The sequence below is a fragment of the Mastacembelus armatus genome, chromosome 24 (assembly GCF_900324485.2).
Source record: "Mastacembelus armatus chromosome 24, fMasArm1.2, whole genome shotgun sequence".
NCBI classification, from domain to species: Eukaryota; Metazoa; Chordata; class Actinopteri; order Synbranchiformes; family Mastacembelidae; genus Mastacembelus; species Mastacembelus armatus.
The window spans coordinates 17857203-18422694 of record NC_046656.1 but is presented as its reverse complement, the minus strand read 5'-3'; the positions used below and the strand labels follow the sequence as shown (position 1 = coordinate 18422694).

At 40.3% G+C, this 565492-nt stretch overlaps 46 protein-coding genes and 1 non-coding gene across 78 annotated transcripts; 29 read left to right on the top strand and 18 right to left on the bottom strand.

Moving 5' to 3' along the window:
• Positions 1–4132: 4132 nt before the first annotated feature.
• Positions 4133–4769, bottom strand: ripply2 (ripply transcriptional repressor 2). Its single transcript, XM_026319476.1, has 3 exons — positions 4553–4769; positions 4389–4459; positions 4133–4292 (listed from the first exon to the last, which is right to left on the bottom strand). Exons 1-3 carry the CDS (start codon positions 4661–4663, stop codon positions 4133–4135), a joined length of 342 nt encoding a protein of 113 aa, XP_026175261.1. The 5' UTR covers positions 4664–4769.
• Positions 4770–13825: 9056 nt separating this feature from the next.
• On the top strand, positions 13826–15553 carry LOC113137655 (melanocortin-2 receptor accessory protein 2A-like). Its single transcript, XM_026319475.1, has 3 exons — positions 13826–13943; positions 14378–14477; positions 15064–15553. Exons 1-3 carry the CDS (start codon positions 13826–13828, stop codon positions 15551–15553), a joined length of 708 nt encoding a protein of 235 aa, XP_026175260.1.
• Positions 15554–20182: 4629 nt separating this feature from the next.
• On the top strand, positions 20183–42002 carry LOC113137652 (beta/gamma crystallin domain-containing protein 1-like). Of its 2 annotated transcripts, XM_026319467.2 has the most exons (23): positions 22315–22520; positions 22701–22772; positions 23052–24463; positions 24788–28199; positions 28416–28595; positions 29262–29300; positions 29852–29970; positions 30525–30681; positions 30943–31082; positions 32330–32456; positions 32939–32974; positions 33459–33610; positions 33791–33914; positions 34328–34473; positions 35604–35730; positions 36430–36459; positions 36587–36699; positions 37105–37237; positions 38063–38202; positions 39903–40026; positions 40464–40622; positions 41029–41185; positions 41565–42002. In XM_026319467.2, the coding sequence occupies exons 2-23, from the start codon at positions 22725–22727 to the stop codon at positions 41651–41653; spliced, it is 7164 nt and encodes a 2387-aa protein (XP_026175252.1). In that variant the 5' UTR covers positions 22315–22520; positions 22701–22724; the 3' UTR covers positions 41654–42002. The 2 variants fall into 2 exon arrangements, with proteins under 2 accessions (XP_026175253.1, XP_026175252.1); XM_026319468.1 differs by lacking the exons at positions 22315–22520; positions 22701–22772 and adding an exon at positions 20183–20455 and having other exon boundaries at positions 41565–41653.
• Positions 42003–42377: 375 nt separating this feature from the next.
• On the bottom strand, positions 42378–49434 carry LOC113137654 (reticulon-4-interacting protein 1 homolog, mitochondrial-like). 2 transcript variants are annotated; one of them, XM_026319473.2, is made up of 9 exons: positions 48874–49434; positions 48610–48761; positions 47414–47482; positions 46973–47097; positions 46417–46465; positions 46130–46266; positions 45335–45518; positions 43803–43898; positions 42378–42833 (listed from the first exon to the last, which is right to left on the bottom strand). In XM_026319473.2, the coding sequence occupies exons 1-9, from the start codon at positions 49151–49153 to the stop codon at positions 42630–42632; spliced, it is 1296 nt and encodes a 431-aa protein (XP_026175258.1). In that variant the 5' UTR covers positions 49154–49434; the 3' UTR covers positions 42378–42629. The 2 variants fall into 2 exon arrangements, with proteins under 2 accessions (XP_026175258.1, XP_026175259.1); XM_026319474.2 differs by lacking the exons at positions 42378–42833; positions 43803–43898 and adding an exon at positions 44008–44569.
• Positions 49435–65060: 15626 nt separating this feature from the next.
• LOC113137145 (sine oculis-binding protein homolog) lies at positions 65061–77560 on the top strand. Of its 5 annotated transcripts, none has more exons than XR_004463044.1 (7): positions 65061–65383; positions 67962–68091; positions 68394–68588; positions 69533–69684; positions 70866–70961; positions 71097–73476; positions 75190–77560. XR_004463044.1 is itself a non-coding variant. In XM_026318597.1 (7 exons), exons 1-6 carry the CDS (start codon positions 65291–65293, stop codon positions 73026–73028), a joined length of 2598 nt encoding a protein of 865 aa, XP_026174382.1. In that variant the 5' UTR covers positions 65061–65290; the 3' UTR covers positions 73029–73034; positions 75190–77560. The 5 variants fall into 5 exon arrangements, 4 of the variants coding, with proteins under 4 accessions (XP_026174382.1, XP_026174383.1, XP_026174384.1 ...); XM_026318597.1 differs by having other exon boundaries at positions 71097–73034; XM_026318598.1 differs by having other exon boundaries at positions 71097–73038.
• A 1045-nt stretch (positions 77561–78605) lies between these two features.
• LOC113137142 (rho-associated protein kinase 2-like) lies at positions 78606–104666 on the top strand. 5 transcript variants are annotated; one of them, XR_003296345.2, is made up of 34 exons: positions 78606–79078; positions 82338–82419; positions 83006–83106; positions 83759–83896; positions 85073–85333; positions 86003–86147; positions 86436–86574; positions 88248–88339; positions 90766–90925; positions 91789–91885; positions 91987–92066; positions 92211–92259; positions 92348–92483; positions 92786–92877; positions 93179–93425; positions 94578–94684; positions 94816–94975; positions 95149–95309; positions 95577–95761; positions 95946–96015; positions 96280–96383; positions 96864–97050; positions 97553–97646; positions 97919–98013; positions 98151–98339; positions 99050–99218; positions 99435–99650; positions 100163–100230; positions 100348–100436; positions 101077–101155; positions 101322–101589; positions 101986–102274; positions 103023–103107; positions 104139–104666. XR_003296345.2 is itself a non-coding variant. In XM_026318590.2 (34 exons), the coding sequence occupies exons 1-33, from the start codon at positions 78983–78985 to the stop codon at positions 103372–103374; spliced, it is 4542 nt and encodes a 1513-aa protein (XP_026174375.1). In that variant the 5' UTR covers positions 78606–78982; the 3' UTR covers positions 103375–103399; positions 104139–104666. The 5 variants fall into 5 exon arrangements, 3 of the variants coding, with proteins under 3 accessions (XP_026174375.1, XP_026174378.1, XP_026174377.1); XR_003296346.2 differs by lacking the exon at positions 104139–104666 and adding an exon at positions 103278–103364; XM_026318590.2 differs by lacking the exon at positions 103023–103107 and adding an exon at positions 103278–103399.
• Positions 104667–105716: 1050 nt separating this feature from the next.
• Positions 105717–107571, top strand: LOC113137143 (leucine-rich alpha-2-glycoprotein-like). Its single transcript, XM_026318594.1, has 2 exons — positions 105717–106298; positions 106467–107571. Exon 2 carries the CDS (start codon positions 106469–106471, stop codon positions 107465–107467), a length of 999 nt encoding a protein of 332 aa, XP_026174379.1. The 5' UTR covers positions 105717–106298; positions 106467–106468; the 3' UTR covers positions 107468–107571.
• A 539-nt stretch (positions 107572–108110) lies between these two features.
• Positions 108111–109358, top strand: LOC113137344 (phospholipase A2 inhibitor-like). The gene is made up of 2 exons (XM_026318925.1): positions 108111–108143; positions 108224–109358. Exons 1-2 carry the CDS (start codon positions 108120–108122, stop codon positions 109256–109258), a joined length of 1059 nt encoding a protein of 352 aa, XP_026174710.1. The 5' UTR covers positions 108111–108119; the 3' UTR covers positions 109259–109358.
• A 9842-nt stretch (positions 109359–119200) lies between these two features.
• Positions 119201–121972, bottom strand: LOC113136864 (potassium voltage-gated channel subfamily F member 1-like). Its single transcript, XM_026317959.1, has one exon. It carries the CDS (start codon positions 121744–121746, stop codon positions 120247–120249), a length of 1500 nt encoding a protein of 499 aa, XP_026173744.1. The 5' UTR covers positions 121747–121972; the 3' UTR covers positions 119201–120246.
• A 2260-nt stretch (positions 121973–124232) lies between these two features.
• pdia6 (protein disulfide isomerase family A, member 6) lies at positions 124233–130038 on the top strand. Of its 2 annotated transcripts, none has more exons than XM_026317961.1 (13): positions 124233–124376; positions 124665–124806; positions 125290–125347; positions 125703–125829; positions 126059–126165; positions 126254–126381; positions 126843–126957; positions 127449–127589; positions 127680–127764; positions 127896–127968; positions 128065–128223; positions 128326–128422; positions 129352–130038. In XM_026317961.1, exons 1-13 carry the CDS (start codon positions 124358–124360, stop codon positions 129421–129423), a joined length of 1323 nt encoding a protein of 440 aa, XP_026173746.1. In that variant the 5' UTR covers positions 124233–124357; the 3' UTR covers positions 129424–130038. The 2 variants fall into 2 exon arrangements, with proteins under 2 accessions (XP_026173746.1, XP_026173745.1); XM_026317960.1 differs by having other exon boundaries at positions 126251–126381.
• On the bottom strand, positions 129954–139195 carry hpcal1 (hippocalcin-like 1). The gene is made up of 4 exons (XM_026317963.1): positions 138903–139195; positions 133529–134001; positions 132187–132292; positions 129954–130651 (listed from the first exon to the last, which is right to left on the bottom strand). The coding sequence occupies exons 2-4, from the start codon at positions 133904–133906 to the stop codon at positions 130560–130562; spliced, it is 576 nt and encodes a 191-aa protein (XP_026173748.1). The 5' UTR covers positions 133907–134001; positions 138903–139195; the 3' UTR covers positions 129954–130559.
• A 5050-nt stretch (positions 139196–144245) lies between these two features.
• Positions 144246–160284, top strand: apobb.1 (apolipoprotein Bb, tandem duplicate 1). Its single transcript, XM_026317964.1, has 29 exons — positions 144246–144278; positions 144786–144997; positions 145283–145315; positions 145431–145543; positions 145638–145783; positions 145899–146046; positions 146164–146316; positions 146524–146648; positions 146768–146853; positions 146953–147397; positions 147538–147649; positions 147894–148040; positions 148129–148340; positions 148705–148900; positions 148991–149170; positions 149297–149491; positions 149590–149757; positions 149853–150058; positions 150352–150534; positions 150626–150756; positions 150854–151064; positions 151154–151326; positions 151660–151820; positions 151896–152005; positions 152088–152461; positions 152651–158446; positions 158533–158644; positions 158871–159051; positions 159149–160284. The coding sequence occupies exons 2-29, from the start codon at positions 144943–144945 to the stop codon at positions 160124–160126; spliced, it is 11130 nt and encodes a 3709-aa protein (XP_026173749.1). The 5' UTR covers positions 144246–144278; positions 144786–144942; the 3' UTR covers positions 160127–160284.
• A 2825-nt stretch (positions 160285–163109) lies between these two features.
• On the top strand, positions 163110–177188 carry LOC113137138 (apolipoprotein B-100-like). The gene is made up of 26 exons (XM_026318584.1): positions 163110–163197; positions 163495–163539; positions 163750–163862; positions 163961–164106; positions 164291–164438; positions 164866–165018; positions 165136–165260; positions 165530–165615; positions 165709–166159; positions 166279–166393; positions 166482–166628; positions 166737–166948; positions 167057–167276; positions 167422–167595; positions 167684–167887; positions 167977–168144; positions 168307–168512; positions 168724–168861; positions 169122–169252; positions 169371–169572; positions 169705–169877; positions 169990–170165; positions 170258–170373; positions 170531–170904; positions 171022–175709; positions 175830–177188. Exons 1-26 carry the CDS (start codon positions 163143–163145, stop codon positions 176937–176939), a joined length of 9876 nt encoding a protein of 3291 aa, XP_026174369.1. The 5' UTR covers positions 163110–163142; the 3' UTR covers positions 176940–177188.
• LOC113137136 (rho-related GTP-binding protein RhoB) lies at positions 169366–181951 on the bottom strand. Of its 2 annotated transcripts, XM_026318583.2 has the most exons (3): positions 181137–181951; positions 169979–170160; positions 169366–169582 (listed from the first exon to the last, which is right to left on the bottom strand). In XM_026318583.2, the coding sequence occupies exon 1, from the start codon at positions 181790–181792 to the stop codon at positions 181202–181204; it is 591 nt and encodes a 196-aa protein (XP_026174368.1). In that variant the 5' UTR covers positions 181793–181951; the 3' UTR covers positions 169366–169582; positions 169979–170160; positions 181137–181201. The 2 variants fall into 2 exon arrangements, with proteins under 2 accessions (XP_026174368.1, XP_026174367.1); XM_026318582.2 differs by lacking the exons at positions 169366–169582; positions 169979–170160 and adding an exon at positions 178947–180211.
• A 437-nt stretch (positions 181952–182388) lies between these two features.
• pum2 (pumilio RNA-binding family member 2) lies at positions 182389–196126 on the top strand. 6 transcript variants are annotated; one of them, XM_026318578.2, is made up of 23 exons: positions 182390–182624; positions 184041–184404; positions 185402–185470; positions 186066–186171; positions 186347–186531; positions 186650–186822; positions 186928–187216; positions 187307–187400; positions 187549–187656; positions 187906–188051; positions 188366–188486; positions 188791–188931; positions 189162–189458; positions 189555–189782; positions 189878–190145; positions 190267–190396; positions 190492–190626; positions 190755–190892; positions 191193–191318; positions 191587–191658; positions 192557–192678; positions 192945–193137; positions 193569–196126. In XM_026318578.2, the coding sequence occupies exons 2-23, from the start codon at positions 184054–184056 to the stop codon at positions 193698–193700; spliced, it is 3624 nt and encodes a 1207-aa protein (XP_026174363.1). In that variant the 5' UTR covers positions 182390–182624; positions 184041–184053; the 3' UTR covers positions 193701–196126. The 6 variants fall into 6 exon arrangements, with proteins under 6 accessions (XP_026174366.1, XP_026174363.1, XP_026174364.1 ...); XM_026318579.2 differs by having other exon boundaries at positions 189159–189458; positions 190492–190620; XM_026318576.2 differs by having other exon boundaries at positions 182390–182688; positions 189159–189458; positions 193569–193700.
• A 658-nt stretch (positions 196127–196784) lies between these two features.
• Positions 196785–199706, top strand: LOC113137295 (syndecan-2-like). Its single transcript, XM_026318842.1, has 4 exons — positions 196785–196917; positions 198339–198423; positions 198529–198666; positions 198758–199706. Exons 1-4 carry the CDS (start codon positions 196852–196854, stop codon positions 198892–198894), a joined length of 426 nt encoding a protein of 141 aa, XP_026174627.1. The 5' UTR covers positions 196785–196851; the 3' UTR covers positions 198895–199706.
• A 409-nt stretch (positions 199707–200115) lies between these two features.
• Positions 200116–207319, top strand: laptm4a (lysosomal protein transmembrane 4 alpha). Its single transcript, XM_026319068.2, has 7 exons — positions 200116–200315; positions 201707–201827; positions 203682–203758; positions 205078–205200; positions 205420–205515; positions 205673–205771; positions 206425–207319. The coding sequence occupies exons 1-7, from the start codon at positions 200121–200123 to the stop codon at positions 206497–206499; spliced, it is 786 nt and encodes a 261-aa protein (XP_026174853.1). The 5' UTR covers positions 200116–200120; the 3' UTR covers positions 206500–207319.
• Positions 207320–208124: 805 nt separating this feature from the next.
• On the top strand, positions 208125–212957 carry matn3a (matrilin 3a). 2 transcript variants are annotated; one of them, XM_026318994.1, is made up of 5 exons: positions 208125–208290; positions 210568–211143; positions 212201–212326; positions 212625–212723; positions 212902–212957. In XM_026318994.1, exons 1-5 carry the CDS (start codon positions 208125–208127, stop codon positions 212955–212957), a joined length of 1023 nt encoding a protein of 340 aa, XP_026174779.1. The 2 variants fall into 2 exon arrangements, with proteins under 2 accessions (XP_026174779.1, XP_026174780.1); XM_026318995.1 differs by lacking the exon at positions 212201–212326.
• A 4045-nt stretch (positions 212958–217002) lies between these two features.
• Positions 217003–219495, top strand: ttc32 (tetratricopeptide repeat domain 32). Its single transcript, XM_026318660.1, has 3 exons — positions 217003–217166; positions 217342–217508; positions 218241–219495. The coding sequence occupies exons 1-3, from the start codon at positions 217051–217053 to the stop codon at positions 218366–218368; spliced, it is 411 nt and encodes a 136-aa protein (XP_026174445.1). The 5' UTR covers positions 217003–217050; the 3' UTR covers positions 218369–219495.
• A 473-nt stretch (positions 219496–219968) lies between these two features.
• LOC113137574 (uncharacterized) lies at positions 219969–224708 on the top strand. The gene is made up of 21 exons (XM_026319309.1): positions 219969–220082; positions 220165–220235; positions 220316–220411; positions 220496–220620; positions 220905–221048; positions 221127–221210; positions 221311–221475; positions 221548–221644; positions 221726–221943; positions 222025–222181; positions 222276–222484; positions 222560–222677; positions 222788–222987; positions 223058–223172; positions 223252–223421; positions 223493–223584; positions 223654–223784; positions 223868–224057; positions 224165–224306; positions 224389–224500; positions 224695–224708. Exons 1-21 carry the CDS (start codon positions 220063–220065, stop codon positions 224706–224708), a joined length of 2670 nt encoding a protein of 889 aa, XP_026175094.1. The 5' UTR covers positions 219969–220062.
• Positions 224709–228289: 3581 nt separating this feature from the next.
• On the bottom strand, positions 228290–232129 carry LOC113137211 (uncharacterized). Its single transcript, XM_026318711.2, has 12 exons — positions 231901–232129; positions 231462–231564; positions 230999–231219; positions 230708–230864; positions 230397–230608; positions 230198–230315; positions 229881–230074; positions 229638–229752; positions 229379–229548; positions 229200–229294; positions 228941–229071; positions 228290–228596 (listed from the first exon to the last, which is right to left on the bottom strand). Exons 1-12 carry the CDS (start codon positions 232039–232041, stop codon positions 228403–228405), a joined length of 1851 nt encoding a protein of 616 aa, XP_026174496.1. The 5' UTR covers positions 232042–232129; the 3' UTR covers positions 228290–228402.
• A 1891-nt stretch (positions 232130–234020) lies between these two features.
• Positions 234021–238315, top strand: LOC113137203 (potassium voltage-gated channel subfamily S member 3-like). Its single transcript, XM_026318693.1, has 2 exons — positions 234021–234272; positions 234836–238315. Exon 2 carries the CDS (start codon positions 234840–234842, stop codon positions 236337–236339), a length of 1500 nt encoding a protein of 499 aa, XP_026174478.1. The 5' UTR covers positions 234021–234272; positions 234836–234839; the 3' UTR covers positions 236340–238315.
• Positions 238316–250330: 12015 nt separating this feature from the next.
• Positions 250331–259886, bottom strand: mideasa (mitotic deacetylase associated SANT domain protein a). The gene is made up of 13 exons (XM_026318517.2): positions 259392–259886; positions 257207–258951; positions 255720–255935; positions 255012–255354; positions 254839–254905; positions 254586–254728; positions 254388–254491; positions 254004–254079; positions 253771–253859; positions 253066–253209; positions 252754–252882; positions 252168–252334; positions 250331–251536 (listed from the first exon to the last, which is right to left on the bottom strand). The coding sequence occupies exons 2-13, from the start codon at positions 258695–258697 to the stop codon at positions 251266–251268; spliced, it is 3240 nt and encodes a 1079-aa protein (XP_026174302.1). The 5' UTR covers positions 258698–258951; positions 259392–259886; the 3' UTR covers positions 250331–251265.
• Positions 259887–261018: 1132 nt separating this feature from the next.
• Positions 261019–268601, top strand: ttbk2b (tau tubulin kinase 2b). The gene is made up of 15 exons (XM_026319388.2): positions 261019–261399; positions 261729–261851; positions 261960–262107; positions 262274–262347; positions 262452–262592; positions 262758–262862; positions 263208–263273; positions 263369–263461; positions 263564–263689; positions 263778–263935; positions 264192–264381; positions 264821–265035; positions 265130–265595; positions 265811–266511; positions 267350–268601. The coding sequence occupies exons 2-15, from the start codon at positions 261783–261785 to the stop codon at positions 267696–267698; spliced, it is 2901 nt and encodes a 966-aa protein (XP_026175173.1). The 5' UTR covers positions 261019–261399; positions 261729–261782; the 3' UTR covers positions 267699–268601.
• An 873-nt stretch (positions 268602–269474) lies between these two features.
• Positions 269475–271140, bottom strand: churc1 (churchill domain containing 1). Its single transcript, XM_026318084.1, has 4 exons — positions 270980–271140; positions 270612–270747; positions 269972–270042; positions 269475–269825 (listed from the first exon to the last, which is right to left on the bottom strand). The coding sequence occupies exons 1-4, from the start codon at positions 271016–271018 to the stop codon at positions 269733–269735; spliced, it is 339 nt and encodes a 112-aa protein (XP_026173869.1). The 5' UTR covers positions 271019–271140; the 3' UTR covers positions 269475–269732.
• Positions 271141–271241: 101 nt separating this feature from the next.
• Positions 271242–280081, top strand: znf106b (zinc finger protein 106b). Of its 3 annotated transcripts, none has more exons than XM_026318076.2 (20): positions 271242–271310; positions 271678–271826; positions 271925–271986; positions 272396–272599; positions 272730–274032; positions 274112–274163; positions 274325–274479; positions 274577–274637; positions 274718–275525; positions 275620–275669; positions 275767–275900; positions 276131–276265; positions 276378–276494; positions 276602–276793; positions 277204–277266; positions 277508–277627; positions 278030–278101; positions 278223–278294; positions 278539–278685; positions 278862–280081. In XM_026318076.2, exons 2-20 carry the CDS (start codon positions 271680–271682, stop codon positions 278916–278918), a joined length of 3951 nt encoding a protein of 1316 aa, XP_026173861.1. In that variant the 5' UTR covers positions 271242–271310; positions 271678–271679; the 3' UTR covers positions 278919–280081. The 3 variants fall into 3 exon arrangements, with proteins under 3 accessions (XP_026173861.1, XP_026173862.1, XP_026173860.1); XM_026318077.2 differs by having other exon boundaries at positions 271252–271405; positions 274721–275525; XM_026318075.2 differs by having other exon boundaries at positions 271252–271405.
• On the bottom strand, positions 277914–290618 carry capn3b (calpain 3b). 2 transcript variants are annotated; one of them, XM_026318079.2, is made up of 23 exons: positions 289895–290615; positions 287967–288036; positions 287317–287435; positions 286759–286892; positions 286154–286322; positions 285933–286016; positions 285747–285838; positions 285441–285518; positions 285026–285186; positions 284704–284873; positions 284590–284601; positions 284199–284407; positions 284015–284072; positions 283615–283638; positions 283314–283400; positions 282181–282258; positions 282039–282096; positions 281891–281958; positions 281651–281719; positions 281493–281571; positions 281176–281292; positions 280958–281016; positions 277914–280596 (listed from the first exon to the last, which is right to left on the bottom strand). In XM_026318079.2, the coding sequence occupies exons 1-23, from the start codon at positions 290210–290212 to the stop codon at positions 280570–280572; spliced, it is 2340 nt and encodes a 779-aa protein (XP_026173864.1). In that variant the 5' UTR covers positions 290213–290615; the 3' UTR covers positions 277914–280569. The 2 variants fall into 2 exon arrangements, with proteins under 2 accessions (XP_026173864.1, XP_026173863.1); XM_026318078.2 differs by lacking the exon at positions 277914–280596 and having other exon boundaries at positions 280609–281016; positions 289895–290618.
• Positions 290619–293343: 2725 nt separating this feature from the next.
• nrbp1 (nuclear receptor binding protein 1) lies at positions 293344–298919 on the top strand. The gene is made up of 17 exons (XM_026318081.1): positions 293344–293574; positions 293805–293927; positions 294757–294858; positions 294960–295049; positions 295222–295262; positions 295489–295583; positions 295890–295973; positions 296067–296125; positions 296361–296459; positions 296550–296682; positions 297108–297198; positions 297424–297474; positions 297707–297842; positions 298291–298344; positions 298432–298495; positions 298657–298712; positions 298824–298919. Exons 1-17 carry the CDS (start codon positions 293344–293346, stop codon positions 298917–298919), a joined length of 1605 nt encoding a protein of 534 aa, XP_026173866.1.
• Positions 298920–300671: 1752 nt separating this feature from the next.
• Positions 300672–310481, bottom strand: LOC113136925 (macoilin). The gene is made up of 11 exons (XM_026318085.2): positions 310269–310481; positions 308884–309025; positions 308648–308774; positions 308422–308545; positions 307910–308088; positions 306889–307357; positions 306632–306790; positions 305386–305556; positions 304642–304768; positions 303811–303985; positions 300672–303132 (listed from the first exon to the last, which is right to left on the bottom strand). The coding sequence occupies exons 1-11, from the start codon at positions 310343–310345 to the stop codon at positions 302942–302944; spliced, it is 1941 nt and encodes a 646-aa protein (XP_026173870.1). The 5' UTR covers positions 310346–310481; the 3' UTR covers positions 300672–302941.
• A 1010-nt stretch (positions 310482–311491) lies between these two features.
• Positions 311492–314530, top strand: LOC113136923 (cysteine-rich venom protein TEL1-like). Its single transcript, XM_026318083.1, has 8 exons — positions 311492–311894; positions 312053–312056; positions 312171–312271; positions 312517–312607; positions 312826–312968; positions 313053–313147; positions 313325–313407; positions 314193–314530. Exons 1-8 carry the CDS (start codon positions 311826–311828, stop codon positions 314318–314320), a joined length of 714 nt encoding a protein of 237 aa, XP_026173868.1. The 5' UTR covers positions 311492–311825; the 3' UTR covers positions 314321–314530.
• Positions 314531–327710: 13180 nt separating this feature from the next.
• rhag (Rh associated glycoprotein) lies at positions 327711–334700 on the top strand. The gene is made up of 10 exons (XM_026318082.2): positions 327711–327981; positions 330889–331072; positions 331322–331472; positions 331577–331724; positions 332005–332171; positions 332272–332409; positions 332573–332694; positions 332776–332849; positions 332983–333056; positions 333308–334700. The coding sequence occupies exons 1-10, from the start codon at positions 327804–327806 to the stop codon at positions 333380–333382; spliced, it is 1311 nt and encodes a 436-aa protein (XP_026173867.1). The 5' UTR covers positions 327711–327803; the 3' UTR covers positions 333383–334700.
• Positions 334701–335924: 1224 nt separating this feature from the next.
• LOC113137548 (protein FAM133) lies at positions 335925–340934 on the top strand. 3 transcript variants are annotated; one of them, XM_026319274.2, is made up of 7 exons: positions 335925–336091; positions 336242–336314; positions 336633–336776; positions 336925–336986; positions 337078–337164; positions 337559–337648; positions 338754–340934. In XM_026319274.2, exons 1-7 carry the CDS (start codon positions 336089–336091, stop codon positions 338781–338783), a joined length of 489 nt encoding a protein of 162 aa, XP_026175059.1. In that variant the 5' UTR covers positions 335925–336088; the 3' UTR covers positions 338784–340934. The 3 variants fall into 3 exon arrangements, with proteins under 3 accessions (XP_026175059.1, XP_026175058.1, XP_026175057.1); XM_026319273.2 differs by having other exon boundaries at positions 338749–340934; XM_026319272.2 differs by lacking the exon at positions 338754–340934 and adding an exon at positions 337757–338673 and having other exon boundaries at positions 335926–336091.
• Positions 339271–342569, bottom strand: rd3 (retinal degeneration 3, GUCY2D regulator). 4 transcript variants are annotated; one of them, XM_026319269.2, is made up of 4 exons: positions 342463–342569; positions 341930–341997; positions 340920–341233; positions 339271–339736 (listed from the first exon to the last, which is right to left on the bottom strand). In XM_026319269.2, the coding sequence occupies exons 3-4, from the start codon at positions 341207–341209 to the stop codon at positions 339373–339375; spliced, it is 654 nt and encodes a 217-aa protein (XP_026175054.1). In that variant the 5' UTR covers positions 341210–341233; positions 341930–341997; positions 342463–342569; the 3' UTR covers positions 339271–339372. The 4 variants fall into 4 exon arrangements, with proteins under 4 accessions (XP_026175054.1, XP_026175055.1, XP_026175056.1 ...); XM_026319270.2 differs by having other exon boundaries at positions 341930–341994; XM_026319271.2 differs by lacking the exon at positions 341930–341997 and having other exon boundaries at positions 342463–342561.
• A 10849-nt stretch (positions 342570–353418) lies between these two features.
• slc30a1a (solute carrier family 30 member 1a) lies at positions 353419–358783 on the bottom strand. Of its 2 annotated transcripts, none has more exons than XM_026319026.2 (2): positions 357864–358783; positions 353419–355914 (listed from the first exon to the last, which is right to left on the bottom strand). In XM_026319026.2, exons 1-2 carry the CDS (start codon positions 358417–358419, stop codon positions 355025–355027), a joined length of 1446 nt encoding a protein of 481 aa, XP_026174811.1. In that variant the 5' UTR covers positions 358420–358783; the 3' UTR covers positions 353419–355024. The 2 variants fall into 2 exon arrangements, with proteins under 2 accessions (XP_026174811.1, XP_026174810.1); XM_026319025.2 differs by having other exon boundaries at positions 357843–358782.
• A 757-nt stretch (positions 358784–359540) lies between these two features.
• On the bottom strand, positions 359541–363854 carry nek2 (NIMA-related kinase 2). The gene is made up of 9 exons (XM_026318629.1): positions 363509–363854; positions 362786–363003; positions 362359–362599; positions 362142–362224; positions 361935–362061; positions 361589–361823; positions 361174–361228; positions 361010–361086; positions 359541–360727 (listed from the first exon to the last, which is right to left on the bottom strand). The coding sequence occupies exons 1-9, from the start codon at positions 363602–363604 to the stop codon at positions 360522–360524; spliced, it is 1338 nt and encodes a 445-aa protein (XP_026174414.1). The 5' UTR covers positions 363605–363854; the 3' UTR covers positions 359541–360521.
• A 3773-nt stretch (positions 363855–367627) lies between these two features.
• lpgat1 (lysophosphatidylglycerol acyltransferase 1) lies at positions 367628–401986 on the bottom strand. Of its 3 annotated transcripts, none has more exons than XM_026318332.2 (8): positions 401364–401986; positions 400477–400729; positions 389698–389816; positions 387975–388070; positions 385840–386119; positions 380504–380630; positions 371188–371294; positions 367628–370533 (listed from the first exon to the last, which is right to left on the bottom strand). In XM_026318332.2, exons 2-8 carry the CDS (start codon positions 400712–400714, stop codon positions 370382–370384), a joined length of 1119 nt encoding a protein of 372 aa, XP_026174117.1. In that variant the 5' UTR covers positions 400715–400729; positions 401364–401986; the 3' UTR covers positions 367628–370381. The 3 variants fall into 3 exon arrangements, with proteins under 3 accessions (XP_026174117.1, XP_026174118.1, XP_026174119.1); XM_026318333.2 differs by lacking the exon at positions 401364–401986 and adding an exon at positions 401252–401324; XM_026318334.2 differs by lacking the exon at positions 401364–401986 and adding an exon at positions 400893–400960.
• Positions 401987–403776: 1790 nt separating this feature from the next.
• Positions 403777–411547, bottom strand: ints7 (integrator complex subunit 7). 2 transcript variants are annotated; one of them, XM_026319340.1, is made up of 21 exons: positions 411339–411547; positions 411069–411198; positions 410611–410757; positions 410294–410431; positions 410134–410180; positions 409657–409856; positions 409400–409522; positions 409192–409309; positions 408969–409103; positions 408732–408829; positions 407830–408069; positions 407582–407719; positions 407068–407274; positions 406616–406810; positions 406113–406216; positions 405929–405997; positions 405543–405675; positions 405424–405453; positions 405230–405328; positions 404499–404684; positions 403777–404176 (listed from the first exon to the last, which is right to left on the bottom strand). In XM_026319340.1, exons 1-21 carry the CDS (start codon positions 411430–411432, stop codon positions 403895–403897), a joined length of 2913 nt encoding a protein of 970 aa, XP_026175125.1. In that variant the 5' UTR covers positions 411433–411547; the 3' UTR covers positions 403777–403894. The 2 variants fall into 2 exon arrangements, with proteins under 2 accessions (XP_026175125.1, XP_026175126.1); XM_026319341.1 differs by lacking the exon at positions 405424–405453.
• Positions 411548–411821: 274 nt separating this feature from the next.
• dtl (denticleless E3 ubiquitin protein ligase homolog (Drosophila)) lies at positions 411822–418073 on the top strand. Its single transcript, XM_026318664.1, has 15 exons — positions 411822–412017; positions 412528–412665; positions 412757–412849; positions 412930–412991; positions 413201–413321; positions 413647–413712; positions 413870–413985; positions 414093–414166; positions 414263–414369; positions 414463–414567; positions 415007–415119; positions 415226–415315; positions 415529–415652; positions 415940–416586; positions 417431–418073. Exons 1-15 carry the CDS (start codon positions 411966–411968, stop codon positions 417494–417496), a joined length of 1974 nt encoding a protein of 657 aa, XP_026174449.1. The 5' UTR covers positions 411822–411965; the 3' UTR covers positions 417497–418073.
• Positions 418074–418644: 571 nt separating this feature from the next.
• On the top strand, positions 418645–443663 carry ppp2r5a (protein phosphatase 2, regulatory subunit B', alpha isoform). The gene is made up of 13 exons (XM_026318549.1): positions 418645–419696; positions 429973–430169; positions 435850–435951; positions 436054–436146; positions 438294–438424; positions 439422–439481; positions 439944–440052; positions 440462–440515; positions 440680–440730; positions 440831–440950; positions 441281–441408; positions 441574–441675; positions 441879–443663. The coding sequence occupies exons 1-13, from the start codon at positions 419549–419551 to the stop codon at positions 442141–442143; spliced, it is 1560 nt and encodes a 519-aa protein (XP_026174334.1). The 5' UTR covers positions 418645–419548; the 3' UTR covers positions 442144–443663.
• Positions 443664–444775: 1112 nt separating this feature from the next.
• On the top strand, positions 444776–448966 carry opn8c (opsin 8, group member c). The gene is made up of 4 exons (XM_026319308.1): positions 444776–444878; positions 446284–446577; positions 447261–447592; positions 448469–448966. The coding sequence occupies exons 1-4, from the start codon at positions 444776–444778 to the stop codon at positions 448964–448966; spliced, it is 1227 nt and encodes a 408-aa protein (XP_026175093.1).
• Positions 448967–455564: 6598 nt separating this feature from the next.
• Positions 455565–464590, top strand: tagapb (T cell activation RhoGTPase activating protein b). Of its 2 annotated transcripts, XM_026319100.1 has the most exons (12): positions 455565–455770; positions 457835–457999; positions 459241–459282; positions 459626–459710; positions 459823–459876; positions 460350–460407; positions 460696–460844; positions 461091–461252; positions 461580–461689; positions 461974–462160; positions 462462–462543; positions 462751–464590. In XM_026319100.1, the coding sequence occupies exons 1-12, from the start codon at positions 455580–455582 to the stop codon at positions 463908–463910; spliced, it is 2445 nt and encodes an 814-aa protein (XP_026174885.1). In that variant the 5' UTR covers positions 455565–455579; the 3' UTR covers positions 463911–464590. The 2 variants fall into 2 exon arrangements, with proteins under 2 accessions (XP_026174885.1, XP_026174886.1); XM_026319101.2 differs by lacking the exons at positions 455565–455770; positions 457835–457999 and having other exon boundaries at positions 459138–459282; positions 459676–459710.
• A 3813-nt stretch (positions 464591–468403) lies between these two features.
• Positions 468404–471524, top strand: rsph3 (radial spoke head 3). Its single transcript, XM_026318917.1, has 8 exons — positions 468404–468600; positions 469048–469129; positions 469228–469369; positions 469449–469594; positions 469820–470023; positions 470447–470609; positions 470832–470918; positions 471390–471524. Exons 1-8 carry the CDS (start codon positions 468491–468493, stop codon positions 471464–471466), a joined length of 1011 nt encoding a protein of 336 aa, XP_026174702.1. The 5' UTR covers positions 468404–468490; the 3' UTR covers positions 471467–471524.
• A 2008-nt stretch (positions 471525–473532) lies between these two features.
• ezrb (ezrin b) lies at positions 473533–502162 on the top strand. The gene is made up of 14 exons (XM_026318960.2): positions 473533–473635; positions 476864–476972; positions 482824–482907; positions 489081–489176; positions 490719–490993; positions 491327–491410; positions 491554–491700; positions 495311–495407; positions 495738–495901; positions 497371–497501; positions 497949–498109; positions 499341–499433; positions 499681–499920; positions 500638–502162. The coding sequence occupies exons 2-14, from the start codon at positions 476961–476963 to the stop codon at positions 500800–500802; spliced, it is 1749 nt and encodes a 582-aa protein (XP_026174745.1). The 5' UTR covers positions 473533–473635; positions 476864–476960; the 3' UTR covers positions 500803–502162.
• LOC113137706 (U2 spliceosomal RNA) lies at positions 475566–475756 on the bottom strand. The gene has a single exon (XR_003296383.1). It is a non-coding gene; the product is annotated as a U2 spliceosomal RNA (small nuclear RNA).
• Positions 502150–511226, bottom strand: sytl3 (synaptotagmin-like 3). The gene is made up of 13 exons (XM_026318961.2): positions 509058–511226; positions 508219–508434; positions 507442–507509; positions 507025–507076; positions 506863–506929; positions 506702–506774; positions 506287–506399; positions 505976–506098; positions 505582–505751; positions 505356–505452; positions 505097–505267; positions 504855–504921; positions 502150–504125 (listed from the first exon to the last, which is right to left on the bottom strand). Exons 1-13 carry the CDS (start codon positions 509153–509155, stop codon positions 504118–504120), a joined length of 1323 nt encoding a protein of 440 aa, XP_026174746.1. The 5' UTR covers positions 509156–511226; the 3' UTR covers positions 502150–504117.
• Positions 511227–511857: 631 nt separating this feature from the next.
• On the bottom strand, positions 511858–530372 carry enpp1 (ectonucleotide pyrophosphatase/phosphodiesterase 1). The gene is made up of 23 exons (XM_026318959.1): positions 529919–530372; positions 526654–526723; positions 523234–523294; positions 522152–522249; positions 521997–522076; positions 521705–521824; positions 520785–520894; positions 520638–520703; positions 520490–520562; positions 520233–520341; positions 519892–520023; positions 519746–519777; positions 519479–519606; positions 518816–518885; positions 517852–517939; positions 517102–517286; positions 516798–516837; positions 516553–516713; positions 515545–515680; positions 514839–514913; positions 513906–514038; positions 513426–513570; positions 511858–513266 (listed from the first exon to the last, which is right to left on the bottom strand). Exons 1-23 carry the CDS (start codon positions 530039–530041, stop codon positions 513114–513116), a joined length of 2388 nt encoding a protein of 795 aa, XP_026174744.1. The 5' UTR covers positions 530042–530372; the 3' UTR covers positions 511858–513113.
• Positions 530373–530747: 375 nt separating this feature from the next.
• On the top strand, positions 530748–564585 carry kcnk3a (potassium channel, subfamily K, member 3a). Its single transcript, XM_026318631.1, has 3 exons — positions 530748–531022; positions 540488–540858; positions 562203–564585. Exons 2-3 carry the CDS (start codon positions 540576–540578, stop codon positions 563120–563122), a joined length of 1203 nt encoding a protein of 400 aa, XP_026174416.1. The 5' UTR covers positions 530748–531022; positions 540488–540575; the 3' UTR covers positions 563123–564585.
• Positions 564586–565492: the final 907 nt, after the last annotated feature.

The window sequence follows — 565492 nt, the reverse complement described above, 5'->3', positions numbered from 1 at the left end:
TAAAATAAATAGAAACTATGTTATATTTGTCATACATAAATAAAATGGGAATTTAAAAAAATAATTTCATGACACCATTTTATTTAATTCAAATTAATTTATTTAATTGTTATTGTGGATGCTGAAGCAATTAAAGTGTAACATTAAGGCCCTCTGTGAAAGATCTTTCTTTGTTAGCTAAAAAAACATTTTAAAAGGCAATTACTATTAAAATCTATTTAAAATTTAAACTGAATTAATTCCTGGTAATAAATCTTCCTTATTTTATGGATGATTTATTTTGTTTAAAACTTATAAATATTCATATCTCATTTACAATCAAATGTAAAGGTTAATAACTTAAGGGCTTTTTTTCTGTAAACAAACAAATTCACAAAACAATCTGCCCATTATTTTGTGTTCAGAGTATTTTAAATATAAGTAAATATATTTGATGCTATCTAATATTAAATGCTTTCCCTGATCTAAAAGTAACATGCAGAACCTTGTGAAAATCTCTGCTCTTTAATATACAGTATATGAGTTTACATTTTCAACATCTCTTAACTACCAATCACTCATGTCAGCACAGGTGCAACACAGCCCCCAGGTGGAAGTTTTGCAAAACTGCACCACAGACACCAAAACCAGCTGAATATTGACTTTTGGCTATCTTGCCCCATCTGTTGGTCAAATACACTCATTGTGTTTGTCATAGCTGTAAGCAAAGCAAAAGGAAACACTGGAAGAGTATTTGAGCTCAGTCAGGATTCAGGATGCAAAAAACAGAGTTAGCCGACAACATTGCACACACTCCAAACTCAACCAAAGAAGGTGTGTGTTTTTGGCAGATACCCACACCAGGGACATTATAACACTAAATGTTTAAAATAATACAGAAAATAAAACATTTCAAAAGCAACAAAAAAAGAAAAAAAGCAGTGCTTACTGTTTCATCATCATCCATCTGTCCGTGGAAACTCACTTTTTTAAAATCACATTATTTGACTTGCAACACATTCCAGCAACACCAAAGACAGAGCCGGTATGTGCATATGTCATATGAGCCTCACAAAGCACCACTTCCTGTCCATTTTGAACACAAGCAAAAGTACAGTGCCCCCTTTTGGCTCACAGTTGAACTATGTTTGACAAACATAAACGTGTAACCAGCAGCCAGTAAACTAACCACTATCCAAACTATTCTGACTTGGTGCAACTCAAACAACAAGCCCTCTGTTCCCAGTGATAAGCAGAGGTGCGACTGTGGGAAGGCGCTCGATGGGCTTCAGTCTCAGCACGGCTCAGTCACACTTTGCCACCTATTTTGGTGTCTGTGATCACACCAAGAGCTCAGACAACATTCACAGGGTCATGCCAGGAGTCACACTCTCCAAATGAACTTTCATTAGAAAACGACTCATAATATAAAAAGTAACATGTTCAGTGACGAGATGAATTCATAATAAGGAATAATCAAATTAAGTATCATCGAATTAAGACTTAATTTAGGACTACTGCATGGAAAATAATATCCTTGCAGAGGCTCTAATTATGATCTACAAAGGCAGCGCTTAAATAAATGTGAGACTGAACAAGGGATGGACTGATTCTCTTGTTATATTTATTTTATAAACAGCCTATTCTTAGAAGCTTGTGTAAGATGTTTGGAAGTAGAGACAGTAGCCAATACGGCACATGTGACCACAGGGGTCAAACTGGGGACTGAACACTTTTCATCCGTTTAGGTGTGTATACATCACACCCAAATTCACACCAGGTCCTGGGAAAGGGCAGCACGTGTCCGAAAAGTTCAAACTATGCAAAGTTCACCAGAGTTCACAATGTCATGCAGGTAATGACCGAAATCTGAAAATGCCTTTCAAAATCTTCACATTTGCTGTGTTAGCCTGATATCATGTTTCCCTACGTGCATTCTCACACACACACACACACACACACACACACACACACACACACACACATTGAATCTTCCAGTCACACACACCTGCATGAGAAGCTTGTGTACAAAGGCAATCTAATTTAAAACACACTGCACAGACATTGCAGGCATATACACAGTATAAATAAACCCAGTAAGAAATATTAGATTTATGCTTCACTTGACCCAGACTTTGTTCAATAAAGGTTATAAGTTAATCAGACTGGGCATCAGTCCCTGGTTTTATATTTAACTTGAGAGGTGAGCAAATTTCACACCCAAGTAAGTGACATTTCTGCAGCTCTGACCCCAAACCCTGGGAAAGTCCAGGCCAGGGTTGAGGAGATTTGTCAGGGCCTTGATCAAGTCAACACAACTAGTATTAATGTCTTCCTGTGAGCATTAAATTGTATTTTGATGTGCAGAAGCCACACGTGTGATCACGTCCTGTTTTGTTGTCATCTTACATCTGTGCAGCTGAATGTGTCAGCTCTACTCCTCTGAGACCTTTGAATTAATTTGAGTTAAATAATAAAAGTTGAGTGAATGAGTGAGTGGGTGAGTGAGTGAGTGAGTGAGTGAGTGAGTCAGTCAGTTGTCAGCTTATTAAATTTGTATAATTTGAAATCTGTCCAGTGCAGGTCACTAGTTCAGTGGCAGTGCACTGGCCTTGATGCAGAGGCCACCATGTCTCTCATTAAGAAGGTGTGTAAACTTTGCACCCTGCTAAACACCTAAGGGTGATCCAAAGGGTTCCCACGGATTGACTCAGAAGACTGGCACCAGTGTAAGGTGAGGAGTTCAAGTTATTAATTCAGAAACAAGCAGGATCTATTCTCACTGCACACAGCAAGAAGATTAAAGTCCAGGTCTCTGTATACAGATGTATGGATGCATACAGGTTTTAAAATTTGAGTAATTGTGTACTTCTTCATATCTACATTACAATTCATACTGCAGCATTGTATAATTGTTAACTACAATTGGTTTGTTGTCATTTAAATTGGTTTTATATGTCTTCTCCACATTTTGCAGCACAATACCAACTGAAATGCTAATGTTTGCTTTGCTTTATCTGAGCTTCTGCACAGGGGTCCTAACAGTCCTTAGATAATGCAACATGTTTCAATTACGCTTGTTATTTTAATTATCTAAAATGAACTAGTTGACATCTGAATGTTGCACACAGGCCTATTAAGCTGTCTGCTCAGTGCATGAACTGGTTTGTTTTGTCATGTATGTTGAGATTTGTGAACACTGGAGTTATCAGAGGTTGAATTATTATATCCAGTAGAGGTCACAGGTCACATGTATTGTTACACAACCACTCATCCATACATTCATTTACTTAAAGAAATGTTTTTTACAGTATGTTGTGCAGCTGTGATATCAGATCCAGTAGTATCTAATTAATGTATTTAATGTAACAACATCATGGAATGATGATTATCTGATGCTGTGCTGTCAGTGATCAGTAGCCTAAACTCACTGGAGAGGCACAAACGTTTTCCATTTGACTATTACAGTCGAGATATTTATGTGGTCCAGTTGACACCTTCCACATGTCACACAGTTTCCGCACTTCAGGCGTCACTGCGCAGGAAATGGTGCGTTTACCACCTTGCACTCACCCTTGGGAAAAGAGCAGTTCAGCCGCAGGCAGGAGGATACAAAACACTGCAGACTGTTTTAATAAGAAGTCTGTTATCCGCAAGTATAAACTGTGAGGGAAACTGCATTAGCGCTTACTCAGTAGAATAATAGTAAAGCAGATTAAAAACACCCACAGAGAGAACCCCAGTGAGAAGCTGGTGCACTTATCTAACCCGAGGTCTGATGTCAGTCTGTTCAGCAGGAGAACACTTTTCCTCTTCTCTCAAAACCTTTATGTCCTCTGGGTCAGTGAGCACCAGCAGCAGTTTGAAGCTTTAGTCACGCTTTTCTCTTCTGATTAGATTTCGACAGTAAAATAACCCGACAGGCACGAATAAGCCCCAGGCAGTCACATTGATTTCATGTATTTTATTGCAGTTCTCAATAAAATACAACAGAGGTAGGATTGTAAAAGGAATAACTTAAGCATGTACATTCTGTTTTGGTATCAAAATGAAATAAAATCTATTTACATCTATTTACAGGAATAAATTAAGAGAGGTATATATTATCACATTATGCAACGGTTTGTCTTCAAATGTCTCAAAATGGTGACGTTTAGTTCAGCTCCTTTTCCACCTCCTCCTCATCATCACTGTCTTCATCGCTGCTGGAGTCTTCATACGGGCAGATGGTGGCTTGGACCGGGTAGTTGCGCAGGAGCGTTTCTGCCTCCCGGTACAAATAATCGAAACATCTCGATTTTGGCCAAAATAACCTTCCCAAAGAAAAGAATGAATGAATGAATAACATGCACTTAATAGCGGAAAATAAATAAAGATTAGGCTGAACTGATTAACAAAACACCACTTACTTCACTGGGTGAACGAACTGAGGAGGTTTGGGGTTCTTTGCATCAGAAATGTCTCTGTGCGTAGAGTGAGCCTGAAAGGTAAACAGAGAGAATTAGACCTTTATCCAATAAATGAAGCAGTCAGTCCAAACAACCCAACCAGTCTGTAAGTTAATGAAACTCACCGTTTGTGCGTCACTTGTCTCTTTTCCAGTCCATGGTCTCCACAAATTGGACTGCTGGGTAACATTGTCTCCAAAATTAGAAGTTAATCCACTGGTGGTCAAAGTCTCCATGGTTCCTTCCTTGTAATGATCAGTAGTAAAGTCCTCCGAGAATGTGAGTCTGGAAGCAGGAGCGTCCTATTTATCAGGGTCCTGGAGACTGGTGCCAAATTGCGCTTTGACGCGTCCCCAAGTGTTTCCATGCGCCACGGTGTGGAGGTGCGAAGTCACACTTTAGCAAACTCCGACCATATGGTCACTTTCTTCATTTTAAATGTAGAATAAAATGTTTATCTTAAGAGGGATTGGCATATTTGAAAAAAACATTTCCAACAGTGCTGTATGTTTGATTGGATGTCAAACGGTGAGTTAATTATGTCTATCAGCTACATGCATCTCATTCTTATTTGTTTAGGAGTGTAAGTACATTATCGCCACAGTCTTAAACCCCCACCAGGTAGTTTAATTAGGTTTCAAATCGATTAGGGTTTCAGTTGGACCTGTTCAATTAAGGGGATGAACTCTTTTGCCTTTCAGTATATTTGTCTGCAGCCATTTGGGTCTGAGGTGTGAAGAAACACGTGCCCTACTGTCACCGCCCGCTGCGTGAGTTGATGGAAGAAGGCTCGTGTGCTTGCAGGAGGTGTTGACACGCGCCAGCCTTTTGTGTACAGCATCAGGACAACAGCTACACCTCAGCAGATGCAAAGATTGAAAGCATCACGCTCGCCTAAACAAACCCTAATAATCCTGCTGTGTAATTTCTAATAAAGGCTTAACGTCTGTGCTATTTATTAGAAATCCCTTCTAATCTGTTCAATCTACTGATGTAATTAGGCCTATTCATACATTTGGCTGCGTTTCCTTCCAGAGTGACAGTAGGGGGCAGTGTGGGAATACATGCTGAGATGTAATGATAGTCAGATGAGTGTAATATTTGATACCTTAGTTTTATAAACATCTGTCCAAAAGGCAACACAAGAATCTGTCTCATTGCTGGGTGGACACTGGCATGTGTGTGTTAGTGTTTTATGTGGGTGCCACATTTATCAGAAATGCCTGTTAAAATGCCGAAGGCATGGTGAGGATGTCTGCGTTCAAAGATGAATTGTACCCGATTCATTTGCTCCATCCAACAACCTGCTTTAAGGAACATGCAGCCAGTGCTAATACAATACACACATACACACATGCACATGCACACACACACACACACACACACACACACACACACACACACACACACACCCCTTTTCTTTCTCTCCCGGTTGATTCCCTGAAGCTAACACACCATGCCCTAGTTTCTTTTATGTTTTTGTGTGTACTAGTTTGCTTTGCTTCTACCTATAATGGCAAAAATATCTTCCATATATATTGCATCCATTAAGATACAGCACAGAGAGCAGTGCATGCATGGTATGTCTAAAAGTAAATAAAAAAATGAAGCAGGAACAACAAATATGATGTCTCATATATGAAGAAGCAACATTTTAACTGGCTATCAAAACCACAGAAACACACACACAAATTGCATTTCTATCTTTTTTGAGGACACTACTAGACACACTAAAATGCATTCCCTACACCCTTACCCTAAGCATCACAACCAAACACCTAACCTCAACCATAAAGCCAAGTCTTCACCCTCAAACAGGAGTGTTAAAAAAAGTGAGGACTGGAAAATGTCTTCACTTTGATAGAAATATGCTCAAAATGGCCCCGACAAAGATAGAAGTACAAGTACATACATACACACACACACACACACACACACACATACAAAAGAAGGAACAAAATATTAAGAATAGTCATGGAGAACATTGTAATCCAGGAAAAAAAACATGATCTCATATTGGTTTAATCACAGATCAGTGCTGATTCTGCTTCTCTTTATCTGCTTCTCAGATAAAGAGAAGCAGACGGGCTAAAGAGAAGCGGCAGCTCTACATCAGAGAGGTCTGTAATATTTAAAGTGACTAAAAGCCCAAATCTGCCTGACTGAAATGTTTACTTGGTATTTGGCAAGAGCCATTTTTACAGACTGTCTTCGTATATATATCTCTTTGTTTTTCTCTCACTTCTTTCATTCTGGCTTTTATTCATATGCCACATTCCCTTTTCTGGCAAAGTCATTTACACTTATAAAGACAAAATTTCTCTAAAATAAAAAAAAAAAGTCCTCTCCATGGCAACAGTCAACTACAGGATTATTTTGTGGCAGTTCATTTAGTAAAATCATATATTTTTATTTGGGTTTCTGGCCAAATTAATGCATGTTCATACTTTACCCATTAGCTGAAGTGAAACGCTACAGTCATAAAGTATGTAATTACTGTGTTTAAGTGGCTTCATCTATTATTTTTATGCTCAGCTCCTGTTATGAATATTTTGATTAGTGTTTTAGTTGAGAAGCTGATAATGCAGCTTCTCTGTGATGCTCCAATGGTAGCTGTATTTTTAGGGTTAGCTGAAGGTGATATTTTCGTTGGACTTCAGGGGACAGCAGGCTGGTACATGCTGTGTGCTAATAAAAAGCACTTAGTGATGTGAAATGTATCTGCTGTTTTCCTGGAAGTGATTGTTAGTATATTAGGAGGTGTTATACATATTAGGAGGTGCAATAACTAAGAGAGGTTGAAATGTGCATGCTCGTCTCTTCTCCGTAGTTTGCTCCAGGTCCAAATGGAGAACACCTCCCCTTCACTGACAACATACTTTATCCTCATTTCACAGAACCTGGAGGATGTACTAAAACAACATGGGGGCAGTTTCAATAGTCACATACATTTGGAAAGATATAAAATTTATATTAGCTTAAAAAATTTTTTAAATATATACTCTGCCTTTTGAGACTGAGCAGGCTCAAGGATACCTCATAGTCACTGGCCATGAAGTGAAGTTTAGCAACAATATCTCTAATTACAATCAAACAGAGGGAAATACAAATGATTGGAGTCAAAGCAGCAAATAAACAAACAGACATTACTGACATCAGTCTGAAAGCAGAGCTTTGTCAGTCTGGATTTAGTCATGCTAGTGATTTTTCTTTTACATAGACACAATATTTCAAAATGCTGAGCTCTATTAGTCCTACAACTAACAGGGTATTGTTATCATCATGAAGTAATAACACAAAAAAGAAGTATAAATCTACTTAAGGCCTATGCTTAGATTCTCCATAGACTAACAAAGATACTGTATGTATTATACAGTAAACACAGGCCGACTAGTCACACAAAGATATCTATTCCAAAGCGCTGCAGCATTGACCTGTGCTCACCCTGAGCCTGAGCATTGCTTGTTAGAGCTCAAGGTGAGTTCAGGCTTCAGACAGAAAACATTCCTTCATGTGACAACAGGAGGGAGGAGGTGCCAAGCTCCAGTTTTCAAATCAAACCTTCCTGCTTGTGACGTGGGTGGAAACTGTGTTTCTCAGAGGTGCGCCACCATCTAATCAACAAGTCACTGTTTGTCTTATAATTAGTACCTAGTTCTGTTTTTGAAAATCCAATTCGTGTGATTAATACGGTGACGTAAATCCTGCCCTCCCCCAGAAAAACATCATGATCTCTCACAAGAGGTGATTAGATGTAGATTACACGTAACTCATTTTGCACATCCCTCAGCATCCACTGAGAAGTAGATCACAAAGTATAGCTCCCACCCCTTTCACAGTACTGAAGGTACCGGCGGGGCTCCATTTAATATTCTGAAGAGGACATTTCCTTGTTTGAATTACCCATACAGAATATGAAATGATGAATGACCAGCAAAAGCACGAGTCTTAGAGGTAGTTAATAACAGCGGACGTAGAAAAGGTTGTGCATTATTCATCTATCAGGTGTCCTGTGGCAGTTTAATCAACCCTACTGGGAATCCAAAGGCTCAGCACTGCAATTCCCAATAATCTCATGGTACATAATCAAATTCTGCCTCAAATACAACATTTTTAGCTGATGTTAAGTGTTGACGTGATGAATTCATAAATGAGCATCCCAGCTTATGTACACTAGGTTTCTGTGAGCACTGAGTTGTGTTCGAAGAATGACCATGCAGTGGGTCAGACTGATTCAGATCCTGGCTTAATTGAAGTGTTCCCTTGGAAACCACCTGACATGGTAGAAGCAGGCAGGGTTCACAGAAAAATATGAGAAAACACTGTAAATTCGTTTGTGAACCATAGAGCATGAAACAGTGAATCAATGACTCTGAAACAAAGAGGCCAAACCATAATAAACAGCATCTGGCAATAATCTTATGGCTTCTATTTGGAGGAACATTGGTCTATGATATTGCAGCACTTAAGGTGGTATGACGGTAAGTTGTGCAGAATTTGCTGTTTATTAACAGTAGCTGTTGTTTAATTAATGAAATTCTTATTGAATTTAGAAGAGTCTTAAAATCTCTTGTGGCATCCTCCATCTTTCATTAAATCATGCATAATTCAATGAGCTACAGTGTCTCTGTGGTACTGCCTCTCTGTTTCTTCCTTACAGATTGTTATGATTTTATCTGAAAGACTTAAATCTTGAAGCAAAGGGTCACGTTGACATGTACCCTGTGTTTCACTTCCAATCTTCGCTGGGATTACATTGATGGACTGCTGGATACACAGCACAGTTTTGGGCTTACAATGTCAAAAAAAAAAGAAAAGGTTTGGAAGCCTCATCTATTAGACCCAATGCACTGAAAAATACCAGTTGTGGTTGATGACAGGAAAAATACATCTTTGAGACTGATGTTTCAGAGTGAAAGAAGAGAAATGACTATCTTCTGAATGAAAGGTGATGAATTTTGGCGTGACAAGACTGAAATAGTTGTTCACTGGAGGCTGAAATTGCTATTAAGTGTATTATGATGCAATAAGTGTTTAAGTGAAGACAGAAGGACAGCAAATGACATGCTGGGACAAGAGTCAAATAAAGACAGCTCAACTGACAGACCTGACTTCACTGCTAATGAGAAATCTAGGAATTTATCTCTGCAGCATCAGTGTTATTCATTCCCCATAGCAGCAATGCTGATGTCGGCCCTATGAATATTTCATATTTTCTATTTTGGATTCTTAAATGTTTTTATGTCCAGTACACACATGGATCGATTCAGAGCAGTGAGAGCAGTGGGTGGTAGTAGCTTTACAACGAGAGCTGATTTATGACCCTAATTTTATTGGGCAAAATGAGAAAAAAAAAAACAACTGTTAAGAAGAACAAAAATGTACTGACCTATACAGCAGCAGAACTATCATACACAGCGTTAGCGACTGAGTTTAAAGTAGATTGCGAATAAAATGCACACACTAGGCTATATTTTATCTTGCTTTGACAAGTTGAAGCTACAACCTGGTGTCACAGCTGGTATTTGGATGGGGAGGAAGTCTGAGGGAATCTGCTGGACAGCTGGAAATTGCCAGTGACTGCAGGGCTTGATTGAAAAGAAAGTGTGTTTGAAGAGAATAGAATGGGCAAAATTAACAGGACCAGGACTCCAATTGTGAAGGTTTGACTCTTTTTGTTTCTTTTCTTTATCTGTGGTCAGGAATTTTCTGGATTTGATAGTTGGATATAACATTTTAATGATGCTCAAACTCAGTCACAATATTTCGGGATTCTTACAGCTGCAATGGTGAGTCAGCGTGCATCAGGGTGTTTTTTAAATGCATCAGAGAACTGCAGGCTCTTTGGCAGACGTCTGAGTCTCAGCCCACATCAATTTTAACTCTGCTTCAAAAAAGCCCAGTGAACTTAATATACTGATAATGGAAGAGAAGATTACAATGAGTTTTATCACAGAGACTTAATCAAATCATCAGTGTATTTGTCAAAAATGTATGTACAAACCTGCAAGAACTGAATCTATGCAAGTCCTCTCAACCATAGCAGGCAGTGTGTGTAAACTGTTAATAACAACTCGTCCTAATATGATGAAATAGACAGCTGCTGTAGAACTCGAGCTTTGACTCTCAGGGCATAATAAGCTGCCTGTCACCCACTAATACACGCATAACATCTTAAATGGAAAATTCCATTACTATTACATGGAAACTATCAACTATAATTGTCAATTAGAAATGTATTTGTCCATTATGGGGAAAGATGTTTTCAGCTTCATCACACACAGAACAAATGAGAATCAAAGCACACGGCCCAAAGCCACAAAAACAGCATTAAAAGACAATGGGAACACTTGCTATCAGACTCTACTGGGTATAATTTAAAGCTATAATCCACTTACCTTGAAATCCAGTAATGTTAAGAATTTGAAAACTGACAATGCTAAAGCTAATCTGCACATGTCAATACTAAGCTAATATAATGATTTCAGAAGGGCCTGTACTAATAGATGTTGTATTTTGGTACAAACCCTTTAAAAACCAGTCATCTTAGCTCTTCTTATGGTGATATTCTATTTCCTATACCATCCAATGATATATTTATCTCTTTAACTGGAGAAGCACTGCAAAATGAGGAGGAGCTATATTTATTAGGAAATACTCATCTAGGTCCTTGAAAACCTTACAGTTACAGAAGGCACATAGGAAAAACATCTAATTACAGTCGGCACATATCAGTCAGGTTGAAAGAGTTTTCACTCCTCACTAACAAGTACTTGGACAATCTAGCTTCCCACTAAGAAGACATCGCTTTTGATCAAAGCCTTCGCAACACTCACACTGAAAAAAGCACATCTTATAATCTCAGCATGGCCACTGTGGCTGAAAAGAAGAACAAAGCAATGGCCCAAAGGAAAGTCAATGGAACAGCTCTGGGTTATCATTCAAATATGCCTTATTCTGCATATTAATATGAGATAAAATACTTCAGACAAAAAGCTTTGATGTAGATTTTTCCAACCCTTTCCAGCTTTTAATAAAGTAAGTGAATTTAGTTGACATTGGCCTGTTATTTCTGAAGTATTACACATCTTCATTTGAAGTTGTAGCAAAAAGCCAATAACAAAGAGATGCCAAAAAGAAGGACTCAATGAAAACAACCATAGTGATTTTACTGTGGTGAAGGCACAGTGTACACACACTGTCTGCTTCAGAGCTGTGAGCAGACCTAACTCATTCAAAATGAATCATTTAGATATATATACCCAACGTGAGGGATTTTCTAGTACTGTACTATCTTTTATTGCTCGTATTTGAAGTATATAGACTTTTTATATTTTCAGCAGGTTTATTTTGTGTTCCCAGGTCAGCTCTCAGAGGGGATTATTGCAGCACGCAATGCAGTTTGGCCAATCACTGCAGGCATTGTGTTCTTATCAGACACCAGAAGTAGTGTGTCCTTACGATCCACACTGGGAAACAAATGGCACAGATGGCAGATAAGCTTTTGGTGCATTCAGCCTTCATGTGGGCTGGAGTGTGTTTTATTTTTTAACCATAAAATAGTATTTCTCTAACCTTATCCAATCGTATTTGCTGACTAAACGTCATAACAGTTTATTTTCCACAACAGTCCTTTCCTGGCTGCAGATACTTTAAGAAATCAGTTTGAAACTGTGGGATGCTAAAAATAAAACATAAAATAAAACCCTGGGCTTTTCAGAATAGGTTTGTACTCTTACAATGCTGCTGTTGATACAACTGTAATAAGAATAGTTCACGTCCTGACCAGGGAGCTTAATGAATCTCCTGCAAATTCACAAAAGGGATACACATCATTCACATTTGAGATTTACACTCAGATGATACCAGCACAGAAAAGTACACAAAGTGCACTAAGAGCACCGGGGCTTGAATGTATCATTCTGGTGAATATATGTTTTTTAATGTGGAAAAACTAATTTTGGCTGGAGCAGCCTTGAAAGAATGGATGCCTTAAATGGTTCCACATGAAAAGGTACTTTATAAATTAAAGTAATGCAGAACTGTTATTGAAGGTTGTGGCTTAAGTAAAGATTTTTCAAAGGATGGAAATAGGTCTATTAATAATGGGATGATGTTTAGTCTTAATAAGTGTTTCCTGCCTCATGGAGACCTGCCCTCACAAACACTCCTTAGTGCATGTAATTTTAAAGTCATTAGTTGAGGTTGCTTTCAAACAAACCCTCACCCTGTCAAATGGTCAAACCATTAACTGTAAATGCACTTTCTCATACTTGGGGGTTTAAGCACAAAACATCACTAAAATCAGTGGCATAATTTAGATGTTGCCTCTGAAAAGCTGAAAACAGATCTGGGCTTTTGCTCAGCAGCAATTGTCATTTGAACATTTGACTAAAGATGTACTTTGGATTGTTACAGTGGCTTGTATCTCCTCCAGATGTAAAAATATTATCCTGACTCAAAGTTAGTTAGTGTGTTTTTGGGAGATAAAAATCAACATTTTCAATAATTTCTTTTTTAAGCCAGTGTTTGTTTTAAATGATGAAACTGGCAGTGCAGTTTAAATACAGCATTTGATTAATGTCCGCTGGGACAGACCCAAACATCTGGTAGATTGAATTATTGCCTAACTGTCAAAATAGTCCTTTTAGTGCTCAGCATGCAGAGGAGCACTTTACAGTAATATACATTCCTGAGGAAAGAGATGAACAAATCAGGAAACTGACTGAATTAATTACAAGATCTGATCATTTACTGCAAAAAATAACAAGCCTGTGTTTACAACGTGCCTACAAAAAATACTCTCAGTAACAGAAACACGTGAACTCGTCTCAACTGCGTTTCTTACGAACCCTGTTTACTGTTCCAGTTTAGTCTAATATAATAATACGTTGCAAATCCAGACCCTCTGACAGGTGACATGCAAACAATCCAAGCATCAGCAAAAAAAAAAAAAAAAAAAACTCCTAAACATCAAGTCAAAGAACTCAGTCAGAAAGATGAGCATTTTTTGCAGTGTAATATCAGTGTCGAGGGAGCGAGTGTGCCACCAACATAAAAGGATGCTGGACATGGGTGATGCGCACTGAGAGCTGCTCGCCAAAACACTACAGTGCTGTGCTCTCGGGGGCTAATGTGAGGATGGATGGAGTTTTTGCGATGGACTTCCCTGTTCCTCTTCGCCTTTTTGAATTCCAGAGCATCATGTCCGAGGAGTTTGCGGAATTCTCCGATTAACAGACTGCAGACCGGATTTCAGTAGGAAGAAAGAAGCTTCACATCCCTGAGACTGAGGTGTGTAAACTTTAGGTCTATAGTAACATTATCCATTGACACAGCCCCTTGCTGGGTTGATTTCATCTGCTTTCTGTTGTCAGGGGATTTAACAACGCTTGGAAATGTCTGACTTCCACAACCGGAGCCAAACCAGCGCACGACGCAGCGACTATGTGTGGCAGTATGAATATTATGACGACGAGGAGCCCGTGTCTTTTGAAGGACTCAAAGCGCACAGATGTAAGCTGAATACTGTAGGCTGTGCCTCCCAAAGACAACCTCCCTTCGCCCTGACTGCTTTTACTTTGTGTCCTCACCTTTAACTGTTAATGAATAGTGAGCGGGACTTCGCTCCATCTATTATCTATAGCGTCAAGTGAAGGGCGACACACCTGCTTCTCAATACACAGATTATCTGGCAGCAGCGTTTTCTGCAGCACCTGCTGGTGTTTCCCACTTCACTGGTAATGAGACAAAATAGTGACCATGATCTAACATGAGTATGTCAGCTGCAAACTTCTAAACGAATTTTAGAAAATCTGAATGTTCACTTCAGCTGATTAGTTGAGGATCTCTGAGATCAGTCAAAGTCACATGTTCAGGTGGAGGAACAGACAGTTGGGAATAACTACTAGAACAATGTGATATAATAAGATTATTCTCTGACATTTCAGACTCCATCGTTATCGGCTTCTGGGTCGGACTTGCTGTGTTTGTCATATTCATGTTCTTTGTTCTCATGCTGCTCACAAAGACTGGAGCGCCACATCAAGAGTGAGTATAATGGCAGCCTCCAATCCATGTTTCCTTTCACATCTGGCCCTGCAGGGATCACTTCAGCACTAAGGAGAGCTCAAGCAATTCAGCACTCACGAGCTCATGATGGGTGCAGCAGCACAAAAAGCCTGGACTAATGAGTTCCACTGATGCATTTGCTATTCTGACAGTAGATTAGGTTGTAAGGGTTTTTAATTTGGGTGACCAGTGATGGTTCTCATGAGCATGACTGTGCTCTCATGAAAATTGGATATTTGACTTGGATGTGACCTTCATGTGGCCAAAAACCAGGCGATGATCAGCTGTGGAAATTTGAGAGAAATCACTGAGGTTAAGACAAGATTAAACAGAGAATCTCCAGGCTGACTGCATGGCTGTATGTCACTACCCTGGGCTCTTTTGGTTTCTCACAGAAATGCTTGGGGAGTTTGAAATTGTATTGCCAGTCGAGCACAATAATAGTTTAAAAATTGGCAAGAGATCTTCAATAGTTTTAAGTATTCAGCTGCAGGACACTACTTCACATTTTTTCAAAGCCCTATTCTACTGCTCTCTCACTCTGAATCACTATGTTTCATAACAGAAATCCAGACTCTGCTGAAAAGCGCCATCGACCAGGGAACTGTCTCGCAGACACTGATGGGCCCCAGGATGAAAATGACAAAGCCTTCTCTCGTCCATTGCTGGGCGAATCCCGCTCATATTTCCATTTCTACATCAGCGAGGAGGATCAGGGTCAAGGGAAGCAAAAAACAGAAGACAAGAGATTTGGAAAGCGCCCAGGGCCCCGAGCCCAGCAAGACACCTGCAGCCGGCCCAGAGCTATCGGCTCATCAGAAATGGATGATATGGAAGAGGACGCTGAAGAAGGATGGGGACACCAGCCTCTCAAAGGATTAATAGAGGAGAGTGAGACAGACAGAGAGTGTGCCTTTATGCCCCACTTCAGTATTCCTAACTTTGTGAACTTGGAGCACAGTTCAACACATGGAGAGGATGATCTGCTGTATGAGCCGACCGCCATACTGGAGCACCAGTCTCACTCTGAGCGTACTCACTGTGACATTCACTAAGGTTGTTCCTATAAAGAGGTGACAGCTGTGGATATAATATTATTGTAGAAATAGTATTTGCTTTTTTTTTTTTGTGACCTGACTGTGGGAACCTGTAAACTCTCCTGTACCTATTTTCTTATAAAGAAGTGTTTCTTCAGCATTTTAAGCTTTTTCCACAGGCATGTACTGAGATAACCATACAAGACACAAAGGACAGCCAGCAATTCACAGTTAAAACATATTTCATCCTGAAGATAAAATGGTCTCAGTGTTTTTTTTTACTGACCCAGACCGGATGATGTTCCAGTTGAGAACAGATCAGATAAAAGAGGTGGCAGCAAAGTCACCAGGGACTGATGCTTTGTAGAATTCATTCTGCTTTTATTCACGATTTGTTCCCTTGTCAGTCCTGCACAATAGACATATTCCCTCCAATGGTACACACATGCCACTAGGTCTGCCAATAATATAAGAATGGAGCTCAATTATTTCGGTTCGAAACTCAAACAACCTCCATTAGAAAAGATGCTGTCTACTTTGTGTAATTAGTTTCACAAAATCAAACATATCATTGCTCTTTTATGGCGTTGCTAACTTTACACCTGACATGATAATGTGAAACAATATTTTGTAGTCCATATTCTGCTTAAAAACGCTAAGTACTGATTGTCCAAATAAAGCCTAGATGGGTTTGAAATCAATTCAACACTGATGTGGTCCAAGGATTTGTTTCTGTTACACATGGGTACTCACTGAGATCACGATCAGGTTTACATGATTTTAAGTTTTGTCACAGGTATTAATCAAAAACAAGAACTTAAAGCTGCACTATTTAACATTTTTATATTGACACTGTATCAAATGAATGTGTGTGATTTGAAATCTGTGGCTTGTAATGGCAACCCCACAGAGAACTCTCACTTGGCTCTATGAAGTGGTTTAGCCTTTTCATATTTCCACCTGAAGTTGGTGAAATTTTCCTTCTCTCTAGTACATCAGTACAGTGTAGCTGAACGCTTAGCAAAATGAAATTAAAGATGCCACTGAAATTGGTATGAAGATGTGTTGGTTCAATGTCATCGGAGATTTAGTGAAGAAGTAAGAAACGGCTGTGCTGAGCAGTGCTGCGCTCCCGTCTGTCTTTATTCATGTAGACATCTCCTTCCCATGTCAAAACAAATGAAAATGACTTCGAGCAATATCAAGAAGTGATTATGCAAAAGAACATTGCTGGTCATCATTGTCACTTACTGGCAAATGCACGAGTTAAGTACATTTAGCTCGCAGTGTGCTGAGAATGATAGCGAATCTATCAACTTTAACCCTGACACTGACTCTTCCAAATTATCCTTTCAGATTTTGACAAACAGCCAGTTCATTATTTTTCTTTTTTCTGTCCAAAGTTCATGTAGCAAGTTAAGGATTTTTTTTTAATTATTTTAGCACATTATCACATTAGCAGCAAATAATTATTTTCTGGCCAATTAAATATGATGGCAGCTGTCATGGTGAAAGTGTTAAATAAGCCATGTCTCATTTTTGTTCTTCTCTTCCTTTTTCACTCTTTTCTCTTCCTAAAGTGCAGAAAACCTTGAACACCACACCTTTCCTTGCACATAAGCGCTATTATACATTAAACCATTACTTTACCAGCACAGCTGAGTGGGTAATGCTCAGAAGTGCTGTTCACATCCACTTGGGACGCAGGTGAAGGAGTGTAAAAACCGCCTCAGAGTTTAGAGCTCAGGATGCAGTTGGCGCTGAATTAGGGGCAACCGAGTTCAGACAGAGTTGAGGAGGCAGACAGTAGCGCAGTGCCAACAAATGCTGAGGTTCATTATCAAGTAAAGCTTCTGACCAAAACACACACAGACATGGTTCTGTCTGCAGGATTGCCTTCTCTGGTGAGTAAATCACCTTCAAAACAAGCTGAAAGACACGTGCGAAGTGAGAGGCGGCCTGTGGGGAGCTCTCCACAAAAGACACATGAACATTTGCTGCCACCATATGAAATTTTTCATTACATTCTTATTTCTGAATGGAAACTTTAGAATAGAGTCATTTACACCTCACTGGAGATGGTTGCTGTGGAGATGTAGGACTGAATGGCTTGGAGAGGAGGGAGAGAGGAGCCAGTGAATATATCTTCAGACTGAGGGGGTGTTCAGTCAAACTGTGCCCACAGTGCAACCCCAAACACAACAAAGCTCACAGGCCATTTGTACTGAAAACAAATCCTAAAGAAAACTGAACATACATCTCCATCTAATTTTTCATACACAATGCAGGTAAAACCTGCTGGTGACCTAACTGCCTATTTCATTTAATCACACCCATTCAAATCCTGATGTGCCTTTGGCATCAGACATGCACAAATAATTTGCTATAGACTGCAGGCTCTACGTGCCTCAGCTTTCCCAGTTCTACTTGTGACTGTGGGGGCTGGCCTCCAAAGGTGCAGTGAGCATCAACAACCAGTGGGTGGGGCAATGGAGTTTACATCAATTCCGCACATTAAGTCTGCCATTTGCTCTTTCTCCTCCAGTGGCCCAAGGCAGCGTGTCTATGCACTGTGGCTCACAGCTGGAGTGTTGCAGTGACGCTTCAACAAATGAGCAGCAGTAGGGGAGTGAGTCAGAGGGCGAGGCAGGCGGGGGAGAAAGGAAAACACTGGCATTTTGTTTACATATCAAATTATTAGGGATTTGGTGGCTGCTAAAAAGAAATGCCAAGTCAAGTGTGTCATGTATGTAGGTCTGATTTGACAGATGTACAATGTAAATATAGCCTGATGGCTGCTGATGACTCACTGCACCAACACATATGTCCAAGGCTTAAAGTCAGTCTCTTTTATTTGTGCGCTGTAGGAGAGTGGGCTCATTCATTTCATAGAAAATGATTAATTTTTAAAATAATCATGAGGCTGACTCTTAAGGATGTTTGACCCTTTTTATTTGTGTAGCCATAACAGCAGCTCTTAATGTTTTATATTAGATCTTTATTTTTACATTGCTGCTCTGAAGACCATTTATATGTCTTACATATTAAACATGTATTATTACCCTTATATTGGATTACTCTTCTACTTGTACAGTATCTAACTCATTAAAAGAAGGAGCTAACACCAGTCACACTTAATAGTTTTAGAGCATTTAGCCATATTTATTATCCTGTAGTGTTGTCTCCTCTAAACAATTGGTCTAAATTGGGCAGCTATGAATTAAACCCTGTACTTCACAGATGCAAATCTATTTGAAAAGATAATAACCAGGAGGCAAATTTTCAAAACTGCACTTAAGCAGCTTCCTATGCACAAATAAAGCCTAAAACTTCTTCTTATTCTAGCTTCGAAAATGTTTCTCTCTAGCCCTAGGAGCCTGGCAATTCAAAAATCCTGCCAAGCAAGCTAACTCTGGGTGGATACAGAGAATGAATGACTCAACAACAACAAAGCAGATGTTTACACATGCCTCGTGTGGAGCTGCTCGCTGCAACAAAAATATATCACTTTCGGTACCTTGTTAGGTGCACATCTCTAACTATGTGAGCACGTTGCAGGCCAGTGCTGGAATTGATTTTAGCATATACTGTAAACCTGCTTTCTGCCTTACAGAAGTATGGGACTGCAAACCACAGCCGGCCAAACTGAAACAGAATGTATTACTCATGCCCCACACATTTTCATTGTTAGTGTATTACAAGCTCTTGAGCTAATCCTCACAATTCCAGTGAATTAGAGAAGCTAGAAGAGGTGAAGAGACATTCAAATGAGCATGTTTTTAAACATCTCTGTTTTTTTCCACTATGTGGATCTTTAATTAATTCTAAACCAGTAAAACCAGACTTCCACTCCTGTGTCATAATTGGCATCATTTTGATGTACTGCCTCCAAGCACTTGCACTTGAGAGCACACAGCACAGCTTAGCTGCCTGTTATCTCTGGAATAAAAAAAAAACAAACAAAAAAACAAAACATTGAGCAATTTTGTTCCTTTTCAGCAAAAGTGGCACGTTTGATAAAACACTGGCTGACTATTAGCCTTACATGAGGTTCCCCATGTGTTTGTGTCAGTAAGATAAAAATGTGAAAGGCATGTGAATTTTTTATACGTTGCAGAATGAGACAGGTCTCAGCTTCTGTGGCACATTAATAAGTCATGGGGAAAAAAAGGAGACAGCAGGAGGATGTATTTGCATGTGTTTGTGAATGTGATGCATGTTTGTTGTGTGTTACATAATGTTTGTGTGTGTGTGAACAAAAGAGCTTTGAGATATAAGAAAAGCCTTTCCCATTGGTTTAAAAGGTGGGGTCTGAGGTCAGAAAGGCCAGCAGCAAAAATAAGAATAGATTCTTACAATACCATTTACAGCACACCTGCCATGATTGTGTTCCCCGATCAACCCAACAGAAACAAACAAACTAGCATATCTTTTTCTTAGAAAGGAATCCATGGGCTAAAGTGCGTTTATCTGACAACATCCAGGACTAGTAAAGGCAGAATCCACAGTCTGTACCTGCTCTGTGCTGATTTGGGGCCCCGAGTTGCACAATAACCCGCCATAGCTGGCTGCTGTGTCATGGTGCTCAAAGCCTAGGGGTGTGTTACCTGGCCCGGGCAGATTCCACCAGTACTGAGCCTTCTTTGCTATGGGAAAAATATCACTTCAAAAGCATCCATACACAATGCCATCCAGCTGGCATACTGCAACAATTGCCTTTGACATTTTCTGCTTTTATAGCGCAGTAAATATTAATTAGGCAGCGCAGGCTCCCCTGTCTGCCTGAGGAGGGACAGGTTACCTCACACTGAGGCGGTGGCACTGAAAGGCTTTATTCTTCTGTGGGCTTCTGCAGCGGGCTGCATTTGACCGACTTCTTCCCGGGACAGCCGAGAAGGCAGGATCAAGCCTGTGATCATGGTAAGAGTTTGCGCTTTGTCTCTGTTGACCTGCTTGTACAGAAATGAACTCAGGGACTCCGGGGCTTTGGGCTGAGGACTAGACTGTGTGATAACACTGTAAAGCTGCAGGGTCACGGGTGGTTTGGTTTTATAAAGCTGCAGTCCGTCTAGAAACCTGTTGGTCCTTCAGCATTAATCCCATGTGCAGTAAAACTAAAATAGATTAGTGCGCGAATTTACTATGTAAGTGTTTAATGTCATATGCAGATATACTTCAGGCTACTTCCAAACATGAAGGAAAACAGTCGCCACATAAACATTAACAGAAACAATAACACCCAAGAAGATATGAATTTTTAATCCACTAATTAAAAGAACCACTCCCACCCCTACAGGCAGGGTGGACTGTGAGGTGAACTGAAAAGTTAGAAAGTCCTTAATTAAAACGGATCATGACATGATCTTGATTTACTTCTATGATTTACTTAAAACAACATCCAAACAGTGACCCAGAGGGAGGCAGTTAAAGGGTTAAATGGTTCGGCTCGCTGCATGGAAAGACTGAGTTGAGCTGCCCGCCAAATGAAACACGGGCACGCAGCTTTGGAAACCAAAAACTGAATTCAACAAGCTCTGAAAGCGAGACCATAAACGCGTCATTTCCCCTGGAAAACTTTGTTTAGACACGGCTTCTTGCGGCCTTCAACTGCTAAAATAAATGTAGGAATTTCAATTAGTTCAAACATCGGCAACCTGTTAAGGTGATTCAGCAAAGACAGTATCAATAAGCAGAGTCCTCACACCTGGTTTCAGACTGAAATGCTCAGTTTAATCAGTGTGTCTGCTGGACGCTGTGAACTGAAGTTTCTTTTTGCTTTGGGAGGAACATTTATCCTGAATTCTGACTTGGCTGCTATTAAAACATATGGAAAAACTACACAAACTAATTTTGAATATACACTTTGACATGCTGTCAACACTTGAGTGTCACTTTCTGTTGTTCACAGTTAATATTTAGTGCAGCTGCATAATTTAATGATGGTTATGTCAGACCCTTTATTTGCAGTGAGGCTCTGCCTTACAAGATTATTTATGTGTAATATTAAATATGTATAAGGCATAAACTGCATGAATAGACATGTACTGTCAATACGTGACGCACATACACACACACACATACATCGTCTTTAAAATAACACTACAGTAATTCATAGGAATATACAGTCAGTATTACATTTACTTACTTTATTTCCACATTCTGCTACTTCATACTACAGCTTTACTATATTTCAGAGACAAATCTTATACTTTATCTGATAACTTTAGCTCCTTTTCAGAATAAGACGAATAAAACAAAGTACAATCATAAAACTTTACTGATCCCTGATGGCAAATTCACCAGGCATTAGCTCAACCTTTACTAGCTGCAAAATTAAAGTGATAAACACAATAATGCATCAATAATTATGACCAAACGCTATAACAGATTCATGTGAGATGTGCTCTTCCGCATGATAATTTTACTTTTGGCCATTTATACTTTTACTTATTTGATTGTATGTGGAACTTTTACTTGTAATTGTTGTATTAGTACTTTTATTTAATTAAAAGGTCCTGAGTCCCTCATCTAAATCTACATAAAGCTTCAGTTGTTGGAAGATGTTTTTTTTTTATGTGTGTGATTTAGCTTTTAAACTGTTAGAAATATTCACAGTTATTGCTGATAGCAGCCAGTACACTGTAATTAAAGAATCAAAGTTGGCTGATGTTGGGAAGTCGCTTGCTGACTACCTGGCTCAATAGTGGCGCTCGTGTCATGAGGTTTACGAGCAGCACTTGAAAGCATCATTTTATTACCGGGCTGTCTGCGCTGTGCGCTCGGCTGGAGGGGTAAAACTTCAACAGCACGCATGCCTTTGCCACATTCATTTTACTCGCGCAGTTGTGGATGTTGTACTGGATGCATGGACGAATAAGAAGTCCATCAGCCGGACATGAGTCTAAGTGCAGAGCTGATGCTGCACAAACTCAGCGCTTTATAAGTTGGACGGTTGTGTAAAGTTTCCTTCTTCGTCTAATTAAGGGTGAGTTGATGTTTTTTTTTTTTTTATTAGAGCCGACCGTATTCCTCTCATGCGCAGAGTTATGGATGGAGCCATCATTTTGCTGAAGCAGAGTATCTTTTTATACATATTTTTCTGCTTTTTCACACTGCTTCTGTTTATCCTGGTGGAATGATTTTGTTTTTGTTTTATGCTCTGTAGGAGTTTTTGTTCTAAGCCAAAATCATGTTCACAACCTACATAAAGAGTCTGAATGATATGGTATTTTCTACGGTAAGAGTACAGGTTATCAGCACTCCTGCATGTCTTTGCGATGCTGAGAGATGCATGGCTGTACTAAAAGCGTCTGAACAAAAATCCACTTATATTTACTTTGGATCCCAGGTCTGCACTCCCTTCCTTTGTTCATAGATAATTTATGATAATTGCATAACCACGTCTAACTACTGTCAGTTTATCTTTTGCACATATTTAATTGAAATATGCATGTTTATTAAATGTAAGGGTGCATGCAAGCAGATATTTATGTGTCATTTCTCTGTCTTGATTTAGTCTGACAGCCCTGAGGAGGAGTCAAATACAGGGGTTTTGGGTCGTATTGGGAGCTGGTTGTCTCCATGGAAGGGAAAGGGTCCGAAGAGCCCTACGGAAAATGCCTGCCCAGCCAGTGATCAGACTCTTAAGTCAGAGAAAGGCGAGGAGAGTGATGAGTCTGTGAGACCCCAGGCAAGGCAACAACAGCGGGAGGAGGAGGAGGAGGAGAGCCAGAGTTCCAATCCCAATCCACTTGGTCTCTCTAGAGACATTTTCCTGTGTGAAGGGGAGGACGCCACACAGTCTGCCCACAGACACAGCTCCGCTGCGAGCAGCACTGAGACAGGAGTAGGAGGTCCAAAAGAGGAGGAGTTTGTGGAGAGCAGGAAGAAGAGAATAGGGCAGGGCAAAAAGAAGGAGGGCAGCAGCAACGGGACTTCAGCGAGCGGGAATCTGGAGAAGAATGCCAGTCATCTGACACATCTCTCTTCCCAGGGAGTGGTATGGGACTCTGACCAGGGCCACACCCAGCCTCGAGCCCAAAGAAAAACACAGGCCCAGACAGGCAAGAGGCTCCACGTGTACCTGGAGGAGACCAGTGTGATTCAGTGTGGCCAAAACACCTGTGCTGGACAGGAAGTTGTCCGCACCAAAATCACAAAAAACCTACAGGTCCTCCCCAAGACAAAGTCATCCCCAAGTTCTGACTCATCAAAGATCTCAGTTTCAGATAGTGCAGAAAACAAAAGGACTAATGTTAGGCCTGGTGCTGGGGCACAGAGTTATTACAGTGCTCTAGCGGGATTGCCACTGAAATCACAGAAAGATTCACAATTACGGTCTGAACCTGATAAAGAGCAAACAGTGGCAGACAGCATGGGACGTAAAAACACAGCCAAAAGGAAACACAGGAAGAACTCCCAAGGAGACGGTGGGAACAGCCCCAAGGAAAAAATGCCTCCTAGCCCTCAACCTGCCCCAGAGGGATCCCCTTCATCCGATAACCCAGTGACCAGTCCTCGGGTAAAAAGTCCAAAGACTCAAGTAGGAGAATCACCTATTAACTCCTCCTCCAGACACAACTCCACCTCTCAGGCTTCACCTGAAGGAGGGGGAAGTAAAACTTTGTGCCCTGATACGGTCGAGGAGTTGGACAACTTCCAGGATTCAAAGTCAGTCACTTCAGCCACTCCTGTATGTGTGGGTGATGAGGGCGCAGACATGGAGGACGATGATAGCTTTTACAAAGTAGAGAGAAAAACAGAGACACCGGAGTCCAAACGTCTGAGTATGAAAATTTCTCGAAGTGAAGTGAAGCTTTTTACAAAAAATGTGCCCTTTAATCCTAAACAAAGTAAAGCAGCAGACAATCGGTCGGCGTTAAAGTTTACCAAAGAGGAAGAAAACACCAAAGGGGAAGCTGATCCAAGGTAAGTTAAGTTTTCTACCTAAAATACCCAGGTTGTTGGAGTAAATGTTTAATTGTACAACTAGAGCACCTCCAGCATTAGCAGATGTTACTGTTAAAACAGATTTGTATGTGTTAACTGATGTGGGTGGAATATGACAGGTATAACCAGAGCGGTGAGAGTCATAACACACAGTATAGCTGCTTTAAGATTAGCACTGCACAGTACACATCAGACTAAAATATAGGTCAGTTTAAACTGAGTCACCCAAAAATTAAACTGACCTTTGCTTTGGCAGACAACATATTGAAAAAAAATCATATCTTTACCTTTTATTATACACAGACTACATGAGCTGAAGAAAAGTGAGGAGCATAAATCAAATGTTGGCCGGATTGCAGACAAAATCAGCCTTTTTGAGCAGCAGCAGGTGATGGGGGGTCAGAAGCAGACCTCCCAGACCCCGAGGAGTGCTGATGTCTCTCCAATCAGAAAGGACACTGAGAGGCCTAAAGCAGATATCATGTTGTCAGACCAGAGGTCGAGATCAGCTGAATGTTATGGCACAGCCAGATCCACCTCTTCATCACCCGTCAGGGAGAAACCCGTGTCAATCAAGGAGAGAGCAGTGAACTTTACAGAGGCATCTATATCAGTGGCTAAACCAGCAAAGCCTGCCCTGATGCGAAAGCCTCAAAAGTCCACTTCGTCCTTGGCCGTTGCTGTTTCAGAATCAACAAAACTGGACAGTCAGGGTGAACTGGATACTAAAGTGCAGACAAAGGCAGCAGCAGTGTTGGAGATAACATCAAAACCAGATGGACAAGATGTGTCTGCTGAGGGCGTAAAGATGTCCGTTCACAAAGAACAACCAACAGACTCCAAAACAACAAACGCAGAGGCCTCAGAAACAGCAGATCAGGACTCAAAATCAGGTGATTCTTCAGATGTGGCCAGTAACATCAGTCCACAGCCCAAAGGTCCGAGCAGAATAGGATCCCACTCTAAAAAAAAGAAAAGTAAAGAGCCTACCAGTCCCCTGAGCCCCAACAGTGAAAATCCACTCACAAGTAAACCAGAGATCACTGCTTTCAAACAGGAACAAGTGGTTACCACACAGAAGGTTTCATTAACTTCTGATGAATCACCTAAAATCACATCAGACAAACACTCACTGTCTGAAACTGAACAGAAAACATTTCCAAAGGAATTGGACACATCAGACAAACAGAACAAACAGCCTGACCCTTCATTTAAAAAGGACAATATTGATAAACCAGTCAGCAGACAGGAAGCATTGCCTGTCAACAAAGATGAACCTGATACTGCTGCTCCTAACAGTGGAACAAAGAAGTCTATTGACAAGGGCCCTGTCATGTTACCCAAAAAGGAGGAAGAGGCAGGGGGACACAGCCTTGTATTGTCACAGGAGAAAGACAGGACCTCCAAGAAGAGCACAGAAACTGCAGCCTCCCCCCCCTCACCTGCAGTTGAGCCTACTCAGAAGCCTCCTCCAGTGCAGCAGGCGTCATCTGTTAAAAATCCCAAATTACAGAAAGAATTGCCAATGCAACCTGAATCAAAAAGTAAAGAAAAAGTAAGGCAGCCCAGCAAGGCAGCCACAGGAGAAACACTGCAACCCCAAAATAAGGACACAGAGCCAATAAATCCAGCTGAGAACAAAGATGTGGAGAAATTAGTTAAAGTAACGAGTGAAAAAACAAATCAGACTGAGAAGAAAATCGAAGAAACACAACAGCTCCTGTGTCTGCACAAAAATACCACACAGGGCAATGATTCAGACAGTGGACAATGCATCTCAGGCCCAGAGGAGAGAGTCACTCACTATGATGAAAGGAAAAATGTTGAAACAAAAGAGGACACTGAGCCCATTAAAGACACAACAAAACCAATAGCCAGCCAGCCAGAACCAGCCCCTCAGTTGTCAAAGACCAGTGGTTCATCAGACCTCTCTGCGAAAACCCAACATGTTGTTCAGACAGCAGCTACACATCCAGAAACAGCCGCAACAAGTGTCATCACCCAGACTAATGAGGCTGTCAGCAAGGGCAGGAATGAGAGAAAACTTTTAAAGGCAGAAACTGCAACAAATGTGCCTGTTGAGGTGAAAACAAAGTCTCGAGAAAGCACTGGAGCGGAAACAGTGCCAGCAGTGAATGCAGCAGAACCACAGTCTAAATCTGCATCAGTGGAAAAAATGGAGAATTCACCCGATGACTCATGTACACATGGAGCTAATGATGCCGAGCTCTCAGGCTCGCAGCCTAAAACCAGCCCAACTGCAGCAGTTAAGGAAGTGGCTGTAAAAGCTGCTAATGACACTCCAGTGCTAGTAGCTCCACAGGCTGACAATATGGCAGAGAGAGAACTGTCTGTTAAAGAGCCCGCTCCTGTTTCTCTCTCTAAACCTGTAAACAGAAAACAAGCAGGGCAGGATGGTGGGAATAAAAGTTCAACTGTCAAATCAGTGCCCTCTGAAGACAAAACTGAAGATGTAATAAAATTAACTTCTAGCCATCCACCACATGAGGAATCAAAACAAACAAGGACAAGTGACTCCACTTCACTTAAGGGTACAGGAGAGAGTCCTACTGACAGCAGTGCTTCTAAACCCACAGTTAAAGCTGAGAAAACACTCAGTGTGGCGGTGAAGGAGCTCCCACCTGTTGCTAATGGCGATATCTCCCTGCATACGCAGCTGCTCACAACCAAAAAGGAAGCGGTCAGTAGTAAGCCGAGTCCAACTCCAACAGCACCCACTTTCCCAGAGCCTGGTAAACTGAATCCAGACTCAGTCCAGCGTCCATCCATGAAGAAGCTACATCTGCAACGAGGACTAATCAAAGATGATTCTGCCAAACAACAAGATGCCCCCTCTAGCTGGCTGGATGTGGACTTCCCCAAGAGGAAACTTAAATTCTCAGCACCTAAGCTGAGCTCCTCTGGAAGTGAGAGCAATCTTCTAGATGCTTCTGGTGAGCTAGACGATGATGACTTCATTGAGAAAATCAAGAATCTTTGCGCCCCCTTCTCCCTCCCACCACGAAAACACAATCCCATTCGGCCACCTCAGCCCCCCTTTGCCATGCCGGCCATCAAGGAGGACCACTTTGAGAAAACATTTGACCCTGAGGAGTTTAAGTTTGGTTTGAGCAAGAAGAAGTTCACTTTAGACACAGGCCCCAGCCTCTTAGCCAATCTTCAGAATGCAGAGAGTAAATCTGGCTTAAAGCCTGCGAGGGCTAGTCTAGCAGACAGAAGCATGCTGCTCAGTGGCCGGCTCAGGGATAAAACTACCGTCAAGGGTGAGGAGGATGTAAAGGAGGAGAAAGATGATACAATCAAGGTGAAGTCTCGCTTAGAGGGTAGCTGCGTCCTCAGCAGCCTCACCTCCTCTAGCTTCAGAGGGAAGAGGAATGGAGCCCAGGCAGAAGGCACCAGCTCTGGGGATGTGTCACCTAGTGAAACCCCCCAGCTAACCCCACCACCTTTACCCCAGCCAGCCCATCCAAGCCTGACTGCCACAGCTCCAGTCAAAGACATGCTGGCCAATAAGAGCCCTGCCCTGAGTGACAGAGAGGAAGCCCAGACTGTGGAGGCTGTGGTCACTGACTCAGGCCCTCCACTTCCTTCCTTTAACGACATCAAGCTGCCGGACTATTTAGAGAAGTATCTCCCCCGAGAAGCGGCAAAACCAGTGCAGAGCATACAAGGACAGGATCAAGCCATAAAAGAGGTTTGTTTTTTGTTACTTTCACCAACTAAAGATTATGCTAATGCCAATACAGCTTCCTGAAAACACAGACTTCAGACACCCCTCTTTGAAGTAAACAAGTCGACTGACAAATTAGAGCAACAATCAGAGAGAGACCTTGTCTAACAAAGAGAACACAGTGCTCTGTTCACAGTGAACAAATTGAACAGTTACCTGATGGCTTTCTGTTTATGTTAGGTTACTGGAAAAATGACAACCCTGGTCCCTGGAGGAGAATCAGAGCTGACTGTAAAACCAGGTCCTTTACTTCCTAATGCTGTACCTCCATGTTTTCCTGGGATTCCTGCAACCACACACCCTACACTCCCTGAGCTGAAGCAGCCTCCGGCACAGCCACAGGGCAGAGTTAGTAAGGCTGTAAGTGTGCTGCATACATATGACTAAACAATAACTAATAGTTCAGTACCACAAATTAAAGCTGTACACCTCTGAATTACATGTGTATGACGTTAGACAGGCAGGTGAGCTGGAAATAATTAGAACCTACATTCCCATTAAAGCTGCAGCTCCAAGCAAACATTGACTCAGTAGCAATTTATCATCAGAACGTTTAGTTCAGCGTACAGGTTGAGTTTACTGCGTGTTGACAACATTTCACTTTTCTGCACTTCTGAATGATTTCTGAATTTCTCATATGGACGAGAAGTGAAAATGTGTTAAACATGTTAAATAGTGAAAAATGCTGATTACAGTTTCCTAAAGCTGAAGTTTTTCAGTCACTATCAAACAAGACTGGAGAAAATAAATCTAGCAGATACTCTCAAACTAGGGCAAGTAAATTTTTGGCATGTTTGTCTAGGTATTTTGTTGACATGTGCAGCAGCACTGTGGTGCTTGTGTATAAATAAAAAGCAGACTGGTCTTCATGGACTCAATGTGTCCGTGAAAATAAACTCAAAGGTCAAAACATTCAGAAACGGCACAGCTGCACAAACAAGCTCAGATTAGCCACTAGTCTTTCTAGATGTTTTCCCTGCTCTGCATTTCTTGTCTCAATCACACTTTTGTGCTTTTGCATTCCAGATAAGAGCTGTCAAGGGATTTCACAAACGCCCTGGAAAGGTACAGTAGGCAAAGATTTGCCCACATACTGTAGAATAGAAACAAGATGGAGAAAGGAATCTGGGCAGACAACTCTCTGCTCTGTAAAAACCATCTGTTTTTCATATTGTGTTCTTTGGGGGGTAAACAATGTATTGCAAACACTCAGCTTGATGTGATTATAACCATAGAATCCAACACAGTGCAAAGACTGGTTCTCTAATTACTGCAGAACTTCATTAGTCGGCTGGTAGTTGCAGCATTTCAGACATAGTTTTAATTCAGCGTATCTCCAGCTGCAGCTGTGCAGTGATGCCCTGGATGTAACACAGATCTGTTGGCCTATAAACACTATAAACTTTTCAATTCAGATTTTATAGGTGAAACACTACACTAAAGTAAGTGCCTGTCTGTTTGGGTTTACATAAGGAAAGAGCAATGCTATTATGTCCTTCTCCACACTCACTGAACCATGAATGGGATAGAGTAGGCCTATAATGCACATATTTCTTTTAATGGCTAATGCATTTTTTTTTTTTTTTTTTTTTACACTGCCCCTCGTCTTTTCACAGATGGTGTTGTTTGAGAAATCTCAGTTCAGTGGCCAAGCACATGAGATTTACAGGGATGTAGCAGATGCTACGTCTCTGCACCTTTCACCCCTCATATCCGTGAAGGTTGTTAGAGGGTGGTAAGTAGCAGAAACTTCTAAATGATAGAAAATGTTTTAACATTTAAGCAGTTTGAATCCAATGAATAACTTTAAATGGCACAAAGCAAAGTGGAAAAATGCCAGAGGTTAAAAAAAGTCATTAAAGGCTAAAACTGAATTCTGGGTATTGGGTTACTTGCAAGTTAAAGCTTGAAAACTGACACAAAATGTGATGTCCCAGTGTCCCATAGAGCTTTCTTCTATTACTCACCAAAACAAGTTGCATGGATCCTTGAGGCCTAGTATATGTGTTGAATCCATTTTGTATTTGAACCCTATAATCTCATGTACCTCCATGTTTTTTTTTTGTTTTTTTTTAGCTAGCAATCTTCTTCTTCTCTACCTTTGCTGGAGCTTTTCAACCTTTTGGGCACATTACTGCCACCTGTAGCTCGGTAAAATATTGTGAAGCCATTGGCAGGAATGTGTCTTGTCACCCATAGCAGATACATTTATTTTAACCCCTCGACGTTTTTAACATGTCACCCTGTATTTCTGTCACATAATTGTATACATTTGTGTTTTCATTCCAGCTGGATTCTGTACGAGAAGCCTGACTTTCAGGGACGCTGCATCGCCTTGGAGGAGGGGGGCACTGAATTGACAAATGTGTGGGCAGAGCCTGGTCTGGAGACAGAAGCCGACAACACCCCACCAATGCTGATAGGCTCCATTCGACTTGCTGTCTGTGTGAGTGTATTGGTTAAATGCTTTATCTGCAATACCTCATCTGGCCCTCAGTATCTCAGTGTCTACATCAGCATCACCTACATCACCTTCATAAACGTAACTAATCTGTGATATCACTTTATTGGTATTCAGCTCACACTCCCCCACAGGAAAAAAGAATAAGACTCAGCTAATTAGGATCTTTCTGGGTTTTATTGCAAGGAATTATTTAAGGATGAGCTACAGCTGAAAATTGCTGTGTTTGTTTCTCCCTTTCTGCAGGATTACACCATCCCCCATATTGATCTGTTTACTGAACCAGAGGGCCACGGGAGAATAACACCTTACCATGATGATACAATAGAGACTTGCTCATTTGGCATCCCACTGAGCACCGCTTCCATCCAGGTGCACTCTGGGGTGTAAGTATATAGTATATTTCAGCAAACCAATCATTCATATCTTTGCAAATGACCTTGAGCAAAGCATCTAATAACCTGCCAAACTTTTGTTCTGCTCATGACAATCTGACCCACCAGAACAGTCGTCTTTGGAAATCTAGCCCAGGGTGCTCAGTGTACAGCTGTCTTCCTCAGTGAGATAAAAATCATTACTTTGTTCCTCATCGTTATCTTTGATTTTGCTTTCACTCTAACTCGTTTGCCTGCTCAGGAATGTCTGTCCTGCTGTTGCTTGTTAGACAACAGAGAGAGTGGGCGTGGGGATACTTGGAAAATGTGGAGGTGGAGACTAGATGAAGAGTGAGAAACAGACAAAGGTGTAGAGGAAATGTTCTTCCATGTGAGCAGTGCAGGCATTCAGGACATTTTCTGCCCTGCCCTTGAACAAGTTCATGTCAGTTGCCCGTTTACCAGTTATTTTTGAACGTTTACTTTGGCACCGGTGGTAGAAACCTAACATTTTAGAGATTGTTTCAGTATTTCCTGGCAACTCAACAAAGATTCCAGCAAACTGCTGTCAGACAGCAGCTCTTCCAGGTTAAGTTACAAATAATACTAGACACTGATCAAAGCTAGTGGAAGAAAAACCTGCTTCAGGATGAACATAACCTGAGACTGGGGGTGGCCGATCCTCTTTCAGCACGACAGTGGCCCAAAACACGCAGACAAGACAACACTGGATTGTTGTGAGGACGAGCGTTTGGCCGTCCAGGTGTGCAATGCCTGCAGGGACTTGACTATAAAGACTCTAAGCTGTAATTGCTGAATTAAGAGTGTGAATACTTTTGTAATTGGGTGATTCCAGTATTTGATTTTTAATACATTTGTAAAAAGAAAAATCAAATTGCGTTTTTAGTTTGTTATTAACTGAGTGTAGATTTTAAAAAATACCAGTTGTATTAAATGAAGGGGTGTGAATATGGTGAATATAAGGTTAGTAGCACTTCCTCCTATCACTTCCTCAAACTGTCTGAGCTGGGTTTGATGTTTTTTTGACAGAGGCACGTATGTGATGAATGGTATGACGTAGGTCACAGTTCCAACGAAGGCAGAACATGACAAAAATAAATTGAGAAAAACAGTTTGAAGCGATGCATGCAGATGTATTATCATATAACAAATAGATTTTGTTTCCAGCTCCAGTAGAAAAATCATAATGGGGAGGAATCTTAATGAATATATGATGTGGGTGCTTCTCCCTCCTTCAGGTGGCTGGTGTTCAGTGACCCAGGGTTCCAGGGAATGCTAGCTGTGCTAGAAAAAGGAGAGTACCCTTTTCCTGAGACCTGGGGCTTCCCATCACCCTTCGTGGGATCTCTTAGACCACTTAAAATGGTGTGTGTTGCTGCGGAACATCTCATGTAAACTGCTGTGTGTTGAATTCATTTACTATTTTCAGCCACGGCTGTGATGTGCTTCTGTGGCACTGTTGATTGTTCCACCCTCTTGATCCTGGCTAAAATCTCAACAACTGTTGGACGAATTGTCAGATTTCATACAGATATACAGAGTGTTATCAGTAATGGTGGGCGTATAATAGCATGCTAAAGTAAGCATCTAAAGTCAGTGTAGCTTTAGACTATTGTTTCTATTCTGCTCTTCCCTTTGCATATTCTGTTCTGTTCTATTTAATTATATTCTGTTCTGTTCTGTTCTATTGAAATATATTCTGTTCTTTCAGCAGTGTTCTATCACATTTATTTGCTGCCATCATTTCCATGTAAACAGAACTATTAGTGTAACTGGTGAATGCCTCACCTTTTACCGTGTGTATTTCATTAGTGAAGAAAATAGTTTTGATAATGTCTCTGTTTCAGGGTGGTTTCAAAGTGGAGAATCCCAGTGAGGTCAAGGTATGTTTAATGTTCTTCATCCCTAAGAGTTCAGGTTTATGCTGCTTCACTTGAGTTTGTTACTGATGTTAATGTCAAATTGATATTATAAAGTAATGAAAAGAAACGTTTTATTGGAGGCCTGCTGCTGTTTGCAGTCTTTGGCCCATTTCGTTCTGTTTAGTGTTTGTTTATCTTATTTGAAGCTAAAAATACATTGATGTCAAGGAATTTCCGGTGACACTGCAGCATGTTTTAGCAGCTGGCAAAGATGAGGAACCTTTTTTTTTTAACTTATTGCAGTCACTGTACTTTCATTCACCAATTGTACAAAGTGTAAAATAAATGAATAATGTCCTCACAGCTGTTTCACAAATGACGTAATCTTTTTTTTCCAACATAGTCTATATTCATCAAGAAAATTATTGATCCAGCTGACTATCAGGTTCTACAGGCTTCATTCAACAGTGCCAGGTTTAATAAAAGCTCTGTCCCCTCATTACAGGCTGTGGTGTACGAGGAGCCTTGCTTTGAGGGCTCCTGTTTGGAAATCGATAGTGACATTTTCAGCTTTGGTGAGGATGAAGCCCCAGATGGAGCAAACGGTGACTCAAAGAAACTGAAGTCTGTGGGTTCTTTAAAGATCATCGGAGGATTGTGAGTCTTCATTCTTCTATCGCACCTTATTTCATGCACTTTACCTGCACAGAATTAAGTGAGGTGGTAATCTACATTTTTCTGCAGGTCCTTTGTGCTAGATTGTGAATTTGAAGCTATTGGTATGTAATGCAGTCAAAATACAAATATAGCTTCGACCAGCATTGTCTCTTGTTGCAGCTGGGTGGGCTACAGTGAGCCTGGGTTTGAGGGTCAGCAGCACATCCTGGAGGAAGGAGAGTACCTGGACTGCGGAGACTGGGGAGGCTCAGGGCAGCTCCTGTCCCTGCGACCAATACTGGCTGTGAGTACTGAACTGTGCTAACCCACCGGTAACAGAATGTGATGAATATTAACTGTGATATGATGTTTTGATTATAGTTTGACCACTCAGGAAAACACTTGTAGGGCTAACAAACAGGGATTCATCCAGTCTAACACAGATTTTATTGGAGAACTGTCAAATAAATACGTCGTTCAAACACAATACATTATTGTTTTCATGAAGCTGTGGAGAGGAAATAAACTTACATATTAGCGGTGGGCATTGCTGACTTTGGGATGGCCCAGTCCTTCACTAAAAATCAATATCAATATGGTGGAGAAACTGATTTACTTTCAAACATAGGGCCGGCTTTTTTTTTAATCCACTCAGCCATTTATTTGTTTTTCATGAAGCCTGGTATGTAGCTGATCAAATTTTCATCCCTGTTACAGGATTTTATGACTCCACACCTGAAAATGTTCAACGACAGAAATTTTGGCAAGCTGGGCGTCAACATTGACCTCACTGTGCCTGTGATTAACATGGACGACACAGGCTATGGCATGAAGACGCAGTCTATTGACGTCATCAGTGGAGTGTAAGTGAAAAGCATCAGACGTCCCAGTGTAACTTTCAATTGGAAAATTGGAAAATGACAGATAGTTCACAGCATTATTTCTACTGCTAGAGTAATGTGGCTCAGCTGCAGCACTTAAGGTACAGTATGCTTGATTCTTTGCATGCCCAGCTACTACTGAGTAATGACAACTTACAGCGAAGTACATGCTTTAAGATGCATTCCTGTGGTTCAACTTAATAGTTCAGGCTACAGTTCCTGTGAAGCCTAGTGTTAAGAGTTTATTGCCATTGTTTGTAGCTCTGGTGCGTAACGGTAAAGCTGCCGCACCCATGCTGACAGGTCAAGACACATTACCTAGTTCACTAATGTTTGGTCTGCCACACCTCACTGGCTGTCAGTGTAAATTGGTTTTGGAGCACGCTGCCTCACACCCTTTGGCACTAGGACTGAGTGAGAAGAAGTGTTGGATATGGAGGTGGAGCTCCAACAGGAGGAGGAGGAGGAGGAGCTCCTGTTTCACCTTATCGTCTTTAATATTACATACTGCAGAAGATGCAGATAGCATCTGTGTTCCCTAAACAAAACCAGAAAGAAACCATAATAATGCCAAGGAAGAGGCTAATAAAATGGTGAATAATAGACAGTGGAACATGTTCATGTTTAGGAGACATATAACATTTAAAGGTTATTCTTGCTGTGCTGCTAGCCTGTCATTACATTGCACAACCTCGCCCATGTCATGCTGCTGAGCTTCTGATTGGCTCAGTGTGTTGGTTTCACATTGGGCAGAGAGTCTTTTCTCTCAGCTTACACATTAGGACAAAAACAAGCCCACAAAAGCAAACAAGGCTCTGCCTGTGTGAGGAGCAGAAATACCCAAACCATTACCAACAGCAGACACTCACTCTGCCACCCAAGACTTGCCACATTTGCTAAAAGAGTAAATACAGTACATAACTTCTGAGATACCATCATGTGGGAGGCCATTATCAGCTTGGAGTCAGACCAAAAATTGTTGACATGCATGACTTTTTGTTTCCAAATATTGATGCATCAAAGACTGTTTCTCTACTAAGTGAAATAAAACGAAAGAAAATGTCAGAGCAAAATTAAAGGGCCATTACTCTCCTGCTCCGTTGTTCTTTCAGTTGGGTAGTGTTTGAAGAGCCGGGCTTCTGTGGTGAGTCCTACATCCTGGAGAAAGGCCTGTATGGAAGCCCAGAGGACTGGGGGGCGCTACAGCCCAGAGTCGCTGCAGCAATGCCCATCCTGCTGGTAAGAACAATGACTCAGTGAAAGTGATGAAATCATGCTATGCTGCTCTGGTGGAAAATAACCAGTTATGAGAGAGGTGGTGCAGCAACTGTGATATTATATTGTCAATCACTGTTGCAGTCAGTGTCTTTGCTTGAGCAACACATAAACATGTTCATTGTAATTTTAGCATTTCATGCCCATGTGCTGTCATTGCATGTGACCAGTCACAATATTTAAGCTTGTGACCAAATCAAAATTTAGGACTGAGAGGAGAAGTCTCCAGGGAAACAGGCAAATCTTTGACCACAACATGTGGTAGCGGCAAAACAAGAGTAAATCGCTGCGCTCAGTGTAAGAGAGGAACATACTTGTCATAAGATGGGAAGTGGAAACATCTTTGATCACAGATGAGTCATCGTGAAGCTGCTTTAGTTTCGAAGCTGATGATGACAAACAGACATGGATTTCATGCAAAGTCTACTAGCAGCTACGCTTTCAAGAAACAAATACATAAAATAATAAATAAAAGAAGCAAACTAACCAATAATTACATCTGGCTTCAGTTATAAAACAAACAAATAATGATAATATTTGTCATTGTTTTTCCCAACTAAGCTCATTAACCACTACTGAAGAGTTTAGAAAAGACAGAGAGATATGCATTTTCATTATTCCCTATTGCTAAATGAGTTTCATGAACCTGTTGTTTCATTTCAGGATGATTTTGAGAATGCAGCCAAATTTAAGGTAGGCGAATAAAGAGGGTGAAAGAACACCTCTAATCTTTCAGAGATATATTCATCTTATTTGCTGAAGTATGTGAGGAGAACAGAGCGGATGACTCAGACTTATTATCTTGCTGTGTGTGCCTCAGGTGCAGCTTTTCTCAGATACAGGTTTTCAAGGCTCTGTCCTCACACTGGATGGCAATGTGGCCTCCCTGCCAGAGGACTTCTCTGTGGCCTCATGTAGGGTTCTAGCTGGAAAGTGAGTAATACTGCAGTACTGCCAAACACAAAATCTCCCACTGTGGTTATTGGGAATTTTGATATACATTGAATCATAGATATTTTCAAACAAAATGCATCATCCTCCAACCATGTTGGTCCTTTTGGATTTCCCAGTGGTGACCTAAAATAATTGCTGTTACAAATTGTTCAAATTATCTGCAGGGTTCAGAATCCATCCCAGTTATTAAAAAATGCCCCCTATGGCAGCAGCTGATGATATACTGTATGTCTCACATGCTCTTTGTGCAGCATCCATACTAATTTGATACATGACTTGTTATGTATATATTAAAACTGGAAACCTAGATTATGCAAGAACATGAGTCTGACTTTTGTGCTCATCTCTTCTGTGTGTTTGTGTGTCTATGCAAATGATTGTCAGCTGGTTGGCATTCGAGGGCCAGGACTTCGCTGGCAGGATGTATGTGTTAGATGTGGGCAGCTATCCAGACCTGAGAGCCATGGGTTGCGTTAATGCCAGCTCCTCCATCCTGTCACTACAGACTGTTGGCTTTGTAAGTTGTTTAATTCTTCTGACCGTTTAACACCCGCTCCCATTTTCCCAAGTCTTAAAGAATTTAGTACACTGTTGGACTGCCAGAGTGTTTCAAATGTAGAGAGACAATATATTCAAAGCTGCTACAGCCAGTGCTTTTATCACGATTGATGACTCTGTATAATGTGGAAGGTGTCACAGAAAATGATCACCCAACTCTGCAGTTCCCCTCAGACACTTTTGTCTTAGCAGACTGATTCCAATTCACCCAAGTGACCAAAAATTCTTATGCAGGGATGGTCTCTTAGAAAATAACCACAGTGGCTGAAAATACTAAATTTGTTTAGTACATTTTGATCTAATTTATGGAAACTTATATTATATGTTATATTAACGAATACTGCATTTCAAAGCACTAGGTATCTGTGAAACATCTACATAGTGCTCACAACCCACAACTTTATCCAACCAGGATGGATTCTCAGTGCTTTACATACATCTGAACCTTAAAGGTGATTCTGGCTGAAGTCGCATAAACATCATGAAAACATTAAACAAGAAAAAATAGCACAACATGAAGGTACATAACCTGCGAATTCTCTGTCACTGTTCTCTCCATAAAAACAACCATCTGGCATAAAAGCTATCACTGCTGCTGGCCTACATGGCTGGAGACTTAGAAAGCAACCCATTACAGTTTACAAAGGGCAAAAATGCCAGGGAGCACAAAGGTGGGAGCTTGGTCTGTTTCCAGGGAAACCTCAAAATACCCATTCATTTTAGCCTGTACGACTCGCAGCTCTCCACCCACTGCATGACTTTCTTTCTATTCCTCCCTTGGCAGGAGTTCTCCCTGCCATCCATCACTCTTTTTGAGCGCTGTGGTCTGCGGGGAAAGAGGGTGGTTCTATCTGATGGGTCAGTCAACCTTCAGCTGGCTGGGGGCTGTAGCAGGGTCCAGTCTGTGTTAGTGGAAGGAGGCATGTGAGTACATTACAACAAGATCTCCCCTTAGTGTGAGTTTATGCAGAACAGCCCCTGTGTGTGTGTGTGTGTGTGTGTGTGTGTGTGTGTGTGTGTGTGTGTGTGTGTGTGTGTGTTTCTACTGGGGACTGAACCCACAATGTGGTCAAAGCTATTTTTTCTACCAGGAACATGTGAAAAACAGTACGATCCTAAAACTTTCACACACATCGGCGGCCTGGGCTGGTTCTGAGCAGCTCCACATCTAAATCCCTATTGTCTTTTAATCTCTTTTGAAATCAAACATTACCATCAACCAACAGGCAGACAAAGCAGGTACTTGAAATTAAAGATGAATCATTAAGAGATAATAAAACAAGCTAAATCGAACTTGTGTGTCCAATTAAGTATTGTGCTGTTCTTTTAATTAGCTGTAGCGAAAATGGCTTTTTAGAGGTATTGTTGTTAAAAACTGTGCATGTGAAAGCATTTGGACCAGCATGCTCTGCCATGATGTTTCAAAGATTCTAATTTGTTGAATGCACAGCACAGGATCAGCACATATTATTAACTATACTGCAGTCTGACAGGGCTAAGTGATGATGGAAACCTGCTGCTGATGTGTGAGATTCAGACTGTCGGTGTAAGTCCATGCTGAGGAAATAAAGTGCTCACAGTGAGCTAGGGCTGTCTCTGGAGTGGCACATTAATAGTCCAGGAGAGACGGGCACTCGGCCTACGACCAGAGCCCCCGACAAGTTAAAAGCAACATTTGATGCCTCACTGAAATTGGACAAGCTCAAAAATGGAACCACTGTATAAGTTAAAAAAAAAAAAAATGTTGGTCTTAGCAGCACGAGAGGCTAAACAGCCTGAGCGTATAATGTCAGAACAATTAAATTTAGGTTTTACAGTGAGTTGCATGAATTTTAATTGACAAGAATGCTTTTAGAAATCTCATTATTATATAGCAGCATTCATTTAGAAGAACCAAAGCTACATGAGGCAGAAGAAAATAAAAGACAAACAATTATGAGGCATCTAGAGGTTGAGTCATGGCAACTGGACTTCCAGTTTTTAGGTCAAAATGTGTCACCACCCATCCGAGTAGCGAGAAAGAGAAAGCTGTTATGGAACCTCCAGTTTATCTTCCAGGTTGGTTTCACTCCACCCCTAGTCCCATAAGCTCATTAGGTGAGTTATGTAAATCAGGTGAGAGTCATTAGACCCACACACCTGAGTTGGTTTCACTTCACACCTGGTCTGAATAGGCTCATTAGGTGAACAATAGAAGTGAGCTCAGGTAGGGGTCGTCAGGATCTGATGGTGGACTCGTGACCCCTCTGATTTGATTTGGTCCATAATTTACTGGGAATAGATGAAAGGGCAGTGTTCCTAGCAAATTAAGAAACAAATCAAAAGTCTTCCAGGGAGGACACACTCTTGGTGAATCAGAGGTTTAAATTGGAGGTTCCATACCAGGTTTCTCTCAGACTGATGAAGCTACTAGAAGTCCTGCTGCCATGACTCAACCTCTAGAAAACCTCACCTGGACGACTGAGAATCTCCACAGACAAATCATGAGGCATTTATGAATGCCATATATGAATTAAACAAACTGTATATGAATGCAAACCAAACCTACACATTATAAACATCACAGTTGTATTGCTGTTTAACCTTCACATAGTGAAGTGTTTGTGACTTTTCTTTACTACCAGGTGGGTACTGTATGAGGGAATCAACTATCGGGGTGCTCAGATTTTGCTGCAACCTGGTGACATTCCAGACTGGCACAAGTTCAGCAGCTGGCAGAAAATTGGGTCCCTCCGCCCTCTAATACAGGTATATACTGACTCCCTCCACTTTGGTCACAATGCAAACAGTTTCTCACACAAAACATCTGCACAAGGCAAAGGTGGAAACATGCATAAGCATTTGATTTGTTTTTTTTTTTTTCATCTTAAATATTTGAACTGTACAAAACTTACCTTAATCTACTATCAGTTCCTGCAGTTGCTCCATCATGGTGACGCATCTGGAAACAAGCAAAAAAATCACAAATTAAACAGAAATGGATTTTAAAACACATTTTTACGGATGTGTCTGAAAACTACACAGCACAACCTCAAAGACCTCTGCATCAGCTAAGACTGTAATCATTGATGTATAATCAGAATGTAATTATATGGTAAAGGGCTGTGAGAAGCTTTGATTAAATGTTATGGTCACGCTGTACTAAGCACCTTTCTTCATCACTGTTTTGACATTTGTGTTTGTAGAAGCAAGTGCACTTCCGTTTAAGGAACAGACAGTCGGGGCTCATGATGTCTGTGACCGGCAGTCTGGATGATGTTAAATTGCTGCGGATCCAGGAAACAGAGGAGATTGAAGGACTGGAGCAGATCTGGTTCTACAAGAATGGACACCTCCACTGCAAGGTGCCAACACAGTACAATCATACACCTACTATGAGAATTCAGGGACTTTTTTCCGTGAATTGTTCTATGAATGAGTAATAATGGAGCTGTATATCAGGCCCTTTTAATCCAATCAAGACCAGGACCAAAGCAGGTCACACAAAGGGTAAGACTAACTTTAAGGACTTAAAATGAATTTTAATACCATTGAACTACATGCATCACCTCGGTTGATCTTCTATTCCCAAAGTTCAAATGCTCCTATTTTTTAAGCAAAAAAACCTCCATATCATTATAAACTGAGATCCATTCATCAAGTATAAACTCTATGTCTATGTGAAGGCATCATTAGACAGTGCCCAGTCCCACTCTACAAATATTAAATGTAACCGAGGAAATGATCAACCTCCTTGGCTTGTGTTTCCAGTTGTTGGAGGAGTGCTGCCTGAGCCCCAGTGGTAGCGTGATGATGGCAGGAAGCCGTGTCGGCCTCACCCCAGAGCCAGGCCTCCACCTCTGGAGCATCACCCCTGAGGGCTTCATCCGCTACACCCCCACCTCTGATCTGGTCCTGGAAGTAAAAGGTCAAACTGCAGCCCTGCACTTACAATGCAACGTGCAATATAGAATAAGAAAGAATATTCACCTGTTGTAGGAGTTTACATCCAGGGAGTTAAGTGTTCATCACTGTCAATTACTGACACCTTGTGGACTAAATACTGTAATGTGTACTTAGACGCACAGTATTCTAGATAGAATTGAAATATACTAACATATAATCAGACCCTACACAACAAACAGGATGTTTGTAATTCTCCTATTATCTGTAGCTATATATGCATGTAATAAATCTCTAATAATACACAGCAAACATTAACTCATGCGACCTGCATTAAAAAAGGCTTTAGATATTGAGAAAATTAATAAAAAAAATATTAACTGGAAAACATCTCTCTCTTTCAGGGGGGCATCACTACGACAAAAACCAAGTGATTCTGAACTCACTTGATCCAAATAAACTCCAACAAAGGTGGAACGTGGAGATTATCTGAAAACACACTTGCTGCTGAACTGGATTCCTAATGAAAGAGGTACAGCTCTACAAGAGGCTTTGTTACAAAGTAGTAAGACAAGTGCTCAAGGGTGAATTGTGTCATTGAAAATGCTCAATGCTCCTTCAAGAGGATCTTAAAAATATCAGCACGACATCTGTGGATAAACCTTTAAGAATGTATGACTACCCACAGAACATACTGTACAAACAGTGTGTCTGAACTTGAAATGCTTCATATTTTACATTTATAGTAAAATATACAAATTTATATTTTATCTTTTCATTGCATGTACCTTTTTACCTGGATGAACTTAAACAGTATTAACAATTAAACTTTTTTTATTCAATGTCATGATATAAAGTTTATGTCCCAGCTGCATGCAACATGAGGAAACACTTTTTTTTCTTTTCGTTTAAACAAAATAACAACTTTTGTTGTTAATAAATAAATAAATAAATGTTATTGACAAAATAAATGTTTTGTCAATAAATTTCTTAAATACACTGTACAGAGAAACGAGCTGCACATCTACAAAGGTTTCAAATAAAATCTTTCCCCTAAGGATGAACTGATATTGTCATGTTTAGCAACTGCATCCTGCAGCCACATAACGTGAGATGCACAGACTGAGCCCGTGCATCTTTTGTCATGAGACGTGTCTTGTTGTGCAGCTTTCAGCTTCACCTTGACATGAACAGATCTACTGATAAGTGTTTCCTGCTCACCATTGATTGTAACAGACTTTATTACTCCTTGTTGGATATATTATAGCAATCACAGAAAAACTGAAAACTTTCAGTCAGTACAGGAAGATGTAAGTTTCAACAAGAACAGCCAGAGCTGTCATCAAAAGCTCAGGTCACACTTGTAGTCTGCTAAACAGCAGCACCTCTGGTCTGGTTAGATCTGCTCTTGGAAAAGTGGCTTTATAAAAGCACAGAAGCTTAATTATCTTGGTACTCAGTTACTGTCTCTAGTTTTGCTTGGCTGTTTCTAGCACTTCCTGCTGTGACTCTGCAGCCTTTGTGCAAATATTCTGCATCAGCTCGTCGGCCTGTCTGTCGTCCTCTTCAGCCACCCTGACCACTGTCTTCCCTCTGGCATGGCCCTGCTCCAACTTCTGAAAAGCCTGGGGCACTTGGGTAAATGGAAACTGAGCCTCCACAACTGGCAGGATCTACAATGAACCAGGAAAACAGATCAGGAATATCAGCTTAAAAAACAGCCATCAGGAAATAATTAAGAGATCAAATATAATCCTTCACCATATCCGACTGGGCATAAATAGTATTTTTCATTAGCTTTTTAATGGGCTGGGGGAGTGGATAAGTGAACTCCTCTGTAAGACAGTATAATTAGTTCTGACAGCTTTTCCATATATTTTATGACAATTCATAAATTGTGCCGATGGGGTAAACACCATGCACAAACTGCTCCAAACCAAATTAATATATATTGAGGCTATAAACTAGACATTTTTTCCAACACAAGGCAATTAATCATGTTATTTCTCAACTGGTAAATACCCTCAACCTGCTAATGCTTCATCATCTCTGTTTTCATAGCCCCAAATGTGAAACGTGAGGGAGGGGTTCAAAATGTGATGAGGCTGGACAATCCTGTGCTTGGCCCACAGCACGAGCAGACAGCCGTGTTATTTTGGTCAGCATCTCTTGTTATTAACAATGAATGGGTAGCACAGTCACGTCAAACTGGAAAGTGAGAATAGGGCATGAAGGGAGTGTGTGTGTGTTTTGTGGGGGGGGCTGTGTGTCCACAGCTTCCCACCAGTAGTCTGAGTGTGCCGCTTGCTGTAAGCCCTGGGACAAAAGGACAGAGCTCCACACGCTTTTCGGAATAGCTGCTCAGCACTGTTTAAAAAACCATTCACATCTCCTGGCGCCTAACTCAATCGCCCAGCAGCCAACCATGTACACTAACAACCACCCAACCAACCAACAGTGCGGCATGTAGGGAATCCACAGTATGTTCATATTCACTGGACTATATGATTTGCATCCATGCATGAAGTTCACTCTGTGACTGATACTTTACTGAGAGAATTAGCATTTTTCCATTCTGTCAGTGTTATCAGCTCTAAATGACCATATTATATGGCGGGTAACAAAGCTAGCGAACAAAGTACCTTCCCTGCATCCACCAGCTTGCTTATTTCATCCAGAGCAGGCCCATCCGGAGCAAAAAATCCCCATCGGTAGAAGATTCCTCTTGATATTATGTTCTAGGAGGCAAACAGAGTGGGGGCAATAATTAGACACCAGGCAGCTTTGAAACTCAGTGGGTATAAAAGATACTCAAAGTGATTATCAGGGTATAAAATGATAAGGTAGTTTAGGAGTCCTAATTTCAGGTCTAGGTTTTAATAAATGTTTTAATAAACCTTACTACTATGTCCTACTAACTACTAAACTGTGGTTGGCCATAAAAGGCAAATCAACTCAGTTTTGTATTAATATCCCTAAAAAACTCAAATTTAGATAAACATGACTACTATGATCTTTTAACATTTTTGTTAAAATTGCCTTAAACTGAAAGTGATCAAGCGAAAACTAATATTTTGTTTTGTCAATTATTTTACAAGGAAAAACTGACACACAGTACCATGTAATGATCTTGAAATACAACACTGATATTAAAATATTGCTTGGCTTCACTTTGCCACACTATTTAGGCTTGGGGAAAATCCATCTCTGCTTGTGTGAAAACCAACAGACTTTTCCTGATCATTCAGAGCTACTAAGATGATTAACACTAGAGGGCTCAGTTGCTCTGTGATCTCCCGGATGAAAAACAGGTACTGTCCATAAGCCAGGCGATGAGGGTGTGACTGCTGCAGCTGAACCCCGCCAAACTGACCAGCTGGCTACTCTCGCAGACAAAGGGGCCCAGAGGCTTGGCAAGAAACACGCAAACACTGGTATTGGTCAGGGGGAGACAGTTGGCTACAATCTGCACAAATACCAAATACTGCTGGTTCAGCAGCAAACACATGCATACACACCCACACACACCACACCTACACTAATGCCCGCCCACCCACACACCCACACACAGTCTCATCCACACAACTCTAACACTGCCCATCAAGCTGTCCCAGACAACTTGACTCAGTCCCTGGAGCAGCTCCATCCTGTCCTTGCCCCACCCCATGACACATGCACCCCACTAACAGAGCAGCAATAGAGTCAGTCATATAGGCTACACATGTTGGAACTCAAACTCTTAATGCTTAAATTCCCTCTTCACCTTCACACAGTCAGACTTATTACACCCTACAGAATATAATTTTACAAATCAAGCAAAAACCACTGCTAAGGGAGTTATAAAATAATTCTACCCTATTTCAATTGAAATACAATCCACCTGATTAAATTAATTGAAATAAAACATAGCAAAAACTTCTACTGGCCAAAACAGGCCCTCCACTACACAATGTTGTCTTTCTGTGCTATTGATTTCAACTACGTGTTCCATTACAGTTTGAGAGCACCCATGGGTAAAGAAAAACCCATGATAATGGAAGCAAGACAAAAGCCAGGCTCAAAGACTTTAGTAAGAATCAACAGGATAGTAAGGGCTTTGCAAACACTATACAGTTTCACCCCAATTATGTAAGATTCACTGTTGAAATGAGAAACTTGTTAGGTTGGTGTCTACCTGCATGGCCTTGGTCTGCAGGGTAAATCCAGTGTGAAATGTCCCATCCAACAGGCCCATGGAATCAGTGTTAAGAAGCAAAGGTGTTACCAGTGTGACGTACTTTGACCCAGACCAGGGCTTCAGCAAGCCAATAGCCCACTGCTCTGTATCGCCACCAACGCTGTCCAAAATCACATCAAACCTAAGTGTGCAAACACAGACTGTCAAATCCAGAGGAATCCCAGTGGAGGGAGGTTTTAAATACTGAGGAACATGCACACACTTGATAGGAGACCAGTGGTTGTAAATGCACTGCATGTTTTATCATCTCAGGCCAGTTCTCTATACACTGATTTTAAAGCATAGTTTAGAAAAAAGATCAGTTTTGTCATCATGCTAAAGCCAAGGTTGTCCAATTTTGTTTTCAGGGCAGAAGAGGGATGAACTGGTATCCACTTAGTCCTTAAGCCCTCGTATCCATGGAAACTAGAAAGTGAGTCAGCGAGCAGGTGTGCCAGTCTGACAGGAAGATGTTTACCGCATTTTGAGTCGTTTAAAGGGGGAGAAGCACAGACAATTTTAGTAGTGCAGAAAGATTCCTTTTCATTAGCACCTTTATTGAACTGCCACTGACTCTAGTGATATTTCATTATCCTGGGGACTAGTGTAGAACATTGTGTTCTGATCTGTTTTAAAAAAAAAAAAAAAAACAAAAAAAAAAAAACAGTGTCACCATTTACACATAATCTTCTGTACGGCATGACAGTCTGGTTCCTTCTAAAAACACAAACTTGCCATGAGAACAACACATACCTCTCCATTACTCCCAGTTGTTCAGCTGCATTTCCTGCTGTGTAGTCCACCACCTCATCCGCCCCCAGCCCTCGAACAAGGCCTTCAGCGTTCGGGGAGCAGGTAACTGTTACATGGGCACCCCAGGCCTTCAATAACTGACAGCACAGAGGAAGAAAATGAGAATATATACACAGGCACAGCCAGTGGCCTTATTTTCACAGCAAGTGGCCCTATTTTCATGCAGAGATTAAAAAAGTCAAATATATTTGACAGCACAAGTGGAGAGATACACCACTTTGGCTTACTTGAATAGAGAATGTTCCAACACCTCCTGAACCGCCGGTGATCAAAACTCTAGGAGAAACCCCAGCAACCAGAAGGTCAATTAATTACTATATGACTCATTTAACCAAAGCTACTAAAACTAGCAGAAGCCTTGAGGAGTAAACAAGGTTTTACAGGATTGGGAACTATTGCATTAGAGGAAGAGTGAAAGCACCATTACATTACACATCAGGTTGAGTTTGTACAGCCTGTGGATTAAAAGGCAGGATTTTAAAACCCTTCTGATACCAATTAAAAGGAAACAGAAGACCAGTTTCACCAGTGAAATTAATCTGACAAAAACTGTGTTTTTTAGAGTAAAAGTCTAATGGTATTGATTTCCTCAACAGGAAAAGAGCACATTAAGAAAGTCTAAGACCAAAGAACACATTCACAGTTGATAAGAGTTTCTAATAGTATTCAGGGACTTCTTGCTTTTCTATATACTGTGATTCACACTTGTAGTGTTCTGTTCATAAATGGTGAGGGGGTAGAGGCTTTCGATGCAACGTTATCCATGTTCAGGTTGACGCTTGCCTTTTATTTGAAGTGCTGTCTCTGCAAAGACCACCAGTATTGACAAGTGCAGACAGAGCAGTGCTGGCTACATAGGGGATTGATGCTGCCTCTGTGTGACTCAAGACTTTTGGCTTATGAGAAACCTGAAAAACAGCATTTTGACAGGATCAACATTTAACCAATCTTTTTTATGTATAACTTAAAAGTTTAATTACTTGAGCTCCTGTGAAGCTGCTGAATTAATAAAGTATGATGCAGCTAGAAAACATAGAGCAATTTATGTGTCTCTAATTGCTGTCACAGTGGCTCCTGTAACCAAACAAACCTAATCCTAATTACTTCTTCCAAAATAATTACTTAGTAGCTCTCAATGATCTCTTCACTAAAGATACTATCTATTCAGGCTTCTGATAGATGACCAAAAGACACAGTCATGTAACTAGTGACTTTAGAGCTTACCTCATATTCTGTAAGAGTCACAAACTCTGCCAAACTGCCTTGTTTCCATGGGGGAACAGCAGCCCACACCTGTAACACAAATATGATATTTTATATGCTGAGAACAACTCCATTTAACCACCTACTCGTAGTCTTTGTATCTACTTACCTGGCTATTAACCTTTTAGTAAGTTGCTGTAATCATTCATTGTTTCCAAAGGTACTTTTTAATGATGGAACATGATTATTACATTAATATATGTGAGCATTGTCCTGCTGCATTGCTCTATTATTTAATCACATTCACATTTGCATAATTGCATTTTTGTCTGCAGAAAGACACTAATGTGATATGTGGGAGTCAGCAAAATAGATGTCTCAAATTATTATGACGCACATTGGTGATAGCCAAGGAGAAATAACTTTGTTTATTAAATAAGTGCCTCTGAAAGACCTGACTATGAAGCTGCATTAGGGTAATAATATAATATATACAGTAAAATAACATATATAATATTTACATATAATACATATATATTGTATACAAGCAGCAATTTTTTCCTCAGTGTTTGAACTATGGTAACTATTGCTTGAACATCTTTCAATGTGTTAAACCAGTGGTTCCCATCCTTTTTAACTTGTTTAATTAATGAGCATATTTAATTTTATTCCTGACCTATTCATCATTATGATTAGGACGTCTGACTGGTATTCAACACTGTCGGAATTGATTTTCTAGATGACCTGCTACATTATACTATAACGTCCCAGGCCATTTTATTAGGCACATTTATATTTAATAAGATAAGAAAGATAAACTTTATTAACTCTAGGGGGAACATTTGGGATTTAATTTAATTATTAACAATAACAATACAATGTAATACAACTGATCTGACAGAAAGTCCTCATTTAGGTAGATTATACTGTCCAGGTTTTGGTTTTTTTTGTTCGTTTGTTTGTTTTCTTTATTCTCTGGAATGTGTTTCTAATATTTTCCTTCCTTATGTTTGTAAATAGATTAGGAATGCACACTACAGCGCCGGTAATAAACATAAAAACACCAATTTACCAACATACTTGCTAACAAAGCTGATTCTGAATAACAATAATAATAATGCATTCACCCTCTGCAACATGACATGTATAGTAATACAGAGTTTCACCCATATCACACACATAGCCATACATGTTGTCCATGACATTGGAGCTCTTACCTCATCTCCTGGAGCAAAATGGGTAACCTCAGACCCACAGTTCACCACTACACCAGACACATCTCGACCCAAGATCAGAGGAAACTCACTATCATTGTCCATCACAGACAATGGATCTCTTCTTAATTTAAGCAATTTAGCTCCATAACCACCTGTAAATGGAAAAAGTGAGGATGTATGTTTTGAACACTTACACTACAAAGCAATCAATCATGTGTTTATGTTGCCTGAAATGTCTGTGCTGTCTATTTCTCCACCACTTACCCCTCATAGATACATCAAGAGGGTTGAGACTGGCTGCATGGACTTTAATCATCACCTCAGTAGCAGAGCTGACAGCCGGGATGGCGAATTCTTCTGTGAACCTCAAAACCCCATTAGTGCCATACTGATCCATGACCCAGGCTGCCATGCAGCTCTGCAGCCTTGAAGGTGAACTGCAGACACTCCTCCTGAAGCACACATTGCACCCTACCCTGGCTAATGTTTTGGTCGAGCCTGCTGCTTTGGCGTTGAACAAACTCAGCAGCCTGGTTGATGCCATAGCTCTGACAAAACCCGTTTCAAACAATTCTCACAAAGTTCGCTAGCTGGCTAGGTTGGTAGCCATTGAGCTAACGTTAGCATAACCAGGTTGTCAGCGCTCAAAGTAAAGACAAAACTCTACAGAACAGGTCACATAAATAAGCGACAAGGTCTTGGTGCACATACGTATATTACCGAGTGTCACATTAAGCTGAAGTAGGAACCACTGTTACAAAACATACAGCTGATAGCACACCATTCTTTGGCTAAGTGGCTACATGACAGGCTAACCTTTGAACTCACAGCGTTAACCAATCAAATTCTACGCATAAATACTCTGGCCAATAGAGTGAGAGAACGAGTCTGACGTGCCTTCCGACGTTGTCAGGTAAAAAGTATTTAAAGTTATAGTGAAGGTTGGGATAGTTTTACCAGACTTTAAATCTTCAATACAATTTATGAGACCCATTGAAGCAGAAATATCTTATTATTGCCTCTATTGTTGTAATATGTATGTGCTTAGTGTTGAAAAGTATAATGTACTATTTAACGAGTCAGGTAATATACAAAGACATAATATAATAATATAACACAATTTATCTTTTAAAGAAACACTAGAGTATCAAACCAAAAACATCAATAAACCTAAACCCTGATAGAGGAGAAGGAATTGAATTACAGTGGCTCCATTGAGTCTTAAACACAAAAAAACAGTTATGTGAAAATATTCGTCTACTCTCATAAAAATACAAATGTACATGAAGAAATTATAACCCAATAAACTGGAGAGATCCACTCAACAGTGAAGCAACTGCTGACTGCTCCAGAAACTGGAGACAAAAGGATGGAATGCATGCATCTATAGATATTGTAGAGATGAGCAAAGAAAACTCAAATGGGCCGACAATATTATATCTATAATATCTGAGCAATACACAGGGGGTTACTCTGGGTGTGTTTTAATATTTACCCAATGCTTTAGAGCTTCTCATTGAATAATAAATACTTAAAGAGTAATTTGGGGGTTGTGGTCACAGTCTATCACTGTTGGCCTTTTAATTTTTAAAATTAATAGTTAGTCCACTTTAATCTGGAATCCATGCAAATAGCTCCCCTGCTGCCGACCACTGAGACACATCAGTGCTGGAACGGTTGCTGCTGCAAAAGTGACATGGTTTCCTATCAGGAGATCTCATCAGTTATATCAGTCATCAGTTAAAATAAATGAAGAAGCATCACAGTCACCTTATGTTATGATAATTATAAACTGTTAAAATAAATAAATACAATAGATTGTACTGGTTTCATGCCAATGGCTAATCTGCAAGCAGAATTTATGTTCTTACTTTCCAGCGAACAAAGAGAGGGAGGTGAGAAAAGGCAGAGGACCTGTGGCTGTGTGATCATGATTAAGCATGAATCCAAGCAACAAACAAAACTGTCATTATGCTCTTATCTCCCATAGGAAAGAGGACACACTGGAAATTGGGTCTATGCTGGTTTATTACAGTGGGTCTGTCTAATGAATTATATCACTGGCTGCTGCTCAGAAAAACCTCAGCTCGATGTTCCTGAGAGTAGAGGGTGTCATCTCTCAGGCAGCACACTGACAAAGATAGCCACTATTAAAATTAGTGCTTGTGGGCCAGCTGACCAGGATAAGACTGGTTTGGACAAGCAACATCCATCTTAAATTGGTGTTTTTCAGGAGGGACTTTCTTTCCTAGAAACACCATGTTTGCTTTTTTAGTCCTTCTTTTCATCTTGGGACCTGTGGCCCAAATCACATGGTTGCTGTAAAAAAGACAACTTTGATCTCATTTCTTTTAGTGAAAGGAAAGTCAGTATCTGACTAAGGAGAACTTAACCCTCCTTCAAATCACTTATTTCTCCTGCACCAGAAATACATCAAATATCTCACAGCAGTGTGAGAGCATAGCATTCTCATCTGTTGTTCCATGCGTTCATTTACTTTTAGGTTCATCCCACACTGAAACAAAGCAATTAGCAGACAAATCTCCTGTTGCTTGGCACAGCACTGCTAAACAGTGAGCTTGGGCATGAAGGACTCCTCGCTGCTTGGATAATGATCACCCAAGCCTTATTATGTGAGCCTTGTTTATCATGTTGATACTCCTTCTGAGACTCAACAGCAAGAACGAACAGAGGAGGGTGCTCCAACATCTCACTAGCTGGACTCTGAGATTATATTTTTAGAATGAACGATCGGCTCCTCTCCTTGATAACTGCCCCATTTTGCCTTGAACAGGTCAGACACCAGGACAGTGTATACTGCCTGTGATGTAAAGTAAGCTAAAGGAAACCCAAGGGCTTCTGTCTGCGTATTCATTCCTCTCATTTTTATATGGATGATAGATGTGAAATTAAATGACTTTTCATTGCCTGAGATAAACTCATTCTTGTTTTGTAACAGCAGAATTTGTGTTTAATGAGGCAGACCTGCAGGCCACCCACAGGTTCCAGAAATAACACATTTCTGGTCACTATAACAGTCATGTTATGTCCATCTTATGTCTGGTTTTGTGTGTTTACACAATGGCTGCACAGGAGTGCAAGTGCCTAATAGCGTCTGCTTTTGGAAGCTAAGCGGGGCCATGCCTGGTTAGGACTTGGATGGGAGATCAACTTGAAAGACCAGGGGCAGTTATCCTCAGACACTGAAGTTGCGTCAGGAAGGGCATCCAGTGTAAAACGTGTGTCAAATCCACAATGCAGATCAATTGATCTGCTGTGGTGATCCCAAATGGGAGTAAGCCGAAAGGGAAAGAAGACACAACTCTCGAGGATGCATCAGTAAACACGTATTCACTGTGGGGGTCAGACAACAAACAGGACAAACTCACTCAAGTATAACCATACACCATGTTTCGTATGAATTAGTTTTCATTTTTAAAATAATTCTAGTTCATAACTTTAGCATTTCAATGTGCAGCGAGATTAAACAAGATCTTACTGGGTCCGTGTTATTTGTTTTTCACCACATTTTACATGAAGCTCAGGTAGCCTACTATAAATACAGAGTCATGCAAATACAAAAACAAGTTTCCACACACAGGGACTTTCTCACTTCTATTTTATTGCCTGCACATTAATGTACAGGCTGCATATAATTGATGATTTTTTATTATTTACTCTCTTTCTCAATAGATAGAATGTTATTAAATACCACTATGACCTTATCAGGTCACATGCTCTTGTAAAAGAAAGAAATTCCAGTGCAATGTATTATTTTGCCATTGATATATTCACATGGGCACACAGACACACACACACACACACACACACATACACACACAGCATGGCTGGCAGTGACACAGAAAACACACTGTGTTCTGCTTTTCATGTCACAGATTGTATCTTATCTACAGACTTCCTCGACACTGCAATTACGGCAGTGGAAATAAAATGAACAGATTTTCCTAGAGTTTAGCAGCAACTAAACTGTATATGCTGATGCCAGAGTTAGTGCTATCAGTTTAACACTGTGGCTTACACACTGTCCTTCAACACATTGACATTATGTCCAACTCATAGAAACAGTCTGAAAAAGTCATGGCAGAATGTTTTAGGACACTATTAATCAGCTCGTAGTCTCTCTGTGTCCTCTTTAATATTTACAAGTGTCACATTTAGTTGTCATAAGGCATGTAGCCTTACAATTGATGACATCTGACTACAGGAACAAAAAGTGAAATGTAATCCAACTTAAATGTTTACACCAAAGATCAGTTCATGTCGGAGCTCACAGTGACTCATGCTCTTACAAGGATCCTGCAACTTGAAAATTTCTCTGCACTGGTTCAACATCCTAGTAGAGAACACATATACAGTTGTGATAAGGATTCTCGTTTGTTTATGTAGGTCTCAAGGTGTATTGACACACACACACATAAGCACACAGACACACCTTAGTTTACATGCACAAACACACACTTGTACTACTGCAGGAAATGTAACAATAATCATACAGTCACAGCTCGTCACATCACCTGCCATCTGCACACCCCCACCCTGTTTTTAGGAGATCAACACAAATGGTCTGTGTTCATGCGACAGTTCTTTCAGGTTATAGGTCAGGTGAACATCCTGCTTCTCTGGCATTACTCTGCAAAAATAACATATAGACCATTAAAGGAATACTCTGACACTTCTGGAAATATACTTATTCACTTTCTTGTTGAGTGTAAGATGAGAAGAATGAGACCACTCTCATGTCTGCACAATATGTAAAATATGAAGCTAGCAGTCAGTTAACACACACATGGTTTACAGACTGGTTTCATGTGAAGGTACCAAAACTGAATTCATACAAAAACGACAGTGTAGAGATTAACAGAGTTTTTTTTTTTAACCTAAGAACATTGCATTTACACAAGTACAACTAAACCTTCTCTCTAGTGTCGCTGGACACATTTGCTTTACAAGGAAACAGTGAGTGAGACATGCGGCTCCATACGTCTACACTATAACAAAGCTGAACAACTTTGTGACTGTAGCTTTCTTGGCAAAATGCTTTTCTGCACAACATCATTTATATTTGGCATTGAAGCATAGCAGAGAGTAGGAAAGAAAAGATTAAAGATTCCTTTAAACCTATAAAACATGACAGTGGATTTGAAAGGTTGAATAGTTCAAAAACACTCTGAGAGTAAAGTCTTGATCAGGCTGTAGGTTAAATTGGTTTTGGAAAATGATCCACTGAAGTATAAATTCCTTGGCACATAAACACTTTCCAGTGGTTTGAGAGTCAGAAGTCATGTGCCTATCAAACTTTCATCTGGCAAGTTACAATGCATCAGAATGAAACCACACAAGGATATATGAGTTACTCGTATATTGCCACTTGATTGGAGGCTGGATTTAATTGTTCTTTGGGACCTTAAGATTTAAAACGAACATGAGTCAACTTACTGAACAAGCGTTTCAAATTCCAGTGCAAATTGGCAGCTGGCCTTGTAAAAAAAATGGGAAAAATGTTTCTAGATGTCAAATATCAAATGAAAAAGGGTTTTAGGAAACAAAAGTCATCACTTCATCCAACAGCAGCAAAGTCAGCAGTTCTTTTAACAGGATTTCCAGCTGGTCTCTGCTTTGATGTTGCAGGTATAGAATTGATTCTTTTTTGCTTCCTGCACAAAGGACATGACTTACATGTTAGTTGCCTGCAGACACCCAGTGGTGAAGCACTTTGTAAAATTACCAATCACTTGGTTTTTAAATCCATCTTGGTTAATTGGATAACAAGTGGACTAAATAATAAGTATAAACAACCACGAACACAAATATTGATTGTATCATGGAGGTAGCCTGGGACCTTATTTGACCACAAAGACTATATTTTGTACAATCAATAACTATATTAACTATAATTCTATAATACTAAACTATAGATTATATAATACTGTAATTCAAAGTTACAGAATTTACACTGATGCAACCTTGGAGTTTTTCTCAGCTGCACAACAACTGAAATACAAAGTACTATCTGTTAAATTAGACAAATCCTGAGTTTTAGGTGAGTTAAATGAGATCCCTGCGGTGAGTCTTGGCAGGAGAACCAATTTTAAGTGTGTGAAATTTTTGCATGCAGCTTTCAAGTTGCCACATGTTTCTGACAGGTGAGTGTATCTTGAAGAAAAAGCGTTGATTTTCTCTTGCCTCACAAACCAGATGGTTCTGAGACACACACACACACTCTCTCTCTCACACACAATAGTAGAGACTGTGAGATCAGGTTTTCTTATGAAAGGATCCAGTGATGGAAGAAAAACCACTAAATTAAAATATGCCTGTTTTTACCCGTTTGTACTGCTGAAAAGAAGAAATACAATTAAATACAATGCAAGTTAAACCAGTAAATAGAAGTTATCTTTCTTATTGATGTTAAATCCATGTTTTAGTTGGCACCTTTTACTGTGTCGACTCAGTTACATGGTTGTTTATTTAATACAGTAACAACTTTAGTTGTGGACTATAATATGAACCAATGCTTTGATACAGCTTTTCTTCACAAACTATTGGAATACAATCATCACACAGTCTGTAACTGAATAGAGTAAATAACACTCAGACTATAACATCACAAAATTACTTCTGTGTGGCTGTGTCTACTCCATGTATTGGTTTACAAATCACTATCGTTAATTTATCAGCCTGAGTCAAAAGTCTGAGGCTGGTTTTTAGTCACAGTCATCAACGTATTCAACAATCGTGTGGGATTAGTTCATATACACTGTAGGTTTCTAGCAGCTGCTTCTCATATTTCGTTTGACACACAGTGGGTGGAGGCTGTTCCCAGCAAGCAGGTGCCATCATGTGGCATCAGATGTCCTTTCAAAAGGTTAGACAGAGACAGGGAGATGGCTTGTCCTAGATACAGTATGTAGTTAGTTGGATCAGAACTGCTCTCGGAGGACACTGAGAGACACCGACAACAGGGACAGCGGTGCTGTGAAACTGGGATACAACCTGATTTGCTTATAAAATCAGGTTAGCTCTATGTGCTGTCACTCCCGTCGGTTTAAACAGGACACACTGTGCTCACAAAGGGATGAGGCTTTGAATGGCAGCAGAGCAAACATCTGACAGTTTTTCAGGATCGGTGTCGTACAGCTTTTTATTGTTTGGTTTCCATGGCTACCGCGTTCTGCTTCCATTTATGGTCCTAATTGATACATGTGATTAATGAAAATGAGAGAAATCAACCAGCTAAATAGATGTCTGCCTCTATCTATGCAAACTAATCTGCATTATATGTCTGTTAAGACAGAAAAAGGAAGTGTCATTGTGTCTAAAAGGCCATAGGCTTGGAGAAAGCAAAACAATAAGAACAGCTGACCATCTGGCAGCAGGGACCTTTAAGCTGATTTACAGGCTTTTGTCCACTTTCCCCTTTTATTTCCTCTATTTCAAGTCATTAGGGACATAATGCTGATGAAATGTTCCTCTACCTCTTCTTACCTTTCATTCACACTGATTGATTTAATGTTACACATTGCAGAACAGTAATGGTCAGTAATATTTTCTGTGCTTCAGTTTTTGGCATATTGGGCAGGTATGGTTTAATTAGCATTAATCTAATGACGTCATCAACCAGTAGACATAAAAACAGGTTTGAGAATGGTAAATTCAAACTGCTTTAATAAGATTATTGGAAATTTTGGGGAAAAAAAATCTAGAATATTATAACTTGTGGGTGTTATTCAAATGAGAAATCATTTTATTGTAAAAAAGGGATGACCTTGTTTCATTCCAGTTTTATTGAACATCTTTTATTTTGTTTTTGGTGGAGTCTTGTTTGGCAGCTCACTCAAAAATAAAATTGCAGACTTTATTGAAATGAGCTTTTTAGTTTCTGTGAGAAACAGTAGATGTTTTACCAGAGGTGGTAAAAAAGGCAACACCAGTTGTGAAAGCCCTGGCCACAATGGCCTGTTGATGTCATAACATCAAGAGTAAAAGATTGCTTCAGCATGAGCTGTGTATCTTGCAGTGATATGAGAACTTCTGTTGCTCTTACTTGAGCAATTAAATCTTTGTTCTTTCAGTTAATCTTGAATCATAATGTTGTGGGAATTATTTTGTGTTGCATAGCACTTTTCTCTAAACGATGTTTTATCTGTAGGTTTTGCAGTGAAATGTTTCAACCTAAAAACTGTTGGACTAAAAAAGTCCAGCTGCCATGACTCAACCTGTAGTTACTATGATGTCACATGTGCGGGTAAACTGGCGACACTGTAACACTAGACACGTTTGGCTCAGGAAAATGTCACAACAGACAAGAACAAACTGAGTTATGGTTGATGAGAGTCAAATGCTGTCAAAGGTGATTTGCATGAACAGAAAAAAACAAGTGCCAAACTGAAAAGGGATCAGAAAAATTCAACCATCATCACTCCAACTTTTACAGCACACGGATTTTGATTAGATGCACACTAATGTGATTATAAATGTGTTAATGTAAGACACAATAAGCTTAAAACATGCAGCCATGTCTTCCACAGTCATAATCATTAGTATGCATTTGCTTTTGAAGTATGCTTTATATAAAACAATTGCAGAAGACAAGACTATTAAAACAGATACTACTTTTGAACAAGTAGCCTATTTCACAGTAAATGTGATGAACAGATGATGTTTATGAACTTTACCCTATTTAAGTACATATTCAATTCAAATCTGAGGCAAAGGGTTTGCAAAAATGTAAATTTGTGTAAATTGTCTTAGTCCTCAAGTCAACACCTAAACCCAGAAAGTCCTTTCTTTTGCTTGTGACAAGACTCTTGGTTGCTAACAAATTTGGTTCTCCAGCTGCAGGATCGCTGTGATTTGAATGACTTTGGGTTTTTTAAAAACACACATGTCAAAGCTTTGTGTGCACCTCATCTCCGTGGGTTCTTGTGTGCAGGTTTTGAGCTACAGTTTTACCAAATCATTCACATACTCTTAGACAGCAGGAAGTCATTTTATAGCAGCAACTAGCCACTCAAATGGTATTTTTGTATGTATCCCAAGCTAAATGTAATGCAGTCTAATACAGCAACACTGCAATAAGTCTTCTCTTCACAAAGGTGATAATGTCCAGTTTGACAAAATCTGACAGTGGAAAGCAACAATTCGATTTACACCCCTGACTGGAGGATTTTACAATCAAATGAGCCAAATAAATTCAAATTCCTACAGTTAAACCTGGTTTGGTTAAGGATTATATAGCATAGACACCACTTTGAAATAAATCACCTTTTAAAATATTTAGAAGCTTTAGCAAGTACCTTTAGTGTTGGTTGGTAGATTATCTATGAATGCTGAGCAGTGAGGAGTTTCTGTAGCTGATTTGATGATTTACAAACTCAGAGTATTAAATAATTTTACCTCAGTCATTTTCCAGAATGAAACTTTTACAGAATGTTTTGGGCCCCAGGCAACAAGCTCAGGGCTAGACAGCTGTGACACTGAGCTGCACATCTGTGTGAGGTGCAAACTGGGTTATTCATGACACCAGAGGAAATTCCAGGTTTGAGTGAAAGCGAAACTCTCCAGACTTTGACTTTCATTTGTTGAACAAAACTGGATTAATTTATATCTATAAAATACAAAGACTTATTCTTAGACAAGCTGTTTTGTTGCTCCTATAGCAGGCCTGTAGTGAAACGTAGTCGTTGTATCTAGTATCAGTTACATTATTACCACACAAACACACACAAATGTTTTTGTATTCACAAAGCAATAGTGAATTTGGGCGCACAAACACCTGTCTACTATTTCACAGAACATAATGCCTTGGTTATAACAGAGATCGCACCAACACAATAAAGAAGAGGCAGTGTCTGTGAAACAGAGTAATTCATATAGACAATCGGTGATTAAAGGGCTGTTGGGTGGCACGCCTCACACCAGAGGACACTGTCTGTACGTCATTCAGGAGACTGGGGATGTTGAAGTGAGCTGTCAGGAAATAGGTTCCATTTGATGACTTCTTATTTGACTGTTGTAGTTGGTGCAAGAGATATAGCAGCAGTTTTATCATGAAAAAGTCACACAGCTGCTGCTGCTGCTGCTAACACACTAGGCACACAGGATGAACAGACAAGGACGAGGCCTATCGGAAAAATGCATTAACTCTTTGACTATTTGTGGTCATGACTAATAAACCAAGAATACCGTGGACCACTACAGTCTCCATTCAAAAGGCCAGTTCAAAGTAAATACTTCTCATTTTAGCTCAGAAAACCAAAGGGAGGAACAGAGCAGAGATGGAGGAAAGCTAAAGACACTTGAGAACCTTCTTAGAAAATGACTCAGCCATGTCATACGAGATGAGATTACAGGAGAATCAGGAAGATGGAAACAGATTGATTGAGTCACATTTTTATGATGCTGGACATTGTGCAAGTAAATCACATCAAATTATGACCAAAAATGTTATATAAGAAACTGATTTATTAAAAAAGCTCTTTTTATACTGTTCGTTGCAAAATAACTGGTCAACAGAAGGTTGGCTCTGCTGGCCTTTTATTGCGACAAGCAACCACTTATGAAAGTCTTTCTCATTTAAACTGTTTATTTGATAGTAGTTTAAAAAAAGGAGATTTAGATGTTTTTTTTTTTTACTAGATCACTGAGTTTAAGCAACATTTTGTGTGGAACATTTTATATACTGACCATTTTAATTAATATTAATTAATCAGATTAATATTATATTACTTTATTTAAAGAATAATTGTTTGTAGTTCCTGGCAGAGAACAGTGAATGGAGAGAAAAAGAGGTGTTAAAAAGGAGGGGACATGTAGCTGTGCAGGGAGAGGGGATTGAAGGACAATGGGCTGGATTTACTGGCGCTGAGGCATTTCCGAACTGCATGCAACTCACTTTGTCAACACAGGATTCACTCACTTAGAGGTGTTTTCTATTATTTTACTATTATTAGTAGTATTTATTTCTCTGCCTGCCAGACCAGCAGTAAAAAAAAAAACTACAATTTAAAGCAACTACAAAAGAGACACAGAGAATGTATAATTAGTATAAACTGGATGAATAAAGGTCACGCCCTCGTAATTCAAAATAAAACTGAATAATTAACTCCTGACTTAAATCCTGGCAAAGCATCACATAAAGCCAAGTGTTTCTGGTTTACTAAAGACTTTAACATGGTTTCTCTCCCCTTTCAGAGTCAAAATGAAGAATTGTAATGATCTAATTCTGCACAAGCTTGTTTGTGAGTTTGTGAGTATTGTAAACACATATGAACAATGTGATCTGGGAGAAAGAGCAACTTCCAGGTGCCACAAACAGACCTGAGCCACACAACCTCCCCTCCAGACAAACACCTGGAAGGAGGGCAAACTATCTAAGCACATTGTCCACACATGAAAGAGAAAGGTACAAACTCAGAAAAGGGATTTACAAAAGGACAATAAAAACTTTAGAAGCGAGAGGTGGAGACAAAGAAGAGTCTTTGATTCCTGGAGGACGAAGCTCCTGATAGGAACTGGCCCTTTATACTTTGTTTTAACTCAAAGACTTTTACTATTAGCACATGGTAGATAAAAATTAAATAGTGGAATAATTCTATCTAGATGACACGAAAGAATAAATTAGGTTCTCTGCATCTGCCACAGAGGGTGAAGATGACATATTAGTTGGGGAAAAGATGCAGTCTGTGGTATCTTTAATGTGGAGATCAAATGATCTGAGTATAGACTCAACTACCTTCAGGAAATCACACAGGGATAAGTGAATGAGTGTCTACGTCAAGCTGGGCCAGAGATCTGTATCTCAGTTTTATCGCTGGTAAAAGACAAAACAAGAATCAAAGAAACAATTACAGTTGTCACTTTTTATAATTTATTGTACATTGTCATTTCTTCCATTATTTATACCCAAACCAATAAACAGGACAAGATTTCCATTTATACAAAATATAAACTATAAGGGAGAAATATAAATCTAACATTAACCTTCTCCTAAAGTTATACATACAGTTATTCTTGGGTGATGGATGAAGCAGAGGAAAGTGTCAATCAAACCCTAAATGGAAAAGATCATAAATCTATAAATCACAAGGCAAAACTGACATATTCATTTTTTACAGACGTTTCTAATATGAAGACTGAAGAGTCAAATAATAATAAACCCAACTGAAAATGTCAAGTGGCTTCATTTTTTTATAATCTCCCAGTATATGTGCCAAATTTCACTTTAACAGACATCATTTAACAGATATCACTCTGATATTGATGGCCAGATCAAATTAAAAGCACAAAAGGAATCGCTGGACACTCGTGGTTCACATTTCAGTCAAGACATGGGACATGACAACCACAGCCCTGAGCATGTCCAAAATGTGATGACATGACCACTGAAACGAAACTAATCCTTTTGATTCCATGCAAAGAACCGATGGGTGGGGGTTGGTGATGATCTCCAGCTGAAGATGAAACCCCCTTCATTAGGGGAAATGCCTTAAAAATATACTTAGCTATCATTTAAGGAGGAGGATGAAGATTTTCAATTCAATCCTATTTGCATTTGTCTTGTGTTTTCTGTGACAGATAAGTGAGACTGTCCTGGGTGGGAAGATGAGACGGGAGGTGAGGAGACGTGCTGAGGCACAGAAAGGGGGGCTGTGGTGTCCTGACTTCAACAGTAGCGCTGCAGGAAAGTGGCAGCCATGATGAAGGGGATCAGGAAGGAGAAGGTGCCTGCCTGCAGCGAGACGCCTGCTCCAGTAGAGGTGGTGTTGCCTGGACTGCTGGAGTTGTTCACAGCGGGGTTAGCTGTGGTGGTGGCTTTGGTTGTGGAGCTTCCCGCCTGGTTGTTTTGGCTGCTCTGGGAGACCACCTGTTGGTGGGAGCAGAAGCGGAGAGCAGGGTTTAGTACATGTTGAGACATTCTACAACAAAGCTTCTTCTTGGGTAATGGTGAGGAAATAAAAGTACAAATCAAGACACTTTTCACAAACTGCAATATCAACAAAGCGGAGCAAAGGCTGTGTGAGGTTTCATTTGGCACAAAGCACCGAAAAGAAACTTTAGAGTCTCTTCACACAGGTGTGTTGTCTACACACAGGGACTGTACCTGAATCATTAATTTACTAGACTGTCCCCTAAGCGACATGGAAACAGAAACGTGGACATAATAGTATAACTGGGAATGAAGCAGCAACACAACAGTTTAAGAATGACTTCTTCTGACAGTGAATGGATTTTAATTTCCCAGAGAGCTTAAAGTCTAACCTGCTGTAATCCAGACGGCCACATCATCTGATTATTAGAACTTAAACTCTCTCTGGGAAATATTAATAAAAGCCAAATAACCCATCACCACACAGTTCATTTCCATCTATAATAAATACAGGTAATCCCCTTGCTCCATCAAGAAATACGCACCACTGCCCAAAGTATAACGTCAATTTAAAGCTAAAAAAAAACAATAGAAATGTCATTTTACCTGGGTTGATAAACATACGACGACAAGAATCACTCCAAGCTGGACGATCGTCATTTTGGACATTTTTTCTTCCTCTGTTTTCAGGAATGTGACCAGGTGCAGGAGGATGCCCACAGATGCTGCTTCTCTCTAACGTGGACGCTAAAGCACGCGGAGCTTTTATACCAGCTGCAGGTCAGTGACGCATCTCACAGTCATGGTACATGGTGCAGAGAAGGCTTCTGCAGAAAAGTAATACAGTGGTGGAGGGCGGTTCGTAGGCAAATCCATTGTGGAAACAACGACACTCTTTAGGTTTATTGTACAGGCTATAAATATGTTGGGGGGTGGGCAGGTCCGCCCAGTCCAGAGTTTTTCATTTCTGACAATAACGAAGTGTCTTTACCGTAAAGGTCAGAAATCTATGTTTCCATGTAGGCTGCTTGGTTTAGGCAATAACTGGATTTATAGTTAGTTAGAAGAGAGAGAGAGAGAGAGAGAGAGAGAGAGAGAGAGAGAGAGAGACTTGTCTTCACATTAACAAAGAGGATGAAAAAAATGACAAACTAAAAAGTTAATACAACCTGTGGAGCAGTCTGCAGGCTGTATAGACTGGCAACAGCACAGCAACAGCTACCCCTAGTGTTCAATAGGAAAATGTAGTTTTTATTAATGTGCATCGAGAACACCTTGTACACTTTGGCACAGCAGGCTACAGTTATAATGTGCTGCTGTAATAATCTCTGATCCCTCTTTCGGGATCCACGGTCTGCGAGGATAAATTATAAATGTGTGAAATACAAAAATGGAAGTTGCTGTGTGGAATAATGTCTTGTTAAAAGTGACAATTCAACTTTTATATCTATATACAGGATTATCCATTAAAGAAATATAGAAATAAACAACAGTAACACACAACTAGGGAGTGTGTGCAACTCCAGGAGCCGTCATCAACACGATTAAACATTATTTAATCAGAATGTGATTAGATTAGGTGAAATAGTTTAAGTACATTTAGAGCATGTTGAACACATGTTGGAGTGAAAACCTAAATATTGTTGTTGTTTTGGCTCCAATAAATACAGGTAATATCCTTAAAATCCTCGAGACATTCTGTCATGTAACATCCAGCTTCCTCATTTGTTTACTTTGGTACTTTGCATCTAAAGATCGAAACTAGTGGACGGACATCGCCCCCTGATGGTGACGCACACACTGTAAACCCACATATTTCAATCACCTTCTAAAGTGACGGCTGTGTTTACGGTAAATATGAGTCCGTGGGCAATAATGAAAGTAATGACACACAGAGTAACCATCTTTCTGATTGTCCAGATGTTTGGATTGAAACTTTAGAGCCATGCATGGGATCCTCTTCTCCTCAGTCATTTATATAAGTGGATTGCTGAGGCAACAGTGAGACGGTATCCCCGCCTACACCCCCCAGAGGAACCTAAAGGGACAGCGCTCCCTGCAGAGGCACCAGATGTGCGCTGTTATGGACAGCCGGGGAGAGAGGCCTTTTGTGAGGCATCAGATAAGCCCTGTTCCCAAAGCCGGGCCGGATCGGGTGTCATCAGCGGATCTACGAGGGGGCGAAACCCAAGCCCTGCGCACTGGATCAGGTTTCTGTTTACACGAGCATGGTCCCTGGATTCCTCCAACCAGAGCAGACCAAGGAAGGCTGGAGACAGTGAGGAGAAGGGATCTGAAACAACACGCCTGTCCTGCCTGCCCGTATACCTGTCTGTTTCTGGACGTTCTGTTGAGTTGAGCCACCTAAACTCTACTCTCTTACATGTTGGTAATGACCAACTTCAGCTCATTAACTGGGCGTCAAATTGTGGTAAAAATACTAATGCAGGAGCCGTCCAACGAGTCCTAAGTGACACTGGTGTTTGTTTATATTTTTGACTGCAACTTGATCATCCCTGTATTTTCATCAGCAGCAGGGAAACATGATATTGTAATAGATCATTTGGCCTTTACCATCATGAACCATGGGGCAAATGTTTATGTTCCAAGATCTTGTTTGCGCACAGACACAACACACACCTCTCTCTGTAAATGTAAGCCCGGCCCTCAAACATGTGGTACTTTTCCTCTGACAAGTGTGGCTCAGGGGCCAAATGTGGACATTTCAGGTGTTTTGTTCAATGTCACACACACACACACACACACACACACACACACACAGGCAGTGATCAAACAGATGCCATTTGAGAAAGCCCCAAACATTCTGCCATGGTATCGTTTAACTCACAGCGCTCTTTTCATCTCTTTATTTTAAGACAAGAGTATACAGACAGAGTTTGTACTGTGTCCCCTCAGATAAAACACAGTCTTTGCATTCCTTATGAAATGTATCTGTTGAGATTTGGGAGGGGTGGGCGCCAGGTGTTGGGTTACATCAAATCAGTGGGCCCTCCCTTCCCTATCTGGAGAGGGTCAAGCTACACAGAGAGCGCACGACTCAGACCGGTAGCCGGATCATTTAGTTTTTAATACCAGAACGACGGTGCACAGCGAAGACTTTACTCTGATAGTCAAATTATGGAGCTAAGATCCAAGATATGCAGAATTACAATATTATCTTAGGTACTTATGGATAATACCACATTGTTTTACCAATAACTAGGTATTATTTTTATATGGCTAAGTGCATCGTGTTGTCTTTGCTCAGATATGCTGTGGTTTAATTTTGATAAACTCTCTCTGGAAAACATTTCATTTTAATTCAGCATTTATTAGTGCAGCGTTAAAATGATGTAAACCTGAGTGAGACATACAGAGAAGCTCGTTTCACACTGGTTTGTCAAAAAAGAAATTTCACCAGGTTTGTGCTTGGCAGCCATTTTTTTTAATACCAACACAAAAGTTCCTTAATTCAGTTGTTTTTTTCGTTTTCCTTAAAGTAGTTATACTTTATTTTGAAGCCACACCGGAAAACGAATCGCGTGTACCGGCAGAAACTTGACAGCGGTGGAGAAGAGAGTGGGGATTGTTCGGTGGCGGAACCTCCAGCCCCGGAGCGCACACATGTTCAGCGGACTCTTACGGTGTGAAGCTCCAGATGAGGGACTCAAACGTCTGGGAATGACAGCCGCTGTCACCGGGAGTGACACCTTTCACTCTAACCTATTTCGCTAAAGCTACTTCAGCAGACACCCAACACTGATCCGGATCGGATCCAGCCAGGCCAGTACTATGCCAGAGATGGAGAAAGGGAGACCACCGGAAAATAAACGCAGCAGGAAACCCGCGCACCCCGTAAAGAGGGAAATTAACCAGGAGATGAAGGTGAGAGTGAGTTTGTGGTGCGTTCGTATCCGAGCGATAACTTTTTTACGCACACATCGTCTTTGTAGCGGGGCCAACGAGAGTCAACTGCGCAAACATAAATTCTGGGAACAGACACATACTATGTTTGTTGTCAATGAATGTTCTTCATGTGTCGTTATGCCACATATTAAGACTTTTTTGTTGAAGGTTTTAATGACAGCGGGGCCATACGCAGAGTTGACCAGAACGCAAAATGCTAATTCTAATAAATATTTCTTGTCTATCAAAACTCAAAAGGTCACGCACGAACACCCTGCGAGAATGTGAGGTTTTAATTATAGATTCTAGCAGTGAAGAAGAGAGGATTGTTCTGTGCCTTCTAGTGACGCCATGTCAGGCCAGCTGTGGCCGGAGGCGCTCTCTGTAATGTCCAGCGGAGATCCAGATGTGCGTCACTTCTTCCCCGCGCCTGTGGTGCGCACACTTGCTGTGCCACAGAGGTTTGCACTCATGCCTTCCAGAAGACAGAGGACATTTATATCCTTTAAATAGTGTCCTCTGCACAGTGGGATAAGACTGATGTTCTATAACACAATATTTAAAGGAGACAAACCTCACACATGAATAAGCTCCTGTCAGGGTACAACTGTTATGCCCTTTAAGAATCTCTCCTCCTTGCTTGCTTTGAAGGACTGTCAGTGCACAGGGAAAAAATAAATAAAATCATAGTAACAGATACTCTCCCACCATTATGAGCCTATTACTTCATGGAAACTAATCCATGGATTGTCTGCTTTGTTTGGGTTTGGACTTTGGCTATTTGAGACTGTGGACTGTGGGTGTAAGGGATATCCAGGGCTCCATCAGGCAGGAGAGATCTAAAAAGATGAGAGGTTTTTTGGGGGGATTTTGGCTTTCCGTGAGAGAGGAAGTGTGTTCTTTTTGTGTAAGTGGTTTGGATTGTAGCGTTTGATATCCAGGGGAGGTGTAGTGTTACAACTTAACTAATTTTAATCAAAACATGTGAAACGCTATCCTAGCTTGATGTAAGCCTGCCCGGGCTGAATCTCAGGGTCGGCCCCGGTTTGTTTCTTTTGGCTGCAACTCTCTTTGTGGTTTGGGATATGGCTTGTCACTCTCACAAAGCAGATGTTTGTCTGAACTGCCAAAAAGAAACAAAAACAACATTGTGGGAAATGGAGTGCTGGGTGAAGAGAAAAACTGCCCGTCTTTCGTTAACAGGAAAACAGAAAGACCAAGTGACACCAAACTGTATGCACACAGGACAGTTGCCATCAGTGTGGCCCTTATGGAAAACACCACAGTGCCCAAATTAGGCATGATGGGAAAAACTTTAATTATAGAGTAATATTCTAGGGATGTGCACCTTTTAAATGAGCCAAATGATGAAAGGGCAAAAGGAAAGACAGACAGGAAGGCAAGCAGGCAGGAAAACTGATTTCTTGCTCAGCTGAGGTCCAGCCCAGTGTTGTTTCTGTAATACATCTGTTTCAACACCACATTCGGACCTACTCCCTCCACGTCAGACCCAAGCGCAGCACCAGACACTGGATACTCTTAACTTTAATCAACGTTAGGCATATTTAGCTGGACATGATACCACTGCTTTCACTCACCCACACACTCTCCCAGACACACACACACACACACACACACACACAGCAGACAGCAGAAAGTGAGCAAGCAAGGGAGAGATCCATTTCTTTGAGGCCCTTGTGCAGAGTAGAGGTCGGAGTGAGGAAAGCAGGGGAAAGAATGTGCAGTCAGTACTACAGCACTACAACACCACCGCAGCAGACTGGCTGTGCTGGAAAAGGGTGAAACCTGAGAAGCAGTGCTGTGTCGGGTGTCAGGGCTGGAAGGTGCTGGGTAGATGGGAGGATGGTGAAGATGGGAGGGGGGGCAGAGGAGAGAAAGAGAGGCTAGGGGAGGGACAGGGAAAACTGGAGAAAGAGAGAGTGGTGGACATTGGAGAGAGAAGAAGAGAGAGGAGTGGGGCATTTCCGAGAACCGTGGGACCTCGCTGTGGTGTAGAGTGTCCCGCTCTGATTTCTGCCCGTTCCGGATCAGATTTCTCCTCCAATCCGGTTCTCCCAAAGCCACAGAGAGAGGTGGGTGGATAAAGAGAGAGACCTTTGTGTTTTGTTTTTTTTTCATCTGGTCGTAATAAAAAAGGGACCACACAACCCATCTGCAGGGAACAGTTTTCTTTTCTCCCTCTTTTTTCCAATTAAAAGAGATAAACAAAGGATGATTCATAGATTTCACACTGGTGTTAGGTTTTAAACCTTTCCGTCTCAGATTTAGTAAGAGTAAACAACTTGAATACATCATGGAAAAAGTGTCATACTGTACTCCACTGTGTCCGTATTCATTTCCCCAGCAGGGCTGGGGCTGAGAAAGAATCCCTTGCTTAGATTCGGAGTAGGAAGGTCTGATTATGTTTAACATAGGATCAAAAATTCCACTAACAATCCTAAAATGTTTGCTCACAATTTCCCATTTGCAGGCAAGCCTTTTATGCCTTTACACAGCATGTGAATCAGCGACTTCTTTGCTTCTTTTTCTCATGCAGACATTTGCAGAAAGCACCATGAATGAGCTCCTAGGATGGTACGGATACGACAAGGTGGACCTCAGAGACTCAGAGGCCAACGAGATCAGAAATTACAGAGAGCGGCGTCAGCATGTGTCTGTGCTAAAAGGTGAGCGGAGATGTCGAGCCTTCACTATTAGAGCACCCAGCACTTAAATTTCCACTATCTAACAGGTTCAGCAGGTTTTAGAACAGACGTCGAGTCACCGTTCAGATTTGCCAGATGTACTCTCCTGTTGTAACCTCTCAAGTTTCATTCATTCAGATGCATCTATTGTTTCTCAACCATTGCAGAGAACTGTTACAGGTGAAGAGGATATTACAATATCATCTTAGTCATAATGTGGATGTATGCTATTGTATTACATGGCAAATCCACCCACAGTATCATATTATGCTTATGTCTTCCAGAAAACTCATTGCCAAAACCCAAGAGCCTGGACACCAAAGTCAGTCACTCAGTTCTGGCCATGAAGAGCTGTGAGAGAGAGTCGTCCAGCGTCCCTTCCTCTTCACCATCCTCTTCCTCAACAAGTTCATCTCTGACAACTCCTAAGGAGCACAAGAACGCCCCGGTCATTGTCCCGCTTATAAAACCATCAGCAGGTAGTGAATTATAGGACACACACTTGGAAATATTTTGATCACTGCCAGTTTGTATGCAAAAATATGATTTTGGTTTATAACGCAGCTTCTCTCAGATGCACACATAATCCATGATTAGTATTATTATGATATGTATGTGCTGAGACAACAGAGTGTATAGAAACCCTGTAAACCATAAAGATGCTTTGCATTAGCTGACATGTCTGTCCACCCTCCAGTTAGGTGCCATCATTTTTGTCCTTTTGGAAATTCTTATATTCACTGACTGTGAAAGATACAGGAAGCCACTTTAGTAAGAAACAGTACTCTGAGCTAACAGAGTTAAATTGATTTGGAAATGATGTTGTTGTCACATTGCAAGATTTTACACATCACAGCTTAAGAGTTCAGACAGTTAATGAGTAACTCTATAACCTTACCGAGGTCAAAACTAGAAAAACATGTCACTGTCCATGTACTTACAAACCACAGAGTAAGTACACAAATCAGACAACAAAGCATGACAGGGGATAGAATATAGCCTGAGTCTCCTTCAATTAATTTATTATAAGCAGCATTCTGCTGGACATCTGGAGTCCTTCCAGCTGTGGCTTATGATCCTATGATTCTCTAACATCCTGATGTTATTCAAACAAATACTTGATCAGATTATTGAATAAATGGTCAGTTCCTGAGCAGAAATAGCAAAGCTGACTCATGTCTCTTGAATCCTGGAACACAGTGAGTCAAATGAAAAGTGCCTATCTATAGCTGTTCAGAAGTAATTGAAGATAACGATTGCTAATATGAATGTTGAAATCCTTCATGATCAAGATGAATTTGACTCTCAGATCTTCTAAAGCCCACAGCCACCGATGCTTCTTTAGAGCTGAGCTGTTTTATCAAAGCTGTGCATTAATACCTTTGCAAATTCTATTCCTCTTCTCCTCTGCTTTTCCCTGCAGTGGAAGATGTACAGAATGTGCAGATAGTTTGTGTATGGTGCCAGAAGGAAGGTGTAAAACGCTACTCTCTATGTATGGGCTCAGAGCTCAAGAGCTTCTGCAGTGAGAAGTGTTTTGCTGCCTGCAGACGGGCCTACTTCAAACGCAATAAGGTAAGGAGATGTTGGAAATATATATATATATATATACAGTATATATGGTGATGAATGGTTTGTAGATTTACTTTTATATGTCACACATGCAGACATAAACTGGCGCAATATATATGGAGAGAGTTTGTGCCAGTTGTGTAACTGTCCATACACAGGACTCCAGGCATCAGTTGCTTTCTGGCAGGAAAACAGACCTTCAGAGAGAGAAACTTTTGATCTTGTGAGGTCATAACTAATAGAATAATTTACAGGAATGTAATAGCGATCTCTTTGAGAACACACATTTGAGTTAAAAGGTAGGGGCCGGTATAGGAATGTGGTGAAGGTTTGTAGAGGACACTTAGTATCTGTTTCGCATTAATGGAGAAGTGGCCAGCCACTAAATGACTTTGTTCTGGAGGACAGGAAAGCTGCAACTATGGAGAACTGCTCTGATGCACATTGCTATGATTTTTCACATTTGATTTTGACTTGGACATACCCTCTTCGGAGGTGCGGAGTGATGAGTAACACTATCACCTTTCAACCTTGCTGTTGTTTATACTGTGGCAGATTTCTTCACACGACAACAGAGAGAAAAGGAGGGCTGAACAGACTGTGCGCAACAAGCCCTCTAGTTTTTCAAAGGCGAGAGGAAAGCATTGCCGTTGGCTTGCTGCTGCTTGTCTGAGAGGAAGGCCAGGAGGCCTGGGGCGAGGTGTCCACTTTCAGTGCATACCTTACCTTCAGCTGCCTCATGTTTCGTAACTCAACACGGCCCAATGGGTCACAGAGATGGGGGAGCACTCAGATCTATAACAGATCAGCTTACATAAATCAAGAGGAATTTCCCATATTAATATGAGCCAGACCAATAATAATACGACAATACATCACCTGCATTATCTCTCTACGCAAATGTAGAATCATATCTGCTTCTCTACTGTTCTGACCTTTAGGGTCTGGTACTATGCGTGAAGTTCTTACTACTTCTGACCTTGATCCCAGAGGGAGTTCATTAGAAGCTATTTTACTTGTTATGTAGGAAACTCAAATTATCTTTAAGGAACACAGAACGATCCCACTAGAGCTTTATGATTTAAAGAAAGTGCAGCTTCATCATCATAAATGATCTATCAAAAACAGGGTCTGACAATCTGCTTCACAGTGATTCATGTCATACTATGATTTTCCCCTGTCAGGCCAGAGATGAAGACCTCCACAGTGAGAGATCTCCCCAGCACCCCCCTACAGAGGACTCACCCAGACTGGTTTTAAAGATAAACAGCAATGTCAGAGTAAGCGTACTGTATGAATTTATCTTCGGTTACACTATGTAATTAAAAGCTTAAAACAGCTTTCAACACATGTAGCTTGCATTCTAACCTTAAGATTTTGGGCTTGGGATCTACCTTATCAATGACCCCCTACAGTCTCTCTCCCCTGTGCCACAGGTATGCGATTGGTGCAAGCATGTCCGTCACACTAAAGAATACCTGGACTTCGGCTCTGGCGAGGAACGACTCCAGTTCTGCAGTACCAAGTGTCTGAATCAATACAAGATGGATGTTTTCTATCGAGAAGCCCGTGCAGCTCTCACCAGCTCCAGCCCAAGTAGAACCAGTCAGGAGGCAAGGGCGGACAGTAATATAGCCGGGCAAAAGCTTCTCACGCCTGAGTCTTGGAACAACAGTACAGGGGAAGCCCGTCATAGAAACCTCTCCCCTAAAGGGACTACACTAATCCATGGATCAGCAGAATCCACCTGTATTCCATCCTCAGAGGCATCTTCTTCTTCTTCCAAGGTCCCTGTCTCTGGGCTAAGGACCCTCGAAAGACCCATACAACCTCCTCTACCTCCCCCTGCTGTGGAGGTGTCATCTCACCCTGCACCCCTTCCTCCCCCACCTCCTCCCCGCCATCCTCTGGAACATCAGCCAGTGCCCCAAATACCCATACCCTTCATCAGACCTCCACTTCATGCTCAAGGCCTGAAAAGCCCCCTTGCCAACACTCCCAGACACCCAGCCCCCCCTTCCAGTCCTATTCACAGACCTCCTCACTCTCCTCACCTGCAGCCCCCCACCTCCTCTTCCATTAATCCCCCTGGACTGATGCATCCCTTTCCAGGAGCCTACTTCCCTGGCTTGCACTCCCCTCCTCTGAACATAATGCCAAGAGGTCCTGTCCCAATGCCCCCCATAATGAACTTTGGTATTCCTTCCTTTAGCCCTCTTCTGCCACACCCTACTGTCCTGGTGCCTTATCCCATCATTGTTCCTCTACCTGTCCCCATACCAATTCCAATCCCCATTCCAGTGCACTCTAAGACAACCCTAGAAACTCCAAGTCACAGTGGAGTTATCCAGCCTGTGCCAGAGGGTGCAGATAGGGGTAGATCCAGGGCTACCAGACTACCATCTCCAGGGATCCCTGCAGAGGACAGCAGATTGGTAGCCAATAAACTGGGTGGAAACTTGACTCAAGGTCTCCCTTCACAAAGTGACAACAACATGAGGGGCACAGACTGGGTTAAATCAGAGAGGCCATTCCCATCTCCAACATCCACACCCCATAGTGGAACATCCTCCCCCAAAGCACAGTACAATGAATCTCCCTGCTCAGTCCCAGGCTTGGAGGGGCTGACAGATTATAAGCAGCAGCAGTCGGAGAGACAAGTCATACAAAGGGTTCTTCAGAGAACTCAAGTCAAACTGGAACCCAATGCCAATGGCGTGGTGGACCTGTCAGGGCTGGGGGAGTCGGGAACTGGGCAGGTTAGCAGATCAGGGCTTCATGACATCATCAGACCCACCCCACCTCTGCCACAGTCGCCGTCACATGACACTGTCTACCACCATCAGGACTCTCACAGTTCACCTTCACACACCTCACCCAGTCCCACAAGAAGTAGCCATTCATATGATACTACATCCTCTGTCCTGAAATCACAGGACCATGGTTTAAATGGGATGTCCTCCTCATCCACACCCGCCAGTCCGGACTCCTCACTACCCCAGAGAGTACCAGCACCAGCCCCTGACCTTGCACTCAATGAGTTGGAGTCTATTAAAGAAAATAAGTGCTCTGTTGTTGGCCCAGTGCGGATCGAGGGGGCAGTCAGTCAATCAGAAGAGCCTTTAGCAGTAGTCGGGGATGTAGGAGAGGACCCCCATGTTCCTGACGAGGACCATGCCTATGCCCTGCCCACAGCACCAAAGACCGGTGGGACCACCACACCGCTGCTCTTGCCCAAACTCAGGGACAAGGGTAGCCTGCGGAGCCCTGCTAATATGCCCAGTGCTGGTGACATGGAGCCAGCTCTAAAGCGGCGATGCCTGCGAATCCGAGATCAGAATAAGTAGGGGATGGTAGGTGAGAGACTCTGTTACAGACAGCATTGCTTTCACCAGCTGATATTGTATCTGGTATTACTGAGTTTCAGAACACGCCACCACAAAAAGCCCATGGGTTGAATTTACTTTATCAGAACATTTTCAAGGAGGTACTGAGTGTACCACACTGACTGTAACTCTATTCACAGAAGTTCTCTATTCCAAACCCCACCTACACGGTATTCCACATTGGTTAAATTAAAACCAGCAATTATTTTTAAACACCATTTAACCAGGGATTGGAAAATGCGCCCATACAGATCACAATCTTAATCACAGGTCTCACCGTTTGCGCGTGGTCACTAAACATCATGGCGCCAATAAGAGAGAATCCCGGTAACCTGGCACTCCTCCGTGCTCTAAGGTTACAACGGGGAAAGGAGGTGGAGGGCAATGGAAGTGAGAGTCACTTTGAAAGGTGATCACTCCGCCACAACCTGACAGTCACAATGCCTTGTTTGCATGGCAGTCTATCTTTCGCCAAGATATGTATGTGTGTGTATGTTTAAGAGGGACACAGTGATTCCTGTATTTTAGCTTATTAGCTGAGATTCCAATCAAAAGTAATTTTAGTGTGTCAGAAGCTGGTAGGTTCACTGTCTTAGACAAGGACAGATATCTGTTATTAAATCAAAGCTGTGACCTTGAGGTTATGGATAGCCTATCTAAAGTGACACTTGGAAAGTGAAGTTGGCTAAATGTGACACCAAAGTCAAACAGTATCTTGCAGACATCAGTGTAGAGACAGAGGTAATTGTCAGGCAGACTACAAGGCGCTGTGAATATGAGAGCCAGCCCTCAACTGTGATCGAGCTTTGGGGCTTCATTAGAAAACACATGGGCAGAACCAGACCGATCCGATTACACATGTCATAATGACACCCTGTTCTGACTTCAGCTTGTCTCTCTCCCATGTTTGAGCTGTGCACTCGCCTCTCTCCTTTCAAGCCTTCTTTTTCTCCTCACTCACCACCTCTGGCCCCTGCCAACCAGATGTGGTTTGAATCGGTTAGAATGCAGCAGAAAAGCCTCCTTATTTTGGCCCAGTCAAATGCCCTCTTGATTTCACTTGCCTGATTGGAAGTCCAAATGGCTGTAACACCACCCTTCACCCTCACCCATTGGTTTCTTGCCATAAGAAGATCATGTTTCCATTTTACTGTATGCCCTGAGATTAATCCGCTGATATTACGGAGATGGGTTAGATTTCAGCTGGCCTTCTTTTCCCTCCGTGTTCTGCTCCAAGTCTCCAAAGGCCAGAGGTCACCTTAATAATTGGGTTTTAAGATGATGGCTGTTGATAGAGTTAGCACAACATAAAACCTTATCTTATATTCCAGATGTTTTGTGTCTAAGCATTACAAGACTGCCTTTCAGTAAATGAGTTCCCACGTTACTCTGTCATTTGTTGTGGTTTCATGCATCCCCTTAGTAACCAGTACATATGAAATCACAGTGTGCTAGTTATGTTGGGCTGATGCATTCATGGCCCTGCGTTGTATGTAATGGGAGCTGGCTGCCGTATGTGGATAACTTTAGTTAGCCATCTCTGTGCTCTGAGCAGAACATTGCTGTCTTGTTCTATTGTCTCTACTGCTAAAAGTCTTTTATAAAAATCTCCCACTCTGACAGAATCAGCAGCCAACTGGAGGACTTCACCTCAGGAAACAGCCCGGTTTTCGTCTCAGTTTTCCTTGCCTTTATTTGGGATATTTTATAGCCCATGTAATCTGATCCCACCACATGGGTATTTGCTGAGCGTTTGAAACTAAAACGCAATGGGACAGAGGGAGTACAGAACCCTGGTTTGGCCCTTACATGTGTGTGTGTGCGTGTCTGTTTACATTTAATATGTGTGTTTGAATGAAAGTCTGTGTAAGTGTGAGAGAGAAAGAAGCCAGATGTTCTTGGTTTGATTGTGCCCTGTGCGACAGTTATCTGCGTGTTGACACGACTAAAAGCTTCATTCCCAGTGTTTATTATGTAGAATGGGTAGATTAAGGGATGAGAGTCCATAACAGGAGGAATTGATGTAAATATGGTAGAAATGGAAATTAAAAAGAATCAGCCCAGTCTATAACATCTCACCGCTCTGTCTCCTTCTTTTTACTCTCCCTCTCCTAATGAACAGAATCCCTGTTTAACACTGTACGGCAGTGCCAGATTCAGTGCCACTCCCTCTTGTGGACAACACCAGTGCTAACACCCTCGAGCCTGTCCCTCAGCCCACCAGTGTTGCTCTGCCTGTAGACCAGCAGGGTGCCAACCCAGGAAGCAGTCCAGATGGCCATATGAAGACACCGTGGGAGAAGACCACAACACAATCACACATTCTGCCTTGGACCAAAGAGTATTGCGGGCTCATGTGTTATGTTGTGTTCAGCGAGCGCTTGATATGGAGCATCTCAGATCTTCGCCCTGTCTGACAGTGTCCTGAAGTGTGTCTGTGAGTATGTGTACGAGTTGGTGTGTGGCTGCCCAGATGCGCTCCTCCTCCTCTCCTCACTCCACACAGCAGACAGAGCTCTGATCAACCTTGTGTGGTCTTCTCAGATGGAGCCTGAACATGATCTCTTTCCAGGGGAAATGGTTTGTTTTCTCTGCCCAGCTTGCACAAAGAGCCACATTGTTCCTCTCCCCATATCCCACGCTGACTCCCCACTCCAGGTTTTGGGTTACCTGGCCGACGGGAGCTCAGACTTCAGGAGCTTTTTTATTTTTTTGACCGACAGCCAGGATTATAGTATACCCTCCTCCCCTCCACCTCTCCACCCAATCTAAATACAGTACACACTACACAGACTTGTTCTGAGGGTTGTTTCCTCACAACCGATTGCCTGCGATTCCTTACTCTGCTCACTTCTTTCAAGGGAGGAGATGAAGACTTTTTCCTACGGCCGGGCTGTTAAAACAGACAATGGAGCAATAAACTACCATCTCTGAGAACAGAGGATGCTCCCTGTGCTCCTCTAAAACTATATAACAACTGCATCGCGTGTATAAGGGGACGCCTGCTGATATACAGTAGCTGAGACCGTCTGTGAACACTTGAGTCGTCCTGATGACGCTAGTACATAAAAGTGATTCACAGACCCTCCCTCACGATTCACCTGATCTGCCAAAGCTTTGACAGCAAATCAGAATTTGAGTCACGTTTAGCTCAAAGCGCCATGCATATTCACGGGAAGATAAAATCTTGAACATTCATGGCACATTACGGCTTAACGGACACGGATTCTGCTTTTTTCTTATGTTACTGGCAAGGATCAAATGATTCTTAAAAAACAGGCTTCTAATGTTACCAAATGTGGTATTATACTCAACCGTCACATGCTGTAGTATGCAGCGAACAGTATTACAGTTCCCACTGCGGGGGATACCTAAGGAGATTTGATCCAGCTAGATCACTTAGAAGCTTTGTCAACACTTGTCCCATTATAATGTTTCAGTTTTTCTGATTGAACTTTACACAGATACTATTTGATGATATATTAACTTATGGATGATACATCTGTAGATTTTCACAAAAAGTGCTTTATTTCTTCATTTGTTTCTTCTTTGACGATTGTATTTTGTGATGCCAAAGCCCTTAAATGCCCCTTGTCTTCAGGTTCATATACTGTTTTCCCACTAGAGAGCAGTGTTTGCCTTTGTGACTTTGCACCTGCCCTTCTCTGAGTAGGAAGCACCACGAGGCTGAGTGCTTTCTGCCGCAACCTGTAAAAATGACTCAAAACACAACCCCGCACTCAGTGCCAACTGACTAAAATCCAATGCCAAGCAGATACCTGCTCCTCTTTATTTTATGTTGAAATTTGAATAGCTTTCCATTACAGCAGTGTCATAAAGGATGCATCCAGCTGCCTTTCACAGCCCATTCTTAATGAAGCATTCAGCCGTCCCCCTGGGATGAGTGGGCACCATGACCTCCTCCTAGAATAACTCAAAATGTGGCCCGCCCCGCCATCATTCCAAAACTACATGCCTATCAGTTTGTGTGTCTGTTTGTGTTCCTATAGGAGCAACCAATTTGACTGTCTCCCCACTCATTCCAGCCTACATCCTCACCACAGGTCATGTCATTACGTCAGTGTCATCCTTGGCTGGCAAGGGGACTTTGTCAACAGCTTGTGTGAGTCAGTGATGACACCCCCCCATGCAAATAGCTGCAGTGTCAACAAGTGGTCCTCTACTCTGACGCCAGAGGCCAAAGAAAGACATCCAGAACTGCCATTTTTGGTGTTATTGCACATTTTAATCATTGCCATTTCTGAGCTGATACAGTTTGAGTGTTAATCCAAAGCTTGGATAAAAACACTTGTGTCAGAGATTTTGTTCCTTTGGTTCTGAATAGGCTCCGTATTTCAGACCTGCCCTGTCAAACATTTAACCCACTGTCTGAATAGACTGTTCACAGATTGTTTGCATTTGAATATAGATTCAGTAACCAAGAGCTTTGGAGGAGACCTCTTTGTAAAGTAAAATAAATAAAAGTTATTATGAGCAACAACACGTCTGGTGTGGCCTGTTTTTTCTTCCAGATGTTTAGATTCTACAGGTATTTTGATACTTTGTAGTGTTGAGTATTATTCATCATTTCTTACCTGAGACTGATGTTTTCTCACGCTGTTGTCACACATCAGAGTTGTCCAGATAATTTACTACGGTCCCTGTAAATTTCTATTTTTAGTGGCAGCATGTGTGCAAGGCAGCACATCAGCATTCCTAAAATACTGGAAGTTGGTCAAGGCCCTTTAGTGTGACGGTAAGTCTGATGAATGAGATAAGAGAGCAGGAATTCCGGCCTGGTAAAGTCTTGCTGGGGCAGTAATTGGAGCTTTTAGGGCAGCGGAGGTATTCCTGCCCGGGGCAACTTTCCATAGTCAAGAAACTGAGTGAAACTGCTGAAACCGAGACAAATCACATATTGGTAAACACAACAAGACGCAACATACGTGAGATTTATTTTTTAAGTTACCGAAACTCTGAAGCTTGTAACCGGATATGTAGGTTACCATTGGCTTCAAAATAAAAGCCTTAATCAACGTTATACACCATTTTATGGCAGCATGATCTTTGTTATTAGTTTTTCTTTGTTTGATCTTTAACATTTTTAAGTTTATGGTAGCCTATTAACAAAAGAAGAGTGCATGAAGCAACTGACTGTGCAACAAATTATCCCAAAATGATGCAAAGATGCAAAAATTGTATAATTACTAGGAGAAAACAAATAATATGTGGACACGACTCAAATAAACAGTAAAAATGAAAGTAAATATTTCACTTATTTTCTACTTTTAATTTTAGAAACAGCAGTTTGGTCAAACTTGAGGTGATCTCGTATTAAAAAAATATACTAATAATATTTACCACATATTTTATTTATTTATCTATTTACCAGATTCTGAATACTCTCAGCCTTTGATCAGCCTCATTTTTAATTGCGATTCTGACTGACAACGTATTTCCACAGATTTTTTTCACTGATGAAATTGGAGCCCAGTTTTAATTTGCTGGTTTAAAGCGGAAGTCGTAGTGTTTCGTTGTGTCTACCCTGACCCTGCTCTGTCCTACAGGTTGAGCACATTGCGGTCGGATCAGGTTTTGGTTTGTAGCTACCTGGAGCGCACCTGAAAGTGAAGCGCGCCTTCATTCGGCTCCAAAAGGTCTGACCGGTTTCTGCCTTTCTGTGGAGACATTAAGGGGAAAAACAGAGACACAAGGTGCTGCGGCAGTGGATAGTTTACTAATAATTCACCGACAACTCAAGCCGCAGTTTACTGAAGAGCAGAAATGAGGATCTGAGCCAAACAGTAGCGGAGGGCGCATACCACCGGCTGTGTCGTAAGACAAAAAATAAGGCCTACAGGTGTTTTTCTATTGTTGTTTCATGTCCTTTGACCTGGATCCACTTTACTGGGATCATGCTTGGAGCCGAGAGCAGACTGGAAAGCCGGCTGAAGAAGCTGGAGTCCCTCATGAAGAATCCAGAGTCGGCGCTGAACTTGGAAAGTCTGCTGGTGAGTTTGCGTTTATCCTGCGGGGGTGATAGAGGGACAGTAGGTGTCATAGCTCAGACTGAGGCTAAAAAAGAAACTAAATAGTCTGAGCAATTCTTCTGATGTGATGAGCGTTTACCTGAAGAGACATGTCTCAGAAAATAAAATGAACAACCAGCGACACACGGGGAGAAAAGAAGAAAATACAAAGTGAATGCAAAACTAAAATATGTGCGTGTGAAATGCTCTGGTTGTCATTAAGCCGTAACAGAGGGAAACTCCACCTAATCCCAGCGTGTAGCCACCTTTTCCTGTGTTGAATACGGGTTTCTGACCTTCTTGAGGGGATGTATAAATATATATTTAATCAAATATGATTCACTTTTAAAGAGGGCAAGTCAAAAAACAATCAACTCAAAGTGAGTCATTGATCATTTCCAACCACTCCATCTCTTGCTCTGATAACCTGCTGGTTCTTTTAGGTGCGGCCTGTTGTTCACATGCTTGACTTTATGAACCAGCCTTGATAACATTTCTGCCTCTGTGGCTCAGCCTCCAACAACAAATACACATGTTTGAGCTGATATGGATCAGGCCTCTGTCCTGACAGGAACTAACAACAGGCCACAGCCTAAAACTCCATGTTCTTCATATGGTTCCTCTCTAAATAAAGTCCCCCCCCTAACAGTGTGGTAAATTCCTTCTGAGCAATTCAGAGACACCTTTGAGGAAATGTCAAGACTGGATTAACATGTTTCTCAACATGGATTGGGGAATTCGGGGGATTTTTCATGCTTTGGGTTCATTGTTGAGATGAATAAATTGGACTGATAAATAGCTGAGACACTTTTCATACTGGCCAGTCACTACGTTCCTCTCTGCTATAGTTTCTGCTGGATGTCTATTCTGAGTGCTGATGAGTCAGAAGTAAAATCCAGCGTAAGACGACCCCCCGTCTGATGCCACACTGTGACGTGATCACACAACAAAATCAAATGAATCATTTTCTTATGCTAAACCTCAGCACTCATGATTTTCAGTTTTCTCACTACAGTCAGATGCATGTGGTTCCAGGACGCACAGTAACAATGGGCAACATGCTGCCTATGCAGGGAGCTACCACACAGGACGCTGAAGTCACTTCCTGGAATTGAGATGGAGATAAACCCCCCCACTGTGATTTTACGTCACTATTTCCTGTTTGTCCACAATTATTTTTGTTGTAAACGCATAAAAGATGTTTTTTAATCAGTCGATTGAAGGACTTGGATCTTATTTGACTCTGATTTTAAGGCAAAAACCTCATGTTTGTAGTTTTATTTTTTCTGATCTGATGTTTTTATATATCTCTACTTTTTCAGACAAATTTTAAGACGGCCATTTCATTTCCTTCATGAGAGTCTCTGATATTATACGCTCTAAAATAATAATACAGTGGATCAGTAAATCTGTTCAGTGTGTAGCAGCTGTTACTGCTTTAAGCCTTGAGAGCTGTGAGTTCATCTGCAAAATCCTTTTTATCACTTAGATCTCAGATTATTAAAATGACTGTCACTACAGCTGAAACTCATTAAAACACAACAGGCATTTTTCACGTTTTGATATGACACAGTAGGAAAAGTCTATAGTATAAATAAGGAACTTAATGACGCTGAATTCCGTTTTCCTGTTTCGGTTTCCGGATCTTGACGTTGTTCATGCTGCCTCACTGTCACTGTTCTGCTTAGTGATTCGAACAGAACCATTGTTGGTGTTTTCAGTAACGCTACTGCACAGTGAAAGGAGGAGGTGCATTATTAGTGTGCAGGTCTGGGTATGAAGGCACAAATACAGCGTTCATGAATTCACATTGTAGAAACATGTGGGCAGGCACTTTAACAAATGTGGAAATGATCAAAAACAAACTTTTTTTTTTTTTTTTTTGAAGTTTTCACAAGGGACTGGAAAGGCTTTGGATTTCATAAGTAGGCTCGATTCAGATTTAATAAAAAGCTGTCAAAACCTGTTGAAATTTTAAATATAGGTTCTTAAAGGCTTCACGTGGAGAACCAGCCTCACTGGAGAAGTGACAATGTGCAAATGAAAGTGTTATAGAAAAATAGGTAATAAATTTAACTAAGGAAATATAATATTCCAGGTACAGAGATGTTATGTTAGGTTGGATGCAGCAGCCCAAACAGGTTTTAGTCACACACTCACAAAGACAAACAGTTGATTTGAATCTGGTGAGATGTTTTATTATATTTTCATATGATTTAAATGTTACAGAAAACACCACAGCTCACAGACTGTTGAAAACAGAGGTCCCAGTGTATTCTACTAACCACACACACACACACACACACTGTGTAAAATGATCATAGATTCTCGAGTGCTCAGCCTGGATCCAGACTCATAAGCTGTTTGTCCCACAATAGCTTCTGAGCCTTTAGGTCTATTTCCACCCATCTGCAGTTGGGGGAGATCTCTCTGTGCTGCTGCTATTTAAAGGTGCAGAATTGTTCCACATGCTGCTGCCCACCCACTCACATGTCCCTGAACAAACAGACCGACGCATGCTCCTATGGCTCAGTCCATTCACATATACATGCTGGATGACTCCAGTTGACCCCTGTTTTCAGGGAACAGAGGGTCATACTACACCCCACCCACCAACCCCCACCCCCACCTGCTGGACAGCCCTGCCCTGCCGGGCTCATGCGTTTGGATCAGAGACATTTTGGTTCTACATGAAACACAACACCGCTGATTTAAGCAGTGATGGCACGACTGAGGCCCTCGGCTTTTAGTCTGATGCTGCCCCTGTCCCTCCATGTAGGGAGCTGGTTGTTGGGGGGGGGGGGCGGCTCTTACAGCTACATGTGCTTAGTTTTTGTGGTTATGTGACTTGTTTTTATGTCCAACTCCATTGGCAGCCCCATTTTCTCCACCATGCGTGTTGCATTTAGGAACACACAGCAACAGAAAAGAAATTCATTTGTTCTGTTTTGTCCTTTTGCAGCAACCAGCAGAAAGTCTGTATTTCCTAACTTATCAGATAATAATAATAATAATAATAATCTGGTATCATAAAAATCATAAAACCTATTCCATGATTCTCAGTTTAGAAATGAGAATATGGCCAAACCCAAGCCATAATATTTCCAAAGTAAAAGAATCTGTTTTTAAAACACAGTGCTTACTTTGAGAGCAGGAGTGTTATTAAACAAGGCTTTTATTACATCCATACTTTTTCTGTTTGTTTACAGTGTGATTGTTTTTTGTCTTTTTTGTCTTTCAGGATTCCATGAATGCACTGGCTCATGATCTGAACTATCCTGCCCTGCGGAAAAACAAAAACATAGAGGCGTTTCTGAGCAGATGTAAGAGCTCCAGTGTGTTGTGCATGTGGACAAGGTCACGACTCTTGTGACTGGTTTGAAAATGCGAGTTATTAAATCCAAACCATAGCACTCTGGTCATGAAGCACTGAGTATACTACATCTTTGTTAATGCACACACATAAGTTCTGATATTCAAATGAACTTGCACTGAAATTATCACTGAAGTTTGTGTCACATTGGACAAACCACCTTCTTTTCCTAATAAATCCTTTGCAATATGAAGTCAGCATGTTAACCTTTGGCTAAAATATGTGTGGTGCATATAAGTAAATGCATAGCCTGCAGTATAGGGGCACATCTTCTAAAATGTAAACCATCCTTCGTTCTACTTAACTGCCCTTATCTGAAGATCTCCTGTGGCTTTAATAAATCAGGTTAGATTTATTCACTGTCACTGGGTTCAGCTGATGGTACTTTCTCATTCCGCACATCATTTTTACCTACAACCACCACTGACCACTCCCTGATCCAGCAGTCAGCAGCTGACCCCACTCTCTCCTTTGACCCCACGTGCTTGCAGCTTGACTTTTGCGTTGCTGTGATAACACATATGTCTGTCCTGCAGATGAAAAGGTGGTGAATCAACTACGAGAGCTGCAGGTGAAGCTCGAAGACTTTGAGAAAGTGAAGCTGATTGGGAGAGGAGCCTATGGAGAAGTGCAGCTGGTGAGATGTCTCTCTCTCTTAAGGGTTAACAGATGAGTGTGTGACTGTTTCCTGGCACTTTCTGATGACACATTATATGTGCACTTTGATTTAATGGCACAGGTGAATTTCTACTGAGCAGGTTGCAGAAAAATACCAGAAATGTCTGCCACTAGATGGAGCACCCAACTGTGAATCTACAAAAACAGAAAATATTTAAGATCTGCAGCATGTTTTTAGCATTTTATATATATATTTAGCGTCTTTCCCTAAATCATGATGAAGTTGATCGACTGATGTGAAAGAAAATGATTAAGAAAAGCAGAAATTCCTTGTAAGCTTCTAGTTTTTCCAGATGTCTGTCTTGTGTTGGTGGAGGCTTGAATCTGGTCTGTGCCGAGTCTCATGGCGGAAACGAGTCTGGACAGGCTCAGAGTGTAGGAGAGCAGCGTGACGTCTGGTGTGGGGGTGTAGAGGGGGCCTCGGTGTCTTTGTGTGTGAAATCTTGTGTAAGCATGTCTTTTATGGGTGTGTCCTGCAATTATGGGTTTCCCTCTCTGTCTTTGGTCTCGTGTTATCTTGGTCATTGTGACATTCTTACTCTCATGTCCTTGCAGTCTAATCACTGTGTGTAGCCAACGTCTCCTCTTTGCCTTGCACTCCTCTGCTACAGGTCCGTCACAAGACCTCTCAGAAGGTTTACGCCATGAAGCAGCTTAACAAGTTTGAGATGATCAAGCGGTCAGACTCGGCCTTCTTCTGGGAGGAGAGGCACATCATGGCCTTTTCTAGCAGCCCCTGGATAGTCCAGGTCAGACCCAGCGTCGTTTGAATCTACACGTTCTTCCCCTTTTGGACACATTTGAAATTGTTATCATCCTGAATGGACCAGATATCATTATAAGCTCTCTAGCGCTAAATCTGGTCCCTTCTTCCTGTTTGAATTATGCTTTGGATTAAATATATAGTTGGACCAGAAAGTTTAAACTTTTAGAAAGTTAAATTGTAGCTTGTAGAAAAATAACTCTACATCAGCATGTTGGGAAGTGGAATATTTCATACATTCAGGTTAATGCACTGCAGTGTGTGTATGCAATGTTAGGTGTGGACAATATGGATTAAATCTTTTCATATAATACTATAATTTTTATCTTGTAGTAGTAAATACTTTGAAGTTTACCTCATTAAACAGTTTATAGGTAAAATAACCTAGTGATGAACTGCAAAACATATTTAACATACAGCATATTACAAAATCCCAAGCATATGGGACAATGGAGACATATCTTATATTTTTATATCAGTGTAGAATATGTTGTAATGATTTAGTTTCATTGTGTGCCTGCAATCGAACTACATAATACGTAGTGACAAAAGGACCAGTCACAGTTATTCTTTCTTTCTTTATCCTTTATTGAAGCAGGTATTGTCATTGAGGCCATGATCTTTTTTTAAAGACATGATTCATATAAACCTATACGGTTTAAGTGGCATAGACAAAACGTTTCCTCACACAAATAACAATTTCACATTATGTTTGTATAATGACATATACTTAAGTATAATCTTCTCAAATCCTTGATTGAATTGAGTGATGTCAGTTTAAAGGTTTTCTGTTACTTGATAAATGATCAACCCATAGTCTGGCAAACCAGTTTTTCCACGCTCAGATTAAACCTGTGGGATGGCCAATGTTAAAATATCTTGTGGCTTCACACTGTGACTTCTGTGTTTGTAAGTGAACATTATAGATATACAACAATATACAATTCAATTCCCTTCTTTTGGATAAGGACCATCCCACCTTTTCATATAAAACACAATAGTGGTGAAGAATCTAGCATGTACACAGCCTCACTATAATCAAGTAGCAGATGGTCCATGAAATGTGAGAGAACAGTGTAGTTGTCTTTCATTCTGTGATGAAGTAATGCCTCTTGAGTAGGGCTTTAAATCACATTAAGTGACTCACTTTACTGTTTTCTAGTTGTGCTGTGCTTTCCAAGATGACCGAAACCTGTACATGGTGATGGAGTTCATGCCCGGAGGCGATTTGGTCACACTCACCATGAACTATGACATACCTGAAAAGTGGGCTTGCTTCTACACTGCTGAAGTCGTGCTGGCGCTGGACGCCATCCACTCCATGGGCTTCATCCACCGAGACGTTAAACCTGACAACATGCTGCTGGACCAACAGGGACACCTCAAACTGGCCGACTTTGGCACGTGCATGAAGATGGATTCTGTAAGTTACATTTAATGTTGTGGTTTTTGTTTTCAGGTGGCTCTAGGAACCATTTATGTTGAAGTGAAGTCTCCTGTTTTCTTGGCCCCACTGCACCACCAAGTGTTGAAACTGTGAAGTGAGGCTCAGTGCAGTGCAGCTGTTGCATCAGGTTGTTTTGAAAGGCCCCAGAAGTTATTCTGCTAAACAACCAAACAACAAAGGTCCCGCCTCTGCTGTGGGTCAGGAAGTGTTTTTCCACCTTTTGTTTTTACCACAGCGATTTCGTAATAGCTGGTTCTCAAGTGGAGCCACGCATTTAGGCTCTGTAAAAAAAATCTACCAGACTGTGTCACATAATTTCTTTCTTTTGTACACAAACATGCTCAGAACAGACCAGCAGAGTTGGAGCTTTTTTCCTAACTGATTGTATAGTGTCCATAAATCAGAGTTACTGAAATGCCACCTCAGAATGTCAAGACTATGAAACAACTTGTTTTACACAGGAGAAGCTGACAAGCAGGGAGTTTACAGACAAACAAACATGCCACAATGTGCTTTAATGTGTTTTCCTCATACACCTATTTCATAAATATGGCCTCTGTTGTTTGTTTGTTTTTTTTTCTGCTTCATCCCCAAACATTTTCCCGTCACCGTTTCCTCAGTGTAATATATGTTGTGTGTTTGCAGACAGGCATGGTGCACTGTGAGACAGCTGTCGGCACACCAGACTACATCTCTCCTGAGGTGCTGCAGTCCCAGGGTGGTGATGGTTACTATGGCCGGGAGTGTGACTGGTGGTCTGTAGGAGTGTTTATCTATGAGTTGCTAGTGGGTGAGTGACCTTCTGTACTGTTTATTCATCCAGGTTTTTTACTGACTTACACATATTATGATGGAGCACATGAAATACTGCATGTTCTACCCTGTGTTGGATGGTAGAGTGAAGATATAGGACTTCAATCAATAGACTGATCAGTAACAAACACTATATGTTATGTTCATTTTTTTGCCATATGGTTTAAAAACAAGCACATTCATATATATGTCAAAAAGGCTTTTTTTTCCTGTTCCTGTTCGGTGTTTTGAAGGTCTGGTAACAGATCTCTCACCTTCCTCATAGGTGAAACTCCCTTTTATGCTGAGTCCTTAGTGGGAACATATGGGAAGATCATGAACCATAAGAACTCCCTCGCCTTCCCAGATGATGTCGAGATGTCTCCGGAAGCCAAAGACCTCATCTGTGCCTTTCTTACCGACAGGTTCGACTATAAATCACAAAACCTAAGCTTGTGTTTTGTGCTTCAGCAATTAAAGTATTTCCCAATTTCAGGTTGTCTTGCCTGCACAGTCAGTTGGATACACGCTCAATTTTTCCTTTTCTGCTTTGTTATTCGTCTAAAGATTATATTTGTAACCCACCTCTGAACCCCATTTGAGAAGAGCAAAATCTTAAACAAACACAATTTTTATTGTGATTTGACAAAGTTGGTTGAATCATTTTTGTTCAGTGGAGCTAGAATAATTAACTACCAGGTCAGCAGCAGTTCAACAAAAGAGAAATAACTGGATAGTTTAGAACAAGTGTGACAGTGTATGTTTATTATTGTTCATTATAATAACTGAGGGCAGTGGTGTGTTTCATTCATTTGTTTTTAGTGGTTGTTGGTCAATAGTGGAGATCTATGTCGAGCTACATCACTGACATTGTTTGTTTTGGTGTTTTCATGGGACGGGTTGGCAAAAAGAAAAATATAGAATATTACTGGACTTACAGATTTTCTGGGCTCAGCTGCCATCTGAATATGAACAGTTTTTATTTCTGAAATAACATTTTTCACTTTAAAGGTAGAAGCTACTTGAATTGACGTGTGGGTTTGGATCATGTACTTAGTCAGTGGCCGCTCCCTTGGAAGAAACCACTTCCTGTTTACATTAGTAACCCCGCCCCCAGGAAAGCTCAAACACAGGCTCTTTCTGCTTCAGTACAGAGTAGCTTTTCACTTTGCCACACACAGTTTATTTACCTTCTCACTCGCTATTCTCCCACTGCGGATAGAATCTCGTGTGTGTGGCTGCACAGCCAAACAAACATACACACACACACACACACACACACACACACACACACACACACCAATGACTACATTCAGCACGTAACCCACATGCTCTGTCACTGTCGCTCTGTCTTCCTGAATTATTCCTATAAGCACCACTACCCTGTTCTTACATTCTCCTCTGAAAGTTTTTCATCACATTAAATTTGTAATTTTCTTCTTCCACCTTTTCTTGGTGCCACTTTCCATTGCTCCATCCTCATTTTCTCTGCTGTAACTTTCTCTTTTTGCCCCTTGCAGTTTTCCAGACACTGACGAATGGTCTGTTGTCACCCTGGCTTGTTGTTTGCATGTCAAATTCTTTTTGCTTTTTTCGGGGGTTTTAGAAACTACTTTCTTCCTCCCGCTCCTGCCCTGTCTTCTTCTTGGCTGGGTTTGGAATGTCCCACACGTGGCAGGGCCAAACTGCCGCACCCCTCCAGCCCTGTACCCAATGCTGGAGGAGGGAGAAAAGGGGGGACAAGGTGAAAAGGAGTGTGTGTAGAGACCTAGAGAGAGAAAAGAGGAGCAGCTCTAGCAGTTGGTTGAGTTAGTCAGGGTTGCTGATGTTGCTGAACCCACTGTCTTCAATCCATCTCTCATTGTGGATTCATATTGTCTCTGGTCTGATTGGTTAGAGCAGGTTATCAGGAGTATCCAGTGTCCACCAGTTATCATGTGGCTCTCCATGCTGGTCAGTGCCGAATGGTTGCTTCCACTAAGCTGTGTGTTTGGGATGACATGTTGGTGATGATGGTGGGTGGAGGGGCGGAGAGGGGTGTGTTTAGTGTTCAGGCTGAGGACTCTGCTCACAGTCTCGGTCCTCTTGCTGTGTGCAGGCAGGTTCGTCTAGGCCGCACCGGAGTGGATGAGATCAAATGCCACCCCTTCTTCAAGAATGACCAGTGGACCTTTGACAACATCAGAGAAAGTAAGTGAATGCATGTCTTTCAGTCTTCTTTATTTTTATTTTTAAACCAACCCAAAGTTGGAATTACATCTTTCCCATCTCTGGTAATGTGTTACTTTTAATACATGTTGCTATTGCTCTGCTTCTTATCATATCTAGCACCTTTCTCTGCAGATCTGGTTTCTTTCAGCTTTAGTTCATGGTTTATTTCCATCTCCTGGGCCGTTAGGCCTGCATATATATGGCACATGTGCTTTCCATATGCTTCTTGCTCACATTATATAATTGGATTGTGCAGAGTATGATGTACAAAGTCTGCAGGATAAGCAGCATATGGATTTCACTCCAGGAGAATAGAAAAAAGACATTTTCTCGATGGAATAATACAGTGTGTCTTGACAGTGCTAACCAGATCACAGGTCTATTTTTATTACATCTTATATTTGCAAATCAAGTGCAGACAGTTTAAAATAAAAACTTGTAATGGCCTCCAGCCATCAATAAACATGCAGCCCTTCACAATCCATGGTAGCATTGCACACACTTATGAAACAAAGGGCAATTGAATCAAACCAGGAGTATTTCAGGAAGCAGAGTAAAAAGCTTTTCCTGGTTTAAAACCTTGTCCAAACCTTAGAAAATGACAAATTTCCTGGTGCCATGCAGTCAATTTGATCAAGTAAAATTAGAATTGTATCTAGCATTTGGGATTTATTGTTGATTATTGATGGCTAATTTCATCACTTGAGGAATCAAAAGTGAAATATTAGGTAATAATTGCTGTTAACTGCAAGAATATGAGTTCTTGTGGGTTCTGACAGTATTTATGAACAAAACAGGATTTGAGAATAATACTGGATTTTCTTCATGGTTTCCTTCCTTTTACAATTTGATACAACATCTAGTCAGTGATGATTTGAAATCATCAATACAAACTCATTATTTATACTCAGCAATATGAAGCACTTAAAACACTAAACTCCCTTTCTACAGTTTCATCAATCAGACTTAATTTAGTCAGGAAGGAAAGAAGGAAAGGGGATGTATTAGGAATATGAACAGGAGCTCAGTGTCTGTATATAATTAGGTCTACACACTGGTTCTTTTCCTGCTTCTGCTTCACCTGGTTCTGATTAGAACAACAGACAGAACTTCTGATCACAGTCTGGAACATGAAACCACTACTGTGCCACTGCTGTGCTGCGCTTCTCTCTCTTTGTGGTTGCACATGCATGTGCTGCCTCACACACACACACACACACACACACACACACACACACACACACACACACACACACACACACACACACACACACACTCCAAATTTGACCCCAGTCCTGTTCATTCCTGCAGAGCTGCTTGTACCTACCAGCCGTCTGTGTCTGACATTACTTGTTTGCTGTGTGTGACTATGACCGAGGAGGGATTTTCTTTTCCATTTTTGGGTTCAATCAAAGATGCTGTTCTCGTATTTATTAAGTTTATAAGTGCTGGAATAGTTCAGGGCAAGAAAGCAAGTGCCATGGTCAGATAGATGGGTAAACGAGAGGCCGCCCCCCGTAGCAGCAGGCGGGGCAGGCTGTGCGGCTGTACGCACTGGTCTAATGAGAGGGGTATCCCAGTTTGGACGATTACTCCCGCTCTCTCACTCTCACTGTGGCCATGACTGCCTGTTATTACGCGCCCGCTATCAGAGAGCATTCTGGGAAGTCATGCCACAATGGCCTCCATGGAGCGGCCTGTGTCTCTTTCTGTCTCACCACATTTTGGTTTTTTTTTTCTGCCTCTTCTTTTTTATTTCCCCCTCATTTGTTTCATTCCTGAGCTTGATCTCTCCCTGTATTTTCTCCACTGTCTTTGAGTCACATTTGTCACGCTGAGGGTTGTGTCCCGACCTGACAGTAATGAGCTCTTTGCTCAGAGCCAGAATTGCACTGGTCAATCCATAATGGCTGCTTTTTTTTTCTTAATTAGGAACTATTTATAGGGTAAAGGACTAGCTTAGTTTTATCTGATTGGCCCTTTGTCACATTTTTGTCTGCCTGTTGTGCAGACTCTTAAAGTACGCCAGCTTCTGTGAGAGGAGAGCAGAAGGAGAGTTTTCTCCTGGTGTGTTTAGGCTTCGTTTGTGAAAGGCGCTGTGTGTCGGGCACAAAGCGATCACTGTGCGTGAAAAGGAGCCTCATGTCAGCCTCATGCCAACCTGCAGAAAACTCAGAAAGCTCCTACTACACACACTCCCAAAGTTGGCATAGAGCTTACTCAGAAACAGGTATGCACTATTAAGAAAACACTGAAGTACTTTAACTTTAAATACCTGTTGCACTAGGTCTTAAGCATCAATAGTTGGTGTTTGCATGAACTATCACCTTTCTCTTTCCTCTACCCCTTCTGGTTTGCACCTCCTCCTTTCACTCCATGACTTTCTTTCTATTTCTGACCTACAGCTGTGGCCCCAGTTGTGCCAGAGCTGAGCAGTGACATTGACACCAGTAACTTTGACATCATTGAGGATGATAAAGGAGCTGCTGAGACCTTTCCTCCACCCAAAGCCTTTGTGGGCAACCAGCTACCATTTGTTGGCTTCACTTACTTCAAGGAAAACCAGTAAGTGGTTTATTCTGTTATTTGATTTGAGTATATTTAATATGAATATTTCAATGTCATTATACTTTTATCTGGATTCATGTTTGCTGAGCTTTTTTAAATTAAACTAAATGGTCTACAGTAGGAAACTGGCTTGAAAACAGCAGTGCACCTTTAATGCAGTCTTAAAGCAGTCAGACACTGTATGCCTGTTCAAGCTCCACACTGCTGCCTTGTTCTCACAGCCTCTTTAACTGCCCTCTCTTATGAGGCTTATGATGAAGTCTAGTTTTTAACTCCGCTTTAAAGGAGAAATAGCAGAAAACATCAGCTGTGTATTGGAGGGTTTGTGCTCTAACCTTCAGGGATTGTTTTTACTGTTCTGACTTGTATTAATCATAAATCTGGTGCCAGGTCAGAGATCTGTTTAGACAAGTTGTGGACTAAATAACTACATTTCTGCCAAGATATGAACATTGGGCAGCTAATGAAAGTCTGTGTGCAGTCAAACCTTTGCCTTCAGACCGGCCTTTCTTGAATTTTAGATACATTCCATCTTTAATTATTAAATTGGGGATATAAGCTTTCCAAACCCTCTGGGTGCAGACATGAAAGAAGTATAAATACCACACAGGAACTGTTTATGCTAAAGGGCACAACTGGTCTTAAAACGATTGTAAAATGGATTCAGATTGTTTGGTCATTATGCAGCCATGTGGCAGAGACATGCAATGATTACCATGACTGCTCACCAGACTGTGGGTTGGAGAAGTCCTCGAAAGGTGAAGGTAAAAGAGTTGGATGTTATCAAGGCTGGAAAACCACCTGAGGTAAAGCTTAGTACCAAAAATTCATGGCTCTCTCCTGTCTCCTTTCTCACTCAGACTGTTGAAGGGAAATAACAGCTGCTTTGTGGAGGATTTAGAGAGCTGTAAGGAAAAGTCTGACGAAAAGGATATTTGCTCAAGCAGTAAAAAAGAGGTAGATTTTAATGTTACAGTGGAAGCTATGAAAGATATAAAGATGGAAATGACCATTAGATAATATATGTTTTATTTTATGCTCCTCTGTCGTCTGAGTAGCTGCAAGAGAAGCTTCATCAGCTGGAGGAGCAGCTGGACCATGAGATGCAGGCCAAAGACGAGCTGGAACACAAGTACAAGTATGAAGCTTCAGATAAAACACACAAACACACAGAGCTGACCACCACTCAGGTTTTACTGAAGCAACAACTCACCATGTATCTGTACGTAATTATCCAGGTTTATCCTTTTAAAGGTTTTGTACAACTTGTCTTTCCCCTCAGAAATGCCACAAAACGTTTAGACAAGCTGGTCAAAGAATTAGATAATGAGGTAAGCGTGGAAGGAGGGATGCACCTGGTAGGAAAAGTAGCTCTGAGTTCGTCCCATTCACGCCGTTTGTGATTTCCTCTGTGATCAGATGAACAGCAGACAGAGAGTCGAGGCCTCGCTGAGGCAGCTGGAGAGAGAGCGAGCCCTGCTGCAGCACCAAAGTGCCGAGAACCTGCGTAAAGTGGAGCTTGAGACTGACAGAAAGCGCAGCCTGGAGAATGAATGTAAGCATGTGGGAGAATCCCTGCATACGCTCAGATGAGCTGATGTCTGTTGTGATTTTTCTGTCCATGGTGATTTTGTTTTTGTTGTTGGTCTCATTTTGTTTTTCATTTGTAAAATTGATCACATCAGTCTACTAAACCTATTAAACATTTTAATATTATTATAAGCTTTACTTCAGTTCCAACTGTTTCTATTCATACAATGTGGTAAAATGTGTGTACATCCTGGTTATAATTGGGTGGATTATGGTTCTTCCAGGACACTACCTTAACCCTCTTACTCGTCTCTGTTTACCCATCAGTGAACAACCTGAGAGATCAGCTGGAAGATCTGAAGAAGAAGAACCAGAATTCCCAGATCTCCAATGAGAAAAACATCCAACTGCAGAAACAGGTGAATGGGAGCTTTTTCATACCTTCATACCATTATTTATATATATATATATATATATATATATATATATATATATATACATATGCTCTGTTGTTCTGCTGCTGATATTTTACTGTTATTGTTGGTGCTTATGCAAAATCAAATATGCTAATATATTATTCCATATTCAAGCAACGATCCATGGCTGTGGTTTTCATTATTATTCTGCTTTTCCCTCATTAAATTGCTCTGATTTTACTGCTGCACTGACTCAGTTTTGCCTTCAGGGAAACAAGTTTCATCTTGTTTGTTTCTCGTGTAGCTCGATGAGGCCAACGGTTTACTTCAGGCTGAGCAGGAGGTAGCAGAGAGGCTGAAGAAGAGTCAAGGAGAGGTGCAGAAACAGGCTCAGAGCCTGGAGATCAGCCTCAGGGAGATGCAGGAAAAATGTCTCCAGCTGGAAAACGGCAAGATGGAGCTGGAGAAGCAGGTGATGGGGCTGCAGGCCGAGCTGGAGGAGGAGAGAAGTGACCGCAGCCTTGGGACAGAAACCATTACTGACCTGCAGGGTGAGGTGTAATTCGCTGCTACACATTCTTGCATTAATGAGTATTGAATTTCACTGAATCAGAATTCACAGGTGGCTTTAAAATGATGCTTTGTGAGAGAAACAATAACTCATTGTTCATGTTACAAATGAAATCTTCCAAACAGAAAACTTCTTACAGTCAGAGGTTTTTCTGCTACGACTTTTCTGGCAAAGCACTGAGGTAATACTCCTTTGGTTTGACCTTTTGCAGTACTATTACAAAAGCTGAGCATTTAAGCATAGAGTGATCAGAGTTCCACAGTCAGTAGTCATAGCCTATAGTTAACGCAGCCTGCACACAGGGTTGGAAAGTAACAATACGCAGAAATAAAAAGCTGTTAGAATGCAGCTGTTAAATTTTACAACAGTCACTAACGAGCCAGCCAAGTTTTTAATATCTCAGAACTTTTAAAATGCCATACAGTTAATGTTAGAATTCCCCAAAGAAAATTGAATTCATTGCAATAACTGCAGATAATCATGCTGATACTTACGGGCTCAGTCAAAGCCACTGCACTAAACATCCTCAGGAACAGGAAAAAGGCCTTACACAACATGAAGCTGGACACCGTGAAGGGTATTAGATCAATTTTTGGATCCGACCTTGGGAAATTTTTGATCATAGGTGGAAACATCTGCTGAAAATCTGCGAGTGAAGCAAGAGGCTGTAAAAGGCCAAAGGCTGACCAGAGCCAGCAGCTTTTGTGGGACACTGTTTGGAAACTTCAACATGTTCAGCCTGTGCAGAGAAGAAAGTCACTGAGGTCATAGGGGCCATAATGAAACAATGGTGTTGCCTGTTTGCTGCGATGCCTCATGCTTTTTCCTCTCCTGGTAAAAGTCTCCATGTAGGTGGAGATATTTAAAGAGAAAATAAACACTAAGTGCAGTGTTTTCATGTATCTGAGGCAAAATGTGTGCAGGAGTATTATGTAATGTCTCCGAGATCTATTTGGACCTGAATAGTTCAGGTGCATTTCCATTAAGTTTTTGCATTCACTTCAAGTTACGTCATATATATTTCTTAATCCTGGCCGGGAACAACATGATAAATCTTACAAGTTCTCCTCTTTTCTTTCTTTAATTGGTTTGTTCCTGCTGTGTTCTCTCTTTTCATTTTCTCCCACTTCAGGACGCATTTCGGGCCTTGAAGAGGAGTTAAAAGAGGTGAAGTTATCTCTCTCTAAGGTCCAGACGGAGAAGAAGGAGCTACAAGAGAAACTCAATGACCTTGAGAAGGTTTTTTCTTTTTGTTGTTGTTGTTAATTTGACAGTTCTAGTTTTCATATTGTGAATGTTCCCATGCAACAATTTCAACAGAAGAATAATGATAGTTCCTGGAAGACTAATACTCCATTTTGACTCTGTAGGAAAAGAGCAACCAAGAGATCGACCTGACGTTCAAGCTGAAGTCACTGCAGCAGAGTCTGGAGCAAGAGGAGGCAGAACACAAGGCCACCAAGGCCAAGCTCGCAGATAAGAACAAGATCTACCAGTCCATCGAGGAGGCCACATCTGAGGCCTTAAAGGGTGAGCCAGTGGGAGAACAAAAACATGACTGTAGGCTGGAGAAAAGCCTCAGCCAAAAGTTTAAACTGTATTTTACCTGCATGACCTACTCAGATATTGGCACATGACCATAGTGTGGTGTACAAGGGAGATTAGCCTCCTGATGTTTTTCTTTGTCATTTCTTTTGGTCCAGAGATGAAGTGCACCCTGCAGGAGGAGCACAGCTTGAAGCTGCAGTTAGAGGGAAAGCTGCTGCAGCTTGAGAAGGATCACTCCATGCTGGACTGTGATTACAAGCAGGCACAGCACAAACTGGAAGAGCTACAGGCACAAAAGGAGAAACTTTCTGAAGAGGTTTGTCTGTTTTTTTATTAAAGAAAAGATTGCTTTCAAGCTAATACCTCACATTCAGCACTTGCCCAAAACCTCTACAGTAAAGAGATGGAATATCACACCTCTATCTGTTTATTTTGCTCTGACACCGAGCAGTGTGGCCTTGTTTCAGACATTAGAAAGTGTGACAGACTAATCAGGATTGAAGAAAATAACGAGAGTTTGCAGCTCTACAGCTTAAGTTGTTCCCTATCGCTCTGTCTAACACTATGTTATGTGTTTGTGCAGGTGAAGAACCTGAGCTTGCGTGTGGAGCAGGAGATCCACAAGCGGACTCTGAGCCAGAATGACCTTAAGCTGCAGAACCAACAAATGTCTGTTCTCCGCTCCTCGGAGAAACAGCTCAAACAGGAACTCAACCACCTGCTGGATATGAAGCAGATCCTGGAGAAACAGAACCAGGAGCTACACAGGTCAAACACACACAGTAATGGGCAAAATGCACACTGTAAATATACACACAGAGCAATAGCATTTAATAGTGTAATATTGTTGGCAAACTGTGGAGAATCACATTCATCGTGCTGTTTTGAGGAAAGTGTTTTGGCTGGTGTTCTGTTGACCCAGAGGAGTGACAGATTTTTGGTGCTATTCCAGGGAGAAGCAGGAGGCTGACGGCCAGCTGAAGGAACTGAAGGACCAACTGGAGGCAGAGCAGTATTTCACAGTAACCAAAATGATTTTTTATTTTTATTGTGCAACCTGTCTGCGAAAAGCAGTGACAGACAAATATTTGAAACTCTGCATAGCTGAATTTGAATTAATTTGTCAACCTAGCAAAATTTTAATGGAGCTTATAGGAGCAGTTATTCTTCTCGAGTGTATTTCGCCATCCGGTCTTAACTCTTCACATATATCTGTTGTCTAAATGAAAGTAATTAAAAAAAAAAACATAAGAAATGAATTCAACTTCTTACTGTCTTCCTCACAGACCCTTTATAAGACACAGATCCGTGAGCTGAAGGATGAGCGTGATGAGAAGAATAAGCTTTACATGGAGGCGCAGCAGCAGCTGGCAGAATATTATGAGGAGAGGTGAGTGTGGGCTGCTGTGCAGTGACAACCTGCTGAATCCATTTCCTATTGGGATTATTCTCAACTATTATTTCCATGGAATATGGACCAACTGTTGTGCATAAAATCAAAAGAATAACACAGAATAAAAATAGTAAACTCTCATCTATGTTAAGGTTTCAAATGTCAGCAGTAGCAGCCATGATATATGGATGTATATAAGTGCTATTTCTAGTCTGTGCATTCACCTCACAGCTAAAAAGCAGAATATGACCTTGAGTGAGTGAAGTTTAACCAGATTGTGCTCTGATTCCATTTATCTCTAGGTTGGTGGATGCTTTAAGGCTGTGCACTGACAAAATGTCATTAAATATTCATGTAAATCCACAGTACGGACAGTTTGTTTGTAACTGGCATGATAACTGCAGGGATTCAAAGGTTTAGCCAGTTCTGGTAATTCAATAAGACTATAATAACACCCTTCTCTTCTCCCGTCCACAGGGACTCACTGACAGCTCAGCTGGAAACCAGTTTGACAAAGGCAGACTCTGAGCAGCTGGCTCGCTCCATCGCTGAGGAGCAGTACTCCGATCTTGAGAAGGAGAAGATCATGAAGGAGCTGGAGATTAAAGACATGATGGCGAGACACAGACAAGAGCTCAGCGATAAGGAGGGCACCATCAGCTCGGTGAGATCAGAGTCGGGGCTGAGGCTTTTTTCAGCTGGATGGATCCAGGAAACATTAAAAATCCATTATAAAAACACTTCAGCTACAGGATTATTTGGTTTTTGTTTTTCAGTTTTGCCAGTTTCTTAAAGATACTCTATGGAGTGAATGAATATGTTTACATCGAGTGGTAAAAAGCCAATGGCAGTTTTTTTTCCAGTCCTAACAAATGTCCTTCTTCATAAAACAACACTCAAAAAGCCAACTGTTAATGTATTTTACATCTGGCCCTTGCCTGTCCTTTGTTGGCGGCAAGCTTTTGGCATGTTATTGTACCATCCCCACCTGTCAGTCAGTTTTATAGCCTAAAACTGGCAGCACATAAAGAACATTTTTCTTCTTCTGTTCATCCTTCCTGCAAATGAAATGTTGAAATGTGCTACATAAACACAGCTTGCTTGCTTTCCTGCTGCTGTTTGCATGGATGAGGCTTGTCTCACCTCTGCCCCGTCACCTTCTCCAGCTGGAAGAGTCCAATCGCACTCTGACGGTGGATGTAGCCAATCTGGCCAGTGAGAAGGAGGAGCTGAACAACCAGCTGAAGGAAATGCAGCAACGTGAGTGTCGTTTTGAGTTAATGAGCACCACAAAGAGAGGATTACTGCGAAATGACTTTCACCTCAGTGCTGCATAATCTGTTAAAAAGCTGCCTCGCATATCTAGGTGGTTTATGGAGATAAGGCTGTGAAGCTGTCATAAACATTATCCATTAACGTCTTCATCAGGGAACCGAGTGTCTGTAGAATTGCAGAATACTGATCTTCAGGCCTGCACTATAAGTTATGTATACAAGCCCTGATTTTGAAGAACATCTCTGCTCTTCCTACAGAGCTCCACAAAGCCAAAGACGAGGAGAAGCAGATGAACTCGCTCAAACTGTCCTTTGAAAAGCAGCTGCAAAATGAAAGGACACTAAAAATTCAGGTATGTGCCTGGACACCTACGCAGGTCTTGAAGTTTTTCTATAGTTTCATACTTATACGTTTTTTTTAAACAGATGACTGTTATGTCACATCAATAACAGATTTCAGTAAAGCTGCATACTGCTGTTGTGCTCTCAGGCTATCAACAAGCTGGCTGAAGTGATGAACAGGAGGGAGACGCTGCGGGGAGGTCACCGAAACATCGACACCGAGGTGCACAGGAAGGAGAAAGAGAACAGGAAGCTGCAGCTGGAGCTGAGAACAGAGAAGGAGAAACTCAACAGCACCATCATCAAATACCAGAAAGAGCTGACAGAGATGCAGGCGGTCAGTACGCCCACACTGCCAGCGTACTAACAAATGGCACAATGTGAATATATTCAGACACAGATTTAACCAAAAGCATGTGTTTCTGAGAGATACCAGAGAAGGCTGCATTTTTCTCGCTAATTAAAATCCTGATTATGTAGTCTGATGTAGATGGCAGTTGGGTACAAATGGGTGGAAAATCAAAAGTGTGTCTGCTTGGAATCAATAAGCTGATTAATCAATACCTGTAGTCAACAAGTAATAAATCCCTTTTTCATGATTTAAGATCGCTTGGAAAGTTGCTCCAAAAGTGTAGGAGGAGCAGTTCAGCTAGTGGTGACTGCAGAGGCCAAAGAATATGCATCTTTTATCACAGAAACAACAAACATAGCGTCCAACATGAAGATTGTTTCTCTGCACAGTATGCTTCTGTTAAAAACCCAGACTCATGTGAATGTCATTATTATTTCTGGGCTACTTGAGATAAAAATAGATTTAGATAATAAGCCTGAATGTCTGGTTTTGGAAAATCCAGCAACAGGCTCAGCTTCTCTCCATGCACTGCTGTTCCCTGTGCACATTACCTGAGCCCACATGAAACTTCAAGCTTTGTTAAAATTGGGTGTAAAATGTTCAAATGCTTTAAGTTATATGCAGATATCAACATTTCTCTGCTTATTTTCTGAGACCTTGAACTCTAGTTAAACCTGCTGATGTCTGTTGTTCAGCTGATAGCAGAAGAGAACCAGGTGCGTCAGGAACTTCAGATGGTGTTGGCCAGTAAAGACAGCGACATCGAGCAGCTTCGTTGCCAGCTCACCTCCCTCAGTGTTCACTCTCTGGACTCCACCAGCATCAGCAGTGGCAACGACTTGGATACGGGTGATGGATATCCAGGTAGACAATGTCATCGTCACATTGGCATCAACATCTGCGTCTGTACTTCCTGCATTCCTCTTTCTACAGCCTTTGTTCCTTTGCTGTTTCCTGTGTCTTCACTTTGAGTCTTTTTGTCTTCCAGGCCAAGTATTTTTTTTAACCTTTTCCTCTTTATGTTTCTTCCTATTTCCCCTCTCGTTTCACTTCACTTTCCCTCCTCGGCGTCCGGCGCAGTGCGCATTACTCACTCGCACACCTCCGAATCAATGTCCTTCACCTACCAGCGCACACACAAATCTGTCTGCATCGACACCCGGCCTAACCTGCACTCGGTTCGTCCTCTCTTTGACTCTGACTCTGAGGATGAAGAAGATGATGACGGTCAGGTGGAGCAGGGCCACCGTCCCCTTGCCCTGACCTACGAACAGCCCTCTGAGCCTGAACCTGCAGGTGATCCTGCATGGTGGTTCAAAGTTGGAAGGGGGTTGAAAGTTAAAACTGCAACTGACCAGTTTATAACATAGCTATTGAAATATTTAGCTTCACCCTGTTTTAACTCGCTCAGTTTAGAGAGAAATAATCCCAACCCTATTTCAGCTCTGTCTCTGTGCTTTAATCCTCTTTCATTTTCACTGCATGTGAATGCTTCCAGTTAGATACTGCCCTGCTTGTGGACAGTGAAGTTTGTAAGATTTTTTTTTTTTTTTTTTTAAACTAAAAATAAAACTTACAAACTATGTGTTGTACAGGTGAGTCCTTTTAATCCTTGTAGTCTGCTAACATTAATCCTGTTAAAAGCAGCACCTTGCTCTTTGGCCTTTGCCCTCAGTTTAAGTGAGAAAACCATTTTCTCTGTGAGTGATGAGACTCTGCTTAATGGAAATGCCATCAAGGTCTTCCTTTAAGTACTTTACATGATAACAGGCTGTTCTTTTCCTGTTTTATTTCCCTCTTCAAACTAGACTCCAGGCTGGAGGGTTGGATTTCGCTTCCTACCAAGAACTCAAAGCGGTTTGGCTGGGACAAAAAAGTAACTTTCCCCGATTATTTGTTGTATCTACAGATTTGTTTTTGCAGTAATTACCATTTCTATTGAGTCATTTCCACTTCTAACCAATTTGGCTCTTGTTTTCCTTTTCCGTTACAGTACGTGGTGGTGAGCAGTAAAAAGATCCTGTTCTACAACAGTGAGCTGGACAGAGAACAGGCCAACCCTTTCATGACCCTGGACATCGAGTGAGTCAAAGCAGGGTTCTTACTAATATACAGTAATACCCAAAGTTAGTATTTTTGAGTCATGAGCAGAGCTTTGAGCTAAATGGTAATGGTGTAATGCCTGTAGCAAATGTTAAGCAGTGTTTACATTTTCATTTTAGCATTTTCACAGTGGTTCTTCTACCACAGGCAAATGTCAGAGCTGTAATGTTTCTAGCTTGCAGATGTGTTTTCATGCAAACACAAAGTGCAGGAGATGCTGATGGAGAAGGCAAAAATTGCTTTTCTGACAGGATGATGGGCAGTAAACATTATTACAGCTCACCCTGAGGGAAATGCGGATGTCAGCAGTAGAATTTCATGGCAATCAATCCAGCGGTTAAGATATTTGCATCGAAGTGTTGTATCGACGTAGGGGCTGACATTGCTGTCCCAAGCTACACCACGAGCATGTCAACTGAGAGAGACGCCACCACGAAAACTGTCACAAAGATCAAGTAGAATTAACTGAAGTCAAAGTGAGGAATGTACCGGACGAATGACTGTGTTTCGAAAGACTGTTACAAACATGTTTACTGTCAGTATCATTCGAGTTATGTTCCACTAATTTGATAAATCGGCTTCAACTCTTCTTCTTCTTCAACTCCTCTCCCTGCATCAGTAAGCTGTTTCATGTCCGACCTGTCACTCACACTGACGTGTATCGAGCAGATGCCAGAGAAATTCCACGGATATTCCAGGTAATGAGACAGAACCGTCCTTTATTTTATGTTCCCTCGTCCTCCTTTCACATGCTGCCAGTGGAAATGATGCATGATTTTTTCATTTCGCCCATCCTCCGCAGTAAGTCTTCAATAAAATGATTTCTGCCTCAATAAAGCTTCAATGAAATATTTATTTCTCCAGATCCTGTATGCTAATGAAGGCGAGAGCAAACGTGAGCAGGAGGTTGTAATGGAGCCCGTGCTGTACGGCGAGCGGCCCTCCTACATCAGCCACAAGGGCCACGAGTTCATCCCCACTCTATATCACTTCCCCACCAGTTGTGAGGCCTGCACTCGGCCCCTGTGGCAGGTCTTCAAGCCGCCACCTGCACTCGAGTGCCGCCGCTGCCACACCAAGTGCCACAAAGACCACATGGACAGGAAGGAGGACGTTATTGTGCCCTGCAGGGGTCAGTGTGGTTTATATTTGTACCGTAGAACCAGATATATCTACAGATTTAATTTGCAGTGTTGTATATGTATTTGTGTGCATGTAACAAAATTACAAAATAAAAACACCACCATCATTTGGCTTCTCAGCTGCTGCCATTTGCTTTGGAGCAAAAGCGTATTGAATTACAATTCTATTAAGGCCTGTAGTCAGCAATTACTGTCGTTATCAATGAATCGATCAATTATCTTTTAGTCACTTAGACTGTAAAATGTCATAACATCCCAAATTGCACATTTTATTCAACTAAAAGTCAAAACCCAAATATATTTAATTGGCAATAATAAAATATGATTTCTGTAAAGCTGCTTATTGTTTCCATGTTAATCCTTTTGTTTCTAATGTTCTTTCACAGTGAACTATGACATGTCCACTGCCAAAGACCTGCTCCTGCTGACCAACTCTCAGGAGGAGCAGCAGCGCTGGGTCAGTCACCTCCTCAAACGCATCCCGAGGAAACCCCCAACGAGTCCTCCCTCCGCGGCACAGAACAACCTTTCTGACTCGTCATGTTCCTCTCCACGGATTTCACCACGACCTTCACCCAAAGGTTCGCCTCATTTGTCACCCCATCGTGGAGCCATTAAGATCCAGCCCAGCAGACAGCAGCCATCATCATCATCATCATCATCAGGGAAGACCAGGTGAGAATGGGGAAAACACAGAAATGCAGAAAATACAAAAAAAACTACAGTTGGTTTTACTTTTTCACTTGACTGTAAAATAGCTATTTTACATAATATATTCACTAAGTGATGCTTCTTACATCTGATCTATAATGCTAGAATGGTTTTTATTAAAGCAGTGCATTCATATCCCATAAAAAGGAAATTTTGCGCAGTAAATGCTCAGTAAACCCTTTTGGGAACATCTATTCCGAGTACAGGGGCCCTTTTCTTTACAGACCTTTGTTTATTATTGTTGTTTTGCGTACTAAAAATGCTTTTTAATTATATATAGGAAGGAACATTTTTAAAATATTGCGTCGTGATTTAATATGCACTATATTTTATGTTTTCTACTCATTTTGCCTTCCTGTCCTTTTATCTGAAGCATTATCTGAGCACTGTGTCACAAGAGAACCTCTAAACCTAAAACTGTGCCCAGGCAACATGATGTTTGGAGACATGGGTACAGAAAACTGTCTTATAATCCAAAAAAATTAGGTTTCGAAATGCTCAGCCAGGATTCAGAACAGGCCTAACTGATCTCTCGTTTGTGCCGATGGGTCTTAGTCCTGTGGCACAAGATGTTGCTTTAATGAGGCTTCCTGAGTCATTTGCACCTGCGTCGCTCTGTCTGCATTTCACATGCGTCATGTTTTCTGTGACTAAGATGCACAGTTATCAGTTTGTCCTCTCAACCACAACCTAACTGGCTCTTATCCCGCAGCACTGGCCCCATGCTCCGTATCATCCTCCACTGACCTCTCCACCTCTGACCCCAACCCTTCTAGTGTCTCTCATGTTGGGAGACTGTAAGTAGCAGAGCTTGGTGTGCTTCTCCATAATGCTGCACTGCTGAGCTTATTAACCTTCTCACCATAACACGCAGCATTTACTAACTCATGAACTGCTCTATAGTGCCCCCTGCTGAATGTGGTAAAGGCTTTTGACCCCTTGGTGAAACTCATACTTACTGTTTCAGATTGCTTGATTTTGGCCTAAAAGACTGGAGTTGGTCGTTGGATGATGTCGCTAATGATGATGATGATGATGATGATGATGATGATATTTTCTTCTGAGGAAGTGAAAGAGGGGTGACAGAGGGTAACTGGACCTCTGCATGGATTTTGTGTGTTTTTAGTTTTGTAGGCGGTGTAAATATAGCCAGAAGCATGTTTTTGTGTGATTTTACAAATATAGAGCTTAGTGCAAATGTGTGAACTTCACTGTTACAAAAATAATTTCATCTTTTTTTGGAGGTACATTTGCTGCATATGTTTACTGCAGAGAAAGCAGACTGATTTTTGGAATAGTCTCAATCTAGATGTTTGCAAAGTAAAACAGTAACGTAATATTTAGACATTCTGGAAATTAAGCTTGTTTGTTTTCTTGGTGAGAGCTAAGATGAGAGGATCAGTGCCACTCTCAGCCCTGTTTGTTAAAATAAAGCTATAACAAGTCATTAGTTAGCTTAGCACAAACACTAATATCTGGATCTGTTCAGGTCTTTGTGCTAACTGGCTCCTCCCTGTAGCTTTACATTTACTGTACAGACACACAGATGGGCTCTAGCTTCCCTGCACATTCCTGGCAGTCAAGCAAATTTCCCACATTGTCAAATCATTGATTTAATATTTTATTTCTTGCAAACAAGCAGACAAAAATTGTCCCCGTATCTGTCTGCTCTTTATGCACATTTACTGGTGCATTCTGTTGCTACTGGATAGCTTCCTTGTTTAATATGTGTGGATTTTGTGTGGGCGTGCCTCTGAAGTCCTGCCATTCTGCTGGTAGCATCCAAGGTTTTCACTTTTTTTTTTTTTTTCTTTGTCTCTCTTCACAGTTAACCCTGGCTGACTAAAGATTTGTTCATCTTTGTGGATTAATGCCCACGGTCTGGACACAGTGCCTACATGTGTTATTTTTTTCAGGGAACTAGACTGAAAATTAAAAGAAAATTTAATCATGGACTTCATCCAAAGAAAATGTGTTTTAAAAAACTCAGTGCCTGGTCAATAAAATTGCTTATTTTCTGATCATCAGAATGACAAAAACATGGACGTTTTATTCTGTCAGATGCAGTGACTCATAGATTTATATTTGTGAAGTGATAGGCATGTGTGTGAACATTTGTATATAGGATTACAAGGTCTGTCTGTGTATTGTACCAGAAAGTGTAGCTCATAGTATCTGTTTTATTTTTATGGATATAACACACCAAGCACATTATACAGCACATGAATACATCATTATGAGACGTATGTCATTAGACAAAGTACATCTGTTACAACATATGACAAAATAATGTGAACTGAAACAAACAATATTTTCTTCCAGTCATTCATGACAAATTAAAATAAATTTCAAATAATGAATAATTCATTTTGATGTCTGTTGAAAGTCCAGTGTGTAGACTTCCAGAAATGCGAACAGTGGCTCTAGTGATTTTCTTTCTGCCTAATTTGAAAGCTTTCAGGCTTGATTTCACACAATGTTCCCCCCTGGATAACGTAGAAATGGCATCACGAGCAGTGGACTGTATGAAATATACAGACGGAGTAAGTTCATTGTAATGTTTTGGGGTGTGGACACAGGAAACGCTGGGGAAAACTGGGATTTATACACAGGTGGCACTTTACCTAAATAATCAGTGCACAGTCACAGATTCACACAACGGTCCTTTTGGGAAATACGTTTATTTTCTTGTCTTGATGATTCATAACTAGATTGTTGAAAGAATACGTCCCAATGACATTATCTAAGTCCTTATTGCGTAACACTAAAACATGCAAACGTAGGAATACTGTAGTGCTCCTTCAGAGGTGTAATATCTGCCTACAGTACATTTTAGGAGACGATTTGAACCATACCAGAATAGGTCCATCTCTATCTTGCAAGTGCATGTGGAGTGAGTGGGCTTGACTGAAATAAATCTTTCAGAACAGCCTAAAGCCAACTGGCACTCATCATCCATAATGAAATGGTTAATCATAATGCCCATCTGCTAAAATCATATTTCATGTTTCAGGTCTAATTCATTCTTTCTATCAGCTGTGACTGTATGTTCTGGTTACATTATCATGAAACCTGCTGTAGCGACCGCTGTGCCCCGAGGTGGCATTCGGCCTCCTCCTGTGCTCTTTCTCCTGCTCTTTCTCCTGCTCATCTTGCAGGTACATGGATCCTTTTCGTTTACATGTCAGACAGGTGTGTCCTCCTTGCAGAGATTACATGTAACTTCAAAGTGCATTTATTCATATACATGTGAGGAGCTTGTTCTTTACCTTACCTTTACCTTTTGTAAGTAAAATTATGAATGCTGGACATATAACAGAATATTTAAGCAGTTGTGTGCATTCACTAAATACTGACTACTCCTTCCATCGCTGCATGTCAGTATATTTCTACTTTGCTCCAATACAAATCACACAGAAAAGCATGCTGACATGGACACATTTTCCTGTTCAAATACGGTAAGAACCTTTTTATTTAGGCACAGAGGGATCCCTGACCCAAATTTAAATTGTTTGCATTTACAATGCTTCTCTGCTTATTCCAAGCAAAACTCTTGTGTTTTGAAATAGTTGGCTTTTCTGATAACAAAATTATTTATAATCATGCATTTATGTCTTTCTAACATGTTCTCGCCTTCCTTTTTGTGTCCCATATAAGACCCATAAAATAATGTGGACACCACGTTTTTCTCTGAGACTAACTTTATGTGCTCTTATTAAAACAGAGTTTTATATTTCAGAATCAGCAGGTCTTAAGTTAAAATATTTTGTTCAATACACCAACATTTTGTACTTCCCCTGCAGGTTAGAGTCAGTCTGTTGCAACCGTCTGTCCTTGACAGATGACTGTGCAGTTACAGGTACTTGTTTACTCACTAAGTAATGATTAGTTTGGGGGAATCTGCTCCCCAGATGACTCAGTGATTTACCAATGAGCACTGCAGAAACTCTGTAAGGAGCAGCCTGGCTGATACTCACCTAGAAAACAAGTAAGTTTTATTTTGTGATTCATGTAACTGAACGCCATGTGTGTGAAATACATAGAATTTCTTATTTGTGGTCAGATGTTTTGCAGTGGTGCAATATTTAAGTGTTTATTTATTCTGTTGTCTTTTCTTGCTCATATTTAAAAGTGTTCTCCCTTTTTTCTGTCCCAGTAATGCATAACTGGCGTGTCCATACTTTGTTCTGGTTGGCATATTTCTGTCAGGGAACTCTCTCCTGCCCAGCTCTTTGCAAATGCTACCCCAGAAGTGGCGAGGTGGTGTGCAATGAGGTTCCCCTGACAGAGTACCCCACTGAGGGGCTCCCAAAGAACACCACCATGCTCACGATCCAGTTCACAAACATCACCTCACTCTCTGAGAAGCATCTAAACGCCACACCCCTGCTGCAAGAGCTCCACCTGAACAGCAACCACCTGCAGAATCTTTCCTCTCACCTTCTCAGAGGTGTTCCTCACCTCAACACTTTGGATCTCACAGGAAACAAACTGACAGACCAGCCAGCAAATGTCTTCAGCCATGCCCCGCTCCGCAGCTTGATTCTGAAGAATAATCTGATTGAAAAAGCCGATGCAGAGTGGCTTCCAGATAACAGCAGCCTCACCTGGTTGGACTTATCTGGAAACCGTCTGACAAAGTTCCCAACTGCTCTTCTCCAGAAGCTTCCCCATCTGGAGATTCTAGACCTTTCCAACAACCAACTGGAGAAGATCTCTGCCAATTCTCTGGACACACTGACCAAACTTCAAAGGCTGAACCTTGAGAACAACAAGCTACACACACTAGATGCATCTGTGCTGCAGAGCACCCGTAACCTCACTTATCTGTTCCTCTCTCAGAATAAGCTCAACAGTCTCCCCCAAAACCTTTTTCAGCAGCTCACTCAGCTCAAAGTTCTGGCTCTGGATGACAACCAACTGACCCACATCCCTCCAGGTTTACTGGACCAGCTGGACTCCCTGGGACAGCTGTCTCTAGCCCTGACTATCAACCCTTGGCAGTGTGATGAGAAGGTGCAGTACCTCTGGAGGTGGATTCAGAAGAACAGGGAGAAGGTCTACCTTGGAGATCTCATCCTATGTGCTAAACCTGAGGCACTAGCTGGATGCTCATTAGTTTCACTGACAGAAAGTGAACTAAACCATGAAGCTTAACATTTTCTTACTGATTAGTATCTGACCTGAAAATGTACCTGCTTCAACCTGTCACAGCTGTCTTGCTTCCAAATTGGTATATAAATAAACATTATGTGAACAAAGACAAAGAGGGTGTTAAAATATTTTCTTTACTTGCACTTTAATTGCAGATAAACTACATTTGTTGGAAAAGAAAGTTTGATAACTGGATTCGGTTTTTGCACAAATTAAAAACAAGATATGTGAATTCGTGAGCTTTAGAGATGCTTGTAGGTGGATTTTGTTATATTTGGACAGACCAGTGGTTTCCTCACTCTAATCTAACTCAAATACCATTTGTCAATTGTATGTTCTTAGAGAGGAGAATGCAAATGAAAAAGATGTGATCCTAAAACCAGATCCAAGGAGCACCTCATTATTTGTTCACTTTTTGAAAGGAAGATTTTACATTGCATATGACACATGCTTGTAGGAATGAACAAAGAAAGTATTGATTTATGTGTAGCAACATCTTTACTTTTAGAAATTACAGAAAAAAGTATCCACTCACCAGCTGATGATCACGCTTGTTTTGCTCGGTTTTGTTTGCCTCTTGCAAAATTCTGTCCTGACTTACTGACGGGAACAAATATACTCAACATTGTATAAACCAAGTCCAGATCCAAAACCGATGAAGCTCTACTTCATCTCTCAGGTAAAGTTGTGTATTTATAATGACTTAAATACTTACCTCTTACACTGGTACTTACAAGACATTGTGTTTTCTCTGTGCAGTGTTTAAAGATGAACTTGTGGCTGCTCCTGACTGTCACTGCTCTGGCCGAATGCTGTTTCCAAAAAAGAGGCACCAGCTCCTGCCCAGATCTGTGCTCCTGTTCCTTTGAGCCTTCAGGTGCAGAGGTGGTGTGCAGCCAAAGCTCCCTTACACACTTCCCTGTGGATGGTTTGCCTGCCAACACCACTCACCTGTCCATCCAGTCCACCAACCTCAGCAGCATTACAGCTAGGCATTTAGGTCTTGTGCCCCTTTTAAACAACCTCCAGCTGTATCACAACAACCTGACAATCCTGCCCTCAGACCTGCTGAGTGTCGTTCCTCACCTGGACACGCTGGACCTCACAGGGAATCAGCTGGAGCATCTGCCAGCAAATGTCTTCAGTCATGTCTCAATTCGTGGTCTGGTGCTGAAGAATAATCTGATAGCAAAAGCAGATGCTGAGTGGTTTTGTGACAACAGCAGCCTCACCTGGCTGGACCTGTCTGGGAATCGTTTAACCAGTGTCCCAGCAGGTCTGTTTCAGAAGCTGCCTCATTTGGAGAATCTAGACTTGAGCCATAACAGCCTGCAAGAGCTACAACCAGATGTCCTGAAAAACCTGCACCAGTTGAAGTCACTAAACCTTGCTGGGAACAAGCTAAGCTCCCTCAAACCTACAACTTTTACCTATAACCTGAAACTATCTCAGCTTTTTCTGCAGGAGAATCAGCTCCAGGATCTGCCTGCCACCCTCCTCCAGGAGCTCCAACACCTTGAGCTGCTGCTGCTCAATCACAATCAGCTGCAGCATCTCCTCCCAGGGCTGCTGCATGAGAGAAAATCCTCGTTTCAGGTGATCTTATCAGAAAACCCCTGGGTGTGTGACGAGAAGATGGAGTATCTGTGGAAGTGGCTTTCTGTCCATCCTAAAAATGTCACGTTTTTGGAGGAGGTGACATGTACAGGCCCTGAAGCTCTCAAACATCGACAAGTGGTCTCTTTAACTGGCAGTGAGCTTGGCCTTATAAGGTCAGCCAAGAATGAAAATTAGTGAAACAAGATGTAACTATTTTGTTAGATTATAAATGCATTCTACTAAAATTGTTTGTCCAATTAAAATCGACCACTGTTCCAAATCCTGAAATAAAAGTTTATAGTACATTTTTTCATCCAACACTGCTTTCTTATGGTTTCTTCTTGATCTCTCCAGTATCTGGATATTGTCCAGCCCACTGGGTGGCGTGAGACACTACATAAATTTTCAAAGCGACACGGTGAAAAGACAGTGTTTAAATGAGCTGTGCTTAAAAGAGCTGCGCAGTGTGGGTCATTTAAAATCTAATTTAGTCAGCAGATCTCAGCCAAAATGTCTTAAAGCAAATGTGGATGCTAATATATTCTGATTAATTCACATGATCGCATGGTAAATTAGCATAATTCAAAGTAAGCAGAAACTACATGTTTAATCTCTCAAGTAATGGATAATAATTTCTAATGCTTATAATACTGTAAAAGAAGCTGTAGTTAAGAATCATAAGAATTGAAAGTCCTCCATCTTCCACCTTCTTTGTGTTTTGAGATTCTCGTGGTGAATCCACCTGATTCTCTGGTTGTCAGATTGCAGCATTGTTTCAGTCATGCCCTTTTGTTTTTAATGATGTTGAGCATGTGGGAGTGTGTGGGCAGTGCAATCCAGGAGTCTTCCAGCAGACTACTTCTGGATGTGTTTAAATATCTCTCTTACTCTTTTCTTAGGTCTTTGCAAATGCTACCCCCAGAAGAGGTGAGGTGGTGCGGAGTGATGTGGGTGTCTATGGTTTGCTTGTTTACACGCCCCTGTCCTCAAGCCCTGATCACAGTGAGTGCACCCAAATATAATTTATTACTCTGATAAATATAAAGCAGTGCTTCCTCTAGAGGCTGTTACTTATGAAAATTAAACCTGGTTTGTAAAAGCTCCCGAGAGAGCAGAAGGAAAACTTTAATGGTTAGATGTATGTGTTTTCATTCTTCTTCCCTAAATTTATCCTGGGGGTTAATTCTCTTTTATGAGAATTCCCCATGGACCGAAAAACATCTGTTCCGGGGAAAGTGAACAAGCGCACTCTCACTGCTGCTGCTCTCTGGGCCAGACTTTTAATCTCCATGTGCTCGTGCAAACACCCCAGAACCTGGTGTTTCTAAGTTTGTAATAGTTCCTTAGCTAAATGAAGATGAGTATGATAAGTGATTAGTATGGGGGCTGAAGCTTACTCTCTGATGTGCTGCTGTACTGTCCACTGATGATGACAAACCGGCAGTGAAATTTAAAAGGTCGGAGGCAAAGTTTTCACACACGTAAAATGACTTTGACCTTTCTGACATGATGTTGTGATAATGAAGACACAGTCAGCTTTGATAGATGCTCATTAGCACATAACAGCACATAACATTTCTAATCATAGTCAGCTAGAATCTCTGAGTTGATGTTTTTGGGTAATAACCTCAGTATAGTTTGCTTTTATTCTTTATACTTCACCGTAGCTGTTGCTTTTCATGATCATTTAATTCTACAATTTTATTTCTCTTCATCAGAATGAACTCGTGAAAATATTTTTTTCTTTCAGGCATAAACAGACCAAAACAGCTTGTCCATAATCAACATTTCAATCTTATAACAATAATAATCCCTGTGATATAATATCATCCTTAAAGTAACCATTCTGTGAATGCTGTTTTATGATTTGATCTTATATAGTTGCAAAATTTGTACTAATGTACTGCTTCATTAAGGCCTGACATCTGAATGCTTCTACCAATGAGTTGTTACTCAGCAGTCCGACCATGTTTCACAATAAATGATTTTTCAGGCAATCCCCCAAAGCCACAGCAGCATTTGCACAAGTATTACTCCAGGATAGTCAAAGCAAAGACTGCAGGCTGCAGTGTAATTCATCTCAAAGAAAGAAAACCCCAAGACAAAGTTTCTAACAAGACACGTCCACCAATAGACACATTTGTTCTTTATCTGCCCTGCAGCCGTGCAGCCTTTCTTCTTCAACCTCAACATTTCACAGCTCACACTCACTTTTTCATTTTACACGTTTGATCTTTGGCTTTTCACTGCAGGATTTTGTTTAGGCCTATAACATGTGCATGTTCAGCATGTATGTCAGTTTAAATCTAACATGCTTTATGAATTTACCATATACAGTTTAAGGAAGTGAAAGAGAAAAAGAGCATGCCTTAATCCGCATCTTTTTTTATCCTAGTCCTGCATGCATTTTTCATTTCATACCTCTGCTTAGAAATGATCACTCAATTTGACAAAATAAGTATAAGGGAAATAATTTGCTGTTGTCTCTGTGCATTACCTCATTATTGGCAAAGAAGACTAAGCTCCCCTATGATTTGTTGTTGTAAATGACCTCCTGTGCCCTTGGTGGAAATGTGCTATTAGGAGGCTCCTCCTAGTGTTTAACGCTCTGCCACAAATGCAAATGTAGGAATAAAGGCTTTGATGGAGCCTCCCTTGATATCTCAGTGCAGCCACTGGAAAACATGTTAACCTGCTATAACCTGAAATATAACAGCCATCTATCCAACTTTAACTTTGTCTACAAAAATCCAGACAGATTTCTAAGTTATCAGTATTCTCCACCTGTGTTCCAATCAAAAGGAGATGAATGGGATTATATTTCTGATGCAAACATATTTAAAAAGGTTACACTCATTTTTCTTTCAGAATAAGAGCTGTGGTACACTTGACACAAAGTAGTCTGTTTTTTAACATGCAGTAATTGTTCAAGTGGTGATAATTATATATATATATATATATATATATATATATATATATATATATATATATATATATATATAATATATTTGAACAGAATACCAAAGTTTGTACATAGCAAAAAGTGACAGAAGTGGTTGTGTGATGAGTGTAGAAACAGAGCTGTTCAGATCCTGCCTACTTTATCGCCTCCACACACCTGGCTGATTGCATCAGGGAGTAGGCATGCCTTTCAGAAAGTTACAAAAATCGCTGGACGCATCCACAGCCCACAGACGACACCATCAACAGCTCAAGCTGCTTTCTAATGAACAAACAGTCAACAATAGTTCACAGTGTGTTCTGTGCATTAACTCATGTACTGATGACACTATGTACTGTGAACCTTTCATTTTTTTAATGTTATTTTTCCATGCTGCAAGCACCACAAATTAGATTTCAGATGGAGGCAGACATCACAGCCACAGATAATATCAAATCTGTATGGATAGATACAGAACAGCTTTTGCAATTTGGGTGATCTGACCCTTTCAAGACCATGTTGAAAGTAAGACTGTAACTTTTGCCAAATGGTGACAGATATGGGATTAAATACTTAAATGTAGAATAACAGTAACATGAGGTAGAAAACAGTCATAGCTGACTCAATGTTTGTTATACAGAAAGGAACAAGCGGCTGTATGCTCCCTCATGCACACAGCCTTCTTAAAACTGTTTCTGACTCTGACTACTCCTCCCCCAGCTTCTGCCTTTCCTCTCAGACCGTCCACATCCACTCTCTGTAATGACTATGTACTGTAAATATTCCTCTGCAGCGGTGCACGGTGTACAATTCCTGCAGCTTTAATTTGAGGCTGCTGTACGACGACACATCTTTCTCAGAGATACCCCTGTCACCGCTATTTCTTTTGTCTCTTACTCTATACTTTTTCCTTCACAGGATGGCAGATTGATCTCCACATTGCCATCCATCTGTAATCACCCACAGTGACCCGCACAGGCAACACATGGGGCAAAGGGAGTTTAATTACCTCTGAGCACAAAAGACAAGGACACAGCATTTCATCCCAGTTTGAAGCCTAAATCTTCTCTGTCTGGCTCCTAACATTCCCTGCTATAGGATTTTATTTCAGCTCAGTCATATTCTTTCACACTGAGCTCATATGGATTATCATCTGGCTCCATTTGTCCTGTGGCCTTTAATGCAGAGCATATAATAGACCTTTCACCTGTTCTCAGGCTGGTCGGCATGGAGCCATGCAGAGGTGCCAGCATTCATAGAAACTTACTCACAGCACGTAGAAACAAAGACGATCATGTGCCACAAATGGACACAGACAGGGGGCCAGATTGATCGTCTCTGAGGGTGGACTAAGTTAAAGTAGCTACAAAAACAGCTGAAGCATTCATTTAGGAATTTGTTGATAAGCTTTTGCAAAGATCTCTGATGTAGCAATTAGCTATTCAGGAATGTCTGTAGCCTGGAGCCAGATGCCAATTAGCTTAGCTTAGCATAAAAGCTGCTAGACTGTCGATGTCCAGGCTGTAAAAATACACCCGCGAGCAAAAGATGGGTATCGCATCTTTGAAGAAATTGTCGAGTGGTTATTGCCTTGGGCCTCTACGTTACAGACATTCCAATAATGCAGAGCTGTCACACTTTGACATATTGAAAATGCATGTTTGAGTGATTTCATGACGGAGATGAATCTTCTGTCCTAGTGGAGGTATAATTCTGATGACGCCCTCACTAAATATCGTTTTTATGACCTGCGTTAAATTAATTGTAGCAAGCCACTGCAGGACAAGGATGTTTCCCACCATAAAACATCATCATCACTGGATGAGATAATCAGCAGTGGCAGGTGCATCAGCTAGGACGTCAGATCTATCACTGCTGCTTTGGTCTCTCAAGGCCAATTTCTTTTTATTTAGACGTCCATACATTAATCAGCAGAGATGACACATGGTCACCAGAACATGGCTGGTGCAGTGAAACGTGCCCTTTGCAAGCCACTTTTTAAAGCTGGGTCCATCGGCGAAGGGCATGAAGTAGAAGAGAAAAAAGAAAGAATATGTGCCTCACAATAAGCAAACCCAGTCATAGCTCTTTATTATGCAAGGAGTGTGGTACACAGGAGAGCCATTTCCTTCTTTTATGTGTTGCTGTTTATAACCTTCTAATTAAATTCATTTGCTAAAAAAAAAAACCCCCATGCAGCGGGTGGATTGATTTTTAAATAAACTGAGGCTGCTTTAACAATCTTCTGCTTTGAATGGCTCCTTATGTAAAGCCATCAGTGGACAAAGCTCGTGGAGCCGAGGTTCATACGAAGGCTGTGCTTCACAGAAATGTAAAGAAAGCAACAGTAACTCACCCAAAACACACTGCACCGCCAAAAAGTGACAGTTCAATCCATCAGGGTATAACAATATGAAAAAAATCCATGTAGTGAAGGGATTTCAGTTAAATATGATATGAATATATGTATTCAGAGCTGGGTCAGTTTTATTCAATGTCATATTCTCATGAGTACTTTTTATAAGCACTGTAGTCTATAATGAAACTCCAATGTAAAAATGAACAAACATATTCATAACCACTGAGCTCTAATAGCAAGCATTTGAGTTGCTTGTTGTGCTAAGGCCTACTATGCAGTAATTATAATTCTAAAAACCAGTTTATTATAAGCTCATTGCATTCAGCATTTAGTTTGGTTTAACTGAATGCTAGGTGGATCTAAGCAGACAGGTTTTTTTTTTTTTTTTTTAGAAAACTATCTGATCTAACTCTCCTCTGAGCCTTTACACACAGACGCTCTGCAGCAGAGGACTAGCTGAGGGCAAGGCTGTTCATCAAGCATATTGTGCAAGAGCCATTACAGATGTTTTCACTGATTTAAGGCCACATCACCTCCTTGAGGCTCTGAATTGACTGTGATGTTCTCTATTTCACATAAAAGGAAGCAGAGCGAAAACCCCTCAGAAAACAACCTGAAGAAATTAGGCCATAAGTTGCTTATCAAATCACAAGACACTGAGCTTACACTGAGTCTCCAAGCTGCTCTGAACTCCACAACACACGGTCTCTTTTCATCTCTTGCTTTTCTTTGCAAGTGAACAGTTTGGAAACTGGAATATTTAAAAGTTTTATTATGTCCACTGAGGCTGTATTTTGAGAAGATCTATCACAGTTTCATTTGCACTCAGAATTCTCCAAGCATAACTCTTTCTTTTCATCAGAATAAAAGATAAAAGTTAATGGACCTCGAGTCCAGTAGGATACTCATAGCTAATTTATATAAATGTTGAGTTCACTCTATACACACCACCTCAGTGTCAGTACATCCATAACTATCACAGTATTCTTTTGCAGTTGTCTTCAAAAATGACTGTTTCTCGACCTTCGATCATTTTGCTGCAGGAGCAAAATCAAAAAGAAAATTGCTCCCCAGTCTTTTCCAGGTAAATCACTTTTCTAATATTCCATTTGCAGTTATATTTTCCTTTCTGCTTTTAGGAATCCAGAGTAATGTACCAGCAGCAAACTATGAAAGGCTGCATTTCATTTTCCCTGGTCAGTGTTTAGGTTGCAAAAGCTTATAACTGATTTTATTGTTTAACAATTTACTATGACATCTTGAAAGGTTCTGGCATAGTCCGCTGCAGTGCCATTTAGTAATGCATTTGCAACAATAAATAGACTGGGCATAGGTTATTTGAGAGTCCAAATGAAAGCACATTATCTCCGGCAGTTTCAATAAAATTTCCCAGCTATTTCTGATTTGTGGTTTTATAAACTAGCGCTGATGTGATGAGTTTGCGAGAGAATATTCTGCAAGATAAAACATTTGGAAGAGGCAAAGGAAGATATGGAAATCATTTCTGCAAATGGACTGAGCAGGTTCAGTGCCACATCCAATTTGGCTGTTTTGTAAAAGGTCATATTTAATCTTTGCAATTATTGTCTTGCAATTTTAAGCAGCTCTCCACCTGAGCTCCAGGGTGCACCTACGCAGTGTTTTAGACGTTCCTGGTGAAAAGATGAAACTCATTCAGCGCGCATTAATGCTCCTGCAAACATGTGCCTCTTCTTCTGAATCTGACATCATGGAGATTACCTTTTCCCTCTCCTGCAGCTGAAAATATCCCTCGAATATAGGGGTGAGCTGTTAAGACATAGCATTATGCACACACCTTCTTATTCAAATGAATGTGTTTGACCATGATCTGCAGGGTATGAAGACAGTAAAAAAAAATGTCACTGGATTCCACAGGATTTGAGGTTTGACATCAGCTGCTATGGACTTGAAAGCAGTATTTTATTCATGATGTGTTTTTGATGCTTCACATTTATTTTATTTTCTCCATTTGGTTTCTCCTCTATTTATTTCTTCATCTCTTTTTTGTTTCTTTCTTTTCTTTTCTTTGGTCCATAAGTGGATTCAGATGTCTTAGCCTTTACCCTGTCAAACATATCTGATTTATCTGGCTGTAGATTTGCTTAATACGAATAGGAACATGTGAAACTCACAGATGTGGAAATTTGACACTGAAAGATTAACATACAACTCTCTTTTCTCTTTCCAACCATTTTACAAGAGCTGGGAACCAGTGAGATATACAGTAAACAGCTGTGTTGTTTGTTTTGAATTTCTATTTGTATGCAGGATATACCACAGTGAGGACACATTAGCAGAAGAAGATCCCTGTCCTAAAGGTCAGATGAGAGAGGGAATGGGAGAGGTAAGTGAAGCCTCTGTGTGCTGTCGTCAAAATGGCTGGGTGTAATTTAACATAAAATATGTCAGCACCAGAAAACAATCAGAGCTGGGAGTCAGCTGAGTGGGACACGTGAGTGTCTGGATTCACACTAACTGTCTGAAACACACCAGGTTCTACTGGTGAACTCACTAGTTAGTGCACTGGAATTGGGAACAGCATCGTATATCATATCATATAGAGCAGTATGATAATGCAGTGCTCTACATGCTCTAGGCTTTACATTGTTGTCTCCGCTGTCACTGCACACTGGCCGAGGTGTGGAATGAAAGGTCAGCAATAAAATGTAAACACCATGAAGAATAAATGACAAGACATTTAATTATTAGCTGGACAATTACAACAACTTTCTTTAAGCACACACCCACAAAGTCTGTGTTCCTTTTAGTCTGTTCAGAGGCTTTAGAAGAATCTGTGTTGCACATGCACAGGCATAACTCTATATTCAACATTTAACTACATTGGTTTGTCCGTCATATCAACCAGGTCATATCAGCTATAGACATCCAGAAAAATATACTGATTTCATAACAATTGTAAGCAGGCTGGAAATTCTCACAATAATCTATTTTGCTTAAGGTATAATGAACATATTTTTGTATCTGCTCAGAAATGGCTCTTATCTTAAACACCCACTGATTGTCACAGATGACCAACATGTGGGTGTAAAAAGTAGTGATTAGCCTGTGGGTCACTGTCAAGTAGATCACACATGGCTGTGGGTTTTAGGGTGAAGGAGTGTGTGTGTGTGTGTGCAGTTACTTGTATGCACTTGCCGGCGAGTGGTGGAAAGTAGGGGGATGTTTGTATATGCCAGAGTGCTGGTAAATCTAAATTTGAACGTGAAAGTGCATGTGTATCTGTCGGGGGAGCATTGTTCTGTTACACAATACACGCCTTTGACATTCCAGCTCCACCTGTCAGTGTGTACAAAGGCCTTTCTCTTAAGCTTTGACATGTGTATCTGCTGCTGGCCAGCAGAGATAGCACAGTCCTGTACTGGCCATGTGTGGGTGGACAGTATGCAGAATCCTGCCTGACCTCCTGCATGAGCTTCCTGTCAGGCTGTGTAACTTACACTGGAGCTCAGTGGAAAACCCACTGAGGAGATAGCCTAATACTGCCCTCTGTCTCATCAAACAGACCGACCTCTGTCGCACTGATTGATGCAGATACTCTGTCAGTAAAGCAGCAGTAAGATGTATCACCCTTCTTCAAGCTTCTAATGTGACAGATGACAGCAAGCAGCATAGTACTTCATGTTTAATATGTTTGACCTTTACTTGTGGCTCCTCCATTGGGTCAAAATTCTGCCACATCGAAACGAGCCCAACCTAAAGTAAAATTACATTCTCGGATTTCAGTAAATGAAAACTTCCTGAGGTTACAGTTAAGTTCTGAGTGATTTGTACTCTACAGCAGCGATTCCTATTTTTGGATATTTTTGCAATAAGCCAGCTATATAGATATATGCATTTTCACACCTGAACACTGTTGCAATAGAGTGCAAGAAAAGAACAGCCTCAACAGTTAAACAGCTATTAACAGCTGTAATTGCTAAACACTTGAAATTTAGTCATTTCTTTCTCATTACTTTCCTCTAAGTGAGTCACTGTAACTTCTAGAATCAGTGGTGTAAAATAACACCTAGTATATAATTTGGAACATGATGGGTGGTGCCACTGAAGTTGAATTCATTTGGGTTGTGGAGTCAAATAAATCAAATAAAAAATGATGGTGAGGCAAAGGCCTTAACCACAAGTATGGCTTTGGTTAAAATGTTACCCACACCTGTGTTGGACATTGATCCCCAATTAGGCCCAATGCAGTATCTCCACACATCAGCTACCAAACCTGGCTGCACTGTATCACTGTATTTCAGACGATCTGCTTCTATTAATGCCCTCCTCTTTGTCTTTTTGTGGTTGGATACCTGTCCCCCTTGTTTTTTTACATTCAAGTCATTATGTTTTTCACAAATAAGACTGGGCACAAGAATATAATCTTGGCATAAATCAGCCCTGCAGCTTGCCACAAAATAAAACCGGTGACATCTGAGACATGACATTTCAATGAAAAATTTTAGATTATAATTATAGCTCCCCCACTGCGCTAACCAATGTTATATCTAAGAATTGCTCCATTTGTGAAGCAAGTTTCATGTCACTTAGACAAACTGCGTAGGAGTTGACACCTTTCAAACTGTGAAAATGTAACATTTAAATATAGCACCCATTAGGCTAATTTAGAATTCAAAACATGGGACATTGTGTGAAAAACATCATCCCTTCAAGTTTCATCAAAGTAAGAGCGGTGATGCATTAAGACATATTTGACAGGCAGACACAGCTCATTAATATTTTTATGCCTTCTGTGTTAGGTTGATAACCTGCTGGCTTCATAATGCTTGTCATTTCGATTAATTCATGACAAATGTTCTTATTATTTATTTATTATTATTCTTTTCTTTCTTTGCGACTTAACTTTTCTAATTAATTACCCTTCACTCAGAATAAATCGATCTGAAGTTTAATCATTCAGCCTTTGGGGTTAGTTTGTGTAACTTCCAACCTGTTGCTCCTTTCCTTTCTCTTTGTTTCCCTGAACCTCCGGGGAGCAGCGTGGTGACGGCTGCTGCACATTTTAAACCCGTTATGGAAACATATCCTGCAGCCAAAGAAGCTTCTGAGGTCCTAGTGTGAGCAACATGATCATATCTAGACCTAACCCCAGCACAGGGGGGGTTTATAAGTGATATATTACCTCACAAACATCCAGTATCAGTTACATAAATTACACTGATGCCAAGGAGATCACAGGCAGAATTAGACAGCCCAGATGACATGTTGCTTTTATATTCTCTGTCATACACACCGTCTTTCTCTGGTGTACATTTAAAGTGTCTGTGGTGACCACTAGAGACTTTAGATTGAAATTTATAGCATTATAATTCTCCCTTCACTTTTAAGCATCTCCATTTTTCTTTCAGTTTTGCTGTGATGTCAGTACACCCTTTATAAACCTACCTCTTAAAGGCTACCTATCTTCACCATTTTAAAACACATTCATTGTGACATATATACAGTACAGTGGAAAAGGCTACGATGTGGTCTACAGTATGAGTCTGAGGTCTGAGGAGGGGGGTTATGTAAGAAGTCTACATGGTGGAGTCAGTGTACTGGTTGTTCGGAAAGAACCCCTCAGCCTACAGGGACTCACTGCGCAAAGCCACAGCCCATCAAGACAATATCTCACACATGTCCCTTCAATAGGCACAACTCCTCAAAATACATGAAATGTCCTTTGAGACTACTAGAGACTATTATGTGGTCCTGTTCTACAAGACTATTTACAAACTTAAGTCATCATTTTATCATTAACCCAGAATTGCGGGATTAAGTCTGAATAAGTCAGTCGTGAATTCTTGATGTGATGTTTATTTTTTTTTGCAGTTCTGTCAAATGATGCATGGTCTTCGGCGCTCAGGAGACTACATATTCTGGGGCCTCAACTGTGCTCTCAAAGCTTGTGTCCACGCTGGGGGTCTGGATGCCTGCCGCGCCCCTGGGCTCTTTCAGTAAGGAGATATATGTGTCGCTGTGGCAGGAGCGCATAGCGTTGTTCCACACCCCTGCACCGCAAACATGTTTGTGGGCGCCTCGTGCAGCCCTCATCTCGTGGTTCCCGGAGCGCAGCGCCATCAGTTCAATCTCATGCTTGGCCGCAGTCTCCAGCACCTGTTGCTTGTTGTAAAACATGACAAAATTGTTGATGATGGGGTGTATAGGCAGCGCGATGGCGATCACCCCGCACAGAAAGCTGATGGCCGCGTTACACCTGCCTAAAGTGGTCTTGGGGTATACGTCTCCATATCCCACTGTGGTCATGGTGATCACAGCCCACCAGAACGACTGTGGGATGCTGGTGAACAAGGTGTCCGGGTGGTTCTGTTCCATGGTGTAGCCCAGTGCAGAGAAAAGGAAGACCCCCACGCCCATGTACATGAGAAGCAGACCGAGCTCTTTGAAGCTGCTCTTCAGGGCAGATGTAAGGGTCTGGAGTCCGGCGGAATGGCGTGCCAGCTTGAAAATGCGCGCAATGCGCATTATGCGTAAAGCCTGCACAGCCTGCTGCACGTTAGCCAGCTCCATTACTCCCGCGCCGAAAGAGGTCAGAATCAGCACCACGAAGAAGGGCATGATCGCCAGGAAGTCGATTATGTTCATGAAAGACAGGACGAATTTTATTTTGTTAGGGGAGGAGATCAGACGCAGGACATATTCAATAGTGAACCAGCCGATGCACACGGTCTCAATGACCTCCAGAGTGGGGTTGTCCGTGAGGTTCCCCTCCGAGTCCTCCACCTGCAGGTCGGGAATGGTCCCGACGCACATGACCACGGAGGAGACGAGGATGAAAATGAAAGAAACTATAGCGATTATGTGCGCAGGCAGGGAGGACTCTGGCTTTTCCATCAGCCTCCAAAGGCAAATCTGGAAGCGCTGCCAGCCTCCTGCTGACGGATCCCCCTCTCTGTCCACCAGGATAGTTTTCACTTTCTCTGCAATCTCTGCAAGTTCATCTTCCACCTCCTTCAGGTGGCTTTTACAACATTCATCCAGAAAATCTGAGCCGATCTTCCAGAACTCCATTTCCTTCATGAAACAAATTGGACAGATGCCTCGTTTCATGTGAATCTCCCCATAATAATACAGCTCAATTATGCACTTAAATGCTTCTGGGTCTCTGTCAAAATAAAATTCTCTAGTGTCAGGGTCGTAGTCGTCACATAGTGAAGATATTTCTCCCGAAGACTTAACTGAACAGTCCACCAATTCTGCCAACCGGGTGTCCGGGTAGCGACTCAGCACGTCCTCATAGAGCACCTGTTTCACCCCGCCGATGTTCACAACTATCTCTGTCTCTTCACTGGCTTCAGAGCCGTTGCAGTCTGCGTACCGCATCCTATGGATCCCCCACATTATGCTGACAACAGGTCCGCCAACAAAACAGCTCAAGTGCTCGAGATTTTCACAGAGCTGTTTTTCTGATAAAGTAAACGCAAGTAACTCGACGCTCTGGCACTGCGCGTAAAATCTTAAATCCCAAATCTTAACAATTTTTGTGTTTTAGTTTAGAAACGCATATGCATGATGAGAGGTGACTGCAGCGTGAAGTCTCCTCAGTTCTATGCTGCCGTGTGTGACTGTGGTGAACGGTGCGACTGTGCGCTCGGAGAAAGTTGACATTGACGTGCGCGTAATGTCAAACGTCCACATTTAAACCACACCACCTCCGGCCATACCTTTCAAAACAAAACACAGATGGTGTAATTATTTTTGAAGGAACATTTACACCTACAGTGAAATTTGTGCTTCCTCGTCCTATCAGAAAGAGGTTATTTAGCAGGGTACGATGCTACTTAAAGTTACAATAGTTTTAGTAGAAATCAACGCATGTAAAAGCTTAATCTGCACAGTAATAGTAGCTTTCTGATGAATGAAGAGTGCAGTTATATCTTTTAGTGGGAAAAGGGACTAATTTCTCTTTTCCTGTTGCACTGTGCCAGTATAAGCTATAATTGTTAAGACTATGAGTCACGTTTATTATGCAATATCCATATATTCACAGTAATTTATTTTAGTTTTGTCATGAATTTTTTTACACTTTATATTTATGAATTTAAGGGCAATCCATGCAATGCTTTATAGTTGCCAAAAATATTATCTCACATGTGTCTCTCAGGTGACAATTCAAGTCAGCCAGTCTTTTATTTTTGAGGCTGGCTGCGTGTCTTCCGGCCGTGCTGTGTGGCTGTAGTGGTTTTGATGCAGCACAGAGCAGCCAGGCCATAAATCTCTGCGCCTTGGAATAAATTGTGAAGTAGCAGCTAACAGGGAAATCAGAGACACACACTCTGCTTGGTGTTTCTGGCAGCTCGGAGAGCAATAAATAGTTAAAGGATATCGATGAACAGGCAGCACTGCACTAGTAACCACTCACCCTTATTTCCAATAGTCTATACAATCTTTTTCGTTACTCCACACCAATAGACATTATCCATCATCACCAATATAGGCTCTATCAACATTATATATAATATTATATATTATAATATATAATGATAATGATGTGACTCTTTAGTGACGCTGACATTGGCCAGTGATGGCGTTGGGATTAGGCCCAACAGGTAAAGGTGTACAGCTCTAGCTGACAGGTATTTTTTGAATAACATGTGCGCAATAACATTTCTCAGAACTTGTCCTCAGTTCTGCGGTAAACTACACTGATATTTGTGATTGACAGACAGACTCATCATACCGCATCTCTTCAGTGCGTTGCTTTGTTGTTTGTCGCCACCTAGTGACAGCAAAGTAGATTAAAGTCTAATTTCTCTGCTTGTAAACAATGGTGCAAACCACTGAGGATAGGAATCCATTGATAACTGGTTGCTGTCGATTCCTAAGGCAACACCTGAAACAGTGGAGTCTAGTCAAACTGTGGTGAAATGGCTTTATACTGTTTTAGCTCTCCTTCAAAAATGCAATAGAAAAACAACTCAGTTGGGCTGTCATTGGTGGAGTTACACAGGGCTAAATCATTTTAGGACATTAATGTAACGAAGCAACAAATCGTGGACTTGAGTTGAATGTGTGTAGTATTCTTCTATAACATTTTGTTCATTCACATCTTCATGTTCATTTTTAAGCATTTAACTACAATTTTGATGCAGTTTATTCTGCTGCATTTCAGTGGTAAATATTAGACATAATACTTCTTAAAACTGTTCAACTGCTGAACTTATTTACAGATAGATTTCAGTTTGTAAATTATGAATCTTCAACCACATTCAATGTTAAACTAAAGCAGTATTACATATTAAAAATACTCTTGGCTAATATTAATATAACAATGACACCTGCCATTTTCTGAAATAGAATTAGCCTTACTTTGGGTATTTTGAACACATTTATATATAAATAATTGGTTTAAACCATTTTGAAATTTTCATGCTATGTTTAATATAATCTAACTTTACTGCCACTTCTTTATAGGAACATTACATCTAGACCGAGAGTACTGCAGACCCCCACAGACAACATAGTTGCATTTTTCTTGCAGTTATTTTGCATCTCTTTATGTGTAAGTTGTTTCGTCTTTGTGGTGACTGTGTGTAGTTTTGTCTGCTTCCTAGCTGCTTTGCATTTTAAGAAATATTTGCAGTTACTTCAAAGAACACAGGATAGACCCATCCAGAACCCCGGACCGGACCTGAGTCCGAATATGGACGTGCAACACCTCAGTATTACAAGAGGCAGACTGGTGCTGTTAGACTGAGTCAGCCTTGGTTGCATCTCTTGGTGCAGTCACATGCAGCCGCCTCTCGCCTCGAGCCCCGCCCCCTTTTCGTCTTCTGTGCACTGCTTCCGTTCAACTACACGGCGCACGCTGATTGGCTGAGGCGCACCGTCGTCACCAGCGGACCAATCAGCGTGGGCCACGGTAAGATTTTCTTCCCGTTGTACTTCGGTGGGAGACGTAGCGGCAGCAGTGTTGTTGTTAACAGGAGGCGAGCAAACAGTAGCTGAAACCATGAGACCGCTTTTACTTGGTGAGTGACTGTAACCACAGAATCTTTTTTTACTTCTATAAACATCTAACAGTTTGTTATTGGTAAATGTGTTTGACTGCGTTTGTTGCTATTGTGGCTAGCGCGACTAGCTTAAGTTGAGGTGCCAGGCCCGCAGTGTCGTTTTATCAATGAATTAGCTAACAAGCGTCTGTTTCGCCTGCTGTTGTATAAATGTGCAGTAATTCTGGATATAAATCCAATATATCTACACCTGTGGCTGTTTTAGACTTTGAGGGTCAATCTTTGTGTGTCCATGCTGTCCTCCAGGGGTGTTGGGCTGCTCTTTGGTCCTGTCTGTCCAAGCCTTGTACTCGGCCAGTGATGATGTGGTTGATCTCACCTCGTCCAACTTCAACAGGGAGGTGATCCAGAGTGACAGTCTGTGGCTGGTTGAGTTTTATGCTCCCTGGTAAGTGCTCAGCAGCTGTGGTGGCCAATGTTCAATGCAAACAAGAGCACAGTTTCAATTCAAGCATCTCCCCCTGACTGATGTTTGGTTCTCTGTAACTAGTCAACCCTAGATATGAAAAGAAGAGACTCTAGAGACTTGTATGCAAAGTTTGCACTTCCTGCTTGGTTTGAGTAGTAGTCACACAGTGCAGGTTCATTTGTAGGACACGATATCAGGCAAAAGCTATTTAAATTAGTTTACAGAGCGATACAGTTTGTGGCTTGGTCTGGAACATCTGTCACGTCAATAAATCTGAATCATGGGAGTTATATATTCATTTTGTAGACCATCAGGCTGTTTATAGGCTAGGGACAGCGAACACACATCCAGTGGATTTTGCACACATAGAGTATGTAAATGAAAGGTGTTAAATATTCACTCGAGGTGTTAATATTACGTCATTGGATTCAGTCTGTATGTTCCCTCTGTTTGTCTCCACAGGTGTGGCCACTGTCAAAATCTAGCTCCAGACTGGAAGAAGGCAGCAACAGCCCTCAAGGTAAACGGAACTTCTCTGGTCAACTTGGCAACTATTTCCAGTTGGGAAAGAGTGAAAAAGTTTGTTCAGACATATCGATTTCATTTCAAGACTCTAGCAAAATATTAATAATAGTTTGTTTTGGGTTTTTTTTTTTTTTGCACTGAAAAACAAGATATTTCTGCACATATTTATCACTTCTAATAATACTTACCTGAACTACATGGTTTGTACATAAGTAACACTGGGGGCATGCAGAGCTCTGAGCACACAGATATTATGTGAGGAAATGTATTAAATGGATTAACAGGCTTGCTCTGTGTTGTAAGTAGAAGTTGAGAGTGAAAATAATCTTGTTTGTTCTGTGCCTCTTCAGGGTATTGTCAAGGTTGGTGCTGTAGATGCAGACCAACACAAGTCACTGGGTAGTCAGTATGGTGTCAGAGGTTTCCCCACCATCAAGATCTTTGGTGCTAATAAGAACAAGCCAGAGGAATACCAAGGTACAGCAGAGAGCATTGTAAATGTAAAATATTTTTTCTATAGGTCCTATTGAATTGAATAATTTCTAAGTATTTTAGAGGAAGGATGCAAAACATTTGAATTTAATCCCTTCTCAGTAAATCACTGGTTTGCTTTCAAGGCCTTGTTGGAATGTCACTGAATGTTTGTGAAGACACTTAGATTTTCTAATGCTGCAATAATACAAATCTGCACGTCCTTCACCCTCAGGTGGACGCAGTAGCCAGGCCATCGTGGATGGAGCCATGAATGCTCTGCGTGCTCTGGTGAAAGAGAGGTTGAGTGGCAAGTCTGGCAGCTCTGGCTACAACAAACAGGTAGAGAAACTAGTGAACCTGTAGCTTTTTATTTGACATTGGAAAGATGAAACATTGAAGTAAACATGGTTAACTAACACTCCAGCAGAGTGGCAGTGGCAATGGCAAGAAGGACGTGGTTGAGCTCACCGATGACAACTTTGATAAAATGGTGCTGGAGAGTGATGATGTGTGGCTGGTGGAGTTCTTCGCACCCTGGTGTGGACACTGCAAGAAGTAAGTGTGGTAGACAAGATATGTCTGAGATTCCTGCCATCACAATATAAGAGAAATTGTGTGTTACTCAAAACATTCAAAACTGATGTTTGAAAGAATAAACCATCTAAATCTGGATAAACCAAGACCTCAGTAAAAATACTGAGACTATCTCTTGAATAGGAAAAGTTTAGTGAAGTTTGAGATTCTTGATTCTTTAACCATTTGAATCCAGTTTAAACATCTTTGCATTTGTAGCTGGTATATTTTGTCCATCTAATGTATTTCTCAGCAACACAAATGGTTTCATTGGTAGAACATATTTCTTTATTTATTAAGATGATAAATTTGTTTAATTCCAATGATATTTGTTTTATTTAACAATGCTACACCTATGTTTTATGAGTAAATTATAAGTTCCTGTCTGGAATACAGTATCATGGCCAGTTTTCTTAATCATCACTCTCTTCTGTCGTCAACAGCCTGGAGCCTGAGTGGGCAGCTGCAGCCACAGCTGTTAAGGAGCAGACCAAGGGCAAAGTTCACCTTGGAGCCGTGGATGCAACTGTACAACAGGTTCTGTCAAGCCGCTATGGGGTAAGTAAAAATTGATAAATTACATGTTACATTGGAGTACAGTTCTGTATTATTATATCCAAGCGCCTATGATGTAACCACAGCTTTGCAGTTGTGGTTCTGACATTGTGTGAAACATCAAATTATTATTTTTCAATATGTCTTTATCAGTGTTGGAATCAAGCACCGTCAGATTTTAAATAGTGTCTATTAATAATCCAAGCTACTGTGTGGTGTGAGAGTACTAATCAGATCATACTGACTTCAGATGAGGAAACCAGCTTCTTTGAGTCTTTATTTCTTGCTCTATTTCATGCTGCTACAGCTTTTCTTTCACTGTGAATGTAGCTTTCTTTCTTTGCAGTAAAGAGTCTAAGACTCTCAGTACAGTCACATAAGAGAATCTCAGTTTAAAGTCTTTCCACATCATTAGTTAAATATCAATATGGAACTAAATCAAATGAATTGTTAGTTCCCTTGACTAGAACTGAAGGAACAAATTTTGCGTGCAGATCCGTGGATTTCCCACCATCAAGATTTTCCGCAAAGGTGAGGAGCCAGAGGACTACCAGGGAGGCCGCTCCCGTGGTGACATCATTGAGAAGGCTTTGGATCTGTTCTCTGATCATGCCCCTGCTCCTGAGGTCCTGGAGGTCAGTACAATAGTGTTTTTGTATTTTGAATGCATGTATGAAGGGTTATAGTGCTGCTGTTTGCGTGAACTGTAAACGTTTCTCTCTCAGATCCTTGGTGAAGACATCTTGAAGAAGACCTGTGAGGACAGTCAGCTGTGTATAATTGCTGTTCTGCCACACATCCTGGACACAGGTGAGACCAGAAACATCTCTGAACATTTATGCTGCACAAAAGGCAAAAGCACTTGGGTGAGTTAACATCAGATGCCGTATCCTTTCTCATTCCTGGATCACTCACCATCCATGGTCCTTATATCTGAACAGGTGCATCTGGGAGAAACGGCTATCTGGATGTGATGATGAAGATGGCTGAGAAGTACAAGAAGAAGATGTGGGGGTAAGGATGAGACAGGCCAGGGATCATTATGGGTTATTTTTCCATTTGATATTTTAAAGTATAGCTGTGACTAATGGATCGTGGTCCCTTTATCAGCTGGCTGTGGACTGAGGCAGGAACACAGATGGAGCTGGAGTCCTCACTGGGTATTGGTGGATTTGGCTACCCTGCCATGGCTGCCATCAACACACGCAAGATGAAATTTGCTCTGCTGAGGGGCTCCTTCAGCGAGACTGGCATTCATGAGTTCCTCAGGTAGGGGGTGCTGGTATCTGCTCTTGTTTAACACAGTCCCAGGAATAAAACAGTTCAGGCTAGGCTGACATGTAGAGCTCACTTGGTTGATTTTCTCTTCAGGGCGCTTTCTGTGGGCCGTGGCTCGACTGCCACGTTGGGAGGTGGGACCATGCCCAAGATTCACACTGTTGAACCCTGGGATGGCAAAGATGGGCAGGTGAGTGGGGCAATCCCAGTGTAGTCAGATTTCCTATTGTGTGTTTGGATAATAGGTTTGAAGCCTTCAGTTAACGTTAAGCTGAACAGATGCTGTATGTTTTCATTCATTTTAGACGTGACGGTAACCAACAGTACGCATTTTAATGGTTTAACTGGGCTTTCCAGCCAAAACTTTAAGGTGCGATCGACCAGATTAAAAACCCCAGTTGATTTTGTCTGACTGTACCACTGCAAAAAGAGGGCAGCAGAAATTTCTGACATGGCAGGCATTAAACTGTAAACTCCAATAGCAAGATCAAATCAGTACAGTGTCTGGCTGCCTTACAGGGTATGGGTGGTCATTCTCTGTATTAGCAGTATTTAACACTCCCAATATAGAGGCTAATAAACATGAACTGCCTCTACTCTGACCTTGTGGTGCAAAAACTATTCAGCCCTGCGGTTTTGTAATGAAGAAACATGTCTCCTAGTGCAGCAGTATGTGACCCTGATGTCTTTTTATTTGTTTTTGAACGGTGGTTTACACAAGCCAATCCAGGTTGGAGACTGACAGATATTAACTGTAGGTAAAGGCAATTCAAAGTTGTTGTACTCTGTGGGGAGTAATGAAAATACAGTCAATATAGGAAATGACTTGCTCTAATGCAGTAAATTTCTATCTGCTTCCTGCAGCCTCTGTACTACAAATAAGCTCTATGGAAAATGTCAAACACTTACATAACACACAGTTGAAGAGTTCCCAAAAATAAACACAAGGTTTCTTTTCTCAACAAGTGCAAGGCAGGGCGGTAGTTATTTGGCTGAATTTAGGAATGATCCTACAGGCCAAAAGCCTGAAGTTTTTAAGTTAAATAGGTCTAAACATTTGGCCTTCAGACTGACACTTCATGCTTACCTCCATTTTTGTGCACTCCTTGTCACCCTAAGCTTCCTGTGGAGGACGAGTACGACCTCAGTGACGTAGACCTGGATGATGACTTTGAGAAGGATGAGTTATGAGCCCAACTGGGGCAGGATCGGATCCAGACTGGCTTGGTTGCATCTGGTTTGGTCTGGTCCTGCATGACCCGCCTCCCCTCTCCTGTGGACGAATGGGAGGCCCGGTCACCCTGTTACTGAAACACTCTAGAAAAGACACACGAGAGACATCTGCAGTGTCTCACATCATCTTTGTCAGTCACACAGGAACATGAGCGAGTGTGTGTGTTTGTCTGTCGTGTCCCTGGAGTGAACCCACCTGCTGAACGTTAGAAGTTGCATATTTATAGCCAGCTGAGGGGAGGAGGGAGGAGGTTCTGAATGTGGCGTTCAGTTGTTCATCCAAGTCTTTTTCAAACATTGTCCCCTCTCCCCTCTTCAGGCCTCCCCAGCACCTATTTTATGATGTGGACTTGCCAGAGTAACACTTCATCCAACCTGGTGTTACTAAAGATCTATTTTTTTCCTCTTTTTAAACTAGTGAATAAGAATCTTGTTGGATTTGCATCATGTCTGTCCAGGTCGAGGGGATACTGTGGGGACTTCCTGTGTAGATTTTTCTTACACAACTTTATTTCAATTGTGTGAAAACAAAATGACATTTTTTGTTACAAAAATAAAAAGGGATAAAAACAATCACGGCCTCCTTATTCACGTAAACTTTTGCAATATCAGAAAACGCATGTCACCAAGCGCATGCAATACCAAAGGCATAAAGAGCTTATTCAAAATTGCAACTGAAACTACTGACATTTTGAAAAACAATAAGCCACTTAAACACATTTAAATCCAATCAAATTATACCAAATGATATAATTAGTTTATCCTTATTGTAACAACTGTGGGTTGTAATACTTACAAGCATATGATCCAGTCAGTATAAATATGATATGGCACGTCACTTATGGAGAACAAGTAAAAACTTAGAGGTTTGAAGAAGCATGAACAGAGTATACCTCAAGTGAAAAGCATGTCATAGTCCACAGAGAAGGAGCCACGTTGACAAGAGACAAATATGTATTCATGTAAACATCGAGACATTTTTACACTGAAAGGATCTGATGATGACTGAGCCTCTATCAAGTGTAGGGATGCGAGTGGGTGTGTGTTTTAGTGCATGTGCTTTAGAGAGTGCGGATCGGTCACTGTCCTCAGAACTAACGAGAGGCTCCCTGGTCCGATTGCAGCAGTCTGACAATGGACGGGTCGCTCTTGGCACCTTTAATGAACTCCTCCAGAGACAGTCTACCTGTGGAGCAGAGACCAAAAAATAGAAACTCCATCACTGCTGCCCTAAAACCACAGCATTTATAATAAGCTGTAATACGTTTAGCCTGGAAAGATTTGTAGATTGACAGTTTCTCAGTCACATCAACCACTAGGGGATGCTGTTGTGCTGTTTTCATCTAATTCAGGACTAGCTTAGAGAAAATTTAAGTACGGTTAGCACTAACATTAGCACTGACATTTTGAATTGGATGCTATGAGTATTTTGTGTAGTGATGCTAATTAGTGATGCCAGCACTGCAAATTCTTTAAGAATGATGCAATGACTAAGGCTTTCAAGTTCATAAATGAACTGAGCTACATGAAATAATATTTTATATCTTAATAACTATATTAATATTCAATAAAAAATACAAAACAATTCAATGTTAAAATTAACCATCAATAAAATAACTATCCAATTAAAGAATAATAATTTGTATTTAAATTGAAAATACATGAAAGTGCATTTTAAAAACTGCAAAAGTATTAAAACTGTTTTATATTGAACAAAATGAGCATCAACTGAACTACTATCTACTATCATCCAGATATGCACTATGCCCTTAGCGTTCTTTATCTAACAGATTTTTACCCAGCATGGATTATACAGTAAAGGTTAGATTTCTAAGCAAATAACAGTAAGAACCACAAAATAACCCTGGCAGCAAATAATTCTGTGCCTTTATTTAACTTTAGACTCATCCTGAGGCAAAATAAAGCAGTCGAGCATCATTTGTATAGAGTAACTTGAACTTCCTGTCAAGCAGCATCTGTACAATCTGAAATGTGAAGAAGGGTTAACTGTGTTTTGATGGATTTACAGCTGCAGCCGTGGGCTTTGACTGTGGCATGTGATGTTCTAAAAGTTTGACCTTCTGACTTTCTGCACCTTCTGCTTAAAAACAAGTCGAGCTGCTCTGCTGCCTCATGCAATAAATATCTTGCTGAGATGTGACATGTCAAATGCATTCACAACAGGAAATGCTGAAGTGCATATCAAATGGAGGTCATGTGACCTTTTCACAGTAAGTGTTAACTGTTGACACTGAGGTGACTCAGGGTAAGATGCAAACCATGCAGACTGTTAATGATCTTGTGGGTTATGTTCATGTTATGTCATGTTGTTAGATCACTACTTACTTTTCCCGGTACCTCTAAAATGTTCCGTCTTTCTTGTATCTTTCCAAGCTGTGCTGAGACACTCCCAAGTCACGCCAAGGGCTGTTATCTAACTACTCCTCCATGCATCCATCCATTTATCATCTACCACTTATCCTGCTGCATCCAATGTTGTGGGGGTGCAGGGCTGAAGCCAAACTTCGATGACCCACTTTGAGTCTAATGTTGTTTTGATTGTCTGGACTACAGGTGTTTAAGTATCTCCTAATAGTCTGCAACAATCTTATATACATATTTCCCCGGTACAGGAAGAAGTGATCACACTTGGTTTTACTATTGATAGTTCCAGGTGGTCTTGATAGTTCTCTATGTGCACGCACGGTAAATAAATCTTACCATCATTGTCAGTGTCCATCTGTCTGAAGATTTTATCTGTCCTTTTCTCAGGTGTTGATTCATCCTCAGGCATCTTCATGACTGACGACACCATCTTGTAAATGGCCTTCAAAGAAAGGTATTTGTGATTATTAATTTTCTTAATGAAAAATGACTGTTCCCACCTGACACCTTTGCTTCATGTATTGTCTGAATGCTTTGACCTCCTTTCTGTTGCTACCTGGTAATGATGGTTCTCTGGCAACTGAAGCTGATTGTGTTGTTGCATTCACTGTATGCCACTCTGAGCACACGAGTTAGATGCATGGCTAAACGTTGTGCACATTTTAGATCATCTAAAGGTCTTTGGCTTTGATGAAAGACAAAAAAAAAAAGCATCCTATGTTAACAAAAGCACTGAGGCATACAGTGTTTTTTCCCATTCATTTGTATCTACAAACACAACTGGCTGAGCCAGGACTGATATGGCCCTGCAGGGTGCTCAGCTCACCACATTAGAAGAGTAAATAGTGTGATAAGAAAAAACAGAGAGGGCAGCCTGTACGCATGATGTGAATCCTGAACTGCAAATGCATATTAAGCCTAAAACTAGTTATTAGGCAGTAAGCTAACATTTATATATTTTGCATCGCATTGCATTGAGGATTTGATCTTTTTTATTGCCTTATGTGTTAGTAAACTCAGCATCATCAGGTTTTGGACTGTTGATCTGACAAAACAAAAAACACAGAGTTGCACCTTGGGTTTAAAGGTACATTAACAAATTTCTTTCCAGAACTAGGGGGCAAAACAAACTCACGCATTAACCCCTTCTTACTGCTTTTTTCCCCACTCATCATGTCCTGTTTCCTAGCAACGTGAGCTACAGATGCCAGATTGGTACAAACTGTACAAACTGACTGCTTTCGAACTTGTTTTCAACAAAGCTACCATGTAGTCATAATACCCAAACTGAGCTTTTGAACGTCTTTCACAAACAACCTGGACTCCCCCACTGCCGCCATGACTTTCAAAATCTGAAGCTCATGTTGGTGCCAACCAATCACCGGAGTGAAACGACTGACGTCAGCACACAGCAATTACGTCGTGGTATCAAAGAACAGTTTTTGTTTTAGTGAAATTAATCATTTTATTTATAAAACTAGAAAAAAAGTTGAACAGTACATGTTTTTGTTTTGGTACAGTTCACAGTGGTACAGTACAGTTTTGTTAGGGCTAGGGGTTAAGGTTAGAACGTTAGTTAGAGTTAAGGTTTCTGAAAGGATGCGGACTATGGAAGACCCTGACAAACTGGAACACATATATCTGTGAAGATCCTCTATCGTGCAGCATCAGTCCTTACCTGAACTATTTCCAGCATCTCAGCCCGGCTGATGTATCCGTTCCCATCCAGGTCATACATGCTGAAGGCCCAGCGCAGCTTCTGCTCCAGCCCTCCACGAGACGTCACACTCAGGGCAATGATAAACTCCCTGAAATCAATGGTGGCGTCACCATTGGTGTCAAATGTGCGAAACACGTGCTCAGCAAACTTTGAGGCATCTCCATAGGGGAAGAAGTTGGCGTAGATCTTCTTGAACTCCTCCACAGTCAGGTGGCCAGTGGGACAGTCCTTGAGGAAACCGCGGTACCATTCCTGCAGCTCGTGGTCGGTGAACTCAGTGTTTTCTCTCAGGTCATTCAGGACCTCAGGCCGCAGTTTGCTGTTCTGTTTCCCCATGACACAGCACTCTCTGGGCTGCTGTTTCTACACTCTACTTTCAATTCTTGTTGCTTTCGCTCTGGTCGTCAGTGGCTGCTTGGCTTCCTCTGCTCCTACAGGAGATCAACAAATCTCATTAATATCCTTGTGTGAATATCATGAATGATGCATGGGTTCAATAAATCCTCAATTTGCAGCGGCTTTTAAATTATGAAACATGCTGAAAATGCTTCTGATCCCAACTAAATGTGCATAGATTGGATAAGAATAGGATTAAAACTCTAATGTCATTAGGGCAAGTATGTGTAGTGGTCTAGTCTCCGTAGATACAGTTTTAGGCCTTTGGCACGGTGATAATTTATCGACCCTTCGCTGCATGATGGGGGGACAAATACCCTGGGGATTTGTAATTCTTAGCAAAGCCACTTTCTAAAAGGTCAGACTGATGCTGACTGTTACTGAGAAGGCCAGACATTCACCTCGACAATAATCCTCGCCTTTAAGTGAAAATGGATATTCTAATTGATTTTAGGCAGGTGGAGTTCGTGTACCGATTAAAGAGAAACACAAAAGAGGGTTAAAACATACCAGTGCAAGGACAATGAAGCATTTGACCACCTGGGTCTATTCACCTTTGGTTTCTGTTTCCATGGTTATAGTCTACAAAATCTGTTTATTCATGTACGCAGGGGTATTCATGCCTGGGGATATGAGGCTGCATAAACACAACACATCCAGCATAAATTCATAACAGCATAATAAGTACACTGACACTTTCATCTCACTGATCAAGCAGAGGTAGATATGGATGAATAGTAAGCAAAGGCATTGTAAAAATATCTCCCATAACTTCTGTCAACAAAGAAAACTGGTATGAACATGAAAGTATTAGAAATTTACCCCTAAACAAATTAAATGTGTGTTTCCTCCTAAATAATATATTTGGTTTTGCCAACACAACATAAATACATAGTTAAACCCAAATCACCACAACTTTTCTGGAAATCTAAGGAAGAAAATGAGCAAAACCTGAGTTTATCTTTTACAACATATATCTGGTAAAAGTGTGAGTGGGAGGGACAGAGAGAGAGAGATGTGTGGGGGCAGGGAGGTAGAAAGAATGGAAAAAGTATGACACAGAAAGAAAAACTATTTCCAGCTATACGATGGGAGATGCTTGGCAATAGCAGTGGTTCAATTACATAATAATCCCTCTGAATAACACCTCCACTCCTGAGTGTTACCTATAATGAATTTGTAGCCGAGAGCGATTATTATCCCTATAATCTCTCTGTTTTAATTATTTAAATCTCATTGCTCATGAGTTACTGGCACCAGAACAATTCAGGTGTAGAACAAATGAGAGCACTGTGAATTTGCATAAGCTCTTTTCTGCACCCAGACGCTGTTATTTCTAATAATTGTCACACAGGTGTAATTTCCTCCAGTTTTATCTGTCGAAGTCACAGAGAGAGACATGAGAGACAGCCAGTGACACAAACTCTCAACAGCGTTGCTCAATGGCACCAGGAGCAAAATACATTTACTCAGTTCATCTCTCATCCCAGTTTTCTTCTTCATGTGCATTAGCCCAAACTATCAGCAAAGTCGTCACTGCTCAACAACAGTAGAAATTGTGATGAGGATAAACATGTTTTCAACCTATAAGTACCAACGTATATGATGCTAAAATCAGCGTGCTACTATGTGCTCAATGCTGACAGCATGGCTAAAAATGACATGGCACAAATTATACGAACTTCAAACACAGAAGGATCCTTTTACTTTGCCATATTATATGATTCCAGATGCTTTATCCAACTGTATAGAGAAATTATGAGTCACAGACTGACCCACTTAAATAAAAGTGATGCTTACTTGAAGATAGCGTTATCTGCTTACTATGGACTACAGTACAAAGGCCTGGAGTCCTGACTGTAGTCCTTCCACTCCACATAGAACAGGATGAGGAAGCAGCAGGGCCTCCTTTAGGTCACATGGACTTTTCCAGGACAGCTCAGTGTGAAGGCTGAGCTGGAGCAGACATAAATATGGGCGTTGCTCTTTACTCCCTCACACACACACAAAGCCACAAGGAACCTAGAAGGTTCCACGCTGAAAGACTGAAAGCTGCTGCCCTGAAGTTTCAAAAAGCTCTGAGGCTAAATTAAGAGTTTAGTTCCATGAAGAAAACAGCGTAGAGTCTTGTAAAAACATTAGTTAACATTGTACAAACACACATATCAAGTACTGTGGATTGCAAAACAGTTCCAGTGACCAGTGGAATTTCCAGTGAAATATGCTCATTAAAACCTAAAACTAAACTAGAATTCCCAGTAAAATATAGCCAATATTTCACTGTAATTAAGGCTCAGTCTAAATCCTTTTAGTGGCTTTCTGTTTGGAATAACAGAGAGAAGGTAGGATGATCTTCAGGCATTTGATCAAGCAAATTTCTGGGTGAGTCTAAAGTGTAAACAGTTTCCTTATGAGAAAATGCTGCAAGAAAACTAGATTTTTTCTCTGGCCTCTGTGGGATAATTAATTACCTTCTGCAGGGACTGAAGCTCACCTTCTCAGACTTGGCAAATAGAAATCATGTTAATTCATAAGATCTCAGTTATATATATATATATATATATATATATATATATATATATATATATATATATGTATGCACCCAAGGTTGTCCCAAGGTTTTCAGTGTTGGGACAACTCTGGTGTCTTTTTTTTCTTTTAAGCTGCTACTTGCTGCACTGGAATATGTTTTGAAATGTGTTTTTATATCCCAACAAGCTCTTTACAACAAGAATCACATTCTTTATGGTTTGACAGTTGCAGATTAAGGTGTAAGCTGAAGGCTTGATGCACAACATCCATCCATCCATTATCTACACCTGCTTATTCCACAGAGATCTGCTGGAGCCTATCCCAGCTCTCTTTGGGTGGAAGGCCACATAGAGACAAACAACCTCACACACTCACACTCACTCCTATGGGCAATTTAGAGTCACCAATCAACCTGACATACATGTTTTTGGACTGTGGGAGGAAACCAGAAACTCCACACAAAAAGGCCGGGTTGGGAACCCAGGACCTTCTTGCTGTGAGGCAACAGTGCTAACCACTCAGCCACCATGCTGCCCTGATGCAAAACAGACCCTCCACATTGCCATTCCACATTCAGTATTGCAATTCCCCTTGATTACACAGCAACAGGCTCTCTTCTTGTCCCCAACCCCCATACCCATCCGTGGTCTGTATGGTCCACTTTTTCCGGTGGGTTCCCTGCCTAATGAGACTGTTTCACACAGCCTGTACTGCAGCATGTATCACCCTCCTCATGTTGGAGATCCTAAAAAAACCTATGACCAGGCCAGTTTCACTGTTGTTTGCCCACCTCATTTCCTCTGTAATGGCTTGTCATAATAAAGAAAGACTTTATTATTTTAATTGATTATCATTTCTTAATATATAGCACAGCAAAAAGTCCAAAGGTGTGTGTCTACATATAAACAAGCACACAGATGTACAAGGAGGCAGCCTGACAGCCCCAGCAGTGCAATCCACAGAGCATGATACATAGATGATGGAGCTCATTATGGTTCTGACAGCACATCAGTCGTAAATGGGTACAGGAAAGTGAGTGGTATCAAATCTTAGTTCGAAATTGCAAAAAAGCAGTATGCCAGTAACTAAAAACACATCAGGCCAGTGAGGAGTTAGTCGAGTGTAAAAGGAAGAAAGGCAGAAAAATAGCTCCCCACTTATCGTTGCTTTCAATGCTGGGTCACGTTAGTCTCTCTGAACTAAAGAGTCAGAGAAAATCATGCACTGGATCAGGATGAAGTCCCTGGACACAGCAGTGCTCAAGGCAGCAGTGCAAAGCTTATGAGAGGGGAGCGGTGGTGTAACGATCAATCTGGGGCACACATAGGGCAGGAGATATACTGAGACTCGAGATACAAGCTTATTTTTTCTTTGTGCATGTGTGGGTATTTTAAATGCAGTTCAGCTAGAAACATCCACAGTATCATTCTCATTGCTTTGTATTGTGCAGTGCATAAACCGATGCATTGTCTAAGTGTGACTGTTTTATAAGAGCAAATGTTCACAACTGCAAAATCATTATGTTTGTTTTTGCTTTAGCAGTGAGTGTGTGAGAATGGTTTTCAGTTATTCCACTGGTGAGTGGGCTCATTTCAGTTTGGATGCACGTTCTTCATGTGTTGGCTTTGGTCCTGCTGTTAAAGTGTGGGATAAAAAGGAAAATAACACTAATAGTGTGGCATAGTAGCTCCTCAGTCAGTGGATTTGTAAGCACAATTATGGCAAACAAACAAACACATTCTCCTCTGAATCTTCACATTAATAGTAGTTATTTTTCAGTAACTATATAACTGTTTACTGATTCATCAGGATCATGTTGTGATAAGATGTCATTAATATGACTGTAAAAATATTGTTAAACCATAGTAATTTCTTATTTGCAAGTGATGTTTAAAATTTGAGAAAATGTCTTAGTTCCTTAATTTATTCCTTTAGGGAGATGTGACTTGTCTATGTTACACACATAATCCCAACAAATCAGATTCATCCCAGTTCATTATTATCAGAACCAGTTATTTAAGTATTAGCTTTAGACATAGAAGCGTTTGCTTTAACAGCACAGCACAGATCAATATCCTCATAGACCTAAACCTAATCATGATTTCAGCTCTAGTGGATGTTGCCGAGTCCCATTTGCCTTCAACTACAAATCTACATGAATATTAATGACCATCTATTCGTTTGGACCTACTTGTAGTACCAGTATTGATTAAAATGCATTAGGAGTCTGCCCAGGGCTGGATTATGTCCTGCTTTCTAACAGCTGCTGTAGGTGTAGGCTCGTCTTTTATGGGTGTAGCCCTTCAAACACCGTCCTGTCTTGGGGAAACTGTACAGATGTTCAGGGCAGACCCCACCGCTGGAGCAGACTCATGCATTTTTAAACAACGTCATATAAACTTACCTCTTTTAGGTCAGGCGGTTGTTTCTAAGTCCTCTTGTTAAAAAGTCCACTTTCCCACTTTGTGCCGCAAAGTTAGAGCAGTCCGACCTGAACCCGCAGAATATTTTAGGCTGGTCTGACACTTGGTGAGAGACAAAGATCTGAAGTTTGACCAGAATAGCCTAAAGTGGTTTTGTTGTTGTTGTTTTAATTTGTATTACTATTATTATTATTATTATTATTATTATTATTATTATTATTACCAGGATGTTATTTATTCAGCTCTGCCTCCAGCTCCCTGTGCAGCAGCTTTATCATTCAGAGGAAGATGTGGCACAGAGCTCGGTTTTCATCCGACTCGCCCAAATAACTAGTGAAGGGTCTTCTTCTGTCTTTGAAGAGCTCAAACTGACTCGGCCTGGATGTTAGAGACGTGAGCACAACAAACCACCACCCAGACTGAGAATTAGTGTGAAAAGTAAATGTAGCTGTTATTTAAAGGAGGTTTTGTCAAGTTTTTCAGACTCGTAGTTTATTGTGTTGTAGTTAAAACTCCCCCATACACTGAATGGACCCGTCCACACTCGCCGCTTCCATCGTAGAGAGAGTCGCAGCAGCGTCCTGTGGAAAATTGTCACAGAGACTATTATTAGCACAATATCTAAAATAAACTGTTCACATTCGAGGGGAAATCACGATGTTAGCAGAAGCATTCAGCAGCTGCACCAGACTTTCTCGTTAAAATGCAGAAATCAATTTAAAAAACAGCAAATCTCTAATGCAGTTTGGATAACAAAGCATCTGCAGCATACATCATGACATCCTAAAACCAGGAAATGGATTTTTATTGGCAAACCTCTGTTATAAGACGCCAGAAACACAGACTGAAAACACAGGCAGCTCCTTAAAGGCCTGGAGGAATATTCACAGGAGCAAATCATTTTTTATTTTAACCCCCAAAACCCCCTGAAAATGTAATTCATCACACTAATCTTTCTAACAACGTGGGACAAGCTCCAGTGACATTACATAATAAAGTAATAATCTATTTTGATCTTTACCCAGTATCACTACTGAAGACACACACTCATCCATCAGCACAGTAACTTCTGTTGTGTAGGCTAAAGTGACACTGAAGGCAGGTTGGTGTGTCAGCATTTCACTGCATGGATAAATAATTAACTGTGTGTGTGTGTATGTGTGTGTGTGTGTTCCTGAAGCCTGACACCTGTTTCTATACACACATGGAGTGTTTATCTCTAACAGTGAGCACATAACAGATGAGGAGGGGGTCCGAGGCAGTGATAAAGTAATCTCAGGGTGCTTTTGTTGCCATTGGCAATTTGCAACTTAATACTGTTGCTGCTGCACTAAAAGCAGGTTAAAAACACTGCTGAGCCCTCCTTAGAAAACAGCTACAGTATACGGTTAATGAGTTACGTCCACTATAGAGTACTGTAGAGTTCATGGTTTAATCAGGGAACCACATCTAAACCCCTAATTGATTTAAAGAAAGCTTTTCCAGAGCTGGAGTTAATGAGACGCATTTGAAATCTCTGGAAAAAGCTAGAAATGGACCATGAAGTTTATTAATCCCCATATTTAGAGTGATGACGTACATGATGACAGCTAATGATGTTTCAACTCACTGACTGCAGACGTTGGTTATGGTTATCCACAATCGGGGCTCAAAGTAAACTACATATATGTTAAGTCAAATATCATAAATAACCCAAATAACATTTGACATCTCATACATTTACAGTTTAGGCATCAAGCTGATGAGCTAATCTGGAACATAAATTAAAACTGAGGGAGACATTAATCAAGTCTCACTGAAGAACAACACGACATTAGACACAAAGTGACTGGGTTGTGTTTTCCTGCAGGAATGTAAGATTCCACTAGATGCCACTAGCATCCCTTCAGTCTGCGGCGGTGTTGCTATGGTTCTGTCCAAAAACCTGAACTCAGCTGATGGGTGGGCTTTATGGGATCACACAGGCCTGTTTATTTGTGCTAGGGGGGTTCACGGGCACAGTCCCTTTCCAGCCAATTACTAAAGAGAGCTCTGTATTTGGATGTAGTGGTGCCATATTGTGTCATTTGTTCTCACTGCTCATACACAAATGACTCAACATGTACAGTATAAAACACACACACCATTCTCATCTGTATCAGAAATGAACCATGTTTCTTTGCTAATAATTTGATTTGTTACAATTAAAGCACAACCTAAATTATTTTATACCCCTTACATGCCAATGACAGGAAGTAAAATGCAATAGTTATATGTTACAATAAAAAATATGTCCTGGAACCTAAACCGAATTACATTTCTTCATAAAGACGTATCGGCTCTCTGTCCTTCCTCCATGTCTCACGTACCTTTAAATTTCTGCATGATTAGGAATAACTAGTCACTGCAGCTGTTAATGCAGGACACACTCCTCAAATATTGATCTGTCTGTCTTTACATTAAACAGAGTAGGTGGCAAAGCCCCTTTATAGCCCTCTGTCAATATTTAGGGAGCACAGCAATGAAATCAAGGTTTAACTTGATTGAGGTAGAACATGCCTATAAACAACTGAAAACCCAACAGAAGTCTTAAACTATAAAGCGTTTAACACGTGTACACAGTCACAATCCAGGGTCATGTAATGTTTTTTTTGTTTACCCATTAACATCCATCCATCCATCCATTATCTATACCTGCTTATTCCTTAACCAGGGTCCCAGGGATCTGCTGGAGCCTATCCCAGCTCTCTCTGGGTGAAAGGCAGGGGTCCACCCTGGACAGGTCCCCAGTCCATCACAGGGCCACATAGAGACAAACAACCTCACACACTCACACTCATTCCTATGGGCAATTTAGAGTCACCAATCAACCTGACATACATGTTTTTGGACTGTGGGAGGAAACCAGAGTACCTGGAGAAAACCCACACAAGCACAGGGAGAACATGCAGACTCCACTCAGAAAGGCTGGGTTGTGAACCCAGGACCCCAAAAATACTGCTCACTGAGCTACATTAATATATTTTGATATAATTACCATAAAACATTACAAGTGTATAAATGACAGTGTCTATCTAGCGCCAGTATGGCTGCCAGTCTTTGTTTTTTATTATTTACACTTTGTTTTTTTCCATTAGCACTGCAGCTTCCTGTTGTTCTAACATGTTTAGATAAAAACAAGGTCCTGAAATAAACCCAGTGCGAGTGGCTCAACATTAGTCACTTCCCCTGGTTTCACAGCTCTATTAATGTATCTTCCATGCTGCTCTGCTTTTTCTTTTTATAGCATCATTGCTCTCTATCTACTAGATGTGTAAATAATAATTCTGTGTTACCAGTTTACAAACCGATGATATGACAGTATTGTGTTTCTGGCTTGTTTCTACTGCTCACAAATGACAAATGGCAAAAATCACTGTTGACCAAGAAATACAAGTAACTCCATTATATAGGTTCTTGCAGTATTTGGGAAATTATGCAGAAATTAAAAGCTTCCTACACATGTGGATCGTTTCCATATGTACAGTGCGTATACTGTGCTGAACATGATAAACTTTGACCTAGTTTCAGTGAAGTTTTAGTAGGTTTAAAGTGCTACCTGTGAGTTCCTGATAAGGCTGAAGAACAGTATGACTTGGAGCTCGCATGGGGATTTATGACACAGCAATAATCAGTGCATGACTTCATTGTGTCTGGACTTTCAGCAAATGTTTGTCCAAGCAGATTTAATAAGAGGCCAGTAAACTGTTAGAAATTCAATTACAAAATTTTATGTAGTCATTAGTATCACAGGTTAATGTTGTTCTGTGGGAATATGATCCAAACTACAGTTTTGAGTATAGGACTGCACTTTAAGCATGTTAACCTATACACACCCAGAGGAGAGCGGACTCTGTTTTATTGTGTTACCTGAAATACTAAATCACTGTGGAAATACTGTGCAGCAATTTAAATGGATTTATTCCAATTGTGATATGAAAGACTACAATATTTTGTGTTTACAATAATCATGTCAACAGATGGTCTCTCTCAAAGTTAAATCGTCTTGTGTAAAGTAGCAGCACCACAACACTCAATCTATACTGCAGGGCTGGAGAGTGTGATTGACAAGTCTGCACATAACCATGGATGACACTGAGCAAACCATATAGCTGATAATAACTGTACTGTGCTCTTTCATGCGGACATTATCATGCAGTTGGATCATGCACCATCGGGCTGCATGTACGTTTTAGACTACATTTTAACAATGGGAAATAAATAATTCAGTTGAACAGCTCTTATAAAACAGGTTCAGTGGTCTCAGTGGATTAAACGGTTGACCTTTATGCTAAATGATTGATTGGGCAAGAGTGCCCTGAGCTGCCCTGCCGGGAGACTGCACGTCTGTCTCCTGTGATGTGGTCACAGAGTTTAAAATCACTGTCAAGGGTCCAATCTATGTGCCGTTCTTTCATTTCTTTTGACTGAAAATAACAAGACGAAAATGCATTTGATCATCACATTGTTTCTCTTTTCATTCTGACTCGTTCTCTGACTCTTTCTTCTGATTATATTTTCATCTGCATATATTTAACCTGATTCACCAACCTGATTTGAGTTAGAATAAAACATGTTAAAGACGTAAGCTTATGATTCAAATACCTGCATATAAAAACAGCTGTTTTTAGACGTTTGCTCTCGTATCCTTTAGGCTCTCTAATGTGAGAGCATGCAGAAGCACTACAGAACATGCTGCTCAATGAAGCTTGAAGGGATAAACCTTACACTGGCATTGAAGCAGGCTCTGTACATAACACTTGTATTACTGTGTATGAAATTTAGAAATTTACATAACATGTTACTATATAATTATATAAAGCGTATGGATAATGGCATAGAAATGAAAGGTTCAGAGGCTTAAGGCCCCTTTGGACTCTATCTGTGTACATGTCTATCAGTGCAAACACTGTCAGTATCTGACAGCCCTCTAAAAGGTTGCTGATGGGTTTTTTTTTTTTTTGCAACAGGCCATTACACAATGCTCGGATGTAGTTATGTGATCGATATACCAGAAAATGAATATTTTCCCCTTTTTAACTGTACATTCAAACTTTTTATGGCAATATAAATATTTAGAATAAAAGCTCATAAAATAAAATTCTGTTTCCATTACGAGACTATTGCTGTTTCTTTATTTGGTGCATGCTCTGTCCATGGTACAACCTGCACTGAAGCCCCAAAATGAACAGCAAATCAAACTCTGCATGAACCTTTGAATCTTTGTAGATCAAAGTTCATTATCTAACCCAAATCAAAGTTTGGTAAATGTTTGCACAGTTTTCATTTGGTTTTGTAGCAGTGGAAGAAGAACAACAATCATCTAGCTCTATTACAAGGTATTGTACTATAAATACTATGACTATTTTAATTGAAAGATTATCCACATTTGCATTTAAAACACTGACTATAGTATATAGCATTGTGTTTAATGGCAGCAGCAGATCTAGTCAGGTGTGTATTTGCAGTGACTTTATGCAGATTAAATAAACCAGTAAATAAAATAACCAAACCAACACTAAAGGATTAATCCATCAATTGTCCAACAGGAAAAGTTGCTTTCAGGTGTTTTTTGTCAGGATCATCACTGGACAAAGCAGCTGTTCAAAATCATAATCAATATAATATAATACGCAGGATTGTGTTACTTTAATTGGTAAAGCCCAGATATAATTAGACGTAAGGAAGTTTTATAAAACTGCTAATATCTCACTAACCTTTAAAGTGCTTTAATCAATCAAAATATCGTATTCAGTCCTACATGCAGTTAACGTGCCATAAAAAACAACTTAATGCTGTTTGAAGAGGAGCTACAAGTGCTATTTTGCCTTTGTCCATCCACACAGGTAGGTGGGCTGGACTTTGAGCGTTCAAAGCACTGCACTGCCTAGTGTCCACTGACAGGGGCCAGCTGAGGCTTTAAAAGCCCTGAGCTGAAGCTGAGAAATCAGTCCCTTCGGTGTACTCCCCAACCCCAGAGGAGAGAGCTTTAACGAACCCGTCATGGGGGACTCAAAGCTCTGCCTTTTGCTGCTCCTCAGCACATCTGCCTTGGCTTGTGAGTAGTTTTAGACAACATTTCTTTGAACATTGCGAAGTTGCACGATGTATTTTGTAAATTGAGCCCTCATCATCAAGTTGTATTGTGTTCTTTTTACAAACTTTTTAAAGTATATTATTCTAAACCTGTTGCAAAATAAATGTAAGAATTAGTCAGAAAAGTCAAACGTTACCCTACAGATAAAGACGGGCTACAATAATAAATGTACATTTTTATATGAAACAGCTGTTTTCAGATGCATTACAATTACTAAAAACTAAATTCTGTCTTTTTTATAAACAGTTGCCCAAGATGAAGATCAGCCAACCTGCCTGTGTAAGTTGGACCAAACCTCATTAAACATAAAGTTCAGTTTTTGTGTCTGCACAGTGAATTGCTTTAACATAAAGGCAAAACAAAATCTCATCTTAACACTGACTTTCTGCTTCAGTGGCCAAAAGGTACAAGACCTTACACAAGTATGAATACCGATATGAAGCTGAATCTTTGAACGCCATCAACGGAGCCTCATTGGTCAAGAATGGGCCCAAGGCTTCATGCACAGTATGAGAAACATGTTTTACAATCATCTACAGTCATCTGGTTTTTCTCAGAGAATGAGATCACTAATCCATCAAGGAATTACCTTCTCTCATAGGTGGAAATTGAAGTTCCTCAGACTTGTAGTTTCATTGTCCGCACCACTGGCTGCAGCCTGAGTGAGGTTGTCGACACAGACGCAGAGGGAAACCCTGTGTTTGGACCTGCACCCACGTCTGATGCCTTTGCTGCTGAAATGGAGAAGTATGTTACTCCACAAAAATCCCTGATGTCAAAGATAATCTTCTCTGAAACTTTTATCATCAATATGGTATTTTGCACTGATAAATACACTTAAATATCCTACAATTTTTTTTAGATATCCTCTGAAAGTAGTGGTTGAGGATGTGTACAATGTGCAACTCTACCCTGAGGAGGGTGAGACAACGACAATCCTGAACATCAAAAGGGGTATTATCTCTGCCCTGGCTGTGCCTCTGCTGGAAGAAGACAAGAACAAGAACATGGTAGAAAATTCTTATTAAATGAAGCAACATACTGTGAAAGTAAACCATACTTTATCTCCAAAAAAGTTTAAAAAGGGATTTTTATTCTCCACTAATCCAGTCTAAACTTCCTTCTAGCCCACTGTCCACGGCAAGTGCAGGACCTATTACAAAGTCAATGCTAGAGAGGACATTGTAACTGACATCAGCTTAAACAGGGATCTGTCCAGATGTGACAACTTTGTCCCAATGAGAGATTACTCCAGCCCCCTGGCACTTATCTCTGGCATGGTAAGACACAAGCATTAACAGACAACCTTCAACTTTTAGACAAATCATCAGACTTGGTTTTAAAAATATATTTACTGTACTGGATGAAACTGGTCAAATCAAAAATCTACTGGTACACAAGAGTACTTGTATATTTGAGAGAATGAATTTGAAATAATAATGAAAAAACTTACCTGTCACAAATTTACATCATTTGTCTATTTTCAGCACTACCCTCTTGCTCAGCTGGTCAGAAGCTCCCAGACCTGCAACTATAAGTTTGACAATGAGAAGAAACACATGACCTCTGGGTCTTGTACTGAGAACCACCTCCTCATTCCTTTCTCACACAAGTAAGTCAAGCTGTATACTAGACTCTATAAAATTCTGTTATGTACGTCTACACACTGATGTGTCTTGTACAACAAACCTACAACAAACCCGTTTTTAATATCCTGTTTTCTTTCCACAGAGGGGAATATGGAGTCACTAATGTGGGGAAGCAAGAAATAACTCTGGTTCAGGTTTCTCCTCACAATGACAGGGTCTTTGACCCCGGTAAGCCTTTTGCTGAATTTGTAACATTTTGATTTACAGTCAGTTATTTTAAAATGCCCACTATGGGTGATATTCACTGATTGTATCTGTGCTTGCTAGGTAATATCGTCAGGGATCTTCACATGGAGACTGTCGAGGACAAGAGTGCTGTGCAGGATAAAGATGCAGCTGTGAACCTCCTGAGAGAACTGGCCACTCTGCCCGAGACCGAGGGTGAGAGGAGGGCCCACCTCTTCCACAAGCTTGTTACCATGGTCCGTGGAATGAAGACTGAGACTCTGACTCATGCTATTCCCGAGGCTCTTGCCGTGTCCCCTGTCCTGACCTACCAGGTCCTGGCCCAGTGTGGAACCCCTGAGTGCAGCAGTAGCATCATGCAGATCCTCAGGACTTTTGACAGCTCTTCTTTCAAGGTGGATGCCACTGTATTTGCAATGGGACTCGTGTCCAATCCCTCCGCCCTGCTAATCAATGACATGCTTGAGATGGCCAAATACAAACCAAGCAAACCCATCATGTATGCCCTGAGCAATGTTGTCAAGAGGCAAGTGAAGTTAACCACCATTTATTCCAGTTGTAAAACAAAAAGTATAACTGAATAATATTTTAACTAATCTTTATTCATGTGTTTAAAATAAGACACTTGTGCATTAAATCTCAGTTTTTCTGTTTTCTCTTCAACAGGTTTTACAAAGCTGAAGAAAAACTGATTCCTGAGATTGACTCTGTGGCTGAGTTCATGGCTGCTCATTTGGGTGATTGTTCTAATGACAAGGCCACTTTCATGACCCTGAGGGTAGGTACCTCACATAGTAGCTCCAAATGAAAATGAATGACAGGATAGATAAGCAGAAGCACTGGCCTATACTTAAAATGCAGGGAAACTATACAAATTACATGATCCCTTTTCTATTTTCTGTGAAAGTGTTAATTTTATAGGCTCCAACATAGCAAAGTACTGCAATTTCTCAGAAACTGGGCCTCCTCTGCATGTGTGGATCAGCCAAAATAAAGACAATGACTCTTTATTTTGATCTTAGGTTATTGGAAACATGGCTCCAGCTGTCATCCCTGCTAGTCCTGCACTAAGAGCTGCTGTGATACAATGTGTGAACCAACCTGCAGCTTCTGCGGCTGTGCAGCAAGCTGCCATTCAAGTGTACAGGCTGACACCAGTTCCTGAGGAGGCATGTTGAGTTATTTCATTGGTCTGACAGATTGTTGAAATTAGTATTTCTACAACTTGCTAATTTTATTTATCTCTTTTGATCACAGAACAGAAAGGTTCTCATGCAGGTGTTTTTGGACAGTGCCAGCCCCATGCAAAAACGTATTGCTGCATATCTTGTACTTATAAAGGACCCACGGCCAAATGAATTGGTCCAGCTGGCTGATGTCTTGACCAGTGAGCAAAACATACAAGTCAAGAGCTTTGTGATGTCCCACATTGTCAACATTTTGTCCTCAACTGATCCTGAGACCAAAGAGTAAGTGAAAAACAGCTTCATGTATAAACATGTATGTCAGGTTGATTGGTGACTCTAAATTGCCCATAGGAGTGAGTGTGAGTGTGTGAGGTTGTTTGTCTCTATGTGGCCCTGTGATGGACTGGTGACCTGTCCAGGGTGGACCCCTGCCTTTCACCCAAAGAGAGCTGGGATAGACTCCAGCTGATCCCTGTGACCCTGGTTATACCCAGGAATAAGCGGGTATAGATAATGAATAATTGTGTGTGTGTGTGTGTGTGTGTGTGTGTGTGTGTGTGTGTGTGTGTGTGTGTGTGTGTGTGTGTGTGTGTGTGTGTCTGTTGTTTCTTGTGCCTTGCTAAATGCTTATTTTTCATTCCTGTAGACTGAGACAAAGGATCCGTAATGCCATGCAGGACAACAGTATTGAGTCTATTATGGACCCCACCAAGTTGTCTCGTAACTACAAGATTGGATCTGTGGAGGGCAACATGATCTTTGAGGGTACCAGCTACTTGCCCAGGGAGGTCATGCTTGATATGACACTGAAGGCATTTGGCTTTGAATTTGACATGATGGAGGTAACGATTTTCAGCAATTCAATCCAAGTATGTTTTGAGATTGTTTTTCACACAGTTAAGTATTGATTCAAAGGTCTGTCACCTGTACAGGTTGGTATGGAGGGCAAAGGATTTGAGCCAACTGTTGACGCCTTGTTTGGGGAGAATGGCTTCTTCCCCGACACTGCCTTGAAGGCAATGTACTTTGTCTCTGACAATGTGCCGCAACACGTCAACGAGATCCTACAGAACATACTGCCTGTTCTGAAGAAGGACAGGAGGAAAAGACAGGTATTCAGAGTAATCTGTTTGGCTTATATAAAATTAATTTAAAACCACTCTAGTCTTGATTAACAATTTTTGCCTTAAGGGAAATCTTTGTAACAGATTGTGGACATTTATGTTTTGGCCTCACAGAACCTCATGAGCGAGATTGGACAGAACCTCGACAAATTGCTGAAGGAACTGAAGGCTGCACAGTCTCCTGAAGCAATGGTTTATCTTAGACTTCTGGGAAATGAGTTGGGATATCTGAACACCAATGAAATAGAAGAGATGGCCTACTCTGCCGCCATGATGATTGACAGCATGTTTAAGATGTTCCCAACTGATGTAAGAAAAAGTTCATTAGTCTTTAAAGAGCATAGCTGATAAACAATTTCCTGTTCAGGATTTAAACATCACATACTGTATATTTTTATTTGCTATAGCTGATAAAAGCCATGATGACTAGAACTGACAACACATTCTTTGCCCACTACATCTTCATGGACAATGAATTCTTCCTGCCTACTGTCACTGGTTTCCCTCTGAGGATTGGACTGTCTGGGACTTTCACCCCAGGTGTAAAGGGTGGCCTTAAAATTGCTCATGACATGGTAATTATCCGCAAATGTGATTAAATCCAGCATCATTTTGTCCTTTGCAGAGCATCAACACAACTTATTCATGTTTCTCCAACATTTCCACACAGAGTGAAATCACCTTCATGCCCTCTGTTGGCATCGAGTTTGTAACTCAGGTTGGTTGTCACATCCCTGAATATGTCAACTCTGGATTAGAGATGCACACCAGCATTTTCCATGAGCGTGGCCTCAATGTCCAGATCTCCATGGGACATGACCAAATAAAGCTGACCATCCCTGCACCAATGAGTCCCACTAAGCTCATCAAAATCACGTAAGTCTATGCAGAATTTTAAAGTACTGTGTAATATACACAGACAACAGCATCACTATGAGAAAGCAATGTGCACAAGCTGCTTTCAACTACTGGTCATAATGTAACTGTTAACCTAATTTATCTGAAATATAAAAAGGAAAATATTACTTGTCAAAGGAAAGTTAAACACAGCTGTTCATGTGTAGATAAAGTGCAACCCTTTTTTTCCGTGTGATCAAGTTTCCTACATTTACGTAAAGAAACAACTTTAGAGAAAGACAACTTTTTATGTTGCCATTTTAAAAATCTAGAAACAGCCTAGTGGCAGTGACTGGATCAGAGATGAGGACCATCCCCTCTGTGGTGACGGACAAGGTAGATGTTAATGAGTGCAATCCGGTCTTCGCTGGAATGAAATATTGCACCGCTCTGCAGTACACTGATGCTTTCTCTCACGAGACAGCCCCTTACTTCCCCTTCACTGGAGACAGCAAGTGAGCAAACTTCTCTGAACCGTCAACCAATAACAGCTTCATGAATCAAATCATTTAACTTACATTTAAATGATTAATTCATTTTTAAAAGATTTGCAGTAGAGCTCCATCCTACTGGTGAAGTCACTGAGTACACAGCCACTGTTGCCTATGAGCTCCTCAAGGTGGGCGAAGAGGGCCGGCAGAAGGTTGACACTTTGAAGGTGATTCTGAGGGCTGAAGGTAATGGACAAAGTGGACAATAAGGTACAGTCTTTCAGTGGCTCAGAAAGCTTTTAGTGCAGTTTTAGGATTGTATGTATTGTATGGCCAACTACAGGTACAGCGCCAACTGAAGCCAGAGCAATTATGAAATACAACAGAAAGAAGAATGTCGTCACAGCTGACATCGAGATCCCTGACTATGATGTGGAGGCTGGAGTCAGGCTGGGTGTTGTTGATGGAAAAACCAAGGGCAAAGGAACTCACTCAATTTCTCTGGACTTTATTAACAAGAATATCCCCCAGCTCTCCCTGGTCGGCCGCGCAAAGTAAGAAATCGACCATAAATGGTAACGAAATAACATTTATATCACCCTTCTATCATTGACTAACGCTGACTAATTGGAACATCTTTCAGCCTGAAAGCCATGAAAGAAGGTATGCTGCAAGCCCAACTTCTTGTCCCGTCAATCAATGCTGAAGCCTCTGTTACAGCTAACATGCAACGTGATGAAGAACTGGAATTAAAACTTGAAACTGACATCAAGTTCATGGATGCCATGTCTAGGCAGAAAATCACAATAAAATATGGTAAATAAAGGAAGGAAAAATTCCTTTTCCAGAATGTTGCATAACATTTAATTTGATAATTACTTCCTATGCACATTTGGACTGGTGTTAAATCCTAAACATAGCGATATCTAGCACTGTTAGAACTGTGTTTGCAATTTGGGACCACAAATTTGGCACCATTGGTTTTTTCAAAGTGATTCAGTTTGGTGGGACAATTAATGGGACAGAATGTTTTTTTTATTTCTTTTAATAAAGTACTTTAGTTTTATACCTGCCATAATGTCTTATTTGGCCTTTAGAGAAATAGTCCCTCATGCTTCACGATTCATTTATTGATATCTACTATTGCAGATGCCAGCAAGGTTGAGGTTGAAGTCAAGTCTGATGTCAACACTAAGACCACCATGTTAATGCTAGCTGATGTATATGAGACGTATGGCAACCAACTTCTTGACACACAGGTGGGGCAGACTGACATGAAAGTTCGTCACATCTTCAAGAAGTTTGCAGAGGTATGAGTCTTGGATATAACAGTTATTCAGGTAAAAATGTGAAATATTAATAAAACACTACTTTTCTCTTTATAGGCAGCAAACAACTACAAAGACAAATATGGTGCAGATATCCCTTACATTCAGAACTTCAAACTACCTGACATGCCTGAGATTTCACTGCCAGAGAAACTATACCTGAACACGTGAGTTTGAACATGGCAAATGTTTAAATTATTATTTCTTTCTCCAAAACATTAATTCATTTTACTCTTGTCTTTTTAACAGTGAGGCAAAGACTGTCTACTACTTCAGCAATGAGCATATCACTGTTGCGGTCCCAATCCTTTTTGGAGGAAAGTCCAGAGATGACCTTAAGTTCCCACCAGCTTTGATCACACCACCTGTGCTCCTACCCGAGTTTGGACTGGAGATCGCCTCCAAGCAGATCCCCATCCCAGATTTTGTTGTCCCTAAGCACCTTAATCTGACTATTCCTCTATTTGGCAAAGCTGAGTTTTCAACTGTGATGAGGAGCAACCTGTACAATGTGGAAGCCACAGTGGCTGCTGGCAAAGATGTGGTGGAAACACCAAGCTACTCAGCTATGTTTGATGTGAAAGGAACCTCCCCATTTGACATCCTCTCAATAAAGACTGAAGGTATTTTAATTTAGCCTTTATAAAAAACTCACAGTTTTCAGTTACACTTTTTTACTTCCACTGAAATACTGTGACTTCCTTTTAGATGGAAGGTTACACTGATAAAATACACATAACTAGTAGATTGTATGTACTGTTAAATCAACAAAAAGTAATCACATTATGCATTTTCTTCTTTTATTTATTTAGGCTCAGCTATGGTGGCAATCACAGATTCCATTAGGACCCATTTAAAAAGCTCTTTTGCTCATGAATTACTTGAAGCAAGTATTAGTATTCACGAAGATATAAGCGCCACAGACAAACTCAATTTGAAATCAAGCAGCAAGATTGAAGCCAAAAGTCCACTTGGTCTCAGTTTTGCACTAGACTACACTAGTATGACTGGAATCAACAAAGAAGAAATCTCAGCTGATAACAACTTTGTGGGAATGTTCAATGCTGGACCTATGTATGGCAAGACCACTTTGACTCAGTCTTTTACCATCTTCCCATTCAGGCCAGAAGCAAAGATTGATTCCACTTTTCAGTGTGACTCCACAATTGTTAAGGCCCAGAACACAATTGCTGCAACCCTTGCCAATGGAGAATTGTCAGTTGTGTCTAACACCCATGCCTTTGAAGATATCTTGACTCATGTGTTTGAGCTTACCTTTAAAGACAACAAGCTGTCCCTGAAATGTGATGCAAATGCCCTTGGTGTGAAGACCCATCACCTGGCAGAAGCCTCTACAGGCCCCGATGAATTTGTCATGAGGCTGGAGACAAATGCAGACCTCTCTGAAAACCGTGTTTACACTCTACTCCAGGCCTCTGTCAGTGTTAATGCTGTGGGTGTAAGCAGTGATGCCACCGTGAAGCTTTTTGAGAATGAGGCTGTTCACAAAGCTACTTTGAAAATAAACAAGGACGGTTTAACCACAAGTGGAACAACCACCCTGAATAGCCCCCTATCCCTGGAGAACACCTTCAATGCTGGGCTTGATTCTTCCAGTGCTACTTTAGCCATTACCAACAAGGCTGCTGTGTTTAACACAAAGATTAACAATGCCAACACCCTATCCGTTACTCTCTCTAGCCTTGACTTCAATTCAAGAGCTGAAATCGCTGCAAGCGAGGACGCCTCTTACACTCATGCTATCAATGTTGATCTGAAACCCTATTCTGCTTCTGCCATTGTTAATAACAACGTGAAACTTCTGGCTGCCATCATCGCTAATGAAGCTCAGCTGAAAGCAGAACCTTACAAGATGGACCTGACTGGCATCCTAAAAGCCAACTATGGCCAAGAAGAGATCAAGCATACGTATCAGGTAAACTATGCTGATATGACTGCTAATGCAAAATGCAGCACCACTGGAAAACTCTTTGGAACTCATATGAACCACAACACTGAGCTTGAAATTGTCGGTCTTGCTGCCAGGCTTACCAACAGTGCCATTTTCAACTCACAACTAATGCGCTTTGACCACTCAATGCATAGCAGTTTAATTCCTTTTGATTTCAACGTTGATGCCATATTCAATGTTGATGGAGACATCACCATGCATGGAAAGCACAGTGCCCAACTCTATGGCAAGTACATCCTTAAAGCACAACCCCTGGCTTTTGCTAGCTCACTTGACAGCCGATCATCAGTAACGCAGAAGCTAGATAATGGTTTTTCCCTTGAGACCACATTTGACAACAAGATTGAGACTGTTCTATCAATCCAAGAGCAGAAGACCAATTTTAGAATTAGATCTAAAATGAATGAGCATGCCTTTAATCAGGAAATGAGTGTTTACAACACTCCTGACAGAGCTGGAATTGAGGTTTCTGGCACCATCCTCACAGACATCCTCAACACAGAATCCACAGAGAATCAGGAATTTACCATCTCTGGCTTCCTCAAGTATGACAAGAACACAGATTGTCATATAATTCTATTCCCTCTAAGTGAACATCTGCCTGCCTTCTTAGAGCACATCAAGCACTGTGTTGTTATTATTGCGGAGGCACTACGAGACTACATTAACAATGAGGAGGTAAGAGCTAAACTTGAGGCTTTTCCCCAGCATGTAATTAACTTTGTTTCAAAGCTAAATGTAGAAAGCAAGATCATTCGTTTAAAGAAGTATTTTGATGATATTACTCAAAGAAATGTCATCTACTTTGAGGATTTCCACATGTTTTTGAGTAACCTAATGTTTACTTTAAAGAACATACTAACTGATCTCACTGTTTATATTGAACACTTTGCTGGTATGATCAAGCAGATCATTCAAAGTTGTAACCTGCATCAACACCTTATTGAGAAAATCCATCAAGAGCTGATTGCCCTTGATGAGAAGTATGACATTAAGAACGTAGTTGTATATGTGATTGGTACCCTAAGAGAGATTCTGCAGGAGATGGACCTGGAAGAACTGAAGGGCAGTAGCATCGAATTCCTGCGTGATATTGATGCCAAGTATGAAATCAAGGCCAAACTAGAGAATATCATGTTAATTATAAAAGAAATAATTGAGAGATTTGACATGCAGGAATCTGCTGCCAAGCTGAAGAGGAAAATTGAGGAACTAGTGGATCAGATTTCTACAGATACTGTCCGTCATATAATACATGTTACTATGGACATGATTCGGGACCTTGACATCATAGGTATGACCAACACATTTTATAACATACTGAGAGAACTGATCATAAAGTTTGAGGCTGAGAAAAAGGTTCAGGCTATCTTGGAAAAGGCTGTGGAACTCATCAAGCAGCTCAGAACAGAAGAAACCGTCAAGGCTATAGTGGGGATAGTCAAAGGCACAAAGATTGAGTTCATGCGAGGCTTCGAGAATATTATCATTTACTTAAAATCAACTGAGGTTAAGGATATAATTCAACATCTGAATGTCTACATTGAAGAAACTGTGGAAAACCTAAACTCTTTGAATTATAAGGACACTGTGGACTTTGTCAATGTCATTATTCGTTTGGACACTGCTTACCTGAATGAACTGATCAGGACTCTTGAAATCCCACAGAAACTTGAGGCAACAAGAGATTTTATCAATGTGGTCATATCCTCTGTTAGAGGTTTTATGGAGCACGCGAGAGAAGTCAGAATTGCAGAGTTTATTAAAGCTGGAAAGGCTGTCATTGTAGGGGTTCCATTTGAGATCCTTGAGAGAGTTTTTAAATTTGCAGACCGAACGTTTATAAAATTGGGCATCAAAGATGAGATTTTAGCTTTCCAAAACTTTGTGATCAGCTGCATGTTTGAGGTCACACACACCATCAAGAATGCACAGACCATTATGTATGAGATGATTCAAAAGGTAGTACCCGAGCAAATAATCATTAAAACTGAGGAAATTGTTAATTCCTTTGCATCAGAGACAGTTGGTAGAATCCTTTACTATTATGTGTTTCAATTTAATTTCAATACACTCGTTGATGAGCTGTTTGGAGACCTGAAAATTAATTTCCTTCCTTCCATGCCTGAAATAACAATCCCAGAAATCTCTCTTACTGAGATCTCATTCCCTACCATCCCAAAAATTCCTGTAGAAAAGCTTGTTAAGTCTCTTGCTGTTCCTGAGATGAAGCTGCCAACCATTCCAAATGAGATCATGGTCCCATGTTTTGGTAAACTCTATGGGGAAATCAATTTCGTCACACCCATCTATACCATCAAGACATCTGCTGAGTTCCACAACTCTACTGAGAATACAATGACACCGCAGTTCACTGGATTCATCACCTCCCAGGCCGAATCTACAAGCTTTGAAATTCTTAATTACAAACTTGATTCAACTGCTCGTATTGTAATGCCCAAAAGGATTCGTGTTGTTTTATCAGAGACTCTAAAGTTTAACCATCTTGCCCTTGGAGTTGAACATCAGGCATCTCTAAGTATCTATGGCCTATCAGCCCAGGCTCAGTCTAAGACGAATGTTAAGGTTACCACTACACCTTACACTGCTAACATTGAAAACCTAGCTTTTATTGCTGTGGAAGAAGGTATGTCTGGCTCTCTCCATACCAGTTACTCTCATATAGTGGACCTTCCAGCTCTTAATGTCAGAAGTGAAACTAAAGTAGACCAGAAATCAACTGCTCTGCAAGATGGCCTCACCCTCCTTCTAAAGTTTGAAAATATGGGCACTGTCAAGTTTAATGGTGATTATGGCAAACACATAAGTGACATGCAATTGTCACTCACCCCAAATGCTGTCAAGCTAAGTTTCTCCGGGAACACAGACTCTACCATCTTAAAGATGAAACAAGAGATTGCTGCTGAATTTGGAACCCTTACCTTCTTTAAATTTAACATCCGCAATGAAGCAGAGTCACCAGTGGTTAAGAACAGTCTTCTTGTGGCATCTGGACATGGCAGTCTTCATGATATGAAGGCTGAGCTGAAAGCAAACCATCACACAGAACTCTATGGTGGAGTCACTGGAACTGTAACCAATGGACTTACCTTTGTAATCCATCCTAATGAACTTGTCTTTGAATTTCAAAACAAAGGAAATGCCAAGGTCAACATTGTTAAAAGTCTGATAGCTAAGCTAGAACTGCAGAATGATTACTCAGCCATCTTCAAACCTGATAGCCAGCAGATGAACACAGTAGCTCTTGTTCGCCTTAATCAGTACAAAATGTTTTACAATGTCACTGTTGACAGTAATGAAAATGAGGCTGGCATCTTTGTTGCCATGGAAAATGGGGCTAATCTGGACTTCCTGACATATCCCATCAGCATTCCAGAATTGGCTCTCCCTTTTGTTGATTTCCATAGTCCAGCTATCAATGATCTGAACTTGTATGAGCACACTGGATTGCAGAACATTTTGATTACTACCGAGCAGACAGTTGATGTGGATGCTAAAATTGTTTATCAGAAAAAACAGGCTGCCCCATTTTTTCATATAGTAGATCTGATCCCAGTTCCTCGTATGGGCAACCTGATCTCCGAACTGTCTTTCAAATCTGCCATCATCAATCTGAATGTCAATACTGGACTGTATGCTGAGGATGATTTTGTGTTCCGTCTGGGAGCCTATACTACTTCTGTGTTTGAAGGTTTAAAGGCAAAACTTCATGGCACCACCAGTCTGACTACACAAAGAGGAATCAAGTTAGCCAATTCCCTGTCCCTCGAAAATCGTCACATTGAAGGCACCCAGGACATCACCATCAGTATGAGTACTGAGACTTCTGAAACTGCTGTCTCCATGAATACTGTTGCAAAGATTTCCCTACCTATTCTCGAGTTGGAAGCAAACCAAAATCTGGCTGTAACCACCATGACCAAAACAAATGCTGTCGCCACCTTGATGATCAAGGCTGATTTCAACATCCCTGTCATCAAGGCTGTAGGAAATGCCAAGGCAGGCCACAGTCTGAAGCTGGATGGAACCTCTGAGTATATTTCCATGGAGACAGCTACTAAAGCAAACATGGATGGTAGCGTGTTTGAAGACTATCAGGTTTTGGGACTCTTGGATAATGAGGTTAATTTATACCTGAATCATGATGGTCTACGATCCACCTCCAAGATTACTGCTGATGCCAGTCTTAACCATGGCGTCACCAAAATTATTGGCATAGATGTAAATGAGGGTCTTGAAGTTGAAGCCTCATTGGGTCGTGTGTATGCAGTGATGAAATACACTGGCAACAATGAGGCAAACCTGTTCAATTTCAACACCAACGGGAAACACATAGCCCAGGCTACCATTAATCTTGCTCCAGCCTCTTCCTTGAATGCTGATGTTGAGATTGATATCACTCAGCCAAGCAGCCTGGGTGAGCTTACCATCTTTGAGAAAACTGTTGCTGAAGTGACACCTGAAAAGCAGAAGATCTCTATTAATGCCAAGTTTGTCAGCCCACTCTACACCACAAACTTAGCAAGTGAAGTAGAAGGCAATGATCTTGTCTTCAAAATTACCTTAAAATCCTCTGCCACCTCTCCCATTCTGCTCTTGGAATATGATATGGATGGTGAGTTCATGAAATTCTCTAAAGATATTAATCTGTTTTCCTTTGCAAGCATTGTTGAGCTCAGAATTTTTTTTTTATTTCAATAGCTTCTACTATTGCAAACGTTGAGAATGAAGCTCTGAACATGATTAGCAAGGTTGTCCTAAAACATGCTGACCTGAACATGGATGTCAACCATGTCATTACCCAAGCCTTGAGGTAACATCCTTTGTTTTATTAGATATGTTAAACAGTTGCTTCTGATATTGAAGATTTAAACTTCTAACTTTCCTTTACATTTTAGGAGAAAGCGCCGGGCCGATGACAGGTATTTTGACCGAATCAAATTTCTGCATGTTGAATTTCAAGTTAAAATTTTTAACCTGAAAGTTCTCTGTTGTTTTTTATTTGAATTTCATTTTGAAATGTTTTCTTTCTCTTTTAGTATGTCTCAGCACACCTTGAAACTGGACATCACCAGTCCTATTTTTACTGATGTGAACTTTCGTTACGATGCTCACACTGACGGTGTCAGTGCCTCAGTATCTACCCCATCCAGTGGCTTCCTGGGCTTTCAGCTGAATGTCCAATCTCTGATGAGGGCAAGAGTCTATGGTCGTTATCCTGTGAGTGTGTCATCAACATGACCTCTTTGACATGGTAGAAATTTAAATAAAATCAAATAATAGCTAAAATAATATTTTACTTTTTTCTATTCAACAGTCTGCCCCTGAGGTTGACATTGACATCTTGATCATCCAATTAGCTTCTGTGGATGCTGATAAAACAAACATGCAAATTGTCTACAACATGGAGGCACCTAAAATGTTTATCTCTGAGCTCAAGATGAAACTCCCTTCTATAATTTCTACAGTCACACTGCTAGCTGACAAATACCAGATCACAAAGCCTGTCGAGGAGTTAAAGAACTTTTTTGTTAACCGCATCAATGAGGTCTATGATGCTGCAGTCAACTATGATAATCAAATGAGCCAGCTGTCAATCTTCTTTAGTAACATTATTGTTGGGTATCAGAAGACTGTCCAGGGCTTCCTGGATGCTGTGATCAAGGTTTTGAGGGAGACCCAGTTCAAACTGCCTGGGTCACATGAGATGACAACTCTCCCTGAGGTCCTGAAGAAGGTGGTTGACAGCATTGCTGTCACACTAGATATGGTCATGCAGGTTATCTATAACAACATCGAGGTCTACTATGACTCCATCAGGAATATAGAGTTTGACACAGGAGATGGTGGTGTCATCACTGTAGACCAGATCTTAAATGGGGTCAAAATGGATGTCCAGGATACCTTTGAGGAACTGATAGACTTTGTGAAAAATATGGAGAGTCTTGACACAGTTTTAGTGGAGCTGGGTGAGACCCTGGAGGCTATTGTTGAGAAATCCCAGGAATTTGTTGACTCTATCAAGTCTGACTATTTAGATGCAGTGTTTATCGACATCAATGCCTACTATGAAAACCTTATCATAGACATCAAGAATGTTGTTGACAAGATCCTAAATATGGAACAGCTCAAAAATTATTTTGAGTACATTATGGACATGTTAATCTATGTAGTGGACCAGTTCAATAACGTTGTTTATGATGTCCTGCAGCAAAGTTCAGATAAGGCTGAAGCCTATTTGAAAGTTAATAATGGAAGGCTCGAGATTGAGCTTCCTTTTCCCCTCAAACAGTGAAGAGTTTTCACAAAATGAGGTCTATGGACAAGAATCCCTTTAGCCATATTTATGAGTGTAACAGAAAGACCTGTTGTGTCATTTTAAATTAGATGGTTTATCCTGTACAAACACTGAATATGTAACATTTTACTGAAACACACCTTTCCTCAAAACCTGAAAAGTATTAATAAAAATACATTAATGCCATCTGTAAATGTCTGATTTTATGTTTTTTTTAAAAATTATAGCCAAGCTTAACATTAACGAAAAGAAACGTTAACTCAAGCAACAAAACAAAACACAGATTGCGTGAACCACATTGAGCTTATCTGATATGATTAGTCAAGAATGATTGGTGTATTTTAGATGAAGAGAACACAACACTGACTAATTAGCTGAGAGGGAAGACATTTCTTATATACAGTAGGTCATGCAAACAATTTATCATATCTGCAGATGTACCACTAATTTATTCCAATTTACAAAAAAAACATCCACTACACAATAAACACTACACCGTAAAAGCAAAAGTTTAAGTCATTCCAACATTAATATAACAACACAAATTCATACAAAGAGAAGACAGTGTATGAAAACAAGCATAAGCAGCCACAGCTATGCACCACTTACAGGGCAAACACATACAAATAAACATTCATGCAAGTAGAATGTATAGGTAGCTCTTTCACCCTTTACCACCTGGTCTAACAACCCTATATCTTATACGTGCACAGGTCAGTGCTTACAGTCTGATATTTACACTTATTTTCTCTGAATAGACAGTTTCAGGATTGATCATGTACAGTTTGATCACTGATTATTGCTTTAATGCCATCTAGTGTTGTTGTAAAACCATGTCACATTACATATGAACCCATATCACAAACCAATTCAATGTGATATGATGAGCCTGCATAGATGGAATATTGCTATTACTAATCAGATATTTGAGCCCCAGTTAGCTTCTTGATGAGAGTGTTTGAGCACAGTTTTCACAGTGAAAATCAGTTTGTTGCTCTCAATGAGAGGCAGTGAAATTATTATAAACTAGGAGTATGAGTCTTAAGCCACTAAAAAACTAAATTCACATGTGAGAATATTCTCTATAAAAATATCCGTGGCTAAATAGGAAATATTCCGAGTTAAAGGTAGTACAAATACTGGGCTTGTGCTGCAGTACCTTCATACTGTCACACCAGGCCACAGTTTCAACGTATGTCAAGTTCTGGTTATTTGTTCCACACAGACCCATTAAGATGTTCGCTACATACTGTAATTACTGTCCTCAGTGCCGTTTTTACGTAATGTTCATTTGTCTGCTTCTCTCTGTCTTCCTCTGAGTTCACTTCTGATGTAATCATGATCAACAGCTGTTACAGACTTAGGAGGTGAAAGGTTAACCATGAATGTTAGTGTTGAGACACCATTTTTTTAATCTACAGAGTTGACAAAGGAGCTGTTTGTCTGATTTCAACAAATGTAAGGTCCACAAAATCGACTGAGGGAGGGCATTGGCTTGTTGTGCCTGTGTTAAATAGTAAATCTAACACTGTGGGCAGTGTCTTAGATACAGTTAGTTATTAAGCCAAACATATTAGAGGCCTATTATAATTTATTGTGTATATTATCAATACTTGTGCAGATGTGTAAAATGTAAGAAAATAGTTATACTCATCACAACACACATTCGAGAAGCTTTACTGTGAAAATATTTAGTATTCTTATAATTATATTACAGTTAATCAGTGTGTGTTGTAATTAACAAATGAAAATAATAATTAATTTACTTATTGTTTAGACTCTTTAGCATAGACTCTTTATGTACCAATATTCAGATGTAGTGGAGTAATAGTATATTTTTTCTCGTGTGGTATAGGTAAAGGTATCCCATTATTAGACCATTTGGTTTGCTATAGGAAGAAAGGCTGAACATTAATGTTGACTTTGTTCCATTCAGTTTTTCCAGTAAGTCATACCAGTTAGACACAATGCACAGTGAGCAAGAAACTGGGACACCTACATGGAAGTCCCTTATTAATGTTATCTAATCTCTTAACATCTGTGCTTCGAATGCTGTAATAAAAAATGATCACAATGCACAATATTTAAAATCTGATCATCAATTTCTTGTGCAGATTAATGATTTAACATTATTATTTTAGCATTATTATAAATCTGTGTTAATGCTGTAATTTTTTTTATTTAGGTAACAACAGCAGCAGATGATTCGGGTTTTGATTCAGCCTCAATATAATTTACATGATCAAACAATCCTGAGGCAAAGGTTTACTTAGAGTTTTCTAACTTTTTTTGTTGATGTTTAAAGCCTGTGTGCCAAAACCTTTCATTAATTACCAGAGTATTTGCTTTGAATTAAATTAAATTAAAATAAACTTCCTTAAAGTTACCTCTTTCCACCAGAAATGAGTATAAATTAGCCAAAACTATAACAATCACATGATTTGAAGACAATCATTTTGAAATATTTAAAATGAAAAACAAAATATCCCACACAGCCAAATTTTCAAGGCACATCCCCTTACATTGCTGATACTGCCAAGCTACTTTGAACCCTATGAGTGCTACAAACAAGCAATCAAAGTTAGTGATTGAGGACATAGCTATTATATGACTTTGATCTGATTAGAAATTGTTTTTTGAGATAAAGATGCGTGATGTTTTTCATGAATAAATTCATGTTTATATTAAAAACGACCTTAGGAGCAGCATAATGTCTCAAGAACGCAACCTCAACTAATAAAACAAGAGCTGAGGAAGTCAATTAACATGATCACACAGACCACCCACACCCAGTGCTGACAGTCTTAGTTTGTGAAATGTTTTTACCTTTGGCCTGCCACAAGGACTGCTCAGACTTTGGAACGAGGGCAACACATTTGCAAGTCCCAATAATCACACAGCCTAAGACTGGAGAACTATAAAAGCCAAAAGCCAAAAGCAGAAGGATTAGTCTTCAGTGAAAGAGGAGGACTCTCCTTAACTTAAGCCTTCCTGGAGCTTTACAAAGCCCATCATGGGGGGTACAAAGCTCTGCCTTTTGCTGCTGCTGGGCACATACACATTAGCCCGTGAGTATTATGCTTTTATTGTCAAGCTAATTGATAGGATTCATTTTTAATAGTCTATAGATAAGAGAAAAATAAGTGGAAATTTAAATTTTATAGCTTAATATGTTAAAAAGCTGATTATTTACTTTAAGCTTCAAGCTGGTACTTAGACATTTAGTTTGTAAAAGTAGTTGTGTTGGTTGAAATATTGAAATAGAGATTCATTTTTAATTTTTTTATAAAAACACAGTTATGTAATTTGGATATGGGTTGTGGCCTTTAAAACTGTCAAGCACATGTATTTTTCATCTCTTACAGAGCAAAATGTTGGAAGTGTTGAGGAACAATCTCCAGTTTGTTATTGTGAGTTGTTTGTTTGCTGTCAGAATTGGGTCTTCTCTATAAATAACTGTTTTCATTAAATATGGTTTAAGTTGAAGTATTTAACAAAACGTAACTATGAAGTTTGCTTTGATCGATTTAAAGTCTTTGAATCCCTATGATGCCTGTTATAGTTTAGATTAGTGTAGAATTTGATCTGAAAGTCTAACTGACGTTTCAAATCCTCTTCAGTGGCCAAAAGATTCAGGAACTTCAGGCAATATGTGTACGACTATGAAACTGAGACCCTTAATGGTGTGAACAGACCCACAGACAATAAGAGTGGCCCCAAAGTCTCCTGCAAAGTACGTTTTACAGCACGATCAATACTGCAAACACAAAGGTCTCGTGACCATGAATAGAAATCAGTAGTACTAACAAAAATGTTTAATCTGCTGCCCAGGTTGAGGTTGATGTGCCCCAGACCTGTAGCTTCATCCTCCGCACAACAGAGTGCTCTCTGAGTGAGGTTTCTGGTGTGGATGCAGAGGGGACCCCAGTGTACCATCCTGCTGAAGGAGCTGAGGCTTTTACAGCTGCCATGGCCAAGTAAGGCACCTTGTCTTCTTTAAGAAAAGATATATTAGTCACCATGTTTTAAAACTGGGGAAATAAAGCACTGATATGCTCAGGTGTGTCTGAACTGCCTGAATATAAAGAAGGAAGTAAAAGGAGAGGATGAGCTGAGTGGCAACTGATGGTAGTGGTAAATAATAATCTGCCACGTCAACAGGAACCCATTGAAGATCACAGTTGAAGGGCAGGTTGATGTCAAACTCTACCCTGAGGATAATGAGCCTGTGAATATCCTGAACATCAAGAGGGGAATTGTCTCTGCTCTCCTCGTGCCTGTGATGGAGGAGGAGATGAACAAACAAATGGTAGCTGCCCTGCATGTTTTTTGCCTTATTTTTATTTTGTTCTTACATGGTTACTGATTCATTGAGGCCAAGTAGAGCTTGATTTTGTTTTCTGAAAAACAGTCGTGCAAAGATAAACTAGTTGCACAATGAGTAGATAAGCTGCCCTAGTCATAGGTGATAAATGCCCTCCTGCAACATCATGTTCTAACAATGACAATGTTCAGCAGCAGGTCAAAGTCTCTCTGTAGATAAAGTTTATCTCGCTAATGCTATCACCTGCTCTCATAACGGGAGGGAGGGAATCTTTCTGATCAATTAATAATCAGATTTAGGGAGATAGCTAAAGAACGAAGAACACGTTCACCATTCCAGCTCTTACAGTCATGTTGTTTTTTAGCTGTCTTCCACTTCCCTGGTATTTCTGATAGCATCTCATCATTTTCAGGCTACTGTGCATGGAGTCTGCAACACCGACTTCACCGTCAACACCAGAGAGGACATTGCTACTGATGTAACTGTCAGCAGGGATCTTTCCAAATGCGACTGGTTCCGTGCCCACAGGCAAAGCACCAGCCCCCTGGCCCTCATCTCTGGCATGGTATGAGCTTAGGCAAAAACCTTATCATCACTACCCAAAGTTAGATTGTGTAGAGAAGACAGAAGTTTAAATGATCAGCACTCAGTCTTTGCTCTGTGTTTTCTTGTCAACCATCAGAACTATCCACTTTCCAAGCTGATTAGCAGCACCCAGACCTGCAACTACAAGTTTGACAAACAGAAAAAGCACATGACCAGTGGAAGCTGCACAGAGAAACACGTCTTCCTGCCCCTCTCATACCTGTAAGTTTTACCAGTCCCTAACTGATGCATTTCTATACCGGGTAGAGGCTCAGAAATGTCTATTCTTTAAGGGATTTCTCTAAGCCATTAATAACCATGTAAGCTGAATGACTTTGTGACTTTGTGCTGGGTATGAATGTTTAATTGCTGAAATTTCACTCTCTTAGTGTGTCTGTATATCAACATAGTTAGACAAATGTCGATTGGTTATATAAAGTGAAATTATTTCTTATTATGACTAATTTATTGAAATTGTTTTCTGTAAACAGGAATGAATATGCAATGTCTGCTGTGGTGAAGCAGACTGTGACTCTGAGGGAGACTGCAAAGATCAATGACAGAATCTTTGGCATCAGTGAGTGCTTCAGATTTTTAAAAAAGATGTAAAGAGTCCAAATATGCTCAGTGTATAAAATGTGCCAAAAAAAACCAATATCATTTTCTTCAGATGAGGACAGCCTCAGGTACTTGCCCATGGATGTTGCTGACGACAAGTCCCCTGTGCAGACTAAGGATGCTGCCATTGCCACAATGCAGCAGCTGAACAAGCTGGCACAGGCGGCTCAGGGAGAGGAGCGTGCCAGTCTCTTTCACAAACTGGTGTCTGAGCTGCGTGGCCTGAAGGCTGATGTCCTTGGACCTGCTACTTCTGAGATGATGGTCCTGTCAAGCTCTCTGGCATGGCAGGCTCTGGTTCAGTGTGGTACCCCAGAATGCACCAGCGCCATTCTGCAGGTTCTCAGGACCTTTGACGAAGGTGCTCTTGAGGTTGATGCTGTGGTCTATGCCCTGGGACTGCTGCCTGACCCCTCCCGCCTCATGGTGAAGGACCTGCTGGAAATGGCTCAGTACAAGCAGAGCAAACCCATCATGTATGCCCTGAGCAATGCAGTCAGAAAGTAAGTAAGCCTACATCGTTTAGTGTTTTTTTTTTATTTGAATAAAGTCTTTCTTTGCACTGTAGCTGTGAATGGTGATTTCTGTTTGTCTTACCACTGATGTCTGACTTTGACTCTAGACTGCACAAAGCTGAGGGAGTCACCCCTGAGATCATTGCTGTCTCTGAGTTCATGGCTTCTCTTCTGGGCACAGACTGTGCTGGGGAGAAAGAGATGACCTTCCTGACCTTGAGGGTACCTAACCAGCTTTTACCAGTTGTCTTATAATGTTTTATGGCCACCGCCACATATTATTTCTAACTTTCTATGATATTCTATTCAGGTTGTTGGTAATATGGGAGAGGCAATGGAGGCTGCTGACCCTGCTATAAAGACCACCCTGCTGAAGTGCATGAGACAGCCTGCAACAACACTGTCTGTGCAGCTGGCTGCCATTCAGGCTTTCAGGCGCATGTCTGTGACAGATGAGGTTAGTAGCATCCCCATCCACAGATAAACAGTGTTCCAATTTTCCACTTTTATAGTATGGACTTTCTCTAAATACAGTGATAAAAGTTACTGTTTCCCTTCTATCCAGGTTCGCTCTAACCTCCAGAGGGTCAGTCAGTACCCCAAGGGTGCTGTACAGAAGCGCTTGGCAGCTTATTTGATTCTGATGAGGAATCCCCAGGACAGTGACATTGAGATGGTGAAGAAGCTGCTCAAGCAGGAGCAGAATATGCAGATCAAGGCCTTTGTAACCTCCCATGTCTACAATATCATTTCCTCCGCTGATTCAGAGACCCAGACGTAAGACTGGAGCACATTTTCACTGACAGCACGACTTCTGCTTTACTTCATAGAGATATGGTGTTGATTTAAAAACTGCTGGTATAATTTACATTTATTTTACATCAGGATTGGTAGGAAGATAATGGATGCCCTGCAAGACACTGATGTCACCACACACAGTGACTACACCACAATGTCTCGCAATTACAAGCTGGATGTGGCACATGACACCATGCAGGCCGCCATCCAGGGCAACGTTGTCTTTGATCCCACTAGTCAGTTGCCCAGAGAGGTCTTGCTGGAAACTACGTTAAAAGTTTTTGGTTACAACATGGACATCTGGGAGGTATGTAATACCATATCTCATAAAGATTTACTAATTTACTCCAGTTTCACATTAGCAGAAAAAACTTTAATAACAGTATAAATAAATAAGTTCAAGTTGCATGTGACCCACTGTTTTTAGTCTAATTGTGTTGTTTTGCCGGTAGGTTGGCATGGAAGGAAAAGGCTTTGAGCCGAGCATTGATGCTTTGTTTGGAAAGAATGGGTTTTTTCCTGACACAGTGTCCAAGGCTCTGTACTGGGCTGGAGACAAGATGCCACCAAAGATCAAAGAAGTTCTGGAGAACTGGGTTGCCCCGCTGAAATCAGAAGGACAGGAGGTATATCTTGTGTGTAATTATTTTTGTTAAACACCCGTAGTTTGAGTTATTTTACACCACAGCTAATACTATGGAACTCTTTCTTAAGGTCCCCAAAAATCTTATGAAAGAAATTGTTCAAAATGTCAACAAGCTCATGAAAGATCTGCAGAGTCAGGAGTCCCCAGAGGCAATGGCCTACCTGAGGCTCATGGGAGCTGAACTTGGCTACATCAAGGGCAATGAATTGAAATCTATTGCTGAAAACGCAATGATGTATGCAGAGATTTTAAAGAAGCTCATTCCTACAGAGGTACTGTTTTATATTCCTGTTATCCAGCAAATTACATCTTTCCCACAGCAAAACAGCATTTGTTTTGACTTTTGACCCTCTTTTATCAGGTTATGGCTAAACTGATATCCAGCACTGACAATGAGATTTTTGCCCATTACATTTTCATGGACAACAAATTCATCATGCCAACAGCATCTGGCTTGCCCCTGAAATTTGCTCTGTCTGGTACTGTTGCTCCTGGTGCAAAAGGAGGCCTTCACATCTCTCCAACCATGGTACATTTTCTATTTTTTCAATATATCCTTTGTGCTCCTTAGAAATTGTGTGATCAATAACCTTCCTTTCAAATATAATGTGAAGTCTATTGTAATAATTGCAATGATATGTTTTTTTTTCATGTCTGCAGTTTATTTCATGTGATGTGTTTTTGCTTACAGAACGAGCTGCTGTTCATGCCCTCAGTAGGAGTTGAGTTTGTGACTCAGATGGGAGTTCATGTCCCTGACTTTGTTGTGTCCAGTGTTGAGATGCACACCAACATGTACCATGAAAGTGCCTTTAATGCCAAGGTCACCATGGAGCAGAACCAGGTCAGGCTTTCCATTCCTGCCCCAAAAGGCACCACAAGGCTTTTCACTATCAGGTAACAAATTAAATAAAACACATTCTTATATTCAATATAATAAATGTTCTGATTTGTTTTGTTATGTTTCTGATTTTGTAGAGCTGCAGTTGATTATATGCAAATGTGCTCAAAAATTATTTCTGCAACTCCCAGAGCCACTGGCATGGTGTTTCTGGATACAGTGACACCAAGAAATAGAAACTGATTTTGTTGTTCTTTGTTGAAACAGCAATAAAGTGCTGATTGTGGGTGCTGATCATGAAACAACGATCCCACAGAGAGAGGACCAATCAGACTGCAGGCGTCTCTTTCCTGGAGTCTCGTCCTGCACTGCTGTTGCTTACAACCCCCTCAATGGTGATACTATGTAAGTTGCCCTTTGAAGAAGCTGTGAAAAATACATGGGTTGAATGAAGGAATGAATAGTCAAAACAGCACCAACTGCCAATATATGTCACTAAAAAATACTAAATTTAATATGGTAAAACATAGAAAGTACAAAGAAGGGAACATTTTTGAAAATTGAAAGTGTTATTTTTAGTTGTATTTGTATTTGTGCCATTCACATTCTAGTTTTCTAAGAAATATTTATATGAAAACTCATCAGAGAGTTGTGTTTCATGTTAGGTTTGCAGTAGACATCAAGCCTAATGAAGAGGTGTCTGAGTACACAGCCACCATCGCCTACAAGCTTCTCAGTGAAGGAAAGGATGGCCGCCAGAAGGTTGATTCTTTGAAGATGACCCTGAGAGCAGAAGGTATGTTCAACATAAATATCAACCTATGTTTTTCTATGAGCCGTGGACTTCTTTTTCACTTTATAGGGTTTCATGCATTAGTCATCATGTTCTACTTTTTCTAATGCTCTGACCTTAGGTGCTCCGCCTACCGAGGCTTCTGCCACCATGAAATACAACAGGAACAAAAATACCTTGACCACCCAGATCCAGATACCAGACTTGGATGTTGAGGCCGGTGTTAAGCTTGGCTTGACTGATAGCAGTGCCAAAGGCAAATCCATCGTCCTGGAGTTCTTCAACAAGAATGTGACTCAGCTCTCTCTGATTGGTCGTGCCAAGTGAGTAATCCTGGAAACAAACTTTGTTTAAACACATTCTTCTTAAACGTATCTTACTCTAAGCTAGGTTCTCATTCTTAAAATGCAGATCTTTGATACATTTGACAGCATCATGTTTTTTAATTATTTCAGACTTCAGGCAATGAGTGATGGCATGCTGCAGGTTCAGCTTTTAGTCCCCTCACTCAAAACTGATGCCTCCATCACTGCTACCATAAGCAAAGCTGATGGACTCACAATGGAGATCAGAAGTGATGTCAAGCTCCCAGAGACCAATTCCATTCAGGCAGTTACAATCAAATATGGTCAGTCATATATAAAAAAATAGGTCTTATGGACCTAAACGCTGGTTCATTCCAGGCATTTTTCTAACACTGTCTCAAACCTAATGTTAAATCCTTCATACCTGTATCTCAGGTGAAGAACAGGCCCAGGTCCAGCTGATATCCAACATGAATGCTAATACTAAGATCCTGGTGCCTTACACTGCCGCCCTTCAGGCCTGGCTCAGGCAGTTTGTAGAGGATGTCATGGATCAGCAGGTTGTCCAGACAGACATGACACTGCGCCACATCTTCAACAAGGCAGCTGAGGTGAAAAGAATATAATAACAATTTTACAAAAACTTGACTTTCTTCTGGTCTTACCCAACTGAGTCATGAGACATTTGGTGCTTTTTCTGCAGGCCAGCAATATCTGGATCAGCAAGATCACAACAGATGTTCCATATGTGGAGACTCTGAGGAGCAGTATAGCAGAAGTGGAAATGCCTTCCATGCCTGAACAACTGTTTATGAACCTGTAAGTGCACCACACAATCCATAAACTGAGTTAGAATCTACTGAAAAAGGATAGTTGCTTTATCTTGATTAAATCATAAATAAGTATAGTAACATTCATTCTCCAGGTAAATGTCTGTTTTAGGTTTAATAAATATTCTGTTTAATCTTTTCCCAAGTGAAAGTACATTCAGATACCAGTTCAATCAGGACAGTTGGACCATAACTATCCCTATGCCCCTGGGAGGCAAATCCTCTGCAGAACTAAGGATACCTCCAATGGTCACCTCCCCACGAATCTCTGTGCCTCAGGTCGGCATGGACTTTGCCCCACAGGAGATCCAAATACCCACTTTTACCATCCCTTCTGAATATGAGCTCACCTTGCCTCTGATGGGAATGCTGGAAGTGTCTGCCAAGCTCAATAGCAATTATTATAAATGGGAGGGGACAGCTTCTGCTGGCAACAACACTGCTCAGTCTCCTACCTACCAGGCCAAGTTCAGTGTCAAGGCTGACAGTCCAATCAATGTCCTCTCCTTTTCAGCTGAGGGTAATTTAATCTTTATTTATCATATTTATCTTTATTCATTTAATTCAACAGAAACACACTGTACTAATACAGTACTACTGTACTAATTAATATTTTACTTATTTGTTTGTTTTAAAGGAGCTACCAAAATGACTCCAGAGAAAACTATGAAATTCACAGCTGATGGTTCTATAAAGCACATGCTGCTGAACACAGGTTTTAATCTGCTGGAAACCATTGCTCTCACAGATAAGGTCCTATCAACAGGAAGCTACAAAATCTATGCTTTTGCCCCTCTGGGTCTGGACACATCGCTGACTATTACCACCCAGGTCAGCCTAGACACAAACATGCTCTCTGGAGATCTCAGTGCAGATGGAAGTGTTTCTGTTGGACCCATGACTGCAAGCACTAGCTATCTTCATACCTTCTCTGTTGAACCAGCAAAGAAAGAAGCAAGTCTGGAGAGTACTCTGAGAATGAACTCTGAAATCCTGAAGGTTGTGAACAAAGTGAAAGCATCATATGCAAATGAGGAACTTCTGATTGAGTCTAATGCCAACCTGAACAGTGAACCCATCAAGCACACCACAAAAATGAGCCTCAGCTACAAAGATGTGAAGCTTACTATCCAGTCTGACTCTGTGACCAAGGCTGATGAGAGAATCCTTCGTAGCCAGATGGGGTTCTCTGCTTCTGGAGGACAGGCCAGCCTCAGGATAGAGAATCAAGCTGAAGATACAGAGAACCGTGTCTACACTTTGCTCACTGGGTCCATGAATCCCTCTGGCCTTGAGATCAACACCGATGCTTCCGTGAACATCTTTTCAAGCGTCGCCTCTCACAAGACAACCTTATCTCTGAACATGAATGGCCTGAGCACCAGCTGTACAACAACTGCTCAGCACAGCCCAATGACTTTTGAGAATGTTTTCCATGGTGGAGTTGACGCTTCTGGTGCCACCATGTCTCTCACCACCAAGGCAGCCATTAAGGACAACAAAGCTGAGCTCAGTGTTGAAGGAAAGATTGCAAGCACAGAAATCTATCTCAATGGCATCTTTGAGGGTCACCTCTTTGACCTCAACACCAGAAACAGAGTGAACCTCAGAGTGAATGAAGATGGCTTGATCCTATCCAACAACATGGTTGGATCTTTCAATGAGATCAGGACCGAAAATACCCATTCGCTTTCTCTAACACTGAGATCTTTTACTCTTCACTCCAAGACTGACAATGTCCTTGACAAGAGGAACGCCTACATGCATGACATCACAGTTAAGATCAACCATTTTGCTGCCTCAGTCATTGTGAAAAATGACCTGAAGATAATGGAGATTAACTTTGTAAATGATGCCCATTTCAAGGCAGAGCCCTACAACATGGAGCTGACTGGAACAATGATGGGAGTGTTCTCAGAAGAAGAGCTCAGGCACACTTATGAAATCAAATTTGTTGACATGGTCCTGTCTGCGAAGTGCAATACCAATGGTAAACTCTTAGGATCTCACATGACACATACCACTGACATGGAGGTTGCTGGCCTGACAATGAAGTTCAAAAATGTGGCCAACTTCAATTCACCATCTCTTCGCCTGGAAAGCACAGTCAAAACTGTTGCTGCGCCCTTCACTCTGAACATTGATGCCATTTTCAACTCAGATGGTGGAGTGTATATCTATGGACAGCAGAGTGGTGAATTTTATAGCAAATTCTTCCTGAAGGCAGAACCCCTGTTGTTCACCCATTCATTTGAGTACAGAGCCTCAACCACTCATGAACTGGAAGGCAGACCCACTATCAAGACCAACATGGAGAACAAGTTTAACAGCATGCTGAGTCTTCAAGAGCAAAGGGTCACACTGAAAGTGACATCCAAAGTAAATGAGCACACATTTGATCAAGAAATGAGTGCCTATAACAACGCAGAGAGAATGGGTATTGAGATGGCAGGAGCAGTCTCATCTCCTATTTTCAATGAGGCCAGTCAAGATTATGCCATCTCTGGATTTGTGAAATATGACAAGAATCATGACAGCCACTTCATCCAGATCCCATTCATTGAGCATCTGCCTGAAGTCACTGAAAATGTAAAAACTACAATGGTGAGACTGATGGATCACAGCATTGAGATGCTGAAAGACATCTACAACAAGTATGAGATCAGTACCAAGTTTCAGAACAAAATGTCAGATCTGAAGGAGGTCATTGACAACTTTGACTTCAGCCTCTTTGTCCAAGACATCAGAAAGTTTATCAGTTCAGTAGAGAATTTCATGTCCAACCTAACAGCCAAGCTCCCAGCTGACAAAATTATGAATTTCCTAAAATCTATCATGGACACTGTAATGACTTGGATTAAGAAGTATAACATTACCAATAATGTCAGTGTTATTTATGCCAAAATAGAAGAGATCCTCTCCAGCTATGAAGTTGAGAAAATGATTGGGGCCATCATGGATGAGGTTGTTAAAATTATGAAGCAGTATCAGGTGAGGGAAAAAATCCAGGCTGCATTTGCCACCCTCAGGTCAATTGATATCGAGCCTTTGGTCAAAAAAGCTATGGTACCTGTTCAGGACCTTGTGAATGAACTTCATTCCTTTGACTTCAAACAGTTGATTGATAACATGAGTGACTATTTCATGAGAATGATTCAGATAATCCAATCTTTTGATTATGACACATTCACTTCAGAGCTTAAAGAGAAAGTGGCAGATATGAGCAAGATTCCCTGTTTTGGAAAACTCTATGGAGAGTTCAGAGTAACATCTCCTCATTACAACCTCAGGACCACTGCCGACCTGGAGAACACAACAACTACATCTGTCAGTCCAGAGTTTAAAATGAATCTTAACTCACGGGCTACATCTACTTTGGAAGTCCTTGCCTTCACTGCAGATGCCAGTGCACATTTTGCTGCACCACAGATGAGTCATCTGTCAATCACTGACAGCATTAAAGTTGACCAATCATATTTTACCCTTGACCACAAAGGAACAGTGACTCTCTATGGTCTGTCAGGTCAAGCTTCAGGTGAAACTACTGCAAGGGTCACAACTGAGCTCTATGCTGCAGAACTTGTCAACAATGCAGTCCTTGCTATGGTTGATGAAGTTTCTAGCACTATAGAAACTGGCTACAAACATAATTTCAACATGCCATTACTCAACATCTTCAGTGAATTATCAGCGAATCAAAAGACAGTTCTTGTACTGGAGGCTGGCACTGCTCGTCTGACCTTTAACAATCAGGCGAAAGAAAAAATAGCAGTTCAGGATTTCTCAGATGAGGCAAGCCACAAGAGTGACATGGAAGTGGTCATGGATCTCCACACAGTCAAAGTAACTTTCACTGATAAAACTGCCTGCAACCACTTCAAAATGAATCAAGATGTGGTTGTTGATATGTGCATCTTCCGCCATGTAATTGTTGATGTCAAAGTTGAGACAGAATCACCTTTCATGAAGGGGAGTGTCGCACAGATGAAATTCCAGGCTAAGGCTGAAGACATGAAAATTGATTTCACTGCCTCTCACACTGCAGAGTTGGTTGGACAGATTGAGGGAGCTCTGTCAAATACCGCCGTTGGTTTGGTCTCACTTAATGAGATTATGTTTGACACCAAAAACAAAGTAAACACCAAAGTTGCCCTTCCCTTCAAGCTGTCAGGAAAGGTTGATCTCCAGAATGACATTGCTCTGACCCTTAACTCTGAAGTTCAACAAGCTAGCTGGAGAGGCCTGGCTAGATTTAACCAATACAAATATTCCCATTACTTCAATATGGATAATGGCGAGAGAGAAATTAACATATTTTCCCAGATTAATGGAGAAGCTAATCTCGATGTTCTAAAGGAACCTATCACCATTCCTGATATAACTGTGCCATTTTTTCATATGAGGATACCAAGAGTGGAACACTTCTCACTGTGGGAAGATACTGGCCTGGGCAACCTCCTACTCACAACTCAGCAGACATTTGACATGAACTCTAAACTTAAGTACACAAAGAATCCCGAGGTGATCTCTATTGGCATTTATATGGATCCAGTCATTGACATCATTAATACCAACATCAAGACTCTGCATGAGAAAGTGCTCATCAGCAAAGATAGGGCTGCTGCCATCGTCTCTACATCTTTCAACAAAGCAAAGGCAGAGTATGAAAAATATAGCATTGAGTTGCCAAAAACCATTACAGTGCCTGCCTACAAAGTTCCAGTGATGAATGTTGAGATGTCTACATTCACCATACCCCTGCCCGACTTCAGTGTCATCACCATGCCTGCCATTCATGTTCCATCCACCCTCAGCAAGGTGACTCTTCCAAAAATTACTCTGCCCAAAGTTCAGATCGAGATCCCACGAATGGGTGATCTGATCTATGAGTTCTCCTTGAAAATGGCAATGATCACACTCAGAACTAATGCTAGCATCCTCAATGAAGACAATATCATGATGAAACTTGATGCTTACTCAGTTTCTGAATTTGAGATTCTGACTGGAAAGATTGAGGGCAAAACCAACCTGAACACAGTTGGTGGATTCAAAATGGCCTCTGTCCTGGCTGTAAAACATGCAATGGTGCAGGGAAACCATGACAGCACCATCATCTTAAGTCGTGAAAATGTGGATACCGCCATCACCAATTCAGCCAGAGTCAATCTACCTGACCTGAAAATGGAAATGTACCAGGAGATTACTGGAAATCCAGAAGAAGGCCTTGTTGTCTCTATGTCCACTCCATCTGCAGGACTCATTGCAGTTCAAATGCAAACTAAACACCCAGCACAAGTGAAAGCCAGGCTTTATGGTCGCTACCCGGTAAGAAAACTGTTGCTTGCTTAACTAAGAATGTGACTTTAATGCAAATGGTGTATTTTTTATTGTAATAATTGATTTGTGTATTTATTCATTTTTGTTTGATACTTACTTTTCCCACAGTCTGAGCCAACAACTGACATTGATATCTTGGGTCTGAAGATGTCTGTGGTGAACTCTGAGAAACTGAACATTCAGACAACCTGGAATATGGAGATGCCATATGAAGTGATGCTGGGATTGAAGAAACATGTGCCCACAGTTTTGGAAATGGTGTCTGAGCCTGCTGTTAGGACCTACCATGGATTCCAAAGACAAGCTAGTCACGTCAGAGTTTCCATTGAACAGGCTAGAAAGCAGGGTACAGTAATGTTCAAGAGCGCTGTTGACCACCTTGCAGCAGTAAATCCTCCAGAGGTTATTGCATTTGTCACAGATAACACCATTGTGATCCTCAAAGACTACCAGAAGAAAGTTGAAATTGTGCTTGAGGCAATTGTTAAATTTCTAAAAGAGACCAAGTTCCAGATCCCTGGGTATGACCAGAGGATGTCTGGGCTTGAGGTGTACCAGAAATTTAGTGCTTTTGTTGTTGATGTATCTGAGGAGGCTGTTCAAAAGATTCCAGAGTACTTTGCCTCCATGTATGGTCTAGTCCTTGATTACGTCCAAGCCATTGAAATCACCCTTCCTGGATCTACCTACACTGTAAGTGGAAAAGAAATTCTTGAAGATTTGTTTGTAGCTCTGAGAAAAATCCAGGACCAAATGATTGTCACTGTAAGGAAAGTCAGAGCTATGCAGCTGGAAGATGTCATTAAGAAATTCTCAGCGTTCATGCAGTTTACCATTCAACAAAGTCAGAAGGTTCTCCAAACCCTGAAATCTCAGAATGTAGATCTGTCCACCATTGTGACAGATGTGTACAATGATATTATCAGCTCTCCTATCCTGGCTGATGTTTTCAAGCAGGTTAAAGAGGCTCAAAGAATTATTATGGAGTATTTAAACGCTGTGAGAGCTAAACTGCAGAATATTTTAGCTGACATGTCTACAGAACAGCTTCAAGATGACATCCAGTCCTGGATTGACACACTCATAAAATCTTGTAATGCATTTCACAATAATACCATTAAGACCCTTAAGGAGAAAAGCAAAAATGTTGAAAACTTTGTGAAAGTAAGCGACAGGCAGATGGAGGTTGATATTCCTTTACCATTTGTAGCCAATTGAATGACCGTGGTTATGAAAAGATACAATATAATATTTGTATGGACTATATCTGCTGTGTTACCATCAAGACAACAGTGAAAAATACATAACTGCATCCTTACACATGTTGTCTGTACCCAAGTCTTATTAATTGTGTTTATTATTTCATAGTAGACTCTCAGTTGTTGTGAAGCTTCTGTGCTTCATTTGTGTCTTGTACTATTTAAAAGAAAATACGTTGGGCTCAATAAAGACCATTTGTACTGCTTGCATCTCTTACACATAATTTACCAAATCTCTAAAAACCTTGTTTATTGGAAAGCTTGTAAACATATGTGCTATGCTATTATTTTCACACTCGTAATTTTTTTCAACAATATTATTATTATGATGTGTACATTGGCATTTTAAACATTTTTGATGTGAGATTTCTTTAGTGAAATAAGAAAATTGGGCCACCAGTCAAACTTCTTAAAATAAGTCTGGGAGTCCAGCTACCAGCTTCTCAAAATCCATTTACTTCTAAAATAAATGAATGCATTATGATATTGTAATGTATGACAATATTTATGCTATTCTTCCTAAATCTATTTAAATAACCTTTTACACAACTAATATTTGTATAGATTGTTGTCCAAACATATCGAACTGGCAGACTTCAAACTGGGAGATGTGTGCTAATCACTGAGTCACCATGCCAGATGATTAGGCCTGTTGGTGCTGTGTCTTTAACTACAACAACATCAGCCAGTCTGTTCTCTACTTAATGGTCCAGATCAAAATATTTTATCAGATGTTAGACTGCCATGAAATTTAGTACAGACATAATGTTCCCCAAATTATATCTCTGACCACTGACTTCAGTGATGCCATGGTTTTTCCTCTAGTAAGGTTAATTAGGAAAAAAGATAAACCTCCTAATTAATACAAAGCAAGTCAGCACTAGACGATGCGTTACAGACTCAATAAAAGTCAGACTACATTTAAAATCTAAAAAAGATTATCTCTCGTACTTAAGACACTGAATTTTAATCATGTGGTAGCTTATTTAAAAAAATAACACACCAAACAGTCATATGATTTGTGACTGATTCATCAATATGGTATAATTTATACATCCCTGTCTCCTGCCCATTAGTCACTTGTACCTTCAGGTCTAAATTTAGCACAGACACAAACACTTTTTGTGACACATGTATACAGAGTCAGTTTGTCTGTTGTTAACAACAGCAATAAAAAGACACCCTAAATTTAGTTCCTCCTTTAGACAGCATTGTCTCATTTTTCAGATGTGTGATCTAAGCAGTGGTGAAAATAATATTCAGATTGTTTAAAGTAGAATAACATAAAAATATTCCATTAGCACTCCTGCATTTATAATCGAACATAAATACAACGATGAAATGTTATTGACAAAATATACTTAAAGGTATCAAAAGTAAATACTCATGATACAGGAAACGTCCCAACCTTTGTTGTGTTATAATGTATTTCATATTATTGGATTATAATTATTGATCCATCCCAAGCTGTTTTTAATGTTCTAGATCCCCGGGTGAGCTTTTGAACTACTTTATACTGTTTACTACTGGGTAGCTAATTCTGTGGTAGAACATATTTTATAAACTCGTCATATATTTTGTATTTATTCATCAGAAAGTGTCTGCGAATTATAGATACCAAATTAACTTTGTGGAGTAAACAGTACAATATAAAATATAAAGTTAAAATACTTAAGTACCTGTACCTCCAAACTATATGCACCTTTTACCTTCCCACCACTGATTATAAGGCTTTTCCAGTGCTGTGTCTTTAACTACATCAGCCAGTCTGTCCACTACCTTAGTCCAGATTAAAATATTTTATCAGCTGTTAAACTGCCATGAAATTGTAAGGGATGGTGGAATTCGCAAAAAATATACCAAATTAATATATTTGAATGCCATTTTATGTTCAAGCATAATCAAAGTAATTGTAGCTGCAACAGCTACAACAATTGGTCAAGGAGGCAACAGAAGGAAAAAGAATAGGGTGACACACTTTTTATTGACCTTCCCACAACAGCATCACATGTTCCCTTACATTGTGTTGTTTTTCCTCACAAAATCCACTGTTGCCAATCTACCATCAGCTCAAGTATTATGTAATCACATTAATGTGGTCATAATTTAATAAACTCTTAGAAACAGATCAGCTTGGCATATTTTTTGGCATTTTTCTCTTGCGTGATCCCATTGTTGTAGTGAAATAACAAAGAAGGTGAAAATTTCAGTCTGATCAATGAATAGTAACCTAACAACACTGGAAATCAGAGGCACATGAGAGGGCCTCTGGGAAAGTTAACTAGTCTAGCACAATGCATTCCTGTCCTGTAAGTCAGCGAAATGCCCAGCAACAGAAGGCAGACAGGAATGTGACTTTTATACCATCATAAAAAAAACTCTCTTAAACAGTGGTTTATTTGATTTCATACTGAACCACAGTTTACTACATTATCAAACCCAAATTAAGCCTTTTGTCTTTAGTACCTCACATCTACAAGGCTGTACCCCAAATGTCCAGTGTAGCAAGTCTCTGTAATTGACGATTATAGCTGATATTTGAACAAGCACTTCCAAAAAGACATCTATACAACACTTGTGTACAGTTCAAACATGAGCTGAATGTTTTCACAATAGAAAATTAGCTCAAATACATTAATTTTTGTTTCTAACTTGAAAACTTCAACAGTGCTTTTGACCAAATGAATCTGAAGTACATTCACATTATTTTTTGCTTGTTAGTTGCTCAACCAGTCATAATTAAGTTTTACTACCAAACATTTTACAGCTTCAGAGAAAATAAAACGTACAACTTGTCATTAGTTTTAGTCTGATGTTTTAGTCAAAGGGATACCCTTTTATTTAATGTGTCATTATTATGATTGTGGTTATCATAATATAACAAATGTTCCATTTCCATTGAAATTTTTAAATGCCATCAGATGGCTTAATCCTTTACGACAGAGTACGACCGGCTCATAGAGCTCCGATGTATCTCACTCATCTTTTATGGCACTTTCTAAGAAAATGTGTTTCACTGTACGAAGCAGGTACATGCTGAAACACCTCACAAGCTCAATGTTCTCTAAGAAATATCCTCCACATGACTTTAAATGAAGCTGTAGCTAAACTGGCAACCAGGTCTTCAATGTCTTGGATGAAGTCTTGGCCTGTGAAATAACTAGACCTGAATTTCAGAGGTCAGAAACATGGTGAGATACTGTATGGTCTGGTTGATTTGGTTCAAGTGAGCTGCAAGAAAAAAAACAAACTATTATCCCCTTTTGCTGTTTACAGGTGAAATTTCCCATCAGTTTCATTTCATCTTCCCAAAAGGAGCCACTGCTTGTCCTTAATTCAGAGTAGAAGCATGCTTAGCAAGGCTTTAAAAAGAATATTTTTGGCAACACAAGAATGTCCACTCAACTATAACAAAACATCTGCTCGAAAACTGCACCAGACATTAGGCTTAGCCCTTTTTAAGGCCGGCCAACATGTAGTCTCCTGGACCTGTGATGAAATCTGGCTCCTTGCATAAGTTATTAATACTGTGGAGTCAAAACCATACTTTTAGACGTCGTTCCAACTAACAAACCTGAGACAACTGATTTCCTTAACTGTAAACTCAATCTATGCCTTTATTTTTAAAAAAACATCAAAAGAAAACATACAGAACAACACGGGCATCGTTGCACTGATCTGCACATTTTTATAAAACTTTCTGAGTTACTGTAGTGTCCAGGTGCTGTGCAATTTCCCAAACGCATTACTGTCATTTTACAATATTAAACAGACAAAAGTAATGAGTGCAAATGTTACTGTTTTGCTTATTACAAGGTAAAAACAGTAAGGCAGTGGCCTATGCAAACGCAGAAACACAAGAAAGTGAGCAGTTGAAATCTTGGCTCTAACGCAGGCCTTTGTCCACAGCAGAGGGGGGTTAATGTGTCCACCGAGATGGGGCGGATTGTGGATTCTCCTTTATACCCCTCCACCAAGCAGACTGGGACCATGTGACCCACAAAGAACAAGCTGAAACCAGTTGCTCTCACACACCCCGAAATCAGATGATTGTCGAGTGTGTTCAAAACAAGTCATTCGTTTAGTCATTGGCTTTGGTTCAACCAAGGTCGTCTGATTACAAAGCAGTACCCAAACCACGAGTCACTGCACTTACATGTTTAGGCCAGGATCCCAGCGGTGGAAACGCCTGCGCGTCGCGGTTCAACAGAAAGTGTGGATTCACATCAAAACACAGCATTTCAGACAACCACTTGGTGGTGTGGTTCGTTTTTGTAAGGCTGCTCGTGTTGCAGTTTCGAAGACTTCCCAGATCCCCTCCTTGGTTTTGGCAGAGCACTCCAAATAGTCATATGCGCCAATGCGCATGGCCATGGCCCGACCATCCTCTGTTTTCACTGGCTCCAGCTTCAACCGGGACAGCTCGGTCCTTACGTTCTCGTCATTGCGCAGATCCTTTTTGTTGGCCACTAATATAATGGGTACATTCGGACAAAAGTGTTTGACTTCGGGGACCCACTTTTCGGGGATGTTTTCCAACGAATCCGGGCTATCCACGGAGAAACACATCAAAATCACGTCAGTGTCCGGATAGGAGAGAGGGCGCAGCCGGTCATAGTCCTCCTGCCCAGCGGTGTCCCACAATGCGAGCTGGACTTGCTTGTTGTCTACTTCTATGTCCGCCACATATGTCTCAAACACAGTTGGCACATAGACCTCGGGAAACTCGTCTTTGCTGAACACAATGAGTAGACATGTTTTCCCACATGCGCCGTCCCCCACCACGACAAGTTTCTTGCGTATGTCTGCCATGGCTGCCTTCTTCCTACCTCTGGCTCAATGAAGCATCCAAAACTCAGATGTGTCCGCCGTATCCGCTCCCACTGCTTTTATATAGGAAATAGGCTGGTCAGACTGGTGCCCTTAACTATTCCCGTCTCCGGAACATGTACCAGTTCCCACTGCGATCTCTTTATAAAGCACGGGGTGGGTTCCTAAATATAGCAACCCAATCGGAAATAGGGACATGAGATCACCGTTTGTAATGTCAGACCTGATTGGATCTAATCCGTTTTCTAATAAAGAGGAGGGTCACGGAGCACGAGGACCCATCCGATCCAGGATCAGCCAAAACCCACCAAATGTGACAGCATGACGATATATTGCGCGACGTTTCTTTGTAATCTCCATTCAAAGCGACTTCACTGATAAATCCCATTTAAAAACACACGCACCGGAATCAAATGTGTTTTATTTACTCGTTCATTTTTTTTTTATTTTATCATTTGTTACAGAGTCAATCTTGTACACAACATTGAATCAGCCAGTATCCAACAAAAACGCACCCAAACAACTTATATTTCGCGGAGCAGCATGTATGAGCGCTGTTTGTGCGTTGAGGATCAGTGTTGGATCCGTGAGTTGTGATAATGTGTCTCAGGAGGTAAATGTGCATTGACATTGTTATACGCATGTCTGCGTAGTTCACGCTATTTACAGGGAGGGGGCACCAGCGCAGGCAAACTCTGAGCCCTGACTATCAAGCCTCGCTAAATCACCGCTCTCTCCAAGGAAACAAAACAATATAGAATCGGGTTGACGGCGAGCAACAACAAGCTAAGACCCTCTGTCGACACGACGACGCGTGAGTGGCTCCTCTTTATTTGTTCACGTCGAAAGCAAAGGCTGTTTGAAGCGACCATCGTAGTGTGAGTGTTTCCCCTTTTGTTTAGCGGTTAAGGCCCCTCTGTTTGGAACTTGAAGGGGGGCCATGTTGTTTGGCCACGGACTGTTTGGTTGATGTTTTAGCTCAACACCGACTTAGCCTGTGCTAGCACCGTGCTAGCTATTCATGTGCGCCCGTTGTTGCGTACGAACATTGTTGTGTTTTGAGGCAGGAGGTGATGTTGTTTTGTGTACAGGAAGCTAGTTTGACCGTTTAACGAGTAACAAAAATTTAACTCTGATGTGTAGCATAGCCAGCCAATAATAAACACCGGGCCCGCTGGGGTTAGCCGCTTTGCTAAGGAGGATGCTAACGCTCACGCTAGGCAAGAAGAATTATAAGTTAACCACTAAATACGCTTGATTTCCCTTTGTGCTAATAAATTGACTGACATAATCAATTAGCTTTATAAGCAACTGTTGGTGATTAACATTTTTAAGCCAAGATTTGGGTAAATACCCAATCAATGTGGCTGAGTTAGCTTGCTTATTATCAGTGGGTTTGCTTGCTAGGTTAGCTTAGCTAGCTGGCTGAAAGGCTTTTGTTTTTTGCCTTTGAATATGAAGTTGTAACTAGTTGGATCATTTTAAAGCCGCCTAGAATCTAAAATTACTCTTTAACGATTTCATGTTTCCCTAGTCAAATGTCAATAATGTTCAATTAGCTAGCGATAGCTGCGTTAGCCTTTTGGTCACCAGCTAACACTAGGCTAACGACAACGTTATCTTCCTAGCATTCTTGGTAACGCAAACCATCCATGTCCTTGTCAGCCTGTTGTCTTGTTCTTGCCTTGATCATGCAATGATCAGCAAACTGCAAGATTTGATTTCCCATGTAACGTTATTGCCATATTGTTTAGTAAGTAATGTTACTGCTACATTTGGACATACCGGGTAAAAATTAACTAAGGTTACTGTCTTAAACTGGGGGAAGACGAGGCATTTAATTAGCAACGCAGGAATTAGTCGTGTCCTAGTGAAGGGAATCAAGCTGTCAATTTAATATTCTTTTAGTACCATTTTTTAATGATGTTTACCTCAGATGTTCGTTAGGAAATAGGCTCACAGAGTAGGCATTTAGGAAAGTTGTATATTTATAGTTTCTGCTAATCTGCTAATTATAAATTTAAATTTAAATCAAATGTTTTGTGTTTGTATTGTATTGGTATTTGTGTCACACTGACAATCATATTACTCAGAACAACACAAAAGCCTTTGTCCTTTTTAATAAGGCTAAATATTGATGTCAGTGTAATATCTATAGTTGCATCTCTAAGCATGATATAGGTTAATTTGAAAGAAGACTCAGTTTGTTGTCATCTTATGTTTTGTGTAGGCTTTCCCGTGGAATGAGCGTTCCATGCAGCATCCTAGGTATGAATGACGTGGCTTGGCAGGAGACGAGAGGTGGGATGCTGCATGCAAATGGTGCTCCTGAGACTGGAGGTGTTAGAGTTCATGGTGGAGGGCCCCTAGCCACAGTTGGAGGAGGTGGACAGGCTCCCGGAGTCCCACATTTACAGGGTATGGACAGGGGACCAAACCCTACTCCAGGCACCCCGCAACCTCCGCTGAGTGGAAGATCTCAAGATGATGCCACAGTTGGATACTTCTTTCAGAGGCAGCCAGGAGAGCAACTCGGTGGGTGCACACCCAGTAAGCATCGCTGGCCGACTGGAGATGCCAATCACATTGACCAGGTAAAAAGCCTTTATCTAGAGTGGTTCCCATCACAGGTCCTCAAGGAACACTGATCTAGAGACCATTAATAGCAGTGTCATTCTTGTATGGGCTAAAAGAGGTAAATGAAAGTATAAGAGCCCATAATCATCAGTGACAGGTCATGTATTCCACATGCTCAGTTAACCCATGATAACCCTGACAGGTGTCAGCCATTCATCAGTTACATTAAATTCCAAAGCTTTACACTTCATTTCAATTGATGAAGTTATTGTACATCAAAAATATAGGTGGTGGTTGTTAATGCAGTGAGATGAAGCAATACAAGGATTTAATGAGTGTCAACAATTACAGCAACATTAATTCACTGAGCAGCACTCCAGTTTATGATGAACACAATGTGCAGAAATAATGTACTAACTACACTGAAAAAATAGAAATGTCACAGTATTCCCCCCCCCCCCCCTTGCTGTCCAGTGGTTGATCTGCTGTGAAATTACACCCCCATATAGGGCAAACAATTGAATTGAAGTCAGGAAGTTGATATTTCGATATGTAACTTGTGTAATTTGGTTTGTTTTTGTGGTGGAAAAGGTATTCTGTTTCACTGGAACCTGATTTATGTGGGTGTACGTTATAAAAAATGTGTCTTTACAGAATGCAGTAATGTAAGTGGATAGGCACCCCCAGGAAGCCTGATAAGGGCTGGGAAAAGATACTAGTAAAAAAGGTGTAAGAGATTTAAGAGTTGCAGGGAGAAAAAAAAAAAAAAACTTGTTGAATGGGCCTATATTGAGTAATAGTCTTGTCAGCTGAAAAGTCTCTTAAAACATTTGGCATTCTGAGAATGCAAATGAGAATATAGATTTATCTTTTCTGCACTGCAGTCAACATTTTTTTTTTTTTTTTACTTTCTCTGATTTGTGGTATTCCATCTGTTTACAGTTACATTAAATTTATTGATTTTAAGACTTTAGCCCCATTTGGTCAAAACCCCTTTTCTTCCCTATGTCTCAGGTCCGTGCTGTGGATGAAATGAACTATGACTTTCAAGCCCTTGCTTTGGAGTCGAGGGGCATGGGAGAGGTAAGGGGGTTTTGGCCCTACCTTTCAACCATTTCTCTGTTATATAATACAGCAGTCAATCAAAAAGAACATCCATCTGAAACACTCACCCTGTGTAAGGTTGAAAAAGTAGATATATAATACTCAGAATTTGCTACTTTACAGTGAATAGCTTAGCACATTTATTGGGACCAGTGAAGAAACAGAAGATGGGCACCATAACAGACCCAAACCTAAAATAACGCTTAACTTTGAAAAAATTTGGGTGTTTGGGAAAGTTGTATATGCATGTACACTGGAGAAATAAATTATAATCCAGGGGTTAGTGATTTGGAAATTTAAATTTATATGCACTGTATTGGTTATCATGAAAGTTACAAATGAAGTAAAATGTCTTCATGAAGGAGAAAGCTACTCTCTCTATGGCCACCTTCAAATCTGGAACTATGGGTGTTCACACTCAAAATTAAATTATGGAGTATAAAAGTGTGTTAACTGTAAAAATGTATATTTAAACTATAAATAGATTTTGAAGAAGCCATGGCTGCTAATAATGTTGGTATTATTATGGGGATCTTAACTGATGTATAGAAAATGTGTACAATTTGTTTTATAGCTTTTGCCAGCAAAAAAGCTCTGGGATTCTGATGAGTTGGCAAAAGATGGAAGGAAAGGGATGCTTCTTGGAGAGGAGTGGAGGGACAATGCCTGGGGATCATCTCGTGAGTAACTTTGTTGTTTTCATGCAGCTGTTCTTTCTTATAGATGAATCATCCTTAGCATTGTGTGTCGTCTGTTGACAATGGTTTGCAGTGTTGCCTTTGACTGGGCTTTCTTAATAAGCTGTAACCTTCTTTTCACAACAGTTTAGATATTTGACCACAACTTTTCATTCAGATCATTCAGTGTCTCAGCCAATCATGGTGCAGCAGCGACCAGGCCAGAGTTTCCATGGGAATGGTGATGCCAATACTGTGCTTTCACCTCGCTCAGAAGGAGGCCTGGGGGTGAGCATAGTGGAATATGTCCTGAGCTCCTCTCCTGGTGACAAGATGGACGGTCGCTACAGGAATGGAGGCTATGTAAGTGAAGTTTCGCTCTCATTTCTAACTCAGACTTCTTAGGGGCACTCAGACTGCTTATTCTAACCTTACTCCCAAGTTTGGCATAGAGACTTACCTGATCTGTTTATGAATATAGGGTGGAGGAGATGCAGACCAAGATGGGAGAGAAAAGGGTGATGCCCAGGAGAAAGTGTCACCCTTTGAAGAGGACAAGAGCCCGGAGATGAAGGTGGGAGAAGAGAATGATCCATCTAAAGTCAATGGAAGAGGTCTGCTGAATGGCATGGACAGGGACTGCAAAGACTTCAAGTAGGTTTTCCTAAGGCTTTTAGGTTTGTTGCAATTCCCTGTCTAGGGCAAAGTTTTGTGCTAATTTGGCATGTGCACTGAAGTTCAACTGCTTTGCTTTCCCAGTCCAACCCCTGGAAGCCGTCAAGCTTCACCCACAGAGGCTGTGGAGAGAATGGGACCCAGTCAGACAGGTTTGGAGATGATGGGACATCACCCCCATGTCCTTCAACATAACCCCACCCAAAACAAGGTCACAGCTGACGATTTCCAGAACCAGGAGGCTCAGAATATGGGAGGGATGGAGCAGCCAGCCGGTGTGGAGTCCCTTCAGTTTGACTATGCTGGGAACCAGATTCAGGTGGACTCTTCTGGGACTCCAGTAGGATTGTTTGACTACAACTCTCAGCAGCAGGTTTGTTGAAGCATAAAACATATTTACGAAGAGATCTAACTGTAAGTTTGCTCAACATCTTGTGTGATCCCTTTTTTGTTTTTTTGACAGTTGTTCCAGAGATCTAATCCCCTGACTGTACAACAGCTCAATGCAGCTCAGCAACAACAATATGCCCTGGCTGCAGCCCAACAGCAGCATCTTGGTAAGGCTGGGTGTTCATCTTGTGTGCCGTACATTGTATCATATAATAGTTGAAGTATTTTGTATTTCAAGTTGTTGAGAGATATGTTTTTACAGTAATTTGAATAAGATTTGAAATGGAAACATTAATTACTCCTCATATTATCCAGCTGGCCTTGCTCCTGCGTTTGTGCCAAACCCTTACATCATTAATGCTGCCCCACCTGGAGCCGACCCTTACACTGCAGCTGGGCTGGCAGCAGCAGCTACACTTGCAGGTAATTACACAGCAGTTTGTTTTTTTTTCCCCCAGATACTTCCCACAGATTCCTCCAAACCCTGGGATATTGTATCCACCTAACTATATGTCTGTTTGTGAAACTGGAACCAGCAAGTTATTTTTCAGCAAATGATCAAACAATCAAGTAGTTATGAAAACAACAGATGACGTACTCTCTGTTAACTAATCATTTCACCTTGAGAAGCTTTGTAAGATGTGTATGTGACATCAAAAATGTTTCTCTCAGGGCCCACAGTGGTTCCACCACAGTACTACGGTGTTCCTTGGGGTGTGTACCCGGCCAATCTTTTCCAGCAACAGGCCGCATCTACTGCCAATCACTCAGCTAATCAGCAAGCTTCCAATCAGGGACCAGGGCCAGGCCAACCACAGGTAGAAATTGTTTATATATTCTAGTCTGACTGTTGTTTGGGTTCAAAAGTGATTCCATATTTCAATAGCTCTATATGGTTGTTGTGCAAAAATATGCTTTTCCAGTAAATTGTCTGTAATGTATATGAAAGCCATGTTCTCATGAACAAGATGCTTTGATTGAATTTGATATAAATTAAATTGTGATGACAGATGTGGGGTTGTTTTGTTTCTAGGCAACTGTATTTCAAATCCAGTCAAACCAAACCCACACATTTCTGATGAAACAAATTTGCAAAAGCTTGTGAGTGTGATGTCTTTACCTTCTCCTGCAGGTCATGCGAACTGGAACCAACCAGCGACCTTTAACACCGGGCCAAGGCCAACAAAGTCAGCAAGAATCTCTGGCTGCAGCAGCTGCTGCAAATCCTGCACTGGCATACACAGGAATGCCTGGTTAGTACACTACTAACACTAACTGTACACATTTACCATCACTATCATTGATTTGGGGATGTTATAACATCTGCAACAGTTATCCTACATTGAAAAAGGGCTCGATTCAATGTATTCTGTAGTAATGTACTTCATTTAGTCATTGTTCAACTCCATAATTATCATTGATTTGGGTTCTTTCTAGTTGTGATCCTTTCTAGGATCATTTAAGGACACAAAAAACAACATTGTTTTGTGTATTGTTTTTAATTGTTTAGGGGTATAGCAATCTAATTGTTCATTCATTTTATGTTTATCTCCCCAGGCTATCAAGTCTTGGCCCCTGCAGCCTACTACGACCAGACTGGAGCCCTGGTAATGGGCCCTGGTGCCCGAACTGGTCTAGGTGGTCCAGTTCGTCTAGTTCAGACCCCTCTCCTCATCAACCCTGCAGCAGCACAGGCTGGTAGGTCCTAGGCCATTTTGTTATTACAATTTTTAATGTTGATGCAGGGTCAAGTATTCACGTATTAGGTAAATATATATTTGAGACCAAGGTTAAGGAGGTTAAGGAACTGCTGTTTTATTCAATAGAGATGTACATAATTGGTACTAGTCTGAACTGTTCCGACTGTCTGTTCTGTTCTTTCCTGTCCTTGTCTTTTTGCTCCTCAAACTGTCTCTCTATACCAGCAGCTGCAGTGTCTGCATCAGGCTCTGGCAACAACATGTCTGGTCCTCCAGCTAACGGGCTATATCGCTCCATGCCTCAGCCTCAGCCTCAGCAGCAACAGGCTCCCCCACCCAGCAGTGGTCTCCCCTCCAGTTCGTTCTATGGCTCTGGCTCAGTCCCCAGCACTTCTCAGAGCAGCTCCCTTTTCTCACACACCTCTGCCGCTCCCCCACCACCAAGCTCCTCCCTGGGCTTCAGCAGCACCGGGGGCTCTCTTGGTGTGGGCTTGGGCTCTGCACTTGGTGGCTTTGGCTCTTCTGGTCAGTAACTTGGCCACAAACTACATGAAACTGTTTTTAGAGTTTTTTTTTTTTTTTTTTTTTTCCCCCCTTACTTGATTTATTTTTTTCTTACAGTGTCCAGCTCAACCAGCAGCAGTGTATCTCGCAGGGACTCCCTGTTGGCAAGTTCTGACCTGTACAAACGTGGTGGCAGCAGTTTAACCCCCATTGGCCAGCCCTTCTACAACAGCCTGGGTTACTCCTCTTCACCCAGCCCCATTGGCCTCACACCAGGTCACTCCCCACTTACTCCTCCACCTTCTCTGCCATCTTCTCACGGTTCTTCTTCCAGCCTTCACCTAGGTAAGCCTATTGTGAAAGTAGTCATTGATTTTCCATCACATTTCGTATCAACACAACTATGTCTGCACGTAATTATAATTGCTGTGTAATCCTAGGTGGCTTGACGAATGGCAGTGGGCGTTACATTTCTGCAGCTCCTGGTGCTGAGGCAAAGTACCGGAGTACCGGTGGAGCATCCAGTTTGTTCAATTCCAGCAGCCAGCTGTTCCCTCCATCTCGGCCACGTTACAGCCGTTCTGATGTCATGCCATCTGGACGCAGCCGCCTCCTGGAAGACTTCAGGAACAACCGCTTCCCAAACCTTCAACTTCGTGACCTCCCAGGACACATGGTGGAGTTCTCTCAAGACCAGCATGGATCAAGGTTATTAATACCTCTGCTGTATTTGGGCATTTTTACTGAAACAATAAAATAGGGTGTTATGTTGGTGTTATGATGTAAGACAAATTTCATTATTTTCCATCTTTACTCATTGTCTATTCAGATTTATCCAACAGAAGCTAGAAAGGGCCACTCCTGCTGAGAGGCAGATGGTGTTTGGAGAAATTCTGCAAGCAGCATACCAGCTGATGACTGATGTGTTTGGGAACTATGTTATCCAAAAGTTCTTTGAGGTTTGGACTGTTAACTCTCATCCTTGTCGTTTCTGTAACCTCACAATAGCACACAAAGACTCGAGCAAACAGCTTTTGTGTCTTGTGTTGTGCAGTTTGGAAGTGCAGACCAGAAGCTGGCTTTGGCAACACGTATCCGTGGGCATGTCCTCCCCCTGGCTTTGCAGATGTATGGATGCAGAGTTATACAGAAAGCCCTGGAGTCTATTTCCTCAGACCAGCAGGTAATTGTAAGTGAGATTTCACTTCTTTTAAACAAATGTTTTGCTTTTATTTATTTTAAAATCAATCCAGAGTATTGCATTCTTTCAACAGTGACATCCATTAAATCTATTTGTCTGTTATTTTCTTATTTCAGAGCGACATAGTCCGTGAGCTGGATGGCCATGTGTTGAAGTGTGTGAAGGATCAGAATGGGAACCATGTGGTGCAGAAGTGCATTGAGTGTGTCCAGCCTCAGGCCCTACAGTTCATTATCGATGCCTTTCAAGGACAGGTGGGTTTATTAATGAGAAATAACTCAAAGTACATTTTCTGTGGGGTTTTACAATTAACTGTACAAAATTTAAGATAATTTCCTTTCTCAAAATGATATGAAGGAACAGGATTAAATTAGCTGTTTAATAGACCTGTGCACATTAGAGTAACATGTAAAGGAAGAAATCTACTGTCCAGAAACAGTTATCGCAAGCTTCCCTTTTTAATCCAACTAAATGCAACTCCTGTTTAGTGGTTATGATCTAATATTTGTCTAACTGCACACGCTGCTTTCCTCTCGCTTTACTTCCTTGTTCAGGTGTTTGTGCTTTCCACACACCCTTATGGCTGCAGAGTGATCCAAAGGATTTTGGAGCACTGCACTCAGGAGCAAACTCTACCCATCCTGGAAGAGCTGCATCAACACTCTGAACAGCTGGGCCAGGTGAGCACATCTGTTTCCATTCTGCTTCATTTCTAAGCTCACATTACACACAGATTTAAAGTTTTGCGTTTTCTAGATGTGATTGATCACTGTTGAAATGTGTGCTTGTCTTGTGTATTTGCATGTCTCCTTTATGTTTGAACATTTCATATTGTTATTGTTCCTGTGTAGTTGTTCTGCTAAACATAAAGTGTAAGGATGAATGTAACTGTATTGTTAGCTGTCATTACATCTGACATCCACCCTGCCCCCCACTTATTCCATCTAGAAATATCAAGGCGTTTCATTGGAGATGACACCCAAAACATATTATACAGTGTCCCGCGATGCACTGTTCAAGGTCAGAGCAATTTGCCTCTCTCTCGCGGATGTCCCTGTGCTCCCTTCCTCTTTCCCTTTTTATCTTTTCTGTTGTATATGATCAGATTTAACATTTAGGTAGATTTCTCCATCTCCAAACTTTTACAGGCCTCCTCCTAACCAACTGAACCACCTTTTTCTTACCTTTCCCCCTATCTTGCTTTATGCTGAGGATTCACAAGGAACATGCTTCCCTGTTGTCTCATCCCTCTCTGTTGCCTACAACATCTCCAAATCAATCTGTTTTTTCATTTCACCTTCTTGATTTCTTTGTAATTGTTTAATAGCACCAGTTTGAAACACTTGGGCCATCAAATGTGATCGCATGTGGTGCTCAAACTTTGTAACTTCACCTTTACCACTTGCGTTAAAGTCAAGTTCTTGCTAAACAGATTGAAAGGAAATGGATTTGAAGGCAAATATTTCCAAATTAAAGGTGGAGATCACATTACCTACCCAACAAATTACTACTTTAACAAGATCATTACAAGTGTGGTGTTTTTTTGTTGCTTGGTCAGGTGAGTTCTTGTCTCCATCTTGTCACACTAAAATTACACCCATAACTGTCTATCACCCATTTCTGAAGGGGCAAAGATGCTTTTGGTTGTGTTGCCTGGTTGGCAGCACTCCACACCAGCAGCATCTCTTTTGTCTGACCTTCCGCAGTGATGACGTAAGGGTATTTATAAGACTACAGATGGGGGTGTCACTCATTCATCTACCTGTAGAGCTGCATGATTTATCTCACACCAGTTAAGATCAATGGTGAAACTTAGTGCATGAGTATCAATCAGTGAAAACGGTGTCACACTGAATCTTTGTGATTAATGAATATTTAAATGTTTAACTTGAGCTTACACCTCCACTGCCTCCTGCAGGATCAGTATGGTAACTACGTCATTCAGCATGTTTTGGAGCATGGCAGACCGGAAGACAAAAGCAAAATAGTGGCAGAGGTTCGTGGAAAGGTTCTTGTCCTGAGCCAACACAAATTTGCAAGGTAAGCGATGCTGCATGTCAGTGTTGCATGATGTTACAGAACATTGCGTTTGAAAAGGTCTGTTGAATGATCTGCTGAAAGATCATGTAATGAATATCCTGAACTATATAAACAATATTTCACTCATGCTTGCACATGCTTGAATCTTGCCTGTAGTGATCCTCAAAAGAAAATGAAAACGTGATAACTATTAAACAGGCTCAGGACTGGTCATCACTTTGATGTCATCAGGTCAGTTTTTAATAAGGTTTCTCTGTTTTCCTCAGCAATGTTGTTGAGAAGTGTGTGATCCACTCTTCACGTGCGGAGAGAGCTCTGCTAATAGATGAAGTGTGCTGCCAGAAAGACGGGCCCCACAGCGCCCTGTACACCATGATGAAGGACCAGTACGCCAACTACGTTGTCCAAAGAATGATTGACATGGCAGAACCTGCTCAGCGTAAAATCATCATGCACAAGGTGGGTCAACTACTAAATGTGTACATGAAGAGAAAAGGGTTAATGTGCACACTGAGTTAACTCTCTCAAGATAACAGGTGCAACACGGCTTACCTGTTGGTCAGAAAATACTGATGACTCAACAGGTGTTAAAGGCATTAAAGCAACACAAAAGGCTGTGTTGCTGTTACTCCAACTACCTTTGACACATAAAATGCAATCCAGACCGACCGGTTTGAGGGCTTATCAGACATCAACAAGCTGCGTGGTGGTTTGTAGTACACAGTGGAAATAATTTTATCTTTGTAACAGTTGTGAAGTGCATAAAAAGTGGAAACGCGGTGTTTACGTAAAAGTAATCTACTAATCTAATTTTGGCTTACTACCAAGTAAACTGTACTACTTAGACATTGAAAAAGGTTTAGTCAAATAGTTTCTCTCTTCTTTCTTAGATCCGGCCTCACATTGCCACTTTGCGTAAATACACCTATGGGAAGCACATTCTAGCCAAGCTAGAGAAGTACTACATGAAAAGTGGATCTGAACTAGGCCCCATCGGTGGCCCAACAAATGGCCTCATGTAGGTTTATTGACATCCTGGGTCCCCTGAAGAGGAGTAGGAGCCTCAAACTCCCTGTTCTGAAAGACACACTCTTTAGCCATAGGGGTTAGCCTTTGACACCCTCTCACATCCCATTTTTGGGGGAATTACCAAAAAAGAAAAGACAAGTCAACTTCACCTAAGAATGCTGTGACAACTGACCCCTGCAACTCTGCCACCCCTGGTGCAGGTCCCCAGTGTGGCCCCCGGGGGATGCACATTCAACAGGCTGATTTTGTTTTTGCTTTTTGTTTTGTTTTTTGATTTTATTTTTATTTTCCTGGGTAAAGCACAAGCCCATTGTTAATGATGTAATTGATGTATTTGACTGGTTTTCATATTATCTTGTACATTTAGTTTTTTACCTTGTAAATTCTCTGTAGGAAAAAACTTATTACACATTTGCTGAAATTTACAATTCTTACAATTAACACCAGCAAGTGACTTTATAAGGCTAAACTGGGCGATCCTTTTAAAAAACAATTCCATTTGTTTTTGTAACCAGATTTGTCAGCTGTTCTAATGAAATTTAGGCAATTGATATTATTATATTTGTATATGATCCCATGCATAGTAAAAATGTTTTCCCATGCCAAAGCAGCTGATGGATTACTTTTGAAATAGCACTACTTTAATGGATGGATATAACCCCCCCCCCCCCCCCCCACCACCTATCCCCCGACCAACCTACCCACCTCCGTCCACAGATGAGTGCTGTGCATCAGTTGCCACAGTCAGCCAGATGTCTTCAAGACCAGTTTGCAAACTTGGCCTTAGGGATTGGTGCTTTAGTCTAGGGTAGTGTTTTCCATTGGTGGTTTTTTTTTTTCCTCTTTTTCCAGGCTAAGAGGGGGCGCGTGTTTATCCCAGCAGCTTATAGTCTGCCTGATGTTTCGGTACTGAATATTAGAGGTTGACGAACCTGAGCTGCTGCATCCACTGAGTCCCATTTGAGCCGTCTTACTTTCCCTCATCCAGGTGATCACTCGGGGTTTATGCAAGATAAATGCTACCGTTAACTTATAGAAGCAGAGCATGAGGTTTGGTTGTACAGCAGGAGTATAACCTGGTGTAATCTAGTGGGGGGGCTTTCTGTGGGGAAAAGGGTGTGGGAGTATGGGGTATGCGTTGGCATGCTGTGACAGGTTTTAATCCTTGGAATGATTTTTTTTTTTTTTTTTTTTTTTTTTTTCTTATGTTTTGTGTAACATCTTATCTGTCTTGTAGTTTGAGATGAACACTGCCCTAGAAAACAGTATCTTTATGTACTGAATAATCATCTCTTGCGTAGAAGTAGTTTAGCGATGTATAGCATCTTTATGTATGAGTAAATTGTTGCTTTTGGGTAGGGGGCTTGCAGCAATGATGGAACCCCCACCGCCTGAAGGTCAGAGTAGTCCAAAAAGTGATATGTTATGGAGCTCATCCCAGCATTGTACATTTGAGGTGACATGAACTAGTGGGACATGGTTGAAGAAAGGGACGTTGAAAGAACCTTTTTTTTTAATGGTTCTTTTTTTTTTTTTTTTTGTTTTTAAAATAATTTCATTAGTTTGGGAATGCAAGTGCATCGGTGGAGGCGGATGGGGCCATCAAAGGCTATACAAATCACCTGTAATGCTTGTAGTGATGGCTTCTTTGCTTCTTATGAATAATTGTAGAATACATGTAGTATATGTGCAGTTAATAAGTGTAAGAATATTAGTTTAATTAAAAAAAAAATGTCTAGTCGTGGTGTTTGACAGGCCTTGCTCTAAATTTGTAGTGATGCTTTTATTTCATTTGTACAGTTGTACATTTGTAAACGTTTAATGCTGTAAATGGGATGTCTTTTACACTTTTTGGGGAGAAAAAAGGCAAAAATGTGCATTTTGATGTGTGTATATTCATCACTCCTTTCCCCTTGAATATAATGTATACAGTTTTATTTGATCAAGTGTTATTTTAAAGAAAAACTTTATGGCTTCATAATCTGGCATGGTTTTTGTTTTTAATCTGTGATGGGAAAGGCCAGCCTCTATTTGTACTGGAGCTGTAACATCCACTGTTGATAGTCTTTATGATGTGTGACAGTTTAAAGAAAAAGAAAAAAAAAGAAAAAACACTGTACTAAAACTGAGGCTGCATTTAGTCCTCTGCTACCATGGAAACTTCACAGGAAATGACAAGAATTATTTTTGTACAGAAGAGTGCTGTATTTTGGAACAGCTACTACCTTGTAAGCAAAAGCAATGTAAAATATTGTCAATTATATAAATATGAACATATGAGTTTTGTCACACTGTCAAAGTCATGTACATTTTCAGGTGGCCTTATGTACATTTCCAGATGTTAGATGAAGAAAACAAACTCATTTTTGGAAGCAGAATTGTGACTATGTATGATTAAAACTGTTCTTCTAACATTTTATCTGCATTGTTGTGGTCTTTCTCCCTGTTGGACTATTGGTGTACAAAATACATTTAACCAAATGATCTATAAATCTTACTGTCAGCTGTCTGTTGTCCCCGTGAATCAGGACACAAAAACAACCTGATCAGCTTGGTGAAAAGCCCATGTGAGGGAATAAGTGTTTTTAAGTAGAAGATATTAAATATTGAACCTTTTTACTATATTGTTGTTATATTTTTTACACAGAAAAATGTATGAATATGTTAAAGATAATTATTACTGTAAGTATAACATTTTGTTTTAATTAGCACCATCTTGACCTATACAACAGTAAAAAAACAAAAAAAAAGATTTCTCAATAATATCATTACAATAATATACAGTATAAGAAAACCTTTATTTATCCCACAATGGGGAAATTGCATTGGGTACAGCAATAGGCCTCAGTGAATGGAAGATTTATGGCGCCGGCTGTTTTAAACTGGAATCGTTCACATATTCTACTGAAATTGTTCATTAGGATTTATGGGCCAATTAGATCATATGCAGGGAGAGAACAAATGACTTGTGGTTTCCTGATACCTGTCAGTGAACAGGTGCACGTTAACACCTGGATTGAACGGTATGTTCTGCTTTTATTGGTGGGCGGGGCTTTGCAGTCCGGTAGGAGGCTCGAGTTTCAATCAAAACACCTTCGGAGGTCCACCGGCACCGAGGACACTGAGCTTCCTCTCAGCTGAAACATGGATGTATGTTTGACAGTGTCTTTAATCCTGGTTTGGGGATTGATACAACCAGGCAGTTCGTCGGTAAGTCTTGGTCAGTCTCTTTAATTCCGGGTAGGTTACATGATTGTTTGTTTTAATTAGGTGTCATGTTCATATTTGTAACTTCCTGATGTTAGCCACGGGTCATGGTCCTGTACCTTTCAACCAAGAAATAAATCTGATGGTTGAAAGGAGTTTGTTGTTTACTGGGGTTGAGTTTTCTTTAAAGTTTGAGCCTTAATTAGTTGTAGAAACATTTACCTGCCACGTTTTCTTATGATTCGCTTTAACAAATATGTTTTCCCGATCAGCTCGAGGTAAAATATTGTAGGCAGAGGGGAAAAACTTCACACTTCTCATTTTGTGGTTTTTGTACACCTCAAACTGAAATCACCTGATGTCGTTTTGAGACTTTGGTGCGTAGGCTATTATCTCAGGGGGAAAAACTAACTCTACATCTTTTTTTTTTTATTTCCACCATGACCTATATTTCATTTTAGCCCTATAGGCAGTGGTGGAATACTCAGACTCTACTGAGGTCCAAGTCGTAACCACCACCAATATGAAACATTCATGACATTAAGAAAAACATAATTCCTGCGATCAAAAACCTTGGAATTTATTCAACTGTATTCTAATATTATGTCATTATGTTGTTTATTTATCATCACTGGTGAATTAACATAGAAAAAGTGTTTATTTTATTTTGTTGTGTTTCATCAAGTTTGAGATAATCTGTTACTCCTTCATGTAGCTGTTGCAAAGTGTATGACAATGCATCATATCTCCCTCAGACATGTAGTGGAATCTAAGCACAAAGCAGCATAAAATGGGAATACTGAAGTCACAGTTTGACTTTTATGGCTACAAACTGGAAGAAACAAGCCAGAGACATTTGTCAGACTAGTTACAGTTATAGGTCCGATTGTTGCAAGTTAAACACAAGGTTTACTGCTGCCCATTATTACAGCCTGACAATATTTCTAGCAGTAAACATTATTATAGTAGGCAGCACTGGAACTGGGCAGCACATACAGTAAGGCACGTTTTATTTTCTGGCAGGGTTCAGATGCACTGAGCTGTTAGAGTTGCTGTATATCTTCCAAGTGTGATTCCTAGAGGGTCTGGGTTTGTTTCCCATTTGCTTTGCTAAATGGATGGAGTGACATTTACCATTTCATTTCAGCTATACTCTACTCATGACTTTTTATTGGTGATATAAATGTGATCACTTACGTCATCAAGGGTTTGTCAGCCACAGTGTGCTTTGGAAACCTGTGTTACTTCAAATGGACCTTGTATCCAGGACATGATTCATTTACTTATTGCTCAATTAAGAAAGGAGCTTTCTTCACCTCTTTTCTGTTTTTGACAGTAAGGCAGACAACAGCATTGGGCTGCTGTTCTACAACAGTCATTGTTCATTTTTAATATCCTTATTTATTTTTCTCCAATAAAATTAGGTTTCTAAACTTCCTGAAGACACGGAGGGATCAGGGTATGACTTTGACAGTTCTGGTTCAGGTTCAGGGGATTGGTCAGAACAAGGTAATTCTTGGCACCAAGTTCAGTGATTATAAAGTGGTTCCATGCTTCACTTTGAATAATATATATCACAATATGATTGATGCCCACTGTTGGCTGTCTCACCAGGTGAAACTACAAAAATCTCACTTCGCTCCAACGGCAGAGACCTAACCTTTGGCAGTACACACTGGCCTGCAGAAGATTCAGAGCTTGTTTTTATGGCAAACAGCAAGAGCTTCTTGGAGAACAAACAAATCGTTGCTGGTACATTGCAGTTACACTAATTCTTACAGTTCTACACACTGTGAATTTGTATTCTTATACATTACTGAGTGATGTATGTTCACATTCACAGGTGTTATTGCAGGAGGAGTAACAGGACTGATACTGGCTGCAACACTGATGGCTTTATTAATCTACAAATGGCAGAATAAAGATGATGGAGGATACATTATGGGCCAAAAGACCCACAGGGATGAAGTTGATGTTTAACTGACTTTTGAAACATGTCTGTAAATTTATTCTTTCCTCACATTTTTTGGAGCAGGATGGGGCTGCTGTGGGATTTCCCGTTATTCTTGTATATAGGGCAAATGTATTTGTTGTTGTTTATTAATAATTTATTTATTGATATGATAAAATATGAATGATTGTATTAATTTGATGACTAATCCATTGTATAACTTTTAAGAACCTTGAAAATTGCTCTGTTTTTACCGAAGGTCATAGTGCTATGGGACATTAAGGCTATTTTCTCTGAGCTTTAGTCAATGTGACATTTTAAATTTTTGCCAGAGGCAAAATGCTGGGAACAGTTTGCCAGGGTAATCGATAACTGCACTGAAATTTTAATTTGGCCTTTATTCTTTGGCTCTATTGTGTCAGATCCTAAGGAGATTGTTGCTTTATTGGATTTTTGATAGTGTTGAAAAATTACATCCAATGCATTATTTGATCAACTAGTGTATATATAGTGTACTTTCTCAGTGATTTTTTTTTTTCACGGAAGTTATCTTTACATGCCCCACTCAACGACTCTAAGCAATGAAATACCAGTATTTCCCCCAATTAGACTAAGCTAATCAAAATAAATATGTGATTTAGGTATTTGCAATAAGAATCTGGAGCAGCTCATTCAGCGAAGGAAGAATCAAATGTTAATGACAATGATTAGTAAATGATGACCAGCTGCTATGATGTACCTCATATATCTAACATACAGAATGTATGTGTCATAAAATGATATAAATTTACTATTTTTATATTGTACTATTAATAAATTGGCTTTAGCGTTTATACCAACACTTTAATTCTGCGTCGATGTATTAACCTAATGTTTAGTACAGTCGTTTGGTGTCTCATCTCCATAACTGATTTATGTCCCTTTGTGGTCAGTGTACACCTGGTGGAAATCTGCATCCCCTGAGGTTGCATTGCATCTGTCTCTAGCCATTTTACATTTATGTAGCTGTTGTATGTCCTGTGGTTGTGTTGCATCTCTTTATAGTCGTCGTGCATTTTCCAAATGAGAGCCTCTGAGCCCTTGGATACAGTAGGTCTATTTAATCCATGTGTGAGTGAAGTTTCGGGAATTTCAAATAGAGGAAAGCTCAAACCTGGCTGTAGCTTGCAGATGTTTCACACCCATTGGCTCAGACTCCTGTCAGTCAAAGTGAAGCCTGGTCCCGCCCACTTCCTCCCAACACGGCGTTGTTTGTATGTGCGGGGCCGCGGTGGGCGTTCCTCTGCGTTTGCTGTTTTCCTCCATACAAGCAGCTCTCCCGATGTTTCTCCCTACACTCGTGGAGGACATGCATTATTTTAAGCCCAGCCGAGACAGACTGTACACCACCAGGTGTTGTGGATGTTGCCATGTCCGGACGGGGACCATCATCCTGGGAACATGGTACATGGTACGTAAAATGGTTGAAGGGGCTTAGCAAGCTAATGTTAGCTAGTACCTGCTATCAAATGTTTTAAGTTCACCAAAGTAGCAGGTAACACGGAGAGCGCTGACAAGACGCCGTCAGTGGTGTCTGAGACTATGTGAGTGTTGTTAGCAAGTCCAGCGTTAGCTAACTTGCATGTTGCCTTTAAATTACAGGTATTTTACAAACCGTGCTAAAGGCTAACGTCTCAGAGCGCTAGCATTAGCATTAGCCTGTTGTGATGCGCGTTTGGTTTAGCGAACAACCTTGAAAAATGATAACACGCAACTTCCAGCAGGTCCCTGTTAGTTACCGATACATTTGGCAGTCAGCTTAAATAATTTCTATTGTGTGTTGTTTAGATTGGGTCAGGTATGAAGTTACGGTTTAGTCCACTTCTATCTAATTCCCCCTCATCACTTAACAGACGATTCTGGTTTTTGTTCGGTTTTCTGCATCCCCGTCTGAGGTTCTGCCAGCTGGGGAATATTGTTATATATGACACGTATAAAACGAAAACACAGGACACTTCCTAAAACAATATTTGTAATAGATTCGTTAGGAGATAATAGCCTGCTGATGCAGCCCTGATGGATTTATGGTTGTAGCACTGTCGCCTCACTGCAAGAAGGTTCTGTGTTCGAACCCAGTTCGTACCTGGGGTCTTTTGCTGTGGAGTTTGCATGTTCTCCGTGTGTCTGCTCCGATTTCCCCCAACAGTCCAAAGAAATGCCCTTTGAAGTTAAACTAATTGGTGGCTCTAAATTGTATGTGAGTGCTAGTCTCTATGTGTCAGCCAGGTAATAGAAAAGTGATCGGCTCCAGCACAGTCCAGCCCAGATTAGGTCTAAGTGGTACTGAGGAAGGATGGATGGTCTCTTGTTTGAAGGCAGGAGAAGGAACAATGATGATAAATCCTGTTTCACCAATGACACCTTTAACACTTTAAGTATTCCTTTAAGTATATTTAAGTATAAGCATTTTAAGTTTTATTGGGTAACGGTAACTTTCAGTTTTAGTTCATACCAGCTTGACGTAAGGTTTATTTACAGTATGTGTAATTGCCTGTTTGTTGTGTGCATTTTGAATTGTTCAACAACATTGTGTGTCCTGTGAATGCTGTTTCTTTGAGCTTGAATTCTGAGAGTCCTTGAATGGTTCATGCTTATGACTGCAATCCCACATCATGATATAGTAACCCTTGACAAAAACACTGTAATGTTGTCTGTGAAACCAGTGGCTTCCAGGAAAGTAGGAATCCAATCTCAAACACATTCTAACAATGGTTGGTTATGTGAATGTATCCACTAATTATATGTTTTAGGACTGTTGGTAAAGACCTTTGTAAAATCCTTGTTTCCCCTTACTCTCCACAGGTAGTCAATCTATTGATGGGCATCCTCCTGACTGTGGCTGTGACCCATCCAGAGAACGTGCCCACTATTGACTTGCAATATGAGGTGATCGACCATTACTTTGCGTCCGACAGGATGTCTGGTAAGCAGTGAAACTGCATAAAAATTACCGTAATGGCTAAAAAATTGCATTTATAAAATAAATGAGTAAAAATGTATTTAAAATTTAGGAATAAAAATAGCATTTTATTCACTTTGTCAAGCACCTATATTAGAGTTACAGCAATTACTCGATCAACAAAACATTAATTTCCAGTTACTTTGAAAACTGACTTATCAGCCAGGTTTAAGAAAAAATCCTCTGGATGCAGCTTCTCCAATGTGAGCATTTGCTGCTTTTGCTCTACTTATGTAATTGAATATATGTTTTCTTTATTGGCTTGAGCAGTGAAAAGCTGTTTTTTTCTGTTTAGGGGCTTTCACTACCTCATGAGCTGCTACTGTGCTGAGGTTTAACGTGATTCGTCTTTCACAGGGACCACAGTAACTCCCCACTGACTGCTAAACAAAACAGCTCATGACGACAACAGAACGCTGCAGTGTTGTTTACTTGCTGTATGAAAAAGTTGTTTCTGGTTATGCCACTGATGTTATGCCTCACTCAAGGATTTAAGTCCATCCTACGTGTTTGTGTTTGTATGTGCCAGGGCAGGGCTGGCAGGATTATGAGGACTTATATTTCTTGCTAGCTGGTGGTTGTTTTGTTGGTTGGCTTGGTGAAGGCCTCCTCATTTTTCTCACAGTGACTCAGCAGGGAAAGGAGGGGACACAACAGTGATGGGTTGACCTTCCCACAGCAGGCTCATGCCAGCACTCAGGGCGATGGTAGTTGCCCATAGTCTGCACAGACAATGTTAGCATTCAGGCTGGTTCAGCTGTCGTTACCCCTGACTATTAGTTCCGCTTCATCAGGCTGCAGTGTTCCTGCAGTTATTCCACAATCCAGGCCATGTTTAAAAGTCATCTAACGAATCTAACATGAAAATGGTCTTTAGTGTGTACTTTTGATTAAGCCTAGTATTTGGTTTGACGTTAAGTTACCTATAGAATACTAATATGGTCTGGTTGCAAGTTTTCTATAGTGAAGGTTTTCTGCTTTAATTTGTATTATGTGATTGTAAACAGTTTGGACTGTTGAATCAGGCAAAATCTCAAGACATATGGACTGTAAAGAAGTGATTTTCCACCATTTTAGACATTTTTTTTTAGGCGATTCATCAGTTAATCAAAATAATTGGCAGATTATTCAACAAATGATCGTTGTTAGCTGTAGATCTACTCATACATAATTAGTTTTGTATGAGCAGAAAATGTTGTATTTTTTGTCTTTGAACATTTGGAATAAACAACATTTCACAGTTGGTGATGTACAGGCTGGTTTTCATATTCATAATTTGATGAATATCAGAGGAAAAAAACAATGAAAATTGTTTACAGGAACCCAAAAAAAGAGTTTCAGGCAGTCCAGTGACATTTTTACTCACTGACGTTCGTCTTGAGACACTGAATAACAGGCTGTTGTGTCTGAACCGCATTGCTGCAGCAGCTCTCTCGCATGCATCATGTCTCCGATGCAACAGGCAGAGCAGTTTCAGGAAGTGGGAGAGTGAGTCACGGATAGATAAGAGGTTATGAAAGGCAGGGCTTTTAATTACCCCAGACTGCCTTTCATTGTGTCTTTACCAACACTTCACAGTGAGAGAGAGAGGCTTTAATGCTCCCTAGAGCCGGCCTTTCAGACTGAGTTGTCAGGAAAGAGAAAAGCCCTGGAGGCTGTTCACTTATACTACATGCTAATAACTGCTGTGTCAATGAGCGCAGGCAAATATCCATCCATCCACATTCACTATGCATTTACAGTGCAGCTGAAGCAAAGTAGTAATAAATCGTCGCCTGTCTTTCTTTGGTGTTTTTATTCTCATTTTGTCTCATACAGAGAATGCCTGTGTTGGATTTGCCATCTCTCTCCTGATGCTCACTATCAGTGCCATGATGGTGTATGGAGCCATTACTGTAAGTGTTGCATTGTGGGTGCGCCTTTCTTAATTCTGTACTGACAGCCTGCACCTAATTTTAGGGACATTATGCAAATATGTAATCCCAAAATGTGCATGCATAAAGGAACATAGCCTTCAAGTTGCATAATAACAGCTGAGGTTAGCAAGACGTACCAGAAAATACCAAAGCATCCTCTCCTGACTTTTTTTTTTTAACCAGACAAGATTTTGACTGGATGTTCAGAACAATCGAGCAGTGGGAGTGTAGCATACAATGCTGTGTTCTCACCGCCTGTCATCTTTACCTCACAGGCTTGCCTCAAGGCATCAGGAATAGCAGGTTTGATGACCTTTGGACCTGTACAAAGCTCCTAGTTAGCATGAGTGCACAGTTAAAGTATGACACACATCTGCAAGCTGGGCACACTGTGCATGCCAGCAGTGTGTGCAAGAGTTACATTTTAGCTGTGCAAACAACTGTGGTAGATACAGTGGCTTCAGAAAGTATACAGACCTCTTCACTTTTTGCATATTTTATTGTTTTGTATATTTATTTTGAAATGGGTAAAATTCCCAGTCTACACTCAGTAAGTTTTTAGAATTTTTTTGTTTGCAAATTTATTAAACATCAAAGATGTAACTCATTTATACACCACTTGTTCCTACATTGTGGGAAGGTCAATTTGCAAAAAATTCTAAAAGCATGTTTTACTCTATACAAAAAGTGTAAGAGTCTGAATATTTTCGGAAGCTGCTGGAACGTTTTTGATATAGTGTGGTGGTCGAGCTGCTGTTGCTGTGGTGTCCCAATGAAATACCACTTAATTAACCATGAACCTAATGTACCAAAGATATTCAATACTTGCAGCATAATGTAGAAATCAGTAGACTTGTATATAAGCCAGAGAATACTGTGCTTTTGATAGAAAAGAATGCCAGTAGGGTAACAGTAAAAGACCACTTTGCTGATTTCAACCATCTCTATATATTAGTTCATGTTGGCTAGTATACACAGTTAGTGTCAGCACTTCTTGTTTCTCTCTCTTCACTCTCTCTTATTTAGCCTCCAGCCACATCTTGTGTATTATCAGTCAGGAAAACTCCAGTTGCACATTTAAACCATGAAAACCAAGATTAGAATTCAAACTTGATCCGTTAACTTAACATTTCTTGCAGCTTGTCCAGATTTTAAGTAGAACCTACCCACATGATAGTCTGTCAATCTGGAACAAACACGTGGAGATGAAGTTGAAAAGATGCAGTGTGGTTCTTCTTTTGTTTGTTTTTCATTTGCAGTTGAGTGATTTTACTAAACCTGTCACTGATTCTGTTTAGCATCGTGATGGCTGGCTCATCCCGTTCTTCTGCTACCAGCTGTTTGACTTTGCTCTAAGCTGCCTGGTGGCCATCAGTTCTCTCACCTACCTGCCCAGGATCAAGGACTATCTGGACCAGCTGGTCAGTCCCATTGTTCACCTTAACTCAAGTCACACTACTAGAGAGTCCTACATACATTACATTACTGAACATATATTCAGAAACTTGGTCCTGTGAACATAAAATCATCAAGTTTAGGTTTTTCTTCCTATTGATGACGTGACAGCACTGAAGGTGATGAAAGCTGAATAAATGGAAAAAAGGTTTTATTGATTATCTGCTCATTCTTTTTGTCCTTAGCCGGACTTTCCATACAAGGATAACCTCCTGTCTCTGGACTCCAGCTGCCTGCTGCTTTTTGTGCTGGTCTTCTTTGCCTTCCTCATCATCCTTAAGGTGAGATTATCTTCACAGTTAAATTTGTTTATTCTGAAGCAAACTAATAGTGAATTGGTAAGTTGAGACAGTTGATGTTTCTATCCTGCCTGTGGATTTATGAAGAGGTGGAAGCAGTTTGTAAAGTTACAAATATAATCTTCTCTGTGCTTTCCAGGCTTACTTGATCAACTGTGTGTGGAACTGCTACAAGTACATCAACAACAGGAACATGCCAGAGATTGCTGTCTACCCTGCCTTTGAGACCCCTCCTCAGGTATGCAAAATACAGGAACAATGGTTGACCGTGAGGAGAGAGGAGTATCTACTAACACAAAAAACACACATTTTTACTGCTTACATAAACCAGGTTACACAAGTAATTATGGTTATCATATGCTGTAGAAACTTTTTCACTGATCAGTGTGCTGCCACTGTGCTGGTTCTGAGGTCCTGACTTGGTGTTAGTTTATGCTTCAGTCTGACTTTGGATATAATTAGCTGGGTATTCAGGTCCTCTCTAATCCTTCGCCATTGTTACAGAGATGTAATGCTCAAGTAGAGCCTGCAGATGGCATGTCCTCCCTACATTTACAAGTTCAAGACTCAGCACATTTGATCTGTGATCATGATGGTTTACAATGTTAAGAAATAACAGAAATAGATTATCATACAGTAAAGTGTATGTTGGAAAGGGAGGAGTAAAGAAAAATATGGTAAAGCACAGATAAGCCACTGATGATCCTGCACAACAGTTATCACTTCTTCTAAACCTAAACTAATTTGTGCACATTAGCATAGAGCAGTTCTACCTATATGATGGAGTGGATGTGGGTTCCTGCTCTGTGTGCCATTATATGGGTCATGTGCTTGGGGCTTTTCTGCTCAGTCTTTAAACAGACGTTTTTTTTTTCTTTCTTTCTTTTCTAGTATATCCTGCCCACTTATGAGATGGCAATGAAGATGCCAGAGAAGGAGCCACCTCCCCCCTACATGCCTGCTTAAACACCAGTCCTGTTGCCAAAACGCACATGCACACACAACCATTACTGCATTCCTACATTCTCTCACTAACCCTTTCTGAGCGCCCTTACACCTTTATCCCCTCTCCTGACCTACTGTGGATGCGAAGGCCTGACAATGTTTTTTCCACCCTGTCCACTGTATTTCTAAACAGTGTCTAGAGGTGTGAGAGGAGAATGGTGGGAAAGATTGAAATCTGTGTGGAATGAATGAATGTGATATTTGAAAAGCAATGGAAGCTACCAGCCCCTTTCCCTCCTGCTTTTTTATGTCTTAGTAAAAGGGATATATGTGAAAATTAAATGGCTTGAAATGCTCTCATCAATCCAGCACCATCCTATCTATAGATTGATATATGTGTAAAAAAAACAGTTATGACAATCCACTTATTATAGCTCTTATTGTTGAACTGTGTTACTTTTTCTCTAATTATTAAGATTTAGCCTCTTCCCTCTCAGTCTTGAATTGAGTCTGAAGCACTTTTTTTGTCTGTTATTTATTTAGCTTTGCTGTGGTTCAGTTCACCACCACCTGTGACATTTTCATCACTCTGCCGCCCTGATGTGTTAGCAAAGCTAGTGAATAGTTTTCCAGCTGAGACTGAAAGAGAAAGAACAGAGGGCAGTGACGATCGAGCATTTTCTCTGCTTCTTTTTCACCCAACACCTGGAAGAACCAGCTAGTCTTGTGAACATTAGTAGCTGCATGCTTATGAGCCCCCCACTCTGCATTATTTTACCGGTACTATGATTTTATCCTAGTGGAAATATATTTGACTTCAATAAAGGTTTCAGAACATTTATGCCTTTGCTTTTGTTCATGTGTAAATGTCAAGAAGGCTGAATATGAAAAATCTCAATATTTGCTGTGTTGTTTCCTTTGATCTCAGCTTGTTTTGATGTTCACTAACAGATTAAATTTTCACAGTTGTCATGAAAATAGACGTTTAGTTTTTTCTGGCAGTTTAAAAACGTCATCCATGTTAACTGCACACTGATTGTTTGTTCTGCTAAATTTGTTAAATTGACTTTGAGCTAAAATTATTGTTACCTGCTGTTTCTGAGGTCCAGAATAAAATGAGAAAAACCTAAAACCTTATACTGTTGCTCAGAAATCAGGATAAAAACTGTAAAACAGTCGACTGACCAACACTTTCACAGTAGTAACATATGTTAAGACAGCTGTGAACAGGGTTTTAAAACAAGACACGTCTGTCCGATTTAGTGGTAATACTACTGTTGTATCAGGCTAGTGAATTACAGCCTGTTCAGTATTTGAAGTCAACTTGCTCAGTTACAGTACATCTGTCCTTCAGTATTTGGAATTACAGTTGGGACATAGACACCATAAAATTTGGATTAGCCTGATATGAAACTATACAGATTAGAACAGATTATTTGAGTCACTTTACAGCTTCACTTTCATCCACGTTGTTTACTGGGACCTGAGGATTGTGTCCCACCTCTGGATTGGGCTGACAGTTTGACGTGTTGGAGAGAGCTCCTATATGTGGAGGCAGTCAGACCCCCGCTGAGCTGAGCTGAGCAGAGCTGAGCAGAGGAAACACAGGACAGGCAGACCACTTCAAGCCTCTACATGCTGATATGATGAGGTCTTTACTCTGGAGCCTCTGGTCTTGTGCTGCACTGCTGCTGTCTGATGTTCTGGCCACATATCACCTCAGGGCAGGAGATCCTCAGCTAATAGCTGCACAAAGCTACGCACAAACCAGAAATAATGGCCGGCCACCAGCCAGGAACCTGAATCCATCAAGTAAGTTTAAAGTCTTTTTCTGGAAGACAGTTTCTTTATACACCAGTGTTGGACAGTGCCTAGACTGACTCTAGTACTTGGAATTATTCTGTCTTGCTTATTTCTCCTGCTCATTTGAGAGAGAACTATTGTACTTTATTATATATTACACTGATTTGATTTGTCAGCTGTTCCTTTTCAAATTGAGATGTTATATTAATAAGTATATTGTACCATAACCTTAAAAATCACCATGCACTGCATTGCAAGCAGGATCTAGTTCACGCCCCATGTCAAGTTTCAGATATTCATGACCTCTTAGTGATTGTTAGCGGTTGTATCAGATTTGAATTACTATAATACCTTTTAAGATGTAAATTTATCCAGTATTTCTTAAATGCCCTAAATGCTTAGGGACTGAAGTGATATCAGCTTATTAAACAGTACTCATTGTGTTCCCTGTCAGGAGTAACTATTTTATCTTGTCTGTATAATATGTAAGCACCACTTTAATCATGTGCTTTGTCAAGGTGGAGCTCACTTATATGTCCTTATATACTGACGGTTAATGTAACTTATAGTAATAGATCATGTTTCATGACCACATCATTGTTTTTGTGTAAAATGCACCTTTGCAAAATTCACCGCAGCTGTCAAATAAATGTAGTGTAGTAAAAAGTACAATAGTTCCCTCTTAAATAAAGTGAGGCATTACTATTTCTAGTCCTGTTATATGTTGTACAATATTCTTAGATAAAAGAAATGCCATGTTTTGTAATGTAAGATAATCATACGCTTTTAGACAGTTACTCATGTAAGGTACAAAGAGAGTATAACAACAGATTTTATATTTTTCTTAAACACAACATGCATGAATCAATATTGTTGACTGGGTGTTTCACAAGCACCAGTATAATCCCAGCTTGTTTGAAACAGCCCATCTGGCTGACCAGACTCTCACGCTTCAACTAATGATTCATCTGTGTTCCTAAGAAAAGCAAAAGTTGTCGGATATTTCACCACAACTTACTACACAATGTCAACTTACACAACCTTCCTGTTTGTCTACTTTCAACCTACTAATGTTCTCTATCACATTTCCTTTCTGGTGGCCCTGTAGTTCACAGAAGTGATTACACGTATAGAGGAGGGTATCACTACCACTACCAGCCACCAAGGATCCCTCCACCGGTAGGGTATCGACCTTTTCCTCTATCTCCTCCAGTGACTTATCACAGACCCTCCCTCCACGTGCCCCCCCATCACCACAGGTTCACAGGGCCAGCACCACCACATAGACACCACATATACAAAGGTCTATCTCCACCAGTAGCTCACCACCCACATCAAAGGGTCAAAGGCCCCATTCCTTACAAATTAAAAGGTCCATGCCCAACAAGGTCAGACCCCACAGTACCAACAACACCTGTGGCACTCCTCCCTACCATCCTACCAACACTACCAAAGCCGACAATGCCAGCAACTACTGTGGCACCGCTGACAAGCTCTGTGCCAGTGGTGGCGACCACTGTGCTGCCAGTGGAGACCACCGCTCCTGTGACGCTACCGGTCAGTACCCAAAGTGGCTTCATCACCACCGTCAGTCCTGTGGAGACAGGTAGAATATTACCAGTCAGGTCTGATTTCCAACTCAAACAATGCTGCTCAGTGTTTTCCAGGACACATCATTTTGTTTTGCTTTGACTAATGACATAGATTTCTGCAAAGGCTACTTACACTACATGTGATTTTATTAAAGGAATAGTTTGGTATTTTGGAAAAGACTCTTACTGTCTTTAAGTCAAAGCACAAGATTGACATCACACGTCACAGCAGGGGTGAACCTAGCTTAGTATACACTGATATCATTGGTTTCCATAAAAGCAGTGTTTTTTACGAGCAGAGGATCTGACACTAAGCCTCAGATACTGTGTTTAGTTTTCTATAGGGCTCCTAACGGTCTCTATCTGTGTCACTTTTATATATGGACATCCAGAATCCTTTTCATTCAGGGAAACGAGATGAAAGGATAAGAACTACAAGATGGACATTGAAATGATGCATACTATGTCATATGGCATACTATATCATTTCACCACAACCTCAACAATGTATTTTACCACTGCAATGATGCACAGCAGTTTCTTCTGTTACCATGGGAACATCTACTGTGCATCCCAAAGATTTCTGTTTTTTATTCTTGATTATTAACTCTTCAACCAACCAGCTTTAATGTTTCTGTGTGAATCTTTGAGTGTGTATTGGACTCATTACTGCCATGGTTTGGTTGATCACCAGAGACAGACTCTCAGTGCAGGAGCCGTCCCATGGACCTGGTCTTCATCATCGACAGCTCTCGCAGCGTGCGTCCTGGTGAGTTTGAGAAGGTCAAGACGTTCCTGGCTCACATGGTAGACACTCTGGATGTGGGGTCAGAGGGCACCAGAGTGGCTGTGGTCAACTACGCCAGCACAGTCAAGATTGAGTTCCTGCTCAAACACCACTTCAACAAACCCGACCTGAAGAAAGCCATCTCCCGCATTGAGCCCTTGGCAGCTGGAACAATGACCGGCCTCGCCATCAAGACTGCAATGAACGAAGCCTTCACCGAGCAGTCTGGAGCCCGACCTCGCTCCAAAAACATCTCCAAAGTGGCCATCATTGTGACGGATGGGAGACCTCAAGACCAGGTAGAGGAAGTGTCTGCTGCAGCCCGGGCCTCAGGCATCGAGATCTACGCTGTCGGGGTAGACCGTGCTGACATGCGCTCCCTGCAGCAGATGGCCAGCATCCCTCTGGAGGATCATGTCTTCTACGTAGAGACCTACGGCGTTATTGAGAAGCTCACCGCCAAGTTCAGGGAGACCCTGTGTGGTAGGACAAAGAAGGGCCTGCAGGATGTTTCCCACCCATTAACCCAGGTTCTAGTTCCACAGTAAGGGACACCTTCAGTCTACAGGGGGTGTTGTTGCAGAATGTGGTCAGACTGTGAAATATTTGAAATCATGAGGAAAATTACAAAGGCAGATGCTCTCAACCCCCCACATGGGCTGCAGATGTTTGCACTAGAACCTGCTTGTAGTTACCAAGTTAAACCTGTTTAAAGTCTTAGGGCCCCACAGCCCTAAAGTTTCAGCTGTTTTTCAAAAGCAAAAAAAATGTACAAGGTGATTAATAATGATTTGTTCTGTAAACAGAGCAACCTCATAGAAACAGCTTCAATTGTTGTCCTTTTTATCTGAAATGATTTAACTGTACAGTCGAATCTCACTATATCAAACCAGTGTGTCCAGATTTACTCAATAAACAGTGAATATGGGCAGATGCACAGACTTCACTTATCATGGTTTGAGTTTGTTTTGTTATTAAACAGTGAACTTACGAAACACTTCATGCATATAGATTCCAAAAAGCACTTGTTTGAAACGTCTGTGCAGCTCAGTAATCTGAAGAACTTTTTTCCATAATGTGGTTTGAACAAATGAGATTCTGCTGTGTGTGCAGTTTTCCTGCCTGGTCTTGGTCTTGTCCCTCTGTTTTATGAAATCATTTGCTCACCTGTCATTAGTGTTGTACTTCAAGCTTTTTAGATTTTTCCTGTGTTGTCCAACACACAGTGAAGCACTTCACAAGTGAGCTCGGCTGAAACGTGCTGAGGGTGTATGAATGGACCAGATTTCCCACCACAGGCCGCGTGGTCAAGTAGAGATGTAGCAACAATCATTTTATCCTTTTTTAACTTAAACACAGAACAGACCACAAACTGAATCAAGAATATCTGCAGCAGTAAAAGTACTTTGTTTTATTTAGTTTGGTCAGCATAGATCATCTATTAGAAACAGAAGCAGGTGACCATTGACCAGTTTAGTTGTTTTTTCCATCTGCAGAACAATAACTTAAAGTACAATCCCTAAAACCCGGTTTGTTCCAGGTCTGGACCCCTGTGCCATGGGACATGACTGTGATCACATCTGTGTCAACAGCAACGTCTCCTTTTACTGCAAGTGCCGGAATGGCTATGTCCTTAATGCGGACAGGAAGACATGTTCCCTGAAACGTAAGAACACACTGTAAAATGTATGTGTCATGTTTTAAAAGTATCCACACAACCAAATAATCCCTGATTCTACGATTCACTGTTTCATTTGTGGGGCAATTATCGACTAATATTATAAAATAACTGCATCATTGTTGTGTCTACATGGAAATGGTGAATGAATATTTTAGATTGTTCTGGACAGTGTATCTTGGTTTGTTCTTGAAAAGCTGTCTGGTTAGTGAGTGTTTTGTGTGTGATTTTTCACCCTCTAAATGATCTGTTATACTGATGTGAAATTTTCTTTCTCCCTGTGAAGAGGCGAAGGCCGAGTTAGTGGAGGATCCCTGCAAATGTGAAGCCAGACTGGCATTTCAGAAGCAGACGCAGGTGGCCCTCCAGCAGCTCACAGCCAAGCATATCCTTCCTGCTGTCTCAGATGGAAGACATTTCATTATAAACAGTCTCTGCAGTGTCTTTCATCGAGCTGGTCATTTGTACCTGCTGGGGTTGTTATTGGAAAATAGTGTGTCCACTATTCTTCACTCTATTTTCATTATTTAGCTCTGCCTGTAAATGTCCTTGACTGACGTTACTTGCCGATGTGTCTGGGAGAATAGAGCGATTGGAGAACATGGTGGGCCGTGTGTAGAGATGGACACAGGGGTAAGTATTCCCAGTTTTTCTCTGGGGTGAATGATAGTAAAAGCCACCCCCCACCTCACACTTTGACCCCCTGTTTATTTGTTTTCCGCAGAAGCAGCTAACAAGTTTCCTGTCAGATCCACGGACTACTGCAACATAGACATCCACTTCCTATTCATCCACCTCCCCGTAACTACTGTATGCATTTCAAACACAAATGAAGTGAAGCTGTGATTCAAAAACCAATATCTGTCAGGTTACAGGCTGCTGTGGACCGTTATCTGCAGCTGATCTGGGATTTTAGGATCATTAAATGCAATGTTTTGAAAGTGCCGTGAAAGACACTTATATTATCTTAAATAATCAACAAAAGTACGTATTATTTGCAGTTTCTCCTGTACTGTAGTAAATAGTTTTGTGTCCTGTTTGTGCACAGTTGCATGGTGTATATATAGAAGGAAAACTGTGTGAATTCTTTGGAATTACCTGGTTTTCTAAATTAGTTTTTTATAAAGTGGGATCTGATCTTCATGAGTCACAAATCTAGACAAACACAATGTGCTTAAGCACCGTTACAACCTTACTTACCTTACTAAACCGTTACAGTGCTAGTAGAAAATGCTTCTAGTAGCTGTGGGACGGTTCAGCACAACTTTGAGGAGGAGTTTTAGATCATTATCCTGACAGGTCCACTTCAGCTCAGCCGTGTTCTTTGGCTATGTGGTGTGAGAGGCCCTCTGACTTCATTCCACAGCGTCTCTATTGGGTTAAAGTCTGGGCTCTGACTGCTTTCTTTGTTTTAAGATATTTTACAGTAGGTTTGTTTTGATGTTTAGGGTCATTTTCAGCTACATCACCGAGCTTCTGAGCTTCATCTGGCAAACAGCCACACTGACATTATCCTGTAAGAAATCTTGAAAGCTTTGGGAATCAATTTTCCTCTTGATAATGGCAGCTGTCCAGGCCCCGATGTAGCAAAGTAGCTTCAACTCATGGTGTTATTTCTACTGTACTTTATCATGTTGGTGCTCAGTGCAACCATGCACCACAAAGCAGCTCCAATATTTGCTTCCAGTGTTTAGTTAGAGAGCAGCTAAAGTACTACTTCATTTGCATTTGAAGACAGTTTGTTTTTATGAGTCAGAGAAGCTCGAACCCACATATCTAATCTGGTTTAATTGATTGCACTCCAAGTTTGGTCATTCTTGACTCCTCATGCTTCAGTTATAATCAGCTGAAATAGAAAGTTTGAATATATTGTGTTTGTTCTTTAATATAGCATCGATAAAGCTCTAACCTCAAATTAAGATAAATTAATACATAAATCCTAAAGGTTTCACTGCTTTTTGTTGCCAGTATATTTGTGACAATAATGGGATTTACTTTTAAAAGATAAATGACTTTCTACATTTTTAAAAAATATTTTCTTTATTATATACTATCTGTTACAAACATTATATCATCTTATGTATACATATATATCACATATATAAATATGTAAAATACAAATTAGACAATAAAATAATCATGAAGGAGTTTTCTGTGCATTTATCTTAAATCTCTTAACTAGAGAGCAAAACTCACAATATTATATGTAATGTCACACTTTCTACCTAACTCTGGGTGTCATACAAACATAATTTCCCATGAATCCATTGTGCATGTGAAAGCAATTTGAATCCAATTTGAACTCCACCAAATACTGTATATGCAATACATAGTTATTGCTTAACAATGTCAACTGGTAATAGTATTAACAGCATTACGTGATTTTATGGTAATTTAGGGGATTTTACCTTTAAACCCTTAATGTAAGTATATGCTAGTTGCTTTTTAGAGACTTAAATGTAAAAGATCAACTTTCACTTGAAATGTTTTTATATTTCTGTAGCTACAAAAGAGTCTCTCTTATATAACTGTACATTTCTGTGCAATGTATGTATTTCTGTGTCAATATAGAAAGGTAAATATGACCATATAGCTCTGACATTTCTATTAATAATGTGCTATAATTCACTCTGGCCCCACAAAAACAAACTGCTCATATATCTGAGGTCAGGGTTGTACTGAAAAAAAAAACACACTTCAGTGTATGTCAGTGGACATAAAAAATAAAACTGGGTAACTGTTTAAAATGTTCCCAGCTCTGGGTTAACACGTTCACTTGGTATGCAATTATTTTAACAGCTGTGCTAAACTCTCATCTGTTTTTGTGCTGTTAACTTTTTTACACCTCCACTGTTGCCATAAAAACAAAAGCCACGGGTCACCGTGTTACGTCCGGTAAGTGCTGGCTTATTTGTCTGAACAGCACTGACAACAGAGTTTCCCTGTGAGGCAGAGAGTCAACATGCCAACGTTTACGTCTAGTCTGGTTTGGATCCTCTGCCTCCTTCCCTTAACCACACAGCTGTTTTAAGTTTGTTTGCTGTTACACTGGCTTTCATGGTTACCACACATACAGGTGGTCATAGAGGTGAGCCCACCAGTGCTACAGTGAAAGAGGAGGAATGGGACTCACACAACTCAAAGAACAGAAAAAGACATAAAGGTTTGGTGCAGTGTTTCCCTGTTGAAGACGTTTAATTACTATAATTTCATATATAACTGCACTCAGGTTTTCTTAAAGTGAATGATTAATGTCCATTGTCAAGACACTCAGATGTCACCTGACAGTTTCAGGTTAAACTGAACAATAAGAAGCACGGACACATTTCAACAGCAGTGTGACAGGTGATCTGCAGTGATTACTGCAGTAATTTTGGTCTGGAAGTGAAGAGGATCAACAGGTGTGTTTCTGCTAGCCCAAAGTGGACTTTCATACTTTCTGTTAACATTTAAACAATGAGAGGAGGCACTGGCTTCAAGGCTACTGCCAAAATAAACCTTTCAAGATTTTTGCAAACACTTAAACAACTATAAGTGATAAGGAGTTTTACATTTCTCCAACAAAAACTGTGATGTTTAAATAACACAATAGAAACAGGTGACTGGGCATCAACATCTTGTGATCTTATGAATCCTTTACTCCTTTTTTTATATAGTTTGTGATTCTCTGGATGACTGGAGATGCAGAAAAACCTTGATTCATGTGATGTAGTTCACCTACATTTCTGCTGGTTGTTAATGTAATTTTCTCAACCGTGTCTACAGCCGATGATATCGTCTTCATCCAGGTCTAACTGGTCTGTTCCATCTCGTCCACACAACGTGGAAATAAATGGGCCACTGAAGGAAAGTACTCTGCTCCTGGGTGACCTCTGCTTCTTTAAGGTGTCAGATGGTCTAAGAATTTCTTCACAGTTTGCCTATAGATTGCCTCTATGTTGTGTACTTACTACAGTGAGTGTCTTCACTGTCCAGAGTTGTGTGACATATGTGTGAATACGATGGTCACAGCTTCATATACTCCTCCATCTTTAATTTATCAAGTTAATATTCCAACAGTAACTGACCACTGACTAGACCTTATGTTAAAATGTTATGCTTATATTGAATGTATATGTTTATTTCACTGCAAAATCACATTCAGTAACTTGTTTTAATGAGATCTGATTCAATTCTGCCACCTGCTGTTAAAAATATAGTTTACACACCCTCTAAGCTGATATAAATGTCCATCTAATTGATAGTCAAAAAATTCTAATATTTTTACTTTACTCATCATGAAGAAAATAGTGTCCCATACACTTGGTGAAATAAACATAAATATATAAATAATGCATATTTTATTCATACATAAAAAAATAAAAAAATATATTAAAATAAAAAATGTGAAAAGAATATATGTACACAAATGACAAAAGGAGCTGAAACAACATATTAATAAATGTGCAGCCATGTGGTTACTATAATGAAAAAACTAGTGAAAGGGGAATTAAATGGGCTCATACTACAGTGCAAGTAGGAATAATCTAATTTATAAGTAAGAGATGGAAAATTAAAAGGCATCGTGTTGTTAGATTAGATTTTAGTCACTGTTAATAGCTGTTTACGCGCAACCTCGATAAGACACGCCCACTGTGACGCGATTCGACGTGCCTGTACGTCACATCCGCATTTGAAATCCACGGTAAACAAACCTCCACAGAAACATCGAAATGGAGGAAGATGTTTCCCAAATACTGGAACATGCAAACTCTGAGTTTGAAAAGCAGAATTTTAAAGAGGCAGAGGAACTGTACACGATGTTTATATCCTCTTGTTTTCAGTCCAGGTAGTACTTTGGGGTTTTTGAGGCACTGAAATTACCCGACAATGTTACGCTGTTTTCTGTAACCGTTGTGATTATGTGCCCGGGTATTTGCTAACCGTTAGCTGAAGTGACTTCAGTTTCTCTCACATTTAAAGCCATTTAACTACATTTATTGCAATAAAACTGTGTCATACAGGGAGTGTGGAGCTCGCAGTTTGGCCACTGCTTACAACAACCGTGGACAGATAAAGTACCTCCGGGTGGATTTTTATGAAGCAATGGACGATTGCACCTCCGCCATCCAGGCTGACAGTCAGTTTGAAATCCCTTTCTACAATAGGGGGCTCATCCACTACAGACTCGGTGAGAACTAGAACTTTTAGCAAATCTAAACGATAATATAGTTTTTTCTTTCTATTTGGCTCTAATTAATACAAGTCCCAAATGAAAACAAAAACATAACATAACATTTGTACCAGCTACCCTGCAGATTGGAAAGGAAAACTAGTAATAAATAAGTTTGGTTTCTTCTAATTAATCTTTATTTATTTCCCGAAGGGGACAGTTCAGAGACACAATGTTAGAAGAAATAAACTGTGAAGACACTTGCTAAAAGAACTTCAAAATGTGTAATATAGTAATAAGATTGTAGTGGAAATAAATGAAGTAAGGCTCCAGGAGATCCTCATGGCCGTAGTTAGGAATAAACAGGTATAGGTAATAGATGGATGGATGGATAAATGAAGTAGCTTTTACTGTTTATAGTGCATGGTGACACTATTTCTAGGAAACTCCTAAAATCTTCCCTTTGACAGTGATATTAATTGTCTTTTTACACATGCCACTGAGATTAGTAGTGAAAAAAAGAAGTGGTGGTATGTCAGTTTGGTGTTACAGGTAAATGGATGTTTATGGTGTGTGTGTGTGCGTGTGTGTTTTTCCCTGAGAACACTAGATGGAGCCATACTTTTGTTGATTGATTGTGCTCCTGCTACCTAGGACATAAAACTGCTGACCTTTTAGTAAATTAGGCTGGCAGAATATTACACACCATAAATTTAAATTGCTTATGTACATTTTTTTATTATCTTGCAGGTTTTTTTGATGATGCCAAAAATGACTTAGAGCAAGCATTAAAGCTTAACCCAGATTTTGAAGATGCCAAATTGAGCCTGCAACAGACACTTCAGGACCAGCAGCAGAAGATAAAAAGAGGATATTGACAACCGCATAAACTACAGAGCTCATTATACACTGCTCAAAAAAATATTAATTATCACAATATAACACCAAGCCAGGGATCAGGGATGTCAAAATGTCCAGTTAGGAAGCACAAGTGATTGCGAATCAATTTCAACTACTTTTGTGCAAATTATTGTGACAACAGGTGCAATGGAACGGTTTTGCATTGCATTTGGTTTTTCCTTATCCTTCTAGTCATATCCTTGGAGGGTCTCACAGACCTCCATGTGATAACTAATGGTTCCCTGACCACTGCGAGGTCAAGCCTTAAACCGGTACAATGGGCCCTAGGTTTCTCCTCATTCAGGACAGGACAGCATCATGTGGCTTGGTGCATCCAACACCAAAACGTACCACCACAGAGGGTCTGTGTGGAGCTCCCCCAGGAAACCATTCACCAACTCATCAGGAACGTGGCCAGACATTGCCGGACATGGAGCCAAGCAAACGTCTGAGTCACATTATGAGCTCTAATGACACAACTTGGATGAGCATGTGATTTTAATTTTTCACTCTGAATTTATTATTTGATTTATGTCATTTTGTTCAGAATAAATTATACAATTTAGTTTGGTAAAGATATTCAACTTGAGCAGTTTATATTTTCCTTAAATCTGGATGTACCTACATAAATGTCCCTATTTTGCTACAGAGCAAATTAAAATGTGTAGTTAATATGAATGTCGACAGTTTGGTTATATTGTAATTTGCACAAACAAATCTGTAGCTGAAAGTGAGGTGAATGCAAAATGTGAAATTATTTGCTCTTTGATCTTATTAGAGGAAGTAAAGAACAAATAACTTAACACTAATATGGATTTTAAGTGTTGCAGAGTATTAACAATTCCTTTTCTGGATAAGACTCTTTCAGTAATAAAAAAATGTAATGTGTGCACAAATGAAATTTTATCATTGTCTGCATCTGTGTTTGACCCAGGTGCACTAAGTAAAATGATAAGCCTGGGTTTTTACAGACCATAAATGCACCATAATCAATTGTCTGTTTATTGTAATAATGATGAGTTTCTCTGCTGAACAAGAAAAATATATTATGTGCTTTTGGAGCTCTCAAGTGCCTATACAAGTAGAATTGTGGTTTCTAATAGAAGTAATCCACTATACTCATGTAAAATATAAATGTATATATCACTGAAATCAATCTACAATAAATCATGGTTATAGCGCACTGGTTCCCCTGGGTTTCTGTGTTTCAATCTACTTTTACGGTACATCGTTCACTTCTTAGATACTCTACACCTTTGCCTTTACATTTTGGCCCTCTGTTTATGTATTGCTGTTATTGCTGTTTTAATGCACTCTATGTATTTCATGCTGTATGCTGTATGCTTTCTTTTTTCTCTCTGTAAGGTGACCTTGAGACTTTGAAAGACGCCATGAAATAACATTTATTATTATTATTATTATTATCACTGTGCATTCATTTGAATATATCCAATTTTCCCAGTCTTCACAAGAAGCGAGTGTCAGGTGAAGGATCAGTAATGAGCGTCACCTGTGCACTGTGATTAGCTGACCTTAAAACAGCTGCTAGTAGCTGAGTGAAGCAGTCAGACACCTTCCTTTAGAGGTTGTTTGTATGTGGGGCTTCAGGGCTTCCAAGCTCTGAAAGTGACTGTTCCTGTAGCTTTTTGTTTGGCTGTGTTTTGACTGGAATATGCAGAGGCTTGGGAAGCTGTAAGTGTCTTTTTTGTGTTTCTTGTTTAATTGCTAATAGCTGTCTGTTTCACTGTCTTTAAATTATGTTTATTTGTTTAAGTTTGTTATGGAACTTGATGGCTGCAGTAATCGTCTTGAGTCAAACAAGGCCAGCGCTCAGCTTGCAGCCAAGTAAGTTTGTCATGTTAATTCAGAGTTTCTTACTTAAAGTGTGTTTGCATTCTTACTTATCAGCCTTTTTGTTTTAACAGGCAGTGGTTTAAGGTCAGACTGTGCTGGTAATCTGATGAGGCTGTTTTTGGACAAGGCTCTAGCAGTGGGCAACCAGCTTGAAGTGGAAGCCATCAGTGAGTATAAGTTATTTGTGAGCAGGCTTGGTTTTATAACTTGCAGGGGAGATGCTCACTGTCATATCTGGCCCTTTTCTCAAGATGGCACCCAGCACATTGTGCTAACACCCAGCCTGGCTGCTCAGTGTGGCTACAGCATGGAGTCTGACCCATGGGGTAACACCAGAATCTACACATCTCTGATGGGCTGCTATGTGGACAACAAAGTATGTAGATCTGAAGCTTTTTGTTTTCCCCACAGAAAATGTATGAGTCATGGCACATTTTATTTTATTTTCAGTTTATAAAATGTCCAAAGTAAATTTCAATTTTTTTTTTCCTCTCTCTCAATGGCCAAAAGTGTAAAACTGATATCACAAACAGGAACCATGTAGTTTTTGCTAAAAGTGATGTAAGATTGAAAATGGCCTCTACTGATCTAATGCTGTGAACATACTGATACTAAACTGTTGACACATTTCCTGTTATGCTTTTCTGTCTTCATTTGTAGGAAGATACAACCTTTAATGTTGATTTAAGACTCCTAATGTATGGCCAGAGCCCATCAAACGTCGTGACTCATCACGTGACACAAACGTGCCACTTTTCTCGGTGGGCCTCCAGAGAGATCCTCTGTGATAGGAACTACATGGAAGTAGGTCACTTATCAATGACAGCTATCGAGGCTTGAGTGTCACTGAAAGGATTAATCTGGTATCAATCCTGTTTTTAGGTGTCAAGCTACATAGCCATGCCAGATGCTGAAGCTAAGGGGCAGACTCAGGATGTTAATGACAAGCTCAACACCATTTCTGGTGTATGTTGATTACAATATTTCTCCATTTTGGCAATCTCATCCAATAGGAGGGATGCAAATGAAAGTGCCCAGTCTGAAAAGGACATCTCTTTCCTTACAGGCCTTGGGGGCAAAACAGGGTATTTGGAAAATGACTTTTCACACTCCAGAACCAGTAATGATGGTACTAAAGGAGGCTGAACAAGCTGGCTATGGTGCCATGATGACTTCAAGCCGTCTGGTTGTGCGAAGCCCGTACAATGCACCAGAGACTTATTATGAGGATGTAAGCAACACTCCTTCAACTCCAGTGTTTTTTCTGCTCTGTCCTTGTAAATGACATTGAGCATCTCTTTAGGTGGCTGGAATCCCTGTGGAAGTTCTCCGGGTGAGCGCTTACTACAAAACACAAACTGGCTTGAGTGTCATGAACATGGCAGCTGCTTGTCCCACAGGTATAGTTGAGCAGTCTGTCATTGACGTTAAACTTGACTTGTAACTTGCTGCACAGTGACTTATTTATTTATCGTTCACAGGTGGAGTCCTTTTCACTGACGATGTAATCTCCTGGCATGTACCTCGCCGTGTGACACCTCTGATAGATGGTAGCATTGAAATCCTAGAAATGTACATGGGCATCAATGGGCAGAGGCTAGATAAATCTCAGATGGCTGCACGGGGGTACACACTATCTGCCACAGATTTTCACTTTGTCATCGAGATTCCAATTGGCTCTCCTGATGGTTACTACAAGGTTGGCGACTGTAAATTGATATCCAACTTTCTTTTACTAGTAAATTTGCATGTTTTAATAGAAAGATGTGACTAACTGCAGAGCCATGCTCCAGACTACCAGTACCACATCACATATACTATAGAGTCCATGCTTGAGGTCCTGTGGAGAGCAGATATAACCCAAGAGGATACCAGATACAAGGTTCTGTTCCCCATTACGACACCTCTGATGCCTCAACCTCTCCAAGTCCAAAACAGTTAAGTTTCATATTCTGATAGAAATTTTTTTTTTTTTTTTTTTAATTCACTTTTGGGTATGAATAGACATTAACCTCCAACTTTGTTCCTCAGATACAGTCCCAGAAGACAGACTGTTCCAGGTTCACCTGGGGACCTTTCTTTATGATGTGGCACTCAGGAACATCACATTTTCAACTGGTGTTCTCAGTGTTGAGGCATGCATTGGACAAGGCTTCATCATCCAGGAGTACAGCTTTCCCAACAAAACAAAGAGCTTCTCTCTACAAGTTCCATTTGATGCTTATGTTGTTCTGAAGCATGTATGTGATGAGATTTCACTTTTTGTTTTTAAAAAAAAAAGTTTCTACCAACTGACATGTTTAATTTACCTGCAGAATCCAGAACCCTTGGTTACAGTCTACTTCCTCTCTCTGGTCTTTGGATTTGTCACCCTCCCTGAGGAAGCTCCATTTGCCTTCCCAGTTGAGTTGGAGACCCCTCTGCAGGATGTAGGTGAGGTGACCTTGATTTTGGTTCTTTACTTGCTGTCTTGTCCAAAATGGCTGCCCTTTCCTGAAATTAGGGGAAACAATACAGCTAAATATCTTTTTCTTTGCCTTTAGTCCTACCCACCATTACTGGCACTTGTGATCAGAGCCTGTTTTACGTTACTGTGACATATGGAAGTCAAGGCCCCAACTTCCGGGCAGTGGTTGGGTCTCAGCAGTTAACCCATGACCTGTCAGAAGTCTACAGCTTCCAAGAAAATGGCACACACTTTAGCTTTGTGTTGCCATACACAGCCAAGGATACAGTGTTTGAGGTAGGTCAAGTAACAAACTTGCAAACCAACTTCAAAATCTGCACTGGCTTAACTTCATTTTGTTTTGCAGCTGATTATGTCTGACTCAGTCAGAGCCAGAATTGATGTGGTACTGTGGGATTTAAACAAGAACTGGGTGCTTGCTGATTTCTATCTGGCCTGTAACTTCCCCTTGATAACAACTGGTAAGATGTTTTTAAACAAAGCTTATTTCCACTGCTTAACTATAAAACATGATCACATTGTCTCACTTCCTTTCCCCAGAGTGCTATGCCAATGGCACAATGACAGCTCTTGCTGTGAAAGTGGAATCGGTGCCTGATCTTGTTCCAAGCAGACTAACTTTGAAGGACCAGTCCTGCAAACCAGTTCTCAGCAATGATCGCTTTGCTTATTTTGCATTCAGTGTTGGTTCCTGTGGGACAACTAGAACAGTAAGTTTATGGTCACCTTAACTATATTAAAGTGCCTTTTTATTAAATGCTGTAAATACTTTCTCTCTAAGTTCTTTGACCACTACATGCTGTATCAAAATGAGATTGGCCTGTCTTCCAAGAAAAGTCCAGCCTACAAATCACCAGTTGCTCCTGAGTACAGGTAGGGAAAGACTTCCACTTTTTTATTTTTGGGGTTAATGTCACCTAATTAATGTTTTCCTTTTTGCAGGCAAACTATTTCCTGCTACTATATAGTCAACCAGACTCAAACTATTGCATTTAACTACAAACCAAGAAACACTGACCCTGCAGCAGAAATTGGGTCTGGCCAATTTCTGGTGCAAATGAGGCTTGCCCATGGTAATTTTTTTTTTTTTTTTTTTTTCCTTCCTTCCCTACCCCACCTCTTTTGTGTGAAAATTAAACTGATGCTTCTTCTCCAGATTCATCATTTGATCTCTTCTACCAAGAAGAGGATTATCCAGTAGTGAAGTACCTGAGGCAGCCTCTGTATTTTGAGGTGGGACTGATGCATTCTACTGACCCTCAGTTGGAGCTCATCTTGGAGAACTGCTGGGCTACTCTTTATGAAGACCGGACATCTCAGCCGAGCTGGGACATCATTGTGAACAGGTAATGCACATAGTTGGATTTTCAGAAACTCAATGTAGAAATTGAGTAAAAGGTTTAAGACCACTACAATGCACTTGTAAATACTAATTTTAAATTCTTTTCACTAGCTGTGAGAATAGTGATGACAGCTATGTGACAGTTTTCCATCCAGTTGTGAGGGATGCCAGTATTAACATCCCATCCCACATCAAACGCTTTTCTATGAAGATGTTCACCTTCACTACAGATGATGAAGTTCTTAAGGATGAGGTAAGACTCATCACTCCAAATGAGGCATTTTTCTAGCTTCTGCATGTATTTCTGGACACTAAAGCCTCCTGTTTTTCCACAGGTCTATGTCCACTGTGATGTAGTGATTTGTGACACAACCAGTCAAGCAGATGGTTCCTGCAGGAGTCGGTGCATGCAGTCTGGACAGCAAGACACAAAAGGAGTGAAGAGGGGTAAGATGGATAACTATGGACTAAAACTTTAAGAAAGTCAAGTGACTGACAACTGACTCTTTTGTTTCCAGGGCAAAGAAGTATTGACCCAAGCCATCAAAAACACATCTCCTCTGGACCTATTCAATTAGTCAGTTAAAGCTTTAAATAAATGGTTTCTTATAACTTTTTGGTCAGTTCTTTTTATTTTGAAGGTGCACCTGTTTAAGCCTTGAATTAATTTCAGGCCTGCTGTACAGCCACTCACTACACTTAACATGTACTTCTGACAGACTGCTCTACCTTTTCTTGTTTGACATGAACATTGGGTGACTTTTGAATACAAATGCATTAAAAGCTGCGAGTGTTTCAGAAGTCATTTGAGGGTTACTGTAATGTTTCCATGATCTAGATTCCCCACCAAAGTAGTGCACTTGCAAACAAACTTGTGGTTTAACCTCATGCATTTCCTTTGTGCCTAATGTCCCATTGGTCTGACTTCTTAAACTCTGTCAAGTGAGATCTGTTAAGATGTAACTTCAGGCCAGTTATGGACCTACAGCTTTAAAGGCAGTGGATAATTTTCATGTACCCACTGAGTTGGGATTGACTCATTCCCCCACTAGCCCTCTACATTAGTAAAACTAATGGATAATTCTCACTTACCCCAGTGCTGTCTAACTATGCTAGGTGGTTGTTGCCAGGTTTTCTGTCTTCACCCACATTATGGATAAACTTGTTTCATTTGTTGTACTCAGAAATAAATCCAGGCCCTGCTTGGATTTCTTATTCTTTACAGCTGTTTCACTAGAAAGTCCCTATGTAATTTAATGTCAAGGTGTGTTTCTACATAAGCTTCCCTTGTTAGTTACAGAATGTTTCACCTAAAAATGCAACCACAATCCAGTGTCTTCATGCACCAGTCCCAAGTCTGTGTAAATGCAGAGGGTTGTGTCAGGAAGGACCTCTGACATAAAATTTAAGCCAAACATGTGATTCACAAATACAACTTCCATATCAATCATGGCCCAGGTTAACTACTGCTGGTGACCTATAGGGTGCCAGTGGAATTTGGACTACTGTTGGTCAAAGGACAGGAGGAAGGCATGTTTGTAGGCAAAGAGAGGAGGAAGGGTGGAAGTGTAGGACTTGGAGTAGGGACTTTGTCAGGGAAAACTAGAGAGTTGGCTAATATGAAGGGAAGTGTCAGCAAGAATGAAAGGAAAGGTGGACAAGACAGTGGTGAGACCAGCAATGTTGTCTGGTCTAGAGACAGTGGCACTGAGAAAAAGACAGGAGGCAGAGCTGGAGGTAGCAGAGCTGAAGATGTTGAGGTTCTCTCTGGGAGGGATGAGGATGGATAGGATCAGGAATGAGGACATCAGAGGGATAGCTCATGTTAGATGTTTTGGAGAAAAAGCCAGGGAAGCCAGATTGAGATGGTTTGGACATGTTCAGAGGAGGGACAGTGAATACATTGGTAAAAGGATGCTGAGGTTAGAGCTGCCAGGAAGGAGGCCTAGAGGAAGACCAAAGAGGAGGTTCTTGGATGTAGTGAAGGAGGACATGAGGATAGTTGGTGTGGGTGAGGAGGATACAGAGGATAGGGTTAAATGGAGGCAGATGATTTGCTGTGGTGACCCCTGAAGGGAGAAGCCCAAAGGAGGAGAAGATGTAATTTCACCTAAAGGTATTGTCAGTGATTCACTTAAGACTCAGTGTATCCAGGAAGTATTCAGACCCTTCACTTTTGGTGCAGCCTGATACAATTTTTCTCGAGCTAGTCAGTAGCACATGACTGTGGAAAAAAAAACATGTGGTCAAAGTAACTGCTGCAGAGCTCAGAGACAGGATTGTTGATAGACTTGGAGCTGGGGAAGACTACAAAACAGTTTCTGCTGCACTAATGGTTCCCAGGAGCACAGTGGCCTCCACAATATTCAAATGGAAGACACAACCAGGACTCTTCCAAGAACTGGTAGGCCAAACTGAGCAATTGTGGGAGAAGGGCCTTAGTGATTAACCTGATGATCACTTATGTAAATGTGATGTTTATATATATATATATTGCTTTTTAAATAAATGTAGACATTTTTAAAGTTCTGTTTTCACTGTGGTACTGAGTGTAGACTGGGGGATTAATTTAAACAATTCCATCAGGATGCAACAAAATTGAAAAGAGAATGGGGTCTGAAAACTTCCTGAATGCACTGTCAGATTTCTTGACTTATCAGTTTTCCCACAATTTCTATTGGGAAATAAGCTCCATTTATGGCAAAGATCTTCACAAAGTCGTACAGTCCCATAAGTATTTTATTAGTCCAAGGCTCTCAATTTAAAATTGGAATAACATGTCTTCATATAGATTATAATTTCCTTCTGTTCTTCCACTGAAGTAAAATTTCAGTAAAAAGGCGAGCTGGTGTATAAACAAGCTTTTTTTATTTCAGCTTATATATAAATAATCTAAGCATGAGTCCTCAAGCTTAGTTCAAATTAGATGTTTGTCATATTAGCATAAGGGGAGAAAACATTGCAGCATAATACACCAGATTTCAGGTACCAGGTGATATTGTAGACCTGTTCCTAATAGATGGACAATCTGTGCTGGTGAAAATTAGAATTCAAGCATCATACACTGAAGAAAGCATAGCTGAAACACCTGCAGCCCCACAACCCACTCCACCCCAAGTGGAACAAAAAGACCATAGGCAGACATGTCTGATCCAAGTATCCCTGCCTTGTCTACTACTGATTACCTGGATCAGGTGTGTTTAGCCAATCAGAGGCTGGAAAGCCAGAGGGGAGTTGTAAAACAAGCAGAGCATCAGCTCTCAAGGCTGTAGGAGCAGGGGGAGGTAGTGGTAAAGTTAAATTTCAATCAGCTGGACACTAACTCCATATGGCAGGCAGTCAGGACAGCAGAGCACACACCCTGAAGGGCAACTTACATGTTCAGGCTCTTTTTGCATCACACTTCTGAAGATTTTGACTATTTGCTCAAGATTAATCTTTGATTACACTTAATTTAACAAAACCTTTTAAAAACAAAAAATATTTCAATTTATACACTTCTACCTTGAGGTCTATGAAAAAAACACCAAGAAATGGTTCTTGTTTAAAAATATTTATTAGGCTCATTTTAAATCATCACTATGAGTCCTGATGACACATGTTTGAAACTGTTCACGTGTGAAACAGCACGTCTTTGACCTGTGGGGGGAGAGAGGAAAAAAAAAAGAAAAAAAAAAATCCCATTTATTTGTTAGCTAATCATTTCCACACCTTTGAGTAAAACCACAACCAGAGCCAGGGAGTCTTGTGGTTAGTCAAGACACAGGCCTAAATACATGACATGTAATATACCTTTTGTCTTGTTTTTCTGTGACGAACACTGCCCGCTACAGACACCACCCAGAGGATTCATATTATCACAGATTACCACATCACAATGAACAAACAGCTGCAAGACATGAACAGAAAATCATGATCAGTATTATGTCTTTATACACACTTTCATCTGAACCATTTAAGATCAGAGTACCTGATGATGATCAAAGTTATTGTCATCTTCAGGAAAAGTGAACATCTGGACTTCAAAGCGCTTGAAGCGAGAGGGATACTGAACTCTAGCATCAACCCAGACAGGATGGAAGATCACCTGGTATGGATTCAATGGGTTTGCACAGCTGGAACAAAAGGACACGTTAAAACAAAGTAGGCAAATTAAGCACAATGCTACTGTTGGTTTAACTGCTGATCATTTTCTTTGCCCTTTATCTACCAAATTGAGATTTTTTTTTAAACAACTTCCCCAATCATCTTGTTGGACAGCAGATAATACCCAGTTTCACCATCTTCTGCTTCAATTTGGCATTGGTTAAATTATGGGGAAAACATCTCAACAGACCAGGATCAGAAAGTTACCCATCAATGATGAGGTTCAATCTGGGATGTGACCTCCTGTCTTCATTGAGGGTTGCCCAGCAGTTCTCCAGCTCCAGTGATACTGAAGGATTTGTAGCTGCAATCAACTCTACTTCAAAATACAGCGGCTGCTTTAGGTACTTTGATACAGGATAGTCCTCAAGTTTGTAAAATGTGCTGTAAGAGTTATCTAGGTGAAGAGAGAGAATGTGTTAACCTTTATTAGGGATTCAGACAGAAGAACATAGATGTCCTGAATGTTTATATATAAAAGACAGACATTAATTTAACCTAAAAGAACAGTTATCAAAGTTCATGGCAGATGTTCAATTACTTAAACACCACAATCAGCTCAGGATCAATTTGACTGCCCTCTGACTTTACGGGATGCTATGAAATTAAAGCATCCAGTTGCCGTTTTGACAATTGTACAATTCTCCTAAAGAGTACAAACCAAATTAGAAAGTGATTCATGTCTGAGGTTATCTGGACCTTTCTGGGTGTTGTATATGATGCACCCAGATCTTCCCTTACCCAAAGCAAGTCTCATTTCAACTTGCAGCTCCCCTTTTCCACTTTTAGCACGAGGTTCAATTTTGCTGGGGCTGGTGTAGAAGGCCACAGTGCTGGTTGAGTTGACATCATAGTAACAAGAAATCTTCAACCTAAAAGGAAAAACAGCCTATAAGAAACTGAATTTCACATGACAAAAACATTTTGAGTGGAGGAGGGGGGGAGGGAGTTAATGTTCTGAGAAGTGACTGATCATTTCAGTCTGTTTTAAGATACTTACTCATAGTGAGGCTCATCATTTTCTGGTTGACTTTCTGTTTCAGTCTCTTCTGGCAGAGAAATTTCATTTTCATAGAGCATCACATTGGCCAGAAACTGAAAAGGAAGCACAGCGTGAATTTCTTGGGTCGGCCATTGCAAACAGTCTGCACTTGGAAATTATTTGTCGTCATAACCAACCTTTCTGGTGGTGCCACAGGAGTTCCCACTGAAGATGAAGTAAGCATAGCGGTCATCACTGAAAGAAGGTCTGCACATGGGGTCTCTGAGGGTGAGCTGACTGGGGTTCAGACTGGGAACCGAATTCAGTTTCACAGCTAGAGCTGTGATGGTGCCATTAGGGAAACACTCTGAAAGAAGAGGATCACCAAGCTATATGTAGTGTAGTGTGTTGTGCCAATAAACAAAAAGTTGTCTTTCTAATAATATAAATACAAACCAATCAGCGTTGAGTGGAATTTACAGGACATAGAAAACTCTTTCATGATATTTTTGGTTTTCTGATTCATCAGAACCACATCCAGTCTGCTTCTGATGGATGACGACTCAATAGCCTGGCAAGTTGGTACAAACAAAAACGTGAATACTATACATTATGGAGGACAGTAATCTATAGCAGTGCCATTAGGATAATTCTCTGCACTGTTATATACTTAGCTCAGGAAATTAAGTCTGTTCTTACCTCAAACTTAGTATCAGGGGATGAAAAGGGCACTACAATACTAAAATGTGTTCCATTGTCTATAAAGTTGTACTGCTCAGCCAAAGTCGGGGTCAATATTTGTTTTCCTATTATGGTTTGAAAGCCATGGGTCTCATATTTCACAAGAACATAGAAGTTCTGATGATCACAACCACCAATGATTTGCGGAGGAACTGTAGAGGGGGGGAAAAAAAAAAAAATCTGCTGGTTAAGATGAACTGAAGTTGCCTTTTATGTACCAATTAAATTAAGATGGATGTCTTCTTTACAAGTCCATTATTTCAAAGAGTACAGACCCATATTTTTTAATTTAGCTTCCAGATAAACAGTGTGAGAAAACTGAGTAAACTCTGGGACAACCAACAAGCCAAAGGTCAAGTGAAGTGAGTAGACCGTGAACCCAGGTCCTCTCTTCTAGGAGAATATAGAGAAAGATTAGCAGCTGAAATTTATGAAACGCTGTAGTTCATGTCCCAAACTGAAATGAAAACCTACTGTTTGATGTACAACAGGGTCTGTGAAGGGCACCACAAGACTGAAGACCTTCAAGCTGCTGTTAGGAGACGTGTGCTCCATGATGTTAAAGCCTCTGATATTGCAGTCTGCCACAGACAAAACCTCCGAGGGGAAGGTAATGTTGATTAGCACCACATCAGAGCCGAGAGGCCCAAGCAACACCTTAAATATCTGCTCCTCAGGAACAGTGTCTGAGGTAGAAAGGGAGAAAAAAAAAAAAAAATATATATATATATATATATATCAGCTTGCAATATATTTAATAACCAGAGAACCAAGATCAGACTCACCATCAGTAACCTGAGGAGGCTGATACTGTAACGGTGTTGTGATGGGAAGGAAAACTTTATATCTGGTGTCCTCATTAGCAGCTTCTTCGATCCAGAGCAACTCAAGCATCGGCTCAATCGTGTAGTAGATGAAGTACTGACCATCCTGAACCTGACTCTGTAAAACAGAATCAACCTTTCCTGAATTTGACATACCAACTATAAGGAGTGGTGTGCATAATAAAGTAATTTGTTCACAAACAGTCTGACAACTTTTAATATTTTATAGGTATAATTCATGGTGCCACCAACCTTAAAGTAGCCACCGACAGCCCCAACAGGAATTTCGACAATGATGTACATGTCATTGGCAGACATGGAGTACTGCCTGGCAGCCATCTCAGTAGCGTTAAGTCTCTGGCCATCTATGCCCATGTACACCTCTAAAAGTTTAAACTGGTCAGAAGAAATCAGTGGGTCGATGTGCCAGGGCAGGTACCACGTCACTGTGTTTGGAGTGACGTAAACACTACCTGTACACAAAGGCATCAGTTAGGAAGGGGAAAAAATATATATAAAAAATCCAACACTGGCAGATTTTAAGACTTATGGTGTTAAGTTTCGCCTTAAGTAGTCAATATGAACTTTAGAAATGGTGGACTCGGCACATAAAAACCCACATTGTGCATATTTAGTTTTGCCAAATTTCAAGTGAAGTACTGGGTATGTGACCTCAGTGTTGTCAGTGGTAGCTACAGACAGACATTTTTATTACCCTCTAGCATTGGACAAGCAGCCGTTACATCAATTTGAGTGGCCAGCCACTTCTGTTCAAAGATTGCAGACATTTTGAGTACAGTCATTGGGACCCCTGCCACCTGTGAAGTGAAGGTAGAATTTCTATACAAATGCTTTTCAGTCCAGAAATAGTTTAACGCTTTGACAAAATGTGCTATATTAAACATTTAAATTTAATGATATGAGTATTTCAGTATAATCGAGATAGACAAAGTACCATCTTAGGGAAATGTATTGTGCCAACAGGACTGGGGCAAAGTAATCAGTTTAAGGGTTGTTTGATTACATTATATGGTCCAGTTAGTTACTGGCTGCAAGTGTAACCAAGTAGTGAGTTATATAAAGGGCTGCACATAGTTTCAACAGAGCCTGCCTGAGGAGAAAGATGAAAATGTAGTGAACTGGAGTCAACTCACACTCTGGGTGTATGTTTCAGGTGTAGTCTTTGGACTTCGCACGACCAGCCTTGAAGGAGTGTTGACTATCCCGTAACCACTGTTCTGGGCCTTGGCCACCGTCATAACCTTCTCTTCAGGTGTGAAGAACACAAGAGTCATGATTCTCGATCCTGTGTCTATGGGCCATTTCTGTGGGGCAGATGTGACCTCGGCAGCTTGTGGTGGAACATTAAAGCCTTCGTTAACGCCTCGACGGAAATGATTAGCCAGGGTATATTTATCAGCAGCTGTCCTTTTCACAGACACCTAGAAATGAGGCCACATGGTAAGTGACAATCCTCCCCCCCCCCCTCACGTCAACAGTGACTTAAAATGAACTAGCCTTGATGTTCACACATTCATCATATAGATTGAAACATGAATCCTGAGAACCCTTCTGCATTCACTTGCCTCCATATAGTTGCTGTTGCAGAGAATTTCCCTAGAGGCCCATGCAATGTAGTGGCAAGTTTCAGTCACCTGGTACGCCTCGGTTTTAGCCATCCTACTTCCATAGAGTCTAATATTTAATGTTGTTGTGAATGCTGTATCTTTCTGCAAACATAAAGTAGCAAGTACAAGTAAGCACATTAAGACACACATTTGGTGATGCTCTACAAAATGCCATCTTAAAGACCAGTTACTACATTTTGAGCAAAACAGTTGTGAAGAGATGCAAAAATCATGACATTCCCCAGCTGGTCGAGCTTCATGCTGAAGCCACACTGAGACGCTAAGCTCTCTGTGAGAACGACGGCCGAGTTATCTGAAGAGTAGAGGGGAGGGGGACAAGAGGATAGTCACAGGAAAGTGTAAGAGTATTAAAATAAATAAAGTCACATACACACACTTTACAAAATGTTAATTCAGAAATGTCAGTCTACTTATGACAGCAGAAACTTCCAGACGTTTCCCTCCAACAGAACCAACATCCACTCGCATAATGTTCCCCAGACATTTTGATTGGATATCTGGGAATCCAAATTTACATTAGAAAACAACAAACAGAGTTAATTAAAAAGTTGCAGTGCTATTTGTGACCCTGTTTGATAAAACAACATGACAAATCAGGAAAAAAAACATACTTCTGGAGGGTTTCCTTTGAGCCTCTATACATAGACTCATTACAACACCTATAAAGAGAACAAGCCACCTGAAAGAGATTCAATTATTGTTTTAAGAAAAATGTTACTTTAAACAATGGCACACAGATAAAAAAATTAAATAAATAAAAATACTACAAACCCCAATCCAACTAAATGACCCATGACACAAGGGGTGGAAAACTAGTGACTTCTTAGTCCCTGATGTTGTAGTCTTTAATAGACTGTGGTGGAAATAAAAGGTTCAGGCAGGAAGCTCCTGCTCAGCAAATCCTGCCACACACAGGTGGGTCCTATCACAGCCTGATGGGGATAATTGTGTGGACAGGCACTGTAGAGAGTTTGAGCTTGTTCTACTCAAATTAGTTGTATACACTGTGATTAACCATATCTCCTCGACATGCAGATGAGCAAAAATAAGTCAGAACATTTCTGAACTACTCTTAAGAAGAATAAACTAAAATGCAGGATAAAATGTGCAATCTAATTTCTATGTTTTTTAAGTAACATCACTGTTTTGGGACATTTTTATTTTATTTCACAGTACAAAAGTGTGTAATGACATGACATGTAAAACCAAAACAGGAAGTCTCAGTATATATTTAAACCATCTGAAATGAAAAGTAAAAGCTACGTTCACAGAATTTAAAACTGTATCCAGAAAATGTTTGGCATGTTTGCACAACATCCTGTATCTTTTTGTTGCTTTTGAGGAGGAACCAGTTCTATCAGCAGCCCATCTGTGAGATATTTGGGATGTTTTATGAGCCTAATAAAAAAAAAATGGAAAGATGCCGAATAGTTCACACATAGAGGATGGAAAAGGTTGTTAAATTACTTTAGAGATATATTCCCTACCAAACTTAAATAATGAAAATCCTGTTTATTTTAAATATATCAAAGAAGTTAAATATAAATCAATCATAAGACTGTAGCTCCCTTTGAGAAGATTATCAGTTTATAGAACTAGCATAAAATGACTATATTACAGTAGGTTGTTCCCACATCTGTGCAGGCTCTCCCTCCCCTCTGCTCTCCTCCTCTCTTGCCCCTCCCTGTTCCCTGTAAAAGGGAAGAAACTGCTGCTGTGCTGCTGTCCCGCCTCCAGCTCTTCTTGTCCCATCCGTGAAGCAGCAGCACCACACTCGCTCTACTGACCTGCTGTTTGCAGCATTTCAGAAGAAGAAAGTAAAAACTATAGCGTCCAGATCAAAAACATTTTCATGGAAAGAAAGACTCAAAGTGCAGGTACGTCGCAACTTTACATTTTACATTCAGTCTTAGTGAAATTTGAATTTATTTGCAAATAGGGTTTGGTGAAGGGCTTCATGCAAAAGTGTGTGTATGCAAATCAGCACTTTGATCCAAATGGCTAGAAGAGAATATATTAGACAGAACAATATAAAAATGTACACATGCTGGTTCTTGGAATGATGTGTGGGCTCAGTTTCAACTTGTTGCCTCTCATTTCCTCTGAGTTAGTCTAGTCTGGTCTGTAATTTGATTCTTCTGGTGATAATCCTGCACTTGAGCCCTCCAAGAAGTGACAGTACCTCACGCCCCTTCACTCACTCCAGCACAAGCCATTTCCTGTGTGTGCTGTATTGATTTTTTCCCCTTCAGAGGACTAATGTGTTCTACAAACAGTCAAATATGCCTTGATAGACATCCATACAAATAAATGAACCACTAACAGTCCTGTTTGTATCTGGGTATGTGTGCTTTTGTGGTGCTTCATGTCATAAAAAAATCTATAAAGCTGACAGATATTATTTCTCATCTCAACACAATGCCTCTGTGTGTTTCATCAGGACCATGGGATATGGACAAATCCTCCACCAGCGTGGGAATGAGGAGGACCAGGTCCATCTCAATGTGGGAGGTGTACGGCACAAAGTGGATCCTGACACACTGCTCCGCTTCCCTCACACACGCCTGGCTCGTCTGCTGCACTGCCAAAGTGAGGCGGCGATCCTGGAGCTGTGTGATGACTACAGTCCAGCTGAGAAGGAGTACTACTTTGACAGGAATCCCAGAGTTTTCCTTTGTGTACTGAACTTTTACTACACAGGACGCATCCACATGATGGAGGAGCTGTGTGTCTTCTCCTTCTGCCAGGAGATCGAGTACTGGGGCATCCAGGAGCTCCACCTGAGCCCCTGCTGCAGCAACTGGTACCACGAGAGGAAGGAGTACATTGAGGACAGAGACTGGGACATCAGGAGCGATGACCAACAGCAGCCCAGCTTTGACTCTTCCTTTGAAGAGCTGTCTGCTCTTGATAAAGACCTGGCCAAGTTCAAAGGTGCCTGGTGTGCTCAGGTGAGAAGTTACGTTTGGCTCAGGCTTGAGGATCCAGCTCACTCCAGAGCCTCAAAGATCATCGCCGTGGCCTCGCTCAGCGTGGTGTTGACCTCTATTGTTGCCATGTGTGTCCACAGCATGCCTGAGTTTCAGCAGGTGGATGACAATGACAGGCCCATCGAGGACCCTGTCCTCACCATCTTGGAGGAGATCTGCATTGCGTGTTTCTCTGCAGAGTTCATCATCAGGCTGATTGTTGCGCCCTCTTGCAGAAAGTTCCTTGGAAATCCTTTAAACATCATTGATGTTGCTTCCATTTTACCATTTTATGCCACATTAGCTCTGGAGACAGCCGATGAAGAAGGCGCTGAGGAAAACCAGGACATTGAGAATGTGGGGAAGGTGGTGCAGGTTCTGCGCCTCATGAGAGTTCTTAGAATCCTCAAACTGGCTCGTCACTCCATCGGGCTGAGAGCACTGGGTGCCACCGTCCGTCACAGCTACCATGAGGTGGGTCTGCTTCTTCTCTTCCTCTCTGTAGGGATCTCCATCTTTTCTGCCCTCATCTACTTTGCAGAGAAGGAGGAGAAGGAAACCGATTTGGTGACCATTCCTTTAGGCTGGTGGTGGGCCACAATCACCATGACCACAGTCGGTTATGGTGACATCTGTCCAGTGACACTGGCAGGGAAGATCGTGGCCACAATATGTATTGTCTGTGGCCTGTTAGTGGTGGCTCTGCCCATCACCATAATATTTAATAAGTTTTCAAAGTACTATCAAAGAAACAAAGCCATGGAGCGCCAATGTATCAGCAAGCCTGAAAGGCAAGACCCTGAACTGCCTTATTATAACATCACAGACTTACTTGCAGAGAGTGCATATCCCTTCATAGGAGGTTTCGCCTACAGGAACAGTAAGAACAGTGCAGGGGATGACACAGATGCGTCCAGTCTCCAGGACATAGAAATGTATGATAATAACACTTGTGAAAATGGTGTAGCAAAATGAGATCCCTGTCATTTCTCCAAGTGTCGCTCCTATGATGGCAAGCCACTCTGCCAGAGCTCCGGGCAGAGTGCTCCATCACCGCCCCTGCTTTCCTGTACAGTCCTTCTGCAATTTCACAGAGAAATACCCTGGCTATGATTTTTTTTCTATAAGGGAATGATTTGTGGGATATACATCATTCCTAAAGCCAGGAAATTTAAAGGAAACCCTCTGAACTTTGCTTAGAGATTTGAAAGCCCATTTTCTGCTTGAGAAACCCGCAATGATGCATGTAGGAGGTCATAATGTTAATCTTTTTCACAGCAATGTCTTGTATTGATTTGTCTGCTTGCTGAAAGTTCAGACTGAGAGTTTGGAAAATGCAGAAGTCTAGAATGACAAGAACACTGTTTGATGTTTATAAATGGCATTGCAGATCTCTAAGTTGTCTGACATTACACAGCCTGCATGAACAAGCATAAATGTAATTTGAGAGAGTAATATAAATAGCTGTGAGGAAATGTGCAATTATTGATGCAAATTAAGGGAGGCAAGGTGTCTCTCAGAGCACTGTGGAAAGCACTAACATGCCAGGTTAGTGTTTTTAACATTTTGTTTGTGGACAGTTGTGTTGGCATGCTGGATGACTGCTGAATGACTGGTGAGGCGTAACTCATGTGGACATGAAATAAAGCTCAGTGAATCAGAAGCTAAATCCTCTCATTTGTGACAGGACGTACAGAAGGCTGTATGACTTATTCAGATAAGGTTTTTACTTCAGGTTCTCCGCACCACATATCTGGCGACGTGCAGGATTCCACACTGATTCCAACATTTCCTGACTGAAATGACTCGAAAATCTTAATAGAAATCATTGACCATGCCTTTTCTTCAATAGTGAAATGCACTGAAGATGTAGAGGAAACTTCTTCACCTATTCAGTCTCTTCTCTTCCAGAAGGCATTGATTTCCTGCCTGGTGTTATCTTATCCGAATGGATGAGCTTGCGCCCTACTAGAGCCAGAAATGTAAAAAATCTTTTCTCTGTGGGGGTCTCAAATGTGCAGTTGACCATAAGCAGCTTCTCTCAGCATTCCTAAATGTTTCTTACTTATTTACTTCCTGATTGTATTTACATTTCAGAGAACTTATTGGATGAAGTTTGGGGTAGTTGAGTGAATGAAACTAGTTTAAATGGTAGTAAATTTGTGAGGAGTTGGGGTTGGTTTATGTACAGATGCATAATTCTTACTTCACAGCAGCATGTGTAATGACTAACTGCAGCCCAATCTGAACAGATAAGCACATTACTTTCTGATTATTTGTTGATAGCAGTAAATGAGTTTCGATTATTGGGCTTCCAGTATCAAGTGTGCATCAATAGAAGATTAGCATATTGCTTTACCCACACTTTTTGTTTTTTAGTTTTGCCAGCTGCCAATTCTTGCAATGACGCAGAATTGGTTTTTAGAAAGAAGTGCGCTTGTTAATACATACAGATGCAGAGCTTGGCTGATGCCATTCATTGCAAGACAGTGGCATCTTTAAAATTCTGAACCAAAGAAAATGAATAAATATCTATAAAATGCAAGGGGTGAAATGTGTTAATACACTTCAGATGCAATGTGTGAAGTGAATACAGGAAAAGTTGTGTTGGTGGAAAGCGTCAAATTATTTCCACTCAGATGTAAATTATTATAAAGACTCTATAATCTTAATTCAATGTAAAAGCTCTCTTTCATATAACATAGTTCTTCGTCAAATTTAGCTAAAGTCAAATGTGCCAATAAAATATTGTGCAAGTCATTTTACTCATGAAATTGTCAACAGACCATGGCAATTCCATTGAAATTAATTGATACTGTTGTGAAATTTTACAGCTTTTAATACTGGTTGGTTTCCTTGGGCAAGATGTGGCAAAATATGCTTTCATTTGCAGTCTACATTATGAGCCGCACCTGATGGGAATTTAAAGGCAAGAAGATATATACATCTGCATTGAGAGGAGGAGGGACGGGGTTTCAGTGGGGACCGGGCAGATCCTTTATGTCTCAGTCCTCCTACATGGTTAATCTGGCCCTGCATTAAACTATTGTGAGACATTGTTTCACTGTTTATGTTTTCCCACTTGCTTATTCAGATATTTTCTTTCATTTCTCTTCTAAACTTAACTCAAGTGTTAATTATTTTAAATTCTTGTAATAAATAATTATATTTACTGGTGTTGTCTTGGCATTGTTTGTTCTTGTTTGGATTATAGATCAGCTCTTTGTTATGTACAGAATATGAAGGGCATTGATCAGCGTGTTGTTATTGTAAAATATAAAACGTCTATTGGTCAGAGTGAGTGTGTCAGCACAAATGCCACTGTTGCAGAAATGACTCGACAAGCTGTCTTTCTAACTTCCCCTTTAAGCTTTGTTTCCTTAAATGCAACAAAAACCTTCATTACATTAAGGCTGAGGCAATGTTGCTTACAGTACTTCTGTTGGGTAAAATCTTCATCCAAGCTAATTAGATGGAGGCTAGTGAAGCATTAAACTACTGGAATAAAATTTGTCACTGAACAATTGAATTCCTGTCAGAAACACTACGCTAGCTTTAATGAGTGGGAAATAAAAACAATAAAACTCATTTAGGCTCATTTTTCTCTCTTTGACATTTATATTTGTAATTGCTGGCCACTTCTCTGATGCTGATTTGAAGTGAGTTGTTTGTGCACAGTATGGAGACAGTGATGTCTCTCAGCTTGTCAGGAGGGTAAAATCTGCTGAACATTAAGGTTAAACAAAAGTCACTGCAGAGAATAGAGAGAGCCAAAACATTGCAGGCTTTCACACAGGCTTTCCTGCTTTTGAAGAGAAAACATAAATCTTTCCTTGAAAAATGTGACATTATTTTGCAGGTAAGAGTGTGAAGTTATATATTACACACATAACGCCTCGGGGTCTGTAAAGCCATTTGTTCCTGAACCTCGCACAAAAAGAAAAGGTCATTGCATTCAGTGATTAATGTACAAAAGGCAGTTTTGTCAAATTCTGCTTGAGCTCATTGCACCAGCTATTTGGAAATTCAAACTTAGCTTGGTTGTATTACACTGAGTTTGGGTTGCACCACACATATAGATAGAGGTTAGTTGTCATTAAATATTTGCAAACAACCAGGTGTAACTGTTGTGTAGCCACCAGAAATAACTGTCAAAACTAATTTTAGCTTAACTGCACATGATCCGTTTAGATGGGGGAATAAAAAATCTGTTTAAATAAATGTGTTTGACATTTCTGACCTGGCACTTGATCAAAATGAAACCATCTTGACATAAAATGGGATGATTTCAATTGACATTTCACAAACATAAAACATTACACTAATTAGGTCTGTTACATAAATATTTGTTGTTCCTATAATCAGCTGTTTCCCACTCATATAAATGCAGTAATATAATACTCGGCCTCTCTAAAACTTATTTTTGGAACTTCTGTGAGCACTTGTTTCTTCTAGTCAGATTTATGTCTTCACAAAAATATTTCTAAAGTTTTGTCTGTGTGTGCAACTTTGCACACAGACCAGGTAATAGCTGGTCACAACCAACAGACAGAGTTTATCAAAAAATCAATGACCAATTAAGTGTACTATTGTCTGTGCAAAAGGTGCTGGTGGTATAGCAGGATGCGTCAACGTCTGTCAATATAATGACTCAACTCTAAAAAGAACACTCTTGTTTCTACATTTATAAAATGTTAATGAGCTGGAACATTATTCTGTGACCCTGTCTGGACAAAAGATGAGTGTAGGTGTTTTTGTTTTTCCTGAAGTTAATTAAAGACTGTACAAACTCCATCTGGGATAAATGGTTTTAATATTTCCAATAGGGTTTCTCTTTAAGCTGATTTGTAATGTTTTGATCTTATTACATGGTGCATCAACTTTCACTCAGCCACTGCCAGCTGCTGTGTGGTTTCAGCTCAGGCTTAGCTCTAATGAAGAAACCACTTCATTTGGATCCTGCTATATTTATTATTATTTTTTGTCAGGCAAGCTTTTTACACTGATCCTTGATGGACATCATTATTGTGCAGGTCCATAACCATTCATTAAGCTGACACAGATCAAGTTCTTGGCTGGGCAACACATATCTCTCCTGTATTTCACTCAGCCATATAAACCTTCTATATTTATCTTCTTACTAGCCCTGGATTACTGTAACTGCCAGCATTTCAGATTGAGAAAGATGTTATTTTCTATCACAAACCAACAGAAATCTGTCTCTGTCACTGCATTTTTTTAATGGGTAAAAACATAGAGGATTTATTGATTTAATGCTTCTTTAAGCAGGCACCACTTATAGCCTGAACTACTGCAGTGCCAGTCAGTAGATACTTCCTGGTGCAGTAGGTACTTATATAAGTATGGAAAAGACTTAAAAACATTGGCAAAAAACATTAATATGATTTTTAAAAATGCCATGAAAATTGACTACTTTGCTGATTTGTCTTTTAAACCCTGGTGTAAGTGACTAAGACTCTTTCTAGTCTTCAAACATTTCTGTAAGAGGAAGGTTTTATTTTGACTAGTCAAAATGTAATTGCATATATCTGGAATTCACATTGGTGATAGTTGTAGATAAAGTAGTTTTCCCATTCAAGTCAATGAAAAATTTTTACTAGACAAAATGTCATTGCAGAAATTACAGTTTTGACTACTCATACATACATTACATTCCTGCCCACCTACGTAATTGGTTGTTAGTTCCATTGGTTCTGTTTTTTACGAGCCTCTTTAAAACCTGTTAACGCAGCATGAGTCTACAGACTACCGTGATTACAAACAGGCAACAAGCTGCGCCAACTTGAAGACGGGACGGACAGCAGATATTGTAACCTTTGGCTATAAGGACTTTAAAACCATCGAGAAAAGCTGCCTCGGGTAAAGAATTGTAAGAATAACACCGGTCCAACCTGAAAACTCTCCCAGACAGGTCAGTGTTTTAGCTAGTTAACTAGCTAGCTAGACTGTAAGCTAGCGTTAGCTTACCGTTACCGTTAACGGCCACATGTTTAATTTTATTAAACCCTCTAAATGTTTGACAAACCCAGATTTCTGGCACATATGCGAAACTGAAAGCCTGTTTATATGATGCAAGGTTAGTGATGGTACGGCTTTACACGTAAAGCTATGAAGTTTGTGGTATATTAGTTAGGTAAGTTAACTTAACACCAAGCTAAAGCTAATGCAGGCTAATACAGCTGCCCTGGTAGCTAACGTTAATGTTCAGTTTTGGTTGAAAGAGAAATGTTGGTTCAACTACATGAGAAATTTTGTTTGGACATTGTGATTTGTGCTGCTACATTATAATTCTATAAAGACTTTTATGTTATTTAGCCCATCTACTAAAATAATCATGTAGCTAAGTAAACACCTCTCTAAAATAGTTAAAAGAAAAAGTGAATATTTAGCACTTTTATCAAGAAGAATAAACTATATAATGAACTGTAAAGAGAGTATTGTGTGATATAGGCTTGATGAAATATAAAGATATGTTATTTATATATATATATATATATATATATATATAGCTATATAGCTATATATATATGTGTGTGTGTTTGTCTTGGAAATAAAATATCTGTAAATAGGTTTAGCTAGTTTCCATATTCACCTGCAGGTTTACAGAATTTTAAGGGTGAAGTTTGATGGGCTGTGCCAGCATTAATAAAAGTTTAACCCTCTAATAAAACATTGTACCACCCATGGGACACTTTGCCTCCAAAGTGTTTTCCCTTCTACAGGGCTTATGTTCTAGGTAAAAGTAAACAAAAGCAACGAACTTTAAATTTGTGCGATGTTTGAGCCTTTCTAACCTTGGTCTAGTTTTGTTTTAAAATGAGACCAGAATCACCAGTGTAGTTGAAGGGTCAAGAGTCTGGTGAAGTGCTTTGCTTAGCTTGTTCTGTAAGCACTACACCAAAAAAAGTTAAAATTTATTTCTGACATGGGCTGACACCTGGAAGAAAAGTGTCATTTTATAGTTTCAAGGGTTGCAAGGACAAAGATAAAATAAAAGCATAGAGTAAAAATTTCAGTGCAAGAGTGAGTATGAAGAATGTGAAGTGGATTTAATAATTTAATAATAAAAAGGTAATGATTCACATTTGGAGTGATTATGTCTGATGAAAAATGACTTCCTAAGGCCAAACTCTCCTTCACCTCACCTTGATCACTACAGTGTGATATTCATCCCATTAACAACAAGGGTAGGGTGGATCATTTCAATTAGCCTCTATGGCCATGCTTATTACACTCATGCCCAGGAAACCCTTAGCAATTATGAAGGCAAAGAGAAGCACATAATCCGCTGTCCCATGTGTAGGTTGGTATCCATCTTACTGTGAGGTGGGTTTGGGCTTTTACACAGCCTGACCTCAGTTCTTGGCTCTTAACACTCCTCACCACTCACAGCAGTATCAGCTCCACTGGGACCTGTGGTATCTGCCTTTGCAGATTGATTCAGTTCCCGGCTGTTTGGACAGGTTACGTGAGGTTGCAGTCTAAACACTGTGCACAAGTTTGTTGCAGAGCTTCCTCCCAGGACACATGCAGTAGGACCACACTGTATAGGTTAAAATTGCAAAAGCACTTGTCATTTGAAATTGTAGACATACATATTAATGTTCTGTATTGTCATGTCTCTTTGTAGGTTTTGTGCATCATTTAGACATATTTGTTAACTTTAAAAAATGCTGTGATTTTCACTAGAATTTAAAGTAAAGTTTTGAACATTGTTAGCCTGTACAGCATAAGTTTGTAATGATTGCCCTACTGCACCATCAGGCTGCAACTGCATGAGTCACAATATGCACCTATAACCAAAAATCACTGTCAGCAAACTTCATCTGATTGGATCTGTCTCCTATATTAGACCAGTGGTGAAAGATAATGGTAAACAATGTTTTTGCTGTACATAAAATCATTGAGACTTCAACATCCTCTGCAAGGATTATTTTCTTGCTTTTTGTTTTACATTTTATTTGCAAGTTTGGATTTGTTTCTTTGCACAGGAATCTCTTTGCACAATTTGTCTGAACTGCTACTGTTTTAGATGTGGTCCCATGTATTACTTACTCTAATACAGTATGTATTGTTGGTTTTCACCTCCAATAGTTGCAAGGAAAGCAGACATGATATACTCAAAGGGTTTCAGACATTCTGTATTTTACATATTGTAAATTGCAGGCTGACAAGCAATATATGAATTGAATTTACATTTCACTGTGTTTTAGAATGACAGAGAACTGAGCCGAGTCAGGCTCGGCCAAAGGTAAGATGAGATAAAATGAGTACAATCAAAAATGTCAAGTACGTTGCAGCAGCTCTTGCTGGTCTCAGCTCTGCTGATGAACTGAAGCACTTGCTATCCATGGAGAGTTGCAACAGAGAGACCAAGAATTTAATGGAGGCAGTAAAAGATGGCAGGAGGGCTTCATGTCCTACTAATAAAACGAGGAAAGAGAGCAGGACTGAAGGAAAGATGGGCCACTGTCATGGCCACTGTCATACACATGGATGCTAAAATTTAGGCACCAAAGATGCACATATTTCCCCATGAGGTGACAGAGAGCAAAACAGCAAAAACGAAAGACTAGGCTGGATTTCATTAGGTGGTGATAATAACATACATGAATGTTTACATGAAATCCATCAGAGCCTGAAAGTTATTCCAGCATTCATTTTTTGTAATCAATATTGTTAGTGCAGTGCGTACATGTATACACAATACATGCTGTCACTCTGTCTACACAGGCTTTGAACATTAGAGAAATCAATGAGAATCTATAGCATTATTGAATTCTGTTGAACTGTACTTTAGTTAGATTTATTGCAAAAGCAATCAGCTATTTGATTTGAGATCTTGTGCATTTGTCTTTATTGCAGTGTAATGAATGCTTATTTTCTGGCAGTTGTAATGGAGACGTGCATGTAATTAAACAAATGGATAGGACATTTATCTAATAAACTTAATATGGATGAGGTTGGTATTAACACTGCCCTCAGCCCTCTGAGGTGCTTTAAAATGGGACAAGGAAAACACATTAAATATAATTTTTGAACGAGTGCGGTTCCAATATCTATCTATGTAAGGAAAGAGGCATGAAAATAGAAACGAAATCTGTAGGAAAAGCCACAGCTGTCAATGACTCATAAATACAATGCTACAAAGTCAAACTGCAAATCACACAGTAACAGTGTAAAAGTGAACAAATCCTCACTAACCACGATAATAATGGTGAAGATAGGAAAAGCTTTCTCCATTCCCTCCAAAGACATCCAAAAAACGTTTCTTTCCAAGTCTGGGGCAGGTTGGTCTCAGCATCAAAGGGTCATGTCTGTGTAATTTGTTGTCTTGTTTTTACACTGATTAATATGACACAGTATGCTCTCAGGGTTGCATTGCCCATACCAGATTTCAGTGTGTCAGTATCAGTTACAAGCAGCACTGCTGTGTGTTTTCGATTTGACATTAAAATGGAAATCGACTTTGGTGTGCTGTGAGACCAAAAGCACTTAACAAAGCTCTGAAGACATTATTTGGTGAATAATTGGCTGCTCCATTGCTAAGTGTTATTGTGCTCCAGTGATTGCTTTGATTGGCCTCAGATGACCTTGTGTATAATTGATTCATAAATTTTCTCTCTTATTTTTTTAATGCTCATTTTTGTGAACTTGATTCTCCTTTTAATTTCCCTTATCTTTTAACAGAAGATCAGGGAAAGCGGAATATTAATTTAAAATAAAGCACAAACATCGTGTGCAGCTGCTCTGGTCTGATGAACCATAAAATTATTTCTGGGGAACTTGGCAAAGATTTCAGAGGATATAGGTTAATCTAGAGGATACTGTGAATCTTGAACATACTGTCATACTCAGACTTGAACAAAGTCAGAAATGAGTCCTCTGATTTTTCTACAGTCTTAATTATATACTGGTGTAAATGTCATACATTTATTTTAGGAATATTTTTCAGGATTCTTTGCTTGTACCAACTAACCTAGTGCTGCTTATTATCATTCATTATACAATATATTGTATAAATGTACAATATAATTCATTCATTATATTGTACATTTAATCAGCAAGAGAATGCAATTGAAGATGGTGTTAGAACAGTTGCTACTTCATCTTCTTGACATTAATAATGTATTGCATAACATGTTTCCAAAATACATACCCTTTTACAAACACCAAATCTTTGCAGCTCCTGAGAATGAGCGTGAGTGTTTATGTTGGAGTCCAGATATGGACATTATTAGAGTTATCAGTTCCATTTAAATAAAAGCCCAAAGAACTGAACAAGAGTCTCTCTGTATAATGGACAGCGACAGTCTGTTTACCTGAATATGTAAACAGAGAAACCACTCTTGGACAGAGCAATTGTCTTGTCTAATAACACACAGGGTGCAAAGTGTAGCCACTGAGCAGAGACTGAAATAACAGCTTTCTGTGTGGTCATTAGGAGGCAATAAGTCTGATTTAGATTGTTCCTGGGCACCAGAGAAAATGTTCCTATTGATCGAATGTACAATAAACTGTAAGTAAAAGAAGATTTATGTGCTGCTGTCTTCATTTCTGCATGCAAATGTGTCTAAACAAAGAAATGTAGTGTTTATAGGGAAGATTTTTGTCTGGCAGTAAATCACTGTTGTCAAAATAAAGTTGAAAACTAATGTATAAAATTCTGTTTTGATTTTTAGTTCAGTGCAGCTGTTTGTGCATATGCTTTACAGAGACAGGCATGAAAGTGCTGAGACCAAAAGTTGTTCTGTAAAGTTGTTTTTCTTGAAGTACTGAAGTGATGGAGGGATAAATACAAATGTTGAAGTAAGGTGAGAAATTTTCAGTCTGGAGCTCAGAGACAGGATCATGTTGTTCTGTGAAGGAAGAGCATCGTCTTTTGTATTGAGCCACCTCCAGTTACAACAAAGATGTAGTCTGATACAGGAAACCTTCAGAGAAACAGGAAGGCGTCGTACTGTAAAGAAAAGACTTCTCAGTGTTTTTAGAAGTAGAAAAAAAAAGCCCATTGGTTGATTTAAAGAACCATGCTAGAGTGTTGGAGCCCATGGCCTTTTAAATTGTTATGCTTAAGTTCAGAAGAGAAAACCTAGGTTTAATAAAAGTATGAAAACCACCATGCAAGACATGAAAGTTGCTTTGTATATAGACAGTGCCTCCCATGGAGCATGTACTCACCTTTATATTTTAGTCAGTTATTATTTCTGCCTATTAACGCAGCTGTAAGCATGGACGGTCTTTTTAGTGGTGTTTAGGGACAATTCTTGTGGAACGTGATATATAGAGTAATCAGTAAAAAGCATAGAACAATTAAGCATTAGTAAAGCGTTGTGACTGTGACGTTCAAATTTTTGGTGTTTAAATTTGTCATAGATTGAGTTGATTTTATTTTGGCCTTGACGGAGCAATCTAGTGTGTAAACAAATTCTTTCGACTGAAGATTAAAATCTGTTTTGAAGGGGCAATAGTAAAACCTTGAGACAAGCTGCCTCCTGTATAACCAGTCTTGAATTTTAAAGTACTGTTGATTCTGTTGTAAACGGAGTATTTCAACTGTTATTTTGGACTAATGTGCACTTTTTTTTTTTTTTCTACCACTTATTGAAAATTAGGTAAAATACTCCACTAATAGATTAGAATAGAGAATAGTATATATAAATATGACTTAATGCTTGAAATGTTTCTTTTATTGTAATGAATGATGGCTAAGCAATTTAAGGCAAATTGAGGAAAGCCCCTGTGAGAAACAGCTGTCTTCACTGCAGACCCATCATGCAGCTCTCAGTGCAGCTTGTTCACTAATGGATCTCTGGCTGCATGCCTAGATCGATCACAAGACCATAATGCTGAAGAATTCCTGATTTCAACAAATCAGAGCTCGTCCTCCAGTTTACATCCTGGCTGATGTAGGCTGACAGTCCATCACGTCTGGATGTATGTGGGCTGCTTAATCATGGTTTGGGTTTTGGAGTGGGGGGTGGGATGAACAGTGAATCACAGAGATAAATCGGAGCATCCCAAACCACTACATCACCTCTGCTCCAAGAGGTGAAGGCTGAATCTTAATGACTTTATGACAGATAACTGATTCAGTAGCCATCAGATCTGCTGATGGATCGCAGCAAGATTGAACGGGATATTGGCCAGCCTTAAAACTGTCGGCTCAGGGATTTGAGGGAAACATCCTCATGCAGAAAGAAAACATGCTGATGTGGTTTATGGCTATCAAATATGGGTTCAGTGGAGCGTCGGTATGTTTTGCATTATTTATCATATTTCAACTCAACAAATATCTTTAAAATTACAACCTGATTTATGAGGACAAGACAGAGATGCGGTGGATACTAAACCCACCTAAACTCTGCAAAACCAACACTTGTAATCAAATCCAAAAATGAAAACCACATAATTTGTTTTGGTGTCTTTCTCATATCTAGTGATGCAAGTATGATTTAGTGCAGTGTAAGCAGTAAATACTGTCCTTGTGTGTATATATATATATATATATATATATATATGTATCGTCTTTGTTAAAGTGTTGACTCAATGAGGATAGGCCAGAAGCTCATGGGAAGATTGGCAGAAGTCAGGAAATGAGGATTAAATTGAGAGCACTTACAGCAAATGAGTGCATTTGGCAGGGTTACAGCCACCACCTCTTTCACTCACGAGTCATTTTAAATTTCAACAAGGTGGCCACCCAAGCTGCTTCTTTTGCAGAGTCATAACTAAGGAAGAGTGAACTATAATGAACAGGGAGTGACTTTATTGTAGAGTATAAGGGAGCAAAGAACAGCTTTCCTGATACTTCCCTGAATTAAATCCTGTGTTTAAACATGTCCCATCATTCAGACTTGATTAAATTCTCACCCCACATCCCCCTCAGTGTGATTGTTATTATGTGATTGAACTGTCCAATAGCCCTTTCCACATCACAGCACAGTAACTCTGCACGTCACATTTAAAGAATGGGGGCAGTAATAGTTGCAAAACAAGCAGGGCAGTGGCTCTCGAGGAACAGAGGTTGCCTATCCCAAATCTAGATGTTTCGTCTTTATGCTAAGCTAAGCTAACCAGCTGCTGATGTGACAATTCATTTACCAAACAGACATCAGAATCTGATATCAAATCTTCTTGTCTAACTCCTGTTTGGAAAGAATGTGAATACACATATTTACAAAACTATTGATCTATTCTAATTAGCAGCTCAAACTGAATATTTCAGTGAGACCTTGGTGGAACTGGTGTCCGGGACATAGTAAAATGTATTTTTGTTGTAGCTGACAGGAGAGAAAAAAAAGCCTCTTCATTCACTGGCAGTGACAACATTTAATAATGTAGCTTGAGGGCACCATCTATGCCTCATTAATATGAGAAGCACAAACTGACCTCACAGTACATGCCAGTGTGAGTCATAAGCACTTCAGATGTCTGAGGCGTTGCAACCCTGCTCCACTGGCGATGAAAGGACTGGTGGAGGGCCGTTTGCATAACATGAGAGTAACACAGCTGACACCAGCTAAAACACTGATAGATAGGTTTAATTCCATTAAGTGAGCAACTGTGTGAAGCTAGAAGAGCGGCTGATCTCCAACAGAATATGTTGACCCCATAGACCTGACTGTAACATGCCAGAGGGCTGTGGGTTAGGGTGACAGATAACCAATCAAAGCAAGAGGTGCCACAGGCCAAGAGGTCAGCTGGTCCCAATGACACACCTCAAGGTCTGTGACCACACATTGAAATTGAGCTGAGTGGTTTGTGAATTATATGGCTGCTATAGTCATTATGTGAAGTGATTTTGGTTCAGCGTCAAGGACAACTGGAAATAAGCAGTGCTGGAGAGATAGTGTCCAGCAAAGAAAACTAAAGAGAAGCAGCTTCTTTGTTCATATATGTTTGGACAAAGGTCAGAAAGTAATTTGTAATTTTAATTAACCTTTTCTACTGTATCCCTGCACTGTAATGTTAGTCAATTTTGTGGCTTCTTTAAATAATCTCAGCAAACAAAAGATTTGAAAATATTCCTAAATTTAATGATTGATTGGTTTATTTCCTTGCTGTTTTCAACCCCACAAATGCAACAAGAACCCTGACTAAACATTGGCATTTCTATATGAATATGATAATGTCGGCTCTGATCTTTCCATTTCTGCAGGACTGACATTGATCTGCAGGCTCAAAGGTCATGCTCAGAAAATGATCAAAACTGGCTGAACATAAATATTGTTAATATGCATTTCTGCTTTTCATCAGATTTAACCTCGGCCATGCTGCTGAAGATCCATCGATCTTTTCATTTGTCTTCCAGACGTTTAGTGACATTGATCCAGCATTTTGCCCTTGTCTCCGTTGCTCTACATCAGTCTGCCTTCTAATGTCTTCATCCTCTCTTCTCTCCCTAACCTATTTTACTGTATGCGTGTAGCTGGGGTTTCTAATGGGACGTTATTAGTAGGCCCAGTGCTTATGGAAGATATTTGATTCTCAATGTGAACCTCTAAAAACAAAACCCACTGAAGACATCACATTGTAAACTGCATTTAACTGTTAATACCAGATCCATAATATGGACAAAAGGGTAGTAATGAAAACCATATATTTAAAAAAATATAAAATTAATTATTAAATTCTTAATTTCAGCCTTCCCTAAGAACAACTCAGAAAGGTACTATCATTTTTGGAAGATTTGAAAAAGTTGATGAATATTTTTTTTTTCCAAGGGTAGTATGATTGTTGACTGTTCATGCTTTGGGACACGAAATGTTTAACATACAGTGTGTATAACTCCTGAGCTAATTTCTGCATTTCTTAGAAATTGGGAGACAGAAACAGCCACCCTGTCCTCTGCCATCTCATCTCCTGAGGTCAACAAGCATGCTCCTTAAAAAGCCAAACAATGCCTGTGGAACCTGCCTTGCACATTCAATCAAACCTGTGAGTGCTGTGCTGGGAATTATATTTTATTATTGTGATTTTTTTTTTTTCCTTGTTTAGTATATATACAGTAGATGTCAGTCAACGAACAGCAAAGGACAGTATTGTAGTCAGCAAGATTTTAGATTTTATGATTTAAGGAGATACCATAACAAATGGATTTTCACATAATCCGCAAACAATTTCAGCCAAGTTTACCTATAAACATTGGCTGGCATGGCATAATTTCCATTTATGTACACACAAACATGAGGAAAATATTGAACAACATACTGAACCTCTGGCTCCACCTTTTGGTTCAACAATGTCTTACAATCATACACTGTCTATGTAACTGAACAGTGGAGACTTTCCATTTTACAAATGTTATTGCATCTAATTAGTTTTAATATGACCAAAAACATTGGAAAATGCAGTATCATAAATATATGGCAATCTCATATATACCTTTTTGTACATATTCATTTCTAAGGTCCCTTACTTGTAAAAGTGTATGACCAACCTAAAAATCTGATGTTTGCTTTTAAAGAGACATCCCGTTTTTCTTATGAAATACCAAATAACCTTTAAGTCCACTCAATGAAAATGTATATTTGGACATATAGTCAATTAAATAAAGGATATAAAAAGGCAATATTGGCAAAAGCTGAAGCATACAGTATAAGTGCATTTACAAAAAATAAATCTCCTCTGAATGTTTAAAAGTTACAAATGTGAAAATGTGGAGTGTGCCTGCCTGGCTGACTGGTATAAAGCTGAATAACAGTCAAACAGAGAGTTTCAGCCAAGACAGGAGTGTGAAGTTTAAGAGGAAGATCTGAAAAGCTCTTCTTGCGTTTATTCTTCCCTCACGGGGCAGTACAGCATTTTTTCATTTCTCCTCTGATTTGATTGCCATCTCTACCCTCTGTCTACCCATCAATCCATCTCATTATGGCTCTCAGTGCCAGTCTTCATCATCATCATCCTCTCCTTCAGATGAGTCATCCTGGCTGCTGACATCTGCCTGATCTGTCAGTCCATCCCCTTTTCCTCCCAGATGAGCCGCTGCTGCTGCCGCTGCCGCCGCCGCCGCAACCGCCACTTTTCTGGCTCGTGCCTCAGCTGCTGCCTGCTCCTCCTGTTCTTTCTGACGTAGCGCTGCAGCCTTCTTCTCCTGCTCAGCATGACTCTTCATGTGGGCACTTCGACTCTTCACTTTATAAAACACCCTAGAATCGGGTCAGAAAGGTATGTAGCAATACACACAATAGCAGCTGTTTGAAATTATGCAACACGACATGGAAATGATAACGATGACCTAAGGAGTACGATGAGTGTTAAGTGGTGCTCATAAACACGTAAATAATGAATCATGTCTTTGACTAATGAAACTCCATTTCCAGCCTCTTCCTAGCATGCGTGACATGTGCCACTAATTCATTTTTGCACACTCGCTCTAAACTATAGCCTGACCAATGTAAAATTTTAATGCCAAGGAATAATTGGTTAAATTTACATAAACACAAACTTTTTACAAGCATCCCTGACCAAATCAAGTTCCAATTTAAAGTCCATTAAAATGAAACAGATGTCCACATAACTGTCAGCGAGGGTCAAAACTATAGTTATTATTGAGCTGAGATGTTTTGTAAAAAATAGTGAATGATTTCTTATTTCACAATATGTATATGGTGAGAACCACATTAAGTACTGTAACGGCACCATACAAACATAATAATAACTGCAGCAAATAGCAGCAGTGAGACAGCAACACTGAGTGAGCCGGTATCATTCAACAAATCAAGACAACAAATAGCTTAAGTGAAAACACAGTAAATCTCTATGGTGGTTTGGCCATACCTGCCACATTTCTTGCATGGAAATATTGCATCAGGATCCTGTGGGGCCTTCACTGGTGTTTTGCTTTTCTTCACTGCAGGTTCAGCCCGTGGCCTGTGAGGTGCCGACAGAGTATGAGCCTCCTTATTGACGGTGTCTGGCTCCTTGATCACGAGCACTGTTCCTGCCTGGACCAGCCAGAAATAAGTAGGTGTTAAGTTTAATATCAGCGCTCCATACAACTTTAATCAGACTTTGTTTATTAAACCTGTGTGAACAGAAAATGTAGCCTGATGGGTTTTTAGAATTGATCAAAGAATTGATTTTCGAATAGTTCATCAAAATTTGAGATTCATCTTCTCAGTTGTGAATATTTCCTGCTTTTTTTTTTTTTTTTTTTTTTTAAACAGTAAATTGAATACGTTTGGACAAAATAAGACATCTGAAGACACCTTGAGCTCTGGGAAGGTTTCTAACATTTCATTGACCATATATCTCATTGATTAACTGAGAAAAGAACTAACAGATTTATCTCTAATAATTAAAATCATCATTGGTTACAGCCCTCATAAGTAGTTGAAAAAAAAAAACAAAAAAACAAACTTACATAGTCATGGGCCTGTAGAGACTGAGCGACTCTTGCCTGCTGGCTGCTCTCATGGCTCTGGTCATAAGAACCATCCTTCTTGTCATCCCCATCTGCTTCCCCTTGTGTCACTTTTGACTGCTGTGAACTCTGTCATGAATCACACAAAAATTCAGATTTTAACTCTTAAGACTTAAAAATTGGTTTTACTTTTTTTTTTTTTTTTTTTTTTAAGAACGGATCATAACTTTCTTGTAACGTGATTAGTTTAAACATTAATGGAATAATAGTAATATTGAACCATAAATTTGAGCCAAGTCAACCTCTCTCTACCTTAATATCCACCATGGCCTCTGCGTGCTTCTCCACTGGTGAATCTGGGGGGCCAAAGGTTAAAATCCCGTTGCGACTGATCTTCACCTGTTTCTTGTATGTGTAGTAGAACTCTACACACTGAGCCACAGTCTTGGTCCTCACCTTTATATTGGCCCAGCAAATAAGCACATGTAGATTCATATTAGTATTGATTAAAATGTTTCATGAATAGCCAGCTTTAAAGGTGCATATGCAGCATTTTCTGATTTCCATACATTTCTGTTCACAGGATTATAGTAAATGAGAACATTGACAAGTTTTTCTCATGCCATTTGTTACTGTTAATGTTTCACATTAAGACCCCATTCCCATAAATTCAGTTACTTCCTGTCATAAAGAGGATGTGGCTTTTCAGTTTAATTTTCTTCTGTTTTGCATGTTTTTATATTGTAGCTCTGTTTGTGTTGAAAGACAATCGACCTCTTCCTGTTTGCAATCAAGCACGTTTTCCATTTCATATGAATCTGCCATCATATACTATATAAGACACAATATAAATCATCTTTTTGATGTTTATTCAAAGAAACTATACTAATGGTTCACTAGAGGTGCTGTGACCATGTAGTGATGCCACACAGAACATTTAATGGTTAATATATAGTTGTGGATTTATTCACACTGATTCACAAATATTTATACTGCAGGATAAATGAGCAAGCCTACCAGATTCTGCACCAGGAAGAAGTCCTTCCTATAGGCAGAAATTCCCTTGTTGAAGTAGCGCTTTTCTTCTGCAGTCCAGCTGTCGGAACCTGTAAGGAAATCAAAATTTCAAATGTTCTTGCGAGACTAAGGAGACATTTAGAGAGAAATAGAAAACTTCAAACAGCATTAGAAAAAGAGAATCTATGTGTTGATTAAAGTGATTTACATTAAACAGATTTTTAAGTGCTCACCTGAGTAGTGATAACCTGCAAGTTGATGGCCTTTGGGGAAAACTGGGTCCTGAAGCATCAATCGTCCCAGTGTTTCCTGAAAACACAGTGAGTAAATCAATTTTCAAGAAACCGGTTGTTTTTCATCTGAATGCATCAAGTAGTAACACTTCTCAGAATACCAAGAACATTGTTACAGTAGGATTGCTCAGATATTGTAATAATAGATGTTAACAAATGCATTTTAAGTTGTTTTTTTTTTTTTTTTTTTTAATTATGTTGGCGTGATTCTCTGGAAATTTATTAATATTGATTTTGTCAAACCACATTTGTGAACTGAATTTCAGTAAGTTAACAAATGAGTCCAGTGAGTATACCAATGAATATATGAGTCACTATACTCACAAGGAAATCTCCTCTACATTCATGTAAACAGTGCAAAACCAGCTCCTGATTGGTTCCTCCACCTCTGAGCACACTGGAGCAAGCCATGTTCATCAAATCATCCACTAGGGAGAGAAAGTGGGGAGGAGATGGTGATAAAATGGCCACCTAAAACTGGTGGTATAAGTCAATGGATGACATGTAAGTTGAGATACTAACAGCGCTCATGGTCACCAATCTTAGAATGGGAATTATCCACAGGGCACCAAACCAAGTCAGCCTTGTGGTGATCAAACTGGGAGGAAAGTTGCTCTTGCAAATCAGGAATTTCTGCCTGGTAATGCTGTCCAATGTTGATACGCCTGGATGATTAAACAAAACAGGACGTAGACGAATAATATTGTGTTATGCAAATGTATTCTGAATACTGAAATCTTCAGAAGCCAGTTTAGATAACTGAAGCATTGCTTACGGTTCGAGGCTAACAGGTGTGGCATCAGCGATCAGAGGCAGGACAGGAGGGGTAATTTCTGAACTTGCTAAAAAATCCAAATGGAAAACCTCTTACACATCATCAGAGAAAGCTTCATTGGAAGAATTGATGTATCACCATAAATAAAGTCAAAAGCATAAACCGAGACTTACTGGAGCGCAACAGGCTGCGTGCTGCAGACTTGGGTGTAGCCGGCGGTGGCAGGATTTGGTTGCTCACAGCTATGTTTGTCAGGAAAGTAGAGAAGTAGAGTCCTGTGCCCTCCCGCACAGGAGACAGGATGGGTGGAGGTGTATAGGGGGGAAGGGTGAGGGGGTTGTCTGGAAGGCGCACTGGAGAGCGCAGGTTGCTCTGATAGGAAGTGATGCTGGAGTAGATGGAAGGAGCGATGAAGGTGGAAGGTTTAGGGGGAGGGATGATAAGAGGCTCTGGGCGAGGTCGGCGCTTAAATTTGGATTTTCCATCCTCATCTAGTCCAGGATTATTTTCTCCATCCTGGGTACAAAATGAATTGAGGTGCATTTTAGCATTTCATCACAGCTTTAGTTTGTTTTTTGTCATTCAAGCTAATATAAAAGTTGTTCGGGACTCCTCAGTCAATGTTTACTGGGGAAACTCTCTTTGGGCTTCAGCCTGTACTCATGAGAAGCTGTTGTGTATCTAGGTAGGATTACATTGTCATTGCCAGTTGTGTATATTAATGAATCTCAAAGTATTTACATAATGAAATGACATCTACAAACATTACTTTTTGTAAATGTAGCATGTGACATCTACAAACCATATTGTTCCTCTAAATGACAACAGTAATAAACAAACAATGTGTGATCACAGCAAGCAAATCTCAGCACTGAACTAACCTGAACAAAAGTCTCAGTCATGGGGTTTCTAAGTGATCTGCGGCGAGCAACAATGACAGACGGTTTGTGGTTGGTTTGTCCTGCAGGCCGCTCAGTCTGGCTGAGTCGCCCCTGAGTCCAGCTTCCCTGACCATCTGTTGAACCCTTCTGTACTGGTACAGACACAGGGATAACCAGGGGGACCATGTTAGCCTGCTTGCCTGAGGGACCGTCTTCCTGTTGAGGCACAAAAGCAAGCAGCAGGATGAGGAGAGACAGAAAAGAGAAAGTAACAAGGAAATTGAAGAAGTAGAAGGGAAAATGGAAAAGAGATTCAAGAAATACAAAAAGAGGAAGATGGTGTGAGTGCACATCTACATATAAGGGGTTATGTGTAAAACATTTATGTTCTCTTTCTCACATTTAAGAGTCTTTAACCAGCAAGAATTTGTCATTTTTAGATGATTAAAAGATTTATATTTTTGAAGTATTTAGAGGTGTGCATGTTGTCCTGGTATTTCTGATCAAGCTGATAAAATATTCAGCAACGCTAAATTCTACTATGAAACCCATATATCAGTTTTACAATTTATAATTCAATTAAAGTTAAGACGTGAACCTCATCTTGTAACACATTAAAGTGCAGCTAACCAACCATTATATAACAGCTCTGGGTTGTGAATCACAATATTAAACCTGTTTGGTTTGTGTTGGGGAGTATAGGAGTGTAGTTGTGCAGGTTGACAGCTCGGCCCCTCCCTAGCTCTGCTGAATGACAGGGAAAGGGCCTGAGGAATGTGGAGGTGTGCAGACATGCAGCTGCTCCGATAGTACATCGGTGCACATTTGTGCACACACTGCACAAAAACCTCCAACAAGCCTGGTAACCCCTGAGGGTACAGCACTAAACATCCCTGAGCTGAGAAAAGACTGAGAAAGACTCAATTTAACTAATTTTTGTGTTTACCGGGTATTTAAAAAGCTGCTAAAGAGAAAATGGAAGAAGAACCCAGTTCCAGTGTGTGTCACTTACAATGTAAACATGATAAATCCTGAATAACAAGGTTAAGGCTATCATCTTTCTTAAAATGTTGAAATGAGAGCAATCTTTCATATCCAAAGGAGGAATCTTCAATAATAGCTGTTTTTCAGGTTATACCAGTATCTGGTGTTTGAAAATGTACTGTCTAGTATGACTGTGCATAATGGCAGGCGCCTGCTTTAGTTGAGACTCAACAGCTGTACAAGCCACATAAACAGACCCAAGAAAAAGATTTTGTAAACCATAGGGAAGTTCGACATAGAAACAGGGTTCTTCCTCTTTGTACAGCTGCCTGCGAACTTTGCCACAAGAAGATTTGATCTCACTCGCCCAGATTAGCCTTGCCATTTTTTCTTAAGTGGATTCAGCCTAATTCAAGTGTATAAATTGTTGTTTTGGTATAAAACTGCCATAAAAATGGGTAAATAAAAAGTAAAATCAACCACTGTGCTAGCGTTTTTTCAACCTTGACAGTTTTAGCAGGCAGAGACTCCATTTCTGACGCCTTCTGGGCCAGTGTCTCCAAATTGATTTCCTTAGATGCCCTCCTTCTCCTGCGGGTGATCTGGATGACCCCTCCTGTTGTCACTTGGCTTTCCCCTCCTCTCTGTACGCCTGATACTCCATTCTGGGATGGTGGAGGCTCTTTGGTGGCTTGAGACCAGATGTTGGTCGAAGCGGGACCCAATGGAGACTGTCCATCTCTGGAAAGGCGCCGGGAGCGCCTAGGAGCTGTTGACTGTGCATCTGACGTTTCTCCAGGATTTGTGGCGACCTTTTCAGGACACAGATTAGGTACAGCTGACACATTACAGGTTTGTGACTCTGGTTCCAGCTGTGGCTCCACTGATTGGACATCTTCCCTTTTAGACACACCATCAGGTGTACAAGGTTCAGGAGACTGATAGGCTGCAAAGTTTTGGGTCTGTTGCTGTTTTGGTTGCACCTGTACTTGTGTTGTTTCTTGCTGTGGCACATTTTGTTGCTGCAGCTGCTGCATTTGCTGGATTTGTTGCTGTCGCTCCTGGATTTGTTGCTGGTGATACTGATGTTGCATTTGCTGCATTTGTTGTTGTTGTTGCTGCTGCTGCATTTGATGCTGTTGGATTTGCTGCTGCTGTTGCTGCAAATGCTGCTGCTGCTGCTGCAGCTGGAGATGGTGCTGTTGATGCAACTGTTGTTGTTGCTGGTGACGATGGTGCATTTGTTGCTGCTGCTGCTGCTGCTGCATCTGGTGCAGCAGCTGTTGCTGAGTTTTAGGTTGCTCACTGTATGCCAGGCTTGGCATTGCCTTGTTTCCCGGAAAAGCGGAGTAAAAACCAGATGAGAACTGTTGTTTGCTGGGTCGAAAGGTTGTCTGGAAAGGCTGCAGCATCGACCCCTGCAAACTGTGAGATGGCGCATGAGACTGACCTTGGAGCTCTACACCTTTGTGGCCATGTTGATAGGCTTGCAGCTGTGCTTGATGCATTGCAGCCGCAGCATGCTGCTCCCACTCATGACCCCTCCCTTGAGCTTGGGCCTGGGAGGTATCTCTGTAAACCTCAACAGGTCCTGGCAGTTGATTTTCTCCCCCCATCGGCAGAACTACACCTTCATGGCCTCCTTTGTGGAATGCCATCTGACCCCTGACATTCACTCCACCCATGTAAGGGGGAGTGAATGTCAGGTTCTGCCCCCAGGCTGGCACAGGAGCTTCCTGAGACCAGCCAGGGGCCTGTAAGGAGTCCTGGTGCATCCACTTTACTGGAGCAGCCTGTTGATAGTGTGGCAGACTCTGGGGCCCTTTCTCTGGGTTATAAACAGCAGAGCTGCTAGTAGAGTCAGTGTGGCTTGACTCTAAAGCCGGTGGCCCCATACCATAATAAACTTCCCCTGGATGTTGCACAGGCTCTTTCATGGCTGCAGCCCGATGCTTGCCACTTTTGTCAGTATTAACTTGGGGAGGAAGACTCATAGTTATATAATAAGGTTTGAAAATGTTCAAGCTCTCAGTCTTGATGTGTGTGTGCGCAAAGAGTTGTTGCCTCTGTAGTGTGTTTTTACTGCCTGTGGTTGAGAAATTCTTTGTTTAATTGTGTATACAGAGGTATTTGGGAGGAAATAAAAATCCCAAAGGAAAGTGCTAGGTGGGGAGCAATGCAACCCTCCTTCCAGAATCAGATCTGAGGTTTGCTGTCCATTCTTCTCATCCTCTTTAGGGTGCCAGACCTTATGAGAGAAAGTAGGGGTTAGAGATTTGCTTTTTCTTTTGAAGACAGTGAATAAAGTTTCAGTTGTCTTTCACTTGTTTGCAGCAAAGAGGAAACTGAGGCCTACACCAGCAAACAGCCCAGTCAGTAAAGTGAAAATTAGTAAGAGAGCATGCCTGTGGAAGAAAGGACAGACAGAGAGTAACCTATATGCCGATATTTGCATGCAGAGGACGTTATAAGCCGAAGTTATGAAGCGGCAGCCAACAACAAGAAGGCGCTTACAGTGTAGCTGCCATTTGGCATAACAAGAAATACAGGAAACGAAGGGGTTCGTGCAATCACCCGAGCGATAGCCAGTGATGTTATGTCAAAAACCAGCAATAAGGAAGCGTCTGACGGGCCGAGCGCTGTTAGGCGACACAGCAGATTAGTGAGCACCAGTTAAACTGTTTATACCTTATCAATGGTGCACAGAGCTTTCCATGGCCACCTCCATGGAGTCACTTTGGTTTCGATCATGCAGCTCCATGAAGAGATTGTGCGCAGCAAATGTCATAACTCTGACAACTTTCTCTCGAGTTTCACTGCGCACAATATGGCGAACAGGCGACTCTACAACCCCTCGAAAAAAAGACTCCAAAGTCCGGACAGGCTGGAAAACCCCATTAACAGTGCAGTTACGCGGTTGCACACTGAATCTGTAAAACCGTGCACTTCCAGGAAAACATGTCCACAACTTTCTCCCCACATCAACGAGTAAACCACACATGCGACGGTGAAAACATGAAAACGTCGCCGTGCAGCGGCCTGCGCTGGTATTTCCGCTGATTTCAACGCGCTGCGGCCAAACCTGCCGACGTGAAGTGGCTGTTTCCGTCTATCCAGAGTATGTGAAGCACCGTGAAACTGCGCAAACACGCAGAAAGTTATGCACCTCCAGACGCACCGCCTCACCCCAAAACAGCTCAACGGACATCCTGTTATCCAATCCGATTGTCTGGCTACGCCCACTCAGTATCCGTGTACGATTGATTTGCTGCAATGGCTGCCCCGGAAAGCGGGGTCTAGCTCATCCCTGGGAAACAGTTTGTTCTGTGTTAAAACCAGGGCCGTAAGGCTAATAATACAAACAGCATCTCCACCCAATGCTAATTAAAACTCCACCATAAAACTTTACTTTAGTGATCTATATTTTTCCTTGTATCAAGTCAATTCTTTCATAAACCTCTATATTTCTTCATACTAAAATATTTGTTTTTCTACAAACCTGCATGTTCTTTACTTCGCAAGACATTGTTTCTGGTATAATTCTTGTATAATTTGTATTTTAATTGTTCTTTTCCTTTAAAGGACTCTAAGTCTTTAAAACCCACTAATTTCAAAAAATATAATATGCCCTTCAGCTCTTCCATATTCCCAGAACAACAACACACTGCACCCATGACTGACATATTAGATTACCTGGGATTACCTTTGCCATAATGATTCCGAGCACTACTCTGAAAAGAATTGTAAAATATAATCTTTCACATTTGAATACTGTTTACACATCCACCCAGTGCCAGCAGGCAGGGTAGAACAGAAAAAACCCCTTTGCCTGCCATGGGAGAGTCCCTGCATGATGCCAGGGTAATTAGGCCTATTGCTAAGTGTGTAATCACGTCAGTTAGGCAACCTATTGTAGACACAAACAATGTCTTGTGGAATAAGATATATTTATTGCATTAGTGTTTCTTACTTTTGTACTTTTACCATTTTCAATCATTCTGCCAACAGTTTGTCTACATGAGATTATTGGAGTCAGAGGTCTGTCAAAAGGTTGTCAATACTCTATCAGAGACAGCAGAACTCCCCACGCCTCTTAATTAATTCATGTTTAATTCAACTTTATTACAGACTCAAGGTCCAAGACAACAGAAGCAAACACACAAAAATAAAAGACCATCCATTACTGGACCATTGAAGAAAAATAAAATGTTAATAATAGTAATAATGATGCTGATTATGATGATAACATAATAATAATGCTTTATTTTTCGCCAAACATAATAATGATTGATCAGTCTGAATTGATCAGCGGTGATGCAGTGTTCCGCACTGACTGTGCTGCTCAGATCCCATTTAGCCTCCTCTCTGCCACAGCTTCTGCTGTGCGCGGAGGATTTGCTCCACGCAGTTTCTCGGGGGATGCGGGATCTTGCGGATGAACCACGGGGAGACCAGTCCTGCTGTGACGTCACCGCCAGAGCCAGACCCGGAGCGCGGGGGCACGGTCCTCTCCATCCGTTAGCATGCTAGCCGGCTAATCCTAGCTAACGTCCGCTATGGTCCACCACCATCGTGGGGTTTCTAAAATAAACAGCCGCTTGGAATGACCTGGGCAGCCGAGAACACAACAGTGTGAGCATGGGAACTGTTCGGATTTTACGCACTAACCGGGATCGCAGTGGTGCAGCGAAGAAAGGTAGGAGGTCATCATTAGTAAACATGCTAGTTAGCTTGTTTACAAGACCACTGGAGCTGCCGCATTGAGCATCGTCAGCTTCCCAGTGCCTAACCCTCTCCATCGACCGGTTTATCGCAAATTATGACCCGCAATCTTATCTGCGCTAGTTATAGTCACGTTATAGATGATGCTAACGCTAACTGCTTTCCATAGAGACGCGTTAGCATCGGGGACTCATCTTTGTAGTCGTTTAGATGGATGATGCCACATGTCAGGCACCACAGGACGTAATCAGTTAGCATCCTTTGTGTGTGAAAGGCAAAATAAAATCCAGTTTGTGTTTCCAGTGAGGGGCTTGCGTCGCTGATGCCAGGTGCAGACTGTGGCTGAGAGCACTGAGGATGAGTGGGGTTGGAGAGCACACAGACATCCTGTCAGTGGCAGACCTAGTCAGAGACAGATGGAAAGTGGTAAGTGAAAAGAAATCACAAAGCCGTGCAGTTCCACTATAATACTGGTTATGAGTTCAAGAGTATGTGTATGGTTTGGGTGGAGAATGAGTCGTTATTTATTTTCAGGTGAGGAAGATAGGTGGAGGTGGATTTGGGGAGATCTATGAGGTTTTGGATCAGCTGAGTCAGGCCACTGTCGCCTTAAAGGTGGAGTCTGCTCAACAACCTAAGCAGGTGCTGAAGATGGAGGTGGCTGTGCTGAAGAAGCTTCAGGGTGAGTATTACTAGTCACCCTGTCTGAGGTGGTAGCCTCCAGGATCATGATGTGTATTAGCAGATAATGCCGTTGCAAATATGTCTTTAAATGGCATTAAGCACCTTAAAATTCACTAACATCACTGATCAGGTTATTGATATTTAGATTTCTGCTTCTTCGGCAGGCAAAGACCATGTGTGTCGCTTTGTGGGTTGTGGTCGAAATGATCGGTTCAATTACGTAGTGATGGAACTCCAGGTGAGATCTTTACCAGTCAATATTAGTCAGGTTTTCAACTTGCTTCTGATGGCATGTTACTCAGAATCATGATGTGACATACACCAATGGTTTCCTGTCTAAAGGGGAGGAATCTGGCAGATTTGCGTAGAACCATGACCCGCGGCACCTTTTCTGTCTCCACAACTTTGAGACTTGGCAAGCAGATTTTAGAAGCCATTGAGAGCATCCATTCTGTAGGGTTCCTGCACCGAGACATTAAACCTGTAAGTTGGTCTCTATGCTATATGGCTTGTAATTTTGTTGGTTCTTATGTCTGTGTATCTGTGCTAAGTTCTTCTTTTTTAACCACTCAGCAGAATCAAATTTAAAAAGCACATTATATTATGTAATGAACTGGTTTCTGTTTATGCCTGTTGTTAAAATTGCAGTCTAACTTTGCAATGGGAAGACTTGCCAGTACCTGCAGATGCTGCTATATGCTTGATTTTGGTTTGGCCCGTCAGTTTACCAACTCAAGCCAGGAAGTCCGTCCAGTAAGTACTGTATGCCAACTTCCATACAGCACTGTTTTAGCTTCTTTAATTCAAGCCGATTCAGGTGCAAGGCTGTCACCAGGCGGTAGGATATCTTTAAATGCAAATGAAAAGGCAATAAATTCAAATAAAAACTATGGTATGATTACTGTTACAACTCGTGTGACCTCAGTGTCTTTCATTTGACATCAGTGTGTGGACGTCCCTAACATGCATAAATGCTTTGGACGAAAACAGTAAATACAATTGTCTTTGACAAAGTGCTTATAGATGTAAACCTTGTATTAAGTGGCCTGTAAATCTGAAGTCTGAGTCACTCTTTTACACTCTGACTGTATCTTTCAGCCTCGCCCTGTGGCAGGCTTTAGAGGAACCGTGCGATATGCGTCAATCAATGCTCATAAGAATAAAGTGAGTATGGACCAAATACCTATTGTAATAGTAGTTTTATTTTCAACCATTTTAAAATCACTTGCTTCCTCTCACTTATGTATCTTAATCTGTAGGAAATGGGTCGTCATGATGACCTATGGTCCCTCTTCTACATGCTTGTTGAATTCATGGTTGGTCAGCTACCCTGGAGAAAAATTAAAGACAAAGTATGTTGTTCCATGACTTCCACAGTATAAAGGAGATTATAAATGAACAGTGTGTGTACGTGTGTGTGAGCATTCAAACTTTTTTCCCCTTTCTACTCCCAGGAACAAGTAGGAAACCTGAAAGAAACATATGACCATCGACTCATGCTGAAGCACCTTCCCTCAGAGTTTAGTACTCTCCTGGATCATATCTTGACCTTGGACTACTACACTAAGCCTGACTATGAGGTTGGCCATCTCTTGCTTGGCATTTTGCACACGATGTTTATTCCAACCCAGCTACCAGACACTGATGCCTGTGGTTTGTCTCTCACAGCTCCTGATGTCAGTGTTTGACAATGCTATGAAGAGCCACAGCGTGCTGGAGAATGACCCTTATGACTGGGAGAAAAGTGATTCAGAGGATATGCTGACCATCACTGCCGCAGCAACCACTGCTCAGCAGCTCACTCGCCTCACACCAGCATACTTAGGGTACATACATCTAAAGAGAGCTCCGTTGCTTTTGATATATAGGCATTTATTTTAAGAATTGCTTTAGCAGTTTAAGCCGTACTATCCAAATTTCCTTCATGCTCTGTTGGACATGTGATCAAATATATAGCTGCAGCTTTTTTTAGACTAGCAATCTGCACAGTCAGCGATCCCTGAGAAATCACCACTATAAATTTTGCTGTGGAAATAAGAAGCACTTATTGAGCTGCAGAGTGACCTTCCCTCTCCTCCACAGCATGGCCAATGCTTCAGTGCTGCCAGGCGAGCTGCAGCGGGAAAACACTGAGGATGTCCTGCAAGGAGAGCGCCTCAGTGATGCTGACAACTGCCCCCCGATTCCCACTCCAACCACCCCTGGTGGAGATGTATGGGAAGAGATGGACCGAAACCAAAACCATAAACAAGCCCAGCCGATGATCAGGAAGGTTGTGGCTATGTAGTTTTATGTTGTTAATGCTGTACTAATATTGTCATGTAACTGCTTGTCTTTACATGCAGTGGGATGTATAGTTAACCTGCAGTGCAGTGGATTTTAATTATGCTCAAAACCAACCATAAGTTACAAATACATCACAATGGATTTTTTTTTTTACATAGATCTTAATATAAGGGTACATTCACTTTGCCTAGATATATGGTAATGCCTAAGATCCTCCTCACTTACTGTATCTATTTCTCCTCACCTTCGTTTTAAACTTTGTACTAAACTATTATCACCTGCTGTCTTTCTGATAATTTGCTAAAGAACAAACTGGACTTCATACTTTAAAATATTTAAAGAAATGTATGTTTTGCTTCCACTTTCTAGGGATACAAATGCAGTGTTTCAGTTTTTGAGCTTTTCTTATGACTTATTTTGCTCAGGTGGTCAGTGAGGATGAACACAGTCAGAACCAGGGGAACCAGAGTCCCAACACTGGCTCCATGCAGAGTTCCCCTAGACGGGTGCGATCAGAAACCATGTTCATGGAACGGGCTGCACCGCTGCTTCGGAGATTGAGGCACAGTCAGAGCTTGGCATTTGAAAAGAGACTTGCGCCAGAACCCAAGCCCACCATTGAACGTTTTCTTGAGGCCTAGTTAGTGCTCAGTACATGTCACATAACAAAAAGCAGAAGTTACCTTTTTTATAAAAACAGAAAAATCCTTGATGCTTTCAATTTCTTGTTTCAGCCTGGGCAAACAACGTCCTGTCCTTTCTCATGTTGGAGAGAAATCCATTCCTGAGAGGGGACACAGGCAGCAAACACCTTCCTGTAATGAGGAGCATTTCAGAACAGCAACCCCTGACCCAGAGGAGGGTGCAGCGAACAGTGGCTTTGTCGCTGTAAATCTCAGTTCTGTGCCACAGGAGGGGGACTCCCAGGAGTGGGTGATGCTGGAAATGGAACAAGGCAGTGGTTCTGGAGAAGGCAAGCCTACAGCAGAGGCACGCCATGAGGACAAACCAGGTACACATAGACCTGCAGAATCTGAGAACTGCTCCTCTGAGCCACAGGACAGCCAGTCTGCAGTGCCGAGCAGCCCCGTCCTGTCACAGATGGCCATGCCTGGCACATGGTTACTGGGCCATAGGAGGCTGCCAGGGATGCTGGGACAAATGCCCTCAGTCATCATGGGAAGACCCCAGATGGACCAGGTGACCAAGCATTTTGTCTCACATTTAACTGTGCAAAAGAACCCTTTAAAATTTTGACAAAACACTCTCAAGGTCCAGCACTATTTAACATGTGGTTAATTTTAAGTTTGAGAAAGTTTTAGATAAAAATTTGATTTAGCTGGATACCACATGCATAATATTAAAAAAAATTGCATGCTATTGATAAACTGTATTAACTGGTAAACTCTTCTCAGTCTTCGAGTGGTCCACCACAGTCCCCTATACAGGAGAAGGGTGATGTAATACCTTTAGAGGCCCCATCTGGTAAATCTGATGACCTCGCAGAGGAAATTTCAAAAGACAGAGGAAGGTTGGAGTTGACTCCAGTGCCAAGCCCAGCCAAAGGCCCCACCACTCATTTAACCAACGATCGAGACCCAGAGAGTGATTCTGGTCTGCCTGATCGCTCCTCGGAGCCAAATCAGCAGCCCCAGGCCGACACGATAGGGGGCGCTATGGAGAGCACTGTCACGGTGTCCTGCTCTCCACCTCCAGCTCTACTCAGGCGAAGAGATTCTCCCTCATCACCAAGATTGAGCCGAATTCCCGTACGAGACCCCAGCTCCCCCCGGGACTCTCCGGGCAGAGACCTCAACATGGAGCGGCGATATCGCTGGAGCAGCCCAGTCCCTGGCTCCCCCACCCATTCACCTTCTCCATCTCTGTCCTGTGAAAACCTGCCCTGTGTTCTGCCAAGAGACAGGCTCACCTCAGAGCGAGGCTCCAGATCTGACTGTGCAGGAGAAGACCCTCTCTCTCTATCCTCCTCATCTGGTAGTAAAAGTAAGATCCCACGACCTGTGAGTGCCACTTTTGTACCCGAGCAGCTCACAAGTAGGTTTCTGCCTCGACCACCACCTGGGAAGCCACCTATCCGTCCATGTGTGGACAACAGGTATGAGCTACATATAATCAAGCCATTATGAAATAATTAAGACCTGTGAGATATTTGTAATAGTTTGTAATTGATGTTCTGTAGTAATTCTTTAGATGTCACCACTTGTGGCAGCACCAGGTGCAGTTAAATACTACAGCAAACACTTCAGTAGTTACTTTGCCAGAAATATAACCAACTGGTGTTTCAGTTTACCATGCAGCCAAACACATTTGTGTTTTAACAAAGGAGGCAGCCCATTATGCAGTCATTGTGACAGGAAGGTGCTGTAACAGGAGCTGCTGAGAAGTCAAAGATATGCAGCCTGTCAACTTAAACTCTTCACCTAACAGCTCACTGTGGTTGGTCCTTCTTGTAAAAAAAAAAAAAAATCACTTTGATCTTCTTTTGTAGAGTTTTTATTTGATGGTCACAGTCAGCCCTAACTTCTAACAAATAGGTTATATTTCCGGTGACAACTTCACAGTAATTGTGATGCAGCAGGGAGGGAGTGTTTGGTTTGCATTAGCACTAAGAGAATACAGCTCTGATACACCTACAGGAGAGTGAACAGTAAACAGTGAGACTTACATCGACAAGATAATATTACAGTGAGCTGTTTGATTACACACATGCATTGTTTCCAATGAATCCCTTGTGCAAAGAAAGGCATTTATTCCAGCACAGGAACTGGAGGCACCACCTCTTAACAATGAAAATGTAAACACTTTTGCTGGAAGAATTCTGGCTGTAATTAATATCAAAACAGGGTTTGATCACAGGAGAATCTCCGTAAAAGGCATAGTAACATATCGATTGTATTGTCTCTGTTTTGTTTTGTTGTTTTTTTTTTATGTAGGCGAAGGCGGCTAAGAGTGCGTGCCAGTAGCACTAGTGATGCTGACTTCCTGGCCAGTCTGACCCAGCTGATGCAGGACCGCAGCGGGCTGCTCTTCAGCCCTCCCCCTCGCCCTCGCAGCTCCTCTTCCCTGCAGCGCTCGCTAAGCTCCTCCCCGTCGCGCCAGGAGCTTCGCGAGACCGGGGCATTGCAGGGACGTAGCCGCTCTCCGTCTAGCTTCTCTGGCTCCCCTCCTCCTCAGCACGCTCAACCGCAAGACAGGCCTCCTGGGCAAGGTCAGTGGGGCCACAGCTTCAGGGGAAGAAGCCTGATCCACGAGGGAAAAGGCTCTGGGAAAGTGACTCGATGACTGTATTCAACAGGTACGACTGATCAGATGGTGCAACTGTGAGAGGCTGTCTCACAGTCTGAGCATGTCTCAAGTCTCACTGTCTCTGAGCATGTGTAAATATGGTATTTACTCAAGGGAATGTACTGTATGTAAAGTAAAATGTACGATAAATTGTATTTATTTATTTATTCATTTGTTAGATGTGTCTCTCAAAATACTTGACAATGTGGAATGATACCTGCAGTTGAAACAAAATGGTTGAGGAAACTTTGATTGCCAACTTTTACCTCTCATTTCACTCTGAACACTCCATGTAGGCCTAACATGAGACCAAAAAGGTGTTTAATACTTGAGGGATGTAAAATTGATGCTAACTGTAAATATGTACCATTAGGAAAATGGTATTCACTAATACAAACCACGTACTCACATTAAGTACACTATTAATAAGTAACATTACAAGCACTATACCAACATCAACATTCATGTACACGGCAGGGCATGCAGTCCTGTATTGACCTCATTCCTGTACAACTGCTAGATTAATGATAGTATGTAACAGTGAATTGCTTTTGGGACATCATGTTGTAGTTGTGCACTTTTACTTTGCTAGAAAATATTTGTCATGCATCAAGATATTAGAATGTACATGTAAGTGCACCCACAGTTCAGTATTCGAAAAGTGCATGAGTTAGTTGCTAATGTTTTTTTATTCATTTGTACAATCAGCTAAAACCCCTGTATTTTTATTGAACTGCTTACATTATAATGTAGACTAATGATATGCATTTTTATTTCTCATGAAAGAGGCAAGGGACATATGGTGATTTTAAAAAGAACAAATACTTTCATCATGTCTGATAGTTGCCTTTTGTTTTTATCACAGCTTTAAAACATATTTGAATAAGTGCATTAAATAAACACCGGATCTCAAAAATATTTCTTGGATACACATGTAGTTGTCCTTGTGATTTAACAATCAGTTTACCTAAACTTCCTGCTTCCTCACTCATCTACAGCAGTATCCAGACCATAGGAATTTGGACAGTTACACATTTTCTTCAGGCTCTGTACAGCAGCACATTCAATTTGAAACAATAGTGGTCACTGCATTAAAATGCCAATTCTCAGCTTTAGTAATTCTAAATTAATATTGAAGGGCCAGTGGGGGAGATATATCCTTTTTAACATATGTCCAAAGTTTAGTGAATTCTAAAGTAAGTTCAACTAAATCTGATGACCCTAACTTTATGCAACTGAAGTCTCACCAACTCAGACTGTGCCATTTCCTTGGAGAACAGTCACTTGTCAAATTGTGTTGAAGCAGCTGCTTTCAGTGACAGACTTCTATGTAAGCACTAGAAATACTTGATGAGCTGGTGACTGAATTGGGAGGGGTGGGGTCCCCAACAGTCACACTGAAGTGATGGCTCCAACATGCATTTAAACAGATTTAAAATGTGGAGGACAACAATCTGTGGTTTGCTAAACCGGCTCCAGTAACTCTTTTTCTAGGTTTATCAAAGTTTGAATATGATTAGCTTGCTTTAGATGCTCAAATTTTCATTTTTCTGAACACCTTAGGTACTTCGACTACTCCACATTGGCTGAGGTTGATGTTAAAGGTTTATTCTTGGCCTTGTAGAAAAATAGTTTTTGTTAACTTATAATTCCAACTTTCATTCTCAATGATATTCATGTTTTCACAAATTGGTTCTTAATTGCGAACTGTGGGTTATGTCACATCTGATATTATGTGTAAAGGAGCAACAGAAATACAGACAGTAATAAAAATTCTTAGTAGTAAAAAAATGTTTATTTCCTATACATAAACATTTCAAAAAACAATTTATTATTAACAGTAATTAAAAGTTACACTTCCTGCTCAACTGCTATTACTATACAGTACTTTATGACAGGACTTCATGAATAAGACTAAAATTGTGAATGGATGATTTAAAAGGATCAGAACGTTGAAGTGAACAGAGAGCAGAAGCACATCCATGGTGGAGACAGTCGATCCAAAACTGCAGGTTTGATGTCTGTTGAGGGTTAGAACAGAGGAGCAGATTGTCTGGGGTCATCTGGTAACACACTGATGGAGTCCTCTGCCTTTCCACACAGCAGACAGAGCATAGTGTACTCCTGGATAACATGAAACAGACTCAGACTGGGAAGACACATAACCATGACTAATGCTGGTTTACAAAACAAGTGTGATCCTCTTCAGATCTTTATTGGTGTCCTCACATAACAATCAACTTAGTTATGATAAATAAACTACTACTCACCTGATATTCATCAACAACAGAGAAGGTATATTCATGCCTGGCGATGACATGATCACAATTCTTACAAACATCTGGGAAGAAAGACAGAAATTTGTGGATTATTCTTAAACATGCCGTTGGTGGGGTTTTGACAGTACTACCACCACACATCTTGACAGAAAAGCAAATACACTACATGGCCAAAAGTTTGTGGACTCCTTACACACATATGTGGTTGTTGCACACCTCATTTCACAACTGTTGCCTCCCATGCTTCTTTAAATTTGTTCCACAAGAGAAATAACCTGGCTGCTTGGATTTGCTCCTGTTCATCTACCAGAAATGTATTGACACTGCCAGATCAGAAATGGTGTGTACTCAGTGTTGCAGTTCAATTGGGTTTGTGCTCTGTGCATGCCAGTTGAAGTTCCCACACTGAAGAAACCATTTAAGGACTCACTCTGGTATGAAATTATGAAGCTAAAACAGGAAAGTAGTATTTTTTTATTACTTATTGACACAATGACTCAATTAACTATGATGCAGGACAGTGGATATCTTATTTAAATGTGTTTCTTTATACTGAGGATTATTAGTAGAGAAAATAATAAGGTTAAGCAGATTAATGATGCTGAAGCACAGCACAACATGAGTGTCTCACGGTCATATGTGACGATCTCCTCTCCATCATCATCCTCGGTGGCTTTATTGCTGATCAGCACAAAGTCCCTCTGGTGGCAACTGGCACAGCCCAGGTAGTTCATCAGGTAAGAGCCATTCTCCAGACAGGTGTTGCCCTGAGCAGAAAACCAACGAAAGCCATCACATTTAACTTTGTTCTTTCCAAGAAGCATCACTGTTTGGGTTGGTTAAACTAATTCTATATCATTTAAAGTTAGTTGGCTAAAACTACAAGCCTGCTAAAACATTAGCAAAGTGCACTTAGGCTAGGCTAACGTTAGCCCGAGTAGCTAATCGAGTTTATAGAGTCAAACCATGTAGTAATGTGGTTCATTAGCCTCGACTTACCCGGTCTGGGTATTCTTTCTGCACACACTCGTTGCACATTTTAACGAAAATGTACTTTTAAGCCGATAAACGCCGCAAACAGCTAAATGTGTTTTTGTTTTTTTTACTCCTTTTCCGCCCGGAACAGCGTCACTGCATCTCATTAAAGCTGTAAAACACCGTCATCAGCGGCCTCGTTGTTCGATCCCTAAACCGCGCTCATCCAATGTTTTGTAGATCTACGATAACCGCCACCGTCAAACGACAGACGACGTAAAGTTGACGTACGTTACGTACGCAAACATGGCGGCTTAGCATCAGTGTGGTCTTATTGCCATGTGAAATTTGTCCGGTAATTGTGTTGTAGCTGTGGTTTAGACCGAGTATTTAGTTTAGTGTGATCTGTTAAGGTGTCGCCTAAACGCTGTTAGTTTGGATCATTTGTTTGTGAGTCAAACTCAGACGTGTTAACTTTCAGTGTGCTCAGGCTAAGTCAGTTCTGACCTGATAGTTTTGCAGTTTTGCAGCTTTTGTATTTGTATGTGCTGCGTTATATTAGTTTTAACTTGTGTCCAGCATTCACCGATATGTGGATATAAGGGAAATGCAATCGCTAATCTAGACCTGCTGGACATGGTGTTTGTTCTGCCATGTCATTTTATTGGGGCGCTACACTTGGGCTTTATTTATCTTATATTTCTTATTTTTTATCTCTTTAGAAATGGCAAAGTATCGAAGCCCAAAGGGGAAGGTGGGTAAAGCACCTGTGAAGAGCCACCACCACCACCACCACCACCAGCAGCCACAGTCTTCCCAGCAGGCCAAAAAGATCTACTGCATTTTGTGCCGCCTTTGGTATTTAAAACATGTAAGTATACATGAGGGTTAGGGGTGAATCATAGATGACTTCTAGACATGCATCACTGAGGAAAGCTTTATATTCTTCATTATATCTTTTCAATACAGGCAGCTCAAGAGCATGTGCATAGTATGTTGCATCACCGAGAGCTTGAGAACTTGCTGGGCGCGTGAGTAAAACAAATGTTTTAGTTTTATTTACTGTTTGTTATGAGACATGTGAACATTATTATTTATTATTTTTATTGCTGTCAAAACAAATAATATGTAAGTCATTTTTACCTGATAAAGCAGTAAAGGCACAATAAGATCTGGTGACACCTTAATTATTTATCAGTAAAAATCGCAGTGATGCTTTTTGGAGCTTTGTAAATTCAAAAGAAAAATCATTCCTGCTCTTTTGCACTTGCTCTTTATCAGTGACAGTTTCAGTCACAGATCTGCCAGCTGCTGTTCAGTGTATTTGATAGAAGCAAAGTTTGTGTGGGACTGTCAGTGTTTCATTTTTAGTGATGTGACTTTTCTTGCTAAGCAAAATGGGTTTTTGCAAAATCTGTTTTTGTGTTCTTCCATGAACAGAGGTTCATATCATGAATGCCAGGCATGTAAGATGTTCATCATGGGTTTGAATGCATACGCCGACCACATTTCCACCTCTCAACACAAAGCCAAATTGACGAGCTTGATATCTAAGAATGTAAAGCCTCACCCTCTGATTAAGACTTTGAGCGCAGGGGCTATTGAACGAATCCTGGAGAGAAACAAGACTCTAAAGAAAGAAGAGTAAGATTTTTAACCTTTTATATGTCATTTAGTCAAAATTATAATTGATTATTGATTAGGATTTTGTATCTTATACCCACTATCATGTAATATGTTGTTTTGGGTTTTAATGTGTCTGTTTCCACCACAGGAAGAAAGCATATAGAAAGATAAAGAAGAAGCAGAAGCAGGTAGCTGGGAAGGAGCGTGCACAAATGCTACAGGAAGGAACTACAAACAACACAGTGGCATCTAAAGTATTGAATGTGGGAACAGACAAACAAGTCATTGCAAGGACACACAAAGAAATGTTGGAATACTATCAGAAAGGAGGTAATAATGCTGTGGTTCAAAACAAGGAGAACAAAGGGTCTGGTTGGCAAGGACAGCTTCATCCAAGAGGACTGAGTGTACAGGATCAAAGTGGGGGACCTGCTGGATTGGTAGGACAGTCTGCAGGTAGAACTCAGCATCAACCAAATGATTGGGACAACTACTCAACTCACCACAGTTTTTCTGTTAACAGTCAGCATTTCAATTTCAGCTTCCATAAAGACAGATTTGTTAACGGCCCACAAATCCCCCAAGAAAATGCCACTGTTACATCAAAACAATCAACAGGGCCTGCCACCAGCCCCGGGGACTATTACAACAGACAGTACAGTAGTGCAACAGAAAAAGATTTCACCAGTGATCAACTGCCTGAGTTTGGAGCCATCATATTTGATCACTGCCAGAATGTGAGGACAGGACAAGAACGTTCACAACAAGAACATTCACATTGTTCCACTTGCCCCGCTTCAGCAAACGGATCCATCAGCACAGCTCCCACGCCTCAGCAGCAAGCTGCGGACATCGGTGTGATGCTGAGGCAAATCAGAAGAGCTCTGGGTGTGAGGGAGCCATGTAGAGCAGACCGTGAAGCCAGACGGCAGAGCAGTAAGGCAGGTGTCCAGGTGGCTGAAGTGGAGAAACAACAGTCCCGTTCTGGCATTTGTTCATCCAGTGCTACTCTGGCTAAGCCAAAGCAGGCAACTTTCAAAATGACAGAAGAAAGACCTAAGAGTAGGTTGAGCTGGAGAGAGATGTACCAGGAGATGAAAAGGAAGAAGAACAACCATCTGACTGAGCAAGAAAGCACAACACAACCACAGGACCAGGACTTGTCTCTTTCTGAAGGCTTCCACTGGGAGTCGTTTCCAGAGAGTCCTTCAGCTCCAAACTTGAATGTACCTCCTCCACCTCAGCACACAGCAGATTTTGACACTTGCACAGAGAGAGAGCCAGATTATCGGATGCAGGAGCCTTTGGAACAGCCTGGTACAGCACACCAGAGTGGGAGCAGTCACTCAGTAAAGGCAGCCTGTGTGAAAGTGGAATCAAACTTGGAGGGAGTGAAAGGAGGCTTGAGAGACAGCAGCAGTGTCAACAAGAGGAATCACAACACAGTAACAGTGAGTAGGACAGAGGGTGTTACTGAAACCCCCAGTTTGATGATATATGAAATCTAACTACTGCTGTGTGCCCTTGTAGGATGATAGGAATGAACCAGCTGGAAAAAAGAAGAAAACAAAGACAAACAAAGGTAAGTCCAGTATTATATTTGTTTACAGAGGAGACTCTGCCTTTAAACAGACAACCAATGGCTCAGCTAACAACTGAATAAACTCAAATCTGGCCTGTGTTAAATTACCTAAGTAAAAAAAAATGACCCTTTTCACACTGTGCTGTCATTTTCACCTGTAGACCAGGGTCAAATGGACCAGCTGTTGGCAGTGTCTCTGAGGGAGGACGAGCTGAGCCGCTCGTTGCAGGATTTGGACCAATCTCTGGTCCAGGCTCGCAACGCACTGCAAGCTGCCTACACAGAAGTGCAAAGACTCCTGCTACTGAGACAGCAGGTACCACCGGTCATGAAGAGTGTCACTGTGTTCTTTCAGCCTTTTGCTCAAAATCTTTTCATTGTTTTGCCTTAAACTGTCCTCTGTGTTGTTTTAGTTTACTGCTGAGGTCAACAGTCTGAGAGCCAAGCGCATTGAGATCCTGCAGGGGATGCAAGGTACCAGAGATTGAGCCTTTGCTTTAAATTTCTTGTTATACTACAAATAGGTTACCTTTCCCTTACTTCATCTCTCTCAGAAGGGTACTCAGGAGCATCTTGTGCAGCAGAGAAAGCCACCACCTCCTCAGCAGGGGTTGCTTCTGTGCAACCCAGACGTTCTCCCCTTCCTTCCTCCACTGCCTTGACGACCTGCGCCAGCCAGCACCCACCACCATCATCTGTCAGCCATCCTCATCCAACCCACCTTGCTCTGTCAGCCATGTCAGTAAAGCAAGAAATCCATCATGCACCCGCAGCTGGACAGCCCAGTCACTTTGCCAACACAGTCTCATCCAATACTGATGCACCACAGTTACCTCTGAACCAACCTGTGCCCTTGTTTTCCTCTAATCTGCTGCTACAACCATCACAATTAACTGCTCCCACAATTGCTGCTGCCTCCACGTCAGTGAATGCACCCACCTCTTCTCAAACATCTGCCAGGCAGCAGGAGGTGGACACAAATGACAGGTTAGAGGACTGTGCAAAAACAGTGAGGGTATCAAAGGGAGAAGCACGGCCAACTGAAAATGATTCTATGGGACAAACCGGGGGAAATCTTGGGAAAGAACAAGTTAAAAGAAAAAAGTCAGCGGCAGAGAAATCTGTTCCTGCAAGAGCAAAAAATCAGTCGTCTGCAGCTCAAAGCGATGGGAACGAAAGCGATGACTCTGTCAAAATGATGCCCTCCAACCTGATGGTCATTAACATTGATGAATCAGACAATGAGGGTTCACATGAGACCATCACAAATATTCCAGTCCACGCAGACCCTCATCCGAAGCCTGAGAGTGTGGAGCTGAGTTCTGCAAGCACACAGACGTGTCAACAAAGCAGTGATGAAAGGTGAGATTTATTCTTGAACATTTCAGTGCTGCACTGTCTGCAGAGTGAGATCAGCAAGAGAAAAATGTGAAAACCTCTTCTCTTGACTCCTTAGAAAAGTTGAGCCTTCACCCATAGCAGTGACAGATGCAAGTTTAACTCCAGGTGAGTTGCACATTTTCTGCTTGGACTACATGATGTGATGCAAAGTCAGGACTGTGTGAGACAAATGTTAAAATGACCACGATTATTGCTTTTTCAGAGTCTGTTGAGGTTGGGGAGCCATCCCTGGGAGTGTTTGTGAAGCACATGGGTCCTGTCCATGGCCTCCAAGTACATGACGGCATGTTGTACACATGCTCAGGGGACAACACAGCACGGGCCTACTGTCTGGTTGTAAGTTGTACACACAATTTAAAACTACATATACAGTTTGTAGGTGCTGCTGCTGTTTCTACAGATTATCACTGATGTTTCTTTATGCTTTTATACTTTTGCTCATGTAGGTGTCAAAATGAAACACATGCACAGGGCTCCACACACGTTCATAGAACACACACAGATATGCATAAACACATACGCACACAAACAAGTGATAAGACTGTGTCGTTTGTGTCTATATCCAGAGCAGGGAGTGCAGAGCAGTGTTTGAGGGTCACACGAACAAAGTCAACTGTCTGCTGGTGTCGTCTCCTCCAAACATGCTGCCGCGCCTTTACACCGGATCTAGTGACCAGACCATCCGCTGTTACAGCATAAAGGTAGAAAGTGTCAGTGTGTACAGCTATAACACACACTTCTATAAGCCTAGTAATGCTTTTTTTGTTTTCATTTCTTCTAATTTGGTGATTTCTTTCACTTTCCAACCTCTAGTCAAAGAAGTGTGTTGAGCAGATCTCTCTACCAGACAGAGTTTTGTGTTTGCACATAGCCTGGAACACTTTGTATGCTGGACTCGCTGATGGATCTGTTGCCAGCTACGATTTAAGTGTGAGTAAAAAAGGTTTATTTTAAAGCAGGGAATACAAGTCACACTTAAAGGATCATGAGTTATTTGGTACTAATATCTTCAACCTCACACTGATTTTTCCAATCAGACTATGAAGCAGCTGAATGTGTTCGAGTGCCATGGCCCACGTGGGGTGAGCTGTCTGGGTACAGCACAGGAGGGCGCCCGCCGGGTGCTGTTGGTCGGCTCCTACGACAGCACCATCAGTGTGCGAGACGCCAAGAGTGGCCTGCTGCTGCGCTCGCTGGAGGGTCACACCAAAACTGTGCTCTGTATGAAGGTGAGGGCAATAAGCCAGTTCCTCACATTTTAACTGTTAAAAGAAGTTTTGTGACAGGAGGTTTGCGTTGTGAGACACTTTAAGTCTGATTTGAGCCTTGAAATAAAACTTGGGTACCACCCAGCCATGTACTTCAGAGGAGAATTAAATATATTTACTGCTTATTCTGTTTTAAAAAGAACATAGATCTGTATTCATGCCAGGAATAATGTTCAGACATTGACACTTAAACAGTGAGTAAAAGACATTTACAAAATGTTAAGGCTGTAAATGCTTTGCTCTTTTTAAATGCTGCACTAAGTTGTACTTGGTTTAAAAAGGTCACTTCCTGTGTTTATTGCAGATAAAAACCAGATCATTAAATAAAATATAAACGATGTACTGAGTTATCTTTCCCTTGTTGTGTTCAGGTGGTGAATGACCTGGTTTTCAGCGGCTCCAGTGACACATCTGTTCATGCCCACAACATCCATGTAAGTTGGACCAGATTCAAGTCAACTAGTAGGCATTTGGTAAAGGGAGTTTGTTTTGATGTGAGCAGTTCAGCACAAATTTAGTTTGTGAAGTGACAAACATGATGGTTGAGACTTCATCTTAAAATGAATTTTAGTTCATTCGTTCCAGCATCTCTCTGGGTTTGTTTTGGTTTGTTTCTATTGTTAATACTCCCTGTTTGTGCTGTCACCGTCATTTTTTGCTGTTCATTATTTGTAGACAGGAGAGTTGGTTCGTATCTACAAGGGTCATGGTCATGCCGTCACATCCATTGTCATCCTGGGGAAAGTGATGGTAACGGCTTGTTTGGATAAACTGATCAGAGTTTATGAGCTACAGGTATTTATGGCTCAGCTTTAAAATATGTATATATATATATATGTATAGTTTTTTTTTTTTATATATAAACATGGATTCCTAAAAATTGAGACAATGAAGACAATATTTTAATGTGAAACTCTTTAATTCAGGTCATACTGTTTCCTCAGCCAGTGCAAAATACACTGAGCAACAAACAAATCTTTTTTCTATACTAAATTACATTAGACATCTTATAGCTTCCATTTGTACTATCAGAAATTGTTTTTTTAATTATATGCTTTTATTTCCTTTTTTATTGGAATCAACATTTAGACAGGTGTTAAATTTCACTTTCTGAAACCTGTGCATAGATGATCTTTGTTTATATCTTATTTATTTTTATATATGAACTGGGTTTTTTTGTTTTGTTTTTTTTCCTAGTCCCATGACCGTCTGCAGGTGTATGGGGGTCACAGTGATATGGTGATGTGCATGGCTGTGCATAAGAGTGTGGTAAGTGCTCTAATGTTGGTTTCATCATATTTGTTTGAATCTAAACCTGCGTGACCTAAGACAGCTGAGTTCCTCTGCTCATTTTAACAGCATTATATCTTATTTGTTTTGTCTTGCTCAGATCTACACAGGCTGCTATGATGGCAGTGTTCAATCTGTGAAGCTCAACTTAATGAAGAACTACCGCTGCTGGGTGAGGACTTAGCTTCATTACACACAGATTCATCTTAAAGGAGAAGCCTGACATTTTTAGTCAAATGAGTAGATTAATATGATTTATCACTTTTTAGACTACAAACTTAAATCCACACATTTATTTTCAGGGCCATCTCTCCAGTGCAGTTACAAGAAATATATCTAGCATCTTGGAAGATATTTCATGTTTAAAAGAGGTGTTGGATTTTCTGATTCTGCCCTAACGTTCATCTATTGTTCAGTGGCAGAGCTGCTCTCTGATCTTCGGCATAGCAGAGCACCTGGTGCAGCACCTATTGAGAGATCACAGTAGTCCGAATATGCAGTTTGTCAAGTGTCGCTGGAGAAGCTGCGACACCTTTTTTACCCCACAACACTCAGTTAAGCAGGTAAAGTGTGTTGTCTAGTCTCAGTTGATTTTACCATGTAGAGACTTTCTAATTGTGAGGGACACGGTGCCTTCACATCAAGCATGTGTCCCTTTTTAACTTGTGCAGTAGATTTGAACATCACAGCGAAACCTGCTGCTACAGTTTTTCAGTTTTGTCTGGGGCTTTTCCTGCAGGAGCTGCCTGAACACATGCAGAGCCACGTGGAGAAAGACAGTAAGGTGGAGCCTTGACCGGAGCGGAGGTGAAGTGATGCAGCACAAGAGACTGGAGTTTGATCCTCTTCAACACAGGTTTTTTTGTTTCCACAATTTCAGGGTCAGTGTTGCCAGGTTGGGTGGTTTTCTGTCTCATTTTTGTTTTGCGCTATTCTTTAATTACTCAGGCAAACAATGTTGTAATTTGGACTACTGTTGCAGTTTCACCAATGTAGGGTTGGACTGTATTAAAATGCTTTAAACTGTATGGGATGTGTGTAAGGCAAAGATATTGTGAGGTGACAGGTGCATGCACGATGTTATTATGGTTTGCAGTTTGGCTGCTCTTTAACATGATCAGCAGTTTCTGTGGTAATTAAGGTGTAAGCCTATTTTAAAAGCCCTTAGTTGCTGCAGTTTGTGAACACACAAACATAATACACATATTTTTAGGTTCAGTGTGACTTACTCTGAGGGTTTCATGTCCTAACATTAGCTTCGACAGTTATCACAAAAAAACACACTTGGAAGTCACAATGATGTTTTTAAGTTTTCTTTAAAACAAACAATGAGGGCTCGAACCAATGAGCCTCCGATTGGGCCGGTTTTGGTCAGTCAAATCTGGCAACGCTGTTTAGGATACACAGCTTGATCATTTATTTAGTCTAAACTGTGACGGTGAGACAAGAAAAAATTCTTATTGATCCATAACAATGTTTTGTGGATTGATATCAAACTGCAAACATGTTTTTAGAGCCAGTGGCTGAACACTGTTATGTGTCTGGTGAACAAACAAGGGATTGACAGCCAATCAGTTGTGAGGTTAGAAGATTATTTGCAAATTATCCTCTAACCAAAATTATTGCATTCTAGCTGTGGCTGAATCTTTTAGGAGGAGGTCATTTAACCTGAAAATAAGGAACGTGCATGAAATGTCACCGCTTGTTATTTTTCCTGATGTAGAAATTCTTCCTGACTCTGAAAACTTTCGAATCAATTTCTCATGTGATGACGTCGAGGTTGAAATGTTTTGTCACATCAAAATTCTCCAAAGACTAACTTGTAAGATGGTGTATCATAGTCGTGCCTTAATCATGGCTTAAACATCATGCCTTAATTTTTGTATGTTATACTGTACAGCATTTCACTTTTAATTCATGCCTACTGTATGTGTACAGCAATAAAACTACTAGTTTACAGTGTATGCCTCCAATATATTTCAAAAACACGAAGCATTTCTTCAAACAATGAGAGCTTATGTTAACTACAGCTGTGGCTTTGCAAAACTGACGTTGTAAAATGGGAATTTTAGTCAACTCTGCATTTGTTTAGTGTCTGTTCACATCATTACTTTTGCATCACTGTCACGGTTTCATGTCAATCACTGACTTCAGCATTTCTATCCACACTGGCTAAAAGATGGATGGTGTTTAATGAACCAGTGTTCTTACTGATGGGATGTCAGTCATTTATAAATAAGTTTAATTGAAATCTAAAGCTGGATGTCACGAATCATCAAATCTGGTTTCAACATCAATACTTGGCTGTCGTCAGACCTATAATACTGTATGTAATGTAGTAGCATCTGTGCAAAAATACATTTTTTTCAATAATGCATAAGAAAAGTGGAAATGAACTGAACGATGACAAAGTCACTGTATCTGCAGCTGCTCCCGGGGTCACAGCTTTAAGAGTACATGGTGAGCTGAAGCCACTGGAAAGAGAGCACAGGATCAACAGATGAGCACAGTGGATTTCATTTGAAAATACTTGCATCTGAGTGAGCAACAAAACTAGAAAACCCTGCTACTAACTAAAGTTTGAACTGTTCTGGTACATATTAGAAAGAAATTCAACACATTGTAGTCCCACACAGATGCTCCTCAACGTGCAATCTAAACATAAAGTGACCATTTTAAGTCGGGGAGTAATAACAGTGAGGCACACTTGCTTCTGTTTTTCTAGTCACTTAAACTGTTGTCATGTTTTATCAGCCTTAAGACTGTGACACAGTTGAAACCTGTGGAAAAACCCAGTTAGTGAACTGAGCTGTGAACATTTTGTCGAACTACTACCTCCAGGACGTTGAGCTTGATTATTCCATCTCCATCTTTGTCAAAAGCATTGAAAGCCCCTGCAAGAGACCCAACAGATCAATATCCTTCATCAATCTTTATGTTGGTCTTGCATTCATGCAGTTGGACATGGCTGTAGATCAATGTGTAAGTTAAAGTGTTTAATGCCTCGAAGTGAAAAATATTTTAGCGCAGGTTTGGATGTGGTGTGTACTTACTGAACATGCCCTCCAGCCTCACGAAGCAGCAGATGTAACTGTCAAAGTCGATGTTGAGGTGCTCGTCTGCGTAGCGCATGGCTATGATGTCGTACAGCTGTTTGTTGAGGTGAAACCCTTCATGTGGAGAGGAAGAAGAAGATCATGATAATACTGAGAGTATTGTTAAGATATCTGTTGTATTATTGTGCTGTACATTGTTATTCCTCTTTAAAAACTCAATCTTTACAATTATTTTATCATTTGAAATATATATTGAAAAAAAAATATATGGATATGCAGCCAAGGAGGAAGAGGAAACACCAGTGAGTAGTTACCTGCATCATTAACAGCATTCCTCATCTCAAAACTGCTGATGGAAGAAGATTTGTCTTTATCATAGCGTTTGAAGATCAGCTGTAAACACAAGGGGAGACAATCAGATGCCACATTTGTATGTGAAGTAAATGTGAGATGAGGGCTGTGACTGTCTCACCTGCCACTCCTTGATCTTTTTCCACAGGTGTTTGAACTCCTGCAGGTTCAGCTTTCCTGTGCCGTCAGTCTGAGAAGAGTTCAGTTACAGAAACAGAACAAAGATCTGTAATTTTCAGTTTGTCTCTCTGTGGTGCCTAAAAATAAAACTATTCTAGAAGAGATGAGAATAAACCAGTGCAGTAGTTGTTTTTAAATTCAGGGTTTTAAGCGTAAAGCTTTTACTGAAATGAAAGGATACATCCATCAAGGCAATCATACTCCGACATGTCTCAAGGCTGAAACCTTCTTTCGTCTTTATTTCACCGTCTGTGGGAATGAATGATAGTTTGAGTGACGCCATGTGACACAGCCTGCAATGATGATCTCGGTCTTTTCGGTGCACTCACGTTTGGCGAGTACGTTGCTCATGACTGTCTTGAGTTCATTGGCACATATCTGCATGTCCTGATGGAGGGAGGGAGGAACGATGTGTTTCATTTAAGATCCAATTAAACACCATGTGCTGTCTTGACTCTCGCTGGTACTCACCTCACCAGAAATCTGTTGGTAAATGGTTCTGAACTGTTTTTCCTCCTCAGTTTCCTCCTCAGGTTGGAGCAGTTTTTGCTGAAGGACAAACAAAGAGGTAAGTCATTGATAAATAACAGCCATTAGTACTGAAAATAAATACATAAATAAATGTTCTGATAGGTTTGTGAAATTTTAAATATGAAGAGGCAATCTACCATCCTTAAACTTGAAATTTAAGGGCTTCTTGCGTGTAACAGATATAAATAAATGGCATTAAGTCTTTGCTAGCTAACTTTAGGGTTATCTCATTTTCACATCTCATTTAATATATTGCTGAAGCACCAAAATGGTAAATTAGTTCAATGTTATGTTAAATGTATATTTGCTGGGAGCTGCTGCTGCTGCTGGTTCATGGACTTTTTATTTGTTCCTTCTGGTTCACTCAGCACCAGCCACACATCTGCTGAGGGATTAGCCACATTTCCCACTGCTGAAGGAATCACCTGAGGCCAAACATGAGCCCCCATTCTCAGACACATGTAAACAGCCCGGCTTGGTCTCTTCTGTATGCTTCAAGGTAGGAATCTCTTCTCATTCTGTGTTTGACATATGCTTTAAAGCTGCATGTTCTTTTTTATTTCTAAAGTACTGTTAATGGTAGTTTGTAACATTAGGTTGTGTAAGTGAGCTGCCCTGCAATCTTGGTTTATGCATTTAACACAACAGATCACTGGTGTGTGTTTTGTGCGATGGTAGGGGGCTGCTGTTGTTTTGTATTGCGCCCCCTTTGCATAATTAAAGTGTGTGTGTCTCTCTGGCACAAAAAATAACTATCACATCTGTATATGCACATATGAACATATGCATTCACTGTTAGTACCAGGGAGCAGTGCAAGAGAAGTGAGCACTGAGGTGTCACAGTAAAACAGGTGCAGCTCAGCTACTTGAGATCATTTGGCTTCAAACTCAATTGTTTTATTCCCAGCAATGTCATTTGATGTGGTCAAGATTATATTTCAGTGCAGTCAGGCTCCAGAAATTACAACAGGTCAAAAGTCACATAGATTTGTGTTCCCTCAGTGTGGGTGTCTGGACTCAACAGTGACAGTGTGTGTATGCAATCGACAAACACTCCGTTAGAGAGACATTACCCTCATTTTTTTCCTCTTTTCTCCCTGAATGCCCTCATGCTCGATTTCCTTGTTGGCACGTGCTCTGTCTGACACAAATACAATAGGCTGGCATGTGGGTAAAGGCAGTGGTTGGTAAGAGGAGAGAAGGTTTATAAAAGACAAACAGAACAGAAGAGAGAGAGTTAATTTAAAGTTACTCCCCTGCCAATAATCTGTACATTCAATCGTGGCACAAACTATAACTGCCACAGCTGGTGTGTGCTGGAGCGAGCAGTGGGCAAAGCAATCTACTGATGCTGCTGCCACATGCATACGTTACCTTATCTTTCTTTCTCTTGTCTTGCTAATGGCCAATAAGACAAGGAAGGACAGAAGGATGAAATGAGATGAAAAAGAAGAAACACTTGAATATTTAAGGCTGTTAGTAGCTTTTGTGGGGAAAGAGAGACAGATTTTAAGAACAAAGTTGATGAAATATGCAACATACACAAATGAGATTTACAGTATAATGAATTCAAACTGACACTGCAGAGCCAGTAGTCTTGAATCTACACTGGTTGACGATGTCCATATGTTGTGGTATTGTTTGTTTGGCCACTGAAAGTTATTCATAAATGTGTTAAAACTACAAAAATAAAAGTCGAACCTCGTTCTCTTTTTTGCATCACTACCCACTGCAGTATCAGCCAGAACTATCAAAATATACTGACACACACTACCTCTCCAGTCTTGTTGCAAACTTGTGGTTGGGCAGTCTCAATGGTGTTCTCCGCTTCCCTGTGAGAAAACCAGACACATGAGGATTCCTGCCATTCATCGTTAATCACCGTCATTCAAACACTTTGCTATAGTTTACAATTTTACTGTCAGCAACCCCTCAAAAAAAGCCTCAGTGATCCTTACTCAGATGTGCTCTGCTTCTCAGAAAACACCCTGAGGATAAACTCTCCCTCTTCATGGGGCTGAAAGGTCGTGGGGATGATGACGTACTCTCCCGGAGGCAGACGGAAACGCTCTGTAACCTCCCGCAGGTTAATGTAGGTCTTGCATTTGGCTTTGGAGGCTGTGTAGAGGAAGAAGTCCTTCTGAAGATGTTGGTTTTGTCCACACAACTATGGATGGGAAAAAAAAATTAAATTCTTTTATAAACTAAACAAATGTTTTTATAAAAACAGCTCAACAGAGAAATTGGCAAAGAAAAATTTTGGTCTGTGTTCATTAGAGATTTCACAGAAATAGGAAGAAACAGGAAACAGGGACTTCATTGAAGATATGTCCTCTGAGATGGGCATACCTCCTTTGGCACCTACAGAGACACAAAAGAAGTTGAAGTTCAGCTCTACTAAATGTACATCAAGAGTTTGATACCAGAGGAACGCTGAGGTATCGAGGGTCACAAGATCACTACCTCGTAGATGGAAAATCCGATGGTGAGGAATTTGGCCCCTAGGAGGCGCTGCATCCTTCGACCTTTCTGCATCAGAGACACGACCACAGTGCAAACCACCTCCCCGTCCTCTGGGTCGTCATCCTCCTCATACAGCTGCAGCCGATATTGAGGATTTGTCCAAAATGTTTCTGTAAAATGCAGAAAGTAAATCTGAAACAAGGTGGTAGTTGTCTGAGTGAATATGCAGAGGCCATGGAGGGAACAAAAGAGTTGTATGAATATTGGTTTTTAAAGGCATTAAAGCTGCAATAAATGCTGACAGAGCAGAACCAAAGCAAACCTGGAAAGTTCCTGCAGCCGCCAGCAGAGCTGCCTCTCACCCAGCGGCCCTCATTGACCGACACCGTCCAGCTGTGTCTTTCATCCCCCTGCAGGGCGTCAGGGGTCAGGTTGCACATCTCCAGCTTAGTGAAGGTACTCTTAAATTCATCAAAGGACATCCTGGGCGGGAACAGAGCAGAGAAAAGAAAGTTCATAGGAGAAGAAGTTTGTAGTGATCCTGCGTCTTAGTCTTCTTCTTACTTCACTTTCAGCCTCAGCTCTACTTCAGCTGTGAACATGGTGGTGATGATGTACCATGTTAGCATAACATTTAGCATGTATCATTAAATTATTTAACATTAAATTAAATTCTGAAAAGGTAAAGGTTAGTGTAACAACATTTGTATAGTGAACTAATGACATGTTTCTCTCACCAGAACTCACTCGACTCCACAGTCTGCTTTTTTAGATTCTCCTTGTCTGCGATGGAAATGGTCGACCACTCCTTTGAACTATGGAAATATAAAACCATATTAATATTCACCGCAGAGCGAAGAATTGAAACTCCAACTCATTGAAGCCCTCAGTGTATATGAGCTAGGAGTATTTATAGTCATCAGTCAGACCAGGGTGATATGGTCCATCAGAGTACAGCATTCCTAAATATACTGGCCTCTGCAAACATCTGCCACATAATAATATCATGGATCATATAATAAATGTTCCAGGCTGAATCTTACTTTGGGCTCCAGGGTCCCCTCCACAGCACCCTACCCCAAGGATTGCGCAAGCGAATCAGGCGAATTCTGGTGTCCTTTTCCACCTCGTCACACTAGAGACAACAGCTCAAAGCGTTATCAGAAAAGCCCTTATCTTACAAAAACATGTCAAATCTGCATTTACAGTGAGTTGGTACTTAACTGTACCTCCTCCAGGCCTATGATGGAGTAAGCATGACCTCTGACCAGTCCATGGTGAGTCCGAGTCTCCATTTCATGGGCCGAAAAAATCTGACAAATACAACAGAGCCGATTTTATAAATGATCATTCTATGTCATGAGTTTATTTTGGATTATGCAAGTGGGATAACAAAATCACACTTCACACTTAGAGTCTGCTTCACTTTATTGTCATCACTACTACTCACATCTATGGAGCAGCCCATCAGCGAGCCTCTCTCCAGTGCCTTCCTCATGATGGTGTAGAGCTCTTTCGGAGCCTCGGACAACTCAAAATACTCAGTGACTCCACCTGTGAAATCCTCCATGGCTTCCAGAGTGTTCCCCCCTTTCAGTGCCTCATAAGACCCGTGCAACCTGAGAGAGAGGTCAGTCATCCTGGTCAATGGGCTGACATGTTAATTCTTTAAGGCATGGATTTTTCAGTGTCTGCAGCCACTTTGGGAAACATGAGAGCACGAGTTTGTGTGTGTGTGTGTGTGTGTGTGTGTGTGTGTTTGTGTGTGTGTGTGTGTGCGCCTGCCAGTGGAATAACTTCCTTCTTTCTGTCACTGATACTGACAAAACCATCAAAACAGGTGAATCAGCCGTTTGAAACATTTCAAGTCCCCAGGCTTTAACCTTTTTTAGCGAGGTAGCCAGAAGGACCAGGCGTAATAATGACAAACTTTTTGCAGTGGACAGGAGGGAAATCTGAACCAGGCTGGCTGAATTAACAGGAACACATGAGAGGTGAAAATGTGGAGAGCTGCAGGCCTCCACTTCGCAGTTGACATTAATAGACTCTGCTTACTTTGCATAAGCTTTTTCCAAAAGCGCGCTCCAGTACTCATTCTTTCTGAAAGACTTGGTGAACACCAGCTGGTTGTTGCAGGTGGGAATGCGGTCGTCCACAACCACATCGACCCATTCGCCAAAACGCCAGAGCTAACAACAGGAAAACAGAATTTATTTTAATCAAATCTGGAAGTTCTTCATATCATTGGATCATGTTCTTCATATATAGATGTTTTTCATCTATGATCTTTTCATTCTGTCCTACAGTCACTGTGTGATACAGTCCTTACTGTAAATCTACTATAATCTCTTCTCTGTATGCACAGTATTAATTGCATGTATGACTGGGCTGGAAGAGGAATCTGTTTCCTGTTGCTCTTACTGAGATTTCTTCCATTTTTATCTCCTTTGAGCGACTAGAGGGCATCCTGTGCTGAACATATTGTTGAAGCACTTTAACGCAGATTTATTTGAATTATAGAAATAATGAAGACAGACTTGTGTAGTCAAGAGTCATTACATCTGGACAGCAATAATTATTGTGCAAGTTGATTTTATAGTGTCAAATGAAAACCTGGAAATGGAAGATGCCGGCATAGTTCTCAGTGAAACTCTGATCCTGGGGAATCACTCTGTACAGCAGCTTCTCGTTCAGTGTCAGGCAGGCGATGGCAGCGAGCAGCCAGCAGTCACCTGTCAGGAGCAGATTCATGAGCTATGAAAACACTTGATCCAAGCATAGCACTGTATGCACTTGTCACAGATTAAAGCCCCATCACTGCAAGTGTCAGTGGGACTGCAAAGACTCATTCTAGCTGTTAAGTGTCTTTTGGTTTCCGTGCCATGCTGTGGCTTAAGCCTACGTTCTTATCTTTTCTTTTTTGTCCACCCAGCAGGAAAGTGCTTCTGCTCATAAAGAAGGTGCAAAATGTGTCTTTAGATGAAATGCATTAAATGTTTCTGCACCAGTGCAGCACCCATCAGACTCTAGCAGCTGTTCGGTTTCTTTTGTACCATTCCCATGCTCTGGAACATTAATTATACTGTATTATCAAAAACAGGTGCGATAGTGCTCTAATTCTGAGAAAGACTAGATTTTATGTAGCAAACCCAAAATATAAACCTTTGACTCCATGACTACAGCCACTGTCTGATACATATTTTCAGGCAGCACAGTGTGTTTGAAAATGACCTATTGGAAAGCAGAAACAGTTTAAATATTACCCAATTCTCCCTGACAGATGTCTGTCCTGTTGGCTCCATCTATGATGAACTGGGGGTTTTCACAAATTTCCTGTCATAGGAAAAAAAACCTGTTAGGATGGATTTCTGTTGTTGCAAAATAAAGGAATAAATCAAACTTCTGCCAAATTTAGAGAGGGATTAGTTCAATTTTAAGGTCTTTCTTTTATGTAGTTCTTGTACAGCTGTTGTTGTATAAGAACTGTAGTTTAGCTATTGTTTAACATTGAAACTTCACAGCAAATTTATATATATACAAATTTACACTTGAAATGAGAATGAGAACTTGACCCTGAAACCCAAAGCCACATGAAGAACATTCTCTGGCCGGGGGATGGACTCTGGTCATGACCTCTTTATTCATCCAAGAAAGTGATAATGCTTAACTTCTTAACCGCAGTCAAGGCCACAAGGCGTGTTCACAAGCCAAAAACAAGGAACCACTCTGGTTAAACTAAAACAATATACATGATTATCAAGCAAATACAGAGTTTTTTCTAACTCCCAAATTTATAGTGTTCATGACTTAGAAACGAGTTTTATGATGAGATAAAGATGTCAGACATCAAGTTTCATCAGGGTTTTATTTAGGGAATTCACAGCAGTGACTCCACTCCCACTTCTTTACATGACTGACATTAACTAAGGCCATAAAAATGCAGCCTGAATTTAGAGCGAGCTTAACTCCTGAGCACAGGATGGGATTCATGTATCAGTAATCTCAGCTCCATTTACTATCCACTGTTAATTAGCAATCATGGTCTGTTTTATGTAACATTTGATTTCTACAGAGCAGAAAACAGGAAAAATAACTTTCCTTTATGTTTACTAAGTTCATTGATTTTCAAAAGTAATTTTGCAGTAAATGATTCAGTGTAATTAAAGAAAAAAAAATCAATTTTATTAAAAACGTGAATACAATGATGCCACATTAAACAGCAATCACATTATGAATCCTGCAGCCAGTTAGCTTAGCTTAGCACAAACCTTGGAGACAACCAGCATGGCTCTGTTCAATGGTAACAAAACCCACCTATTAGCGCTTCTAAAGCTGAATAATTAACACATTATGTCTTGTTTAATCCACTGGACTACCTGTTTCCCCATGTTCACAGTCTGTGTGGCAACATTAATCTGTCAGTAATGACATATGTACAGAAAAAAACGAGTCTGTTTCCAAAATGTCAAACTTTTCCTTTAATGATGTTTCTCCAGTGCAAATGTTTAGCTTTTTATTTGTATTTATTTTGCAGCTATAGCCAATTGCTGCACTTGCTACATGCAAATCAGTTTATGAAATATAGTATTGACCTATTAAGTACTTAAAATTACCTTCCCCTGTATTATAGCAACAGCACTCTAGTGCTGCTTCTTTGTTAATGCATTAGGATCATCTGACTATTGTTAATTATCATAATTATCATGTTGAACTTTTGTATTTTTAGTATCATTTTGAATGCAGAACTTTAATATCTGACAGAGTATTTTCACATTGTGGTATCGCTACATACTGTAAGTGTTTGTGTCACTGGTGGTTTCTGCTTTTACATCTATTAGTGTATTCACACATACATGAGTCAAGAACATGTGTCTCTTCATGCCACATGAATCTATGTCAGAAAAACATGAAACCCCGACGCCAACACTAAGGTGCCGTTACGTTTCCCAGCCCTGGCAGAGAGTGTCATTCCGTGTCAGAGTCAGCTGTGTGATTGTAGAAGGTGATAACCCAGAGCTATGCAATCACAACCATGTGGCCATATCATACTGATACCTGATCCATGTGTTATGGAGGAAGTGATGAGATACATAGGGATTTTATTGAAGAGCTTTTATAAACATGTTAGTGCCTCTTTCACATTAAGTGTAACTTGGCCTAAAGGATATAATAACAAAGGACTGGCACTCACCGTGGGACGTTTCCACTCAAATTTCATGGCAGGTGTGTGACTATAGAAGAGTGAAGAGTCATTTGCCGGGAATAGAGGATCTTCAAACAAAACTGACTTCTTCACATATTTGTCTCGCAGTTCCAAAAATGTCTTAAGACGCTTGGCATCTTTGACGGCCTCATTTCTGCTCAGAATCGCAGAGTAGATTGAGTTTCCCCCAGAAGAAGAGTAATCACCTTTGTCATCAGGGCACAGAGATGCTTGAGTATCATAAAGAACTTTGACCCTTGCATTTTCTACAACAAGCAGATCCCCTTTATGTTTCTTGTCTCCCATCTTATCAGGGTCTTTCTCAGCCTGTTTCAGAAGGCAGCTCAAAAAGTGGCAGAAGAAGCTCTGGAGTCGTTCCTTTTTTGCAGGTCAGAAACTTGCAAAACAGCCCAAAGAAACTTCCTGTGCCTTTGACGCTGGCGTTTACTTTTAGTTCCTTAATTTGTTGGAATATACTGTCACTGCATAAGGGCAGTTACCCACAACACTCTCACACCAGCACTCACACAGTCACCATGTGGTCCCTGGAGCTGCCTGGTCCTAAATATAGGTCTCTTTAAAGGAGGGGCAGCAGCTTCTCCAAGAGAGACCCTGCCCCAACTTTTCCATAGTGTGCTGTTCAATGGCACCATCCAAAATCTGTACCATACATCCAGTGGAACAGAGTACAAAGGTATTCTGACCATATTTTTGTAGAGGCAAATCATGAAGCATTGCTGCTATGAAGGTCAAAACTAAGAAGGTTAGAAGCCAAGTGTTTGGAATGATCATGTGTCCAGTGTCATGTCCTGTAAACATCTGACTAAATATGGATCGCTGTAGTGTGTGGGACTTCCCATGGGTTAGTAGTTAAACTGGGCGAGGAAGGGAAATTGGGTGTGTTAGTTGGGGGGTGCTTAGAGAAAAAAGGCCTCTTTGTCATGTTGTAGTGTGAGGAAGAGCCTGAATGAGGTCTATGGCTCACCTTCCAATATAATTGAAACTGCTGGAATTTCATAATGAACATTAAATGAAATTGCCTAAACCGTGTAGGGTAGTGGAGAACCCTGGGAATGGAAGTGTTGTCCGCTGAGGTCACAATTTTTTTTTTATCCCATTAGTCCCTGGGTCTGCACTGTGCCACAAACATCCTTAAAATAAAACGCCTAGTTAGCGTTATCATTAGCTTTAAATCTGACAGTTACTTATTATATCAGCATCAATGTGCTATTTTGATACTGCAAAAAAAAAAAACATCTCACATTTGGTTTTCATATATTTTAGATTAAATATCCTAAAGTTTGACTGTGTAGATGGAAAAAAAGTATAAATTAAGACTAAACTGTTTAGGATTCTCCACCATAATTGCATGTGTGGCAGCATAGAGAGAGCATTGAATTATTTTAATTCTAAACAGAAAAATAAAACTGAACAGTTAACTACTTTGGTTGGAGGGTAGGGTTCTGCTGAAGATATTTTTAGTCTTTAAACCTGCCTACAACCTTGGACTGAAGGTCCTATAGCTATAGGTATAACTCATATTGACACCTAGTGGTAAAACAAACGACATTTACTTCCCTTTAAATGGTTTGTTGTGGCTGATAAAAACCAACCATTCATTATTTGCGACATTCAGTTGGACTAATTTTCTGTCAGTCTTTGCCTCTGTCGAATAAGAAAGTGAGGCTGCTGAGTGCACGGTTGCCAGGTTTGAGGAAAGCTCCGTTGTTATTTCAGGGTGAATGGGACCATGAAGTTGAAGTCAGATTGTGTTGAGCAGCACGTACATTCACTTGTTGACTAAAACAATGTGGAAAGAAAGTTAGGAATGACTATCAGAATGATGAATAGACCATATCATTTATATTTTATAATTCTGACTTAATTCATATTTTTATTTTGATCATTCCTAATTTTCTTTTATTCTGGCCTAAATGGGTTTCCATACAGCAATGGACATGGGTTGTTTTAAGTATTTTTGGAGTCACCATCAAGTATCAATCAATTTTTATGAGTCTCATTATTATACTTTCTTTTGCTCCACTGCAATGTGTTGTTCCATCCAAGCTGTCATTAGGTACAGTGCACACAGATGACTACATGTCAGGTTCATTATATGATGACAATACTTAGAAATCAATCAATAGTACTGTGCGGGAATAATAGCAGTAGTCCACCTGACCCTGGGGCTGTGAGCAGCATAATAACATACACACTAGACAACTAATAAACTCCGAAAACAGATCTAGAAAACTGGCCAAACTACATTTACTGAGGAAAGTTTATATGATTCAATATAAACGGATTCAGACACAGGGCTCGTCTGCAGGGCTGCCACCGCTGGAATTATGAATTCCCTGGGAAATTACAATTAAAAATCGAATTAATCAAAATCAAATTACCAAAAAACTGTGGACACATAGAATATGGGACTTCAGGGGCTTCTAATGCCTGCACTTTTTGTTGAGGCTGGCATGTGTAGTCCACATTTTATGTCTAAATATAACAGCACTAAAATGACTAAAATGAAACTTCGGTGCTTCTGTGCTCATAGCGTGTCGTGTAAACACACCAAAAAGTAAATTGTTCAGTTGCTTCGTCGATTTCAACACCGCAGAAGGGGGATATGAAAGACGGTGTCTGGCAACCCGTCTCAGGGTCTGACGTGAGGAGCATCTGGCAGTTGTCGCCATCATATGTGGCTAAATGTGAAGCTGAGTGCTGCCTTTGTGTTCGAGGATATAAACTTGTGCACATCGCTGAGCTCTGTCTGTCTGTTCTGCACAGCTGCTGTGGCCTGATGACATGTTATTAACCAGCAAACGCGTTTAGCACCGAGGCATTTTGGGTATTGTAGTCCTGTTAGCATTGGCTAATTTAGCAGAGTCGCAGTCTTGAGGCGCAGCGAGGGGCGGTGGGCTGCTACAACCGAGCGGCGTTTAAAGCGAATAAAGCCACGGTTGTGAAAAAGGTCGTTAGCTGGAAGATTGTTGTCGTTTTTGTCGCTGGGTGTTGTTGTTAAGTTAGTGACGCACCGTGACGTTAGTTAGCCGAAGAGCTAAGTTAGCTTCACCTCCGCAGAGAAACCGAGAAGATTTCTAGCGACCAGAGCTAAAACAATCAGCTGGGGTTGGTCTTCATCTGCGGGTGTCCGGTAAACTGGAGCCGGTGTCGGTACAGCTGCTGTCTTTAACACGTATGTCCAACCATGGCTGCTGTTTTAATCATAATTGTGATGCTAACTTACTTATTGTGCTACATTAGCGCCGAGTGTTAGCCAGAGCTACACCCACCAAGTTCACACTTGTGTTGTCAAGCTAACCTCAGTTTTAAACCGTGAAGTAACTGTCGAGTTTCGTGTTTCAAATGTGTGTTGTGCGTCGTGTTTGGGTGTTTCTGTGTCACGCAGTGGGCTCTTGGGCCTGACAACTGGGAGGATGTCTGAGGGAGAGACCAAGCAGACCCAGGACCCTGCCCAGGAGGTGAGGTCGGAGTCCATGGCAGCTGCACCCACAGGTCAAGGGGTGTCATCGGTGTCCCCCCCTTTGTCTGCGATGACCCAGCCTCCACCTACTGCTGCCACCGAGGATGAGGAAGAGGAGAGTGAGGATGAGTCAGAGATTTTGGAGGAAAGCCCGTGTGGCCGCTGGCAGAAACGCAGAGAAGAGGTAAGACTGAATTATCTAGCTGCACATATATCCTACACATAGGTGGCATTTCTCTTACCCCAGTGGTGCTGAAAAACTAGCATGACACTAATAAAAATAAATACAGCAACTATGAAGCAATAGAAGGTGTCTCCAGTTGGCAGCTGTGTATTTCCCACTGTGGAGAAGGTTTGACCCTTTACTAAGGAAAAGATAACAATTGATGCATTGTTTTGTTTTACTTCCTGAAGGTGAATCAGCGCAATGTCCCCGGGATCGATAATGCCTACTTGGCCATGGACACCGAGGAAGGAGTTGAGGTGGTGTGGAATGAGGTCATGTTCTCAGAAAGGAAAAATTTCAAGCTACAAGAGGTGGGTGCAGAGTCCAGCCACTGAAGACGTGTTTTGTCTGCAGCATTTGAACAGTGCACTCTCTTAACATTCTGAGGGGGACAGTTTTATACCTGTGAGAGATTAAATGCAGTGACTGTGTGATGCTTTTTTTGGATCTAAGGCTGCTTGGTTTGCTGAGACCTTCCTAACAACCTGGAAGCCTACTGGTTTTCATTGTCGCCTCTGGCTCTAAGCTACTTATGAAGTGGTCAGACTTGTGCAGCCAGCACTGTCAAAGTGCACATTGTGTGTAGTTGCATAAACAATTTTCAGAAATGTAGGGGAAGAGGAACAGAGCAGAGCAGAGCAGTGGGCTCTTGCTGGCACATACATGTTCATATTTTAGATATTTTAATTTGATGGTTTTGGTTTCTTCACTCTTGCAAGAATCAGCTTGCGTCTTTAATTTTCAAATGGGTGCTGAGTAGCCAGTGGCTGCCCTTGGGCGAGGTTTGTTTTTCACAGCTGCAGCAGTTTGAGCTGTTTTGGGACCAATCAGTTCAGGGCTGTTTGAAACGGGCAGCTTTTCAGTGCTGAAGACGTATCAGTCACCACTAGATGTTTTTGTGTGGTTGATCTGAGAGTATAGTTCATGTGCTGAATTGTGAGTCTATGATTGTAAGGTTTGTAGAAGGGTGGTATTTGTCACAGTATATGTATATTTGTATATGGACCCCAGGAAGAATAGCTACTGTGTTGCAGCAGCTCATTTGGATCAAATTAGACAGACTAATGTTTGAATAAATAGTTGGATACTACAGTTAAGAATATGCATCAACAATTAAAACCTTTTATTTTTTTTCTGCAGGAAAAAGTGAAAGCAGTTTTTGACAATTTGATTCAGCTGGAGCACTTGAACATTGTGAAGTTTCACAAGTACTGGGCGGATGTCAAAGAGAACAGAGCAAGGGTAGGAAATCATTTCAGAAATCCCAGATTCATCACTTCACATAAAGAGGAGTGTAAACGGTTTAATGCTTTTTCTGCTTGTGTTGCTTTGTCTGTCTGCAGGTTATTTTCATCACAGAGTACATGTCCTCAGGAAGCCTGAAGCAGTTTTTGAAAAAGACAAAGAAAAACCACAAGACGATGAATGAAAAGGTGTGGAAGCTGTAGTAACTCATAGATTTTGAAATGCAGTTCCTTGACAATTACACTGACACATTAGGAATAGTTAATTTTAAACATCCTGCTTAGCCTGTTTGCTTTTTAAAATCTATTTGATATGAACATTTATTTTTGAATTTTTCATAAACTACTACTTTTCTACCAGGCCTGGAAGCGCTGGTGCACACAAATACTGTCTGCTCTCAGGTTGGTGTAACAAAAAGGTTCATCTTGTTGGCACAGTACATAGTCAAGATAATCAGCTGTGTTGCAGAGGGATATCCTGTTTAAGAAATCATGTTTGAACAGTGTGGAAGTGGCATTTATCAAAATGTATCTGAAAACCACCAGCTGCTGCATTCAGTTGACAATTCAGTAACTTGTGCCTGGTTGATGTTTTTAAGCCTGTTGACTCTCCTCCTCTTGTTCTCAGCTACCTGCACTCCTGTGAACCTCCCATCATCCATGGCAATCTGACATGTGATACCATTTTCATTCAGCACAACGGCCTTATCAAGATTGGCTCAGGTAGGCCTCATTTTTCAGAGAATCTACACACAACAGTGAAGCCAGTGATATATGGGACGTATTGTCCATACGTTGAGACAAAAACAGTTTTTTTGATATTGACAAATAAGGTTTTCCTCAGACAAACATCCATGTGAGCAAAAGCAATTAGAATATTATTAAATAGAATTAGGAGAGCACATGACACAGATACTATCCATTATTACCAGCAGCACACACATTTTCTTTGCTCCTGTTTCCTTTTGCTATCACTGTTAGCCTTAGGTCTAGTATTGGTGTTAATAAATTATTTTCTCACTAATCTAGTTGCTCCAGACACCATTAACAACCATGTGAAAACCTGTCGGGAAGAACAGAAGAGCCTTCACTTCTTTGCTCCAGAATACGGAGGTAAGATCCTGTCAGTTTATCACTCGTCTCGGTTGCATTTTTGGTGAGCAGTGAGCGTTTCTTTGATATTGACCAGCTTTTGTCTGCTTTCAGCTGTTGCCAATGTGACCACAGCTGTGGATATCTATTCCTTTGGAATGTGCGCCTTAGAGGTGAGAGGAGGACATGCTGTGTGCATTATTTACAAGGAAATTTGGTGTTATCTATTTGCAGTAATGAGGAATAGAAAGCTGGTAACATTTTCTCTGTTTTATATGAAAGGAATTTGAAAATGTCCTTTGTATGATAAATATTTCTGCGTTTTTAAAAAGTGTTCTGTAATATGGGGGCAGTTATTGTTAACTTTGAGTCTGAGTATTTATGATCACTGTCCAATCACTCCCTCAGATGGCTGTGTTGGAAATTCAGAGTAATGGAGATTCATCTTATGTGCCCCCAGAAGCCATAAACAGTGCCATTCAGTCCTTAGAGGACCCACTGCAACGGGTGAGTGGGGGAGACGACATTTAAAATGTGTGGCTGTTTAGGAGAGTGATGTACGACATAAAGGCTTTTTTTTTCTCAAATTATTTTCAGGAATTTATCCAGAAGTGTCTGGAGGTAGATCCCAGTAAACGACCCACAGCCAAGGAGCTATTGTTTCACCCTGCCTTGTTTGAGGTCCCCCTACTCAAGCTGCTGGCTGCCCACTGCATCGTCAGCCACCAGCGTGAGCGAAAACACACACACACACACGCACACTCACACACGCACACTCACACTCACACTGTTCATCACAACAATAATGGCCTTTATTGTTTTCATTTTAATTATACAGGTTCATTGTTTGAACCCCAAGTTAAAAAAGTACATTCAGTGTTTGACAGGCAACCTATGACAGCATTAACCAGACATGCTTAGATCTGCAGGCCTATAACAGTGATTACTTCAATCAGCTGTTGCTAAGTACTGATGCAGCTGCTGCCAAATCATTTCTTAGGAAGGTCAAATTGGCCTTCTGTTTAACTTACTCTTTAACTTAGTTGAGAGCTATGCAATGCAAAAACATACTGTAGCAATAAGTGTGTTTGTAAGGCTGGACTTAGTTCTGTATGATGGGCGAATACTGATCTCTAAATGTTGTTTTTCCTCTAGATATGATTCCAGAAAATGCTTTAGAGGAAATGACCAAAAACATGGACCTTAACTTGGTGATTGTTGAGGCCAAGGAGGGAGTTCAGATGAAGTAAGTTTGTGCATTGTACTGGATCAACACACATCACTGTATCCCTGAAGGCTGCAGAACAGTAAAAATAATGTTCCAGTTTTTGAACTTGTCTGTTTTAGTGGCATTAAATGGAGAGTTGTCTAGTGTCACTCAGTTGCCTTGTTTATTACACTGAAGATTTAGTCACACTCTGGTCATGAGAAACTTGAGTACTGAGCATGAGTAATTGTTTCTTTGCTTCAGGCTCTCTCAGTTTCCTGCCCTTGAGCTGGACAAGTTCCTGGAAGATGTAAGGTAAGACAAAGAAAGAAAACTGGTATTGATTTGTTTGTGATTTGAAGATTTGGATTGACTGCCTGGAGCTGCTGTGGGGAAAGTCAGATGAGAATTGCTCATCCACTGCTGAAATAACTGCTTGAGCCAAAAATATCAAATGGTTGTTGTATTGCAGTTGAATATAGGCAAAGTCTTTAAAATGTGAAGAAGGGAATTTAAATTTTACTGCTTTTTCTTTTTGGTGCATCAGGAATGGGATCTATCCTCTGACAGCGTTTGGGATACCCTGCCAACAACAACCCCAGCAGGAGGCAGTGAAGTCACCCATAGTGCCGCCCTCGGTCAAAACCCCGACTCCTGAGCCTGCAGAGCTTGAGACCAGGAAGGTGAGGCCTGAAAATAGACCTATCAGGTGGTATAAAAATCCTCCACGCTTTATTTTCACAACTTTAAATGTTTAATTGCAGCACTTTTTTATAACTATTGAAAATATTTACAAAAAATGTTTAAAAACTGTTACTTTGATTTACCAGTTAATGCAGATCAGATATTTAAAAATGATATGTAAGCCGAGGTTGAAGAAAAATGCAAAGAGTACATGAAGCACTGTGTGCAGGAGGATCAGATGTGTTCAATCATAATGGTTTTCTTTATATGGATGAAAAGTTGTAGTCTACTTGTATATTAAAGCAACTATGAACTGGGCAAAGTATCTTTATCAGCCTTTTATTTAACATCTTTACCAAATTATTTTCATTCACTGCCTTGATTATTTTATCATTTTACATGTTTATTTCCTAAATATTAAAATGGTTTCCTGTTCTAACTCCACAGGTCCTTCAGGTGCAGTGTAATATTGAGCCTGTTGATGAGGGGACTAAGCATCATGTAAGTTATTTTTGTGATTCCAAGTGTTACATGTAAAAGTGCTTTGTTGTGATGTACCTATGAACTGACTTGTGTCATTGTCTTTAGCTGACCTTACTGTTGAAACTTGAGGACAAGTTGAATCGACATTTGAGCTGTGATTTGTTACCCAGTGAGTATCTGTATTTCTGATTTAAGATCACTTTGTAGTTGTTGGTAGACTTGGCACACATCTGAAGATGTTATGCGCAACATACGTCATCTTGTTGCTAATGTGTCACTCACTCACTTTACATATTGGAAGTTTTCTGACTGCCTGGTTTTTCTGTCCAGATGAGAATGTGCAGGAGCTGGCTGTGGAGCTCGTTCAGCTGGGCTTTATCAGTGAGGTAAGTAGAGCTCATCGTCATGACCCTGCTGACCCTGTTTTATTATCAGTGTAACCACAGCACCCTAACAACTAAAGATCATTTTCTGACCTCACTGTGCGTCCATTTCAGGGAGATCAGCCGCGGCTTGCGTCCGTTCTTGAAGAGGCTTTCTCAAGGTTCTACAGCCGGAACGGGTCCCTCAATCCGGTGACAGTTTCCTCATAGCAGAGGACTCACCAGACCTTCTTTCAGCCCTCCTTGTCCTTTACAGCAGGACTAGCTTTTTGCTCCACCTCTGAGTTGCAGGAAAGCTTTGCAGGGACGGAGGAGGAAGCCTTGGTCTGATTGCAGATCCTGCAGCCTGTCCTTGTAACTTCTAGGGGAAAAGCTGCCACTAAGTGGTTGTTGCTTTCTGTCTTTTTTCCCCTCCCACCCAAAACAGCCATCTGCTTCTCTTTTAAAAGAGGAATTCCTAGTTACAACTTAACAGAAAATACAAATGTTGTCAATTTTTGGCTTATTTCTTCCAGTTCCCAGTGGTGTAGTGGTGTTGAAATGGTAGAGGTAAGCCTAATAAATCTGGGTAACAGCAGTATTTTCCTTAAGTCAGTGTTAAAAATTGTATTTTAAACATTTTTACTGTTCAATAGTTGTCTGTATAAAAAAATAATCTTTGTCCCGGCATACTGAAGTGTATGTGTTGTAAGGTTAAGTCTGGTTGTCCGGTCCTTTTAAACTTTCTCTTGGGCGGTGTGTTGAGGCATCTTCTACCTTGTTTTAGTTTTCAAAGGTGCGCTTGTAACAGATATCACTTTTACTTTGAAATTCTGTGATTTTTATCAATGTAGTCATGAAATGTGCAGCTAATAACTGCAGAGCTACCGATAAATCAGTAAAAATCACATTATTTATTTGTGTATCTTTTCTCGAGAGTTTACTGTACTTCCAGCACTAAGGCCGGTGGTTGTTTGAATGTAAGCTTTTACTTGCTTTTAAATCATTCTGTTATTTGCTATGGAAGTCTCCTTCTGGTCCAGCTTCTGTTTTCTAGTAGCTCAGAGCAGATGTTTTTAGGTAGCATTGTGCACAGTATCCATGGGGTGACGATCTGAGGCATGTTAGTCAGCAGATTTGGTGAGTGCATGTTTGCTTTTCCATGTGTAAGTGGAAACTGATATGCGGCAAGCTTACTTCTTAAGGTTGGTCCAGTTCTTATTTTGATGTTGACATCAACGGATTAAAGTAATTTTAACAACTTTGGCTCATCTTCTTTTAGATTCTGTGGCTCTGAATTGTTAGTGTTCATTGCTGAGGCTTTCAGCGCGACACCAGAGCTAAAATGTGCTGAACTTTAGATATTAACCCAGACCACGTTCATGTGTTAGCTGTTTGATGAGCTCTCTGCTAGTTTGCACTACTGTTCACGTTTTATTTTCGTGTTGGAAATGTCCTGGGTCTACTTCAGTCTACGCTGTGGCTAGTTTCTGTTAGGGTCTGTAGATAATGCAGGATACAAGTGTGTATGAGTGAACATGCTTGTAACCATCTTGTATGCTGTACGCTGGACACTGTGCTGTTTCTGCTACGCTTTTACCCACTTTTTCACTTCCTGAAATAATAAAAAAAAAAGACACTAGCAGCACTTTCAAGTCTTTTAGTGTCTTGTGTTTATCACAAGCGGAATTTAGGAGGAAATATTTGTTTTTTTTTAAAGTGTGACAAAAGGTCACACTAACAACGCATCAGGAACCCAAATTGGAATTTTACTTGAAAAAGACAGAAGTGTCAGAAATCTGCTCCCATTAGACTAAAACTGTAGCATTTCCCTTTTTCTAGCTATAACTTCTAGAGCCATTTTATCTTTAACAGTAGACACCAAAGTTGTAACCAAGTCATATGTTTTAAAGGAAATAATTTACACACAGGAGAGACAAATTTCAGTTGTTTAAATTATTTATACAAAAACACCGTCCTGGTGTATCAGCAGTGGGAGCTCTACCCTCAGAGCATCACTTTGAAATAACTTGTTCAAAATCTTACGAAACTGTAGCCCTTGTACAAGTATTTTCATGTACATACTTTAAAGTCACAATGTGTGCCCAAAGAACAGTTGAATAAAACACGATTCATGCTGACAAACACGTTGCTGTACAAAATTACAGCAGTATAATAGAAGTACAGCGAGACTAAAAAATGTCTTTTTTTTTTATATTTATAAAACACCTTAAAAACACGCTCTAAATAAAAAGCTACCAAAATGGTGACATCCAGTTCATGAGTGTTTTTCAGAGGTGTGGGTATTTTCAATTCTGTACATTAAAAATAATAATAAAAAAAAAACTACAAAAACAGTACATAGCACTTCAATTCAAACACATTACTGTTTCACATTAAATTTTGCGTTTTACTTCCCAGTTTGAAAGTAACGTATATAGGCACAGTCATTAAATTCATAAACCACTTTTAACTCATGGACTTTTTCAGACTTTTTTCCTTGTTTGCTCTTGTGGAGCAGAGAGCTGCAAAAATTAAAATGTAGTTAGTAGCTGTTGTGGAAACAAAGAGATAGTCGATGTTAATGGTGAGCTTGGTTTACTACATCTCCTCCACTTTATCAGGTCGCTCTGATAATTAAACATCCTGTTTCTCAGGAAACTCAGAGTGTAAGTATAAGTTTAATACAAAGACAACAGCCGTAAAATAGAAACACTAAGTTGAAAGGGTCTCATTCCAAAAACAAACTATCATCAGGAACTACATTGTACAGGACTTTTAAAGCTGCAGCAGGCAACTTGCTTCAGTGTCTGGGTACTAGGGCTCTTCCAACTTGGAACCTAAACACCTATGGGACTTTATTCATGTCTCTATTCAAGTACATGGGTGGCTTTAGCTCCGGAGGTAGAGCAGGTCACCTACTAACCAAAGAGTTGGTGGTTCGATCCTTGGCTTCTCTAAGTCTGTAAGTGTCCTTGGGCAAGACACTAAACTGGGAGTGGCTCCTGGTGGAAGGAGCCACCAGGCGGGGGGAGGTGGCTGTGGCTCCTTCAGTAACTCCCAGTGTAAGTGAATGGGGGGATGGGCCAGTGGTGTAAAAGTGTGAATGGGCAAATATGCTCTGAGTCAATCTGGGTGTGGATGAAGCACTACTCAGTATGTTTAGTCTTGATCATACAATTCACAAGCATAATTTCTGTTGTTTCATATGTCCCACTCACGTTGTCCCTGCTCACCCTCCAAACAGTGCGCTCTCAGACACAAAGCTTCCTGCTCACCGTTAAGCCATTGTCCTCACACTCAGGTTGCTCTTCATGAAAATTCTGCTTCTGCTTTTTGTGTGAAATGTTCAGAGTCACCTTCAGTGTGTTCTCTTTACTTCTTAGAACATCCCTTACAGGCAAATGCATCCGTTCCCTCCCTCTTTGGCTGTACTTCTCAAAGCTATACAAATAGCGTATTGCAAATAGTACTGAAATCTGTTGCATATAATTGTTTATTCCAAAAATCACGCAAAAAAGAGAAGTACATGTAATTAGGCCCAGCAGGGAGTTAATGGATGCACTCAGAAAATGAGGAGTAACTGCCTGTAAGGGGCGCTCTGAGTAGTAGAGCAAACACACGAGAACAGAGACTCACCAGTGCTGGAACTGACCCTTGTTGGAGCATTTTGACAGAGCTGTTATACAAAAATCCAAGAGCGGAGGTTTTTGCAAGACTGAAGCAGCGACCTGTGTGTGAGGAGGAGGATTTAACGGTGAGCACAGCAGCTTTATATCTGAGAGCAGACTTACAGTTTGGAGCATGAGCAGGGACTACTTAAATGAGAGGACAGGGCTGTGAAAGAAAGCAAATTAAAATGCCATGCTCTTGTCTAAAGAAAAAAACCCTATAAATAAGTAGAGATTATGTGACATGGGTAAACAAGTTCACAGGTGTTAAGGCAGGTGTATCTTTACATAAAAATGGTGCCTACAGCAGCTCTATGTATCAGATATTTGATTTTGGAGTGAAACCCTTGACATGGGAAAAAAAACAGGAAATATACCGAATGACGTCGTGTTAGCACCATTAGCACACCTAAAGGCATTTGACTTGCGGAGGCTCGTTTCCTTTCTACTCGCAGTTGGAAGCAGATCTTTATGGTGTTGTTTTGCTTTGCAATATAAACCATTAAACCCCTACCTCTTGTGTTAAGTGGTGGAGGGGCCCGATGAGGAGGTCTGAGGATCTGAAAAAGGCGAAGACATCTATTATTTCTTCAGACACTGGTACATCAGTGCTCGTGGATTCAGCATGTAGCGCTCGGAGTTGAGCAGCTTGGTGAGATACTGCGGCACCGGAGGACGAGGAGCCATGTAGGACACGCCGGGGCTGACGGCCATCACCTCTGCAATCTTCTGCTTCATTTCACTTATCTCCCGGTCCTGCTTCATCACTTTATCTATAGTTTAACCAAAGACATTTTACTATATGATGCAGCAATCCATAACATTTCCAGTGACAATACGTGTGAACATTCTAAATTAGGAATAACTCAGAAAAGCTGCACAACAAGAATCAATGAAATAAACACATTTCTAAATGTCTGATATGGTACAAAGTATAAGGTGGAAATTAGTTTTTTAGACTTTTTGTGTTGCCTCGCAAAAACATTTGCTTTGTGTGCATTACATTAGCTTTACTGAGCCCTTGAACGTGGAAAAAACATGGTCTAAAAAAATAATTTCCACCTGATACTTAAGGGGCTCCGTAGATATGTACCGGGATTCAAACATGTTCTAAAAAAATACCTGTACATTTCAGTTAAATATGTGTTTTGTTTTGTTTTCATGACAATTTATTAGGACCTGTGAACTCCAGAAAAAAAAACTACTATGTTGAGGAGTGGAGCCAATATGTAAAGTGTTTTTGGGCCCCATGGTGGAGCTAATGGATCCACTTGTCACTTTTAAATTTCTTTCTAATGTGATGGCATTTTCTAGATTTCTGTAAATTAGCAAACACAACCAAAAACATAGACTAAGTAGAAAAGGTCAAACAACAGCACTAAGTATTGAAAAAAACTATTAAATTAAGTTGCACACAGATAAAAACAAATAATTTAAAGAAGAACACAAACCTTGAGCGATTTCCAGCTGCCTGCGGGCATCTCCCAGAGCCGAGAACAGGTCCAGCTTGATGCGGGTCTCAGCGCTCAGGTTGTACTCCAGATGTTGAGCTTTCTCCTGCATCGCTGATAGAGTGGATAGCAGCATGTCTGTCTCCTTCTCTACACAGCGATACTTTCCCAAAGCCTGAACCCAAAAACAAACCACCAGTGAGAACACATCAAAAGGGCAGTTTAACCTGCGGTGACCACCAGGGGGAGTCTGCGTTTTGGTTTCCTAAGCATTTAATACATTTTCAAAATTTCAGTCCTGTTATTTCTGAAAATATTTTGGAGATGTTTTTTCACTTAGGGAACCAATGCACTAGAGAGAAAATGGTTTTCACACACGGATGATGAACTGGCCAGCCATTCAAAAAACATGAAAGCTGCACATGACAGATTCTGATATGCTTTAATTTTCAACAGTTCCTGAAGGAAGTGACCTGCACTCAGTCTTTTCGTTATAGCAGTGCAATGTTTTTATGAAAGACCTGGCTTCTGTTTCAGCATGCTTCATGGAGAGCATGCCACTAAAATGAAATTAAACCCCACACAGTTTAAAAACTGTGTTGAAAACCTGATACCACACAAAAACAACCACACAATAATATTGATGTGATGATGAAGGGCAACAGGTTTACTGCAGGCCAAAATAAAAACTAAAAGCACTAAAGTTTCCCATCACAACGGTTCAGTTTTCTAATGCAAATCATTACAGACAATAAAAAAAAAAAGACATCCAGTACCGGACCACTTGACACTCACAGACACAAACTCATTCTTGAAGAGAGGAAGGAATACCTCAACATCACTCTCTAGATCTACCACACGACTCTCTTTCACTTGATACTCCAGCTGTAGTTGTTTGTACTCTGTCTCTAGATCTTTAACCCTTTTCCTTAACATTTGGGTTTCACAGTGTTCCTGCCTGGTGTGGGAGACGGAGAAAATAACAGTTTGGAGTTGTAAGAGGGTTTGCATTTCAAATGAAGACCAGTTCACAAAGAGAGAAGCATGACATTTCATTTGCAGTTTTATTAAACTGTTTTTCATAATTAAGAAGGTTAATTCAACTGTTTGACATTATTGGAATTATACTGTTTTGCATAGAGTGAGATGAGAAGATTGATACTGCTCTCATTGCTGTGTTCATTGAGAAGCTACAGGCAGCAGCAGGTTAACTTAGCTTAGCATAAAGACGACTAACGGTGTCAAACAGCTAGCCTGACTGTTCTAAGGAAGCAAAATTTGTCCACCAGCACCTTGAAAGCTCAGTCATGATAAGATCAGATCTTAATACTGGTACTTATTAGCTTTGAACAGACTGAGGCTGATGGTTTCTCCCTGTTTCCAGTCTATATGCTAAGCTAGGCTAACCACTGGGTGGCTCCAGCTTCAGATGTCAGAGTGATATAAAACTCTGGGCAAAATTTCTCATAAATCAACAACAACATTTAATTACACTGAGTAGCATAGAAATGCAGATTCAGCTTTACCTTTCAGGCTCTAACAGGGAATGTAAAAGGTCTGACAGGTGTGAATTACCTGTTTGGTAGACTCCGTGCTGTGCTGGCCACCTCCTCCAGTTTCTGAGCATGAAGTTCAGCCAACTGTTTCTCAACAGTGAGTCTGGCATCCGTCTCTGCTCTGGTCTTTTTCTCCAGCATCCCACTGGTCTGTTTGTCCCGCTGTTTGGCTTTAGTCAGGCAGAGGATCCTGGCAGAAAGACATTAACCTCAAAAATGATGCCAAAATAAAAACCACATCCAAATAGACTCATCTGAGATTAACACACAGAAAACAGACGCCAGGTATTAAATGTCTTTCATCATCCTTATACCTGAGTCTCAACATGCTTAGAGTACAAATGTCTTTTTTTAAATCTAATTGTGTAATCACATGTGGAGGAACATTTTTACTTTTGTTTGAACAACATAACAGAAAATGTCTTAACAGGAACATGACCAAATCTGTGCACAGACTTTGAAGGAAATAACTAACAGTGAACTGTTAGAAACCTCAGCTGGAGCTGAAAGTTTAATTAAATGACTAGTCAATCTGCATAATAATTAATCAGTGCCCCTTTCATGTTGCATGAGTCATGCAGGTCATTTCTTTAAAATGAATTACTATAATTTTTAGCTGGTATTATTAGCCTTCTATGACAGAAAATGAAATATCTTCATGTGCATTGTTAGTCAACAAAAAAAGCTATTTCAATATGTCAGCTTGACATTTTTCACTATTTTACGATGTTTTATAGACCCAAGGATTAATTAACCACTCAAAAAAATAATCAGGGTAATAATCAAGAATGAAAATAAAAATTAGCTGCAGCACCACTAATAGCCAAATGCTAATGCTAATCAACCTGTCAATCAAAAGCAATAAGTGTTTATGCAGATCCACAATCAAAGGAGAAAGAACCTGGTTAAATAAAAGCCAGGTGACAGAACCTTAAACATCTCACGCTGTGACAAGTTCTCATTTATCTATAGAAGAGAACTGTGAATCATCATACGTCAGTATGAGAAATTATGGGATGGTTTGTTGCCAAGCTTTTAAAAAAAAAAAAAAAAAAAAAAATCTAACCATCCTTTTTAGTATTTAAACATCTGGTCAATAACTGCTTGACCAAAATGCTGTGTCCACTCCTAATGCTTTCACAGCCTCTAATTCTAACACCATTTCCTGTGTTTCTCCCTGTCTTACATTTTATTTATAGCCTGGTATAATTTGTGAAACAGCCACAGCAGCAGCCAAAGACAAATGTGTTTGGTGGCTCACTCACTTGCTCTGAAGTAGCATGTTGGACTGTCTGAGCAGAGAAATTTCTGGTCTCAGGCTCCTCTCACTGTTGGTCAGGTTGCAGATGTGACTTCGCAGCTCCTGCTCATTCTGCCTGCTTGCCTGCAGCTCACCCTTCAGCCTCCTCAGCTCCTGCTCCAGCCTGGAAGAAAGAAGAAGAAGGGGAGATTTTTTTAATATTGATTTTACCAGCACATGCCAGACTTCAAACTGGTGTGAACTGGATTATTGATGACTTACTTGCTCATCTGTTCAGCTTGGTAACTCTGAGCTGCTGTGGCACTCTTTTCTGTCACATCACGGCTGGGGCTGATGGTTTTTGAGCTGGATCTTTGTTTCTTCTCAGTCCTCCCAGCAGGTGGTGACGAAGTGTTTGTGCTGCCCCTGCGGGCTTTTGGTGAGGAGCTTTTAGCCAGGCGTATGGCTTTGTTTCCATGCTCCTCTTGAGGTAGATTATCTGGGGTGGTAGAGGATTCTGATCCTCCTGCCCCACTGTGGAGAGGATCTCTGGACTCACTGACACTGTGTTTGGATGAAGACGTCCGCCGGTTTGATTCAGTTGACTTTATCTCCAGGGTTCCCTTCTCAGTGGCTCTCTCCTCACTGCGGATCTGGAGACAGTCCACTGTGTGCACTTCATCATGGGCTACAACAGTACCATTCTGACACTGATACTGACTTGAATCAGGCTTTATCTTCCATTTTGAGTCTGCAGGTACAAAGAAAAAAACAAAGAAAAAAAAGATGTTAGTGACTGTCCTTGTCTTTTCTTAAACAGTCTTAGTGAATTTATGTTGTAGGTTTCTGGGTTTAATGCAACTTTTTTGTAAAAAGAGTTTTCTCCTTTGGACAACAAAGATCCATACTTAACTGAACTCAGTTCTGTGCCTATATATGAAAACATACAACAGTTTAGGGGAAAAAAACAGTGAAACTACTGTCTTTACAGTGAAAACAGTGGGGAAGGTTTGTCGCCTTTAGGTGTTTTAGAGGTTTTGTTGCACTCTCTACTCTCTAACTTAAGCTGGATGGACTCATCTGTGCTCCTTCCTCCGGGTGACCTCCAGCATTCATCCAATAAACCAGTGATCACACAAACAAACCCTACAGAAATGTGAACCTCTGAAGAGGGTGCAGCACAAAAACAGTAAGTGTATACATAGAAGCTGAGCAGAAGGCGAAATACACTGAAACACCTGCGGATTGTGTGAATGGTAGTTTGAAGTGTAAATGAATGGATATTGCAGGTGCACAGACTTACTGCTGCTGCCATCTGCGCCAGACTTGGGGTAAACCTGCAGGACTGGAGGGAGCGAGTGCTGCAGGAGGTGCATGTGGAAATCATTCTCACTCTGCACTGCTTTCTGTATGCGCAGCTTAAAGATGTTGGTGAAGTAGCAGGTGGCATCAAACCCAAGATACACGACAGGATAACCAATACTGAAAGAGAAAGAAGAGAAAGAGACAGGCAAAGAGTGTGTGTGACATGTATAAAGACAAACACATCTTTGAAGATTGTTTTCACAGATTTCTACTATTACTCTATTGAATAATGTATGCACATTTTACTTATTTCAATTCCATCTTGATTGGTAATTAGCTTGTAGCATGAAAGTGAAGTTCCTTTTGTAATCCAGGCTAATTCAAGTTTTATCACATTGTTGATTAATAAAAGTTTATTACTAATGCTTTTTATTACTCTGACATAATTTAGAGAAATCATTTTAATTCTGCTGAAGGCAGAGTGGGTGTTTTTTATTCACATCAACATACCAATGTGCGGCAAAAAGATGAGACAGGTTGCCATGAGAGGTTTTAAGGTCTTTGAGTCGAAGAGAAGCCTCTGTGTACACAAGAAGAATCCACAGGAACACCGTCGATATACAGATGCCTTTCTCTGAAAATAAATATAAAATCAGTTATGACAAGCTGGAAAAAGAGACTAAAGCAACATTTAATCAGTTAAAAATCACACAAATGCAAATTTAAACATACTCACCTGTGTGCCATATGTAATTGAATAATACATAGGTGCTTGCCACAAAAAACAGCCAGTGCAAAGGAACAAAAATTAAACAAAAGATGTCCAGAGTGAAGGCAGCACAGACAAAAACAACACAAATAACCTGTGAACAAAGAAAACCATAATTTCAGTAAAACACGCTACATTCTGTGTGATTCTCATCATCTGGGCCACTGCACACAATATGAAACCACACAGCAGGGGGACCTCACCAGCCCATGGTAGTGGAAAGTGGTATATACACTCCCAAAGAAGAGCCAGCACGGCCACAGGTACTCCAGTCTGAATTCAAGGATGAAATCTGCCAGCAGCACCAGTGTCCACATCATAATAAACTTCAGGAAGGTGTACGCACTGCAAACAGATGTAAAACGTATTAAGCTTGGATAATCATCTAGGCGCTAAAGAACAATGACTGCTCCCTCAATTATTTCGTTAGGCAACCACAAGCCAAGAGGAGCTATGGTTTGCTCCTTTGTTCTGCTCATCCATAGGCTGCTATCACATCGCCCCTTCTTTGTTTGGTAACCATGGCAATATTTTAGCCGGAGGAGAGAGGGAGCACCACAGCATCCTATTACACATTCAAGTTCACATCTACCTGACAAAAGTGTATTTCAAATAATATCACAGGTAACTTTCATTATACTACAAAATATCCTAATTATTTCACCTTTGTTTTATCATTATAATGATTAAATCTGGGAGAATGAGATGACACAGAGATGCAGCATCAAAACATCTTTAATTCCTGTACAGGATCAGATTTGCCTTATAATGTTACTAAAACAGCATAAATTTACTTCACTTGTATTTCAAATTTATCAGCTAAATATATATACACAAATGATTTCACAATAAAAAAAGCAATCAGCTAATCTTTAAAGAACAATGAGAACAAAATGGGCCACAGCAGCATCTTAAACTCATTATATATATAAAGCTTTATAATCTTAACAATCAAGTACATTGTAAATCACCTAAATGGTACTCTGAAGATAACTACCAAATGTGTAAGTTACTCCACCACAAAAAGAGCCGAATAATGTTCTAATTGACTCTTAGAAACATAAAATCATTAAAACAAAGCTGTATTTCTATTTTCCAAACACTGCTTTCATTGTTTGGTTGTGCCTATGCGAAAAAATGCTAAATAAAAACAAGTGGTTTCTTTCTGCTGTAGTAATCTTTTCCTGTCTGGGCTCTGTCTAGACGCCCTGAAATGGTGCTTTCATTTGCAAAACGAATCCTTTTAACCTACAGGCAACAAGCAAACGTGTGTTGGATGTGCACAGAGCATGCAGGAGCCAGTGTAAAAGCACACTGAGGTGAGAAATAAAAGCAGGCCGACGTTAACTTGCACAGCTGCTGATTCCTGTCTGTCTGTAAACAATGCAGACTGAAGTAACTCGGACCAACATTTCTACGCTCCTGCATCTTGAACTGACCCACATTAATGGTCCAGAGATGGCTGATCTACATTGTGAGACACGGATGAAGTGATGGGATGCGAGGCAGACAGGTGACCAGGATGAAATGTACACAAAGACCATAACAAAAGCAGCTTCGCTCCGCCAGGCGACGCGGCGCTAGATACCTCTCAGACAGCTTCTCGGTAATTTTCAGTTTTTTCATTTTCCGTAGCCTGTTCGCGTCCACATAACGTTTCTTCATCTTATGGCTTCTCCTCCCTCTGCGCTGCTGTTGGACACCGCAGCAGGGTGCAGACAAATAAAAAACAGAGGAATGCCTCTTTGTGGATGAAGATGTTCTCTGATGATGTCTGGCAACAAATACGGGCTGTGCGCATGCGCAGTGGAGACTGAGCCTACAAGTGTTAATTGCAGTAGGGGAGCAGATCAGCACGTTGTGCACACGGTCAAAAACGTGTTGTGTTAAATCATGATTTTACCAACTACAGAGGAGCACTGCATCAATATAAAAACGTAGACGTCATCTCGCGATGATCCGGATCTCGTAATTATGAGATCATGTAAAAATAATGATGGAGGAAGTAGAACGCCTCCGAACTTGCCTGGAAATCATCACGATTTTAAGATTTTTTCAGTATCATAGTAATTCACTAACAGCTGTCAGTACGAGCAATAGCACATTGTAAAGGTAACGTGCTAAAAACTAATTCGGCGTAATAGAAGTTCCAAAACAAACACATACAAGATTAAAAAAAACAGCCTCAAATTTGCAGCCCGCACTGTAACGCATTACATCTATCAACCGTAACATGCCCACTGACAGGTAAAGGTAATTCTGTTGATGATCTCGTTGCAGTGGCACCTGTCAACCTGTCAGTGGGTGGTACGGTGGCCGACAAGGGCAAACGCGCCACATAAAACACATGCAAGAGAGAAACGGCGCAACAGCAAAAACACACGCAAGAGAGAAACGGCGCAACAGCAAAAACACACGCAAGAGAGAAAACACAACGGAAGTGCGCCAAGCCGATAGGGGGACCCCGAACTGAGGGAACTTTTACGGAGGCGAGGGAGACACATGTAGTGATATAACCCGCGACTAATTTCGGAGGCTGCGCAGTGAGACGCAGCTATAGTTTTGAATTGCAACAGAATGAGCATCCTCTGATGATTGTTCTCATGTGCGCTAATATATGCTAAAAAGCCAAACTTTGTTGTTCATAACATCCCTCGGTTCGGGGTCCCCCGACCGGCCTGGCGCACTACCGTTGTGTTTTCTCGCTTGCATGTGTTTTGGCCGTTGCGGCGCTTGTGCCCTTGTCGGCCACCATAGAGGTGGGGTACATCAGACAGCAGGTGAGCATTCAGTCCTTGACTTGTGCTGGAAGCAGGAAAAACAAGTGTCAGGATCTAATTGACCTTGACAAGGGCCAAACTGTGTCCTTTCATAACCTTTACACAGGAGAACATACAGAGCAAGTAAGTTTCTTTATCACGTTAAATATAAACACAGACCGGCAGCTTTCAAGATATGGTCAGGTACATTAAATGGTACTGTGGTGACAAAAAGCTAACGTCCGTATAGTTGTTTTCGATAAAATGCCCTTGACTCTGTGTGTTTAATGTTCACGTGTGGTCCTGCATATATATATATATATATATATATATAAATCACAGCTGTGGCCTCTGGGGTCTGACAGTCCTGCATCTAACCCTAGACTATGTACACTTTCACCTTCCTGTGTGCCTTGAGCCTCTATGCTGCTCTTCTGGCACCAGGCACCTTAGCAGTAAGTATGAAGAAACTTTTTATTGCGGAGCAAATATTAAGGTGTTTTCTAAAATATTGAAAATGTAGCAATTTCTATCTCTCTCTACATATAAATATTTGAATATGTAATATATTAACCTATATTTTCTCTCTCATCTCTGAAAATCATACCTGAAGGGTGGTGAGTAATTGTAATTCCTATTCATACATGAATCCTCACTAAAACTTTGCCTTTTTTATTCACATTCAAACTTTACACAATTGTTTTTTTGTTGTTGTTGTTTTTGTTTTTTAGACACCATCCTAACCTCTTCTGCAGATCAGAATGAGATTGTGAACAAGCATAATGCCCTGAGGAGAGATGTTCAGCCAACTGCTAGTAACATGCTGAAAATGGTAAATTCTGCTTATGCAGAATAATACTTTCATAATTTCAGGAGCAAACTTTGTTTCGGACTTCAGTGAAAACATCTGATTCTAAGCATGAACTGTTGCTATTAGTGCTAGATTAATATTGCACATGGTCTCTCCTGCAGCATATCAACAAGGAATAGACAAGCACAGAGCGCCTGGGGATTATATGGAAAATACACTGTAAAGGGCTACATGTGCTGATTTAACGCTCACTCTGCTCCCAACAGAGCTGGAACAGTGAGGCTGAAGCCAACGCTCAGAGATGGGCCAACACCTGCTCCATGAAGCACAGCCCTGCCAGCTCCAGAAAGATCAGCAGTAACTTCCCCTCTGTTGTTTTTAACTAATGTTAATGTTATATAGATTACAAAAAGCCAGCCACGCTGTCACCTCAAATAAATGTAGATAAGATTCTGTGTTGATTAACAGGTTTTACCAAGTATCAAATACAATTAACTGACGTGTGATCATAAATTGAGCAGACAATTTTAGCAGTTTTTAAGAAGACTGAAGTATGTCTGCCTCTTTGACTGCAGCGAGCGACTGTGGAGAGAACCTGTACATGTCCAGCATTAAGAACACTTGGAGCGACGCCATCCAGTCATGGTATGACGAGGTGAAGAACTGGCGCTACGGAGTGGGACCTGTCAACGGAGGAGTGGTCGGACACTACACGCAGGTGCAGTTACATCTCAAGCCACATAGAGAGAAGAAGCAATAATGGAGAGAGGCAATAATCTCATGATTTTCTCTCTCTATTCAGGTTGTGTGGTACAGGTCCAACCAGATTGGCTGTGCCATGGCCTACTGCCCCAACTCTACATATAAATACTTCTATGTCTGCCAGTACTGCCCTCCGTGAGTACAAACATTTTGTGATATAAATGCCTTCTGTTGATACAAAATGTAAATAAGTAGAAAAGCTTTGCAGGTTTCTGTTTACTTGTCAAAACATGCACCAAATGAGTCTATCCGTGATGGGTCTGCACTGATAGCCAGTTTTTATATGATGGTTTGGCATATTTCACATTACAGTGGGAACTACCAATACGCTCGCCCCTACAAGTCTGGACCCTCCTGCGCTGACTGCCCCAACGCCTGTGACAACAAACTGTGCAGTAAGTGACAAGCAATGCAGGATATGTCAGCCCTTGTGAATGGAAACAGCTGATGAAACTATATAGACATTTATAGTATCCTACAATGTGACCGTATGAAGCTACTTCAACACTGTTTATTATCCTATAGAAATGATAATCTCTTATACTTTATTACAACAGTGTCTTATTGACAAACATCCACTTATAGGTTCCCACTGAAAGATATTATTGACAATTCATTCATAAATATATAGTGTGTTGTCACTAAAGTGATTTTGGAGTGGGCTACCCTATAGACATGAATGGTTTTATTCTCTAGGCATCATTAACTTACAATGAACTACAAAATATGATGAAACAAACTGACATGTATTTTCACTGTGGTCCATAATGAAAACCAGAAAAGATACGGCCCTGAGGTCTAGGTATTATAGTTTCTAAAGGGAAAGTAATCTGTCTGTGTGTGGTAGGGCCACACAGCCATCTCTTGTCAGATTTATTGTATAACAAATAGTTAGATCAAAGAGATGAAAATGGTTCTGGTCTTTGGTTCAGTCATGTGCTTGCTGTTAATAATTTACAGCTCTTTATTCATGATCAACTGTTGTATTTCTACCAGTTTTTTGTTATTCCCATAAATAATACATGAGAGGGAGGTCAGTTGAGAGTCCAACAAAAATATTAATGCCACGAGGGCTCTGCTTTTTTATAAAATGAAATTTAAGATTCTGTGCCTCTCTCCACCCCAATAAATTTCATACAATTATTTGTGTGTCCATTAATTTTATCCTTGTCTCTCGCAGCCAACCCCTGTCCCTACGCTGATCAGTACAGTAACTGTCCTGATCTGAAGCAGCAGTGGGGCTGCAGTAACAAGGATGTGGCCTCTTGGTGTCCCGCCTCCTGCAAGTGCACCACACAGATTATTTAAGAGCCTCATGTCCACATGGGCTCTGACTCAGTTTCAATAAAGATAATCATCTTTAAAGCTGGTGTTTTTCTTTCCTTGTGTTTAACAGCCCAAAACTGTTACATCTTAATGTTGTTAATGATGTTGTTCCCTCTGATTCAATACTTAAAGCTCTTTAACCTGCTCAGCAATCAGCAGAGACTAAAGAGGAAATTTATTTTGGCACAGTAGTTCTCTGGACCAGCACCGAAGGAGACCTTTGGCTGTAAATTTATGAAGAGGAAAGGGAACATACTTGACGGGGTGGATGTGGCAGAGGTGGGAGGAAGAGCTAATGCCACAGAGATTCCTAAATGTCAGCCAAGAAACGGCAACAGCTTGAAGCTAAACCTGCTGGCTAAAACTAAAGACTTCATAATTGTGTCTAAGCCCTTTGTCTTTATGGAACACATCCAAGATATTACGTTTTACTGCCTTTGTTAAACATGAAACTGATGTTTTTAGGCCTATGACAACACCCATTTATTTAATCATGATAAACTGATAAAACTTTAAGTTCACTCTGGCAGCTGTGGGGGATGTTATGTGGATTAGTCCAGGCTGCCAGGATTCCACAGGAAGCCAAAAAAGGTAACTTCCACTAAGATAAGAGAGCAGGCCAACTCTGAATTAAGCTACTGTTTCTAATAATTGCTCAGAGGTGGCATGTAAGTAAGTACAATTATGGAGCTGCTTTACTCAAATACTTTGAGTATTTCTACTTTGAACCACATAAAGGCTAATATTAAGCGCATCTTGGCAGAGGCAAGTTGATGCTGCAAAATTAATATTAGCTGTGATATTATAGTATAGTATACTATGGTACTTTAGGTATTAAGCATTTATTATTATTTATTGTTATTTGAGATCACAACATAAGGCTTTGGATGTTTGAAGTTTTCATTATTGGTATTTGCCTCCATCATGTCTGCCCGTCACTTTTCTTTCAAAGTGCATAGTGCATACTTTAACATCATTTTTATTTTACCACATCTGAGGCTGTCACGTCTGCATGCCTCTCCTCAGAGGGCCACCACATGTTGGTTGCACAGCAAGTTTCTGGTTTAAGCAAGGCCGTGTTTGTATGAGTTAGGCTCATGTTGTCTACATTTGGGAAGCACAGATGGATCTATTGGCTCACCTGCTTGGAATTCATTTGTTTTTTCTGTTTGTGTTTTTTGTTTTGTTGATTTTTCACTATGCATTTAAAATGAAGATTGTTTTTATTTTACTTCATTAAATAACAATATGCTCTTCAACTTCAACATTTGATTTCCCATTGCTACGCTGTTACACGCACTGCCATTGTGTTGAGATTAGGTCCCTTTCCATGTGATAACACACCACCTCCATTGAAAATAAACACACTTGGGTGTGAATTCGTGTAATCCTGACTACATGCCAGAAGAGACTCCCTTCTTATGCGACACCATGTAGGAAAATGGAGAAGTAAAAGGACTTATTTCTGTTCTGTCAATGCGATCCCCATGAGAAACACCTGAAGTGAGCAGAACAGGGAGCTGGAAGGAGTGTTATTCCCCCAGCAGTGGGGAGATAAGAGGATGAGTTTTTCCTCCGTCAGTGAGTCCAGCGATAGCGGAGGTTCTGTGGCTTGGCCGAGCTTGATAAGCCTGGCTGTGCCATCCTGTGGGGCTTATCAACTACGGCAGCAAGCCTCAACAGTTAGGCCCAGTGCCTCAAAATGTTTATGACTTCGGCGTCAGTTTGTCTTCCTGCACAGCACGTTGTGTAATATGGGAAAAATAGTAACTGTGCACATGATCTGCAAGGATAAAACTGATGTAGGTTTTCTGTAGCAAAAGATGCTGCGCAGTGAAATAAGCTAAACCCTCTGAGGTTGAGTTAAAATCCAACATGTTAACACAGCTAACACACTGTCAGACAGTGCACTCTGTGTCTAGTGACAGAAATCCAATCCAGAAGATACCTTTCCCTTGCCATTTAAATTAATGAAATGGTGCCGGAAAGGGGGAGCAGAAAGTGTGAAAAAATACAGTGAGTAACCGAAACACGAAAAGACATTTCATAGTTAGAAAAAAAGGCAGCAAGATACTTTTGAGATCAGTTTCATCAGTCAGTCCAGACTTAAGTAACTTCGTTTAGTCTGAGCTGTTATCTAGAAACATGACGGTCCCTTTGGATTTGAAATCAGATGCTGAAAAAAACAAGGGCTCACTCCATTTGAAAGTGACCAAAGATCTCAGGGCTCAGTGCACTAAACTGTATTTGGTTTACTATGTTCAAATGACTTTAATAAGATGAAATACTCTACGACCCTTAGTCAACCAGCCTCTGAAAGTAAGAGTCACAATTGTTCTAAATTGCCTATAAAACAAAATGTGGGCATTTTACTGCAGCACAAAATCACAGTTAATCCATTAACAAACAAAAAATCATCAAATACATTAAACCTATCTTTAACACAATAGCTGACTCACATTTAAAGTTAGAATCAGGCTATATCACACTCTTGTCTCCAGCTCCATAATGCTTTATAAAAGACTACAGATAAAACTATATTTCTTGTTTAATATGTACTGACGTGTCACCTGTGCTTCAGTAACATTCAGGCCTCCCACTAACCACAACAGAGCACTGTAGTTGTAGAGTTTCCTTCCTTTCCTCAGCTCGCCTCTTAAGCTTTCTTCACACACAGCAGAACATCTGAACCAAAGCCCACTGACAACAGGTCTCCTCTGTCACAAAGCACCAACAGATCAGTTTCATTGATGAAGGCCTGAAGGAATAAGGCCTGCAGATATGGCAAACACTTTATTTCTAATCTATATGTAGTGGCTAGTCCTGCAGAAACCCCATACTTTCTTACATTGTCCTGAGACCCTTGTAACCTGAGGTCTGCATATAAGCATGGGGTTTGGCTGCACTCAGCGCTTCCTATAGAGCCTGTTAGTGTGACATTGTTTAATCAGTGAAGTTGATTTCTACAAGATAAAACACAACAGGCCCGGTTCACGTGAATCATTAGCAAATGTTCTTTTCCCAGTCCGCTGCCTGTTTGAGAGATATTCTGGCTCAGTAGTCCTACATGAAACAAACATCTGGAGAGCCTACATCAGAGGAAGTTTTTCTGCTTTAGTATAACTGGAGTGAAATCATTTAGTCAATGATGTGTGAAGTAGGTTCAGTAAAATACACCATGCAGAGCTGAAGGAAAACTAACTCCCACAACATAAAATGTAAGTTAATAATGGTACTTTTAGAAACAGTTACAAGTTGCAATTAAATTGCTTTATGATAAAAAAGTAATTTAATTTGGTTTTATTCCCTAAAGATATTAATAGGAACACAGTTTGGATTTCAATCGAAAGCATATAGTTAGATTTTCTCCTTTGATTGGTCAATTAGCCAAATAAAATGAGTCTGAAAATGTAGTCTATTTCTATGCACTATGTTTTCTCTTTCTCCCTAATTTTGTTTTTTAATGTGAGGAACTTATATTCTTTTATTCATTTCTGTAGATTCTGTGTCAAGCCGCAAAACTCAGCACTCAAGTTTGAATAGTGTTAATGTAGTTACCTTGAAGCTAATGTCACTATGAAGAAGCATAAAAGCTGATGAAACAGAGAGCGGGCACCTTGTTTTAGCACTTTAACAAGTCATAGGTCTCGTTACACTCGCTTGCTTTTGGTATTGATCTCACTGATGCTAAAAACAAACCTTTGTATCAGTAGTATTGACACTTTCGCGTTTAATTTACCTGCTGCTAATACACACCAGGAGCCAGAGCAAAAAGCACGGCAACAAGAAACAAGACAATTTTTGAAACCCGTATAAATTTTAGACCATTTTTGGCTCAATGCAGCTGTATCCCTGAGTCTTGTTTCAGTTTTTGGATACGCATCAGTCCATTTTTACACCCCTACTGTGCAGACACCAACCTCTCATACATTCTAAGACCCACCTGCTATTTTTCAAAGACTGGCTTCTATGTTAAGACTCATAATCTCATAATCCTTATTACCCAACATACGTGAACTGCCTTTACAACTTTGTGTATTAGATTAGGAAGACTTAATGCCCTGACAAAAATTGCATGAGAGCAGAACATTATTTTCTCCAGAGCGCTGTTCTCCCTGCAGTTCTCTGGCTATTTTTCCCACCCTTGGCCTTAATAATAAATAAACTCCTCAGGCCTTTACATCTGCTTATCACAGCTGCCACAGTAATTTGACACAGACATTTGCCAGGCCTGACATTTACACAGAAGAAGAGGAGAACTTTCCTTTTTTTCCATCCTGGTACATCTGTTTGCCATTATCCCGTATGAGGGAAATTCATAGATCAAAACCAGTGCAGTCCTGATACAGTAGTTATATGATGTGAAAAATGACAAGAACTGCCAAAACACTTACATGCCCATCCCTCGTAAACACTGGTACCACTTCGCTTTAGTTTAGATTCTTATTAGTACATTAACTCTGCCAGCTAACTAACAGTATGTACCAGTTAAATATTTAGGAATGACTCATCTCAAGATTAACTACTTTGTGTGGTGCCACCCCTTTTAATATCCACTAAGATGGTGAAATGATCTCCAGGAAATCAAGGGAAGTTTGAAGGGAAAAAAAAAAAATGTTTTTCATTTTTATTTCCCAGTTGAATTTCAGGTGTTTTCTTTTTTCCCAGATTACAGAATAAAAAAACTACAGCAGGTGTTGTGTAACCTGCCTGGAGCTACAACAGCAATAAAAGTATAATAGATTTCACACATCTTTCTCTTGTATTATTCAAATGAGCTGCTACCAGCTCCAAATGTGAAGACTGTTTATTTCAGTAAATTCAAATCATGTGTTTTCTATTATTTTCTTGGAGATACACACTGAATCTGGCTGAGAGTATATTTATATAGTCTCTATATATTTTATACACTCTCAGTTTGTTTCATCACATTTTATAGTTCATTATAAGTTATATTTTGACTGTGACTGGCCTAAGTTTCACAGGGAATATAAACAACTGACCTGGAAAGAGATTCATAGCAGGCCACAGTTGCATAATGAGAGGTGTCCACTCACCACTGAAGGTTCTGTATTATTTTACAGACATAAACAACAAGGGACACTGAGTTGGTAAACAAGTTGTTATCAAGTGTCATGAATTTTTTTCTAATTTATGCTGCTGTCAGAAACAATTGTGCATAATACTATATATTTATCACTGGCATGTAAAGTATTTTCATTGTTCTCTGTAGGTAAATTAATGTATGTAATCTGAGTGAATACTGTAACAGGATGCAAACACTGCAAAAAAAGCAGACTCACTGTGCACAAAATGAATAAGTCATGACTGATCCTTGATGAAATAATCCAAGAAAAACTTCAGAGTCTCTGAAACTATGACTGAACAGGCACCTTTATTTTCTGCACTGAAGACAGAAGATACTCTCACTGCCGTAATAAATCTGCAGTCATACCCTCCATGCAATAATAAACCTTGAAGTGAAGATTTCTATATGACTTAAATGCTAATTTTACCACAAACATCTGTTTGAACAGCTGATGTTTTGCTACACGAACCACATCTTTGCCATGTATGGTGTTGTGATCACTGATTTGGCACAAGGGACAAAACTGTCATGATAAAAGCTTTGAAAGAGAAGAATTCAAACAGAGATTCCCAAACAGAAGCAAATGGCCTCATTACTGTATATCTGGGCAGCCCTTATGTAATTCACAGCTTCCTCTAATAATCAACATGGGTAAATATTTAAAAAGCTATATGCTCAAACAAAGGACACTTAATATATATTTTGCTTCACAGCTGAAAATTCTTTAATATAATCACTAAATTGCTTTAAATTAATATTTTCAATAGAGAGTATATACAGTGGGTACGGAAAGTATTCAGACCCCTTTAAATTTTTCACTCTTTGTGTCATTGCAGCCATTTGCCAAAATCAAAAAAGTTCATTTTATTTCTCATTAATGTACACTCAGCACCCCATCTTGACAGAAAAAACAGAAATGTAGAAATTTTTGCTAATCTATTAAAAAAGAAAAACTGAAATATCACATGGTCATAAGTATTCAGACCCTGTGCTCAGTATTGAGTAGAAGCACCCTTTTGAGCTAGTACAGCCATGAGTCTTCTTGGGAGTGATGCAACAAGTTTTTCACACCTGGATTTGGGGATCCTCTGCCATTCTTCCTCGCAGATCCTCTCCAGTTCTGTCAGGTTGGATGGTGAACGTTGGTGGACAGCCATTTTCAGGTCTCTCCAGAGATGCTCAATTGGGTTTAGGTCAGGGCTCTGGCTGGGCCAGTCAAGAACGGTCACAGAGTTGTTCTGAAGCCACTCCTTTGTTATTTTAGCTGTGTGCTTAGGGTCATTGTCCTGTTGAAAGGTGAACCTTCGGCCCAGTCTGAGGTCCTGAGCACTGTGGAAGAGGTTTTCTTCCAGGATATCTCTGTACTTGGCTGCATTCATCTTTCCTTCAATTGCAACCAGTCGTCCTGTCCCTGCAGCTGAAAAACACCCCCACAACATGATGCTCCCACCACCATGTTTCACTGTAGGGATTGTATTGGGCAGGGGATGAGCAGTGCCTGGTTTTCTCCACACATACCGCTTAGAATTAACGCCAAAAAGTTCAATCTTGGTCTCATCAGACCAGAGAATCTTATTTCTCATAGTCTGGGAGTCCTTCATGTGGTTTTTGGCAAACTCTATGCGGGCTTTCATATGTCTTGCACTGAGGAGAGGCTTCCGTCAGGCCACTCTGCCATAAAGCCCCGACTGGTGGAGGGCTGCAGTGATAGTTGACTTTGTGGAACTTTCTCCCATCTCCCTACTGCATCTCTGGAGCTCAGCCACAGTGATCTTTGGGTTCTTCTTTACCTCTCTCACCAAGGTCTTCTCCCACAATTGCTCAGTTTGGCTGGACGGCCAGGTCTAGGAAGAGTTCTGGTCGTCCCAAACTTTTTCCATTTGAGGATTATGGAGGCCACTGGGCTCTTAGGAACCTTGAGTGCTGCAGAAATTCTTTTGTAACCTTGGCCAGATCTGTGCCTTGCCACAGTTCTGTCTCTGAGCTCCTTGGGCAGTTCCTTCGACCTCATGATTCTCATTTGCTCTGACATGCACTGTGAGCTGTAAGGTCTTATATAGACAGGTGTGTGCCTTTCCTAATCAAGTCCAATCAGTTTAATTAAACACAGCTGGACTCCACTGAAGGAGCAGAACCATCTCAAGGAGGATCAGAAGAAATGGACAGCATGTGAGTTAAATATGAGTGTCACTGCAAAGGGTCTGAATACTTATGACCATGTGATATTTCAGTTTTTCTTTTTTAATAAATTTGCAAAAATTTCTACATTTCTGTTTTTTTCTGTCAAGATGGGGTGCTGAGTGTACATTAATGAGAAATAACATTAACTTTTTTGATTTTGGCAAATGGCTGCAATGACGCAAAGAGGGAAAAATTTAAAGGGGTCTGAATACTTTCCGTACCCACTGTATATATGTATTACACAGCTGCAACTTGCCTGGATATTCTTTGTTTCTACTGGTAGTGAATCACTCCTGCACAGTGCAAATATTTCAAATACTGTAAGTTTAACAAGACATGTGAGTTACATCATATAGACAAAGCTCCTCCCAGTAATGTGGTCTGTGCTACCTTCTGCGTGACCACGGCATGTTTGAAATAATCTCTTCTTTTCCTCCCTTTCTAGTTCACAGACATGCCCCAAACCCCCAATCTCCCTACATCCTGAGCACTGAAAGCCCACTCCCCAGTTATGTCGGGATGTTTTCTGGTTGCTATTTTCTCCCCCCTCCCACTTTGTTTTCCTATTTCTATAGGAAGTCCTGGGTTGTGGCCGTATCATTTTAGTTTTTATTAAGATGCGGTGATAGCATGCCAGGTCTATTTCCAGATGGAGCCACACAAGGAAGGGTGAAGCCCCTCAATTAGGCATCATTTAAAGAAGCCTACACTAGATAAAGTAATTACAACATCACTGCAGGAAGACTCTCTGTTTAAAACGCATCAGGATATGCTACAGCAGAAGCTGCAGTATGGGCTACCAAAAGCAAAAAATGGCAACAATTAATTTCAGGCAGGATGGATTTTAAAAAAAAAGTCCTGTGGAAAACAAAACACAAAAAACACAAATGTGTTTTATGTAAGCTTGAACACATCCCCACTCATGCTCTTACTCTGCTAGCTTGACAAATAAAATTAAAGCATCATGAGTTCAAGTACAACTCTTGATCCGTCACACTTCACCCCTGTGTGAATGCATCTCTTGGCACTTGATCTACCAGTAGAAATGTCAGATTTAAAATTTAATAATGTTTTATCATACAGTTCATATTTGCAGTGGCCTGGGACCAGAATTTTGTTGTTATCTTTGTAATTGAGGAAACTAGAAAGCAAAGCAAAGATTTATCTCCATGAGTAACTAGAGGTCCCACGACACAGACACTACCAGCCTGTTACACACTTGCTGAAATAGACCGCATACTGTAGCTGTAAACAGTGAACATGTGTTGAAATGAAAGAGCCATGCTTACACAGGAAGCCAGCTAATGCCAAAGTATTATGTAATAAAAATTACCATACAGTATATCAGTTCCATATAGCTGCAAGCAAAGTTCACACCTTTCTGCTGAAAGTTGAGCTTTTTAAAAAATCTTTATCCCTCTATGATTTAATTAGCAATTACCTTAACCATTACTAAATATCTTTAAAATGTATGTACTGGCTTCAAATACTTACTTACTATATATGATATGCAAAAACAGTTAACTGCAGTTTCTCTGTATCAGGTTTTACACATGTGGTTTTGATCCCAAAGCGTTCATACTACACACAATCCTCTGTCTGCACTGCCTTTTCCCTTTTGACTGATGGCTATTGCACATCCCACAGTAACATGAGAGGGGCCGGTGCTTAAATCCTTCACACACCTGTTAAACATTCAAGTGATCTCAGCCATCTTCAAACAACATTATCGGACTATCGGTATCTGCAGTTGTACACAAAGTCATTTAGGCGCATAGGTGCTACCTTAAGAGAGCATGTTCACGTTTGCCTGACACAAAGGTATTTTTCATATCAAGACCTTATCTGCCATATTTTTTTCCCCACTGCACCTGAAACTAAAAAACAGATGTACACTCTCTTCACCCAAGCACACACAGAAATGGTAATGAGACACACTATAGAACACTATATAGAGAAATAATTGCCCTTTACCTAAATAGCATAAAAGGCCACCGCAACATAAACATGATGAAATCTTGTGATTGTTCTTGATTGCTAACATCTAACATGCTGATTAGCTCGCTGCATAGGCTTCCCTCTCAGTGGGCTTATCAGGGTGTGCAACTGTTCCCCTCACCCCAGTCACAGGAAAGAAGGGGTGGGGTACATTCAGGGATGTGTGCTGAGAGTGCAGCCCAGGGATGGAAAGGAGGAGTGTGTGTCAGCTAACACAGCTGCATTCCAGCAGCCCCTCTGCAGATCAGAGGTGAGATGAACCTCACTGCAAATATCTACAAATGGGTAGAAATTCTCGATGTTAGTAATGGTCAGGGGAGCGTAAGAACAGAGACGTTAGTCATGTCAGCACAAGATTTCTTGACAACTTTTGGGAATCTTCATGCTCCTAAAAGGTTGATTCCTCAACTCTAAATCACTCACAAATGCCACTCTGTTTTCCTGAGTGATCTGTCTGGTGTTGTGCTTATTGATGGTTATGTCCGGTGAGGTGAAGTGCAAAAATTTTCAGCACAACAAAAAGTGAGAGTAGCTGTGTCTACTGCAACAAATGTAACTGCATTTGGCTGTCTTTGAAAAATGATACTATGCATAATTTGCTATTTACTTAGCCTTGCATTGGGTTCAGTCCTGTCAATCCTGTCCTGTATTATTCACTTCTATTTCAAATACTCCCTGAACCTATTTCCTGTTCCTACCATAAAAGCAAAAAAAAAAAAAAAACAATTTGTTTTATTATCTAATTGGCAAAATCATGAGAAAATATTAAGTAGATTCGTGCCCCCAAGGGGACAGACACTTGGGAGAATGGTAATGCTTTTTCTACTACACATAATTTGTCATTCTCCTGAATCTGGATCCTTTGAGGAGAAGAGAAACAACTAAACTGCTCATCATTAGCTTCAACAGCAGTTATCCACTAAGTCTGAAATTAACCACACGTTTGACCCTGGAATGCTGATTCCTGCTCCTGCTGCCACACTGCACCAGGCCTAAAGGGCTGCAGTCGGCCACAGAGATAAGCATGTGTGTCTCAAAGCAAAAGGCACAACCCGTTCTGCAGGAAATAAGCAGCACAGGGTTAATAAAAACAAGAACAAAAGTTTCAGTACCCTTCAGTGAAACACCTGCTGGTTCAAAGAAGACCAGAATTCTGCAGCTGCAAAAAATAAATATGCATTACACATACATGTTGAATTCCAACATATGATTTCATTTTCTAGGAGATTCCTTTCTCATTTCTCAGGTGAAAGGCTCTAGAGTAGAAAACTAGAGACTATGACTCATTATACCTGGGAGAGCAGCGGTTTCATAGACACTACAACATGAGTGACTGATTCCAGTAGCCGTAAACACTGAATATCTACTTGCTCTTTCATCCTTGACCTCTATGGAGACAAGGATACAGTATATTTAAGCATGTCTAAAAGAAATGCCAACTCAGTACAAATTTCCCAAATATTATCATAATGTTTCCTCTGGCTTTCTTCAAAAAGAAGTTATATCTTCCAGGTGAGTCCAAGCAATAAATCTCTGCATGGTCCAGGACATTTCATAAAAAGAACAATTTTCAAAATGCTGACAAGCATCAAATACAATCCAAAGGGTAACATACTCATACTGACCTGTCAATACTGACCTGTAGAGACAGACTAATAATAAAAACCTATAACAACTAACTTTTCACTATGAAGGAACAAGATTCATAAAATATTTCCACTGCCTCACTGTGAGGTAAGGTCAACTGAAAGAACTCTACTCCATTTATTTATCAGGCCTCATAAACCTGACTAGATTTTGAAGATACTACACAGGCAAAGCTCTGTGGAGCCTGGACATAAATTAGAAAGCTGTACATGGTTCCATAGTTACAGCACCCTCAAAAACATTGACTGCTATCCAGTTTTGATTAATATGGACAAAAAACAGGATTTTGTCTGTCAAACAAACTGGTATCTGTTTATGAAGGAGTCCTTCAAATGGAGGAATGCAGCGTTGAATATCCTGCAAGAGGTGTGTATGAAGCTTCACACAAGTGCAGAGGTCTGTACATTGCAGTGAAAAGAAGCTGCATGACACGATGCCCTTACTACAAGAGTTATGTATGTGCACTGTATTTGACCCTGGCATTAGAAAGAGCTGAACAAAAACAGCCACAAGGAGAAATGTCAATATAAAAATATCAACTTCGTAGTCTGCCCTTACTGCTCAGATTAAAGTAAACATTTTCTTGATGTGAGGAGATTCATTAATTATTATAAATACACATGAAGTCATAAACCTGCAAACCTCAATTTGACCTTTACATGTGATGGACATCCAGCAAATGCCCTGATGCAGAAAATGAAAGTGAACTAAAGCCATTTATCATCCAACTCCTTCACTCTTTGATCCTTTACACTCCCTGAGTCGTCTTGCCATTGCAGCACAACTCACAGCTGTGACATATGGACCAAGTGAACAGGGTATCATCTGCACAGCAAGTCTGGCTTCAAAGCAGCACAGGATATTGCAGACATTCTTGTAGTAATGTACATTACATAATGCAATAGGATCCAAGACAAAAGATGGAGCGCATTTAGGCTGGTGGCTTGTTTATTCCCCACAAATCTGCGCTTCACGATGAGGTTGTGAGTGAACAGAGATAAAATGCTTAATGGCTTTCCTGGAATGTGAAGTTCACAAGGAGGCTAGATTTTGTCTGATTAAAAAAAACACTTAACTGTGCTTTTCTTTAATGCTCAAACTTTCTCAGATTCTGTGAGTCAAAAGAGACTTATTTCCAGCAGCAATAATGGGACTTGTTTGATGAAACTGCCAAAATATTCAGAGAATGTCTGAACGATATTTGACGTAAAACAACATTACAGGGTCAAGGAGAAACTCCCATCTTTGACCTCCAGTTGACTAAAAGTGTCAAAGCAATCTGCAAACCATGATTCTTTTGTAGAGCAGCTTTTACTACCAGCGGAGGGTAAATAAATGTGAATGAAAAAACACAGTTAATAAATTAGCTTCCCCTAGTTTTGCGCTCTGGTTCTTCAAAGGTTTGTCAAAGTTTACTAAAGTTGAACTGGATGGGAAAACTTTCACACAGATTGTCAATGAGTTGCTTCACCCACTGAAAAAGCCTCCACTGTCTGTGATATATTACTGCAACACTCTGCAGGGCACACTGACTGACTGACAGGTCAGTGTGAGTAGATTGACTGGTGCTACAGAGTTTTTGATATCTCTCAACATGTGGAAGTCATTTTCCTAAGGGTCTGAAAAACCTTCACTGTACTTGGCTCCAAAACAAACAGAAATGTATTGTTGGCGGTGATTATGTACTCTGCTCATTCATAAAGGACCTGGACCAAATGAAGGACTTGGAGAGAGACCTCAGATTGTCACTGCGCTCACAGTGTTAACCACTTACATCAGAGCCTGCCTGACAATCAGACAAACCTGGGTGGTTTTCATTGGAAAGTTAGCAAACACATGGGCAGTATTCAAAATGACTCAAGACAAGCAGGTTTGGGAAATTGTTAGAAATTTAACTTTAAATTAAATTATGTCTGTAATTTAAGTCACACTTGAATGTGGTGTTGTATTAGACTATATTATACTCAGAGGTGTCGCTAATATATGTAATGGGAAAGGACAAAAATAGTGGCAAATGAAGCATCTGAAACTGGACATGCATCAGTCAAAAATACTGAAAATATGTTTAATATCAAGAGACCAGTCAGCCACAGAGTTTTCTGTACTAAGAAAGAGGAACAATGTTCAGCAGAGCAGAAAACACAAATATTTTGGTATTTGTTAGGGTACACTTCTTTCAACGACACTTTAAAACATTAAAAGACTGGTCTGGATCCAAGTCAGTAAATTAACAAACACAGTTTGCCAATGAAAAACAAGAAGGAAGGAACAGTAATTATGTTTTTTCTCATGCCAGTTTGCTGGTCAGGTGTAATTACATTTGTGGTTTGCTTTGTCCCCTCCGAGATCCAGAGAGGAAACCCATCCCTGTAAGCAAATGCATGAGAGGGGTGTTCACCACAGGCCTTGTCATTGGTCACCACAAAAACTGCATCAGTTTAAAACCAGACACCACTTTCTTCCCTCCCTTCACATAGCACAACCCTAAAAAAACGACAGTTACTGAGGGTGTGTCACACTGTATGGGAGATAAACAGAGTTGGTCTCAGGATGCCTGCATACTCCACCAACATGAGGTTGAAGTTCCCTATCGTGGCCTTGGCTTTGGAAATTATCACCATCATACTGTTTGCAGTGTTTGCGGTGTATGATGACGGCAAAAGTGATGGGCATGGCGAACACTCCAATAAGACTGACCATGAAAAGAAGCCTATGGATCTCTACCCCAGTAAGTCTACCTGGGCTGCATGTTGAGGAGTGAGGAACAGGAAAAATGCTATTTATATTTTTAAAAAATAGTCTACAAATTTTACAAAATGCTGAAATAAATTTCTATAATCTTAAACTTTTGTGTGTTGAGTGATGTGAAACAAGCTACTTACTTGCATTGGGATAATGTGAATTATGTTTCTCTAATTACTTGCAAATAGATTTAGAAGAACGTGGAGGCTTTTCACAGGACTGTATTGTCATCCAACACCAAGTCTATTCACACACACACACACACACACACACAGTAAACAGCTTAGGAATCAAAATGCTCCTGTACGGAAATGTATCGGGCCACATACAGTAGAGGCCACATGTGATACACATTAATGTCTCCAGCACAGAGACAATAAGGGATGGAGACAGATGGTCAATGGAGCAGAAAAATGCAGTTTAAATTTGATGGAGCAACATTTGAGAGTGTAGAGTAGTTTCTACAGTTAAGGAGGTTCTTTGCTTCTTGTCCACTTGTCTCCTTAAATATAGGCACATCATTAAACTGCTGCTGTACTGTATGAATTTCTGCTCACGGCTGGGTGGGGCAGGTGTGACTAAAGGAGATTAGCTGAGCAGTCGGTATTAAAACTGAGGCTGTCTCCTACTTCAGATGGGATGTTTCAACATACATTCTCTAGCAAAATAGTTATTTTGATTTCTATTTTGCTATAGTGGATAAACACTAAAGTTAAAGCTTCAGTGTCTGCATATTACACCGTTTGCTATGAATAATTTGTATCTCTTTTTTCCCACAAAACTTCCTGATGGATTTTTTTAATATTCTAAAATTAAATTTTCTCAATTTTCCCAGATTGCAGTATATGAACAAGTGAATAGATCCGACTACTGTACAGAAGATATTTTCTGTCACTGACGTGCCCATTTGTCAGTGTCAGTTATATTCTAGACTGCAATTTTTTTCCAAGCTAGTTGTGATAATATACCATTATGCAAACACAACTGAAAAAATCTGAAAAAATATCAGCCTTGCATTTGCATGTGGACAAATCCACTATTCAATGCAAACCAGACTGTGGACTAGAGTGAATAAGAAATGATCAAGGAAAAATCAGCTAATTAAAAAATGTAAATGAAAGCCTCAGAAGTTTCTGATTAAAACTTTTTAGCACAGTGAGAAACTGATTTACAGAATGCAAAAAAAAAAAAAAAAAATGCGCCTACATTTGAAATGAGAAACATTTTTAACATTTTTTGTACCATTTGCATCACCCTGCTACACTTTACACCAGAGCGTAGTGTCTGATCTCGGCTCACCCAATTCTTCATAAGATTACCAAGCATTATCTAACAGCATGGCATAGTGCCAGTCATTGTGGCTGCTCTCCATCACCTTTTTTCCAATCCTGTTCACAATAAACTCTTACTGCAAGGAAAGCAAATCTGAGTCACCTAGCTGAGAATGGAAGAGGAGTCAGGGGTGTCAGAGATGGCCCCAAAGAGGCTTTGTTCAAAACTGCTCCAGGGATGTGAGCCAAATCAGACATTTGCACCTTTAACTCACTGCTGTGCCCATCACATTTAATAAAGAACTGAACAATGACAAAATAGGATATTTTAAGATTACTACTACCACTAATTTTGCAATTATTATCTTGTTAGGACTGTAATAAATTTTAGCCCTATTCTTCTGTTTGTGGGCACGACATGACAAAAGAGAGACACTGGCCAAATTGATTCCACACTGATTTCCAAATATATAGAATGTAAATATTTAGTTATGACTTTAAAAACTCCTAAATACAGACTGATAAGATACTACTCTCTGAAGTATAAATCTACAAATTCAAACCCAGAGCCAGTTATCTTAGCATAGCATGCAGACTGGAAACAAGAGGAAACAGCCACTGTCTCCTCTAGAATGAAGTAGCAACAACTTATCTTAATGAATCTCCCACCACTGCATGCTCTGTACTTGGCACTAAAACATCACAATAACAGGCCTCTACATGTCACACACATATTTGTTAAATAGATACAGATGACATAAACTCTTTTTATACAGACTGTTGACCCTTCTTTAAGGGGATTTTTTGATTAACACTAAACTCAGAGAGGTCAGCAAACTGCCACTCCACTTCACACAGCTGCCAGGGTCTCAGTATCAGAGGCAGACACGAACCGCGTTTAAAAAAATAATGCCTAGTCAGTGACACTGTCCTTTCATGACTGACCCCATCCTCCCATTTTGTCTTGTTCTAGTCATACAGGAAGTGGGGTAGACTTGACTTAGCTAAAATGCTACCACTCATCACAGCATTTTGGGGGACCATCACAAAATGTTTATTATGAACTAAGGAATAAAGTCCATTGTTTCCCAGTATGACTTAGCTCCGCCTTTATGAATTTTTCATTAGCTTCAGAGACAATATCCACTTAAAGAGATTTTTGTATGTACTTAAAGCTAAGAATATAGTTAAAATAGCACATCATAATGAAGCATGGTGAATAATGCAAATAGATCCCAACCCCTGCCCTCTTCGTCAGTCTAACAGCTGAGACTAATAGATAGGTTTGCCAAACGAGCTGTCCCCCAAGACTTCATAAATTTAAAGTTATCAAGATCCTATGCACTTGATAGAAATGACACAAAAGGCACAAACTCCAGAGGAACAACAGCAGCATTTTCCCGTTCCTAATGTGACTGAATAACTTTCCTGCTAACAGATCACAACTGACAACACAGACACTTTTGACTCCTGTTCATTAAACCATTTAAACTACAAAATGGAAACTACCATGAACAGAAAGGCTGTAGGAAATGGTTAATTTCATACTGAAGTCACATTTAGCAGAGGATAAAATGGGACTATCAAATCAGCAGAACTGACCTCTCTTCTCACATCTCCAGTGTTTCAGGATGTCCACGTCATGATCTTCATTGGCTTCGGGTTCCTGATGACCTTCCTCAAGAGATATGGCTTCAGCAGTGTGGGCATCAACTTACTCCTGGCCGCCTTCGGCCTGCAGTGGGGTCTCCTCATGCAGGGCATCTGGCACATGGATCATGGAAAGATCAAAGTCAACATCTTCAAGTACAACTGTTTTCTCTGCATGTGTTGGTTTTTAACAACACCCGGATTAACATTAATGCAGTGACATATACATCACTACGTAGAGGCTGCTCAGTAAACCGATGACTTGCCCTGTTGGCCACTGATTAGCTGACAAATTTATTTGAATAGTACATTAATATTAAACTGTGTTAGTCTGCTGATTTTTGTGCCGTTGCTTTATAATCTTCCAAATTCTGTTTTTTAAAGCTTTATTTTCTTCCATCTCAGAATAATTAACGCAGACTTTAGCACAGCTACAGTCCTGATCTCCTTTGGAGCTGTTCTGGGTAAAACCAGCCCTGTGCAGCTCCTCATCATGACCATACTGGAGATCACCATCTTCTCCATCAATGAACATCTGGTGGCCTCCATTCTAAAAGTCTGTATATAATACATGCTTGTGCAGCATAAATTCCAGCATTCTGACCAGAAACACTGAAAGTATAAACTGAATTTTATTAAGGACCTCCTTTCTTTTTACAGGCCAATGATGTTGGAGCATCCATGATTATCCATGCTTATGGAGCCTACTTCGGCCTGGCAGTGGCCCGTGTACTTTACCGACCAGGATTAAGAAACGGACATGAGAACGATGGATCTGTTTATCACTCTGATATGTTTGCTATGATTGGTGAGAGCTGCTTAAACTTCAAATTAATTTGAATATATAATTATACCAGTATTTTGTTTTATATGCTGTAATTTCCACTCAATGATTCACCCCTGGTCACCCGCACATGCATGATTTGTGCCACCTAGTGGACACAAAACACCATGCAGCACAGTGCTACTGACCTCAAGTGCTTCAATCCTGCTGGGCAGCGTGTGTGAATGCTAAAATCTTCAAATCTAACTTGCAATATGGTTTGATATGAATACAAATTATGTTTCTTTATCACCCTGTTCTACAGGAACAGTCTTTCTGTGGATGTTCTGGCCCAGTTTTAACTCAGCCATAGCTGATCCAGGGTACACTCAGCTCACTGCAGTGATCAATACCTACCTCTCACTGGCTGCCTGTGTGCTCTCTGCCTATGCAATATCCAGCCTTGTGGAGCACAAAGGAAAACTGGACATGGTCAGCTAACATTGGTTTATTATTTACACTAACACTATAACATTTTAAGAAGAAATTCTGTTATATTCTATTTTTAAAAAAATATCTTTGCACTCTACAGGTACACATTCAGAACGCAACATTGGCAGGTGGTGTTGCTGTAGGAACATGTGCTGACATGAACATTGAGCCTTTTGGGGCCATGCTGATCGGATTACTGGCCGGAGTCATTTCTACCCTCGGATTCAAGTACCTGACTGTGAGTTTAAATTTCAAAGCAAAGGAGAAAAATAAAAAGACATCAAATGTTATAGTTTTACTTTATAATTTAAAAATGATAAACATACTGCATGCATACCCATTTTTTAAAATGAAAGTGCCTATTTCACCTTTTAAAAAGACATTTGGTTGCTCTTCCGTAGCCCATGCTGGCGTCCAACCTGGGCATCCAGGATACCTGTGGTGTCCACAATCTGCATGGTATGCCTGGCATCCTGGGCGGGTTGGCAGGTGTTGTCGCAGCAGCTATGGGGAAGAAAAAGAAGTAAGGGCAATGTTACCATGTCTTACTGGTGCACTTTGTTTTTATATACTCTTACATTCATGTCTCCCTTCTCATTTTCAGTGCTACTGCTTCCATGCAAGCTGCCGCCTTGGCCTCCTCCATTGGATTTGCTTTGGTTGGCGGTGCCATTACAGGTGGGTAGAGATAAAAATTAGGTCATAAATGTGAGACTTAACAGTTAAATAGCACTGTGACTCGATGGAAAGAGGAGGAATCAATTTACCAAAAGGACAACATCTGACTGAACAACTCATTTTCTTCTTCAAGGTTTAATAATGAAGTTGCCGATCTGGGGACAGCCTCCAGATCAGAACTGCTTCGATGACTCCATTTACTGGGAGGTAAGAACTCCCATTCCTCACAAATACTTTCCTTACTTTCTGTCAAATATTAATTGATAGATGTAGTTGGCTGATGTTTGTTAGTTTTTAAATCTTTGATTGTGAAATCAAACCAGATAGATGTGGTTCACTGAATCAGTACAATTTATACCATATGTTAACAGAGAGGTTCCCATTTATACTGCAGATACAGTTCTAATTATTTTGGTTTCTGGTAATAATATATAATCAAATGAATGTTTGTTTTCCAGGTTCCCCAGGAGGAGGAAGAGAATGAAGGGAGCTTAGTGCATGCTGATCACTCAAAGAACAAAGCAGAAGCTTAAACGTCAGCCCATTGTTGATTGAGCTCAGAATTAGAGTAAACAATCAGCTACACTATGCAACGAACACCATGTATTAAAATGAGTGAAAAAAGATTTTCCGTAGAGTTACTCAACACAAAAACTTTCAATTTTCAAACTAGATTTTAAAAAGTTATTAAAAAGCTATTTTTCATCATTAATATATATTGACATTTTAATGAGGAAAGGCAGTGAAAGGTTTATAAAACAAAGACTCTAAAGTATACAAATAGATTTATTCTGGCAACTCAAACATTAATCCTGTATAGTTTCTCTGCTGATACCAACTATAACCAAAAACTATAACAGAAGTCTGTTATAGTTTTTTATGTCCTTTTGTATTATTAAATCATGTGTTTATAGATATTAGTACAGTGTGTCTTTCCTCATAAATTGTTTTATATTTTCATATACCTGACATTAAGTATTTTTGCTGAGGCTTAGGTCAAAAAGAAGAGCCAAACTTTGCTTTGATCTGCTGCTTCACATTACCTCACTGGAGCCAAATCAAGGACTCAGATTGTGTGAAACCAGCAGAGTGGCTCTGATATGGGCAGGGATAGTCGCATGATATTCTTCTAACTAACGAACCTTATAAACCTTTTCATGCATTTTATTACTTCCAAATGTTTTGTCTATGTGAGGGCAGCTGTAGAACTTAAATGGAATGAACATCACATTCAGTACTGTACATTTTGCATTAGATTGGTAACTGGGCATGCTGAGGTTTGTCTGGGTTTTTTTCATCTAATGTAATCTTACATGTACATAAAGTTCAGTTCTTAGATTGACAAGGTCAGTTTTATCAAAGCCCTGTAATGTCAAAAAGGAGTAGGCGTAACAGTCATAAATCTTTAAAAGGACATAACATGCAAACTGAAAAACAAGATATTCTTTTTTAAAAATCAGGTACAGGCATGTCTTTTTTTTTTAAATTTTCACCATATTACACATTTTTAGGCAACGGGTTTTTATTTCATTCTGTAGAAGACTTATTGATCCTGCTATTCTGAGTTTTTAGCTTGTAGCACACATACAACAAACCTCATTTGTATGTCATAGGAATAGAGAACACTTTGAAACAAATTGCAGTTCTTGGAGGGCTGGAGTAAGTATAATGTGTTAAACAGCAAAATTATAGGCTCGATAAAACTGACTACATACAGTACAAAGCTACTCAATATTTTTATTTGTCGAATGATTTATGATGCCCAGAGCACATTATTTTGTATTTTCTTACAGATTTCTTACTTATTTGTATACAAATACTGTCATAATAAATATGTTTTTGTAAAACACCCGGATGTGTGTTTTTGAATTATTTCAACTATACTACTCAATATTGCAGTGAGTTCCAATATATTACAGACTAATGGCTTCTTATGAATGTACAAATATAAATGCATTAATTACTAATCAACAGCACCATATCATTTTGCACCAATGTAAGCTTTAAAATAAAAACACTGCCCCAGTTTGAGTAGGCCCCCATTTCTCTGGGTCAGAGCAGCTGTATGAAATAAAGACACAATACAAGGAGACACAAAGTGACACACAACAACCACAAAGAAACAGAAAGTGACCTCCAAGAGACACAGTGACCTCAAGGAGACTTTAAATGACCACAAAGAGACACAACATGACCTCAGAGAGACATTAAGTGACTTCAGAGACACAAAGTGAGCACAATGAAACACAAAGTAACCTCAAAGAAACACAAAGTGACCTTAGAGACATTAAATGACCTCAAAGAGACATTCAATGACCACAGAGATACAAACCAACCACAAAGAAACACAAAGTGACCTTAGAGACATTAAATGACCTCAAAGAGACAGAAAACAACCACAAAGAGACACAAAGTGGCCTGAAAGAGACACAAAGTGACCACAAAGAGACATTGAATGACCTCAGAGAGACACAATTAAAACAAAGAGACACTGAATGACCTCAGACACAATGTGACCACAAAGAGACATTAAATGGCCTCAAAAAGACACAAAGTGAACTCAGACATTAAATGACCTGAAAGAGAGACAAAGTGACCACAAAGAAACATTAAATGACCTCAAATAGACACAAAGCAACCTCAGAGACTTTAAATTAACTCAAAGAGAGACAAAGTGACCTCAGCGACACAGAGTGACCACAATGAGACATTAAATGTCCTCAGAGATAGAAAGTATCCTGACACAAATTGACCACAATACACATAAAGTGACCACAAAGAGACACAAACCTACCATGAAGAAAGACAAACCGAAAAAGACACAAAAGGCACAATTTATTACAGAGCTTTTTGTTAGCTAGCTACGTGAAAACTAACAACGTTAATCTCACGGTAAAGCTAACAAGCCTGGCGACCATTAAACTTCGCAAGTGGTTCGTGTTTACTCTTAGTTTACTAACTTAACCTACCTGATTAAAAGCGCCGCTATTACAAAGCCAAGTGTTTGTTTTCCTTTTTGTATGGGGGAAGGGGTGTTACGAAGTTTTCGCTCTCTTGTTTTGAACGTAGCTAGCTGCGGTGCATCATGGGATAGAAAATGTCTACTTAGAGTGCTAGCTAATTCCAATTTACTGCCGACAACTGCGAATAAACGTATGTTTTGTCCTTTTTTCAGCACCTTATTTTTTCAGTGTAGTGTCCGTAAATAACTAATATACCAACTGTATTCCGCTGCTGCCATGGTGAGTATATAACCTCCCTTTTAGTAGCATTATTAGTTCAAAAGCTTAGCGTTAAAGATAATTTAGCATTAGCTAGCGTTGTAACCCAGTTAACTCTTAAGCACCAGAGAAAGGACACACACAAATATATGTCGCTTAAACATATTCTAGTCGACAAATGCAGAGTGCACCGTGTCCAGCTCCGGCTCCAGAACAGAAGAAAGAAGAAGATCGAGTAGCAGAGGTAAGACCACCTGAAACGCTCACAGTCACATCTGAGTAATCAACGCCAATATCTGTTTCACCTCTTTACTTTTCATAACGCTGAAGATCATTGTGATGTTAGGTTTTAGGCTTCACTGCATATAAAATATTAGATCTCAGAGATTTGAGGTTTTTGTTCTCAAAATGGATTAATTTTAAGTTCCTTCTCTGTTTTATTTTTCTTTTCTGCAAATTTATACGCAGCTCATGGTGTCTCGGAGGCTGGGTGTGGTTGTCTGTGTGATACAAAATGTTTTTATGAAATTATATTTTGGTCTGTCCTTGTATATGTGGTTAGGATGTGAAAAAAGGAAACAGAAACGGAGCCGTAGCAGATCTTCCTCAACGTCTTCCAGTTCATCATCTTCATCCTCATCATCCTCCTCTTCATCGGGTTCATCACAGTCATCCAGCTGTAGTCGCAGCAGCTCTAGCAGTAGTGGTACGTGTATGTTTTAAGTCAGCAAAACACATGAAATACCTTGTTTTGTGGTTTATGTAAGATACATTTTTTGTTTTGTTTTATGTTTTTTCCATTGTCATCATTATGGTGATAATAGCCATCATCTCATTCACTGTCTTGTTTTTAGACTCCCGCAGTAAATCCAGAAAACAGTCTAAGAAAAGGAAAAAGGAAAAACAACACAAAAAGGTAGACTTGTGCTTTTTATTCATGTGTTTATTGTTAGAAGTGATTGTCACTCACTGAAGACTAAGTCTCTTGTTTTTGTATCATGGAGCAGAAAGGAAAGAAAGAGAAGCGCCATAAACGTAAAAAGGACAAGAAAACAAAAGAAGAAGAAAACTCTGGACCTGTACAGATCTCCAAGGTAAATTTCCGTTAAAGTCCCATTAGTGAAAGTATTTTGCACATTATTTTAGTTAGTCCATATATTTTTCCATTAGATGTTCCAACTTTTTTCTGACTTGTCATCCACACAGCAGCATATTATACAAACATATTACATCCTCCTTAAATCCTGAACACTAAAATCAAGCCCGCCTCAACATTTCACCTAAACGTGTTTTACAACACACCAAATGACACAAGATTTATTTATTTTTATATCTCTTTTTTTTTTTCATGGGACTGTAAGAAGGGGTAATGTTTAATTTCACATCATTTCATTAGGGTTTCTCATCCCAAACAGGCTAAAATGATGTGCATATTACAAAACATTTCCTCTGGAGGTGTGACACTTATCATTGGCTAATTTCTTTCAGTACTTGAAGGACAGGAAAAAAGGCAACTACAGCATGATTTCAGGGAAGAAGATAAAGATGAAAGTTAAGAAGTCAAAGAAAGATAAACAGGTAATCACATTTTTGTCGTCGAGCATCCATATGTGTTATGTGTGCTTATTTGCCTTGGCTCACAACTGCTAGTGTGTGTGTGTGTGTGTGTGTGTGTGTGTGTTACAGCGGGATAAAAATCGAGCAGAACTTCTTGAGTTCTTGAACTCTACCCTGTGATACCACTGTGAATGCCAGTAGTGGTGCTCAGGCTCAGAACCATCACCAGAACTCAGGAAACAACAACTCAGCTTTTAGAGAAGAGAAGTGAAGAGTTTTCGAAGAGATAATTAATACAAATTGCATCAACATGTGGACAGAACCAAGTCAGATGAGGTGAAGAACCTGGATCTCTTGCAGCAAAGTGAGATACATTCAGACCACTGGTTACAGTTGAGTGTGCTACTGTTCACATGGATAATTCATCAGATTAGTCAGATAACTTTTTTGACATAAAACATGTTAATGATGCACAATGTCATCTGACATTTTCTGTGGCCCACTGCATAATTTGACAGTTGTAATCAGACTGAACAGCTTCTCAACCTCACTTGTGGTTTGAATGTATCATCTCCATTTAAGAGAGCACTTCACCAGTTTAGCATTGCACTTCAATAACATTGTTAGACTCACAGTGGACAGTTTAGAAATGATCCATATTGATGCAGAAGAGCCAGATGTCAGGTTGGATATTTTCTTACCTGTTGGCTGCATCAATCATTCATGTCAACTGACCACCATGTTTCCACAGGAAAAATGTTTCAGTGGGAACCACAGTGTTATCAGTGTGTACTGATGTTATAGGTGTGAATCTGTACAATTTGCTTACACTATGAAAATCAACTCTGCTTTGTTTGATTATTTTATGTCTTCATAACTTTCATTCTGTCAGTCCTGTTCTGAATCTTTACATTTTATTAAATTGAAATGTAAAATACAATAACTGGGTTCTCTTGTATGAATCCAGTTGAAAGCTTTATATGGATCATAGTGTTGTTTAATATTACATTTTTCTGTCGATAAACAGAAAAGAAACAGCAATAAACTGCTGAAATGACTTTACATTGAAATGCTTCACTCAAAAAAGATCTGACATTTGCATCATTTCTTATATCCTCTTGCAAAGGAAGAACACAGAACGCTCTTGGCTTGCTGACCTTGGATGATGTATTACTGTGCTGAATCCTTGTGCTGTGCAAGAAAACAGCACAATCTGGGGAGAGAAATCATGACTCACCCCCTGAATGACGTTAGTGTGAACATTATTATTGATCATTTGTTTTAAGACTGAGTAACATCTATTCAGAAATCTCATGCAAAGCATTCTGTCAGAAGGTCATTCACCTTTCAGCCAATTTGTGTTATCAGACAATATACAAACATTTTCACCTGCAACAAAAAGGCCATAAGATTACATAACAGGATAAAATAAACAGACCTCAAAGCTTAGATGCCAAATATCTAAAAATATAACAGTAACAATATAACATCAATGCAAGAGGTAATAATCTCATAGTAAGATGAAACTTCCAGTGTTAAGGTACAGAAAATCCAAAAAACACCTGACATTACCCTTCAGTTGAAAAGGTAAATAGATCAAATGCTGAGTGGTTTCATACTGTAAAACTAAGAGGATGTGATTCATCCCCCTCTCTTGGTGCTAAGTGGACATAGTGCAGCAGGGTCCTGGAGCTCAACATCTGTCCCACTGAAACGTACCACCACTGTTTCATGAACATCCCACATCAGACAGCCTTACTGCCTGTACCTTTGTATCTGAAGTCAGGCATGCTCCACACCCTCTGAGATCCCTCCTCCCTCTCCATCCCTCTCTCCACATCCTCTGACACGGTTTTGAGGTCGCTCAGGCCTGCTCCGTCAGCCACAGCGGAGCTCAGGCCCACACTGCTCCCAAATGGGTTGATCTTAATCCGGGACCTGAAGTTCATAAGAGACGTGCTCATGGCGCGTTTGTTGTTCCACTGACGGGCGAGCCGCTGTGCCTCCTGCTCCTCCTTCAGGTGGTCCAGAGCCTCCAGAAGGACTGAGCGGAACAGGCTGGACACCTCCTGCACCTCTGGTTCATTGGCCTGCATGGCCTCCCTGAACCTGTGCAAAGCAAAACAAGACACAGGCAAGTGAGCAGATGATGATGAAATGATACAATAAACATGTGGATGCACAGATGGTGAAAGAGATTCAGGCTGATTCCAACTGTAAAATGATTATGTCACAATGTAACAAGAGGTTACTCATAGTAATAAACCCACAAGGAATTATCACCTGAATCTAAAGCTGCCCTTGATAGTGCAGACATTGAGTTTCAGCTCATTGTTTAACCAGCACTCACAAGATTTAGACTTCTCACTCTCAGTGGAGACTGCTCTAATAGTCTCTAAAAACCCAGTGTGCCTCCCTGCTCAGCACCAAACAGAAAGTTAGTGACTAGCTGTGGGCATTTCAGTCTGCCATTAAGTTATTCTTTAAAACTGGCATAATAGAAGGAACAAAATGTAAACGTAACAGACATCTTATTCTCCTTAACCTCAACCTTCTTTACAAGGACAGGCTGACAGAAGCATGTCTCCTTCTCAGAGAGCATGAGCTGATTATACTTCACAGTCAATCTGTCAACTGAGGACTCCACTGCATGCAGATGCAACTAATTGAATACACACACACAAAAATGTGTTCCCGCTGGCACTCATTGGATGTTTGTGAGTTCCACTTAGCACCCACGTACATGAATGCTTCCCAAAAACTGTCAAACTAACAAGACCCCTGAGACCTCAGCAGCGTCCTACGAACAGATGCTCAAGGTGGAGACAGTTTTCATACAGTCAGGTGTGGCTAACAGCTGAGCAGTTTAGTGATGGAAGATCATTCTGACTCTAAGGTGATGCTTTGTGTCTCTAAGCCAATACTGTTGGTGGTGATCCAAAAAATGAAAAGCATCTTATTCAGAGATTTTTTTGACAAAAGTCAAAAATTGAGATACCCGAAAATATATTAAAAATCATGTCATTCAAATTCAAGAGTTTAACTGAGATTTAATATTACTTTTTTATATGAGATATTACACCTCATACACACACACACACACACACTATTGTAAACACATACACACATATAAGCAGAATAAAATTTAAATATTCAGGAAATATACAATTGCCTCAAAACTGTATTTAAGAAGAGTATTTACGGAAATATACTTAGTAACTTTCCACATCTAATTTTATGTTTCAGTTCCATCAATATTTGATATTTCTGGAGTAGCTCGGTGTGTCCTTACTTGAGTATGACCAGCCCGCAGCAGGATGGCGGCACCTTGGAGCAGAGGTCCTCGAGACAAAGCCGCTCCCCGGTGCTGATGCTATAGGTGGAGCGAGGTGTGCTGGCCAGCCAGCTGTAGTCCACTCCAGTCTTCAGGCGTCTGTACTCGTTCTCCCTCTCTCTGTGCTGCCTCTCCGCTTCGTTCAGCTGCCAGCTGAACTCCAGCATCAGGGTGTCACTGACCACATCGGCCGGGTCCCGCCGGGGGCTCCGGTGATAAGGTTCATTCCAGCTGAACCATGAGGCCATGCCCTTGTCCTCCTTCACAGCTCCCTGATGAAGGAGAGACAATCAGAATCATTGAAATGATTGTGACCTCAAATAAAACTAGAGCACAGAACATTACTGCCAAGCTGCTGCAATCTTTGCTCAAATTCATTTCAAAGTGGATTTTTTCAAGGTTGTACATTATTGGAGAATAAAAGGAGGGTGAATAACATCTTCAGTGGAGCCCGAATTATGTTCTTATTTGATATAGGACTTGCACTTTGATATAAAAGAGTAGACAATGATGTGATTTGGAAAGGTTAAACAAAAACTCAAATATGTGTATCTCTATTTTGCAGAGTTTGAAATGTGAGATCAACAAAACAAAACACTGATGCTGGATTCAGTTTAATTCAGTAATCAGTCTTTTGTTGTTTTGTTCAATGTGGTAAAAATAAAAGGCCAGTGATCAAGTTACTGTGAGGCATTTATTCAAAAGAAAGGTTCTACTTTCACATTCTTACACAATCTTCTCAAAATACATATATTTACATTTACTGCATCAGGAAAATAAGCACAGCTTTTAAAGCAAACACTTTGTTGGCAGTACTCCACATATTTATTTTACCTGCACACATTTTGTAGGTAATCTCTTCATTCTATAATGCTGTCGTCTTTCATTAGTTACCCATTTCATTTTGTAACCGTCCTCTTTTAATCTCAGGTTAATCTGTTTACACAGACAAACCCCAGCTGCTGTACCTGTTTTCTACCTCTGCTGTTCTGTGCTGGGCCTGTTTCGGTGCCGTCGCTCAGATTATCAACAGCTGCTGAAAAAAAAATTCACAACAAAGTGACAGTGAGATTAGTCACTCACCTGCTCTCACCTCAGCACCCAACAGTTTAACTCTGAGCTTCAAAATGGAGTCACACACAGGCAGTGTCCAGTGGCTTCTTTATTATGTGTTTGGTCTTTTGTCACTAAATATGATTCGGGACCAGCAAACATTTGATGTTTTAGCTTGGAAAACTACTGAAGACAATCTATTAAAATAGCTGTATATTTATTTTCTGTTAATCAGCTAACCATTGTAGCTTTTCAAAACCTTTTGAAACAATTATGTCATTTATCACAAATGACAGAAAACTGGTTGCAAAAATATTCTGTTTCTTCAAAAACTCCCATCAGATCCAATTTTCTAAACGTTATTTATGTTTAAGTTTTGACTTTTTTCAAACAATAGTCCACTGCAAAGCAGAATTGCAAATGAACACAAAAATCAACCTTTTCTTACCTCTTCTTCTACTTCTTTTTCTTTAAGTTTGTCTTGAGCTCCACAGGAAACAAAATCAGTGAAAAGCAGAATTTAAAAAGTCCTGAGATAGCAGATATCGAGATGGCTGAACGAAAAAGAGAGAGAAGGGAAATGGTTTCTGCTCTCATATCCTCTCACAGTCCCACAGTATTATCTCCTCCTCTCCCTCTCTCTCTCTCTCTCTCTCTCTCTCTCCCCATCTCTCCATCTCTCCCCTCCTCCTCCCAGGAGCCTCTCTGGCCTGCCTTTACTTGTTGCAAGAGGTTGGGGGCACCATCTCCGATGGGAGCCATTGGATCACGGCCCCTGATGAAGTGCTTATGCAGCTTTTTACAATTCACCGTTGCCATAGTGATGCTCCTAAGCCTATTTGTCCACAATAAGCTCCATCAACTGAAAGGGAGCTAGAGAGAGATGAAGAGGCAGATAAGGACAGAGTGGGTTGAGCAGCATGAAGGAAAGAGAGATAAATCAAAGGATGTTGTTCTGAGGACAGGGTCAGTGTAGTGTGGGCTCACCGTGCTGTGACGACAGCTTAGCTAAGTGGCTAGTTGTGCAACACCTGCAAGAGGTCAGCCTGTGCAAATTAACATCCCACACGATAATGAGTCCCACTGGCCCAGCACAGTGGTGCATGAATTATAGGAGGCTTGATAAAGTGCTAATTATAGGAGGAAATGTTTGTTTGTGTGTGAGAGATGCAGATGATGGAGGAGCAGAGAGAAAAGCACAGGCTCAATGTGCAGTTTTTGTGTAGGTGGATATCAAGCTTTGTTGGTTGTTTCTGTGTGTAGGTGTGAGCAGCTAACCTCAGACTATTTCAAATTCACAGCAACATAAAAATCCTCATCGAGCCACTACAGCACCTGAGTGTCACACTAAATGAAACGCTGGGTGAACTATCAACTCCTCTTCTCCACTGAAGAAACATCCACTAGTGTAAACAAAGAAACATGTGTGCTTTCCAAAAAAAAGTTCATTTTATTAAAAAAACAAAACAAAACAGTTTTTTTTTCAAATTAATTGGTGCATCTGTTTGTACAACCAGCAAACTCCATGTGCAGCTTCCTGCTCAACCCACCAACCAAAGCAAGCAGTCACCTCAGCTCAGCAAGTAAAGAAACATCCACTCCTGTAAAACTAACCAGTCAGCTAAGCTAATTAGCATGATAACAGTATGCTAAGCTAATAAGCAAACAGCTTGAGCCACTTACTAGACTAGGGATGGGAAACCGATGGTCCTTGAAGATCATAGCTCTGCCCACCTGGATCAGGTGTGTTCAATCATCAGAAGCTGGAAGATACCACTTTGTCTTCCCCCACTCCACCCACATTTGAGGTGGTATCTTCCAGAACACACCTGATGCCGCCTGGCATACTGCCAGAGCCAAACTATACTTCCTCTGTTTTTGTGATCACAAAGCACGTGTCTTCAGCTGCTTCTTCCTGACAAACAGCACATCATACCCTCCTCCCAGGACATTTATAAATGCCCTAATACAAACTGAAGGATTTGATTGTGTTTTCTGTTTTGCAAGTGTTTCTTTTAACTATATTGTTATATTTTCTAAATGTTTTTCTATTTGCCTTTACTGTGTAAACCACAGCAGTGAAGAAACATGATTTAATTCCCTTTTACTCTGGATATTAGGACTGAACTGAGTATTTGTACCTTATTTGACCCTTGTCCTTTCAAAAAATGCTGCAAAGCATATGATTAAAATATATTACCCATTAATTATTTACACATTTTATAAATTATACCTTATTAGAAAGAGATATTATATGAATTCTAGTGTTTTAACTCATGTATAGGGAATTTAAGGTGAGTTTACCCTTTACTACATGATTTTCCTCCTCTCAAAGCCAGAGGCTGATTACACACAGTGCTCTATGTGCTTTACATGAAGGAACCTTTTGAGAGAAAAACCACATTCAAAATGAACAGCAGCACAGTCCAGACAGAGGACATATGGTGTCATGTTTACAGTGTGTCAGAGTAAATAAATATCTACAGAGCGAGTGAGAGTGCAGGTTCCTCAGCTTGTAGGGGACAGATGGGCAGGTAAGCTCTTCCTGTAATCCAAATAGATGACTGTGTTAATCCTCTAAAGTGATTCCCTCCATGCTAAGCTCCCTCAGCGCCCGGCTGCAGGGCACTGACGGCATGTCACCCAGCATGATGCTGTTTGGCAGATTTGCTGTGAGAGGCACCTGTGTGTTTTGACAGAGCTTTGAGTTCTACGTTCTCTACATACACAACACGGTTACACGACACGGTCACACTATGATAATGTGTTTGTCTGTTTGTTTCCTCGATCTGTCTCATCCAGTGACATTATTTTTTAAAAATAATCTAAACGCCTCATTATCTGATTGTGTTTTGATATAAAATGTTCTGGATGAAAGTAGTAAATCCTACATGATGATGTTCGCAGTTTCAGGAATCCACTGCAGCTACTGTATTAAAACATATAAGTTTAGAAAATGAAATCCTTACTAACGATTACAAAGAAAAAATTAAAATAATAATAATAAAAAAAATCCTAATTTGTGAAGCTGAATTTTGTTTTTTCTTTATTTGTTAATCCATAATTATAAATCAATAAATCAATAATTGTTAACCTGACCCCTAAAGGTTGGAAACCACTGAGTACTTTAACTTTTTATACTTGAAGCACAATTTGCTGAATAGTTATTTTACTTAAGTGGGATTTTCTGACAATATTTAGTAGATGCACCAGACCTTTAAATGACACATTTTCTGGCCTTAATTAATTTAATAATAATAATAATAATAATTTTTTAAAAAAAAAATTTTTCTATGCGTATTTGTCTTTATTGTAAACCATGTGATTTTGAAGTTGAAAGTAACTGGTGATTGTGTCAGCACTCAAACACACCACTAGAGGGAAGCTTTTTACAATTTGAACAGCTTTGAGGCTTCCTAGAAGCTCTTGGCCTCTTTATTTATTTATGTCAGCTGTAACATTAACAGTGCTGTAACAGTTAAGGGATACTGACCCTCACAGTTGGTGCTGCTTGTGTTTTTGGGTGGAGCTCCTGGAATTCAGTTTTTTGTTTAGGGAGTTCATACTTGGCATTTCTGAGATGAAAAGCCTGAAAGGTTTGAGAAAATAAAAACACACTGCCTCACCTACTGAACAAATAATATGTGAACATGTTCCTTAGTGGAATGTGATAAGAAATAAAGAAACAGTGAAGGGAGCTTCACAAGAAAACCTGACTGTGAAGTTAGTAGAGAAACATTTCAAGTAAAGTGTCGACTGAATTAACACCAGATTTCACTCAACATAAAAATTCAGAGCCTGTTGATTAACACTTTAAAATACAGTCAGGTCTTTTTGCTCTTCCAGAGAAGAAACAAGCAGTGAAAAAGGGCTATGGACAGACGCCGACTGAGCTGAATGTGAGCTTTGTTTGATTGTCAGGCTGCTTCACATAGAGCCCCTGTACATGTGCAGGGCTTTGTGCACATTACACTGAAGTGTAGGAGTCACATGATGAACCGGGCACAAAACAAAGACACTTATTTCACGATAAATACAGACACAACATGTTCATGATGCAAAATGCTTAAATATAGTGTACAAGTAATCACTCTACATACGTAATCTACCACTTATCCTTGGACATTCACAGTCACAGGAGGCCAGGAGCCAATCCCAGCTGGGCGAGAGCCGGGGTACACCCTGGACAGATCACAGTCTATCACAGGGCTCACACATCGAGACAAACACTCACATTAAAACCTACGGACAATTCAGGGTCAACACTTGACCTAACCGAAACTGGAGTACCTGGAGAAAACACACAGTCAAGAGAAGAACATACAAATGCCATATTCAAAGGCCCCACGCTCAAATTGGATTTGAACCTAGAACCTTGTTGTAGTGAGGTGACAGTGCTAACCACAGCACCACCATGCCAGCTACTATTAGTGCCCCTAAAAATAAAATGTTTTAATCAACAAATTCCATATTGATGTATCACTTGTAATTAAAGGAACTTTGTTTAAAATATTTCTGCACTTTTACATGGATGCTTTTAGTTTTGTATTTTACTTACTACTTTATTGCTACTTTTACTTAAAGTGTGAGCAGTGTGAGAAAGAGGGAGGCAAAGGGGGACTGTCTGGAAAAGAAATTAAAGTAAACAGAAGAATTATCATATTAAAATACATCTATCAGAGGGTATTAATATCTTGGCACCAACATATAAAACTCCTATGTCATTTCAGTCGCTGTAACTCTACTGCTGCAAACTAGCTTCTTCCTTATCTGCCTCAATAAACAACCCACTAAAAATTTCACCTTGCTCAAACTTCATTATGTAATCCCAAAGCTGCACAATCATGGTTAACAGCAACACTTCTTCTTTAAAATCTGACTAGCATTGAAACGATCTTGGTGGCACTTCAGTGTATAGGAAGGAAGTTCAGGGAAAATCACGAGTGCAGTGAAAAAAACCTCTGAATTGCTGACATGCTCTTGTTCACTGGCCTTTGTCCAGAGCCCCATTTTACTAGAAAAGCCTCTATGGACCGCGGCCTAAGGTCAGTGAATCTACACTGAGCTGCACGTTTTCATAGTTCATCACAGGCATAAGGAAACTGCACAATGGATCTCATCAACACCTCACACTGGCCTCAGGCTGCAGCATTAATTACTGTCAGTGAATGATCTGAGTTGTTTTGTTGCTGTAAATCCTTACACAGAATGTCCAGTTTAAAGGAGCATTTACACTTATAGCACAATCATAACTGATGAGCTGGCTGATTCACATAGGAAAGCATTCATATCTTCAGTCAAGATGGTTTTATGTTTGGGTGAGTGTTGTGAGTGTTGAAAAAAACTCTTAATTGCTAATACTGAATAAAATCTATTACATTTAGGTTTCATTTTCTGATGGATTACAGCTGATGTCAATTCATCTTAACAGTCAAGAAAATCTGAATTTCTGTTTCGACTTAGTTGGTAATTATGGTAATTATGACCAAAAAGCATAAATCTGAGTTATCATAAAGACTAGAAAGAATCCAGCACCTTCAAAATTCACTAATTGACAGCAGCCGCTACCTGCTGAGGCTGAGAAAGATGCTGATGAAACAGTGAAAGTCAGTCAAAAGATTAAAACTCAAACCAAAACAATGAGCTGGAAATCACTTTAATACACAGCTAAAAACCATGTACAGGAAGAGTGATGACATCCCAAAACATATTATACAAACTTATCCCAGTTTTCCCTGCTCAGCCGACTTAGTGGACATCAGCGTGGCAGCTTGCAATCAGATAACCAGTTTGGCAGAGACAGCCTGAGGTCTGATTCTCCGCCTGTTACACGGCCATATTGCATGGCCAGATGGCTGGAAACATAATAAAATAAATAAAAATCCTCTAATCAAGCCGTACTTCACTTTCTATGCAGAATGCTATGTCTTTAGCCACATCATTAGCTCTTTTTTAATCTTTGTGTCTTAGATAACACTGCAAACATTCGCAGCTTGACCCATCTGCAGTGTGACTAAATACTTGCTGCACAGCTACAGGACATAAGGATCCCTTGTGTGTCCCTTGAACACTGAGATAACATTATGACTTCATGACCTCTTCAGTTAAGTGTTTGCTCGTTTTGTTTGTGTCTTTCTCACAAACCAGCACCAATATCCTAAAAATCTCTGTATTTTTTCAGTCCTGTGTACTAAAGGTAAAAAACCATGTTCTGTGACATTGTGATAGATTGTTTTTACTCCCAGAAACCTGGAAATTTTTCTGTCTTCTATATTAATGCAAAATCCCAGGACTGAACAAGGTAGACAGTACGTCTGCACAAGATCCTTGATTGCTTAGACAGTTCCTCAAAAAACAAGAACATCAACCTGCTGGTGACTCTAAACGTCAACAAAGTCTGATTGGGCTCATCCTCTGAGGAACATGAATGTCTGCACAAAATGTGATGATGTATCTAAGTATTGTCAAGGTCACTTACATTTCCAGACCCCAGTGAGGCTAAAAAGTGTAAAACTGCTATAAAGCACGATCAAATGTGGTTCCATTATATGATGGCCACCTGGAGGACAGAGAGACAGAAAATGAGTAGGAGAGATTTCATTATATTTTACCAGCAGATGTACAATATCTGTGTAGGAGGAGCACATATCAAAACCAAACACGTCCGTTATGTTCTGTTGTTGTTACAGGGATCGTACTCTGAGGAATGAATCTGCTGTTTTCACAGAATTCCTCTTGTCTGTTATTACACACATTCTCGTGATAATATGCAGGGAACAAATGTCTGTGTGTGTGTGTGTGTGTGTGTTGGTGGGGGGAGGGATGAAGTATGGACAAACGCAGCGGTGACTGTGTGTTTGTTTCCAAAGATAAATGTGAAGCATAAAAATCTGTGAGCCAGAGAAGGAGGAGCACATCAGGAGGAAGGAAGTCCAGCAAACACACTGTGCACAAAGAAAAAAACAACAAAACGCAGAGGAGTCACTGATCAGATCTGATCAGATTGTCCCTATATCTTAGCATTTTAAACAGTTTAAGAAGGTCATTTGCTGTTTTATTAGTTTAATGTGATTATATCTCATGTGGACACAAGACGACCATATTTTCAGTGATTTACAGACAATTTCAAAGCTTGGAAAGACGATAAAACAGCTTTGCCTGTAAATCAGGCCACATTATCTGACACCACTCTCTGCTCTATTTGAGTGTATAATTGATTATTATTAAATGTATGATGATTTTCTAGGTACTTCTGTTATTTTTTGTATTTACTGGGGGACCTGGCAGCTTTGTACCTTTGGTGACAAACTGATAAGTGACAAATGGAGCTGGGATTGTGCTGGAAGTTTCCCTGCATGTGGGTTGAGTTAAAATCTACTAAACAAAGGCAAAATAACCTTGTAACAACCAGTTTCAATTTACGTATACAACCAGCCTAATAACATTTGAATTTCCTCATCTTCTGTTCATGTGTGATGTGATGAGATGCTGCAGTGCTCACACCCTGATCGGTCCAACAGCTAATGCGCTTCAATATGCCCATAGCAGGTGTTAAATGATGCCATTTATCTTTATTGTATGCAGATTGCAGTGAAAAGGAGAGAGACAGAAGGTGTTAGGTGCTGATCTTTTCTTTTCCTGGTGCTGTTATCCCTCTGTTTATCAGGAATTAACTGTGGCTGCTTGAACCTATTCAACTCCATGATCAAAGTCTGAGAGGGAGGTTTGACGGTACAGCATGGGGCAGATAGTGAAACATTAACCCAAAGTCTTTCCACTGGCTCCTTCCCTCCCAGCGCCGAGAAAACACAAGGTTTGCTTTGTCACTTGATTTTTATCATTTAACGTGAATTCAGACCATCAGGACAAAGTTTGCAGTCATAAGCACACGGTCCTCAGCACCCACGTCCTCCTCCTCAGGGCCAGTCATGGCTGAAATGTGCTTGTAGGTGAAATAAAGTAGCAGCCCACCACTATCATCAATCAGATGTGGTACTTTGCTCAAGCGGCTCATGCTTTAGCTGATTATTTCATTTTTAATCCCACATTTTCCCATACTGAACTCTCCATTTATCTGTATTTCTAATTCCTCTCAGAACTGCAGCTTCTTTGCAGATTAATATTTTACGTTAAAGATGACAAGGGCTCATAAAATACTGATGTTATCAGGTGCAGGGTTGTGGCCTGGATTGTTGAATCCCTCCAAATAATTGATCCAATAAAGTAAATTTTACTTTATAAATGAATTTTGTCTCTAATTCCCTGTAATTACAACCAAGTTAACCTTTTTTTTTTTTTTTTTTTTTTTTAGGAAACTTCATAAGATGTTATTATTGTTTCAAATCACAATCTCAAGTATAATTGGTGTAGCTTTGTTCTTTTGCACCTTTCTTTAAGTTTAACTTTATTGTGACTATGTTTTCATTTTGCATTTTGTCCTTCTGCTGCCTGACTTCCTCTTTGTCTCTGCTTATCTTGGACTTATGAGGCTGTGCAAGTGCTTTCTAGCTTTGTTCTTCACAAATCACATGATGACAACTGAGGTTGAACCTTGTCTAAAAACACTTCAACACCAGAGACAGGACTGAGTGAAAACCAGAGACAGGACTGAGTGAAAAAGCAACAATTCTGGGTGATTGTTAGCATCAAAGCACTGGACAGAACTGGATTTGTGGACTCCCTCGACTGATCATCATCATCATCATCATCATCATCATCACCAGAGAGCTGGTTAACATTCCAGCCTTGGCTAATCTTTCTTTAAGACCCACAGGTCTGCGTATGTGGTCAGATTAAAGGTTTCTGGTGTGGGAGAGGACAGTCCTGCAGTAACGTCCAGGGATTATCACGTGATTCTCTCTTTATTTGCACCTCTCTCTTCTGAACTCACCTCTCAGCCCTGTCTGTAGTTAGGGAGAGACTATTACAAAACACCACAATTTTTTATAAACAGCCAAAAGTTCATCAATGTTGGTAAGTTCCCTCTATAAATGTTTAACTGAGACCCATTCAGGAGCTGCACAGTGAATTAGAAGCAAAAGAAGTGAAAGAATACAAAGTAGGGTGGAGTTACTGTGAAGCAATAAAAAGGCCACAGCATAAGTTGAGAAAAAAAAGAGCGTAGTTTAGAAAGTGCAGGTCAGAGGAAATGAAACAAGCTGTGAGCTTCATTTTCACTTAAATCATGCATGCTTGCGTCGTCATCTTTACAGCCTACACACTGACGGACATAAAACCAATGTTGTTACAGCATTTTTACCAATTTAAAGTTCTTCTTTCCATATGTGTCCCTGTTTCAGTTCAGTGTTTCTGCCATTGTTTAAAAGAAAACTTCACCAAACCACCAACCTCACTGCCACATGACCCATTTTCAAAAGTTAATATGTGATAATTTTGGTTTTCTTCCATATAATGAACTAAAAATGACATGAATGGTTCTCTACTATAAGTGTAAAATATATAATATAATAAATAAATCCTTTAACTTTCACAGTAAAAGCCTCATCAGTGAAGACATTGCATCTACTCTATAAACTGAAGGATGATACTAATGGCTATACTCATTTGGACAATGCTTCCCGTGTTCCCGTGTCTTTATGGCTGACACAAGAATGTGTCAATCTCATCATCAAATTCTCCACCAGAAATCGAACGAGCACATTTCCTCAAAATATCAAACATTTCCTTAAAAGATTCTGGAAATCAGAAGAGTGGAAATAGTGGACCATCCCCTCTCCCTAACCAACCTGCAAACTGAAGCACAGCTATAAATACGCTGAATAATGCAGTAGCCACTATGAGTGGATACTGCAAGATATTTTAGCACAGAAAACCCATTTGGGAGTCAGGGTGGATAAACATTATAGGCACAACCTGTGTCAGTTGTGGACACAAACACACTCATGTCACTGATACACACAATGGGCTGTGAGACAGAGCAAAAAACAACAACACCTGACTCCAACAAAGAACACAGAGAGAGAGAGAGAGAGCAGCTCTGTGCCAGAGCCTTTCTGTCCATATGAAAGGGGACAGAGAGCAGCAGTGAGGAATGCTGGGTAGACTGAGGAATGCTGGGTAGAGCCCCATGCTTGCTGCCTGTTACATGAAGTCCCCTCAGGCTGTCAGCAGCAGCCTCAGCAGACTTCCACTGAAACTCACACACAGACTCAGCCAGCTCCTTCACACTGCAGACTACAGCTGTGAAACACTGTCATTATGGACTTATGTAACTGCAGCATGACACTCCACAGCTCACTCTCACTCAGATTTACTTGTCACCATTATTACTGTTTGGGTAATCTGGGGTTTTGTAGCTGGACAGAAGACATGAGCCGCAAACATCCTGTTGGATTTAGAGACTAGATCTACATGTACACACAGTCTCATCTACAATAAGCTGTAAACTCTCATTGCAAATTAGTGAGATTTAACTGACTTCTATTTTCTTCACTAGTTACTTTTCTTTATTTCTGACCTTCAATGCTGCATTAACAGTCTTGCTGTTTACAGAAGCACTGTACCAAAGTAAATCTTAGCGGTACCTTTTACGTAGCTTCACACTTCTATATCTTATCTGACATCTGTAGTTGTGCTATTTTTCATATTTTCCTGATTATTTTGCTTCTAAGACAAAACGTGTTGTTTGTAGGGCTGCACCTATCGATTATTTTTGGAGTCGAGCATTCTACTGAATATTTCAGCGACTACTCAAGTAATTGGATAAAACAGACTTTTGCGTTTTTACTATTGTTTAAACAACAGGTTGCGTCGGCTCCGCTGGGTGAGCCGGTTTGTCATCTTGCTGCTGAAATGATCCCAAACCTTTGACATTTTCTGTCTTTTTTTTTTTTTTTTTTTACAGACGGTTTTGATTTCTGCCATAGCGCCAACGTTTGATAATGAAATGCATTGTGCAACAGTGATTACAGTCCGTGTGGAACAATGATCCCTAAGCAAAGCAGGTTCTATAATGCAAGTTATAGAAATTAAACAATTAAAAATTATTTTAGCCTGATATTCTTATTCTCAGTTGTGTTACTGAAGAAAGTGCAGAAAATATTCTGAGTACATCTGTTGTTTTTATATTAATGTCTCTGGAAGTGCTTGGCAAATCAACCCAACAACAGAAAACATTCTCAAACATGTTCTTTCACAGCATGAAACAAAAATTTGCCTTCACTTGAGGCAATATTTTTTTCTCTGAGGAGAGCACAAAGTTTGCAAAATAGAGAAACACACCCATCTAAATTTCAGTTGGCCTTAGCAGGAACACAGGCCTCAGGCCTCAGCTTCTTTAAACCTAAACCTCCTCTTTAATGTCCTTTACATCACTATTGCTTTAACAGGCGTCACTCTTCTTCCTGCTAAATAAATAAAAGTGAAGAAAGGAAGTACAAGACAATTGACAATTTTGGGTTGAGTAACTGTATCAAACACCCATTTTTTTAATTTCACAATGACACATTGGACAGGTACTGTTTGTATATCAGCGGACATGTCATATCTAAAATAAAATACAAAAACAACACTTTTTTTCAGTGTGCACATAGGGCTCAAATCTTAAGTCACAGAAGAAAAGTAACTGAAGGAGCGCATTGAAATACATTTCCCAGCACGTTTCTATATTGCATACACATTTAACTGAGTGGAGAACTGAAATGCACCAATGGGTCACCTTTAAATATCTGTGTCGATGAGGGAAAATTTCAAAAGGCCACCAAATGGACTTTCATTCAGCAAAAACAGCTGTCCAAAGCAGAGGACTGACCAGCTATGTGACAGTTCAGAGTAATGTCGGATGATACCAGCAGGTACTGGCAAGCAGCAACTGGAACTTTAAAAACTAGAACACCAGATGTCTGTTCATGCAAACTTTGTAAAATGTCCTGGAAAGATAAAAAAAACTTTCTCAGCATGGATTGTGCCAAGGTGCAGAAGACATTCATGGGGGTTTAAAAACTAAATCACGAGAAACCACCAGAAATCTTTCCACTACAAAGGGTGGAGTTTCACTGATAGTGTACAGCGCCCGCTTCTCCAGACAGACCAAACCCCTCTGGCTTGAAAGGCATTGAATTTCTGAATGAAGATTTCATCAGATGCGAAGTTCAGTTACACTGTCTACTATCATATCACAGCAATTTTGTGTAGTGAAGAAGGCAAGGTGGGAGAAGTGTTGATACGGCTTCTGTATCCAACTAATGACTGCAATTAAAAGTGCGTCAAGGCCAGAGAGGAGTCAGAAAATACAAGATTGTTATAAAACATTACATTTGTAAATTAACTACAGCATAGATGATGTGCCAAAAAAAATTGCAAAAATGTTACAAACAGCATCTACATAAGGAATATATCATTTCTAATAACTTAAATACTTAAATTATTACGCAATACAATACTCTTTAATTTGGGGCCAGCAAGTGAAAGTCTACAGAAAAAAAAACCAACAGGTTCACAGGCTAAATAAAACAACCTAGTGATGTGTGTGCTCCGATTCGCATGTGTTGTGTGTGACCTTTTGAAGGAGAAGATGTCTCTCCGATCCCTTCAGTCCTGCATTGAGAAGCTTTGGCACAGAAACACGGGACGAGATGACGCATCACAACACAGTGCTAATGAGGGACACTCATGCAGGCCTCGCTCCAGTCCTGGAGGAGATAAGGTCAGTGAACCCCAACATGCATCACCACCATATTGCCAGGGCAACCGACAAGAGCAACCGACAAGAGAACGGCTGAGCAGTGTTTGTGAGGGAGGGGAGCAGTTATCGGTACATGGAGAGAGGAAAAATGAGAGAAAGTGAGACTCAAACACATGAACACAGGGGATTTTAGGAGGGTCAGTCATCCATTAAAGGGGGGGAGGGGCTATGAGAGAGAACAAAAGACTAATGAAAATTATTCAAACAAAGGGTCAAAAAGATAACAGCGTCCTGCAAATGACAACGATGATTTCTGCCTGAAGTAGTAGTTTTCCAGCTTCTTTTGTTTCTGTCTGCTCCCTCCATCTCACAGAGATGACTCCACCTCTCTGGTGATGGTTAGCTCAGGCGCTGACCGAGGGCACGCCTGAACAATTGCAACCTGCTCTGGAATCTCACTGACTACCTCCAGAGGTGAAGTGTCAGCACCCTTACAGTCACTGCTGGCCTTCTTGTCAGAGCCTGCATTCTGTTTGTCCGCAGAGCCGCAGCACAGCTTGGGAGCACACTGAGTCCGGCAGGAGAGCTCACAGAGGGAGTCGCGAGACTCTGAGCTGAACGTGACAAACTCGGGCTGGATGGTAGTGGCATGGATGCCCTCGTTGTGGAAAAGGTCCTTGATGCGTTTGGCCACCTCCATGTAGGATGTAGGGTCATGGCACTTGATGTGAGCTGTGGCGATGATGCGGCTGCCGGCGAGCTGCCAAATGTGCAGCTCGTGAATGGCCAGCACACCATCCAGACCCAGCAGCCGCTCATTGAGCCGGTGGATGTTGATCTGCTTGGGCACAGTCTGCAGTAGGATGAGGGCTGACTCTTTGAGCAGCGGGTAGGTGGTATACAGCAGGATGCCCACCATGATGATGCAGAGGGTGGGATCGAGGTAGAGGACCCAGCAAGGACCCGCAAACTTTTCGGTCGGCACAGTCGTGCCAGTATCATTGACATGATGGTGGTCTGCATCGTGGTTGTTCACACATAGGTTCTTACAATTCTCATCAGGTAAGCAGGGCTGCCACACAAAGGTAAATATAATAGCATTGACAACCACGATGACGGAGCCCAGGGCATCACCCAGCACATGCAGGAAGACGCCGCGCATGTTCAGCTGAGATGACGAGTCGTGGTCATGGTCCATGTCTTCATAGTAAGTGTTGCCATTCATTTGCACCTCTGTGCTGTCTTTACGGCTGAATTCTGAAGACAGAAACAGAAAGGTTAGTTTAGTTTACTTGATCACAAAGTGAGTGTTAAATAATCAATTGGACTTTGACACTGAGATACTAGCGTAGCATCCAAAACAGTTAGGGAGATAACCTGGAAATAACACAAACAGAAATGTTGCTTTAGTCCTTCTCAGACACTGGATATGTGCATTTCTGTCTCCATCACTCTGTTAAAGTGATGGCTTCCTATCATTCAGATTTTTACACTTTGTTTTTTTTTTAGTGAGCTGAGCAACTAACAAAGAGAGAGAGAGAGAGAGACATGTACAGTCAATACACACTACCAGTTGAAGATCTGGACACACTTTCCCATACAATCAATGAGAAAATGTGTCCAAACTTTTGCTTGGCATTGTACATAATATCATCTTGTTATATGTGTCCCTATCCATTAATGCTACTGCATGCACTTCAGACCTGGGCCATGTTAGAAACCAAATGTGAATGTCTAATATTCTAATAAAACTGCCGCTTCGAGTTTTACAGAAAAGTGACCAGGGTGCTTGTTCAAGCATGAAGCCAATACGTTCAGATGCCGTCGGATTATTGGAAAGGAGTCCATGTCTGAAAGGAGCGTTTGAGACATGATAGAAAAACAAAATAACAATCTTATAATGGTAGAAAAACAATCCTGCAGTAAGACGGTTCCAAGATAATGCTATCAACGGCAGTCAGTTGATAAACTGTTTAGTTAAATCATTTGGAGGCGAAAAACTGTAGCCTGTGATGAAATCAGGTGATATATGTTGGAGCTGCTCCTTTCAAAGTCAACAGGAGAGTGCCTAAGGATGTTTTACTGAGACATACAGGCCATTAAGTTGACATATTAGTGTTTTTCCTTTCTAACAGTGTTCCAGCTTTCACTGTAGAGGACAATTCAGCCTTGTGACTCAGTCTGTGCTATAACTCCTCAGGGCTCCAAACAGGAGAAACACACCAGACAGCCATGGTGGGTTACAGAAAAGGAAATTCCCATTATTTGGGATCCTAAATGCTAAGAAACAATGTAATTCACATTAAGCGAATTCAAGTACTAATGTGTGCCAGCGTACACAGTGGGGAGACAATGGCACCTGAGACATTCTGGGAGCAGGTTGGGTCATTTATCTACAGCTAATGGTGTGGCTGGGGCTGTCGACTTCACGGTTACACTGATGTATAACCCAGTAACAACTATCAGGGCGTGGACAATTGTTGGGCCTAACAGTGTGGAGCACTAACACTCTCCTGCATGGATTTAACCCCTCAGTGAGCAACGATGGCAGAGTCTAGGACAGACCCAAGGATGCTCATTGAGGAGGGGGGTTGGCATTGATTAGACATCAATCTCTTCATCAATAATTACTGATCAGTAATTATAGAGGGATGCAGGGGTTGTTTCTGCATGACCAACACACCTCCACTAATTTACAAACTATATATTTGTAGAATAACTGTGGAAATTGAAGTAAAATGTGAACAGTAAAAATAAATAATAGGATTTGACACTTTGAGGCACATATCTCCATTTATAAACCAGCTGATACTGGTCAGTCTTTACAGAGCCTGAAACCTGAGGCTTTACTCATTTATGTCACGCTGGTTGCCACGTTTCCAAGGAAAGAATAACCCAACCGAAATCTGACAACAAACAGAAGTCTAACTTTCAAAGAAAACAATGAGGATCAGTCAGTTGGTCAGGGTGAGCTGAAGGTACATCTGAGATATTGTTATGCAATAGGGACAATGGAGACAAAGTCTGGCACATGCTATCAGATTAGATTTAGGACTAAATAAGGCTACAGGCCTGTTAGTGTGGACACTAATATAAAAATACACACTTCAACAACGGGGGGAGGCAACCAAGTCTAAAGCCCAGTGACTAGAGCAGCATGAAAAAACTCTAGTTTCTCTACTGACCATTCCTCTGTTTCACCTCACCGGGACTGCTGTAATTCCCCACGAAGTTGTTGGTCTCTTCCCCTGAAGATCCATTCCCAGCCTTCAGCGATTTGCACTTCTTCTTCTTCTTATTCCCGTTATTTCCATGGGAGTGACCTCCGTGGGAGTGTCCGTGGCCTCCGCCGGCGTGCCCGTGGAACAAGCAGAGACCGAGCAAGTTGACCAGGAGCCCCGCAGCACCGACTCCGGCGACCACTTGCGGGCTCTCGATCTCTTGTGGATCAGTGAATCGCTCGACTGCTTCCAGGACGATGGTGAAGCAGAGCGCAGTGAGGAACACCGCGTTGACCAGAGCCCCCATCACCTCCGCCCGGATCCAGCCGAAAGTGTTTTTGTTGGTGGATTGGGTTTTCTCCGCGAATCGCACCGCGACCAGAGCCACGACCAGCGCAATGACGTCCGACAGCATGTGAAAGGAGTCCGACAGCATTGACAGAGATGAGGTGATCCGGCTCACCACCACTTCCACTATGAAAAACCCAAAAGTCAATGAGAGCATGCATAGTAGCCGGACACGATTAGGCTCGCAAGCCATTTTGCCTTCCTCACGGTAACGGTACTTCGTCGAGTCAAGTTTCGGGTGAACGAGATCACTCGGACACCAGCTAGCTAGCACCCCCGGTAAACTCCAAGCTAACGACTTACGGTAAGCTAGCTGGTTCCCTGAGACAATACGACCGATGCTAACAGCGTCTTCATTCAGCGCTGGACACCATCGCTCGGCTAAATGTAAAGACGGCGAAATTAATCCGGGATGTGAGTCTAGTTACAGCATAAATGCACCGTGGTCGTCACCAGCATATTCCAGACCTGTTTGCCGACGAGCTCCGCTTTGCAGACGGCTGAAACTTTGCACCCGAGCCGGTAAACTTTCCACACGAAACACGGCGCCCCAAGGACACGCCCAGCGATATCTTATTGGTGGAGACGTTATGAGCTGGAATCTGATTGGTCAGATTTTGGCATTGTCGCTGGTAGGCGGGGCCAAAAAAGAGAACAGCGCTTGCTTACGGTTGCTACGCACGCCACCGTTCTGTAATCTCGCGATAAAATCTTCAATTAACCTGTAAAACAGAGTACATGTGTGTAAGTAAATGAGAGGGATTCAAGTAGACCGGTGAGGTTACAGGGAGTAGAGGTGAAGAAGGTGGAGGATTTTAAGTATCTAGGGTCAAGACTCCAGAGCAACGGAGAGTGTGGAAAAGAAGTGAAGAGACGTGTGCAAGCAGGTTGGAACGGGTGGAGGAAAGTGTGAGGTGTGATGTGTGACAAAAGAGTGTCAGCAAGAATGAAAGGAAAGGTGGACAAGACAGTGGTGAGACCAGCAATGTTGTCTGGTTTAGAGACAGTGGCACTGAGACAAAGACAGGAGGCAGAGCTGGAGGTAGCAGAGCTGAAGATGTTGAGGTTCTCTCTGGGAGTGACGAGGATGGATAGGATCAGGAATGAGGACAGAGGGACAGCTCATGTTAGATGTTTTGGAGAAAAAGCCAGGGAAGCCAGATTGAGATGGTTTGGACATGTTCAGAGGAGGGACAGTGAATACATTGGTAAAAGGATGCTGAGGTTAGAGCTGACCAGGAAGGAGGCCTAGAGGAAGACCAAAGAGGAGGTTCTTGGATGTAGTGAAGGAGGACATGAGGATAGTTGGTGTGGGTGAGGAGGATACAGAGGATAGGGTTAAATGGAGGCAGATGATTCGCTGTGGCGACCCCTGAAGGGAGCAGCCCAATGGAAAAGATCCATCTAATATCCATAATTTATCACGAAAACCTAATTTATTTAAGTCATAATATTGTTTGTAAAAAGAGAGGCACTGTCCTTTCACTTTTTTTTATTAATGAATTGGGTACATTTGTCTTCACTAAAGATGTGATATTTGTGTGTATTTGATTAAAATATATTTTTGTTCTGAATTATATAAACCGTCCATTATTTTAGAATTAACCTCAGTACAATATTACATTTCACTGTTGGAAACCTAATATAAAAATGCTTCCATTTTATTTTACACCAATTCCAATTCCTCTAATATGTTATAGCTCATGTTTCATCTAAATCAGGGAGTGTTGGCTGTAGTCACTGGAATAAGTTGCTTTTAATGCATTGACTGGATTTTCATGAAAGACTGATGACCCCTTGTGGAGTTCTTGGTTTATCTCAATAATTTATTACAACGATCAAGAGTTTGTCAGGAAGCACAGAAGAATTTTAATTCACCTCATTCCTTTTGCATAGTTTGAATGTTCAGTGTTTCTTCATATATACTCATATTCCTTCAAGTCATGCCCTGCCATGCAGTGACAGAAAAGAGAATTACATATAGGTATGTAAGTATATATGTATGCGTGTTTCTATTTAAATAGAAAGAGAGAGAGAGGATATACCAAACACAATCACAATAGCTGCCTACATTAAGACAATAGTTTTCCACTGCACACTGAACTGTAACCAAATACAATTCTGACACTACAATACTTCCACAAAACATACACAACAGTAGATTGAAAATAATTTAGTTTCACAATTGTCACAGTCACCAATCATATAGACAGATCTTACTTTACATCCAGTTATTAAGACTCTTAGCCCTCAGTAGTTTTTACATTCAGTCCCATGACAGTGCGGTCTGACTGATCAGCGGATGCCGAGAATCTGCCTGGTCTTGAACTGACAGGTCTTCTCCACTTCCTTCAGTGTTTGTGCGCGCAAATGAGCAGCGTGCAGCCTCTTCAAAATCAGCTCATGGGGCATTACACTCTGACGACTGTCAGGCCGCTGGTTCTCTTTGCTCTCCCCAGCAAAGTGGACTTTCTTCTTGCCAGGAGAGAGGCCCTCCACATCTAGGACAGTGAGAAGCCACTAATTAACAAAGGTCACTAGGGAGGTTTAACAATATGATTTAAGATCATCACATGTGTAATATTATCTGAACTTTAATAAGCAGGTTAATTTGAATATAATCTTTATTGGTGTTTAAAAACGTTATTTACATGATGTTAAAAGTAATAAATAAACTCAACTGGGGTCATCCACATTTCATACACAACCACAAACACACAAAAACACAGCTCAGTCCTTGTCTCGGTTCAGTAAGTCCAAAGGTCTTCGGCCGATTCTCATACCTATGTCTTTGCCATAGAACGGTGGCAGGTCCCTGTACTGCTGGACACGGTTGTGATTCTTCAGTATACTCTCTGCTCTGAAAAACCAATTTAGCATAAACACCAAGAGTACAATAAACAAAATGACAACAAATGGATTGTTCCTTGACAAACTTTGTTGTTACCTTGCAAGCTTCTCATTAGACAGTCGCTCACGTACACACAGCTCCTGTTCTCTTTCTGCCATGAAATGTCAAAAAAATATAGCTTCATTTTGGAATATGTAGAACTTGTTTGCCTGAGTAATGATTTTACTTGCACATCTTTTTGTCATATTTGGATTTAAGAATATAATCTTTGCAGCTGGGCTCTGTGTGTAAGTCAAAGTAAATAAAACATCTGGTTGCAACTTTTCCATATACAAACAACAAACATTCCAGTTTCTTCAACTACACCACCGCTCTCTTAGGATATAAGCTGTGTTTTCTTCTGTTTATGTCATGAGCATTGTATTGGACATTATGAGTATGTGGCACTATGACTTGTAACTTCTATATTATTTTACATAAAAATAATGCCAATAGTTAATAGAAGTCTTACGTTCCAGCCTCTCCTCACGTTCCTTCAGGGCCTTTTCTCTGTCCCGCAGAGCCTGCTCCTTAAGTCTGAGCTCTGCAGCAGTGACAGAGGACGGTTCAGCATGCCTGTGAAGGGGACTGTTAGAATCCGCTGATCTCCTTCGTAGCCGAACCAGCGCCCCCCTCTGCTCCTCAGCAACCGCATCAGCCAACAGGCTGCTCTGGAGAATAGACTCCACAGACGGCCTCAGATAGTCCTAACAAAGATGATTAACTATTACAAACTGAGTAGCTGTGGCACAGTGTCCCATAACGCCAGTGACTATCTTAAACAATAGTGCAGGACAGTTGAATAGTCTATTTATAACCTTTAAATTGAGCATTTTGCTGAGTAAGGTGTTCAGTTCCTCCGAGTATCGGTATGGGATTCTTCTGAACTTTCCCTCTCTGATCTTTTCTGCCAGCTCCTTTTGGTTATAAGCAGTAAACGGAGGCCTAAACAAAAGAAAAACTGTAGTTACAGTAAAAGTCTGCTGAGTAAATCAGCTCAGGCAGAGAGGAGTTGGAAAACTTACGATAATGCACAGAGTTCATACAGCAAACAACCCAGTGACCAAATATCTGACTTCTCGTTGTATGACATCCGGTTTATTTGTTCCTGAAAGAAAAATGCTGACATTTAGTGGCTAATTAGGCTCCAATGTTCTTTTTACAAACCAAGAAACCAACTGAAGTGAAGGCAGGTATTGGTTTAAGAAGAAAAACCTCCCAGATATACAATTAAAAACTCACTGGAGACATGTAGTAAGGGGTCCCAACAAATGTCTTTGCAAAACTGGTGTCATGATTCAAGATCCTCGCTAGACCAAAGTCACCGAGCTTCACATTCTGTTTGATGTCGAGGAAGATGTTTGCTGGTTTCAGGTCTCGATGAAGGACCGTGGCCCTGCCGTCGCTACGTCTGTGGCACTCCTTCAGGGCTAAAGTGAGCTGTGCCATGACTCGTAGGATGAAGTTCTCCTCCAAATAACGTCTGTCACAGAAAAAAAACAAATGCACTTAACATCAGAGCTCATGTCATGAAGTGTAGAGACAAAGTAAAGCAACATTTTTAATACATAACTAACCAGCTTTGAAATATAAACTTAGTGTTTTTCTAATTCCCTTTTTAAATGCAATCAGAGTACAGTATGCATTTTCCAGGGGATGATATAGTCACCTTTCCTTGATGCATCGGCTGATGAGGCTGGACAGGTCCCCACCCTCACAGTACTCCATGACAATATACAGCGTGGTGTTAGTCCGGTCTATGATGCGGTCATAATACCTCACTATGTTTGGGTGCTTGAGCTCCCTCAGGAGGTTCACCTCTGACACCAGCATCTGCTTTTCACTCTCTGCCATGGTGCCATAGTCCAGCTCCTTCCACACAAGGATCTACAATACAAAAGTGGTTTCATTAACCAGCAGGTCAGACTAACTCTAACTAACCTTTTAATATAATTGAAGCTTGACCTTTGGTTTTCAGATGCTTGGGAAGAAAAAGATTTGAGGACTGCCTTCTACAATAAACACTGAGCTTGCTTCAAAAATAACAGAGCTATCGTGAAACAATAATACCAGTGTTCTCTATTTAGCTATATATCTTACTATTAAAACCTTAAATGCAATATGGAAAATGTCTGATATTTAATTGGTGTCACTGGGCTCAAAACACGGAAGCAGCTGGGGGGAAAAAATCATGAATTTATACTTTTAAAACAAAAGAATCAGTAACATCATAATATGAAAAGTGATGTTATATTTGAATTAACAATATTAACATTTAAGAGTTACCAATAATAATCTAACTAGCGTTAACTAATAAAAACAGCCGACAGCATCGTCCTTGCAGGTCAGTTACCTGTAGGCAGGTAATGTGATTTTATGCAGACCGACTTACTTTCCCATCAGATTTCCGTTTGACTTTCTGGCATCTTCCATAGGAGCCTGAGCCTATAGTGTACAACACCTCGTAGTCCTCAACCCGGGACGGCATGTTGGTCTTTACAACCGAAACTAACGTCAAACTGACCTGATTTAACGTTAGCTAACCTACCCAACCTGTAAACATACACGTAGACTCAACTGTAGTTAAATTAAAACTTAAACCGGCGAGTTCCCAGTTAGTCTTCCGACTCAGTTTGGTGTTGGGACCAACTTTGATGCCGATGAAAACGATTAAAAAGACCAAATGTTTGTTTGGCGTTGTTCGATCACTCGCATATGTTACGCTTCACAAACAGAAAACGCTTCCTATCGGTTTAAACTGGTGCCCAAGTCCTCCACCGTGATTGGTCCGCTCGCCTCACACAGTGACTGTTGATTGGTCAGTGAGAAGATGCAAGTTGTGAGGTTGCTAGGCGCCTGAAAAACCGCGAGAGTTGAGCGGGTAGTTCCCATGTGTTCGAACTGTCCACATGGTGGCGCCAAAACACGCAGTCAACCCAGAGCCAATAGGCTCATTCTCACAGGTGAATATTATGGACAGTGCTGTGCAAAGGTCAAGTCTTTTACAAAATAATGCTATTAATCTGTTATTTTACCACTTAACTTTGGATGTATTACTGTGATAGAGAATGGGGAATAGTTGTTGCCAAAGTCCTAGAAAACAGTTGCCCACTATTTAAACAAGTCATTTCATCTTTTTTAAAATAAAACTTTAGAAACAGTGAACTGGAGGTTATGTTTTTCTCAGGGAATAGTACAAAAGAGCAGCTGTAGAAAATAAATTAAGCAAAAGGTAAGAATAGCTCACTAAAAATACCCAAAAACCAAGTAACTTTCGAGCACAGCTCAACTCACAAATGTTTACTATATATTCTAAAATCTTTCCGACTTAAAACAAACACCTTTAGCAGTAGGCATCTGAAAACTAATGGAGCATTGTTTGCCTATTTGCTGGCAGTGACAGTGACTGACACGACCCTCAGGGCTCTGTTTGTTCATTGTGTGATTCCCTGTTATTCCTGAATACACGAAAAGGTCGCAGGCCGTCATCAGAGCAGCTTCCATGGCTGCATATGTAAGACACGTGGGAGGCTGATGAGTGTCTTGCTGTCACCGGTCATTTGCTTTAACCAGGAGGGCCTCCTGAAGAGCTGCCATCTGAGAGCAGCGACATGCAGCGAGCTCTCACTCTGCTCCGACGGTATTTCTGGGTATCACATATGTCACTACAATGAACAGTCTGCTCTGAGGGATGTACTATTGATAAAAAAATATGCACAGCATCATACTGTCTCTAGACAACACTGGATTTTTTAGAATGAAATTAATTAGGGTTGAAATGACAAAACAACTGAAGGAGAATAATACTCAGTAATTTTCAATTCATCAATTTGGAACAACTTTTCCTGTCTAAGCTGATCTCTGTTGGTTTCACATGTATAGGATCCCATTTAATCTTTAATATGTCTGTATTGCATCTGATTTCAATCATATAGCTGAAACATACTGAGATTAGACTGATTAGATGTGGTGACTGTTATATGATGCACAAGAGAAAATCTGCAAAGGACCAAAGCATGAGCATAAATCTGACAATTGACAAATAAGAGATTCTTTTTCTCATTACAAGTAAACTTTGATGTGTGATCCCGCACGTGATAAATGCACTTTCTGGGATTTCTATAAGCAAACGGGGCAGCCACAGTAACAATCATTTTCAAGTGATCCTGTCAGGCCCCTGTGCTCTCTGCTGCCGGTCCCACACACTCACAGCACAAAGAGTGAGCGCCCAAGCCGTTCTGTCAGTCTGCCTCTGCAAAGGTCACTCCTACAAAGAGCTGCAGGAGTTTGGACATCAGCCAGGAACGGTCGAGGGGGCCAAGCGGAAAACCGACAGCTAAAAACGACAGACAGAGTCGGGGTGCCTGAGGCTGCTCTGACGTCAGCAGCCTCTGCTAAAGGCCAGGAGTTGAGAGGGAGTGATGGGGAGGACAGACAGCTGCATCCTCTAATGACCTCCTCACCTCTGCTTGGGGTGACTGTGCTCCTGTAATGGGGGGTTACAGGAGGCATATGTTTCTCATATCACCTCTGACTCACTTTTTTTCAAAGACCCCAGATCAGGGAGTTGTTTCGTCTTCAGGAATTTAGATCTCCAGAATAATCTACTAGGCTGAATAAAAGGCGTTGACATTAAGCTGATAACAACGTTAAAGGAATAGTTTGAGATTTTGGGAAACGCACTTGTTTGCTGGCCCCAGCATCGTATTTAAATACAGACGTAATGATGGTCTCAGTCATTTAACTCTGGTAAGAAAAAAAAAAAAAAAGAGTCCAGCTTTAGGCAAGATGATTCAAACATGTCTCCTGATAAGGATTATAATAAAACAAAATGTTTCTATCTGTTACATGACTGTGTTTACAACAGCACAGTAGAGTATAAAGCCAGTGAAGTGACTGGTCACAGCTACTGGTCATACCAGAGCAAAGTTCCTGAAAATGTTGTTGATCAGCTTATTCTACATATTAGCACAAATGAAGAAATCTCAAGATCTGCACCATGGATAGTGAGTTTCATTCTACCTGTCCCTGCAGAGTAAGTGCTTTTCACTGCTGATATGTTGATGTTGCATGTGGTCTCACAACACTGAGGGTTCAACCAGCCGAGGGAACAACCTGAGGGAGTCCTCTGATGCCGACGGCTGCCGCAGTGACATTCAACCTGGCTCTCTTCTCTACAGATGGATGTTTTAGTGCTTGCTGACTCAAGGGACGCTCCCGTCACTGTGGCATTCATGAGGAAGCAGGCACCAAAGCGTGACACAGAGGACCTTGGGGAGCAGCGCCCATAAAACACTTCATTGCAGGTGTCCAAGGAGGAAGAATGGTTCTTCTGCAGAGGACACAAAAGTTCCTTTGGAGACTAAAGTGAGTGTGGGATAAGACTTTGTGCTCGTACTGAAGGGTAGGATTCTGCATGCAGGTGAAATTCCACCTTCTCCATCGGGAACTACGTTAAACATCCGCCATCCTGGCACCTGACCATTGGCCCTTTGGTATGTTGGTGGCACCTCGTGCATGTTTAATCCCATTTTCCAGCTCACTGCCCAGTGCTCTCACCCTCAATTCCCATTGGCTGCCTGAAGTGGGAGGCTTCCCAGCAGACCTGAACACTCACACACATATCACTCTACTGAAATGTAAGTAATGGCACAACATGTCGGCATTAGTTGTAGAATCACTGAACCAGTGCTTTCCATTGTTGTTGTTTACCTGGGGCCAATTTTTACATGTGCAGCCAAAATATTATCCAATATTCCAGTGAAAATACAAAGATTGGTTAAAAATACAAACATGAACACAGATTTGTGCAGTATAATCTTTTTTTTTTTTACTATTTACAGAACCAATAATTTCCTCAGAACCCATCATAATTGCTGTGACCCTTTAGAGGGGTCACATTTCAGCTGACCTGTAAATAAAGCACTTTAACCTAGTTAGAACAGAAAAATCTTTGATACGCATTGATGCATTAGAATTAATTCTCTGATAATTTCATCAGTCACAAGGGCAGCATACTACACATAGTGCTTTTGCTGTTAATACGTAAAGCACATTTTACAAACTTTAAAGTTGGACTTCTACTCAGAACAGAGGAAGACTTATCTATATTGTCATATTGGCACTGTTAAAGGGTCGAAACACTTCTTCCAGAGTTACCACTAACACCTGCTGAAATCAGAGATCTGTAATACAAACCAGGCTCTTTCAACAGCCAGTGACTTGCCACAATTAAAAAACACACATGCTTCAGTTAATGGGAAACTGGTCTCAGCCTGAGTGAAAATGGGTTTGTTGATGAAAAGGTTGATGTTCACATTTGCAGACGTGAGCACATGGGGAGGGGTGGGCATGGAGAATTCATTCTTCTGTACAAATATATTTGTCTCTCCTCCTAAATGTCATTAAACTTATTTGATTACATTAATTTCCTTGTAACCTTACTGGCTTGTGACACCAGAAGAAGCAAACAACTTAATGATCCAAATGCTTGTGTGTAACGCTATGACTTAATCTTGATTAACAGAAGAGGGAAGAAGAAAAACATGTCAACTCAGATTTAATTTGAGGCCTGTTGTGGCAGTGCTGTACCACCGTACATCACAATGCAAAAATATATCAACGAGAAACAGAACATTGGTTAGGATCTTTATGATGCTTTATTCCAGCACATTTTTTTGTGTTGTAAAATGGCTGTGTAGCTAGGAATTAAACGAGAAGTACAAAATGGAAAATTACAGACAGTTCTAGTATAATTTGTTTAAATCCCTATAGTGTTTATTTCCTAAAACCACATCTAGGAAATGATTATTTCCCTGCCTTCTTTGGAAACATGATCAGAAATTAAAAGAAGAAAAAAAAAAAAAAGAAAAAGAAAAACAAAGATGAAGCTTCATTTCAAGTCACTCCCACAGCAGGGGGGAATCTGAAAGGGCCACTGGATAACAGACATTTATTGCCTGATTTAAAATCTTTACCTACCCTATCAGGTAGCCCTTTGTAAAACCTTATACCGTTTCTACTAATGGCACACACAGAGGGCAGTAACTACTAAAATGCACTTTTGATGCATTAGTCCATGACAATGATAACTGCTGCTCCTTTGCAATTACCCTAATAAAAGGAGGCTAAGCGAACTGCTTGTAATCCACAAGTACATTAGAGCGAACAGCTGATCATTGCAGGGCCCGGCCAGAGTTTCCCTCCTACGTTAAGAGTGATCCTTTCTCACTGGCCCAGTTTAGGCTCATGAAACTATTTAAGAAGGCCTGCAAGGAAACAGCATTATTTGGGATTATGGCCAACCAGGTCATCAGGTAAGAATTCATAGTCAAGGTTTTCCACTAAACCCTGATGATTTAAAAATGGACAATTGTACAACTGTGAAAGTGGGCCCATATGTTGCTGTGCAAACAGCAAGCATCGTCGTACAGTAACTCTAATGTCCTGAATCAAAAAAGGCCCCCTCATGACCTCAAAAACAAAACACAAGGAAACACTGACATTAAGAGATAATCACTGCTTTCCTTTTTTTAAAAATTCACGTTAATTTAAACTAAAATTCTCAGAAATAATCAAAAGAGAAGAAGCTGCAGTCATGTCCAGTGACACCTCTTTCTTAGCCTTGTTATGTACAAGACAAACATACCATGAAATGAGGACCACAGTTTATGTAATTTAAAATGAAATAAAATTTGTCCACTGGTGGTGAAATTGCTGCCACACTCTGACATCACAGAGCAACACAACATGAAATATATATATCAAAAATGGGGGGGAAAGACAACCATACACTCACTTAGGCAGGTTATGCTGTAAATTTACAGTAATGACACCTATAGTTGTGTAAGCCAAAATCTCTATTTTAGAATGCTGAACATTAGGGTAGCTTTCTATAAAAATCAGATTTTTTTTCCTGTGTCTTTTTCCCACCCTGACAACACTAAGCATATGGCTTAAATATTTGTAAAACTATAAAGTCCAATGGGGAGTAAGAGTCTCTGTTTCTCAGTCTGGCTTGCTGAGATGATCCTCAAGACAGATGTTTAATCTGCTGTGTAGCTGCACATGGCTGTGTGTGCACATGTATTCATAAGTGTGTGTGTGTGTGTGTGTGTGTGTATATTGGGAAGCAGAGGGGTGAAAAGGGGAATCCACATCCAAGGATTTACTTTTTAGGTGATCAGAATGGAAGGCTGTGAGCCACCAGATTTTTTTTTTTCCTATTTGAACTACTATTGCGGCACCAGCTCCTCTTTGTCCCTTCAAGGACGAAGCAGAAAAAGATCCTTAATTAAGCGCTGCATTACAGCAACCATTCCTTTAGGCATTCAGCAGGGCCACCAGTGTAAACATGATCCCCACGCAGAATACTGCCTTGACAGGTGGACACAGGGAAAAACAAAAGACATCAACAACAAATACGATGGCTGTTGTTGTGGAGATATGTGGGTTAAGAGGAAGAAAATAAAATAAATGAAAACATTGACAGCTACCATTCAGGAGAATCTCCCGGCATTGGAAGCTGTTAGGGCAGTATGGATCCTTAGTGCAATGAAGGCCAGAGGAGCGGCTGGCTGTGCAGCCTCAGTGTTCATACAGCCACTAGCTCTGGAAGTTGTGGCCAGCCGGCTTTTCGGCAGGCTGAAAGAGGTGCAGTGGGCTTCACCAACTCTTGCCAGGAAGAAGGATATGGGCAGACATTAGGCTTCTACTCACATAAATTCACTCACACGTGTCCATACATACTTTATACTCTGTAAAACTACTACGGCTAAAGCCTGGGAAGGGAAGAGAGAGGGAAGAGAGAGAGCGAGAGAGAGAGAGGGAGAGAGAGAGAGGGAAGAGAGAGGAAGAGAGAGAGAGAGAGAGTCTGGTCCAGAACATCATCTGGAGAAGTCCTGAGCCTCATTTCGTTAACTTTGAATAGATAGTTATGTACGTGTGAGCGTCTACGTGTATCAGGACGTGTAAACATCAAATGTGAGTCATTACAAGTGTGAGACTATTCTTCTATGCTGTTGGAGTGAGTGTATAGTGAGAGGGTTGTGTGCAAGTTAACTATGCCTGTGACCAGTTTTGCATGGGTTTTTGTAATCTGTGTTCTTGTCATTTGTTTTTTTGTTTTGTTTTCCTGTTAAGTCTCTCCACTGTTGGAAATGTACATTCATCCATCGTAGGGGGCAGGTATGGCACTGAGCCACACTCCAACTGATCCTGAGGCTTTTTCAGTGGTCCAATAAAGACTCCTGCCTCATCAGTGCACTCAGAATAAACAGCAGTAGAGGTACTGGAGGACGTTGTACCACATGTAGCCAGAGGCGAAAGCAAACGACTGGATGAGGCACAGCCACACGGGGTCGAGGATCATCTGCCGGGAAGCTGCCTCCTTCTGTCCTTTTTGAGGGGGGAATGAACCTGTTAAGAGGTACCAAGAGATGTAATACTTTCAAATTAATCTGAAGAATTTCCAACATTTTGGCTACAAAATGAGAAAATACATCACTGAAATTTGACTTTTGTATTTTTCTGCTGTGCCAGTGGCCGCTACAATTGTTCTCTTGACTCTGCCAGGATTTTGGTGGTGTTGAATACTCATAATCTGATTAGAGCAAAATCTGTGTGGACAACAATGTGAATAGTTAATAATATCCCTTAAACTGCAGGCTGTGGGACTGATGCCATTAGTTGTTGCTAATCTGAGTATAGGTGCATGTTGCGCTTCAAATTACAAGCCTGCTTGTTCCTCTGGTTATTTGCCATCACCTCATGTTAACCTGTGAAAGAAACCTGACTCTAATGCTGGGCTGCTGTTCATTGTGACTGGAGCCTCCAATAAGCGCCCTGGTTTCACACCCCAATGACTCAAAAGTCCAGAGGCTCAACTTGATGCAAATATAAATAACATGGAGGAAAAACAACCTGGAGACCAGTATTTGAAACATGTCTGTGAAGTGTTAAAGCATCTTTTGACAAACAGAAATACATATGCACAAAAGCAGTCATATCATTCTGATTTACTTTACTTTAAATTTCAGTTCAAGGTTGTCAAACTAACACGATGAGACATACCTGTGTCGTAGAAGTGGGTCAGTAACTCCTCTTTCTCCACAAACCTCTGGTACAGCCAGTCGGTCAGGGCCTCTGCCTCCACAGGAACCTCTTTTATTGGGTACATCCTGAAGGAAGACAGAAAGACAGACAGGCAGAGAGACGAAACACAAAAAAGGATTACTTTAGTCTCTCTCGGCAAAAACTGTCTGCATCGATCCATCGTGGAAGCTGCAGTCCAACCACAGGGTGTCAAGCTGTGGTCCCTGAGCAGAGCAGTCTATTTCAATGTAGAGTCTATTACAGCAGTCTGTGTTGGCTGTAGCCTCAGCTTGTTTTGGGGATTCATTAGCTGGCAGACTCATCAGAGTGTCAGAGGGAGACAGGAGTGCTGAGGGGAGTCCTGGCAAGATACAGACATATAGTCATACAGCTCCAGAATGGCTTGGTTAGAAGAGAACGGGAAGAAAGTCAAAAAATAATAACTAAATAAATAAATAAATAAATCATACAGAAAAAGTAATATTACTTTTGCAATCAAAAAAGTGAGAATTCCCAACTCCAACCCAGAAATGACCTCCAAGTAAAAACATCATCAAATCCAGGGGAGGGACAAAGTGGTGAGACTTTAAGGTGCAAGGGGCTGTGTTGTATAGTGGAGCATCAGTATGGCTGAAACTAATTCAATAATTCATCTATTGTTTGGTTTGTTGACAAACTGACTTGTTTTTTTTTTTGTTTTTTTTTAGGTCAACCAGAAAAAAAAAATACTGTGAATGAGTTTGCTGAGCCCCTGGCAACAAAACAATCCTATTACCTTATACTTTATTCCAATTTACACCTTTAAAATTATCGATGGGTTAAGATGAACAATGAGTTTTGATTAATTTATACTGTATGAATAGTATTTTGTTTTAAGAAAATTCAGATGATGTACACCTGGTGCTGATTTACCAGACTTTAAGGCTGCAGCTCCTATTTTTAGTATTGATTTATACCAATTATTTCCCAGAGTAGCCAATTAATTTCTTGGCCTGAAGAATGTTTAATGTATAAAGCATGTTATACTATACAAAACCAAAATGTTCAATTTACTATAACAAACCAGCTAATATTCACATTTGAATAAAAAAACAAAAACAAACAAAAAAAAACAATTGTTACCACATTACTGTCAACAAAATAGTTGCAAACGAATTTTCAATCCTAAATGAGAAAAACACCATGACTGCTGTCCTGGTTGCCCCAGTGAAAACAATAGGATGCTGCTAAACAGGGTCACTTTTACAAGCCATGACAAGAGCGCTGATGAAATCTTGTTTCTAGCCAGAAGGGGTCCCTAGTAGGCTGCACTCCCACACAGCCAGCTCCTGGTCACCTTCAAATAGAGGTTATAGTCTCCCTTAGACAAGCATTTCCTCTACTTAATATAAGTATGTCTGTGTCTATGAAGGAAGCTTCTGTGAGATGGAAGAAATAAGTGATACAGTATTGATTATTATAGTAATCAATATGTATTAGAAGCAATCTAAAGAAAGGAAAAACACTTCTATCAGGATGATGCCTTGTCAGGCATGTTTCCTCTGTGACTCTAGGTAAAAAGGCATGATGATAAAGATCTCCAGCTTCAGTCACTGCAGCAACATAGCTCACTAACAAGGAAATGAATTGCTAAAAAAATAAAAAACCCCAAAGATTATTTGAAGATATAAACAACCACAACAGTATTCACAATAGAAAATTAAGCTGCTTCTATGTGTTTGCTGCTTTGAGCTTTTCAAATTTGAGGACTTGAGGAAAAGGTTTGGCCTGGATGTTCCACAGATCAGACGGACAGGGAGCTGGTGATTCACCAGACTTCCTAATAGTCCTATAGTGTCAGTGCATATCAACAGACACTTGTCCTCATTACCCAGCAGTTCACTGTGTGGGTGTTGCTCTGTGGCAAGTCTGAACAAGGTCCTGTTTAAATAGAGCTACTTTTATGTCTTTATTGGCATGAAAGTCTTGCTGAAGCCCAAACTGAACGAACTCCACCATGGTCATCTGTAAAATGCTGTAATAAGGCTGAATTTTTGAAGATAAAAATATACCAGGAACCATGAGCAGCTCAGCCTGTCTCAAACTGGAGCCTAACTGCTGTGGCCACCTGATAGGGCAATTAGAGGCTAAAGCAAGACGTTCCACAAAGCTTCTCCTACTGTGTCTCTGGCTATCGGATGTCTTCGTGTAACTGATGTCCACAGTAACCAACCAGTAGGACCGAAGCCTTCACAAAGCAAATAAGTAATGGAAAGAGACTGAGAATAACAGACACATCCGTACCCTCTACTAATAAGACCATTATGATAATGGCTGTGGGCAATTAAAGCAAAGGATAAATCAAACAGGTCACTAGTACAACAATGAAAGCAGTATCTTCCTGTAACTGTGTGGTGAGAGGTGGTCACTTTTGGCTATGGCTGCCCATATAGTTCCAATTAAGAGTGATGGGCATTTTTTTCTCATCAATGAGTGAATGAATGAATCAATGTATGATCTGGTGTAGTAAATGAGAGTGTTTCACACCTGCCTCAGTACGAGATGCCTGTCAAAGGCCGTCTCTGCTCTGAAATGTAAACCGATAGCTCTGCAATGCTGGCAGAGGAAAGTAGGAACCGGCTTGCACCACTTATCAGAAAGTTTGAGCAATTAGGGCCTTGTGCAGCAGGAGGATGGCATAGTGCTTTCCTTCAGCTGAAATATTCATGCAAAAATTAGGTCTTTTGGTGCCTCTGGCAGCTGTACCGGCTGCTGAGGGCAGCTGAGGTCCGGAGAAGGCTCTGCTGACTCGGGTTCACAGTAAATCTACAAAACATGCTTCAATAGCATACAGCACGTTTCCCAAATCAGCTACTTTCACTGGTTCATTAGTCTAGCTGGTTTGGAGAAGAAGGTCTGCAGTCATATCTGTGAATGTGGCTTCAGACTAACCACTAATAGCCTAATCAAACAGCATGTGGGAAGTTCAGAGGGTTCACATCCTGCCCTGACAACACTCAATTCCACATTTCACATTATTATCAAATGCACTGTTTTGCTCTAATTTTGCATTGAATTTCAGATTAGGGAGTAGCTAACAATTATCTTTTTGGATTATTTTATTCAATTTACTTGTATTAAATAACAGAAAATGGAAAATCCAGAGGTAATTACTTCAAATATCTTGTTTCATCAGACCAAAAGTCCAAAATTATGTAAGTTGACACTTTTTAAGGTTGAACAATTAAGATCTTGACATTTCTGCTCAAAAATGATCAGCTGCCATTTTTAGTTGCCTATTAATTTTCTGTTGATGGGCTAATTAAGGGTTGTTTCAGCTTTATTTGCAAGCTTAACCTGTAGTGAAGGTGTTCTCTACAACAGGAAACAAGGACAACGACTTAAGTGTAATTTCGTCAAATCAGCTGTAAGTACATGTGCAGAATGTGCAGATAGTCTGGAGAGGTGGTAAAGATGCAAGGACTATCTACCGGCTGATCATTTTGGCTCATCTAAAACAAACAGAACCTTACAATGAACACTAACTGTGAGGATATGCCAAACACAGGGTAACAATGCTCCACTGTGGGTTTGTTTCAAGTGGTGTAAAAACTGGGAACATTGCTCTATAGTAGAGATGTCACAAGAACAGATACTTTGGTACCAAGTGGGTGCCAAAACTCTGAAAATGTGACAGTACCTGCTGTTCTACTGTATGGTACCCAAGGTACAGTAGATTTTGTAGAGACAGGAGACAGTTCTTTTTGGGGAGCAGAATAACAACCCACAAGTATTCTAGTCTCCTGTCAAACACAAAGAGAAGAAGAAGAAGCCACCAGACAGTAACAATGGTGGTGGCAGCAACAGGTTCTCCTGACTTAAGGAGAGGGAAAAAAACAAGACACCAAGACTCATGCAAACGTTTCTAAGCATGATGTGTCATCATGTTCTTATCACATCAGTGTTAATGCTGGGAGTTTACAGTGAAAGAAATTCATTTAACGGATTGATTTTGTCCCGGAGTATCAAATTGGGAATCAAGAATTGTTAAATTTCAGTGGTACTGGCAGCAACTTGCACATTTCTGGTATTGCCTCATCTCTGCTCTACAGTGTCCGGGTCTGTCTGGAGGTAAAAAAACACACTATGGGAGGATCTGTCAGTGTTGTGCTGAAGTGCAGTGCCATGTGTAACAGTGTACAGTAGTGATGATGGTAGTGGTGGTGAGGAACTGGTGGTGATATGTTGGCGAGGGGCCATGCAGCGATCTCATTTCCACCCTAACCTACTTGGCACTGGGCTGCTTGTTAAACTGACACGCTGGCACACAGACAGGAGGATGGGGCTGAACTGCAGTGTCTCCTGTCAATAACCTTCAGCATCAGACCTTTACCACGTCTTGGCCTGTGTTGTATGACACAGATGATGTACATGCAAATAATGGTGCAACATATGTGGTTTTAATTTCAGAAATAGTTTTCATAGTAGATGACAAAAATATAAAATACTGTTTTAAAATTACATTATTTTTGCCACAATATTTGTGAATATGCTTATTCAATGGAAGAAAAACAAATTAGCATAATTAACAGTGCAAATCAGATGCCTCTCCATTTACCATCTTGTTTGAACTACTCAGCTTCTGTAAAGCTCTTATTCTTGAGATATTGTTTCCCCTCCAAACCGGACTGAGAAGCTAATTCAATTTGGACTGTGGCTGGATAAATGTGTCCACTCCACAAGCCTCTTTGGAGGGCAGCCAGTCATTGTTTAGGGACTCTCTGCAGCCCTAAATCTCTCTGGCTGTGAAGCCTTCAGAAACAAAAAGGTGCCCTGGGAGGCCTGCTCTCGGGCACAATGCTGCAAAAGGTGAATATGGAGATTAGCAGCCAGTGTCGCTCAGGGACCAAAAATAAAAATGAAAAAAAATAAAAAGTCTCCTGTCCAGTTCCCTGCCTTCTTCTAGTTTAGATAAGGGTCATTACCTATGTGCCATGAAGTTCTAAATCTCTTTAAGTCCCTTCTCTTGATTTTTCCTCTGAAATGTCAGCAAAAGCAACAATCCCACATACAGATTATTGTGTATGCTGTGCTGGGTCAGTATGGAGATTTCTGTAGAATTTTACTTTTGTGGGCATTGGGGAATCACTAAGTAAGCCACACACTCCACATGACTCTTAAGGGCCCTGGATTGCAGAATGCCAAGAAGTGCTTATCTGCAATCAGACAAGTTGAGGGACGGTAGGAGTCTGGTCGTTAATTGCTCCATTTAGTCTTTAATCTGCTTCCTCTCTGGCTCAAGGCTGCGTCCATTGTTCTGCACCGCACCATTTCCTGGAACATGGACAAATTCTACTAGCAGATGTAAAAAAAAAATCACTGGCCCACAGGCAGAAAAGTTAAGGACACTGCCACTTAGCTGATACAAGACTATTTTTTTCAAACTATAACAAAAAAAATCATATTGAGAGTATTTTCTCTCATTTTTAAACATACAAATAATTGAGGCGCTGGCTAAAACGCTGTCGGCTCACATAATACACATGGGCCACAGAACAGTGTGTGATATCTGTTAAATGTCTTCACTTAGTTCTGTAAGATTACAACATAATTTCCTTATATTTAAAATTCTGCAGTCAACATTTAAAAGTTGTCATGGCTAAAACAGAACTACAAGAAAGCATTTTTCTCTTATCTTTTTCATAACTTGCAGACTTGCTCAAAGACACTTTGGTAAGAGTCAGAGCCTGAGTGATTTCACTAAAGGATCTTTCAAAAAAGGCAGGCACTGAAGACGATTTTAATAAAAATCCATAAAAAAGAGAAGATTTGGCTCAAAAGACAGCCATCTGACTTTGTAAGGAGGATGTAAACTAGGACTCATTAATTTCAGTATTATTCTGCTTTTACATTGTTGTTCAGTCATTATTTATAATACATGACTAGTCAAGTCTCCACTCATGATGCTCATCATCAGTGGGCTTTTGTGACACCAGAGACTATAAATACAAAGAATAAGATGCAGTGAAGTGCAACATGAGCTGCTGTCAGTCCCCAGAATTTGATTTCCTCCATGAGTTTATGAAGCACTGATGATGAGAAATCACAGTACCCAAAAGTGGCAGTCATGATGTTTATGCTTTGTGGTAAGTTTGTTAAAAGTCAATGTGAACACAAAACTGGCAATAAGGGCAACACTGCATCATCTGCTAGAAGCAGAAAAAAAATAAATAAATAACCGTTTTGGATTTGAACTTGAGTGACCAGCAAATACGACCATGTTCACCTTTATCCCCACATTGCTCTCTGGTGTCGACGTGACAGAAGCACATTTTTAACTTGGTGGACCTATATCTCTGACACTATTGCTCTCGTCATTTGAGGACACATGGGAGAGATGGAGGTTGTGGGAGGAGCAGTATAGAGATTACTAACAACCTGGCATGGGAGTATCGCCCTGTTATCAGTATAAAGGTCAGAAGTAAAGGGTCATAAAACCACCAACACAGGTTGATGTGGACTGTGTGGCCTGAAGTGACTTGAGTAACACAGATGTCAGTACACACTGACTTTTATAAGGGTTCATGCTTAGGGTCAATTTAACAGGAAAGTAGGACACTCCACCCGAAGACTGTACATAACAGTACAAAAGAGAAGCGTAGATGTTATTGTTGAAATACCAATCAACAAATAGTTTGATTGCTTGAAAAGAGCATAACAAGCACTTTTATGGTTAATTTAAGCACATTTTTTGAATAATTATTCCATGCTGTTACTTTAATTTCAACTGACAGGAGGAACTGCTACTTCTACTCACTGAAATAGGAGGATTCTCTAGAAAATATAGGTCGGGTGTTTCACTCATTGCCCCTTAACGGCTGACAAGTCCTCTTAAATCCTCATTCATTATTCAAAGACACCATCTCTAATGATTAAGACACTGAGTACATCTGCAGGTAAAATACAGGTGGGACAGCTACTGATTCTGGGTGTTGAAGAGACCTCACATCCACTAAATACAGACTTTGTAACTTTTAATAGCATAGAGAATAAAAAAAAAAAAAATCTACCTCAGATATCTTATGAAAGCAACTGCAAGCTCAACAATTCTGTGTGTGCACTGTCTCTGTGACCAGGTGTGCAACTCGAAAGCATCTATGATGACCAGGCAGACTCTGACTCCATAAATCATGGTACCTTTCAGATATTTTCAAACAGCAGCACACACTCACAAAAAGCCCAGAAAAAGATGGGAGAAGATGCATTTAAAAAGAAAAGGATTTTAATGTATTTAACACCCACTACTGCCCTTGCTCGGCCTCTGTACACCCACCTAGCTTTCCCATCTGCCATTCACAGAGGGCTTATGATGCTGCAATCTGGGAGCTGAGATTATATGGGGAGAAGGCAGGAGACACAACGAGGGAGGGTGGAGCTGGGGGGTGAGGACTGGAGGCAAAGGGATTAAAAAAAAAAGTGCAAAGCGATCAACATGGATTCATCTAGAATATTACTTAATACTCTGCTGCTTGTTTTGAAGGGGAGACTCAAGTACCTTAGTAATCTATACAGCCCCATAAAAAGACAACACAGGAGGAGGAGAGCAATCTGATTATCAGGGTTACTTCACATGGAATCAGGATGATATATCAGATGTTTGAGTCTAGTTGATGTGCACATGTCCAGTGGCCAGGGGGAAAGAAATAACTAGTCTGTATCTGAATTTAGAATAACAAAAAATAAAGAAAACAAAAAAAGACTTGGTTAAACTGTCCTTGCTGCTCTTCTGCTTGCAGGACAAAAAAGAAGAGGTGGATGCAAAAAATAAGGAAACCAAAATAAATGGGCACAAATGCTGATTTGTTAAGCTGAGCAGGCAGTCACAGAGCTGTCTGTCTGACTGTAGAAGACATCATTAAAAGCTTTTGGCTGTTCATTTCCAGCTCAGCATGGGCATCACATAACATTTGGCTGCTGTTACAACTATCTTGAAAGGACCTCCCATAACATTCCTGATGCATTATCTCAGGTCTGATTTACATTGAGAACTTTAAGTAATATATTCACTTCAAAACCAGGCTGGGGTTTACTCCAATTTATCCCCTTTTCACATCAGCAAATGTTCAGTCTTTTGAGCCCTGAAACAGACAAAAAACTGAACGACCCATTTGTAAAACTTGTGTGATGATAAAATACCAGACCTGACCAGTCTGAGATAAACCTTTTGTGGCACTGAGAATGACAAACTTACATATAAGAGGAAGTAACAGCCTGCTAAAACAATGATCATTCAATAAATGTATATGGGTTTATATTATTCTTGCTTTGTCATTGTTGATGATATGAATAATAATGCTGTGAATACTGAGCCTGTGAGATGCTCAGTGATTCTTATTTTATTGTCTTATTTATGATGCTCTACTGATTGCCTGAGTGCAAAAATCTCTGCAATTAAATTCCACTGTATTGCAACAGCAATGACTTTCCAATAATTACTTTATTGGAAAGTCCTTCAAAATACTGTGAAATTCTTCAATTTTATTTTATTTCTATGAGCAGAAGCAAACAAATGCTGCAGCCACTTTAGATGCTGCCTTAAACTGGCAAAGCAGAAACACTGTTGTAGGGGGGTAGACCTGTCTAGCCACCGCTGGTATCTGCATTACCAACGTGCATCATACTGCTCACTCTCCCAGTGTGTTCTCTTGATCACCAGGCATATTAATCCTCTTGTTGACTCTGCACCTCTACCAGCATGGGTCTAACTTCACTGTGATCGGCACCATCTACACGGTCAGATCTGAGTGCACACTTATCGTAATAAGAACAGCTGTGCCGTTAGTTTGGGTGGGTGCCTCCCTGTCTGTCCCCAGGCTGCAGAGCTGCTGACCAAGCAAGGGAAGCTGATTGTGTCGATGGCTGATTAGAGAGTCCCCAACGTGGGCTGGGAGCTGTGCATCCTCTGTTCGTTTAATTACAGACTTAATGAGTCCTTAGCTCTAGTACACAAGGCAGGAGACGCCTTGTGAGAGGAGCCAACAAACCGGGGTTCATAAATCACCTTTTACTAATGATTATTTTTTATTATAGATTAATAAGCCAATTATTCAAGAAAATAATTGATGTCGGTAAATTCTTAAAACTGTCATTCTAACTTCCCAGAACCTAAGCTGATGTTTTTAAAGTTAACAATTCAGTATTTTACTGTATGTGTCAAAGAACAGTAATTGAACGGCATATCTGAGGAGCTAAAACCAGGTAATGTTTGTCATATTTTCTTTCAAAAAAAATAAAATGACAAACATTTTATCTTTACCTGTAATGTACATGTGTGACTGTAGGAGCCCTGTAGCCAAAAATCCATGTCTGGATGTCCATGGGTCTCGCTTTAGGATACGCTATGGTCACATCTATTACCCACTGCAGGCCTTTAGGTTTGTTACCTGTTAAACAAAACAGAAATAGAAAGGGAGTTTGGAGGACAAGAATATGCATCTTACAGGGAATGATAAATTGCTAAAACACACCCAAAAATCAGTATTTCAGTAAATGCCACAATAAGGATGTTTTTGTTCACCTCCAATCAAAAAGGTGCAGAGATTAAGATCAGTCTGCTGCACAGTGGAGTCACAGCTGCTAGATAGTCAGTGACATTTAAATAGTTCACATGCTTGTCACCACACTCGATCTCTATCTCAAGAGCAGTGTAGCTGGTAGTTATCCTATGAGATTTATATACTATGGGAGTGCAGCCAAATTAGCATTGGTTACCTGCCAAACTGACTTGTGGCAAAATAGCAGTCCCAGCTTGACAAAATGTAGCTGGCAGTTACATTTATGAGTCAGTAAGAAAAAAAAAAAAAAAAAAAAAACACTTCCAAAGCTTAACCATTATGTTATTTGACCAATAAAAGATTACAAAAACTGCTAAAACTTTACTACTTTTTAATCTGTAACTTTAATGCCACACTTATTAATTGATAGACGGGTAAGACAGAAAGGAAGGAAACAGAAAGAAAAAGGATTAATGAAGATAGTGGGACAGGAAGGCGAAGGGCAACAAGTCTGAGGGAGGGAATACTCAAGAACTGGTGGAATTTGGGAATCAGCTGCAGGGTGTGTGTGGGTTTTACAGTGCATTATGCAGGATCAGCTCTGCACTCACCTGCACATAAATAAATGTGAAGTATGACAAAGCTAATGTACCTTCTCTACATAAAACCTCATCTGTTATTATTCCACATCAGCTGTGGTCGACTCAAACATTCCTAGTTAGTTTAAAGCATGACTTTGCAAGTCAATTTCCACAATATGTCAGTGTGTGTTAGCGTACAGTGTGGTGAATTTTGAGAAACATTAAAGCCGTGATTCAAGGCTGCACCATTGTTGTAAAGCATATTTTGACAGAAGTGACGCATTTCTCCTGCATTTAGCATCAGAGCTTGGCCGGTCTGAACACGTCTCACACTTATCTGAGATGCATGAAAGTGGTAACAATCTTAATGTGACTGATGACAAACAAACACATTAATCAACGCTGAAAAATTTCTTTAAGCTGAACACTCTGTACAAGTTTGTCAAATGTTAAATAGAAAAGACAAGACAGCATATCTGACTGCTTGGCCAACATCACAGCCCATATGGTTTGCTTTTACTGTGTAAGAAGCACTTCCCTCTCTGAGCACACTGCGTCTTTATGAGGCCATGCGAGTCTGACAAAGTGAAGTTAACTTTTAAAACAGATCGGCCAAGTTACATTACAATCTGTCAGGGTCAGCACTAGCAAAACATTGTTTTGTAGTTGTTAAGTCATCATTCCAATTTTTTTTCACACACAAAAGTCAAAGAAAGGTGAGTGAGGGGGAAGAAGAGTTAGTGAAGAACAGTTATGGTTTACAAACAGAGTTGGGCTTTGACTTGTCAGGTATATTAATTTAAATGAGTAAAATTGCAATTTGTACTTTATTATTTGACAAAATACAGAAACTATTTTATATGTATCTACTATATAATAATATACATTTTTTTAAAAACACAAAATTAGATATATAACATGACATAGATAAAATACTCCAATGGACATGTACTGGTTTTATCTATTGAGCCTGCAGACCTCTGTCTGAACCAATATATACGCTCGGAGCATAACTCTCTCCTTGCTTTAAATGTGCCTTGGTTCTCAGAGATCAGTTTGTTTTTTAGCTTAAAGTGAAGCTTAATTTCCCCTGGATTTGGTCAATTTTCAGCTTTTTCCCACCTTTATTGGATGTGTGTTTATCTTGCTGCAGAGCTGTGCAGCCACAGTGAGAGCACCACTGTTTACTCAATACACCTCTGTCTGAGCAGATCAATCAGACAACAAAAAGCAGCTGAGACACAAGCTGCTGCCTCATTTATACCAATGTAACAGTGACCTGATAAGCATTCTTGATAGGAATGGCACTACAACTATCCCTGTGTGGGTAATTGGATCTATATCTCTGTCCAAGTGTGCTGAAAGGCAGCCATAGTTTCAGCTGAGTGGCCAGCCCAAGAACAGGGCCCAGAGCCAAGGTACTGCTGGTGCCCTACACACCATGACAAACAATACTGTAATAACAGGAGCTGTGTAATTTGAAATGACAACAGAGGCCCTGTTCCTCTGTAAACATTAGATATCTGGCTCTGTATCAAGCCACTCTGTGGCCCAATTACAACTCCTGAAGCCTACACCTGTCCCTCCTAGTAACTCAGTAATGGGTAAAAACTACTTCTGATTGGTTAGTGCTTTCCAACATGTTTACCTGTGAGTTATTAGGAGTTTCACTCCCAGCTTAAACGACTGATAGATGGAGAATCCTGCTTATCTGCCAAAGTTAATACTTCAATATCAATTACCTATCAGTCTTAGCTGCACAAAAGGCCTTTCTGCAAGTTCAAAACAACATTGGCGACCAAGTGACCCATGTGCTTTTATTGGCGCTGAGCAGTGTATTTAGCCTGGGTGACATTGCATAGCTGATACACACCGTCACACACATTTACATCAAATCCTATTTTCTCCAAGTGGCCCATTTGTCTCCAAGTGAGTCAGCATCTCTGGGCACCTCCACAGAGCATCAGGGGGTCAGAGGAAGAAAGAGCTGTGTCTTTGATCAGCCAAACACACACAGAGAGAACAAGAGAATGAGGGACATTGCACTTTTCTGGATATGTGTGTGTGGTTTTTTTTGCTTTTGAGATTTTAATGCCATTAGCAAGATTCAAGTGGAAGGACAAGCCCTATTGCAGCAACCAGCTTCCCCTGCTCCTGAGCTACTGGTACAGCGGAAAGGACACGGAGTTAAAGAGTCAACTGGGATATGAATTGGATCTAGAGTATAAAGCAGAAAAAATGTGCACAAATAACCATGAATAAGACGACATACCTAAGAACTTAAACTGTGCTGTCAAGTATTTGCTGACACTGATGAGATTGTTGAAGACTGTGTTAAATTAGCAGAGAAGCCATAATAAAAACTGCACACACAGCTCAGAGTTTAGCACAAAAACGACGCTGCGCTCGTCTTTATCTGAATTTTACGACAGTCGATTAAGAGCTACTTCTCCTTTGGTTTGACGACCTGTCCTGCAGAGGGATAAACAGACGGCATCTTGCTGTTAGTGCTGAGGCTGTAGGAGAGAGAGCTGTGTTAGCAAACTCAGAGAAAGCTAAAGTCCATGAACCACAGTATCAATAATGCTGGCACTAAGTCTCTCTGTATTACTATTAACACAGCACACACTTAAAATGGATTATGAACCAAAGCCAGGAGAGTCCACTGGGTAAACTGGGTGTACATGGGCATGAAGGACTCATTGCATATGTATGTTTATGGCTGTTTTAATGACGTGGTTTCTGCTGCAGATGAAGCAGGTTTACTGAGTTATCTGGATAAGTCTGCTTGGTAAAACTAGTTTTTTTTCCCCCACATTACTCCACAATCCAGATCCAAAGGTATATCATGCTTCCTGTTGAAATATGGTCCTGATTCAATTAGTTTGAAAAACATGCCAACATGTATATGACTAATTAATCTAAAGAAAATTCATTGGACTTTATGTGGGCACGTGAATGCAGATCAGTCCCATATCTTCTGGTGATTAAGATATTTTGGTTGGCTTCCATGCGATGTTGATGTTTGCCTTTTCTTTCTCTTTTGTACAGGTTCTTTGGATTGCCACAAATAAACGGACTGAAAAGAATTTTTTACTCTCAAAACTTGTTAATTGCAGTGTTACCCTCCTGCTCATTGGCTGTATTTAGGGCTGGTCTCTATAGACAGAAAAACTCCTCTCCTGCAAGTCACCACTGGGGTTTCAGGGACCTTGATGCAATTTCTGGCATGTTACCCCTTTCCTCTCCTGGCAATCTTTATTACCAGTCGCCTTTCATTTAACGCAGGCCTCCAGAGGACATAGGGACACAGCGGCGAAGATTTAATGCCTCACATTTGAAGCATGCGCCATTCCTGGCATTCCAGCCAACATAAAACTTAATTTGATCAAAAATGGCAGAAGTATTATCACACTTCCCTCAAAAATCTGCAACTTCAAAAGATGTTTCAAAACCAAATGTTATTACACAAGGTCCCAAAATTTATTCCAAGTCTGTCAATCTAAAAAACCTGCCTGCATTCCCCAGTTCTTTTTAATATGGAAAAGTTTTCATTTCAAAGCAGTGGAAAACAAACAAGAGAAGTAGCATTCTGAAGTTTGCTAGCATGCAGTTTTGTCTTATTTTAAAATGTTAAGTGATGCAGTAGCCAGGATGACAGCCTTTAAAAATTGCAGACTTTTCTTATGTGGTTTAAGCCTCTGGATTTGTTGACTTTCTGTCCATATATTTTGTCTTTGTTGAGCTCCTTTAAACTTTTTTTATAGCGCAAACTAAGCTATAGATAGGTTAGTAGTTCTCATGCAGCCAATTTAAAGCAGGGTCCCCCATATGTATATAAACAAAAAAAAGATACATGGACTATGAAAATGTACAGCTCTTTAGTCAAAATCACCTAAACTATTACTACAGAAAAGTTCTAGTATGTAAAAAAGAAATATAACAGAAGCTGGTGGCAGTGCAAAAATACACCCACCATAACATTTTTAAAGTAATATGATAAATGATAAATATAAATGATACCCATGACCTGTTCACTATAATGGCTTTTAAGGCAGTGACAAAAACACAAAGCTGTAAACAATTAATTTGAAATAAAATCCCAAAGTTTACAACAGCTGTTGTCAGGAAGGAGAGCAAACGACACACACACACACACACACACACACACACACACACACACACACACACACACACACACACACACACACACACACACACACACACACACACGGCATCAACAGTACAGTGAGATTAGCCCTATACTTCACCCGTGTATAAAACTCAAACACCATAAACATTCAAGTATGGTAATAGCAATACCAACTTTAACTAGAGGAATACTCATACACCCTGAAATATATTGTTAGAGAAGATTTAAGGTCATACTGCGTAGGCCTAATTAACAACTTTACAGGCCCAAATGATCCAAATACTCTTGTGAAAGGATTGTGAAAGCATGGAACAAAGAGAGATAACAATATATTTTCTCATCTGTATGTATCTGTGAGAGCTACCTGTCTGGTTCAGGGTCCCAGTTTCGGTGCTGACACTGCCATTCTCCTGCTGGGCTGACAGGGTTTTCAAGATAACGTGGGTAGCCCCAAGGCGAGGCAACGTGACATGGGTCAGGTGGGGAAGAGAGTGTTTCTTTGCAAACAACTGGCTAGTTTCTCGTCGCTTGCGCAGGAAGCCACCCTCGGGGAACAGCACTATCCACTTCCTGTCACGGCTGTGGTAGTATTTGTCTAGGTGATCTTTCAGGTAGACCAGCTGCTTGTCTCGGTGAGCTTTACCCTGTAGGAACCAAAAAAAAAAAAAAAAAAAAAAAAGGCAATTTGGAAGGTCTTCAATTGCTGCAAGAAAACAGAACTATTTAGGATTATTGCTGAATTAATTAACTTGACAAAATTATTTTTTGTCATCATACAAAACAAGAAAAAATCTAAAAACAAGCGAGTCAAGTAAGCTGCAGTAACAGTGGAGCAACATTAAAGGCACAGCTGAAATGGATGTAAAACATGACAACATTAAAAGCATTAGCAGTGATGAGATGAAGAGAAAAGCAATTGATTTTTAGTTAGGCTTGGTCAAAGGCCATTTGAAATGCATTAGCATAGTTGGGCTGGAGTCATGTGAGCACCTTTTTTTTCCTGCTGCCATTGAGCCAGTCAAACAATATCCAGTTTAATCTCTACATTAAAGCTCTTACTTTAGTCTTAAGAACTTCTTTTTACCAGTTATGGTCAGTCAATAAAACTACTAAAACATTTTGTGACATCCTTAAATGTTGACAGGTTTCTCTAGTGGGAAGGTACTCTTACACTGTAAAAGGTTGGGAATACTTGCACTAGGAGAAGAGTTTGGGGGTGCAGGCTGGAGCAGAAGCTTGCTGTGTAGATGTGTGAAGTATTCTGGGGAAGGATGTCAAGAATGCCAGAGGGGATCACAAAGAGGAGGGGGGCAGAAATGACTGAGCCTGCTCAGGCCCTGTGCTATAGTCTGTCTGGCTGTTAGCAGGCACTGGGTGCTTCACCCTTGGCACAGAGCCTGCTGTGAAATTCCATGGCAAAGTATTTCCATGACCTAAAAAAAAAAATGTAATTCCCTCTTGCCATCATATTTCTGCAGCTAAAAAAAAAGTTAGAGGAACATGTGGAGTTCATTTATTTTCAGATAAAATATAAGTGTACAAACACATTTTATTCCAGACAGAAAGAACCCACCAGTGTCATTTGTCGTTTAAAGTGAAGTTATGGTATTTTTAAACCTTTGCCCCACAGAGAAAATCTGACCACTACGAAAATAGATCCATTCTTTTACATCCATCAAAATGCATATCAACGGGTATTCTGACTAAAAAAAACAAAACAGTTGAGTTGGACAAAATATTGTAATGATTTCTTTAATTCCATTTTTGTTTCTGCACATTCTGAAAATTGCCCACATCACAGAAACAAAGGTTGTATTAATATGCCTACAACTAAGACTGCAAAAACAGGGATTTTATTTTTTTGGCCATATTGTTGGCAGAGTCTAAACAGTACACACAAATGTGACAGCCCATTAGCTTGTTGAATGAATCTTGATGAATTTTTCTATAACTATTCTCTAAGACTTGCATGATATTCCAGGAATCCATAACCAGCAGGCGTCCTGTAGGGACCATGTGTAGGCCTGCTTTAGTCCAGCTGCTGCCAGAAAAAAGGGTCATTCTGACCCAGAGGGGCTGAGTAGTCCTCCCACACTAATGCCCACTGTGTTATCCTTTTCAGAGGACGCCATGGCCGTAGGAAGCCTACTAACATATCTGCTGTACAGCTGGGACAAGCAGATGGGGAGCAACTACTGCAGAGTGCAGTAAAAACATGCTAGCAATAGCTGGGAGGTGGAAAGAGTTGGGTTTGGCCTAAAGATCTGTATTTTAATCCTCAGATATTCGGGGAACAAGGTGCTGACAAGTCAGGGAAAATAATCTCTCATTGAAAACTGTTGATTAACCTTGAGGATAAAATACAAGTAAAAGCTCCTTAGATGTAAATACGTGTAGTTTTAAGAATGTGATGCAGAGTTTGTTATGGTTAAACCTAATAGCTATGAATGAACAAACCAAACCAAGTAAGACCTCTGGTGTCAACTGTAGGTCTCTTACCTGTCTGATGAAGAAGTCCCCATGGATCAGGGACACTAGGCCAAAGTTGGTGTATTTAAACACATGGTCCATCAACCACATCATTTTTCGTACCACCTGAGAAAAGGTAAGGAAATAAATGAACATCTGTAATAAAACCATTGTCGTTTTTCCTATTGCATTTTTCTATATGCAATAGGAAGAGTCTTTGGTGTCAGTGGCCCACAGTTATACCGCCCCCTCTGAGGGCTTCATGATGTGCACCGATGAAGCTTTGGCTTACTGTCCTTTTACTAAGAGGATAAAAATGGGCCATGGATGCAGTTGTTGAGGCGGATCATGTCATGTTTTTGCAGTGCAGCTCAGCAGCTCCAGTGCAGTGCCAGCCTCAGCCAAAAACAGAAAAAAACCCCCAGCAAACATGCATTGTCACTACTGGCCTAACCAGCCAAAAATAAATAAAAATCTCTAGGATTATTTGTACAGTCCAGCAGAACAACAGGCTGCATGTGTTGATGGCTTCAAATAACTGAAGAGTGTCAGACATTCATTTTAATCTTGACAGCTAACGTGTTGTTTTTCATCTGATGTTCTATTTTCAAACTCACTTCTCCTGCTGTCAATATATTCTAATTAACAGGAGCTACTTCTGTTTATGAATATGCACATCTGCTTTAAGTGCAGTGACCTCAGTGTAAACCTACACAACTCTGAAAAATAAAAATAACAAATGGAATCATTAAAATGGACGTAAACATGGATTCAAGAGGCTGCTGCCTGAACATGTCTGTTTACTCCCACTCATGTTAAAATATATTCTTTGTTATGACCTACGACCACACAAAGGGAGTGCTTTCCTCCTCCAAGGAAGCTTTTCAAAATGCTTCTCAAGGAGAACAAATGTGCATAGTAGTGTTTCCACAGTTGTGACATATGCCTACACAGAAAAGGTGTGGTATAGCTGAAACCTATAAAATGTAACTTTCTCAGCTCTGTCCATTGCCCAACCTTTCAGTCATATCCAATTACACAAAAAAACATTGCCAGAACAACTTGCTGGGTGTATGAGACACATCCTTTTCTTAGGCAATGTGTTGTCACATATCACCTTGAAAAAAAGGAAGGGGTGTGTTCTAATCCTAAGATGTTTTGCTTTCCTGTTTGTTTACAATGATAGGTAGGCACCACAAATTAGGCACCACTCAAAACTCTGAACACTGTTTGTCGCCTGCCTGGAAAACTCAATCTCACATTTTGCAGTTTGAACGCAGCAAACCACAGTTGCTCTCTGTCAACTGACGCAACAGTTTCGGCTTGAAAGACATACTATCCCAATAATATGACTCTCTCCTGTTGTGCAACAAGAATTTCCATTTCTCTACGACTAACACACATGTAAAATAATTGAAAGAGTTCCTGTATTTTAAACTGAACCTTGTTCTCCTCTTGAAATGATCATTTAGCTAAACAAAATGACAACTGAGACACTGGTTAACGTTTGATAACCCTTCTCAAAGCAAACATGCTTCACTGAAGCTGAAAAGGTGTGTTACAGCCGTTCCATTTGCAGACAAACATGTTCAGGCAGCAGACTCAGCACTAAAATGCATTCTGTGCAAAGTGGCCTGTGGGCTCAAAGTTCTACCAGGCTCTTATTTACACAGATGACACCCTTCTGACATTTATTACTTTCTTGGATTTCTTAAAAGAGATACAACGAGGCAACACACTTCTCTCCTCTTACCGTGCCCTTGTCTTGCAGGCACATCATGAGGGTGCACACATCTCCTGTGGACTGGTGGTTGACAATGACCATGGCTTCCTCTTCAGAGATGTGCCGTACGTCGTCTCCCCACTCCGTTACTGCAAAGCAAAATACACAGACGCATTTTGTTTTAATAGGCTGTGCCAGTAATCTTTAAGGTGCTCTGTGGAGTAGATTTATGCGTACAATCAGTATTCGTCACTAAAGACATTATGTATGTATCAACAAAGTCTACCAAACGTAATGAATTTTCCTCTTGAGTAAGTGTACAGTCATTTGTATCTGTGTATTTGTAGATTGACAAAGTCTCACGTTCTGGGCGTGTTGCTGCCAAATATCAAAGGTTTTAACAAAGCAAATTAAAAAGAAAACAAAACAAACAAAAAAAAAACAACTGCAAAAATGTTATGCTATTAAATCAACATACATCAGGTGTGGTTACCTATAGCCACACAATTAAAACAGAGTCATGTACTCCGTCTGTGTTAAACGCAGTGAAATCCAATTTGTCCCTGTCCAGAGTGAATACTTCACCCTTTAAAATGACAATATAATCCCTGCTGTCTCTTGCTCTTAAATACAAAAGTTACCTCACCACTCAAACAGCCTGACAGCTGTCTCATCTGTATCACCTCTCTGCCTGGATCAGTGAGCAAAGGTTTATTTCCATGTACCTACTGAAAATGGGTGGACAAACATTTTGCTAATGTGACCAAATGAGTCTCAGTACACCTCCAGCAATGGTTTGGATAATTACATCATGTAATGAAGTGCTCAAAGCTAGATATCAAGCATTTTTGTTGCTGTGTTGGATCAGACATTACCAAGAATGTCTAGAACTAGAACTACTGACACTGAAAGAGAAGAGTAAAGTGTTGCTCCTCTAGTTTGAAATGACATGATAAAGAAAATGAGTTTCAGGACATGCTATCTCTATCACTTTGACTACTAGCCATTAAGTTTGCAGGGGAAATATGCTCATCTATTTTAAAGTATGCAAAGTATTAACATAATAAATTCCACTTAGTATTTAAAGTTGTACACATTTCTTTTTTAGGTAGCAATTTATTTTTAGTAAAACACACAGTAGGGGCATGACAAAGATTATCCTCAGTTTAAAGATTTAACATTCAGGCCAACTCATACCAACAGCATCAGTGGGTTGTTAAAATGGGAGATCCCTGAATGAAATATTTTTCATTTTGATTAGCTGTAGGTCAGGTCTACATCCTTATTAGCATGTCTACAATCCACAAATAATCTTCCTTTCTTCAGTGAAACCACATAAGGCATCCGTGTACTGCTGAGAACAGAACAAGGGTTTTGTTTGCTGTGAAAGGGATAAAAATAATACAATACAAAATATAGCTGCAGTTCTTTGGGCCAAGTACAGGCACGTCAAGCAGGCTACACAGCACACAGGTACATTGAGATCTTATCTACCCACAGAGCATTGCTAACTGGTCGAGGATCTGGGTTGTGATGAAAATGTAATAAGAGGTAAATAAGTATGTATAAAAATCACACATTGAACTTTTTACTTGCACGACTGAAGCAATAAACTCTAGACATCCAGTAGCGATATTTAGCCAAAAATGTGCGAGACAAAAAAAATCCTTTTAGTTGAAAGCAGCACAATAATACACCAAAATATATGAAATCACAGCTAATCATGTCAAATCTGCTTTGCACTACAGTATAATATACCCGATTTGTTTTGTAAATCAGTAAACTCTTGCAACTTGTTTATAAGTGTCAATCATACAGTGTTTTTACTTGACAAGTGCTTTCAACTCAACAATGGCCAGTGTCTCTATCGGCACCTACAGGAGTGGACCCCCAGCGACCTGCCGCTCTCTTATCCGATTTGCATCATCAGGTCTCTATTGAGCACATACAGACTACTTCACTAACCATTCACTAACCTGATTGTTGATGGGATACATATGGGAGCTGCAACAAAGGAGGAAACAGCTTATGTGAGACTCTGTGTGGGGGAGTGGGGGTACAACAACAATAGCCCTCCTGGAGAACATATCAGCTTCCTTTGCAATTTAAACACACTTCAGCAGCTCTGTATAATAACAGAGAGACAAGGAGGTGAAATATTCAGCCAGGCTGCAAATGTTTACTAAGAATCCTCATAGATCTGGGCTATGGCTCCAGTTCTAAGTAATGCAAATATTGCATCAAATTGGCCTTAGGGTGCAGAGTGAGAAAGAATCTCCTTTGTATGGGTGAGTTAATTTAAGGATTTCATGCAGATAAAGACTGGACAGAATGGTTTTTATGCACTAAGTTTAACAAGTTTCATCAAGCAAGAAATAGGAAATAGAAAACAGCTGCAAGAAGAAGATGGGTATAAGTTCATGAGTTAGGTTATAGGTTCATGAGTGATTCAGTTTTCATATTGGAAGATTTTCTTGCAGGAGCAGCACAGTGGATTCGTGGTTAGCACTGTTGACTCACAGCAAGAAGGTTTCTAGTTCAAAAGCAAGCAGGGGCCTTTCTGTGCAGAGTTTGCATGTTCTCCCTGTGCTTGTCTGGGTTTTCTCCCAAATCCAAAACCATGCTAAATTGACCATAGGAGTGTGTATAGTTGTACGTCTCTATGTGGCCCTGTGATGGACTGGTGACCTGTCCAGGGTGCACCCCTGCCTTTCACCCAAAGAGAGCTGGGATAGGCTCCAGCTGATCACTGTGACAATAAATAAGAATAAGCGGGTATAGATGAGGGATTGATGGATGGAAGGAGTTTCTTGCAAACATATGACTTCACAATGTGACTGGAGATGACAAATGTCAGTCCCTCACAATAAAAGAGCAATAAGTAAATAAACTCAAACAATAAAAATGTTCAACAATGACAGCATCCTCAGCAGACAAAACACACTGTAGATCATGCTTCAGTTCAGGTAAGAAGAAAAGCTCTCAACTTTACTTACTATAAAGACACACCAACGCATTTAAAAGCTTTTTTCTTTCTTTAGGAGCAGTGGCCTTGACACAGCTACTGAATAGAACAGTGGGTGTCCAGTTGAGCAGTAGCTCCAGTGTGTCACAGCGATCAGCAAGGCTGAGTATGATTGGTTCATCGTAAAACTGAACTGAAGCAGACTGGGACAAAATGAAGTGACAGAGGACCTGTCAGTGCAGGACACTCACAACTGGGATGTTTGAGAGATGTGACCTCTAATCTGCATTTTCAAGAAGTCTTTCACTGACTGTTCCACTCCTCTAATCAAATGGTCAACAGCAACAATGTTCTTAATTATCCAGGCTCCTGAGGGCTACGTTTCACGGCTCTATTTAATTAAGCAAATAAGAGACGTCTTTAAATAAGTTGCAAAAATATGTTCAGTGCTGACTTTACACCACGAAGGGGAAATATCAAAATACAGCTATCAAGCTGAAGAATGCACATTAATATCCATGTGTAGACTGAACTGAGTGAAGTTTAAGGTGTCCCTGCATATCCACAGGGGAGTTCAGGCAGCCTGTTACCTTACTCATTTCTGTGAAAAGCCAAGTCGTTTCCCTGAAAGGAGTTTTTCTGAGCGCTGGTCTCATACCTTGAAATTCAACCCACTATATGTGCTGCTAGTTACTCAGTCTGTTCAAAATGAGATTTAGTCATATTATTCTAATGCAAAACTCATTCATTCAGCACTCTGACATTGAGGAACAGACTCAGAGACAGCAAGCATGAACACTAACTGCAAACACTAAAGCAGGAAGCCCCAAAATGCTCATTACTGTTTATTGTATTATGTTACAGAAAGGGATGAGACAGCCACTTACACAGACACAGGCTTGTTAATGTTGTTTCATGTATGCACCAACTATGAGATAAAAACAACTTGATAATCATTGCTCATTCTACACTCTGATGCACAAGGACACATTTTCTGTGGTGCAGCCTGGAGTCACAGGCTGTTTTTTGAATCTTCCAACATCACACATCCTCACAAGGAGGTTTTGTGAGGTTAGAAAAAAAGCTATTTGAAAAAAGGGGGAAAGAGGTGACAAGTTGTTGGCATGTTCAATTTAGGCCTTTGTTTCACCTCCTGTCCAATTCTCACGAGCATTGGAATCGAGAGCATACTTCTAGAAAAATGACACATCTGTGGCACTTGGACATGTGTGGCTGGGGGTGTATGTACCCAGAAGGCAATGTCATTTCATAAGGAACAAGCTTTCATGCTCACTGTAGTCTCCACTCTTGCAGGAGACGAGCATAAAGGATATCACAGAGATGGGTCATCTGTCAGATAGTATACATTAGGGAAATTGTCTTTGAGAGATGACACAGTTAGCACAGCCGGATGACAGCGATGCTGCAGGAACAGTGTCTAATCCGGTATCAGTGGTCAGCTAAGCGAAGTACTGCTGACCTTGCTGCCCATGGCTATATCTTCTTCTTCCTCTTTACAGGCAAAGGGAAAACTGAAAACATATCATGCTAACTCCCTCACGTGACAAAGAGGAAAGAGCACAAAAGTGTATCAGACATGTATGGCAAACCAGTTTTATTAACGATGAATACTTTATTTTGCTGGGTGAACTGGTTGAAGAGCAGCAATTCAGAGTGAAGACAGCCAGCAACATAATGGTGAAGCATGAAGCTCTTGCTGCCTTGACAGTAACCAGAATCTTCATTTACAATGGAGCAGTCTTAAAAAGCAGCTAGAGACTCATTCATGTGATGGTGACCTTCTGACAGAAGAAGAGACCCTTAGTTTACTGTGTTTGGGTGAACAACAAGAATATTTAACCAAAGAAACCTGTGTGGAGCCACTTAAGTAGGATCGAGCATGTGAACACCAAGTACATATGTCAGTTTACTTGTCCGGCATGTGTACATTCAACATGTTTACAGATGTGAAAACCATGAACCAAACTACTGGACAAATTCAACTTATGAGCTAATGACGCCAACAGGTGAAAAGAAAAGTGCTAAAAGGCCAAAAAGGCCATGAATGTCAATACCAACCACACATAAAAAATGCCAACCACTGATGGAAATGAAAGAAAAGTCTTAAAGTTAGTAAGAATGACCCTCTAGAAACCATAAATGCTGTATGGCAATGCAATAGTTAAATGTAGCACTAGTGTCAATAACTCTAGGAAAAAAATAGAAAAATATTTGACGTCCTCATAACAAAGCTAAATACAAGAAGTTTAAACACCTTAAAGGCTGAGTGACATCAGAAACAGCAGAACATTTTCAAAACGTACCACATATGTAAAACAGCTTTCACAGCCAGAAACAGGTTATCTTTGGTCTTTGTGGATTCTGCTTAAGTCTATGTTAGGCTGAGTAATCAAACCCAGCCCAGCAGTCTGCATGTTGATTCAAATGAATTAGGCGTCTTGAATTTCCTATAATTTTTCACCCTCATTAAAACCTGAACACTCATTCAACCTCATCCACCTCTTCTGAAGGTTTAATCAATTACATCACAACACATTAACATTAAAACATGGTTTTACCACATTATGTGTTGTTTATCTACATCAATGCCCCAGAGTCTTTCTGTACACCGGGGAGTGGAACATCAGCCTCCACTTATGCAAACGTGTTGCAGAGCTTCAGAACAAAGTGATGTTAATTCCCATTCATGCTATCGCCCTCTCAACTGACCCCAAGCTGCAGGGCTATTATTCCACAATGCCTTCCCTCCTTCACTTGTGTTACAAGACATGGCAGCATGTCCTTCCCAAACTACAGTACATTTTCATGCACTGTCCATAAACCTTTACCCAACATGGTGACAAAACACCAAAAACCTTTAAAGCTTTACAATTATAACACTTTTAAAGCAATTTTTTTCCCCCTATTACTAGACGTGTTTGCATCTTGTCACATTTCGCCTGGACTTTCTTACTTTGAATTAATCACAAAGCCAGAATAATCTTTCAAAACACCACAAATGTTTAACTCATCTGAAGTAATAATGTAAAAAAAACAAAACAAACAAAAAAAAAACATGAAGCTGTAAATTGTCTCACCCCAACAGGTGTGACAAAGACAATATAGGACAATCAGACAAATGTCAATCAAAGATGATCTGTACACACCCACACAGTCCAGAGCATAAGTCTAATCAGCCAAGTAACTGATAACACTTGTGTGGGTGCACCATGCCTGCACAGAAGCTTTAATGAAGGAAAAGCAGTTTCTCTCTTAGCTTCAAAGTGAGATGATCCACATTGAATTGAATCCAGCCCTTCTGCTCAGTGCATCTGAAATCTCAGCATTATTGCACCAAAACATTTAAGGAACACTGAAATACAGGTCATCAATATACAGAAACATTTCTTTTTTGCAAAACCTGCTGCTAGTTGGATTTAGAGCTTTAACAACTGTCGAGTAACTCAGACAAAAACTTATTTGGCATATTTGATCAAATATAATTGTAGTCATTTTAATATCCAAATTAATATCCTAGCTTCAGCTTTTTAAATATAAGGACTTGATGCTTTTTGCCACATATAGAAGTAAAATGAATAAGGTTTTGAGCATTTGGTTGACTTACTTAAAATGTCATCAAAATTGCTGTAAATGAATATTTCTGCGTTTTGAATAATGGACCTAAACACCACAACAGTGGTGAAATGAAGCTCTTTTCCCCACTTAAATCAATACTGTAGTGAGCACTGCTTGTCCATCATTAGTATTCAACTGGAGACACTAAATGTAGACAGTATGTTAAATGCAACAGGTCCAAGAAGCCATAACGCAAATGGTCAGTTTCTTTAAATTACTAATAAGTAAGAAGAAGAATAAAAAGTAAGAAAGAGTAAAAATAACATCAAAGCACAAAACATCACATCTTAAGTATACTAAAGCTCAGGTCGAGGACACCAAAGTATTTATTATAATTTTAAGGCCTGAATAACTAATTATCTGAACTGTTATACATTTATTTTCTATCAAGTGACTAATCAATTAATGAAAATCAGTATATACAGTTTCAGTACATATGAAAAATGCCATGACTGTGTGAACATCAGACAGACGTACATAGTCTGGTTGATGCAATATTCAAAAGCACAGGACATAAATAACCAGGTTACTCTATGCTTTACGTAAACATTACATTCATAATATGATCAAAGACTTGGAAACGCAACTCGTAACAGGGAAAGGAGTGCAGTGTGTGCATGCTCTACACACAGAAATCTTCCAGCCACCATCTTTGATCTCTTCACAGGTCCAGCTGACCTCCTGGCACATGCAATGAAAACTCAATCCTCCTGGCCTTGGTGCACCTGTTTTTGTCCACTGTTGTATCTGTGACAGTCTGACCAAGTGTGCTTTTATTGACCACAGGCAAGAGACGGTCAGGTCAAATGATAAGGCAAGCACACTGACACATGAGAGTAAATACGCTAAATAAAACATGAAGCTGTTTACTGTGAACTGTTTGGATTTAGGTGGTTTTCTGGGGTAAATTGTGTCACTGTTGGAACAGCTGAAAACAATTCCATATTTTATGTGTGAAGCTGAAAGTTCTCTAAAATGTAGTTTTCAAGTAATTCAACAAACTAAAATTTGGGGCACCAGAGACTCGGGGCATCTGTGTTGCATTTCTGCTGGCACAAAGTTGATGAAAAGACCTGAACAATAATTAGGTAAAATATAGTGATCTCAAGTTTGGTATGAAAACTCTGCTTTGGAGTATGTTCATTTTCATAAATTGTGATGTTATAGCAACATACACAAGTTGGTTAGGTACACCCAACAGCTAAATCTAATGCAGTCTAATATAGTTCTACAATAAATCCTCACTTTGTGAAGGTGATAATGCATTAACTGCACATAGCTTTTTGCTCATGAATGTAGCCTCAATAATGATATGCAAGTATCTGATGTTAGCTGATGTTACAATGCCATTAGCTTATATAATAAAATAAAAAACACTGTTGGCTCTGGGGGGGGGGGGTTACGATACACAGCTAAGTGAAGCAGTCAATCTAGCAGGAGCAGTGAAGCAGCTTTGGCTACGATCTGCTTTTCAACACAATGAGTATCTTCAAAGGGTTTTAGTTATGGATGAATGACTTAAACATAGTGATCGACCTCACACACAGAGAGCTGCGTCGAACTCCAGCAGTTGTTATTATTACATTTCAACAAGAATAATCACTTGAATATCAGAGCACTGACTCCCTGAAAGCTCTATAGCCAACATTTTTCGTTAGCAATCAAATACCTATATCTATCTGAAGCTAGAGGAATATAGTTTTCTTTTATAGGCTAACGTGCCTGCAGAGTTGTGTGTACAATGTACCAGAGACAGAAATTATTCTCATACAAAAACACTTGCCATTGCCAGTCCTGCTGTACAGGCATGCAGGAGTTCAGTAAACATTTTGTGATATACACCAAGATTATAACAGAGTGCATTCACCTCACACTGACCCTTCACTTAATGATTTAAACTAAATCACCATGAGAAGATTGAGATTTATCATGTAACTTTAGGGGGTCGGGCAAAATCTTTTTCATTAAATCAGATCTAGAATTAATGTGTATGTTTTTATTCCGTGCCAGTGATAGAGGATATAGAGTATTTTATATGGAAGTATAAGTGTGCTGCTATAACATGAGCTATGTTATCTACAAAATGCTACTGCTCTGCCTCTCCTGTAGACACAATGAGCATCTTACAATTTTTGCTATGAACCACACAATTAACCAATGAGAGCAGCTGCAGATTCATTAACTGTTGAGTGACTAGCTTTGTTAATATTCAGCATGTGACTTTAAAATAATACATCTTAGAATAAGATCAGGAATATTTATGTCTTATTACATCTAAGATTTCAGTGAGTCTGGCAACTAGACTGGTCACAATCAAGCTTCATGTTTGCTAAATTGTTTGAATGTAAATTCACATGGTACTGATATCTATACATACATAGAGCTGCTACTTGGAACATAAGCACTGCAAGTGTGATAGCACAGCTTTGACCTTGCACAAAACCAGAAGTTTTTAAATTGTTTATGTTGTACATATTCAAAGTTTATTCACCCAGCACAGGGCGCTGGCAGTCAGAGAACTGCTTTGTGAAGGAAAGTTGACGGGGTCAATCAACCCATCCTTGATCCAGGGTCCTTCAGTGCAGGTCACAACACTGATGCTTGCACATGCTCTAGAACTACTGCCACTGCATGCATGCTCGTTCACTTGCAGTTTATCTAAGGCTGTGTTTATATTCCGAGTATTTACTTTTCTGTACTGATTTACTGTGCAGATGTCATTATTCTGTTACACTGTTCACTGTTCTTGTAACAGAGCCAATATCTGTTACAGCCTAAACTTAGTCAACAGCTTGAGGTGACCCACATGTGCCAAACAATAATACAAAAAGAGTAGTATACAAATAAAAAGTAGGACATCTTAATTAAAGTGACCATGCATGCTTTTTAGAACTGATATTCTGAAGAAGACTACAGTCACTATTTGAATTATTTGGCTGTATAGTATCTCACTTCAAGTCAGTCAAGGTCAGTAACACATATTGCTCAATGCAAGACCAGGTGTTGTATAGGACAAAAGTGTTGCATTATTAATCGTGCCTTGTTCCTCCCAATGTTCACCACTTAGCAATTTGTAAGCATTTAGCTACCAGCTCTCTGCAACCAAACACCACTGTCTGACTGAATTACTTCAATATGTTCAACCAGCCAGTTCAGAGCAATCAACAAACACTTATTAGAACATGCATGTCACTGAAGAATATTTGGTCTATTGTTTCCATACAATTATCACAAACAATTCCTGTGTCCTCACTGTACGTAGTAAATCAAGTCACTAAGACTGAAACTAACTATTATTTTCATTACCAATCAGTGACTGAAGTGTCAATTTTAGAGAGCCCAAGAACAGGTCTTCTAATTTTATTTTCCCAATCAAAAGCTCAAAACTAATTTATATTTACATCTATTACTAAATATTCTAAATACTAATGGTAGCAACAGCAGCGCAACTGTGAACCTATGTACTTACACAATGACACACACTAAGCAATGTATTTCAAAATAACGAAGTCTTTACAGCAACACTGCTGTTAAAGAATTTTATCATGAGTCTCTGGCTCTGCTTTATTGAACGTGGAGCAAAGAGCAGTTCTGTCAGTTAAGACTCAAAATAAAGATAAGCAGTTTCATTTATTTTTCTTGTCTCATGTTTCTTCCACAATCTACCCTTCCCCCATTACAGGAGAAAACACTTGGTGACAGAGCAGCAGGGTTACAGCTACACATTGGTGTCCATGTTCACACAATGGTCTGAAGTCATCAGCTGGGGAAAAACTAGCCTCAGTTCGTGTGTGTCATGAATTTGCATTCAAGTCACAGAGGTAATTTTACAGATAGGGTCTTTGTTTGGCTTAGCAAACTTTTTTTTTTTTTTTTAAATCACACAGCAAACAGAACATTCCTCATCCTGGTGGACAGAAGAGTAAAACCAGGGTTTTGGAAATACCTTCAGAAAGGGAATAAGAGATGTTAACTGACCCTCTGGGTTTGACGGGGTTTATATTTTCTGCGTAACAGAGGTTTACCTCTGTGACTTGAACATAAAGCACAAGCTGGGGTTGCTTTCTTCTTAATTGAGTTTTGACTGATTCTGTGCACTCTTCATGACAAAAAGCAGGTAGCACTAAATGCAGCATGCAAAAACATCTGTGTTATACAGGGCAGCACATGAAACAATAGCAACATATATAAATAATAATCAGTTTTACCTGTATAGCCTGCAACCCAGCCCCACGAAGACACCATGGCCAGCAACCATTTGAACATGATTCCCTCAATGTGCCAGAAAGTGGAGCTGTCCCATACTCTGAGCGGCTGCAGGAGCAGCAGGTATAAGCAGTAGGAAGGGATGGCTACACAGTTGTTGATGAACATAAACACAAAACGGAGCACAGACTTGAGCAGAACCCAGCCCAGTTTGCCGGCCCCATCCAAGAGCTGTGCCATCCTGATACACGCCGTCTGTAACAGAGACACAGCAGCAGTTAGCATCTCGGATTGGCTGCTTTGGCATGAAACACTACCACTGTGTGTATGTAGTTTTTTGTTTCTTCAAAACAAACTACCGTGTTTGTCACGAAAAAAGTCACAAACCCACAAAATAAACCAACGTTGTACCACACACCCTTGGAAACCCTGAGGAGGGAGTCTTCCGCTAGCCAGCTGAGGGTGAGGCTATATCACGGAACCTAAACGTAACAGACGCTGTCATATGATTATTCCCCAAGAGTGTTTATTCTCGGCTGTTTGTTAGCTACCGGCCCAGCAGCAGCAATTAACGCACGAAAACACAGGACCGTAAAAGGACCAGCCGCACGGGACGTGGTCGAGCATGCTAGCTAACAGCAGGCTGGGTTAGCACAACGGGAACACATGTTAACAAAAAAAACCGTTAAACGCAAAATACACCGATGCAAACAACTAACAAAAACAAAACAAATACATGTCATAAGCCTAAACACGCATTATTTTCTAAGGCAATACCAAACGTTAAGTCGGGGAGTGCATGTCTGGAAGGCTGGTGCAAAGCGCGTCTGATCCAGAATATAGTCCGACCCTGAAATGTAGTAAAAGTCCGGTAGCGCGTGTTACTCACCCGGTTAACGTCACTGAAGCATCCAAGGGCGGCAAGACAGCAAACGATCAACTTAGCGGTTAACAAATCGTGTCACGTGTACCTAAACCAAACGGTTAAGTTAGCATTTGTTGCTAGTTGACATGGTCAGTCCTTATCAAATCCGAGGACAGAGGTCGAGACGTCTGAAAGCGCTAACGTTACAACAAACCGATAACACCGCAGCTGAGCCCATTTAGCTAATGGTATCCACGGCTGCTCCGGTACAGTAACTCCCGGTGGAGCACCGTCAGCTCGCTAGCTAACTAGCAAGCAACTCCACTTGAGCGTCGCTGGATCCATCTCAGTCCGAGACACCGGGATAATTCCTCTGATGCACCATCATCATCGTCATCGTCATCATCGTCAAGTTAGCTAGCTACCGAGCTCCCATTAGCGAACATGGACGAGAAGCGGGTCGGACCGGGCCTGGGATCAACGCTGCAGGTTACTCACACGTTACATTAAGTATAAACGGAACAGCAAATACGAAGAACAGCGATTTTTGTTTGTATGTGTGCTGACAGGACACGTTATCCTAGTCCAGACTCCGCGTCAACGTCCACAAAGGAGCAACTCGGTAAGAGCGGAAAAGGCTACCACTTTTGCTTTCAAAATAAAAGCGTCTGTGTCCATGCACGATATGAGCCAAGCTCAAAAACTTGATGCTGTAACTAAATGTGAGCTCAAATTTGTTTTTGTTTTTAAATGTATGTTTATATGAAATGAATGAACTTAATTATTATGTTTTATAAGAATAATTATTATTAATAATAATATTTTTTATAATAATATTACATTGACTGATTTTAAGATAAGATTTTATTCATCTCCAAAGAGAAATTCAGGTAGACTTGTAGTTTATTAAGTCAGTAGTGAGAGTAGTCAGTTGTCATCTGCCCTTAGCTAAGGTGTTGTAGAGCCTTATGGCAGTGGGGATGAAGGATCTCGTGCATTTTTAAGTTCTGCAGCACAGTGAGGTGAATCGTCCACAGATGAACTGTCCTGTGCACGCCTAGATATTTGTAGGCTGGGACCACTTCAGTGTCTGCACCACAGATGTTGACTTGATAGGAGGGAGCTTAGACCTTCAAAAAAATCCTCTACCATCTCCCTGGTTTTCAAGGCGTTCAGTAGGAGGCAGTTTTTGTGACTCCAGTCACTGAAGGATTATTATCAGGCCTCTGTACTCCTCTTCCTGTCCATTTATGATACATGCAACAATGCAGTCACATCAACAATCATAATTGTACGTGAAGTCTGCTGTGTACAGTGTCCACAGGAGCCAAAACAGTTACTTGTGGAGCCCCTTTTACCAAAAAAGTAAACATTTTTTTTTGTGTGGTAAATGTTGTACTTGGCAAAATATAAAAAAAACAGTAATAAGACCAAAAGTCAACAAGTGATAGTATAAGTACAGTATTGAGCAAAAGGCTAAGACTATATACAAATTTTTTTAAAAATGCGTGCAAATAGGATATTTCAACATACCAAAATTCTACTAAGTCGACCCCCTACAGTCAGGGAATAAAATAAATGATTTCATTGGTCTTACCAATTAGAAAGTTACATTTATTTTGAAAAACAGGTGTGGAAGTTTTATTTTTATTCCCTCTCACTTGACATATGTGTTCACCAGCTTTCAGCCATAAAGTGCGCAGACTATGATGCCAAGTGCTGATGGTTTCAGTATCACTGCACAATCAATTTTCTTTCCAAATTTTATAACCAAATCTTATGACTTCATGCCAAGTCATCTGGACTAATTCCCAGCTGCAAATTATTTTCAGATTACATCAGGGGGTATATTACCTCACTCTTAAAATTTGTACATCACTTTAAATCAAACAGTAGATTGTTTGAACAGATTTTATGATTATTAAAGTATGCACTGCATAGATTGCATAGGACTAGGGCATCATAACTGAAAATAAAGCAAAAAGCACAATATTGCAGTTCAGGATGATGACACACAACATAAAACTATAGGAAGTAAGGCATGAAACTATGTAGTTACATAAAAGTGTTGTGTAAATGCTTACATTTCAACACTGTGATTCAGATAAGTCTAGAATTCACGAGATTTTAGTGCTTTTCAGACAATTATGTAGTTGTACACCATAGTCTGCCCCCTCATGGTTCACTATGTTATTACACTTTATGCAGACTATATGACGGTAAAACCAAGGACATTCAATAGCAAATTGTCCTAGAGATTACTGCATGAAATGTGATTGGATTAAGAATATGGACAGGGAATTCAAATCTATTTAACATTTTCTAATGGCCAACAATTACAGGCTGACAATTATGTGTGGACTCCGGCAAATTAAAATGATTGCATTACTGTGTCCTTTCCACCTGGTCAATGATATTTTGCAAAGACTACACAGCATTAAAATTAAATTTGGATGTTTAATCAAAAATATATACAGTTTCTTCAATACATAACAGGTCAAGTACACAAAAGAAAACAGTTTTTGACAGTAAAGAAAGCATCAAGGGCACATTAACTAGAAGCGGTTGTATGCACCCCTCTGTGGAGCAGTCTGGGTTCCACCCTGCTGCAGCTGGTGGCGGAGCTGTTGGGAATAAGGATCCTCCAAGGATTTTACTGACACAGTCGTCTTTGGTCCCGTCTTCCACTCGATGCCATTCTCATCCACCACAGATGCCTCCACATTGACAGTGTGAGTGCCAAGGATGGAGAAATTCAGTAAAAACTGGGTGCTGAAGTAATCGTTGTGGGGTTCTACCCGTTGCTTGATCTCATTAGTTTTAGTGTCGAGAGGAATCTGAAAGGTAAAAACAAACAACAAACAAAAAAAACAAACATATGGGAGTGTCAAAAGGGCGTCAACAAATGATTCACCAAGAATACAGCAAATGGAAGTATAAAAGTATGTAGCTGTGTTTGAACTGCTTGTGCAGGATCTTCCTCTATATTACACAGGCTAAGATCACCAGGATTGAGCTTGGATAAATAGAACAAAGGGTGATGTACTCAACAGAACACTGTGGAAAGGAACAGAGGGGATTTGTATACTTGATAGTTCTGTGATCTTTAATTATGTCAGTCATTTAAACAAAAGATGCATGCTATATAAGGCTACACACCTTGTAGTCAGGCCCTGTCTTGCTCTGGAGAACTGAGGTGACATTGAGACACACAGATTGGATCTTCCTGAAGAGTCCTGGGGTCGAACCATGCTGTACCACACCCTCCACCTTTAGAGTCAGCTGCTGACTGTTCTGCACAGGGATTGGTTCACTCGGTGTTCGTGGGGATGGAGAGAGGGCAAGCTGGCAGAAATAAATCACACACACAGCGTTACGAGAATTAAAGGAAGTCCTTCAAAAGACTAATTTACACTATTTACCTTTGTTATTGCAACGTCACTGTATGACATCTTGAACAAACTAATACGATAATATATTTACAGTACAGATTTACTGTGTATTGCACTGAAGGAAAATACCATTTTCTTTGCTTGCAGCATGTTAGATGAAAATATTTACACCACTAACAAAAGAGACCAGAACATACCACCACTCATTCTCATTTTTACCCTATAGTTTTTTTACAGATTCAAAAAACAACAAAATTTGTGAGCTTTAGAGGTGCTGGTAGACAGATTTTATTATCTGTGGAAAGTCAAGATAGCTGTTTTTCCAGTGTTTATGGTAAGTTAATTATCTCCCTGCTTTATCTACCAGTTTAATGAATAGAAATTAATGCGTTCTCAACTTAATTGAACTGCTTTTTTATTTTAGATGCTTGGTATGACTTGCTATGTGTATCTTTTCTGTTGTTTGTGTATGTTACAGGTGATTATATAATGACTTACCTTGATGCTTGTTGACTGGAGCTTTTGGAAAAAGTACCTCTGGAAAGACAGCGGGACTTTGAGCAATGCTATGACAGCATCACAGAGACACCCTGTATGCTGACAAACAACAAACAAGATTACATTCTTAAAAATATAAGAAAGATGCTTCTGTTTATTCCAATCAGGCCAAGAATGAGAGCAGCATAAGTTACCTTATCAGTCACATTGCATGCTGTAGAATACTAGATAAAAGCAAAACATGTGTTACAAGCAATGTGTACTCCCTTGGTACCCCCCATTGTAATCACCAAGTGTTCCATGTTTATCCTACCAGGTGTGAAACAGGAGGATGTTTTTTGGAGAGACCCTCCACTTCCTCCAGCACATGATTGAAGACTGACATCATCCTGCGCTCATATTCACTCTCTGTCTGGACTGACCCCAGAATGCCGTACTCCTGAAAACTAGATTATAAAAGCAAACGGTCAATCTGTCTGCCTAATGTGCCACTGTGAAACACTCAATTGCATGTCACAGAAAAAACATTTTTTATCAAGTTATATAAAGAATATTCCTTTTCTCAAATTACACCCCAGTGAACACTTAACCTAGCTCAAAGAAAGTAATATAGGAGGGGGGGTACATTTCACTGTTCATTTCCCAATTTCCTTTTAGACCACCAAACAATTTATACAAATCACACTGAGCAGCTCTCACCTGGCTGCCTGTGGGTCCAGTATTAGTGCTTCTATTACATGGGAGACAAGCAAACAGCTCTGCTGTTGTCTAGAAAGACAGTTTTAAAGAAAACTCACTGACATTAAAGACAGGAGTCATGGCAGCAGAGAAATCATGGCTTTGTCAAAACACTACTATGTGACTAAGGCATGTTTAAGGATACAGCTCCACATTGCGAAGGGTGGCACAGTCCGCATCAAATGAGGACTGGTGTAAATCGGCGTATCGACTGGCAAGGCGTCTGAACTCGTCCATGCATACCTTCATCTGGAGAAAGAAGAGCAATTATTCTTCTTGGATACACAAATTCTGGACAGTTAAGCAGAAGTTTAATTAGAGATGCCTGCTACTGGATTTAGTTCCCTATACTTGCATGATTTTGCAATGCATTTAACTGTTCCTTCAGTGCATTTGTAGCATTCCCACCTGATCATTACTATCTCATTTCCCCAATTTCATTTTAGGCCCTAAAAACTTCCTTCAAAAGCAGGATTACAAACTGATGGTAGCAATTTGGTGAGTTTCTGTACTATGCACTACAGCACATAAACAGTTGATACAATGACATTATAAACTAATAGATGGTTGTGCCCTGTAACTGTGTAAAAAAATGCAGTATTCCCTGCAGACTGGTGACCCTAGATAGACCAAACCTCAGTGTTTTACCTGCATGGAGATACGGCCACACCGCTGTAGGTCATTGCCGGAAGTAAGGGCTATGGTAGTGGCGATGGCAGGGGGAGGGCTGGTTTTTAGGCTGTTGCAGGTACAAATGAGCTGTGACAGGGCTTGGAGGGTGTCAATCCGCAGCTTAATGAACTCACACTGGAATGTAAGTGGGCTCAGAGGAGTGCTGGCAGCCTGGAGGGAGGGATTTAATCAGATCAATGTACACAAACATGACAGTTAAATAATTATACAGGTCTTGTTGAGTTCACCTAACCAGATACAGACAGGTGTTAAGTGAGCTAATCCACTGAAAATCTGAAGTGCTGTGAAATCAGCTTCAACAGCAAGGCTCTCTCGATTGACTATCAGCAGCTTTAAGCATCCTGTCTCTGGTGAAAGTGGGAAGTATTAATGCTTTCTGACAAGCAGATGCCTGGCAGTTCACTGACTGTGAGGGAAGCGATGCCCTTTTGGTAGGAGCGCAGGGCCTCTGCAATGGCACTCATGGCTCCGCTGTAGTCTCCGTCCTCCACGTGATTCAGGCACTGTTCAGCCTGGGAAAACTCCTTCAGGCTATTCAGCCAGAAGTAGAAGTGCTCTGATGCCACACGGGTTCGCAGACTCTGGTACAGTTCACTGGAGAACTCGTGGCACCCCTGCAGATTAAGGACAAGAATTTGATAATACCAATTATACAAATTAAGCAGTTCATTTTAGAGCATAGGTCTGTTTTTATCTCTGTGACTATCTCAAGAGATTTCTAGAGTCATTGAGGCAAGGCAAATTTATTTGTATAGCACCATTCAAAGTGCTTGAGAGTAAAAAGTACAATTAATTGTACTGTAAAGCTTCTATCCATCTTGCAAACATAATCAGATAGTGTAACTCAGTGATATATTTCCCAGTAAAGCTCAGTAAAAAAAGGTTTTTGGAGAATTGGTTATTACAAGCAGATAAGGTTACCATGCGTGAAGCTTGTCGTGCGATGCGGTAAACTGTCCAGCCATTAGCAACATTCTCCAGCTGTTGTTTGATAACAGTCTTCACTTCAGCTGACAGAGACGACTGGCTTGCAACAAAAATCACTGTTGCCAAGGAAACCTAGAGTAATCCCAGGAGAGCCATAATACGCACAAAATAACATAAGCTGTATTTTTAACTGAAAGCAGGTTTGTGTGTGAAGGTTGATTTTCCCAGGATGCATATCTTACCAGAAGCTCTTGCTGCTTGTCAGTGGAGGAGTGACTGGCTACTCTGTAGAGGTCCACCAGGTCTCCCAGCATACCATCACCCAGCACTGGCAGGTGGGTGGTGATGGCTGCCAGAGCGTGGCACATAAGAACACGAGAGGAGTCGCAGGATAAGTGGAGCTGGCCGAGGAGGAACTCCACAGTTGACTGGCTGAGATGAGGTCGACTTTTCAGCAGCTTAACCAATGAGGTGAGAGCTGTCTAGGGTTAGAATAAAAGTGAAATAAATAAATGGGAATTCCTATATCATGAAATCATTCATTGGTTACCAGAAGGGTATTAACTACTGTGTGTCTTGTGGTGCCAGGAGACAGATGGCAGTTAAGACAAATATTTTAGGATGATACATTTGTGATAGAATTTGAGATGTAAAAATTAGACTATGTATTTGGAAGAGAGTTGCTGTATTTATTTATCGTTGTTTTTGGTCTCAGTTAATATAAGCATGTAAATATCCGTTGTGCTAAGTCAAAAAACAATGAAGAATCCTGAGTGCCTGTGAAATGTGAACATTTTAATTTCCAAGTTAATGTAACATCAATAAAAACAATGGATAAAGCACTTTCTCTTGGCTTCTGGATCTGGGTATTATGTGAATTTACTATAATTACAAAATTATGCCCATATTTGGGTACTTAACACAAAAATAACTTATTTTCAAAGTATTGAAATTGTTCTTAAGTACCATGTATTTTCATTTTAAAAACATTTAAAAATCAAATACTATTTGATTGAAAATAGGATTAAAAATCTAACCAGTTTTCTCTACTTACAATGAACACATTTCAATTACTGTCAAAGAAACTCATTTTCTGATGTATTCATCCAGCCTATGCCTATGCTTTGTGGTTATAATGTCTTACTTTAAGTGTAGCCTGGGCACTGGGGCTGCTGTCCTGACTGCAAAGCATCAGAAGGGACTCCACTCCCAAAACTGTGTCCTGCTCCAACTGTGCAATATCTGAGGAGAGTAAATACACAGCACTCAGCTTTGGCATCACGAGAGCAAACATCAGTGTATTTAAACTGAGATTAAAGCACTAATGAGCAATTGGCAATAGAGAAATCCCTAAAACGAAGCACTGTCCACTGGAACCAACCTTTTTCTGGACAGGAAATGGCAATGTTGGAGAGCACTATGACCCCATGTGCAGCCACTGCCAGGTTGCTGTGGTAACAGCATTCCTGTGCCAGTTTAACCAGGTCAGTGAGGCACGGAGGAACAGTTGAGCCACCTGAGAAGAATGTACAGACCGTATTTAGAGTTTTTCACAGGACACAGCTGGAAGTGTCCATCTAAAACCTATTTGGAATGAGCCCCACCTGTTATGTTACTGAAGTACTGTTTGATTGCAATTGTTCCAGAGAGGGTTGAGAGGACAGCCAACATCCCCAGCTTCAAACTGTTGTAAGGGCTTGTCAAGGCACACTCACACAGAGTCTGCAGGTGTAAACACGTTCAGATTACCTATAAGTTTCAAACCAACATAAAGAAAATCCCACAGAGGACTTTCACCATCGGAAACTCTACCTGAGTGTTTTCTCTGATCCAAAGATGAGGAGCCTTTTTAGCCAAGAGCTTTAGGTCATTAATTGCGAGTCTCTTCACAGCTTTTCTTGGGTCATCTTTAAGGTACTGAAGGAGAAGCTGTAACTGAATTGAAAATGACTCCCTTAAAAATGTCAGTCATTTTAAATATACTAGAGTAGAAATAATATTAAAACATATATACTACAATAGTGTAACTAATCAATAACAGACAGGTACAACTATGTCATGTTCCCTACCTGCTTAGGGATATCAATGAGAGAAGACGCAGCCAGCTGAGTGAAGGTGTGCAGCGTGACAATGACCATAGGGGTGGAAGGATAAGAGCTGACCAGATGCTGCAGAAGCTCTCTGCTGCTGGAAGCCAAGCTGGCATCATGATGCATGTGTTGTAGCATGGGAATCAGCTTCAGCTTCAGTTCCACTGGATTGTCTAAACCTGGGGTTGAGATGTAGGTCAAAGACAAATGCAAAGCCTATGTAAAGTCAAAGTGAACATCACACCATCCATCTTCTGAACAGAAAGCTTTTCCAGGCCAGTAATATATAAATAATGTATACATTCTTATATATTCATTGTTAATCACTTGTTTGAGAAACTGGCTTGTTTTTATTTCAACTTTGAATAGTTGTTGTAATGAATACCCAAAGCTTGTCAAAACTTTAAAAAAAACAGTCGGTGTGATCACCCAGTGTGTGCAATGCAAATATTTTACCTTGAATCATCTCACTGACTTTGTTGCAAATCCCAGCAGCAAAGTCTCTAAAAAGTAAAAGTGTAAAAAAAAAAAAAAAAAAATCATCAGCTTTGTGACCTCACACATCACCACACAGAGTATACTGGACAAGAGTTTAGTTTTATCAATATTTGCATACTTTGACTGTGCAGAAAAACTGGCAGCAGCAAATATAGCAGCCTCCACTTCTACATTGTCATGAGAGTCCAGACTTTGGCGAATACTGTGGTGGGCATTCTTCCTCTCTGGGATGATGGATGCCAGACTACCAAGCATCCTGAACAGAAGGAACAACAGGGAACAGTTTCAACTACAGATAAGTACAGAGAGTGGGAAGGTGGCAAACATGTATCACTCGTGTTTGGACCGACCAGTTGGGACACAACAGTTTTCTGTTATAAATGTCCCAGCAAGTATAACCTAGATCTTTGTTCTATATTCAGTACACAGACATACCTCAGTGTGATGGCCCTGGCAACAGGGTCATTGCTATGGATGACCGAAAACACCCTTTTAACGAATTCGTCCACATTGAGAATCTTTTCCAGATGTTTCTCGCTCTGTTGAGTTACTTTCAGCACACACAGGCGCAGAAAGTTATTTCTGAAAAAAAAAACAAACAAAAAAAAAAAGATGTTTTTGCCAGAATAAAACCAGTTTTAGTAACAACTCACCATTGATTCAGTAGGTTTTTACTGCCGATTTAACCTCATTGTCATTTTGGAGGTTGTAGTGGTGCTGTTGAACTGTGTTGTGGATTACTGATAGATATGTCTATTATTTATTAGAGCTGCAAAGGTTCACTGATTGATCAATACTCAAGTGAAGATTTGACACTTTTCGTTATGTAAACCGGTTCTGTTGGGATATGCTGGAAATGAATAATCAGCACTATTTTAAAGAAAGACCCATACCCGAGTCTGAAGATGTCTGCTAGCTTCAGAAATGCAGAGTTGATGAGGATGGGAAAGGGATACTTCTGGAAGAGCTTGGGGAAAAGCACCACAGCCTCACACTGCTCTCCCAGCTTCCCCGATCTCAACCCTGCAATTTAAGCATTTTCCCAAGGTCATATGTTCAGTAACATTAAGCAAAACCAACACGCAGAAAAAATATAACACACAAGATGAGACCACAACCTCAAAGAGCCATATGCTAACTTGTTAGCCAGCTAGCTAACACACCTTTGTCCAGCTCCATGAGGGCGGAATTGGCGTCCAGTTCTTGCTCGCCATAACAAGCCTCTGACAAGAACGAACGTGCAGTTGAAAGCGACATTATTGGTATTATTATTATTTTTCTTATTCACATGAAATAACAAGCTTAGCAGCACCCATTAGCTTTTAGCATTTCAATGTTCAGGCGGCGCCTAAAAAACTTTCGGAGTTACTACAATAATACTTCCGGTCTTTAGTTTTTCCACAATAAAGCGCAGACTAACTAACATATGTTTTATTTTGACGAGCAACTTACTACTAAATCCAAATGTTTATGTAAATAGAAAAAAATACAATTTTAGATCCAGCATTATTATGTTGAAAAAAACGGACAACTTGGTGGTAATTGTGTTCAACTTTACTACTTTGCAGCGGATGTAGAAGCGGCGGTTTAGGCGGAAGTTGCTGCTTTCAGCCAATGGCAGAGAGCAACGCAACTTTAGCGGGGGATTCAGTCGCTGTGACCAGGCGATCTGTTCGCGGGAAACAACCAGCATCGACACGGGAAGAAAGAGAGACTACCAGTTAACGATCGGACTAACTTCTCGGTGATATTAAAAAGAATTTCTGATCGTCTTCAGCTGGAGTGCAGGGATGCTTTTCCGCTCGGTTGTTGACAGAGGAGTGGGCAGGCGACGGCAGCACGGTGTGTTACCGGGCGTGTGTGTGTGTGTGTGTGTGTGTGTGTGTGTGTGTGTGTATTGGGCTCGGTCATGGCTAGTGAGTTTTAGCTAGGTTAGCACACAGATAATGACGAAAGCCAACTTTTGTGCTGTTTTATTCATCGTTTTGCATTATAGCTGCTACATCAGTCTCTTAACATGATATAACGTTATAACAATGCAATTGCATTTTTTATCAGAAGCTGGTAAAATGTTGCTACTGCCCAGCTCTTAAGAAACTGAATGTCTTTCTGATCATAACGTTATAATTAAAATACCTAATATTACACATATTTTCACCATAAAGCTCTTTCAGTGCTCACTGACATGTTTTCTAACTAATTATCAACTTATCAACTTTAGGCTGCAACTGAAGCTTATCTCTAGTATTGGTTCTCTGTGGATTATTTTCTAAATTAATCATTTTGTCTGTAAAATATCAGTGATATCTTGTCTTGTAGTACTTACCTTCTAAACGACTATTTTCCGTGCAGCCTTCCCTGCAGATCTTTGGCTCAGGTTCCCTCTGAGCTCCCTGCTGCATGGCTACCAGTGTGTTCGCCATGATGAACACATTTCCTATGGGAACTTGGGTGACTCAGTGCCACCATTTGGATTGGCTTTCTCTTCTGGTAACCCACCTGTATTTTATCACCACAAGCTAGTTGAAGTTGTCTTGTATCTGACTACCTGACATGTCTCCTTTCTCTTGTTCCTCTTCAGCCAGGGACCTGCAGAATGTCCTTGCAGCAGCTAATGAAGAAGGCATTGTTAGGATATACAACACAGAGAGCAGAGAAAATCCACTTCTTAAAGGTGTGTGTGGAGACTTTTTTCTTCACAATTGTCCTGGCCATCAATTAATATCATTGGCTAATGCTATGTTACCTTCACAGAATGGCTGGCACATGAGAATGCTGTCTTTGATATTGCCTGGGTACCAGGGGAGCCTCAGCTGGTATGTACAAAATAATTCTCTACAAGATTAAGCCAGAAACCTCCATTTATAATTTCTTTAAACACTTTTATTGACTTAGTTTTTTGTGAACTTATGTTCTTGTTGGGAAAGTGTTTATTTTTCTTGTTTCTAAGTACTAATACTCATATAAGCTACTTCTGTGAAATTTCTCTAAAGCACATTGTGAAGTCCTTATGTATCATCCTCAGGTGACCGCTGCAGGTGATCAGATGGCCAGGCTGTGGGATGTGAGGTCAGGAGAGTTGTTAGGTAGCTTCAAGGGCCACCTCTGCAGCCTGAAGTCTGTTGCATTCACACCCCAGGATAAAGGTATGTTATCACCTGACCAAATATATGCCAGTGGAAATGTAGGTTCCCTGTTGTCTCAAGAAAACACTGGTAAAGGTGGCTGCATGTAATAATTTACCACACTAAAACTGGATTGGGACCTGTTAATTATTGACAGTGTTTATATACATGTTTGTCTGCTTTCATGGCACTGAACTGTTAAAATATGCAGGCATCCTATTAGGTTTTTATGTAATGATGCAACAAAAAATGTTTTTTAATATTGTCATGTGTGCATGCAAGGTTGTATTTCTGATTTAAATTTCATATCTATCATGTTAATGAACCTTTGCTCTCTGTTCAACAGCTGTGTTCTGTACTGGAGCCAGAGATGGAAATATTATGATCTGGGACACCAGGTGCACCAAAAAAGGTAGTGACTCGAGCTTTCAATTGCAAATGATTCTTAATTGGTGATTGGATGTTTTTTGTCAAAGGGCAGAAGATAATAGGCTTTATGGGGCGAAAGCAGAAAGATTGTGATTAATCACATGTGGCAGAGTTTGTGATCATATCACATCTTCTCTCAGATGGTTTCTACAAACAAGTGAAACAGATCAGTGGCGCGCACAACAAAGCAGAGACAAATGCCCCAACGAAAACAAAGAAAAGACGGAACAGCATGCGTGGGATGGCTCCCAGTGTGGTGAGTTTCCCTAATAAATGATCCTGAATTAAATGAAGTGAAGCAGACTATGGAGGTAGAGATGTATGGCTGATCTTCAGACACTTAATCTTTTTTTTTTTTTGCAGGATACCCAGCAGAGTGTCACAGTGGTCTTGTTTCGGGATCAACATACCCTCATCTCTGCGGGGGCTGTTGATGGGTAAGAGATGATTGTTACTTATTGCTAAAAGGGACTGTCCTTGTGTACGGAATTGTATCACCATGTTGGTTTTTCTGCTTTGTTTCTTCAAACCAGAGTAATCAAAATGTGGGATCTGAGAAAGAACTACACCGCCTACCATCAGGATCCTGTTCCACTGCAGACGTACCCATACCCGGGTTCTTGCATGCGCATGCGATTGGGTTAGTTCTGTACTTTACTGGGCATTATGTTTACCTGGAGTTAAATGAAAATGACAAAAAAATAATCTGAATGTTGTTTTGTATGTGTTGCAGGTTATTCGGGACTTGTTCTCGATTCCACAAGATCCAATGTCATGTGTAACTGTACTGATGATAATATCTACACATTCAATGTCAGTGGAATAAAAACAAATCCAGGTAAATAAAGGCTCCACTGACACTACATAGTGCTGCTTAACTGTGCCAAAATAAGCATTGTTTAGTTTATCACTATATATTTTATTACCATTGAATATCACTAGATGGTGCTGCAGATATGTGTCATGTGTCTTAACTGTCATGGGGGGGAGAGAGTAAAACAACAAGGCCATGCTGTGTACAGAGGAAGTGTAAAACACTTTGTGTACTTATTCTAGTATCTTTAAGACAGAACTTAACTATCAATTGATTCAAAAAAACTTTTTTTAACTAAACCACTAATTACACACTATTTAGGAAAGGTGGTCATTTCAGTATGTTCCCTTATACATTCCCCTTATGTTTATTTTAGCTGTTGTATTATCTTATTATGTTTTAGACTTTTTAGTCCTGTGAATTGAAGCTTTGTTATAATAATGATGTATATTCTGCTCCACAGTGGCAGTTTTCAGTGGCCATCAAAACTCATCATTTTATATAAAGTCCACCATTAGCCCAGATGACCAGTTCTTAGCCAGTGGCTCGAGTGACAATCATGCATACATCTGGAAGGTAAGGTCTCTATTTCATTTTGGCCTTTTGTAATAGAAATTGCTAAAGATGTGAGGTTTTGGATTTACGAGGATGGTTTTAGTTTTTAAATCTTTTTATATTTTAGATCTCTGATCCTCAATGTCCTCCCATGATGCTTCAAGGGCACAATGAGGAAGTGACATCTATTGCATGGTGCCCAACAGATTTCACTAAGGTAAGACATCAAACTGTATGTTTTCAGTTATGAGAAATATATATACACATGAACCAGGCAGCTTAGCTGCATGATCTCCATCCTGTCCCCGCTTTTGTAAAATCTGTGATTAATTCAGAAGTTTTTCTGTTTCCCTGCTATAAAGCTGAGTCGTTTAAAAAGTCCAGGAAGCTAGGTTTATGCACTGCATAATCTCCACTGCTCTGTTGGCAGATTGCTTCCTGTTCTGATGACCACACTGTACGGATCTGGAGGCTTCACAGGAAAATGGAAGGAGCACAATCTGCAGTGGGAGAAGCCAACCTTGTGGGCTGGGCACGTCCTAAGTTTCCTACAAGTAAGTATTTCAACTGCCGTGCTCCAGTCTTTGTAAAGACCTGACATAAATTCGCCTGTATCTGTAATTATATATTTCTTATTTTTTCTACTATTCCAATTTTAGCCAGAAAAAGTTAACATAAACCTTTCTGGTATTGTTTCCTGTCTCTGCTGCTACCTAATATTGAGAAATGTTGCTAAGATAATTCCTAAATCACTGGTTTCCTGCTCTTGAATAGAAAATATGCCAATTAAAGTTCTCATAGTATCAAGTCTGAACTAACAAAGATTTCCGCTTTTGTTAAGAACCGTCAATCAGAGCTGAGACAACTCCTGCCAAAACCCAAAAGACAGAGAGTCTTGGAGGCCTGACCTCACCCCAGCTGGCTGCCTGTGCTCCCAGTGTGGCTGCCCTACCTCTACCCTCCAGCACCACTTCACCTGTTCTGTCTCAGGTTGCAAAGACTACTGCTGCTCGCCAAAGAACACCATCTTCCATCAAACAGTGGTTATCCCCGAGGCATGAATCTCCTGGCCAGGTCAGCTCTCCTCTCCGCAGGGTGCTGAGCTTGTGTCCCCAGAGCCTGGGGAGCAGCATATCTCCCCCAGAACGACGGGCTAAACGCAGGCTGGAGACTGGGGACAGTGCATCCACAGCCTGTGAGGGAGCAGAACAGTGTGGATGTGTTACAGAGCTTTACCCTGCAGCCAAGAGAAGCCGGGCACTGTCCAGTGTCTGCTGTCCCACTCAGGAGAGCCAGGTACAGACAGACAGTCACACAGAGGACAAGCAGACCTCATCTAGACAGACTGGCAAGGAAAATTTCTCCCCCGGAGCAATGAACTGGTTGTCTGTGATGGCCCAAAAGATGAGAAAAGGTCAAGAAAGTCCAAGCACCCCCAGAAGTCCCAGTGCCTCTAAGAAACAAGAAGGCAAGGCACCAACTTCCCCAGTAAGTACTCAGGTTTAGAAGTGAATCTGACTCATTTCTGTTATGTTCCACTAAATAAAGCCTTTTTCAATAAACCATAAAAATGGCTTTAACTTTATGAGAGACTGAAATAATTAAGTTTTCTTAGAAGCAGCACATTCCATGGTTTGACATTTTTGTAAATACAACTAGTTAAACTTAGTTCACTATTGAACATATTGTAAGATATTATTATGTCACGTTAGGACAGAGCCAGGCTAGCTGTTTCACCCTGTGCTAAACTGCTGGCTAAAGGTCTCTAGTTATTTCACGCACACCAGAGTTAAAAGTAAAGACAGATTTAGTGAATTAATCATGATGCACATGTGAACGAGTCCCTTGCTACACAATGGCTGTGGTCTGTCTCTGCTTCTAACCCCACCCCATTCCACTTGGATGAAACATGGATTAATTAGTAAAAAAATAAATAATTTTTATTTTCTTTAAACGACTCTTCATGCAAGTTTTATGCTGGACTATTTTTTAAGGCAGAGTTAACCTGTTCATTTATTTAACAGCAGAGAACCTCTGCTTGAGTCACTTAATAGAAAGAGAAATATTTGTCATTTCCTCTGGCTGGGCACTAGTTTTATTCTTTATCACTTTTAGTTACTTGGAATGTCACCAGTCTAGAAAATCTAACTTGTTATTTTGTCGCTTCATTGAAAGTCACTGAATAAGTGAATTACAATAGAAATACACATGCTCCCCGGGGCATGGTTTAATTGAGGTATGCCCCTCTGTATCAGTGCATGATTACATGCATGTCTTTTATAGCTGGTAAGATGAGTATTGCAGCTGACCTTTTATGCTTCTTGTTTTTCAGACAATCCACTCACCCCAGACCATGAAGAAAATTTCCACATATTTCACCAGAAGGTCTCTAGAGTGATCTACTTCAACCAATTCTGTGTTTCTATTTAAAATGCTGTCTGTTTATTTGGAGAATTTTTAAGGGGAATCCAAAGACAGTAAGCCTCTAACAGTCATTCTGAATGTTTGAGACTGTGGTTTTCACATCCAGAGACATTGCTTTTATTTTAATTGGGCCATAGTTTTGCAGTTACCTCCTACACATTTTTCTGGTGCTATACAGCAAATCTGGCCAGGAAATGTAGTTCCTGAGTAAAATTTTTATTTTGGTCAAATCTGACAACTTTAAGAGTCACCAGTGTTTAATATAAGAGCCCACAGTTTACAAGGTTGGCCAGGTATTAATCCTCAAGTGCAGAGAAAACTATTTGTCCACAGGTATGGATATTTTAAATTCTGCAAATGATGTTGCCATTTATTTGTGTCACACCTTTGATTCTTTTATGAACTTTATATTAAAATGAGGGCTGGTCAGAGATCAGCAACAGCTAAGTAACAGTTTCAAAGCAAGCTGTTTATATCTTCATTTTTGTGGGTTTTTACATGTATGAGTTTGGTTTTATGTAAGGCTTACCAAAAAAAAAATGTTTCTTGAGCAAATGCTTGTTTATATGTACAAAATAACCAGTGAATGTGACTTGGTTTGTTTGTATTGACACAACTGTGACTGGGGTTAGATTTATTAAATTTTAAAATAGTTTGATGTGTGTGTGATATTATTGGTTCTAAATTATCAGTGTGATACATGTTTTTTTTTTTGTGATTACAAGTGTTTAGTAGTGAGAGGCAAATGACAGTAATCTAATTATCTGCCCCACAAGTTGTGAATCACTGATATACTTTAATACATCTATGAGACACAAAAATAGAGGCAGAATCTTAACTGTATTTGAAGGGACAGTCGTCACCCATGTAATGAGTCTAATGGCAGGTGTGTAATTGCTGAAGACTGGAAGTTTTGGAGCAACTGCGGAGACTTTCTCTGGTCATAAATACCTAGCACAGCTGCCACTCCTCATTCAGCTCCACAACGTCACATATTTGTTTTCACATGTCACATGTTCAAGACCCGCCTCCTGCGCGACCTGACTGGTTCAAAAAGTTCTCTTGTTTGTAAATGCCCACTCGTGATTGGCCGTTGGTCACGTCAATCAAAGACCTGTCAGGCTCTGCAGTCCAGCGCACGGTCGAGTTAGAGGCAAAGACGGAGCTGCTGCACTGGGAGAGCTTTATGGCTGCCAGCACAATATTCATAGTCATTTGCTGTGTGTAATAATATTCGTCTTTTAGGTGCCATGAAAACGACGACACCGCTCTGTGTTCAGCGACTGACCTAACTGGGATAAAGTGGCTCCTGTGTGGACGCGGCTAACTTTTCAGTGCTAATTGAGACTCCGCCGTTAATCGAAATTTAACTTCTTCGATCGCGGATAGTTCTTCTAAACGGACGCTCACCGGAAGTCTAACTAGGATTAAACCGACGTTTGAAGACGTGGATTTATCATTTTAACGGAGAACTCCGTGAATTTCATCAGACAACTACGCTTTGAAACTTTTTATCCCCTCAGCTGCAGTGGAAAGTGTAGTAACACACATCAACGCCAGCTAATTTTAGCAAGCTAGCTAGATGCATTAGCTGGCAGCCTAGCAGGACAATAGTTGGCGACTGCTGGAAGTTTGCTGCTAATTCAGGCAACTTTTTTTTATGACTGTGTCTTTTTTCCGTTTTGCAACAGGTAGATCTTTTGCAGACACTATGGAGCAGATAAAAACATCCGGCATTTAGAAACGTAACATATTAAGTGATAGCACAGGTTACACTCGGGCAATGTCATGAGTTGCATCTTCAATTTTTGGTTCGTGTTTTGAAGATTGTTCCCGGCGATGCAGGTTTTGGACTTGGTCTAAACCCAGTACCGATCGACCATGTTGGATCATACAGAATAACCCTTGACAAAAGACTAGCTTCAAGTTGTACAGTTTGCTGATGCGAGCAGTGGGATCAGAAGAAGAAACCTTTCGTTTGACCTAAGGACACAATCGCTTCGTCTTCGTCAGTGTATGCAGCAAAATGTCGGCCATCTCCGCATCCGAGAAAGTGGACGGGTTTACGAGAAAGTCCGTGAGAAAGGCCCAGAAACAGAGGAAATCCCAAGGCTCTTCTCAGTACCGCACTCAGGGCGCTCCGGTTGAGCTTTCACCGCTGCCGCAGCTCAAAGGTACGGTAAGAGGATGAAGGGGTCTGCCGCTTGAAATGGGCTGTCATGACCACTGTATTGGGTGGTTAGATTCTGCATGCATTCACTATGCAGCCTATTAGCAGAAGTGCAGTAGATCAGTGAAGTGAAAGCCATCTGTGCAGTTATTTTACATGGCACACACAAACTCATTTGCATAAGTCCTAATGCAAAACCTGCTGGATAGAGAAAACCAAAACAGTTGGGGACATCTCCAAACATTTTCCTCTGTTATGATTTTTCCCTCTACACAAGCAGCATAAGAGCTCCACCACAAAGCACTTAAAAGAAATTACACGATTGTGTGCCAAAGTGCATTACATCAGTCTTGTATTTGTGTATTCTTGTGAGTTTTGTTTACTTTCCTTGGAATACTATTGCTTTGTGGTTACTCACAGGTTACAAGGTGTTTTTACAGAGAATGGTTTCACTGGAGCGGTAATGGGTTGAATTGACATGCAGAGACACATCCAGAGAGTAATGCTGGATGAAGAATGGGTTAAGAGGGTTTTAGGCCTTGGGGCCAAAATGTTGTGGAGATTATGTGTGGAGGCTCCAGATCTTTTACATAGGTATCTCTGGAGCTGATAGTTGTCTCTATAATAAAGTGGCTACACAGTGGGGTTATAAATATACAGTGTGTAAGACAGCACTTGTGATTGGTTAGATTGGGCTGCTTGTGGATTCTAGTAGACATTGTTGAAAGTGAAGAAACCTGGAGAAAGCTGACTTGTTTATATATATGTATGTATATAAACCATTCCCAGTGCGAATATGCTGTAGATCAGCTTGTGCTGTGACAGAGGAAGGACCACTAGAACACCTTAAAGAAGAAGCATAACACAGCCTTAACTTTAACTCTTATTCTTTCCTGTACACTATCCAAATCATGCCAGCAGGTATTTGAACTTGTAACGTGCAGATCACAAGCCATTCATTCCATGACTGATACAGAAGTGTGCTTAAAATACTGTGCAGTTGTATTTTATTGCATTTCACCAGACTGAAAGGTAGTCGGTAAGAAGTGTCACCACTATGAAAAACCTAAAATTACCTGTTCTAACTTGTTTTTGATTTGATCGTTTCTGCAGTGGCACTAGCAAGCACTAAACGTTTAGATGTGGCAGTAGAGATCCCAGGACTGAAAACCTGTATCAAGTGAAACATGACACTGTGGGATAATATAAGTGGTGTTTATGAAACCTTTGGTTGACAATTACATTGACAGTGACAAACATTTTAATCTATGTTTTAAATTCAGCATTTGTGTTTCTGTACACTCCTAACCCTTGTAGTGTTTTCTGTAAGTTGGCAGTGTGTTTCTCCATTGCTACACACAATTATGTTGATTATATACTGTTTTAACCCCCATGCACTTCATTCCAGCACATGCACACCATGACCCTTAAATGCTGTTTTTCACTGATTTAATAATATGTGGTTATTGTACTTCATTAACATCCGTTGGTACTTCAACTGAAGCAGTCAATTTTGTATTTGAAAACTACATAAGACAATCTCAGCTCTTCCATGTATTTCAATCACTTATTTTCAGGAACCGTGAACTTGATGAATTATACAAATTACTACATGCACCTGAGTCAGTACCTGTCAGTTGTCTTCTTGTAGCCTGTGGTTAAATCTCTCAATGCTGAGCAAGCTTACAATTGTGTATATTTAAGTTCCATTCACAAAAATACTTGCATGGAGCATGTTTTAACAAGGTTTGTAATTGTAATGCAGGATTCAGTTTGCATTGTTTTCATTAAGAAAGTACAGTCATTACCTTTCCAACTTGTGTTGTGTACCACCAGAACTGCTCATATCCAACTTGGAACTTGACCCAGACCAGAGCAGGTCTATCTGAACCAATCCTCTACTTTCAATACTGTGAGAAATCTCAAATATCATTGTGATTAAACATGATGCAGCTTCTCTGCTTAAGATATGTCAATCAGTTGGTATCAGTTATGTCAAGCTATCATACAGTTTTAAGGAATTGTAGAAAGTTTTGTGTTTTAGTATCTGAACCTTGCATGGTGCTTCTAGAGAGCAGTTTTTCAGCAGGAATTTGTAACGAAATTGATTTGGAACAGCGTGGCAGCAGCTACCTTGTTGACATGCATGAAAATGACAGTAAAATGACCCCACTTTCTTCCGCTAAAAGGTTGAGTAGGATTGGTGCTTTTGTCATGGTGACTGCTGCTGGTATAGACTTTTTTAAAAAAATCTGTATTTCAGTTATTTTTGATTTTCTAATGTTTTTTTGGAATATGCTATGCAGACTATTCAATTAATCATTCCCTTTACTCTGCCTAGAATGAACTTGTCTCTCATTTCTTAGGTTTATTGTATTCATTAATCATAAAGGGGCAAAGCATGTGCACTTTTTACTTTCTCTTTTTTTATTGAAGTCCCTTTTGTTTTCACATAAAAATCTTAAAGCATTAGTTGTTGAAACTATGAGGTATGTCCTAAGGGATAGAAATGTGGTTGTTGATTTATTTTTTTGGTGTCGCATTCTTAAATCAGTGTTTAGACTATTTGACTATTATTCAATTAGAATGCTATTTATATTGATGTCGTGTGGGGAAAGAAGTTTGCACAATCACACTTTTCATTTGTAACAGAAGCAGTGAAGATTTGTCGTAATCAGATCTTGGCAGATCTGGAAAGCTTTTACAGTGAGCGAGTGTCAGCACATGATTTACATGAAGTATGGAGTTGATAGTGCCAGAGGGTTACTACCCAGTCATTAAAAGTTTGGCTTGTACAGTTTTATGTACTTTAGTGTCATCAGTTTGAAATACTGCCAGAGAGCTGCTACAAATCACCGATAACTGGAGGAGACAATTGTTTAAAGTATACCTATGATAAGTGGAACAAAGTATAATTAGAAGCAAATATTAAGCTGTTATCATATACTTTATTGAAAAATTGAGATTCAGTGTTAACAGTGTTCTAGTTAACTAAGTATTTGCTACCTATTCACAAATATTTTAAGGTAGCATAAGTTGACAGTACAGTCCCTATTACTTATCTGTTGTGGGGTATTTGATTGTATCACAAGGTGTTTGGTTTCAGTTACCAATGAACAGTGAATTTCTTTTAAGTAAATTCAGGATTTCTCTTCTGTTTAAGGTATAGGTAGCATTTTTTTTTATTCATAAATGTAAACCCATAAATGATCGATTCCTTTTTCTGCCCACATTTGGACCTTACCTTCTGAATATTTGCAGAATCAGTCATAATTGTTTGAGTTTGTTTAAATGACTTTGACTCACCATCTGTTTTCTAGTGTTATACAACTGTATGACTCATGATTCGGATACCGTTCATGGTTACCAATAGACCACTGTCCATACTTATGTGTTTTAAGGTGTAACTGTGTTCTGACAGATTAGATGTTATGTAAATATCCATATTGATAGTACAGACAGGAATTAAAAGAAACCCTGATCACCTGTTGGCAACTCACTGAGCAAAAGTGCAGTAATTGTACCTGGAAGCAAAACAATGGTGGTATTGTGGTAACAACTGATAACACTGAGTCAGTTTACACAGGTACCTAAAAGCCAAAAGTGATTGGAGTATAATGTTAACATTCAACAATAGCTTTTTTTTATTAGTGTAAACCAAGCATCCTAACATGGAGTCCCAAATAAGATTGCATGCTTTCCTGTCCTACTTAGACTGAGTTACAGTGTTGGGTTCATCAGCACACTTCTCGGCTTCTAGAGTAACTGGACTAAAAAAGGAAATCTCTGTAGCCAGCATGTTTCAGGTCTTAAAAGATAGTAGCCTGCAAAGATGCTTCTTCCCTCCTGCAGGGGAGAGGTTGGAGCGCTTATAGCTCCTGTTGTGTGATAGACACTGAAAAGATGAGTCACTCAGAGACCCAACATTGTTTCCATGACAACCAGAAGCCTTGAGAGCGAGCCAGAGAAATGTTTTACTTTCCAAATGCAGGCTGCTTCATTTAGGCTGGTATTTCTGTCACTGGCGTGAAATTTAGAGCTGAGCCATGATTTCTAACTAGACCCAAGCTCACATTTGGGTGGTGTGGTGGTTATTGTCAATAGCCTGAATATAGTAGAGTGACAGTATCAGCTGAAAAGTGCGTTGAATTTAATTTCCATGACTTGTGCCCACATAGAAGTTTGTTGTCAATGTGTCCTATATTTTTGGTAACAGTGGTGTCTATCATTTTATGGCTGTATGTGAGTTATTTTAGCCTGCATCCTTTGGCAGTGGCTCATCAATATCTGGTCATGAAATACATGTCCACTGTATTGGCCTATTGATTGACAAGTTTCCATCATGTTTGCCAGCCGCTGGCAATCGATACATATTTTTCTAGGGAAACAAAGAGACAAATCATTTGTGTTTTTTCTGTTCTTGACAGTGTCAGAATTGTGGGCTCTGGCAGGTTAGGATTTGGTCCCACCTTTCTGTACAATACTGCTGCCTGAAATGTATTTTTTCCTGGGAGGCTGCTGACTGGAGACGTGGGTTGTGTGATTTTGTGCTGCCATAATGACCAGCTGCAAGTAGGGCTGGGTGCTATTACACAATACAGTTACATTATGGGAACGATGTATACCACAATATATAATTTCCCCTTCATAAATTGAATATAATTTTAACCTCATCTACTCCACCCTGATGTGTAGCAAAGACACCTAAAATGAGACACCAAAGTTAAAATAGCTCCACCTCCTGAACCACACAGACTATATGAAGTCTTGCCAGAAAGTCTTCATTTCCTTGAGTGTTTGTTGTGTGTCAGAAACACTCAGGTGATACAGATGCAGAGCAGCAGGTCTTTGAATTTAAAAAAAAAAAAAAAAAATCACAGAGACAACAACATACCAATAATAATGAATAACTGTTCTAGTTTTTATGGAGATATCACAAAAAAATGAAAATTAAGCTTTGTGTTGCAGATGAACAACTTGATTACACATGAAGACATGTTTCCTCATTGTTTGGGTCTCTGTGGCCCTTAGTCTTTTATTACCATGGAAATGTGTTTTAGCTTAAGAAAATAGTGTATGCTTTGTTGTTATCATACAGGAAGTTGCGCTGATGATGTACGCCTCCTCTAGATATACAACCGATTGCTTATCTGCCCCTTTCAGCAAGCAATAGACATTTATAGCTCTATACACTTGACTTGATGTCTTGCTATTCCACTAACTCTTTATGAACAAACAGAAATAGAAATGTCCTAGCTATATGGCCGACCAGTGTTGTTCACCCTTTCTCCTTGCACAGCGCTGACCTCTGTTGGCCAGATTGTCAGACATTCATCTTTCTCAGCAAGTATAACACATGCTCAAGTTTCCCATAGAGGTAATGTGAGAAAAACAGCACAAGGGGGTCCCATGCTGGGTTACTATACTGGGTTATTGTACAACTGCATATGGCTAAAATAGATCCAAACTCTGAAAGAGTTTGATTCCTTTCCATGTTTACATTACCCTTGAAGAAGAGGAAAGAAAACTGGTTTTCTTCCAGTTGTTGGTTTTTGCGCCCATCTTCAGTGACTATTGGATACTGGTAGCTGTGTGTGGTTTATTGCTTTCATCGTCCGCCTTTCTCATGCACTTGTTTGCAGTTTAGCATTCATGCATGTTTTTAGCAGGGGTAGGGTGACCTGATGGTTACAGACAGCCAGGCACACCTTCAGTAAGTTGGACAAGTTCACATCTGCCATCTTACCACATAACTCTCTCACCTGTTGCTCCAGAGATGAGGACAGTTGATATTGGAATGATGTCAACTTTTTTAACATATTTGTCCATTGCCATTAAACTATCTTAGCCAAACCTATATAGCTGCTAAAGTAAGCTTGGCAGTTCAGTCTTTGTATTGAACATAAAAGATTATCTTAATTGATGATTGTTGCTCACACAGAACAATCACGTCTTATATGTTTCTATTTGTCCTCTCTTAGTTTTAGATTGTATGACTGTGTGACTCCTCTTTCAGAATCTGCCATGACAGAGGCAGTTCTTTTAAAGTAGTCTTAAGTCATAGAAAAGCACTCAAAATAAAGTACAATATGCATGAGTAGACATTATTATTATTAGCACTACACTTGTTAAAGTGAACTGCAGGGGACTTCTTCCTTCGTTTGAGCCCCATGGACAAACTTTGCTCAAAGGCTGCACACAGAAATGTCTCTTTGCTGAATTGCTGCACTCAAACCAAAAACATGCTCCTTGGCTTAACCATAAATAATTTAAAATATTTGACTAGCTTGTTGTGACTGTGGGAATATCCAGTACTTCATTTAAACCAGTTGTAAGTTAAGAATCTATTCTTACATACTAAGTTAAGCTACAAGTCATCTGGAACCTGGGGCTGATTCTATGAGTTTTATTCATTTTATGAGTTTGAATGGTAAGAACATATTCTGGTTTTGTTTTCACACTTGATTGATGAGTGTTTTACAGTTAATATGTACCAATTATTCATAGCAAAAGTGTGGTCAAATCTGACTAGATTTCTAAATGTTGTGTTCCAGGGGACAATTCGGACTAATCTGTCACTGTTCAGAGGTCACCTACCTGCATGCTGTACCTGGGTTTGTTTTGGTGTCTTTCTGTTTAGCCCTATTTCTTTGAAATGTTGTTGGACACCAAAAGGCCAGGTACAGGTATGTGTCCTAATGGTTGTGCAAAGAATTTAAGCAAAAGTCTTGCAGAACAGATGAACCAATGTAAACAGTAAGCCCTGAAAACATGGTTTAATACATTCCCTCATAGTATGCAAGAGGATTTTACATTTAGGACAGTGATCTCCTTCGTTTCAACCAATCTGGATTTATCTTTTAAATTCAAATATTTGGACCTGCTGCATGTCTTCCACCAATCTTTGTGTACAGAAAACTGCACGGTTGCTGCAAGTGCAAGGAGTGTTTCCCACCCCCCCCCGTTTGCCATGATTGTTGTCCTCTTTCACAGTCAAAAGCATCAGAGCACTATTCATCCAGGACACAGCACATCCGCCACTGGGGCCATGAAACATAGGATAGTAAAATGGAAAATGGTTGCATAACTGCTGCTCTCTTCAAACACTGTTCTCATATTTAGTGTTGCATTGTGGATAGTATTTTAACTTTATGCTGAGAAACCTGGATAATGTTTTAAACATTACAACAGTTCTATACAAGTGGGAAAGGAACTGTAGAGCTTTAATCTGCCACCATGTCTATAGTAGTTTGTATCCATGTCTTTTTTTTTGTTTTATGCCAAAAGGCCTCCCTACTTGGTACCAAGCTTGGCTGATGACAAACGCTAGTAAAAATCCTGGTTCCATTTTCTTCCATTTCATATTGATAGATGAGGGGAGCTTTAAGCATTTGTTTTCATGTTCTTGCTCTGATCCATGCCTAATTCAGAAGTCTTCTGGGAGTTCATTAGACCTCATGCCTTTTCTTTTGCTCTGGCATGATATGTGAAATGTTAGGGACTTACTTAGACAAGTTCGGTCTTTTTAAATAGCATCCATACTGTATGTGTCTCCAGGCAAGTTATAGGAATGTCAACTGTAACTTTAGACATTTTCATAAACTTCTTTTTGTTTCCTGCAGTACTGTTACCTGCTAACCTGGTTATTTATTTATGTGTTTATTGTTTTAATTTGTCACTTCTCTGTGTGATGTTTATTGTACAGTTAATTGCATGTTTTTCTTTAAACTGTCTTTGCAGTGCTGTGGTTGAAGAGCTGAGATCGTATTTCCTGTTTTTGTCACCGTATCTGGTCTTTGTTGTGTATTATACAGTGTAAGTTGCTAGAAACCACTCCAAATTATTCAGGCACAACTGCCTTATCCCATTGTCTAGAATGTTATGGTTTAATAAGATCAATGATAAAATAAATTGAAAGTAGAAATATGACATTGAATTGAAATTATTGTACATGTTGTGACATATTTGTCTCTATCACTCATGTTAATGTGTGGTTATGAAATTGCATGTTGCATTCAGATAATATGAGTGTTTCCTGAAGCTCTGTGCAGGCTACAGGAGTACAGAATATGGGCTGCAGAGATATTACTTTTTGTTAAATATGTTTTCTCTTCTCACATCTAATGCTACCCTTTGATTCCAAGATAAAACATTTGGTGTGCCAGTGAAGGGCTCTTATTTTATTGTTTATTCTTATTTATTGCTCTGAAATGCAGTCACATCAGTCTTTGGCAGCTTCATTAATTTGGAGTTTATGGCCGATCTCTCAGATGCTTTCTTCTTCTCCTTGTTCTCATACATAGCTTCATAGTCCTAATGGAAATATTTTCCTTACTCACTAAGTACCCTCAGGAATTTCTGCACTAATGCATCTGTATCTGAAAGGCAAAAATAGCTTCACATTGGGAAAAGCATCTACGCACCAGACAGTATCTAACAGGCTCAGCCTTTGCTCCTCTTGGGGGCGATGGAGATAGTTCTCTCTTGAAGAAATACTTTTTTTTTTTTTTTTTACATACTCCCTGGTTTCCACAATACAGCATGATATGAAGCCCAACTTAAGCTCGAGGTCTAAGCCTGTTTCAGAGTTAATGCCCTACTGGCTATACAGTATCTTCATGTTTAGCATGCCTTTAAAGGAGACTGTAAATTGTCTCATCCAATTTACGTCAAAAAGAAAAGAAGTGTCTTTCCCAAAATGCCAAACTGTTCACTAAAGGTGCAGACAGACTGTTATATTGCTCTGCCTCAAAGAATTCAATATGTGGCTTTTACTGACTTGAAATCAATGAAGGTTTGAATTCAGTGTGCATGCCCGACACAAGTCTACCACATACCACTTACAGGGAAGAAATGTGAGCTATCCATCTCCCATGTTAACAACAGCGGCATTCAGGCCTCAGGGGCAATATGGCCCTTCGCCTTTCTTGATCCAATTTGGTTCAGTCTGCCCTTGCAGCATGGAATCCTTTGAGATTTGATACTTTGGAAAATTGGCATTAAAGCAAAGTAGTGCGTTAACAAAGTCAGTCTGGTTATAGTTACACTCAGATATTGAGTTCACTCAGAACAGCAGCCAGCAGCCTGACCTGTACAGTTCAGTTGTGTAAGTACTTCATTAGCTGTCAACACCACTGGAACATTTTCACTAGGTGTGAAACTCATTGTACATTTTTTGGCTGTGCCTGACTCTATGATGTCTCCATGCCACATCATTTTATAGCGTACTGTCTGTTCACTTACATAATATTGCTCAATATGGAACTGCAAAAGGGCGTCTCTCACGCTCTCATGCTATTAAAACACATTTAAGCCGTTGACTGTGCACGGCGTTTGTGTGTTTTAGGACTGTGAGAAACAGTTATTGTCATGATCATGTATTCTGTTATTGCACTTTCTCACTATTAAACATCACATATTCATATTGTCAAATCCAGAAATACTTGGTTTACTATCACATCAGATGACAAAAATATTTGGGTAAATGCCATTTACAATTTCTACAAGCCTATGAAAGCATTACTCCACATCATCTGTATGCTTTTCAAGTTTGCATAAGAAATAAACTTGTGGATACTTGTGGATAACTAAAATAATCTGATGAACTCACTTGTATCTGCTTGAACTTAATTTACACCCAGAAAAATATACTATTTGGGCATTTTAAGTACACCAATGTACCTCAATTTCAGTGTCATGATGGCATCTATAGCTGTGTAACCTCAGAGCCTTGGGGTGTTTGGTTCCAGAGCTGCAGAGTTGGTTCATTTTATCTGTGTCCTCCTGCAACAATTACACAGAGTCCTGTGTCTGCAGCATTGAGCTCTGTCGGGGTAGAACATTGTACAACTGTACAGTATGTCACTGCATTTCTGGACAGCTGCCATATGCTGTTTATAGCTTAGCCAGGGTCAAGTTTGACAGCTTTAATAACCCTGAATGCACTCACCGTCTAATCCATAAAAGGTTTTACAGTCAAATCCGACAATGACTGAGCTGCCTGTGTGCAGCAGAATACATTGTTGTGTCGTGTCTGTGTCTCTTCCGTTGTAGTTAGATATGTAATGTTATACAATTAACCAGATGTTTGGTTGTTTTGCTGAGTCCAACAAAAATCAGTACTTCCGCATGCAAAATGAAAATGCGCTACCTTAGGTTTTCACGCTGCCAATCTAGGGAAATAGGTGTCTTTCTGTCTCATCTGTAATCTGTTTCCATAGAGCATTACATTCTGTTTTCTAGCATATGAATAAGCAATGAATCAATTTGTATGATTTCAGATGCCCCAACCACAGAGCAGCAAGAGCTATTCACGCAGAAACTCCAGCAGTGCTGCATGCTCTTCGACTTCCTGGACTCAGTGACGGACCTAAAGAGCAAGGAGGTCAAGAGGGCCACGCTCAATGAGCTTGTGGATTACGTTTCCACCAACAGAGGGGTGCTGGTGGAGTCTGCATACCCAGAAATCGTTACTATGGTGAGGACACACACACACATGCTGTTTAAAAGTGTCTGTTTACCCAAGTTTCTGTGGTCTGTTTAGAAAATTAACTCTGCATTTCAAGTTCAAAGCATACACAATAGTAACTAATGTGCAATTATTAAACAAAAAGGTTTCCTAACTGTGTCCTTGTGCAGGATTAAAAAGTGGAAGCCGATCATTGTCTGGGCAGCGTGTGTCATGTCAAAAGCATTTGAAGAACATGTAACTCTCTCAATACAAAACCTCTTACTGCTATTTTTCCATGTGAGCACAAACTGAGGAAGAGCCTGACATTATTGGTGTAATTTGAAGCTCTCTGTCTTCCTCCTCTCTCTATGATCGCTGCTTTGCCCACTGAATACTGTATATGTGAAGCAGATTTTGTTAAATTAGGTTTAGATTTTTCGTCATCTCCAACTTTGTACTATAAACCCTAAATGTCTCTCTCTTTTTCATTTTTTTTTCTCCCCTGAATTTTGAGAGTAATTGTTGCCATCTTTCAGTGTTTCTTTTGCTGTTGTTGAAAGCTTGTATGGCAAAACCTATCGATTCTTTTTTATTATTATTATTATGGCCACAGTACAGGGAAAAATACTGCTATCTGTAATCATGGTTGTTAGAGCTCATCACAAATAAATTGTGGATTCTTGTTCTATGCTAACTTTGACTGTAATTTAAAACATACACACAGTCAGTGCTAGTGCCTGTCACACTACTTGTAGTCATTTCGCAAGAAAGCTCACATGCACTTTGCTGGAAAGATTCAACTCTTGCTTATACTGTCTTGTCTCAGTGCTTTTTCCAAACCCAGGAGACTATGCTTTTCTGTTGGTGTGTTAGTACTGCAGATCACATAACATCCACAGGTCCAGAGATTTTTTTTTTTCCCCTAAACATTTATTATACAAAATTCCTGCAGTGTCTTACTGGTCATATGTTTATTTATTAAAGATGTTGTGGTCTGCTCTAACTTCATCAGGAAATGTTGTACTTTTCTTGTATTATCCTCTGAAGCAGTTTTTATGGACGTCCATTGTAAAACAACAATGAAGAGAAATTTGCTTGAGTGACATGTAATCGTCATGACGTTCCTTCAGACCCAAAAAGAGCAAGTATATTAAAATCTCCCACAATGTATGTATTAGTAACTGTTTCCATGACAACACGTGTTAAGTGCAGCTGTCAGATGTGTGTCTAATGTGATTGTTACCAGAATTGTGTCATCATGAATGAGATATATTTTTAGGACTCTGGAAACCACATTTGCAATTAGTGCTTGTGTGAAATGGCAAACTGCAACTTATCAGAGTTACTTTGTGAAGAGCTGAATGAGGCAGGCAGACCTGAGTACTAAATTATTGTAAGTGGATTAAGATACATTTTATAAGGCGTTATCTTAAAGTACACTGAACGCATCTTAACAGAAGCTCTCTTTTCAGTGATTAACACGTTGGTTATTGCAGGAATCTTGTTACACAATAGTCTGTTTGACAACCAGTCCAGCCCTCTCCAAAGGATCTTTGGCCAACATGGTATAGATCTGTCTTCATAGCAGGTGCCCTGAGTTTCCTCCTACAGTACAATAATGACTCATGTACATCATTTTTGAACACAGAAGTCAGTACTGTACTCAGTGCTGCAGTGATTCACTCCACACTGCAGATTATCATGATGGATAGAAATGAGCATTTCCACCCCTGAGTCTTTAGATTACTAATGGACTGTAGGTGGTAAACCATGTCATACCTTGCAACTGTTCATTTAGGAAGCCTTAAAGTGTGAAACATGTATTCATTTACATTGCACTTGGCGTTTAAAAGGTCTTAGAATGTGTTTTAAGGTTTCAAAGTTTAACCTAATAATTTTTCAACAATTAAACACAATTGACAGCAAAATGAAAAGGATAGATGAGTTGCCAGTCGTTAAAATCTTTCACTACACAAAACCTTTTGTCCCCATAGCTTTGGAGACTCCATACTGTATGTTGTCTAAGTGCTTTTCCTTACTATTTGTTCAGGAAAAGAAAATGTTTTAATCAAATGCACCGTTACACTTGAAACAGTTGACCTTGACAGAATGAATATATGGGATTTTTTGTCCTGTTTGCAACATGACCTGATAAACTTCCTGATGTGCTAGCACAGGCAGTAAACATAGCAGCAAATCCTTCGATGTCAGCAGTAATTAAAAATCATCATTTGTACCTAAACTAATTAAATCTTACAGGTAAATCACCCAAACCAGAGTTAATTCATTTCACTCCACTGAGCAAAATATGCTTTGATCTTATTTCAAATTCTGCTTTTACATTTTCAGTCATGATACAAATGTAAATGTCTTAGAAATTCAAAAGACAAATATGTAATTAACTGCACTAACAAAAACTAAAATGTAGTGATTGTTTCATCACAGCTGAATAAAGACAGTAAATATTGATGTAAATTTCATCATTCTGGTTTAGATCATTAGGAGACTTATTTGAAGGGTCATCAGGGCAAGCCAAGAAATAATTGATCAGAGATCCAACAAGTTTGCTACCCAGAGTAGTGTGAATGCGTGACTTTGCAGGCACCGTCAGCGGCCTTTATTCTCTGATTTATCGGCGTACAATAGGAGAGCATGGGCTGGCCTCCTGAATGGGGTTAGACAAATAGCAGCTGCACTTTCAGAACCCTGGCCTCATAATAGCTCTCCCAGATACTCCATGCTTGGCATCACATGATAATGGCGAGGTGAGTGTTTAAAGTGCAGCCCATTATTCTGCTGCAGTGAAGGTTGCTTTGATCACTGAGGTAGTTAGGAGTACAAACAGTCAGGTTTGTCATCTGTGTAAAAGTAGCCAACTAATAATTTGCATTAGTGTAGTACAGAAAAATCACTTCTTTCAAAGTTTTGATTGAATTCTTTCATTTCTGCCTCACGGAGAGTAAAAAGACAGTAAGGTGGAAAAAACATTCATGAGCTACAATTCCCTTTGTATTCACTTTGATTCTCAGCTATTTTTATCTTTTCTTTTCTTTTTTTTTTCTTTTTTTTTTTTGCTAATGCTACTCTCGAGAGTTTGCACATTGTGTCCATCGCAAAGCTTTCCTGACCTCTTTCTTTCCTGCTCATCCTGTGTGTCACTAGGTGTTTATTGCTACAACTGTCAACCTCAATCTGACCTCTCACACAGAGCTACAGCCTCCCCTGTCGTCAGCAAGCCAACATTGGTTTCACTTACTCCACTGTCACTTAGGAACAGCCCTTTTACAATCCACCTACATTATTTTCGCATGCACACTCACACTAATACTCACACATAAGTCACCGTTTCCATTTTCCACTTCTTCAAATTTCTCACATTCCTCCTGTGTCTGCTTTCCTCCCACAATGTTTTGTTTTGTCCAACCATAGTTATTTTTTAATATGGTGATGTGACTGAAGGAATTAAAGGCACATGCCTGATGCATGTGTGGTGAATTCTGTAACCTGTTACGCTGTACAGCCAGACAGAATAGAATAATGCACTCAATCGTTACACCTTCTTAGCAGTACCAGCAATATGGAGTTCAGATGGCCCTGTGTCTGTGCCCTAATGCCATGGAAGCTACCATTTATTTTCACTTTGTAAAACCTCAAAGCATTCCTGCCAAGAATGGGCATCAGTGATGTGCATTGTCTCACCTGGCAACCTCCCCTATGATCTGACTGATCTGATGCCAGCTCAGTCAATGATGTGATCACACCAGGAAAAACTAAGTAATAGAGGGGGACAAAAAGTAAACTTGTGATTATTATATCACAGCAGACTGGCCCCACCGTCTGCGCAGCATGCCTGTGCTAAGTTAGTGGAGCTTTAGATGAAAACAACCCTCTGTTTAAACGGTGCTGAGAGCTGTGTTTGTAGGTCATGTTGTCTAAGGCAGCAGCGAGACAGTGAAACGTAATGCAGGAAATCCACTTAAACATTCATGTGTTCTAAAGATTATTAAATGCCAAAGCGCAGTGGTTTGTGAAAGTCACAGACTGGATTTATAACTCTGTAAAGTGTTCACTAATTATTAAATAATTATCCTTTGTTACACGTTCCACCAGGAATGTGTGTTTGCATCACAGCAAAAATTGAACCCGGTTCAAGGTTCAGATTCCTGGTTTTTTACCAGACACCCTTTTCACACAGGGCTGAGAATGGTTGGTTACTTAGTGAACCCTGAGAAGACATGCTGTAGGACAGTCACACAGATATTAGACTGCTGACCAACAGGGTGTACAGTTCTGGTTAGTGTGAATGAAATCATGATCTGCATACATTAAAACATTCTCAGGATAGTTCATGTCAACATAAAACTAATAGTTAAAAATGTTAATAGATTCATCATTTTACTTAGTTTTTTTTTTTTTTTAATGGAAAATGTACTAACTTTTTGTGAGAATGTTAGGATGAGCTACATTTTCTGTTTTATTGTGTAGTTGTGTTGCTAAATATAGCCAGACTCAAAAGAGAGAATTACTGTGTAAATATCTGCCAGATGGGGTATCATCAGCTTAGAAACAGCTGCACTTCAGTGTCAGACATCAAGGCCACAAGCAGGCAAGTCACAGCTCAGTACAGTGCTGAACTGAAGGTCGTCTCTGAATGCACAGATCAGACTAACGTGGTGACGTGAAAATCTAAACTGGATGTCACTCCATCTAAATATTGTTGCTCTCCAAGTGTTTTTTTTGACCAGGTGATGGAAAATTCCTAAGACAGTTACAGTGGTTTGTGCAATTGTTGTAAAAAAGTGAAAATCTGCAGGAAATGTAAAAATGTTACACAAGCTAAAAGAGATTACTGCCGTCACTCTTCTCCCATCCTACCGAGCTTGATCAGTTCGTGCTCTGATTTATTAGTTAAGTGTCTTTGCTTTCTCCGTTTCTGTTGATGGCATCTCTACTTGTTAGTTCAGGAATGATATTCCCCTGAAAGTTTTTCAGTGGGTATTTTCAGGATGTCAGGCTTTTGGGCGACTGTCAAGTTTTAAATTCCTTTGCTGCCTTCCTCTCCCATTAGTGTCATTTGGATTTTCCAGCTGCCAATAGGTAATTTGATGTTGTCTTTATCACTTCAGCATGAGAGTGTTCACCCAATCACGTAATGCCAGCTTTTCCAGCTCCCCACCGCTGTGTGTGTCACTCTCAAATTTACCCTTGCTAAAAATAACAAGGTGGGTAGAGGTGGTGGTGACCTGTCTACAACGATTGTCTTCGCTACAGAATTTTAATAGAGGGTTGCGACAGATGCGGAATCTGTAATGGTTTTATCCAGGGCCCATTGTTTTGGTGACAGAATTAAACATCATCAGTTAAATTAGAAATTCTCAGGAATAGGCTTTAAGTTCCTTTCCAGCCCAGTTATCACACTGCAATGTTCATGGCTGCATGTTTGCCTTTGGTTTCTTCTGAGCTGTACCAGAAATGTTGGATACTTTAGAACAGTGAATTACATTGTTTTGACATCAGTTTGTTTCTGAGATACATTTTGACCAGTTGTGACAACATTTATTTAATCTGTGGGACATTGTAACACCTGCTTATTACCCTTACTAGTTTTGTCAAAGCTGTGCAGGTATCAACCATAACCAGTGTTATTGAGGGGTTTGTTGCAAAATTAACTTTTTCTTTCTTTTATAACTTTTCATTTCTCGTCCAGATTAACACCAACATCTTCAGGACTCTTCCTCCAAGTGATAACCCTGATTTTGACCCAGAGGAGGATGAACCCACTCTTGAGGCTTCATGGCCTCACATACAAGTAAGAGATACAGTCCTTATTTAGCTTAGACAACATTACTGTGTATTAGAGTATTTGCAGAAGTGCATGTTGTTATATTCTTTCTTTTTTTTTTTTTTCTAGCTGGTCTACGAGTTTCTCTTGCGCTTTCTTGAAAACCCAGACTTCCAGCCCAGCATTGCAAAGCGCTACATTGATCAGAAATTTGTCCTGCAGGTGAGTGTCTTTTTTTTGAATGTGCAGCTTGTTGTTTCATGGTTATTGTTTAAATGTGTCAGTAGGTTTGCAAATTGAATAGGTTGTTTCCCGCTCATCCGGCCTGTTACAGCATGAACTGGGAGTGAATATCTGATCCTCAGTTTTAGAAAGTTACACACTGATTAAGTTAAACACTGTTCTCTTATTCCAACCTCTGAAAGGTGGGATGGGTTTCTGAAGCCATTTGAATACCTAACAAGCACTTCTGACAACATATACAGGCAGTTTACGATGAGATTCTCAGCTGAAGGCCTTCAGCTAAGTTTATTGTATTGAGAACATTTTCTTATTAAATCTTATTATGAATGAGAAGACTAGTAATTTGAACAAAATGTCACAGTGGCTGTCACCAGTTTAGAGTCCTTATTGCTTTAGAACCCAAAGATAGGAGGACGTTGACTGTTTTATTGCTACTCCTGACAGTTCCTGTTGGCTGCTACAGATGGTTGCTAGCATGATTAGATTTTCTGATACTGGTAAATATTATAATGAAAATGATCAACACATTGTGTTATGTTTGGCGAGTTAAAAAACCTACAGTATCCTTTGTTGAATAAGCCGGTCTATTATTAGGCTGTAGCTTGTGTACATATGGCCTGGCTCAGTAACCATCTACTGCCGGAAGGTTTTACTTCTTGTGTGAAGCAGCAGAAAAGAAGCGGCAGCTAACAGAGACCACAGAGCCTGGAATCTTGGCTGGGCCACATCCGAGGTGCCTAGACCGACTTTCCATGATGTGAGTGTGTCGTGGGGAAGCTTTAAATAGCTGCCTGTTGTTTACTCTTCAGGAGAGAAGCAGACTGTGGTTGGTTTTCTCAAGGACATTTTCACAAGGGAGGACACATTTTAGTTGGGAGATTCCGTGTTAGGTGTGTGTGTGTCTCCATTTTTTTTAGTTTCTCAATTTTCACCCCCTACCAATGGTGCAGTGGGTGTTTTATGTACTGTACAAATACAGTATGTGTCAATGTATTTCTGTTACTGCGTTGTTATCTTACAGGCTGACCTTTTAATAATAGGTGTGTAGTAAAAGAAATATGAAGGATACCAGCTGAGATTAGAGCAGTGTCTTGATGTCAGCTTCCCTTCGGCAATTCTTGGTTAGACTATGTACATGTTAATTATAGACACTGGAAGCACTTTCTGTTCGTTTTTGCTGTGAGACATAAATTAATAAGTAAGATATTTGTAGCGTTTGCATGCAGAGTGAAGAGTTCAGTAATACTTTTCATCTTAATGTGGAAAAACCCACTATGCATTATAGACTTTTTGGCATATCCCTTAAAGTGGCTCAGAGTGTAGCTGATTAGGACCAGGCTCATGATCAGTTTTCCACCATGCTTGTTAGTTTAAAATCATTTTTTGACATATGATTAAAACGGACACGACTCTACTAGTACTACTACTGGATTATCTACTCCTGTCTGTGTATTCTGGGTTGTACAGTATGATCACACATGTGTGAGCCAAGTGTTACAGTATCTGCAATAGTCAAGTGATGTAATGGTAATGGAGAAGATAGAGATGACACAGTTATCATCTAGCTATTGAAGTTAATGGTAGAGAGTCAGGCTTCTCTTTTAAAAGCTCACCTCTGAGAAAATCTCAATGGAACCTGGATAAAGCTAAACCCTTGAACAAAGCTCCAGTCAGCGAGCTGCTCATTTGCAGCACAGTAAGCGTGGTTGCACTGTGTAACTCCCAGAGTATAGTCGGTGTAGCTGAATGAATGTGAGTCCACACAGTGCAGGAAAAGGTTGAGTGCATGATGAAACCTTTTTCCTGGATGTATGCAGTTTTAAAAATAGACTGTCAGCACTGTCACTGAGATGTTGATGGCATGATCTGAGAACTCAGTGGCCCTAGTTTGGTTCCCTTTAACAGTATTGTAATAATGACTTTTCATGTTATTTCCAATAGCTCAGATGGTTTAGTGGTTAAATGTAACAATAAAAATTCAAGTCCACAGTATTAAAGCAATACAATTAGTCATACAATGCGGAGATATGACTTTAAAAAATGCATTTTTGATTCAGTGAAAACCTTTCACATGATTTAGAGCTGACAGCTTTGTGTGTTTGTCTTTTCATTGTCTGTATGTTCAGCTCCTGGAGCTGTTCGACAGCGAGGACCCGAGGGAGAGGGACGTCCTGAAGACCATCCTGCATCGGATTTATGGAAAGTTCTTGGGGCTGCGAGCCTTCATCAGGAAGCAGATCAACAACATTTTCCTGCGGTGTGTGACGTTCAGTTTGGAAACTGGATGATGTGTTCAATGTCTTTGAAGGTCTTCTGTCTTTCCTGTGGCATTTTTTCTCTTTTATGCAGATTCAATCGTTTTGAAGATAAAATATATTTTTAAATTTGAATTAAACTTTAAAAAATAACTTTCAGGAGTAGAAATAAATAACCTCTGAACTCTGAGCAGATCGTTTCCTCTGGAGTTTTCATTCTAATTTTCACAGAAACACAAATACAATGAATGAATGAAAAAGTATCAATAACTATAATAAACATTGCTATGGGGTTTCTAACTGTGGTTTTCATTTTACCCCACTGTGCACTTAATGTGTTCAAATGTAATGTTTTAACCTTCTAAGAAATAATGTCCCAACACAACATTACAGTACACAGCTTGGACAGATTCTTTGCTCTCCCGAAACAGAAAGGAAAAAAATAAGTGCAGATGGAGGCATCGGATTTCCAGCCGCAGCGTCGTCCATCTTTACTTCTGTTGCTATGTGACAATGAAACAGAGGACACTTGATGTCACTTCCAACAGACAAGGTGGCAAAACGGGTGCACCCACTTTGACCATCTGCCACTGGGGATAAAAATAGTGCCCCAGTTGTCAGGTTCTGTCTGTACATACCATGGGAGCACTTGGGTTACCAGACAGCGGGTAAACGATGTATGGACCATTAATCCACAAAAGACCTGTAGTAATTTAATCATTAGCTAAATATTTTCTATTATTATTAATTCTCATTAATTTGTGTAAATAAGACCCAGTTAAAGGATTTGCAGTTTTCACTTTTTTTCTTTGAAGTTTGAATGTTTACTTTCAGCTCTAGTACAGGTGGACAGGGATCAAATAAAACCTCATATATAAAGTTGTCCAGCTCCCTTTCAAGGAGTTCATACAGAGAACACGGCATAGGATCGAATCCATAGTTCTGATTATGTTGCTATGTTTTTCATAATTTCTATTGTCAATGTATTTGCTGTTGTAGGTTCATCTATGAAACTGAGCATTTCAATGGAGTTGCTGAGCTGCTAGAAATATTGGGAAGGTAAGTAATGACTAGGCTGAAACAATTAGTTGATTACTTTGATAATCTATTAATCATTTTAGTCATTTTTCAATCAAAGACTGCCATACAGACTGTATGAGGATGTAAAATATTGAGTGCATTTGTCCTTTAATTAGTACTATTATTTGTGTTGACTTCTTTGTGTCAAGCATTTGTGAGCATTGATATTGTGTATAAAAATAGTTTTCTCACTATTTGAATTGGATTTTAAATAATTATATTAATGTAATCAGTATAATAGAAATCAGGTTCTGTCCTAGCTGTGCTGTAGACAGTCCTGTGTTCTGTCATTTTAGTGCTATTTTTGCTGTTATTGCACTGAATTCTTATGTCATCTTTAGGAACCAAATAGTCACAGTTATGCTCATGCTGATTTTATGGTATTTGGCTTCTGCTTCTGATTTGTCTTGCAGTATTCTAACATTCTTCTGCTGTTTACAGTATCATCAATGGATTTGCGTTGCCTCTGAAAGCAGAGCACAAGCAGTTTCTGATGAAGGTGCTTATCCCATTACACACGGCTAAATCCCTGGCCCTTTTCCATGCACAGGTACGAGAAATGTTTACTTTTAAGAGTATTTTTCTGGATAACTTGTTCATAAATGTTCATTTTTGTTGCACATTGTCTAACATAAGCTTGTTGATATCAAAATTTAATGTGACAGGTTTGGTAGAATTTGTAATAATCTGATTGTCTGTACCGTTACTGTCATGATCTAATCCCTATACTATAGCTTCTTCTAGTGGCATTGACACTGAAATTGCTGCAATAAAATTCCATTTTACTGATTATTAATTCATTTCAGTGGAATATATTCAATGTACCAGTTTTTTAACCCTAAATGCAGATCAAACACCTGATATTTGGGGTTAAATGTAGTGCAGTGTTTCCAGGCTCGTTGTTTGTCTGTGTTTTGGGTACACTGTGTACATTCACTGTTTTTCTTTGCATGTGTCAGTTGGCCTACTGTGTGGTCCAGTTCCTGGAGAAGGATCCTACTCTCACCGAGCCGGTACTTTTTTTATTATTCCACCCACTCAAAGCACCAAGCCTCAAGCACTAATTTAGTCGACTCTGCAGAGAAATGTGTAGCGGGTGCTAGCAAACACCCACTCGCACTCAAGCAGTTTTCTTACATGAAAGAGAAATTCTCAAGAAATTTTATCATCTGTGCAGGTGATTCGCGGGCTGCTGAAGTTTTGGCCCAAAATATGCAGCCAGAAAGAGGTAATCTGCATGTCTAAAAATACACCATTAACCTGCAGCTGGTAGTTCTCAACCAGATCTTAATGTTCTGCTTCATGTTCGGAACCACGTGTTCGATTAGGTGATGTTCCTGGGTGAAATTGAGGAGATTCTGGATGTTATTGAGCCAACACAATTCAAGAAAATCCAGGAGCCGTTGTTCAACCAGATCTCTAAATGTGTGGCCAATCCACATTTTCAGGTACCTTTAAACTGCTTCCCACAACTATTAAATGTCGTTTAGTTCAGATTCTTGCCAGGAGGGAAAGTAAACAGATGTTTTGGCTGTCCTCAGTCAGCTGTCCTTCTGTTTCATAATGAACCTTAGCTAAAGCACTAATGCTTTAGGAAGGTGTCTCTACAAGACTTATACTGACTCAAGAGCAGGAGAAAGTTACTTGCAAACTACAGGAGCTAGTTTGCCTTTGCCTGGTCTTTTTCTTGACTGAACAGAAATCAGTAGTCAAACGTCTTAAGAAGATCATAGGCAAGTACACTCCCAGTGTTTTTACTTTTCTGTCTGTCCTCAAAGGTAGCAGAGCGAGCGCTGTACTTCTGGAATAACGAGTACATTATCAGCCTCATCGAGGAGAACATCGACAAGATCCTTCCTATCATGTTTGGTAGCCTGTACAGAATCTCCAAAGAGCACTGGAATCCGTACGTACACTCCCAGTGGTTACAACCAGTCTTGCCTGCCTTTGTTGTTGCATTAGGGTGTGAACATGGTCATGTATGAACATAATTGTGTTTATAGTGGTCAAAACCCTGATGACCATGACTGTGTGTGTCATTGATGGCAGCAACTCTGTTTGTCAATTGCAGGACAATTGTAGCTCTGGTCTACAATGTGCTGAAGACGCTAATGGAGATGAATTGCACATTGTTTGATGAGTTGACTTCTTCCTATAAAACAGACAGGCAACGGTGAGTAACAGGCAAAGTATGAAACAGACCAACAATTAGAAGTATCACTCTCCTTCATGATGTCCTCTTCCAGGTCAATTTCAGTATCCTTGAGAAAAAAGGGGACAATCATATGTCACATTGACTTTTTTATTTCTGCCTGTTTGTTTGGTTATTTCTGTTGTGCTGACATGGATTAAAATATTCAAATGTTGTCTTTCCAGAGAGAAAAAGAAGGAGCAGGAGAGAGACGAGCTATGGAAGAAGTTGGACGAGTTGAGGCTCAGCAACACTGCTCTGGTCCAGAACAACAGCCATGGGCACCCAAGTGTCCAGAAAAACAACAACAGTAATAGTAATAATAATAATAATAATGATGATAATGACAACCAGGAGAAGAGTATTGATGATGCTGCTGCCGTCACCACAGATGACAAAGATCCTGACGTCAGTGTGGCAGCCACTGAGAACAATCCGTGTGCCAAATGACACCGACTGTCAGTCTTCAATTCCATTATGGTTTGACGCCGTGTTCAAGACCGCCAGGGAGGATTAAAGGAGATGGCAACACAATTTACACCTCAGCAGTATATTTAAATCTACTTAGTGACTTAGAATGCCAGCATTTCTTTGGCAGAAAAAATAAATATATATTTCAACTTAAGACTATTTTTGGATGTTACAGTGTGGCTGCAGTATATTGTTTATTTGTCCAATCAAAGATTTATCCTTTCACATTTAGTTTCTTAACTGAAAACAGATTTTTTTTTTTTTTTTTTTTTTTTTTGTTATATTCATTGTATGTTACATGGGAGGGGAGAAAATAATGACTTGAATTTAATGTTTCCAATTGTGCTGCACTTAGAGAAGCTGAACAGCTATTTAAAATGTCTATTTTTTAATGTGCTTTTCCCTGTTGCTGCAAACACTTGGGTGCAAAATCCTTAAGGAACAAGGGAGCTGCAGATTTGGGGAGTATTTGGTGCAAATGGGACCAGACCCAAAATTAATGTACAGAAAAGGACTGTTGTCAGGATCAGAACTAGAACTAGAAGATGGTCACAACCCGACAGGAGGAGGCAAGAGGCCAAAGTCGAGGAGTTGTAAAGAAAATATTCCCAGATATGGAGAGATTGCTCCATAAGTGACTGTGGAGTTAAAATTGGTTCACAATCAGTTTTTGTGGGAATTTTTTTTATTTTTTAGGTGTAAGTAAACTTTTTTTTTTTTATTTGGGTGAAAACATGAAGAGAATAGTTTTTACAAAACACGTGATTATTTACACTAGTATTGACTTTCACAGAATGACTTGTTTGCCTGGATTTAAAGGAACAGTTTGACCATTTGAGAAATATATAACTGTGGATGAGACCCTGTTTCTGTATAAAGCTACAGGCTGCAGCCAGTTAGCTTAGCATGGCATAAAGATTGCAAATGGGGGAAATGGTTAGCGTCATATTTAATGTAGAGACATAGACAAATATTTTCCTTTGCATCAAAGAAGCAGTGATTTTCCACACCTACCCAAGTGTTAAAATACACCTGAGACATACAGGACTATGTTTTTCCAGAGTATTGACAAGGCAGATATTTTTTGAACACAGTTGTATTATGATGGGCTGCAAGATGTGCTTGAGTGTATATTTGATTGGTGCATAAATGCCTCTATGAAAGTATGGAGACTACTTAAAGGGAAATACCACTCAATTTATGTACATTTTATGTACAGTATGAGGTTTCTGTGACCCAGGAAAGTGCAGTCAGTGCTAGTGCTGGTCATATGAAGGCCTCAGGACAGGTTAAGTTGAATGGTGTTCCCTCTGAACCTGGGTGTCTGCACTCTTACTTGTAAGTTTGTATTTTTAGGTTCAGTCTTTTCTGATGCCTTTCTGTAAAGTACAGCATTCCAACTTCTGTGATGTTAAAAACTGTGGGGAACCTGTTTTGTAATTTCAGATCTTATTTAGGTTTCACCATCAAATAAAGTCTACTTTATCTTTCTACCCAAAGCGTAACCACCAGTCTCCTTTTTTCCACTGTTGAAGTTGCAGTACGTCATGGACGTCAGCAGGTGGTGCAAATGGCTTTTTACTGCTCTGAAGCTGGTTTAATCACTTTATTTAGTTTCTGTAGGTGAATCCGATGCTGGAGTGCCCTCCCAAGGACCACAAGATAAATCGGACATATCATGAGGTGATGATGGGGTAGGTGCGTATTGTCAGTTTATACATTTTTGCACGAGTTTTCCTGCATATCTGCCAGAGAAGCCACCCTGGTGTAGGTTAGAGAACAAAGTACAGTGCAGTCTGACATTTGTTATGCATCTCTTTGTTTTTTGTGTTCTGCTTATATCTATAATGAACAGTTTGATGAATGTATAATGTACCATACATTGAGTTCTTACCATTTTCCTTAGATTGAGAACAACTCTTAGTTTAAGAAAAGTCTAAGCTTCTGATGAATGAAAGTCTCAAGCAAATCACAGACCTGTTTCACAGCAGGCCTCGACTTGTTACTGAGTACATCACTGTGGCTCAGTTCTTTTCTAAAAACACTGATGAGGTGAGAGGGGTAGCTCTCTGGGAACCTGCAGATCATTTACACAACAATAAATCGAGGCTGATGAACATGTTTTCCCTCAGGAGTTGGTAGAGACTAAAATAAAAGCTTAAAAGAGCCTAAGACTATTCAACATAATTCATCATTATTCAACACATATTTTATCTGTACCTGCTGAAGGTTTAACTAATCAACAGTTATATTGAGGCAAAGGTACGGATGCCTGTACTAATCTGACTAAGTTCAACTAAAACAAGGGAAATAACTGTTTGTACAAGTGGTTTGAGCTGTTTAACTTAATAGTATTTATTCAGTGATGTTTCCATCATCAGGTTGCAATAACATTTGTCGCCTCTGGGTCTCCTTACTTGCCGGAGGAGCAGAAACCCCTTTCATGCTGAGGTGACTTGACCCTCGTGGATATGATCAGACGCTCCTCCTGTTACCATAACAACTAAGCCGCCTGCAGTAAAAGGGATCCAGCCTCAGCACACATCTGCACACATCTCTCTTGGTGAGGCAAGTCCGGATTTCACCAGCAACTGCTTCAGGACCAGCAACAATGCACGTGAACAACTCTGCTGAGAGCCGGAGCATCTCTGTGTTCACCTCCAAACTGACCCCTGCTGCTGACATATGTGTGGGACTGGCCATCCTCTCCATCGGTATGAGCATTTACCTGATGTGCTTGTGTTCATTTCTCTATCATTATAAAGACTGTTGGCCACACAGAGCCTAACAGAGACATATTTGTTAGAGGTGTGGTTTGTTTTCTTCTAAAACTAAACACAGATACTTTTAAAGCGATAATAGAGAAATGAAGCAATTTGATTGTAAAACAAACAGATTTTATTGGAATGAATGGAAAATTCACTGGCAGGTTGTACTAACAAAGTCAGCAAAGTAGTTTATTCAGACTCAACTCATTTTTATGTTGTATTCAGTTTAATTTAATGTTATAATGTTTCTGCTTGTATAACACTGTATGTATAATGTGCACCTTATAGTGAACACAACAAACAAATGACCTTGTTGGCACATGAGGATTTTAATGAAAAAGAAAATATTTATTGGATCCCCTGCTGATTTTATACATTTCTCCACTTACAACTAAATTAACAGTTTATACTTTTTATTGTAGGTTTATTTTAACATAGTGAGGTAGAATATCAACAAAAAGGAACAGCCCATTAAATAAAAGGTTTGAAATTGATTAGCATCTGAGTGGGTGAAATAAGTATTTGATTCACTGCAAAGAATTCTGGCTCCCACAAATTTGTTATGTGTGGAACACAGATTAATCCGGTCACTGTAGGAAGGTATTCCTAAAGGCAGCTCATTATGTTTACAAAAGACACTTGTCTACACAATCTATCTCTTCCATTCCAACCTCTCCACCAGCACCGTGTGCAAGACAAAAGAGCTGTCAAAGGACATCAGGGACAAGATTGTAGACCTGCACAAAGCTGGAATGGGCAATAAGACCATCAGCAAGAAGCTTTGTGAAACGTGTCAGTGCGATTATTTGGAAACGGGTGACATACAAAGTAATGATCAATCGCCATCGGTATGGAGATCCATGCAAGATCTCACCTCATGGGGAAAGAATGATAATACAAAAGGTGAGGGATCAGCCCAGAACTACACAGACGGAGACTGTTAATGATCTCAAGGCACTTGGGCCCACAGTCACCAAGCTAACAATTGGTAACACTGAACATACTGTATGTGCTTCATTGGACTGGAATTCTGCAGGTCCCGCTGCTCAAGAAGGCCCATGTACAAACTCACCTGCAGTTTGCCAGTGATGATAATTCAGAGAACTGGAGGTGGAAACCTTATGGTTTGGGGCTGTTTCTTTTAAGCGTAAAGGACGACTTCACCACATTGTGGGATCAAACACTTATTTATTTTCCCATTGTGTGTTTTTCAGCTGCTGTGCCTGCTCATGTTTTCATTTAGATTAGACTATTTTGTTAATTTTTATTGCGTACTAACATGTGGACAACTTTTACCTTTCAGCTGTAATACTATATGTCTGTGTTAATTGTCTTCTCCCCTGCCGTGTAGCTGTGCTCTCTGTTCTGGGCAACGGGCTGGTTCTGCTGATCTGTTACCGTAGAAGGAAGAAGATGGTGAGCTCAGAGCTGCTGTGCGTCAACCTGGCCGTGGTCGACTTCCTCTGCTGCATCTGTTTCTACCCGTTGTCCATCCTGTCCTCCTTTCACCACATGTGGCTGGGAGAAAATGTCACGTGTGTTTACTATGGTCTCGGCTGCTTTATCTTTGGCCTGTGTAGCATGTTAACCATCACTGCCATCAGCATCATCCGCTACTTGAAGACGTGCTACAGCTGGGTTTATGGTGAGGGCAGCTGCTCATTGGGTTAGGACTGAACAAGGACTTAGATTTTGATTGAACAGATGAGATCAAAACATGGATGTTCTGTGTTAAAAATGTTTGATATGTGTCACAGATTATTCCTTGATTTCACTTACTTTAGTCACAAAGGTGATACAAATATGAAAGTGGGTTAAAAAAGAAATCATTTGGCCATTTTTGGAAAAATTATTTGCTTTCTTGCCAAGAGTTAGATGAGATCAATGCTTCTTATGGTGCGAAGGGTAAATATGATGCTCCAAGCAGCTGTGGGTTAGCTTAGCTTAGCAGAAAGACTGGAATCTGCCTGCCAACTTTAGATCAGGTTGCACATATTAAATAGTTTGTTTCATGATTACAAAAACCAAAGTGTACAACATGCACTGCTTTCACACAGTCTTATTAGTCAGTCAATACTCCAGTACATGAACACTTGGGTTTTTCTACAGATTAAACAAGAGAACATATAATGTAGTGAACTTCAGAGATGCTTCCAGCTCAGCTAACCAGCTTTTTACTGTACGGAACTAAAAATGGTGTCAATCTCCTTATCTTAGTCTCAGCAGAAAAAATAAGGGTTTTTTATGTCTGCTGCTTTAAGACAGCCAAGTTATACAGTTACACACAGTATGTAACTCTGCTCTAACAGGATTTGTTCCTCTTTACAGCTGTGTGGCTCAAAGGAGCCAACATCTGGATAGTATGCTGTGGCATCTGGCTGGTCGCTGTGGTGTGGTCCAGCTTCCCTCTGTTTGGCTGGGGCGAGTACGTCCCAGAACCTTACGGCCTGTCCTGCACCATTGCCTGGAGAAGGTATCACACATCAGTGAAGGACGCCTTCTACGTCATCTGCTCCTTTGTCTTCTTCACACTGATTCCTGTGTTCCTCATCGTGGTGTCCCAGTGGCAGATCCTGCGCAAGGTGTCGCGCTTCTCCTACTCACTGTCTACAAGAGGCATCCGCAGCAACCTGCACCACGCAGAAAAACGACTCTCCATGGTGAGTGAAGTGGTGAGACAGAAGTCATTCAGCCACAGTGAGTGGCCATACGTCTTAACTGAGTGTCACTGAAAAAAAACATTAATTGAAACCTCATGTACTTTGTGGAAGCCTCTGCATTTATATTGTTTTTTTCATTCACTGCTTCAAGGCTTTTCTTTGTTTAAATTATATTTCCATCTATTTATTTTTTGTGTTTGGTGGCTCATCACTCTTTTGTCTGCATGTTTATTCTGCTGCCCCGACCTTCCCCCAGAATCAGATCCTGTTGGTTTACATATGGCCAATAAAATATGATCACTTTACAGACCTTTCTATCAGGGTGCTCCTCCTGTCTGACCTCTCAAGGAAACATTACTTTGGTCTGGCAGAGATCCAGCAGTTCTTCCAGCATTTTAAATGTAGGACAATTTAGAACCTTGGAGTCCCTTTAAGTTAAACAGTCTATGCAGAACGTGTCCATGAGCTTTGACACCAAATTAGCTGTTAGCTGTTAAATCATACCCATGGATGTAGAGACTCTCCCATATCCTGAGTTGTGGATATTAACCCTTGACAGTGGTGACTAAGACAAAACTCCTGCTCTGCTCCTGCAAATAAACCTAATTCTGGTTTGAACATGTGATGATGCTGTAATTGTTCTGCAGAGGAAAGTCATTATTCACATGACTGTTTGTGATTACTTTCCAGGAACACAGAAGCATTTGACAGCATGACCATTGTTGTGTTTTTTGTGACTACAGAGAACAGTCTCCCAGGAAACATGATTCATTTGACTACTCCCCACTGTCACTAAAAGAAATGATTCATTAGCTTTATTTTGTAAGTGTTTCAGTGTAGTTGCACCTTTTAATAATCTGTTAATTCCTCTTCCAGATATTTTTCTGCATCAGCCTGGGTTTTGTTATCGCCTGGGCCCCATATGCTGTTGTGTCGTTCCTGTTCATTTTCCACAAGGAGCACTGGTACATGGCTCCCGGGGGGTTTGTTTTCCCCACCCTCTTTGCCAAAAGCTCCCACATCTACAACCCGTTCATCTACTTCTACTTCAACAAGACTTTCCAGCGTGAGCTGCGCTGCCTGCTTCTCTCCTTCTGCTCCAAGCTGGGGACAAACCAAGTGGGGGTTTATAGCGCCATGGGCCATCAAGCCCCATACCCCATCCACATTCAGCTCCAGGAGAGAGGCTGCATCCAAAATGAGAATTTCCCCCAGGACAGCATTCACACTAAGAGCAAAGATAAAGCAACACACACTAACAGCAACCTTGTCCAGGGCAGGCCAGTGTTCACCTGCTGGGCATCCACATCTAAGAAAGCCCCCAACATCTTGGTCAATAAACCTCCTGAAAACTCCCCACCTGTGTCTTTATGAAGTCTGTCCTGGTTTAAACAGGGACGCAGGAGCTGTGGTTTAAAGGACACAGGGTTAATTCGACCATCTACCAAAGTCTGGTCTTCTCTCAGGAATGAATCAGGGTCCATGTTGCTGATTCTGTAAGTTAAGGATCTTAGATAATGATAACATGTTTACTTATGGTCCTTGTTTAGGGCACAGAACAATTGTCTTTCTGTTTAACATACTGTGTTATATATGTAAACAGGTATAGCTGCGCATCATTTTGGACACTACTGACATGAAAATGCAGGAGTGACTATAATTAGAATTAGAATTATATGTTTGTATTAAGCTGAAGTTTTCTTTGTTTATTTGAACTACAAATTAGAGAATCCACAGAAAGATCCCAGCCTCTGTGGATGTTTGTCTGACACTTTAGCCAAATCTGTGCATTTATGTTTTGTAAGTTATTTATTCTGTCATTTAATGTTTCAGGAAGTTATTGTAAATAAACATTGTAATTGTATTGTAATAAATATGTATTTGTAAATCTTGAAATGCCACAGTACTATTTCTATCAATTCTGTATCTTACATTTTTTAAGTTCCTGATTTTACCAGCTGAAGTCTGTGTGATGCTTCTTTCCCTGTGAGTTGATTAATAGTCCAGTATTTTAGATATTTGCCTGACCATTAAATATAAATACAGTTTGTCCATCTGTTTTGGTTCTCAGAGATTCACATAAAGTTAAGAACTGCGGCTTTATGCTTTTTTAATTTTTCCTCTGATTTATTTTTCTAACATGCACATCTCTTCTGATGCTGATGTGAAAAAGACATCCAGCATACCAAGCATTTCTGTCTTTGAACATTTTCTAGCTCAAAACTCTCAAATATACTAATATTTCCTTTCAGAGCACACAAAGTATTTCAGGGTGATAGCATGTTTATGTTTATTCTGCTGACCCGACCTTCTCCCAGAATCAGATCCAGCTGGTTTACATATGGTCAATAGAATATGGTGCTTCCCCTGGGAGCCTTGTTGAACGTGTGTGCAGCCATCCATAAATGAGGAAGTCAAACACACCCACACAACCGAAATAAATCAAATCAAGGAACCCAACAACGCAAAGAGAGTGACATTTCAATTCTATGAGGCCAAAGCACCAGACAGAGCAGGTCCCGGTTGTAAATACTATGTCAGTGTTCCTATAAAAGGCCTTTAAAGATGAGCAGTGAAATGTTTAGCTAGGTCTTGTGTGTGTGCTGCAGATTATGTAACCTCCTGACAATAGTCTGCATTGATTAGTAAATCAACACAATGTTCCTCCGCTTTCGAAATCACCTCCAAGACCTAGTTGCATCTCCCTGTTTGAACCTGCCACAGGGATTCAGGAGGAATTGTACCACAGACATACACTCAAAGTTAAACATGCTGTAAAATAATAATAATGAGCTATCAGAGTCTGTACTGTGCTTTGAAAGGAAAAGCTGTGTCTTGTTATGGGCGAACTTTGCAAAGAGGAACATCAGCCACTGCCAAACAGCACTGACACACATGCACATACCTCCAGAAAATGGTTCTGTCAGAAAGGTAGACCTATTAAAGAAAGCAAATGTGAAACTGAATAAATTGCAGTGGTGAAAATAATTGAAGACCTTCATGGAATAAGTGTAGCCCATCATTGCCACTCAGACAGACAGCCAAGATCAAACCAGTCAGGAAAAGAGTGACCTAGTCTAAATTGGTTCCACGCTGAGCTTTTCACAACAGGATGGAAACCATTAACTTTTCTAAACAAGACTAAACAAGTACTTCAGGGCCAGGGCCAATTCAAAACTAGAGCAGAAGTGCTGTTTGTGTACTGACAAATTATCACTGGAGTTTGCATGTTTAGTCCTAATATTTACAGGTCATATGAAATACAACCCCCGACATAAATGTCACTAGTTAGAAGCCACTTAGACGTTAGAGGCTTCAGTAGGATTTGGAAATAATGTTAAAAAAAGAAAAAAATAATAATTGCAACATCTCATCTCAGCTTGCAGAGGTTACACTGTGTTCAACCAAAAACTTAGTTTTCCTTTTCACTTTTAATATTCACAAAAACAGCAAAGATTAAAACAAAATTTACAACAATTTCCTGTAGGAATAACCAAGTATCAAAATGTCTCATGTCTGCAGCTTTAAAAGGTGCAGCAGGTTATAAATGTAGTTCACACATAGTATTTGTAGTGCCAACTTCACCATAAACTGCAGGTTAACGCACCAGGACCATTTTCATTTTTTAATTTTTTTCTTTACAATTTGCCCTCATACATATTTCTTCAATGTTCTGTCATCTGGTTATATTTCTCCTCTGTCATCTGCATGAGTTCATATTGTAAGAAGCAGGACAGGAGGTGAGTCTATGGTGCAGTTGTGAGCATAAGACCTTTGAGTTTTGGGTTAGTCTAAATGTGACTGCGCTAATCACCAATTGATTTTTTTAATGATTTTTTTTCTTAAAGGTCACAACTCTTTATTTAGAAGAGTAGACATAGATTTTTTTTTTTTGTTGAAAAAGGACTCATCTCAGTGTTTCAGTCAAATACTAGAAATTTACTGGTTATTACTGGTTACCTGTAACAATAACCAATCATTTGTTGAAGCTGAGGCCTACGTCCAGTGAGTTGCATATGCATAAGCAGAATGGGGCAGGCCGTTTTCTCGGAGGCACTGCTTGTTATGGTATCTCGTCCTCATTAGCCTGGAAATGAGGACGAGCTGGCAGGCCCTGATGGGACGCACGATGATCCCATTACGGGAGGAAGCTGCTCCACTGGAGCGTAACAGGACAGGCAGGGATAGAGGGATAAAGCGAGGGTGTAAGGGGTTAGTTGGGGAGGGTTTTGGGAGGGTTTTGGCTTGGGTCGGGGTGGCACTGTAGGTCCAGGTCAGACACACAAAACCCCTCTCGTCTTTCATGTTCTAGCCAGGCTTCCATTGTTCAAACACTCATTAGCACCAGTTAAAAAAAACTGTGCCAGACAGAAGGCGTCATTCTGCAGGTCCTACGACACAGCAGAAGCTTTTTGATTCAAAGTCCTTATTCTCCACTTTGCAGCACTAAAACTGCAGTCCAGGATATGCTCAGCATGGACACTACAGATAACAGGACTTCGGCACTGAGGAGAGGAAGCTACGATGATGCTGCAGCTTCTCTACGCCCTGTGAGTATTGATCCATCAAATGTCAAAGGAAAAGACTCTTCTGGTGAGAATCTTTTAGAGTGGCTCAGTGTTTTTTTATTGCTTCAGACTCATGATTACAACACTGACCTCTGCAGACTAGAGGATGTTGTATAGCATGGTGTTTAAGTGCTTTATTCATATGAGACATCCTCATGTTGTGTTACTGAAGTAGTGGCTGAATGTGTGTTTTCTTAACAAACTGACTTTGTTAAAAATCTAAATGTAAACATGGACATTAACATAATTCAGGTGCAACAGCTGCTCAGTCCTTTGCAGCATAACTTGATAATATTGAGAGAAGTGGTGAATATTTGCTCTTTGGTTGTGGTGAGGAAGGATCAGTAAGAGGAGGGTGAGCGTTGTTAGTTCACTCTTTGCAAACTCTGTTGCGTTTCCCAACTAACTTTAAATAGATTAGTTGTTTTGCACATCAATCCACACTCAGAGTGAGAAAGCGCTTTCAGAAATGTTTGCTTTGTTTATTCAAAATCACTATTACACACCCTCTGTTTTCTTCCAGCATCTCCGACACTTGGCTCAGAGGCGACGCTCTGCTCCATCGCTGCTCTTAGAGAAGGCTTTGGTGTTGCCTTGGTCTCCTATCAGGTGTGTTCATCACAATCTTAATCTTTTTTTTCTTTCTATCCTAAATTTAACTGAATTTAAGTGTTGAAGTCTCCCAAGTTATTTACTGTCTTATTTGAAATATTTCAGGTATGCTTTGATCATGTTAATTTCCCTTCTTGGTGGTGTAGGACAATCACTAAACCTGTTCCTAAATCATCAAAAATAAACCCAAATTTCTACCTATGTACCTAAAATTGGACATTTTAGCAACTTTCTGTTTACATGTAGCCACAGACAAGAACTATTTGTATGCAAACCAGGGCTTTGCCTGTTGTTTACCTGAATCAGGTATATTTGAATAATCAGAAAAGGGAAAGCCAGTGGCTGTCAAGGACCAGGGTGGCTACCCCCGATGTAAACCCTCGCGGCTCTGACCTAGTTTCACTTCTCTTCGCTGCAGCCTCCCGCCTACAGATGGCAGCACACAGGAATACACTCTCAAATCACCTCTGCTGTCATCACAGTGCTGCACATGACACACACGATACAGAAACAAAAAACTCACACCACCACGTGCTGAACAGTGTCGTGTCACCCTGACATCGCTCTGCCGTGTGCTGGCCACAAACACAGATGTCCCTGTGGGGGATTTTACAGTGTGGAGTTTTGAAACATTAACACTGACACTGAGGATCAGGCTGCAAATCTCATATTGATGTTTATTCAATTTCAAATTGTATTTGAATTATCTTGTGGCCCCTCACATTTGACTTGGGAAGTAGAAACCTTTAGATTCATTACTATTCATACAGCAGTATGTAGGTTAGTAGTACACAAATGATTGATTCAACAACCTGTTGAATCTGATAAAACCTTAACCTGCTCCACATCAACATTAGTATATAGCTGAAAGCACTGCTGTGACAAAGCTGCATGAGTGAGTCTTATTGTCGTGTGAGATTACTAATATTACTGCAGCTGTCCTGCTCAGTGACTTTCAGTCTAGTTCAAGTGCTGATGTGAAGAAAATAGATTCATTCATTCAACAAACAGTGCTCTTGAAGCATTATTGTCTTGCTTCGCCAACTGTGTGGAAAGTCCAAAGTCTAGATTTCCATACACTTTCAGTACATTAAAATGAAACTTCACTCAGGGCTGTTGAAGATGCTGAGGACATGTCCTTAGGATGTTTGGGGCTTTTAGCAACTTGGGAAAGTTATGGACATTTAAAAGACTATTCTCTGCAGTTTATCGGATAATTGTGTTTAAATTAGAGTCATTTTAGGTTAGGAAATGTTATAAAATCAGCATTTATCAAAATTTAACCAGAGGAAAATTTTAAACTGCATTTACAGCAGTTATTCATCTATTCATCTTTGTATGCAGTGAAAATATTGTTTGATTTATGACCTTAGTATTTCAATATTGCTGGCTCCAAGCTCTAATTTTATATTTTCAAGGACTGAGCTCTGCTTTTACTATGTGATACAAAGAATAGTGCTCATCTGTGGGTATTGTAGTCCAAACTAAACTGGGTATTATCTGCATGAGTCTTTGAATGTTTACTGAAACGTTGTGTTGCATGTATAAATTATAATGTGGTTATATAAAAGTCCTTGTCAGACGTCATACTGTTGGCCGACCTACGGTCTGGTCAAGTCAGAAGTTTAAAGTGTAGGATCTTTATCACCTACATGTCTAAGCTTTAACCTTTTAGCTTTTATAACAGTATTCACGCAAAGACCACCAGAGCACCCAGTGGGCGAGTCCAACAAAGCAAGAAACAAATGTCAGACACGTCCCACTCTCACACTTCCACCCATTCGCCAATCTAACACACAAACAGTGTACATTCCTCTGAGGGGAGGGGGAGGTCGTAGGTGTTAGTTTCAGTGCAGTGGGACTGCCACTGACGTAGAACATCACCATAAAAAGTCATTAGTGATTTCATATATGTATTATTGGATACCACTGTAATCTATAAGTCTCTTTTAGGGTGATATTATTTACAACATAATGTTAATTCATGTCTTATTTAATCAACTATTCAAGAAAGAGTTTTAGTTTTGGGAAATAAAGTGATTCACTTTCATGGTGAGAGTTGGTTTGGAATATAAGTGTCTGTTAGAAATGAAAACAGCCATGAGAAGTTACTGTTAGTGTAGCTTACCTTAGCATCTGTCCTGAGGAAACAAAGACTAAAGTGTAAAAATGTCAGGCTGTAGTTATAAGTTATTTTGGTTTTATGTTATTTGCATGTACACCCAGTGATAAACACCAGTCAGAGTGCTCTGGTGGTATTTTATATGTTGTCTTCAGCAGGCCAGGATGGTTATGGGGGGAAATACCTCTGCTGCTTCTATTTGAATGTATGCCCTGAATACAAGAGTCAGTGGGAAGTGCTATGCTTATCAACATAAAATCTAAACTCACTCATATTACATAACATAACTGCTAGACTTACAGCGACTCAGACTTTCTTCCCTGTACATTATCCGCCATTTTAAACTAAATAAATAACTGATCTTTAAGTTAACACTAATTGATTCATCTGTGATGCTCATAGTGAAAAAACTGGTTATTGACAGGGTCTCAATCTGTACCTTAATCTAAACATCTGTATGTACATTATATCCTTTAAAAAGTCCCATCTCTGTGTAAATGTCACATATAATCTCCTGTCCAGCCTCTGTGCAAGATGGTGAAGATACATTCTTGCCATACATTCAGGCCTTTTGGTAGTTTCAAGACACCACAAGGCTGAAAAAACTGTTAACAACCAGTTAAAGATGACACAATCCTCAGTCTGGGCTGTTGCTGGGTTGTCCCTGTCACCCACCCTGTGTTGAATGTGTCCTCTGTCTGTCAGGGAGGAGGCTTCCTGTTGGGTGTCCGTGGAGCAGAGTCCATTTGTTCTTGGCCTCAGCAGCGAGAATGGTGAGCTGCTGCTGCACGAGCGTGTTCAGGTCACAGAGGGCACGAAGACCAGAGAGAGACACCTGTTCCTCTTCAGCGACGTCATCGTCTTCGCCAAACTCAAGTAAGAGATGGAAACATTAACATGTACTGTAATATATAGTGTAGATGGTGAGGAGCTGTTCTTTTCAGTAAAATGTGAAGCAAATCAAATAAGTGTTGACAGGACACAGGTTTACCAGGAAACCTCCAAATGAACTGACAGAAAGTAAAAAAAACTATGAAATTTTGTTTGTTGCAATACTTATGTGGCATTTACGTACATTTCTGTTGAAAAATAATTGTACAGTTGGAATGGCAGAATGAAAGAGGAAGTAAAAACAAAATGTGTATTTTTGGACTGTTAGGGAATCTCCCAGCACCCAAACTGTTTGTGTTGAAAACTCACAGAAGAAGAAAGCATGGTGGTTCCCACTAAGTACAGTCACACAAGAGGAAACTCAACGGTTCTCACTGAAAACACAGAAATAATAAATAATAGTAAACACACCTTCAGCTGCTGACTTTGAAACAAGCCTAATATAGAGATACTTCACCTCCACAATAAAAGCTGTTTGCTTCAGTCTCAAATCTTAAATATAAAATCAGATAAAATCAGATTAAAATAAACACTAAATGAGCTATAGCTGAAATCCACTTGCTCTTAATGAGAAAATTAATTTAAAAATGAAATATCACATTTTGATTTTTTGTTATTATTGTTTGATTAAAATCTCTCTTTGCTTTGTTCCTTCAGGATGAAAACAGAACTATCCCATATTTTCAGGTTTCTGTCCAACAGACACCACAGCACCTGTCAATAGGACACACTTTCCCGTTTAGTTAAACAGAACAAATTCATATAAAAGAGCTTGAAGTTGTTGTTTACTCAGGTTAGTCAGATTAGAGCTGTTTGTCAAAGTTGGAAGTTTTCTACTTTTTGAGTGGGAGGACAGTCATACTCATCTCTCCACCACAAGCTGCCCACTGTTCCAGTAGATAACACAGCTGGGGCGACTATATGATACAGTAAACACACTGTGTGTATATGTGAGCATTCGTTACTTCTAGAAATGATTCTATATGGTAGCATTCAGTTTTGCATTTCCTTTTTTAAAACTTTGCTGAAAAGAGAGAATGGCACCGTTTTCTTTACATTGTCAGGATGTTTACTACCCAAACTGTGAAAGCAGTTTTATGTTTAATGTTTTCTGTGTTTCCAGACAGAGTTTTCCACAGTCTGGACATGTAACTTCATGTAATTTCATATCATTTTTTTCCAAAAATGGATTATCAGCCAAACCTCACAGAAAGTACCTGGTTCTCTGTTCAGGTCGGTGTGTGATCATTTGAAATGGGACTCAGCTCCTCTAAATCACTAAATCAGCAGATATAATAACAATCAAAATATAGTTTTAATAGTTATTTATTCATTAGGCTACATTTGATTTAAGATCAAAATGGTGTCTACAGTATTTCAAAATCAATATATATTTAAAATAATTATTAGTATTACATGAAATCTGAAAATATCACACAGTTTTGTGTAACCAGTTGTGTGCTGTGTAAATGATGACACTCGAACGTGAACAAATTGCACAGTTTGGATCCCTCAAATGATATTTTCAACAGGACATGCCCAATGTGTTGATCTGTCTGTCTGTTGATCTGTCTGTTGATCTGTCTGTTGATCTGTCTGTCTGTTGATCTGTCGAAGTCCACCGCTGCTTCTCTCAGTACCTGCCATGCAGGACAGAAAGAGCTCAGGGTTGTTTGTGAAGGACTGCTGACATGTTTTTAATTCTGAAATGTGAACAAAGCCTTCTGCTGAGCTTGCTGCACTGGAAACATATCCTGCAATATTTACAGCAATTCTTTGTCTTTTTATCCTTGACAAACAATAATGTTCCACAGATGTGTTTCTCACCAGGTGTTCAGGTTTACAAAAATCTATTTTCCATTCAAGTGTAAGAGGGAATTATTGTACAGACGATGTGTTTACAGAAGATGCCAATCTGAAAACATGTTTGTAGATGCTAAATTATGCCTTTTATTACTAACATTGACTTCAACTTTTCAAAAGGTCAGTGAAAAATGTGAAGGACTATTCAGAGAACCAATTCTTTTGGTTCTACTTCTGATCTAACAGGTCAACTGCCAGCTACCGCCTGAAGCACAGAGTGAGCTTCAAGGACCTCTGGATTTATGGTTTTGAGGATGAGCCGGAGGAAGAAGTGGGATCAGCAGCAGATATTGACATCAGAGTGACCCTCGTCTTGGCCTGGGCTCTAACTTTTTGTTTGGTGTGTTTTCGGTGAGCAAACAAGCAGCACGTGATTCACATATTTACATCCCACCAAGTGTTTTAGCTCACATACTGTATGTTGCATGCCTGGATACATAAACTCAAGTGTGATCATGCAAATATGTCGTTCATCCTCTTTACTGTTAGTCAGGTTTTGTTGTCTTCAGGCAGACAGGCCTGTCACTTTCCTGTTTCCATCCTTTATGAGAAACAAACATAGTTCCCAAAAGTTTTACTTTAAAAGCCTCACAGTTAAACTTAAATGAAATTGGAGTCTGTGGAAAATTGCCACATGTAGTAAATTGTCATATGATCTGATCTGTGGCCTTCATGAAACTGGGGAAGTAGCAAAGAGAAAGTCCTGCCTGCAGCATCACAAGACAAGAGGTTGCAAAATAGGAAGCATGGAACTGGCCAACAGACCAATTTCCATGCAGGGGAACTAACAACAGTTGACCTTATTTTAAATACTGGTCCTTACAATAAAGATTGAAGTGCAGGAGAAACACTGTGTCAAGGTGGTTGTCTACACTGTCATCAGCTGAAGGGAATGAAATTGTATTTCTCCCAACAGTAAATGGCCTGTTATCTGTCTGATAAAAGGCAGTAAATTTCTACAGTTAAAAAATGGGTATTTGATGACTCCCACGTTTCTCAAAAAGTAATTTGAATCGGACCACGAAGCTGTTTTACACTCATTGTTTTATTCCAAGAAGATGATGAATCCCTCAACGGGTTTTCAGTTGTTTTGTCTGAATATGAGATGACATTTTCTGATTGGTTTGTTATGTCTGGTAATGATTCAGTGTGTGAAAGTTTCATTCCTCCTCACTTACACAGAGTTGATCATGGAGCCTATGAGAAACCATGTGCTCACTTGTTGACACCTGTTTAATATGTATACAGCCATATGTCAGATGGCTGGCATCAAAAATGCCATAGTGCATCAAAGGATGTTAAGAGCTGAAGCTCTACAGGTGTATACGTAGGTACGCGTATCTGTTTCATCATTATGTTTCCACTGATGGACACTAAGCCACAGCAAACCTAGTTTAGGAGGAAGTGGAAGATGTCGGGGGGGCGCCGTGACGCTGCTTCCTGTACCCATGACTGAGTTACACTTTCCACCGAGTTGTTAAAAGAGACCGGGTGTGTGTACACTTCGTGTCAGTCCTCTCTCTGCGTCTGCTTGTCTGTATGATTCGCTCTGTGGATTAGTAACTCTTACCATGCTGTTATTTTGCCTACAGCTCGCCTGAAGTAAAAGAACGCTGGGTTGATACTCTTCACAGGTAAGAATCACTGCTCCTTTAAATCCTTATTAATTGATGAGAGATGGATACTTCTAGACTGTTTTAACCTGCTTACTGACATAGTAATGTCACACTAATTACTACTCAGATCACTTTCAAAGTGTGTTTTAAATGAATTAAGTCAATTCATGCTTTGCTAATTACACCAAGATCACAGCTTTACATCAAGAGCAGTTTGAATTTTCTCACTGTTATTCTAAAAGAGCCTGGGGTAACACTCGATTGATTCACAGTTTGGTCGACTTTTTTGTGGTTTGTGGTGCAGTGAGTTTGGAGATAAATTGCAGATATGTTGGTATTTATTCGATTTTTCTAATCACAGAAAAATTAAAGAGGCTAAAGCGACGGCTGGTTGTACTTCTTCTCCTCCAGGCGTCCTCATGAAGGTGTTGAGTGGCAGCATCGCAGTAAGTCTCCCACTGTCCACTCCATAATGTCCAATAGAAGCCAAAATAGTTTAACAACAGAACTATTACCAAATATCATCTCTCACCGTGCACGTCTCTCTTCTTTTTCTAGACTAAAACTCTAACAGGAGGTGGAATGGAACAATTAATTGAGTTTCGACATGATGTAAGTAAAAGTCCCTTTTCAGTGACTTGTTGATGTTAAAGATAATCCAGTAAAACACCTGTTTATAAAAAACACCTGCACCCTTCCACACCTGCTGGGAGGAGGCTACATTAGACAGATGTTGCTGGGAATACATAGCTTTTGAGATGCACACAGCTGCACAACTACTGCAAAAATCACAACTGAATACCTGAGAATGTCTGAGTTATTTTAAATTTGAAAGATTTTAAATTTGAAAGATTTTATACATGAGGAATTAGATTGTTGGCATTTTGGACAGAGGCTTTCGTACCAGTATGGTTGCATGAGTGTGGTTATATAACTCATTCACGTGGTAGCAGGCATGAAGGGTAGATGGTGCAGTTGAGAGCAAAAAAAAAAACACGAACCCTTCCTTCTTTTTCCTCATTAGCATGCTCATGTTCCTCTTGCATGCTCATCACCACATCACTTTTTCTTTGTTTTGTCACCAGGGAGATGCTCCATCAAAGCAGTTGTATAACCAGGAGGACAAGTCGATGCAGCCCATTGGTGAGTTTGAAAAGACTTTGTTCTGTTAGAGGGAGGGGCTCAGTAAGTGTGGCATGTGTTGAAATGAGGCCAAAAGGATTAACCGCAGAAACAAAAAAAAAGGAAATTAACAACTGATAAAAATGAGCAAGTGAAGAAAACACTTTTTTTTTTTTCACAGTTTGTCACATTGCACACAGGCTTCAATTCATCTGTTTTTTTTTCTGTAATGTTGCACAAATTCAAAAATAACTCATTCCTATCAAATATTGACTAAGCTGATGGATAAAACATTTCTGTTGTCATCAGAATCCAAGTGGAACATAGTGAAGAAGCTCAGGAAGGGCTCCAGTTTCATCAGCAAAGCAAGCCGAACAGAAACCAGCACCAGGACTCAGCTGTTTGGACAGGCCCTCTGCAAAATATGCCCAGATGACTCACTTCCAAGACCAGTCACTGTAAGTTGCCTTTCAGTTGCCTTTTTATGCAAAGTAACTAGTGAATGTTGAATATAGGACAGCATGTTACGAAAGCTGTAACGCTTCTATGAGCATGAATAATAAAGAGTCTGACCTTTGACAATGCAGGAAACCATGCATGAGTTCATGGATTGCAAGGCTCAGCACAAAACCCACTCAAAACACACACACAAATTGACACTGAGACTCTTTTAAACACACCCTGTTTTCCTGTCCTCTCACCAGGAGATGCTGGTGCTGCTGAGGAAGAAAGGCCCGGCCACAGAGGGGGTGTTTCGAAAGCCATGCAACAGCAAGAACATGAAAGACATCAGAGAGCAGCTCAACAACAGCCTGGAGGTGGACTTGGAGGGCCAGCCAGTCGTTCTGCTCGTCGGGCTGCTCAAAGTACGTTCACGTACCTGTTCTGTGGGATGACTTCAGTAAAGCAGTCGTTAAAGTTACTCATAATGTAAATGTGCCACTTAATGTTTGAGCTGGTAAACATACATAAAGAGAAAGACTGGATAGCTAAAGCTAGTGGTACTTAAATGCAGTACTTTCGAGTAACTCTTCTTAGTTTTCAATACTGTGTTGGTGCTATCACCAGAATCTGCATCTACAGTGTGAGGTGTCCCATTGGTTTGTTGAAGTGTGATACTTGTGTTCCACAGCAGATCATTTTTAAATTAATGGAGCTTTGACTCATCACTGTCAATGTTTTGTTTATTGCAGAGTTTTCTGAAAGAGCTTCCTGGCAGCCTGCTGGTGTCTGAGCTTTATGACAACTGGATGACAGCTCTGGACAATACAGACACCCAGGAGAGAGCTCTGGAAATCAGAAAGTAAGCAATCAATACCTGCTAATGAGACTCGACTGTGCCATTTACCTGCAAATATGACCCTTAGCTTGTATTGACCAGAACTCATTATTTTCATGAATGTTTGTGGGGCTTTTTGAGTGCAAAGAATTCCTACTGCCCCCCACCTGTAGGCTGATCACAGACTACTTCCCTTTTTAAAACTTCTGTTTTAAAAAAGGAAGAAACTTTAAACCAAAAAAAAAAGCCGCCAAATTAACCTTCCTCTTCTATTTTCTTTCTTCCGCTTTTTTCTCCTTGTCAATCAGGGTGGTAGACATGCTTCCGAGCCACAACCTACTCCTCCTGCAGCATCTGGTGTGCGTCCTCCATCACATCCTTGAGAGCGCTGACATCAACAAAATGGACGCCCACAACCTGGCGGTTTGCATCGCCCCCACGCTGCTGCAGCTGGACGGCACTCCATTGGAGGAACAGCAGGAAAAGATGAAAAAGGTAAATCTTGTTATGAATATACTTTCTCACTTTTGGTGCTTTGAAGCCTTGTGGTTCACGGTGCAGAAAACCTCAAAAGGTTTCATAATTAAGATTCCACCTGCACAGACTTTTCTATAGCAACTATTTGTTTACTCAAGTGCTAATAAAAAATACTGTAGATAAACTGTAGATACTGACTGTAATGCTTTGTTTTAACTAATTTTCAGTTTTAGTTTTGAATAATAGGCTGTTATCACTAATGAGAACATGATTAGTTAACAACAAAATTGTTAATTTGACTTATTTTCTTTTTCTGCAGGTCACAGAGCTCACTGAGTTCCTTATAGCGCACTGTGAGATACTTGGAGAAAATATCCCACAACTGCTGGATAGTGATGAAGGTAAAACTAGAACATCACTCAAAGCTGTGATATTAGCCCTAATTATTGGTAAACATAACAAAAGGTTCATCCTGTTTTCCTTCATAAAGATCTAATCTGGTGCAGTCCAGTCCCTTACTGACGTCAAATTGAATTAGTATTTGTACAAACTTAGTTATTGCAAAATGTAAAGACTTTAATAATCTCTTCCCCTTTTCTATTCTGCAGACTCACTGTCCTCCCAGCATCATGACTCTGCATATGACAGCACAGACCCAGATGGAGATGGAGAGGCAGGAGAGAGTACCAGCTCCACATGTAGAGGGTGTGGCTCATCTTTTTCTCTCAGTCCCAGCACATCAACTTCTTGGGCGTCTGATGCTGGCTTCAAAACAAAACCTGAATTTAACCGTCGCTGCTCAGAGCCCATCATCCTCCTCTCAGGTGATATTCAGAGCCTGTGCAGCCACGCCAGGAGCCACGATGACTGCTCTATGGAAAGGAGGGACTTTGACGAACAGCCTCTGAAAAAGCAGATCTCAGATGACTCCTTCTTGCTCAAAGGACGAAATGGAGCAAGGCCAGTGATGTTGTTTCCAAAACTGACCAGCAGCTCCAACATGGATCCCCTGCCCTACATGGACACAAAGGGGTGCTCATGCTCTTCCCTGGAGAGTGCTGCCTCCAACCAATCAGAGGGTTCTGTTTTTACCAGTTCCCCGGGCGAGTCACCACACTGCACCAGGAGAGCAAACACCAACAGCCACACTAAACAGGTAGTTAAGGCTCAGCAGGATATTACCCAACCGATTTCAGATGAGAAGAAGCGCTCACAGTCCATGAGAGCAGTGAGTAAAGTCCTAATGCGGACAAGGAGCTTAGGAGCTTTTAGCAGGAACAGCATGAAGAAAGACTGTCAGAAGGAAAACTCCTTCCCTTGTGAAACTCTCCAGGAGGACTCTCAGAGTGAAGCAGATTCACCAGCTGAGCATCCGCACAAGCCTCGTCCTCTGTCGGCCATCGAGGTGTTTAGGCAGGTGGACAGCAGGCAGCCCTGCAGGCCTCCAACATACAAGCAGGCAGTGCAGAATATGGGTCTCCCTCCACCGTACAGAGTAATGACTGTACAAGATGCCATTGAGATGGAGAGAAGTTCCCGCCCATCCTCTGTAAATTATGACTTTCCACCAAACTGCTCTGTCAGTCAGTACATAGACTATTTTCCCCAAGTGGCACAGGACACACCCAGTGTTGTTGAGCAGCGGCAGCCTTTTCGCCAGAGAGCCATGTCTGAATCTGTGTCAACAGGCCATCATGAGACTGTGTCACGGAGATGTAGCCAGCCTGTGTTTGAGGAATTTTCTTACGCCAAGGAGTCTTATGTTTGACTGACTTTGGAGCTGTTTTCAATGATTGGATTTTTGGTTATACAAACATTAATCAAAGACAGAAGTAATCAGTGGGAGCCAGTTAGTAACCCAAGAACCTGAGACCAACTTAGATACCTGGATATGGCCTGATTATGTGGTGTCATTCAGTAGCAAGAATACTGAGCTTCAGTAGTAGCTACTGGTCCTGCTTCAGAGCTTTTTACTGTCCTTTGGTTGGTTAGATAGAGAAACTGTCTAAAGGCTGAGCCCACTGAGCATCTCTATTTAAAGCAATGTTTGCATATGCACATAATCCAATCTGTGATTATTTTCAGTGTTTCACTTTGAATGTCAGCTATGTGTAGCCTTTATGGATGCACTTTCTCAGTAGTACTATTTAGAGTACACATTTTAGAAAAAAATACTGTATAGATACCATGATAGATATTTAGTCTATCACAGTGAAGCTATAAAACACAGTTTACTGTGGATAAAATATGCTATGAGTTTGTAATTTCTATGTTTGCAGTTTTGTTGAAATTGTGATATGTAAAGTATAGCACACTGAGCACATTGCTTTCTTTTTGCTCTTCACTTTGCATGGTCTTTTTTTTCCACTACATAAAAGCACTTTTCTGTTAATAAACTATGCTTTGTTTACTTGCTAAAAATGTAAATAAAGTCAAATGGATATATAATTTGGTGATCTGTAACCTTTGTCATGCAGCTTTTTGAAGTTATAAAATTCTACCATAACCACATATCACATAAGAAACTTTTGAAATAATTTTTTAAAATATAGTTGTAAAAAATGACCCTTTTCTCTATAAAATATCAGAAATTCAGGAACTGAAGGAGAGTCGTTTGACCCAGCTAGTCTGTGTTAGATCTGTTGCATAACAGAAGCTAAAAGGCCTCATTGAGAGAACAGCATGTTCTGACATATATGTTAAAACAGAAGGAAACCAGACCAGGTCACATGGACGGATTTGGTTTTTCTCTGAATTGCTGTTCCTCTTGTCTCTGCTGATGCCATCTTGCTTCCTTCCTTTCTAAAGTGTTTTAAGACATTGCAAGCTGATCTAATCCATTCAAAAAAACCACAACAAAATTGACACTGAGACTCTTTTAAAACATTTTATGGTGAAATTTTAGATAAAGACTAAAACTTTAAAAAATGAATTATGCATGGTAGACACAAAGAAAAAAAACATCAATTATAACTAGAAATCCAATACAATAGGCCTGCAGGAATGACTGTATTTGAGAAGCATTTCATGTGTTTTAAAGTTGAGCTAGTGGCATTTGTTGAACTGTATACTCACCATCATTATGTTCAGGGGGAACCAAAAAAACTTAGCACCTTTCTCACACAATGTCAGTAGAAATCAAACATTAGAAGTCTCATTAGGGTATTCTTCAATGAATGTACAGTAGGTACATACTTAAATAGCTTAATCTTCAGACACATTGTGTTTATCACATTTCACCTTCTGGAGCCTGTGAATTTCATTCAGCACCATTAAATACTGTACTTTCAAACTCTAAAATGAAGTGAGGAAAAAAAATCTTACATGATTGTTATCATTAGTAGGAAGTACTAGAAAGTACCGTCATTGCAGTAATGCACAATGTTCCAGTTGGTTTGACACCACTGCTGTGGCTAAAATATAGAAGTATGAGCTTTGCAAATCCTGCCCAGAAGAGTTTTAATTAAATATAAGCTCATTGTTTTTATTCATGTTTCTGCAAAAGAAGATCTAGAAACCATTTTCCAACATATATGAAGGAGCATGAGTCATCAGCACATATCTATGATCTATTTATAAGGGAGCTATTTTCCAGTAAACCCTTAAAAGCCAGGTGTTATGCGTATGACACATACTGAATCATGTTCATATATACATGCATACATGTTTGATTAAGTGCTGAATCCAGACTTTTAACTATAACAGCAACTTATTATTTCTTCTTGTACTGTAAACTGATGTACACTAAATATAACAGACCTACAGCTGTACTGCATTGATTATACTAACAACTGTCTCTTATTTTGTCCAAACCATTTATATCAGGACATATTGTAGTTTACTGTTATCATGTGCCCTAAGTGTGGACTTCCAGTCTTTCAATAACAGTCGTGCACCAAGGACTGTCTTGCAAAGGGAATCTCAATCTAAGGCTTGAACGTACAGTCTCAATGATAACCGAGGATTTAGGACTGATGCACTAGACAACATTAAACAGTATAACTATTATTGTGTCCACACTATTTACAGTGTAGATTAAAAAATGACTGTTTCATGGTCTGTATACTCTGTTTGCCAGTAATTCTTTCTGTTTCAACCTCATTGCTCTAACAGCTTCCATTACCCCACTGTTAGTGCGTACTGTAAATGTACATTACTGCGCAATAATTGCTATGCTTTCCATGTGGCTGCATATCTGCTTAATTGCCACCCTGTTTTGTAACTGCTTGAGCTACCACCTACTATTTTAAAAAGGCCGAGTGGCTTTGAAACCATAAAGTAATTGATTGTTCTTTCTCTAAACCGTGTGAAATAAAGATTTATACTAATTCAGGGCTTGACTTGTGTAAAATGAATCAAAGCTGCAAAATCTGGATGTGTAGGCACATTACAGCAATGAAAAAATATTGCTTTGCTGAAGCATGCCCTGCTGTTTGTGTAACTTCATGGCTGAGGGTCAGCTCTCCTGGGTCAGGAGTTTAGTACAGTGGCAAGCAAAACTACTTGCTGTTTAACAATACATAATGATTTGTGACAATTGAAGCAAAATCAACATGCGGTGAGGAACTCAAATCCAGGCCTTTAAATTACAAAATCCTCCTCACTAATTATTGGATGAATAATGTTGATTATTGCCTAGCATGGGATTCACCTCCAGCCACCAATAATGAGAATGTTCTATAATTATCCTTTGTTTATTTATCGAAATGCTCAGCATGTGCTGTTACATTAGAAATCAATTATACGAACATGCAAAACTCCAACACAACCATGGCTGTGGTGGCAGTAATAGCAGTAGTAGCACATTTGACCAAGAACAAAGAGACCTATTGTACATTCATCTTAGTACTGCAGTACTAGTTCTAGTAGTAGGAGTATCTATCTAGCAGTGGTATCTTTCTTGGTTTATTTCAATTGTATCAGTGGTTTCATGCAAAACTGTGCCACACTCATCTTTGCCATAAAATCTGACCGAAACAAAGCTGCCATTTCACTTGCCATGCCCACCACAGAGCTCTCACCTTTGTCCTCACAAATACTGTTCTGTGTAAATTCCGGTGTCCTACTTTTTTTTTTCTGACACTTTCAAATTTTCTGTAGAGCTGAAAATGTTGTCTGTGGTTAACATCATGTTGAGTTCTGCTTTCCTTTAGTATACGTCTCATGCAGCCCACGTTTCATGTGCCGCCTGTGAGCAAAAATCTGTTTTCAAGTTCACAGGTTTGTTTTGCCTGTACATTGTTTGAGTTTGCAAAAATGGCAGAAGTAGCAACAGATGTTAAACCTGAAACACAACCAACAATAACAAATTATCTTGTAACATCCCTGTAATTCTAATATGAGAATTAAAATACCAGTATCAATGTGTAAATGGCACAGGCCTACCAGCTATTTGAAACAGCTTTAAATGAGGGCAGGAGTGATTGTAGCGCAGCACATTTACTTTTCACCTTTTGACATCTTTGTGGAGGAAGTGGTCAACAGGTTATACTCAGAATAAGTACGTTGCAACACAGAAAAAGCAAAGCCATTCGATGTGCTGTCGGGTTTCAACAAAGTTGAATTAGCTTTAGCAGAGTTGTGACACGATACTCCATGTCTGTTGACTCTTGCAGTTTTGTTACAGTTCATGTGTTATCTGTCTGCTCATTGTTTTGTTTGCTTTATCATGGAAACAGCATTTTACTAACAATCTCAACACAAGGTCTGTTTCAGTAACTGCTCCAGTAGCATAACGGGACTTGTAGTTGTAGTGGTATTAGAAGTTGTAGTGATAGTAGTAGCAGCAGTAGCAGTACAAGCTGTACTAGAATAGTACAAACACTAAAAACACTTTTTGTGGTACCAGTTGCAGTAGTAGTAGATAGTAATAATGGTGGTGAGTAGTAGAGCAGTAGCTGTAGTAGTAGGTAGTAATGCCTAGTAGTCAGTTGTAGTAGTAGCAGTAATAGTACAATTGACAACAGTAGCAGTATAAATAGTAGTGGTAAAAACATTATAGTTGTAGCAGAGATAGCTCAGAGCATTTTGTAGTAGCTAGTAGTCAAGTAATAGTAGCGTAGAACTCAGTAGTACTAGTAGTAGTAGTAGTAGTAAAAGCAGCGGGCACAATTACATTTGTAGTTGTGGTAGTAGTAGTAGTAGTAGACTTAGTGAGGTTAGCAGTAAAAATACTAACTAAATTAATGAATGAATAAACAATTAAAAACTCTATGGTCGGTGGAGGTGACGTCACACTTCCTGGAAACGGTTGCTACAACAGTTCCTCCTGGTCGCGCTAGCTGCTCGCTAACAAACATTAGCATCGACAGTTTGATGTGTCTGATGGTTTCTGTCTGTTTCTAACAAATGGCTTTTGTTTCACACAGTCAGAGGAGTCCAAACGGAACATATACCTTCTCAAGTCGGCCCAGGCCCGTTGAGAACCGCTCCAAATTCAGAGACACTCCGTCTGAACAGTACGTTGCTTTCTAGTGTTATGCTAATAACAAACAAAACGTATATTAAACTTCTAAAATGTGACACAATAATATAGTGAAATAATTTAAAATATGTTTGTAGCCTACACAATTATATAACACTTCACAGGGAGACAAAGTTTTGATGTGAAGAAGAACATTGTGGTGAAAACTCACTTAAAATATTTTTTAATGCATTGTTTTACTCCCAATTGAGCATTTTACATCGTGGTTTGATTACGTTTACATTAGTAAATATTCTCAGCACTTCTTCCACCACCAGACAGAAACCAAAAATGTCTGAAAGAAATGAAATGCTGAAATCAAATGCCTTATTCACCTGACAAGGCAAAGATAACCACTTCACCTCTGAGGCAAACAAGTGAAAAGTTCAGCTACTAATGAACTGACTGCATGACTGCACTGTGTTTTTCCTGGACAATGTAGGACACAGAGTAATTATGGAAACATTATGTATGACCGTCGTGTTGTCAGAGGAAACACTTACGCTCAACACATCATACCAACTGTAAGTATGAAACATTCCTTTTATCATTTTTTATCCTTGAAAGGTATATATTTCTTTCAACCAGTCTTAAAATTGCTATTATCACTTGTCATTGGCAGACAGCTCTGCCAGATGATGCTGAAATCCAAAGACAGCAAGAGGTCAGGAGGCGAACTATTGCTCGAAAACGTGCCAGAGAGCAGTTCAGATCCAGGACACCTGAGGCCGTGCAGGGCAGAAAACACACAGATGTACAAACAGGTAAAACATTTCTCTTGACAACTTCAAAACTTTTACCTCTGGGCTTTTGTTATTTTAATATCCTGACTTTTGTTTTCAGAACTTTACCTGGAAGAACTGAGTGATGTTATAGAGGCTACAGATATTGAATGCCAGACTGATGCTTTCCTGGATAAACCAGCAACTCCACTCTTCATACCTGCCAAATCTGGCAAAGATGTTGAAACACAGATAGAGGAAGGCGAGGTAGGCCATTGGAACAGGATAAATAGCCTAAACAGCCTCAACATACCCTCAGCTGTCACTTTATTACACCAAGCTAAAACTAATGCAGTCTGATACAACAGTTTTTCAGTATATCCCCCATATATAAAGATGGTGTGTGGAAATTGTAGTTTTTGCAGACTTGATCTATATTTACATATTGCTTCAAACTGCATCGTAGTAAACCACTATTATTATCCTCTGCAGTTGTTTGACTTTGACAGGGAGGTGCAGCCAGTGCTGGAGGTCTTGGTGGGTAAGACAATAGAACAGTCTCTGCTGGAGGTGATGGAGGAGGAAGAGCTGGCCTGTCTGAGGGCCCAACAGAGGGCCTTTCAAGAACTCCGCAATAATGAGCTGGCAGAGGTGCAGCGGCTTCAAGAGCAAGAGAGACGCCACAGCCAGGAGAAAGTATGTATGACCTAACCTGATAATTAGCACATTACTCCATTTTATTGTTTATTTAGGGTCTTACTACAAGTCAAACTGTTACTTCACAGTCCTGATGGAACTGATTAGCTATGTTTTTGAGCGTTAAACTTTCAGACTGTCAGACATTAGATTAGTATGATGTCACTGGCTTTTCAGGAATAATGTGATAACACAATCGGTGATATTATCAATTTTAAAATGAGGTCTGTGTTTGTGTTGCTAAGTGCTCATGAACTGCATTTCCTGGCCAAAACCTATCTTCTTTTTTTAGATTATATTTTTAAGATGGAGTGTTATCAGGTGGTGGTTTCTGCTTTGTCTGTCCGATACTTGATCACTAATGTTAAGAAACAGAGATTATGGAGATAAACTGCCTATAATCTTGTTTTTGTTTGATCTCAGGAACGCAGAATCGCTCAGCAGAAGGAGGTGCTGAAGAAAGAACAAGAGACTGCAGAGAAGATTGCTGCCCGGGCGTACACTCAGCAGTACTTGGCTGACCTCCTACCTGCAGTGTTCACCTCACTGAGAACCCACGGCTACTTTTATGACCCTGTAGAGAAAGGTTGGTCGCACTGTGCAGCATTGCCTTCCTGTGCCATTCGAACTGAGCTACCCCTTTCTGACACACGAGGGCATTGCTGCTCTCCACTGCATCTACAGTGACATTTCTTAACATCCACAACATGACTGGGGACTAATAACAACTGAGCTTTTGATTCTCTGTCCCTGAAAGTTTTGATATGAGTGCTTAACCTTTTATCATATTTGTGGTTCTGATTTCCAGATATTGAGACTAATTTCTTCCCATGGCTGATGGCTGAGGTTAACAAGACTTTGGAAAGGAGAAACATAGCCAGAGAGCTGCTGGACAGTAAGAGAATACAGTATTATGTTTTTAAATGAAGGCACTTCAGTGTGAACAATTTTCTAACAAAATACCAAATGTCACACCAGAATATGCCATAACAGTGATAGATACAAATTGAAAATTGTCTGATAGCAAAAATCACAAATATGGGTTTCAATATAATCTTAACATCTGATCATTGGATTAAAAATTAAGTAAACCCATTTATAACCTTGATAGATGTCCTTCTGAAACCCCAGCACAGGGAGAGTAAATGCAGCGTTCTTCTAAGTTATTGGAAGTAACCAACATGCTTTAGAGGCTGATGTTATCTCTCGCAGCTACACGGAATTTCCTTCTCCAGGGGCCATCAGGTCATAGACATTGAGTGACATCTAGTGGATCGTTTTAAACATTACAGAGGTTATTATGGCGAAACTTACAGTATGGTATGCAGAGTAGAATGTCACTAAAAGCCCTATCTTTCTATTTCAGATATCATCCATGATGTCACCAGGAAGAGACTGGAGCAGTTCAAAGAACTGGAGACAAAGCCAGCCAAGTCTGCCTGATTTACTGAGATAAGTTAATGGCGTGAAACTCAAAAATAAAGTTTCGCTGACAAAACTACCATAAGTTGTTTCTTTGATAACATAATACTAGTGTATGTGTTTTTATCTCAGGGTGAAACTTCACAATAACATTAATAAATCAACACATAATCACTAATACCATGTGATTATTGTGTGATGTCATGTCATTTGATCTAGTCGTAAAATTTGCATTATGATTAGTGGTGAATTCATAAAATAGTGGAAAATTCAAAGTCAGTTTTATATGATCCTTTTATTTTGGCTGTTTATTCATTATGAAGGAAGCGTGTACATTTTCTATGATTATTAGTTATCGGTAGTAGCTCCATTAGCTATGTGAAGGTGGTGATTAAATTGCGTCCAGTGAATGTTTCGTTCATTTTATCCTAGTTTGGCTGCACTTAAATGGAGAGGAATTATGAGAGTCTGGAGCACGAGGGTTTATTCTTGACTTTGGCAACCAGTTTGACAAAAATAAGTTTCAGTCAAATATTTTTGGCCTATTTCAGCTTTGGAGTTTTTTTTTTTTGTGTGTGATAACCAGCCCCACTATATTTGTCCATCTTACCACATTTTTGAAACAGGTTTTCACCTGTTATCAGGTTTTCAAAACAGCAACCACAGAAAACTCAACATAAACAGTTTTATCTTAAAAATGATATGAGCCACAGCAATTGAGTAACAGGTTTTAAGGAACTCTGGAAGAATTCAGAGGTCCATTCAAAGTACCTTCCTGTGACTTTATCTAGGCCTATTTGCATGTGGCATCACTCTGCAAACAGTTCATTCAGGTGCTGCAATAGGCAAATCCATAAATGTTTTGTATTACTCAAGACAGAAACCCAATTCTGTTTAATGTATCTGACCCCCCACAAAAAAAAAGCTATTTTCTCTTTTTTCATTCTTTGAATTGTAATGAGGATTTATGTGTAGGATAAATAATAGATTACAAAGCTTTTAGTATATGGTGTTTAGTTTAATAGTTCTGTTGTCAAAGCAAGTTACAAGCATATTTGAAATTTTTGATAAGTTGATAAGTTGTCAGGAAGGAGGAGGCTGTGGTGATGTTAGTGACAACAGCCATGATGATCTGTAGCAGGTTAAGTAGAGCGAAGTGGCAGGGTGTATCTGCACATCGTTGTTTGGTGTCGCGTTATGGTGAGAAGTAGGTTCAACCTCCGATATATACGGCTCTATTTTAATCCCGTCATGCCATTGGCCAGCTCCCTGGTGGCGCCTCCCCCACTCTCGGCAGCACTTCCTCGGTTCAGGGCAGGGCGGATGGACGCGCACGTCAGTGAGAAACCAGCAACAAAAAAAAGTTTCTGCTGTGATGTAACTGTGCTCAGGGCAGGTGACACCTCGGTCTTTACACAACAGACTGAATCGTTTTCAATGTGTTTGTCCACAGTCATTAACATTTGTAGCTTAAATAGTCTTATGACTTCATTAAGTAACTAATCTTACACAGGTGGCAGGTTGGCTGTTTGAGGAAAACACATCACCTGAGCAGATACTGTAGATTCGTTTTTAGTCAATGAAAATGAAGCACAGATGAATAAAAATACACGTCTTATTTGTTTTATTTAGTAAAACTAGAGGTTTTCCAGTATTAGTGATTAGTAGTTACGTTAGGGGGTTGGAAGCTGACTTGGGATATGGATACTAATACTGATGATTGAGAACCATTATATAATTGTTTTTTACCTGTAAAATTAGGAAATGATTAATGAAGTCGTCGTGTACAGTTTCCCAATCTAAACCAGAGATTAGCCATAGCCCTTACTGTCCTGAAATAACAAGGCTGGAGTCTTTTTATTTTAGTTATGGGCCCCTAAGCACATCCTTTAATACCGAGTTGAATGCCAGAGGCCCCCAAACATAATTCTTTGCAAATATTTGAGATTTTGTGTTGAATATTGGACCCAGAATCTCCCGCAAAGCCTTTGGTTTTGTGGGGAGGCCTCTCAGTCCTATGCAGGTCCCCCGGAGCCAGGTTGTGAACCCTCCATGTCTACCAATGACAGCAGGAACAGGCTCCACAGTGGGATGAGCGCCATATTGCGCCTGGCTGAACAGAGGGAGGGGAAACCTGCAGCTGCACGCTTCGGACCACCGTGCGATCATATAATCTGCAAAGCGCATCAGGTAAGACTTCCCTGGAGTGTGTTACCTGTCTGTGCTGCCTGAAAGCTGCAGCACAGACAGCTGGAAGCTGTGCAAAAAGATACTTTGGCACTTTCTCCGCGCACTTTGTGCTGCTCTGCAACAAAGGAGGCAAATCTCACAACAGGTGTCTGTGGGATTACAGCGAGGATGTTGAGGCTGCGCGGATGAAGCTCTTGCATGAAGAGCAACATTATTACAGCCTGACTGCAGCTTTTAGCGTCGTTACGAGCTGTTTTAGTATGAAATCTCTGTCCTGTGTCTGTGCTGTTCAAAGCTGAAAGGTGGAATTTCTCGTTTGCTGGCTTGAATCGTTTCCCTGCCGCTGAGGGTGTGTAGCCCAACGTTAACCATTTTAAGCAAAGCATAGACGTAAACTGTCTGCGGAAATAACCACTTTATTATATTTTCTTGCACCTCTAACGGTTGCAGTGTGGCTGAGGCACTTTCCATGACTATTGGTGTTTATTTGCATTGAAACACAGCCTCGTGTTTCTATGGTTTTTATAGCGACTTTATTTAGCGTCATAGACAAATATGGGCGTAAGTGGCTTCCGTTGATCTGACTTGGGGTGCGGGTTTGTTAGCAGATGAAGACGTCAAAATAAAAGACTTGAACAGAGCAGGGCGGGGACCATAACTTTATCATAGCTAGTGGGTGAGGCACCCGAGTACCATTATGAACCTGTCTGTCGCCTGGATGATTCAACAGTGTCAAGGTGGGATATAGATGTAGGATTTCCGCTGTCAAATTTCAGAGTAAAACTACTATCCAGGAACAGACTACACGAGCTAGTCTGTAACCTAATATTCACAATTAAAAGGCTATTCGAATATTATACAGAATTTGTATTTTTGTAAGAATATGTCCTTGGGTACTTTCAAATTATGTGTTTTGTCACGGTGTAATGTAGCTGAAGTTTATTTTTTTATTGTTACTTGTTAAAACAATTAATGTTAACCATTTTGATACTCAGTACTGGGCAAAGTCATATAACAAGCAACAATATTACATTGTTTTGCTCAATTTTATCAAATGTGAAGATTTTGCTTTTTATTTCTGTTTTGGTTCACACTAAATTAAGTTTGTTTTGACCATTCTTCTTTTCCTTTCGGCTGCTCCCTTCAGGGGTCGCCACAGCGAATCATCTGCCTCCATTTAACCCTATCCTCTGTATCCTCCTCACTCACACCAACTATCCTCATGTCCTCCTTCACTACATCCAAGAACCTCCTCTTTGGTCTTCGTCTAGGCCTCCTTCCTGGCAGCTCTAACCTCAGCATCCTTTTACCAATGTATTCACTGTCCCTCCTCTGAACATGTCCAAACCATCTCAATCTGGCTTCCTGCTTTCTCCAAAACATCTAACATGAGCTGTCCCTCTGATGTCCTCATTCCTGATCCTATCCATCCTCGTCATTCCCAGAGAGAACCTCAACATCTTCAGCTCTGCTACCTCCAGCCCTGCCTCCTGTCTTTTTCTAAGTGCCACTGTCTCTAAACCAGACAACATTGCTGGTCTCACCACTGTCTTGTCCACCTTTCCTTTTATTCTTGCCTACAGACGTTAAAAACTGCACAGTTGCTGACTAAGTCCTCAAATATAAACAGAAAGATCAGCTGGGAAATGTAATTGTCTCTCACTGCTTTATTTCCTGTTTGTTCCGTCCAACTCGTGGCGGCATCTTCACGTCAAGACCCACTAAGTATTTTGGTTATTACAGCAGGTTATAAACTAACACGTTTAATGTAGGTATAAATAATTTGATTCCACGCAGTCACTAACATATGTCTCATACCCAAAGACCAGACCTCAAACTAAGTCGATAGTTACTGATGTAGTCCTCATGTAAGCTGTTCGGACTCAATACAGGGTTATAATCCAATAAGGACTTATTGTTATACAGTTCCAGGGGGTGCACCGTTCCTGGAGGTACTGCAATACCAGGTCAATGCACAGAGTGGACGGAGCAAGCCCCTATTCCATCTTCCTGTTCCAAAAATCAATTTAATATATGGTCCCCGAGTAGGAGACGTATCAGATATTAAACTGATAAGAACAGACACTACACTTGATCTTAGCCAAAAGGCCGAGAAGCGATACTGAACACACACTGAAGCAGGAGCCTGATTCTCGGCACCGCTGCGCTCACTCACGGTTTCACTAAACGCACCGACACCACAGACACAGTGGGAACGCGGGGGCTGATGTTTTAGGACTAATCCGCCAACACAAACATCCATCCATCCATCCATCCATCCATTCAACATTAAAACGTGTCTGTAATGATCTTCTCCTTTCAGCTGCTCCCTTCGGGGGTCGCCACAGCCAATCATCTGCCTCCATTTAACCCTATCCTCTGTATCCTCCTCACCCACACCAACTCTCCTCATGTCCTCCTTCACTACATCCAAGAACCTCCTCTTTGGTCTTTCTCTAGGCCTCCTTCCTGGCAGCTCTAACCTCAGCATCCTTTTACCAATGTATTCACTGTCCCTCCTCTGAACATGTCCAAACCATCTCAATCTGGCTTCCCTGGCTTTTTCTCCAAAACATCTAACATGAGCTGTCCCTCTGATGTCCTCATTCCTGATCCTATCCACCCTCGTCACTCCCAGAGAGAACCTCAACATCTTCAGCTCTGCTACCTCCAGCCCTGCCTCCTGTCTTTTTCTCAGTGCCACTGTCTCTAAACCAGACAACATTGCTGGTCTCACCACTGTCTTGTCCACCTTTCCTTTCATTCTTGCTGGCACTCTTTTGTCACACATCACACCTGACACAGGTAACTATTTAGTGAAAATGTGAAAAACTACATGATAGTTTATCTGTAGTTTTTCTGATTGTCCATATTGTATATCTACTATGTATTTTGTACACAAGAAGTTGTTTTTTTCCCCATTTCTTTCTATTAAAGACTTTTTCCATGTCTTATTCTAGATTAAGGGCAGAAGGTGTTGAAGGCTCTACACAATTTTATTTCTGATGTTGGGCTGTGTAAAGAAAATCTGACTTGTTAAAACCCTCAATTATCAGACAGAGCTCTTATTTTGAAGGCCGGGTTGCTAACTTCCCGCGCTGTGCTAGCTAGCGGCCGTTAGCTTGTTGGTTCACCGTGATGAGCATGACTGTGGCCGAGCTGCCCTCAGCTGGGTTTAAGTAACGCACAAGTGACTGAAACTCGTTTCTCCTCTTTCTTTCTTCTCAGGAAGGCACCGAGAGACTCACAGAAACACAGGGCTCTGCTTTGGAAACGCTTTTTTTATTGAACAGTTCCTCGCACAGAGCCAGGAAAAGGACAGAAAATGCCCAGAGCGGTAAGTAACGTGTGTTTTTCTCATATTTCCACTCCCTGTGTGCTTCATGACAGCTTTATTGATTTAAAAGCGTAATGGAAACTTGGCAGGTAAATCTTAATGGACAGTTAAACCTCCTAAATTCAGTATAATTTTGTATTTCCTCACCTTTTCTTAACATTTATTTATTCACGTAAACAGTAGAAAAGTGCTGCCGCTGTCAGTAACGTTAGCATACCTTCAATTTATTGATTCTGGGATTGAAGACGATTATATTTAGTGTCATTAAATTAATATAAAATTATTTTTTATTGACAGAAAATGTGTTTTGTTTTGTCTGAGAGGTGTTTTATGTTTGCCTATAAGGCGGTGATGACAATTCTTCTATGACTATTTTTGTTGGTAATTTTGAAAAAAATAAATAAATTAATTAATGCAGGGCAGTGATTGATTGACAGTGGTAAAATGATGATGTCAGTCCCTGAGACAAAACTTAGCATTTATCAGGACCAGCTCCTGACTCACTAACAAAACAATGCACTTTTGGCAGTTGTATCAAAGAATCTTAAGACCACAGTATAAATAAAGTCTCTGTCAAAGAGGAATGCCACCCAAGGCACATGTTCACCCTATATCCTTAGTATGAAACATCATCCATCGTGCTCATAAGTTACATGCAAAGGTTTATTTCTAGATATACATACATATAAGAAGTGTTTCATTTGTGTTTATAGTGTAGGTGGACAATATTGATTGGATCCATAGCTTCCAGTTCATTTCTGTGCTGCTCATACTGGTGCCACATGATAGACGAGGGTGGAAAATGTCTTGTTTATACCGTTGGCAGTCCGAGATGAATACAGGGTTCTCCCTTAGTCTCTGGAAGTTATTTTCAAGGCTGAAATTTGGGGGTTGCTCCTCACTTAATGTTGGGTTCCCATAGTCATCTTGGAAACTTTGGTGAAAATGTCAAACATGCATTTAAATATCAGACTTTTCAACATCAAAAAAGCAAAACAAAAGAACAAAATATAAGATGAAGTCTTCTATTTGAATAGGTTTTTGCCTTCTCTTGCTTTTGACTCAGTGTGCCCCACCCCAGATATTACATACTGTACAGTGCACATGGTACGTGTCCCTCCCTCAGTCACACTGTTTGGAAAGTTCATAAGACTCAGAGGCTATAGGCCTTCATGTGGAAAATATGATGGAAATGAGTAAAACATATTTCTATTTTTAACACTGAATAAATGTTTTCTCTGTCCTTGGTTTAAAAAAAGTACTTAGAGAGACCAGGGGTGCCTAAGCCATACAGTTGCTAAAGTTTAACAAGTAACACATGTAAAACAGAAAAATTGGAAAGGTTTTAGTTAGAGAAAAATTTCTGCCAAAATCCAGCTGAGATCACAACAGGACAGGTTTGCCTTTGAACAGAGCACTGTTTTGTAATGGCACTAAAGCCCGGGCTAGCATCATGGAGTGTGTTGTCATTTTGTTTAGAAAAGCCTTGGGGTTGTCATGAGTGCCGCTGTGGAAATGACATCATCGCTGTCTGGTAGCAGGAGCCCTGTTGCCACAAAACAACCTTTCTGGACAATAATGTCAGACCGATTTCTAGAATATCGACAGCTCCATGCCTTCGTTTTCATTTTATCCTCTACTGTACAAACTGTTCACTATGTGGCCTCATGACTGGCCCAGTTTTTACAGCATGGAATGAAAAATACCAATGGGAAACTAAGTCTATTTTAATGAAGTTTTTCCTTTGATGCTGTTTGTACCTGAAAGCTTTGGACTCTCAAATTAATCTCACATTATCGCGTTTCACCTTTGGCCATTATGGGATATTTCAAGTAAGGGTTTATATTTTGACTTCAGCATGCAAAGTAAAATTAGATTGTTAGTTTAAAGGGTGTTGCTGACTCAAGCCTGTGCACAGAAATGGTGGGATGTCAGGAAGTGTCACCAAAGCAACGGTCAGATAAGGCTTTTTGTTACATTACCACCTGATTGATTTAGGGCATCTACTCTGTTGATTATTTTCATGATTCTGATTTCTTGATTCTTGTTTGATGTTTAGTCTCATGTTAAAAATAGTGAAACAAATTGTAATTTCCCCAAGCTCTACAGTGATGCTTTTGGTTTGCTTGTTTTAGCCAAAACCCAAAGATAATCAGTCATTTATGACAAAGAAAACCTGAAGGTTCTCACGTTTGATATGTGGAAACTAAGGGAGTTATTTGATATTTTTGCTTAAATAAAGGCTTGAAGCATCATCAAACTAGTTGCACTTGAATTCTTTGTTGATTGACTGATTAATTGATTGCTTAATCAAATAGTCATAGTAGCACTAGTTTAATTCCATACCCATGAGGATATATTCATATTAAAGCATGGAATATAAATGGAATTGAGATAAATACATAACTCTAAATCTTACTTTATGAAATTACCCGATTCATTTAGTTTTTGTGTAGAATCCTCTCTCACAGAAATGTACATGCAGTCCCAGGTATTGCACTTCAGACTGTGCATATTATACATTTGTGTGTTTCACCAAGACGCTCAGTGACAGGATGTAGGACCAGATTTGAAGATTATCAGTGGCTCCTGTATCGGCACTTCTGTGACTCGTGTTTCTCTTATCTATAAATGACACATTGTCTGAACTAAATGATAGTGCTCCTTGTTTCTCCCTGATTCCTGTTTTCTTGTAGTCAAGGCCCATGACATAAACCATTAAGGCGTGACCACAATAAACATGGATGGGTGTTTCCTTTTCATGTCCAATCCCATTGTTAGTATTTGTTCCTTTATAATTGATAAGTTAATCATCTGGAACACCCTGCAGGAGTGATTCATAAATCCCAAAATAGGTACAAGTCTTTTAACTGTCATTCTTCAGTTACGTGTGTTTAATGTGTTGTGTTAAAAGTATGTTTCCAACATATAACCTCCCTCTTTGTTGTAGTGTTGCTCTACTCTTAAACCGTTTTCAGTGGAATCTCCATAGAAACTCCTAATGCAAAAGACTCATGTGAAGTCCTACAAACTATGCAGAAGTTTAAATATTGCTTTACTGAAGAATGTAATGCCCAGTTTAGATGCTGAAGTGATAACCACATTTCTTTAACTTGAACCTGAGAAGGTTCTTAACCTCCCATTCGTCGTCATGTAGAGCAGGTTATGTACTTAAAATTTATGGTTTGAATATCAGAAATATTTGGAATATTAAGAATGGCCTGATTGATTGACAGTGTTATCTCTGTAGTTATTCTGGGCTTCATATCTGGGTCTTGGGATATATCTCATCCTAGAGTGTCTAATCTTTGTTTTAGAACTTTTGTCTGGCTTATGGCCTTGTGATTGGGATGAGTGTTTTAAGTGTAAATATGTGTGACTTTTGTGTTTTGTCTGCAAGTGTTGATTGGAACAATGTTAAAATACATTTAAAGAATAGTGATACTTTGGGCAATGTAATGTGAATTTTAGTGCTTTTGGACAGAGCCAGGCTAGGTGCTTCCCTCTGTTTCCAGTCTTTATGCTAAGCTAAGCTAAATGACTACTGGCTGCAGCTGATATTTGTCATACAGTCATTGAGAACAGTATCAATCTAACCTAATTTTCAGCAACTGAGTTGAGAATATATAAATATATTTACTAATTTTTATCTGTTCCTTTATATTATTTTGTGTAACAGTATTTTTCAATAAATGTTTTAACATAAATGAATTAAAGGGCTTTTTTGTTCCTTAGTACTGTAATCTACATCTTTTTCTACTGCATTTCCTGTTTTACCATAGGGTTTGTGCTGGGTGTTGTTATTGTTTCTTGGTTACCAAATATTTGTACAATACACTTTGAAAATGTGTTGTTGAATATGGCAACCAATGCTCTTGTAGCTTAAATTGAGTCAGTTATTACAGCAATGACTCATGAAACTGGGTACGGGGTAGCATTGTATAGTTAAAATGAATGGCTGTACTTTCCTCTGACTGAAATTGCTCATTGTGGAACTCTAGGTCCTTGCCCAGTATATTTTTAGCGAATGTGTCATGTTTTCGTTACCGCTGTGAATGGCCTCAATTTATTATGAGTTACCGTTGAAGGACTTCACTTTGAGATCAGATATCACTCACTCAGTGGTTTCCGTTGGCTTGTCTGCCCCACACATTCACATATTCCGCTCTCTGCATGTTAGGGTGTGCTCTTCTAGGTGCTCCATCTGTAACTTGCTGCAAATAATAGACGCTGATGTTGAGAGAAGCATCCAAATCTGTCAGAGCCTCTATTGCTAATTCAAATAATCGATTTGAAACAAGGGAAGTCTTAAAACATCACATATTAGAGCTGAAAGGAAAGCTTTTATTAGCTGTATGAAGTAAATGTGGTGTTTCCTCTACTTCCTCTGCTTTCTGGTTGTGACTTGAAATGAAAGTCACTTTGTTGTATGCACATATGTCAGTGTGGCAGTGCTACAAACCCTCACAGGCTCTAAAAGCTTCATTATTTTGGTTTTGTTGGTAAAGCAGAAGTTTACTGTACCACAACCCCAGGGTTTTCAGTGATTCACCTCTGCTGGCTTGACAGCAGCAGACCTGTGTATGAAAGAAATGGGACATGCCTGAATATCCACTGTCTAGACTTCTGTGTTCTTAACTATCCTGGACAGCACAGGGGTGAGGTGCCGGCCATCCAATTCTGTGATCGGATTTGCCTTCTTTGCAGGATTTAATTCTGTCAGTTAGTTGCTCAGCCTGTGTAGTTTCATAGGAATTGGTGGTGTTTTGAGTCATTGGACGAGTCACTGCTGCTGCCCAGACATCCTTTTTGCAGTGGGCGTCATTGAATTTGTCCACTGCTGAAGCTCAGCTCTACTCACAATGGGCTGGAGTTGAAAGATGTCACTGGAGGGTTCTGTTAGCTTGGCTTTCTCTTTTTTTATTCTGGGATAACTAGTTTCTTTGTGTTGTTCCCATTGGACAGTAATAGATTCACTTGGAAGATCTATCTTCTCATACATCCCAGCAAATACCAGACATTTGACATTATACCCACAGAAAAGAGATTCAGTATTTGCCTTACCTCAAAGCAGCTATTGTAAATATTTGTGCATTGTTGCATGGCCTTTGTGTGAAATTCAGATGCCACTTATTACCGACTGAACCTACAATACTGAATATTGTTTCTTCTCATTATGAAACACAGTTAACGTCATTTCTCATTATTCTGTCTACCCATGCTATTTGTAAAGGTTTCGAAATCACTTATTAATAACCGGGGTGGATCCCTTCAAGTGGACATTAAGTTCTCTGCCCATAAAGCAGTTTTCAGGTAGATGGACCACCTACTTTTTGTATGTACAGGTCATTCTGATCAATCATTAACCAGAGAAATGAGAGGCATGCCTTTTTCAGTGAATGGGAGTAAGTGACTCAAGTGTCTCACCTCAGTCCTCCTCCCTTCTGTGTATCCATACTGAATAACATGAATGGTCCCTCTTATGAGCTTGTGAAAGTAATGCTAGAAATGCGAATGGTTTTCTTTACTTTTAAGTGGGAAATATTTCCTTTATATTTAAGTGTTTCATGAATGAAGATTTTAGATCAGTTGCTTTATATTCCATTGAAAACACTAAAGATTTTGCAGCAGAATACTTTTCAATCAGCCTGTCTGTCTCTGAGAAAGTAGAGATAAACACAGAGCCCTGTGTTTACTCTGCAAATACACCCCCCTATCAAACCACACATACACCAAAGCAGTGCTCTGCAGTAGTTTGGCACGCTATACCATATATTCATCCTTATATATGAGAACCTCTCTGTTGCTGTGGGTCAGTTTTGAATTCCTGTTTTCTCATGTTTTTCCACAGGTCAATGTTCGCGTCACCACCATGGACGCTGAGCTGGAGTTTGCCATCCAGCCCAGCACCACCGGCAAGCAGCTGTTTGACCAGGTACACAGATGTCAGTTCTGTATGGAACATCAGTATCAGTGATGGCTTTATAAATATGCTATCAAGACAAAAAGGTTTTGGAAACACCAACCATTTTTATAGATAGAATAAATAAAAAGCAGACAATCTGAGGTTTAGTGGTATTAAATAAGATCCATGTATAAATTTAAGAAATACACAAGATTTAATTAGTAGAGTTAAAGGAATAGAGAGACATTTTAGGAAGTGCGCTTAGTCACCTCAGGATTAGATGTGAAGACAGCAAATACAAGACAATAGTCAGAAACCGCTTAGCTTAGCTTAGCTTAGCTTAGTTTAACTTAGCTTAGCTTAGCTTAGCTAAAAGCCTGAAATCATAGGGAGCTACCATACATTTTTCAAGTGTGACTTTATTAGTACACTATCAGTTCTAAAGTTTAAGACATCATGAAGGTTTTCTGTAGAGTCATGAAGGTTATTGTAACAGAAATGTCATTTTTACACTTGAAAAAATGTGTTAACCAGTGAGTTCAGAGTCACTGGTGGATGATTATTGTCATCTGGCTAACCTTTCTCTCCTGTTTCTAGTTTTTTGCTGAGATAAGATAATGTTACTGACTGCTCCATCTATTCCTTGAAGTGTTATTTTCTTAATTTAATCCAGCACGTCTTTTAGGCATCTGGTGTAATAATGGAAATCTTTGTTTTAAGACCAATGCTGTCATTACTGCACACTGCTCACAAACTCATACAGCCTTTATCTTCAAGTCAGCTGAATTGATGTCACAGATGATCTGTGTTAGGAGAAATTGTCTGTCCTCATTATCATCTGTGCAAAGCTCTTTCCGTTCATTACACCCTGGTCTGACAAGTTAGCTCCTGCAGATGAGATTACAGGAGCTTTTGAACACAAGCGTCTTTATCAGTCTGTGTCTTCTTGCTGAGGTTCAGGAACTATATATATATATATAAATGGTTTCTCCTGGTGAAAATAACACAACTTAAAGTCTACCTAATACTTCAGGATTTATTTTAGGCTGGTGTTAAAACAATATTGAGCTAATGTATATATGTGAGAATAGGTCTCAGTTGTCATCACTTCTATTACTTCCAAGGGACAAACTGCACAACTGTATATTGTTTTAACACAAATCTGTAACCAACAATGATTAATGACATTAAAGATTTGCAAAAGTCTGTAAAAAAGTTAGTCACTGTAATAAAAAAAAAAGTAGTTAATATAATAGTAGTTAATTACTCCCTTAATATAGCACACTTTGCTATACAGTACACTTGAGCTAATGGATTAGCTGATTATTAATTAGTGCCATGATTACTACAAGTGATGCCCTTATCACTATGGTATCTGACACCATTTTAGGAAATCACATCCACATTTTCCTATTATATCCTCATATCTATGTTTATTTTAAAGTGTGTTTGCTTGTTTATAGTGAAATAACACTTTAGCATAATTAATGCAGTATAGTTTGACCTTAGATCAATTGTTCTTCATTCTTTCATTGGGTGGGTATTGATATTGGTATGCTCACAGTGGATGTGGTTATGTAATGGCTAGAAATATATGTGGCCTTGTTTTATTATTAACCCCTGGAGTTCCCACTACTGGTCACTAAGCAGTATTAAGGAATTTCCTTTAGGTTGCATGCTTTCTTTGGCTGTTGTGAAGCCCAGTACCTATAATGAAATGTAGATGACATGTCAGTAGTTCTTTTAAGCCTGTATGATGGCACCAGGGGAAGAAAGGCATTGTTTTAGCCACTTCCTGTATAACTCGTTTTTCAGTAGCGTGTCATCAACTGTGTCTTGTGTTTGCACGTAATAGGATTCACCCTTCATGTCAGCAGCATGTCAGAGACTGTTCAGTCAGAAGATTTTAATACAGTCATGTTATGTAATACATCTTTTAATAGCCATATTAAGACTTTGGTATGTTTGTATCACCGTGATGGCATGGATGGATGGGTTAGGGTTAGTTTTGTCAGAACTTCTGACTTTTTTTTTTTGTTTTTGTTTTGTTTTGTTTTTTTTTTTTTAGTGTTACAGTGATTAAACTTTCAGTGTGTGTGGTTTTGCTACAGTAAAGAGTTGCTATCTGCTATATCTCTTTGCTTATAGGCTTTGGTAAATTCCTCTGCCTACTTGTTAGAATGGTTACTCGTGAGGTGTGCCACAAAAAAATCACTCACTGCCTGTGATGATGTCAGAGACAGTTCAATGCTCTATTGTAGTGCAAGGATACAATTTACTAATTTGAGCATTGGAAATTGTCTGGGAATATTCACACATTGTATGAACTTCTGTTCACAGTGGCTACAGATACATTCTACTGAAATTTAGCTTAAGTAGCTGTGTCTAATTTAGCTTTTTGTTTTTTTGCTTTGGCAGCAATCACCTCAGTCACGGTGTGTTCAGCAGGTTTTGTGGAAATGCTGTGTGAGGCCTGGTGTGGCCTGTGTGGTCAGTGCTGATCATAGCCTTAGTCCCCGTCATTCTGTTCTTGAGGAGGAACGCCTGCCGCTCCCCTACACACCCTTGTACAGTTTCACTTCCATATGGCTGTGAGCTGCAGCTTGTTTCATTTTGCCTTGAGCTGCAATTGGAAAACTCACAGCTGTCTAGTTTACAATAGATTTATGTTTAGTTATATGTGACCTCTGTGTTTGCCTTGTTCATACCCTGTTAACCTGTCTCCTGTGTTACTGTGGTTTCAAAAGGCGTTAGTTCTTCAGAGCTGATTTTGATTGGTTGAACACAGGAGGAGGATTGATGTTGGACAGCTGAAAACATAGTAACATTTTAGACAGTTCAACTATGCCTTGAACTGAATCCAAGTCTAAATACTCTGGCTGACAGTTGTCAGAAGCAAAATGTGAGACTAGTTCACATAAACACTCAACCCACATGTCAAAGCTACATAAAAACTTGTGACAAAGCAGTTTCATGATAGCTTTTCTTCTTTGCTGCAGTAGCCAATTTTAGCAGAGTTATTCTTAGCTATTAACCGTAAAATCCTGGCTTTGTAACAGTCCCTTTTGCTGTTTGCTTCTGTCACAATGAAGTTTTCCTTTCGGCCAGTATTCACTGCCCCTTACTACCACTCCCCACTTTGAAACACACCCCTCCATCTTTGTGTTGGTCCCTGTTCAGAGCCTGACTGGGTGAACCTCTTCCTTCCCCTCTTCACTGGAGGACTCTGCATTATTCATCCTAGAGGAGGTAGTGAGCAATGCTCTTACAGCTCAGTGGCATTCCTCTCTCTCACCACAGGGCCCAAGCTCCAATAAACCAGGAGGAGAAACTTTCACTCTGTGACAGATGACTGAAAGACGAAGCTACAAACATTTTAGGGCAGCTGTTCCTTTGTGGCGCTGCAATGTTCCCTCCACCTAAACCAAGTCTGAAGTGGCTGGTGACTGAGAATCTGTAAAGGTTTTGCTTTATTGACCTGACTGCACAGCATTTACAGTTTTTTAATCATTGCCAGAATGAGAACTTGTGCTTCTGGTTACCAACTTATAAAAAGCAGGTCTCACAGAGTTTGACCTCATACATATATATATATATATATATATATATAACTTGCAGTGTCTTTTCTGTGTGTGTGGGGGATGTCAGGACACATTACACTTGTAAAAAACTAAAGGTGGGTTAGTTTTGACAGTGCACTGTGCACCCAAGAGGCTGTTTAATACTCTTGTGCGGTTTCAGCGCCAGGAGACCTGTAGGAAACACATTACTAGTGGTTACAGTAGCTAGGAAGCTTGTCATCTCATAATAGCCAAGTGGCATTGATAACATGAATCTAAATTAATTAATCATCTGTACTTCCTGATGCTTATATAATTTATTATGTCATTAGGAAATTTTTGTCATTTACTGAAAGTGCTAAAATGTGATATATTATTCCCATGGTTTTCCATTGGACTTTTATACTGCATGGCACTAAAGAAAGCATTAAATTGCATTCTATGGTGTATTAAAAGGTCTTAAAGGGCTTAAATAAAAAAGAAATCTGAGCTTTGTACTGGATTGTTCAGTTTTCAGGTCTAACTCAGACTGATCTGAGGTGTTAATAGCTCTTGACATGCAGTGGAGCAAACTAGCTACCCATTAAAATCAAGGCAGCCTGCCAAACTAACCTGCTGTGATGTTCGTTTACTGAACCTGTCCCAGATTTGAATTTAATCCTCCTCTAATGAACTGTATTATTTTCAGTCTCCATCGCCAGTGGGGTTCATAACATGTACAGCATGTTACTGAAGCTGGTTTATCTGTCATATGAAGTACAATGCTGTCAAGAAAAATCCTCTCTTGACAGTGTGAATGTCATATCAAGCCTCCTTTGCCCTGAGAAAAATATTTCAGCATTGGTTATTTAGGGCGCCTGCTCTGTTTCTCTTGCCTTTCAGTCTGTGGATGCCAAAGCAAAAACCACTATGAAAGGCCTGATTGTTTTCAGAGGCCTTATGAGTTTCATTACAGGTGAGATGCAGCCTGAAGTGCTCTCTCATTTCAGAGCCCTTCCAGTACTTGTTGCTGCACTGCATACAGTTCATCAGAAAAGCCATTCATCTTCACTCCCAGAGGTCAGGCTGCTTTGAATTTTGTGTCAGCCACTAAGAGATAAGGCAGTTTGATTTTAATGTTAACCTTGGCTAGAGATTATCATTGTGAATGAGCTTGGCTGGAGTGCCAGTGTATTGATCACACTTTACCCAGGCATCTTAGCACCTCACCTGGTGACTGTGTGGGGAATTTGGCAGTGATGTGTTCAAAAAAGGCCCAGCACAGATTTAACAGGATGCAGACATACACACAAGGAATGCAAATTCCTACACGGTGCTTTTGGAAATATTCTCTGCAGACATTAAGAGCCTCTGGTTTTGGGCATTTTTTTCTTAGAAGCCAGTGGAAATTGGCAGTTCCTTCTACAGCATAAGTGATTATTCCAGATCTATAACTGGATTTTCATTTTCTGCCTCAGCTGGTCAGTCAAAAGTTGAAAAAAAAAAAGTCTTCTGATCTGACAGCATTTTTCAGAGTATTTTCAATGTTCTTGAAATTACAGGTGGTCTCATAATCTGCCTTTCAGACATGAGGTCTGGCTCTTGCAGTTTTGCCAGAAGGTAACAGGCCTGTAAGTTGGAGCAGACTCCCACCGCCTCTGTCTAAGCTTCTCAGTCTGTTTCTGGAGGCAGAGAGAGGATGCAAGTCATGCAGCACACCCTCATTATACAGTATCACTCCTCCTCACTGGACAAACAATAAGGCCACTTTGTTTAAGACTAAGCTTCATTATGCTCTTGCGTAGTATATTTCAACCAAGAGAGAGATAGAAAGTGATACTATTAATTAAAAATACTGAAAGACATTTAAAGACAAGTAATAAATCAAGAAAATAGTGTCAGACGCTAGTGCCAGTCTCAGTAGCTATAATGTCAAATATAAAGTGATGATAACCATGGGTGGGATCACTTCCCCTCTATCATATATTTGATTTGTTGCTCCAGACATCAACCATGTAGTGTTTTGTATTGTACTTACTTTTGTTGAGTATTTCCTTGCCAATTCTCTACTGAAACTTGGGGATTTGTAATACTATGAGGGTTGTCAGCTTAATTACTGTGGTACCTGAGTATGTCACCTTAAGGCCTCTTGCCAGCATTTGAAAAGCCTTCAAGAGTCTTTTCACAGCTACTCCTGCAACAAATTCCTCAGTGATTAATTTACATTTATTGCAAAATGACCTTATTGATTGTTGAAGTGTGATCTCTTTCTGTTGGTCTCTACAGGTACAATTACATATTAATCAACATGCGTCAGTTTTGACCAATTCACTATTTTTCCATTAGGTTTTTTCCCCCAGCCTATAAAGTAAAACCATTAAAACCATTTTTCTGGAGATTGTTGAAGGACTTTTGTCATTCAGTGTGTGTTTGGTGTTCCTTTTCGAGCTGTCTTGTTCTCAGATTCCAGCTTCTCAGATATAAGGATTTGCTGCCTTTCTTTATAGTAAAGTAAATGCCTGATCAGATAAAATCTTTGAACTTTGTCGCCCTGAACTTTGTGAATAATTGGTAATAGACCAAAAATAAAAACACGTACTGATAGTGAAAATACTGGGTTGTTGCAAATGTACTCTGTTTTAAGACTGCTTTTTTTCTGTGCAGGTGGTGAAAACCATTGGCTTACGGGAAGTTTGGTACTTCGGACTTCAGCATTTTGATGGCAAAGGTTACAGTACTTGGCTAAAACTGGACAAAAAGGTAAGATCCAACTGAAAAAAAAAAAAGATTTTTGACTCCTGTTTTTCAAATCATCAGATTGTCAAGTCATTTTCATATTTTAACACTTCATCGTTAATCATCATCTGTGCTTCATCAGTCATGAATGACTGATTAATTCTCAACACTGTTTTAAGAATTAGATCACACAGTGTTATTTATACCTTGAGTCCAGTTATTCATCAGTCCATAAACAGTCTAAATTTCTCTTCTGAGTTATTGAAATCATCATCCAGCAATTATCTATACCTACTTGTTCCTGTTTAGGGTCACAGGGATCTGCTGAAGCCTATCCCAGCATTGAGGTCATTATTTCCCTTTTAAATAGAAATTCCATTACCTATTGTGATGTCTGCTACCTGAATATCTACATTATGTATTCCTTCATTGTCTCAAGTATTTCCCAGATGCCCAGCAGTTGCCACACCTTTCACTATGGTGTAATATAGAAATAGTAATAGAGAAAGAATGCATTCCTGTGAGGGGGTAATTCAATCCGTGCATCACTGTTTGCTTTTCAGTAAATCAGTAGCCACCATTTTTTAGTAGCATAGCATAGTAGCATTCACGTGTTGTATTTTTGGTCCACTTCAGGCAGCTACTGTTGGAGCCCTCTCTGATTTCTGTCTGTGCTGGGGGTCAGTGCAGTTCGTGTAATCTGCTGGAGCTGGGTTATTTCATTAGAGTGCAAACTTTTAATGTCCCATATGTGTTTATTTCTTCCCTGTTTACTTGCACTTCACAAGCCGTTATCCTGAGTTATTCATACTCCAATGTTCTACCATTATCTGTCTAAAAATATAGTGAATAAATTGAAACTGTTTCTGTCTAATGTGGTTGAAGAGATTTTCTGAGAAATGCCTTCCTTGCTATAACCTTGCAAATCTATTTACCGAAATGTCATCAGGTACATCTTTGCATTTTGTAACCATAAAGAAGTGTCACAGTGAGTGAGAAAAGGGAATTTGTGCCTCAGTCAGCTGCAATAAATTGTACACTGTGTGCTGACACTGCACTGCAGCTCATCAGCACAAAGCTCAAACTGGAATATTCCCAGTCCTGTACAACCCTCATTCAAGATCACTTGTTTTGAAATTAGAGGAAGAGGCACATTGTGTAAACACCTACTGCAGCTAGGAGTTATGGAAGTGTACTTTCACAAAATGAAAGCCCCTTTTGAAAATGATAGAACTTGTTGTTCTCCACTGTATAAAGCACAGACTCTCAGTATTTATTTAGTTTTTAGTTTGGATGGCACCAATTGTAATTTTTACTTACAAATGATATTTTACAGCTTTTTGATTCTCATCACAAGTTTAATTTTGTTTTCTCCAAATACAATATGCAGCTTTGTATTCGATTTCAATTTGACATAAATGTATTGTACATTGGTATAAACCATACATAGATGAATTTACAAGATGTTGCTTCTCTGATCTCTTGGCTGGAAAACAAACATGTCTCAAAATTTCCAGCTGTTTCTTTAATGTTCACAGGCTTATGCATGTTTTCATTTCACTCCAGGTGTCATCCCAGGATGTGAAGAAGGGGAACCCACTGCAGTTTAAATTTCGGGCCAAGTTCTTTCCAGAGGACGTGTCAGAGGAACTGATCCAGGAGATCACCCAGAAGCTCTTCTTCCTGCAGGTGAAGGAAAGCATCCTGACCGATGAGGTGTACTGTCCACCAGAGACAGCCGTGCTGCTGGCCTCCTACTCTGTTCAGGCCAAGTTTGGGGACTACAACAAAGAAGTCCACCGCCCTGGATACCTGCTCTCCGAACAACTTCTGCCACACAGGTGAGATGCGCTTTTCAAGCTTTATTGTGCATATATTAATTTTAAGATCAGAAGGAAAGATGCATAAAAACTTGTTGATTGCATTAGAAGGATCAGTGCTTTCATTCCATCATTCATCATGACACGGTACAGATTTTAGTATTTTTATGATTGGAAACATGTAGTGCACCTTTGGCACACTTCATGAGAAGAATTATTATATATAATAAAAATTCTCCATTATAGATGGATGTCAGGTAACTGGTGACAATCATATACAACAATATCAGCTCCATTTACCCCTGTAGAAGAAGCAGTACACTGATGTTGGTACTTGTTTCTGGTTTTCTGCAGAGTCCAGGAGCAGCACAAGTTATCCAGAGAACAGTGGGAGGAGAGGATCCAGGTGTGGCACGAGGAACATCGTGGGATGTTAAAGTGAGTTGTCTATGTTACTCACTAAAATGAATTTATACAACTACATTATTTCAGTACATATTAGTACTGGTGCAGTACTAATATGACATGGATGGAGTGATGTATGCCATGAACGTTTTGTTGAGTTCTTTTCATTCTTGCAGGGAGGACGCTATGCTGGAGTACCTGAAAATTGCCCAGGACCTGGAAATGTATGGAGTCAACTACTTCGACATCAAGAATAAGAAGGGAACAGAGCTGCATCTGGGAGTGGATGCCCTGGGGCTCAACATTTATGAGAAGGAGGACAGGTAAGCACTGTTTTTTGACAGACCCTTGAAGTAAGCAGCTGTGTGGTTACTATTTATTCTGGCTCTCGTCTTCTGCATATTTCTGTCTGCAGTCCTGTGACACAGAGATAAACTGGCTGGGCCAGGTCTGTGTCTGTACTTAATCACTGTTTCTTCGCAGACAGCATGACAGGAATAACAATGAAACCCCAGTGGATACTTTATCTTCTTTAGGACAAGTATCTTCAAGGCCAGAACTGAATATTCAATCCCAGGAGTCTGATTTAACCTATTAGCTATCTTTATTATCTATAGTAAAAACCTTGTGCCTCTGCTACATATCATAGTACCTGCTGTGTACTATGATATACCTTTACTTATAATGCTGAAGTACACTTGCTAGGCCTTGTCTACAGCTATCACTTCCTAGTTTTCCAGTTTAAAAGAAGAAAGAAAATTGTGCAAATTTGTCTTTTCTCTTTGGGTTAGGTTTCCTCACTGCCATTGTGCTTCTTATAAGGAAACCTACATTTGAGATCTGTCAGTGTTACCAGCATCCAGCCAGGTTATTTACATTTTGTTTATAGGCCATGCCAGTTTGGGAGGTAATCCCCCTTTGTTTTACTAAAAAAGAGCTCCTGTGGCTGGCTGCTTCATCTGTAGGGCTTACTGGAGTGAAGGTCACTGTGTTAACGGAGCGCTTCATCCCAAGTGACTTACCTTTCAGTCACTGACCCTGTGCTTGAAATCCCTCCATCTGTACTTTGGTTGAATTGTGTTGTTCACTTTCAGGTTGTAGCTCTTCCCATATTAAAGTGTCTGTGCTGTCAGCTTTTATCCCAGCATCTATTGAGAGCAGTGTGGTCTACTTTGCCTTAGTGGAAGAAATGAATACAGCTAGTTGGTGGCAGGATAATGACAAAGTTCAGCGAGGCGGCTGCCCCATGAGGCCTCTAATTGAACCTTTTAAAAGAAGTTTCTTTGTCTTATGTTAGCACAAAATTTTCTTTTCAAGTCTAAATGATTTACTGTTATTTTGTTTATTCAGTCTCTCATTTAGCTTTGTAACTTAACTGTGGTATAAAACCTCCCAAAACAATGAGAAGCACGTTATTAAGTATCATACCAGGTCCTTATGTGAGTCTGTCTCTTTATGAGCAGCAAAGAAATGCCTCTCCTCCACAGTGTCCTCTGCTGTAACCATGGCTACGCCGACTGGTTTTTCAAGCCGTGCAGCACTTAAGAATGTGGGGCTAACCTACAACACTGTCTCTCCAGTGAGTGCGGCAAGCCCACATTGCAGTAATGGAGCCAAGGCTTTGCCAGAACACAGTCTGGTGCTGGTTTAACTCCTTATGCTCTGCTGCTCCACTAACCAATCTACTGCTCATTTATAGGAAAGAGTTTTTAAAGCTATTTTTCTTAGCAGCCACAGCCCTTCAGGTTTCCTCACATCTGTTGTGTACTATTTTACTCTGTTGTAATTTTACTATCTAGCCAGGCAGCAACAAAATCTGAACTCAAAAAAATGTGTTTCACTTTTGTTTTTGACACATTAATTTACAGATTCATTATTAGTGTACTACAATATCAGTTGGGTAATTGTGAAAATAATTTAGTTGCAGTCTAAAATTCATCTTTCAAGTGAACATTTTAAACAAAAATACAAAGCTGCCTCTAGTGGCAGCTTCTAAATATGAGGATCTGCTGCTTTGCTCTGCTTTATATCATTGTAAACTGAATTAATTCTTAATTGGCTTTACAGTAATGATCGGTATTAAAAATCACCCTGCAGCATTAGCAAATATTTTATTACTCTTTCTTAATTATCATTCACTCTTTTTCACTGATTTACTTGTGATTTTAGTTATCTGCTGCAACAGTACCTGAACCTAAAATGTACTTCATTCATATAATTTGATATACTGCTTCTACTAGCCATTACTATCAAATGCTAATAAAGTAACAGTCATTTTTTTCAACATGGATCCAGTGATAAAGCACAGCTCTATAAACCACATAAAATATTCAATAGCTGAGATAACGTCCAAAGTGTTGTATCAATTCCTCAAGCGTGCGTCATGGTCAGTAATTAAGTGAAATTCCAGTTCAGGCTGTATGGTTTCTCAGCACAGTTTCGCTGTTATGTGGATGGCTGCGTTGCTAGATTTCGACACTCAGCTTGTCAGTGTTTATGGTGCAACTTTGAATGGTGTTGAATGAGATTGGCATCCATTCAGTTTGTCTGGCAGGAAGGTGAGTCACACCCTAGATTTATCCCTCATACTCAAACAGTGGATATACAGAAAGCCATGTTCAGTTTCAGCCTGGGAGAGGTCTGTTCTAATACTTAAATCAATAGGAATGCATTGTATTAGTTTGGTGTACATAAAGCTCAAACTAAATGTGTTGGCCTACTATAATAAGTAGGGCTTTAAGTACAGTCATACTCAAACTTACATCAATTATTGGTTTTTGACGTAAGTTGACTTGAATGAATGATGACTGGGATGTAACATCTGCTCTGAGTGACACCAAATGCTCGTGCCGCCAAACAGAGAAATAGTGTACCTAAACTGAACCTGGCGGTGGTGTATACATACAGTATTTTCATTCCTTTTATTTCTGTACGTTGACTTGATCGTTGGCGTAAATCTGCGTCACTTGATGTATCATGAACTGTGATTTACTCTGAAGGCCATGGCGTAAGTCTGAGTTTGAAGGACATAGACATGGCGTAAGCCAGGTTATGACTGTACCAGTTACTTCCATTCTCAACTGATCTGCGGTGTATTTACTTGATTAATCTTTCATTTTATGAAAATGTTTGAAAACAGAGCCTGTGGTGATGACCAGTTTCTTGTTTTGTCTAAAAGTTCAAAACCCTCAATTCAATTTACTGTCATATAAGACAATGAAAAGCAGAGGAACTGAAACCAGAGAAGCATGTTTGGCAGAACTGATATGACTTCACTTCTAGAATAATTGCAGCTCTAATGATAATCATATTAATACATTTTCTCTGTTTGTTATACATACAATAGTATATACTCTACATCTCAAAGGGCTTTACATCATAGAGTGAGCATGGATGGCACAAAGGAAAATTTAATTCCCTATGCAGAGTCAAGGTAAAAGAGCATTGCAATAGCCCAGAGAAGAGAATGAATAAGTGATTCTATTTTTACATCATAAAGAGCAGGATATGGTGCACCTCTTGCAATATTAATGCAAATAATATGGAAAATTGCATTCTCACTGACGCCATCAGTGGTGTGCTAATTAATTGTTTAATTCCTTAGAGTGAATCTAGTTTGATAGTATCCAATTTAGAATATTGTCACTTGTAGGGTGAGCTCATTCAACTTTAAGATTTTTAAGGAAGTCTGTCTAATGATTTAAATTGCTGGGGCTATTTGGGCACCACCAATGCAGCTCTGTGCTGTCTACATAATAAATGAACTTTTGCTCTGTGCCATTAGGCTCAATTTACCATTATATAAAACTGATTCAACCATTGTGGATAAGGTGTAATCTTACTGAATATTTTGTAGTAGTTTGTCCAAATAGATGATAAAATGACATTCTCATTACATTATTGCTCCTAATGTTCATGTGGTCACCTTCTCAGACTGAGCCCAAAGATTGGCTTTCCCTGGAGTGAGATCAGGAACATTTCCTTCAACGATAAGAGGTTCATCATCAAGCCCATTGACAAAAAATCTCCGGTGAGTAACAACTCAAAAGCATCAGCTATTGCTAAATTTTAAATAATGAGAGAGGACTGATTAGATATATTAGTCAATGCAGAATAGTCAGGTCTACTTTTCAGGTAATTCTTTTAATGATGAAGCCTAAACATACACAAAAATATGTAGGGTGTACTTTCTCTTCCTTCCTTTACCTGTCATGTTTTTTTTTTTTTTTTTTTTAAACAATCTGTACTCTGTTCCCAGCGCCTACTCAGTATCACTAAGTCTTTGTCCTTTATCAACAAAGTACAATGATAGTTTGCTCTCTTTCTCATTCCTCTCACTTGTTTCTTCTTCCCATTTCAGGACTTTGTGTTTCTTGCCCCAAGACTGCGTATAAACAAGCGCATCCTGCAGCTGTGCATGGGCAACCATGATTTGTACATGCGTCGCCGCAAGCCAGACACAATTGAGGTACAGCAGATGAAAGCTCAAGCACGAGAGGACAAGCATCAGAAACAGATGGAGAGGTATGCAGACGTCTGCAGAGTTGGAACAAATCTAAAAGCTGTCCTAGAAAACATCAAATTATAACAAAATATGAATATGACACTTTTTAAAAATTGGAGTTTGAAGCTGATAGTAAATAGTAATGATGCCCTCTAGAAATATGTTATTTCATTTTTGACTATCCAATACAATATTCACTTCATTATATAAAAACAGAAAAAAATGAAAATCCACACTCTGGTGAAGCTACAAACAGCAATACACTACTGAACAATTGATATTCTAAATAGCTGAGGGGGAAATTGGTGTTGAAGTAATTGATTAAGCTTTTATTTTTCTATTTGACACCTGTGCCTTCATAGGCTCGTTTGTATTTCCTTAAATGTAAGTTTTGTGATATTATCAATACATGGCCTTTATTCACTAAGTGGATTTAGGGACCTATGAATAGTTTGACCTTGTTCTGTTGACTGAAACAGTTTACACTTAGCAATGGCAGATACAGTTCTCATCTAAGCTTAGTGAGAGTCTACTGACACAGTTCAACATGTAAAGTCCAACATTCTTTGGGTAATAATAAAGCATTTTTATTCCCTGAGTACGGGAAATAAACTTCCTGAATTGGCTGAACTGAAAGCGAATGAATGTTAATGTTCTTAGCTACAGCTGCCGGTCCACTGTCTGTCCTGTACAGCTGTTCAAACATAGTGATGTAACGGCTAGCAGATGCCACAGTAAATACCATTGTGACAGCCATTAGCAGCAGACGGAGTTAGAGTTCACACACAGTAGCTCTCAGTGGTCGGTGCAAGAGGCTGGGCTGGTGTCTAAACACAGTTAAAAGATGATTTGAGATGTGTCTCTTAAGAAGCCTGGAGAGAACAGGCTGATACTGCAGCAAGTCAAAGTAAGAAATGTAGAAAACTGGAGTACAAACCCTTCAACACAAAAATCAAAGCAGTGTTTTTAGTATATTATAATTTAAAACATATTGTATCTGGATTCTGGACAAATCAACACATTTCAGCATCACCAAGGACTCTGGGAAGTTTTATTTGGTTTTATAGACTAACCAGTTAATTGCAAATATAATTGACAAATAACTTAATAATAGGTACTTTAGACAAAATGCACTCAATACTCACAGGGTGGAAATGATTAGTTAACAGGTTGGTAAATAAAAGACTAATTGCCAGCTATTATGTTAATAACCCTTTTATTCTCAGACAGTGCAGTTTCCGGGTGTTCTGCAGCTCAAACAAGTCATTTATTTTTCCTTGTGGTTTCTGAACAAAATAAGTAATTCGAATGTTTTAACTTGGTATTTGGGAAAGGTTGCTGGGTATTTTTCTGATGAAGTCATTAGTAGAAGAATCCTTGTTACTGATGACTGCTTTCCATCAGCTGTTTTCATGTGTATGTGGGCTCGCTGAGTATCAGCTATGTCAGCTGGCTTTGTTGGCTTATAGCAGCTGTGTCTTATCTGCAGGGCCCAGCTGGAGAATGAAAAGAAGAAGAGAGAGGCCATTGAGAAGGAGAAGGAGCAGATGGAGCGAGAGAAGCAGGATCTGATGATGAGGCTGTACCAGTTTCAGGAGAAGACCAAGAAGGCAGAGAAAGGTGAGGGGGTGCTGCACTGAGGGACTTTAGGGGCTTTCAGTGGTTCGTCCATCACTTAAACCTGAGAATAGAAATTGTGTCAATGTTGTGTGTGTAAATGTGTGATTATGTTAGTGAACGGTAGGCTACCAGGTGCAGGTTATTATGCATATAAATAAATTATGCAGGTTACTTGTTTAGGAAACAACCTGGATGATGAGTGCTAGTTTGAAGGTAAGATGTTAATTTACTTCAAAGTAACTAGTAATGTAATCTGTATACACGAAGCCTTGTGACCAGTATTTTTCTAAATTCTTTTGATTTTATTCTAGTTTTATTGGTTTCTGCTTGTAAAAAGTTGTCTACAAGCAAATGAATAGAAAGCAATTTGAACTTCAGTTTTATGTTTGTGTATCAGTGGCTAAGTGTTTGTCTCATGTTTCTGTTTTCCTCTTCCTTATATTTTAGATCTGCAGGACCAACAACAGAGAGCGATGATGCTGGATCAGGAGCGCAGGAGAGCGGAGGAGGAGGCAGCTCGTCTGGAGAAAGAGCGTCAGTCTGCCCTGCTGGCCAAAGAGGAGCTTGCCCGCCAGGCTGAGAGCCAGAAGAAGAGTCAGGAGCAGCTGGTCAGTATTTTAATCATGCTGTGGATCTTTTAGGGAACAGGTTTTAATTTAATTTTCAACACAAAAGACTCTCCAGCAGTGGCACAACAAAGAAAGAAAGGAGGAAGAAAAAGCCTGTTTGGTTGCTTTGTCTTTAAATAAAAAGAAACGCCTCCTGGACTCATCAACAAAATCTTTTGGCGTCTCGTTTTAAAGATAAATAAAAGATTAGCCGGTATTTTGTCCAGGTCTTTACCAGACCCATTGCAGGGCGATGTATTCTGCAGTGCCTGACTCCTGTAGCAGACAAAACCACTTTGTAGTGTCCAGTTGGCCCACACCCTGTTATTGCAGACTAACACCCCCTTGCCCCAAGCCGCTGGGCTGTGGGACCACACACAGGAGCATGTGCTTTCACTTTAACAGCCTGAACAGTAAAGCTGTGGTTCCTAAGACACATTCAGCCACTCACAGTCAAGCACCAGCACCATTTTCATCAGACAATCACCTGCTGTCACAGCCTTTATACTGCACTTAAGCCCTATTAAGATGCTTGTGCAGTGGATTAAATCTCTGTGCAACATCCACTGACTGAACGATAAAGACTGTGGGAGTCATGTTATCAACATGTTTTAAAAGTTTGAAACACACAGTGACTTATTAATAGTAGTACACTGTGTCCCTGTGTTTCCTGAGTGACCGCTCTTCTAGCTGAACACCTTTCACGGCTAAGTACCTCAGTGTCTTTACAAGTCACACACACACAGTACACAACCAATGCAGGTGTAGCGTTTAACACTGAGCCTCTGTTTTAGTGAAAGACAAACTGTTCACTTTATTGTGTTGATCAGGAAGAAATGTACCACAACACCCACAGAGGCTGCTCAGAGCCTGGTTATGTGTTTATTATATAAACATCTTCAATACATGGCTGATGTTTATGTGAAGGAGGAGGGCTGTGGAGCTGATGAATAAATTCTCATATCAGAGTCAGGTTTAGAATTTATTGGTACATACAATGAATTTGATGCTGCAGCTCCCAGTGAGTAAGTATCAGTAGAAAGGGGGAAAAAATAAAATATCAGTACAGTTCTTGCACAGGTGGACGCAAAGGAACAAAGGCCATTCCACACTGTTAGTTAAATGTGTTTTATTTGTAATTTACAAAGCAAAATTCACAGCTTTCTATTTTCTTATCTTTATCCCTCAGTGTGTACTAAACATAACTAAGTATTGTGGTGTGTTTTGTCAGGCTGCAGAGTTGGCAGAGCACTCAGCCAAGATCACCCTGCTGGAGGAGGCCAAGAAACACAAAGAGCAGGAGGCTGACACATGGCAGCGCAAGGTGAGAGCTTTAACTGGGGGCAAACGGCTATGTCTGTACGCTGAGAGACTCATTCAATTATTTCTGTCTGGTGGGAAAACCAGAGATGGTCATTTAAGGCAGATGGGTACAGTACATTACCCACAAGGAGAAGCACTTTTTCCTCTGCTAATGCAAATTCTTTAACCTGCTAAAATAAAGTAGTTATGAATCCATTGGCTCTTAGACAGACAAGACTAAACAGCTTTCTGTTACTTATTCTCACTAGGCCAGGGAGGCCGAGGATGATCTGAATAAGACTAAAGAGGAGCTGCACATGGTGATGATGGCACCCCCACCACCTCCCCCACCTCCAGTGTACGACCACATGGACGACAACAGCGACAACGATGAGAACATCAGCATGCACAGCGCTGACCTGCACGTCGAAGGCATCAACGACCACCGCAACGAGGAGGATCGCCTGACAGAAGCTGAGAAGAACGAGCGTGTCCAGAAACAGCTGAAGGTGAGCACAGTGAGATCTGGAAATTTACACGTCCACATGCAAAAACAGTATTCTATTAACTTTCTGTGAATCAAAGAATGAAGACCTTTAGAGAGAGGTTCATAGGGTGAGTTCTTTAGTCTGGTGTCATACCAGCTTTCATACTAGTTAAATCATACAGTACTAAATGGGCAAACAGCACAAGCTGTATTGTGAAAACAAGCTGTGTGTGAAAACCTCGCTACTGCAGCATATCCAGTTCTGAATTTTCTTTAAATATATTTTCTGATTTGGCGATTTCAACAGATTGTTGAAATTGCTTCCTCAGACCACAAGTTCTGACCTTTACTGAACCAAATATTTTAAACAGTGATTTATACAGCTAGGTCTATATTCTTTTCAAACAATGATAGAAAAGAAAATAAGTACCAGCACTTATCACCAAGCACAGTCTCTTCCCACAAAAGGTGCAGAACACTCGGGAAATGTACTGCCCGACAACAAAAGGGTCAATCGGTGGAGAAATAACAATTTGGCTTCACGAAGACACAGTTTCTGTTAGCAGCAGTTAACATACTCAGATCAAACAGTAGTGGCTGTTGTGTGTGGAAATCAGTGATGAGTATTCACAGGTGTCCATAACCTCCATCCTCTACAGTGGAGGGAGATCAGTGGTTGCATGACCAAGAACATTAGTTCTTGTGCTCTAATCTCATGCTGCTTCTCCTCTGCCCTCAGGCCCTGACCTCAGAGCTGGCTCAGGCACGTGATGAATCCAAGAATACCCAGAACGACCTTCTTCACTCTGAGAATGTCCGTGCGGGCCGAGACAAATACAAGACCCTGCGACAGATCAGGCAGGGCAACACCAAGCAGAGGATCGACGAGTTTGAAGCCCTATAAGGAGCCTTCAGCCCTCTGCCATGTACCCTTTCTGAATGGTCACTACGTCTCGCTCCACGGCAGACACGTATTGACACCATGAAGACTCACACACACACACATCAGTTGCAGACTATACTGGAGCAGTATAAACACAGCAGAAGCATTGCTTACAGCGAGAGAAACTCCTGAGTTCGTTAGTATGCAGGGCTTTGCAAATCCTTGGAAGAAAACTTGGTGCCAAACCTTTTCTCTGTACTTAGGGTTTTAGTTATTTGTGTATTTGATTATGGATAAATTGATCAATTCAGGCCAAATCATTATTCTTTTTAACCAGAGTTGTGATGTAGTTGTGACACTAGCCAAATTCGATTATTATTTCATAACATGCACATAGAATATATGTAATCATAGCCTGGCTTCTTTAAGTCATTATTAGTTGTGTAGGCAGAAAAGGACAGTTTTTCATTTATAGCGACCACTCAGAAAGGGGAAAACAGCATACGTAGAAAAATATGTTTTCCATTATATTTGAACACTTCCATTTATGTTTGATATTGCTATACAGTAGTTTAAAATCATGCCTAGTTTGATATTTATACTGTATATGGGACACTTAAAAGGGTATTTCGTCTTGGTTTGTATATTTTTGCTATTTTGCTATCTACTAATGGTAATTACAACATTTAATATGTTTCAAAGGTTTTATATATTGACCAAATAATAATAGCAATCTTATGTTTGATACATTTTCATTTAGCTCACTAAATTAAAGAGATTTAATTGTAAATTATTATTTTTTACTGTAGGAAATGTCCAGCTGCATGTTATTAAATCAGTTAAGGAAATTGGTCTAGGTACTTTAGATGTTTTTTTTTTTTTGTTTTTTTTTTTTTTGCAATTCACAGGAATGTCCATCTTCAGTGCACTGTGTTGACTGGGACATGTAGTATATAATATATTTTCTGTCTGTTCTGTCATGTCACTGTTGAGTGAGAGCTAAGCCCATGTTGGGTACTTTTACCCTCCTAAGTGACCTTTCTCTCTGCTGTCTCTCTGCAGGGTACAATCCCAGACAGTTGGTCTGTACTTCATACTCAAGACAATAGTCGCAAAAATACAGATGTAATTTTGAAATCCTTTGTTTTTTCTAGTGTTAGACCTCAAGTGAGGTAAAATAAAAAAAAGGTGAAGAGCTTTCCTTGTGCTGCTCAGTGACAAAGGACTGTATAAACAGTATAGACTATAAAATCAACATCTCACTCTGCACATGGACTAGAGTAGCATCTGCTGACACTGTAATGAAAACATGCAGCTCTGCTGGATTTTATAAAGAGGTGTTCAAAAATATTGGCAATAAAAAAAGTCTATCATTCCACAAGAGCATGTATTTACTTTGTACATCATATGAACACATTGTTTTGTGAAAAGACATTCATGGTCCCCAACAATCTGTACAATGTCCTGATGTGGAACCATTTATAAAGCATTTAAAGTTATAATCGATGGCTTTGTTACTGGTTAAATCATTTAGTACTGCTTTATAGATCAGTTATTAACTTCTGGGTTGCCAGGTTATGAAATTTTGATAACCATCAGCATGACATGTTTTTGATCTAGCTTGTTTTGCAAAACTGCAGACTTTGACGGGTCCCTCTAATGAATTAAAGTGTTTCGTAAAGTGTCATGTTCAAAGAGGATCTACCACAACCTACAAACCCAAAAACCAACAATCAAGCCTTTATGAATGGTGTCCACATCCTTGGCCATGTAGTGTATTTGAGAAGAACTTAAGTAGTTTTAATGCTAAACTCATTCATTTTGATAAAGTTTCTTTACAGTATAACTTAAGTACACAGATAAATCACAGATAACATTTATTACAATATACACCGATCAGCCAAGTATTAAAACCACCTGCCTAACATTGTGTATTCCCTCCATTGTGCTACCAAAACAGCTGGTCTGCAATGCACTGTGTGTTCTGACACCTGATCTCAGATCGTTAAGCTTCCCTTGTTTTCAACACCTTTCAAAATCTGACTGTTCTCTTCCTGCCTCACATATGTCTCCTCTTGAACGGTGCCGGTGTAATGAGAATGTTTTTCACTGCAGCTGCCAGTGGTTTTAAATGTTGCGGCTGATCGGTATAAAGACTGCACACAGACACATATGGTGATTCCCAGTTCCACTGAAAACATGTTTCTTTTACTTGTTTTTTCCTCGCATCTTAGTCTTGCCCATATTAGATTGCAGGAAAAGAAGCAAGGAAACATGTTTTAATGGACAAAAGACGTCCTTTCTTTGATTTCTGAAAAGGGCGTGTCAATCGGTAACAGACATCCCCAAAGGCTCCACCTGTTTGCTCCTCAGAGCAGAAAATAATTGTTTGGGATTTTCTTAATCGTGGCAAACCGGAACCAATGTATGTCTGTGGCCAGAAATGTTACATCACGGTCTCTGGTTGATGACATCAGCTGGAGCGTTCATGCTAACATCATGCCAGGTACATTTGCAAACAGTGGTTACCATGGAGACCCTGGAGACGAGCGGGTTAAACTGAATTCTGGGTCAGTGACATCAGTGCTCTACAGGAACATGTTTCCTTCATGGTGCTGTGAAGCCAGAAACTGAACATGTCTTTCACACGGTGGTTTGACGGGGACAAGAAAGGCTTCATTGTCAGGAAAGAAACACTGCAGAGTCTTGGCCCTGGATGGCTCATTCACTGAAAAACACTCAAACCACTTCCTGAGAGCGGGAAGCTCCAAATTTCATTTGGGTGAAATATTATCCAAGTGTCTTTCCCAGTAATTTCATTTCCATTGATGTTTAGCTGTTTGACTCCTCTGATAGAATGTCACATCAAAAGGAAATTGAATTTCAAAGATGCCTTGAATGCAGTAGAGTGGGCTCAGCTTGAACCTGAAGTGGTAACACACTTTAACCCCGTTTATATGCAAAATAGCCTGACGACAGTTTATAACACACTATAATATACTGTAGGTCTTGGGAGTGTTAATACATCACAAATATATTGATATGCCACCAAAATATCCTTAATCCACTTACAACCAAATTACAGTGTGTTATAAACTATTTGTCCAACTAGTTGCTTTTATACTGAAGCAGGTCAAACAAGAAACAGGTGGGGTTAAAGAGTTACCCGAGAATTTAATATGTAGGAGGATTATCAGGTTCCAGGCCTTTGCAGGGGTCTGTCAGCCAGTAAGAGGAGATTTGGTGCCTGGGTTCAGAGTGATGTCCTGTAGCTGGTCAGACGCCTTTAGACGCCCAGATTCACTCTCAGAAAGAGTCCTCTACCTGCTCCCACAGTCAGACGCCTAAACACAACATACACACAAATAGCTAAATTAATACACACTTACACCTATTAAACACTTACACTCCAAGTATTCATAAACCAGAACACACACAGCACCTCCCACTAGCCTGCATGCGCACACACACCATAATGAGGTGTATTTACACTGTGACAGGTATTCTGACTCATGTTTGTATTAGTGGGAGGATGTTTGTCACCTCTGATAACAGTTAATCTTTGCAGTGTTGCCCAGTGTAAAGAGCCAGACAACAAACTGGAAGAATCTGTAAGATACGCTCTACTGCCCCCTAGTGCTGTAATGACAGAACCAAGAGCTGTTGGCATGTGGTACGTTTCATTTCCCCTATTTCATGTCATGTAAAAGACAAAATTTTATTTTTTCATTTTATTCTGCCTTCTCATCTGTATGTTGTCACATGTAGCACAACTTTAGCATGTTATACCACATGGCAGCCACATAGGAAATGCCATATAAACATCTATGAATATATAGAAGGTGGTGAGACTCTTATAACTGATGTCTTTAACATTACAGCTAAAGTTATTTTCTTTAGAAAATCAGAGATTTTCAAATTCATACTAACCCAACACTAAAAGCTGACATTACGCAGTGCTTTTGTGAAAACCCAAGGATGACCAACATCATTTTGATGTCAATGCAGAGCTAATGTTAAATAATGTAGCAAGCAGTCAGATGTGTGGAGGTCATGCAGCTGCAGGAACTCACCCTGGTTGTTAGAGCTGAACTTGACTCCTCTGTCCTGATCCACAGCGCCTCCTTCTAGACTCTCAGTCTAAATGACAGACCAACACATGGATGTTTTAAAGAAAGCTATTCCTCAGACTCCATCAGCATTGAGGTTTTTGATGTTCTTAATGATCAACAGTAACAATTAACAATTCAATAAAAATATGACAAAATGGGTAAAATATATTAAAATTAAACTGTGAAATTATTGAAGAAGAGACCTTTGGGCACAGTGGGTACCAGGTCAAGCACTTGGAGGTTTTGTCCTCAAATCTCCAGCCATCCAATGGGAGCAGGACTTCACCCAGAAACACTTTCCTCTTCAGGGTCCCTGAATGCCACACAGTGGCCTGTAGTCTCTTTCCAAACAGCAGGTGGCGCTCTATTTGATACTGTCAAAAACCAGATAGATAGTTTGGCCAAACATGACTCAACACCTATTCACTATGAGAACAACCACATGAAGGATTTTTACAGTACCTTCAAAACTTCATTATAAACTGGATCAGTTGTGTTTTTCTTCACTGTTGTTTTCATTTTGCCGCCCTTTTCTGGCAGCACATGGAGTTTGATGTATCTACGCAGAAAACACACACACAGGATACTGAAGGTTACCACACTTTGTAATCAAACTCTATTAGAGATTTCTGCAGGTGCCGACTGTGTTGTTACTGTAAATATGTAGTGATGTATTTGTTATCCTTACGGGTGACACTTCCTCCTCTTGGTGTCGCCGTAGGTGAGATTTCTGCAGGCGCCGACCGTGATCTCCAGAGTGGAGGTGTTGGTGTTGTAGACCAGAGCCAGCTCCAGCTCTCCTGCCACGGCCACGCTGTCGAAGAGGCCGCAGTCTGTGCTGATGCTGCTGCAACTGCCCTGAGGGAGCAGAATATAGGCGAGAGCTCACATTTTATGTTTTATAATATATAGAAAGAACATAATAAAGCAGAATTCAGTTCAATCAAATTAGTAGAGAAGATTCAGAAGAAAGGGGATTTTGTATGTTAGCTGGGAAGCTGTAATCATCAATCTGTAACCTGATTTCAAACAGGATGTTGCCACATCAGGATTTTTTTTTTTTCTTCTCAGCTTCTACTCACTCTCTTTCCTCCAGAATACTCAGAACTGAAAGAGGCTTCTTCCTCTGCCCCGGTGGAGGAACCTTCTTGGTCACTGTCTTTGCTTTTCTTGAACAGGTTTGGAAGACTTGGGACTTTGAAGAGCTGCAGAGAGAAGAAGGATAATTTTCTTTACTGTGTTTTTACCATCAGGGCGGACTTGGTTTGATAAACATATCACACACAGCAGGGTGGTAACTGGGTGCCCAGTAATAGTGAACTCAAATATTGGTTTGTTTTCCTTCTATCTGAAGCTGAAATGCCCTTTTCATTGAGTTTTGCAGCTGACGTACGTTGCTGGCTTTGTTGATGTCAGTGTCAGACAAGCTCTTTTGGTTGCTGCTGGTGAAGTGGTTGTCAACTTTCAGTCGGTCTCCTCGCACATCGTTTTGAGAAGTTGAAATCTCTGTGGTGAGAAGAGAGAAGTGCAACACAATTTAGTGTCCACCTTTTTGAAGAACATTCAGAGAAACAGGCTGTGTGGTATCAGATGGGGTTTTTGCTGCTGTGAGGTCACGTTTTTGCGTTTGCATCATGCTATTTCAGACTATTTCCGTTGTGGTTATTACTGTGCGTATATCAGCTCGTTTATAGCAGGAATCAGATTATGTTGCAATAATGTCTAGAAGTAAAGCTGTTAGATCTGGTGTGACAGCTCTTGTTGATTTGTTGCATTAGACTGATTTGAGAACATGATTCATGACTTACTTTTGATGTGACTTGTGAAGGAAACCATTACATTTTCCATAGACTTGGTGAAAGGTTTTGAGTTTTTCAAATCCTGCAGAACAAAACAAAACATTTTGGTTCTCAGTTCATGGATTTTCACATCTCTGCTGTAAAACAAACGGAAATAGTCAGTACTTTACCCCAGATCTGCTCAGGAAGGGATAATCCAAGTGGGGTGGGGGAGTGGGTGGCACAATTGATATGTGGCTGTGTAATTATAGGAAAAGATGTTTTATTTTCAAATATTCAATTAAATAAACCAAAGCAACTACAAACACTGAAAATAAGAAAATATATCAAACCTCAGCACATTATTGGTCTTTAAGAGCTTCTCCCCAACTGTCTCATATTTGTCTGTAAGGAGCAAAAATACTGATTGACACATATGAAAAGTGACTGTTGGAAATTGTAGTTTACTGTGTCACATCAGGTAGTTAGACATCAAACATGACTTTTATGTGACTGTCTAAAACTGAAAGTTGTTATAATCTTTTATGTGGCCAAACACGACACATTCAGGAAGATTAAAAACACAAAGCATTTCAACACCTCAGAATCAATCGTGTTATTCTGTCTTATGGTTAAACATAAGAGACCTTTAAATAATACTGAACTCAAATCATCCATATTTTATTAAATGATGCAGTTACACTGGATGAAATCCAACATGTTTAAAAGAACCCGGCTGTGCATACATGACATTCAAAAACTAAACAAACCTGTTGTGGCTGGAAATTTCTTTGCTTTTTCCTCTAAGAACCAGTCTCCTGACTTGATCTTCACCTCTCTGTAAAGAAGGAAACATAATTACATTATTAGCAAACTGGAGTCATATAAAACGATATCTAGTGCAAATACGCAGCTTTGTTTTTCAAATTTGGCCTCTTGGGGGGTAATAAGCAAGTGTACACACCATTTAGCCTCCAACAATACTGAAAAACAGAAGCTTTGTGTTTATTTAGTTGTGTTTCTCTGTCCTTTTGCTCTGTGTTTGGTCTCTACCAGCTCCTGAGGAAATATCTCTTTCACTGCTAAATGCTCCACTTTGTTCACCAGCTGGTCTCTAGCACTGTCAGCCTGTGTGGTGCTGAGCAGACCAGTGAGCTGTGAGAGTAGCTGCATCTAAAGATCATTTCCCACATTGATTACTTTCCATATTAATCTTCACGTCCATAAAATCTATTTTCCAAGGCTCTAGGTGACGAATGTGTTCTTTTTGTCTGACCAATAGTCCAGAACTGACTAATCTTTGCAGCCTGAGGTGAAAGTTTTTAAAGCTGAGGGCAGCTGTGGACTGATAATTCTTTCACATTGTCACCAACTGCATTACTGGAATAAAAGTATAGATAGTGTAGATCTCATTCTCGGGTCCAAGCAGAGTAAAGGTGCAAAGAAAAAGCTTCAGTAGTAATTGGTGCCTGTACAGTCATTCTGTGCTGTGGTCTGAGTGAAACAGCTCAGTTCTCTGGAGGTTAGGTGGTTTGTCTCTACTGTACCTGTAGGCATGGCAGACCGTGCACTTCCAGCTCACCGCTCCCACGCCTACGCGGCACTTGCTGCAGATCCGGTGGCTGCAGCCGCAGCAAACTGCGCCTGAGTTCCAGAACTTTCCCAGAGGCCTCTGGCAGCGGGCGCATGTCCGCTCTCCGTACTGCCGGGCCAGATTCTTTGCCCCTTTCCTGCGAAGCTCCTGGAGCTCGTATTTCATCCTCCTGAGAAAAGATGAGGCTCAGTGACACCACTGTCAGAAAGAAAACCCCAGTCCTCAGGGGTCAAATTTGAGCTATGCCCAGTGAATCTTTCAAATTTCCAAATACAAATAAAAGATTGTGTAGGACACACCAGGAACCAAACTAAGACATGTCCATTTTACTTGCAGGTCTGTACTCAAATCCCATTCAAGCCTGTTTCAAAAGGGAAAAGCGTCACATTGTTTTATTCTGTAAATAGGTTTGTAAAGTATTAAAACAAATACAGACTCAAATGCTGTAATAGGAATTAGTCAACTCTGGGGAAATACAGTTGCTCGCCCTCTTGCAGAAAGTTGTAGGAACCTGACACCTCTTTTATCTCAGATAGGAAACTACAGATGATGATTGGCTCTGTGGGCAGGGAAAACACCCGCTCTGCCTCCGTACAAAGATAAGACTCTGTTTACTACTGATTTAAAAATAAATAAATACCTTCTTTCTGAGGAGCCAAACTAAACAGTTTTTAGTTTTTCTGACAATATGACAGATTGCTGTTGATGTTACTTGTTTCATACTTTAGCTTCTTTTCAGAATCAGATTCCCCAGAAATAAAGTTGTCACAGAACATATGAAACATATCTAACCTGATCCTGTCTTCCTCTATGATGCGCAGCTGTTTGTCTCTCTGCAGAACCTCCAACACGGTTTCTCTCTCCAGAGCTTGAAGCAAACTTAAATCCATCTCTGAACAACCGTCTCTGATGATCTGTCACCGTCTCTGCTCCTCTTCTGACTGTCCTCCTCTCTGCTTCACTGTCTTCTAATCATTTGTCTCCTCCCCTCCTCTTTAACCCGCCTCCCTCCTGATGTCACACTGAGACCCACTCTGTAGTCTTCTTGAGCTGAAAGAGTAAAAGATAGTGTTAGTGTATGTATGACTGTGATCTCCTTTGCTCCTCCAGAGTCAGATACAGTTGTAGTGTTTCACTAAACTTCATTCTCAACCCAAACATCCTGGAAATACCCTTTTATTTTTTTGTTTTTTCTCTAAAGTCAAGTGAATACTAACTAGACATGCTATAATACAGACTCTAATGGCACTGACACTGACTTTCTCACCGGGCTCAGGTTCTCATCACACCCTCCTACTGTATGTCAGTGTCTCAAGCCTACACCAGTGTCCAGCCCCCTCCTGTCAAACCAGCCCTGCTTCCTCGGCTGCAGGAAGAGCAGTGATGCACAAAAACCCAAATGCCAACCCCTGCATTATTGATGTCCGATGTGCGACTGTGTTCCTGTTCGTTTCCTTTCTGCAGGTCAGCAGACTTTAAATGTTATTCAAACAGCTCAAAAGTGATGAGAAAATAACCCACCGAGCTGAAGCTGAGCTGCAGGTGAAGAATAATACAGTTACCTTTAATAAAATACAACTACAAACACAGACAAGTGCTTCACCTTAAGGGACAGTCCAACAACTTAATGTCACCTATGTCCTGTTTTTTAAATATGAAGCAGTTAGTTTAGCTTAGCATAAAGACTGGGAGCATGGGGAAACAGTTAGCCTGCTTCACCTGCTGCCACCCAAAACTTTCTGTTTACCATCTTATTCCAATAGATTCAATTCATACACAAGCTATTTTACTGAAGACTATTTCACAGCCAGGTGAAAAGCCTTTCTGGAGTCTTAAGAGATGATAACCGGTTCTTTAGTGAACTTTAAGGTGTGTTCAAACAGAATGTGAAAAATCTGTCAGCACTGTCCATCTGATGACAAATTACACAAGAAGAGTATTTGCTTTGCAGAGACAGACTGTTTTTTGTCCTTCCAGTCTTAATGCAAAACTTTGCTGCTCTAAATTGTACATATCTCAATTTGTAACAAAACCATTTTATTCTGCAGCAGTAGAAACAAGAAGCATGGGGAGCAGAGGGGTAATGTCCTGCTGAGTAGCTGAATGCCAGCCTGTGTTGGAAGATAAGAGCCTGTCCTTGTTACTATCCTGAGCTGCCAGGAGGCCAGAGAAAACAATCAGCGTCAGCCTCAATAAGGCCTAATGGCTGAGAGAGGAGCACAGCTGTTATCTGTCCTCTGCTGACGTGCACCATGCCTGAAGGGATTCTCTCGAGTTGGAAATTATCAATGAGGTGAAATGGGAAATATACTAGAAGGTTGCAATACAGCTCACATTTCTTTATGCCTGTCTATGATGTGATCTCTCATGAAGAGTAACAACCCACATGAGCGTCATCACATCAGTACACTCATTTCTAAATTGCCTCTGCTATGCAAAGGGCCATGATGATTCAGGATGTCCTTGGCTTAGTGGTAGAGTAACATCCGAGAAGAGACGGTGTGAGCCCCTATCAGCCCACCACAGCAGTGACAATATAGAACAATGATTACATCAGGGCCCAAATATGGCACTTGAATGCTGTGAGAACCACCAAACCAGTCACATGGTCTCTGAGCAGTCAGGGCAGTTTCCTGGAAGACCTGTGTCACTGAAAGACGTGCCTCGAGTCAGCTCTGGGAGCATATCTGCACTTACAGCCAGTGATCACCACAAGCAGATTCTATAAAAAACCAATCATCTGTCCAGGTCTCACTCACCACGAAAACCCCAACACCAAAACTGTGTGTCCTATTGTAGACATGATGGCCTGATGAGGTCACACAAACCTGCTACAAGCTGAGAGTCTCCAAAAAGACTTCGCAGGAACTTGACTGCATTGTGTCGACATTTGGGTGTTTCAAAACCATACCCCATGTTTCCAAATAGAGTTCTCAAGTGTAGGGTTCATGCATTTCTTTCTAGTAACTGTAACTTCACACCAACTGAAAATGAGTTCAGCAAAGTTGGAGATACAAGACACACACTAGTGACGTACTAGAAAAAAAAAACGAAAAACGTACTAGGTGTAATATAAAAATATTCTAATATTCCCTCATATGACAAGAAGGTTAATGCACCTTATGCAATCATTGCATTGCTAAGCTGCAAAGAACATTTCCAATTACACAGGGCATTCACTTAAAAACGTGACCCCCCCCCCCCCCCCCCCCCCCCCCATCACATGTTGCTAAATGTCAACAGTGCCATCAAAAAGAAAGCAAACTGACTGACATGAGAACTAGGTCACTGCAGAGCAAACACTTGCAAGATCTTACCTTGAGCTCACTGCACTGCTGGAGTGGTCAACCTGAGGAAGTGAGAGTTTTTATACAGAGGGCAAAGAACACAGGTTGATTTCCTTCCTTCTTGTGTTCCGACACACAGTACTAACGCACTCTGTAGAAGACTAAAACTGCAACTGCTAGGTGGTTATATCACACGTTCTGCTCTAGCCTTCACAGATTTGCTCTAGCTGTTAGATTGGTTGATGACATTTCTTTGCAGCCATAATGTGGGTGCAAAAGGTGAGAAAACGAATTCAACTCAGTGCCAGTGTAGAAGAGGTTTATATGAAAGTTTTGTCCATTGCTTTTTCTAATACTGTGACAATAGATATTGTTAAATTTGTTGAAGTTGTCATTTTCCACAGTTCACTCGCAAGTTCCTGTAAAGAGGTAAGATTAAAGATGATCCCACAAACACACACGTGCACTTACAGTCATGAACAGATTAACAAAGCGTGGGCACAGACAACCTCTCTCCTTCTCCAGCTCCACTCCCCAGTGAAGATCAGCTGCTGTTTTTCAACAAACAGCAGTACCTGAGAGTTCTGCTTCAACTGCAGTGTCGCAGGAAGACACACAAAACGACTGCATAGATACAAAACGAGTACAGAGCTAAAGGATCTCAAGGACAAACAGAATAATCTCAAACGAGGTGCAAAACAGGCATAGAAACACGTAACGGCCTCAAAGAGACTCCAAACAACCAGAGATGCAAAACCACAAAAGGATTCAAGCAACCATGAAGACATGCACAACAAACAAGGAAAAATAAGAAAAAAAAAAGACATGAAGTCAGGAAATAGATACAAGACACGTAAAAAGATGTAAACAGAGGCAAAATGACTACACATCATCTCGTCTCTTTTTGTCTGCCTGTTTTTCTATGTAGGAGAGTTGGGAGAACATTTACATGTTTGTGCTATAATATTGTTAACCATACCAAAACCGTATAAAATACTAAACACTGTAAAGAAGATACACTGAATAAAAATGCATTGACAGCATCTAACAGGTGAAAACTTGAACATTTCTTTTTCCTCAACTTTTTTGTGTTTTCATGTTGGTTTTCTCACAAAAGAAGAAGCAGATGCAAATGTTTCCAGATTGTCATGGTGTTTTCCCTAATGTTCCAGCCAATAAACACATCTATGTATAAATGTCCTTCTTTTCCCTTTTATTTTAGTCTACACTTTCCTGTGTGAGGAAATACTCTGATGTCACTCTGCAGATGTGGCAGCGTCTTTGGGTTAAATATCATCTGACTTTGCTCTGTACAAAAGTCCTTAAAAACAGAATCAAACACAAACCGATGGTATCACACACTGAAGAACTGTAGAGTCTGATTTGGATTCAGACACATTACAAAAGAAACGGATGGAACATAATATTGGGATTAGTTTGGTCTGAAAACAGGAAACTTTCAGATGTGAGGCACCTGTTAGCTGTGTGTCCACATGGCCTGTCACACAGACCGATATGGCTTTCTTCAGAGATTAAACCCTCTTTGATAATGTATCTGATTTTAAGCAGTTTGTAAGAACGTCTTGAGCTGTAACGTCTCTTCCACTGATATCCTGTTGTGGTAGAAGCTGAGGCCTGTCAGGAGCTCGATGTCTCGGACCCGAGCAGTGTGAAACTGCAGCCAGTCCTCCACCCATTTCAAGTCTGAACCCATCTGTGGAAAAAAAAAAAGAAATAAAGAGGAGGAAGAAAAACTATTAATGAATGATCTGTTACCACTTGTCTCCTCTGATCACTTTTTCCACTGCAGGGTTTGTCAGCAGGTTTCCATTGAGGCAGACCAAGACTAAGAAGTACGAGAGGGGTTACTCACAGCACAGCTCTCTGTGTGGTCGGGTCTGTGGGGCAGGATGAAAGACCTAACCCGCAGTGGGCCCTGACAGTTCACAGGGCTGAAGGTCGAGTTCCCACAGCTGGTCAGGATCACGAAGAAATGTGTCGGGACAGGAGCCATATTCCTGCAGAGCCAAGAGGGGTAAAGAAAATGCAGCCTCCTTCACCTTATAGAGAGCTCATACATGAATCTGCTTCACCAGGACGGTGTATCAGAGATGTCTGACGTGAAAACAGCAAAATATGTTTTCAACTATTGCAGAAAACTGTTGGCTCACGTAGGATATCATGCTTTATGGGAAGAAAACACATTTTCAAAGCCTTTACAGTTTTTGACAGTGAACATCCTTCTACCCTTGAATCTTTGATGTAATGGTCATAAAAGATGCAACAGACAAAATGAAAGTAATTACTGGCTGCAGCTCTGAGCAGCTGCCTGATGTATGTGTCACTGACTTACCCAGAGATTGTTTTAAATGCATCAGTGTTTCCATCATAGTCTTCATCAAATATTGGTCCACTCATGACATTGACTCCATTCAGCTGCTGTGAATACTTTGGAAGCAGGACATCATGGAAATAGGTCCATACATCTGTGGTTACAAAGGATACATATGAAACCCTACTACTACTACTACGACAACAACTGATGTTAATGTGACCTGTGTGCTAGAGAGACGAGCCAGTGATTTAAATTTAGAGCTATAAAAATATACATTATGCCCCATTTAAGAAGTTTCCATGTGGCCTCTGGATTTCCTACAAACTTAGCTAACAGTTATGCACAAGGTATAAAAAGTGATGGCCAGCAGGGGGCAGCATCTGCTGGTTGAATAATATTTAGTCTTCCAACTTGACACCATTAACACATTTCAACAAATCATGGCTTGTCTGACACACATCACAGTTTTGAAATGCCGAGCAGGGCCGTTAATGCATGTGCTGATGTAATCAACAGATTAACAGGAAAGAAGCAACATCTGTGTCAGCAAATGAATAAAAAAATGAGGAAGTGAATAATATTTAAAGCATCTTTAATCTGAAAGTCGTTGGGATGAAACCTGCACAGAATACACAAGGTCAGCAGGAGAATTAACTTCAAACTAAACCTTTAACTGTGTATGACTGTACTAAATTAAAGTACGGTCGTCACATATAATCACAGAAGTCACATATGTAATCACAGCAGTCGCATCCTGGACTCCTGTTACATCTATTTAAAAGCCAGACGGAGGAAAGTACAGCAAAGTCTGTTTTTAAGTAAATTGACCATAAATAATATAAAAGTAACATCATCCCCAGCTGTGATCCAGACTCTGTAGTTCACTAGGTAATTAAATTGTTCAGTTAGGAAGCTCCGTCAGCTGGCAAAGGAACATTTCTGGTGGCTCACCTTTAAATGCAGGGAACATTGGTGCCATGTTGCTTGTGATTAAAGAGTCTGTCTCAGGCCCGCTGACATTGAAAGCTACAAAAAAGAAAGATGAGGAAAAAGACTGTGTCAGCTACTTGGTTACAGATAAAACACCAACGGGACACTGTAAAAGTCTCACACACACACTGTGAAAATCAAAGTTTCTGGCTGAAACTAAACTTGGAGGAGCTAAACAAAGAGATTGGCTGCAACTAACATTTATTTATATTTTTGATGAATTAGTAGAGTATAACCTAAACTCAAATATATTCAATTTACAGTGATATAAAACAAAGAAAACACATGATTAATCAATTGTCACATTTGTTTGGATTCATTGTTTGGCAATCAAGACATATCATTGCAGCAAAGTAATTAAACTGCACAAACTTTTACCAGAGCTACATGTTGGAAAAACCATCTGATGTTTTATTTTTTTTTTTTAGCCCAGCACCTGTAGGGGACCTTTTCACTCTTTTCACTTCCTTTTGTGGGGCTGCCGAAAGTCTGCATTTCATTTAGAAAATACGGTAAATTTACAGCCTCTGAATTAGGGGGGAGGCCCAGACTTCTCAGCTGCAGCACGGGTGTATTTCACATGAGAATGTGGCAGTGAAACATGTCAACATGAATTTAACACCCGGCTGAGGAAGACAAGCCGTGACCCCCACTGCCACACACTCACAGGGCGGATGCAGCAGGCCGTAGGACAGGGCCGGGCGTTCGCTGTAGTGAAGACACTGCTGGCTGGTGGCCGGTGGGATACGCACATCAGAGCGAACACACGCCTCCACCTCCGGGCTGAGGGGTTGGACTCTGGTCTGAGAGAGAAAGGGGCAGTCAGTGCCGAGTGGGGCTTCAAGCCAGGCCTCTGGGCTGCGTGTAAGTTCACATGGCTTTGCTCTGCCTTGCCTGTGTATGTGGGTCAGTGCGGACATTGCACTGTTTTTGTTTGCAGAGGTCTCTATAAATAATAATCTCATCTCATTCTGCTGTTCTAGCAGGACATGTACATTTTCTTTGGAATAGACCTGCACTTCATTGGAACCGAAGCATTTCAGAACATGCAAAGTGTCTCCAGGAACATGCTGCTTGTTTTTACCGATAAGAGGAAAGGCAAATGAGAGACTGCACTGAGTTAGAGAATCTGCAGATATGTGAAAGCGACTGGAATATTACAGATGGGTAAAAAACAGCATTACCGATTTTTCTCTTTGTGATTACAGGCAGAGAAATGCAGCACTAAAAACTACGAATGTTTCAAACATAAACATGTTAAATGACAAGCTGCAAAATTAAAAGTTTTCAGGGGCTGTACAAATGAGCTGCACAGACTGTATGTTATACTGTGATAGATTAAAAACAGTACAAGGCGTATTCAGCTTGTACTCTATTTGGATAAAGCCGGACTGAAAACAATTCCTCACATTCTCTGTCATTCAGACAGGATAAACCCTCCTGAGAATGCATCACACTGCCTGAGGTCATGATTTACACTATTCAACCACATGATGAGCAAGACACAAAGTGCTTGAACCAACATGAGCAGAGAAAATGAAGATCAGCTGCTTTGAGAAAGGACTCAAATACTAAACAACTTCTTAAAATCTGCTGCCAAACCACAACCGCAGACGAAATATAGCTGGGACAGCCCAACTGAGCAGACTATGTTTAGGGATAAAAGTGGGCTCACCAGAGGCGGGATAGAGTACGAGACCCAGAGGGGCATGAGGCGGTCTTTGCTGTATCCGTTGAGGTAGTCAGAGTGGTGGAGCAGACAAAAGGTGGCGCCTGGTTGGACAACCTGAGGTATGCCGAACGGGTGGTGGCGGCGTTGTAAGCTGGCTTTGGCACCTAAAGGGAAAACATGTAAATGCCACACCAAAACTGTCCTCTAAGGAACATTATGGATGCAAAGAAAAATTAAATGATCCTCACTGGAATTGACTGTCATGAGACGTCTGTTCATATTTGCCACCTGAAAAAAATTCAGACTTGTTAGTATATATGACCTGTCAGGTTTCATTGTGTTACTGTAAGTGAAGTTTTGCATATTAAGTATATAGACACTCTGCCTGTGTTGGCTTTGACCTTAATGCTAACACCAGCATCATTCTCTGGTCTTAGTCCAACAAACCCTGCAGTTCTTGAGATATTTCAGTTTGGACCAAGAAGGTGGGCAGATTCCTAGAACTAGTGTGGTTAAAAGCAACTGCATAACTTCATTAACTTTGACACAGACCATTGCTTTGGTTTGTGATATACAGCTGCAGTGCAGGTCGTCAGCAGGCAGGGGCTCACTAGCCTCACAGGGGGTGCTGTGGGAGAGCTGCGCTGGGTGAACTGGCAGGTGGACGGGGTGCTTCAGGAGGTGGTTCAGACTGCCATGGGTGCCGTTGTTTGGAGCGGGACGAATACCAAGGAGGTCTGGAAGGGAAAGGAGCAAAAGGGCCGATTCAAAAGGACAGAATTACACATAAGACAGACTGTCAGGTATAGTAACAACTGATTCTGAAAGTTTTGACTTTTCTGTGGCTGCCTAGTTCATTTTTGGAGACAAAGTACCAAACTGAATTTCAGTCCAGGAGAAGTGCAGCTGTTTCCTCTTCTGAACGGTGCTTCTAGATTTAACCCACTTTCTCCCGCACTTTTCCCCCAACTAAGATTAGACCCAGGTTACTAAACAAAAAAAAAAAAAAAAAAAAAAAAAATCCCCTAATGGAAATAACAGATAAACTGCCAACAGAAAAAGTGTGGGCAAAACTTGGTGCTGAGCATCGTGTGGATACAGCTGGGGACCAACACAACTCCACCACAGGACTGTCTGGAGAAAACCAAAACATCTGAGTTTACAGTATAACCGTTACTATACTCTTTGTGTGTAGTGTTATTGGAAACAACCACATACTAGAAGTAACAACTGAATAAAGAAAACACAGTGTCAGCAGAGAAGAACAGTAAGCATATGTCCCGCTCTAATAAAGTGACTTACCACACATAAGGTTATACAGCTCAATGCTTTCAAAAGGCTGAACAACACTGTTGTTTTTAAAGGCAGGACCATACCCAATGAAGATCGCCTGGAAAGATACACACAAACTCATTCAACCTTCTTTTAAACTCTAAATAACTCAATGTCAAATGCTTCATAACATCATTAGGCCAGAAGTAAATGTTTGAAAGTAGTTGATGCAGTAAAATTACCAACATAACCTTAAAAAAAATCTGAAAAGTTATGCTCCTAAAGATCTTGGTGGGGTCAGATATTTTCAGAGAAGTAAACTGTGAAATTTGGGCACATTTAGCTGTTTCCTTTTGCTGTGTGAGCAGCCTGAGAGCAGTTGACTTTAGTTGAGTCACAGGCCTATTTTTGTTTAAGAGAAGCCATCAGTCTGTTCCAATTTTTCAAGTCATATTTCAAAGTAAACTGCTTCCTGGAAAGGCGTGATGACTAACATGAAGGTGGCAGGCAGAAACACATTTCCAAATAAAAGAAACTCAAGCTGAGCAGGTGTTGGTGGAGAAACTTCTCACAACTGTAATTATTGGACTTCAGCTTTGGATTTACACACTATTTGTATTACTTGTGTGTACTGTATTTGAAATACTTTTCAAAGTACCCGTGCCAGGTTTAGTTTGATTTGCACAAATTAAACAACAAACAGCAATTTATTGCATATATGCCAAGAAGAATTGCTTAATTAGCAAGACCAGGCAACTTACTGAGAAATAGACTTGATGCTGCAGGAAACTGTTCATCTCTGCTGTGACATAAGCATCTATCAAACATCTTTTATGTAGCATGCATGAAGTGAATGCTACACACACACACACACACACGCGCGCACACACGCACACACGCACGCACACACGCACGCACACACACACACACACACACACACACACACACACACACACACACACACACACACACACACACACACACTTCCTCTGACCTGCATGTTAGTGAAGAGGTTATCTGAGCCATGAAATCCACCTCTGCAGTACTTGACCTCACTGGGGTTACTGAGGAGAGAAATGAAAAACAAAGAAAGCTGGAAATAAAAGAAAGTCACTGAAATGCCAGAGTGTTACTGTCATGTATTTCCCTCTTATTTTGAAGGAATTGTTCATTCTACATAACCTTTATTTCGGGGTCACACAGTTCGAGTCTATATATCCTGGAGCAGGACTCATGTTACAGTACTACTACATTCTGTATGTTGTGTTTAAGTTCAATTAAATTCTTCAGCCTGAAGCAATTTTCCCTGATTATATGGTTGCGATCCATCAAGGAAGGTGTCCAACTCTTCCACATGCCATGATTTAGTCGTTAGACATAATCGCTTACACTAATTACTGTAAATGTTTCAACTTCTGTGTGGCCAGAGAGGCTTTTTTAAAATCAGACATTTGCATACTTTCTTTAAACCACTGCAACAGCAGAGTCTAATGTTGAAGTACGAATTTGATCAATTAGGTGTTTTCACATTTTCTTTCAGCAGTCAAACTAAGGGTATCTTTAAAAATCAACTTTAACCATAAGTTCAACAATTTTTGAAGATGTTTATTTCCTCTCTTGGCAAAAGATAAAGAAAATCAATCAGCTGGTGACTTACAGTGCTGCCTGCCAGCCCATCTTCATGTAGAGGTGTCCCCTCTCTATGCGCTTGTTGTTGGCAAAGTGCATCCTTTTGGGGAGGTTTTCTTTGAGGTACGGCCTCAGCGGCTGGTCATGGGTCCTGCACTTCAGAACAGACACACACACAAGGAGAATCAACACGCAGCAGAGTGAGAATGAGGCTGTTTGACGTGAAGCTAAGGAAGCAGAAAAGTTTTCATTCTTCTTATGAATACAAGTGTCACATTTGGAATACTTCGCATACCGACAGGTTCTTCATCAGGCCTTCATAGTCGACTGAGGAAAGAAACACAGGGCGAGGGGTCAGGCACACAGGTTACAAACAAACTGACACAGTGATGCTGCAACACTGGGAAGACGGGAATTTGGATGCCACTGTCAAGAACTCACAGGAAAAGTACTCCTCTGGGAGGCGAGTGGGTCGGATGCGAGCGGCCGGGCCCTGGATGACAACAAAGCTGTCAGTGTTGTCCTGGTAGTTTGACACATATGCTGCCTTTTTGCATGAAGCCTCCTCCATGCCTGAGAAACAAACACTTTGTCATCATTTTTTACTTGAATATGTCGTCTTTGATGACTGCAGTGCATTGATCTTTAATAAATAACAAGCTTAAACACATGGTCTCCAGATGTTCAGTGTAACTCCTACTCATAAAAATGTGCTTCTAACATAAGACTGACAAAAGCTCTTCCCAGTTTACTCCTACTCCGAGTCTGTGTAGTTCTCTCACCATGGTCTGATAGGACGATTAAGTTAACACACTGGTCCAGGTCTCTCTGCTTCAGGCCGTCCATCAGTATTCCCAAAATCCTGTCTACATTCTTCAAGGCTGAAATGATCTGAAGGAACAATGGTAATTAAAGTTTAACAGAGATATCCTGGCTAGAAAACAATGTTCACCAAAACTGTGCATGGAAACAGTTCAAGTACAAGACAAAGGAGGGAATGTTTGGAGAAAACAAAACAAAGAACAAAACAGTGACTAACCTCACTGCTTCTGGGCCCATAATAGTGTCCTGATGAGTCAGGTTCATCCAGGTACAAAGTGTAAAAATCGGGCCTAAAAATCACCAAGGCCACAGTTCAACACAATGTCCAGTGTTTTTTGTAATGATATTAAAAAAACACGTGCTACCTTTGACCCTGAGGCAAACTGAGCCATTCAAACAGCATCGACACTCTCTTCTCAAATGGAATGCTCCTGTGCATAAAAAGAGTCATCTGTAAACACGCCAGTATTTCTAGGCACGAAAATCATTCAAGATGATGACATCTTTCTTACTTGTCATAAAGCTTGTAGAAATCTGGGAAGCTGCCATTGATGGCGACATCTGAGCCCGGCCAGAAGAAAGTTCCTGTTTTTAGATGTTGACGCATGGCAGTGATCCAGATCTAAGGAGCGCAGGATAAATACAGACGACGTGAGCTGCAGCTACTTCACCTTCACCAACTCACCAACTCATTCATCAGAGCAACAGTGTTTTGTTGATTAGGACACAGTGTAATCCCTCACAGCACTGTCGGATCTGACAAATCTAACTGCATCTTTACACTTAATCCATAGCTGCAGTTTGACCTGCAGGTAGATGTCTAGTAAGCATGAAGCATCATAATATTAATTGGTAGATGCACTTGGCTGTAATGAATTAAATGTCATTAATGGAGTGTGGGCTATTTCTCCTTTGCTCCTGGAAAGACATACCGACTGCTGCACAGTGTATTTTAAAGATGTGCCTGTCACACAGGCTTCCCATTTACATGGAAACCACAAAGCGTCAAAACAAGCACAACTCACAGCCCTCACAAGATGTCATTTAGCACTAGCAAAATCCATAATTATATCAAGATGCTCATTTCAGGGAGAGATGATTCCCAACAACAACACCCAAAAACAACAAGTGTCTTGTGCTGCTCACCGAAAGACAGTTACAGCATGATTTGTGCACATTGCTTCCTATTTATTATTCCTATAAGTGTCATGCCAGGTAAGTTACTCAGTGTGTGTCCGTCCCACACTCACAAGATGTGTACAGGAAATGTTATGAAAGTATGGCTCAGAACTGCTCTGCTGTGTCCTTTCTCAACAAACACACTTTTCTGATGTAGTGCAAATGACTTTTATCAGCTTTTACTACGAGCTTTGTGATTACACACTGAACAGTAAACCTCTACACAAAACAGTGGCTGTACAAAATCACTTACAGGCTCTCCTTGGTACCACTTTGGGTTGAATTTCTCGTTAGTTTTCATGCTGAAGAAAGAGTTTCGGGTCACATCGTACATCTTGTTGTCCACAATCCCATGAGACTCGGGATAAAGACCCTGCAGGTAAAATAACCACACAGTCAAGGTGAACTGCTTGGACTCTGCAGCTGCAGGACTTTTACTTGTAACTGAGTATTTTTACATTGTTTTGTTTTTTTGTATTTTTTTTTTATTGGTGCACTTTAACACTGACAAGCCAAAAGAGACCAGAAAAAAAACAAAACTTTACAGTCACGATGGTGTAGTGGTTTGGGAAGGTCTTTGTGGGATAAACAGGCCTCATGTATGGTGTTGTTGTTCCATCTCTTCCTGCCAACACACATAAGAACCAGCATGAGGAGTAAACCTTGAGGAGCTACAGTATAAACAATGCTGGTGACTTACGTAACTTGTTTATGACAGGAAGATGGCTGCCGTGATCTTTCAGATATTCCGCTCTGAAACCGTCCAAGGACACCAGAATGAGAGGAGGCCTGGGAAACCTGGGTGGGAAGACCGGGAGAAAGAATGATGACACACTGAGGTGAGTTTGTGAATGGAGACTGGAATAATTACTCTGCAGGAGACAAAGCTATCTTTGGCACCAGTACTGTGAAGGTAATTTTATACAGTAAGTCTAGGATGAGAGAATACAAAGGAGCTCTGTGACTGAGCCTTAAGAGGAGAAATGGTATCAAAACACAGGCCACACAGAGAGGGAGGAGACGAGGAAGAGAAACGTGACTCTGCTGAATGACCGAATCCCATAATCCCCTTTTTTCACTGAGAATGACTAACTATATTATATTTCTGCCACCAGCCTTTTCTCCCCATGCAATGATTACAGTTCATTGCTACATTACAATTATACAGATTATCACAGCGATAGAGAGAGGTGGGTATTCTGAGTAGTCAAAGAGAAATTCCCTTTACCATTAATTTTATCTTTTGCTTTTTATTTACAATTTAAATGACACTTCAGTCCTTGAAACGTCTGAAAGCCAAACCACATATTAAAATAAAAGTGTGGTTTACCAACAGAAACAATACAAACAAACCCAAGAGAATCACACACACACACACACACACACACACTATTCACCAACACACGCCTGATTATTCAGAGTGAAAACCCCTGAGTTACGTTCCTCTCACTAAACCAACAAAACAACAGTCTGTGTTTTAGTTATTTACACACCAATAAAACTAAACTGGAATGAATAGATTGAAGTGCCAGCCCTAGACAAAAAAAACTAGTTAATTTCCTCTAAGTATTGCTTTCTGGGAACAATGGTCTCTACTCAGGATCTGTGTAGGCGACACAGTTGAATAGTTTCATTCTCAACAACTAAAACCTGCGGAAAGATACGGCACCAAGAGGACGAGAGGCGCTGATACAACAGGAAATAAGTTGGCTGAGATTTGAGGATTTATTTTCTTCTGAAACCACATCAGTTTTTACATTACAGTAAAAACAAGTGTGTTACCCTGCTGGACATGAGAGTTGCTGAGGTTCTTCAGCGTCTGCCGACAGCCACTGCTCCCCTCCTGTTGGAAAAGAGGCATATTGTGACACACAATAGAGACGTCAAACACCAGAAAACCTAAAACCAAATATTCTAACTTCGGAAGATAACGTGTGCTAGGAAACCTGACTCTACACCACAAAGATTTATTACTGGATGCTGTGGTGCCTCTTAACTTTATAGGAAAACACTTCTTTACCATTTAGGTTAAAAACATTGAATGATTAAGTAAGATGCTGATTATGAAACATGTGTAGGGCCTTTCATGTCAAAGTAGGGCTGGTGAATCATTCAACTGGCATCCAACAACAGGAGGAGAACGCACAGTAAAGTTACTTTGCTATCCACATGTTTGTGAGATGACTAAAGACAGAAAGAGGTTTCCTGTGTGCAAGTCTTCCTAGTGTTTCTTTGGAGCGAGAACAGAGCAGATCTCTGTGAGACACATGACTGTTACGTAAAGGCACAAATGGAAAACAGCACAGAAAGATCCCTGGAACAAATGGAAAGTCCTCAACTAATGTATGATTTGAGCCAGATTTTGTGATGGACAACATGTTCATGAAAACAGAAATGACCTGCACTTTGTTCTCATGAACACAAACCAAAACAGTCGTCACTACTGACCTGCTTGTTGTTATTTTGAGGTCTAACATGCACATAAACTGATATCAGTTCTTGGCTTAATAAATGTACTTAATTTGATCAAAGAGGAAACCATAGTGTCCTGGAGCATGTTCAAAGTCTTAAAAACCTAGGGATTTTTAATTACATGGGTGTGATACAACACAGCAATGATGGATGTTATGTTAAAGAGTTATATAGTGACACATGCCATAGAGATGGAGCAATGTAACATTTCATTAAGTGGGACTGTGTTTCTGGCTGACAAATGTAAATTTCCTTTCCTTGGTCTTCCTGAGGGAAACATCTGGCTATTTAGCAGTTAAATGCAGTGTTTTCTTCACATGCAAGAGCTAATCAAGTCTGGCTGCTGTTTCCCCAGAGGACACTGATGTTTGTGAACTGCTGGACCATATATTTGTGTTTCATTTGGTTCAGTGGACACCTTTGATCATGGCATGATTGTCAGATGCTACGCCCACGCCTGTGCCAATTTTGATATGCACACAGATAATCGGTGGATAGTGTGAGTAGTATACAGAGTAGTATACATATGCTAGAAATGTTGGGGATGAAAGTGGTGAGAGTGGAGATAAATTCTGAGTCAGTTCTCTTTAAATTTGGGTCCAAGTTGGTTAAAAAAAAAAAAACCCAGAGTCATTACACTTCATGGCAAAATGAATCAGCTTACAGTCTCCAGCCTCTCTAACTACAGAAGCTGCCAAAGGACAAAAAGTTCCTAAAAAGTAAATAGTGATAAAGCTGGGGCAAACATGTATGGCAGATCAGTTTAATCACTATGAAGTTAATAAAACAACTGTAAAATGTAACGTATGTGTGAAGCTGTTGTACAAAAAAAAAAAAAAACAACAAAAAAAACAATGAGGAACAAGACGTTCTTTGTTTAAACCATGAATGTCCACCCTGTTAAAGTATGAAGTTGTGTTATTGTTAATGTGAGAAGACAAGTGCTCGTCCTCGCCCTGCGACTGGTGTTACATTCCGAGAGTGAACCAAAGCATCAAAGCTGCACAACACAAAACAAAAATAAGTTTAACTGTGGCATCAATGAATCTGTGCAGGCTAATTAGTGCATTACTTGCATTTATAAAATTTGTAACAGGGCAGAGTTAACACAACAGCCAACAGAACTACAACATGTCCTCTGCAGCTTTCTGCTGAGCATCTCCTGGAGCATTTGGAACAAACTGCGTCTTGCTCAAGGACTTTCCCACGGACAAGGTGACTCCAAGCAGGAAGCTTCAGGCCAACACTTTCACCTTTCAAGCAACTGCCTTCCCAACACATCGGTCAAGCTTGCTGCTGTTCTGGACACATGACAGAGAGAGTCTTAGCATGTTGGTGAGAAAGCCCCTCCTCACCGTCTCTCGAGGCCAGCAGTGTGGTTTGGAGCGAACATGGGGATACTCGTCTCAGGAGACAAGTTGCTGTGGTTTGCAATCCACGGGAAAACCCGCTCTCAGTATTTTACACTACACACCATCAGCCTCCAGGAAGAGGTTGATGCCTGCGTTATTTTGACTTCTTTTATTACTTGTGATCTGTTTTCCTTACCAGTTTCTACAAAGTAAGTAGAAGTAAAAGCTCCAATAAAGCTGTATAGCTGTGAATGGCTGGGTGGGTGCAAGCTTAAAATATATTCTTTCCATATGGCTTCCATGTTAGTTGGGTAGGAAATATAAGTTAATTGCCGCAGCAGAGAGAGCACCCCACCCAGACTGGGGACAGCTGCCCACAGTCACCACCGCTGCCCCTGAAATGGAAGACAGGGTTTTTGGCATGTCAGTTTTCAACAAGGAGCAAACTGACGCCCCTACCAACGTCTAACCAGAGGGAATCTATAGCTGCAGAAAACATGAACATTCCTGTCTCACTTAAACGTATATTTTCACAAGTTTTGCAACAGTGGGCAGACACTAGTAACACCATCCTGACAAACATGTCCTCTGAATAAATCATTTACAGTGTCAGAGGTTGACCTGTCCCTCCGCCTTTCACTCCCACTTCTCCCTCCAGTGGCTGCCTGGTAACCTGACTCTCCTTCACCACTGGCTTTAAATACACTCAGTTTCTTTTTTTTTTTTTTTTTTTGAGGGACCTACACATGAGCTGAATCTATGCTAGCAGACTGTCTGGTAGTACAGTAGGCGAGTAACCTCACAGGATGAAGGTTTGTTTCTTCCTCTTCCCACTGATGACTTGTCGTATGCGTTTTACCAGCCTTTACCAAATAAGTACTCTAAAACACAGGCTGAGATCATTTCTGCCTCTCACTGCTGCAGCCAAAGAATGTGAAGACCATGACTCAGAAAAACTTTTAATGGCTTCTATGATATTTACATATGAGAAAGTCTTAAAAGTGAGGAAGAAGATGACTGCTAGCAAACAAGAACCTAAACCATGCTGGCTTCAAATTCTTTCAAAAATAGACTATGTAAATATTTAATGAAAGAGAAAAAGATTAACACATTTCTTGAATCTCACTGACACACACAAAGCGTTTGGTGAGGAATCTTACATTGATGGTTTACAAAAAAACTCCTTAGGGTACCTTTAAAAAGTTAATAACAGAGAGAGAAGTTTGGAAGAGATGTTGGATTACATGGTCTGGGCTTTAATCTCCTAGACCAGCGGGACAGTTTAATACTGTACGTATTCCTGACTTCAGAAACACACATAGTTGTAAAATAAAGACAAACACACATTTTACTGGACCTAAATAACGGCGCAGCTCACCTGTCGTAGAGCTCTTTCTCAAAGAGATCACCACAGCTAGGATGATCACCAGTAAACACAGCAACAGAACCTAAAACCCAGGGAACAAATGTCAGGATGTTTATTAGTCACTAAAGAGAACAGCTTATAAATCACTTGCAACAAACATGTCTGAAGACGTTTAGATTCAACTCTTGGCTCTGGGTTTGGAGAGTAGAAAATATAAAAGCAGTCGGTATGAAACTTGACAAGGATGGGTGTGACCAGATTGTACAGACATGTACACAGGCCTCAGAGGCTGAACTCTAAAAGCTTTGGTGATCCCTTAACTAGTCGTGCTGCCAAGAGGTTTACACTTACAGTTAAAGCAATTATTGAATAGACAGACATGAAATTTTCTTCACATGGTCATGGTGCCCTCAGAATGAACTGTAATGGATTTGATGATGATGTGATGTGTGCCTTAGCACAGACAGAGGTGCTAACATGCCTGTAGCCTCTCATTTCACTTGTCCATTCATTCTTTTAATTTACTCAAGACTTTCATTTTTATTTAAAATGAGCTCAGGGTCTTGTGGTGCAGCTGCTGAACAAGAAGAGGCTGAGATTGAATCTTCTGACCCTGTCCACAGACTCTAATCACTGCCATGTTCCCTCACGCACCATCGCCAACTATCCAAATGTCTTGGCCTTCTGAAATTTAAAACTAAAAATCAAAGACAGGTCAGAGAGGCCTGTCACCTTCTTTATCTGCCGCTCTGCTCAGATTGGAGATGGCCTTTTGCTGGGAGCAGAGGGGAATGTAAGCAGAGAGGAGATTCAAAACAAAAAGTATCAGAGTATTTAGAGCTGGGGTTGTTGTACTGTAAAGCCAAAGCCCAAGCTCAAATCAGGCCTGTAGTTGTTACGTGTTTTTTTTAAAAATTTTATTTACTCGAATTTGAGAACTGGTGTGAAACCTTGAGTTAAAAGTTTGCTGTCAGTTTGTGTAAGACTGGCAACAAACTAAGGTAAACACCTTAAACTAAATATTATCGCTTTCAAAAAGGAAGATTTATTTCAGGACCAAAATAAATTAAGACTGATGTAGCTACAGTATATGAGTGTCTACTAGTTGTCACTTGAAAAATCAGTGTAATATATAATATAAAACTGAATGTTACACATCGACTCAACACTGGATGAGATGTTTTCATACGTTACTGCACAGCAATATCAAAAAGATTAATACTGTAGCTAAGTCTTAATCACAGGATTGTTGGAACCAGTGATAACAACCCATTTAGTGTGATTCACATACACCAGACTTGAAATTCCAAGACAGGTATGAAAATATGCTGCTGTTATTTTCTCCCACTATAGGTGGAGTGAGAGAGAAAATAAAAGCTCTTTGGAGCAGCTTTTAGACGTGGTCCTTGTGGGTTGTTAAAGTAAACAGTCTGTCTGGTGGAAACCTTCTCGTCCCACACTGAAACAAGCTCTACTACCATTGTGTGCACAGTAAAGATCTGTCTCAAGACACAGGCATTACAAATGTCTTTCCTAAGTGACTATTAGTCTGAACCTCTAATGACTGAGCCTCATGTTGCAGGAAAATTAGTCCCAAGATGCTGTAATCCTCCTTTTGCAAGACCTTAAATAACACTACAGCATAACTAGTAACAATACTGGAATTACTAACAGATGTACAGATGTAGCTGATATGACAGCTCAAAACATGAGCTTGTCTAGACTTTGCCACATGTGTATCTAACCAGCTCCAAGCTGATTAAAATGCCGGTTTCTGTGGTTGTAGTTGCCGTTTGTTTGTAAATTGTTTGGAAGGTGAAACACCGTTTATGGGGAGATTACTTTTCTCACTTTCAGCTAGGAGTCAAATTCTACACACGCACATAACACCTATTTGTTTTACTTATTATGACTGTATTTTTTAGATAAAAGTAGTATTTAAACATATGTTCACTTTCTTCTATGCCATCTTTTAATTATGGTTTTGGCAGAACGTGCTGTTAACCTCAACATCTGTAGGGCCTGTAAATGAGAAAAGCTGCTGCTGTTTCTGAGGCTTGTGACAGGAATCAATTCCCCTTAAATACAAAAGAGAAAGTGATTAAAGTTTTCAAACTGGATGAGTAGTGAGAGGAAAAGTACCTTAGCTTGTTGTTTGGCCCTAAAGTGACACAGAACACTGACTTCCAGTGGATTTCAATCCAAAAACATTACTATCAACTCCACACTATTAATTAAAGCTTAGCTTTCATCACACATGCTGTATGGTGATCACTTCCATATGTACGTACAGCAGGACCTGATTCTTTGAACACAGCAGTGTGAAGAGATGTTGATTAATCAATCTGCTGTGCAAAAGAAAATTAATTTTGAACTATTTGAGAAAATGAAGTTGTTTTTGAAGCAAATGCACCAAATACGCTTGTTCCAGGTTCTTGATCTTACAGTACAGATGACTGAATATTTTGGGGCTTTATATGATATATGATAGTTATGTTTTCTTATTTTCGGGCACCGGGAAATTACGGTAATCAAGGATATACTGTTTTCCTTTGTCTTGAGTTGCAGCTCTAAAACAACACGTCTGCTGATTTGATCAGACATAAGGAACAAACTACTTTATGTTTTTTTCCTGCCTGTGTTCCTATCAGCTCAAACATCCAGAACAAACACAGTGTCACTGTTCAAACGTTTCTGACTTTGTGACTACACCAAAGTTCCAGCTCAGTCTTTACTCTCTTGGATCAGACTCAGCACTGTGGCTTTAAAGGTCCAGTCCTGCGTTATGCAAACATCTGTATAGATCTGATGTGAAAACATTTTGTTTCCACTTTCACACTGGCTGCTCTGACAGCTGTGGGTTACTGAGTTTAAACCGTGGAAAAAAAAGACCTGAGGCTGATACTATCACATATGATCAACTAATGATTACTCACTATCAATTGATCTGTCAAATGCATGACTGATCAATGAAATGTCTCACAAATTGTGAATCCAAGCTGACATCTTCAAATGTCTAATTTTGCTCAAGGAAAAGTCCAAAAGCCGAATGTGTTTGAGAAGCTGCATGAACCAGAGAATGTCTGACAAAATGACCTGAAGCTGAAGTTTACTGATCTTCACAAAGAATATCAACAATTATTTTAAATATGTGGATACAAGCGCTACAAAAACCAATTTGCTTGATTTGAAATAAGGAAAAAACTTTGCACATTTGTTGAATAGTTGAATAATGTGTGTTAATGTGTCAGGTCGGTGTTGGTGTTAATGAACTCACCGCAATAATGACTTTCCACCAGTTTCTCCTCTTCTTTCCTGTGTTTCTCCTCTGGCTCTCCATGTCTGCAGTCCCAAATAAAGACGCAGCCTGCCCAGCCGACTCTCCTTTAATTGCTTCCATGCTGTTGTGCGCAAAGAAACTCGTGCCCGGAACTTTTCCTGCAGGGACTGAGTGGCAGGCAGAGAATAAACCATGGGCATGTGCTGTGATTGCTGAGGCTGTAGCGCCGCCTCGTCTCTTGCTTGTGATTGATGTGAGAGTCCGAGGGGACACAGTCGTCTCTGGCTCCGGGTCATTCTCAGTGAACCTGCACTACACCTGTAGAAACGAGTTGACGCCTGTTCACAAGAGTGTAAAAACTAATATTCGATATTTAATTTCACACTTGTCTCAAAACTGTTTCATCTAAATTCTCAGCTGAAACTTTAATAAAAAGTGTTATTAGTTCATAGCGCCTTCTTGTGGTGAGACTGGAGCAGCGCGGAAAAGACTTGGTCTCTTTATCATCGTCGCTCGTTCACTGAGCAGACGCCGCAGTTCCCGTCATGCTCCACCCAAGCTGCAGCAGAGCTCCATGTGTTTCCACCTGTGTGTCTCACTCCAGGCTGGATCTGTGTCCTGCCTCCTGTTGTTTGGGACATTTCTCAGTTTGCTGTCGTCCCTAATGTCTGACATAACTGTCTCATGTCGGCCATTGACGCCCTAACTCTTTCTCTCTCACCTGACCTGCATTTACCTGTGCGTTGCCGCCGCCTGCGTCACCTGACCTCCAGACCCACCTACCTGAGCCAGACCTCTGCTCCTCCTCTTTGGCCTCCGTGTCTTTGCCTGATTTGTTTGCCTTGTCTGTCCGCGTTTCTGATCCTGTTTGAAACTAAAAGCTCTCAGGTTTTAGTTGTGAGGTTTCCTTTCTGTCTGTGCTGCCCCGGTTTATGGTCGGTTCTACCCACTGCGCACCGGGAACACCCAACAACACCAGCAGTTTGGCCCCTGTCAAAGTCACTCAGATCCTTATTCTCCCTGCCTCCAACACATCAACACCAAGGACTGAATGCTCACCTGCTGTCTGCTACACCCCCCACACTGACGCATTGTGCCAAGGTAACTTGACTGACCTGTGTATTTCTCAATGATTCTTTCCCACTAATGTGACTTTATGACAATACATGGCACTTCGTACTATGTGCAGTTGTCATCACACTGGCCCAGTGCTGTAGTATTGCAGTCAACCAATGAGCTGTTCCATCCACAAGGTGGTGATATCACAATGCTTTTACACTAAAATGTGTTAGCTGCAGTAGAGATGTTCTCATGTCACTAGAGGTTTTGTGTGTATAATATTACTGCTCCTCGTTCCAGGCAGCTTTTGTGTGAGGTCCAGTTTCCCTTCAGAACCACATGTGTCACACAGTGTGATAACAGGGTCCTGCTTTCTCTTGTCTCCATAAACAGTCCAGGGTTAAATGCTCTCTGCCTGTTAGTATTTGTGTTCCAGGGAATGTGTGTGTGTGTCTGTGCCTTTCTGAGTGTATTGCTCTATTTGGTTGTGTGCACAGAGCAAACCTGATGTTGTTTCTCATTTTACACTAGAAGGGTTTTCATACGTCTGTGTTTGTGTGTCCTGCTCAGTGAGCTGCATGTTCCCAGTGTCTTCATACAGCTGTTCCTGACCCTGCTGGACATTATAATGTGGCCTTTAGTGTTGACATGTACACGTGTCACTTACTGATCTCTAGTCCTCCTTGTTTCTTTTGAAAGTCTTTTGAAATAATAGTGTTTATGTGTATGACCTGCAGTGCTGTGCAAACTGCATGTATTTCTATGGCTTGTTATTAGTGCAAACCTGCAAAGTCTTATTCAGATCTATTCAGCATTTTTTAGATTCTTGTCCAAATCACAAGATTCACAAAAATATTCCATCCAGACTTCTTGAGTTTGAATATTTTTAATAGGCTCCTGTTTGTTCCGCTTCAGGAGAATCAGTAGAAGGATCTTTGGAAATGATATGACCTTCAACACAGGGTTCAAATATCATTTTAAACTAATCCGTTGCCCTGAAACAACAAACCCTTGGTGAATCTGTGGGGGTGAAAAGGTTAAGGAATAATTGTTGGAATAATTGAGAACGGTGATGGTTAAGAAATTAGAGGCCAATGCAGATTTTCTATTTTTCCTCATGCAGTTACGTGTAGTACAAGAAGAGTAAATGTACTTCGGAGTGACGGCTCAATTCATTGTTGGTTTTATTTTCCATATGGGTTTTGTGGAAAATAATCCAAAAAATAGATAATCACTTTAAATATATATAAATAAACTATAAATTATAAATATATATACTTTAAATAACATATTGAAAGCAGGTTTGCCCTACTGCATGTTTCATTTCGTTTTTAAAGTGCAGTATTTTTATCTTATCTTATAACAAACACATCAAACCGAACTCGTCTTCTATCAAGTGATGCAGCTTTTACCAGCTTTTCTGTCTCTCCCGTCTGGGGCTGGTGCTCAGGTGTACGTCACTGCTGTGTTGTTTAGGTCAGGTCAGTCTGAATTCAAAGCTCCCAGTAACACTTGAAGTAAAGTGCAGTGGCTTGAGCTTGACTGAGCCACAACTTATGAATAATAGACTGGGGGAGTAGCAGCAGTAGGTGTGCTTAAAGAATTCATCAGCTGACAGATGTAGGCACATCTTCCCCATGGGATTTATTGTAGGCACATGACACAATGCTGAGCACATTATATTGAAAGCTTCTGTCTACTCAGACATATCTGTCACTGACTACCTGTCAGTCAGGATTTACAGTAGAGCTGAACATCTCTGGTCTGCAGTTAGCTTTTGTTCCTGTCCTTAGATAATGAACACCTTTCAAAGCTTTTGATATACACTCACCCACAGCTGGAACAAAAGAACGTGTTGCCCACCCACTGACTTTGTCTATATGTATATAGATTTACTGATTCTGAAGCTTATATGTTTGGACTGAGAGCAGTAGAACATAAGTCTTGTGTATTTTTAACTCCTGTGACATTTTGTTTGTTATATGTGAAAAACCTCTGTGAAAATCTGTTTTCTAAATATATTTTATAGTCACACTTTTGTATAATGGGTAATAAAAAAAGTCCTCAAAAAAGTGTAGTCACACCTACATCAACCTGGGGGAGTCAATTCTGGTTCAGGCAGCTTTCAGTTGAAACTTTTGTGAGGGAATATGCTGATGTTGCATATTCACACTTAAAATAATCATGAGCGATGCTGTCAAAAGAGAGTTTTTTCCTGTTTTATCTGAATCAGAATAGTTTTATGAGATGCAAAAATAATGACATTTCAGTATTTCCAGGACAGTTGTTTGTTTTGTCGTGTTTTGTGCTAATTAGGAAACGTTTGCATGGTCGAAAAACAAAAAACATTTCTGGACACACGTCTTTACTACACTCAAACATTCTTACAATTATGCATTTTGTTTCGTTTGTTTTCAGTATATCTTTGTAATGAACAGATAAAACCAAAGCAAACCCCCCTCAAGTGGAAAATAAAATCTTAAGAGGTGAATGTCACTATAGTTTTCTGTCACTGAATCAAAAATGTTTTTGGCAATGAACCCCAGTACAAACAGCAGGACACCACATGCATACAGTGCAAAGTGACAGTGTGGGACACATACTCCACGTCCACATCTCTCCAGATAGAAATGTATCTGTGGAGGAGTTATGCTTAGAGTCTGCCGCTATAAAGCTTTTCAGCTCAGGATAAAATTTTGTCCTACACTCTGCCAACCCTGCTCAGGAGTAACGTGTTACCCTTTTTACACTTTATACCAGTCAGACTCAATGTTCTCTTTCTTTGTACAGCTCTGCAGGCCCCTGTCCTCTGAACCTTAAGCCATCTTCTTTCATCCCATCACTGATCATCGTGGAATTGTAGCTACAGTTTTTTATATAAGACAGAATGAATGCAATGTTTGTTGAAGCAAACTCTGGAGATTTGGATATGTTGTTAAAAAAGCAGCAGGTTGACCTTGTGTGCCATGAAGGGGAAGAGGACAATCAATTGCAGACAGCAGTCAAGCTAAAATATTTGACTCGCTCACACACTCCCTTATGACTGATGCATGAGGGAGTTCAAAAACAACAAGCAAGAAGATTGACAGTCAGAGGTCATGGCAGCAAAGATTTCCTGCCACTAAACACAAACAGAAAGTAGAAAGCAAGAAGAGCTGTTTGAACATCTGGACGTTGCTGAAATGTTAGCAGTGAAACAGCAAACTATAAATCCTAGAGTTTTTAATGTGCATATTATTACACAGGACTGATAACTGAATGATTCTGCTTATTGTTAGTAGAAAATAATAGTTTGATGTTTGTGTAGTGGGTTTTAAATTGAAATAAATTATTTTTTAAAAACTATTTATTACGACTATGTAATTGCTCATGTGCAGCTCGTAAGAGTAGCCACAGGACTGATACCAAACAAAACAAGACTAAGTAGATTTGAAGAAAATCCTGGAATAATGTTCCACATAATGCTCAGGTCCGTGAGGGCCACAGTCCTGCTTGTTTTTTAGCTATCCCTGCATTAACCGCTGCTGATTACCTGGATTTTGTGTGGATCAGGTCAATCAATCAATCAGAAGCTGGAAGATACCATCTCAGATGAGGGTGGAGTAGGGGAAGACAAAGTGAATTGGTATCTCCCATTGTCAAATTGACTGAACACCCCTGATTCAGGTAATCAGCAGAAGTTAACGCAGGGATAGTTAAAAAACAAGCAGGACAGAGGCCCACTATGAACATGGCACCCCTACTGTAACACAAAACATGTTGGAAACACTGACAAATGGAACATACACATTGAATCCAATTTCTACCCCACTGCCCGAACTAATCTGTCCATCATTGATTGAGGAGTTTGTCTCCCAGTACCACTGGGAAATTAAGTCAGTTCTATTTATTTGTGTAACATCATATGTTTATCTCAGAGGGCTTTGCAGTATATGACAGAGGAGATCCTTAGAGCCTTAGTTTGGATAAGGGAAATACAAAAAAAGATGAAAAATATTTAGCTCAAAAATCAAAGAGCAGAAACAGAAAGAAAAAAGCACAAAAGACAAATCTTTTTAGGTGCAATCATTAATCAAAGAAGATGGTTTTGTGTTACATTAATTAGTCCGAAATCCTACTCTGACCTTCACATATATTGTGGTAATTACATCTTAACAACAAATGTCTGTGCGAGCATGAACAAGGACATTTTTCTTTTTAAGTGAAAGACAATGACCCGAGAGACAGGCAGCTAGACAGACTCATGTCCGGTCCATAGGACGTCTAGCTGGGCACCTGAAGAGCTGTGAAGTGCTTCATTACGTTGTGTCAGAAGTGTTCCTCTGTGAAACGCTGAGCTGCAGTGAGGGCCCCAAGTTTACACTCAATCACAAGGATTAATCTTCAATATTACAGGAAGTCCAGAAGATCAGACACTGTAAGCTCAGCATACAGAAGTGGTGAAAAGGTTTGATCTTTGGTGCATTTATTGTTTTCTCTGGATAAATTTACTATATTAGCCTTAAATTCTGAAAGCAGACGATATTAAGAGCAGAGTGATTGAGAACTCAATTGTCAAAATGTTAAATACAATAATTTAAAGGAAGACAAAGGCTTTGTCCTGTTTGCTTCAACATATTTAAACTATATGGAAGTAAGTTAGAATCATCCCTGCCGTGATTTCCATTGCCATCAATTTTATCTAACTGCAAAATAAATTACATAAATTTAGCATTTGTTATGACCCATATGACTTTATTGTGATGGCAGGTCATTCCTGAAGACCCCCTGGTGCCTTCATTTGCTCATGATTTATAAATGCATGCCTGCTATTTTATGCGCCATCGATCTATTTTGAGCTGAATCAATAACTCTGAGCCAATACGTGACCTTTCACGTGTTCAGCTTAATGAGATCATGCTGTCAATGTTTATTGTGGATCTATGGGAAGCAAAGCTGTTGACAGAGTGAATCATCACTGCGGAAATATTCATATAGAGAGACGAATGTTGTGTAATAGCACAACCGACGTGACAGAGTTGATTAGAGTGGAAGGAGGTAAAACAGGCAGCAGGGACGACTTGTTAGGAAAAACAGAGACAGATAAATAATAGAAGAGAAACTCCAAATTTGCTAAATATTCTCCAGTTCCACAAATGACATGTGTCTGGGTTACTGTGATGGGCTTTGACATTTTATCCTATAGAATAAATGATTAATAGTTTAAACAGGGAAAGAGTTGCCAGATTAATTCGGAATGAAAATTATTGTTAATGTGTCAGAATTGAAGTGTACCATGTGTACTGATATGAAGAACACAGCCAAAATATCCAATTTTATAGAAATCACAACTCATGGTCGTCCAAAATTAGGTCTCGTGAAATCCCATAATAGCACAAATCACAAATTTGCCTCAGGGGACAATCTGTGAAGCAAACGACACCCTCTGTCCTTAGACCATGGAGATAAAAACCCGTAGACAGACATGCAAAGAGTTTACTAAATAGAGAAGCATATTAAATTTACAGTATGGACAGTCAGAGTTTTGGGTGCGATGTTGATGGATTGGCTGGAAACAAATCAAACAGAGATATGCTGAAGCAACAATCCCAGTGACACGACAGTAAACAATAAAAAAAAATCAAGTCAGTAAAGGTCCAGTGTCCTGAAAAGTTTTTCTTTTAAGTGTTTGGCACTGTCATGATTAGTAACTTAACTTCCTGTATATGGCATAGAGAAACACTCAGAAAAGTGTTTGATGGAGCAGTGATTTTAGGTCTGACACAGACACAGAGTCATAGTTCAGTGATGGGACTTGACCATAGTGAAAAAAAAATCCAGAAGATTTCAGGTCAGAGGTGAAGACAAACAAGAATCTTCTGACCATCTTCTTATTTTTTGCTGTTCTACCTTTCCAGTTTTAAATGATCAAAAATATCTACATTATTCTACATCATCCACCATCCTGTCATTCTGTAGAGCAGCACAGGTGTGTCTCGCTCACTGGGGTGCCACAGCTAATAAGCAGATTCACGTCTAATTGGAGGGATGTTTGGAATAATCATCCAATGACAGCAGGAGCAGTGGCTCAGTCACAGAGGCAAAGCAAACGATGGAAAAATGAAAGACTTTAATTGAATGTCAGCAGGAAGCTGCGGGCAACGATGAACCTCGCGTAATGAGATGCAGGCAGCTGAAGGACACCCCTCCCAGGAAGCTTGGGGGAGTGTGTGTGGGTTGGGGTGTCTTAATGGTGTCCTCATACCATGGCATTATGTAATGTACTCTCCAGTAATGTTTAGTCAGCCTTATATACTTTGAGCCCTGCCAACAAGTGCAGAAATACACATAGAGTCGTGTGTCTGTGTAGATGTAGGCTACACATTTGTGGGTGGTACAATAGGGTTGGATCTCTCTCTTTACTGGATCTCTTCAGATCCAGAGGGAATGGCTTGTATAGAGAAGCTAATGTGTGATGCAAAGTTCTTAGTTATCTGCCTGTTTGTTTTCATGAAATGATCTGAGAGACATTTTAAAGTAAGTCATCAAACCAAAGTCCCGTTCACCTGAGAGGGGATCAGTTTAGAAAAGCACAGCACATACACATCTTTCTTTTTTACTTGTCTTGTGTATTTTAGATAAAAGTCTCAGTTTTAGAGGGGATCAAGTAAATATCACAAAACATTTACTTCTGCAATTAGTAAATGTCACTTTGTAGCATCATAGGATTTGCAGTGTGCGTTCCTCTACAGCTGAGTAATGAAAAACTCTCTTCAGACACCAATTTTAAAACATATAATACATTATAATTAATATCTAACTTATTATTTCTCCTCTGTGGATACTTGCTAATGGGAACTTTAGTTCTGCAGTGTACTTTTTTGGAGGTTTCCATTCTGAGCACCCACGAAGTTCAAAGTACATCAAAGCTCTGACTTCAGTGTTGACTTTGCAGCCTCTCTAAAATCGCAGTAATGAGGGTCCAGGCTCAATCTCCTGCTCAAACTGCCGGGGGTCAAAACCTGCCAGCAGAAAATTTAGTCTGATGGTTCAGTGGCTGCAGGGAACGTTCGGCCTCATGAGGATATATCGGTGGTTATGCAGAGGATGAGACGCAGCACGCTACAGCTGAGACCGATCCTCTTATTTCAGATAGAAAGCCACCGCCAACCTGAGAAATAAATAACACACACACACACACACACACGCACACACACACACAATAGAGGTTAAGTGGTTTCTTAATTTACTTTGACCTCCTTGGTGTCTGGAGAGGCTTGGTCCTTATGACATTAATACCCATTAGGGTGTCATCACTGTTAAAAAATTAAAAGATGAGTAGGGTGGTTCTTTATTTTTTGTCAGCAAATCCCATGAAAAAACAAACAAAAAAAATAATAAATTGACCCAATTTACAATTAAGACCTGATGTGTTACTCTCATGCAGATGAACTGGAACATATTCCACGTGAATACAAGAACAAACTACGTCATCACCGATGAATCAAATTGTTTAAATTCTTCAAAAGCTGCTGCAGCTTGGCTTGATCAGAAGTTTCTCCATAAATGTCCAATAAATATGAAAATGTCCTTGTCACTGCTGTTTATTTCGACTGGTATGACAGAAGGCAATGAGTGCACAGGAGTGAGCCCCACAAATGACATGAATTCCAATCTCACTGTTCTGACACTAGTTGCAGAGCCGGAGATCGGATATAAATTGGACCACATGTGGCCCAGACATTAGATTTAACACTAAATGGTTCGATTTAGAAAAATGTGAAAAATTGAATATTAGTTCAATTAATAAACACATGGTTACTGGTGCCATTGTTTGATTTATTTTTGACCTAAATGAATCAATGAGAGATGCAGTCTTTCTGTATCAAGCTAGTGGATATATTATATTGTTCTAATTGGTGCTCATGAAGATGTTATTTTTTTGGATGAATTAACAAGCATTTCTAGTCATGTGAAAGGTTATACAGCTGCTGTCTCATTCTTTACTCTTCAGAGAACAACTATTTTAACAGCCACATTTTTGTGTCATGGATTAATCAAACTCATCAGGCCAGCAGCAGCTCAGTTTGTGAAAGGAGGATTTAAACAGTCACGGCTGACTTGACTGGCCTGGTTATTGAAGCCAAAGCTATTTTTGGCCTGATTCACAGTGGGGAACTTAAGAATGGCCGGGATCTACGAGTCAATGATAGAGTCAGTGAGGTGCAGTGCAGATGTCATCATCTGTCACAGGCTGGTGGTGGTTACAGATGCATTTTAGCTGCAATGGCACACCAGGGAGTTAACAGCTAAGTCCATATTTAGATATGAATTAAATATTATTCTTCAAAAGCAGAAAACAAAATATGATAAAGTACCGAAGTTTAAGTAGATAGGGAAAACTAGGAACCGTGGTTTGTACTGTTATTGTTCTATGTGCAAAAAAGCATTTACTTCTGCAAAATCTGCAATAATGAAGGAATTAAAAGAAATGAAATCTTTCACATTGTCCTCTACATCTCCCGCTGATGGACAACACATCAGGGAACCACTGACTGGAAACCAGTGACACTGAGGGTCATCAGATTTGGCCCCAGTCAAACTTTCACTTGACATTTTGTCTCTTTGTGTCAAATCATCGTCATCATCACGTGTTTATTTTCCAGTTTAAACATTAAATTCACACACCATTCCTGCTGCTAAACTGCCAGTCAGTGTAAACAAACAATATAAGAACAAGGTTGCAAACCTTTGGGTGAAGTTTATTTACTCGGAAGTTTGAATGATTGCTTTTAGTATTGCGTTGCTGTACTCAGGGAACTCTAAGGTCAAAGGGCACACACTGAAGTTTCCTTTGGAGCCGAAGTAACAGCTGGATTCTGTAGAAACTTTCTGGTGAGACAAGTTGTCACGTTTCCATTTAGATGGAAAAAAAATTTTCTCACACCAGAGAAAGTGAATGAATAACAGGGCTTTTTACCCCCAGTTACTCTGCTGAGGAGGCTCTGTGGTCATCTGTGCAGGGCTGCTGTGGCCCACATGGTATCACTGGAGAATCCATATGCTTTTTTATGAAAAACTAAACGTCAGAGAAAAGGAGCAAATCCCAAAATGGTTTTGTTTGATAGATAAAAATTTAGTTTTAATTTATTTGTTCTTTCATAACATGTTAGTGTAAGTAGTGTCATTTTTTTTGCTTGCTGATATAACGTATATTCAAATGACATAGAAGTGACTTGTAATGGATGGAAAATATGTTGATTATGTATGTTATGATGTCTCCTATGCACTTATCTACATGTTTGATTGATAAATGTGTTGCCAAACACTGTGCAGGGGGTTAAACCTGAAACACAGTCTCTCTGACACAGAGAAAGATGATGGACGGATGGATGGGTGGATGGACGGATGGGTGGATGGATGGGTGGGTGGGTGGGGGCAGGATTTCTGAGTGAGGGAGGAGGGGTGGTGCTGAATGAACAGCTCCTCTGCTCATAAAGTAATCAGAGCGCTCTTCTGCTCCGTCAGAGCAGCACAGCCATGAGCCAGCCCAGCTCCCCGTCCTCCAGACCAGCGCTGACACTCCGCTTGTCCCCCTGACACACACCGCACCACCATGAAGAGGCAAAACGTGAGGACCCTCGCCCTCATCATCTGCACCTTCACCTACCTGATAGTGGGCGCAGCGATCTTCGACGCGCTGGAATCCCAGGCGGAGACGTCCCAAAGGAGGGAGCTGGACCTGAAGAAAGCGGAGCTGCTCCAGACCTTCAACTTGTCCACGAAGGAGTTTGACGAGCTGGAGGAGGTGGTGCTGCAGCTGAAGCCGCGCAAAGCCGGGGTGCAGTGGAAATTCGCCGGCTCGTTTTACTTCGCCATCACTGTTATCACCACCATAGGTAAGACATCAGCACTGAGCTCATGTCTGGGAACTTTGACTTTTATTATCATATGACTAAACACTTGACACGTCGTTTTCTGTTCGATATGCGCCTGTGAGCAGTTAAAGCAAGGACGCGTTTTAATATGGACACAACATCACAGCAAAACCAGCAATAAGTGGCTTGGTGCAGAACTACCAGGGTGGAGGAAATACCATAACACCATGTATAAACTTAGTACAACACTGAGTACAACAGGTGTATCAGAAAATCCGCAACTATCACCAATGTTTATTGGAGGATATAGGTTTATTATTAGATATTTCAATAAATGCACTGAAAACATAAAACATGCTTATACAATAGGAACCTACCACGGTATCATTTGCTCTAATTCACGTGGGAAAGACCAGAGAATCTCATAAACATATACTAAGCACATTGAATTCATTAAAACAATGGATTTATATAATTAATATAATGCTGTGGTGAAAAGTATTCAGTTCTAGTTAAATCCAAAAAAGTTATGTTGCAATACAAATCATGTGTTTAAGGTCCATACAGTTGTTTTTAAAAAATCTATCAGATAAACTTACATAAGCTGAATAGTGAATTCCACACACTGTATAAACAGTCCCCACAGGAACATGCTTTTCATTGTGTATAGTATCATGAGGCGGCAGCTTCAACCTCCATCACTGCTGTGTAAACATTGCGTGTGTTGCTTTACACAGACTGAACAAAGAGGAGACTTTAAGCTGAACACAAAGAAATTAGTTTTGCAAACAGGTTGCCACCTGAGCCTTTATCCTGGATTTTATTAAACTGGAGCATCGAAAAGGGTTGCCTCAGAGTCAGCTCTGCAGCAGCCATGCAGAGGACTCTTGAGGACAAATGTCTCCAAATATGAAATTCTGTTGCTCATAACCAAAGCTTGGCTCCGGGACACTCCTGTTATGAGACATTCATTTGCTTCTTCTCTTGAGCTCTTATTCATTATTTTTGCTCCAAAGGTCTCTGCACCACCAGAAGGCTTGCAGCTCTTTACTCACTTTATTACACAGCCTTCAAAATCAGTTTGGTTTAGTGCTTTAATTGCAACCTAACTTCATTCAGGCCTTTGATAACAATGCAATTACAAATTACAAAGTTTAGCGTAACTTAAACTTCATTTGGGATTAGGTTTGTGCAAAAAAAAAAAGAAAAAAACAAAAAAAAACAAAAGTTAATTGCAGATGTAAGTATCGTTGGAAAGGAGGTGGAAAATTACCCACTAATGTTCTGTGGACAGGACTAAAGTCACTGACCAGTACAGGGAATTAAGTCCAGTCTGACAGTTCAAATGTCTTAAAAATGAAGCCAAAAAGAAAAGGACATGTTGTTTACTATTGTCTGCTATTCATCATTTAAAGCCTTATTTAATGGCTTCTGTTTCAAACATATGAATCCTTCATTTTATTTTAGGTCGGGTTTGACACCATGGTGCTTTTGACTAAAGAGCAACCACTGTGACAACAAGTGGTAATTACATGCCCACTGATTTCTTCAATCGGTTGTTGTAATGGCATCATGATTATCATCATCTGTCTAAGGTTTGCTAACATTAGCCACCATGGTTGGCCAGTCATACCAGACCATCAGGCTGCAGCAGCAAAAAAAAGTGTAGTGAATTGAGATTTTGTGATTGTTGCTTTTTGAAGTTCATTTGTAAGCAGGATCTTCTTTTTGCACTTATCACCACCTCCTATCTGAGCTTTCCTCTTCTTTAGTGATGGGGCTGGTTGTCAGCAGTGACCTGTTGCTTGTAACCCTATCAGATGCAGGCGACTAATTGCATACTAACCCGACCCCGCAGTGTCTGTAACTGCATTCTGTAATTGTGAGCCCCAAGGCTGCTACAAACACAGTGATTGGTGTTTCAGCCTGACATTAAGTATTAATGACAACACCAGACCCTCACTGTTCTACTGCTTTCCTGGCACACAACATATACTGTACTGTGTTTATATATATCACTCAGCCACTTCTTACTTTTCCTTCCACATACTGAGCCACAACAACAGGGTAAAACATCGAGTTTGTTATGTTGTTTCATAGAGACAAAACTGAGCTAATGCTGTGATTTTTTTTTTTTTTTTTTAGGATTTCTGTTATAAAGGAGAGAGTAACCAAAGTGTAAAAATAGTCACGGTTCGCTTATTTCCTGCTATATTCATTGGAATTATAATTAAAATCATTTTAGAAATGAGGCCTCAGGCCATTCAGATCCAACACAGGACACCCCCAAGGACCAGAGTGCTCGAGTTGACGTGAAAATGGTGTTCATGTGAGTTTGTAAGAAGAGGGAATAAGTCAACCTTAAAATGGCAGTTTTTAACTTCATATTGTATATAACACACAGGCTGTTGAAATAGATAATCTCCTGGAAGACGATGAATAGAGATTCAATTCTAATAAAATCTGGTGCTCGAGGGCTTCTCTCTGCCCTCACCCACCTCCAGGGGTCAACAGCTTGTTACTGCTATGCGAGCGGACTCACTGTCCATGTTGTAGTTAAAGGTCACGGTGGACCATGTTCAGAAATGAGAAATAAGACTTGTTCCACATCCTGTGTGTGTTATCTGATGGGCTGTATGACATCTGATAAAGGCAGGAACATGACTCGAGGCCATGTGAAGCCATTGTGTTGTTTTGCATGGTGACATGATTTACACAGAGCACCCTAGTCTTTGTGTAACCTGCCATATGATATTGCAGTATATTTACACAAGCTAAATAAAAGACCAACTCCCAAAGTACAAACACCCAAAACTGTTTTGTCACTCGCTTCTGGTGGCATCAAGTCAAGCAGAAAATGTTGAGAAGAGAAATTACAGTAGTACTGAGAAATAAAATGTAAGAGTTCACTAGAAGCATCTCTTTCCAGAAACAATGTCCCTCTTCCTATAGATAAAGCTCAGACTTTGTTGAGAGCTGTTTTGATTGTAGCTAAAAAATATATATGTAGGTCAGTAATAAACGCAGTGTGTGATGGCTGCAAATAAAACACAAAACCCTTAGACTAATCTGGCTGGTGAAGGCCTGGGACAGAGAGAAGAGAGAGATTTTAGAGATTTGAACAGGTGTAGACTATTTTCTGATCCCGTTCTTACTCTGCATGTCAGCTGCTGAGCCTGGTAGTCAAACAATTATAGTAGAGGCAAGCAGAGAAGGAGGGAAGTCAGACTTGTTTTTATGATCTGTAACCATGACTTTACTCTATCCAAGTGTCTTAGGTTCATGTGGTGGTGTCTAACCGAGCCAAGAGTTTTACTTAATTTGCCCAGGACTTTAAATGAATAAGGATTCTTTGTTTGTAGAAAGATAAGTTACTGTTCAATTTTGAAACACCGTTTTTCTAGTTATGTAAAGAAGTATCTGTTTTATTTGGAAGAGGTAAAAATGTCAGACACACATCTCAAAACCTGGGCACAATTATCTGCATGGAAGACATCAAAAAGACTGTATGCATTATTTGTTATGTATTATTTGTTACTGACCTTTTACCTGACCCCCCTCAGAGCAAATCTTGTTCCTTTAAATTGCAGAGAATTAATCTTGAAAAAATGCATTTTGACTTCTGATCCTTTGTCTAATATCTAATCTCTGAAGTCTTTTACTTTGCTCTTAGGCTCATAAAGAAAACTTTTATTTTGCATAGGACCCTTTAAAGTCACCATATGGTTGCAGTTAGCAAAACATTCCTTCAATATCACATGTTTTGCTTGGATTTTTATTATTGTGAATCACCTCTTGTTAAATAGTTTTTGTCCAAAGATCATTTGGCTCTTTGCCTCTTGCTGATTTAGTAGACATGAGGTCAGTGTTTTGATAGAGGAGCTCAACGTCTGTAGTCTATGAATCTGTATTCTGTGGAGGAGAGAGGAACTGAATACAAATGCTTTCAGGACATGCAATCTGCACGAGTTGTTTTAATCCCCAAAGGTATCATCCAGTCGGGGCTGCAGCCTTGGACTGGTGAGGAAAATCTGCTGGTTGGTTTGCAGGCAACATTCTTCCATCACATTTAAAGTGACTGGAATCAGGGAGCTGAAGCCCTTCCAGCTCCAGTTGAGCTGCTCTGTCACCACCAGTACATCAGTTGTTGTACTGGGCAGCTACCAAGTGTGGAAGCACATTAGTGTTTTAGGGTGAAACAGGATGTTGCTGAAAAAGATCAGGGATGCTCAGAAAATCCTCTGCGAATGTCGACTGACAAAAAAAATATCTGTCCATTGTTTTACCTTCATCACTGGCACAGATTTTGATTTGGCACCAGCTATAAATCTGCACCCATTAGTTAGAATTATTAATGGTGATTACTTCAGTCAGTATAAGTTAGTGCTCTGAGTGGATGAGGGTGTGAAGAACGTAACTCTCATGTCATCAGCATTGATACCAAACAAGATGGGGCACATATAGATGCACTTACAGTAAAAATGTGTGGCCGTGGGAAGATCACTGGCTCACCCAGTAATACATTCACACCAACAGTGAGTGGATGCTGATGCCTTTGTTGGGTTTTTTCCTATGGTGACTGTGATGTTCCGGTTCAGGGCTGAAGGAAGGACTGGTTCCCTGTGAGTACAGTCACAAATAGAAAAGATTGTGATCCCAGCTAAATATTGAAAAAGTAATGTTACTTGAACCAGACAGCTGCTACAAGCAGATATTGTTTTGCAAGAGTGGATATTTATTTTAGAAAACAAATGAAATATCTTATCCAGTGTTTTGTGATTGGTTTTAGCATCTTTTAGCCTTACAGATATGTGTGACATTTTTACTTTTGCAGTCACTAAGAAACTAGCAAATATCAGCAATAAGATTTCTAAAGTTTCTTAAATGCAAATTGTTATATTTCCCAAAGCCCTGCTTTACTTTCTGCAGCTTTTATTGGTTGTTGCAGGTGCTTTAGCTAAGAAGGGCTTTGATTTTTTTTTAATGTATTTATTTGGATTCTTTAAATATCATTATAGATTTTATGGCGCCGCTCATCAAAAGTCACTATGCAAAACTGCTAAAAAATGTAGAAATCTACAATGAACAGACTAAGAATGATTGGTCTGGAAACATCCAGATCTGTTTTAGATTACAGCTTAACTGAACTGGGAGTGAATTGATCGCAGCCCTGCTATGGATCTGCTGCTGTGTTTTAAGAGACTCGGGGGATAAGGTAACTGTAACTCCATGTGGTGTTTGCATAAAAAGGCCCCAGAGCAAAGTAAATTACCTGGCAGCAGTCAGTGTAACACAGTCAAGTCATGTGACTTAGAGCTTTTCCTGAAAGAAATGACAAAATGTTTCTTTGTGATTAACATCATTATATATTTTTTTAATGATACAAAAGAGATGGAACAGATTTCAAGGTCCCAGAAGTTGCATGTCAAACTGCATGACGTGTTTGCTCATGTTAGTAACACGTTAATCAACAAAGAGCAGCAGACTCAGCATCTTTGAGTCAGTGCTGCCACAGGGCGCTCACTGAAAACTGAGAGGATGACCACACGCTCTTTGATTTGCCCAGCTCTGTGTCTCTAAGGTCACAGGAAGACCACATACAGGCAGCTGTAAGTGGGCAGCTGAAAATGACACACTGGTTAAAGTAAAACGAGGGAGGCCATTGCAAACGGGTTTCCACAGATGCAGCATGAAAAACCACCTTTGTGTGTTCTGTAGCTCTTCAGAAGTAATTTAAAGCAGCTAGCAGCCCTGGATAACCCAGAAATCATGACATGTTCTGTTTGACAGTAAATGTCACTGCACACAACATGTTCATGTTTACACACCTGTCTGATCATTTTATGCCAAACGATACAGAAAGGATCATGGGAGAAAGGTTCAGTCGTGTTGAAAAATCAGCTTCTCTCTCCCTAACAGTGGTTCCTAACTCATTTTGACTTGTAGCCTTTTTTATTACTACACATTGCACATTTCCCTGAGGTATGTAAAGCAAATGTAGTGTTTTACTTAGTTTGAATTTAAAAGAGAGGTCTCAGTAGGAGAAGCTTATTTTTGCTGCCTCTTGGAAAATTCTTGGCTAATGCAGCTTTAAAAGGAAATACTATTTCTATTTCTGAGGCCAATGTGCTTAACCTTTCTGACTTGTGTGTGAGTAGTAAGTGGATCTGAATGAGAAACAAACCTTAATGAAGACATCATCACTCCACTACAGTGAATCTTGATAAGTTATTCCTTTTATATATTGATTGCTTTGAAGTTAGAGGAAATACTATATTACAGACTCACAAGAGAAAGTAAAACACAAAACTCAATACTTATATATAAATATAATTAACAACATAAACCAAGCAACTTCAAGTGTCAGAGTGTTTCATGATTTTGCATATCATTTCCAGCACTCACTTGTAATTCAGTTGCTCTAATTAAAAGCAGATTACTGCTCAATAAGCATTGATGGCAAAGAGTCAAAGCCTTTACGCTGTGCTGTAGGCAGCGAATCTACAGAAAGAAGCCACGAAACATCCACAGCTGCTGTTGGCTGAGCGAGCTTGTTGCTGTTCTGGATCTGAGGGAGCCACATCTGAGAAAGTTGATAGAAGTGGCTCTCATTGCTCCGTTCACATGACCAGCCAGTGTTTACCTATTGTCTGCTGCCTCAATGGAAATTTGAGTGTCTGCCTGACTCACTAAACAAAACATGACTTTGTGTTTATTAGACTTCATTGTTCAGTGGGGGCTGATTGGAGTTTAACCAAATACAATAGTACACAGTAGTGAGATCTGAATCTCTTTCACTTACTGATTCTGTTCCAGAGTATAAATATACTTTTGTAAAGGCTCAGCAGAACTGTGGCAAACTGACTCCTGTGAGGTTTGTTTAGTCAGAAATGTGAACTCTTTTAAGAACATCTATAATCTCATGTCCTGCACTATTAAATTATGTGCCTCTTTCAGAACCCAGAGCTTTTAGTGAGGGCTGGACACGCCGCTCGATTAATGTCCTAATCCTTGCAGTGGAAATTTGAGATTAACTGAGAATGTGTCCCAGCGCTCCAGACACTAAATATCATTACAACTCCATCACCACTGTTACTGCGTAAAGGAAATACAATGCCTCAGTTTATATAAAACAGAATTAGTGGAACTGAGCCTTTTAAAAGATAAGTCTGATGTTATTCTGCTATTGTCAACAAATTCAAATGAGAAGAAGCCAACAATGCATTAGTCCACTTCTGACTTACCTCCTGACTTCCCTACCCTATCTGTAGTATCCAACTGCAAGCCCATTGGTTCCTAGTTCAAGAGTACGTCGTGTTTATGGTTTGGATCTATTTTCACTGGCAGATTTATATTTTCTGGAGTTCTAGTGAGCATTCACAACAGCAACAGGTTGATGTTTGTGGGACTGATTTGAAATGACCACGTGTCCAGAAACATACCATCCACTGCTGCTTTAGTCTTTTCATGTGATTAGGTGAGAAGAAAAATATTAAAAATCACCAGAGCTCTGCTTTAATATTGAATCATACTGACCGTTTGAGAAGCAGTGAGCTCAGTTCAAACGTCACCTCTACCCTATGCTCACTAACAGTGATCATTAGCGCTAAGGAACATAGGGTATGTGATGTGACTCAGTGGCTGTAAAAGTGTCACATGCTGTCTGTTGAGTGAAGCTGTGTCAGTATGTTTCTTCTCTTGTGACCTGAAAAGGAAAGGTATTGGAAACTTGCTCCGTGTGCAGACAGCTGGGATAATATTCCACAAACAATGACGGTAATAAGACTGTAACTGTTCTTTGACTTTGCAGTCAGGTTTGGCATAAAAAAAGAGGCTTTGCAGGAAAAGTTCACGCTAGAGACGTATTCTATATCCAGGTGTGGCAGCACCTCTGGCCTGCCTCTGCTGCACAAGCTTCTTTCATTTTACCTTTGTGATTTTAAGTTAAACAATTTTTAGAATATGCATTCCCAGTAAAAACTTTTTGCATGTACTGAATTAATTCCTTCTCAACATAACAGGACAAAAACAATAAACATACCAGTATATTTCTAAACATTTTGAAAGTATTAGCATAATTAAAAAATTAAAAAATCACATTCTCCTGCACATCTGGACATGAAAAAACATCCCAGAGAATCAGTCTCCCGGAAATTACAATTAATAATAATGCTAATGTCCACACTGCTGCAGTTCATGCAGTGCATGAACAATAATGTTACAAGTGCATGAGATCTATTTCAGGTGAACTACTCACAAGGACTTGCGTTTCACTGCATTATGAATTATACAGATAAGTGAGAAAAACACTGACACAAAAGCATCTACATATTTTCCTCAATGATACTTAGGAGACACACGATTATAGCCGACACTGAGCTGCAAATTGTCTGTGTTTATTTCTTGGAGAAATGCCTAAATGCTAATGGGAAATTTGCTCAGAAGCTCATTATATATGTGTTTGTATCTGTGTGATGTGTATCTGTATAATCGCTCAGCACAACATACACAAACAGGGTAATGCATCAAAGTCAAGAAAAAGAGCAAGTATGATTATTGATGTCTGAAAAACTATAACACCAGAAGATTTAGCTTTTCTGAAACAGCTGCTTTACAGTACAAATTCAATAAAAAGATATCAAATGAAGCTATATACAAACTGCACTACAGCACCCCAAAAATTATAACTAGTCTCTGCTGATAAAAAAAAACTCACACACAGCTAGTCTCACAACCACACCAGACAAATTCTTCCTGAGGAATACACAATGTCATGAAACACAGCTCTCACACACATTTCCACACACATGAGAGGGGGGTTTATACCAGCTGGCTGGGTGTTGATTATGTGCCCAAAGCACTGAGCTATCTCCAGAGTGACTACTGTAGAGATGGTGGAGCTTTAGTAGCCTCAGTCCATGCATGTGTCAAAAAAAATCTTTCCACATCAAGCGTGGTAGACTCCTGAGCAGTGTGGAAAGTGTCTAAACACTGAGGTGAGAAGTTAATACTGAATGTTTATGGTTCACAGAAAAAAACGAGAGCTTTCATTGCCGTCCTTATCATAACAACCTGAAGTGATTTTCTCACAACTCACTGGCTCCTGACGGCTCCAACCTTGTCCGAGTTCAGAGGGGGCGTTGTGTCGAATGCTTTGGTAACGTATTTGGTATTAGCTTTACGCTACTCCAACTGGCTCCAAGATCAGGAAAGATTCTGTCTGACAGTGCCAAGCAAATGTAGCTCGTCCGGCTTATATACTGTCTCCGAAGGGAATTTGTTTTCCTATTTGTTTCCGGCATCTGCTTAAACTCTCAACAAGCGAACCTGGATGAAGTGGACCGTTACACACGGGTGTAGTGATAATAACAGTGATAGTTGGGTTGTGTTTACCCCTGAGGGCTGTGATTGGAGCACAACTTTATGAGTACACATTTAATATCCATTCAAAACAAAAAGAGAAACAAAGTGACAACCCTGGGCTAAAACAACAGGCTGCTACCTGTTTTCTCCAGAACCATCCAAATATTACAGCTGTCAGGGATGATGTGTCTGCTCCCCACCCACATGCTGATGTGCCGTCGTGGAAACAGTGCCAGGATATTTCCTGTTTACGGCAATTTATACCAATTGATTGGTCAAGAAGCAATCTGACAATCTGAGTGAACTTACATTTCAAGCGTACTGTCCTGATGGTTTAATGGGGACTTTCAACTAAATTGATAAAATTATCACTTAGCAATTATTTTATCTATTTTTGCAGTGAACAATAGAAAACAGTACAGTACAGCAGAAAGTACAGTACAGTACAGTAGAAAGTACAGTACAGTACAGCAGAAAGTACAGTACAGTACAGTAGAAAGTGCAGTACAGTAGAAAGTACAGTACAGTACAGTAGAAAGTACAGTACAGCAGAAGGTACAGTACAGTAGAAAGTATAGTACAGTACAGTAGAACTACAGAACTTGCATTACAAAATAATCCAATGGGAATGTGCATTCACTTGAACTTAACCTGCCAATCCAGCACTTTTCTGTTTCATTATGTTGCTGTGAAAGTTGAGCCAGTTTTAACATACATGTCTGCCAGTTCGTTTCGATATACACAACCAGCCAGGGCGGTCAATAGGCATGTACTGAATTCTGGTTTCATATAGAAATTGAAATTTAAAACCCCATAAATACAACATAATCTTCAATAACACTAATTATACTATTTCTTTGGCCACATATTGTAAAAACAAACATTTTAAAAGCTAAAATCCTGAGAATAATTTTCTAGAATATTTTCCTCTAGCCAGTTTGCTCAAATGCAATTGATAAAGTGTCTGAGTAATCCTACTGTGCACACTTGTTTTTACTACACTACATTAATGAGGCAGTGCCGCCTATTTCAAAGTTTTCCAAATACAAAAAGAGCTTTTGAACGCCTTCTTTGGTGCTGGAATTAAAAGACATCACCAAAAAGACATCTGCACCAGCTTGCCAAGTAAACCTAGCATTGTGACTATCAGACTGGCTCTTAATGAGAGTCAGGCTGGATTATAAATGTATCAATATACCAGGCTGCCCTTTCATCTGTTCCCAGCAAATTAAGGAACATATCAAATGTTTCCCAGGAAGGACAGACTCTGCAGACAGTTGGGGAATCAGAATGAGTCCACCATTAGATCCAACGACCCCCACCTGAGCTCACTCCTTTGTTCACTCAATGAGCCTCTTCAGACCAGGTGTGAAGTGAAACCAACTCAGGAGCGTGGGTCTAACGACTCTCACCTGATTTGCTTAGCTCACCTAGTGAGCCTATGGGACTAGGGGAGGAGTGAAACCAACCTGGGAGATAAATTTGGGGGTTCCAGTCCAGCCTTTCCCAGACTGATGAAGCCACTTGAATGGGTGGTGAAACATTTCTGCCTTGAAAACTGAAAGTCCAGTTGCCATGACTCAACCTTTAGATTCTAAATTTATTGTAGTAGTTATACATCCCAAACTGCCTTGAGTTGCCACATTGTAAATATCACTGAAAAAGACAAAAGAAGCTAATTATACACATTTTCTCAACACCACCTGTATATACTGAGAATTATTATAGTAAATGGTACTTTTGAATAAAATCACAAACATACTCTAATTCTCCAAGTAGGTTAAAACAAATGCTACGGATGGATTTGCAGGCACTGTGACCCAGGTCTGGTAAGGTGAACCTGCAGATTGAGCGGAGGCGGAGCTGATACTCTGCTCCCTGTCTGCTCCTGCCATATGGGCAGCCTGAGGCAATGGTTACCTTACCAAGGTGACAAGGAGACCTGACAGTGAAAACTGGATGGTCATTCAGTATAGTTGCAATGCTCAAACAAATGTGTTGCACTTGAAAAAGAAATGTATTGCTATTGAAGATTATGTGTAGTATGCTGTGGCTCCCTTATGAAAGAGCACTGAGCCAAACAAATTTTGTATTTTGATATTTTATTCAAAGGAAATAGATAAACAACAAATAGTCTCCAGTATAGAGAAGGATCAGGAGCAGCAGGCAGCACAGTCGAGTTCATATAATACCTAAATAAGGTCCATTACTTGATTTAATTTCATCTGGTCATCAAGGCAGGTGCCAGCACATGACATGACATTTGATAGCTTTACAATATGGCAACGTGCCTAGTCAGAGAGCTCAGCCAGAACGCCGATCAGCATCCATGTCTCTGATAGAAAGCCATTGTGCAAGGATCGCACACATACTCTCTGTGTGAGAGTGTTGATGTGTGTGCCACGTGTTTGTAGATCTACGTTAAATCCCCTTGAAAATGATTTGTCTCTTAAACAGCTTAGAACATCAGATGGGCCCTCAATGGACCACAGGATGGTGACCACAAATTTCAATGAGAGTTTAAGACCAACCTACTTTTCTGCAGCTAAAAAGTTATGTAACACTGTTTGACTCCACACTCTTACCTCATTTAGCTTTCAAATTAAAACAAAAGCTAAAAATAATCAATTGATCCAGGAATTGCATGTGTGGAAAGAAGGGTTGAATGTGGGTCAATCACATTATTATAATTATTAGTGTTCACTGCTACATTTTATGAAAGTTTGGAGATCACTGACTGATCCCTTTGACTAATACAAAACTGTAATACACCATATTACTAAGAGCACCCATCAATTAACATTACGCATCAGTAATACCTCAGTACTATAACCAGATCTTGTATGTTAAAATAACTTGACATTTTCGGATGTCTACATGTTCTCGCTAACTCTGTTGCCAGAAGTTATATGAGAAGATGTATGTCCTGGGTCCAGCTTCGTATTTACCATACAGACGTGCTGAACTTTATTCATGGGTGCAGATTTTTGCTAATACCCTGTAATAGACTGGCGATCTGTCCAGTTTGTAACCTGCCTCTCACTCAATATGAACCTGGATTGGCTCCAGTGATCGTATGTTCCTTTGTCCTCTAATTTAATCCAAAGGTTTTCCATATTGTCCTTCATGCTGTGTAAACTGATCTGTGTGTTTTATGTGGCAGACTACGGTTCATCCACTTTACCAGAACATGTCTGTTTAGGACAGCATCTGCTCCCTGAGAGCAGTTGAAAGAGCTGAATGGGAGCCAGGACATATGTAATATATCAGTGGAGTCAGGTGACAGGTAAGTGACTGTGCTGCACAGGCCTCCAACACAGAGCAAATACACATATCTGAGTTAGATACTGAGGGAGAAGAGAAATAGAGTCAGAAGAGAGTAGAAAGAGAAAAACTGACAAGGAAATAAGTGTGAGAGTGACAGAAACAGGGAGAAGCCTAACAAGACAGCAGCAGCTATTTTTAAAAAGAGCATTTAACTCAATGAAAAATTTCCCAGCTGTAGTACAAATGATGAGAAATCACAAGGCAGGCATGAAATGATCGCGTCCTATCGGCTTGTCACTTATGAGCTGGACTTTTTGCACATGCTGAGTCAGAGAGAGACCCCTCCTGTGTGTCAAGATTAAAAACCATAAAATCTTGTTTAAGTACTACGGTAACAGCTTCATGTGCAAGAAAAACAAAACGCTGTTTGCGGTGCAGATGGATCAGTGGCACTTAACAGTGTGTGGATTTCAGCAGTTGTCTCCTGATTCACACTTGGCCCAGTTCCTAGCCTAGATGTAAGTGTGTCTCTGCTCTTTATATATTTCACACAGAATGATCCTCGTCATCCTCACCACTATCATCAGCAGTGGCATCTGTGACTAATTATGCATAGTGGGGTCTGAAGTCTGGGCCTGTGCTTCCCAACCTTTTCTGTTTGATGTCCTAGTACAGCTCTATCAGATTTCTTCATGCAGCACCTGTCACACTCCTAATTTGTTATTTTCATGGTATTTAACACTATCGATTATATAAAAGTTCATCTTGTTAAAACCTTTATTTTTTTCAAATAATTGAGCACTGAATGTTTAGATGAATTTTGCATTGGTAATAATACAAGAAGTGATAGAATCTAGCATTGTATCTATCCACCTTTACCTATTTCATTAATTTATCTTTAGCTGTGATCTGTTCTACTAATAAACTGCAGAATGTAGATCAAGTGTAGGGTACAAGTGGTGATTAGGAACTGGTCTCATTACGACTCCAGTGGTCAGATAACAGGGGATCCTGACTGAGTAGTCATGTATTTGTTGTGTATCTGGTTTGTTTTTCACTCCTGCCAGTTGTTCATGTCACTGAATTATAACATGTATACCCTAAAGAAAGAAATTACAATTTCAATGTCACATTACCCAACATGTACCCTCTTTCCCTCTACTCCCTTTGTCTGTGTGCCCACACAGGCACACTTGTAAAGCAGATAACCCAAATGGACCACTTAAAACAGATATGCTGTTATTTGAGCTGATCTCTTAAAATGCTGGACAGAAATTCCAACTCAGAGTTTCTATATTAGCAATGACTGTAAATTGAAGACTTCCTACTCTCTAAATTAAAGCTTACTCTGTCTTTGTTTACAGTGCAGAGCATGAGTTATGTATTCAAAACCTGTTTCCCCTCAGTGTCATTTCTAAATGTTTCCTCTTCTTGCATTATTTCCTCTCTCCTCCTCCTCCTCCTCCTCCTCCTGCTCCCCTGCTGTGTACAGTATCTGTGTGTGAACCCCATTTTTGTCCAGCTGTGTTGTAAGTTTTAAAACAAGTCAGTATCAACTGTGTATCAGGTACATAAATCATGTGATTTATTTAATTAGCTAACCCTCCCACAGATCTCACACTCAGCTTGGAATGCCTTGCTTACTGACCTCATGGAAAACTACAGCCTGCCAAGGTTTCCTCTCATATCCCCTAAAAAGGAACCTAAGGAGTTCGTTTGGAAATAGACCCTGTTAGGATTTTTTTTTTCTTTCACTGTGAAAGCAAACCGTAAGACCAGGATGGTCGGACACACACAGGCACAGATTAGTGCTTCAGCAGAGAGCATGTGAATGTTGTAGGACAGGACAGGTAAATTCAGGGCACTGGCAGCCCAGTCACAGCTCTCTGGTCGCTTTGGTCTTCAGGCTTGTGGTGCTTTAGTGTTCGGGACTCAGCTGTGTGCTGGATGAGAGCACATGCTCCCAGGCCCGATTTGGAGCCCACATGGGGGTAACCAAGTTAAAGTGAACCCAGACAGACGCTTTGCCAATGTCTCCTCTGGCATTACATGAGATTGCTTGTGATAAATACGTCCCATATCACCATGTTCTCTTTGTCTTGTACTGGTTGGATGGGCTCGTTGTTCACATAATTAAAATTTGATGAGAGAGATTATTCGCACTATTTTACAGTCTGCTGACGGCAACAACAGTGTCATGTAGAAGGTGACATATAACATTTAAACAGCCTCATTTGGAACATGATGAAAGGAACGTTCTACAAAGCACTTTAATCTAAAACACTTTCTACCCGTGCACCAACGACACTGAACGTCCAGCCAAGGGACATGCAGGACGAGCAGGACAACCTGGTCTCCCTGCTGAGTTTGGTTTTCAAAACAATTATTATATCAATTGTACAGCAGTTTTAGCAGTTTTAGCAGATGTCTTGTGATTAACTCACTAGTGTACAACATAAATCATCCTAGAAGCCAAATACAGCAAGTACATCAGTAACAATATATATTTTGAGCTGATCTTAAAATCAAAGCTTGGTTATGTTTAGGCTCAAAACTAACTTGGTAGTGTGGGTTACATTGGTCACTTGCTTAAGCTTGGACAATTTTTGCTTATCTGCAGTTGGTTGTACCTACAGTCTTGACTAACACTCGCCTAGAAACATTACTGTATATATTTGAAAGCTAAACTAAGCCTTAAACCTGTTGCCTATCACTGCTTGACCTTTTTTTATTTGTGAAAAACTAAACATTCTTAGGCTCTGACCCAACTCTTCCTTTTGCATCACAGGTACTTTGCAAAGCAAATGGCTTGTGTTGCTCATAAAATAAACAGGCAGACTTTGTGGGAAACTGTGTCACGCTCAGTGGGTTTTTGAGAGTCTTGCAGACTGACCACTAGAAATGTAAATTACCATATGTTGTGACTCATCTCATCATTTCTGCATCAGTACTGCTCTAGTGAATAACACTGAAGTTGCGTTAAAACAGCAGAAAAGATTATGTTTCTCTAATCCATTGAAAATAAAGGAAACATCTATGTTTTTTCTTCCAAGAAGCACTCACTGACTCTAAATATTGATTTTTTTTTAATACAACATTTTCCTGGGATTCTTTGCTTTCACACACAGACATTACACAGCAGCTGTCAACGAGACCTTGTAGGTCAAAAGCTGAACGGTATAATGGAGGAAGGTGGGAGAGCCAGAGCTGTGTTTGAGGGCCTGAATAAACAATCACGGGGTCATCTGGAGTTTGAGATGTCTGTGGCTGTGTATTGATGGGGGTCTGAGGGTCTGTGGAGATGCAACTTCAATTGTGGAAAAAACAGGAATATGATAAACTGCTGCATTAACATCACTGGGTGTGATTCATGGAAACGCTCAATGCTTACAAGTGAACATGAGTTACAGTTTGCGGAGTTGTGTAATGATATCTTTGGCCAGACACAGCTGGCGATGAAAGTGAGCTGTGGAGAAGGCATGCTGGGAAGCAAAGTGGGCTGCTGGTCAAAGACAGCCTGTACCAAGGGGATGACATGACTATAGTGTTTATTTACACAGTTGTACTGAACATTCCCCAATCTGTGCAGCATTTTAGGGAAGGCATGAACGTAGTGAGTGATGTCACAGTGACCTGCTCAGGCCACCTGTACGTTGACGCACCAGGTTTCCCATATACGGCTGAATATTGTGATTGTAGCACCTCATCACATTTCAACTTTGCAGAAGGAATTAGTTTACAGCCATCATGTGCTCGCAGTGTAAATTATTACCAACTCTGTAGCTGCTCTTCTTCAGTGGGAGTTTTTAACTAGCTGCTGACATGAGGATTTCCCAAAGTAAATGTATGTCAATGCAGGAAGAAGCATATGTTTGTCTTCACGGCTCATTTTGTTTATTGCTCTTTATAATTTTCTCTACATATATATTGTATAGTCAGGTTGTATAATACACTTAGCAAGGCAAGGAAAATGTATATTTAGAAGAATTTACAGGCAAGTTCAAAGTTTTATGATGATCAGTCAAAGAAGGGACTATTTTTTATGATTACACTATTACATTAAATGGAAATACATTGTGAATCATTTTATACTTCCTGAACATTTACCCTGATATATTTTATGTCTAAGGGGAAAAAATAGCATTAATTCAAAATAGCAAAAGCAGTATTTTAAGCATAACACTAAAAACAGATTTTTTCCAGAAAGTAACTTGAAATGTTAATATATATCCTTTAATTATACCTTTTATGCAAAGACTAGAGGATCCAGCGTGCTACTGTTTTAACCTCTGTCTCTCTGTCGTGAGTGAAACCCTGCACCACAAACACTGATGAGCTTATTTTACAGTTTGGCACAGACTGGTCTCCAGGGTGTAGAGATGTCTAAGGACATTATCACTCACCACAGCATCCCAGAAGAGTAACTGCCACCAGTGAGACTGTATTTCCAGAGACAGGATGGAAATTTTCAGTGTCTCTACAGGGTAGACACTGTATAGATATAACATGTCATGTCGTAACATGATTTGTCCCATCAATGTGCATAACTTATGTATTTATTCTGGCATCTGAAACATCTGTTTTCCTTTTGTGGCATTTTTTCATGTTGGACAGTTTCTTTTTTTAGCCACACATTGCTTTCAACAGCTTCTGCTTTTAACAAACACGTTATAAATTAGACCCTTTAAAATCCATCACCACTTTAAGAATCCTTCCCCATTTGGTGAGGTGATGCTCTTGATGAATAACTTGTACTTCTCATCTTGATGACGAGAACAAATTGTGCCTGGTAATCAATGAAAATGTAATTGAGTGACAGAGATCTGGAGCCCTAACAGCCACATTATGCCATTCTTTGATGTATTTCCCGAGCCTGTTTTTATCCCTGCCTAATTAATCAGTATAATGAAGACTTTAGATGCAGTGAGTGATGTGGATGATGATGTGCTTTAGAGGGGGGAAGGAACTGTATTCACTGAGCTGATATTTTTGAAGATAAACCAGCAATCATATGACAGCAAAGTGAAATGACAACCAGTTCCAGTGATATTATTTGCATTGCCATAGATCAGCAGTGTTGGAAGCTATCAGCCATTTTACTTAGTAAATCTGAGTGAGGGTTAACACAGTGCAGCACTGACTAAAGCTTCATGCCCATCTGCTAAAATGAATATGAGAGGATTAAAATTTGAGAAATGAATTAGAGGGTGAAAAATCTGTTACAGGCCAAGATCAGTCTTTAAAATTAAATCTCCAAATTACAAAATGTTGGCACTGTTTAGGAACGGCACAGCTATCATAAGGGAATAATTCTTCTTTGTGTAAAATAATTTGTTTTGAAGCATTTAAATTAGGACTAGCATGTTGCTAGAGGCATTAGCTTAAATGATTGGCTGTAAATTATGATTCGGTAATGAGAGGCAGCAGCAGCGAGGAGGGAATGAGAGTTTAGAGTGTGCTGCACCTGTGCTCTGCTGACATTTATAGGCCTCCGCTGCTTGTTAGTTTTGCTTAATATGTCTTTTAAAGGGTCTTAATGGCTTTTAATATTATGCAATTTTTCTTTCACATGATAATTGCAAAAATTAGGTTACAAGACAATCTGTCCCAGGTTGTATCAAAGTCTTTTATACGCTGCTATTACTGCTTTTATATCATGCAACAATTTTTACACAAATTCTGAATCTGAGCTAATTTTAGATGAAATGTCTGATTCCTTAGGATAAACCTGATGGCCTGTAAATTCACAGATGTCTTCTTTCTATTTCCCCCATCTCTCTATGCAAATACAGTGGTTGCAGCCATTCCTGCATGTGGACACTGCTATTTTGCAACTAACCATATTCAGTAGTAGCAAGTCAGAAATGCAAGTGTCAGTCACACCTCTGTGGTCCACTGTTTCTTTACCTGTTACAGTGGTGAGGCTGCACTTTTCCTCTGCCAGTGGCAATGACTGTAATCCATGTGAACAGTGTGAGTGGCTGTAGTGGCCCTCCCCTCGCCTGCGCTCCTGGAGAAGTCATGGAGACGTCCTGTCTCATGTTAACTTTGTCACTGTTGGCAGAGTGGGAAGGCTCAGGGAGGAGAGGGGAGCATGAGCTTGTCATGGCGGCCTCTTCATTCTTACACTGTGCTAGGGCTGTTGGCCTTGTCGCCTCCAGCTCCTTCTTCTGCTGTTGACGGGCGCCGCTGTCACTCTGGTCGTCCCCACGTCTCGATAAGCTGATCCCTGCTGCTGACAGCTGCTGACAGGCCTGCAGCTCATCCTCCATGCTTACCTGAACACACTGCCCTGCTCTCTCCACAATAAATGGTCAATATGTGTATTTACCTTATTTTTGTTTTTACAGGTGTACAGCTACTTCATAAAAAAGGACACTCTGTAAAACTTTAAATAGGAAACAGCACATAAATCCTCTTAAAATTAAAAGAAAGTTGGATTGATGAGGAATAAAACATGTCCTTGTTTTGTCCTAACAACTTAAGTCAGGTATGACAGGTAGTAAATAGTCTTAGCTATTTGATTTTGACAACAATTTGACTGCATATGGCTTTCCTCAGGTGTCAACCACCTTGACTCTCTGTGTGACAAGACAATGCACTAACTCTAACACTGCAGTACACAGAAGATTTTATTAAGAATTTGTAAAAGTGGTACAAGTATACTGGAACACCAAAGTATTTAATAAAGTATTTTATAGATGTTGCATTTCCAGAATAATAAAAATAAAAGCCACAGTCTTAACGAATTTATTTTATTAATGCTCAGTGGGTGAAAGACTAAGCAACTTTTCAGTCTATGCTGCCAGTAACATTCCCTCTGCAAAAATAGCTGGTTTTACACACAGTATGTTAATATGGGATAATATGTTTTTATGTTGGGCAAAACAGGCAGTACTTACCACACTGGGGGTCAGTTCTGGGAACCATTTGAATGTTTTTTGAGGTCAGATGTTTTGGTAAGTTGCCTGATGAGGGGGAAATAACGGAAAATATTCCAAATCGTGTTTTCATATCAAAACTTTATTTCTGTTGGGTTCAGCCAGAAGTATGGCTGAAATAAATACTTTTGTAAGGTTGAACAAATTTCAGTTTAAAACCATAATATTTTCTGATGTAGTGCTTGAGGTTAGTTTGTAAACGAAGCATAAATTGTACTTTCTCAAATAACACTTTCTTTGGAAAGTTATAATTTTAATATGTATTCATGATGGGTCAATAGACCACATTTATATTCACAGATGGAACCATGCTGACTTATGCATTTTTAATAAGCAGAATCCACTGGAGAGTAAATGAGCAAAGGAACTTGACTGGTCTGTTGTAAGAATTGAATCATTTGTAGAGCAATGATTTTCAATAAAGAATGAGGATACTTATGCAGTTGCATCAATACCACAAGTCTATAAAATTAATTGTTGAAGTTTAAAGAAATAACTTATACATCAACAGTACTGAATAAACAGCTTACAATGTTAGATAAAAGTAAAGGCTGTAGACTTTAATTAGCTATGAATAAGTGGTTAAAATAAATACTATAAGTACTGAATAAGCTATTTAAATTGGGGATGTTGGATTAATGGATAAACATGTGAAATAGGTAAAAGTATGCTATTTCAGCTGTCCCACATATGTAAGTATGCTTGAGCATGTTTAATATACAGTTTAAAATCAGTATAAATAAACTGGTACTGTGTGGAAAAACTGAACACTATCATACATTGGCAAGAAGTCAGTCCCTCTAGTGAAATGGACTGTATACAATAAATCGACCAATGATCAGAGCCGAGTACTCACCATCTCTCCGTCATTAGAAAATGAGATAAATTTCTTTGTGGTGATTAGACTAAAAATAAATAATGCTACTAAGAAGCAATATGTCCCTGTTCATGGTGAACGGGTCAGGTTTTTCCCTCTACAGAGAGATAGATCAGCTGTAATAGCTCTCATTTTGGCTGCACTACTGGGAAAGCTTTAAACAGATTTGGCATCAGACAGACAGATGGCTTAACTGCACAGATCAGCGTGACAATAAAACCAGAGCCCAAAGAATTAAATCAACCCCCTGGAGTAATTACATTCAAACTAGTGGTCAACCTTTTCCATTTGTTGATCCCTTTGTTATCAGACATCATCTCTCAGCCTCTGTGTGCGACAAGGTGAACATTTGGGGCATATATTTCAGAAGATAATGATGTTGAATGTGAGGTCCTGGTATATGGTGGGACAGCAGTAGTGAGAACATGATGTTATGAGACAAAATGTTGACATTTAACCTAAAATCAGTGAAACACACTGCTGATTTTTCTGTTATGCAGCAGAGACCACAGGACAAAGTCATTTTATTACAGAAATAAAATAAGGACCAATACTTGCAACCTAACCTGTGGTGTCCTGTTAGAAGACTAATTAGTTGCAAATGTACTCATTAGCTGAAGCCACTCTGCAGAGACCAATTGTCAATGAATTATTCAAGATCTCTCTCCTGTATGCGACATCAGTACTTGCTTATTCCCACCACACTGCTGTGCATTCTCATCTCCAATTGCATTCTGCTGCCATGAAATGAAGTGTCTGAATTTATCAGAAGTGCTGATCAAAGAAATCATTTCTATTTGTCTGCTCCTGGTCTCTTCCCTGCCTGTAGTCCTCTATTCTCAGACCCCTGTCCTCTGCACTGTAGATTTAATTAGTTCTGCCCCAGTAACACTGCTCCTTTCTCATTTTCCCCTCAGGATATGGCCATGCAGCCCCCAGCACAGATGTAGGAAAGGGGTTCTGCATGATCTATGCCCTTCTGGGCATCCCTCTCACCTTGGTCATGTTCCAGAGCGTGGGTGAGCGGATCAACACCTTCATCAGGTACCTGCTCCACCGCCTGAAGAAGTGCCTTGGCATGAGGCGCACAGAGGTCTCCATGGTCAACATGGTGACCATTGGTTTCATATCCTGCATGAGCACACTGTGTGTGGGAGCATTGGCTTTCTCCCACTTTGAGGGATGGAGCTTCTTTCACGCCTACTACTACTGTTTCATCACGCTCACCACCATCGGCTTTGGAGACTATGTGGCGCTGCAGAATGAGCACGCCCTGCAGACCAAGCCAGAGTACGTGGCCTTCAGCTTTATCTACATCCTGACAGGTCTGGCTGTGATTGGAGCCTTCCTCAACTTAGCAGTGCTGCGCTTCATGACCATGAATGCTGAGGACGAGAAGAGGGATGCAGAGCAGAGGGCTCTCCTTGCTCATAATGGTCAGGCGGGTGGACACATCCACTGCTCTGTAGACCCAGCCTCCTCCTCCTCCACGCCGTCAGGTTGTGGTGGAGGAAGTGCAGTCGGAGGTAGTGGGGGAGGAGCAGCAAGCCGAGGTTTACGCAATGTTTACGCTGAGGTGCTCCACTTTCAATCTATGTGCTCTTGCCTTTGGTACAAGAGTAGGGAGAAGCTGCAATACTCCATACCCATGATCATCCCTCGAGACCTCTCCACTTCAGACACCTACATGGAGCAAGGAGAGGCTTTTTCCAACTCCCTGCACTCCAATGGCTGTGTGTGCTGCCTGCAACGTCATTCGGGCATCAGCTCAGTGTCCACTGGTCTGCACAGCATCAACACCTACAGAAGACTCAATAAACGCAGAAGCTCCATCTAAACCAGTCATGCTGTCAGGTGAAATACCACTTGTGTTGATCATGTGGGGAGGGAGAGCCCTCCCACTGTGGTACTGGATTAGCTGTGGACATCAGGGAACACAGCTCCAGTGAGACACAGTTCTCCTGCTGTTTGCTGCTTCCTGGCACAGACGCTGTAGTCTTCAGGCTCCAGCCATGTATTTAACTTCCATTAGCTAAGCACAAACCTTTTAGGACTAACACTGTTACTGATGTCACTGAGAATAACGCTAATGGTTGTTTAAGAAGCATTCATTACACAAACTCTGAAACTGTTGATGTTAGAAGACAAGGAAAAAACATGCAGCTCTCTCTGCGCCTGAATTCGAATAAAAAAATAAAATGTTGAATTCAGTGGTTTCTTTGTTCTTTAGACAGAATTTCATGTTCTAATATACAAAAAGGGACAAAATACACTGTGAGACTTGTTTTTGAGAGCAGTTTGGAGTGTATTAACTGTATATAATGCCTCACTAATAAATATTTTAGTGAATAATCATAAATCCATTTTTTCCAAAAAGAATTTTTGTTTGTAATACGTTAAAATGTGTATATATTTGGACACTTCACTAGTAGGTGTTACTGAGGGAAAGCCAGTTTTTCAGAAATAATCAGTGTCTTCTCCTGATGTGTCTATAACTGAAGTTCAGATTCAAGCCAAACTTTCTGATCTGCATTGTATGTTTACCTTCCGTTAGAAAAAGATCACATTAAATGACAGTTTTGATTGAGAATGAATAAGCAGGTATGGTTTAAATATGCTGCTGAAGAACAGGCTGTTGTGGGGATCAAACCCTGTGATGGCGTGTCTAACCACTAGGCCTCCCTGTCGCTCCTTTCAGACCTCACTGTATTTTGTACAAATTACTATGAACTTCTGTTTCATAGTTTCTTCCTGTGCATGAAACTATTTTATGTACTTGTTGCTTGTCATATGTTTGCTTATAGCACAATTATATTCTGATCTGTTTAAGTCAAAGCATGTACTGTAAACTCACCTGTGCATAGTAGAAAGTCATATCTTATTCACTGCTGCACCTTAGAAGATGCTTTAGGAAACAGTGGAACCTAGTCCACTATTGTATTTATTTTTGTAATGAAATCACTTTATGCTTTATGTAAATGATACACCCTTTTTTTTTCGTTTTAGTCTGAGATATATGAATTCATACTCTGCGTTGTGGATGGTTCAGAATAACAAACCTCACTCAGTGGGCTCAGAGTTTGCAACTCATGCACTTAGTGGAGTCTTAGTGCTCCTGCCTCAATTAGCACACTTGATTCAGCCAACTGAGGTCTTTATGCAGTGTCTGTTTTGTGTCCTTAAACAAACATTTTTTTATTATTATTTGCTAGTTTTTTTCTTTACATCGTCTCAATACATCATATCACAGTCATGTCTTTCCTTTTTTTCTGCTGTAACATATGAAAATGCCTGTTAACATTGTCCAGCATCTCTCAGTAACTGATAGAGGGACTGCAGTCAGTTCTGTGTGTGGCTATACAATTAAAGTGTTTTTTCTTTCAATATAATAAAAATATGATTTCATTTAAAAACAACTCTTTATTCTTCTGCGTGTTTACTGATGAAATGTTATTTTTTGTCAAATATGTTTTTTTTTGTTTATCAGTGTTAACTCACTGTGAAGGATTTGCTGTGTTGAATGCAGCTGCTGAGTAATTCTGTTTGTTGGACACAAAAACACATTCAAACATCGTAGTTTGAAGGTATCCTGTGGAGGGTTATGGCACAAAGGAGAATTATAGTGATGTGCTAAGAAGGACAGTGAAAGAGAAAGCCAGTTAGCAAACATGAATGTAAACAATGCAGGGTTTGAATATTTTACACATGTTTTATGAATAGAGAAATGGATTAAAAGCATTTGTTAGAGCTTATGTGCCTGGTGTGTTTTGGTGATAAACACTGAACATATATTTTTTCAATTCATTTATCAATTTATTTAAATGATCTAAATGAAATTATTATTTAGTTACTGGTTGTGTTGATGCTACACCTTCTGTTGCATAAACTCAACATTTTATTCCCTTATAACAAAACCTGCTAAAAACAAAGAAATCAAATGATCTTCCCAGAATAATTAGAAGAACAATTTCATCAGCTCCAGATCCTCGTGACCCTGGACAGCAGGTTAAACAGTAGATGATGGATGGATGGAATAAGGACAAGCTCCTGTCTCTCTGCACACAAGTAAACATAACTAGACATAAAACTGTCAGCCAATGCAGTGGTACAGCAACGTGCACTATACAAACATTGTACACCCCATTCAACATTCAGTGTTTCATAGATTGTAAGTAAAGTGAATATAGGTGCTTTAGAGCAGAAGCTC

Excerpts from the sequence above, each read along its gene's own strand:
- LOC113137574 (XM_026319309.1), top strand. The coding sequence starts at position 220,063 with ATGCAGAGGCTTGGGAAGCT. Across the intron at positions 223,785-223,867 it reads GCAAATGAGGCTTGCCCATG|ATTCATCATTTGATCTCTTC; the intron begins GTAATTTTTTTT and ends CTTCTTCTCCAG. Across the intron at positions 224,307-224,388 it reads ATGAAGTTCTTAAGGATGAG|GTCTATGTCCACTGTGATGT; the intron begins GTAAGACTCATC and ends GTTTTTCCACAG.
- LOC113137654 (XM_026319473.2), bottom strand. The coding sequence starts at position 49,153 with ATGGCATCAACCAGGCTGCTGAGTTTGTTCAACGCCAAAGCAGCAGGC. Across the intron at positions 45,519-46,129 it reads CAACTGGGAGTAATGGAGAG|GTTTGATGTGATTTTGGACA; the intron begins GTATGTGTTGTT and ends TTGCACACTTAG. Across the intron at positions 43,899-45,334 it reads TGCAGACCAAGGCCATGCAG|AACATAATATCAAGAGGAAT; the intron begins GTAGACACCAAC and ends TTTGCCTCCTAG.
- apobb.1 (XM_026317964.1), top strand. The coding sequence starts at position 144,943 with ATGGGGGACTCAAAGCTCTGCCTTTTGCTGCTCCTCAGCACATCTGCC. Across the intron at positions 146,317-146,523 it reads TGGCACTTATCTCTGGCATG|CACTACCCTCTTGCTCAGCT; the intron begins GTAAGACACAAG and ends GTCTATTTTCAG. Across the intron at positions 151,065-151,153 it reads TCCCTGGTCGGCCGCGCAAA|CCTGAAAGCCATGAAAGAAG; the intron begins GTAAGAAATCGA and ends AACATCTTTCAG.
- LOC113137145 (XM_026318597.1), top strand. The coding sequence starts at position 65,291 with ATGCCAGAGATGGAGAAAGGGAGACCACCGGAAAATAAACGCAGCAGG. Across the intron at positions 65,384-67,961 it reads AAATTAACCAGGAGATGAAG|ACATTTGCAGAAAGCACCAT; the intron begins GTGAGAGTGAGT and ends TTTCTCATGCAG. Across the intron at positions 68,092-68,393 it reads GCATGTGTCTGTGCTAAAAG|AAAACTCATTGCCAAAACCC; the intron begins GTGAGCGGAGAT and ends TATGTCTTCCAG.
- rhag (XM_026318082.2), top strand. The coding sequence starts at position 327,804 with ATGCCTGCATACTCCACCAACATGAGGTTGAAGTTCCCTATCGTGGCC. Across the intron at positions 332,410-332,572 it reads TCGGATTCAAGTACCTGACT|CCCATGCTGGCGTCCAACCT; the intron begins GTGAGTTTAAAT and ends GCTCTTCCGTAG. Across the intron at positions 333,057-333,307 it reads ATGACTCCATTTACTGGGAG|GTTCCCCAGGAGGAGGAAGA; the intron begins GTAAGAACTCCC and ends TTTGTTTTCCAG.
- tagapb (XM_026319100.1), top strand. The coding sequence starts at position 455,580 with ATGTGTCCTCTGTCTGTCAGGGAGGAGGCTTCCTGTTGGGTGTCCGTG. Across the intron at positions 460,845-461,090 it reads CACTTCCAAGACCAGTCACT|GAGATGCTGGTGCTGCTGAG; the intron begins GTAAGTTGCCTT and ends TCCTCTCACCAG. Across the intron at positions 462,161-462,461 it reads AGCAGGAAAAGATGAAAAAG|GTCACAGAGCTCACTGAGTT; the intron begins GTAAATCTTGTT and ends CTTTTTCTGCAG.
- rd3 (XM_026319269.2), bottom strand. The coding sequence starts at position 341,209 with ATGGCCTCATGGTTCAGCTGGAATGAACCTTATCACCGGAGCCCCCGG. Across the intron at positions 339,737-340,919 it reads TGCGGGCTGGTCATACTCAA|GTTCAGGGAGGCCATGCAGG; the intron begins GTAAGGACACAC and ends TGCTTTGCACAG.
- LOC113136925 (XM_026318085.2), bottom strand. The coding sequence starts at position 310,345 with ATGAAGAAACGTTATGTGGACGCGAACAGGCTACGGAAAATGAAAAAA. Across the intron at positions 308,546-308,647 it reads CAATTACATATGGCACACAG|AGAAAGGCATCTGTATATCG; the intron begins GTGAGTATGTTT and ends ATTTATTTTCAG. Across the intron at positions 306,791-306,888 it reads CAAGCTGAACAGATGAGCAA|GCTGGAGCAGGAGCTGAGGA; the intron begins GTAAGTCATCAA and ends TCTTTCTTCCAG.
- rsph3 (XM_026318917.1), top strand. The coding sequence starts at position 468,491 with ATGGCTTTTGTTTCACACAGTCAGAGGAGTCCAAACGGAACATATACC. Across the intron at positions 469,130-469,227 it reads CTCAACACATCATACCAACT|ACAGCTCTGCCAGATGATGC; the intron begins GTAAGTATGAAA and ends TGTCATTGGCAG. Across the intron at positions 469,595-469,819 it reads CACAGATAGAGGAAGGCGAG|TTGTTTGACTTTGACAGGGA; the intron begins GTAGGCCATTGG and ends TATCCTCTGCAG.
- matn3a (XM_026318994.1), top strand. The coding sequence starts at position 208,125 with ATGAGGTCTTTACTCTGGAGCCTCTGGTCTTGTGCTGCACTGCTGCTG. Across the intron at positions 211,144-212,200 it reads GTTCAGGGAGACCCTGTGTG|GTCTGGACCCCTGTGCCATG; the intron begins GTAGGACAAAGA and ends GGTTTGTTCCAG. Across the intron at positions 212,724-212,901 it reads CCAGCAGCTCACAGCCAAGC|TTGCCGATGTGTCTGGGAGA; the intron begins ATATCCTTCCTG and ends GACTGACGTTAC.
- ppp2r5a (XM_026318549.1), top strand. The coding sequence starts at position 419,549 with ATGTCGGCCATCTCCGCATCCGAGAAAGTGGACGGGTTTACGAGAAAG. Across the intron at positions 440,731-440,830 it reads AAATATGCAGCCAGAAAGAG|GTGATGTTCCTGGGTGAAAT; the intron begins GTAATCTGCATG and ends GTGTTCGATTAG. Across the intron at positions 440,951-441,280 it reads TGGCCAATCCACATTTTCAG|GTAGCAGAGCGAGCGCTGTA; the intron begins GTACCTTTAAAC and ends CTGTCCTCAAAG.
- nrbp1 (XM_026318081.1), top strand. The coding sequence starts at position 293,344 with ATGTCTGAGGGAGAGACCAAGCAGACCCAGGACCCTGCCCAGGAGGTG. Across the intron at positions 293,575-293,804 it reads GGCAGAAACGCAGAGAAGAG|GTGAATCAGCGCAATGTCCC; the intron begins GTAAGACTGAAT and ends TACTTCCTGAAG. Across the intron at positions 297,475-297,706 it reads AAGTTCCTGGAAGATGTAAG|GAATGGGATCTATCCTCTGA; the intron begins GTAAGACAAAGA and ends TTGGTGCATCAG.
- sytl3 (XM_026318961.2), bottom strand. The coding sequence starts at position 509,155 with ATGGATTTAAGTTTGCTTCAAGCTCTGGAGAGAGAAACCGTGTTGGAG. Across the intron at positions 506,099-506,286 it reads ACATCAACAAAGCCAGCAAC|CTCTTCAAAGTCCCAAGTCT; the intron begins GTACGTCAGCTG and ends TTCTCTCTGCAG. Across the intron at positions 504,922-505,096 it reads GGTACCCACTGTGCCCAAAG|ACTGAGAGTCTAGAAGGAGG; the intron begins GTCTCTTCTTCA and ends TCTGTCATTTAG.
- LOC113137652 (XM_026319467.2), top strand. The coding sequence starts at position 22,725 with ATGTTCACAACCTACATAAAGAGTCTGAATGATATGGTATTTTCTACG. Across the intron at positions 30,682-30,942 it reads CCATTCGACTTGCTGTCTGT|GATTACACCATCCCCCATAT; the intron begins GTGAGTGTATTG and ends CCCTTTCTGCAG. Across the intron at positions 41,186-41,564 it reads TCTGGTCCTGGAAGTAAAAG|GGGGGCATCACTACGACAAA; the intron begins GTCAAACTGCAG and ends TCTCTCTTTCAG.
- pdia6 (XM_026317960.1), top strand. Across the intron at positions 124,807-125,289 it reads GTTGAGTTTTATGCTCCCTG|GTGTGGCCACTGTCAAAATC; the intron begins GTAAGTGCTCAG and ends TTGTCTCCACAG. Across the intron at positions 127,590-127,679 it reads CTGCTCCTGAGGTCCTGGAG|ATCCTTGGTGAAGACATCTT; the intron begins GTCAGTACAATA and ends TTTCTCTCTCAG.
- ttc32 (XM_026318660.1), top strand. The coding sequence starts at position 217,051 with ATGGAGGAAGATGTTTCCCAAATACTGGAACATGCAAACTCTGAGTTT. Across the intron at positions 217,167-217,341 it reads TCCTCTTGTTTTCAGTCCAG|GGAGTGTGGAGCTCGCAGTT; the intron begins GTAGTACTTTGG and ends TGTGTCATACAG. Across the intron at positions 217,509-218,240 it reads GCTCATCCACTACAGACTCG|GTTTTTTTGATGATGCCAAA; the intron begins GTGAGAACTAGA and ends ATTATCTTGCAG.
- LOC113137136 (XM_026318583.2), bottom strand. The coding sequence starts at position 181,792 with ATGGCAGACATACGCAAGAAACTTGTCGTGGTGGGGGACGGCGCATGT.
- pum2 (XM_026318577.2), top strand. The coding sequence starts at position 184,054 with ATGAGCGTTCCATGCAGCATCCTAGGTATGAATGACGTGGCTTGGCAG. Across the intron at positions 190,397-190,491 it reads TTATCCAAAAGTTCTTTGAG|TTTGGAAGTGCAGACCAGAA; the intron begins GTTTGGACTGTT and ends TGTGTTGTGCAG. Across the intron at positions 191,659-192,556 it reads CCCGCGATGCACTGTTCAAG|GATCAGTATGGTAACTACGT; the intron begins GTCAGAGCAATT and ends TGCCTCCTGCAG.
- kcnk3a (XM_026318631.1), top strand. The coding sequence starts at position 540,576 with ATGAAGAGGCAAAACGTGAGGACCCTCGCCCTCATCATCTGCACCTTC. Across the intron at positions 540,859-562,202 it reads CACTGTTATCACCACCATAG|GATATGGCCATGCAGCCCCC; the intron begins GTAAGACATCAG and ends TTTTCCCCTCAG.
- churc1 (XM_026318084.1), bottom strand. The coding sequence starts at position 271,018 with ATGTGCAACGAGTGTGTGCAGAAAGAATACCCAGACCGG. Across the intron at positions 270,748-270,979 it reads AGAAAGAATACCCAGACCGG|GGCAACACCTGTCTGGAGAA; the intron begins GTAAGTCGAGGC and ends TTTTCTGCTCAG. Across the intron at positions 269,826-269,971 it reads CTGTTGTTGATGAATATCAG|GAGTACACTATGCTCTGTCT; the intron begins GTGAGTAGTAGT and ends CATGTTATCCAG.
- ezrb (XM_026318960.2), top strand. Across the intron at positions 491,701-495,310 it reads ATTTATGAGAAGGAGGACAG|ACTGAGCCCAAAGATTGGCT; the intron begins GTAAGCACTGTT and ends TCACCTTCTCAG. Across the intron at positions 499,434-499,680 it reads CTGACACATGGCAGCGCAAG|GCCAGGGAGGCCGAGGATGA; the intron begins GTGAGAGCTTTA and ends TATTCTCACTAG.
- LOC113137211 (XM_026318711.2), bottom strand. The coding sequence starts at position 232,041 with ATGACTCTTGTGTTCTTCACACCTGAAGAGAAGGTTATGACGGTGGCC. Across the intron at positions 230,075-230,197 it reads AGCTAAATTAAAAAATATGG|TTCCTCCGCAAATCATTGGT; the intron begins GTCTGTACTCTT and ends CCCCCTCTACAG. Across the intron at positions 228,597-228,940 it reads TGAAATGAGACTTGCTTTGG|ATAACTCTTACAGCACATTT; the intron begins GTAAGGGAAGAT and ends CTCTTCACCTAG.
- hpcal1 (XM_026317963.1), bottom strand. The coding sequence starts at position 133,906 with ATGGGGAAACAGAACAGCAAACTGCGGCCTGAGGTCCTGAATGACCTG. Across the intron at positions 132,293-133,528 it reads AGATGCTGGAAATAGTTCAG|GCCATTTACAAGATGGTGTC; the intron begins GTAAGGACTGAT and ends CTTTCTTTGAAG. Across the intron at positions 130,652-132,186 it reads GATGGACACTGACAATGATG|GTAGACTGTCTCTGGAGGAG; the intron begins GTAAGATTTATT and ends TCTGCTCCACAG.
- LOC113137548 (XM_026319272.2), top strand. Across the intron at positions 336,315-336,632 it reads AAGAAGATCGAGTAGCAGAG|GATGTGAAAAAAGGAAACAG; the intron begins GTAAGACCACCT and ends ATATGTGGTTAG. Across the intron at positions 337,649-337,756 it reads AGTCAAAGAAAGATAAACAG|CGGGATAAAAATCGAGCAGA; the intron begins GTAATCACATTT and ends TGTGTGTTACAG.
- enpp1 (XM_026318959.1), bottom strand. The coding sequence starts at position 530,041 with ATGGAAGCAATTAAAGGAGAGTCGGCTGGGCAGGCTGCGTCTTTATTT. Across the intron at positions 520,704-520,784 it reads TTCTACAAGCTTTATGACAA|GAGCATTCCATTTGAGAAGA; the intron begins GTAAGAAAGATG and ends TTTTATGCACAG. Across the intron at positions 514,039-514,838 it reads AATGTTCCCTGCATTTAAAG|ATGTATGGACCTATTTCCAT; the intron begins GTGAGCCACCAG and ends TTGTAACCACAG.
- ints7 (XM_026319340.1), bottom strand. The coding sequence starts at position 411,432 with ATGTCGCTTTCAACTGCACGTTCGTTCTTGTCAGAGGCTTGTTATGGC. Across the intron at positions 406,217-406,615 it reads GTGGCCGTATCTCCATGCAG|ATGAAGGTATGCATGGACGA; the intron begins GTAAAACACTGA and ends TTCTTTCTCCAG. Across the intron at positions 405,676-405,928 it reads CTGGACCCACAGGCAGCCAG|TTTTCAGGAGTACGGCATTC; the intron begins GTGAGAGCTGCT and ends TTTATAATCTAG.
- slc30a1a (XM_026319025.2), bottom strand. The coding sequence starts at position 358,419 with ATGGCTTGCGAGCCTAATCGTGTCCGGCTACTATGCATGCTCTCATTG. Across the intron at positions 355,915-357,842 it reads TGAGGTGAAACAGAGGAATG|AATTCAGCCGTAAAGACAGC; the intron begins GTCAGTAGAGAA and ends TTCTGTCTTCAG.
- lpgat1 (XM_026318332.2), bottom strand. The coding sequence starts at position 400,714 with ATGGCACAGCTCTTGGATGGGGCCGGCAAACTGGGCTGGGTTCTGCTC. Across the intron at positions 389,817-400,476 it reads CTGGGTTGCAGGCTATACAG|TAACGGAGTGGGGAGACGAC; the intron begins GTAAAACTGATT and ends TTTGCTTTGCAG. Across the intron at positions 386,120-387,974 it reads GGGACTTCTTCATCAGACAG|GGTAAAGCTCACCGAGACAA; the intron begins GTAAGAGACCTA and ends TGGTTCCTACAG.
- dtl (XM_026318664.1), top strand. The coding sequence starts at position 411,966 with ATGCTTTTCCGCTCGGTTGTTGACAGAGGAGTGGGCAGGCGACGGCAG. Across the intron at positions 412,992-413,200 it reads TACCAGGGGAGCCTCAGCTG|GTGACCGCTGCAGGTGATCA; the intron begins GTATGTACAAAA and ends TATCATCCTCAG. Across the intron at positions 413,713-413,869 it reads CACCAGGTGCACCAAAAAAG|ATGGTTTCTACAAACAAGTG; the intron begins GTAGTGACTCGA and ends ATCTTCTCTCAG.
- LOC113137138 (XM_026318584.1), top strand. The coding sequence starts at position 163,143 with ATGGGGGGTACAAAGCTCTGCCTTTTGCTGCTGCTGGGCACATACACA. Across the intron at positions 166,394-166,481 it reads TGACCTTCCTGACCTTGAGG|GTTGTTGGTAATATGGGAGA; the intron begins GTACCTAACCAG and ends TATTCTATTCAG. Across the intron at positions 169,573-169,704 it reads TCTCTGATTGGTCGTGCCAA|ACTTCAGGCAATGAGTGATG; the intron begins GTGAGTAATCCT and ends TAATTATTTCAG.
- LOC113136923 (XM_026318083.1), top strand. The coding sequence starts at position 311,826 with ATGTACACTTTCACCTTCCTGTGTGCCTTGAGCCTCTATGCTGCTCTT. Across the intron at positions 312,969-313,052 it reads TGGTCGGACACTACACGCAG|GTTGTGTGGTACAGGTCCAA; the intron begins GTGCAGTTACAT and ends CTCTCTATTCAG. Across the intron at positions 313,148-313,324 it reads GTCTGCCAGTACTGCCCTCC|TGGGAACTACCAATACGCTC; the intron begins GTGAGTACAAAC and ends TTCACATTACAG.
- nek2 (XM_026318629.1), bottom strand. The coding sequence starts at position 363,604 with ATGCCGTCCCGGGTTGAGGACTACGAGGTGTTGTACACTATAGGCTCA. Across the intron at positions 362,600-362,785 it reads AGCCGATGCATCAAGGAAAG|ACGTTATTTGGAGGAGAACT; the intron begins GTGACTATATCA and ends TTTCTGTGACAG. Across the intron at positions 362,062-362,141 it reads TATGAACTCTGTGCATTATC|GCCTCCGTTTACTGCTTATA; the intron begins GTAAGTTTTCCA and ends TCTTTTGTTTAG.
- LOC113137344 (XM_026318925.1), top strand. The coding sequence starts at position 108,120 with ATGAAGCTCTACTTCATCTCTCAG. Across the intron at positions 108,144-108,223 it reads AGCTCTACTTCATCTCTCAG|TGTTTAAAGATGAACTTGTG; the intron begins GTAAAGTTGTGT and ends TTCTCTGTGCAG.
- znf106b (XM_026318076.2), top strand. The coding sequence starts at position 271,680 with ATGGCAAAGTATCGAAGCCCAAAGGGGAAGGTGGGTAAAGCACCTGTG. Across the intron at positions 274,164-274,324 it reads GAAAACAAAGACAAACAAAG|ACCAGGGTCAAATGGACCAG; the intron begins GTAAGTCCAGTA and ends TTTCACCTGTAG. Across the intron at positions 275,526-275,619 it reads CAACAAAGCAGTGATGAAAG|AAAAGTTGAGCCTTCACCCA; the intron begins GTGAGATTTATT and ends TTGACTCCTTAG.
- LOC113137143 (XM_026318594.1), top strand. The coding sequence starts at position 106,469 with ATGCATAACTGGCGTGTCCATACTTTGTTCTGGTTGGCATATTTCTGT.
- LOC113137655 (XM_026319475.1), top strand. The coding sequence starts at position 13,826 with ATGTCTGACTTCCACAACCGGAGCCAAACCAGCGCACGACGCAGCGAC. Across the intron at positions 13,944-14,377 it reads AGGACTCAAAGCGCACAGAT|ACTCCATCGTTATCGGCTTC; the intron begins GTAAGCTGAATA and ends CTGACATTTCAG. Across the intron at positions 14,478-15,063 it reads ACTGGAGCGCCACATCAAGA|AAATCCAGACTCTGCTGAAA; the intron begins GTGAGTATAATG and ends GTTTCATAACAG.
- ttbk2b (XM_026319388.2), top strand. The coding sequence starts at position 261,783 with ATGAGTGGGGTTGGAGAGCACACAGACATCCTGTCAGTGGCAGACCTA. Across the intron at positions 262,593-262,757 it reads TGCACCGAGACATTAAACCT|TCTAACTTTGCAATGGGAAG; the intron begins GTAAGTTGGTCT and ends TTAAAATTGCAG. Across the intron at positions 263,936-264,191 it reads CTCACACCAGCATACTTAGG|CATGGCCAATGCTTCAGTGC; the intron begins GTACATACATCT and ends TCTCCTCCACAG.
- ripply2 (XM_026319476.1), bottom strand. The coding sequence starts at position 4,663 with ATGGAGACTTTGACCACCAGTGGATTAACTTCTAATTTTGGAGACAAT. Across the intron at positions 4,460-4,552 it reads AGACAAGTGACGCACAAACG|GCTCACTCTACGCACAGAGA; the intron begins GTGAGTTTCATT and ends TTTACCTTTCAG. Across the intron at positions 4,293-4,388 it reads CAGTTCGTTCACCCAGTGAA|GTTATTTTGGCCAAAATCGA; the intron begins GTAAGTGGTGTT and ends TTCTTTGGGAAG.
- opn8c (XM_026319308.1), top strand. The coding sequence starts at position 444,776 with ATGCACGTGAACAACTCTGCTGAGAGCCGGAGCATCTCTGTGTTCACC. Across the intron at positions 444,879-446,283 it reads ACTGGCCATCCTCTCCATCG|CTGTGCTCTCTGTTCTGGGC; the intron begins GTATGAGCATTT and ends CCTGCCGTGTAG. Across the intron at positions 446,578-447,260 it reads GTGCTACAGCTGGGTTTATG|CTGTGTGGCTCAAAGGAGCC; the intron begins GTGAGGGCAGCT and ends TCCTCTTTACAG.
- laptm4a (XM_026319068.2), top strand. The coding sequence starts at position 200,121 with ATGTGCGGGGCCGCGGTGGGCGTTCCTCTGCGTTTGCTGTTTTCCTCC. Across the intron at positions 205,516-205,672 it reads CCTTCCTCATCATCCTTAAG|GCTTACTTGATCAACTGTGT; the intron begins GTGAGATTATCT and ends TGTGCTTTCCAG. Across the intron at positions 205,772-206,424 it reads CCTTTGAGACCCCTCCTCAG|TATATCCTGCCCACTTATGA; the intron begins GTATGCAAAATA and ends TTTCTTTTCTAG.
- LOC113137142 (XM_026318590.2), top strand. The coding sequence starts at position 78,983 with ATGCTTGGAGCCGAGAGCAGACTGGAAAGCCGGCTGAAGAAGCTGGAG. Across the intron at positions 92,484-92,785 it reads GCGCAGCCTGGAGAATGAAT|TGAACAACCTGAGAGATCAG; the intron begins GTAAGCATGTGG and ends TTTACCCATCAG. Across the intron at positions 100,437-101,076 it reads TTCATGACCCTGGACATCGA|TAAGCTGTTTCATGTCCGAC; the intron begins GTGAGTCAAAGC and ends TCCCTGCATCAG.
- mideasa (XM_026318517.2), bottom strand. The coding sequence starts at position 258,697 with ATGAGTCTTCCTCCCCAAGTTAATACTGACAAAAGTGGCAAGCATCGG. Across the intron at positions 254,492-254,585 it reads GATTGGTGACCATGAGCGCT|TGGATGATTTGATGAACATG; the intron begins GTTAGTATCTCA and ends TTCTCTCCCTAG. Across the intron at positions 253,210-253,770 it reads TCTTCCTGGTGCAGAATCTG|GTGAGGACCAAGACTGTGGC; the intron begins GTAGGCTTGCTC and ends GCCAATATAAAG.
- LOC113137203 (XM_026318693.1), top strand. The coding sequence starts at position 234,840 with ATGGGATATGGACAAATCCTCCACCAGCGTGGGAATGAGGAGGACCAG.
- capn3b (XM_026318078.2), bottom strand. The coding sequence starts at position 290,212 with ATGGGAGACAAGAAACATAAAGGGGATCTGCTTGTTGTAGAAAATGCA. Across the intron at positions 285,519-285,746 it reads AGGGGACCCTGGAGCCCAAA|TTCAAAGGAGTGGTCGACCA; the intron begins GTAAGATTCAGC and ends ATATTTCCATAG. Across the intron at positions 281,959-282,038 it reads GAGCAACGTACTCGCCAAAC|ACGGTGAAATAAAGACGAAA; the intron begins GTGAGTGCACCG and ends TCATTCCCACAG.
- LOC113136864 (XM_026317959.1), bottom strand. The coding sequence starts at position 121,746 with ATGTGGGGGATCCATAGGATGCGGTACGCAGACTGCAACGGCTCTGAA.
- LOC113137295 (XM_026318842.1), top strand. The coding sequence starts at position 196,852 with ATGGATGTATGTTTGACAGTGTCTTTAATCCTGGTTTGGGGATTGATA. Across the intron at positions 198,424-198,528 it reads AGGGGATTGGTCAGAACAAG|GTGAAACTACAAAAATCTCA; the intron begins GTAATTCTTGGC and ends CTGTCTCACCAG. Across the intron at positions 198,667-198,757 it reads GAACAAACAAATCGTTGCTG|GTGTTATTGCAGGAGGAGTA; the intron begins GTACATTGCAGT and ends TCACATTCACAG.